The following is a 576,716-nucleotide window of genomic DNA, read 5'->3' as shown; positions in this document are numbered from 1 at the left end:
TTCAGTCCATCGTAGTTGCTCTGATGTGTTTCTTTGAAATGACGAGGGACTGAATATTTATCTTTTGCCAATTTTATATTACTTTTGTGCTCGCTAATACGTGTCCTAAGACACCGTGAGGTGCGGCCTACATACAGTAGGCCACAGGGGCAGATTAAGCCATAAATGACAAAAGAAGTCCCACAGTTAATAAACTGTTTAATGGAAAATCTCCTGCCGTCTGTGCTCAAAAAATCTTTTTTCCGATGCCATATGACTCCACATGTGCCACAATTAGGAACGCTACATCTGTAGCTGCCCTTTTGGTCAAATAGCACTGACCATGGACCTGGGTTAGAAGTCTGCTGGTAGTTCCTTTTACGTACTCTGCTAGGCGCTATTATGCTCCTGAGATCCCTAGGTTTCCTGAAAATTAATGTGGGTTTATCAGGAAGTACCTTCCCTAGAGTAGGGTCGTTTTTTAAAATGTTCCAGTTTTTCGACAGAGTGTGTTTGATATCCCAGGCTTTGTTACTATATCTAGTACAGAAACGTACTACGTTTGTATTGCAAATGTCAGTCGTGGTCTCAGAATGGACACCAGCTTCCACGACAGTACAATCTATGGAATTACTATCATAAAGGGCTAAATATTTATTACATGCTGTTTGAATAAGCTGTGCATCATACCCTTTCTCCTCAAATTTCTTTTGAAGGATCAGACTTTGTTCCAAGTAGTCTTTTTTCATAGTGCACGTACGTTGTAGCCTGCAGAACTGTCCGAAGGGAACATTACGAATCCATTGCGGATGATGATTGCTCTTGGCGTGTAGATATGAATTCCCCGCTGTGGGTTTGAAATATGTTTTTGAGCATATCTGACCGTTTATATCATGTCTTAATTCAAGGTCTAGGAAGACCAGATTATCATCATCAATAACATGAGTGAACGTGATGTCATACGGATTGTTACTGCAATGTTTAAGGAACCCCTCCAGCTGGGAAACTGTACCGTTCCAGATGATGATAATATCATCAATATACCTTCCATATAGGATAAGGTTTGCACTATAGGGGTTATTCGTCCAGATATAGTTCTTTTCCCAGTACCCCATAAATATATTGGCATAGCTAGGAGCAAATTTTGCGCCCATGGCAGTGCCCTGTGTCTGGCGATAGTGATTATCCAGAAAGGAAAAGTTATTATGCTCTAGGGCAAATTCAATGCAATTATATAGAAATTGCATTTGTGTATAGTGAAGTGATGAATTTGTGGCTAGAAAATGCTGAATGGCTCGAAGACCATGCTCGTGTTTAATGGACGTATATAGAGATACCACATCCAAAGAAAGCCATCTATAACCCTCCTCCCACTTGTACCCTGCCAGTATATCCAGTATGTGACTGGAGTCTCTGACATAGGATGAAAGATTTACCACTATATCTTTTAGGAAGTAATCGATATAGCTGCCTAGATTGCTTGTCAGGCTACCTATCCCAGAGACAATGGGTCTCCCAGGGGGATTGTCCTTGTTCTTGTGTACTTTTGGAATGTGATAGAAGAATGGAGTAGTAGGGTGTTTAACAAAAAGAAAGAGAAATTCTTCTTTGGTAAGGATTTCTTCTTTTAGTGCTGTTTCTAAGAATAATTTAATTTTAGATTGGTATTGGACTGTGGGATCATTGGGTAGAATTTCATAGGTTTGGCAGTCATTGAGGAGTCTCAGGGCCTCCGAAATATAGGTGTCACGATCTTGAATGACTAGACCTCCTCCCTTGTCTGCTTGCCTAATCACTATATCCTTATTCTCTTTGAGGATCTTAAGTGAGGTTCTTAGTGGATCTTGTTGTAGATAGTGTCTCTGTGGGGATGCATTTCTATTACAGATTTTCCTAAAATCCGCAAGTACTGTCTCATAGAAAGTAGGTACAAAATGACCTTTGACCCAATGCGGATAGAACAAGGACTTGGGTTTAAACCCCGTATGTATAATTTCTCCCTGAGAGACAGTCGCCAATTCTGTGAGAGAAAGATGTTCTAAATCACTATCCATAAAACCATCTTCCGTGTAGAGGTCTTCAAGAATGTTTAAAATAGGCTTTTCAAGTGAAACGTCTAAGACAGGAGAGTTCAATGGAAGACTTGCACCGTTGGTGCTGTCAGTAGTATTGTCATTTTTGAGGAGAAAAAATCCAGAGATATGGGTATATATAGGAGGGTGCACGTATGGTTCAGTTAGCTCTGAGGAAGAAGGGACTCCCTTCGAAACGCGTCAGCTGTACTGAACACCTATTCCCCTGATGGGACTCATGTTATCTTCAAGTCCCTGAGAGGACTTACATGCCTGATTTTATTCGCTGTTTGTGAGTATGTTTTTTACAAGTAATAAATTTTGGTCGCTGAGGTAATGCGCAAGGCTGGTGCGCTTCTTGTTTTTTATTTCATTTTACAGTGCTGATTGGGCTTCCCCAGCCTTGGTTTGGAGCTGCACAGCCCTTTATGCAGTGGTGTTCGTTCTCCCCAGGCCTGGTTCCATCTTGTGCCACCTGTCTGAGTCTTGGAGCGCAGGAGAATTCTTTTTCGTTTTTCCATGGTGTGTTTGTTGGGGCTCCTGCAGCCTGGACTCAGCCTCTGAATACCTTTGACCTGTTTTTCTCCTGGTTCAGCATTTTCAACTGCTACAGGACACACTAGACTGCAAAGACTGTAAAGACTCTTCTTTGTCATATTTTGCTCTATCATGGTTTTATCGATTGAAGAAAGGGAAGTCAGGAGAACTTCCCTAGCGAAAGGTTTTGCATGTAGCATTAATGCATTTGAACATCAGCCAAAAGGTTGTAATAATGAAGCAATTGGTGTAAATACTAAGTCGGACATAGCTATGAGGGAAGATAAAATGGTATCACTTTTCTATAATTTGAAACATGCCTTAGAGAGAGAAATTGTCCAATGGTGGGACATACTATTGTTGCAAAAATATCTAGAAACCTATAGGACCCCTAGAGGTCTTAGAATCACTAAACTATGTAGCTTCCTAGATGAAGATCTAGATAGTAGTTGGAAGGATGAACTCCGCAAATGCAATAGAATTTGGATGAATCTCATAATCCAACAAAGAGAAAGGAATTTATTAAATATTAAATCAGAAATTGCCGGTTTACAAGAAGAACTGGCTGCGTACATCGACATTCCTACATTTAATGAATGGGATATCAAGGTTAATGATCAGATTATGTATTTTGAAACCAATACCATCAGCAGTAAATCAGATAAATTTGAAAGGGATAGATTGGACTACTCACATGGGCGTGAGTTCAATTGGAAACAGAAGGTTTCCAGTGCACCTGCTTCACAGTCTAATAGCCAGTGGAACAATACACATCCATCTAGACCTGAAACCATAAATAACCCAACAGGCCATAATTCACAAGGGCCCCATAAATCAAAAAATGGGTATAAAAGTTCAAAACCTACCTATAATCAGTCTAAGACTCATCAGTATAATTCCTACACACAGAACAATAATCAGAATGCCAGTAATAAAGGGAATTATTCCACCAGGCAGCCGTATAAGACCACACATTATAAAGCCCATTCATCACATGTCAATCATTCCAATGGCCTAGCAACAACATCTACTAGGAACCATACGGGCACTCAGTATAAAGGGACACTAACCCATGAAAATACAACAAGAGAACCACTATCTCCTTACAATTATAGAACAGCTCAGAACTGTCCTAGTTTTCACCAAGATTCTAACCATGTATCTGGTCATCCTAATTATATGGGCCCTAAGGGACCATTGGATGCGGATGGGCATGGCAACGCACACTCAGATCAAAATCAATTCCATTTTTTAAGGGAAGCGGCTGCGAACCATACATTGTTCGCAGCCCCAGCAGATCAAACATTACCATCAATCCCCCCAAGGAAAAAGAGAGAAAGCGGACGAGACGAGGGAAGAGAGGGGGAAAGAGACACCAAAAGAGGAAGGAGATGAATAGCAAAGTTCCCCTCTCTACTATTAAAATCTATAATCTATCAAAATCGACTTTTTCCGACTCAGAACTTGAACTCCTGAAAAAGGGTCTTAATTTTGCACCTTCAAATCCACCTAACCTGTTTGAACTGTTTGTGGATTTAAACAAGTTCATTCGGAATTTGACAGTAAAGAGATTTTTTCTCCTCAAAAATGACAATACTACTGACAGCACCAACGGTGCAAGTCTTCCATTGAACTCTCCTGTCTTAGACGTTTCACTTGAAAAGCCTATTTTAAACATTCTTGAAGACCTCTACACGGAAGATGGTTTTATGGATAGTGATTTAGAACATCTTTCTCTCACAGAATTGGCGACTGTCTCTCAGGGAGAAATTATACATACGGGGTTTAAACCCAAGTCCTTGTTCTATCCGCATTGGGTCAAAGGTCATTTTGTACCTACTTTCTATGAGACAGTACTTGCGGATTTTAGGAAAATCTGTAATAGAAATGCATCCCCACAGAGACACTATCTACAACAAGATCCACTAAGAACCTCACTTAAGATCCTCAAAGAGAATAAGGATATAGTGATTAGGCAAGCAGACAAGGGAGGAGGTCTAGTCATTCAAGATCGTGACACCTATATTTCGGAGGCCCTGAGACTCCTCAATGACTGCCAAACCTATGAAATTCTACCCAATGATCCCACAGTCCAATACCAATCTAAAATTAAATTATTCTTAGAAACAGCACTAAAAGAAGAAATCCTTACCAAAGAAGAATTTCTCTTTCTTTTTGTTAAACACCCTACTACTCCATTCTTCTATCACATTCCAAAAGTACACAAGAACAAGGACAATCCCCCTGGGAGACCCATTGTCTCTGGGATAGGTAGCCTGACAAGCAATCTAGGCAGCTATATCGATTACTTCCTAAAAGATATAGTGGTAAATCTTTCATCCTATGTCAGAGACTCCAGTCACATACTGGATATACTGGCAGGGTACAAGTGGGAGGAGGGTTATAGATGGCTTTCTTTGGATGTGGTATCTCTATATACGTCCATTAAACACGAGCATGGTCTTCGAGCCATTCAGCATTTTCTAGCCACAAATTCATCACTTCACTATACACAAATGCAATTTCTATATAATTGCATTGAATTTGCCCTAGAGCATAATAACTTTTCCTTTCTGGATAATCACTATCGCCAGACACAGGGCACTGCCATGGGCGCAAAATTTGCTCCTAGCTATGCCAATATATTTATGGGGTACTGGGAAAAGAACTATATCTGGACGAATAACCCCTATAGTGCAAACCTTATCCTATATGGAAGGTATATTGATGATATTATCATCATCTGGAACGGTACAGATTCCCAGCTGGAGGGGTTCCTTAAACATTGCAGTAACAATCCGTATGACATCACGTTCACTCATGTTATTGATGATGATAATCTGGTCTTCCTAGACCTTGAATTAAGACATGATATAAACGGTCAGATATGCTCAAAAACATATTTCAAACCCACAGCGGGGAATTCATATCTACACGCCAAGAGCAATCATCATCCGCAATGGATTCGTAATGTTCCCTTCGGACAGTTCTGCAGGCTACAACGTACGTGCACTATGAAAAAAGACTACTTGGAACAAAGTCTGATCCTTCAAAAGAAATTTGAGGAGAAAGGGTATGATGCACAGCTTATTCAAACAGCATGTAATAAATATTTAGCCCTTTATGATAGTAATTCCATAGATTGTACTGTCGTGGAAGCTGGTGTCCATTCTGAGACCACGACTGACATTTGCAATACAAACGTAGTACGTTTCTGTACTAGATATAGTAACAAAGCCTGGGATATCAAACACACTCTGTCGAAAAACTGGAACATTTTAAAAAACGACCCTACTCTAGGGAAGGTACTTCCTGATAAACCCACATTAATTTTCAGGAAACCTAGGGATCTCAGGAGCATAATAGCGCCTAGCAGAGTACGTAAAAGGAACTACCAGCAGACTTCTAACCCAGGTCCATGGTCAGTGCTATTTGACCAAAAGGGCAGCTACAGATGTAGCGTTCCTAATTGTGGCACATGTGGAGTCATATGGCATCGGAAAAAAGATTTTTTGAGCACAGACGGCAGGAGATTTTCCATTAAACAGTTTATTAACTGTGGGACTTCTTTTGTCATTTATGGCTTAATCTGCCCCTGTGGCCTACTGTATGTAGGCCGCACCTCACGGTGTCTTAGGACACGTATTAGCGAGCACAAAAGTAATATAAAATTGGCAAAAGATAAATATTCAGTCCCTCGTCATTTCAAAGAAACACATCAGAGCAACTACGATGGACTGAAAGTCTTTGGAATAGAAGCAATCACAAAGGACTTAGATAGTGGGAGGAGATACCAAGAACTCTGTAGAAGAGAAAGTTTTTGGATCTTCACATTGGGTACCTTGTCCCCTAGAGGTTTAAATGATGACCTGGAGATTCATACTCTTATTTAGTCACCAGAAAGTACGAATACAATTAGTGACCTCTACTGTTCCACCCCAATTTTAGGTTGCGATTCAAATACATTTGATGTATCTAGTGTATTGAATGTATTTGAAGTATGTATATATATATATATATGTATACATAATTTATATATATATTCTCTATATTCAGCATTACATATACTGTTATCAACAGAAATGTTCTGAGTGTAAGGAATATGGTTATTTAGTATTAGCCCTGATAGTAATAATAATTGTTCCACTCACTGCTTCATACTATAAGGATACATCTGCCCCCCTGGTTTTTTTTTTTTTTTTTTTTTTTTTTCCTTCTGCACATGCGCAGGTTAGGTTCACGCATGCGCAGTTAGGAGCATGGAGCAGTAGCGTGCGTTCCACAGGGTAAACCAGCAAGCAATGAGGGAAGTTCATGTCCTCCCTATGCAGCTGACTATAAATCCCCTTCATCAATGGATCGGGAAACGCATGCAGCTGCCTGGTGATATTTAGTTATATATATAAAATATACACAGCATCAGGATTGAAGGTGGGAGTGTGGATGTATACGTCTGTGAGTGTGTAAATGTATATACATGTGGATCTAAGAGCTCTGATCTAATCCTCTTCATTATCTGATCATGAAACGCATGCAGCTGCCTGGTAGTAGAAAATACAAAAAACACACAGCTCTGGGTTGAAGGTCTGAGTGTGGGTGGATTTGACTATATGGTTGGACATATATATATACATGGGGTTGTGACACTATGGACACTTAACCATCAAAATATCCGGTGATTAACAATCTGTATTAAGAACCTATGATTATTGTCACATTGATCGCTATATTTCCATCCAGCGTTATGACAAGTCCTCTGGATGAAGTATCCATGGGACACATTGTGCACTAATGCAACACGGAACATGACAATGTTTCATAACTGTGGAAGACCATTATCTCCTCTGGTGTCATAGTCAAATTGAGGGATTAGATGCACACCAAGTGGCGTATGCAATATATGGTTTTTTTTTTTTTTTTTTTTTTTTTTTTTTTTATATATATATATTTTTAAGATATATATTTTATATAGGTTTTTTATGTTCTCTATGTATTTTATGTATTTTATTCATTTTATAATTTATATGTTATATCTCTCTCTAATGGCATTGTAAATATTGATGGTTAGTTTATGAGATTTTGGCCCCTCCTACTATCCTGAGACTGCCCAACCCGGGTAGGGAGGGCTTATTTTTAGTCCAGAGATATGGGTATATATAGGAGGGTGCACGTATGGTTCAGTTAGCTCTGAGGAAGAAGGGACTCCCTTCGAAACGCGTCAGCTGTACTGAACACCTATTCCCCTGATGGGACTCATGTTATCTTCAAGTCCCTGAGAGGACTTACATGCCTGATTTTATTCGCTGTTTGTGAGTATGTTTTTTACAAGTAATAAATTTTGGTCGCTGAGGTAATGCGCAAGGCTGGTGCGCTTCTTGTTTTTTATTTCATTTTACAGTGCTGATTGGGCTTCCCCAGCCTTGGTTTGGAGCTGCACAGCCCTTTATGCAGTGGTGTTCGTTCTCCCCAGGCCTGGTTCCATCTTGTGCCACCTGTCTGAGTCTTGGAGCGCAGGAGAATTCTTTTTCGTTTTTCCATATACTGGCGGGTACAATGGATCTACATGTGCATGACTGTGAAAATAGATTGGTTGCTGCTCCCGAGGACAGGGACAGATGTGACAAGTCCATTGTTTTCTGTTTTGGTGAAGTGTCAGTGCTAGAAGTAGAATAAATAAATAAGTCTATACTGATATGCTACCCATGTGTCAACAATAGAACACCCATTACAGTAGATATACTTTTCTGAGAGCTGTGACTGTCATGGAACCATACAACCATAAAGTGAACCTGCGTTCTGCCCATGGCATACCAACAGGATCGATTTAAACCCTCCTTCCCAGCAGCATTAAAGCATCTTTCCTTCACTATCCTACTGTTCTGTTTGCCTGTCATGAGTAGAAGAAACTGCTCTGTGTAAGCTATAAGCCACTAACACTCTAGCTTACACTTATGTCCCGTGTGACAACAATGGTGCTTGGTAATTGGCTCCGCTCTGCCACATGAAGTACCAAGTATTTTCTTAGAAGTACATTTCCAGAAGTTCAGGGTCTACCTCACTCACTAAAAATGTGCTTTTGTCTGTTGGAGATTTTCCATCAGGTAGCGAGGTGAAATCTGCCCAATAGAGAATCAAATAATAGAGTCAATAAAAACCTGACAAAGGCTCTAACCATTGCTTGTGCTATCCAAAATAATACAAGTTTTGTCTGGAGTTGGACTGTTTTCATACCTCCTCCTTTCAGAATTCTAGTGTTATGTACATGTATGCTGTTAGTATTGTTACAAGATTTGACCTAGTAACAACAAAAGCAGACATAGCTATATATGTACAGTGGAATCTTATTCTTCGTAACCTTATTAATCTCATTTTAGCAGTAACTTCTTGAAACAGGCCTCAGAGACTCGTTCCAACCTGATTGTTTTGGCATAGGTTTTGATCCACACTTTATATATAATAAGTCCAAAAGTTCCCCATGCTCTAAAGGGTTTCCTGCAATATGCATCCACCATATTTTTAGAGTGGTATATATCTTTCATCAGGATCCAAGCTAATATAGATTTTTCAGTCTGACAAAGTCACTGTACAGATTGAACATGGAACTTATGAACACCAAGAATCATAGCCCCACATCCTCTCATGATCATGTGACCTCCAGCCCCAGAGCTGCGATGTAGTAAAGACACAAATTGTGGAGACTGTATGACATACATATATATATATATATATATATATATATATATATATACACAGTTGTGTTCAAAATAATAGCAGTCAGATATCACTAACCTGATTAATCACTGTTTTTGGTAGAAATGATATTTCTACATGGCAAATAATTTACTAGCAGGTGTAGTAGAGTAATAGAAATCCAACAGACCCAACAGTCATGACATGCATGTTGCTGATTCTGTGTAATTGAATCACTAATTGAAAGGGGCATGTTCAAAATAATAGCAGTGTGGAGTTCTATTAGTGAGGTCATTCATTCTTTGGAAAACAGGTGGCAATTATTGCCCTTATTTAAAGGAAGGCAGCAAATGTTGTACATGCTGGTTACAGTGCATTTCTCTCTGAAATTCTGAGGAAAATGGGTCGTTCCAGACATTGCTCAGAAGAATAGCGTATCTTGATTAAAAAGTTGATTGGAGAGGGAAAAACATATAAAGAAGTGCAGAAAATGATAGGCTGCTCAGCTAAAATGATCGCAAATGCTTTAAAATGGCAACCAAAACCTGAAAGACGTGGAAGAAAGCAAAAAACTACCATTGGAATGGATAGAAGAATAGCCAAAATGGCAAGGACTCAGCCAACAATCAGCTCCAGGAATATCAAAGGTCTAAAGTTACCTGTGAGTACTCTTACAATTAGAAGACGCCTATGTGAAGCCAAGCTATCTGCAAGAAGTCCCCGCAAAGTCCCACTGTTGAAAAAAAGACGTGCTGAAGAGGTTACAATTTGCCAAAGAGCACATTGACTGGCCTAAAGAGAAATGGCGCAACATTTTGTGGACTGATGAAAGTAAGATTGTTCTTTTTGGGTCTAGTGGCCGGAGACAGTTTGTCAGACGACCCCCAAACACTGAATTCAAGCCACAGTACACTGTGAAGACAGTGAAGCATGGTTGCGCAAGCATCATGATATGGGGATGTTTCTCATACTACGGTGTTGGGCCTATTTATCGCATACCAGGGATCATGGATCAGTTTGAATACATCAAAATACTTGAAGAGGTCATGCTGCCTTATGCTGAAGAGGAAATGCCCTTGAAATGGGTGTTCCAACAAGACAACGACCCCAAACACACCAGTAAACATGCAACATCTTGGTTCCAGACCAACAAGATTGACGTTATGGAGTGACCAGCCCAATCCCGGGATCTTAATCCAATAGAAAACTTGTGGGGTGACATCAAAAATGCAGTTTCTCAGGCAAAACCAAGAAATAGAGAAGAACTGTGGAATGTAGTCCAATCATCCTGGGCTGGAATACCTGTTCACAGGTGCCAGAAGTTGGTTGACTCCATGCAACACAGATGTACAGCAGTTCTCAGAAACAGTGCTTATACAACTAAATATTAATTAAGTGATTCAAAGAAAAGCAAAATCTTCAAACATTTTTCAATTTATATAGTGAATGTTTGAGTTTGTAAAGAATACAAACACTGCTATTTTTTTGAACAGTCTAATATTCACTTTTCTTCAATTTTTTTAGAGGAACAACACAAATTTGATATATATTTCTTCATGTTTTGATTTGGAATAGAATGTGTAGTGTTCCCAATGCATTTGTGTGTATGGAGATAAAAGCTCTTAGAAGGATTTTGAGCTTTATTCACTTTTTTAAACACACTGCTATTATTTTGAACACAACTGTATATATATATATATATAAATAATGAATATCAGTTTAAAAAAGTGTGGAGTGGAAAAAACACAAATACAGAAGGGTAATAAATGTGGTAATAACAAAGGTACTAATCTACCCTGAATAACCCCCCCCCTCTCTTTACCCTCCAAAAAAACCCTCTAAATAAAAATAAAAACATACATCAATTAACCAATGCCCCTAAATAGAAAATTTAACCTAAGCATCTTAATTAATGAGTGAAAATAAGAATTTCCCATTTGGCAAAAGACACACACACACACACGCACGCAGGCACGCACGCACGCACGCACGCACGCACGCACGCACACACACACACACACACACACACACACACACTGCCTTTAGACTGTTAGGCAAGGCAGGAGCATTCACATCACTGTGTAGGCAGGAGCACTCACATCACTGTGGACACATCATATCATGGTTCCAGTTGGGTGCCTAGGCTGGGCTCTGCGACACAGCCAAGGACCAATTACACTAGCATAGCTGCTAGGAGAGATGCATTTCGACCGTATGGACCATCTCTCTCTTAGAGCCCTCTGTCAACTAACTACCACCACTCCTTGCCCGAATCGGCTGCTTGCTATACCTTTATCCCTTTTTATTACTATAGACTGTCCTTTTACCTAATGAGGCCCACTTCCGTACCTCTGTGTGACACAGAAATGAGGTGGTATAATAAAAGGGGTGTCTTTACTTTACTTCCAAATTATGGTACAAACCGTTCCAAATCATGGCAATTATAAAAGTTCAACAGAACATGGTCTTACTCCCAGGTCACCAGAGCCTACTTCTCAAATTCAACAAGACGAAGTGCTGTGGTGCTCATATAGTGCTGAAAATGTACGCAGTGCTTTGCATATTATATATTAACATCAATCCCTACTCTCAAGGAGCTTACAATAAAAGCTCCCCATCTTGCATACATACACGGGCCTGTTTTTCAGCGGGAATGCGGGAGAACACAGTTTTGGCACCTTCAGCACTGAATGTATGTAATGGCAAGGGGTGCTGCAGTGTGCTGGAGGGTTTATTGATGTTGGCTACGGGGACATTTATTGTCACTGGAGGAGAACACTATTTGCATGGTGGTCTATTGTTGCTGAGGAAGTCTATTGTTGCTAGAGAGGGATCTATTGTTGCTGGGAGGTCAATTGTTGCTGGAAGGGAGCCACTGTTAAGGGAGGGGTCTATTGTTGCTTGCTGATTTGAGATCTGTTGTTGCTGCTGGGGGTCTATTGTTGCTGGGGTGGTATTTTATTGTGGGGGTCCATTGTTGCTAAGGGGCTATTGTTTCTGGGTGCAGGGTATTTATTTTACTGCTTTTCATGTTATCATTAGCAAATTCCATACAAAATGATATTGGCTCTGTATTCTGTAAAATGAGTGGTACTGGGAGATGGAGAAGGGGTGGAAACAAAGCAAGACTCAGAAAGGGGGAGTTCCTACACCTATTCTCAGAGAATACAAGCCCTGCACGCACACACATACAATACAAAACATATCCAGTTTAAGAGATGACATTCACACTGGTGATGGATGCAGAAGATTATCAAGAACCCAAATCTGTATGTTCATCCATGTAATCTGTCCTCTAATGCCTTTGCCTATACCAAATAAGGCCAGTGTGTCTTCTTACCCTGTTTAATTACACCCCACATACCCCAGAAAGTCTAAAGCTGGCTGTACACTCAGATTTTTTAACAAACTTTAGTACAAATATTCATAGGAACATTCTTAAGAAATTTCTTTATACATTGAATGACTGGACAAATGTCTTCCAAAAGAACTTCACAATTTCTTTTGCTTTTAACATTCAGTTTGGAATTAATGTAATTTCCTGAACAAAATCCACATACACTGTTTGAAATTCATTAATTTGAGAAAAAAATTACTTTATGTTCCTTTGAATTTCCTTATCACTGTGGCTGAAAATAAACATCAATTTGTCAACACATGTCATATCTATAGTCACAGTATACACTAATTTTATAACATCAGCATTGCAATAACAATACAAACAATAGTTATGTTTGACAATCCATTACAAGCTGACTTGAAAAATCTCCTTTTTTGTTGTGAATTCTGACTGCTGGCCATCTCTTTCCACAACTTCATGGATTCCCTGCATGTTTTACAGCTTCTCCTCTGCTGTTTACTTTACATTTCTAAGGACTACATATCCCATGGTACCCTGCTGCCTGCAAGCAGTGTTTCCTGTATGGACTCCACCTCCTGAAACTCCTCCTCTCAGCACCTCTGTAGTTCAGAAGGCAGGCTCTGTGAATTCTGTGACACAGCAGTGGGGCTAACATGTAGAGATCTTCACAAAGTAAGTTTACAAACTCCAAGATCATTCAGATTAGCAGAAGTAGGCCAGAAATAATTGAAATACAATGTGGAAATGAACATATGATTTTACATTCTGACTATAAGCTTGAAGGCTATGGGACGTTAACAATTACTGTTTACTGGTTAATTTTTACAAAAAAGCTAGGTTCATTCACTGAAGTGATGCAAATCCCTTTAGTTTTCAGGTTCAATTACAGGAGCACCTGCAGTGCAATTCAGCTGCGGTTCAAGTTAAATACCAATGTGTTTTTCCTGTGATTTTCATACAGTAGAGGGGCAAATAATATTCTTTATCTCTTTCTCCCTCTCTCTCCTCTCTCTCCCCTTTCTCCCATCCCTCTCTCTCCGCTGTCTCTCTCCTCTCTCACTCTTCCCTCCCCTCTCTCTACTCTCTCTCTCCTCTCAATTCAATTCAAATGAGCTTTATTAGCAGGACCAAATAACATTTTAGCATTGCCAAAGCAGTTTGTATGGGAAAAGGGGGGGGAGGTAAGGGGTAATATAAAGGGGGATAGGGATGAGTCCATGTAAAATGATTTTTAAGTCCTCAGTTTTGCTGCTATTTTCACCATTGGCTCCTGTTCTCCCAGTAGAATTTGAAGTTTTCTCTTCTCTCGAATTGAATTGAGGCTACACATTCATACGTACACATTAAATAAGACAAAAAAAGAGGACAACACATTATATTGGTATTAAATGACCGTGGCACCTTTATTGGTCTATAAATTGTTTAATAAATAAAACATTTTTATTAAATAAATTAATCATAACATTTTAAAACATTCATAAAACAGCTCAGTCACAGAACTTGGGCAAGGTCACACAAATCATACAGCCAACAAAGTCCCCTCTACCCCACTAGCTGGGGCTTGTTGGAAATAAGAACCAGCCTACCCGAAACCTGTAGCCATTTCTATAGAGCTCTGAAGTCCCAAATTGAAGATGTCTAATCCAACATCAGACAGCTGAATACCTTCCTATTTGCACAAACCAGCGAAACCACCATCGAGGTCCACATGGCAAAAAGAAAAACCTGCAATAAGAGGCATGAACTTTTCAATAGATCAGTTAATATGCCGGCTAATTTTCCAGAGAGGTCGAGACTTAGGAGAGGATAACCATACAAGGCGTGGTACAATCTCTGAAAAGATCTTGCAAGTGGAAGGTAAAGAAAATTAAAGTGATGTAAATCGCGTTTAATCTTAAAATTTCGATTCAGTGTCTTTAATTTGCCAATGTCATTCCCACCTAAGTGGACAATCAAAATAGATGGGGTTGGCCAAACTTGTAATAGCCTGGAAAGACAAAGATAAAATTTAGTCCATTGCTGTCCCTGAACACCTTTCCAGAGGACTTGAAAGCTGCTGAGATGAAAAGATAAATTGGAAGATAGGCACTGATCGGCGGCACTGATGGGTACTGATGAGGAGGCACTGGTAGGTGGCACTGATGGGCATTGCCGGGCATCACTGGTGGGCATTCACAGACATAACTGATGGGCACTGAAAGGCAGTACTCATATATGGCACTGATAGGCAGCACTGACTGGCACTGATAGGTGGCACTGACTGGCACTGTTAGATGGCACTGATAGGTGGTACTGATTGGCACTGATAGGTGGCATTGATTGGCAGCACTCATAGGTCGCACTGATAGTTGGCACTGAAAGGCAGCTCAGATGGGCACTGACAGGTGGCATTGATGGGCAATGACAGTGGCATTGATGGACACTGACAGGTGACACTGATGGGGCTACACTGATCATCAGGGCACTGATCATCAGTGCCCTGATGATCAGTGTAGATGTTCCCTCTGAGGAATGCCGATTACCGTCATTTCTTTATTTACATGCGATCAGCTGTGATTGATGATCTGCTGTGTCCCAGGCACACAGCGCACCACCAATTGCCACGCTGTTTAGGTTAGAGTGGGAGGACATCATATGACGTCCTCCCAGAACAAGAGAACTGCCTTGCACCCGTCATTTCCTTATATGGCAGGGGGGGAGGCAGTTAAAGAGATAAACTAGGGTGGATATAAAGGTTGAATCTTTGAAATTCCCAACTACCCAACCTCATAATAACTGTATCGTCGAGGCCAAATCTAACAGCTTCTGTGGCGGCTCCTATACAGAAAGAATGAGGTGAGAATTTAACCCCTAAAGACCTGAATGGGAAAGACAGCATTTGAAAATAGCAGAAATGATCGTTATGAACAAGAAACTTACCTGCACAGGAAGGCCTAACATAGATATTTGCCAATTATGACATGGGGACAGATCAAGGAATCACCACAAGCATGTAAAGTGAGCCAACGATCTGAGATGGATTAGTTTTGGATTTTCGAATAAAAATCTGTAAAATAAAGGTAAAGAAGGCCACATCATGGGACATTAAACCAGATCCACCACCTTTATTGTGTGAAACCAATACAGAGATACAAAGTGCAGCAAAAAATTATAAAATAAAGCTGCAGAAAAGTAGTGCATCATATTTGGAATTGCAAATAACAGGAATGGATAAGCAAAGCTGGCATACTATATCTAAAGAAATAGCTCTACAAGCATCAGGGGTAAATGTAGATTTCTTATACCCTCTAAGAGCCTGTTTAACCGAAAAGAAAGTGTTATAGGCAGGAAGGTTATAAAGCTTGAGGAAAAAAGAGATCCCAGCTAAAAGAAAATCCTAAATCTTTGTTAAATGAAATCCATCACTGCCATGCGGCCCCTAGTTTTAGGAGTAATAGAATTTTCGATAGCAGATATGACAGGTGTCACATTTAAGTCCCAGAGGTGATCCGGACAAGGGTATCCTACTGATTCCACATTCGGATGTAGCTGACAGAAACTGGCCAGATGGAAACGAGATAATGAGTTGGCAATGGCATTAGTTTTTCCAGGTACAAATTTTGCCTTAACCCAAATATTTAATTTTAGGCATAAGAGAACAAGACAGTGCAAAAGCTTGATAACAAAAATGGATTTGGCAGAAAGGCAATTTACTGTGAAAAGAACCTTTTTGTTATATGATGATCCTTTTAGTGGCAAAATGCTCCCCCCAAATTTCGAAAGCTACCACAACTGGAAAAAGCTCCAACGAAACAATGTTTTTGATAGCTTTCTTTTTAACCCAAGAATGAGGCACCAGTGAATGTGCCAGATAGCCGCAAAGCCCATGGAACCTGCCGTATCGGTAAATAAATCAAGATAAGCAGATAAAATGAAATCCTCCTGGAAAAAAGAGCGACCGGTGAGATCGTTTAAAAACTGAGACCATACGATAAGATCATCTTTTAGATCAGAAGTTAAACGGATGTGTGAAAAAGGGGACTTAAAACCAGACATGGCTATGGATAAACGCCTGGAAAAAATCCTGCCAACAGGCATAATCCGAGATGCGAAAGCCAATAATCCTAGCAAAAATTGGATTTCCTTTATTAAAACTATTTTCCTGCATAGGAAAAAGAATATGGAAGATTGCAATATATCGATTTTAAGAAGGGGAGCCGAAACTGACATAAGGAACTGTCAGTAGGTGGACTTACAAACAGAAAATCATCTAGATAGTGGAAAATGCTATTAAAACCTGATTCATATGAAATAATCCAATGCGAAAAAGGTAACAAAAATCTCAAAATAATAACAGGATAGAGAAAACCACATGTTTAAGCATATATCGAAGAAATAAAAATCGTAAAAATAAATGTCTAGTGAGTTAAAGGATTCAGCGGCAATGGGTAGGAGTCTAAAAGCAGACTGAATATCTGCTTTAGCCAACAATGCTCCCTGGCCAAAACTTTTGACAACCCGAATAGCATCATCCAAAATGCAATAAGTGAGTGACGATAAAGAAGGAATTACCATGAGGGAAAGAAAGATGATAGATAAGATGGAAAGAATTCGTTTTTTTGGGCGGGAACTAAACCTAATGGGGAGAACCAAAAATTAATGAAAGGAGGAGGAGAAAAAGGGCCAGCCACCCAGCCTGCAAAAATCTCCTTACATATATTTTCCCTAACAACATGATTAAAATGATTAACTGATTTTACATTTTTTACAATAGAGCAACCAAAACCAGAAACTATTGGAAGTTTAAAACCAGAGGAGAAAGCTTTAAATAAAAGTTGAGCCTTCTCCTGATCGGGATACAGGAGAATCCAGGGGGTCTTTTTCCCCAGCCTCACAGGTGTGCAAGGTTTTTGAATTGTCTTTAAATACTTGGTTGGAAATTCTGGATCTTTTAAAACACTTAGTGAGTACCAAAAGAAATGGAAAATGTATAGTTATATTTGCATGATGCTGCCCATTGACATTCTCATTAAAGGCTTAACACACACCTTCCTTATATACAGAATAAACATTGGGGTTCAAAGCAGGCTGTTTAAGAATAGCAGGTTTTTTGTGGAAGAAAAAGGTTTAACTATAAACCTACATCCTTCATACCCCATTGGAGATCAGGGTAAGCGGAAATCTTTTGATGAAAAAATGTGTCATAATGGAAACAACTAAGATCCCCAAAGTTCTTGTACATCTCTAAAATGTGTTCCAGATGCTGGAACAGACCATTGCATTTCTCTGGGAGTTTTTCCCCCATATTTGCAGAAAAAATGCAAAACGCCTGTAACCAGTTGTGAAGAGATCTTGTAACTGGACAGCATCTATTATCCATGTTAGTATCATCATACTTATCATATTTTAAGTAAAGTCTTTAGAGGTGGGAAGTAAAGGCAATAAATCAATGCATTCTCCCTTCCAAATGGTTTCCTTAATAGAAATAGGCAAGTGAAATCCTAAGGGAGACATCATACAAGTCATGACTTCTTTCAAACAGATTTCAGGAACAGAATTATGAGGAAATGAAACATTAGGGACTGACTACCCAAATCAATAACTGGATTAATAATAGAACTATTAGCATTGATGAGAGAGGGAGCATTAACATGAGCAGGAACATAAACATGAGAACTAACATTAACATGAGAAGGAGCATTAACATTAAGATTATTGGAACAACCAGAGGCTGACCACACATTAGCAGGAGATGTGACAGGCAAAGACATATTGATAGTAGATTGAAGGTTAGCAAATCTGGGCAAAGAGTCAGTTATAGAGGTGAGAACATTGAGCTGTGATAGCTCACCAGCATCAGAGGAGATGGATACGGATGAAACATCCATGACAGGACCAGTATTTGGAACCGGAGTATGCTGAGTCGGCACATGCGGGGAAGCTGTCGCTACATCCAGCCTTGTCAGCCTAGACAACAGTGTCAAGCTTGTTTCTTGAAGACTACCACTGGAGAAACAGCTGGACTTCTGCCTGGGGAGGAGTATCAAGATTCTCTGTGGGCTGGAGATTGTGAGAAGTCCCACCTCCACCCAGGGCAAGGCACAGTGGTGACATCACCGGACTCCTCTTGTAGGCGATGATCCCCAACTTGACCTGAAGCTGAAGAAGACCCAGGACGTTCCATCGGGAGGCTACACTGAATCCGTCAGGATCGGATGTGCTGCTCCCTGTCGCAGCTTGATTGGAGAAGCGGCCTCAGTGACACTTTCGGCAGTGTTGCAAGCTGTTCAGCGGAGCCATCTTCTTCACTTCCCGGCACTGGCACTTCTTCTTCCCATGCCAGGCATCACCGCAACCAGTCTTCACCAGTCCCTCACCTGCAGTCTTCTCAAAGACATGGTGAACCAAGGTCTTTATGGCCTTTCACAGCCGGCGAGCTCCCGTATTATAGCCCAGGTATTATAGCTCAGACAGAACTCGTCGAGCTGAACCTGGCCAACTGCATCGGAAACCGGTGATAGTGTTGTTTTATAGGTCACATGCCATAGAATCTTCCAGAAGAACGTGTTTCCCGCTGAAGCTCAACATGAGCGAGAGGACAACGTGACAGGTGTCTTCAGCCCTTAAAGCGCCAGTAACATTAAAAAATCGACAGATTAAAAAATACATAAACATTTTTGCTAGCCATGCTTCCATGCCTGTAGGCCCTTTTCTTGGTGTCCACATTTCTCGCTCTCCTCTCAAATTCAAATGAGCTTTTTTGGCAGGACGAAATAACTTTTTAGCAATGCCAAAGCAGTATGTATGGGAAAGAGGTAAGGGGTAATATAAAGGGGGATGGGGATGAGTCCATGTAAAGGATGTTTAGGTCCTCAGTTTTTCATGTCCCTCTCAGTCTGGTACATGCTGTCACGTATTCACCATTGGCTCATCTTTTCCCTCTCTCTCTGTCTCTCTCTCTCTCACTCCTCTCTCCCCCTCTCCCTTCTCTCTCTCTCCTCTATCTCTTCTCCCTCTTCTCTCTCTTGCTTCCTCTTCCTCTCTCTCCTCTCTCTCACTCCTCTCTCTCTCCTCTATCTCTTCTCCCTCTTCTCTCTCTTGCTTCCTCTTCCTCTCTCTCCTCTCTCTCACTCCTCTCTCTCCACTCTCTCTCCTCTATCTCTTCTCCCTCTTGCTTCCTCTTCCTCTCTCTCCTCCTCTCTCTTCCTCGCTCTCTCTCGCTCTCCTCTCTCTGTACTCTCTCTCTCCTCTATCTCTTCTCCCTCTTGCTTCCTCTTCCTCCTCCTCTCTCTCTCTCTCTCTCGCTCTCCTCTCTCTCTCCTCTATCTCTTCTCTCTCTTGCTTCCTCTTCCTCTCTTTCCTCCTCTCTCTTCTCTCTCACTCTATTCTCTCTCTCCTCTCTCTCCTCTATCTCTTCACCCTCTTCTCTCTCTTGCTTCCTCTTCCTCTCTCTCCTCCTCTCTCTCTCTCCACTCTCTCTCCTCTGTCTCTTCTTTCTCTCCTCTATTTCTCTCCTCTCTATCCCCTCTCAGTAACACACAGAAGGCTTAGTAAAAATGTTCTGGAATTGCATGTGATGTGAACAGGTAAGCATTCCACATGTGATGTACATTACACTCCACGGGCCTCAAAATTGGACTGCACCACTCCAAAGACACACACGACCCTTTTTCAAAATGAACTGCGTTTGGAATGCATACAAGTTAACGACCTCCATAGAAATTAATTTTATTTACCATGTCGTGCGAATCACTGCAGTCTAAAACGCATCCAAAATTGCATCAGTGTGAACCAGGGCTAAAGATCATGTGACAAGCAGGGATTATCAGTAATATTACTATTTTCCTGACCCTGAGAGAGTATTTGAAGTGAACATACTGTAGTCATTGTAAAATCGAATTCCCCATAATGTCTTGCCTCATAGCATTTTTTGGTGAACCTGTAGTCATTGACTCCATCTTCCACCATGATAGATATATATTGACTTTTATTAGGTATTGGTTAGAATTATGTGTGAAAATAGAAAATTATCTTGTCGCCTCCAGACCAGTTCCTCAATCCATCATGGATCAGCTAAGTTATTTTCCTGTAGGGTATACGTATTCCTGTACACCTATTGTCTACCTTCTATTGAGAGTAAATATGTAGCAGGTGAAACTGGAGCATGACTTATGTAGGCTTTACGGTTGTACAGGTCTGTGCATGCTTGTGTATGTGTGTACATAATATAGAAATATACCAAAGCAGCAGGGCATTTTTTTGTGGTTTTGGTTCTGGAGCATACTATGGATGAGAAAGACAGCTTTTTTATTTTGTGATTACGAAGCAATTACTCTTGGTAACAGTGACCACACACAATGTACATAACTGAACAAAGGCAAGCAAACTGAAACTTGACTGTTATGTGATGGGAATAATTTGTGTTGGTGCCCTTATATTTATGAGCAGCTTTAGGGCTCCTGTACACTGCAGCTGATAAACTGACCTTCAGGAGCTTTTATGCATTTTTTCTTTCAGCAGCCCCTGAACTCTCCCTAATGTTTTACTTTGTGTCCATGTACACTATGTCATTTACAGTCATTTACAGGCAGTTGAGTTTACAGTCATTTTTTTGAACGCACCAAACTTGCATAGATTTTATCAGCATTTCAAACTCGGTTAAACGCGGTTAATCATGTTTATAAGCGTTTGCGTTTAGAAGTGTTTTTTAACTGCTGCATATCCAAATGCTGTCCAGAGCCTTTTTTCATCATCAGAAATGCATGCAAAGCGTTTTCCATGTATTCAAATGGACCCAGTACACCAGCGCAGTCAGTTCCAGGTTTTGCGTGAAAGAAAAAACGGTAAAACGTGTCGCATTATGCTCATGATGGGATCCATAGTGAATACAACCAGAAAAGATAGGTCATCTCAACACATAATGCTCTCTCTGCTTCTGCTCTCTCTATTTCTCTCAAAATATCTGAAATAGTTAATATTTTACTGTTTTGCAGTGCATTCTGGGCATTTTGGGAGGTTCTCATGAGGTTATCTTAAAAAAACGCTTCTAAGCGCAAACGCTCATAAACGCACATAAACGCAGTATGCAAACGTGACTAAACTGACATTTTTTAACCTACTTTTTCCAGCAGTCAGTTTCCATCATTCAGAGTTTTCCAAAGGCCCCGTGTACATGGAGCCTTACTCTTTAGGCTAGCTTCACACTAGCCTGCCATGGCAATACACAGCATTTTCCTCTGCATGCAGCTGTTAGCGTCATCTCTGTTAGGGAGTCATGCATTGCACGTCTTAGCGCATTGCACTGCTTGCTTTTTCTTTCTTTTATAGTCTTCAATGCAGTGCACTGCTGTGCGGTGATATGTGGTGTCGTCCAGTACACTTTGGAAAAATAAAGACATTTTTCTTCACTGCACCACACATCACACCAGCATCATGGTGTGAACAGGGCATATAGAAAAACAATTGTTTTCTATGTACCCTAGTGGTAAACCTGTGTTATTCAGAGCAGACACACACAGGTCACCACGCACAGGGGGAGATTTACTAAAACTGTTGCACTGAGAATCTGGTGCAGAGGTGCATGGTAGGCAATCAGCTTCTAACTTCAACTTGTATAATCAAGCTTTGACAGAAGAAAATGAAAACTGATTTTCTATGCACCAGATTTTGCACTCTCCAGTTTTCGTAAACAACTCCCACACTGTGAACAAGCCCTTAGTCTAGGTCAGGGGCGGACTGACAACTCATGGGGCCCCCGGGCAATAGGGGACCATGGGGCCCCTGTGTCCTTGCTCACACTCAAACCACACCCAAAAAAGCCTATGAAAAGGTACCAGGGGCATCTCATGGGGCCCCCTACTGACCCTGGGCCCTCGGGCAGTGCCCAAGTTCCCAAATGGTCAGTCCGCCCCTGGTCTAGGTTCACACCTAAATGTTTTCCGCAGAGTTTTGCGTTTTGCAGAAATGAACTACGGTCCATTTAACATGATTTCCTATGGGACACGTTCACATCTCCGTGTTTTCACCCAGTGTGTTTTTTGGAAAGGGTCAGGGAATTTTTTAAACACACAACGTTGCATTTTTGGTTCTCTAGACTTCAATGGGGACGCTGCAGAAAAACATGTAGTGCATTTTTGCTGCGTTTTAATCTGCCTAGCAACGAGAAATTTTTTTTAAAAGACGCAAAACGCAGCAAAAACGCATGTGCAAAAATGCAAAATACAGCAATAAGCACTGCAAAAACTGCTCAAACGCAAACTGCATAGGTGTGAGCCTAGACCTACAGAAGAGCTGTGACCCTCCTTGACTTCCCTTGCCATAACTATTTGTCTCTGTAATAAACAAATTCCATATACCTAACCATACATAAAAAAGAAAATGGCAGAATATGTGTTCTTTCTAAAGAGAATGCACATAGTGGGGGCAGCACAGTGGCTAAATGGTTAGCACTTCCACCTGGCAGCACTAGGGTTGTTGGTTCAATTCCCAGCCACTGCAGGTTTCCTCCAGGTACTCCAGTTTCCCTCCATACTCCAAAGACATGCTGGTAGGTTAATTGGCTCCTGTCCAAATTGGCCCTAGTATGTGTATGTATGAATGTAAGTTAGGGACCTTAGATTGTATGCCCCTTGAGGGTTAGGGACTGATGTGAATGTACAATAAATATGTAAAGTGCTGCGTAAATTGACGGCGCTATATAAGTACCTGAAATAAATAAATAATAATAGTAGATGACCAGATTGTTATAGAACAGAAGAATAATACAAACACCTGTTACATCTTCACTTACATCATCACAGGTGCTGTTAGATCTTACTGGTCTGATGCCAAACGCTGGCAGGGAAACACACATAAGATTTCTCTACCAGACAATACCGTAATCATGAAAGACAATGTTTTGTGTCTGTGAACTGAATTTGTGAATTTTGGCAAAGAATAGAGAAGGTATTTACTAAAGTGTAAGATCACCTTTACCAAAAAAGCACACTATGCTGTCCAATATAAGTATGGCAACAAAATGTTCTAAAGCTACCTACCTGCCACAGCTTTCTTTCCATTAAACAACAAAATCCAGCCCCCCTGGAATTAACATGCATACCTTGCTCATACACATTTTTATAATTGCAAAACAATCTCTGGTATTCCCCCACTTTGTCCTTGAGCGAGACCATATCTAGAATTAACACTGCTCTTCTTCATGAAAGGATCCAAGTACATCTAATGGATAGGGTCAAAAAATACTGCGCAGTCTGGAGACCGTGGACCGCATGCTACCTTCTGCCAGGTTTTGACCGAGAACGCCCATCTTCATAGTTGGGCTAGAGGATCTGTCCACTGCTCTTCCCTTCTACATTATGTTTGCTTTCTTTTTATACCTCTTGTACATTTATAACATTTAACCAGCAAAGCTCATCTGAAGATGTACAAGTTTAATGTAATGCCTACATACTCAAAAACTTAATAAACATATTGAATATCAACAACAAAATCCACAACCACATTAAGAGGAAGCTTCTTCAAATCCACCATAACCATCAGCCCTTTTATGATAGGGACAGATCTGTGGGCTCAATAAAGAATACCATGCAAAGTGTACCGTGATGCTACAGTGATTGGAGGGCAAAGTGAAATGGTTTACTATGACAATCCTTCTCAGCTTCCAACATCAGATTCTGTTGCAGCTCTTAGTAATTTGCCTTATTACATCTCAGTGCCACATGGAAAGTGAGTGCCAAAAGACTTGTCTCTACAAGAAGCTTTGATCGTACGTTTAAACAGGGAGCAGGTAGCTATATAATGCCCAGTATGTGCCACTGATGTCTGAGGTAGATCATGGCCATCAACCCAAGATACATTATGAGGACTGGTTCAGGGGGCAAATGCCTCCCAGCTTAGTCATGTCTGTAACCAGCTTTACTAAACTTCTAAACTTTAGTAACAGCCTTACAGATATTTATTTATTTCAGGTACTTATGCAGTGCCATCAATTTACACAGCACTTTACATATATGTTGTACATTCATTTTAGTCCCTAACTCTCAAGGGAGGGGTATACAATCTAAGGCCCTAACTTACATTCATATACTAGGGTCAATTTAGACAGGAGCCAATTAATCTACCAGCATGTCTTTTGGAGTGTGGAAGGAAACCAGAGTACCCAGAGGAAACCCATGCAGGCACAGGGAGAACATGCAAACTCCAGGCAGGTGGTACCGTGGCTGGGATTCAAACCAACAACCCTAGTACTGTCAGGTGGAAGTGCTAACCATTTAGCCACTGTGCTGTTACCACAGACAGATATATTCCGACTATTATTACATACAGTAGCACTCTTCAAGAGACAGGGATTCTTTAGTTTGCATTAAAAGCTTTAGAGACAGTTTCAACACTTTAAAAAAATAGGATTTATTACTAAGATATCTCTTGATTGAATGACATGGTCTACCTCTCCTTTTCTTTAATGCACTTTTTATCTTCAGTGTATTTACATCAATGATGATCATTATTTATTTATTTATTTTTAATCAGATTTTTATTTTTAAAGTTTTTCTAGCAAATAAACAAATGAAACCATTCAAGCCAATATCAAGCTACCCCACCAAGCAATATCAGCATCAGTACATTTGATGCATTATCATCTAGTATTTCAGAACTATTCAAAGATATTCTAAAATATTCAAAAATATGTTTATATTGATTTTACTTACTTCTATAGCTTGAACCTAACATTTACAGAGAACTATTGGCATTGATAGGCAGCACTGATGAGCTGGCACTGATAATGTTGCACTGACAGGCGGCACTGATGGGCCGCACTGATGGGCAGCACTACTGGGCAGCACAGGTGGGTGGCACTGATGGGCAGCACAGGTGAGTGGCACTGCAGAGCACAGGTGGGTGGCACTGCTGGGCACAGGTGGGTCACACTGCAGGGCACAGGTGGGTGGCACTGATGGGTACAGGTGGGAGGCACTGATGGACACAGGTGGGTGGCACTGCTGGGCACTGATCTTCAGTGACCTGATGATCAGTTACGATCCCTTCGCTGACAATTGCCGGTTCACGTCAGTACTTTCCTCATGCTATGACAGTGTGAGAAAAGTGCAGTTGATAACCAGCAACTGTATTTATCCGGTGATCTGCTGTGTCATTGGACACAGCTGATCACGTGGGAAAAGGCCGCCGTGATTGGCTGTTTACCATATGATGTGATCATTTGTGTTTGTAGCACACAGTGATCACTGGGGGGCGCAGGGGGCGTGTTCTGAAATTACGTCCATGGATGTCATCCCAGAACCATACAGCTCTCCTTCGGCTATAGTGCGGTTGGGAACTGGTTAAAGTGTATGTACAGCCAACATTTGTTTGGGGGGGACATGATGTGGAGATGTTAGAACCTCCAGTTCTCATTCCAGTCTGTGTCCCTACTGAAAAGATTTACCCACCATTGTTAGTCCTAGTGTCAATTGTCTCCAGAACAGAAAGTGACGTACATTTTTTTTGAGTTGTCCTAGAGATAGGAGGTGAAGGGAAATCTGCCAACGGGTAAACTTGTTCTGGTGACAGCCATCTAAGAGGGAATGTCCTCTCACTTCAGAGGGATCTTCATACTTCCTGTTGTGTCTCTGGAAATCTCCCTATTGAGTCAAAGACAGAACAAAAATCCTTACACAGATCTTATGCATTCCGTTCTTATTGAAAAACTATTTTAAAAGTTTAGGCTTTAAACATACTTTCATTCCTTCTGTTGCTGGACATAAAATTCAAATTGTAACTCCTGAAGCCAGTATACCAGGTATTCTCAATTTGCAGTTTAGCATGATCGATATAAATTACGTGTGCATTTGCAGATAGTCCAGGAAATCAGCCATCATATGACTCTAATCTGAGGGACAGATAATTAGTCATTGGAAAGTCCCGAATGAATAACCCTTCCCACAACAGTGTTATAGGAAACTGAGACTTGTATGCGCCTAGTTTTATGCAGCCTCTTTGTTTCTTTGAAATGACATATGAATGCTGATGCACAATTTACTGAGTTCTTCCACCGTATCCCAGAATAATTATTCCAGCCATCATAAGACAACAGTTCAACCTATATTTTTTATTCACCAGTAACAGATAAAAGTATATAGCACTGAAATAAGAGCTTATAAATTATGTTCCACAGTGCATAACTGTGCATTCCACTGACAGACAGGCATTTTGGAAAAATTACCAACATTCTTCAAACTGCTACATGCAATATCCAGCCAAAACCATTCCCTTCAAGTGACACTTAATGAATTTATATCAGTATTATATATACCACATGTTGCTATGGAGTAATTTGGGATCAAATTAGGAAATGGCCATTCATACGTCTACTGCAGAGTCACTTAGAGGCTTACTGCAGAATAGATTTCCCTTATAGGTACCTGATCAGATGTCAAGATACAGGGATGCAGCTGTCAGTGAATGCTGTCCCCCACCCACAATGACCAGCTATTATTAGACAAGACCAAACTGTTCTGGTGGACACATTTATGTTCATGAGAGTATGGTTTTTCACCCTTGCTTTTTTTAGCATAATAGCCACTGCGTGTATTAAAAGCCATTCTATCTATCCAGTTGTATCTGACCCTTGGCGATTGCATGGACTGCCACTTGTAAGTGACCTTTTCCATGAATTCTCTTAGCAATTATTTTACAGGGTAGGTTGCCAGGTCTTTCCCTAACCCCTACCATGCAGGAGATCCCACATGGCCAGGGATGAAACTAGGACAGTTTAGACAGGAGCCAATTAACCTATCAGCATGTCTTTGGAGTGTGGGAGAAAACCAGAGTACCCAGAGAAAACCCACACAGGCACAAGGAGAACATGCAAACTCCATACAGGAGGTGCCATGGTTGGGAATTGAACCCATGACCCATTTACTGCACAGCAGACATGCTAACCACGAAGCCACTGTGCCACCCAGTAAAAGCTATTACTTACATCCAATAAATCAATCAATTCTCTCACAGACTATTCAAAGTGTAAAAAATCCATCAACCGCATCTCTAAATTGCTTGAGAGAGGCCCCTGCTGGTGAAATAATGAGACCCCTGGACACCATAGATGCTGTAATAGCAGTTGAATATGGTGGAATGAAGGGAATAGGGTGTACTGTAGCCCATTGGTGACAGAATCAACGAAATACAGCTGCTTCTTTCCCTAATTGAAGTTGCATCCTTGCATACCAAAACAAAGCAGAACATGCAGAATCTTGATCACAAGAGAGAGAGTGATGACATGGAAGAAGAGGAATTGATTTTTAATGACCCTTTTGCTGGCAAGTTGTCACCATTGTCAGAATAATGTAAGAGAAGTATTCAGTGTCCTCTAGATCTAGAATACACAGCAGTTTGGCTAGGTCTTGTTCACATCATGTTTGACTATTCTGAAATACACACATTGTTGTGTGTTGAAATGGGTTGTGGTACATTGCCTTAGCAGTGAATGCGCAGTAGTATATGAAAATTTAGTGCATGCTGCATTTTTTTGCAGTGCAACTCAACACACATTTATTCAATGTTGTGTGCAGATGTGTTCTGGTGGTGCGTTGGGGTACTATTCATAAGGAATGTCACTGCAGTTCACAAACAATTGCAGTGTATTCTCCCACATTATAACAAGAGTAACAAAACTACAGTTGGATAGTTCTGAAGTGCAAGAAGCACAGGAACTGGGAGAGGAGTTTATCTGTCTACTGCTACTTCTTTCATTGATTAGTCATACAGTTTTGTTGGAGACCTGCAAATATTACTGATCTGTAGCAGAGTAAATCCAGGTCTCCTGCCCTGCCAGACAGGCCTCTATAATGTTGCAGGACTGTATAAATTTCAGAAGTGAATGGACACTAATACAAGAAAAACAATTCTCTGCATTCTCCATTCTCTGCATTAAGGTAAAAAAAACCTTCTGTGTTCAGCTTACCCCCTCAAGCTCCCCAGTACACTTACCTGAGCCTGATCTCGATCCAGCACTGTGCCTGAGAGCAGCGGCTCACTCTTCTCTTTCCTCCTTCACTGGACATGGAGTAATGGAGGAGGGAGTGGAGCTGAACCACAGTGTGTGTGTCAATGGACACTTATAGCCTGACTCAGGATTGAGCACACATGAGTACCCCCCATAGCAAGTGTCTTAGATGGTTCGAATCTCGGCCACTCCCTGCTGAATTGGCTGAGATTCGAACAATCTATGCCTGACTTAAGAGCATATACCTTAAAACAAAGTATTGTTTAAAAAAAATTAAGCTTTTAAATAAATATGATTGCATGTACATAGCTTGTCTTCTGGACTACATTGGGTGTCACTTTGCCACCTTTATTCACTGTAGGCAATATAAGTAGCAGTGGGCATGCCTGCTCAGTCTATCTACAAATAAAGATACAGATGGGGTTTGCTTGACATTATGAAGTTCATTATGATGTTTGTCTATGTAGCCCTCTTTTGGGGGGTTAGGAATATTGGTCCTCTCCAAACAGAATATTGCTGGAAACCTGTAGGTAAACAAGAGAACCATAAACTTCTGTAAGTGGAAGAGTGGGTTTGATAATCAAGTTGAACAAATACAAGGACTAAAAAAAGGTTAACCAAGGGCTTGAACAGCCGATATAGAAGGGGTTAAATTCAAAATCCCCCAGCATTAATATCAGCTACCATATGATCAATGACTCACCCATGAAAAAGATAAATATAAGTTAATGGGTGTGGTCACCGAAACTCATACTCGATACATATGTGCGTAGGGAAAAAGAGTTCCCCGAACAAAGATAGTTTCATGTGGGACCATGCAGCTTTATCAAAGGGCTTTTATTAGAAAAAAACAAAACAAATGTGCATTGCACAAATATACACACAGAAGCTGAGCACACCACCACCATAACTCCACCAAACTAAAAAGATAACGTTGTCTCATCACCTTAGCAGCTGTTCATACAACCTCCTACATACACACTTAGGGGAAGGGGGCGAGAAAGGCTAAAGATGCAACTTGGGAACATATGGCGCAAGAAACCAAGTATAGAATGTAAGAGTTGGATGATTGTCATTCAGTAGTGTCCCATATAGTAGAGATAGCAGTCAGGTAGAATGTCCCATTAGCATATAATGTGCCACCATCCACTTCATTAATACACAGTTACCAAGTAGCTACTAGGTAACTACGTATTAATGGAGCGGATGGTGGCACATTATACGGCCTAAACTGGCCAACTAATGGGACATTCATACCCAGATTATGACCAGCAAGCCTCACTTGCAAATGTAATTGGATTCTCAGGCGTCCTATAATTACTCATTATATATGGTTATGGGACAACCAGTCTTCTACCTCACTCCTCTCTCCACTATATGGGACACTACTGAATGACAATCATCCAACTCTTACATTCCATACATGGATTCTTGCCCCATATGTTTCCAAGTTGCACCTTTAGCCTTTCTCGCCCCCTTCCCCTAAGTGTGTATGTTGGAGGTTGTATGAGACAATGTTGCCTTTTTAGTTTGGTAAAGTTATGGTGGTGGTGTACTCAGCTTCTGTGTGTATATTTGTGCAATGCACATTTGTTTTGTTTTTTCTAATAAAAGCCCTTTGATAAAGCTGCATGGTCCCACATGAAACTATCTTTGTTCAGGGAACGCTTTTCCCTATGCACATATGTATTAATAATCGAGTTGACAGTGCCTCCACTCAGGACAGGGCCTCTGTGAACAGAGGGGAATTAACCATTAATCTAATCAAAGTTGGAAGCAGAACTACTGCAACCCACACATAACCATAAGCATATAAATGCACACCAGGATAGAAATAATACAAACTTTTCTAAGTAAAGATTAATAACAGTACATGCAATCAATGTATAAACAGATATTAATAGCAAAGGGTCCAATAGGAGTCCTGGTGGAATCGTGTACATATACCTGGGTATATATATTTAGTAATAGAGGTATCTCCAGATGAATGTTGCAGCAAAGTCCCATTGCAGGGGCCCCTGAGGATGATGTAGCGTCTGTCTTTGTGTTGAAGACCTTAAGCCAAGATCTGCCGTTATGAGGAGATCCTTCAGCTGTTACCCAACCAGTCTGGAACGCAATCCTTGTTATCTGGCACTGTGCATGTGTGATAGCAATAAGTCAGAGATACTCTGTTTGTAATGAGAATTCAGCAATACACTCAAGAAGCTATGGACAGCTTCATTTAAACTATTAGAACGTAGAAATACATGCATAGTCATCTCTTCTGATCTGGTATTAGCAGCATGGACTGGACATGTGGCTCAGACCTTCTTTCTCTCCACTTCCAGGATTTTTTCCCAACAACCCCAGAGTCAGAAAGTGATGTACATACTTTTAAATTACAGTGTGATAGTAGCTGATAGTATAGAGCAGCGGATCCCTTCATCTATTATTCAGAAACGACTGTTATTCATAATTTCCTCCAATGCTGTTTTGTTCAAATCTTGTGACTCTCACAGTACCCAGGACAGTTGGTGGGGTCTGCTGTATTGTGCAGAAATCATCCATCAGATTCTTAATAAATGTATGATGAGGCCACAGAGTTATTGCTGTCCTCAGTGAACTAGGAAACACCAACCACATGGCAATTCATACTCATGAGATGTGTGAGCAGTAGTCATAAGTTGCTGATTCAAGGTCACTGAATGCATTCTTAGAATTACTTGCTTAACCAAAAGGTAAGTCCAATCATTCTTTATTTTGTTAGTTGGTGATAAACTAAGCCCACATGGAATAACTGTTTTTTTTTTACTTTACCAAAGCGATTTACTAATATTCTCATTATCATTATTGCAAAGGTTCTTAAACTTTTTAATCTGAGGTGCTAAGAAAATTGTTACCATAAAGAGATCCAAGAAGAGAATTATTACCAAAGTAAGTAAAACCATACAAAGACAAAAAAAACAATGAGCGAACAAAAAAAATAAATAAATGTAAATGTATTTGTTCAAGTATAGTTCTTCATTTGTAAAGCAATTAAGAGAAAAGCTAACATATTGTTTAAAAACATTGATAATTCAAAGCAGAGAATTGATTCTTGAGCATTATTCCAATGAATGCTGGAAAAGGCACCACTTGAACAAGCAACACAAGCTGTCAGATATTACTATGGCTGTGAAAGTTCAATCACTGCACAGTAGAGGGTCAGTGCAGATACAGTAGCCACATCCATGGGCTTACACACTGCTCAGCGAAGACAGGACTGTAATTGATTTTCTACAGTCATAGTAATATCTGGCGGCTTGTGTTGTTGTCTTTCCATTTTTGTGATGGACCCTGCCATTCACAACAACACAGGCCGCTAGTGGAGAGTCAGCCCATGGATGAAAACGCTGTGTCTGCACCTATAAAAGAATAAAGGTGCCCTATCTGCCTGGAATCCATGTTCCTCTTCACAGCTAGCCAGCAACATTCAGCATAAAAGTTAGAAAAAACCCAGCCCAGAGCCCATGTATACAGAATCCAGCCCCAATCAACTGTCACCGCCACCTCGCTTCTGTGTGCCTGGTTGTTACTGCTTTCTTTCCTCTATGTGGCTGTCACTCAATCCTAGTTAGGTCTCCTTGCTAGCAGAGTTGTTGGACAGTGGTGGGGGGAAAAGGGCAAGTTATCAAACACGCTAGCTCAGCAATAGCAGAACGAATCAGAATGGGATCAGAATGCTCAATGCATTAGGTCCCATGGGGGATTCAATTTAAATTTCAAATTTGTAGTGTTACTTCTGACTAATCACTTACTGATCTCTATTGCGCCCCACTAAAGCTGGCCATACATGGATCAAAGGTTCATCAGGTACTGGACAAATTTAAATCCATGTATGGGCAGGTCGATTTCTGTACAAATGCCCTGTTGGATTGTTCCCACTCATTCAGCTCTGCAGGCAATAGACTGCAATGTTGATTGGTGTATTCTGATGGCGGGAAAGTTTTCCTGCTATCAGAATACAATAGCTCAGCAGGATTCCCCCATCCACCTCAAATATTTGGATGGTTGAATCAGCACAGTTTTTTTGTTCAACTCGCTGGTTCAACGATAGACCTGATTCATTTAAGGGCTGCCTTACACTTCTCATCTATACTATCATGTCCTTCCAGCAGCTGCCTCTAATACCAGAAGCACATGGCTCTCTATGCGACTGTGCTGCCTCTGATTGAAGGAGAAATCTCTTTATGAAGTTAATTAAAGGACTGCTGGATTTCTTATGCCTGGTACACACTATCAGGTTTTTTTTTTCATTCAACCCAGCGAGCTGAACAAAAAAAGAACTGAAGAGCTCAGGAGGAGCTTGCTGTGATAACTATCCAATGTTAGTGCAGCAATCTCCCTACTAAGCTATTGTGCTGACAGGGGGTCTGCCCCCTGCCAGAACACACCAGTCAGTGCTCGCAGCCATTGGCTGCCAGCATTGATTGGATGCTGATCGGATGTTGGTTTTCCAGCATGCCCCTTCGACAGAAGCCAGCTTTTAGCCAACTTCTTTCGGACAGGCTGGTGCATACATGGACCGAAGGTAGGCTGGTTTGTGTTGAGATGGCCAATACTAGCCAATATTCAACCCGTGTGTACGGAGCCCTATTGTTTGTATTTGGCGTAATGGCTAATTTTTATGTGCAGAACCTTCAGAAACCAGATTTTGTCTAAAAAAGGCAACATTACCAGGAGCAAAAATGTAGAGAGAGTAATTTTCTTTTCCATTAACAAAAACAAGCATTGTTAATCACTATCAGTTTGCATACTGATATCTGTGTTGTACTCCTCCTCTTTGGGAGAAAGACATGCAAATTGATCCCTTAAGTAGCATGGTAGACCAACATTTCTATCTCGGGGCTGGGTTTTTGGCATTAACAATATATATGTGACTTTTCTATGAGCAAATGCATCAAATCAAAATTAAGACCAAAACTTTGATGCATTTGCTCATAGAAAAGTCACATATATATTGTTTAGCTGGCCTTCAAGGGTGAAGGTAGATCACTTTTCTGGGAGATTATAGGTTTAAGTGTTGTGATATATAAGTATATATGGGTTTTTGGCATACTGTGGGGGAAAAAAAAGTTGAGAGCCAGTAAACTTGATCTTTTTACAATTTTTTGCTTATTAAAGAGGAACGTCAGTCCAGTTTTTATTGGCTCTGCCCACCTAATTCCAGTGCCACCATCATAGAGTGTGCATAGATGTGCTGAAGGGCTCTGCCTGGCTTTTGTGCCATACATTTAGGAGATTTCCTGTGCATGTGCAAAAAAAGGCTATGGTTCAGGCCTTCCATAATAGCTGTCTTTGAGCATGTGCAGGCGAAAGCTGCAGATGTGCATATGTGCTGGGGAAGCTCATGTGTGTGCATATGTGCTGCATGGCTCAGTGGGAAACCCTGTGTAGAGATGTGCTGGTTGCTTTAAATTTTAAACAGCAGTTGCAAAGCGTTTTTTTCTTTTCCCTCTTTGTGAGTGACAGACAGGAAAAGCAGGACTGTGCTCTGATTGGTTGTTGCTACAGCTGAGAAGGATCCACCCATAGCAGCACTGTTGCAGCTGGACTTATGATTGGCTGTGGAGGAAAGGAGAGAGGAAGAAGGAAGAAGAAGCACATGTGGGGAGGCAGACATTTTCAGTGGCCCGCATGGAGCAAGGGTTCCTGGTGTAAAATCACAGAGTCTCACTTTCTGTGCTGCTAGAGCCCATGGACTGGGCTGGGAGTGAGTAGCAGAGGAATTGTTGCAGAAGGACAGTGTGCAAATCAAGGATTGTCCTGCCTGGCACTCAGGATTACAGCCACTAAAGTGCATGTGTCTCTCAAAGTCTAGAGCTGCTGAAAGAGAGAGGATTTCTACTGCTGTCTAATGCTATCTAGAGGACAATCAGGAAACAGTGAGTACTCTGTGATGAAAGGGAATTTTGATATTGCTTCATTTGCTGTTTATCTCTGGAGAATGGTCATGAAAAAGCCTGCTCTCTAATTCTCAGAGTGACACAGATCTTGGAAAGCCCAAGCTGCTCAGAATTAGCTATTCCTGCTGCTGATTGATGAGAGAACTCTGTCACTGTATATGACTGGTTTGTCTCCTCAAGACTTGTGCTGTGGCTGAAGAGTTTGTTTAGTTCCAAGTCCCCACAGAAGCTTGATGCTTTGAATGTACTGAGCAAGTGCCAGTATATCAGGATTTCACCTGTATGGTAAAGATTTGTTGAAGTATTGTTTTCTTCTATTGCAATGTTCACTGGAAGATTCTGCTTAAAGGAGACTGTGCTATCCTGCTACCCCTGGATTGCAAATACTCTCCCATGCAGAGAGTGAGCACTCTTCCATTGATTAAAAGGCCCCAACGTTGAGAGACTTTAAGTTTTATTCCACTGGCCAGTGGTTAGGTAGGATATTTCTGCTCTAGATAGTACTACTATAGCAAATGTCAATAAGCTGCTAAATCTCATTAACAGTTATTGTTTCATGTGTCAATGTCCCCCTAGTCAGTGTGATACTAGTCAGTTTTGGAGTCTTTGGCGAGTGAATTGTGACTTCTTACTAACTGTGTTATGCAAAGTGGTATCTGTGTTTTATGTACATTACCTGTGTTAAATCAGCTAGTTCTTTTTCAGGGTTTGTTTCCTTCAATAAAAACCATATAAAATATTTTCAGAGTGCTGGAGTGTTCTGGGTATAATCGGGGGTGTCACCAGATTCAGGTGAGAGCTGAACCTATATATCTAGCCAAGTTCCACCCAAGGGTGTGCTACACCTGCAAACCATCTGCACACGCACAAAATATGGGAGGGGACAGGGAGGCAGAAATGCCCTTTTTCAAACATTTTTTGTCATGTGCTGACAACTGTCTTCCAGTTATGCTCCTGCAGTGTCACCTTTTCACATGCACTCCTGATGGAGACTACAATCCCTGTGCTGACCTGCATTGCACAAGTCAAGTCCACTGTCACCAATATGGGAAAGCCCACCCTGAATAATGATATAGTCCTGGAGCTCATGCATGTAGACTGCAAACAGGCTGCAGAAGATCAGCAGCTACTGAGATGCAAAAAAGAATGAATATTTTTGTTTTATAAAGACAACAGAAACTTGGAAATTGTTTGATATTCAATGCATTAGCCAACTAAATGTCAACTGGTTAGATTTTACATCTATGTGAAACCTTGTGCTGGTGGTGCTGTCTCTTGGCATTGAATGCAAGAGATGTAAGTGGAACTGTGATTGCTGCACGCATGCTTTGGTTTGCGTTTGGTTTGGAATTTCACCTCATCCAGTCTCTTTGTGGTTAGATGTGTTTGTTCATTGTTCAGTTTAAAACGAAGTACACCTTTCTGCAACCTGAATGCATGCTCCCAACTCATTTACATCATTCTGTCTTAAGCCATTCAGGAGAACTGAAAACCCACAGGGGAAACTCATGTGAGTGAAATAGTATCCAGGATCTCAGTTCCAGCATTCTTACTTTACAGCATCATTAATGTGCTGCTAAACTTAGGAAACCACAATTCCAGTAAGCTTTGTGGGTTTTTCCAAATGGCTGGAATGAGATAAGTAGGATTAACAGTGGCTGAGAGGATGGTTATATGGCTCAGCCCTGATCAATAAACCAGTAACTCATATCCAAGATCTTTGAAGAAATTAAAGCTATTGTTCATGCAGCTGTTAATGATCCCATTGGGATACACAATGTTAACTTAAGCTAGCATTGCCCGTCTAATGGAACTGAAACATGAACAAGTTCAGTAGCATTATATCTAGTGTTTGTTTACTACAAAAATAAAGAAATCAGCTTTAACCACTTGCCTTCCTGAGGATTTACCCCCCTTAATGACCAGGCCTCTTTTTGCTACTCGGCGCTGCACTAATTCAACTGATAATTGCGCGGTTATGCAATGCTGCACCCAAACGAAATTTACATCCTTTTTTCACACAAATAGAGCTTTCTTTCGGTGGTATTGGATCACCTGTGCGCTTTTTATTTTTCACGCTATAAACAAAAAAATACCAAAAATTTTGAGGAAAAACAATATTTTTTATTTTCAGCTATAAAATATATATAGTAAACTCAAAGTTAGTTATAAATTTAGGCCAAAATGTATTCTGCTACATGTTTTTGGTAAAAAAAATCCCAATAAGTGTATATCGATTGCTTTGTGCGAAAGTTATAGCGTCTACAAACTATGGTATAGATACTGCAATTTATGCCATTTTTTTGCTATACAGCGCTGCGCTAGTTTAACAGACAATTGCGCAGTCATGCAATATGGTACATAAATGAAATTTATGTCCTTTTTTTCACACAAATAGAGATTTCTTTTGGTGGTATTTGATCACCTGTGCACTATTTATTTTTGGTGCTATAAACAGAAAATGTTTTGAAGAAAAAAACATTTTTTGGAAAAAAAACTGTATTTTCTCATTTCGGTCATAAATATATCCAAAAAAACCTAAAATTTTGTCATAAATGTAGGCCAAAATGTATTCTGCTACATGTTTTTGGTTAAAAAAATCCCAGTAAGTGTATATTTATTGCTTTGTGTGAAATTATAGCTACAAACTATGGTATGGATAATGGAATTTACACAGCTTTTACTTTCTGACTGCCCATCACATTTCTTGAGGTGCTAAAATACCAGGATAGTACAAACACCCCCAAATGACCCCTTTTCGGAAAGTAGACACCCTAAGCTAACAGAGATCAGGCCTGATTCTGCGAACACTGCGGTTTTGTGTGCAATGTATCAAGTGACAATGACCTACTGACATTGCACTTGCTGGGAGAAAAGGGGGGGTAAGCATAGGGGCTAAACGCAGATGCTGGCAGGTGCTGGGGCTGATCCCGCTAACGCTGCATTTTTGGGGACGCTGTACTAATGTGAACGCTGGTATAGTGCTGATCTGATCAAAGATATTGATCTGTTCAGACACTATACTAGCAATGGAGGTTTACTGTGCAAGAGCGTGTTCCTGGCAATCAAGGGGTTAAATGTGATGACTGGTGTACTGCAGCTGTGCTCTGTGTCACTGTTTGCCGGCAATCACTGGGACTCGGCAGGTAATCACCGGCCAGGACCCGGTGATTAACACCTGCGGCCACAATCGGCGGTGTGGGTAGGGCGGTCGAGCGCCTAGCGCACGCCCCCTACCTGTTTTGCTAAATGACGTTTTAAAACGTCGTTTAGCACAGCGGTGCTGCCCTGCCGCAGTATATACACTGCGGCTGGTAGGCAAGTGGTTAATAAGTAACACAGAGTAAATTATTAGCTTCAATTATATTCCGAAATAGCAACCAAACCCTAAAGTGATATTTGAGTGTTTGGTAACTCCTTATGCAATTGCACCTAATGTAGTTGTTAGGGGACTACTTACCTACTACACTTTATATCACACATTATATTGATTTGTTGACCCCCCAGATTTTCAGAACACGAGACATTGTAATAACATCTGTTTTCAATACATGCATTGCTCACTATCATGAGTGTCTCAGAAATGCTGTGTACTCTGCCAAACCATCATAGTTGACCAACTGTCTAACTCCGAACAGGCACACACAATGTATAATTTAAATAACTGGCACTCACAAATTCACAAATAACATGTGAAACTTGTTCACTTCTGTTTGCATATATATATATATATATATATATATATATATATATATATATACTGTATATACACCAGAAATTGAAGTGTTAATAGTTTATGTCAGGGGTCTCCAAACTTTTCAAACAAAAGGTTTACTGTCCTTTATACTTTAAGGGGGCCGGATTGGGGCCAGTAGGGGTAGAAAATGTCCTGGGCCCAGTGAGAATAAATATTTCCTCAGGATTAGTGGTCAGTAAGCGGAGGAGTAGTTCCCCGTTATTGGTATCAGTGGGAGGTATAGTACCCCACTACTTGTATCAATGGAGGAAATAGTGCCCCATTGTTGGTGTCAGTGGGAGAAATCATGCTCCATCATTAGTATCACTGGCAGGAATTATGCCCTACTGCTGGTGTCAGTGGGAGGAATAGTGCCTCATGTTATTGGGAGGAATAATGCCCCAAGGGCTAGATAAAGGCTAGGAAAGGGCCGCATCTGGCTCTCAGGCCACAGTTTGGAAACCACTGGTTCATGTTTAACAATGAATAATATAGAAAGTAAATGAACAGAAGAAAAATCCAAATCAAATGAATACTTGGCATGACCACCTTTTCCTTCAAAACAACATCAACTCTTCAATTCTAGTAGGTACACTTGCTCAGTTTTTGAGGGACCTCGGCAGGTAGGTTGTTCCAACCATCTTAGAGAACTAATTACAGATCTTCTGAGGATGTAGGCTGCCTCAAATCATGCTGTCTCTTCATGTAATCCCAGACAGACTCTATGATGTTGAGATCAGAGGTCTGTGGGGGTATGATGTTTAGATCAGGGCTCTGTGGGGGCCAAACCATCAGTTCCAGGACTCCTTGTTCTTCTTTATGCTGAAGATAGTTCTGAGTGACATTGGCTGTGTGTTTGGGGTCATTGTCCTGCTGCAGAATAAATTTGGGGCCAATCACATGCCTCCCTGATGGTATGGCATAATGGATAAATACCTGCTTGTATTTCTCAGAATGAAGGACACCACTAATCCTGACCAAATCTCCAACTCCATTTGCAGAAATGCAGCCCCAGACATGCAAGGAACCTCCACCATGCTTTACTGTTGCCTGCAGACACTCATTATTTTATCGCTTTCCAGCCCTTTGGTGAACAATCTGCCTCCTGCTACAGCCAAATATTCCAAATTTCACCTCATCAGCACCTGCGGCCATTTTTCTGAACCCCAGTTCCTACTTTTTCGTGCATAGTTGAGTCACTTAGCCTTTTTTCCACATCGTAGTTATGGATTGTTGGCCACAACTCTTCAATGAAGACTATTTCTGGCCAGACTTATCTGGACAGTAGATGGGTGTACCTGGGTCCCTCTGGTTTCTGCCAGTTCTGTGCTAATGGCACTGCTGGACATCTTCCGATGCCAAAGTGAAGTAAGCATGATGTGTTTTTCATCTGCTGCAGTAAGTTTCCTTGGCCGACAACTGCATCTGCGGTCCTCAATGTTGCCTGTTTCTTTGTGGGTCTTCAAAAGAGCTTGAACAGCACATTAACCCCAGTCTGCTTTGAAATCTTTGCTGGGAGAGACCTTGATGATGCAGTATAACTACCTAGTATTTTTTTGCTATGCATAGTCTTGCCATGGTGTATGAGCTGTGACATGAAACTGTCTTCCACAACCTCACCTTATTAGCAGAGTTTGGCAGTTCCTTACCTAGTTTTGAGTCTCCTAAACAGATGTTTTTGTTTTAGTCAATGACTGTGTTTCCACCTACATATGAAATTGATGGTCATTAGCACCTGCTTGGTATAATTGGTTAATCATACACCTGACTCTAATGCTACAAAATCCCTGACTTCGTGCAAGTTTACAAAGTGTGCAAGTCTAAGGTTACTTTCACACTGAGGAGTTTTAGAAGTGTTTTTGTGTTAAAAAAAAAAAGCGCTTGAAAAGTTCAATAAAAACGCTTCCCTATGTATGTGAATGTATATCTACAGTTGTGTTCAAAATAATAGCATTCAGACATCACTAACCTGATCAATCACTGTTTTTGGTAGAAATTATATTTCTACATGGCAAAAAAGTTACTAGCAGGTGTAGTAGAGTAATAGAAATCCAACAGACCCAACAGTCATGACATGCATGCTGCTGATTCTGTGTAATTGAATCACTAATTGAAAGGGGCATGTTCAAAATAATAGCAGTGTGGAGTTCTATTAGTGAGGTCATTCATTCTTTGAAAAACAGGTGGCAATTATTGCCCTTATTTAAGGAAGGAAGGCAGCAAATGTTGTACATGCTGGTTACAGTGCGTTTCTCTCTGAAATTCTGAGGAAAATGGGTCGTTCCAGACATTGTTCAGAAGAACAGCGTACCTTGATTAAAAAGTTGATTGGAGAGGGGAAAACATATAAAGAAGTGCAGAAAATGTTAGGCTGCTCAGCTAAAATGATTGCAAATGCTTTAAAATGGCAACCAAAACCTGAAAGACGTGGAAGAAAGCGAAAAACTACCATTCGAATGGATAGAAAAATAGCCAAAATGGCAAGGACTCAGCCAACAATCAGCTTCAGGAAGATCAAAGAAGGTCTATAGTTGCCTGTGAGTACTGTTACAATTAGAAGATGCCTATGTGAAGCCAAACTATCTGCAAGAAGCCCCCGCAAAGTCCCACTGTTGAAAAAAAGACGTGCTGAAGAGGTTTCAATTTGCCAAAGAGCACATTGACTGGCCTAAAGAGAAATGGCGCAACATTTTGTGGACTGATGAAAGTAAGATTGTTCTTTTTGGGTCTAGTGGCTGGAGACAGTTTGTCAGACGACCCCCAAACACTGAATTCAAACCACAGTACACTGTGAAGACAGTGAAGCATGGTTGCGCAAGCATCATGATATGGGGATGTTTCTCATACTACGGTGTTGGGCCTATTTATCACATACCAGCAATCATGGATCAGTTTGAATACATCAGAATACTTGAAGAGGTCATGCTGCCTTATGCTGAAGAGGAAATGCCCTTGAAATGGGTGTTCCAACAAGACAACGACCCCAAACACACCAGTAAACATGCAACATCTTGGTTCCAGACCAACAAGATTGACGTTATGGAGTGGCCAGCCCAATCCCCAGATCTTAATCTAATAGAAAACTTGTGGGGTGACATCAAAAATGCAGTTTCTGATGCAAAACCAAGAAATAGAGAAGAACTGTGGAATGTAGTCCAATCATCCTGGGCTGGAATACCTGTTCACAGGTGCCAGAAGTTGGTTGACTCCATGCAACACAGATGTACAGCAGTTCTCAGAAACAGTGCTTATACAACTAAATATTAATGAAGTGATTCAAAGGAAAGCAAAATCTTCAAACATTTTTCAGTTTATATAGTGAATGTTTGAGTTTGTAAAGAATACAAACACTGCTATTTTTTTGAACAGTCTAATATTCACTTTTCTTCAATTTTTTTAGAACAATACAAACTTGATATATTTTTCTTCATGTTTTGATTTGGAATAGAATGTGTAGTGTTCCCAATGCATTTGTGTGTATGGAAATAAAAGCTATTATTTTGAACACAACTGTATGTATGTTTTCACACTGAGGTGTTGCGCTTGCGGTGCGCTGTAAAAACTCCTGCTTGCAGCATCTTCGGGACATGTTTGGAGAGTAAAAAAAAAGCCAAAAAAACACTTCTTCCCATTGAAATTAATGGAAAATGCCTGAAAAATACCTTAAAAATGCCTGCAAAGGACCTCAAAAACACCTGAAAGAGCCTCAAAAATGCCTCTGAGAAGCGTTTTTGGTGCAGTTTTTGAGTCACGTGTCCTTTAAAAATGCTCAGAAAGCGCAGCAAAAGTGCGTTAAAAATTCCTATGAGTTTTTGCTGTGTTTTTAGGGCAGATCAGTGTGAAAGTAGATGCTGATTCAAATATTGATTCGATTTTGATTTTTGTTTGCTGACTTTTCATTTTGTAAATTGCTAAAAATAAACAAATAAAATATATATATTTTTAAAGCATTCTTACTTTACAGCATTTTTTCACACTCGCCTACAAATTTTATATATTGTACAAGATGCAAGGGATGGGTCCTGGATGGGTGCTATGTGGTGCTGATATTTGGGTTATGGTCCCTTTAAGGGAAAAAGGTGTGTGTTCTCAGGGGTCTCACCCATCATGTTTGAGGTTTTGCAGGGAAGCCATGTAGAGGAGAGGACTGCCTCGTAGTTCTCTTTGTATTAACAGAGGTGTACTCGGGAACCCAGAATTTTGGAGGTTCGGAGTGACATTTGGGTGAGAAAGAACCTCCAGTCCTGACTACTGGAACTCCAGTCCCTAAGGGCATTAACATCTTCCAGGATGCAGCACAAAAACAGGAAGCTCTGAGTGTCAGGTGGCGAGAGTAGGAGTTTTGAGAGAGAGACCTGTTGGAGTGCTGCACGTGTACTGATAGCTGCCAAACAGCTTCCTTTCTCCCCAGGAGTTCAAGTTTGATGTAGAGCACAGATCCGGGAGACAGCATCAAAATGCCAATGCCTTCTCCTGAGTGCATTGTCTGATGTCAAATGGTGCCTCCAACACCTCCACCTTGAGGCTGGGGGGGATATATACAGGACACCAGGGATGGGTCCTGGATGGGTGCTATGTGGCACTAATATTTGGGTTATGGTTTCTTTAAGGGAAAAAAGGTGTGTGTACTCAGGGGTTTCACCCATCATGGGTGATATATTCCAAGGTAGCCATGTAGAGGAGAAGACTGACTCGCAGTTCTCTCTGTATTAGCAGAGATGTGTTCAGGAACCCAGAATTTTGGAGGTTCAGAGTGACATTCGGGTGGAAAAAGAACCTCCACTCTTGACTACGGGAACTCCAGTCCCTAAGGCAGGGGTGTCAAACTGGCGGCCCTCCAGCTGTTGCAAAACTACAAGTCCCATCATGGGCCACCAGTTTGACACCCATGCCCTAAGGGCATAAGCAGCCTCCAGAATGCAGCACAAAAACATGAAGTTCTGAATGTCAGGTGGAGAGAGTAGGAGTTTTGAGAGAGAGACCTGTTAGAGTGCTGCACGTGTGCTGGGAGCTGCCAATCAGCCAGAGTTGGACTTGGCAAACCTTGGGGTAAATCCCATCTATGAACTTTGTTTCTTTATGTTTACTTTATGCTGAAGATAAGCTGACTTTTCTGCTATATTTTCTGGAGATAAGTGAATTTCATGTTGCTGTTTGGCTTGCATTCAAAGACCAATAAACACTTTTATGTTTAAAATAAACAGCTTTGCACATGATCCTGTGGAGCTATACCCCTGACCAGGGGCGGACTGACAACTCATGGGTCCCCCGGGCAATAGGGGATCATGGGGCCCCTGTGTCCTTGCCCAAACTCCAAAAAGCCTATGAAAGAGATACCAGGGGCATCTCATGGGGCCCCCTACTGACCCCGGGCCCTCGGGCAGTGCCCGAGTTTCCAAATGGTCAGTCCGCCCCTGCCTCTGACTATCACAATACACACACACACACGCTTTCCATAATATGTGTATGTTGTGTTTATAAATATATCAAATATACTATACATGTAAAACTTACATTCTGGGTATCTTCACAAAATGATATAATAAAATGTATGCAGTGTTTTTACTCTTCACAGTCTAGCTGTGGGTCTTCTGTTACATAAATGTACCTAGATCAGGCATGTGATCACCTGATCATGTGGCTATATATGTGGGTTGGATAAAAGCTGCAATATACAGTCAGGTTCATAAATATTGAGACATCGACACAATTCTAACATTTTTGGCTCTATACACCACCACAATGGAATTGAAATGAAACGAACAAGATGTGCTTTAACTGCAGACTGTCAGCTTTAATTTGAGGGTATTTACATCCAAATCAGGTGAAAGGTGTAGGAATTACAACAGTTTGTATATGTGCCTCCCACTTGTTAAGGGACCAAAAGTAATGGGACAGAATAATAATCATAAATCAAACTTTCACTTTTTAATACTTGGTTGCAAATCCTTTGCAGTCAATTACAGCCTGAAGTCTGGAACGCATAGACATCACCAGATACTGGGTTTCATCCCTGGTGATGCTCTGCCAGGCCTCTACTGCAACTGTCTTCAGTTCCTGCTTGTTCTTGGGGCATTTTCCCTTCAGTTTTGTCTTCAGCAAGTGAAATGCATGCTCAATTGGATTCAGGTCAGGTGACTGACTTGGCCATTGCATAACATTTCACTTCTTTCCCTTAAAAAAACTCTTTGGTTGCTTTTGCAGTATGCTTTGGGTCATTGTCCATCTGCACTGTGAAGCGGCGTCCAATGAATTCTGAAGCATTTGGCTGAATATGAGCAGATAATATTGCCCGAAACACTTCAGAATTCATTCTGCTGCTTTTGTCAGCAGTCACATCATCAATAAATACAAGAGAACCAATTCCATTGGCAGCCATACATGCCCACGCCATGACACTACCACCACCATGCTTCACTGATGAGGTGGTATGCTTAGGATCATGAGCAGTTCCTTTCCTTCTCCATACTCTCCTCTTCCCATCACTCTGGTACAACTTGATCTTGGTCTCATCTGTCCATAGGATGTTGTTCCAGAACTGTGAAGGCTTTTTTAGATGTCGTTTGGCAAACTCTAATCTGGCCTTCCTGTTTTTGAGGCTCACCAATGGTTTACATCTTGTGGTGAACCCTCTGTATTCACTCTGGTGAAGTCTTCTCTTGATTGTTGACTTTGACACACCTACACCTACCTCCTGGAGAGTGTTCTTGATCTGGCCAACTGTTGTGAAGGGTGTTTTCTTCAGCAGGGAAAGAATTCTTCGGTCATCCACCACAGTTGTTTTCCGTGGTCTTCCGGGTCTTTTGGTGTTGCTGAGCTCACCGGTGCGTTCCTTCTTTTTAAGAATGTTCCAAACAGTTGTTTTGGCCACGCCTAATGTTTTTGCTATCTCTCTGATGGGTTTGTTTTTAGTGATAGTGACAGCTCTTTGGATCTCATCTTGAAAGTTGACAGCAACAGATTCCAAATGCAAATAGCACACTTGAAATGAACTCTGGACCTTTTATCTGCTCATTGTAATTGGGATAATGAGGGAATAACACACACCTGGCCATGGAACAGCTGAAAAGCCAATTGTCCCATTACATTTGGTCCCTTAACAACTGGGAGGCACATATGCAAACTGTTGTAATTCCTACACCGTTCACCTGATTTGGATGTAAATACCCTCAAATTAAAGCTGACAGTCTGCAGTTAAAGAACATCTTGTTCGTTTCATTTGAAATCCATTGTGGTGGTGTATAGAGCCAAAAATGTTAGAATTGTGTTGATGTCCCAATATTTATGGACCTGACTGTAGCTATACATACAGTTCTGTTCAAAATAATCGCAGTCCAATATCACTAACCAGATCAATCACTGTTTTTGATATAAATTATATTTCTACATGGCAAATTATTTACTAGTAGGTGTAGTAGAGTAATAGAAAACCAAAAGACCCAACAGTCATGACATGCATGCTGCTGATTCTGTGTGACTGAATCCTTAATTGAAAGGGGCACATTCAAAATATTAGCAGTGTGGAGTTCAATTGGTGAGGTCATTCAGTCTGCGAAAAAACAGGTGGCCCTTGTTTAAAGACAAAGGCAGCAAATGTTGTACATGCTGGGTATAGTGCATTTCTCTCTAAAATGGGTCGTTCCAATCACTGTTCAGAAGAGCAGAGTAGTTTGGTTAAAAAGTTGATTGGAGAAGGAAAAACCTATAAAGTGCAGAAATGTATAAAATCTTAAACTGAAAAAAATTGTAATGCTATATTTAAATAGGGCTGATGCTGCTACATGGAGTATAATAGGTCTCCACCTCTAAGAACCCCTGTTCTGATGGTTGAAATGCATAGAAGGCCACATTCTGATTGCAGGAAGGGATTACCAGCATTCCTGGAAATCCCTTTGAAGAAGTTGTCCTTGATAAATACTTCTGTTTGCTTTATTTCACATACTTACATAAAATCTTAAGTGGATGTGATTTGTTATGTATTGGACACTGGCGATTTGGGTCCTCAGTTCTCTTGTTTTGATCAGTCTTTTCAAGAACTTTAGCAGGTGCAGGTAGAACATTAGTCCTTTTCACTAACGCTGGACCTCTACGGTCTCTGTACGACATACATATGTTCGTAGGTCTTGGAGAGAGTGTACTGAGAAGGTTACAGTCCCCATATGAGAAACTTGGGTCCTTCTTAGTGTCTGCAGTTCCTTTGATGAACTCGCAGAAGTAGAACTTGCAGAAGGTCAGCCTTAGCAAGTTGAAGCTCTAATAGAACATCGCTGAGTTCTTGAAACTTTAGATTGTCGCTAGCAGAAATCCTTGGGAAGCTTTGCAACCTTTTGAATAAGGCATCTTCAATGGCCTCTGGGCTGCCAAAGGTATGTTCAAGTCTACCACAAGCAGCATTAAGGCCTGCAGCAGGGTTGTTTATGAACTGCTTTGAGCCTCTTGATGCGTTCAGTAGACTGGGGACCTAGCCATCTGATGAGTAGATCTAATTCCTCTGTGGCATTGATGTCTAGGTCACTCATTGTGGCCTTAAAAGTGGATTTTCAGCCTCTGTATTTTTCAGGCTTGTCATAAAACTTGGTGAGGCCTGTCTTAACAAGCTCTCTGCAGAGCATGTATTTAGGAAACTGTGACATGTCCGTGTTTTCATATTTTGGGTGCTTGACTGCAGGTGGAACAGAGTTGGTTGTGACGGTTGGTGGACTTACGTGGAGTGATTTGGGAACATATGTTGCTGCTAAGGCATTCATTGCCGGAGCTGGCTTAAAGTCCATTGGCTTGTTGGTTTGTAGAGTAGTGGTTTTGCTAGGAGGTACTCTGTTAGTGCCAAAGTACGATGGATGGTCTATTAAATACACACCAGTGTCTGTGGCTAGCTGAGATGCTGCAGTCTGATGTATTGGAGGATATAAGGGAAAATGGTCTTGAGGTACAGTAGGTGCAGAGAAGAGACTTTGATTGAGTAGTTTGGCTGCTGTGACAGGGAGTTGACTTTCTGCAGAGGTGTGTGAAGAATCTGAGACATAAGATACAACTGAGTGTCTGGAACTGTTGTCTTTCGCTTTCACTAGCGGCTTGTTCTAAGACCCTTAACCTTTCCATGGGTGTGGCATGCTCACATTGTTTTTCCAAAACTTAAATTTCTGCCTTTTGATGTGTGGCTTCAGCTTCTTTCTCTGCTTTCTGATGTGTGGCCTGAGCCTCTCTTTCTGCTTTCTGATGTGCGGCCTGAGCCTCCATTTCTGCTTTCTTATATGCGGCCGGAGCCTCTATTTCTGTGGACAGAGCCTCCATTTCTGCTTTGTTTTGGGCAAAAGCTGCCTGAATTTTTGAAGCTTCAGCATCAGCACAAGCTTTTATTAGTTGTTGACTGAGTGTAGAAGACCTTGATTGTAGGGATTTGGAAGATGTTGAGGAGCGTCTAGTAGATTCTGCAGAGCGATACGATCTGGATTCATGGAGCTGTGTTATTCTCACTTCTGCCTTTGTCTTTGTTCGCACCACTAAATTGTCTCTTTCAAGATTGAGCTTCCAAAAGATCCTTAATTCTTCCAATGACCCTTGAGTGTAGTACCACTTTAACAGAGCAATATATTTAACACACAGTCTTTGATAATTCTCATAAGCAACATTCAATTGCTGGATAGCGCCCTCTAGTTGTATTGGCGCATGAGATTGTTGGGAGAGAGCAGACATTCATTTAACAGTATTAGACCATAAGTCAATATTAGACAGCAATTCTGACTTGTTAGCATTAAGATTTTCTTGCACTTTCCAGGTTGGATTTCTTAAGCATTTTTATCTTTTATCCAAGTCCTGCTCTGGACGTAGCTTTGATTGTGGTTGTGTATTAGTTTCCCCAGACTGTATATTACTTACCTGAAACATCATGTTAGCAAGGAGAGGGGTTGATAGAAAGTTTACAGAGAAATGTATCACTAGGTTTCCTAGGCAATGATTGCAGAAAGATTTTCTTTTTCTTTCTTATAAGTTCACAGGCAATCCATGTGGTAATGTATACAGATGCAGTGTATAAACTTGCAGTTGTAAAACATTCACATCAATAATTTGTTCTGACACTAATGAGTGTTATGGTGGGATATACTTGGAGGCATGTACAGACTTGTGTAGAGGTGGCTGCACTCTCTATAGCTGTTATATCCAGTATCCATATCACATCTCACTGTGTATTGTAGCTAGCAAAGATTCTTATGAAGACATTTCACTGATCCTTTGACTTGCAGGATCCTATGAAGCATTCCACTGTTTGTTTGACTGTTCTGTGTCTCCAATCTAAACATTGATAGTGTGATCTCTGTAACTTACAGTTGTGATGAGATAGCGATAACTTCAACCTCAGTTGGATACCACAGTCAGTGACTCAATCAATAAGACATCTTGTAGATCTTGTGAAGTTTATTCCATAAACTCAGAGAATCTTACAACAATGAACATTCGATAGGTCAAAAGATCATAATGTTTCCTGCTCTATGACATGAGGCTAGAGCTACAATGCATCTCTGGGAAAGGGGGAGGGCTATCTATACAGCATTAACTAAACCAAAGGAAAGGGAGGAGCAGAAACAAAATATAGAAACACTTAAAGGCATATGAAAGTCAATATGACAGTCATGTGAAACATGACAGTCAGAATGATCCAGCACTGACAAAGATTCTTCATTGGATTGAGTTCTAAACAATTTTAAGGCACTGATATTTTAAACATGGTTTTAAACCACTGCAGTTATTGTCTGTAAGCGACTCAGGCGGTAGCTCTATAGGTCCACAGTTTGGGGTTCCCCAGGGCGCGGAGTCTAAGCCCCAGACTGCTTGTTCACCAGAGCTCCTGATGGTGGGGATGGACTTGGAGCAGGCTGAGACCAGGTCGCGGCCCCTAGGTACGCCCAGCTATGGTAGAGGGATCCGCTAGAGTCACGTATCTTAGTAGTGAGCCTGATGTGAAGAGGCAGAGCAGACCTGAGCAGGGAACGGATGGGTCCGTGCGGGATGGATGGATGCAGATGCACCGAGAGGCTAGTAGCAGAGTCAGGCAGGCCAGGTTTGGTATCCGAGAAGGCAGAAGGATAGTCGGGTCACAAGCCAGGTTCAGCAACGGGAGGTGCAACAATCAGGAGCAGGCAGAAGAATATCCAGAGACAAGCCAAGGGTCAGGGCAGGAGAAGGTCAACAGTAGTCAGGAGCAGGGCTGGGTTCGGCAACAGGAAGCAACACAGAGTTCAGGAATCTCAGGCAGGGAATTAGACCATACGGCAATTTGGATCCTGCATTGGCCCGTTTAAATAGCTAACCTAGCGCCGATAGGTGCGTCTGGGTACTAGTGCCTGCCCTATGCCATCATTGATGACAGGCGCGCCTGGGTCCTAGTGCCCGCCTGCCTGCCAGAGCCACTGGCTCTGAGGAAGAGGCAAGTCCTCGAAACGTGTCAGCCTATTGGATGTCTACATTCCCCATTACGGACTGTTACTCAGCGCGGTGTTGACCCTGCTGTTCTTTTATGATGTGCCTTGACTTTATTGTCGTTTGTGAGTACAACACCTATTTTATTTCCTATTAAACATTTTTTATGGTAATGCACTAGGCCTGTGTGCCCTCTCTTTGTTCTTTGCTCATTCAGTATATTTGGATTCCCCCGGTCTGTTGAGGGCAGCAAGGTGTGCATGTTCCAGGACATTCTTAATGTGGTTGCAGCCTGCATCGAGTCCATCCCCAAGCGCAGGAGCATTTGTGTTTCCTGGTTCCTTATAAAGGCTGTCTGGTGTCAAACTGAGCCAATGCGTGCGCAACTATGCGCCAGTGCGCATGTGAGTTCCTGCTCGCGTCCGTGTGCCAATGCACATGAATCTTTGCTAACGTGCACTTTTGCAGCCATGCAAGGTACTGGCAGGAGTGCCAGATCTCCTAGAACAGAACCCTGACAACAACATTTTGTACCACCACTATTTTTCCTTCTGGGGATGGTGTTCACTAGATGAGGAGCACTGTGAGCTTTTCTTCACACTGAGTTGCTTGAGTGAAGACCAAGAATTAGAGATGAGCGAATCGAACATGGCAAAGTGGAATTTGCTTCGAAGATCAGGAAAAATTCGATTTGCGCCGACTCCGAAAATGAGCAAACTTCGGATGCACGAATCGAATTTTCCCAAAAATGGCGGCGACATGTGTGGCGACGGAGCGGGGATCTCTGGGAAGGCGCGCAGACAAGGTGCGCTGACCCATAATGCATTCATTCATGACATGTGATCGCATTAGCCAATCAGCAGCCAGCCAGCCAGCACTGTGTAATGGTGGAGCTATAAATTGCGGCCATCTTACAATTCTCCATTAGCCTCCGGTCATTCAAGAGAGACAGACCTGTCTGTATTAGGGACAGAGTTAGGGCCAGAGAGACTTTAGGGCCACAGAATCGTTACTTAGGGACACAGAATCGTTACTCAGGGACACAGAATTGTTACTCAGGGACACAGAATTGTTACTCAGGGACACAGATTCGTTACTCAGGGACAGACACAGAATTGTTACTCAGGGACACAGAATTGTTACTGAGGGACACAGAATCGTTACTCAGGGACACAGAATTGTTACTCAGGGACACAGAATCGTTACTCAGGGACACAGAATTGTTACTCAGGGACAGACACAGAATTGTTACTCAGGGACACAGAATTGTTACTCAGGGACAGACACAGAATTGTTACTCAGGGACACAGAATTGTTACTCAGGGACACAGAATTGTTACTCAGGGACAGACACAGAATTGTTACTCAGGGACACAGAATTGTTACTCAGGGACACAGAATTGTTACTGAGGGACACAGAATTGTTACTCAGGGACACAGAATTGTTACTCAGGGACACAGAATCGTTACTCAGGGACACAGAATCGTTACTGAGGGACACAGAATCGTTACTCAGGGACACAGAATCGTTACTCAGGGACACAGAATCGTTACTCAGGGACACAGAATCGTTACTGAGGGACACAGAATCGTTACTCAGGGACACAGAATTGTTACTCAGGGACACAGAATTGTTACTCAGGGACACAGAATTGTTACTCAGGGACAGACACAGAATTGTTACTCAGGGACACAGAATTGTTACTCAGGGACACAGAATTGTTACTGAGGGACACAGAATCGTTACTCAGGGACACAGAATTGTTACTCAGGGACACAGAATTGTTACTGAGGGACACAGAATCGTTACTCAGGGACACAGAATCGTTACTCAGGGACACAGAATCGTTACTCAGTGACACAGAATCGTTACTGAGGGAAACAGAATCGTTACTGAGGGACACAGAATTGTTACTCAGGGACACAGAATTGTTACTCAGGGACACAGAATCGTTACTGAGGGACACAGAATCGTTACTCAGGGACACAGAATTGTTACTCAGGGACACAGAATTGTTACTCAGGGACACAGAATTGTTACTGAGGGACACAGAATCGTTACTGAGGGACACAGAATTGTTACTCAGGGACACAGAATTGTTACTCAGGGACACAGAATCGTTACTCAGGGACACAGAATCGTTACTCAGGGACACAGAATTGTTACTCAGGGACACAGAATCGTTACTCAGGGACACAGAATCGTTGAGAGTATGTCAGACAACACGCAGAGGAGTGGCAGAGGAGGCAATGTTTCAGGAGCGAGCAGACGTGGCAGCAGAGGAAGGGGTCGAGGCAGCACTAGTTGCAGCCAGAGGCCAGTGCTCCCGGTGTCATCCAGCGGTCGTGTCTCCACCGACAACCCTGCCGTCATCGATTGGTTGGCTCGGTCGTCTTCCTCTTCCCAGGTCACCTCTTACACCTACAGCCAACGGTCGGTGGGTACGTCAGACACAACCGTTAGTTGGCATGGCCCGGGAGCAAGCCCACTGAAATCACGTGTCCTCTACCTGCCCCTGTCCTTTGGTGTTCCCTCACCAAGCGAAGTATCGCATGCTGTGGGCTCAGCCCCACTGTACAGTGAGGAAGAGCTAACAGAGGGCGGTCAGGAACGGGGGGAGACATCCGCCTCTTCAGCAGCCAGGCGAAGAAGTACTGGCGAGGAGAGTGGCTCGGTAGTCGGTCTAGAGACAGGTCTGTCTCCTGACCCACACGCAGCCGAGGGGGCTAGTAGTGAGGCGGAGACCCTAATTGATGATGATGAGGCTGATCGCACTTGGCAGCCTCGTCATCATCTGCCAGGCCCGTAATCTGCCATGGGCCCCCGTACCGACTCCTCATGCTGCTGCCAGGCCCGTAATCTGTCATGGGCCCCTGTACCACCTCCTCATGCTGCTGCCAGGTCCAGAGTGTGTCATGGGTCCCTGTACGGCCTCCCATTGCTGCTGTCTCCATCGCCACACTCTGCCATGTGCCACTTTCAGGTCTCCTCACACTGCTGGTGGGTTCCATTTTGTCATAGGGTGCTGGCAGATTACGGGCCTCCCATTGCTGCTGCCAGGCCCGTAATCTGCCATGGGCCCCCGTACCGACTCCTCATGCTGCTGCCAGGCCCGTAATCTGTCATGGGCCCCTGTACCGCCTCCTCATGCTGCTGCCAGGTCCAGAGTGTGTCATGGGTCCCTGTACGGCCTCCCATTGCTGCTGCCAGGCCCGTATTCTGCCATGGGCCCCCGTACCGACTCCTCATGCTGCTGCCAGGCCCGTAATCTGTCATGGGCCCCTGTACCGCCTCCTCATGCTGCTGCCAGGTCCAGAGTGTGTCATGGGTCCCTGTACGGCCTCCCATTGCTGCTGTCTCCATCGCCACACTCTGCCATGTGCCACTTTCAGGTCTCCTCACACTGCTGGTGGGTTCCATTTTGTCATAGGGTGCTGGCAGATTACGGGCCTCCCATTGCTGCTGCCAGGCCCGTAATCTGCCATGGGCCCCCGTACCGACTCCTCATGCTGCTGCCAGGCCCGTAATCTGTCATGGGCCCCTGTACCGCCTCCTCATGCTGCTGCCAGGTCCAGAGTGTGTCATGGGTCCCTGTACGGCCTCCCATTGCTGCTGTCTCCATCGCCACACTCTGCCATGTGCCACTTTCAGGTCTCCTCACACTGCTGGTGGGTTCCATTTTGTCATAGGGTGCTGTATGGCCTCCCATTGCTGCTGCCAGGCCCGTAATCTGCATGGGCCCCCGTACCGACTCCTCATGCTGCTGCCAGGCCCGTTATCTGTCATGGGCCCCTGTACCGCCTCCTCATGCTGCTGCCAGGTCCAGAGTGTGTCATGGGTCCCTGTACGGCCTCCCATTGCTGCTGTCTCCATCTCCACACTCTGCCATGTGCCACTTTCAGGTCTCCTCACACTGCTGGTGGGTTCCATTTTTTCATAGGGTGCTGTATGGCCTCCCATTGCTGCTGCCTCCACCGCCACACTGTGGCTCCACACTCTGGTTTTGGCCCCGTGACTGCCCAAATGAGTGAAGTGTGCGGTGATTCTAAGATCGACGGCACTCATCTGCATGTCATACTAACTGACAGTATTATTTCTCTTCCCCAGCAGACTCCAAGGGCATATAAATTAAAGGTACAGTGTTCTGCACTAATATAAAGGCTCTCTGAAGCCTAGAAACACCCTTTTTATAAGTTAAATTCACAGCGAATATATTCGACTCGAATCGAATTTATTCCGCGAATTCGCCGAATCAGCCGAATCGAATTTTTGAATAATTTGCTCATCTCTACCAAGAATCTTAAAGTATAACTCTTCCTACAGCAACATGATACATGGTATACCCATGTTTAGGGTGTAACATGTTGCTAAGCCATCACCCATCTATGACAGTGGGGACTTCTCCCCCTGTAGCTGCTGTCACATTGAAAATCATCAAGAAATCTGTGAATTAATGAACTTCAAGTCGCATCTGCCACCGTAGCAGACAGACTTGTACTTCTCAGTGGAGACTCGTATTATATTGACACTTCCTTCGGCTTTTCAGCTGAAAGCCTGTACAGAGGTATGGGCAGAGAGCTTTCAGGAGCTTGACAATGCATTGTAGGCTCCTATGGAAAAAATAATAAATGCATGTTTTTTTCCAGCAAAAATATACATCTTTTTTTTATAAAGTGAACTTAGCTTTTAACTTAAATGAGAAACGTTTTTTTTTTTTTTTTGCTGTGTCTGTCATATCCAGACATCAAATTTGGACACTATTCTTTTTTTTCACCAATGATTTGTTCTCGCCAATCTTCTAAAAAGTCAAGATTTGTAAAGTGTCCCAACGATGGTTGTCCCATGGATGATTACCCCCATCTCAAATGTGGATCTTTGCACCTACTTCATAGTTAACATTGGTGTTTTTGTTGCTTCTCTGACTTATTCTCTTCTTGCCTAGTCACTAAAATTTGGGGGATGGCCCTCTCCAGAAAGAGTCAAAGTTTTACTATATACTTTCCATTTTTAATAAAGAATTTAATAGTGCCAAGAAGGATACTGGCATTTTTTAATAACTCAGTTCTGCATAATACTTATCTCAAGCTTGTTCTGAAAGCTACTTGGCTTTGCTGTTTAATTAGAATTGTCCTCTAACAAACTCTAGGGCTTTCCAGAAACAGGTTTATTTATTTATCTGAAGATCATGTTACACTTTAATTGCACACAGGTGGACTCTATTCTACTAAATATGTGTCTTCTGAAAAAAATGGCTTCAACAAAGGCAGTGAATACTTACACAATCATAATTTGTAAAACTAATGTAAATCAGTAATATGGAATTTCAGTAAAATTCACCTGCAATTCAAAACCATAGCATTATAAAATGTGGGAAAGGCTAAGGGTCCAATCACAAATTTGCATTCTTGCAAAGTATATCGATGCACGTTAGATACGTCAGTCCTTTGCAGTGCAGTTCACATCTCAACAATGCTGGGTTGCAAAAATTGGTGCAAATGTTTTAGATTTTTTGGACATTTTGGTGCATTTGCATCCTATTCATTTGAATGGACTGCCTTTTTTCAAATTGTAGTGCAGGTCAATGCTGGCAAAAATGTGTGTTCATTAACCACTTCAATACCGGGCACTTTTACCCCATTCCTGCCCAGGCCAATCTTCAGGTTTCAGCGCTCTCACACTTTGAAAGACAATTGCACAGTCATGCAACACTGTACCCAAACTAAAATTTTATCATTTTCTTCACACAACTAGAGCTTTATTTTGGTGGTATTTAGTCAACACTGGGGTTTTTATTTCTTGCTAAATTAACAAAAAAGACAGAAAATTTAGAAAAAAACCCACGTTTTTCTTTGTTTCTGTTATAAAAGTTTGCAAATAAATAATTGTTCTTTATAAATTTAGGCCAAGATGTATTCTGCTACATTTTTTTGGTGAAAATAACCCAAATTAGTATTTATTATTTAGTCTGAAGGAAAGTTATAGAGTTCACAAACTATGGGATATATCTGATCAATCAAATCAAATTGATCAATCCTGAAGTACTGACAGCCAATATACTTTCTTGAGGCCCAAAAATGTCAGAAGAGTACAGATATCCCCCAAATTACCCCTTTTTGCAAAGTAGACAGTCCAACATATTTTATAACAGGCATGGCGAGTTTTTTTAAGCTGTAATTTTTTTGGCATAATTTTTTGGAAAATGAAGAAATAAGAAAAATTATTTTCACTATTTTTTTTTACATACTGTCACCAGTGCAGTACAGCATCAGCATATAACTGGTGTGGCGGTGATCAGGGACACTGACTGGTTACAGTACTAAAATAAATAAATAAATAAAATAATTTAAAAAAAAAAATTTTTCTTATTTTTTTTTATTAAATTTTTTTCTCTTTTTTTAAGATTTTTTTTTTCATTTTGCACTATGACTAAAGTAGTATACTATTACTATAGTAACATTGTACTACTTTGGGGAAGTGATCAGTATTTTTTTGTTTCACAATTTGATTGCTAATAGCAAAGAATTCCTTTGCTATAAGCAAGCATTTAACTGAATAAAATCAATTCATTCAGGTTTTTTTTGTTGTGATTAGCTGTGATTGGCCACGGCTAATCACATGACACAGGCTGGGATTCACAGCTAGACACACTTGTATACAATGGATGGCATGAAAGGAAGCCATTCATTATATACAAAAGTCGTGTGACCTGCTGTGATTGGTCACAGCAGGTCACATGGTACTGGTAACGGGGCCGATACACAGATCTGTCATCGGCCGTGTCCTAGGTACACGGCTGGTGACAGATCTCTCACAGCACGTCCCTGCGAGCACGCGCAAAGCACGCCGGGAAGGACGTCATATGATGCCCTCCCGGAATGATGAAGTGTTCGCCTGGTTGTCATTTGACCATAGGCTGGGCGGCAAGTGGTTAATAGAAGGCACCAGGAGGACAAGGTGTAAATCTGTGCCTGCCTGGGTTTCCTCTGGGTACTCCGGTTTCCTCCCACACTGAAAAGACATGCTGGTAGGTTTATTGGCTCCTGTCTAAAATGGCCCTAGTATGTGTATGTATGAATGTAAGTTAGGGACCTTAGATTGTACACCCCTTGAGGGTTAGGGACTGATGTGAATGTACAATATATAGATGTAAGTACCTGAAATAAATAAAGGAGTAAATATTTATGCAAGCATGGTGTTGTGCTCTGGTCACAAATGCAGCCATTGTCACAAGTCATTGCCTAATTACTCAGGCAATGTTTGTGTCTGAGGTAGTGAAATGCAGTTATGATGCATAAAGCTGGCCATACAGTAGCAAATGGAGCAATAGGAAATCAATAATCATCCAAATTATCCTGCACAATTTATTTTGTACACTTAACCAGTTTATTAAAGTAAACTGGTACCACATCTCATTGTGTAGCAATCCAACTTATTGTATGTGTAGGATAAATAAACGTAAAATTCAGCTCACCTATGACTCTTCCCCATTGCACCATTGTACACAATTGCACATTGTATGTTCTAGAGCAGTGGTGGGCAACCTTTTTTTTCAACTGAGCCAAATCTCGCCAAAACCATGATTGAAATTTATTTTGAGAGCCACATTTTTAAAACTGAAAATACAACTCCCATATAGTAATTCATCCCCCATAGTAATTCATCCCCCATATAGTAATTCATCCCCCATAGTGTAATTCATCCCCCATAGTAATTCATCCCCCATATAGTAATTCATCCCCCATATAGTAATTCATCCTCCATATAGTAATTCATCCCCCATATAGTAATTCATCCCCCATATAGTAATTCATCCTCCATATAGTAATTCATCCCCCCATATAGTAATTCATCCCCCATAGTAATTCATCCCCCATATAGTAATTCATCCCCCATAGTAATTCATCCCCCATATAGTAATTCATCCCCCATAGCAATTCATCCCCCGTATAGTATTTCATCCCTCGTATAGTATTTCATCCCCCGTATAGTATTTCATCCCCCATATAGTATTTCATCCCTCATATAGTATTTCATCCCTCATATAGTATTTCATCCCCCCATATAGTATTTCATCCCCCCATATAGTATTTCATCCCTCATATAGTATTTCATCCCTCATATAGTATTTCATCCCCCCATATAGTATTTCATCCCTCATATAGTATTTCATCCCCCCATATAGTATTTCATCCCTCATATAGTATTTCATCCCCCCATATAGTATTTCATCCCTCATATAGTATTTCATCCCCCCATATAGTAATTCATCCCTCATATAGTATTTCATCCCTCATATAGTAATTCATCCCTCATATAGTAATTCATCCCTCATATAGTATTTCATCCCTCATATAGTATTTCATCCCCCCATATAGTATTTCATCCCTCATATAGTATTTCATCCCCCCATATAGTATTTCATCCCCCCATATAGTATTTCATCCCTCATATAGTATTTCATCCCCCCATATAGTAATTCATCCCTCATATAGTATTTCATCCCTCATATAGTAATTCATCCCTCATATAGTAATTCATCCCCCATATAGTATTTCATCCCTCATATAGTATTTCATCCCTCATATAGTATTTCATCCCCCCATATAGTATTTCATCCCCCCATATAGTATTTCATCCCTCATATAGTATTTCATCCCTCATATAGTATTTCATCCCCCCATATAGTATTTCATCCCTCATATAGTATTTCATCCCCCCATATAGTATTTCATCCCTCATATAGTATTTCATCCCCCCATATAGTATTTCATCCCTCATATAGTATTTCATCCCCCCATATAGTAATTCATCCCTCATATAGTATTTCATCCCTCATATAGTAATTCATCCCTCATATAGTAATTCATCCCTCATATAGTATTTCATCCCTCATATACAGTTGCAAGAAAAAGTATGTGAACCCCTTGGGATTACAGTTGTGACCAAAATTATTCAACCCCCAATGCTGTAAAGGGGTTTAGGGACTATAGTGTACATTTGGAATTGTATTCAGAATCAAATCCTACAAGGACGTTGTAACTACCCAAATGCAACTAAAATGACATCAATTGTTTATGTAATACAGTAGTAAATGGTTCTTATGTGGTTTCTTCATTGCCACAATTATTCAACCCCTTAAAGACTACCACTCTGAAGAACAGAGGTTCATACAGGTGCTTTCCATCAGGTATTGAAAACACCTGTGGATGTCACCGAGCAGCAATCAAGCATAATAAGCACCAATTAGGCAGCTTTAAAATGACTGTGATACTCAGCTCCTTCTAGACATTTACTGGTGTGGTTACAAACATGGTGAAGGCAAGAGAATGGTCCAGGAAGACAAGAGAAGAGGTGATTTCTCTTCACAGGAAGGGCAATGGCTATAAGAAGATTGCAAAGATGTTAAACATACCAAGAGACACCTTAGGAAGCATCATTCGCAAATTCAAGGCAAAGGGCACTGTTGAAACGCTACCTGGTCGTGGCAGAAAGAAGATGCTGACTTCGACTGCTGTGCGCTACCTGAAGCGTAGAGTGGAGAGAAGTCCCCGTGTGACTGCTGAGGAACTGAGAAAAGATTTGTCAGATGTGGGTACAGAAGTTTCAGCCCAGACAATAAGACGCACACTGCGTAATGAAGGCCTCCGTGCCAGAACTCCCAGGCGTACCCCCTTGCTGTCTCCAAAGAATAAGAAGAGTCGACTGCAGTATGCCAAAAGCCATGTGGACAAACCACAAAAGTTGTGGGATAGTGTTCTGTGGACTGATGAAACAAAATTAGAACTGTTTGGGCCCATGGATCAACGCTATGTTTGGAGGAGGAAGAACAAGGCCTATGATGAAAAGAACACCTTGCCTACTGTGAAGCATGGTGGAGGGTCAATCATGCTTTGGGGCTGTTTTGCTTCTGCAGGTACAGGGAAGCTTCAGCGTGTGCAAGGTACCATGAATTCTCTTCAGTACCAGGAGATATTGGATGGAAACGTGATGCAGTCCGTCACACACCTGAGGCTTGGGAGACGTTGGACCTTTCAACAGGACAATGATCCCAAGCATACCTCCAAGTCCACTAGAGCATGGTTGCAGAGGAAAGGCTGGAACATTTTGGAGTGGCCATCGCAGTCACCAGACTTAAATCCGATTGAGAACCTCTGGTGGGACTTAAAGAAAGCAGTTGCAGTGCGCAAGCCTAAGAATGTGACTGAACTGGAGGCCTTTGCCCATGAAGAATGGGCGAAGATACCCGTAGATCGCTGCAAGACACTTGTGTCAAGCTATGCTTCACGTTTAAAAGCTGTTATAACTGTAAAAGGATGCTGTACTAAGTACTAAGATTGAATGTCACTTGGGGGTTGAATAAAACTGATAATGCTGTGAGCACAGAAAAGACATTTGTGGTTATTTCATTATAACTGTTATGTTATATTTGTCTGACCTACAAGTGCCTCTTTAATGTAAATGTAAGCAAGATGACTGAATGATCAAAAGCAATGTCAAACTGGCCAAAACACTCAATTTCAGTGGGGGTTGAATAATTTTGGTCACAACTGTACGTGGAGTTTTGCATGAATTGGTCATAAAATGTGCTCTGAACGTCATCTAAGTCACAACAATAGAAGAACACAGTCTGCTGAACATAATACTACACAAACATTAGATGTTGCCATGGTTTAATTGCACATAACATGTAAACATTCACAGTGCAGGGAGGAAAAAGTATGTGAAGCCCTAGCTTAATGACTTCTCCCAGAGCTAATTGGAGCCAGGAGTGAGCCAACCTTGACTCCAATCAGTGTGATGATATTGGATGTGTTGCTGACAGCTGTCCTGCCCTTAAAAAACACACACCTGTTTTGGGTTTACCGGTTTCAAGAAGCACTGTCTGATGTGAACCATGCCTCGCAGAAAAGAGCTCTCAGAAGACCTACGATCAAGAATTGTTGACTTGCAAGAAGCTGGAAAGGGTTACAAAAGTATCTCCAAAAGCCTTGATGTTCATGTGTCCACGGTAAGACAGACTGTCTACAAATGTAGAAAGTTTAGCACTGTTGCTACTCTCCCTAGACGTGGTCGTCCTGTAAAAATGACTGCAAGAGCACAGCGCAGAATGCTGCATGAGGTAAAGAAGAATCCCAGAGTGTCAGCTAAAGACCTACAGAAATCTCTGGCACATGCTAACATTTTTGTTGACACATCTACAATAAGGAAAACATTAAACAAGAATGGAGTACATGGGAGGACACCACGGAGGAAGCCATTGCTGTCCAAAAAGAATATTGCAGCACGTTTGAAGTTTGCAAAAGAGCACCTGGATGTTCCACAGTACTACTGGCAAAATATACTGTGGACAGATGAAACCAAGATTGAGTTGTTTGGGAAGAACACACAACACTATGTGTGGAGAAAAAAAGGCACAGCACACCAACATCAAAACCTCATCCCCACTGTGAAACATGGCGGAGGGAGCAGCATGGTTTGGGGCTGCTTTGCTGCCTCAGGGCCTGGACGGATTGTTGTCATTGATGGGAAAATGAATTCCAGAGTTTATCAAGACATTTTGCAGGAAAACATACGACCATCTGTCTGCCAACTGAAGCTCCGCAGAGGATGGGTGATGCAACAGGACAATGACCCAAAGCATATAAGTAATTCAACAAAACAATGGCTGCAACAGCACAGAATACGCCTTCTAGAGTGGCCCAGTCAGAGTCCTGACCTCAACCCAATTGAAATGCTGTGGCATGACCTTAAGAGAGCGATTCACACCAGACATCCCAAGAATATTGCTACACTGAAACAGTTTTGTGAAGAGGAGTGGTCCAAAATTACTCCACATCGTTGTGCAGGTCTGATCTGCAACTACAGGAAACGTTTGGTTGAGGTTATTGCTGCCAAAGGAGGGTCAACCAGTTATTAAGTCCAAAGGTTCACATACTTTTTCCTCTCTGCACTGTGAATGTTTACATGTTATGTGCAATTAAACCATGGCAACATCTAATGTTTGTGTAGTATTATGTTCAGCAGACTGTGTTCTTTTATTGTTGTGACTTAGATGATGTTCAGAGCACATTTTATGCCCAATTCATGCAAATTCCACATAATCCCAAGGGGTTCACATACTTTTTCTTGCAACTGTAGTATTTCATCCCCCCATATAGTATTTCATCCCTCATATAGTATTTCATCCCCCCATATAGTATTTCATCCCCCCATATAGTATTTCATCCCCCCATATAGTATTTCATCCCTCATATAGTATTTCATCCCCCCATATAGTAATTCATCCCTCATATAGTATTTCATCCCTCATATAGTAATTCATCCCTCATATAGTAATTCATCCCTCATATAGTATTTCATCCCTCATATAGTATTTCATCCCCCCATATAGTATTTCATCCCTCATATAGTATTTCATCCCCCCATATAGTATTTCATCCCCCATATAGTATTTCATCCCCCATATAGTATTTCATCCCTCATATAGTATTTCATCCCCCCATATAGTATTTCATCCCTCATATAGTAATTCATCCCTCATATAGTAATTCATCCCTCATATAGTATTTCATCCCCCCATATAGTATTTCATCCCCCCATATAGTATTTCATCCCTCATATAGTATTTCATCCCCCCATATAGTATTTCATCCCTCATATAGTATTTCATCCCCCACAGTACTATTCCCCCCCCCCCTTCTAGTAAGCCAAGGCCCCCGTGTCAATTCACTTACCTTTTGCGTTCCTCTCGCTGTCTTCCCGCGCCGTTCGGGTCTTCAGGGCGGACTGTGAGAGGAGCCTAGCTCCCCTCCCCTCACGTTCGGCACGCTGCCCCGCCTACACACATCCTGACAGCCACATCCGCGGGCCGGATTAAAAGGTCCGCGCGGACTTTTGGGGCTGCCAACCGAGAGGAGGCAGGGGAGCGGCCGACCGAGAGGAGGGAGGGGAGCAGGCGCCCGGCACACAGAAGAGCCGCATTAGAGTGGGTAAAGAGCCGCATGTGGCTCTCGAGCCGCGGCTTGCCGACCACTGTTCTAGAGTCTTTCCCAGATGAACACATGTCCACGTAGTACTGCTAGTATTTATGTCAGTCTGAAAGCTGTAGTACCAATCTGCCTAGTAGAGTCGTAGAAGCAGCAATGTCAGCACTGATTGGCAAAACAGGTGTCTGCTTTTTATAATGTAAAGAAAAATGATACATTGTAGTCCACTGCAGCATTCGTGAGCAGCTGATTGCTATGTATCTATTGTATCTACTGTATGTATCTATATTTTTACATAGGGGTTGCTTGAATCAAGTTTTTTTTCTTAATAAAAATATTTTCCATTAAATTCATAATATTTTCTTGTTATCTTTATCTATCCCTAAAAAACACCTTTCTTTCCCTACATGGTATTTTTTACCATAATTTTATATTGTTTATATACAATTTTTGTGGTGTGTTATTATTCATTTTGCTGATTTTTTTTTTGTAGTGTAAATATTAAAAAAAATACACATAATTGTAAATATCTATGTGCAGCCAGATATCCAGTCACGCTACAGGCATGCAGCCCCTTCACTCCTCCAACAGTAGGTGCAGGCTTTCAACGATCTATCGACGCTCTGTAAAGTCCACTTCCAAGCAAAAAAGAGAAGATAAGCTGTTCTTCATTAAAAACCTTGTAAGTATTTATTGAAGCATTCCATGCAGAAGCCAACCCACCTGTCCCACAAGCTCTAACCCATTTCACTCAATCCAAAGCTTGTTCTTGAACTACGTTAGGGCTTATGGGACATCTAGATCGGCTTGTGCATGGAATACTTCATTAAATATATACTGGAGAGTGGCTTCCCTTCTTTTTTTGCTTGGAAGTGGAGAACATTTTAAACACAATAAACCAATTTTGCTGTGTTTTGTACCATAAATATATTTTTATGTAATAATAAATAAGACAAAGTCACAGAATAAACTTCGAAGTTTAAATCTGTATAATCACTTGTTTTAAAATGATCAGTAGTAAAAAGTGGAAAATGCAATTTTCCTATCTCTTAATTTTTTTTTTCTCTTAAAATATGCAATACCACCAAAAAAAGCCTTGGTTGTGCCCTAAAAAAATATATTATATGTCTCACATCAACATTATAAGCAATAACATAACTATTGCAGAATTACTAGGCTTATCGCTGAAATGCGTAAATGATTCTGAGGCATAACTGGTTAATTATAATATTTGAATAGTCTAAGCATCCTGCAGAATCTCATCAAAGAGAAGTTGTTCATGGAAATTACAGCACGAAGACTTTACATAACACATGTTGTCTACTTGCTGAGTTTGACAGTTTGACACTTGTGGCAGTAAAACTACAAGAGATAGATATAGTCTCTTTTTTTTTGATAAAACACTTGTTGTGACTGGTGTGTGATTAACTGTCTGCAGAGAAGAGCAAGAGACATCCAAGCTCAATACAAAAACAAATCCCTTATGTTAATAGATTGTTGAGTGGGTGATTGACTGAATTTATAGAGTGTGAGAGTCTCTAGTCAAGCTACTGGAAAAAATATTTCAAGAAGGAAGAGATTTTGAAATCCACACTTGCTTGTATATCCTTCAACCTCAAAGTTGCAGTCAAATGTTTTATCTACTGGTCGTGGGGTATGATTAGTCTATATATTAGTTTAAGGCACTTAAAAGACAAGTTCACTTTTTATCATAAAATCCACACAACTCATGCCCTAGCCCCCTCAATACACTCAACTGTGACCCCCCCCCCCCCCGGTGTGGATACGTATGTCCACTGGACTCTCATAGTCTTTCCAGCCTGTAAAAAAAAACGTGGTGCCAGGCTTCCTGCACTCTAACATCCCATAGACTTGAATGGCATGTCCTATAAATCCCCATTATGTAGGATGTCCCATTCAAGGACTCTATAGCCATTATAGTAGGAGATGACCTGCAGGGAGGTGGGACAGGCACAGATAAATGTGTTGAGATACTAAGGAAGTGGGCTTTGTAAAAAATAAATTGAACTTTGAAAAAAAACTGAAATTGAAAATAATGCACATTTAGCACAGGTACATTTATATTGTACCTTGGTCTATGCTCAGCTATACCTGAAAATCTTATATCCACCTGGCCAGAGAGGTCTCAACAGCAATGCTGCAGAGCTACTTGTCCAAATCTTCTAAGCCTGGCCCATGTATGTCCTGTACAAACTGCATTCAATCCTATGGTGCAACTCAAAGGTGCAGTTACACTTTAAGGTTTAAAGTATATTTATTACAGGTACTTATATAGCACCGTCAATTTACACAGCACTTTGCATACATATTGTGCATTCGCATCAGTCCCTAACCCTCAAGGGGCGTACAAGCAAAAGTCCCTATCCTTCATTCATACATGCACATACTAGGGCCAATTTAGGAAACCCACGCAGGCACAGGGAGAACATGCAAACTCCAGGCAGGTGGTGCTGTGGTTGGGATTCAAACCAACGACCCTAGTACTACCAGGTGGAAGTGCTAACCATTGAGCCACTGTGCTGCCCATCCACTGTGCTACCCATAATATATATACATATATATATATATATATATATATATATATATATATATCTCAACATTATAAGCAATATATATATATATCTTTGGAGTAAGCTTAAAACACAGTCTACATTTTTTAATCAACAACATTAATCTTCAAGCACTTTATTTTCATTTGTGAGCATGACTCTGATTAGGGAGGAACTTCAAACACCATGCACCACATTTTATTACAGTGATTTATGGGACTGTATAGTGCTTCTGTATACAATATTTTTCTTTGTGCTCAGGAGAACAATAAAATAAAAATATTTGTTATTTTGTTGTAAATGTGAAATATTGCATGTGAATATTTTATATTTACCTTTCTAGCTTATGCTTGTGCTTTTTAAACTTTGCATTACACTTCTCCTGCTGAATCCTTTCTTTTTAAAGAGAATCATGGTGAGTTTTGTGGCGCTTTAATAGTATTGGGCACTTTTAATTCTTATCAGAGGGTATAGGGTACTTGAAGAATTTATGGATTTGTAAGAAGGTTAGAAATGTAGCACACTATATTGCCAGAAGTATTGGGATGCCTGCCTTTACAATCAAATGATCTTTAATGGTATCCCAGTCTTAGTCTGTAGGGTTCAATATTGAGTTGGCCCACCCTTTGCAGCTATAACAGCTTCAACTCTTCTGGGAAGGCTGTCCACAAGGTTTAGGAGTGTGTCTATGGGAATGTTTGACCATTCTTCCAGAAGTGCATTTTTGAGGTGAGGCACTGATGTTGGACGAGAAGGCCTGGCTCGCAGTCTTCGCTTTAATTCATCCCAAAGGTGTTCTATAGCATTGAGGTCAGGACTCTGTGCAGGCCAGTCAAGTTCCTCCACCCAAAACTTACTCATTCATGTCTTTATGACCTTGATTTGTGCACTGGTGCGCAGTCATGTTTGAACAGGAAGGGGCCATCCCCAAACTGATCCCACAAAGTTAAGAGTTCCCTTCACTGGAACTAAGGGGCCAAGCCCAACCCCTGAAAAAAAAACCCATAGCATAATCCTTCCTCCACCAAACTTTACACTTGACAGCATGATTTGTCACTCCAGAGAACAAGTCTCGACTGCTCTAGAGTCCAGTGGCGGCGTGCTTTACACCACTGCATCGGACGCTTTGCATTGCACTTGGTGATGTAAGCCTTGGATGCAGCTGCTCAGCCATGGAAACCCATTCCATGAAGCTCTCTATGCACTGTTGTTGTGCTAATCTGAAGGCCACAGGAAGTTTGGAGGTCTTTAGCTGTTGACTCTGCAGACAGTTGGTGGGTTCTGCACACTGTGCGCTTCAGCATATGCTGACCCCGCTCTGTAATTTTACGTGTCCTACCACTTCCTGGATGAGTTGCTGTTGTTCCTAGTTGCTTCCACTTTGTTATAATACCACTAACAGTTGACCGTGGAATATTTAGTAGAAAGGAAATTTCATGGATGGACTTATTGCACATGAGGCACCCTATCATGTTACCACGCTTAAATTTACTGAGCGCCTGAGAGCGACCCATTCTTTCACAAATGTTTGTAGAAGCAGTCTGCATGCCTAGGTGCTTGATTTTATACACCTGTGACCAGGGGCGGACTGACAACGTATAGGGCCCCCGGGCAATAGGGGATCATGGGGCCCCTGTGTCCTTGCCCAAATTCAAAAAAGCCTATGAAAAAGGTACCAGAGGCATCTCACGGGGCCCCCTACTGACCCCAGGCCCTCGGGCAGTGCCCGAGTTTCCAAATGGTCAGTTCGCCCCTGCCTGTGACCATGGAGGAAATTGGAACACCTGAATCCAATGATTTGGAGGGCTGTCCCAATACTTTTGGTAATATAGTGTATATACAAGGCTAGGATTAATAGGTTGTGGAAGCAGTAAATTATTTGAAGATAGATTTTTTTGGCAGACAGTATAGATAGAACACTTCTGCCATTATCCCATTTACTCGCTGTATGATATACATTTATTATGTGTAGGATATGTTTATAAGCTGAGGTTCATTTCAAAAAAATTTTCAATGGAGTAGAATAAAAATGAAATGTTAGGTCCTAGTGGCATCATTTCAGCAAATCAAATTAATACATTTTCAACCTGCTGAAGTCCATATAGTGTTTGTGGGGTGGTGGCCCTCACAGGTATGAAGGAAAAAAGAGGGAGCAGGCTCTAAGGGATCCACTGGAATTATAAGAGGCGAGCCCTTATAATCTTATATTACAGTATGTAAATGGTATTAGTTCATAGTGTATATTGATTTGTAAAGATGAAAATATGCAAAGAAAAAAAAATACACTACATTTGGTGAGATTGGGAATGACCAAGTTGTATGGTAGACTCTACCTTCCAAGGTTCTGTCTGCATGCTGCAAACGGTAAAATGAAAATTTTACATAAATAGTGAAAATAGAAAAAAAAATTAAAAAAATCTACACTTAAATAAAACCACCCCTTAAGAGATTTGTGTTTTGAAAAGATATTGCAAGATAGTTATAACATTTTCACTGATCTTTCTTTGCAAGTGATTTACCAAGAATAACCTATCTTAGAGGATGTAGGGAACAGTAGGCTAACGTGTGACCCATATGGTCCACGTTTACTTTTCTTTTATTTTCTAGTTGTAGTAAGTAATTCTTGGCTTGCTCGTGCGAGTATCCTGTAACTCACCAAACTACTTTTGCCACCATTTGGTGGCAAATCTATCTCTCAACCCCCCACCTCACCCCCTTGGTCTCAGCCCGAATCACACACCTACTGAGCGACATATCAGACTGGATGTCGCTCCACTTCCTTAAATTGAACCTCTCCAAAACCGAGTTTCTTGTCTTCCCCCCAGCCCGGACACCACCCCCCATTGATTTCTCCATCACATCCAACAACGCTACCATCAAACCCGCCCTGCAGGCCAGAGTACTGGGTGTCATTCTGGACTCCAACCTATCCTTCCAGCCCCAAGTCCAATCTTTAACAAACTCATGCAGACTCCACCTCCGCAACATCGCCAAAATCCGCACGTTCCTAACCCCAGAAACCACTAAACAGCTCATCCACTCTCTCATCATATCACGACTCGACTACTGCAACTCCCTCCTCACTGGCCTGCCTCGCCGCTGGCTATCCCCGCTTCAGTCGATCCTGAATACGGCTGCCAGACTCATTCACCTTTCCAACCGCTCTGTCTCCGCCACCCCCCTCTGCCAATCCCTCCACTGGCTTCCGATTGCGCAACGGATCAAATTTAAAATCCTAACGCTGACGTACAAAGCTGTCCACCATACTGCCCCGAACTACATCACTGACCTAATATCCAAGTACCGCCCAGCACGCACACTCCGCTCCTCACAAGACCTCCTTCTCTCTAGTTCCCTGGTCTCCTCCTCCCATGCCCGCCTCCAGGACTTCTCCAGGGTGTCACCCATCCTCTGGAACTCCCTGCCCCAACCCATCAGATTATCAACTACTCTCCTCTCCTTTAGGCGCACCCTGAAAACCCATCTCTTCAGGGAAGCCTACCCCACCCCCTGCTAACTTGCCGACCTCCTCCACTCTTCCTACCACTCCATCCCCCACAGCTATCTCCTCCTGTGCCACCACCCCCTCCCTCCTAGATTGTAAGCTCGAAAGAGCAGGGCCCTCGAACCCCTCGTGTATCACATTGTATTGGTATTGTTCTGTCACATGTTCTGTCCCCCTTTGTAATGTACAGCGCTGAGCGAACTATTGGCGCTTTATAAATACTGTATAATAATAATAATAATAATAATAATATCTCTGAGTCTGCAATCCCAAAATGGGAAACTACCCAAAAGCATTGGACACTGTAGAGATTATTTTTTTCCTGAAGCCTCTAACTCCCTTCATGTAGACAGCACACACTCTGAATCTAAACAGGTGATTTCTGATAGATCCTTTAGGGACTGTATGTTTCATGATCCATAGCACCATTGCTCGTGATCACGTCTTGACACCATTCTTTCTATTCCTCTGCGCTGCCTATGTGTGTAGGGAGCAGGAAGCAGGTGCACGTATTTTATGAGTGTACACATTAGGGTGGTTCCGTCAGGGCTCCAAAGGACCCTGCAAGCCACAAAGCCACCTTAGAGTGCAGACTAAGCTTAAGACAATTTAAGACCTACCCTCAGCATCTAATATAGAATACATTGTCAATTTAATAAAGTACATGCAAATTGAGACAGCAGCAGGAGCCAATGTCAATTGCAGCCAGTAAGCCAATGAGGAGAGAGAGGGGAAGGGGCTAAGCCATGGCTCTGTGTGGTTGCCCCCCTAACAAGCTGCTTGCTGTGGGGACACTTGGCAGGAGGGAGGAGCAAGAAGCGCCGGAGGGGGACCTGAAAAGAGTAGGATTGGGGCTGATCTGTACAAAACTATTGCACAGAGCAGAAAAGTATGACATGTTCGTTGTTTTTAAAAAATATATATATTGCCTTTAATAGCACCAAAATTTAATTTACAATATGGTTAGAATTATTCCTCGCTGTATACAGGACTGTTAGTGAATCCACTGCAAATTTTCTTACTTGTGGGTCCTGCCCAGTTACAGCACTTACTGTTGCAGACTGACACCACCAATCCATTGTCTTACAATTAGCAAGAGTGTTGTCACCCTTCGTATGTGCTCTTCCAGATGGCCATTGGGATGCTTGTCAAGTTTATCAAATAGCCAGTCCCACAAGTACCTGAAGGAAGGCACATAACAGACTGAGAATGCTGCCGCTAATTGTGGAACAGTGGCTTAGTGTTGTCAGTTAGCAACTGGAAGTGCTGTCACTGGCAGGATCTCCAGGTGAAAATCTTTGGAACTGAGCCTCATAAAACAATCTGCTTGAGAAAACTGTACACAGTGGGACATGATGCCAAACATAATGACTAATGGACTCTAGGTTTACATATACTTACAAGAAAAAGTATGTGAACCCCTTGGGATTACGTGGAGTTTTGCATAAATTGGGCATAAAATGTGCTCTGAACGTCAACTAAGTCACAACAATAGAAGAACACAGTCTGCTGAACATAATACTACACAAACATTAGATGTTGCCATGGTTTAATTGCACATAACATGTAAACATTCACAGTGCAAGGAGGAAAAAGTATGTGAACCTTTGGACTTAATAACTGGTTGACCCTCCTTTGGCAGCAATAACCTCAACCAAACGTTTCCTGTAGTTGCAGATCAGACCTGCACAACGATCTGGAGTAATTTTGGACCACTCCTCTTCACAAAACTGTTTCAGTGTAGCAATATTCTTGGGATGTCTGGTGTGAATCACTCTCTTAAGATCATGCCACAGCATTTCAATCGGGTTGAGGTCAGGACTCTGACTGGGCCACTCCAGAAGGCGTATTCTGTGCTGTTGCAGCCATTGTTTTGCTGAATTACTTGTATGATTTGGGTCATTGTCCTGTTACATCACCCATCCTCTGCGGAGCTTCAGTTGGCGGACAGATGGTCGTACGTTTTCCTGCAAAATGTCTTGATAAACTCTGGAATTCATTTTCACATCAATGACAACAATCCATCCAGGCCCTGAGGCACCAAAGCAGCCCCAAACCATGATGCTCCCTCCGCCATGTTTTACAGTGGGGATGAAGTTTTGATGTTGGTGTGCTGTGCCTTTTTTTTTCTCCACACATAGTGTTGTGTGTTCTTCCCAAACAACTCAATCTTGGTTTCATCTGTCCACAGTATATTTTGCCAGTAGTGCTGTGGAACATCCAGGTGCTCTTTTGCAAACTTCAAACGTGCTGCAATATTCTTTTTGGACAGCAATGGCTTCCTCCGTGGTGTCCTCCCATGTACTCCATTCTTGTTCAATGTTTTCCTTATTGTAGATGTGTCAACAAAAATGTTAGCATGTTCCAGAGATTTCTGTAGGTCTTTAGCTGACACTCTGGGATTCTTCTTTACCTCATGCAGCATTCTGCGTTGTGCTCTTGCAGTCGTTTTTACAGGACGACCACGCCTAGGGAGAGTAGCAACAGTGCTAAACTTTCTCCATTTGTAGACAGTCTGTCTTACCGTGGACACATGAACATCAAGGCTTTTGGAGATACTTTTGTAACCCTTTCCAGCTTCATGCAAGTCAACAATTCTTGATCGTAGGTCTTCTGAGAGTTCTTTTCTGCGAGGCATAGTTCACATCAGACAGTGCTTCTTGAAAACAGTAAACTCAAAACAGGTGTGTGTTTTTTAAGGGCAGGACAGCTGTCAGCAACACATCCAATATCATCACACTGATTGGAGTCAAGGTTGGCTCACTCCTGGCTCCAATTAGCTCTGGGAGAAGTCATTAAGCTAGGGCCTCACATACTTTTTCCTCCCTGCACTGTAAATGTTTACATGTTATGTGCAATTAAACCATGGCAACATCTAATGTTTGTGTAGTATTATGTTCAGCAGACTGTGTTCTTCTATTGTTGTGACTTAGATGACGTTCAGAGCACATTTTATGCCCAATTCATGCAAAACTCCACGTGATCCCAAGTGGTTCACATACTTTTTCTTACAACTGTAAATGTTAGTGATGATGGAAAGCTAAGAAGAAATCAAATATGCACTTGAAAGAAAGCCACTTAATATGTGTTTCATTCCATAAGGACAACATTTGGTCTTATCTATGGCTACATCAATTTATTTTTCTTGTAAAGGGTGTATACACCTGTAATTATAGACATTGTATTAAATCATGTCACCATTTAGCAATCAAGGAACCAGTCTTAGAACTCTGGTAAGGTGATAACAATGATTGTTCACTAGCCACAATTAGATTTCAGACTACAAAGAAGCTTTAATTTTTATATGAAGAAAATAAAACCTTGACTCTGGTGTTCTACTGGTCTTTAATGCAGCTACATTAAAATATGTCAGCAAAAATGAAAGGCCATCTGTCAGCACACTCAGGCATCACAGAACAAGCCGGGGCCTGCCATGCTTCAAACCTTTAATTACAAATCATGACAGACTTTTTCAGATTACTTCAGTGTGTAGACCAAGTTACAATTTCATGCTTATCTACATGCTTGTAAACAGAGAACTAGAGCACAGCAAAGAAGAATTGATTGGTCATGTATATCAGAGACACCAAAATATCAAGATTGCTTTTAGCCCGTACAGGCAATGATGTGTGTGCCATATCTACTGTATCTATCTATAAATAATAGTATTATTATTACAAGTACTTATATAGCACTGTCAATTTACACAGCCCTTTACACATATATTTATTATATATTCACATCAGTCCTTATATATACACTCACCACCCACTTTATTATATACATCTTGCTAATGCCAAGAAAATATCCTCCACACCATTACACCACCAACCTGAGCCATTGATACAAGGCAGGATGGATCCATTCTTTTATGTTGTTTACACCAAATTCTGACCCCATCTGAATGTTGCAGCAACCAGTCTACCCATTCTCCTCTGAACTCTGACATCAACAAGGTATCTTTGCCCACACAACTGCCCCATATGGAAGAAAAATATATTTGAAATATATTTTAAAAATATTCTTCCCAAATATGTTGACATTTATTTGAAATGCTGCAATATTGGCCATATTCAAATTCAATATATTCCTATACATATATATATATATATATATATATATATACATACACACACACACACTGTATGTTGACATTTTTTTAAATCTATTTTTACATATATTCTTCAGATTTTTGTTAACATATAAGAAAGTAATTTTAACATATATTTTTACATATATTTGTAAATGCATTCCAGTAATGTAGATTTGTAATTTTAAAGACATACATACAGTATATTTGAAATGTATTTTTAAAAATATTTTTCTTATATTTTGTAATAAAAATTGTAACATACAGGATATATATATATACATACATAGTGTGTGTGTGTGTATATATATATATATATATATAAAATTTTATTTCAATATATTGAATATGGCCGAAATTGTAGCATTTCAAATATATGTCAATATTTTTGGGAAGAATATTTTTTAAATATATTTCAAATATATTTTTCTTCCATGTGGGGCCGCATCAGTGGATATTTTCTCTTTTTAGGACCGCTCTCTGTAAACCCTAGAGATGGTTGTGCATGAAAATCCTAGTAGATCAGCAGTTTTTGAAATACTCAGACCAACCCTTCTGGCACCAACAAGCACGCCACGTTCAAAGTCACCTAAATCCATTTTCTTGCTCATTATATATTATACCCAGTTTGAGCTTCAGCAAGTTGTCTTCCCCACCTCCAGATGCTTAAATGAATTGAGTTGCTGCCATGTGATTGGCTGATTAGCAATTTGTGTTACCAAGCAGTTGAACTGGTGTACCTAATAAAGTGACGGGTGAGTGTATATACGGTATATATTGTATATTATACTGGCTGGAACCTTCAACCACACAACCAATAGGAACTAAAGCACCACCCCTCTGCTAGGATCACCTCTTTCACAAAGAATCACCTCATCTACTAGATTTACTGGTCCTGCTTTAGAATATTGTGACAATATGTAAATCTGTTCATGTGAGATTACTGATGATTTAATCAAATGTATGGCTGACAACTATACTGGAAAATAATTTTCGAACTTTTGCGAACAGTTGGTTGTTATAGATTGTCTGTCTGATTTTCAAGGGTGAAAGGTTGGCTGTTCCAAAATCAATGAGAACTGAAGTGATAAATAAAACAGCAGCTTGTCTAATCTCTGCCTTTGAAAACATCTTGACATTTAGCAAAGTTTAGAAACTGAAAGTGATTTTTTTCAGACATACATTTTCAGAAGAATTTGTTTCAGATGATGGCCTTCAGTTTGCTGTAGAAGAAGTAGTAGAATTTGAAATGTTTACTAAGGCCTATAATTTGTACAACTTCCAGTTCTTACTCTCTTCAGTTTTAGCAGCCACCCTGTGATCTTTAGCTTAGATAAATTCCACATTTTTTGTCTTTTAATTTATCAATCACTTCTACTTCTGCCTTAATGTTAAATTTTATTATGGATCTTTCTGCAGACTAGTTAAAACTTCCATTCAGATTCCATGTTAAATTTTATTATGGAACTTTCTGCAGACTAGTTAAAACTTCCATTCAGATTCCATTTAAATTTAGTGTTCATTTTTGGTCTTCTTTTATTTTACTTTTGTTAGGACCTTTTCACACCAGAAGGCATTTGTTCATGTACATTTCTGTGCAGTGTGGTTATGACAGCCTATTCCTCTGAATGGGATTCAAAACCCACTGCAACATGGAAAAAGTAGTGCAAGAACTACTTTTTCAGAATGGGCCAAACCAATCACATGGTTGCCCATGCCACCTGATGTTTCTTCTTAATACATTCAAGGCATCTCTCCTAACTTTATTTACATGTTGGCAGCTATGCAGGAGATTTGGACCCCAGCAGGAGAACTATGCAAGGCATTGGAATTCCAGCAGGAGATCTTTGCAGGAATTGGGATGCCAGCAGGAGAACTATTTAAACAATTGGGATAACAGCAGGAGAACAGTTCAGGAGATTGGGATCCCAGCAGGAGCTCTGTGCAGGAGACCTATGCAAGAGATTGGGATATCAGCAGAAAACAATGCTCAGGAGATTGCGATCCCAGCAAGAGAACTATGCAGGAGATTGGGATTCCAACAGGAGAATTGTTCAGGAGATTGAGATCCCAAGCAGGAAAACTATGCAGGAGATTGGACTCCCAACAGGAGAACTATGCAGAAGATTGGGATCCCAGCAGGAACACTATGCAGGAGATTGGACTCCCAACAGGAGAACTATGCAGAAGATTGGGATCCCAGTAGGAACACTATGCAGGAGATTGGGATCCCAGCAGGAACACTATGCAGGAGGTTGGGATCTCAGCAGGAACACTATGCAGTAGATTGGGATCCCAGCAGGAACACTATGCAGGAGACTGGGATCCCATCAGGAACACTATGCAGGAGATTGGGATCCCAAGCAGGAAAACTATGCAGGAGATTGGACTCCCAACAGGAGAACTATGCAGAAGATTGGGATCCCAGCAGGAACACTATGCAGGAGATTGGGATACCAGCAGGAACACTATGCAGGAGATTGGGATCCCAGCAGGAACACTATGCAGGAGATTGGGATCCCAGCAGGAAAACTATGCAGGACAAATGACTCCCAACAGGAGAACTATGCAGAAGACTGGGATCCCAGTAGGAACACTATGCAGGAGATTGGGATCCCAGCAGGAACACTATGCAGGAGATTGGGATCCCAGCAGCAACACTATGCAGGAGATTGGGATCCCAGCAGGAACACTATGCAGGAGATTGGGATCCCAGCAGGAACACTATGCAGGAGATTGGGATCCCAAGCAGGAAAACTATGCAGGAGATTGGACTCCCAACAGGAGAACTATGCAGAAGATTGGGATCCCAGCAGGAACACTATGCAGAAGATTGTGATCAAAGCAGGAACACTATGCAGGAGATTGGAATCTCAGCAGAAACACTAGACAGACGATTGGGATCCCAGCAGGAACACTATGCAGGATATTGGGATCCCAGCAAGAACACTATGCAGGAGATTGGGATCCCAGCAAGAACACTATGCAGGAGATTTGGATCCCAGCAGGAGCACTATGGAGGAGATTGGGATCCCAGCAGGAAAACTATGCAGGAGAATTGACTACCAACAGGAGAACTATGCAGAAGATTGGGATCCCAGCAGAAACACTAGGCATTAGATTGGGATCCCAGCAGGAGAACTATGCAGGAGATTGGGATTCCAACAGGAGAACTATGCAGGAGACTGGGATCCCAGCACCTGTTGTGCAAGGATGATGCACAACAGGGGGGGAAGGGGCATAGTTTGGCATCTTTGAACTGAGCACTGAATGACACTGTCCTGATACTACCTGGAGGGAATCACTGACTGCCGGTAACATCTGTGGAATAAGCAAAAGGCCATAAATATGGCTCTGTTTTTTTCCATGAGTATAAGATATAAGTAAAATTTTAGGCATCCCCTCTAATGTTAGTTTCATTTTGGTTACAAACTTCCGAGGCTTGTAGATTTTGCACTTTTCCTCATCAGAACACCGAATTTGGTTCAGGTCGTAAAAATGAATCTCACCTTTAGGAATCAGTTTGGTGAAGGCATGGTTAAACAAAGAGCTTTTTGTTTAGAGCACTGGTCTCCAAACTGTGGCCCTGGGGTGGATGCTGCCCTTTGTTTGCATTTATCCGGCTCTTGAGGCATTATTCCTGCCACTGACACTAACAATAGGGCATAATTCCTGCCACTGACATTAACAGTGGGGCGCCATTCCTTCCACTGACACCAACGATGGGGCAGAATTCCTTTCACGGACAACAAAAATGGGGCACTATTCCTCTCAACGACACCAACTATTTCTCCCCCTAATAACAAAGAGTGGGCATTGTTTACTCCCACTAGGCACAATCTGCCCCTCATCTTAAGCCTGAAGGACAGTAAACTGGCCCTTTCTTTAGAAAGTTTGGAGACCCCTGGTTTAGAGCAACAACAGAGAAATGTGGCAAAAAAGTTTACAAAAACTCTTGCAATATTTTGTATATAAATCACCCTAGAGTGATTATGTTTTTCCAAAGAAAACCGGAGCTACACATTACTGATTTACTCAAACTCATACTTGTTTTATATACAGTTTCATACATTTTTGCAAGCTGTGGAACCAATGATCCTCTGAATCAAAGAAAACAAGAAAATGGCATTACTTTGTAATGTTTCAGAACTACTACACTCTCTCTTGGAGAACAATGGCAAAAGTCATTGAGGCTTCAAAGAGTTCCACTGGGCTTCTACATAAATAAATTACATTTTTTACAAGTGGACTTGTATCAATAGACCAAACTTTTCTTCTTTTAGTTTTGGATAGCGGTGAAGGGTTAGAACCCCCGCCAAGTACAGTATTTCTTGTATGTCTGCTCTGGAGATTCACTCAGCCTTTTACCTAAAAGCCATTGTCACTGGGACTGAAAGTGAGTGAAAATCCAAGGTTAAAAAGTATACTAAAAATGGCTGAACCCATCTAAGCTATTGCTCATCTGCCAAGACCTCAAAGCATTATTAAACCATTAAAAAAACACATTTTTATCTTTATTTTTACCTGGTGATCCAGCCAGTAACACACTTTGGGGTTTATTTACTAAAGCTGGAGAGTGCAAAATCAGACTCACTTCTGCATAGAAACCAATCAGCTTCCAGGTTTCATTGCCAAAGCTTCATTGAACAAGCTGAGGTTAGAAGCTGAATGGTTTCTATGCAGAAGGGAGTCTGATTTTGGACTCTCCAGCTTTAGTAAATAAACCCCTTTGTGTCTTAGGATGTCTTCACTCTGGATGGAGGAACAATGAAGACACCTTTGGACAGTAGCATTGTTAACCTGGGGAGAGGGTAGAGAGACACTAGCAGTTTTAGATAGATTTGACTAATAATATAAAGCCAAACTCCAGCTAACACTTTTTAAGCAGTTACAGCAACAGTTTTTTCCTTCTGGGATAAAGGTTTTACATAAATTAATAAAATCTGATCACTGTAAGCACCCCATCAGTGTTAAATGGTTTGTCTCAAATCTCTAACTGCCACTTCTTATGGACAGCTTGGTTATAGATAGTTGAAAAATAAAAGACTTGGCTGGACCACCACGTAAAAATAAGGAAAGAAAAACTAATGCAGCCACCACATTTCTAGGTCGGTAAGCTGCAATATCTTAAATTTTTGTTTTTAGGTTTAAAGTGTATAACAAGTAAAAAATATATGCAGCACATCTCTGCAATATGGGCACATGTCTAGCATAACAGATAACATTTTTGTGAATTTTTAGTGCTGTCAGCCCAACTCAGTGTCTTTTGCTAAATTACTCAACCACTTCCACTGTCAGATTTCTATAACATTAATGCAGGCCATAGACGGTTCGTTTATCTGCCGAATTTTTGTCCGCACGTGGAATGTACAGAAAATAGTATTAATTGGCTGTTCTATGCATACTGCAAACTGGGACTGCAACATTTGCTTTGTACATAAGTGTACACTTTACGGGATTAGTAAGTGGATTTTATTTGCGGTGTGTGTGTGTATCACTCAAGCGTGCATTAATAGTGTGCCAATTACCTTTCTAGCAATTATGCATTTCCTTTTGCAAATCAGGCCCAATGGTTTATTGAGTCATCTTTCCTTTTAAACCCTTCTGTTTCCAGTCACCTTTCCAAATATTAATGGTATAAGACAAAAAAGAATGACTGAAAGCAAAGTAAAGGCCAAATATAAACTAAAATTATGCCTGCTTTATTTATATCCCATTGACTGTAAGCACTGCAACATATCGTGTTTTTTAAAACAAGAACACAAAATATAACTCTTAACTTTAATCTGGCAGATAAAGAAAGCCTGCCGAATGCTGTCATTTTCTCCTTGGCCTGAGAAAGATAAGAAACATTAAAAATGGATAACTAAAAAAATAGAATAAAAGGTGCCCTTTTGTAACAGATATATTATGATAAAATGAAATACAGGCATCGATTTTGAAGGATTTTTAATGAGACACCACACATAAAAAAAGTTCTAGTGTTTCCTTGGAAACATTATTTGTATAAGGCATAAATGCAGTTTAACTATAGCTATAACACATGGGATGAAGATTGCAGAGGGCCCTATGCAGGAAAAAAGATTTTGATCAAAATTCAGGACTTTATATTCTTAATATGCTACCTATAACTGTTTGTTGATGTTCTAAAGATGCAGATGCCTCAGCTGTATGTTACATATTTATGAGGTCATTTAATGTACTGTATGTGAGGGGTCTCTGGTAAACAAAACAAATTACTTATTTTATTTCCATGTATCTTACCTTTTTTGGGCTTTGGTGATCTTCAGAAAAAGCTAGCATGGAAAACTTGATGGATTTTCATACTAGGTCATTGGGAAAAAAATTAGCTTCAATAAAAGTACATCATCCCAAATGATTCACCATCAGAGGGTATAATCAGGAGTCATAGAGATAAAAATCTAATAGACGGATAACTGGTCCACCATAGACAACCATCTGGGGATGGGAGAAAGGAATTCTATAAAGCAGGTATTTCTACTTAATCGCTTGCCCGCTGCCCTATAGTAGTAGTACTACTATAGGGCGGCAGGACTGCGCAAAATCATGTATATATATGTGATTTGCATTTTTGGGTAGGGGGGTGCGCGCGCTCTGCCCTACTCATGATGACATTGGCAGCTAGGGATGCCAATCATTGGGTCCCAGCTGGAGATTCCGTGCCGGCATCTGCTGTGTAAAGTTGACAGGGGAGAGACCTGTATGTAAAAAACACAGGTCACTCTCCTGTCAGCAAGGACATGCAGCTTTGTATTTCTGTGCACAACAAAGAAATACAAAGTAGCATGTTTCTGCCCACTGCAGTCCCACAGTCTTGCTATAAGTCGCTGATCACCGCCATTACTAGTATAAAAAATTAAAATTCCAGTATATATACCGCCATTTGTGGACGATATAACTTTCATGTAAACCAATTAAGATACACTTATTTCTGGGGGAAAATGAACATAAATTGCATTTATGTACAGCATTGCATGACTGCACAATTGTCAGTTAAAGAAATGCAGTGCTATATCGTAAAAACGGCCTGGTCAGGAAGGGGGGTAAAATCAGGGGCGTATCTGCCGCAAGACAAACAAGACATCTGCCTTGGGCGGCATTTTTCAGGGGGGCGGCATCACCCATAGGCAGAAGGGACCAGTGCCATCGCTGCAAAGGGCTGTGCCCCCCCTCCCTTTTCTACAGTGCTGGGGGAATCTGTCAGCATATGCTGTCCCCAGTGCTGTCAGTCCCCACCTTCACACAGACCGGAGAGGAGAGAGAAAGCTGCCCCTCCTGCTCCTGCCCTCTATTCCTGTGTCTGCCCCGCCCACATTCCCCACCAGCCTTGTGTCTTCTCTCCCCCCTTCTCTCTCTCTCTCTGTCTCCTATTTCATTTATTTTCTTTCTTTCTCTCTCTTTCTCTTTCTGTCTCCTGTTTCTCTCCTTTTTTTTTCTTTCTTTTTCTTTCTTTCTTTCTTTCTTTCTTTCTTTCTTTCTTTCTTTCTCTCTCCCTCTCTTTCTCTCATTCTATACTTCTTTTTTTTTTTCTCTCTCTCTGTCTCCTGTTTCTCTCCTTTTTTTTCCCTCTCTTTATCTCATTCTATACGTCTCTTTTTTTTCTCTCTCTCTCTCTGTCTCCTGTTTCCCTCCTCCCTTCTTTTTTTCCCTCCTTCAATCTTTCCCTCTTTCCTTTTCCTCACTCCTTCTTTCCCTCTTTCCTTCTTTCCCTCCTTCCTTCCTTTTAAAAATAAATACCTACTGACACTAGTGGTGGAACCACCAGGGTCGCAAAGGTCGGTCTTGCGACCGGGCCCTGGTGTTCTGCCACCGGGCTCCAAGGAAAGGATCCCTAGGCTTTGGGCTGCTCAGTCCAAAGTGCCCGTGCCTATATTCTGTCCCAGGCCAGACCTAGCCATGCCAAATAAAGGGCACAACGTCTATGAAGATCTACAGGTTCTACCTGTTTTACTCGGAGGTGCAGTTTGTGAGTCTTCTCTCAGGTGCTGGATGTTTAACTATATTGGTGAAAGTTTGATGTAGACTAGAAAATTTTGGCAAGTGTGAAATGACTTTATTATATTTTATATTGTGAATTAGTGGACACAGTGCCAGCACTGGGATGAGTCCTGTTAACTTTGAGTGGCTTCAAGGTCTAACGGGTTGTGCAGCACCCATCTAATGTGTGTAGGCAAACCAGGCATCTATAGTGCTTGGTATAGACCAGGCCACTCTAGCTGGTTCACAGTCTCTGACCGTCGCCTGTATCGTGTCCACAGTCTCTGACCGTCTCCTGTATCCTGTCCGCAGTCTCTGGCTGTCTCCTGTATCCTGTCCGCAGTCTCTGACCATCTCCTGTACTATGTCTGCAATCTCTGATCTCTCCTGTATCCTGTCCACAGTCTCTGACCATCTCCTGTACTATGTCAGCAGACTCTGATCATCTCCTATATCATGTCTGCAGTCTCTACCCATCTCCTGTATCCTGTGCGCAGTCTCTGACTGTCTCCTGTGTCCTGTCCGCAGTCTGACTATCTCCTGTACTATGTCCGCAGTCTCTGCCTTCTGTAATATGTCCGCAGTCTCTGACTGTCTCCTGTACTATGTCTAAGTCTCTGACTGTCTCCTGTATCCTGTCCGCAGTCTCTGACCTTCTCCTGTATCTGGTTTGCAGTCTCTGACCATCCCCTGTATCCTATCCACAGTCTATTACCATCTCCTGTAGTATGTCAGCAGACCCTGATCATCTCCTGCATCCTGTCTGCAGTCTCTGACCTTCTCCTGTATCCTGTCCTCAGTCTCTGACCTTCTCTTGTTTCCTGTCCTCAGTCTCTGACCATCTTCTGTATCCTGTCCACCATCTCTGACCGTCTCCTGTATCCTTTCCACAGTCTCTGACCATCTCCTATAGTATGTCAGCAGACTCTGATCATCTCCTATATCCTGTCCTCAGTCTCTGACCATCTTCTGTGTCCTGTGCGCAGTCTCTGAATGTCTCCTGTATCCTGTCCACAATCTCTGACCGTCTCCTGTATCCTGTCCGCAGTCTCTGACCGTCTCCTGTACCCTGTCCGCAGTCTCTGACCGTCTCCTGTACCCTGTCCACAGTCTCTGACCGTCTTCTGTATCCTGTCCACAGTCTCTGACAAACTTCTGGAGTTGGAGCTCTAATAGGAAGAGGCTGCACCTAAAGAAGAAGGGGTGGAGTTTACAGATGAAGAGGTAGTTCCTAAACAGGAAGGGGTGGAACAAATTTAGATTGGGGGGGTGTGATTTTAGTCTTGCCTAGGGCAGCACAAAACCAAAATACACCACTGGGTAAAAGTATAATGAAATAGAAACCTTTTACGGCATCATTGAGGAGAGTATTAGATGTGTATATGACATCCTATGTGACCCTCTTTTTGCCCCACTTCTTCTATTATAGTCCCCTCGTCCAAGCTGTGAATTCTTGCAGAGTTTACTTCTTGCCATCCTAGATTTTCTACTTGCTCAGGACACCTAGAAGGGTTGGTATATTTTGTTTCAAAGTATACTGTATTTGCCTCCTAAGTATGATAACTTGCACTCCAATACATATTTACTAAACCTAGGCTGAATTTACCAATAGAATAGTGCTCTTGGGGCAAGAGCAAATGATGTGCTCAACATATGAAATACAGTTTAGACAGAATTGATTTGACCCTACCCCTTACAATCTGTATATAAAAGTTTTCTTATACAGTGCCCCATGCTGAGGATACATTAATAAATGACCCCAACCCCCCTTAAAACTATACAGCTGATACTTTGCGTGGCTGCTTGCTCTCAAACTAATTTATTGATCATAAACCAATAGTTGTTCCCTGTCATGTGATCACTGTGTCAGCTCTAACATATTGATCACATGCAGGCTTAATGCTCCATTGACAAATATGAAAGTTTTCAGCCTGCAAATGAACACTGCCATTTTCTAGCTACAGTCATTATTTGCATCATATAATAAATCCATTTAGTACTGTTACTGCCAGATACAACTGCATTATTTAAAATAAGAGTACATTAATAAAAACAATAGGAAAAAATACATTTGTTTTATTATTTGAATTATTTCTGTGTGATTGTCAGCCCATTATAACAACCAAAACTGTTTATTTTTCATTAAAACAGTGTCCTAAATACAAATCTGAAAAGTCCTTAAAAATAGGTATAACGATTATTTCCATGCATAAATTAATCATGAATTACTAAGTTAACTGAAACATAGGGGTCAATTCACTAAGAGATAAATACTGCAAGAATTTTTGAGTTAAAATAACTCATGCATTATTTATTTCAAAAGTACTCAATTCACTAAAAAACATGCGTTATTTACCAATTGTGTTAAATATTTATGTTTTGCGATATTTAGCACTTAAATTTTGCGTTATTTTTGGTGTTGTTTCACAATTTTTTTTTGCAGGCTAACATTGCACCAGAAGGCACACAGCAATACTGTGAAACTATGAAAACGTTGTAGTGTGCTTTCGTTCACAAAATGATCTCCCGCTGATGAAATGTTAAAATTTATTTTCATTCCTGAGCTCAGAGGAGAACATTTTCACATTGATACATTGTATAGTTTTCACTTACTGGCCAGTGCAGAGTTCCTCTAATTGTTATTTTGTATATTTCTAAAATACCACCAGCAAACACCTAGTGATCAATAATGACTGTGTGTGTTTTTTAACCACTTGCCCTCCAGAGGATTTACCCCCCTTCCTGACCAGGCCATTTTTTCGATACAGAAATATTCAAAGGTATAGTGAGCGCTTAAAGCAAAGTCAAATATAAAAATAAATAGATGATAAAAGTATATAATTATAACCAGCTGCTAGTGCACCTGCTTAGGAACCCTAAACCTAGTGAAAATCATTCAATAAAATAGTGCAGCGCTTGAAATTAAAAATTAATTAATAACTCCAATATATAATGCGTAATACAGAAATAAAATTATGCATAATACAGTAATAAAATTATGACTCCAGGTGAATATGGCCCGTCATCAAGCACAAAGTAGAATGTGATAATAAAATAGTCTTATACTATAGAGAAGTGTTCAGAAATAGTGCAGATGTCGTGGTCAGGTCTGCAAATTCGTGCTTCACTCATAAAGATTCATAAGTGACTTTCATTAAGAAATCCATGTGATTCAATCTGTGCAGCAACGTATAAAGTGCGCACTTACCAGATGCACATAAGTTATGCGCATTAAGCAGATATGACTCTGTAGGGAGCCCCTTTAGGTGGATCTGTCAGCCAGCCTGGAACAAGGATCCCTCCTCTGGACACCAGCCTCCTCTGCAGCCATGCTTCCTCTAGGGGTCTCTATGATCTTAGCTCAGGTCAGAGCCAAATGATAAGAATTGCCTCATAGTGTAGTATTTAAAATGTTCAATTTATTAGTAATAAATGATCATCCAGAATAAGAATCTTTAAAATGTGTCAGAAAGCAAAAAATATCAAAATAATCCAATATCTTCATATGCTAAGCACATGTGGCTGATCAGCCACTCTCCAAAATGGCCACCGGACCTTCGTGCAGCTGGCTCCTCCTTGACGCGTTTCGTGCCAATGCACATTATCAAAAGGGGTGTGCCTGGTGTCCAGAGGAGGGATCCTTGTTCCAGGCTGGCTGACAGATCCACCTAAAGGGGCTCCCTACAGAGTCATATCTGCTTAATGCGCATGACTTATGTGCATCTAGCGAGTGCGCATTTTATACCTTGCTGCACGGACTGAATCACATGGATTTAATAAAAGTCACTTATGAATCTTTGAGTGAAGCACAAATTTGCTGACCTGACCACGACATCTGCACTATTTCTGAACACTTCTCTATAGTATAAGACTTTTTTATTATCACATTCTACTTTGTGCTTGATGACGCGCCATATTCACCTGGAGTCATAATTTTATTTCTGTATTACACATTATATATTGGAGTTATTAATTAATTTTTCATTTAAAGTGCTGCACTATTTTATTGATTGATTTTTTTTTTTCGATATGGCACCGAGTTACTTTAACTTGCAATTGTGTGGTCATACAACACTGCAATATATATTTACTAAACCAAATTAAATGTATGTCCTTTTTCCCCCCACAAATAGAGCTTTATTGTTGCGGTTGTATTTGATGGCCAGTGCTTTTTAATTTTTTTTTACGCTATAAATAAAAATAGACTGACAATTTAAAAAAAAAAAACAATATTTTTGACTTTTTGCTATTAAACATGTCCAGTAAAAAAATTTAAAAAATCAAATTTCGTCGTAAGTTTAGGCCAAAATGTATTCTGCTACATGTCTTTGCTAAAAACAAAATCCCAATACATGTAAATGAATTGGTTTACGTGAAAGTTATAGCATTTAGAAGGTATATATACTGGAATTTTTTTTTCACTAGTAATGCCAGTGATCAGTGACTTATAGCAGGATTGCGGCGGGCATTCTGACTCTGGGGGGTACTGACTTGGTCTCATTGACATCCCCAGTGACACCAATACAGTGATCAGTGCTAATAAAAAGCTCTGACACTGTACTAATGGCACTGGACAGGAAGGGGTTAACGTGGGGCGATCCAAGGGTTAACTGTGTGCTGTTTTACTATGGGGGCCATGTGTGTGGGTTTCACAGTAAGCACACTGCTTTGTATGGCTCTGATATGCAGAACCATACAAAATAGTGTGCAGGAGCTGACGGGGAGAGATCTGTATTGTTTACATACAAGTCTCTCCCCTGTCGGAAATCCTCGGAGATCACCGGATGCCAGTGAGGAATCACCAGCCGAGAATCGGTGATTGACAACCAAAGCCTTCAATGGTGGCGCAGGTAGGGCGTGCATGCCCCCTACCAGGAACTGAAAAATTATGTGATTTTGCGCACCCGTGCCACCCTGTAGCAGGGTGGCACTGAAGCGGTTAATGAATTGACTTTAATGATTTCTCTTTTTTTTTGCAGTATTTATCTCAAAATTTTAAAAAATGTGCGTTATTTACCTCACATTTGATATTTTACTTTGATGGATTGACTCTTTTATTATCTCATACAATATTTCTGAAAAAAATGAGTCGTGACCTTCATATAGCATTCGGTAACCTTTAGTGAATTGACCCCAAAGTGACACTGCCAAAGTTGTCCTGGGCGTCCTGACAGCAATGACCTCTGGTCATGAAAGGATTAAAAACCGCCAATGAAGTTAGCTTTCACTTTGACAGACACGTAACATGACATAAACATGAAAGTTGATACTACAATGTAGTAGAGGTGTGTAACGTAGCGTAGAGATGTAGACTGTAATGTTACCATGTAGCAGAAGTGTGAGAGTGTGAGAGATTTAGTATCACATCTTCTATTCATGATCAAGCAATTATCACCTTAACAGTACTATCTGTTCTAGGTGATTTGTTATACTTGTAAATGTGCGACCTTGTCTATGATCGAGTGCTTCTATCTCTATGAATAGAGTTGCTATAAAGTATGCCCCTTAAAGTCATCATCATTTTAATTTTCCTTTTCCTGCTAAAGTAATAAAAACATCTTCTACACATCTTCTTCACGAAGGATTCTGTGGCATTCTCAGGACCAAGGGCGTTCCTAGGGTTGGTGTCACCCGGTGCGGTAACACTTGGTGACACCCCCTCCTGCAATCCCTGCAGGGTGGATCAGATCTGCAGATTGAGCATAATGGATCGGAGTCCGATCCATTATCCTCCCCAACCTGCAGATCCAATCCATCCTGTGGGGATCGTCGGCTTGCAACCTATACGGGGTTAACTGATCCCCGAACCCGGCAGGATGGATCGGATTTGCAGACTGAGAATAATGAATCGGAGTCTGATCCATTGTGCTCAGCAATCCGCAAATTCGATCCATCCTGCAGGGATCGTCGGCTTGCAACCTATACGGGGTTAACTGATCTCTCCACGAGCTCCACGAAAAGGTAAGATTTAAAGCAAGCTGACGATCCCTGCAGGATGCATCGGATCTGCGGATTGGGGAGCATAATGGATCAGACTCCGATCCATTATGCTCAATCTGCAGATCCGATCTATCCTGCGGGGATTGTTGGCTTGCAACCTATATGGGGTTAACTGATCTCTCCACGAGCTCCACAAAAAGGTAAGTTTTAAAGAAAGCCAACGATCCCCTCAGGATGGATCGGATCTGCAGATTGAGCATAATGGATTGGAGCCTGATCCATTATGATCCCCAATCCGCAGATCCGATCCATCCTGAGGGGATCGTCGACTTTCTTTAAAACTTACCTTTTTGTGGAGTTCGTGGAGAGATCAGTTAACCCCTTATAGGTTGCAAGCCGACAATCCCCGCAGGAAGGATCGGATCTGCGGATTGCTGAGCACAATGGATCAGACTCCAATTCATTATTCTCAGTCTGCAGATCCGATCCATCTTGCAGGGATCGTCGGCTTGCTTTAAACCTTACCTTTTCGTGGAGCTCGTGGAGAGATCAGTTAACCCCGCATAGGTTGCAAGCCAACGATCCCTGCAGGATGGATTGGATCTGCGGATTGCTGAGCACAATGGATCAGACTCCGATCCATTATGCTCAGTCTGCAGATCCGATCCATGCTGCAGGGATCGTCGGCTTGCTTTAAACCTTACCTTTTCGGTGAGCGGGTCCAGAGTCACCCCGTGCAATAGGTGTCACCCAGTGCGGTGTGCACCCCCCGCACCTACCTAGGGACACCACTGCTCAGGACCTCAGGGGGAACAGGAACTGAAAGAAAATCTCCACAATAGGACACAGATGGCAAAAAAATGCCATTTGTTAATACCCACCCTTACTCTATCCAAAATGAAAAGAACATTTTGCCTTTAGTTCTACTTTAAGTGTGAAAGCGAGAGGAATCCTTATGAATTTAAATATCAATGGCAACAAATAGGACTCTGCAATTAGGGTTGCTAAAACATTTTACATATACCTGACCAGAGGAGGATTTTTTTTTAGCAAAAGTAAAGTTACACTTTAAATGATCAATCCACCCAAACATATATCATTTATGACTGATTAAGACCACCTTGCAAAGATCCTAACAGGTAGACAGACACTGGAGCGCAAATTGAGACCATACAAAACAGTAATCCCTTTAAGCTGCACTTGTATGGAATGCTAACATAAATGACACTTGATCCTTGTGGGAATATAAAGAGTACAACATTGTAATCCCCATATCTTTAGCTTTCTTAGCTATTAGTTCATAGTTTACTCTGAATGCTATCATTGATTATGTAATGTTACCAGAAGAATATAACATCCAGCTACTAGAATGTACTGTATATATGTATATTTAGACTAAAACATGATATAAATAGCCTGGACTGAGAGACAAGATCTCTAGTGGTTCTTGGATAAATTTGGAAAATTGTATTTCTATGTGATCCTTCCAGTCTTTATGCAGTCTTGTGGCTTATGGACAAAACAGGCGAGACAGAAACAAATGTAAGCTGTTCTCTAAAGTCATTTGTAAGCAAGTAAGATCTTTAAATAAAGTGCACTTCCTGTCTCTGTATCAAAAACATATACCAATTCATATACACCATATACTGTTTAATATATACGCACATACTGCCAAACTGGCTACAGTGTTGCATGACCGTGCAATTGTCATTCAAAGTGTGAGAGCGCTGAAACCTGAAAATTGGACTGGGCAGGAAGGGGGTAAAAGTACCAGGTAGGCAAGTGGTTAAACAGTAGATTTAGCAGCAATACATATCTATTCCTGAAACAGTTAAAACCTTGCATTTATGTCTCACAGAAATTGGCTGGTGGCTCGCTGAGGCTGTCTCTTTTCTCGCTGATACAAAACTCTTCTGCTGCTGTCCAAATAGTTGTTTTTTTTTTAAATCAAACTGTATTATTAGGAATTACTGCAGATGATACAAGAGTGGTAAAATTGGCCTGTGGCAGGAAACCTTTAATGAGCAAGACTAGGCCAAAATATACCAGGGACACAGGACTTAGGCAGTTGTTTTGCAAACAAAGAAAGGATTTCTCAGCAACACTTACCAGAAAACCTGCAAAACAACCAAATTGGCCCTGTCCAACAGTTTGTGTTAAAAACAGAGGGTTTTGTTTGCACACATTTTCAAATACATGCGTAAGCCACAGTCCCGCGCCAAAGGTCCTCCTATATACAGTGGACCTAACTAAAATTTCCAAAGCCATGCAAAGCAGTTTTTCCGGAGCTGACAGGGGAGAGAACTGTTTTGTTTACAAACAGTTCTCCCCCATGTCGGAGATGCTCAGCAATCACCGGGCGTCAGAGAGTAATCACTGGCCTGGACCCAGTGATTGATTAGCCCCCTACCCAGAAATGCAAAATAATGTATATATACATGATTTTGCGCACCCGTGCCACCCTGTAGCAGTATTTCTGCTATAGGGCGGACAGGAAGTGGTTAAGGAACAGTTGTCACGTCTGTTGGATTTTGGATAGGAGGCAGCAGTTTTATCCCCTAAAATAGCTGAGTATTTGATGCCTGACTGTCCGATGGTTTCAATCTTTCATCAACTACCCAAACTCCACAAAAAAGAAACTCCAATTAGGGGCCGTACCAAAGTGGCAAGGATTGGTTCCCTTTTGCAGAGACTTGGTGTTTGGGTGGACCAACATTTGCAATCATTGGTAGTCAGACTTCCAGGCTATATAAAGGATACATCGTTTGTATTGGCACATGTCCAGGATATACACTGAAAGAGTACATTCATATGGGTCACATTAGATGTTAAATCTCTTTATTCATGTATACCACATGATCTTGCATTAGAGGCCTTAGAATCCCATCTAGTACATTACAGTTCACACACGGGAACTTAAATTTCTAATTATGTCAGTAGATTCTTTTATTGACACATAATTACTTTACTTTTGATTGGCTTGTTTATCTTCAGTGCACAATGGGTGCCAAGTTCTCTCCATCTTTGGCCAATTTTTATATGGGATGGTGGGAAGAACATCTTCCACTTGAACCCATTTACTGACAAGATCATGTGGTATGGAAGTTACATTGATGACCTCACACTAGTGTAGATCCCGATCCACTGGGAAGGAGTACAATATACAACAATTTATTAATTGTGGGACTAAAAATGTTATACATCTTATTGAGTGCACGACATGCATGATACAGTATGCTGGATGCACATCCAGGTCTCTTCGCATTACAGCGGGGAACATTTCAATGGGGCCAGCTATATGGAGGAAAGAAATATATCTCAGGTATCCAGGCATTTCAAACATGCAGATGATATGCAATCTTTTTCTTTCTGTGGGTTAGAAAGAGTTAGAAAATCTCCCCGTGGTGGTGATTTCCGTCGCATGCTGTTAGAGAGAGAGGTTTGGTGGATTTTCACCCTGGGCACTAGAAGCCCGGTCGGTATGAACTTAAGATGGGATGTGGATCTTTTCTTGAAATAAATTTATTACATATATCATGGCTTGTTATTTATCATTTCCCATCCTTTTCATTCTATTTTTATAGGTACTGACCTTTTGTAAGGGCCTGTGTTCTGGATCTCTGTAAAATAACACAATGATTATTAATAATATCTGCAATCTATATACAAATTTTTAATTATTAAACCTATATCACTTATTTGGTCCTTGTTCAAACAGTTTTTAATTACATGATTATGTTAATGGTTTAAAGCCATCCTCTTTTTGAGTGGAGACTGTGTATGCACATACATACAGTATATATGTTTGTTTTATAAAGCATTATGCTGTGATCGAGGCTGATTGCCGTAACGCATCATTGTGCTTTTATGTCACTCCTGTGTCACCAATAAAAGCTTTTATAAGGATTTTGGTGTTACCTGCTCTTCCTCTTTTTCGCATATTGTATCTAGTGTTTGGAGGACACTCTGGAGCCTGAGCACCAGCCTTGGATAACACTATTAAATCAAGGTGTGTTTCCTGTTTGAGCACTGTTTTTCTGTTGCTTTATTCAGTTGTTTTACCACAAGAACTAAGACACTACAGGTGATAAATTGGCCAAAGGCAGGATGGTTTAAATGAGCAAGACTAGGCCAAAATGTTCCAGGTACTCTGGGTACAGGCATGTGTTTTACTATAAGATTTATGAGACTGCAGATGTTAATGCAGTAAAAATTGGTCAGAGGCAGGACAGTTTAATGCAGAAGACCAGGCCCAAATGTACTAGAGATATAGCAAACAGGCAGATGTTGTACTACAAGAATTCAAAGCCTGCGAATGATAACACAGCATAAATCTGCCCAGCAGCAGAACTGTTTTAATGGGCAAGTCTAGGCCTAAATGTACTAGAAACAGTGGGAAGGAGCAGTTTTGTTTACTACATGAATTTAGAGACCATAAATAAAAAAATAAAGTTGCATCAAATTGGCCTGATTTTTTCATTCTTAAAGCAGAGCTTGACCCAAAAAGGGAAGTTGCATTTTAAGGCCTCGCCCCTCTGCTCCCCATTAAGAATTGGCACCTTTAGGGAGCGGGGAGGGGCAGGTAGTATTTTGACACTGCATGCGCAGTGGACACCCTTTTGTAAAGCTGCAAACTGTCACAGCTGGGTGCCAAACTGAAGATGTCCGCACCGGGGACACAGGATGGCCTGGTGAACCCAATTGCGTTGAGGCTGGATCCTAGGACAGGTGAATGGCTGTTTTTTAAAAGTCAGCAGCTACAGCTTTTGTAGCTGCTGACTTTTTTTTTTTTTTCACTAGAAAAAAACTGGTGAGAATAGGAGAAAGCTGTGCATACACAGTCTCCACCCAATGCAAAGTAGTTTAGGCACACACTGTTTTTGTGCTGCCTTATGCCTCTGGATTATTGGAAAACTTTTTATTCTTCAAAAAGCTGCAGTGGCATGCTGCAAATAAAAAGACAGCTTCAAAAACAGATAGCCAGCAACAAGTTAAACACCCCCAACTTAAAAAAGGCTAAAACAAAGAAAACCAATATACACTTAAATAAGATGAAAACTTCCCCCAAAAACACTTTTTTCTTTTTTCTTTTTTTAAGAAATGCCTTGTAGCCCTTAAATCAACTACAAACTGACAAACTATTAAACAGACAAAATAATGAAAAATATGATAAATATATGATAAATATATGATATGATAAATATAATGATATGATAAATATATATGATAAATAGACAAAAAATGTATAAAAAAATAAATAAAATGAACAAAAATTCAAGAAACAGAGTTAGCAATCAAAAGTAGAGCACATACAGATTTCCGTTTCCTCTTCTCACAGCAGCTTTATAATACACTAACACATGGCTGCTCTCACCCCCCTATTTTATAATAAAGGGGCTGGCTTATCCAAAAGCACCCTTATTGGCCCTTATAAGCCTGTTGCCCACGGTTCAAAGACCATACAGTGCAAAAAAATTTGACTTTACAAATTTTCACATTCATTTGCCAAACTGAGAATTTCAAACTAAAAGGTTGCAGAAAACTTGAACGTCATCAATAGTAGGAAATAATATCAGACAGATATATTGCCCATGCCCTGACCCATCCTTGGCTTAGTACATGTGCTGAATTCTCAAGGCTGGAAAAAATGCTTGAATGGAGAAACACTGAGCTGACTGCAGACAGATCAAGCTGTGGACAGAATCTTTCTTCCCAATGAAAGCACTATGCTTAGTATACTTTTTTGATGCAGAACTTTGTGAAAGGTGGGGTTTGTTAAAAGTGCACCTTTCCTTTAACAGAATTAAAAAAGCAAAAGTGATATATGATTGTCCTATTTTTGTGTATACAGATGCTGTAAAGAATTTAATGACTGTAGGGTTGACGTTTTTCAAACAGAATCAATGCAATATATTTTGTACCTATTTGTGATACAGATTCTACTTGATTTATTTAAATCAGTTATATAACAGCAGCATATGCCACAATAGAGAGGACTTTGAATGAATTACATCCGTCCTTATCCTTGAAGGGGCGTACAGTCTGTCCACGGCTAAAGCTTCACATGAACAGTAAGGTAATTTGGATGAAAGCCATTTACACATAGCGTTATGTTTATAGATTGTGTGAGAAAACCAGAACCCCCTGGAGGAAAACCACAAGAAAACATTTAACTTCATACCGATAGCATCCTTGGTGAGAACTGAACCCAGGAACCCAGCTATGTACTGCAAGAAAGCCATTGTGTATAGTTTAGCACAGTTATTTAATCTAATTTATTTTAATGACCCTTTAATTACTCTTTTTTTTATATATAGTACTTTGGTGTATATTCATTATGTGATAAAGTAGTTAAAATAATTGAAATATTGTACACAAAGTATTAAGTGTAATATCTAGTAATATTACAGTACGAATTGAAGATTTCACTATATCGCTGCAGAATGTTCTAATTCCATATAATAATAAATCTCGCTAAAGGAGCAGTCATAAAGTTGTAACAGGTTTTATGAAATTAGCATATTAGCTATCCACATGTTTCTTGAGCAACAAGTTGTTGTAAAGCGTAGGTCAGGCTAGGTTAACATTCCCCCCAATTATGTCTGGGTAAACTGAGACCTGGGGATTTAAATCTCACTGCCTGGGGTCACAAACAAACTGAATAGCAGGAAATCTTGTAACATGGAAATATGAGATGATCTGCTGCAGCCAGCCCAATGGACCAAATCTCCTTTTCAGAGCAACAAATGATACCATTTAATCCAGCCTGACCACACAAGGATTGTAAAGGGTCTTTGTTGCAATTCAACGTACAATAAATGCAGTGAATAAATAAAGAGTTTGATATTCACATGGCCAAGATAAATAGATACACTGGGTAACATCTGGAAGATAGCCTGATAGGTTTTTGGCTATAGGTAACAAAAGTACTAATAAATTCAAACTAATCTAGGAAACTAGACAGGCTCCAGCAACTGTCGTTCACTTGGAGTGGCCAGTGGGTGGTGCTAATGAGGTGCTGTTCAATTTTCCTGGAAAACCCAAAAGAAAAAACAATAAATTCACATAGGATGCTGTGATATAAAAAGTTTGTATGATAGTGTTTATCCATGCAGCATAATTCTGGGGACATAATTATCTATCAGCAGCAAACCCAGACAATAACTGACCCCAGTGCAGATTATGACCTCCTATACAGTTGCAAGAAAAAGTATGTGAACCCCTTGGGATTACGTGGAGTTTTGCATGAATTGGGCATAAAATGTGCTCTGCACGTCATCTAAGTCACAACAATAGAAGAACACAGTCTGCTGAACATAATACTACACAAACATTAGATGTTGCCATGGTTTAATTGCACATACAATGTAAACATTCACAGTGCAGGGAGGAAAAAGTATGTGAACCTTTGGACTTAATAACTGGTTGACTCTCCTTTGGCAGCAATAACCTCAACCAAACATTTCCTGTAGTTGCAGATCAGACCTGCACAACGATCTGGAGTAATTTTGGACCACTCCTCTTCACAAAACTGTTTCAGTGTAGCAATATTCTTGGGATGTCTGGTGTGAATCACTCTCTTAAGGTCATGCCACAGCATTTCAATCGGGTTGAGGTCAGGACTCTGACTGGGCCACTCCAGAAGGCGTATTCTGTGCTGTTGCAGCCATTGTTTTGTTGAATTACTTGTATGCTTTGGGTCATTGTCCTGTTGCATCACCCATCCTCTGCGGAGCTTCAGTTGGCGGACAGATGGTCATACGTTTTCCTGCAAAATGTCTTGATAAACTCTGGAATTCATTTTCCCATCAATGAAAACAATCCATCCAGGCCCTGAAGCAGCGAAGCAGCCCCAAACCATGATGCTCCCTCCGCCATGTTTTACAGTGGGGATGAGGTTTTGATGTTGGTGTGCTGTGCCTTTTTTCTCCACACATAGTGTTGTGTGTTCTTCCCAAACAACTCAATCTTGGTTTCATCTGTCCACAGTATATTTTGCCAGTAGTGCTGTGGAACATCCAGGTGCTCTTTTGCAAACTTCAAACGTGCTGCAATATTCTTTTTGGACAGCAATGGATTCCTCCGTGGTGTCCTCCCATGTACTCCATTCTTGTTTAATGTTTTCCTTATTATAGATGTGTCAACAAAAATGTTAGCATGTGCCAGAGATTTCTGTAGGTCTTTAGCTGACACTCTGAGATTCTTCTTTACCTCATGCAGCATTCTGCGCTGTGCTCTTGCAGTCATTTTTACAGGACGACCACGCCTAGGGAGAGTAGCAACAGTGCTAAACTTTCTCCATTTGTAGACAGTCTGTCTTACCATGGACACATGAACATCAAGGCTTTTGGAGATACTTTTGTAACCCTTTCCAGCTTCATGCAAGTCAACAATTCTTGATCGTAGGTCTTCTGAGAGCTCTTTTCTGCGAGGCATGGTTCACATCAGACAGTGCTTCTTGAAACCAGTAAACCCAAAACAGGTGTGTGTTTTTTAAGGGCAGGACAGCTGTCAGCAACACATCCAATATCATCACACTGATTGGAGTCAAGGTTGGCTCACTCCTGGCTCCAATTAGCTCTGGGAGAAGTCATTAACCTAGGGCCTCACATACTTTTTCCTCCCTGCACTGTGAATGTTTACATGTTATGTGCAATTAAACCATGGCAACATCTAATGTTTGTGTAGTATTATGTTCAGCAGACTGTGTTCTTCTATTGTTGTGACTTAGATGACGTTCAGAGCACATTTTATGCCCAATTCATGCAAAATTCCATGTAATCCCAAGGGGTTCACATACTTTTTCTTGCAACTGTATAGTCCCCATGTGACTGTATATTGTAACATGCACTATAAATATCTTTGCACCTGACATGCTTTTCTGTTCAAGAATAACCATATCCGTCCATTTTTGTATCATACCCCTACAGCAGGAATCTCCAAGCTGTTCAGTATGAGGGCCACATCATATATTTTACAATTGTTTTAAAATATTTTTTACTTGTAGTTTTTTTTTTCAGCTTGATATAATCTACACCAGGGTGCTCCTGTGTGACAGTCACAGTGGCTGGACAGAGAGCTTAGCCGTACTGATCTAGACAAAGAAAGTGTCACACTTGCCCCTAACACACGTGGTCAGACAATATAGCTGGCTTCTGTGTTCTTCATCTATGGCAGCCCCCTTTCCCATAGGGCAAGCAGGCCTACCAGTACTTGGTTGCCCCCAGAACATATACACAATGCAATAGTGCTTGGCTACCATGCCTGGGACAGGTATGAATAGAGCACAGCAAACAGGTACTTGCGGTTGGCAGACAGGCAGAACAGTTCAATGACAGTTCAGGTATAAGGCAGGCAGGTTTCAGAATAGTCAAGGTCAAATCAAAACTACTATTGATGAAGTCAAAAGGCAGGCAGAGTTCAGAGAGTAGTCGATATGTGATCTGAGGTTGCCAATGAGGGAATCCAAACTAGCAGGCACAGCAGACAAACAGGGAGCTTGAATCATATGTTAGAAATGCAATATCACAAGCAAGAGACTGCAGGCTTGGCTGGCTTAAATCAGGTTTGGTCTCCACCCAGAGACTGGCTAAATCAATCACCTTGCAGGTGGCCAGACATACAGGGAGAATGTATCACAACCAAAACCAGGATGCTGGATTGAGACCAGCAGCTGTGATGGAGCAAGAGCGCTACATGCTCCTGACAGTAAGTATGGACACTCCAACCTCATTGCAGTCCTCTATGCGAAAGGTCATATCTGTCACAAGAACCAACAGTTGTTAGGAATTGCAGTGAATGTAGTCATATGTGGCAAAATTTGTCTTTAGCTGCAGACCTGCAAGAACACTGATTACATCACCTGCTCTGTTGATAACATATTGGCCTTGGTCACATCGTATGACCCCACCATGCTTTACTGCAATAAGCTATCAACTGTGTTTTAAAAACATTGTCAAAGTATATCTGTGGTAAATCTGTCTAGTTTTTATTGATGTGGGTCACTGCTGTGGAGATTCACCTCTCTGTATCTCCAAGTGGCCATTGCTATCAGGACATAAAGTGATGGGAAACCCAAATGTTACAGTTGGCAATGGAACAGCAGGTAAACAGAAATATTCCAATGGGGGCACTTAAACCTTGTATACGTGCCAAAAATCGGATATCGGACTTTCAGCCCATGTGTACAGCTGTCTGTTCTACAACCCAAGCTTGGATCAACCTACCTGCCTATGACAAGGGAGTCTGTCAATGCATAATATTATATTAAAATCCTGTCTGAAAATTTGCAAAACAGTTTTTTAGCACTATTATTTTTTTTTTTGTTTAAATAAATATTTTGATCACTGAGCCTGATAATATGTACCAGATTCAACCTCTAATAGTATATACTGTATATCTCTTCTGTTAATCTCAGAGTGAATTAGATATTTTGCTCCCTAACCATATAGCTGGTTATCTATGTTTACTACTGCATGTAGATATTAAATAATAATATGTCTTTTTTTAAACTTTACATATAAACTAAATAATACACCAAACTTTTTTTTAGATTTTTATACGATTAATTGAACAATTGAATAATAATCTGCCAATTAAATAATTGTTAGTTGCAGCCCTAAACTTAAAATAATACTAAACCTAAAAACATTTTTTACATTAATACATTACTTGTAGTAAGGTTAAAAAAGGTTTTTAGTTTCCCTGTGTGAAGGGGAAGAGGGTAGAAGAGATCAGTGTTGTGCATGGCTGCATCTCTTCTCCCCTCGCTTTCTCCTCACACAGGGACTCGAACAGCAGCAGGAGCCCTTGGCTCTTGCTGCTGGCAATCAAATGCCTTGAAACCTTGTGTGTGTCTATGGAGCGTGAATAGACACACAGGTCAGGAGTGGGAGTGTGCACGCACCATGTCTCCCCTAGCAAACGTATTTCTATGGGGACACATAAAGAAGAGGAGGACCCAGGATCACCAGCGGGGGACCCAAGAAGAGGAGGATCAGGGCCACTCTGTGAAAAGCCATTGCACAGAGCAGGTAAGTATAACATGTTTGTTATTTTTTTTTTTTTTTTAAATGGCCTTTAGTAACAATTACAGGTAGATCAATGTGTGTTTTTTTTATTTTTGCATCTTTTTCAAAGGGATCCAACATTGGGAAAGCTGTACATGTATTGCAGAAATGTACTGAACATTTTTCATATGACATACACTTTAACAATTTCTTACTCTATCCAAAAGAAAATTTCAAGAATAAGGGTTATTTACTAAAACTGGAACGTAAAAAGCCTGGTGCAGCTCTGCATAGAAACCAATCAGCTTCCAGGTTCTATTGCCAAAGCTTAATCGAACAAGCTAAAATTAGAAGCTGATTGGCTAACATGCACAGCTGCACCAGATTCTGATTGCACCAGCTTTAGTAAATCTCCTCCAATGAGTACCAATGGGAAATCACAGGGCAAACGTTCAGCTAAATAAAATTAGCCCCATTTCCAGAGAGGTGCACGGTATCAGTCATAACTATGTGCCACCATCCAGTTGAGAAATAGCGGCAAGAAAATCATGGCATTTACACTGCAGACAAAGTGGATTGTCATCTTTGCTATTTATTTTAATTATTAAAGAATTCAACAAGGCACTGCTTGAATCTAAAGTGACAGCATAAGATAACCTATGGCAATTTTATAAAAATTACAACCCTTTTTTGTGAAAACATAAACTGTTTTAAGGAACTTTTTACTTAACAGTTGTATTACACAGGGAAAGCTTTAAACAAGTTAGGAGCTATATATGGCCTTGGCAAGCCTGTTTGTCATTGGTTTGTCAGTGGTAGATGCATCCCAATGAACTGGGGCAGACAACAAATTATTTTTGCTTTCTGGTTTTAAAGACTTGTACATGCTAATTTGAATCCTAACCGCTTGTCACTTTTAAAAGGTAAAAATGTTAGTATATTTAACTGTTATAAATACATAGAAAATATATATTTATTTATAGTTATCTCTCGCCTTGACTATTGTAACTCCCTCCTCATTGGCCTACCTCATCACAGGCTATCCCCTCTTCAGTCTATCATGAATGCTGCTGCTAGACTCATCCACCTTACTAACCATTCTGTATCTGCTACCCCTCTCTGCCAATCCCTCCACTGGCTTCCCATTGCCCAAAACATTACATAAAATTCAAAACATTAACAATAACATATAAAGCCATTTATAACTCTGCCCCAAATTACATCAACGATCTTTTCTCCAAATATCACCCAAACCGTACTCTCCGTTCCTCGCAAGACCTCCTGCTCTCTACCTCCCTTGTCTCCTCCTCCCATGCTTGTCTCCAGGACTTCTCCAGAGCTTACCCCATCCTCTGGAACTCTACCCCAATGTATCAGACTATCGCCTACTCTGCTCACTTTTAGGCGATCTCTGAAAACCTATCTCTTCAGGGAAGCTTATCCTGCCCTCAGCTAATAATGGAATCTTCTACTCCTCCTACCAGTCCATCCCCCACAGTTACTACCTTTTGTGCCACTAGCCCCTCCCTCCTAGATTGTAAGCTCCAAGGAGCAGGCCCTCCTTTCCCTCTTGTATTGAACTGTATTGTTGCTGTATTGTCTCCCATTATATTGTAAAGCGCTGAGCAAATTGTTGGCGCTATATAAATCCTGTATAATAATATTAATATAAATATAAATAAAATTAAGGCCTAGAAGTTTTGTGGATATAGTAAAATTGTGTTGTCTAATTATTAAAAACACATACTAACTTATGTATTTATTTATTTAATATTTGTTTCATGACATTTATGTTTGTGACTCTTACTGTGAAACTTGAGAGTAATCAAGTGAGTGGGGGAAATACACTATATTGCCAAAAGTATTGGGACACCCCTCCAAATCATTGGATTCAGGTGTTCCAATCTCCTCCATGGCCATAGGTGTATAAAATCAAGCACCTAGGCATGCAGACTGGATCTACAAACATTTAGGAAAGAATGGGTCGCTGTCCGGACCTCTGTGAATTTTTATTATATATTATAACAAAGTGGAAGCAACTGGGAATAACAGCAACTCAGCCACAAAGTGGTAGACTGGAGTGGGCGGGACAGGGCAGGGTCAGTGCCTGGTGAAGCACACAGTGCCTACTGTCTGCAGAGTCAATAGCTAAAACCTCCAAACTTCATGTGGCCTTCAGATTTGCACAACAACAGTGTGTAGAGTGCTTCATGGAATGGGTTTCTATGGCTGAGCAGCTGCATCCAAGCCATACATCACCAAGTGCAATGCAAAGCTTCGGATACAGTGGTGTAAAGCACGCCGCCACTAGACTCTAGAGCAGTGGAGACATGTTCTCTGGATTGACCAATCACACTTCTCTGTCTGGCAATCTGATGGAAGTGTCTGGGTTTGGAGGTTGCCAGGAGAACGGTACTTGCCTGACTGCATTGTGCCAAGTGTAAAGTTTGGTGGAGGGGGGATTATGGTGTGGGGTTGTTTTTCAGGGGTTGGGCTTGGCCCTTAGTTCCAGTGAAGGGAACTCTTAAGGCATCAGCATACCAAGACATTTGGACAATTTTATGCTCCCAACTGTGTGGGAACAGTCTGGGGATGGCCCCTTCCTGTTCCAACATAACTGAGCACCAGCACAAAGCAAGGTCCATAAAGACATGGATGAGCGAGTTTGGGGTGGAGGAACTTGACTGGTCCTGATCTCAACACGATAGAACACCTTTGGGATGAATTAGAGGGGAGACTGTGAGCCAGGGCTTCTTGTCCGACATCAGTGCCTGACCTCACAAATGCGCTTGTGGAAGAATGGGCAAACATTCCCATAGGCACACTCCTAAACCTTGTGGACAGCCTTCCCAGAAGAGTTGAAGCTGTTATAGCTGCAAAGGGTGGGCCAACTCAATATTGAACGGACTAAGACTGGGATGCCATTAAAGTTCATATACTTGCTAAGGCAGGTGTTCCAATACTTTTAGCAATATAGTATAATTTGTTAATCCGTTTTCTTAATAATTGTTGCCTAATAATTACGCACATTTATATTTCTCTCAGGAAATGCAAAAACTCCCATTTAGAAAACATTTAGATGTGATATACAATTAAATTTTGAATTGACTTAGAGCATTGCATAGTATTTGATCAACAATAAATTGTATACATAGTGGTACCATCATGGAAAAATCTTTTCATTTTTCGCTACAAAAGTGCTGATTTTTAATACAGCAGTCAGGATAAGTAATGGCTCTAGCAAAAACTCCAATCTGTTACTTTGTTGTCTATTAGAACAAAAAATAGAGAGGCAAATATATACAGTGTATACAAAGTGCAATGGCTATAGAGCAATCAGTAATCATCTTTTTGTGTTTTAATGCATGCAAAATGAAAAAGGTGAAATCTGATTGGTTGGTATTGATTGCTGTAAATCAATGCACTTTTCCTTCCTCTTGTAAATAAGTCATTCTTTGACACAACATGGCACCTAATGTAAACATTTTGCATTCGTTCTCCTCCTACACTCGCTAGGCTTCCCCGGCATAAGCTCAAGTGATTTAAATTACATCTGTCTTACCCTAATGCTGTGCAGAGGCCTAATTATAAGCCAGATTCTGAACACAGGCTCAAATGATCATAAAATGTTTACACAAATGAAAGTATGCCTATGCAGAGAACACTAAAAATGTTACCTTTTAAAGCAAAAGGATCTGCCAATTTGTAACATGGAAATAAAACCCAAAATCTTTAAGGGCCGTTTACATTTTTGTAATGTGTTATGTCTAGGGCTTTTTATATCAGAGAATATGTTCAGGAACTCACCACTCTCAAGCCCCCCTCCCAGATGCGGCGCATTGTGTGCCTACCTCATAAGGTGGGTGTGGGCAGTGGGCATTGTTCACTACACTGTGCTCAACTCATCTCTTCCCCCTGTCCTAAGCTCATCTGTGCACCCCTGTACAAAGCTCACCTTTGCAACCCACAATCCATAACTCACCTCTGCACCCCATCCGCAACTGACCACACCACACCTCACCTCTGTACTGCTGTTCACAACTCACCTCTGCACATTCTGCCATAACTCACCTCTGCAAGCTCTGACTACAATTCACCTCTGCACCCCATCCAAAACTTATCTCTGCAAGCCCTGTCTACAATTCACCTCTGCACCCCCCACCAATCTGCAATTTACCTCTGCACCCCCAGCCAAAACTGTCCACAACTCACCTCTGTACCACCATCCACAATTCACTTCTGCACCCCTGTCCACAACTCACCGTTGCACCCCCATCTACAGCTCACCTCTGCACCCTCATCCAAAACTGTCTGCAGTTCACCTCTGTACACCTATCCAAAACTCACCTCTGCACCTCCTCACCCATTGGCAACTCATCTCTGCACCTCCTGTCTGCAGTGTACCTCTGCACCCCCCACCCATTCGCAACTCACCCCTGCACCCCCTGTCCACTGCTCATCTCAAAATCCCCCTCCCATGTGCAACTCACCTTTGCACCACCTGTCTGCAACTCATCTCTGCATCCCTGTCCGCAGCTCTCCTCTGCACCCCAACAACCCATCTGCAGCTCACCTCTGCTCTACCCCCTTCCATGACCAAGCTCACCTCCACACATTTCCTCTCTTTCACAGCTCACCGCTGCACCTCTGGCCATAGCTAAGTCCTGTCCACAGCTCACCTCTGCACCCCTGGCCATAGCTAAGTCCTGTCCACAGCTCACCTCTGCACCCCTGGCCATAGCTAAGTCCTGTCCACAGCTCACCTCTGCACCCCTGGCCATACCTAAGTCCTGTCCACAGCTCACCTCTGCACCCCTGGCCATAGCTAAGTCCCGTCCACAGCTCACCTCTGCACCCCTGGCCATAGCTAAGTCCTGTCCACAGCTCACTTCTGCAACCCAGGAGTGAGCCAACCTTGACTCCAATCAGTGTGATGATATTGGATGTGTTGCTGACAGCTGTCCTGCCCGTAAAAAACACACACCTGTTTTGGGTTTACTGGTTTCAAGAAGCACTGTCTGATGTGAACCATGCCTCGCAGAAAAGAGCTCTCAGAAGACCTACGATCAAGAATTGTTGACTTGCATGAAGCTGGAAAGGGTTACAAAAGTATCTCCAAAAGCCTTAATGTTTATGTGTCCATGGTAAGACAGACTGTCTACAAATGGAGAAAGTTTAGCACTGTTGCTACTCTCCCTAGGCGTGGTCGTCCTGTAAAAATGACTGAAAGAGCACAGCGCAGAATGCTGCACGAGGTAAAGAAGAATCCCAGAATGTCAGCTAAAGACCTACAGAAATCTCTGGCACATGCTAACATTTTTGTTGGCATATCTAAAATAAGGAAAACAGTAAACAAGAATGGAGTACATGGGAGGACACCACGGAGGAAGCCATTGCTGTCCAAAAAGAATATTGCAGCACGTTTGAAGTTTGCAAAAGAGCACCTGGATGTTCCACAGCACTACTGGCAAAATATACTGTGGACAGATGAAACCAAGATTGAGTTGTTTGGGAAGAACACACAACACTATGTGTGGAGAAAAAAAGGCACAGCACACCAACATCAAAACCTCATCCCCACTGTAAAACATGGCAGGGGGAGCATCATGGTTTGGGGCTGCTTTGGTGCCTCAGGGCCTGGACGGATTGTTGTCATTGATGGGAAAATGAATTCCAGAGTTTATCAAGACATTTTGCAGGAAAACGTACGACCATCTGTCCGCCAACTGAAGCTCTGCAGAGGATGGGTGATGTAACAGGACAATAACCCAAAGCATACAAGTAATTCAACAAAACAATGGCTGCAACAGCACAGAATACGCCTTCTGGAGTGGCCCAGTCAGAGTCCTGACCTCAACCAGATTGAAATGCTGTGGCATGACCTTAAGAGAGCGATTCACACCAGACATCCCAAGAATATTACTACACTGAAACAGTTTTGTGAAGAGGAGTGGTCCAAAATTACTCCAGATCGTTGTGCAGGTCTGATCTGCAACTACAGGAAACGTTTGGTTGAGGTTATTGCTGCCAAAGGGTCAACCAGTTATTAAGTCCAAAGGTTCACATACTTTTTCCTCCCTGCACTGTGAATGTTTACATGTTATGTGCAATTAAACCATGGCAACATCTAATGTTTGTGCAGTATTATGTTCAGCAGACTGTGTTCTTCTATTGTTGTGACTTAGATGACGTTCAGAGCACATTTTATGCCCAATTCATGCAAAACTCCACGTAATCCCAAGGGGTTCACATACTTTTTCTTGCAACTGTATGAACTAGTGTGCTTCAATACCTCAGTACTGCTGTATGATAAAAAAAAAATGGTGAAAAAAGTGGACTCAATTTTCTGGATACTATTTATTCTGTTGCAGAAAACACACACAGATGGCCAGTTTGCAATTTGAAATCATGTGATGAAGCTGTCATTAGACAGCTCAGATTACAGGAAAAATGCACAATCAAATTGGCTCTGTGCCTTGTGATCATTGTAATGGCCAATCACAGTGATCACAAAAGTAAACTGCCTGTGACTACAATTGAGAGTACTTCCCTTCCTTCCTCATCTGCCAACGCATCTCACCTGATCCTTAATGTAACACTGCTTTCATTGACATCAATGAAAGGGGGCACACTGAGCAGCAAGGTGTTATATGGGGCATATTTACAATAAAGGCAGCACACTGACCACTAATGTTATGGAGGAAAAAACCCACTGACCACCAACAGTTATGTTGGCACTCACTACTGATCAACAAGATTTACGGGGGCACACTTCATGGATCATTAACATGTAAAGGGACACTCAATACAGAGCACCACCATAAGGGGGCACTATCTCCTGACCACTGAAATTTGCAATCTGTTCTGTGCTTTGTACTACTGATTCCTGCACTCTTACAGATGCACTGTATATACTACAAAAGGTGCAGCGCTAAAAAACTCAGATAAAAAACTGGAGGATGGATATATGCATAAAATCATTAAATCATTGAAAGAATGATATCAAATGGATAAACCACAATAATAGACATATATAAGTGACTGATGAGTGCCGGAATAAAGTGCCAAAGTCTATATATTGAATGGTGATCCTTTGTGTATCTTCTTGTGATAAAATATTCAAATTATACACTCACCAGGTAACTGAGAGGTGCTATATCGGATGATCCAAAGGGAACCCCAGATGGTCAGAGGTGCCCAGAGGGAAGCCTAAAGATGCTAGACAAGTCCTTAAGCAGATTCCATTTGAGACCTTGAGATGGGATATATCTTCCTAATGCATATTTGAATTATGCATCTGGTGAGTGTATAATTTGAATATTTTATCACCAGAAGATACACGAAGGATCACCATTCAATATATAGACTTTGGCACTTTATTCCGGCACTTATTAGTCACTTATATATGTCTATTATTGTGGTTTATCCATTTGATATCATTCTTTCAATTATTTAATGATTTTATGCATATATCCAACCTCCAGTTTTTATCTGAGTTTTTTAGCGCTGCACCTTTTGTAGTATATTAACTATTGGAGGTTTCTGGTACCTTTCGGTGTACAGCAGCTTTGTTCTAGCGCTCACTTTCTCTACTCAGATGCACTGTATACACTATGTTCTAAGTAATTGTTAGTCATACTATCACAGTACTGAAAAAATGGCCTGGTAATAAAGGAATAAAGGGGTATAAACAGACTAGTGCTCAAGTGGTTAAAGTGAACCTGTGATTTGTCTATGCTGGGCTGGAGCATATGTGAGGGAGTAAAGCCTGTTAGACTACCCTTTCTCAACTGGGGTGCCACGGCACCCTGGTGTGCCACCTGGGAACATCAGGGGTGCCACAGCATCCTAGTTGAGAAAAGCTGTCAGATGAAATTAAGCTCCTGATCATCAGCCAAACGGTACATCGGCTCTGAAGAAGAGCTGAAGGACAGCTAGCAAATGCACTCTGCAAAGTGAAAGTGAGGGAGACGGAGGTGCCTTTCCATATGTGCTGTGTTCTCTGCCCCCCCTACAGTGCAGTACCCGGCTGTGTGCTGTGAGTGAAGGTACTGTTTGGCAATTTTTGTAAAAGGCTATATATATATATACTGTATATATATGTGTGTGTGTATGTGTGTTTGTTTTCATATCTGTTTAAATGTGTATATAAACCAAGCAATGCAAGTATGAATTTTGCTTCATGAAGATCCCAGGTCACAGTCCTTATGGTTGCCATATTGGTCTGGTTATGGCTCATGTTTACATTGAAGATGAAAATTATATAACAAATAAAAAAATAGAAGCACAAAAATGTGGACAGCAGACGTACAGGCAGAATTCTATAAGGCTTGGTTCACATCTGTGCGGGTGGTGCTGCTGTGGGACCCGCACAAATACCTGCAGTTGCACCACCCACACAGAGGAATGAGAGACCCATAGACAGGTGCCATTAATTCTAGTGGCTTGCCGCCCGCACTGCAAATCACAACCGTACTGGGAACCTAGGTTCCCGCGCGGACTGCGATTTCCAAAGAAGTTCAGAGACTTCTTCCTTGCGTGCCCCTGGGCATGGGAGTCCATTCAAATGAATGGACTCTCGTGCCCGAGCAAATCGCGGCCCTCACGGCCGCACATATGTGATCCTGGCCTAACAGAGAATGGCAAGCAACAGACAGACAAATGCCAGCAATCACTCATGGGTCAAGAAAATAGCTGATAGGAGAATCTCAGAGACAGGCAAGAGTCATCATAAAAAGAACCAGAGGGAAAGTTATTGCCCAGTTATGAACCCATTGTCTATTGCAGCAGGCACACTTGGATCACTTTCCTTTGAAGCTATTTGATGGCACCAACATACCCTCTGGGTGGACTTCACAATAAAATGGTAGACTAAGCAGAGGACAACCAGCTGTCCAGGAACATGGTAAATGGGTAACAGAAACAGAGAAAAATGATAGCAGAAAAAAACCAAGTGGTCCATTGGATTTGTTTTCATGTTTATCCTAAGCATGCTGACTGCCTGTCTGTTCCACGCATCCATGGCTCTTTTGGTGAAAACAAATACTTTCTAATGTTACTCTTGAATGTTCCCCCTGTTAGTGTGAGACAATGCCACTATGTTCTTGAGCTCAGCTTCATACTGAAAATATTGCATTCCAGAACTTTATTACTACATTTATTTAAAGGTTTCAGCCATTGATCTTGTTTCCTTGAGGCTGTACATATTAAGTTCCTCCGGTCTCTGTCTATATGTTTTATCCCATAGATCTTTCAACATTTTTGTTGCCCATCTCTGAACCTGCTGTATCTTTTTACTATGTTTTTGTAAATAGGGTCTCCAGAACTGAGCACAATATTCTAAATGAGGTCTAACTAAAGTTTTATATAGTGGACTAAGGACATATTTCCTTTTGATGGTGATCTCTCTAGAGATGCACCACAGAATTGTATTGTTTGCATTCACCAATTTTTTTTTTCTTTTGTCTGATATGATCTGTCTTGGCAAAGCCATGCTGCTTTAAGAGCACAAGTTGTGTGCTATTAACTGATCATTGATCCTTCTTCAGAAGAACCAGCGGTCCCATATAAATATACTTTTGGTAGTCACAGGGGACTGATCTAGAGCATCTTATACATCCAGAGATTCACCACAGAATTCAAATTTACTAGTTAATACGTATTGTTTTGTGCTTCTCACCTGTACTTTTCCAGTTATTTTAAATGTTTTCTTCTCCTGTTGCCTTCAATAACTCTAAATGATAACCTCACATTTTTTTATTTCTTTGCCCTTAGTCTATCTGTTAAAATAATTGTTAATTTAAAAAACTCCATCTTTTAACATACACCATGCAAACACACCACCAAGAGCAGAACTAGAGAGTTGTGAAAGGAACTTTATAGTCAGTACTGTTAAATTAAAAAGCTCTCAGAAGGTCAATGATTATCTCTTTGTTAGCATCCTAATGTACATAACAAAGGATGGCCTGTTTGTGTCATTATGTGTTGAAAACAAGAAGTAGGCTGTAAATGATCATGATGGAGGTATTTGATAAAAAGGAAATGATGGGGATAAACATCAGATTGTGTTTCTTCTTGTCAGATATCCCACACACCCTGATTGAAGGAGGAGGATGACCATAGAGCTTAGGGCTATGACCTTTAAGCTGCTGGGATTTTAGTTCAAATTGTTCTTTAGTTTCCAATGGCACATGTTAATTAGACACTTGTGCTTTGAGTTCAAGTCAAGATAAAATGTCAGAATTTTGTTTTTGGTAGAAACATTGCTATCTTTTTGCGTTGAAGGCTGACCTTTATTAGATATAGAAAGTAGCTACTGTAGATTCTGTAGCCTGAAAGTATTCCTGAGCAAAGGAATGTGACACTTTGTATGTAATGGTATGTCTTCACTAACCATTCTAGTGAGAATTTAAATCAGTAGCAGGTTTTCTGCAGTGATAGCATAGATGAGAAAAAGGTGTAATGCCTAGGACTTTTTCCCAACCAAACTAAAGCTTTCTATACACATATAGAAATTTGGTTGGTTCAGCAGGAACTGGCCTAATCTCGGTACGTGTGTACTCCTGTTTCATTAGACTGGCTTCTGTCCATCAGTTCCGCTGGAAAACCAGCACTTTATGATCCACTGTAGAAATAGCTGCATCACTGATCTGTGTATTCTAATGGAGGAGGGTACCTGCTGTCATAAAACAATATCTGATGGGGGGGGGGCTGCTGTCAGAATACAATATCTGATGGGGGAGGGTCCCTGCTATCAGAATACAATATCTGATGGAATGGGGTCCCTGCTATCAGAATACAATATCTGATGGAGGGGGGGGGGGGGGTCGCTGCTGTCAGAATACAATATATGATGGGGGGGGGGGGGTCCCTGCTGGCAGAATACAATATCTGATGGGGGAGGGTCCCTGCTATCAGAATACAATATCTGATGGTGGCTGGAGGGGGCTGCTGTCAGAATACAATATCTGATGGGGGGGAGGTCCTTGCTATCAGAATACAATGTGATGGGGGGGGGGCTGCTGTCAGAATACAATATATGATGGGGGGTGGAGGTCCCTGCTGGCAGAATACAATATCTGATGGGGGAGGGTCCCTGCTATCAGAATACAATATCTGATGGTGGCTGGAGGGGGCTGGTGTCAGAATACAATATCTGATGGGGGAGGTCCTTGCTATCAGAATACAATATCTGATGGGGGAGGGTCCCTGCTATCAGAATACAATATCTGATGGAAGGGGGTCCCTGCTATCAGAATACAATATCTAATGGAAGGGGGTCCCTGCTGTCAGGATACAATATCTGATGGAAGAGGGTCCCTGCTGTCAGGATACAAAATCTGATGGAAGGGGGTCCCTGCTGTTAGGATACAATATCTGATGGAAGGGGGTGCCTACTGTCAGAATACAATAGCACAGAAGTGGAGATCACTGCATCCACATACTTATGTGGATGTAGGAATCTGTGAGTTTTTGTCCAACTGGCGGTTGAACGAAAAAATCTCTGTGTGTATACTCTGCTTTGTTATTAAGTATAAAAAGTGCAGCGCAAAAGTAACAAATTAATCAAATGAAATACTTCTAAAACATTAGCATATACATAAATAAATAATAAGGTTAATAGAAACAGCAATAGAACGAATGGCAGTAATATTAAAAGGCCGACACAGTGAGGCGCTCTGATCAGCGCTATGAGTCTAAAGTGTGAAAGTTCATGAATTATTAATATAGCAATAATTATTATACTGATAAGTGTGGTGATGGTATCCATAGCACTGAGTGGTCAGCGTTGGGTGATATAAAATGAATAGTAACTGATGGTGAACATATATCAAATGACACAATTGCGATAAACAATAGTTATAAAAAAGTCCAGAAAATCCATGAACAGGTGACATCCAGTGCTGGTGAATCCCGTGAAAAGTATTCTTTTCTATGCACTCACCAGAAGCACATATAAAATGCGCATGAATAGTTGGTTTCTTCCCCAGGTAAGTCAGGCAGCACACCATCAGTCATAGGACCATGAAGGCAAGGCTGATCTCAGATAGGGATGATGACACCAAGCAGCATGCAAATAGTGTAGTACTTTATTAAAGGTACAGAGTATCCATGTGGAGAGTACAAACAAACAGTATAAAACAACTCACTAAGATGGCCGCTGGACCTTCGTGCGGCTTCGGTGGCATGACGTCAATGCGCAGGCTCCTTCGCTGATGCGTTTCGTACGCACGTTTTCAAAGGGATACTCTGCTTTACTGTTTAAAATATAATGGATACCTGGCAACCCTTTGAATATTTCCTTTCTTTTTGTTCAATTGCAGTATATATATATATATATATATATATATATATGATAAAAGTTATTCTTAGAATCACACTTTAAAAATGGTCCTGAATCGGTCAGCCTTCCCCAACTATCCCCTAAAAAAAGTGGAATTTCAGTTTTAGGAGGAATATATAATGCTTAATTGCTCATTTGCATCTTATTTCTCCTGCATACTCCATTGATGAGAACTTCCTCTGATCCTCCATCTACTTTGACATTTTGTGTGTTTCCACCCACCTTGGGTTCTCCCCGCTCACTCAGGACCCCCTCATCATAGCACTGATAGGTGTGCATATATATGAGAACTCAAGAGTAGAGATCTCAATAGTGGAGTTCATGAAAGATAAATTCTTCAGTACCTACCAAACACTGAAACACTGGTTTTGGATAGAGTGATTAATTAATGGAAACAGCCATGTACTCCAGTGGGGAGAACTATCTGCACCTAGCCAGCAAGTAATTCCAACAGTTAGTATTCGCTCATTATTGAGTTTATTCCTTTAGCACGTCTATAATTTTTGATTATGTTGTCACTTAGTACAGCTGAAGTGCAAGTTCTTAAAGGCAGGCTGAATTCTGCAATGTATCATTTTGATCATGATCATTTCTAATTTGTGTTACTTTTATTCTTTAGCTTGCTATGGCACTTAAGCAACATATACCTACTCTACCTATACGGGCAATACGTACCACAAACCCATTTCTGAATTTTCCATTTGCAACAGTTGTTGTCACAACAATGATCTGTGTTTTCCAAGACCACACAAAGGAGGCAAGTACTGAAAAATGTCAGCTTCTCTCACTCTCAATCTTTTCTCTTGGCTAAGCATGAGTGGGCACTGGAAATTGCTTGATTTTCCAATACCTCCCAGGCAGAAGGAGGTGGAGTTATCCGTTCATCTGTCAAGGCATGTAAATATGAAATATCTCCCGCTGAGAATTACATCACTTTCATTGTGGTATCAAGAGATCCTTTCTGGGGAAAAATGTGACACTATTTATAGAAAATATTTCAAGGTGCGGTTACAGTAATTAGCATGTCTTGTTGATGGAAGAAGCCTGCTTTGACAAGGCAGGTTCAAATACTAAGACTTTTAAAGCATGAATAGCTCTTTTGAAGTTTTATTTTCTATGGTGTCATACTTGCATTCTGTATGCACAGTACTCATGAATGAAACATAAAGAGTTAATAGATTAAAGAGTCAGTGTTTTATTGTAATTCTGTTTCATGCTGAAAAAAAATGACAGAGCATTAGATTGATGTAGTTTAGTGGTTTTTATTCACCTGATCATATACATCTGTGTCTTTATGTAATTGTTCCTCAACTTTTTTTTGGTCAAGGCACCCTTTACAATTCTGGACAATCTTGAGGCACCCCATTCTAAAATGTAAAAACTAAACTAATGGGTTTATATAATATGGCAACATCCACACACATAGGACACCCATAGGCCACACATAGGACACCCAAAATTAGGGATGATTTATTCTTCCACAGCAAATATAGCTTTGCACACTGGTTCTGACTAGTATTCCAATGTTTCTCCCTCCCTCACTCAGCTAATGTGCCCCCAGTCCAGACAGATGGGCAGGGGAGGTGCAAATAAGGATACTGTACAGATGGCCTGACATCCTCCTTATCAATAAGTAATGTCAATGGTTGTTATGATGCCGGTGGCTAGAAGGTTGTAATGGCGCACAATGAAAATCAGGCTTGATCCACCACCTAGCTTGTATTCAAATTTTTGGGCATTTTTCCAAGGCACCCCTCAAGAAACCTGAGGGCACCCTGGTTGAAAAAGGCTGTTTTCTAGAATTGTGTAGTTGTCTGAACATTGGCGGTATAAGGATGAATTGGTCAACATATAACCTGAGGTGGGATTTATAACAGCCAAATTCTTTCTTTAAAGGTAAGTGGTCTTTCTTTTAGTTGTTTAATGTAAAATTAAAAAAGGAACAAGCACAATGCACATTTGCCAGAACATGCATATTGGAAAAAGGCAAACAGATGCCATTGATGCTAGTTTAATCCCAGGAGGTAAACCATAACAATTACTCAGAAATCAAACCTGGTTGATTGTTCTTTGGGGTGCCTCCTGCTCCAAAAAAGCATTGCTTGGATCTGCCAGATTGGGCAACGATCTTCTAAATCCTTTTCAGCACATTTTGATTCTCTGGCTGTTTAGAAAATATGCATGTTGATTCATGCGCTTGTCTGCTAGTAATCATGTTGTCTGCTAGTAATCATGGATTCATACATGGACTGGATTCTTAAATTATATAATTCTCCACACATCAGAGAAATCTACATTAAAGTATATGTAAACCCTCACCTTGTAAAACAACCCATTCAGTTTAAATTAAAACGAAAGGCAAAATGTTTGTGTGTATATATAGATAAACATTTTAAATACCTTTTTTCCCTTTTTTTATAAGTGATCACATGCCCTCTGTTCTCAGCTGTATAAGGATGTTAGAGAGCTTGGGGAGGAGAAACAGCAGGACACTGATCTACGCAGTGAATGGCTGTGCAGGAGGGGTGTGTCAGCACAAGTCTGATCATTGGAGTAGAGCAGGCTGAGTTCTCAAGCACAGCTAGCAAACTGACCATACTGTGATCTCATGCCTAGTGTGGTCAGTTTTTATTAGGGAGGACTATAGCAGAGGGACTGACAGGAACATCAGGGATTTCACACAAAGGAAGCAATACAAAGAAAACAAGATACTTTTTCATGCAATGTATGGTACAGCAGGCACATATCAGGAATATGAAATGTTGGGTTTACATATTCTTTAAGGGCTGTTCACACCATAATTTTGCAATCAGAATGTGTTTCTGTATGCACGATGTGATGCATTCCAATGCATTTTTCATGCATTTTAATGTTTTTTTTCCCTCTCTCTTTTTTGCCTATTTTTTTCCTGGATTTTTTTAAGCTTTAATGCATTCTGGTGCCTTTTTTATGCGATTTGGTGTGTTCCAGTGCATTCTTGATGCATTTTGCATTAGTGTTCCAGATGTGTTCCATACAGAAATAATGCAGCTCGTTCTATTTTTGTTGATTGCACTGGAACGCACTACACTGGTGTGAACTAGGGACATTGGAATCCATTTTAGCTACTGTCCATGCATTTTTGAAGCAGATTAAAAATGCACTGGACTACATGTAGTGAGAACTGACCCTTACATATTTAGAAGTAAAGTTCTCTAGAAACAGTTAGATTTTCTTGATTTCTGGTCAGTGCGCTCAACTAAAGTGTACTTTATTAGGCATCTGTATTGTAGGCACTGAATGTCCAGTCATTCCTTGTACAACCTTGCGGAATAAATTGAAGATTTACAAACCAACTAATACTAAAAGATCCACATTATCTTTTATTTACAGGAAAGATTAGGAATTCTACTTATAGAGGTAGTCAGATTTAAACCATCCCCTAATTACTGACACAAAATCCAGGTAAGGCATTGATTGGATAAAATAATCTCCAGGGTTTAGTTATGTCAGTAATTAAAAAGATGTGTTGGCCCTCCAGGATACAGATCCTTACCTGTACATGTTGGGGTTGATTTACTAAAGGCAAATAGGCAGGGCACTTGCAAGGGGAAAAGAACAAACAAGAGCGCACTCTCATCGTGCATTACCATGGTATAACACGTATTTATTAAATGAAAAAAGGATATATACTCACAAAGCAACGTGATAAAAGGCAGTAAAAGTGGTCCACAAGGACAGCCACAATACATCTGTGTCTAATGGTGCAGATAGGCTAACGCGTTTCGGGAGCTAAACCCCCTTCCTCAGAGCTAGCCTTGCAAGGGCACTTGCAAGGGAATGACGTGAAGCTCTGCTGACTTCCATCTTCCAATCACGTATAAGCAAAATGCTGTTTTTGTTATTTTCCTTGTATGTAATTTGGTATTCTTTTCAAAGTGACATTTCACTACATTTACTTCTGATGAAAATTCCATTGCAAAGTGCAACTTCTCTTGCAAAATGAACAGCCTATTTACCTTCAGTAAATTAACCTCCTTGTATCATATTCCAGGTTATGACAATATGGATTGTTTACATGAAATCTGGAATTGAATGAATGGGGTACAGTGGCATAGAAACAGAAGGGGCAGCATTGTCTTGACTATTGTCTCTGCTCGTCGAATGTTCTTAACCTGTTGTGTTAAGCTATATTTTATGGTGGTGAATGTTAACTCTCATAGTCGAATCTTATTAGAGCTATTTTTCTCTTAGGATCAAATGTTAGTGAATGTTTTATTTGCCCAGCAAAAGGCAACAAAAACACATATTACAAACATTATGGTAGCATTTCTTACATTTGCACAATCATTTGCAAAGCATCTTTTTAATAAATAGACCCCTTAATGTGCTTCTATAAAATTCGATGCCAGTCTATTACAGCTTGTTCACACCAGTTCCCATTCATTTAAATATGCTGCAAAATGCACCAGACTACAGAAAAAGTAGTGCTTGCACTACGTTTAAAAATGCAATGCATCAAATCGCATAATACTGCAGTACCATTTGGTGCCCAAAAATGCACTGTGCTTGGGATCTGTGTTTGGGAACTATTAGCAATGCATTGGTACCTGCAAGCAGATCACAAGGCAAGTGCGAATGAAATGTGTCTTTCCTGCCCCGCACCATATTCTGATGTGCACTGGCTGTTAAAGTGGTTGTAAACCTAAGACATGAAATATGAACAAAGCACTTTCTCCCTTTTTGTGTACATGTCTCTATCCAAAGCACAAAGTATGATTCCTCTCTTCTGCCTCTCTTATCTGCATGAGTCACTTCTGACAGCTTTTCCCAACTCCAAGAAATAATTAGTGATGGGGAGGAGAGCTCCAGCACACAGCTTGTGATTGACAGCCACAGCTATGCATGTTCCCCTGTACTGGGTGGAGTGGTTGTGTCCCTTCCCTCCAATCAAAGCTCAGACCTCTCCTCACTGAGCTCTGTAGTGTGAGACTTCAAATTCCCAACCCCTGCTTTTCAGAACTGAGAGATACTGTGTAAAATGTGTGTTTTGGAAAACTGTAGAGGAGAAAAGTCTGCAGATGAACTGATACAACGTATGTAGGAGGATTTGTTTAATCTGTCTGTATCACCTGAGGATAGTCTCTTCACTTAGTATATGTAAGGGATCACAATCACTTTTGATTTTGCATATTTAATGTAGTTGAATTAAAATGTTAGAGGCCCATCCAAGTTGCATTATTTATTTATTTCAGGTACTTATATAGCGCTGTAAGTTTACGCAGCACTTTACATATATATATATATTGTACATTCACATCAGTCCCTAAGCCTCAAGGGGTGTACAATCTAAGGTCCCTAACTCACATTCATACATACACATACTAGGGCCAATTTGGACAGAAATCAATTCACCTACCAGCATGTCTTTGGAGTGTGAGAGGAAACCAGAGTACCTGAAGGAAACCCACGCAAGCACAGGGAGAACATTCAAGCTCCATGCAGGAGGTGCTATGGTCAGGAATCAAACCCATGACCCATTTACATCAAGGCAGACGTGCTAACCACTAAGCCACTGTGCATTAAGGCAGAAAGTTCATTTTGAGGGCCTATTCGTGTCAGGGCAATCTGTTGAAATTTGTTAAACCCATGCATAATATGTTGTACCTTAAGGTACGTTGCATTGAGGCATGAACTGCTTAATGCACTATAACAAACCTAACATTGTACCTGCTGCATTTGTAGCACCCTCCTAGGTTGCTAGAATAGGTACATTTAATTTAGCTCCTCTATAGCCTGAGGGGCAGGGGATAATTGTTTAGGAAGGCTGTGCAGAGCTTCATAGGCTGTGGTCTGGTTACCTATCCCTGTCTTCTGAAACTTTCTGGGTAGTTCCAGAATCTAGTGGGCACAGGGACAGAGGCTGCAGCCTGAATATTTATTGAGTTTCTTCCAATCCCTTGGGAAGCAGGGCCCAGAAGGGGTAGAAATTACCCATGAATACCCAGAAGCCTGAAAGTCTGGGAGCAGAATGTGGGATCCAGTCCTCTAAAGGGACCCCCTGTGCTGGGGGCTCTGCCCTCTGGGACAGAAGGGAAAGAAAGAGAGAGACAGAGGAGAAGAAAGCTCCAGCACATTGCCCATAGTTCCAGCTAGGCTTAGTTGGAACTCCAAGCTAGAATCAGCCTGTACGCAGCAAGGTTCGAGCAGCAGCTCTCTGGATTCAAGGAGCCATTTAAAGGTACTAGGGGAGTACCTCCCAACCAGGGGCGGACTGACAACTCATGGGGCCCCTGGGCAATAGGGGATCATGGGGCCCCTGTGTCCATGCCCATACCCAAAAAAGCCTATGAAAAAGGTACCAGGGGCATCTCATGGGGCCCCCTACTGACCCCGGGCCCTCGAGCAGTGCCCGAGTTTCCAAATGGTCAGTCTGCCCCTGCTCCCAACCAACATACCCAAAGCCATAGAGAAGACAGAGTAGTGCAGTACAACACATATCTGGGACCTAGGAGACAGCTTTAGTGAAGTGCAAGACAGCTAGAAGCACCCCCAACATCTCTAGTTTGGGTCAAGAGTAGCCAGGTGCTGTGCAATACAGCCAGGTGACTTGTTGGAGCTTTTGTTTCTTTTACATGCTGTGTCATCATTCCCATTGGTGTGCAGCTCGGTTTGAAGCAGTATACAGCAGCCAGGGACTTTAGCAGGTCCTCAACCGTTTATAGTTTGCAGTATTTCTTCAGTTTTGGGCATCCCATGTACCCCTAATCCTTATCCAAGCCTGGCTGTGGGTGCTACGTGGGGGAAAAGAAACTCAATTCAGTTGTTTTTTCATGTGGGAGCTTGTCCGGGATTTTCCCCTATATTGCACAGTTGTTGCCCATAGCAACCAGAAGCAAGTAAAGTATTTTTGAGCACTGTTACTCTGCTAAACGGTCCAGAGCAAAAAAGAGTCATTATAACACTGGCTGCCTACTGTAGCAAAGCCTAAGAACTGTATCTGCCCTTTTTACAAGTTTAAACTGCCGTTGCCAGCAGAAGCTGAGTGCAAAATAGGGGGCTGGGCCAAAGATCAATGATTGCCAATGTTCAGAGACTGTTTCTACCAGCTTGAACTGTCATTGCCCATAGCAACCATCCATAGACCGATATATTGTGGAACTACAGTGTGCTTGGAATATCCTGGGCGGGATAGAAACCGTGACTGTACTTTTGCTAAGGAATTTTTTAGACCAACCAGCCTGGAAACAGTGCTGTTTACTCCTGCCATAAAAGCAATAGAATTTGTTGTGACAAACTGAGGCATGGTGCAGTGTGTCTCAAGGCAGGGGCAGAGCTGTGAGCCCCGGAAAGATGGCAGCGCATATGCAGGCGTACAGCTGTACCACTGCAATGGCTGAGCTGCAGGACCGAGAGCCAGAGAGGCAGAAGTGGATGATAGATTCCAGTGTTCGGTTGGAATATCGGGGAAGATTTGCACTGGAAATGATTGATGGAGTGGAGAGACTATGCCTGGTGAGTGCAGGATGTGGTAAGCCCACGTCTGCGTTCTAAGCGTAGGGGAAGTGCGGGCACTGTGAGGAGCCAGTCGTGGAACTGAGAACCAGCAGTCTAGTGCCTGTCACACATACTGTACATACGCATACCATGTATCGGACAGCCGGAGGACCACAGGAAGAATACAGCCAGGATGAAGCTGTAAAACAAGGACTGACTAGCAGTTTAGGGGAGTTCACTTGTGGTCAAGGCAGAAAGCCCACCACTATCTATGGCATCCAGGAAATACTGGGCAAGCTGATTGCAACCAGTGGAACTAACACAGCAGAGTGGGGAGGAACCAGACAAGCCAGCTGGCACCATCTTCCCTGTTGGCCCCACTCGGAGTCGGAGTCAGATGAGTGAGGTGAGCTGGTGTGGATAGATTGTGGTGGGGCAATAGACTTTGGGTCCCCCCGGATAAATGTATGTTTTGGGTCCCTGGAGGCAGATGCAGATGATTGGGGTTAGTCCAGTCACCTGATGCTGAATGGGGCTGGGAGGATGCCTTAGCCAAAGAGGAAATGCTGTCTGCAGGATCTCATGAACTGTCCAGTGTTTCTGATCCAACAGAACGTGAGGCTGTGGTGGAGCAGCTACTACAAAGTGCTAAAGGATTGCAACTAGAGTGCAGTCAGAGCTACCAACTTCTTGGGCACAAGCTCAAGCACAAAACTCTGCCTACAAAGAGAGTGTCTAAGCCACCTGGTCCCAGTGGGAGGAGGACCTAATGTGGGACTTTGAGCATGTGCCAAAATCCTGCAGAGGGACTCATTATCCTAAAGTCAGGATCTGCTTCCAGGGTATCAAGAAAGAGTGGAGCCTGGGGCAGGCCATTTTCAAAGAGTAGTGGTGGTACTGCTCGACTGTTTGGGAACCTGACAGGAGGACATTCCAAGTCCCTGAACCATTATACTACTGCTAAGCAGGGTTGACCCCTTCCTTGTTGACCCCGTCCTTGTTACGTCTGTCACATTGTCCCATTGTGTCCCTTCTTGGCTTATGCTCTTACTGCAAGGGGCTGAAGCAGGAAATACCAGCCCTCAAGAAAACCACTTTGAGATGCAGAGGGGACCTTCTGTCTTAGTCTATCTGCTGACATGGCTGGTTTTAAATCCCCCCCCCGCCAGTTGGAAAGTTCTCATTGCCACAGTTTGGGGGGGATGGGGGATTATTACATGAAGGGGAGGAGAACTGTCCTTTAAACCTTCTTTCCCACCTGTACAGTTGGATTAAGGACTCTGGGCCTACAGAGCCAATCTTTTTCAAAAGGTGTTGTGGAATCTTTGTGTTTTTCTGCTAGCAGGTCAAACCCTGTGTGCAGTTGTGCTCAAAAGTTTCCATAACCTTAAAGAATTATTATTATTATACAGTGTTTATATAGCGCCAAAGGGTTTGCTCAGCGCTGTACATTAGAGCGGGGGGACAGTACATGAGACAATACAGTAACAATACAATACACGAGGGGTTCGAGGACCCTGCTCTTTCGAGCTTACAATCTAGGAGAATTGTATATAGTATGTACTATTTTTAAAGAAAACATGATTGAGCAGGTAAACCAGATTTCTTTTCTTTCTTATGGGATCCATATTCAACTGTAGGTCATAACAGAATGACACAATCATAAAACAAAACATTGGAACAAGTAAGCAAATGAAATATCCCCTGTTCAAAAGTCTGCATACCCTTAGTACTTTATACTGTGTATTGCCCCCTTTAGTATAAATGATAGTAATAGTTGTCTATGAGGCCCAGAATTCTTGCAGGTTGTATAACTGTCCATTCGTCTTGGCAAAATGCCTCCAGATCATGCATAGTCTTTGGTTGTCTTTCATGAACAGCAAGTTCAAGATCTCTTCAGAGTGGCTCGATGATGTTAAGATCAGGAGACTGTGATGGCCACTCTAGAACCTTCACTTTTTTTCTGCTATAACCACTGGAAGGTCAACTTGGCCTTAGTTTCATTGTCGCACTGGAAAGTCCATACGTTTTTGTTCAGAAGAATACAAATTGTGAGCCAGTATTTTCTGATAACATGCTGCATTTATCTTCTAATCAATTTTCACAAGATTCCCTGTACCTTTAGAGCTCACACTACCCCAAAACATCAGTGAGCCACCACCATGCTTCACACTGGAGATAGTATTCTTGTCACTGTTGACCCCTCTCTGTACATAGCACTTATGGTTGTGACCATAAAGCTCTATTTTGGTCTTGTCACTCCAAATTACAGTGTGCCAGAAGCTGTGAGGCGTGTCAAGGTGTTGTCGGGCATAAAATGTCTTGTAACAGATCCGGGCAAATGACCTAAAATTAAAAATAATACATATCTATATTCTGAGTGTCACTCAGTTCTGCTGATATACACAAAACGTGGCAATATATGGGTTTCATAAGATGACCATAGATGAGTCGGTTTTTTCCTTCAATCATCAAGTTGAATGAAGAAAACTGACCTGATTCCCTCATCCACATTCGAGGTGAATAGGGGAATCCTCCCACTGTGTCATGGCATTCTGACAGTGTGGAGCCTCAACCTCTGTAAGAATACACACAGATCAATGCTGTAGTCTATAGCCTGCAGCACTGATTGTACTTTTTTTTCCAGCAGAGTGGTTGAACAGTAGTTTAGGTCAATGGATCAACTTCTCTTCAACTGCAGTGGTCACACATGGATCGAAATTCGTCCCTGGTGAACCGTTTGAATTTTAATTTCATATATGGCCAGCTTTAGGGTTCATGTACACGTATGTTAAAATAACATCAGTTTAGCCGCGTTTGCATAACGCGTTTAGCCGCATTTATGCACGTTTGCGTTTAGAAGCGTTTTTAAAAGATAACCTCAGGAGACCCTCCCAAATGCCCAGAATGTACTGAAAATTAGTAAATTCACTAAAAAAAAGGCTACTAAAATACTGCAGGAGTTATTTATCAAGTCATGCGGTATTTTAGTAGTGAAAAGCATGCATTCATATTTCAGCTGTCAGCAGGATTCCCACTGACAGCTGAATGTAAAAGAAAGATGTGCCTGCAATTAAAAAATAATAAAAAAACAGCGTGGGGTCCCCCCTCCCATCCATACCAAGCCCTTTGGGTGTGGTATGGATTCTGAGGGGAAGTCCCATGCCAAAATGTAATAAAAAAAATGGCGTGGGGTTTCCCCTCAAAATCCATACCAGACCCTTATCTGAGCATGCAGCCTGGCAGGTCAGGAAAGGGGGGGGGGCGAGCGAGAGCAAGCGGCCCTCCCTCCTGAACCATACCAGGCCACATGCCCTCAACATGGGGGCCTCTTCCCCACAACCCTGGGCTGTGGTTGTGGGGGTCTGCGGGCAGGGGGCTTTTCAGAATCTGGAAGCCCCCTTTAGCAAGGAGGCCCCCAGATCCCGCCCCCCATGTGATGAGTATGGGGTACCACTACCCATTCACAAAAAAAAAGCTGTAGAGTGAAAAACGACAGGAGTCATTCTTTGACAAGTCCTTTATATTGTCAGTCACGATGTCCGCTGCCACTGTCGCCACTTTGAAGAAAAAAAAAAGGCTCCGCTACCGACACTGGTCCCCTGGCGTCTGCACAGAAGCTGGTTTGACAGTTATTAAATATGTAAGGGGCGGGGCCATCTGGTGACATCACCCATGTGACCCCGCCACAATGTGACATAATCGACCGGGGCATGCTGGTCACTGATGTCACATGGGGGCAGAGTCACATATGTGATGGCCCCGCCCCTTACATATTTAAGAACTGTATGTAGGTATGTGTTGAGATGACCGGTCTTTTCTGGTTGTATTCACTATGGATCCCATCATGAGCAGAATGCAGCACTTCTACCATTTTTTCCATCACAAGAAACCTGGAACTGACTGCGCTGGTGTACTAGGTGTACTAGGTCCATTTGAATACATGGAAAACACTTTGCCTGTATTTCTGATGATGAAAAAGGCTCTGGACAGCATCTGGATATGGAACAGTTAAAAAACATTTCTAAACGCAAACGCTTATAGCACGGTTAGCCGCGTTTACAAGTATTTGGCGTTTGAAACGCTGATAAAATCTACTGCTGAACGCAAGTTTGGTGCGTTCAAAAAAATGACTGTAAACTCAACTGCCTGTAAACGACATAGTGTACATGGACACATAGGAAAACATTAGGGAGAGTTCAGGGGCTGCTGAAAAAAACACAGAAAAGCTCCTGAACATCAGTTTTTCAGCTGCAGTGTACATGAGCCATAAAGAATATACCATGAGCCCTTAGATCTAAGCAGACACCCTAGACAATTAGATTTAAAGGGAGGGTGTCTATCAGCAGCATTGATCTTTCTTCTTTAAGATAATAAGCTCATGGGCTTATTGCAAAGATATGAATGTTAGATATGAGGATACATATTTAAGCTGTTTAAAGAAAAAACACTTAGAGGTTGTGGATGCCTGCCCATTATCTAATGTCTGTGTCCAGTCTTAGGCTGACCATTTACTAGTAGATAACAAATATCCTCAGTACATTAGATAACTTGACGAACATTGTTCAAAAGTACTTAGAAATTTAGTTTGCCTTTATTTTCAATTGTACAATGAATGGACTCTCCTGAATGGAAACCACAAACACGGTTAAACATTCATTAGTTTGAGAAAAAATTTCCATCCTGCTCCTTTGTATTTTCTCATCACTGCAGTCAAAAAGGAACATCAATTATTAGTCCTCATGCACACTGGACATTTTTACAGCTACTGTTTTTGGCTTTTGATGTTTTTTTCTACAGTCAGTAAACTCCCCAGCATGTTGTCCTATGTGTCCATACACACAAAGGCTGTAATCAACGTTTTTTGGCTGGAAAAAAAAAAAACAGGACTAGTGGGTTTCTAGAGGAGTTTTTACCTGTAAAAATGTTCTACCGCTGAAAAACGCAGCACAACACAGTACAATACGGTAAATTGCAACAAACTGGTGTTTTTGGATTTTTTTTAGCAGATAAACTTCTAAAAATGCAAACGCAAAAAAACACAGAAAACGCTGCTTAACGCCAATGCAAAAACACTGAAAAACTCACGTTTTTAACGTGACTTTACACAGCTAACATTACCAGCGTTATTAAAACGCCCAGTGTGCATGGAGCCTAAATCTGCTGTTATTTTTGCATATTATGATACTAAAAACATGTAATTAAATCATGCCATTTGGAAATATGTACCTGTCTACTGCAGGTTAGTCATGATGTGACCACATCTAGTCCACATTCAGTTACACAGGGATGCCTTATGCTTAGTACACATAAATGAAGTCATGAAATAAAACAGACTGAAGTCTCAGGATTCATCCCCGGCTGAAAGATCTTGTTGGAAAAGTTTATTGATTTGGAAGTTTTCAGCCTGTACACTGTTGTTCTGTGAATCAGAAGTGGCATACAGGGCTGTCTGCTGAGTGCACAGATATGTACACTATTGCAGAAATAAACATTAGATTCATATCTTTTATTGCCATCAAAATTACTTTTAACATTTTAAGTGTCTTGTTTATGAAAATCTGAAAAGTCCTGTTCGAAATCTGTGTGAAATTGAGCTTTCCACTACTGTAATCCTTTCTTCTCAGTGAATTTAAGAAAAGACAGTTGTTAGCACAGCTCCTGTAATTAATGAGGGTGGAGGAGACAGTTTTCCTAACCTTTAGTCCCTTTGTTTGGAACTGCATATTTTCTATGATTCCCAGGTTTTCTGGGATCCAGCAGGTTCAGAGGCTGTAATTGGTAGCTGAGGTCAAGTGTTGATCCCAACAGATCTTATAGTACCACTTTGTAGCCCTATATGACTATAGTGCTTCTTCATTGTGTCACATGGCAAAGTCTAGTGCTAACACTCAGGAGTATTGCTCTCTCCTTTCCCTAACAGTCTTAGATCTCTAGAGCAGCCTTTCTCAACTATTTCAACACGGAGGAACCCTTGAAATACCTTTCCAGTCTCAGGGAACCCCCGCTAAAAATTACTATATCTACAGTGGGGATCGAAAGTTTGGGCACCCCAGCTAAAAATTTGTATTAATGTGCATAAAGAAGCCAAGGAAAGATGGAAAAATCTCCAAAAGGCATCAAATACAGATTAGATATTCTTATAATATGTCAACAAAAGTTAGATTTTATTTTCATCATTTACACTTTCAAAATAACAGAAAACAAAAAAATGGCGTCTGCAAAAGTTTGGGCACCCTACAGAATTTATACAGAACAGTGGAAGTTAAAGCAAGATCTGGAAGACCAAGGAAAATATCAGACAGAACAGCTCGCAGGATTGTGAGAAAAACAATTCAAAACCCACGTTTGACTGCACGATCCCTCCAGAAAGATCTGGCAGACACTGGAGTTGTGGTACACTATTCCACTATAAAGAGATACTTGTACAAATATGGTCTTCATGGAAGAGTCATCAGAAGAAAACCTCTTCTACATCCTCACCACAAAAATCATCGTTTGAACTTTGCAAATGAACATATAGACAAGCCTGATGCATTTTGGAAACAAGTTCTGTGGACCGATGAGGTTAAAATTGAACTTTTTGGCCGGAATGAGCAAAGGTACGTTTGGAGAAGAAGGGGTACAGAATTTAATGAAAAGAACCTCTGTCCAACTGTTAAGCATGGGGTTGGATCAATCATGCTTTGGGGTTGTGTTGCAGCCAGTGGCACAGGGAACATCTCACGAGTAGAAGGAAAAATGGATTCAATAAAATTTCAGCAAATTTTGGATGGTAACTTGATGCCATCTGTGAAAAAGCTGAAGTTAAAGAGAGGATGGCTTCTACAAATGGATAATGATCCTAAACACACCTCAAAATCCACGGGGGATTAAATCAAGAGGCTTAAACTGAAGGTTTTGCCATGGCCTTCACAATCTCCTGACCTCAACATAATTGAAAATCTATGGATAGACCTTAAAAGAGCAGTGCGTGACAGACAGCCCAGAAATCTCAAAGAACTGGAAGACTTTTGTAAGGAAGAATGGGCAAAGATACCTGAAACAATAATTGAAAGACTCTTGGCTGGCTACAAAAAGCGTTTACAAGCTGTGATACTTGCCAAAGGGGGCAGTACAAGATATTAACTGTGCAGGGTACCCAAACTTTTGCAGACACCATTTTTTGTTTTCTGTTATTTTGAAAGTGTAAATGATGGAAATAAAATCTAACTTTTGTGGACATATTATAAGAATGTCTAATCTGTAATTTGATGCCTTTTGGAGATTTTTCCATCTTTCCTTGGCTTCTTTATGCACATTAATACAAATTTTTAGCTGGGGTGCCCAAACTTTCGATCCCCACTGTACAACTCATGATACATTAGTGTGAGGGTCAGAAGGAAGATGCATCCTTACAGTTATGACCATTGGGAAGAACCCCCCCCCCCTTCACAGATATCTAAAAAGATCATTGGTGTCATTGGGAATTTGGGACTTGGGATCTGTGAGGCAGAAATTGCTCATTGCTCAAAGAACCCCTAGCAACCGCTGGAGGAACATTGGTTGAGAAACCCTGCTTTAGAGCAATGTAGTTTTAATGGCGTATACAAGCCACTAAATCATCCTTTCTCAAACAAGGTTCTGTGGAACCTTAGGGTTACACCAGAGGTTGCTAAGGCTTTCTTCAGCAAGGAGCAATTCCAACCACTCAGATAAGTTCCCACTGAAACCAATTATGTTTTAAGTTGTTTGTAGGAGGGATTATTCCCACTGACCATAAATGCAATGAGCATTCTTCTCCTGGACCATCACACTAATGTACAATGAGATGTAGATGAAGTCATTTTTAGCAGAAGGTTCTGGAGACTAGAGCATTATTTCAAGGGTTCCTCTGTATTAAAAAGATTGAGAAAGTTTGCATTAAAGCGGAGCTCCAGACCCTAGAAGAAAATTTTTTTTAAAGCAGACCCAGGATTGCCTTTCCATTAACTTTAACAATTGGATATAGTTATTAGTTATAGCCTTGTAATTACTTTTACATATGTTAAACTTTACCTGGATCTCGGAAGAAGGCAGGTGCCATGATGGCTGTGGGCATCTGAAGCCCACAAGTCTTTGCTTCCTGGAGTTGGTGCTGCTGGTTATCCCAGCATGCACCACTCGATCTCGTGTCTGCGCAGTACTGACACTGCTCGGCACTACTATACTACAGGTTGCCAAAACAATGGCGGGGACGGGAAAGTTCCCCACACAAGACTCCAGTAAAATGGCGCCAAACTCCTCCCATTCATATAATTTCCTGTTTCGAAGTACCGCGATAATCAGTCACTAGAAACCCAAAGGACTCCTGGGATACAGGACCCAACATCTCAGGAGACACGTCATCGCCTAGGCGGCCGGGACCTGAACTGCAGTTCTGAAACTTGATTTAAAGGTATTTATAATACGGAAAAAAAAAAGTTTATCCAAATCATGCTTTACAACACAGATACAATGTAAATAGAGGCACTTTAAAAAATGTGTGGAACTCCACTTTAAGTACTGAAGTGGAGGATAGACCACAATCCCAAAAAACCCTCAGTCCCTTTACCCCCGGTTCTTTTCTTTCTTTCCTCTTCCACAGAGCTGTTTACCTTCCTATCCTTTACCCAGTTACTTTTACCTTCCTTTTAATAGTTACTTCATTTTTCATTCAAGCATTGTAAAAACCGTAGTCTTCCTATAAAAGATATTCCAGGCTAAAAGCAAGTTACCTACTATAACCAGATCAGATTTTATGTAATATTTGGTCAAAGTGTCAAGATGAAACTAATAATTTCGAAAAGGTATACATACTATACCATAGTAGAACACTAGAATCTTGGCTTTGTACAGTGCAAAGCATTGTGTGTTATTTCTGAAAAGACCAAATAATAGAAAAAAAAAATTAAAAAAGTGTAATGAAGGAAGGAAAGTTGCTTGATTCCCCCATTAATAGTCAGTGTTTATGGAGGAATCCCTCCCACAGCACTATTGTGTTCTATCAGCAGTGATCAAGCAAAAAAAAACGTCAGGTTCGTTGCACTGAAGTTGAACAATGGACCAGCCTGCCCATAGATGGACTGAAATTCAGCCGGTTCCTGCTGTCTATGGCCAATCTTATACTTTAGAAACTGTGCCTAAAAAGGGAGAGCAAGCAAAGGACAAAGGACAAGTCCTTAATATTGTCTGGAGGCTCTTTGCAACTGATCTTTTCCCCACTACTGACTTAACATGCCTTGTTCCACACTGTGCCTTTGTGTTGAGGTGGCCATCTTTGCCAAGACTTCCTTTTGTCAGAGCTGCCCCCTTGAGGACTGGTCTGATAACTGGTGGTATAATATTCAAAAAGCAGCAGTAGGGTGCAGAAAGCATAGGCCCAGAGAATGGATAAAACAGAAGCAGGGAGATCCTTGCACAGTGCTGGTCCTCAAGTACAGCTTCCTTTGCAGCAAGGAGAACAGTGAGCAGCACAGTAGTGACATCACTAAATCTCACCCCAAATCTTGTGAGATTAGCAGTTAGAGGAACAATACAATAGATCTCATACTGCAGACATACTGCTCTGAGACTCAAGGCACAGACCTGCACTGATTTTTATTAGGAGGAATGCAAGAAAAAAAATCTTATCTTACTGCTTAAGCACAATTAACATTTCTACGTTTTCTATAGGACAGCAACTCTTTCCTTTTTTTTGTGAGTTTTTATTGAAATATTTTTTCAGGGGAAAACAGGTACAGAATCAAATCAAATTCATAACGAAAAGTACAGACGTGATTGTGTGAATGGTTCATTATACAGTATATTCACCACTTACAATATACTGTACATTGGCGTATTCCTCTGTAAAATAGTTCTGTTAGGTTCTATAACCAATCTTCTATGGGGTCATTTTGCATCTGGGATTGCCGTTCATGCGTCCCATTTGAGCATTTTGCAATAAAGAGTAATGTGGTAAAAAGCATTATTATTATTATACAGGATTTATATAGCGCCAACAGTTTGCTCAGCTCTTTACAATATAAAGGAAGACAATACAGCAACAATACAGTTCAATACAAGAGGGAAAGGAGGGCCCTGCTCCTTGGAGCTTACAATCTAGGAGGGAGGGGCTAGTGGTACAAAAGGTAGTAACTGTGGGGGATGGACTGATTCCATTATTAGCTGAGGACAGGATAGGCTTCTCTGAAGAGATGGGTTTTCAGAGATCGCCTAAAAGTGAGCAGAGTAGGCGATAGTCTGATAAATTGGGGTAGAGAGTTCCAGAGGATGGAGGAAGCTCTGGAAAAGTCCTGCAGACTAGCATGGGAGGAGGAGAGAAGGGAGCTTAGAGAGCAGGAGGTCTTGCGAGGAGCGGAGAGTACGGTTTGGGTGATATTTAGAGACAAGATCGGTGATGTAATTTGGGGCAGAGTTATAAATGGCTTTATATGTTGTTAGTGTTTTATCCGTTGGGCAATGGGAAGCCAGTGGAGGGATTGGCAGAGAGGGGTGGCAGATACAGAACGGTTAGTAAGGTGGATGAGTCTGGCAGCAGCAGACTGAAGAGGGGATAGCCTGCGATTAGGTAGGCCAATGAGGAGGGAGTTACAATAGTCAAGGCGAGATATAACAAGGGAGTGAATAAGTTGCTTAGTGGTTTCCGGGGTTAGGAACGGTCGTATCTTGGAGATGTTGCGGAGGTGAAGTCTACAAGATTTGGACAGTGATTGGATTCGGGGCTGAAAGGACAGATGGGAGTCTAGGATTACACCTAGTACCCTGGCATGAGGGGAGGGACTGATGATTGTGTTATTGATTTTGTCAGGGGAGGGGGCACGGGCTGGGGGGAATACTAAGAGCTCGGTTTTGGAAAGATTGAGTTTGAGGAAGTGGAGTGACATCCATGCTGATATGTCACTTAGTAGGTTAGTAATGCGAGAGGAGACTGAAGGGGTGAGGAGTAGAAAGATAGATTTGTGTGTCATCAGCATAGGGATGGTACTTAAAGCCATGGGAGTTTATCAAGTGACCAAGGGAGGAGGTGTAGATGGAGAAGAGAAGGGGTCCAAGGACAGAACCTTGAGGGACCCCTACAGAAAGAGGGAGTGAAGAGGAGGAGACACAGTTATAGGTAACACTGAAGGAGCGCTGCGATAGGTAGGAGGAGAACCAGAAGAGAGCAGAGTCTCTGAGGACAAGAGTGGAGTTTTTTGAGGAGGAGGGGATGGTCAACCGTATCAAAAGCATGCCTTATTTGTCTGAGAGAATATGATTCAGTGTGTGGGGGACATGAAAAATAGGAGTCTAAGAGTGGGCGTTAGAGAAGGGGGGTATGATAAGGGTTGAAGCAAGTGGAGGCAGAAATGAGAAGGGAGGGACAGAGGGAAGGAAAAACAATACACAAACTTTAAAGTGACATCAAGCGACATTCTTATTCTCCAATAATCATTCATACACATTCACTACTGTCTGGTACTGTATTTTACTGCCTCTTTGGAACATCCTCTGTGATCTGTGAGGGCCCCGAGTCAGTAGGGGGCCCCATCAGATGCCCCTGGTACCTTTTTCATAGGCTTTTTTGAGTTTGGGCAAGAACACAGGGGCCCCATGATCCCCTATTGCCTGGGGGCCCCATGAGTTGTCAGTCCGCCCCTGGAGGAGGCTGAGATCAATAGCAGGTACTTTTCTGAATTAGGGATACATAGTTTGATATAATTTTTTTTTAAACCAGAGTTTAGTGTCACTTGAAGCAAGAATGTTCACAGAGAACTGTAGATATATTTTGCGGTGAACAGTTTTTGCTGTACTATTTACATAAAAGTAGCACTGGGAAAATTACTGGGAAGTTATTTTCTAGTTTTTCCCTTTCTTTCTAATACAAAATGTAGAAAATACATATACTGTACATATATATAAATCCTCTGTACAAGTAAAGCATTCTCTGTCCTGAAATAAAGATGTAAAGGTTGGGACAGACTATAAATGCAAAATCTTAATTAGGGCGTAACCAACCATTCAAACAGTAATAAACCCAAAATCAAACATTTATTACATCGCAGGTTAGCAACTCTTAGATGGGATAACTGCATTAGTTTTCTTTTTTTAGGCTTTCTTTTTCCTATTTTCATCTGGTGATCCAGCCAGTTGGTTCTTTGTTTTTCAACAGAAAATCTTTCTTCACATACAGGGACCAGACCTGTGCAGTGTAGACACAGCTGCTTATGTATAGTCCCTTATGTAAGGCTGTGTAAGAGATAGTGCAGGAGCACAAATGGGAGACAGGGACAGAGTGTTGTCACCTTATAACAGGAAGTACTTGAACAAGGACCTTCATGGCAGGATCATCAGCTAATATTTTAGTAAAAGCTGCAGATTCAAATTAATTGAATGACTTTTTAATTTACATTAACATGGTAAAGCTGATATGATATTTTAGTGATTAGATTTACATATATAATTCAAGGAGTTTAAAGTGATTGTATGAGGTATTTAAAAAAATTATAATTGCCAATTCAACTCCTTAGGCATGTCAATAACGTATTCCTCCACTGTCTGCAAGGGTTCCTGCTGTGGACCCCTAGTTACTGCAGGACACAATGGGGGAGATTTACTAAAACTGGAGCACTCAGAATCTGGTGCAGCTGCACATGGTAGCCAATCAGCTTCTAACGTCAGCTTGTTCAGTTAACCACTTCAATACCGGGCACTTTTACCCCCTTCCTGCCCAGGCCAATTTTCAGCTTTTAGTGCTCTCTCAGTTTGAATGACAATTACGCGGAACTGCAACACTGTACCCAAACCAAATTTTTATCATTTTGTTCACACAACTAGAGCTTTCTTTTGGTGGTATTTAATCACCACTGGGGTTTTTATTTTTTTGTTAAATAAATGAAAGAAGACTGGCAATTTTGAAAAGTTTTTCTTCATTTCTGTTAAAAAAAATAAATAATTGTTCTTCATACATTTAGGCCAAAATGTATACTGCTACATATCTTTGGTGAAAATAATGCAAATTAGTGTACAGTATTTAGTCTGTAGGAAAATTATAGAGTCCACAAACTATTGGATATATATCTGAAAATTGATTAATCCTGATGTACTGACGGCCTATCTCATTTCTTGAGGCCCAAAAATGTCAGGACAGTACAGGTATCCACCAAATGACCCCTTTTTGGAAAGTAGACAGTCCTAGGTATTTAGTAATGGGCATTGCAAGTTTTTTGAAGTTGTAATTTTTTTTGTAATTTGTATGGGAAAATTAAGAAATGAAAACAAAAAACAGCATATAACTGGTGTGGCGGTGATCAGGGACACTGGTGATAGTATGAAAAAAAAATTACTATATTTAAAAACTGTTTTTTTTAATTTTTTTCTTTTTTTTTAAGATTTTTTTTTTATAAAACACTGTGACCAGAGTAATATAGTGTTACCATAGTAACATTGTACTACTTTGGGGAAGTGATGAGTATTATTTTTTTTTTTACACATTATAATTGCCTATAGCAGTGAATTTGGCCACAGCTAATCACATGCCACAGGTGGGCTGTAATTGGTCCAGTCTGTACCATATGATCACTGTGACCAGTCACAGCTAGCAACACAGTTGTGTACAATGGATGGCATGAAAGGAAGCCATCCATTGTTTACAATTGTCATGTGAATTGCTGTGATTGGTCACAGCGGTCACATGGTACCAGCAACTGGATCGGTACACAGAATGGTCATCGGCTGTGTTCCATGCACACAGCCGGTGACAGTTCTTGCTGCAACACAGCCCCGTGGGCACGTGCAAAGCGTTGATCCGGGAGGACATCATATGACGCCCACCCACACCAATGAAAGTCCCACTCGGCTGTCATTTTGCTATTGGCCAGGAGCAGGAACTGGTTAAGCATTGACAATAAAACCTGAAAGCTGATCAGTTTATATGCAGAGCTGCACCAGATGTTGTACTCTTCAGTTTTAGTAAATAACCCCTAATATGACATAGTAGTCATCAGGAGGCACAACAGTGGCCAACATGGGACATGCTCTTCCACACATTCAGAAGTAGGAGACGGGATCAGTTCCTGGGTGCTTTGCTACAAAGCAAAGTTTTAGCAAACAGGGTACCGGACAGGTAGGTATAAGCTGTTTTCATTTCAGGTTATTACCATTGTAACTTCTTTAACCCTGATAGGGTTGCTATAGAGCAGCCTTTCTCAACCAGGATGCCCAGGCACCCAGGCTGCCTTGAGGTTTCTTCAGGGGTGCCTTGGCAAAATGTGTAAAGATTGCCCAAAACTTGTATACAATCCAGTGGCTGGAACAAAACAGGTTTTCATTGTGCACCATTACGTCCTTCTAGCCGCCGGTGTCCTGACAACCAATGACATCATCAGTTGTTAAGGAGGATGTCAGCTGCCTGCACAGCATCCTAGTTTCACCCTCCTCTGCCCCTCTCCATCAGTACTGGGGTCACATTAGCTCAGTGATGGAGAAAAACGGAGGGAGAAGAGAAACATTGGAATACTAGTCAGTACCGGTGTGCAAACGTGTATTTACTTTGGAAGAATACATCACCTCTAATGTTGGGTGTCCTACGTGTGTGAATGTTGCTGTGTTATATAAAACTATTAGAATAGATTTTCACATTTTATAATGGGGTTTCTCAAGGCTGTCCATAATTTTAAAGGGCGCCTTGGGACTGTCCATAATTTTAAAGAGTGCCTTGACTGAAAAAAGGTTGAGAAACACTGCTCTAGAGTATTGGGATTGAAGTGGTTACAAAGGATGTTCCAGCAGTGCTGAAGAACATTTTACCAGAGCATTAGTGCTTTTGAAGGGATGTTCCTTCTTTTACGGACCCCAAAATATCAAAATACACCTTTATAGTGGTATTAAAGTAGTTCTAAAAGTTCATTGTTTTTCTTTAACCACTTGCCTCCAGGGCACTTATACCCCCTTCCTGCCCAGGCCAATTTCCAGCTTTCAGCGCTATCACACTTTGAATGACAATTGCGCAGTCATGCAACACTGTACCCATATGAAATTTTTAGCATTTTTTTGAGACAGATAGAGCTTTCTTTTGGTGGTATTTAATCACCTCTGGGATTTTTATTTTTTCTTAAACAAACCAAAAACCACAGAAAATTTAGAAAAAAGCATTTTTCCTTAGTTTTTGTTATACAATTTTGTAAATAAGTGATTTTTCTCCTTCACTGATGTGCGCTAATGAGGCTGCAGTGATGGGCACTGATAGGCTGCACTTATGGACACTGATAGGTGGCACTGATGGGCACTGAGGAGGAGGCACTGGTAGGTTGCACTGATGGGCATTGACAGGCATCACTGATGGGCACTGAAAGGCAGCACTGATACATGACACTGATACATGACACTGATAGGCAGCACTGACTGGCACTGATAGGCGGCACTGATTGGCACTGTTAGGCAGCACTGACTGGCACTGTTAGGCGGCACTGACTGGCACTGATAGGCGGCACTGACTGGCATTGATAGGTGGCACTGACTGGCACTGAGGGGTGACATTGAAAGGCAGCTCAGATCGGCACTGATATGTGGCATTGATGTGCACTGGTATGCACTGATATGTGGCACTGATGGGCACTGGCACATGGCACTGATGAGCACTGACTGCTGACATTGATGGACACTGACAGGTGGCACTGCTGGGGCTACACTGATCATCAGGGCACACTGATTATCAGTGCCCTGATGACCAGTGTACATGTCCCCTCCAAGGAAAGCCGATTACCGGCTCTCCTCTCCTCTGTCAGCGTGACAGCTCGAGAGGAGAGAAATGCCGATAACTGGCATTTCCGTGTTTACATGTGATCAGCTGTGATTGGACACAGCTGATCACATGACCGAGCCGACATCTTCAGCTCTTTCCGTGATCCGTTATCTGCTGTGTCTGAGGGACACAGCGCACCGCCGATCGCCTCGCTGCACGCTCCCTCAGCCGCACATGCGCAGTGAGAATGGAAGGACATCATATGAGAACGAGAGAAGCACCTTGCGCCCGTCATTGTACTATATGGCGGGCGGAAGGTGGTTAAAATAACAAACATGTCATACTTACCTGCTGTGTGAAAGCTGCTTGCACTGGGGGTACTTGTGAGTGCTTGCTCCCGAGTCATCTCATAGACACACAGAGCATGGCTCAGTCTTGCCCCCCCCCCACCTCTCCCTCCTCACTGGCCGCGATTGACAACAGTGGGAGTCAATGAATCCTGCTGCAGTGTCTGAGCCAATGAGGAGGGAGAGACCCTAAGAGCAAGTTCCCGTGCACAGCGCTGGATGAAGATCGGGCTCAGGTAAGTATTAGAGGAGCTGTGGGGGAGGGGGGGGTGGTGGTGCACACTGAAAGTTTTTTATCTTCATGTACAGAATGCATGAAGGTAAAAAAAACCTCCAGCCTCTACAACCACTTTAAACCCAAAACCAAAAATGTTATTAGATATGGTGGCTCTATTCTACTTTTTTTTGCCTTTCTTCTGACTGTTTTTTCCTGGTGATCTGGCTAGTAACACACCTCCTGTATTAAAGTGCCTCCACTCAGGATGAAGGAGCACAGGGGGCACTATTGGACTGCAGCATTGTCACTCTTGGGGTAGGGGAGTGTTAGATGTACTAGCAGATTTAGATGTACTAACAAAGGGAAGCAGAGCTCCAGGTTACACGTTATAAGCAATGACTACAGGTTTTTTTCCTTTTAGGATAAAGATATTACATAAATAAATAAAACTGATTATTGTAAGCACACCTGTCAGTGATAAATGGTATGTCTCTTCCCTCTAAGGCTAAGTTCACACTAGCTTCTCAAACGCCTATGAAAACTCTACACATGGCAGCACACAGTGCTGTTCACACTGAAGCGTTAACATCGCGTCGTGGCAAAATTGATGCTTCATGTCATGTCCAGTCCAGAGGAGTTGAAGCCTCCCATTCAAGTCTATGGTGACACTCCTCAAACGCCTGGAAGGCGTTTGCGGAGCGTTAATAACATTAAACTTCATTATAGGCATTTGTGGTGCGGTTTTAACGCTTGGAAAACGCCTATCAAACTCCTCAAAAATGCGCATAGGGCATTTGAGGAGCATTAAAAACGCTATCCAAACGCCTGTCTAACACTATAGGGGCGTTTGGCAAGAGTTAGAAATTAGTCGTGTGTGAATGAGCCCTGAGGGCTCGTTCACACTTGACTGTTTTTCCAACTCTTGCCAAACGCCCCTATAGCGCTTGACAAGCGTTGGTCCAGCGTTTGCGGAGCGTTTTTAATGCTCTGCAAATGCCGCATTCGTAGTTTAGCGGAGGTTGCTAGGCATTTGCCAAGCGTTAAAAACGCCCCACAAACACCTATAATGAAGTTTGAATGGTGTTACCGCTCCGCAAACGCCTTGCAACCGCACCGCAAACGCCGGCCGGGCGTTTGCGGATTGACCCCATAGACTTGAATAGGAGGCTTCAACTCCTCCTGACTCAACCAGAGGCGTCCATTTTGCCACGACACAATGCGACGCTAACGCTCCCGTTTGAACAGCACTATGTGCTGCAATGTGCAGAATTTTCCCAGGCGTTTGGGAAACGGTAAAAACGCTTCCCAAACGCCTGTCTGCCGCTTGCTAACAAGGCTAGTGTGAACGTAGCCTAACTGTTACATCTGCTAGAAAGCATGTTCTTTTGACATCAGACATACTGGCCAGATCACCAGGTGAAAAAAAAGAAGAAAAAAAAATAAAAAAGAAAACTAATGCAACCACCATAACGAAGTATTGGTAAGCTACAATATAATCAATATATGCTTTTAGACCTAATACTGCTTTAACATTGAGCACATGGACTGCTATCAGCATGGGGCAGGTACTGCATGCTTACAAGCTTTCAGGCATGAGGGTGCATCTCTTTTATTTTTAAAGTTGAAAGAAAAAAAAAACGAACATCAAATATTATCAACACTGCATTGTTAATTAAAAAGCAGTACTGACAACATCCCAAGTATATATCCTATATAGAAAAAGGTGTAAGGGATCCTATCCCTCTTGTATTGAACTGTATTGTTGCTGTATTGTCTCCCGTTATATTGTAAAGAGCTGAGCAAACTGTTGGCGCTATATAAATCTTGTATTATAGTAATAATAATGTACACGGGGCATTTGGAAAACTCTTCTGAACAATGGAAACTGACTGCTGGAAAACGTAGGTTAAAAAACGTCAGTTTAGCCATATTTGCATACCGCGTATATGCGCATTTATGCGCGTTTGCATTTAGAAGCGTTTTTAAAAGATAACCTCAGGAAACCCTCCCAAATGCCCAGAATGTACTGAAAAACAGTAAAAAATTAACAATTTCAGACATTTTGAGAGAAATAGAGAGAGCAGAAGCAGAGAGATCAGTATGTGTTGAGATGACCTGTCTTTTCTGGTTATATTCACTATGGATCCCATCATGAGCAGAATGCAGCACATTCTACCATTTTTTCCTTCACAAGAAACCTGGAACTGACTGCGCTGGTGTACTAGGTCCATTTGAATACATGGAAAACGCTTTGCATGCATTTCTGATGATGAAGAAAGGCTCTGGACAGCATCTGGATATGGAACAGTTAAAAAACGCTTCTAAACGCAAACGCTTATAACCACGTTTACACGCATTTACAAGCCTTTGGCGTTTGAAACGCTGATAAAATCTGCTCCTGACCGCATGTTTGGTGCATTCAAAAAAACGACTGCCAACTCAACTGCCTGTAAACAATGATGTGTAAATGGACACATAGGAAAACATTAGGGAGAGTTCAGGGGCTGCTGAAAAAAACGCAGAACAGCACCTGAACGTCAGTTTAGGAGCTGGAGTGTACATGAGCCCTAAAGAATATACCAAATCTTTTATAAAAATGGGTGTCATAGCGAAAACGTCACAATGCTGAATAGCAGAGAAACGTCAGATGAAAACCTTTTGGTTTTAATTGGTAACCAAAAAATAGAGATATATAAAAGGCTAATAGTCTAGTTATTTAGGTTTCAAATCTTTATAAATTGACTCCTAAATACCTAATAAAATGTATCAAATAAAACCATGCAATCTTAGATTTCTTGTTGCCTTTATATAAATCCTGTATTATAATAATAATAATAATAATAATAATAAAAACAACAACAATCTTTATTTTTTTAAATAGGGAATTTCTTAGAAGCTGGTGGGTTCTTTTTTTTTTTGTTTAATTGTATTCCAGCAAGTTAAAAGTTAATGAGCGGGCCTTTTTTTTCAGAAGCACAACAGATTGACTGGTTTTAAATGTACCATGCCATTCAGGCTCCTGCACTCCTGTCTGTATTCTGTAAACCTTGATTTTTTTTTTTTTTTTAAATGGAATTTAAACTCCAAAACCAGAAGCAGAATCTATGGCCTGGGGTTTCGTAAAGCGGCGCTGGAAGTTGCCAAGGCAAGCGATTTGCTGCAGACTGTCTCTGCGTAGAAGCTGACTGAGGCTGGGGAAGGCAGTGTCTTGTGTAGAATGTCCTGATTCCTCCCCTTGGCTTGCCAGCACCTCCTCCACCCTCCTATCCCTTTCTGATTTCACCTCCCCATTCAGACATCTCTGTGTATTCCTGCCTCCAGGTTTTCAGTCTGCCTCACTGTAGCATGGTGAAAGCAGAGAGGGAGGCAGAGAAAAGCTATCCAAAAAGCAACTGGATGATCAGAGCGAAGAGAGGACCTAGGGAAGCAGTGCACAACTGCGATACTTCCCAAGTCACAGCTGCACACTGTCACACATGGAGGGGAAAACATGGCTAGGATAAAAAAGGGCTCCCCACAATGAGGACCTGTACAGGATTAAATAGGGATCTCTGTATTTAAAAGGAAAAAAGAACTGGACCTATCCTGGAGTGGCACAGTGGTTGGCGGATCGCTACAACCTTTAATTTCCAAGGATTCTTGACCCCTATCTGTCTTATTTGATGTTGTTTCCTTAGGATTTGGCTAGCCAAGGCATCATCACAGGATAACGTGAAGGGCGATCTGCAATGCCCTTTGCCAAGCGGATTGTTGAGCCCCAGTGGCTGTGTAGGCATGCTGTCGCCCAGGTCGAAGGGAGCTGTTCCAGGGATCAGGGGGATGAGCAGCGGCAGCACCACCGGGTAAATTCGAGGGAAGAATTGTCGGTTAATGTGGCACCTTCAGCGCAGGTGCCCTCGGAGGAGAGAGAATCCTTGCCCGTTGACAAGAAGGATAAAGATGTGGCAACTTTGGATTTGTGCGCGATCAGCAACGTTGCGATGTCGCGGATCTTACGGCAGCTTTCGGATATGGCCAGGCATGCCTGCTCCATATTCCACGAGATCGAAGCAGAGATTCAGGTTACTGCCAGGCGCGTGCGGGCACTGCAAGGGAAAATCGGTACTGTCCAGCAGCTTGTCACCAGCTTGGATCCGAAGCAGGAGACCGTGCGTGAGTACCATGTCTTAGATGTCATTTTCTACCGTTGTCTTTAGCACTGTGCTGGGGGGGGCAGGCAAAATGGTTCAGGCCCTTCAAGCCCAAAAGTTAAAAAAAAAAGTCTTAATTGTTCTAAAAGCACTCATTTCCTAGCCTTCCTCTGACCTCCTCATTTGAGGAACCACATTGCTTATCTTATGCTAATAAGTGTCCAAATGTTTCATTATCAGCTCAGATGCTACCAAGGAAGGGAGGGAAATCTGCATTGCTGCTCCAGCAGCAAGAGGAGACAACAGCTGCTCAATGCCTTGGATTTGCTCCTCATTTGCTTTAGAAAGGCCATTTCTCCTTCAAGAGACCTGTAAAAAATGATGTCTGCCTTATATGAACAATGAACCTGTAATTAAAACCGGCATGGGCCTGAAAGGTCCAGCATCCTTCATAGGACCACTCATGATAGCTAAAGCTTACTGAATTCTTATCACATTTCATTCTGCTGTAATGGTGGGGGACCCAGAGCACATAATCCACCACTGCTATGTAAGCTTTAGGCACAATTTCTTAAATACGCTATGTGTATTAAATGTAAATGTTTACGCGTTTTTATATAAAAGTGCCATAGCTAGTGCTTTAATATTCCTGTACAAAATGTTTAGAACTAATTTGTTTCATTTTAGATGCTTTTGATTATACTTGTGGTTTGGTGTGCTCGTAAGGTAGGATTTCACCATTTATTGGCTTGCTGGATAAAGAGGGGAATGACTGTTAAAGGCTTGCCAGCTTTTCATAAGTGACAGTATAAAAGAGCATTGCTAGTAAATGGTGTAGGCGCCTTGGATATATTGAGATTCAAGCACTTGTCCTTTGAGTGACTCGGTATCATGGATTTCCCTATGAGTTGTATCTGGGAGTGCACTGTTGCTGCCCTTGTATAGCCGCTGCTTCCATCTACAGTATCTTTTCATCTGTCTGCGGAGATAACTACTCACAGCCTGGACCATCCCCTGGCTACAGACAGGCATTGGTTGCTTTGTACAGAAGCTGGATGCATGATTTTATCAGTAGCTTATAGGTATCATGCAGGTTTTAACCCCTTCTTTTACAGCAAGTGTGAAAATCATTAGAGCTAACAAGAAAAAGGACAGTTGGCTCTAGTGAAGGGAATTGAATCTATGATATTGCTGATTAAGCTTCACATTAACCTTCGCTGTCACCAAATGACAAATACCATGCCAGGATATGTCCATTTCCTTCTCAGCGTGATTTTCCTACGCGTGTGATTTATTCCGGAATCCTGATTGTGGGTCGATAGTTGGGTGTGTATGAGTTTGCCTGTTTGGTTCACACTGTAGCAAGAATGATGTCAGTGGTGTGTGCCTTACATAAGAAACCTTCTCCAGGCTCCTGATTTTGCGGAATCACTGGGCAGATGCTGAGGACTGAAATCTCAGCACCACTGAGGTGGCAACGTTGAATGATCATTCATGCTCCTAAGCAACAGGAAGGAAGAGGGTATGGTTTACATGATGATAGGCTCTGGGTAGCCAATCAGAATGCAGAGCAATTATGGTAATTTTGATATTAAAAGCAGTTCTCAGATAATACAACATCCTGGTGTTCTCACGGAGACAGAAAATATGGAGCTGAACCATGGCATTGAATTGCTGCACTGCTATGGCTCATATGTCTGGAAGAAGGAGACCTCCATGACATGATGGTTTTCAGCCCAGTGGGCCCAAACCATGCTAATTTGTCGTCCATGCCATATATTATCACCAGTACTGCATGGTCCATCAGGCTAACCTCTGTAGTATAAGAACAGGAGGCATGGGGCTTTCACCGGCTCCAGACACACCATGGTAACATCACTAGTCTCAAAGGAAGAATGGCTGTCAGTTTTATAGGAGCTGAGATCTAGAAAAAAGGATAAGACATTCAGATATTTATTTGATTCCAGTATTTATATAGCACTGACATATTAACCTACAATTACATGAATCCATGCCCCCTGAAGGAACTCCCAATGTCCTCACCACTTAAATAATTTTCATATGAATGTGACCTTGGATATATTGCACAAGTACTTAAGGATATATAGTAAGGTATGTAGGTATTATATTTTTTTAGTAGTACCTATTTTATATTCTCCATATCAATCTCTATCTATTTTATCAATCTCCATAAGATTGATGACAGTGAGGAACAGAGGAAAAGTGATTATTATGAAAAAGTAGTGTTTCGATGGCTCTACTTTATCACACGATCAGCGTCAAATGACAGTGATCATCAGCTGTCAGTGATTGTATTCAACATTTAGCCGTTTCCCTTTACCATGACCTTGCATGCTTGTAGCAGTCATTTGTCATCCAATAATGTGCAAAATTATGTACACACTAATGCTTGTTCTAATTATGTACTGACTAATGCTTGTTATGGCACAGGTAAAGCACAATGTCGAATGTGGATTTTTTTATTTGATTGGGGAAGGCCCAATTTGACAGGTGTAGATCTCCTAAAAGGAGTTTTATTTTTACACTGCAGTGCTCAATATGGAAAGGGTGTCCAACATGAATTCAGTCTTGAAGGCATCTTGTGCACAAGCACTTCATGGTGATCTTTGACTTCCTTAGGTCGAATGTCATGTTTAAAGTACAACGGATGTGTGACAGACTGCCTGGAAAAGCATGAACAAGTGTGGTAGTGCCACTCTTAGACATTCTTTCATCTTAAAGGCCCCGCCTGCAGTATATGCTGTATATGATATAGAAGAATTCATATACAGCATATACTGCATGATAGTTTGCAATATTTCCTCAAGTTCTATCAATTTAAAACTCATGTCTAGAGGTTAACCACGTTTTCTTTTTTTTTCAGTTGTAGTACATAGTGGGGTTTCCCCAATATGTACACTTGTTGTGCCTGTAATTTCAGTTTAAATGGCTTCCCCTTAAACTGTTCTGTGTGTATGTTGTGTTCACTATGTGTTCACTATATTAGGAAGATTAGATTGTAAGTCCCTTAGAGTGCTGCACATGTGTCAATGTTCAATAAAGAAAACTTTGTAGTGTTTTATACTTATATAAATATATATGATTATAAATAGAAAGCTCATAAGCAAGTTTAGGATCCTCATTTTTTATTTTAGGGAGTGTATCTATCTTTAGTATTATTGGAAATGAAGTCTACAATTAATGTTGCTCTACTGGGTTTTTTTGCCTAATACTGCAGCAATTAAAATATGGATATGGATACTGGCCAGACTGGTATGTAGTAGTTGCTGCATCTGTAATTGCGGTCCTCATGTCCACACAAACCAATCATTGTGAAGGTACACGTGAACCTGCTGATCACTACTCAAAGATGTTACATTGGACATTTTTTTCTATTACTTGATACTCATTCATAGTGGTATAGTTAGTTTTTATAAGGTAAGCCTAAAGCGTTACCATGTGCAAGACAAGTCACAAGCTGGTAAGCAAGAGGTGGGTGAGAGGAGTGTATAAATAGCACTCACTTCATACACCATTGTTTGAAAGTCAAAGCCAAATAGTACTTAAAGGTTCTGCTCCCCTAGATCCCTTTATAGGATCCCAATTCTATGAAACCTTCCAGGAAACTCTTCACCAACCAGTGGAAGTGAAGAACAGGCCATGGAAAGTAAAAGTCAAGCAGATCGACACTTTCATGCTGCAAATTGGAGTAATGGGGTCACTTAAGTGTAAACTACACAATACTTCTCCTTCCATCTGGCTCCTAAGATCCCTGCTGGCAACATTTGCATGGTTTTACCCACTGGACATGTTACTTAGGCCTTTCCTTGCAGTGCTCCTGCTGGGAGAAGCTTTGTCTTTTAAGACTAGTACTGGGTTGTGGCCATTGCAATACAAAGCCAAGCCAAGCAAATTTGGTCATGTGTAATGCACTTTTCCACTCATTACAACCTCTCAAACTTGGCATTTAGGGGTGCTAGGCTGGTGTCAGAAATGCTCCCAGTGTCCATTTTAACATTCATATGTAGTAGCCCTTTACAATAACTACGGTATACCGATTGCCATAATGTGCTAGAGTGCACCCTATACTAGCACATTATGATTATTCTGTGTGTCCAATCTAAGCATTGATAGTGTGATCTCAGTAACTTACAGCTGTGATGAGATAGCGATAACTTCAACCTCTGATGGATACCACAGTCAGTGACTCAATGAGAATGACATCTTGTAGATCTTGTGATGTTTATTCCATAAACTGAGAGAATCTTACAACAATGAAATTCCATAGGTCAAAAGAACATGCTGTTTCCTGCTCCATGCCATGAGGCTAGCTGCAATGCATCTCTGGGAAGGGGGAGGGCTATCTATGCAACATTAACTAAACTTAAGGAAAGGGAGGAGCAGAGACAAAACACTGAAAAATTTAAAGGCATATTTATTTATTTCAGGTACTAATACAGTGCTGTCAATTTATGCAGCGCTTTACAAATATATATATTGAACAGTCACATCAGTCCCTAACCCTCAAGGGGTGTACAATCTAAGGTCTCTAACTCACATTCATACATACACATATTAGGGCCAATTTAGACAGGATCCAATTAACCTACCAGCATGTCTCTGGAGTGTGGGAGGAAACCGGAGCACCCGGAGGAATCCCACACAAGCACAGGGAGAACATGCAAACTCCATGCAGGAGGTGCCATGGTCAGGAATCGAACCCATGACCCATTTACTGCAAGGCAGATGTGCTAACCACTATGCCACTGTGCCACCCTATGACAGTCAACATGACAATCATGTGAAACATGACAATGATAGACTTACCTTTCAAACGAAACCCTCCAGTGCTGAGTTGTCCCTGCTCCCCACGCTTCCATCTTTGTCTGGTCTTTCTTCAAGGGTTGCACTCTCTGACCTTGTAATGATGTGCAGGGGAGTCACTATTGCAGCACAGTGCTCTCTGCATTCATGACACACTCATCAGCTGGAGCCGATGTGAATATCTCCTAAACAGTGCAAGTTTAGAAGATATTCAAGGTACATACAGGTAAGACCTTTTAATCTTACCTGTGAGTACAAGTTTTAAGTTAGAGTTTACTACCGCTTTTAGGATACTTTTCAACACTGATGTAACCTGAAAAATAATGCATGCAGAAGACTGTGTATTGGTCAGGAATGGCAGTGTTGGATCTATCAATATTAATAAATGCAATAAAAATATTCTGCACTTAAAGTAACATTAAATTCAGGTTTGAAAAAATGATGTATACTTAACTCAGTTCCTGTCCCCCAGTGTTTGCAGGATGTCCATGTGGTGCATTTTGTAAATAAAACAAACAAGAAATGCAGCCATCCGGGATTGGTCTATGTTTACTAGTAGCAGTTGCTGGGCTGAGCTTGCACCTTGTGGAGCGGCGGAGCAGCGATCAGTGAAGCGGGTGAGCAGTGGCCTTGAGTGGTGCACAGTTCTGTATTCTCAAACTCTTCCTCCTTTGCTGTTGTGATCTGACTTCCTGTAAGAGGGTTACTACAGTTATTCTCCATGGTCCTTCTGTAAGTAGGAAGGTAGCCACCCTCTCTTATTTACTCCCAAGATGGACTAAGGACTAAGGAATCTGAAGTGTGCATAGAACCAGTAGTGTATTTAGATTTTGTGCTGCCCTAGGCAAAACAAAAATTTTGTGCCCCCCAATGAGAGAGCGAGAGAGTTCAATAAGTGTGTGCATGCATATATGATTCTCTCTCTCTCCCTTTCTTTCTCTATTCCCTCTCTCTTTCTCCCTCTGTCTCTCACCCCTCTCTCTCTCCCTCTCTCTTCCTCCCTCTCTTTCTCCCTCTCTCTCTGCCTCTCTCTTCCCTCTCTTTCTCCCTCTCTTTCTCCCTCTCTCTTTTCTCTCTTTCTGCCTCTCTTCTCTCTCTTTCTCCCTCTCTCTTTTATCTGTCTTTCTCCCTCTCTTTTCTCTCTCTTTCTCCCGATCTTCTCCCTCTCTCTTTTCTCCCTCTCTTTTCTCTGTATTTCTCCATCTCTCTTTCTCCCTCTCTCTTTTCTCTGTATTTCTCCATCTCTCTTTCTCCCTCTCTCTTTTCTCTCTTCTCTCTCTCGCTCTCTCTCCTCTCTCTCTCTTCCCCCTCCCCCCTCTCTCTCTTTCCTCTCTCTCTCTCTTCTCTCTCTCTCTTTTCCCTTTCTCCTCTCCTTCTCTCTCTCTTCCCCCCTCTCTTTCTTCCCTCCCTCTCTCTTCCCTCTCTCTGTTTTTCTCCCCCCTCTCCCACCCCTCTTCCTCAGATCATATGGGACCACCCACCCCCCTCTCCAAGGGCTGCTGATCTCCGTGCAGCAGGAATGGGGGGGGGGGGTAGTGCCGCCCCCGTAAAAATTGCCCCCCTAGGCAAATGCCTTGTTTATACGCCCCTGCATAGAACAGTGTACAACCATAACTAACATGCACTGCTTGTTTCAAACAAACAGAAGTGAGAAGAAACAGAGGAGGTTTGGGAGCTAATCCGTAAGTAGCACTCAATCCATACGCCATTACTTGCAAGCCAATGTCAAATAGTACAAGGATCTGCTCCCCTAGATCCCTTTATAAGGTGCCAATTCAATGAAAAATTGCAAGATCTTCACCAACCAGTGGAAGTGAAGCACAGGCCATGCAACTGGCACATTACAGGAAGGCAGAAAAACACAGCAAGTAACAATTTCATGAAAAATGGATTACAGGGCCAAAAAAGTATGGTCAAAATCTTTTGAACACACTTTTTCTGTGCGTCCTGGTGACCTATATTCAGCCAGCGAGGGGCTAAAGTTCACTGATGGCTGATGTCACAGAGCTGGTCCAGTAATAATGTCTGGATCTATCTAGATGCCTGGCTGGCAGCTGTCTCAGTAAGCAGAGAGCCTGATCCAGCCACTCCTGCCCCCTCCACAGTCCGGCGCTCCAGCACTGGAGGGGGCAGAGCAGAAAGTCAGTGACTGACAGTCTCTGACTCTCTGATTACTAAAGACAGAGAACTGAGCATTTCTGAGAGTCTTTGATAGCTCAGTTCTTGATGTAGAGCCAGCAGGGGACAAATTCAGCATCGGACCAATGCTGTCATCTAAGTGAGTGTGTACAGTATAAGGATATTGGTTAGTGTCGCTTTAACACATAATATGGAGTTACCCAAGGACAGCAAGGAAAAAAATCACTATAGGTTGTGGACAGGCTGCAAATATCAGACACACTGTAGGACATTAATGCAAGTAATGACATCATCTAGTAGGTCAAAGTGCTTTTTTTCTGGGCACACCCTAATCTGTTTCTTTTTCCTCTTAGAATGTGGGACTTTTCACTAAGATAGCCCAAGCCCAGTTTTAAACATCAGTTTCTTTCCAAAAATAAGATATTCCTCTATTGTTCCCAGCTGCATCAACAGACGGAGTGCACAGACAGAACATTCGTAGGCAGCTTTCATTTATTTCAAATACACCGCTTCAAAGAAACAAATACCTTTCCCAAAGAATTGCCCAGGATCATTTTTCATCAGGGTGGAGTCAGGAGCTGGAAATGACTTTGCTTGAATTCTTTTCCCTGCTTAGTAGTTTTTGGTGTTACTTTATTAAGCAGCATCTTTCATTTTGTAGTGCAAATAAGTTACATTTACAATCACAAGTCTCTTCAAGTTTCAACAACATTTAATTTACACTTCAGGTGTTGTATGGATAATAGCTTTGTGCCTAAATGTTAGCACATAATCAGCCTCAAATGTGCTAGAAAACCTCTATAGAATTCCATCCTCCAATCTTAGGAATTGGGTTTCAGCCATTTAAAAGTTTAAACATGTGAGCAGAATATTCTGAGTTTCTGGGAAATGACTGATTGTGTAAAAAATGCCTTCCAGTTCCACATCCATTATATTTAAAAAATAATTAATTTTAACAATATCTGAAGGCAGTATCCTATAATGGAGCAAACCACAGACAGGTGAAGGTGAGGGCATTCCTAAAGAAATTTTCATTTGTGGTAGAGTGAATTTCATTTAAGTCCCTTATCAATAGCAAGAGAACAAAAAACCTCTCCTGCATATATATTATTGGATGTTCGAAGCAAGCACAAGTTCCCTTAACTAAAGTCACTATTTCTTACATAAGAAATCCGGGCAAATTTTTTATTTCCCAATGCAATGTGGGAGTGCCCACTCTGCATGGGTTAAATGCTCGTTTTTGTCTAGGGGTTCAGAAAGTAAAGATATACTTACCTGAGCCGCTGATCCTCTGAGTGCAAGACTGGTCCCTGCTGCTCCTGCCCCCCGCACACTAGCATTCTTGTGAATGGGCTGTTCCTGACATCATCACGTCCATAAACCAGCTTCAGATGTGAGGATGGTAGAAATAGTCCACTGCTGGACGTGGGGAGCACGTTTTTACAGAAGATCGGAGGAATGGGTAAGTTTAGCTTTACCATGAGCCCCTGGACAAAATGAACACTTAGTCCGTAAAGTGCGGGCACAGCCCTACTGCATGGGAAAATAGTATTATTAACTGGAGTTCTGCTTTAAATGTGAGCTCCTGGCAGGTATGAAAGACACAAAGTAATGCAGTTTTGTATTAATTAAAACTTCATGAAATTTTGTTTTTTAAAGACAGGCAGTGTAAGTACTTGAATATGATTTAGTATCAGCTTCTTGCTATCGCTTGTACAGCAGAGCTCAGACTGAGAGAGGGAAGAGCAGCACAAGGAGCCATTCAGGTGTACTGTGTTGCAAGAGACATGCTTACAGAAGGAGATACCAGAGTGATAAAGAGATGAGCTCATCAGCCTTCTGCTTCTCTTTGTTTGTTGTCTAGTCACAGGGTGGGTTTGGAGAAACATGTAAGTGGAAGTGAAACCGCAGCAGAGAGAGAATAGGTCCCCTCCCCTATGCTGTGTGGGAGGACTTTGCAAATCTCTTGCTGGGATGCACAGTAATACAAACCCTTTGGAAAGTAAAACAGCTATACTGTATATATACAGTATTTTGTCTGTGTATTTAGTTGTTTGTCTGAAAATCAGCTTTGATCATTTAACCTCCACCCTATCCCAGTATAGTAAACCTGTTTACCTAAGGCCTCATGCATACAGGATGTTTTAAAAACAGTCCTTCTCTTGGCTGCAGCATTTTGGCAGAAAAAACACCTGACCCTTGTAAAAGAGTCTAACGCTTTTACAAGCGTTTAGGAGCATTTACAGGCATCAAGCACATGGGCGTTAATTCATATCATTGGCCAAAATAGTAATTTATTCTATTTATTTATTATTATTTGAAATGAATTAACGCTGAAGTGCTAAACACCGTTGTTCTTGGACGCACTGGCTCTGGGTTTTTTCCCTGCCTGTAAACGCCCCTGCCACTAAAAGCTTCTAAAAGTTTATGTGTGCATGGACACATAGGATAACATGGAAGGACATTTACAAACAGTACAAAAAAAACCCTGATGCCCCTAAAAGTGGCTGCAAAAATGCCCTGTGTGCATGAGGGCTAAAGATAGACTCCAGTTGAAACTAAAAACTGAATTTTGTGATACATAGAGGGAGATCAGACTAAGTGCCTATTATTCAATTTTTCATCTATTCATTGTTGTAGTGCACCAATCACCCCATTTGGAGTTCCTGTAAACTGACTGCTTGAAATGCTAGGGTGTCCACTGCAGGTCCATGCTACCTTTCACATACAGATTGCCGGAAGTTAATCAGATGTTGGTATTACCAATTTTCTCACCATCACCAATCATATTCAGACCTGTCCTGGATACCTGAATATGATTGGTGATGCATGGAGCAGAGAGAGGTCACAAAGAGTTACACAGCACGGTTTCTAGGATGTATAATCCTACTGCCCTCCTATTTACTGTGAAAATCTGGCTGCGATGGCTGTCATAGAATTCAGAGGGAAGGCAAGTGAACTTTCTGACTATAGCATAGTTACTATGGGGCTGATTTACTAAACTTGGAGAGTGCAAAATCTGGAGCAGCGCTGCATGGTAGCCAATCATCTTCTAACTTCAGCTTGTTCAATTACCCACCTCCCAGTACCGCTCATTTTAGAGAATACAGAGCCAAGTATCATTTTGTGGTGCCAGGTCATTTGTATGGAATTTGTTAATGATAACAAGAAAAACAGTAAAATAAATCCCAAGGACCAGCAGCAATCAACCCCCCAAACAATAATAGATCCCCCGGCAACAATGGGTCTCCACAGCAAAATACCACCCCAGCAACAACAGATATCCCAGCAGTCAGCGTCAGTGGCCTCTTCAGCAGTCAGCAACAATAGATCCCCTCTTCAACAGTAGATCCCTTCAAGCAACAACTGATCGCCCAGCAACAATAGATCCTCCACTGCAACAATAGACCTCCCCTAGCAACAATAGACCCCCACCAACAATAGCAACAATAGACCCCTTCTTCAGCAGTAGATCCCTTCCAGCAACATAAGCCTCCCCCAGCAACAATAGACCACCACGCAAAAATAGATCCCCTCCAGCAACAATAGATCCCCCAGCAGCTAGCATCAATACACCCTCCAGCACACCCAAAAACCCCTTGGCATTATATACATTCAGTGCTGGAGGTTCCCCTATGTTCCCACTGAATAAAAGCTCTACATATATATGTAGGGTAGCTGCTTTATTCTAAAATATTCAAGGTACCCAGAGACACCCGAATACAGTCAGAAATACAGTGATGTCACTCTCTCTCGAAATTCAAGCTGCAGAGGGCACTGTTGGCACCTGACTTGCCAAAATAAACTGAAAAATCGAAGGAGCTGGGTAATATACCTGATGCAGTCACTGTTTGGATATTCAGACAGCTGTGGGTGCTGCAACTATATGAAGACCACAGCCAGGAGGGGAGATTCCTCCATCCTCACTGTGGATAGGGAAATCAAAGGATTTCCATCACTGAGCAAGAAAAACGGTATGTGTCTAGTATTAGAGATTTTTACAGACCCAAATTGTTATACTTTTTTAGCAAAGACACCATAAATATGCTGTTGCTGTTCTGAGGCTTTGCAGCCCAAAATAGCTGTCTTGGTATGGTCACACTCTTGCTGCTGGGGCTTCATCTTGTATTTTATCAGGTGGCCCAAAGTCATAGGACACTTTGATGTTCATGGTGTCATTTTACAAATTCAAAATATAAGGTGAGGTCACAAAAAAACACATGGTATGACGATAATCCCACCTCTTGGTAAGTCTATCCATCTGGCATTCATTCATACTGATGAATTTATGATCCTCATAATGAGATTCTGACCCCTGATTGGCAGAAGTGTAGAAGGTCAAAAAGGTGTAAATGCTGGAATGCTGTGATATTTCCTTATGTATAAATGCGGCTCAGAGGATAGCTACATGAAACACTGACCTGAAGTTCAATGCTGAAATAGTTTGCTCTTTAAAAAAAAGATTTTTGGTGATTATTCTCATCTTTTCATGGTATGTCTGTCAGATAAAAGTTAGGGAAACACATATTTTGTTTTTATAGATAATAAATTTACTAACAAATACTATTTGGACCACGCATAAACTAAATGACAATACAATAAACAATAAATAATAATATTGTTACATGTGATAAATAAATAATAGTGACATTCAGTCCCAATTTCATGAGGATAAAGTGCCCAGGTGTGAAATGCTTAGTGGTGAGCTTCATACAGAAATGACAAGTGCTCCACTGTGCTCAAACGGTGCCCCACATGGATGTGCACTCACCGTCATCTGTGCACCACCTATCTCTAGGATGGTCTTATGTGCTTTGTTTGGGACTTGCCCAATATGTGGCAATATAGATGGCACCAATATCTTTCCTGGGGAAAACCTTGACGCGTTTCGATCAATAGATCGTCATCAGGAAGTGCCCAGGCACTTCCTGATGATGATCTATTGATCGAAACGCGTCGAAGTTTGATGACGCATACTTCAGCTGGTGTAATTTCTGCCCTTTGGAATGCACGCTGGAACATGGTGAACATCTTGGTATGCAAAAATAAAACTCACAAGCAAAGTGCCCATAACCTGGCACTTAGTGTATTCAGCCTTGTTGTCTGTGAATGTGGACCAAGATGGCCGCCGTATTCCAGCGTGCAAAGGGTGGAAATGATGTCAGCGGAAGTTGTATCATCAAACCTAAACTAATGTCAGTGCTCAACAGAGATGAAATCTACAGGTCTATGGGGTTGATTTACTACAACTGGAGAGTGTAAAATCTGGTGCGGCTCAGCAGAGAAACCAATCAGCTTCCAGGTTTTTTTTGTCAAAACCTAATTGAACAAGCTGAAGTTAGAAGCTGATTGGCTGCCAAGCACAGCTGCACCAGATTTTGCACTCTCCAGTTTTAGTAAATCAACCCTTATGTTCCACTTATTGGCACAAAGTCTCTTTCTTCAACATAGAATATATATACATATAGAATATACAATGCATATAGTAGAAAACCATCCACTTACTTACAGCTATCTCCATACCATTAAATCCTCAAAAATACTTTAATAATTTGTTTAAAATAAATATATTGTACTCACAAACGTGATCTATATAGACACACTTTTCACACAGTTTCCATATTTCCAATTTCCACAGCACATCAACCAAGTGTCTCATTCATCCATTAGTGCTTGACTCGAAGAGCAACCTCTAGTATGCTGGCTAACACATTTCAAGGGTGTGCATCTTCATCAGAGCCAACTCAGCAATGCTTGGAGTGCCTGATTCTGCTGTGATGGAAGAGCCTTGGAATGTGTTAGCCATTTTACTAGAGGTTGATTTTCCAATCAAACAATCACTAAAGACAGTGCTCCTCAAAAATAATATATCTCTGAATATGCAAACTCAGCAGATTAATATTGGTGCACAAAATAAAATATGAAATAATACACTACATAATACCATACAGAGCAAGTGAAACAGAAAAAAGTGACTATTAACTCTGTGAATGCACAAATAAATGTCCAACTATAATGTCCATATAAATAATAGTGTTCATAAAAATATTAGTAAATCAATAAATCTTCTTCAGTAATTATTATAATAAACTTCTGTGTAATATGATCAAAAAACACAGTGAGAATCCACCACCAAATGAAATGAATATGCTCACCAGAGCTCCATGCTGGTAAAATTATAAACACTCCTTCAAATGACAATTGACTCTTCATATACTCAGAATGGGATCATAAAGGAAGAGAAAGGAATCCACATAGTGTAATACCATCCAGGCATTTATTCGGTAAAAAAAAGTATCCAACACACTCATTTAACAGTGTCAAAGCCGACACTAGCATAAAATGCATATAAAGATCAAAGGTTTACTCCTGTCTTATTGGACATCGGCAGCTCACCCATATCTGGTGACGTCACCTTCGAGGCCCCGCCCTACGCGTTTCATCATCCGACGTCCTTCAGGAGCAGAAGGTGATTTTTCAATGAAGCCTTAAAAGTCGGACGTGCACACTCATTTGTTGATGAGATGTTCCCTATGGAAATTGTGTGAGAAGCATGTCTTTTTATCACTTTTGTGAGTGCAATATATTTATTTTACTAATTAAAATTTTTTGAGGATATTACACTATGCCAGTGTGCCCTCCATTTAATATACAATTTTTACAAAGGTCAGAGGATATCGATCTCACAAATCTAAAAAAACAATGGTCAAAATCCTTTGTTAAGTAAGGCGAAACCCGTGGACCCCAGATTTTTTTCAATTTGGGCATTGTGTCAGAGAATTATGCTTTCAGTATTTAATTGGAGAATGTCCAATGACATCTACTTTTAACCTTGGATAATGAGTATGATACAGATAGCCAGGCTATTGCTATAGTTTGGCCAGTTGCCATCCAAACATGTGGCAAAATTTAAACTGATGCATCAAGAGGCAATCTGGTTTGGGTTTTAAGGGTTAGTTCCCCTTTACCAAAATAACTGCCTATGCAGATAAGGGGTGTCTGTAGATAAAAACACACTGTGCAGCTCTGACTAAACATAAATAATACCCTTGCTATAGGTGTAGGCCATTTACGTGCATCATGAAGCCTGAATGGAATACTTCCAGGACATTGCAAAGTGAGGCCTAGTCATTACTGCTGACCTCCACCATCACAGGAGTGAGCTCTCAGACGCTGAGCTCTGAGCTACTGCATCAGGGAAGAGAAAGAGCATGAGAGGGGGTGTGAATCAGAGAAAAAGCTCACTGCTGTGATGGTGGAGGTAAGCAGTAATGACTAGGCCTCACTTAGCAACATCCTAAAATCCGAACCCGCAGCCCTGGATTAAAATAAAAATTGCCTTTGACTTTACAAGTAGGATGATAACACAAATTAATTAAAATTATATATGTCAATATATTTTCACTCGCTGGCATGATACATTAAAACTCCATGAAAACATTGTGATTAACAGCATGGTAAGTGTACTAATGTGTGAAACAAGTTGACGTTATTTTTGTTATTTTGACAAAAAGTATGATTCTGCATCATTAGTTGTATCTTTTAACATATGTTGCCTACTTGTCAGGAATAATTTAGTTTGTCAGATCTGTTCTGGAAATCTTGTAAATTGTTTCTCCAGTTTATAAAAGTTTTATAGGGGAAATTTGATAAACAAAAGGGAAATTAGACCGCTGGAAACAATAGAGAAGAAAACAGTGAAATGTGGTGACACAGATAAAAAAATAACATAAATCCTTGAGGAAGGTTCCTTCCCCACCTTCCTTCCACTGAAAACAATGGGTTAAGCTTAGACTAGGGTGGCACACATTCTCTCCTCTCTTGTCTATGCCTCTATATATTAGGAAAATGCATCTAAAAATAGGGTCAGTTTAAAATTACCATGTGCCCTCTTAACCCCCCCCTCCCCTCCCATTTTTTCAGCTGCTGTATTAAGATTGTTATACATTATATTATTCTCTTTAAATGAATATATACATTTCTTTTAACTGAAAAAAAACTATAATTGTTGAACTCATGTGTTTCCTGGTCATTACAATAACACTGCCAAACTTCCCATTTGCTCCTTCTGTGAGCCAAGCAAATGTCCACCTTGGTCTCAGTAATTTGTACTCTCTAAGAAGCCACGTCTTGTCAGAAATAGTGCCTTTAATCCATCTGTGCTCAGCCTTTGTAGCCACCATACAGTGAAACTCAGCAATTAAGGTGCAGCTTCTTACAACTTTGGTGGGACAAAGCATTAAGGAGAACAATAAAGAGTAAGATGAAAAAGAGAGGAAGGAAATCGGGTCAGAGCACAAAGATGTCCTGTTCTCTGCAGACAACCACCATGTTCATCTTGGTTTGGAAGTAAATAATAAGACATTTGCAAACATCAGCAGTTATGCTGTAGCAGTAGAACACTATGGAGTTCATTTAATAAAAGCAAATACACTGCCTAATATGCAAAGAAAGTTGTACTTTGCATAGGAATTTTCCTCAGAGCTTAGTAAATGCGGGGAAATTTCACTTTGCAAAGAATACCCAATCAAAAAAAAATTTTCAATTTAGATTGTACATGATTGGATGAGGGAGGTTAGCTGACCTTCACCGCATTCCCTAAACTCTGAAGAAAATCACTTTGCAAAGTGCAACTTCCCTTGCAAAGTGAACAGTTTATTTACCTTTAGTTAATCATTATCTATCTACAGTATCTATCTATCTATCTATCTATCTATCTATCTATCTATCTCTCTTTCTTTCTCTCTCTCTCTCTCTTTCTTTCGCTCTTTCTTTCTTTCTTTCTTTCTTTCTTTCTTTCTTTCTTTCTTTCTTTCTTTCTTTCTTTCTTTCTCTCTTTCTCTCTTTCTCTCTCTCTTTCTCTCTTTCTCTCTCTCTTTCTTTCTTTCTTACAAGCTTGCAGTAATTTATCTATTTATGTATTTATTGTTCTAGGATGTGTAATAAAGTGTTAGTTGTAGTACATTTTGTAGACCAAAGTCGTATGTGACCACACAAAATAAATGAAAACAAAAGCAATGTAACACATATACTGAAGAGCCAACAGTACAGGCACATGGCAGCTCTTCATTAAGAAGTGTCTTTTTGTTTGTCTTAATCAGCTTGTAGGATAACTGTGAAATTCCCTTAACTCCTTCACTGCTGAGGCTTGTGCCATATCCTGCAGATTGCTGCCTGTCCTGACCAGATCAAAGGCTGGAAAGAATGAATAGACCATTTAGACATTTACTGTCAATCAGACACTGTGTCAGTGGATACCAGAGAAAATTGGGTGTGGGATGATGGACATTTTTTGTGAAACATTTACATCTCCTAAAGATTTCCTTAGATGCCTTAGTAGTGAGGTAGGGGCCATTTTAACACAAGGGAATTTTAACTGTATACAATTTTTCTTTTATGTTGCTCTGATCCCTCCGGCATCTTATTGGGTAAGCACAAAATACCCATCTTTTATACAGAAAATGACTGTGTCAGAAGATTTATGCTTTCCTTTGATGATTCTTCACCCAGAAGCACAAGGCCTAACCGAAATTTCCTAAACAAATACTAACCAGCTTCCATTCCTCCTATTCTTCCTCTTGTACTGCAAAGTATATCTAGACAATCTAGACAGGTAATGTTGAGGTGGACCAAAATAAACCAATAATCCGTATAGTAGACCAGTGTGAAGCATGGTGTTGTATTGTCCAATGATAGTGTGATCAGATAAGTAGTCAGTGCAAGCATGCAGATACAGTATGTTCTGATTGTTGGTCAAAATAATCAAATGGCAGTCAGATCCTTGGACTCCATTACCGTATATGTCAATAACTAGCTTAAAGCTGCACATACCTTTTAGAGGTTGATAGATTAGGTTGGCATAATCAGACTATTCTCCACGCAGAATGTCTTCAAGGCTTGACAGAGCACTTGATGAACATGTAATTAGAGAAGAGAATTATCAAAAATAGGTCACTAAATTATACATTGTTCTGAATACACCATTCGGTGTCATCTTCATGACTTGATTATAATCGATTATAATCAATAATTATCAGTAAAGTGACTCTGTCACCACCTAAATGAATGTTTTAAAAAGTTGCATGAAAAAAAGGATTTTAATACTTACCTGTCTCACACCACTTACCTTTGCTTTCTTGAAGAGATTCCACTGTTAAAGAATCTTCTACATTTTACATACACTATATTGCCAAAAGTATTGGGACGCCTGCCTTTATATGCACATGTTTGTTATTGAATATGATCAATCATTATTGACACGTTTGCAGTAATGGTATTATTTTCAGGTGTCTGGACTTGACTATATTTATGTATTATGGTTGATTATGATATTTTTTATAAAAAAATGTTTGATTGCAAGATGCTAGAAGGTAAAAAATTAGAAAATGTGGGGGGAGGCACCACACAGAAGAGTAAATCCATCCAATCCATGATATATATATATATATATATATATATATATATATATATGTAGCAGGAGATATTAATCCTGTCTCATGGCTGTGATCTGCTGACTGGCCTCTCCTGTGTAACCTGACACTTGCCCTGACACAGACAAAGCAGTGAGGGATTTCAGCCCCCCCTTTCTCCTCTCAGACTGTAAGAGAGAGAGAGCCAATTATGAGAGCCATTAAAGGAGCCAATGACAAGGACTTTTTCAAGCAGGAAGTGCAGCTGCAAAGCATTGTGGACGATGGAGTTTTGAACAGAAATGGCCTTATAGGCTAATATGGAGATAGAATTAAAAAAGAACCACGAAAGCCATCATGCTTAGGGAGAGCAGAGGGAAGGGGCCATCTTGGGTTTTCTCCTGAGGGAGAGGGAGATTGCATGTGGCAGGAGAGAGATTGGACCTGGCAAAGAAGTGCTGATGGGCAGTGCACTGCATGTTTGGTGATCTGCATCAGACAAAGGAACATCCAAACTGAGAGAAGTGGTCTACAGTACAGTGCCTACGCTGACAGTGTGAAGTGCTCATCGTGAGGTGACCAGAGGAACCTGTCATTTCCAAGACGATCGTTTGGGCCTTTGTCACAGGATCTGGTGAGAGGGATTTCTCCCACTGTCAGATGACAGGAACATTGCACACATACAGAGACATCATACCTTGCTCATATTCACCAGGCACTGGGTTGTGTAGATGGCCCTGCTGAACAGACACCGTGTTCACTTTGCTATACAAATACTGCCACAGGATTACAATTACACTTTAAGTGTTTAAGGAGTTTAAGTGCACCAACGAAAGTGGCTAGCTGAAGATCCCAACATTCATCCAGTTACAAAGAGACTAAAGTTACTGGTGCCATACGAGCACGCGCATGCGTAGTCAGGCCTCTATATTGCATGGTGTGTGAGGGAATAGCTATTAAACATCAGTTGGGTACAGTGTTTTCCTATTGGGGTCATGGTGTCGGGGGTTAGAAGGGAGAAGTCTGACACAACAGAGAGTCATTCTTCTGCTCTCCTTCTGCTTGGACATCATGGGGCTAAATTTATGAAGAGGAGTTAAATCCACTTTGGGGTTGCCATTTAAGTGTTTGCCTCTGCTCTTGGGGTTATTCATGGTTGGAATCCCCTGAAAGCAGCCCGAGTGTAAAAGTGAGTTATATTGCTTTCCGTCACAGTATTTGTTGTTCTCTTGATTCTCCTAACATATACCTGTTGTTAATGTTTATTATTTCCCATAGAGGTCTACAGTAAAGCTGATCTCTGTGTTTTATTATAAAGTGTGTGCTTTTCATTGGTCCTTGCACTTACACTATTGCCAGGTGTGCCAGTGTGGGCTGAGACAGTTCTTGGGGTTGAAAGGAAGAGTGGCGGAGTGAACAAACTTAAGCAGCCCCTTCGGGGGTACCGCTACATGTGGGGGCTCGTCCGGGATTACTTGCTGCTCAATCACCCAACAACCACTCAAGCAGTGCCCTATACCAACTCCTAAGATGGACGTCGCAGCTGCGACCAAGTGGTGCAGCAGGGAAAATGCTTGCCCAGAACGGAGTGTAGTGGTCGAGTTCCCCAGAGAAATGGGGACCGAAGAACAGATTACCAAGATAGTGAATGCACTACCCACAGAGGGAAAGAAAACGTGGGTGATAGATGTGATACCCGCCTCAGACACCACCCTGGCATATGCCCTGCTAGAGTGGAAGAAGGGGATCCCTGACAGTTTCCAAGGAGCCAATATCCAAATAGAGGATGGGACAAGGCTCCAGTTACTTCAGTTGAACATCCCCAGGCCTAGTTGTGCAAAACCTGAGAGGGAAGAACCCCTGTCCCAGACACCTCTAGCCACCATAGGCCCGGAATTCCTCACTGCATTGGGGGACTTCATGTTAAAATGCCGCAAAGACCCCTCTCCATACACAGGGATGTATCGGAAGCTCCGATTCTTCTCGGGTAGGCAACCAATACCTACTGGGGAGGATGGCTTTGAAGAGTGGCTAGACCAAGCCATGCAAGCACTAAGTGAATGGGACATTCCTGAGGCCCACAAGAAACAGAGGATTACGGAGAGCCTAAGGGGCCCTGCATTGGAGGCCATTCGCAACCTAAAACTTAGCAAACAGGATTGCACTGCTCAGGGCTATCTAGATATTTTACAAGATGTATTTGGGCGCACTGAGAAGGCTTCAGACCTCATCTATCAGCTAGAGCATACCTACCAAAATGAAGGGGAGAAACTCTCCAGTTACATGGGACGTCTAGACAAGATAATACACCAAATTCTGCTAAAAAGGGGAATAGGCCCTGAAAGAGTAGATGAGGTTCGGGCGCAACAAGTCCTACGGGGAGCCAGGCCCCTAGACCCTATTGCCATTCTATTAAGAACTCGGCGAGATGGTGGCCTCCTGAACTATCCAGACTTGATCCGGACTGTGAGAGAGGAGGAAGCCATGTTGGATGACAAAGAGAGACAGTCAGACTCTGTTGTAGGGGTCCGGGTAGTCAATGTGGGAGGTGACACCCCTGAAGTTGAACTCCTTAAGACTCAGGTGTCCCAATTAATGGAGATGGTGACCTTACTAATGGCGGGACCGTCGGGTTTAGCAAGAGAGACGAGAGCAGTTTCTGAAAACCTGTCAGGAGTTGCCCCAACGCAAGCAACTAGTCCCACCATTCAAATGACCTGCTTTAATTGTGGAGGGACCAGACATGTCAGGAGAGTCTGTCCGAGCCCCAGGAAGCCTGAAGCTAAGCGCCAAAAACCGGCGGAAAACTTCAGAGGGCCCTGGTGAAGGAGCAACCCAGGGACCCCACCACCACAGCTAGCTCCACTCAACCAAGTAAAAGGGGGGCGAGGAGAAAATCTGGTCCTATCCAGAAGGACCCCACCATCCCTTACAAACAGCCTAGGGAAGATGCCACTTCACCTCAGGGAGTCAGTGCACACCTCAAACCTGGGAGTCAACCACAGCTTAGGCCGAGTCAAAACTCCCCCAGGAGGGGAGTAAGGATAAGAACTGCAGAACAGAAGAAGACGGCTACCTGTTCACCACTCCCTGAGAATTTAGTGGGACCCTCCCCTGTCGTCCCGATTCAGGTAGAAGGGATTTATACCAGGGCTCTTCTGGACACCGGAGCCCAAGTAACCCTTCTGTATCGAGATTTCTATGACAAGCATCTGAAGCATTTGCCCTTGCAGAAGCTGGAAGATCTGGAAATATGGGGCATAGGAACCCAGAAGTTTCCCTATGATGGTTACCTATCGGTCAGACTAACTTTTGATCCTTCCATGACAGGGAAGGCTGAGACTTTTGAAGCCTTAGCCATCATCTGTCCCCGGCCGCCTGGGGCCAATAGGAGTTCCCTAATCATAGGGACGAACACCAATCTTGTCAGAAGGCTGTTGGCGCCATTGGTCGAAGAGCCCAATGATCAACCCACTTCTGTACATCCCATGCTGAGGCAAGCATATCAGCGCCTGGTACAAGAAAGGAGAACCCCAGCGGAAAGAATAGGGAAGATATGGCGCCTGGATCAACATGAGAAGGTGCTACAACCCGGAGAGGTGGCGTGTTTACAGGCATCAGTCAAATTGACCTGGAAGCAGCCAGGCCCCTTCATTGTCCTTGAGGCTGGTGGCTGTGAAGAGAACACAGGAGTGGAGATCCTCCCGGAGGTAGTGTCAACAAAAGCGCTACGGAGGAGCCACGGAAAGGTTTCGGTCAGTGTTCATAACCCAACTGCTGCCCCAGTGAAAATCCCAGCTCGGGTGCTGTTAGGACATGTGGATCCTGCAACTCCAATCTTGCCCACTGAGCTAGGGGACGGAAGAGAGAAAGAAATCCCTGTCGATGTGTTTTACCCAAGGAACACCCACCTTTCCCCGGAATGGAGAGAGAGAGCGAAGAATCAACTCCTAGGGTGGCGGGCTGCATTCTCCAGAAGTGAGTTCGATGTGGGGTGTGCAGAGAGTGCCCATCATCGGATCCGGCTTCGAGAAGACGCTCCATTCAGGGAAAGGGTTCGACGAGTTCCATTGGGAGATTTGGAAGACCTGCGTGAGCAATTGGCAGAGTTGAAGAGGACAGGCATCATCAGAGAGTCCCGAAGCCCATACGCCTCTCCGATAGTGGTGGTCCGGAAGAAGAACGGATCTTTAAGATTGTGCATCGACTACCGGACGCTAAACCGAAGAACTGTTCCTGATCAGTATACCACCCCCAGGATAGAGGATGCTTTGCAAAGCCTATCAGGGGCAAAGTGGTTCAGTGTGCTGGACCTGAAGAATGGGTATTACCAGATCCCCATGCACCCAGAAGACCGAGAAAAGACCGCGTTCATAACCCCAATAGGGTTCTTTGAATTTGACCGGATGCCTCAAGGTTTGTGCAACTCTCCAGCCACCTTTCAAAGGCTGATGGAGAAGACGGTGGGTGACATGAATTTAATTGAAGTACTGGTGTACTTGGACGACATCATTGTGTTCGGGAAGACCCTAGAGGAACATGAGGAGAGATTGGAGAAGGTACTCAAGAGACTTCATGATGAGGGACTGAAGTTGTCTTTGGAGAAGTGCCAGTTTTACCAACCCTCGGTCAATTACCTGGGTCATATCGTATCTGCCGATGGAGTGGCCACTGACCCCAAGAAGCTGGAAGCTGTTACTTCGTGGCCGAGGCCCACAAATGTCACAGAGCTCAGATCTTTCCTGGGGTTTTGCTCCTATTATCGCAGATTCGTCCAGGGCTTCGCTCGGATAGCCCGTCCACTCAATGAACTGCTCAGAAACGAAGAAGACAATGATGATGCAGATCTTTCTAGACCTGCGAAGCCAGCAGTGGGACCCAGGAGGCCTAGGGAATCTATTCAAGGACAATGGACAACCCAGTGTGAAGAGGCCTTTGAACGGCTGAAAAAGAGTCTAACCACCGCTCCAATCCTGGCCTATGCAGACCCAGCCAAGCCGTACGAATTGCATGTGGATGCAAGTAGAGATGGGTTAGGGGGAGTCCTCTATCAAGAACAGAATGGATGCTTGCGACCTGTCGCCTATGTGAGTCGGGGTTTGGCGTCCGCTGAGAAGAACTACCCCACCCACAAGCTTGAATTCTTGGCCTTGAAGTGGGCAGTAGTGGACAAACTTCGAGATTACCTATATGGAGCAGAATTTGTGATAAAAACAGATAATAACCCCCTCACATACATTCTCACTACAGCTAAGCTGGATGCTACTGGCCACAGGTGGTTAGCTGCCTTATCGGAGTTCACTTTCAGCCTCAGTTATCGGCCAGGGATTGGGAATAGGGATGCAGATGCCTTATCCCGAAGACCTCACTGTTCCAAGGATTCCCCAGAAGAGTGGACTCAGGTGCCCTCTGAAGGGGTACGAGCCTTATGCCAAGGAGTGGAACACCGAACAAGAGGTGGGTCCAGGGCAGAAGACATTGGGATTTCAGCATCTGGCGTTCCCAGGTGTTATTGCAATGTCACCCAGGTTGGGGGTGAAGGCCTGCCCAAGCTTTCCAGGAAGGATCTGCGAAGAGATCAGTTGGAAGACCCCCTCTGCGGCCTAGTATTGAGGGCTTTAGAAAGCAAAAGCCCTGATTTGCTTCTTACATCGTCAAGGGAGGCCCGGCGGCTACATCATGAGTGGGATCGGCTACAGTTACGCCACGGAGTGGTCTACCGAAGGGGCCCCTCTGATGATCCTGAAGAGAAATGGCAGCTATTTTTGCCCGCAAAACACAGAGAAACGGTGCTGACTGCTCTCCATGATGACCATGGCCATCTGGGACCAGAAAGAACCTTTTGTTTGGTAAGAGACCGCTTCTACTGGCCCTGCATGCGGACAGAAGTTGAAAGTTACTGTCACTCCTGCATCCGATGTATTCAGAGGAAGACTCTGCCTCAACGAGCTGCCCCAATGGGCCACCTTCAAAGTCAGGGACCCATGGAGTTGGTGTGCATTGACTTCCTGTGCCTGGAGTCGGATCAGAGTGGACAGGGAAATATCCTGGTAGTGACTGACCATTTTACCAGGTATGCCCAGGCTTTTCCTGCTAGAGATCAGTTAGCATCAACTGTGGCAAAGATTTTAGTAGAAAGGTTCTTTGTGCATTACGGACTACCACAACGTATCCACTCAGACCAAGGGAGAGATTTCGAGAGCAACCTCATCAAGAGACTCTTGAGTCTACTAGGCATCCAAAAGTCGAGGACTACTCCATACCATCCTCAGGGAGATCCTCAGCCAGAGAGATTCAATCGTACCCTCCTGAATATGCTCGGGACTTTGACTTCAGTGCAAAAGCAACACTGGAGTAAGCATGTAGCAGCCATCGTACATGCCTACAATAGCACTGCCAACGACGCTACAGGATACTCTCCTTACCGGCTGATGTTCGGCCGGGAAGCTCGACTGCCAGTAGACTTGGCTTTTGGAACCTCTGTAGACCATACCTCTGCAGCTTCCCATAGAGGATATGTGGACCGCTTAAGGAAAAGCCTGAAGATTGCTTATGAGAAGGCTCAAGCCACCTCAGATGCCAGGGGACAGAGAAACAAAGAGAACTTTGATCTCAGAGTGCGAGTACAGGACTTACAATCTGGAGACAGAGTCTTACTGAGAAATCTGGGCATCCCTGGAAAACACAAGCTGGCGGATAGGTGGCGATCAGAGCCCTATGTCATCTGCAAACAATTGCCTGGATTGCCAGTTTACCAGATTCGACCGGAAAAGGGTGTTGGCCCACTCAAAACCTGGCACCGCAACCACCTTTTGCCTTTGTCAGATGCAGTCCGTCTACCATCACAATCTGATCCACAGTCTACCCCCTCAACTTCTCAGAGAACTAGACCTGTGACCAGGTCTCAACCCACACCACCTCCTGTAAATGAAGAGGACAGTGAGAGTGAGGAGGTAGGGACAGATTTGCTGTGGCCATCTGACATTTCCGAACCCACCACTCCTTGTTCCACTGGAGTGACTGACGTAGTTCCTCTTAGGCCAGAGGCTCCTGAATTTGTACCTCAGGCTCAACATACAGAAGATTTGCAAGAGCCTGAGCCTTCTCTACCCGAGTTAGAACCTGAAGACTCTGGGTCCATTGTTGCTGAGGGAGAAGACGTGGAGGAAGCTGAACTGGGAGAGACAGAGTGCGTCGAGCAAGAAGGAAGGGTTGATGAGTCAGTAGTGTCAGAACCAACATCGGAAGCAATGCCAGAACCATTGCTAGAGCGCAGAGAACAGAGAGAGCGTAGAGTTATTCAACCCCCAAAAAGACTGACATATGATGTGTTGGGTGAAAACTCTGAGGAAGTAGTACATGCTTCTAGAAGGAATCTCGTGACGCCTGGTTCTCCTACAGCAGTTTCGGTAGAGAACAGCCCCAACTCACCCCCTGGCACATCTGGCTGGGCCATTCCAATTAAGGTGGCTTGTAGGCGGGACAACCTTCCATCCTATGTTAACTGGTGGGAGGTTCCTCTGCCAGATTCTTATGCAAGTGTGAATAATTTAATTTCCTGTGTGTACTAATTTGTTTTCTCCGCGTGTATATATCAAGCATGTACCAGGTCAAGGATTGTTACTGCCTTTGGAGGACCAAAGGTTCTTTGGTGGGGGGAGTGTGTAGCAGGAGATATTAATCCTGTCTCATGGCTGTGATCTGCTGACTGGCCTCTCCTGTGTAACCTGACACTTGCCCTGACACAGACAAAGCAGTGAGGGATTTCAGCCCCCCCTTTCTCCTCTCAGACTGTAAGAGAGAGAGAGCCAATTATGAGAGCCATTAAAGGAGCCAATGACAAGGACTTTTTCAAGCAGGAAGTGCAGCTGCAAAGCATTGTGGACGATGGAGTTTTGAACAGAAATGGCCTTATAGGCTAATATGGAGATAGAATTAAAAAAGAACCACGAAAGCCATCATGCTTAGGGAGAGCAGAGGGAAGGGGCCATCTTGGGTTTTCTCCTGAGGGAGAGGGAGATTGCATGTGGCAGGAGAGAGATTGGACCTGGCAAAGAAGTGCTGATGGGCAGTGCACTGCATGTTTGGTGATCTGCATCAGACAAAGGAACATCCAAACTGAGAGAAGTGGTCTACAGTACAGTGCCTACGCTGACAGTGTGAAGTGCTCATCGTGAGGTGACCAGAGGAACCTGTCATTTCCAAGACGATCGTTTGGGCCTTTGTCACAGGATCTGGTGAGAGGGATTTCTCCCACTGTCAGATGACAGGAACATTGCACACATACAGAGACATCATACCTTGCTCATATTCACCAGGCACTGGGTTGTGTAGATGGCCCTGCTGAACAGACACCGTGTTCACTTTGCTATACAAATACTGCCACAGGATTACAATTACACTTTAAGTGTTTAAGGAGTTTAAGTGCACCAACGAAAGTGGCTAGCTGAAGATCCCAACATTCATCCAGTTACAAAGAGACTAAAGTTACTGGTGCCATACGAGCACGCGCATGCGTAGTCAGGCCTCTATATTGCATGGTGTGTGAGGGAATAGCTATTAAACATCAGTTGGGTACAGTGTTTTCCTATTGGGGTCATGGTGTCGGGGGTTAGAAGGGAGAAGTCTGACACAACAGAGAGTCATTCTTCTGCTCTCCTTCTGCTTGGACATCATGGGGCTAAATTTATGAAGAGGAGTTAAATCCACTTTGGGGTTGCCATTTAAGTGTTTGCCTCTGCTCTTGGGGTTATTCATGGTTGGAATCCCCTGAAAGCAGCCCGAGTGTAAAAGTGAGTTATATTGCTTTCCGTCACAGTATTTGTTGTTCTCTTGATTCTCCTAACATATACCTGTTGTTAATGTTTATTATTTCCCATAGAGGTCTACAGTAAAGCTGATCTCTGTGTTTTATTATAAAGTGTGTGCTTTTCATTGGTCCTTGCACTTACACTATTGCCAGGTGTGCCAGTGTGGGCTGAGACAGTTCTTGGGGTTGAAAGGAAGAGTGGCGGAGTGAACAAACTTAAGCAGCCCCTTCGGGGGTACCGCTACATATATATATACACACTGTTCTCCCTGTGCTTGCGTGGGTTTCCTCCGGGTGCTCCAGTTTCCTCCCACACTCCAAAGACATGCTGGTAGGTTAATTGGCTCCTGTTTAAATTGTCCTAGTTTTATCCATGGCCATGCGGGATCTCCTGCATGGTAGGGGTTGGGGAAAGACCTGGCACCCTACCCTGTAAAAATAATTGCTAAGAGAATTCATGGAAAAAGTCGCTTACAAGTGACGGTCCATGTAATCGCCAAGGGTCGGATATGACTGAATGGATAGATAGATAGATACAATATATATACACACTATATTACCAAAAGTATTGGGACGTCTGCCTTTACATGCACATTATTATTATTATTATTATTATACAGTATATATAAAGCGCCAATAGTTCGCTCAGCGTGGACATTACAAAGGGGGACAGAACATGTGACAGAACAATAACAATACAATGCAAAACATGAGGGGATTGAGGGTCCTGCTCTTTCGAGCTTACAATCTAGGAGGGAGGGAATAGTGGCACAGGAGGAGATAGCTGTGGGGGATGGAGTGGTAGGAAGAGTGGAGGAGGTCGGCAAGTTAGCAGGGGGTGGGGTAGGCTTCCCTGAAGAGATGGGTTTTCATGGTGCGCCTAAAGGAGAGGAGAGTAGGTGATAATCTGATGGGTTGGGGCAGGAGTACATGCACATGAACTTTAATGGCATTCCTGTACGGTTCAATATTGAGTTGGCCCACCCTTTGCAGCTATAACAGCTTCAACTCTACCGGGAAGGCTGTCCACAAGGTTTGGGAGCTTGTCTATGGGAATGTTTGACCATTCTTCCAGAAGCGCATTCATGAGGTCAGGCACTGATGTCGGACGAGAAGGCCTGGCTCACAGTCTCTGCTCTATTTCATCCCAAAGGTGTTCTATCAGGTTGAGGTCAGGACTCTGTGCAGGCCAGTCAAGTTCCTCCACCCCAAACTCATTCATCCTTGTCTTTATGGACCTTGCTTTGTGCACTGGTGTGCAGTCATGTTGGAACAGGAAGGGGGCATCCCCAAATTGTTCCCACAAAGTTGGGAGCAAGAAATTGTCCAAAATGTCTTGGTATGCTTACGCATTAAGAGTTCCCTTCACTGGAATTAAGGGGCCAAGCCCAACCCCTGAAAAACAATCCCACACCATAATCCCCCTCCACCAAACTTTACACTTGGCACAATGCAGTCAGTCAAGTACCGTTTTCCTGGCAACAGCCAAACCCAGACACGTCCATCAAAATGCTAGACAGAGAAACGTGAGTCATCACTCTAGAGAACACGTCTCCACTGCTCTAGAGTCCAGTGACGGCGTGCTACAGATCGTGGCTGCATGTGGGAATCCGAACTCACAGCTATGTGCTGCATGAGGAGGAGCTCTGATACCTGTACCTTCTCTGTGTGCAGAGATAGGAAAAGAAACTCAGCAGTCGGGCACAGTGTTTGAGGTGGGCAGGGGGCTTTGGGGGAGCACAAGTGACATCTGGGGGAGCACAGCCCACCCCAGCACCCCCCTAGATCCAGCCATGTCTCACAATATTACATTTAGTTTCACTGTTCTTTAGTTTTTTCTTGCTAATTCAGTTTAGTTACCAAAATCCTGTCTCTTTCAGATTTTATAAGTCACTATAGCCAAATTTGGCCAAATCCAGGCACCTGACACCTGACACTTGATCCAAGTATCTGATTCTGGAGGTATATAGCCATTTTCAGGCTCCCCTGGATGTTGAATTCCCATCTCCGAAATTATGACCATTCAGCCCTTATCAGGTGAGGTTTAATTTACAAAAGCAGACGGATAAGCTAATATTCTGTTTGCATAAGGACGGTACACAATGGGTTTGATTTACTAAATGCAAATAGACTGTGCACTTTGCAAAGTGCAGTAGCTCCAGAGCTTAGTAAATGAGGTAAAGCTTCACTTTGCAAAGAATACCCAATCACATGCAAGGAAAAAAAAAAAAATTGCACTTAGGGATGTAAGGCTTGGGTGCAGCTGCTCAGCCATGGAAACCCATTCCACGAAGCTCTCTAGGCACTGTTGTGCTAATCTGAAGGCCACATGAAGTTTAGAGATCTTTAGCTATTGACTCTGCAGACAGTTGGTGACTTCTGTGTACTGTGTGCTTCAGCATGCGCTGACCTCGTTCTGTCATTTTACGTGGCCTACCACTTCGTGGATGAGTTACTGTTGTTCCCAGTTGCTTCCACTTTGTTATAATACTACTAACAGTTGACCATGGAATATTTAGTAGCAAGGAAATGTCACGGATGGACCTACTGCACAGGTGGCAACCTATCATGGTACCACGCTTGAATTCACAGAGCTCCTGACAGTGACCCATTCACATTTGTTTTTAGAAGCAGTCTGCATGCCTAGGTGCTTGATTTTATACACCTGTGGCCACGGAGGTGGTTGGAAAACCTGAATCCACTGATTTAGAGGGGTGTCCCAAAACCTTTGGCAATATAGTGTATTTCCAGATATGTTGGATTCTTGGTTCCCCTGGGCGCTGTGGTTCCTTCCACTGTCCTCTACATCACTACTGTGTCCTGAAGTGATATAGGGACCAGTGGATAAAATCACAGGTTGCAAAGTGGGACCATTCAATTACCACACTTAAAGGTTTTGGTTGCAGAAGATTGTTCAGCAGTGGTAGCTCTTTAAGACCATCATTCTTGGTTCAGACAGTGAGACAGGTGAGCATTGGAAGTCTCTTTTCCCATGCACCATTTTATATTTTTTTATTTTGTGGTAACAGAGTTGCTTCAAAGGGGCATTACCCATGAAAATTGACCATAAGGACCCATAATTTATGATATTTATATAAAAAAGACTGTACTGTGTTTGGTTTATTGGTCTGCTGAAGCAGACGTCACTTCATCACTAAGTATTATCATTTAAACATTGGCAGCAGAGTGGGGTGCTTGGCTGTTCTCTGCGTTGAAATGTGGCATTTTGTATCAGGCATGAAAAGATCTGTTTGGTAGGTGGATCAGTCACCAGCTGTTGCACACAGGCTACATGAGCTTATTTCAAGCAATGCAGAATACATTCCCTACATGATAAATTAGAGGGTTCCACGAGTTTAGAGGGGATTACTTACTTTGTGAGTCTGTTTATGCTGTGGAGTCATCAATTCAGATGTCAGCACCTCAACAATGATCTAAGCTGTAAAATACAATTGGCTGTAAAAGTGGTAAAAATATTCTGCAGAGAAACACATATATACATATGTTCCATGTCATTGATTGGCACCTCACTCTTTCTCAGACAGTTGCACTGATATTTGAGACCTATTGGTTGTCTTGAAGCTAGATTCACACTAGCCCACACTGTGCATTCTGGTTGTGGGTGTGGGAATCGCATCGGTTTCCACACCCGCAACCACCCGCAGCCAAAGTGCGCTGTTCTTACAAGGCACGTGGAGCTGCCATTCATTCTGAATGGCCTCTCCACACATCTCAACCTGCAGTGCAATCGCGGGTATGGGAACCGCAGGAAACCACATAGTCAAAAAGACCATGCAGTTTTCCTACAGATGAGTTTTTGAAAAGGTGCATGCACCTTTTTCTTGCATGAAGCACAGGCACAGCATTAGGATTAGGAGGTATAACATCATACCAGTAGTGACAGACACGTCAGGATGGTTATATCCACTATAGGGCCTAACATACAGATGAGTTATAGAATCACCCTATAATTGCAGACATGTCAGGAAGGTTAGATCCACTATAGAGCATAACATACAGATGAGTTATAGAATCACCATATAATTGCAGACATGTCAGGAAGGTTAGATCCACTATAGAGCATAACATATAGACGAGTTATAGAATCACCCTATAAATGCAGACATGTCAGGAAGGTTAGATCCACTATAAGGCATAACATACAGACGAGTTATAGAATCACCCTATAATGACAGACATATCAGGAAGGTTAGATCCACTATAGGGCATAACATACAGACGAGTTATAGAATCACCCTATAATTGCAGACATGTCAGGAAGGTCAGATCCTATATAGAATGATATAAGAGATAAGGACACTGTATGGGTAGCACAGTGGTTTAGGTCTTAGCACGCCTGCCTTGCAGCATTGGGGTCCTTGGTTTGAATCACAACCTGGGCACTATGTGTGTGGTGTTTGCATATTCTCCCTGTGCCTGGTGGCACATGCTGGTAGGTTAGTTGGCTCCTTTCTAAAAATTGGCCTGTGAATGCATTTGATCTCAGCACTTTAGATTCTAAGCTCCTTGGGGCAAGGGCTGATATGAGTATAAAATATATGGTATATGTAAATTGTCAGTGCTAAATAATATAGTACCTGTAATAAATAATATACAGATGAGTTGTAGCATCATTCTATAACATCAGGAAGGTTAGATTACTTTATAGTAGCTGGGGACACTATAGAGATTATTACACACATTGCTAATATGGCAGCACCCTGATGTTATAAGTGCAGACATGTCAGGGAGGTGAGATGACATATACTGTAGGAGGATATAATAATATACTATAAAGAAGAGTTATACCAGCAGGGATGATGCATGTATATCAGAGCTCCATCGCATGCAATATAACTCCAAAACAATAAATACACCATGGGGGTGAGTGAAGAAAACTAGAGAAACAATAATGAGGGATAACTTGTCTGGCTGAACACAAACGGTATTTCTGCCCCCTTATGTGACCTGACAACACATTGAATGTGATGATGTCTGCCCACCCCACCCTAGACATAACCACCCCATGCTCAGCAGGCCATCTCGCCTATCCTCCATTTTCCACTCTCAGCACCCCCTTCCCCTTCCAAACTGCATGCAGCTCATTGCACTGCTCCACCCCTGAGCTGCTTACCTCACACCCCGCCCATTCCTCCAACAATCCCGCCCACTTCACACTTCTCCCACTTTTTATTCTACGATGTACACGCCCCTGCACTGTATTATACAGATCGTGGCTGCATGTGGGAATCCGAACTCAGAGCTATGTGCTGCGTGAGGAGAAGCTCTGATACCTGTACCTTCTCTGTGTGCAGGGATAGAAAAAGAAGCTCAGCAGTCAGGCACAGTGTTTGAGGTGGGCAGGGGGCTTTGGGGGGGCGCAAGTGACATCTGGGGGAGCACAGCCCACCCCAGCACCCCCCCTAGATCCAGCCATGTCTCACATTATTACATTTAGTTCAGCTGTTCTTTAGTTTTTTCTTACTAATTCAGTTTAGTTACCAAAATCCTGTCACTTTCAGATTTTATAATAAGTCACTATAGGCAAATTTGGCCAAATCCAGGCACCTGACACTTGATCCAAGTATCTGATTCTGGAGGTATATAGCCAGTTTCAGACTCCTCTCGATGTTGAATTCGCATCTCCGAAATTATGACCATTCAGCCCTTATCAGGTGAGGTTTAATTTATAAAATCAGACGGAAAAGCTAATATTCTGTTTGCATAAGGATGGTACACAATGGGTTTGATTTACTAAAGCCAAATAGACTGTGTACTTTGCAAAGTGCAGTTGCTCCAGAGCTTAGTAAATGAGGTAAAGCTTCACTTTGCAATACCCAATCATATGCAAGGAAAATAAAAAAAAAACAGCATTTTTGCTTACACATGATTGGATAATGGAAGTCAGCAGAGCTTACGCTCATTTAGCTCTGGAGCAACAGCATTTGCAAAGAGCATAGTCTGTCTGCCTTTAGCAAATCAACCCCAATGTTTCTATTGCAAATGGAAGCTTCATATTATTCATCTTATCCGTGTAGCACTGATCATTTCTAGCAGGAATGAATGACATATTACACTGACAAACTTATGAGGCTGAAGAATTGTAGTGGCCACGTTGTTTTCCCAGAGGCACTGGTGTGTGGTGTCCTGTGCTGCCTGAAGATATGGGATTAATTCAAGTTCTTCTGCTGCTCACAAGATGATTATGTTTCATTATCAATTGGCAGATTGTTCTTGTTAAGAAGAGAAAAAAGAAAATGCTTATGTAAGAGCAAGAAGACTTGGACATGTCCCTAAAATCAGTTTCAGATTACATAATCTTATTGTTTATCCTTTTGTTGATTTAACCACTTGTCCTCCAGAGGATTTCCCCCCCTTCCTGATCAGGCCATTTTTTGTGTAACGGTGGTACATTATTTAACTGACAATTGCACGGTCATGCAGCGCTGCACCCAAATTAAATTTACATCCTTTTTTCCCACGAATTGAGCTTTCTTTTGGTGGTATTTGATCACCTGTGCATTTTTTATTTTTTTGCACTATAAACAAAAAAAAGACCGACAATTTGTTGAAAAAAAAACAATATTTTTAATTTTTTTGCTATTAAACATGTCCAGTAAAAAAAACTTAAAAAACAAATTGCGTCATAAATTTAGGCCAAAATGTATTCTGGGACATGTCTTTGCTACAAAAATCCCAATATGTGTAAATTAATTGGTTTACATGAAAGTTATAGTGTTTACAAATGGCAGTATAGATACTGGAATTTTTATTTTTTTTACTACTAATGACAGCAATCAGCGACTTATAGCGGGACTGTGGCGGACATTCTGACACTGGGGGTAACTGACTTGTTGTCACTGACATCCCCAGTGACACCAATACAGTGATAAAAGAAAAAGCACTGAGACTGTACTAATGGCACTGGGCAGGAAGGGGTTAACATGAGGGGCGATCAAAGGGTTAACTGTGTGCAGGGAGTGTTTTACTAAGGGGCTTCACTGTAAGCACACTGCTTTGGATGGCTGTGCTGTGCACAGCCATCCAAAGCAGTGTGCCCGAGCTGACAGGGAGGAGAACTGTTAGTAAACAAAACAGTCCTCCTCCCCTTCGGAGATGCTTGGTAATCACTGTGCTCCAGTGAGACTCGGTGATTGACAGCCGTGGCCGGTGCAGAAAGGGCGCTCGCGGCTCACGCTTGCCCCCTACCCGGAAATGCAACATATATATTTACGTGATTTTGAGCACCTGTGCCGCCCTGTAGCAGTATTTTGGTTAAAGTCTGGGAAAAAGTATTTGAACTCATGGTGCCCTACTCTTCTATTCACTTCCTCAGTGGTCTGTAGGTCCTATCTCCTCCATCTCCTCCTCCAACAGTGTTTTTGGCATATGACACTTTCAGGAGGTTTGGCTGCCTGTGTCCCTGCTGAATGCCGTTGTTCCAACATTTACCCAGGGTGGAGGAAAGTACTAGCACCAAAACTAGAGTGATTACAGTAATATAGACCTTTAAAACTTTCAAAAGTGATGAATGCTTAAAACACTTCCAAAGGCTGCAGTGGAGGGGAGGTAGAACAAATGGAACACCAGAGAGGTGAGTATAAAAGCTCTTTTTCTGCAAGGCACCATTATTTGGAAGATGATGCTTGGCGGGGGGGTGTTAGTTATAAAGCAGTGGTCTGTCTTACAGTAAGATTTTCTTGCTTCATGACTCTGGAACAAGCACAAGCTCGATCAAAATAAATAAAGTGACTGGAAGAGGAGAGAGGAGTCATGTGACTGGTCTCTCCTCCTATCACGGAGTGTTCTCTGCAGCGTTATTAAGATAACACTCTGACAGACACTGAAGGCTCCACACCATGGACTTCATTGTGTTAATGGCATTTAACCACTTGCCGCCCAGCCACCGCATATAAACGGTGGCAGGGCGGCGCTCGTAGGCAAAAGCACGTTTTAAAACGGCTGCCTTCAAAACAGGTAGGGGGCGCGCACGAGGCGCGCGCCCGCCCTACCTGTCCCGCGGGTGTCAGCAGCGGGTGTCAGCCGACGGGTCACGGCCCGTTTTTACCGGCCGTTTTCCCGTGATTGCCGGTGATCGCTAACACAGAGCAGGGCTGCATTGTTTACACACAGCCCTGTTCTGTGTCAGTTCTCTGACAGCTTGTGAGAAGCTGTAGAGTTTCTCTCCCTCGATCAGCTCCCCCCTCCCTCCCCCCATCCAGTACACACCCCCGCCCCCTAGTAAAACACTCCCCTTACACAGCAAATTCTAAAAATGTTAACCCCTTCCTCCCCAGTGACATTAGTACTGTTTTTTTTTCACTGATCACTGTATTGGTGTCACTGGGGATGTCAGTGACCCCTAGTCAGTTCCCCCCCAGTGTCAAAATGTCCGCCGTTGTCCCGCAGTCCTGCCATAAGTCGCTGGTCGCCGCCATATGTCGCTGATTGCCGCCAAAAGTCGCTGATCGGCGCCATTATTAGTATAAATAAAAATTAAAAATTCCAGTATCTTTCCCGCCATTTGTAAACGCTATAACTTTCACGTAAACCAATTAATTTACACGTATTGGGATTTTTTTTAGCAAAGACATGTCGCAGAATGCATTTTGGCAGAAATTTATGACTAAATTTGATTTTTGCATTTTTTTTTACTGGACATGTTTTATAGAAAAAAGTCCAAAATATTGTTTTTTTTTCCTCAAAATTGTCAGCCTTTTTTTTTATAGCGCAAAAAATAAAAACCGCACAGGCGATCAAATACCACCGAAAGAAAGCTCAATTTGTGGGGAAAAAAAGGATGTAAATTTCATTTATGTACCATATTGCATTACCGCGCAATTGTCCGTTAAACTAGCGCAGCGCTGTATAGCAGAAAAATGGCGTAAATTGCAGTATTTATACCATAGTTTGTAGACGCTATAACTTCCACACAAAGCAATCAATATACACTTATTGGAATTTTTTTTACCAAAAACATGTAGCAGAATACATTTTGACCTAAATTTATAACCAACTTTGAGTTTACTATATATTTTTTATAGCTGAAAGTAAAAAATATTGTTTTTCTTCAAAATTTTTGGCCTTTTTTTGTTTATAGCGTGAAAAATAAAAAGCGCACAGGTGATCAAATTACACCGAAAGAAAGCTCTATTTGTGTGAAAAAAAGGACGTAAATTTCGTTTGGGTGCAGCATTGCATGACCGCGCAATTATCAGTTGAATTAGTGCAGCGCCAAGTAGCAAAAAGAGGCCTGATCATTAAGGGGGGTAAATCCTCAGGTGCTCAAGTGGTTAATGTACAGAATGCAGTTTGGGCTTATCACTGCAGTGTCCATCATAGAGTGGACATTGGTATCCACTCTCCATTTTAATAAAGTCATTAAATTAAAGCAAAATTGTAAAAAAAAAACACCTATACAGCCAATATTTTAAATCTCTAATTCAACAGGTAATGGTTGGTTGTAATTTGTTATTCTGGGGAATAATTTACTGAACTATTGATTTTCACCCTAAGTCTTATTCAATGTAGAACCCCATTCAGGTTCAGCAGAATTAAAAAACATTTCTGTGGCCATGACTGTGCATTTGCAGGGTAGAGTGAAAGTCACATCTTTACAACCCCAATGCAATTAAAAAACATCTGGGTTCAACAAAATGCAGGTTTACAAGTACTGGGATTCAATGACACTATGAGTGTGAATAGCACAGACATTTTAAAGAAAACCTGTCATGTGAGTATGGAGGTTGTCTTGGCCAACCCCTGTATCTGAAAATGCTAGTTGTATGGCAGTCATGCAGATCAAATCGCCTCAGTATTTTATTAGGCAATGATATGTAACAAGTAAACAGATCAGGAGTTCTCTGAACACTTGTTCCAGGTCATAAAAAAATCACAGCCGAGAAAAACGATCAGTAATTGCAGCTATTGCATTTCTTTCAATAGAGCTATTTTTGAGCAAGACAACTGCAACAGGCGCATATATGGAGAAGACAGGCCTTGCACACGTATTATTATTATTATACAGGATTTATATAGCACCAACAGTTTGCTCAGCACTTTACAATATAAAGGGAGACAATACAGCAACAATACAGTTCAATACAAAAGGGTTAGGAGGGCCCTGCCCTTGGATCTTACAATCTAAGAACATGCTTGGGCCCAATCCTTGTTCAATGCAAAAAAAAAAAAAACTCAGTATAAAAATGTTTGATTGTTTTTCTTAAACAGGTTTTCTAGATTGGGAGATTATGCATATTTATCTCCTAATGGGACAAAGGCAGCAATAAAAACCTTTGAGAGGTTCTAACTCCTTCTTCACTCTGTCCGAATCTAAATTGCCTGGCAATCTTTGGGATAAACAGAGGCTCAGATCCTCTTCTATTCAGAGAACATCCTGTATTTTTTTTTTCAGTGAATACAAGGCATTTTCTGACTGGAAGAGGTAAAGTGCCTCTCCTCTTTAAAAACAAAATCCAGCTTTAACTAGAGTGTTTAACATAAAAATAAATATCCCACACAGTTTTCCTTCACCCATATTTACCAATTGAGGTTATAACAAAGGGGTTAAACCATCTTTATTTGTCATGTTCATGATAAAATTCATCGTGCTGACATTTTAAGGCTCATAATACTGGTTTAGTAGCATTTTTGTGGTACGTTTGTTTTCTCATCTCTTTATCTTTTTTGTTTGGTTAAGTTATATAAAGGGAGTGATAGATGAGAAGCAGCAAATTTGAGAAAACAATCTATAGTTGAGAATACAAATTTTTATTTATTTTAGCTGTGCAAATATTAGCTCTATATATCCTTTCCTTGTTGACTAGTACTTGTGCAGAGGATTATTTACAAAATGTAAAAAACGTGAAGACACCGCAGCTAATCTGAGTTCAACTTTTAATGGTGAGATGCCAAACACAATGTCTTTTACAAGTCCTTTGAAATGGTTTGTAGCATGCTTTGTGGTTGCCCAAAGCAGTGAGTTTTGCACTGATAAAAGCTGTGTTTCATATTAGATGTAATCTGCATGTAATTGATGTTCCATGGAACAGTTTTGTGCTATCTTCTGTCGATTTCTTTGGCTCATCCGTTTACCACTGTCATTCTGTGGTCAGCATTCTACATCTTGAATGTCTGAAAAGGAAAGTTTAAAAACAAATGTATCTTCATCTCGATAAAATAAAGAAGGTCCACAGTGCGACAGAGTCTGCGTATTAGATTTAAATCAGGTTTAGTGTTACTAATAATATTAAAGATGAGTTCCACTCACCCTGTCAAAAAATAAAAGTCAGCAGCTACAAAAACTGTAGCTGTCGACTTTTAAAAAACAGCCACTCACCTGTCCTTCGGCCCTGCAGTGCATCCCCCACAGCCCGTTTCACCGGCCGTCCTGTATTCCAGGAGGCCGGCATCTTCAGTGTAGGCACCTGGCTGTGACAGCTTGCGCATTCACAGCCGGGTACCCACTGCGCATGTGCGAAGAACCAGCAAACACAAATGCTCCTGCGCTTGGGGATGGACTCGATGCAGGCTACAACCACATTGAGATTGTCCTGGAACATGCACACCTTGATGCCCTCAAATAGACCGGGGAAATCCAAATATACTGAATGAGGAGAGACAAAACAGAGGGCGCACAGGCCTAGTGCATTACCATAAAAAAATGTTTAATAATAAATAAAGTATGTGTTGTACTCACAAACGACAATATAGTCAAGGCACATCATAAAGAACAGCTGGGTCAACACCGCGCTGAGTAACAGTCCGTAATAGGGAGTGTAGACATCCAAAAGGCTGACGCGTTTCAAGGACTTGCCTCTTCCTCAGAGCCACAAGTAGCGCTGCACTTCACGAATGGTCCTGTAGTCTTCTGGGACCTGTCACGTGTCCCAAAACAATACAGGGAGGACACCTTCCGCTTCTGGTCGCCTAGTCGATCGGACCAGAAGTGGGAGCAGGTACCTGTCAAATTTGGGTACCCGCCGCCCCAGAGGTGCAATCCTTAATGGGGAGCGGGGGAGCAGTCCTTAAAGCGGAACTTCCCCTTTTGGGTGGAGCTCCGCTTTAATATTCATTTCCAAGGCTTCCGTATATAAATGTAAGCATGATGCATAGAACAAATGTATACTCCCTTGAATGCACACACCTGTACATAATCATATAAACAGGATGCAGATAGTTACTGAATACATACATACAATTATCCATACATTTATATGCCTATAAAAACATATACAATTATTTATTACAAGGATATATTCAGTGCTTTGTAAATTCACATCAGTCCCTGCCCTCAAGGAGCTCACAATCTAGGGTGCCTAACTTACATTCATACATACACATACTAGGGCCAATTTAGACAGGAGCCAATTAACCTACCAGCATGTCTTTGGAGAATGAGTGGGAACCTTTGCAAGCACAAAAAGAACATGCATATAAAATGCTGCAGTTGAGATTTGAATCAACAATCCTAACACTGCCAGCTAACCATTGTACTGTCATGTTTATGGGTGTAAATCACCCAAACACTTACTGTATGTATGCCAACAGTGCCAGGACAAGGTCATCCAGTGCCCGGGGCAAAGATGCCAAACTGCGCCCCCTCCATTCATGGTGTGCAAGCTTGGGGGATCCTACGCCCAGCAGTCACCCACTTGTCAAAATCTCTGCCGCTGTCACTACTCTTGTCAGCCATGTAACAGAAGAAAGGCATCACCATCCCTTCAGCAAACCATTGCGCCCAGGGCAGCTGTCCCTTCCACCCACCCCTTGCCCCGTCCCTGTATGCCAACCAAGAATGTAGTCTAGTGATAATTTTACTAAATTTTTGCAGAATTACCTGACCAGTAGCAGTAAAAGCACCCCTTCAGGTACCCTTGTACATGCAGGGAAACATTGTTGCACTTCACCATAGCTTGCATTTATCATAGTGGTATATGCAGACTGCAAATTCTCAGGGTGGAACAAGACACTGAGATGTGGTAATACATTTGCCTACATACAAACTTGCTGCTATACATTTTCAGGAATAGTATTCTCAGTACTGTGAAAAGCTCAGATGGCAGGTAAGCAGAAGATTATATGAAACGTGGACATTTATCTTAAAAGTATATTTAGATTCACTGTCTGTGACATAATATGATGTTTATGGCAATCTGAATGATGATTATCTATCCACCTCATTTATATTGTGACTTGAAACACTAGAGGTATAGTTTTTTTTTTTAATTAGGAATGCCTGTAAATAATGTTCAGTACGCTTAGTATAATTTTAGGCATTTTATATACTTAGCAGAAACCGTACATAATCACCAGCTTAATATTTACAGTGTAATTAAAGGCTTCTGTATGACAATGCAAGCAAGTACCAAATCCAGTTGCTATGTGATACACAAGCCTCATAAAATAAACAAAATCCTTGCCTGTCTGAGCAAAAACCCCCTTCTTTTGTGTCTCACACGTTCCCCTTCCCAGACACTGCAGCTCACAGTGGAAGAAAATCCAGAAAGTAGTGGGCAGGACTAGGTGTGGCCGGGTGCTGATTGAGAAGCTACAGGCTTGTGAATCAGCAGTGACAATGCTCATCCCACTGTAGTCCAAACAGGCACAGCTTGCATGAGAAGGTTAACTATGCGCTGAATTTAGGAGCAGTGCAGCATTGTTGTCACACCATCACAGGAAGCTACATTAGATGGGCTTCACTTACAGGCAGTATTTGCAGTATTTGTGGGACTTTGCAGGGGGGCTAGAGGAAACTAAGTTCAGATGTACTTATAAGAAAGTGCTGCAGTACATATTTTTGGATGGGAGACCACAGTTCTTCTTTAATATAGCAAATAAAATAAAAATCCCAGTGGTGAATAAATACCACCAAAATAAGGTTTTATCTGTCTCAAAAAAATTCTAAAAAATTCATATCAGTACAGTGTTGCATGACCGCGCAATTGTCATTCAAAGTGTGATAGCACTGAAAGCTGAAAATTGGCCTGGACAGGAAGGGGGTAAAAGTGTTTGGACTTGAAGTGGTTAACAAACAAAATTCTATTCAAGTATATCTGGGCCTAGACACCGAGCGGCCTCACATTTGCATGCAATTAAGAAAAACATCTGTGCTCAGAGCGAGCGCTCCCAGCACACATGTCTGGTACTCACAGAAAGGTCCTGATCTACTCTTTCAATTGGGACCTTTCCCGATCATGTGACCGCCGTGACAGCGAATCACGGCGGTCACATGACCCTAAAACCCCGCCCCGCCTCCCAGCTTCTAAAACCCTTAAAGGGCCAGGAGGCGCCGGCGCCAAGGGGTTAAGATGGACCAGGGGCAAACTGACAACTCATGGGGCCCCCGGGCAATAGGGGATCATGAGGCCCCTGTGTCCTTGCCCAAACTCAAAAAAGCCTATGAAAAAGGTACCAGGGGCATCTCATGGGGCCCCCTACTGACCCCGGGCCCTCGGGCAGTGCCTGAGTTTCCAAATGGTCAATCCGCCCCTGAAATGGACTATATACTGTGGGATGAGTAGTGTACATAGAGCAGTGCACATGCAATTAACATTCACTGCTTGTTCCAAACAAATGGAAGTGAGGCTGAAAAGGAGAGGTTCTGTAAGTCAGAGGACATTGCAAGGAGAAAACCCCTAAGAGCTCATTTATTAATACAAAGAGGACTGCCATGCCTCTGAAAAGCAGTCCATGCTTTGATCTCGCATTCAGAAGCCTTTGACAAACAGCGGGGAGGTGATATGTCACCTTCTCACCACCAGTTTTGATCCCATTGATGATGCACCTTCAAGCTACAACCACAGGCAATGCATATGGTTGCATCGCAGTGTCATTCACTGAAATGGGTTAAGTTCGGCCAGCGGTAATGCCCGCCAAATGTGTTAAGGGGTTCAATTCCTGCTTCGCAGCCTTGGCATGTTTTTATGCCCCAACCACAAGTGTAAATGAGCCCTATTAAAGAATTTTATGAAAAACAGATTACAGGGCCATTAAGTAGTGGACATGTATGGATTATTGTTGGAGAATAAGAACATTGGTTAATATCACTTTAATCATTGCTGTGTTATTTAATAGATCAGTTGAAATTCCTGGTATATTTTACACCCTAATGGTCCTTGTGGAAATGTATATACAGTTGTGGCCAAAATTATTCAACCCCCAATGCTGTAAAGGGGTTTAGGGACTATAGTGTACATTTGGAATTGTATTCAGAATCAAATCCTACAAGGACGTTGTAACTACCCAAATGCAACTAAAATGACATCAATTGTTTATGTAATACAGTAGTAAATGGTTCTTATGTGGTTTCTTCATTGCCACAATTATTCAACCCCTTAAAGACTACCACTCTGAAGAACAGAGGTTCATACAGGTGCTTTCCATCAGGTATTGAAAACACCTGTGGATGTCACCGAGCAGCAATCAAGCATAATAAGCACCAATTAGGCAGCTTTAAAATGACTGTGATACTCAGCTCCTTCTAGACATTTACTGGTGTGGTTACAAACATGGTGAAGGCAAGAGAATGGTCCAGGAAGACAAGAGAAGAGGTGATTTCTCTTCACAGGAAGGGCAATGGCTATAAGAAGATTGCAAAGATGTTAAACATACCAAGAGACACCTTAGGAAGCATCATTCGCAAATTCAAGGCAAAGGGCACTGTTGAAACGCTACCTGGTCGTGGCAGAAAGAAGATGCTGACTTCGACTGCTGTGCGCTACCTGAAGCGTAGAGTGGAGAGAAGTCCCCGTGTGACTGCTGAGGAACTGAGAAAAGATTTGTCAGATGTGGGTACAGAAGTTTCAGCCCAGACAATAAGACGCACACTGCGTAATGAAGGCCTCCGTGCCAGAACTCCCAGGCGTACCCCCTTGCTGTCTCCAAAGAATAAGAAGAGTCGACTGCAGTATGCCAAAAGCCATGTGGACAAACCACAAAAGTTGTGGGATAGTGTTCTGTGGACTGATGAAACAAAATTAGAACTGTTTGGGCCCATGGATCAACGCTATGTTTGGAGGAGGAAGAACAAGGCCTATGATGAAAAGAACACCTTGCCTACTGTGAAGCATGGTGGAGGGTCAATCATGCTTTGGGGCTGTTTTGCTTCTGCAGGTACAGGGAAGCTTCAGCGTGTGCAAGGTACCATGAATTCTCTTCAGTACCAGGAGATATTGGATGGAAACGTGATGCAGTCCGTCACACACCTGAGGCTTGGGAGACGTTGGACCTTTCAACAGGACAATGATCCCAAGCATACCTCCAAGTCCACTAGAGCATGGTTGCAGAGGAAAGGCTGGAACATTTTGGAGTGGCCATCGCAGTCACCAGACTTAAATCCGATTGAGAACCTCTGGTGGGACTTAAAGAAAGCAGTTGCAGTGCGCAAGCCTAAGAATGTGACTGAACTGGAGGCCTTTGCCCATGAAGAATGGGCGAAGATACCCGTAGATCGCTGCAAGACACTTGTGTCAAGCTATGCTTCACGTTTAAAAGCTGTTATAACTGTAAAAGGATGCTGTACTAAGTACTAAGATTGAATGTCACTTGGGGGTTGAATAAAACTGATAATGCTGTGAGCACAGAAAAGACATTTGTGGTTATTTCATTATAACTGTTATGTTATATTTGTCTGACCTACAAGTGCCTCTTTAATGTAAATGTAAGCAAGATGACTGAATGATCAAAAGCAATGTCAAACTGGCCAAAACACTCAATTTCAGTGGGGGTTGAATAATTTTGGCCACAACTGTAAGTTTTATTGTTTATTCAAACCCTTTTTCACAAGGCCATTGTGCTGTCATAAACATATAATGAGAAAATAATGTTCAGAAGTTGTTAGAGCTCCGGCATTGTAATGTAAAGCGGAGAGGTGTGGCAGACAGCATCTGAGTGCCTAGTGCGTCTGCAGTGAAAAAGAAAAAGAAGCCTATAGAATGTTGTACATTTGCATTGTGAAAAGTCAGCCGAATAAAATGCATTGTGGTTGCAGCCTGTTTATCGCTGACTTGTAACCTTCAGATGACCCTCTCAATGTAATAAGCCACACTTCGCACTTTACTGCCCAGAATTCCAAAGCACGTTGCATGTGTGCGGTACCTGCAATAAAACTATTGCAATCATTTGTTTTATGACATGGCTTTATTCACTACAAAAGGAAAATATTCACAAAATGCCAGACAACCAAAACTACAATAAGCAAACTGTTTGGAAATCTTCCAGTTCATGCCACACTTCCACAGTAATTCATGTTAAATGCTTTCCATGCCCTGCTTTTGAAATCTATATAGTGCTTTAAAAATACCGACGGTAATGATTTGAGCTTCTCTGTCAACTGCAGTTTAGGTGAGAATACATAAAATGTGTTTGGCATTATATACAGAAGATGTTTTTATGATTTTAGTTGTTTTTGTTATTTTAGTTGTATTAGTGTTAACTGTAAGCCCTCATGCACACTGGACGTTTTTACAGCGGCTGTTTTTGGCTTTTGCCTTTTTTTCTACAGCCAGTAAACCCAGCATGTTATCCCATGTGTCTATGCACACATAGACTGAAATCAACGTTTTTTGCCAGGGGTGTTTTTTGGCTGGAAAAAAACAGAACTAACGCTGAAAAACGCAGAAAAATGCAATAAAACGCGCAAACCGGCATTTTTAACTCTTTTGAGCAAAAAAATTTCTTTTTTATTTTTAAAAAATCTAAAAAATGGCAAACGCTGTAAAACGCGGCTAAACGCTAATGCCAAAACACAAAAAAAGCTGAAAAACTCACATTTTTAACGTGACTTTACACAGCTAATACTACCAGCGTTATTAAAACGCCCTGTGTGCATGGAGCCTAAGGGCTTATTCACATGGGCTCAACTATTTCACAATATTGCAGGAAACTAAAAAAAAAAAGTTTTCATTTTAGATAAGGGAGGGTTATAACCCTGTAATTTTTTTGCCATCTGTGTCCCATTGGGGATATTTATCCTTATATCCTGTCCCATAGCCAAAATGAGAAGTGAAAGGAAATCTCTCTAAAGTTATCACCGGGGTCTCCAGAACTATTCAAATATTTCCTGTTCTGGTGAGAACCCAACATTTGGGCTTTTCCATCATTTTGATCTTTGGTGGTGACAAAAAAACATGACAAACAGAGAGGGGGGAATCACCCTAACCCCCTTAGGGTGATTCCCCCCTCTGTGTTTGTCATGTTTTTTGTCACCACCAAAGTTGAATATGATGGAAAAGCCCACATTTTTGGGACATACAGCAATAAAAACTTTATAGGTGTTTAAATACCTCTCCACTCTATCCAAACCTAAAAAAAAGTTTTGCCTTTAGATATAATTTAAACCCAAGACTTGATGGCAGAAACTGGCAAGATCCTGTATTTTTAGCTGTACTCATCTGTGTCCCATTGGAGAGAGTTCTCTTCATTTCCCGTCCCATAGCCAGAGCAGGAAGTGAGAGAAGATCCTTCCGAAATTAGGGAATCCCCAGTTATCACCATGGTCACCAGAACTATTGAAAGATTTCCTGTTCTGGTGACAACCCAAAAAGATTTTTCTTCATTGTCATCATTTTACTGGCAGAAGCTGGCAAGATCCTACATTTTTAGCTGTACTCATCTGTGTCCCATTGGAGAGAGTTCTCTTCATTTCCCGTCCCATAGCCAGAACAGGAAGTGAGATAAAATCCTTCCAAAATGAGAGAATCCTCAGTTATCACCATGGTCACCAGAACTATTGAAAGATTTCCTGTTCTGGTGACAACCCAAAAAGATTTTTCTTCATTGTCATCATTCTACTGGCAGACACTGGCAAGATCCTTCATTTTTAGCTGTTTGTATGCATGTAATGTTTGTTTCTAGTGGTACAGTTTACTTTGACCTTATTGGCCACCACCAGCTGACAATATCAACAATGCTATTGATTGGCCCCTTTGCCTAGTGACCCCAGGCAGCCAATAGGCTGCATTAACGCTGTATACTTGTAATGTTATACTACCATAATATATTATATTGTGATATGTCAGGATTGTACCCTGTCTGTGTTGCAACACATTATTATTATTATACAGGATTTATATAGCGCCAACACTTTGCTCAGCGCTTTACAATATAATGGGAGACAATCAGGGGTGGACTGACAACTCATGGGGCCCCCAGGCAATAGGGGATCATGGGGCCCCTGTGTCCTTACCCAAACTCAAAAAAGCCTATGAAAAAGGTACCAGGGGCACCTCATGGGGCCCCCTACTGACCCCGGGCCCTCGGGCAGTGCCCGAGTTTCCAAATGGTCAGTCCGCCCCTGGAGACAATACAGCAACAATACAGTTCAATACAAGAGGGTTAGGAGGGCCCTGCTCTTTGGAGCTTACAATCTAAGAAATCATAGTGACTGGCCAATAGAAATGTGTAGGCTTAGCGGTATGGTCTAACATTTCTCAGAAATGTCAGAAATGTGCCCATCAGTATTGACCTGGATTTGGAGTCTTCTGCATCACATCATGGGTTTACTGACACCTCTAGAAGCCTGCTCTTTTACCTGCGGCAATTTTTGTCTTAGTTTAATGACAGAACTTCTTTTATAGCATACAAAGAGCAGTAATGTGATGACATCCAGCTGGGTTTCATCAAGTAAGAGTAGGCATATCCAAAAAAGATAGTATTTAAGATCCTAGGAGATACAATACTTTGCTGTCCGAATACACATGGTCTGCCAGATCTTCACCACAGATGTCTAATAGTGAGAGATCTGTTCATACTCATCATGGTTGAGAGCATGGAAGCCACGCCACAGTTTATCTACCTATCACAGAAGACATTTGACCACAGCAATTATGGGAAAAAGAAAACCCTCTTATTTTATATAGTAAAGGCAGTCATCATGAATAAGTAGCAAAAAAAAAAATCACCAGGTTTGAAAGCCTCTGCAAGCTATATTGAGCCTTTCAACCCAGTGTGCTGATTATTATTGGGTATTATACAAAGAGCTGCCTGATTGTTTTAAGAGTTGCTTTGAATGTTTCAGTTCCAAATACAGAGCTGGGGTTGGGTGGCATTAGGCTGATTTCAAGCGGTTCTTAGGACCAAAAGTCAAATTAGCAATGACACTGAAGATGATTCTGGTTTTCGTTACAGAATAAAGTAGCAGACTGAGAAGTACCACAAAAAGCATATTTTCAATGTAGTTTCCATGACGGTATACACCAACAATGGCCCTAAATACAGCAAAACTCTAAGAGATTAGAAAATCAGTTCCCTATCTAAAGTGTTTGGTTACGTTCAGTAATTCTATATAACATTATGTGCTTCAATGAGCTGCTGGTCTGGACCACCCAGGGTTACTGAGTATTTATCTAACCCCAAATTAAAGGGAGGAAAGTGCAAAGATAAACATATCTCCTCCCTTATTAGGTTTTGTCAGACTTGTTGATCTTTTCTGTTTGATTAAACCAAACAAGTGTAACCATTTCACTGCAAGTAAATGCAAGATAAACACAATACGAGTGACTACCTAAAAAAAGTATATGTAGAAAACTTGTTGCAAAATTGTAGTCAAGGTTTTAAAGCAGGCCTTTAAGTAAGACAATCTAATTTATTCATCCCAATCTCTTAAAGCAGAAGTATACTTACCTTTCTGAAGGCCTATGCCACTGATCTTTGCTCTGTTGTGCTACAGCCAGAACCTTCAGCATTCAGAGTGGTGGATACCCCTGCCTCCATGTGCTGGTTCTTCTGCTGACCCTTGGGTCACTTCTGTGTCCTGTAGTGATGTAGGGGTCAGAGGATGGAACCATAGCACGCAGCGGGGGAAACAAGAATCTGACATTTCCAGACATGTCCAATATTTGAGATTATAAGGGCTCATGTACACTGCAACTGCTAAACTGAGTTTAGGAGCTGATCAGCATTTTTTTCAGCAGCCCCTAAACTCACACTAATGTTTTCCTATGTGTCCATGTACACTATGTCGTTTACAGTCATTTACAGGCAGTTGAGTTTACAGTCATTTTTTTGAACGCACCAAACTTGCGTTCAGGAGTAGATTTTACCAGGTTAACCGCATTTATAAGCGTTTGCGTTTAGAAGCGTTTTTTAACTGTTCCATATCCAGATGCTGTCCAGAGCCTTTTTTCATCATCAGAAATGCATACAAAGCATTTTCCATGTATTCAAATGGACCTTGTACGCCAGTGCAGTCAGTTCCAGGTTTGGCGTGAAGGAAAAAAATGGTAGAATGTGCTGCATTATGCTCATGATGGGATCCATATTGAATACAACCAGAAAAGACAGGTCATCTCAACACATACTGCTCTCTCTGCTTCTGCCCTCTCTATTTCTCTCAAAATGGTTGAAATAGTTAATTTTTTACAATTTTTCAGTGCATTCTGGGCATTTGGGAAGATCTCCTGAGGTTATCTTTTAAAAACGCTTCTAAACGGAAACGCGTATAAATGCGGTATGTAACCGCAGCTAAACTGACGGTTTTTAACCTACGTTTTCCAGCAGTTTCCATCGTTCAGAAGAGTTTTCCAAATGCACCGTGTACATGAGCCCTTACCGAGGCTCAATCGATCAAATACTAGTCGCATGGGACAGCAGAGAGGTGAGTGTAATACTTAAGGCTAGTACACAAGATCAGAAAATCGGATTAAAAATTCTGCTTTCGAAGCGATCCTACAATAATCTGATCATTAGTATACAGCTTTCATCCAAAATTATTCAAAGGAACAAACAATATTTTTTCCGGATGATACCAGATCATACAATTTTTGTTTAATCAGTAGAGTATTTGTCCGAAACAAAATTGGAAGAGCAAGACCACGCATGCTCAGAAAAAGAAAGAATACATTATAATACAATACAACACATCATATTATTATTATTATAAAGGATTTATATAGCACCAACAGTTTGCTCAGCGCTTTACAACTTCCAAAGTTATATTCTGTTGTATGAATTTTTGTAACTTTAGTAACCTCTTCATTTTCGATATCAGACTAGCATGCAAAAAAAAATGGATGATCATTCGTCTGATATTCTCATCGTGTGTACCAGGCTTTACCATTTTGCAGGGAAATATTTCTAAGATTTTTTGAAGTAACAAATTAAAGTGAGAAATGCTAAGAGAAGACATTGAGGCAGAAAGTGTTGCTTCGGGATCCTACGATGGCCAAGGTAGGCTAAGTGATTTTTGTTGATGGGAAGGTCACAATTCAGGTTGAGCAGCTATTTGTGTGATCCTCTATTGCAGCAAAGATCATGTGGCTGCATTTTGAACACATGACCCACTGACATGGAATAATGAAGTAATGTCTGCAAGTTAAGTATTTCATAGCTTCTGGCACCTTTTTAGGAATCTTGAGTGAATTGGATCACAGGAATCCTATTTCACTTTAGTGGCTAAATGTTATTATTATTATTATTATTATACAGAATTTACATCTTGCAAACAGTTTGCACAGTGCTTTACAGAATGATATAAAAGATGCAATCTGTCTCGTGTGTTCAGCTAAAGACAATTTGCAGTCAGGCCTAGAAGAATATTATGTACCTGTTTGAGAAAGAACGGGTTTTTCAACTTACAACATAAATACTTTCACTTTTACAATGCAAAGCTGTCACTCACCATGGATTTAACACACTGTATCTTCAGTATGGCTCAGCAGTAAATCTTTTGGGCATCTTCGTTTATTGAAAGAAGGAGGAAGTATCCAATACATAAGGCAATGCTTTGTATTCAGTCCAGAAGAGAAGCTAGCCATGCAGATCCTTTGCTTGACTAGACAGTCTGCTGGCTGAAGGTTTGCCAGATCACGCAAGCCAAAAAGGAAGCAGATGAATGATATCAACATAATGATAATTTATATTTTTCATTTTCCTGTAGCATAATCTTATATTGCCCCTGAATTTAGTAGCCTGAATTAGAAATGACATTACATGTTCCAATGACATGCTAATTTGGGGAAGGGGGGCATTTTAAACAGAAAGAAATCCCTAAAATTACCTTATATGTGAGACATTGATTAACCATTTGCCAACCAAGCTATAGCTGAATGACGGCTACAGCGTAGTTGTCCAGTTCTGGGAGGGTGTCATATGACGTCCTACCAGAACTTGCCCTACCACGCGCCCCAAGCGGCACACACCCAGCGCTGTCTGTGATTGCTGTGTTGTACGGATACAGCTGATCACATGATGAGGTAAAAGGCCAATCACAGCCATGGCACAGCAGATCACTGAGTAAATACAGTTGTTGGTTATGAGCTGCACTGTCCTCACACTGTCAGTACTGCCGATAACCGGCAAACGTCACAGAAGACATCTGCACTGATCATCATGGCACTGATGATCGATGCCCAGCAGTGCCACCCAGCAGTGCTTTCCCTTAGTGACCATCAGTGCCACCCATCAGTTCCCAGCAGTGCCTCCAGTCAGTGCCACCAGTCAGTTCTGTCAGTCAGTGCCAACCATCAGTGCCCATCAGTGCCACCTATCAGTGCCCATCATTGCTGCATATCAGTGCAGCATCATCAGTGCCTCCTCATCAATGCAGACCATCAGTGCTGCCTATCTGTCCCACCTAATCAGTGCCCATCAGTGCTGCATATCAGTGTAGCCTCAGCAATGCACATCAGTGAAGGAGAAAAATTACCTGTTTGCAAAATTTTATAATAAAAACAAAGAAAACATTTTTATTTAAAAACATTTTTTTCTTGTTTATAGTGGAAACAATACAAACTCAGTGGTAAGTAAATACCACCAAAAGACAGCTCTATTTGTGTGAAAAAAATGATAGAAATTCCACATGGGTACAATGTTGCATAACCGCAACTGTCATTCAAAGTGTGAGAGCTCTGAAAGCTGAAAATTGGCCTGGGCACAAAGGGGGTAAAAGTGCCCGGTAGGCAAGTGGTGAAACTACATCGGAAAATTACTTCTGCTGTAAGTCCAGTTGAGTGCACCTACTGCCTCCTGCATTCTATGTACGTTTTTCATGGATTGCACTCAGATCAATACCTATACAAGTGTGTGCGGTGGCCCATCTCTACACTACTTATGTGTGAGTAACATAAATGATATAAAAGCACAGTTGCTGAAAAAACAAAGGGTACATTAGGACACTTAGAAATACTCTGAAAGATGAATGTGAAGCCACATTACTCTCTGCTTGGCAAGATAATAACCACCCCAATAATCTATCCAGACATACTATATCTCTTCACTATGCAAATCAACAACTCTACCCCGATACTAAGTGTAATGTATTATGAACATGTACTTATAGGAAATGTCAATTGCTATGTTATGTTAATGAAAAATTACATTAAAACAAACTCCTATTCCTTCTCTATTGAACTGTGTTGTTTATATTGTACAGCGCTGCTCAAACTGCTGGCGCTATGTAAATCCTATATAATAATAATACTAATAATGATATACATGCTAAAAAGAAACATTTCGAACATTTTTATTGTTGCCGTTTGCCTGCAGGGGAGATTGAACTTCTCTGTTTTGTGCTGGTGACCATGTCACAGATACAGAAAGCAGTTGGAAATGTCAGATTTTTTTTTTTTCAGTGAAAGGAAATGTCAGATTTCACAATTGGCAGTAAAGAAGGTATAGGAAATTTTTCCAATTTTGGCCCTGCAAGCAGCACTCAACTCGACAAATTCAATTTAAAAATTGACTGATCTGGGCAAAAAATTATTGGTTAAACAATGACTGCATCCTATTAGTTCCAATCACTGTTTGGTAGCGCTACTGTATAAAGGCAGTCAAAGGTGCTGAATACAATGTCCGACAGTAGAATGGAGTTTCCTCCATTCATGCAGTTTAGTGGGGAATCTAAAAGGGGATTTTTTACTAACTTTAGAGGGATTGCGTAGCACTTCCTGTTGTTTTCCAAAAAGTGAAGTAATATCTTCCTATTATTATTATTATTATGCAGGATTTATATAGCGCCAACAATTTGCGCAGCGCTGTACAAAATGAAGGTAAACTCTACAGTTACAATTTGGTACAAGAGGAAACAGAGGGCCCTGCTCGTTAGAGCTTACAATCTAGGAGGAAATCTTCCTAGATCAGAGACAGCAAATGAAGTAAAAATAAACTTAACAATGACTTGCTCTATTGAAAGCTTTAGATACTCTTTAGTGCTTAGTATAGATTCACTATTAAGCCATGTTTATTTGCTGTATTAATTATTGTTACCTAATTACCTAAATAGGCGTTACCAAGTTGACATTTAAATGTCTTACATTCTTCTTAAATATTCCTCACCGTTTATTTTATATATTAGAAACATTTTTATAACTTCTTTGACTATTTTCTCCTGTATAGAAAATGAGATTAATAATTATAATGGCCTTGAACTCTCTTTGTCTTCTGTTTATCTGGTCCGTCTTCCTTATGAATCATGTCCTGGAGGCTGTAGTTCAGCAGTGCTCATTTCTAGGATCTGATCTATGTAATTATTGATGTTATCAGTGTAGTTGCTGTTCGTCTCTGCACACTATATATTTGATATGTGAACGACTCTGACCGTTTATAATCCTCACTGGTGTCATGGTCCTGACATATATCCTTCCATATTTAGTAACACTGTTGCCTGCATGCTTTTCCCCGCCCGCATAAGATAATCACAGCAGTCTGCGCAGGATGAGGTTGACAGATTCCCTCTCCAGTAAACCAACTATCTGAAATAGATTTATACGTCTGAAAATAATACTTGGATTTCCTAATCACTAAATCTAGAAAGAAAGCAGGCATTCCTTATTTCTTTATTTGTTGTGAATACTTCAGGCTGCTTTTTATAGTAACAAATCAGTCAGTCTTTAGCGTTTTTTGGGGGTTATCTATTTTTCCCTATAGCAATAGTGTAGATTAGCATGAAACAGACCCCTTTAAGTAATGGGTAAAACAGACAGACAGCTACTGTACATGCATGGGCAGCACAGTGGCTAAATGGTTAGCACTTCTGCCTGGCAGTACTAGGGTCGTTTGTTCGAATCCCAACCATGGCACCACCTGCCTGGAGTTTGCACGCTCTCCCTGTGCCTGCTTGGGTTTCCTCCGGTTACTCCGTTTTCCTCCTACAATCCAAAAGACATGCTGGTAGGTTAATTGGATCCTGTATAAATTGGCCCTTGTATATGAATGTAAGTTAGGGACCTTAGATTGTACGCCCCTTGAGGGTTGGGGACTGATGTGAATGTACAACATATATGTAAAGCACTGCGTAAATTGATGGCGCTATATAAGTGCCTAAAGTAAATAAATAATTCTGCAAACTGTTCTAAAGTAGTTACTAAAATAAACATGTTTTTAAGAATATTGCCTAAAACTGGCAATATAAATTTGAATGAATGTTCTTAGGAAAGGTATATTCTAAGAAAGTTTGTTCATTTTTCTAATCATTAATGGGTCAAATCGACATTCATTTTCAACCACAGTATGAGTAAATTTGAGCAGAATGGAAAATGTTTCTAGAACAAACACATTTCTAACAGTGTATATGGGTTTTGTTTGGTAAAGTCCATTAACTCCAAAATCAAATGTTAAGTGAAAATTAATTCTTTGAAACGACATTCGAATTGCATACAAATTTTTGTACATATTTTCTTAAGACTTTTCTTAAGAATTTTTGTTCAAAATTCTATCCATCCATGGCCAGCTTAAGGCTCTCCAAAGTATGTGTCAACACTTCCCTCCAGTTTTAAAGACTGGCAAGGCCATCCCGCCACCTAAACTTTCCTATTAGCCAGTAAGATAGTTAAAGGCCAATAGAAAAGTGCAGAAATTGGAAGGAGTCAGGAGATCACAGGACTAACAAAAACAGTTTTGAAGTCATTTAGAGCTGTAGCCATTTGAGATCATATGAAGACCTTGCAGGTATAATTGTACATTAGATTACCATTGCCATTAGATTACCACTCAATTGTCTGAAATCAGTCTTAATGCTGATTGGATACTCATAGCATAAACTGTCCCAAAAGGCTATTACTGCATGGAAATCATATTTTCAGCTCACAACAAATGCAGGTGGATACATGCTGGGGAATCCAGCTGGCCAGTTTGGTTGTTTTCAGCATTGCACCACATGTGTCTATTTACATTGTAATGTAGGAGACAAATTACCTGGTAATTCCTTTGTATATGTGTGTTTTTTTAAACAGCTGATCTACATAAGAAAGTAACACTTCCTTGGGAGCATATGTGTGTATATATATGTTTCTTCATTTTTTTAAATTGTCACTTGTTTTCAACTGGCAATAAGGAAACATGACTGGCAATGAGGTACCATAGTAAAATTGTTATTTCAATCAAAGAATTCATTGGGAATTATGCACCACCATAATATATCTGTCTTTGGATACCAAAAGTTGAATGCCTTGTGGCAGGCGCAGCACCCTTTGGTGCCTTGTGTGCTATGGCATTAGAAAAATTATGCAATTGCTGTTTCTTTGTTTGATTAGACTGACTTTACTCTGTAATTCCTCCAATGCCGCTCTATGGATGCAGTAGGTTTAAAGAGCACACCGAATACTTTAGTGAACTTCTTTAATAAATTCAATCTTCTTCATATAACACTGCTTACAATGGCTTATTTCTTTCATATTACAATGGTTTAATTCGTATTACATTGGGTTGATTCGATAGCTTATCTCGATAGATTCGTTAGCTTATGTTGTTAGATTAATTCATTAAATTCGTTAAATTCGATAGATTCGATAAATTTGGTAGATTGTATCGATTATGATTACTCTACAGTGACTTGATTCAGTGGAACTACAAGTAAACACACACAACAGTTTTTACACACAGATCTACCTGCACTGTTAAACAACAGAGGAACACACAAGTGCATTAAATACCTATTTGGCCTTCTCTGCCTCCATGGAGCTTCTCTGATTGGAACTTTGTCTGTTTCCTCCTCTGTCTGGTGAGCATGTGTCTCTAGAACAATCTAGCAGGGAGTTTTACACAAGCATAAATGTGAAACTGGCTGGGATTGGTTAAGGCTCTGTACAGTGTGAGGCTGTCTGTGATTGGCTCAGCTCTATACTGACTCTTAAAGGCATATTTTCCTTTTCTGCTTCTGCTAACACAATGAATATATAAATGTCATATAACATTCAAAGACATAAATTACAGCAATGATTCTCCTTTTGGCTTCAACATATGCACATATACACTGTACTGAGGTTATTGGCAGGTTTGGTATACACATATATGTGAACCATATTAACAACCTAGGACTGGTCTTAGCTGGCCAGCTACATGCCTATAGGTTCCAGTGAGGCAAGTCTGGTCCTGCCAATGTGCTTTCTAGTTTCAAAGTGGACCTGAATTCAAAAAGTGTCAATTATGTCTAATCAATGCCCTGAAAATCGTATCTTTTGCGTGAAATTCCACTTAAAAAAATATCAGTATATTTCTTGATCTTGATTTGACACTACAGAGTGTTGATTCACTCTCTCCTTCACAAAGAATTCTTATAACTATTTTATGTAAAGAGTTTGAGATGTAGAAAATATGTGCTTGTTACATATCTAAGAGGATGGCCACAATTTCTTTGATGAGCTCTGTGACTTTAAGTCAATATTCAGTATTGCACATTCCCAGGAAGTATGTAAAAGAGTGCCCACACTTGCTTTGCATCTCCAACATGTACTTTAGAGGTGGGGGACATTTTGCACAGAATGGTGGGGACTCTGTACCATTTGGTTAAGATCTTATAGCCAGCCTTCTGTGTCTGTATCTTATGGAAGATTTGTGAGTAAAGTATGTGTTCGCTTTGTTGTGGAGTGAATGTGATCCAAAGATTTTTTTCCCATAAGAAAATAATTTAATATTATAATGAATGCTTCAACATGCAGATCCTTGCAGAAATGAATAGCTGCTGGATATTTAGTAGAGATAATTATGGAGGTTATATTAAAAAATATAAATTCAGCATGTTACGCCTTATGCAATGTTTGCTGGCAATTTTCATCTTGATTCGTTTTCCTCTACCCCTGAAATGATTCTTCCACTGTCAAGTGACTTAACTTTACATACATGACAGATTGTTAGCATAATGAAAGATGAACTGAGCTTCATCGAAAGGTTGACAATAACAACATTGCTGTTCTCGATCTTCCTCCTCTACCTGTGAGTGCCTCTAAACCAGTTTTGGATTGATATGGATTTCTTTATGGGTGAGCACCTGGGCATTTACTTTAAACCTAGAGTGGAACTCTTAAGCAGATATATGTATTTTGTATTCCTAGATTGTAAACTTGAAAGAGTGGGGCCCTCGAACCTCTTGTGTTTTGTTTTGTTACTGTATTGTCTCTCGTACTGTCCCCCACTATAATGTACAGTGCTGAGCAAACCCTTTGGCGCTATATAAACACTGTATAATGTAATGTAATATAATGTATGCTTCTGTTCACATCGACACAACACGCAGTTTAGGCTTACTGGCCCATTGTTCCAGTCACATACTGTTTACAGGGCTTTGATTGATGTAAATAACACTTTTTAAAATACTTTACGTTTTTTGTATAGTATGAATTTATGTTAACCAACTTTAATCTGTATAAAAGCACATATGCTTGTAAGTGTCTTTATATGTCAAAGTAATTACATTTATGATAAAAGGTGAGCTAAATAAAGACCTGACATTTTCTTTATCAGGGAGTGTCTGTTTACTCTGCAGTGCATTTTCTTTAAAGTTCTTACTGCGTATTTAGTGGTTATACCAAAATGCAAACACACTGTTCTACATAATTATGTGATGTTGGAGCATCTGGAACTGTGCTGGAACTGTGTCAGTAATCATGTACTGAACTAGGAGCAGAATTTTGGAAACAATATTTTATTTTCAGCTGTAATCTTAAAATGAGTTTTGCTTTTTACCTTTAGAATGCCCTAAAAAAACTGAGATAAAAACAATTATCTCAGTTAATCTGTATGCACCGTTTTCTGTTTGGCTTTTCTAGAGTCAGATTTAGTACAACCCATGTCCTACAGTTTTTATGGTTCAATAAATGTTTATTGAGTTGATAATATATATTACAGTCAGTTAATATAGAAAAAGTTAAGAGTTGCTACAAAAACATATTCCAGATATGTACCAGATTAGCTATTTGTAGAAATAACAGTATTATTATTATATTATACAGGATTTATATAGCGCCAACAGTTTGCTCAGCGCTGTACATTATAATGGGAGACAGGACACAAGACAGTACAGTAACAATACGATTCAATACACGAGGGGTTAGAGGGCCCTGCTCCTTGGAGCTTACAATCTAGGAGAAAGCAACATTTTAGAACATTTTTATAGATATTCACAATATAGTCAGAGGCATATAGAAGTGTATTGCTGAGCAGGCTTGATCCTATCAATTATATTAATATGTCATTAGAGGGGGACAGGAGGAAGGAGGCAGGAAATAAGGGTCAAGCCTAAGGAGAAGAAATGTAGATAGAACAATTGTGGCCTAGCCAAACCTATAAGCCTATAAGACACAAGGAAATGTGTAAACCAAAGGTACCAAACAACCAAGTATTTTTGCATTGTGTCAGACACCCTGGCCTCTACTTTTTGACATAGCATAGTCTGCGTGATTCTGGGTTTCAGTTATAGAAAGTGTGGAGGTTTTCCATTATTTGATGATTGTAGACTTAGTGGTAGTAAGGGAGTGAACTTTGAGTTTAAGTTGAACTTTAAAAAGACCAAGGGGTTTAACACAAAAAAGGGCATATTCCTCCGTGAGGGGGACCTCCTGGCCTAGGAATGTGGTCAAAAGTGAAAAGATAGTCAAAGTCCTACAGTTTTTACATAACTTGGGATGTACATTTTTATATAACTTAGGGGACTAAAATTCAACCAGTAAATAAAATGGTTCTTTTCTAGAACTATTGCATTTTACTTTACTAAGTAAGATTTCACAACATGTATAATCGTAGCTTTATTTTAACAAAAAAAAAAGGGGAGGAGGAGGGGGAATGACTATTGTTAATACAGCTTTCCTAGAAATCCCTTTTATGATAATGGCATACTAGGAAATCCAACTGCTTAGCCTGCACTTTAAAGGACTTGATCTTCAACAGAATGGGCTAAACTTAAACATTAGTAGCAACAGAACATGGACACATATACAACAGAGATCAAGACCACGAGTTATGCACTGTATACCTGAATTTTCTAGTCTAGGTAAAGAGGTCTTGGTTTAATAATTTAACTTAGATTAATTTAAGCAAAATGTATTAGAAATGTAAATCATTTATGCATCATTATATCTTGAAGATTAATATTGGCCACACCCCAATAGATTTTCTCTATATTTGTAAAATGTTCTTTTAACCAAGCAGTGTACCTATTTTAGCTTCTTCAAGAGAATCCCAGTGGCCTAAAATCTCTGGGTGTTTTAAAAAAAGGTGCAACCGAAACTCAAGCAACATTTGGCTTGCCCCAATTGGTTAGTAAGGCCATCCATCACATTGCTGGACAGTAGGAAGGTGCAGATAGCAGGATGGGGGGAGAATACATGACAACTATGCAAGCTCACAATTTCCTTTATTGATGTAAGCTCGAAAGAGCAGGGCCCTCGAACCCCTCGTGCATTGTATTGTTACCGTTTTGTCTCAAGTTCTGTCCCCCTTGCTACTGTACAGCGCTGAGCAAACCCTTTGGCGCTATATAAATACTGTATAATAATAATAATGGCGTATAGCAGAAACTCAGATAACTTCCCTAGCTACACTCGCCTGCTGCCTGATTTACTGCCCGAGACAACTGAGTGATCAATTGCCAGACCCCTTCACTGTCATTGGGAGGTTACATGTCCCTTGCAAATACCAGCTTTTAGAAAGTTGGTATTTACATAGGATTCATAGGGGCTCAGAGCAGGATCAGATCCTTATGCTGCCTGCTATGCATGCTCACTCATATAATGAAAGTTTCTTTTATGAAATAGCATAAAGAGTAAATTCACATTTGTTATGCAAAAAAAATGCTATCTGGGTGATCAATGTACGTTGCAGGGATTTTAACAAACTTTGTAACAGATTCCTACCCTTTGTTGCTCTTAAGAAATAGCTGTTTGTTTTGCCATATGCAGACTGATTCTGAATTGGATGGTCTGGTTCATTATAATTACCTGGTGCACTCTCATTGTTCTAATGAGAAAAGCTTCACACTCTACATCCCTTTAAAAGTATTTAACCTTTGGGCGGTATATCACCAAAACTGAAATTCCTATTGCAGGGGGTGCCTGAAAAATGACTTGTATTTTAATGCAGACCAGTGGTGTCCCAAGGCAGGTGCAGGGGTGCGCACCGCACTGGGTGACACCTATCGCACTGGGTGACAGCGGACCCTCTCCACAAAAAGGTAAGTTGTAAAGCAAGCTGACGATCGTCGGCTTTCTTTACAAGTTACCTTTTCATGGAGCGGGTCCGGTGTCACCCCATATAGGTTGCATGCTGGCGATCCCCGCAGGATGGATCAGATCTGCGGAATGGGGAGCATAATGGATCGGACTCCGATCCATTATGCTCAATCCGCAGATCCGATCCATTCTGCGGGGATCGTCGGAGGGGTGTCACCAAGTGTTATCGCTCTGGGTGACACCAACATTAGGAACACCCCTGATGCAGACTTCTAGTAAATCAGTGAGCCAGTCACACAAGCAGGAAAACTGTTACACCAGCAGTGTATGGCTGACCAGATTGCTTTAACTTTTACATAATATTACAGCAGCTGCAGATTGAAAAGGAAAAGTAATTTCAATAACACTAATTTACACCATGGCATGTATAGCAATTGTATATGCTATGTTATTATTTTATTTGTTATACTTTTTCCACAGCTGGAGTTATCCTTTAAGTGTCTTCAAGCCTTCCATCTTTAGGTGAAGAAATATTATAATACATTGGTTGCATGAATACATGTAAAGTATAAGGGCTGTTACTCTGCGACTGACAATTATATTTAAAAATACTTTTATAAAATAACTATTTGCATATAAAAAGGAAGTCCTATAATTAAACAATGAGACACAGCAGGCGGTTTAATTATAAGGGATTATTACGTGCCCCGGTATATAAATTGTAGGATGAGAGGTTGGAGGCTGAGCTTCCTAAAGCAGATAACACACACAATAATACTTTGAAAAGTATTTGGTATAACACTGCAACCGTGATAGTCATAAAACATAGGTGGAATAGTCATCAAGTCCAGTTACTTCCAAATAAAATCTGAATTCCGGCAGAGAAAAATCAAGCATTCATGTAGTAATGATATACAGACGCCATAACACCTAACAACCATAATTTGTAGTCTGTAGACTGATTTTTGATTTTTTTTTATCAAGGGTTATGCCCTCATCATCATTTCTTTTAAACACTGCTTTGCTAAACAGTGAATTGTCCTAGGATCATCTTGTGTGCTCAAGGACTGTGTGACAATGAACTGTACCTGTCACATCACTTAGCATTCCTTTAAAGCTAAACTCAAGAGCAAGAAAATCTAGTTGTGTGCTTTGTGTATTTCCTCCAAATCTGTGCAGTAATCAAGGGTGAAACCGCCTGCAATAAAGACCTGTCACTACTGCTCTCTCTCCTTGTGCAGAGTGACAGGTCTTGTATCCACCCTCTTCTGTAGTTTTCAGCTGGTTGCCTGTAGTGGGTGGGCCTGCTGATCTAAATGGGTTTAGAAAGGCATTTGGTGCACACAAAGTGGATTTTTATTATTTTGTGGCTGTGGAAGAAAAAAATTTAAATGTTTGTGCCCGGAGTTCAACTTTCTGAGTTTTAGCTAAATATCATGGGTCCTCATTGAAAAAAACAATCATTATTAGGTACCTAGCTTTTAAATGCATGCTGACTACTGGCACCGACTGCTGGCAGTGCCATTCTAAAACAAGTGTAATAATTACTTTCATAGAAATCAGACAATGGTGTATCCATGCTTTCTATGCTATCTCAGGCCTTATGCAGAAAGATGGGACAGGATATCAAACATATTTAAGCAAGCTATGTGGTGAGATTTACTTGAGCTTTTGTAGGACAAAATGCAACTATCTGTACAGGTCAAATATAACCCATAGGCTATGATGACTTATACAGAAAAATCATCAAATTTTTGGGTCGTATGCAAATCTGGCTGAAAAGGTCACTAAATTCTGTATTTTAGGTAACCATGCATTGTGTATTGTATGATTTTCTGTAGAAGCAAACCAAAACATTCTCAGTGCCTGATTTGGGAGTCAATGCACTCACCAATGCTCATAAGCTAAATGGCATCATTGCTGTGCTTCTCATTTTACTGGGTACCTTATTTGGCCCAAAATGTGCTTTTCAAAATATTTGCGAACACTACAGACATTGGTTGTAGAATAGATCTGACCAGTGGAGCAATGCTATAGGTGGAGATATGGAGTGTTGCTCTTTCCCTGCAGTAAACTACTCCTTGCTGTTCTGGAAATATTAGTTTGTTTTGCTGATGCATACCCGGGACCCAGGGAATCTTTCTTTGTTACTAGCAAATTGTGATTGGAACATATAATCAATTTCTTGGATTCTCAATATTATTAGCAATAACATTTAGGGATTTATTGAGAGAACATGTTTGATGTCTTAAAACTATAGAAAAAGAACAAGCATGTTCCAAAAAAAATGCATATTCAATTTGAAATCATACCACAGAAAAATGTAGCATATCTACTATAACAAGCAGTCAAGTGAGCCATCCGTCAAATGGTAGTTGTGATTGTCTGCGGATGTTACTTTCACATATCGCTTTAGGCTAAAAATATCAGTTATATTCTGCTGAGTTTAGTCATAAGTGTTTAAGACATTTTTATACTTTGCTTCTTATATACCATATTTTAGGATCAGCAAACAGTTGTCAGCTTTTTCTGTATCTGTCGGTTAATTATCTCCGATGTTCCACCATACATGACAGGGAGCACCAATTTAAAGCTTACACTAGGTAGCATCAGCATATAAAACTGTGATTATCAGCAAAGGCTGACTGTGCATGGTTTAAGCCTTAGAGATGTTCAAGTTGCCTATTTAATATGCAAACATTTATTGAGTAACAATCCATTGTGTACTTATAACTCAAGCTTCTTGTAATCCTCTGCACAGCAACACTCACACTAGGAGAACACCCAAATAGAACTCACAACCCTGTCTAGACATAGTTACAGTATGGTAAACTATACTAGTGTGTGCTGCTGCCTCATCCTTACCCAGTCATCAGGCTGAACCCTAGATCAACATTGTTTAATTGCTGTAGAGAAATTTCAGGACTTTCACGTGGCTGGGATGTAGGCAGGTTTGCCTGATTCACAACACTGGCTAAATAAAATTAAAGCCAATGTTGATGAGGTTTTAGGTTTATATTTATAGTATCACTTTGAGAATAATTTTGGACCCTTCTGAGATAATTCAGAATTTATTGAGAGGTGCATTTAACCTGAAGCTGGCTTACTTCTGACCTGCATTTGACCTTCTTCACGTTGGTCTTCTGATAAATTTGTTGGGGAATGTATTCTGGATGACTAATGCAGGGTATGGTCTGCTATGTACAGTGGCACATTGCAACCCAGTTTTATAGAAGCTGCAGGGCTTTGGCCCCTTCCATCTTCCTGGGCTTTGCCTTTTCTCCCTAAACTACACTCTTCCCACTTCCTGTTCTCTCGCCGCCCTAATTCCCCTTTCTGATCCACCAATTTGTTTTCCCTTCCTTTGCCTTTCTATATCCTCTGCTGCTTTTATCTACTGTATTCTTAGCAAAGCTCATAACTCGAATTCTCAAAGATCTTGTAGAGCAGGGGTGCTCAACCCATGGCTCACAGGTCACATGTAGCCTGAGGAGCACTCTGATGTGGCCCATGACTTCATGCTCTAGGATGGCAGGATGGGAAAACTATATCATGGGGTGCCAATGATCATCTCTGTGCATGGAGCCGGCACTGGAAGCTGAGGAAGCAAAGTGCCACATCAGGAGCAGGAGCCACACAAGCCAATGCTTCCTCTTTAGCACTGGCTACTGTCCCAGGAGTGATATCAAGTGCACTTCACCTGGGACCTTTCTAGCAGCCTAGCAATGCGAAAAAGGTCAGTTTATGGGCATATAGCACTTTTAAAAAAGAGTTATTAGGCTACTTTCACACTGAAAGCCGGATTCTTCTCCTCTCCCTCCTGCAGGCATTCAGCAGCTGCAGGAGTAAAATGTTCATTATGCTATTTAAAATAAAAAATTCTAAATTCTGAACCATTTCATTTCATTTTGGCCCAAGATCAGTTACCAAATAACTTATATGGCCATTGCTCTTCTAGAGTTTGAGCACCCCTGGTGCAGAGTATCTTTAATAACAAGCCACGCTTTATAGCTTCTACTTACATTTTAATTTTGGTGAAGGAAACTGAGGGTGCCACATGTCTACTGTCACTGCAATGTGTGCTCACCTTTACCTCCATTTGTCTGGCTTGTGGTCTTGTTTCTTTGGTGTACAGTGAGGAGCATAAATAAAGAAAAATATATAACAAAAAACTTGAATGAAAATGCAAAATCTGTCTGATTGACACAGCACATTGACACAGGCTCTTACAAATCCATTGGCAGTTGAAGGATTTTGCATTTATGTGTTTCAGATATGTAACTGTTTGATGGAGATTAGGTTTAAAAGATATAGCTGTTACGTCTCCTGCAATATTTCTAGATTTTAGAAAGATTCTATTACAGTGATCATTTATAATCATAGTTCATAGTTGGTGTCCTTAGTATTTGTGATCATCTGGCAGACTGAAATGCTGCTTGGATATAAATTAAGATTTTCATATAACCTAGGGCACTCTTTACTGAGTCTCCCAGTTTAATGTGACCCAGATTCCATTGTCATAAGTAATTCTATAGCAAGCATAAGCTATAACATTGGAGCTTATTACAATGCTGTCACTAAACCCTCTTCACAATGAAAGGGTGGAGCTTACATATGAATAGGTCCAACCAAGTCTTTTGTCAAGTCATTCAAGTGTTCATAAATGATGGTAACTGCACAATTAGTGCACTCACTGTACTTGTACAGAAACAGCAATCAGTAATATGTTTGCTTAGCTTGTAAGTGTGAAATACAACAGTTTTCAATACTACTTGTAAATGTGTTTTACAAGATTTTTCTACATGCAGGTATGATATCTGTAACCTGGAAGATTAAGTAGAACATTCCATATGAAAGTTAGTTGTTGCTGTTTTGCAATTATACCATAGACCCAGCCATAATCACCAGGCATCTATTCCTACAGTAATTGTGTTGATCAAGCAATACAAGGGTATATGAATGAAAAAAGGGCTGTCTGGGTTGATTTAGTGCTTCAGCTGATGGGAAAAACCCGTTTCCCATTCTAGCCATTGTTCTCTGTTATTTGAGTTCTAACTGGATGGCCAAATACATTAGCAGTAGTGTGGGATTACAAAACAGCAAAATATTTTATTTGAAAAAAAAAAAACCTATTGACTTAGTCATCTCATATCAGATTAGTAGAAAGAAAATCAAGCTGTTTTCTAATACCAATTGTAAGATCTTAAGTCTCATTTTCCCTAGTGGCTAAAATCAGTGACTGACTAGCATTCATGCCTTGCAGCACTGTGGTCCTGGATTCTATTCCCACTGGTATACTATGTGCATGGAGTTTGCATTTTAATTTCTCCTTCATGTAATTTGGGTGTCTAATGTTTGCCCTGCTCTCATCCCACAATTGAAAAACAAACTGGTGCCAAATGGTCTCTAGTGCTTTTATGACTGTTAAAAGGAAATTAGATTGCAAACTTCTTTAGGGCAGGGAATAACATGTATATTCCTTTTCTGCACTGCAGAACATGTTGACACTGTATGAATGTATTTGTTAGCAATTGGTTGCTTTAAGCCATGACCCTAATCTTTCTTCTCAATCATTCTTATCAATAGACCCCACTGGCATGGGATTCTCTTCTGAGAGGCATGCATCAAAGATATTGTTAACAATACAGGTAGTTTACAATACATATCAATGTTTACAGAAAACACTAAGTTGTTTTTCCTTTGCAAATTAGTTGTAGGTTCATTTGACATCATATAAGTGTGTCAATCAAACCATAGCCTTATCTGGGTAAGAGATAAGTAAAGGAAGCCTAAGGGCTTAGGATGGTATGGTTGTGTGGTCATTCACTAAAGCAGTCTTTCCTTTAGGAAACACAAAAAATACTCATACACATATATGGCCATCATCAGATCCTTGTCATTTTGACAGTGCAGAGAACAACTTGGGTTGTATGTGGAGAACCCCAGATAGACTGGATACTTTTGTCGTAATATGCCATGGTGAAATTTACAGTCAATTCGACTTAAACTGCTTTTTTAGCAGAATTATTACTGTACAAAGTTCTTGACAGACAGTTCCTTGACGGAAATATCAGCTTACGGAAAATGGGTTAAGAATCTAACAATATTTAGCATCTAGATGTGATCAGTTATGACTTTTCCAAAAAAAAGGGAACATAACTGATTGGATATCCAGAATTATGGGCTGCTTCTAAAGAAGAGTAGTTGTGTAGTTTGATACTCTGTAATCATTATCTGAGTGAAATAATCTCTCGTTTGTACACAAAATCTCCTAGAGGTCCAGCATGCTAGGTTTGCTTATGCCTTGCTACTCCACTTCAGATATATTTTACATATTGTTGTCTGAAATGTTTGCCAGCCCTAATATATTACATGTGCAAACCCCATGTCTTTCAGTCCATAGTCTGTTATGGGAGTGTGCAGAAGGCCGAGGAAACAAAGCTTAACCTAGCACACGTATTTAACGCACTGCTAGTTTTTAACAATGGAATTCAAACACAAAGGGCATCAGATTACACAATAACAAACCAACAAGCTTGGAGGCATTTTTTTTTTTAGAAACAAGGCATATGTTATCGTTTACTGCAGGTACAGTGCATACAGTATCTAATGTCCATTTTCTATATCCTTTCCTATGTTCTGCAAATAAAACTTGACTGTAGAAGAAAGGTTTATTCATCAGTTGACTAAAAGCTTTGTAGGATAAAAAGTATATGGATTCAGACTGCAGATAAGAATGTGTGTCTGCTCTACATTTTTCAATTTTGTTGAAAGATTTGGGGGCCATAATAGCATGAGATCCAAAAAGGTCTTGAAGGTTATTTAACCGCTTCCCGGCTGCCCTATAGCAGAAATACTGCTACAAGGTGGCAGGGATGCACAAAATCATGTATATATACGTTTTTTTGTAATTCTGGGTAGGGGGCGCTGCCTTACCCATTGTGCTGTTGGCGGCTACAGCTGTCGATCACCGGATCACAGAGATTCCCTTCTGGCACCCGGCGATCGCCGAGGATCACTGACAGGGGAGAGGTCTGTATGTAAACAATACAGATCTCTCCCCTGTCAGTAGCACCATGCTGCTTTGTGTTGCTCTGCATAGGAAAGCAATACAAAGCAGCATGCTTACACAGTAAATCAGCACACAGCACATAATGTGAAACACACACAACACACAGTTAACACTTTGATCACCCCAGATGTTAACCCCTTCCTCCCCAGTGTCATTAGTACAGTGTCAGTGCTTTTTATTAGCACTGATCACTGTATTAGTATCACTGGGGATGTCATTGGCAGTTAATCAGTTCCCTCCAGTGTCAGAATGCCCGCCGCAGTTTCACTATAAGTCGCTGATTGCCGCCATTACTAGTATAAAAAAAAGTCCAGTATATATACTGCTATTAGTAGATACTATAACTTTCATGCAAACCAATTAATTTACACGTATTGGGATTTTATTTAGCAAAGACATGTAGCAGAATACATGTTTGCCTACATTTATGACGAAATTTGATTTTTTTTTCTTTTTTTACTGGATGTTTTATAGCAAAAAGTCAAAAATATTGATTTATTTTCAAAATTGTTGGTCTTTTTTTGTTTAAAGCTCAAAAAATAAAAAACGCAGAGGTGATCAAATACCACCAAGAAAGCACCATTTGTGGGAAAAAAGGAAATAAATTTAATTTGGGTGCAGCATTGCATGACCACGCAATTGTCAGTTAAGGTAATGCAGCTCCGTAACACAAAAAATGGCCTGGCAGGAACGGGGGTAAATCTCTGGAGGGCAAGTGGTTAAAAAAAAATCATTGTTTTCAGCTACAATGGAACCAAACCTTCTTTCTATATCAACCAAGAAAGCTGACATCTTAACTTCTGTTTGATCTGCATTGCCATGGTGCTGCACATGTGGTCAGTTATGACTCCAGCCATCTGAAGGTTTGACAGTTTTGTTGAGAGCGCAAGCAGGTTGACAGTTAGCAATCCAGAAATATCACTGTTTTTTGGAACCGTTAATATGATGGGTTTAGTTCCACTGTAAGGTAAAGGTTTGGCAAACATAGGGTCAGCATCTAAACCAGAATTGTTCAAGATTTCCTAATTTGAACCTTTGAATCTTAGCTTTTTGTTAGGGAGCTATTATTTGGGCCACCTCGGATTGAAAACAGAAAATCTTAGAGTTCCTATAAGTCAGTATGAGGCTCTATTTCTGCCCCGAATAGTTGCCTATTTTATAAAACTGAATTTGAAGAAAAAAGAGGGGGTAATTTCCTGTTAAACTTGTCAGCTTTGAATCATTTGATATTTTAAAGGAATAGAGAAATTTTGCTTTGGGAAGTGAATGCTCTCTTGATTCCGTAAACAAAGTTAAGGTTCGTTCACTTTAGTTATCCAATCATGTCCACATACAAGCAAAAATTTACCTTGGACATGAATAGGTTTTCAGACTATACATAGTTTAAGCCTAGTCACTAAACTGACCATTCACTACTGTGATGGCACAACTACGGATAATGTCAATAACATTTGCAACACCCTCAAACCTTTTTTTTTTTTTTAACCTTTTCTCTTCTTTTTTTCACATACTCCTTCATCTCCCTTAGCTGTGCAGTCCATCCAGGTCTTCATTTCTAGGAAGAGCTATTTTTTCGCTATTGACTGTTAGAGAAAAGCTGTGGCATGGTATTAAAACAAAATAGCATAGAAACTGAAAATGCTGACAAAAACAAAATACTGTGCACACACTTTTAAAATGGATTGATTTTCATTTGATTTTTTTCTTAGCTGGGTTATTTAGCAGTCATTTAGTTTTTCATATTGCATGTGCGAAGTGAAGCATTTTGTGCCAAGCTAAATGTTTGAAAGTTTCCACATTCGTTTTTTTTAACAGGTCATTAAAATGGATCCCAAAATGTATTTATTTTTTTCCTGACATAGTTTCATAATGACATATTGTCAGCACTGCCCATAAAGAGCTTATACTATATAATCAATAAGGTATTCTGTGACAAAAGATTTAATATTGGCAAGAAAATGCAGAATCAAAATCTACACATTTGTGAGGTTGCATATTAAAACATTCCTTTTCTTGGCTTGTCAGATCCTTGATTTGCTCCATCCTCTCTAGGCATGAAGCCAACAGCAGCCCTTAACATTTTTCCTTTTCTTCCTGCCACACCGTCACTGATGTGGTGAGCTGGTTACAAGTAGATATTTCAGCTAATTACCCATTTAAGTTGAGTTTATAAGAGCAATCCAGACAGAGATCTTCAGAAATCAACACTGCTGGCTGTCAAAATTGTCATCACGCTGGGAAATGTGTGCAAAATTTGTACAGTAGGTAAAGAGTTTAAGTAAGAAGTTCAAATCACAGACGGAATAGTAAGCAATAATAAAAAAAACAAAAACAAAAACAGAGTCTTAACCTTAGAGACCTAACCATATTGTGAAAAGGAGTCATTGATGCCTGAATACCCTGGTCAGGTCTGCATGCTTAAATAATTTTTACATATATTATTTAAGAATATGTAAGTTTTTTTACTTGTTACACTGTTTTAATACACAGACAGCTCAGATTGTTATTACTAACTGATACATGGGCAACTTGAGAAAAAAATCCAATTTACATGTAAAAGTGTATATTCTTTCAATTTTTTTTTGTCTCGTTCACACCATGATGCTGAGTGTCAGGAATCTGCAAGGTGTATAAAACTCATTGAAGCATGCATGAAAACTGATGTCAACTGATATCTCTGCAAGTGAAATCTGCGTGTCAATATATTGCAATACACACACATACATATATGTATGTATATATATATATATATATATATATATATATATATACTGCATGTTGAAATGCTTTTTTTATATATTACAAAATATATGAAAAATATTTTTAAAAATATATATTTTTAAAATATATTCTTCAGATTTTTTTTAACATATAAGAAAGTAATTTTAGCATATATTTTTATATATAGTTGTAAATGCATTCCAAAAATGTAGAATAAATGTATTTTTAAAGACATACAGAATATTTGAGAATGTATTTTTAAAAATATTTTTCATATATTTTGTAATAAAAACGCATTTCAACATACTATATATATATATATATATATATATATATATATATATATATATATTACTTAATATATATATATATATTTTATATATATATATAAAATTTTATATATATATTATATAATACATTTTATATTATATATATGAATATATATATATATATATATATTTATTTATTTATTGAAGTATATATTGAAATATATTGAATACGGCAAAAATTGTAGCATTTCAAATATATGTCAATATATTTGGGAAGAATATTTTTGAAATATATTCAAAATATATTTTTCTTCCATGTGGGTAGAACAGAAAGTGAAGGGAAATTTCCCTAAGTGGACACAGCAGCATAAAAAAAATGACAAGGGTTCTCATCCCTTATTTTTCCCTACACACAAAAAAAAAGTTGTAGCTTTAGTTTTATGGTGATTAAAAAAATAATTTTGCTTTTGCAGGATATGATTCATTGCAGAGCCTACCTTAAAGTGATTGTAAGGGATAATTTTAGTTTTATATTTAAAATAAAAGAAGATGCTATACTTACCTGCCCTGTGCAATAATATTACGCAGAGTGATCACTTACCACCTTTTCTGGAGTCCCTCAGCGAGTGATCTCTGATCTTTCTTTCTATGTGTGCCATAGACACACACAGCACGGTTCGGAGGCAGGTAAGTGTTTAGGGTACTTGGGGTGTGGGGGAACAGGTAGTGGGGCACTTTACTTTAATGCATAGAATGTACTATGGTAAAGAGACTTTAGAACCACTTTAAAATTCAGTTTTCTGGAACAACCATTAAAGTTTTAATATTTTTCTTTGTACTACTTTACCAACATCTTTTTATGACTTATGTTACTAACACAAACAAATTAAACAGGAAACATGGAAATGTTTTCCAGGTCAACAGTTAAAATGTTAAACCCTGACCTGACTCTGCTAAATAATCTGTGTTTGCATCAGTGGTAAAGTGAACTTTTTTTTTTTTTCCATTTTGATTAGTATTTTCACAGGGCTTAGCATAGCAGTGAATCTCAGGGGAGTGCCTTATCAGAACAGTTAACTGGCAATTGATTGGTTTTAAATGACAGAAGTGTTGACTTAATAGTAAAGATGAGGCCATAGAGGGGTGAGCGGGACAGCCTTGTCTCAGGAGGTCATTATACAGCCTTCTATGGTAGAGATAATTTAAAGGTACAGTGAAAGATGCTGTAATAATGTCCATCAGCTGGCAGGCAGCTTCGTCATACCTGAGCATACTCCTCTCCAAAGTATTGTGGATGTTGGCTCCTGTCCAGCCGCTAGTGTGGAATTGGATTTCTCACATTTCTCACGTTTCAGGGTTTCACTGGATACACAGGACTGAGATTAGCAAAACACCCTCATATTTTTTCTAACAACATGATGAAATAAAGGCATACAAATGCCTAGCTGAACAGGGCAAAAACACATTGGAAAATAACAAACTGTTTCCTTTCCTTGATAGCTGACTGTGCAGCCCACTAAAACCTGTTTTTGTTAGTGCATGTGCAGGAAACTGGATTGGTAATGAAGTGCAACATGATATTCTATATGTTTGTTAAAACCTTCTTGTTACGTAATCAGAAATTAGAGAATCATGATTTGGTCATTTTATTTTTCAGTGGGTAACGTATTTTAATTATGAGGTCTATAGTCGAAAACACTTGCTTTTCTTAGTAAATAACTGAATAAGTGAAACAACTGTATGTTTACTTTCAATTCCCAAACATGTGCAAATTAATTTAAAAACAAAATCAGCTGTTTATGTGATTGAATTATTGATTCAAATGCAACTTCACCATATCTACTAGGATGAACACAGAGTGAGTTCTCAACTTACTGTGGGAGTAAACAATGTCCCATCCTGGGATATAGTGGGAGGAATAATGTCCCATCACTGGTGTCTGCAGGAGAAATAGTGTCCCATTATTCTGTCAGTGGGAGGAATCGTGCCCCTTCATTGGTATCAGTGGGAGGAATAGTGCCCCATCATTGACGTCAGTGGGAGGAATAGTGCCCCATAATTGGTATCAGTGGGGGGAATAGTGCCCCATCATTGATGTCAGTGGGAGGAATAGTGCCCCATCATTGGTATCAGTGGGAGGAATAGTGCCCCATCATTGATGTCAGTGGGAGGAATAGTGCCCCATCATTGGTATCAGTGGGGGGAATAGTGCCCCATCATTGGTATCAGTGGGAGGAATAGTGCCCCATCATTGGTATCAGTGGGAGGAATAGTGCCCCATCATTGGTATCAGTGGGAGGAATAGTGACCCATCATTGGTTTCATTGGGAGGAATAGTGCCCCATCATTGGTATCAGTGGGAGGAATAGTGCCCCATTATTGGTTTCAGTGGGAGGAATAGTGCCCCATCGTTGGTATCAGTGGAAGGAATAGTGTCCCATAATTGGTTTCAGTGGGAGGAGTAGTGCCCCATCATTAGTATCAGTGGGATGAATACTACCCCATCATTAGTATCAGTGGGATGAATAGTGTCCCATCATTGGTATCAGTGGGAGGAATAGTGCCCCATCATTAGTATCAGTGGGATGAATACTACCCCATCATTAGTATCAGTGGGATGAATAGTGTCCCATCATTGGTGTCAGTGGGAGGAATAGTGCCCCATCATTAGTATCAGTGGGATGAATAGTGCCCCATCATTGGTATCAGTGGGATGAATAGTGCCCCATCATTGGTATCAGTGGGAGGAATATTGCTTGATCATTGGTATCAGTGGGAGGAATAGTGCCCCATCATTGAGGCCAGTGGATGGAATGGTGCCCCAAGGGTCAGATAAAGGCAAGCAGAGAGCCACATCCGGCCTACGGGCCGCAGTTTGGAGGTCACTGAGTTAATCAACCCCCAAGTCTTGACTATGTACATTCAATATTGTGTGAAGCAGAGGTGATCATTTCGTAGCTTACTATGTTATCAATGAAACCCTGAGCAATGTGTGGAACCCTATAAAATATTGTATCCAATCAAAACAACTGTTTTTAGTAGTTTTTAGTAGTTGTCCTGTTTCAAGAAAATGAAAGATGAATTTCCATTCAGTCTAATATTTTATTAATAAACATAAAAACGTAGCTGTGAAATCACACTCATTCAATGTTACCACAAAGAAGGTGTCCTGTTACTAAAATAGATAAAAAGCAAAAAAATTAATATATAGGGATTCTACAATAACCCTAATGTATAATTTAAAAAAAATGCAAATGCAGCAATATCTTATTAAATGTGTTGAAATATTTCAAAGATTTATGTTTTTTTAAATCTTTATAAAGGGTTAGTCCACCTTTACAGAAATAAATGTATAGGTGAACTAACACAGGATGGATTCTGATTGCTGAGTGCCGTCAATGTGACAGCACTGCTCGATCAGAATCAATTTGGGGGTGCTGACGCCAACTCCGGACATGAGTACAGCAGGGACTAGGGAGCTGGGGAGGGTGTCTGGTGTTATTTCACCTTTAAATTTTTTCTGTAGAGATGAACTAACACCTTAATATATGTATCTGAGCAATAAAGCCTATAAATTTATCTCCTGTCACATTCAGTTTCTTCTTTAACCACTTGCCCTCGGAAGGATTTACCCCCCTTAATGACCAGGCCTCTTTTTTCTACTCGGCGCTGCACTAATTCAACTGATAATTGCGCGGTCGTGCAATGCTGCACCCAAACGAAATTTTCGTCCTTTTTTTCACACAAATAGAGCTTTCTTTTGGTGGTATTTGATCCCCTGTGTGCTTTTTATTTTTCACGCTATAAACAAAAAAAGGCCAACAATTTTGAAGAAAAACAATATTTTTTACTTTCAGCTATAAAAAATATATAGTAAACTCAAAGTTAGTTATAAATTTAGGCCAAAATGTATTCTGCTACATGTTTTTGGTAAAAAAAAATCCCAATAAGTGTATATTGATTGCTTTGTGTGAAAGTTATAGCGTCTACAAACTATGGTATAGATACTGCAATTTACGCCATTTTTTTGCTATACAGCGCTGCGTTAGTTTAACGGACAATTGTACGGTCATGCAATACGATACATAAATGAAATTTATGTCCTTTTTTTAACACACATAGAGCTTTCTTCTGGTGGTATTTGATTGACTGTGTGTTTTTTATTTTTTGTGCTATAAAAAAAAAACGCTGCCAATTTTGAGAAAAAAGCTATATTTTGGACTTTTTGCTATAAAACATGTCCAATAAAAAAAATGTAAAAATCAAATTTCGTCATAAATTTCGGCCAAAATGTATTCTGCGACATGTCTTTGCTAAACAAAACCCCAATACGTGTAAATTAATTGGTTTACATGAAAGTTATAGCGTTTACAAATGGCGGTAAAGATACTGGGATTTTCTATTTTTTTTTATACTAATAATGGCGGCGATCAGCGACTTATGGCGGTGATCAGTGACTTATGGCGGCGATCAGCGACTTATGGCGGGACTGCCATTCTGACACTGGGGGGGGAACTGACTTAGGGTCACTGACATCCCCAGTGACATCAATACAGTGATCAGTGCAAAAAAAAACCACTGACACTGTACTAATGGCACTGGGGAGGAAGGGGTTAACTTTTTTATTTACTGAAAGGGTTAACTATGTGAGGGGAGTGTCTTACTAGGGGGCAGGGGTGTGTACTGCACGGGAACACACTGATCTGGAGAGATAAACTCTTCTCTCCGGCTCAGCATGTCAGGAGCTGACAGGGAACTGACAGAAAGCAGAGCTACTGCAGCCCTGCTCTCTGTCAGTGATTGCCGCTAATCGCGGGACACAGCCGGTAACGACCGGCTGTGACCCGGCGACTGACATCCGCGGCTGTGATCGGCGGGACAGGTAGGGCGGTGGCGCGCCTCGTGCACGCCCCCTACCTGTTTTGCAGACACATGTTTTAAAACGTAGTTTTGCCCAGCCGTGCCGCCCTGCCAACGTATTTCTACAGTGGCTGGGCAGCATGTGGTTAAAGTGTATATAAAACCTAACAATGATCTTCCCTTATTTGACCCATTTTGTTTTATCTGTTTATTAAGTGAAAAAAATACCTGTTGATAGTGTCAGAGATTCAGAGTTTTCCTGTGTCCTCACTACACTTTCTGTGTTATCTCAAGGAGTCCTCCAATTTCTTATAATGGAATACAGAACAATATGTCTCTATGTTGGGAAGATGAGAAAAATGGAACTGATTCAGTAGTTTAAAAATAGACAATTGGGCATGGCTGACACCAATTTATGGAATTTCAGTCTACAAAAAAAGCATGTGGTGTCATTCCACAAGAGAAAATTAGGAGCTGAGTGTATTTCTGGCAGAACAATGGGTATTTTCTGTATTTGCAGGGTCTTTATAGGGATAAAACACAGGGAAATGGGCATATATTGCAGAGATGTACTGCATATGTTGCTGTGTAATTTTGCCTTGAAATACCCTTTAAGCAACTCCTCCTTCCCACTGTACATACTGTATATCCTCATTGTCCATGGTTACAAAATCTCATGGATTTATGATCACTTTAGAAATGAATAGTAGATTAAAGGGGTCCTGCTTGTACCATCCCTTATGCTTATCAACCTGGGCACATTGATAACCATTGTAACCCAGAATTGATGTATCTCTGTATGAATTGTGAATAAAGGCATTTGTATAACATATGAATAAGGGCATTTGTGTTTACATGACAACTGGTAACATCTCTACGATATGATATAAACCACTTCACACTATGTATGGGTCATACCTAGTGACTATTTTCAGGCACTCCCTTTTCTCTCCCATCAGTATAAGCTCGGTGGCTGTGCTTTTAATAGCAGCTGAATCTGCTATTTATTGTTCCATTTTTATTAGAAGATGAATGAAGGGTCATGTACTGAGTGGGCTGCCTATGAGCCAGGCATGAAATATCTTTTTTGCTGTATTATTTTGAGAAATGTGTATGATAAATGCCATATAATTGATGTTTCTTAGAACCCAACAATGCTAGATGTGCAGTTCTATTCATAAATAGCAAAGGAGGTATTGTTTAAAAGACACTCTTCAAAAAAATGCTCAGTGGTTAAGTATTTAATCCAGGTGTTGCTATAGTGGACCTGTCTAGCTAACTCAATTGTATTTTTAATTATATTTTGATCTAAGAACATAAGGCCTCATGCACACGGGCGTATTGAAACATTCCTCTAAATGTTGGCTTTTCCAGGAGCTGGTAATAAATGCTCATTATGATTAGAGATGAGCGAATCGAAGTATCCGAAGTGGAATTCGAGTCGAATATCGGAAAAATTTAGATTCGTGCCGAATCCGAAAAATAGCCTAATTCGGACACGCGAATCGAAATTTTTCAGAAAATGGCGGCTGACATGTGCGGCGACGGAGCGGGGATGTCTGGGAAGGCGCGCAGACAAGGCGCGCTGACCCATAATGCATTCCTCAACTACATGTGATCGCATCAGCCTATCAGCAGCCAGCCAGCCAGCACTGTGTAATGGTCGAGCTATAAATAGCGGCCATTTTGGAATTCTTCATTTGCCTGCAGTTATTGAACAGAGGCAGACCGCTCTGTACTAGGGACAGGGACAGAGTTAGGGCCACAGAAACGATAATTGGGGACAGAGAAAAGTTACTTAGGGACAGAGAACCATTACTCAGGGACACAGACTTGTTAATGAGGGCCACAGAATCGTTATTTAGGGACAAAGAAACGCTAGTTAGGGCCACAGAATTCATAATCAGGGACAGACAGAATTGTTACTCAGTGCCAGAGAATTGTTACTTAGGGCCACAGAAACGTTATTAGGGCCACAGAATTGTTACTCAGGGACAGACAGAATTGTTACTGAGTGCCAGAGAATTGTTACTCAGGGACAGACAGAATTGTTACTGAGTGCCAGAGAATTGTTACTTAGGGCCACAGAAACTTTAATTAGGGCCACAGAATTTTTACTCAGGGACAGACAGAATTGTTACTCAGTGCCAGAGAATTGTTACTCAGGGACAGACAGAATTGTTACTGAGTGCCAGAGAATTGTTACTTAGGGCCACAGAAACTTTACTTAGGGCCACAGAATTTTTACTCAGGGACAGACAGAATTGTTACTGAGTGCCAGAGAATTGTTACTCAGGGACAGACAGAATTGTTACTGAGTGCCAGAGAATTGTTACTTAGGGCCACAGAAACTTTACTTAGGGCCACAGAATTGTTACTCGCACAGACACAGAATTGTTACTCGCACAGACACAGAATTGTTACTGAAGGCCACAGAACTGTTACTTAGGGCCACAGAATTGTTACTCGCACAGACACAGAATTGTTACTCGCACAGACACAGAACTGTTACTGAGGGCCACAGAACTGTTACTTAGGGCCACAGAATTGTTACTCGCACAGACACAGAATTGTTACTCAGGGCCACAGAACTGTTACTTAGGGACAAAGAAACGCTAGTTAGGGCCACAGAATTCATACTCAGGGACAGACAGAATTGTTACGGAGTGCCAGAGAATTGTTACTCTGGGCCACAGAAACTTTACTTAGGGCCACAGAATTTTTACTCAGGGACAGACAGAATTGTTACTGAGTGCCAGAGAATTGTTACTCAGGGACAGACAGAATTGTTACGGAGTGCCAGAGAATTGTTACTCAGGGCCACAGAAACTTTACTTAGGGCCACAGAATTTTTACTCAGGGACAGACAGAATTGTTACTGAGTGCCAGAGAATTGTTACTCAGGGACAGACAGAATTGTTACTGAGTGCCAGAGAATTGTTACTTAGGGCCACAGAAACTTTACTTAGGGCCACAGAATTGTTACTCGCACAGACACAGAATTGTTACTCGCACAGACACAGAATTGTTACTGAAGGCCACAGAACTGTTACTTAGGGCCACAGAATTGTTACTCGCACAGACACAGAATTGTTACTCGCACAGACACAGAACTGTTACTGAGGGCCACAGAACTGTTACTTAGGGCCACAGAATTGTTACTCGCACAGACACAGAATTGTTACTCAGGGCCACAGAACTGTTACTTAGGGACAAAGAAACGCTAGTTAGGGCCACAGAATTCATACTCAGGGACAGACAGAATTGTTACGGAGTGCCAGAGAATTGTTACTCTGGGCCACAGAAACTTTACTTAGGGCCACAGAATTTTTACTCAGGGACAGACAGAATTGTTACTGAGTGCCAGAGAATTGTTACTCAGGGACAGACAGAATTGTTACGGAGTGCCAGAGAATTGTTACTCAGGGCCACAGAAACTTTACTTAGGGCCACAGAATTTTTACTCAGGGACAGACAGAATTGTTACTGAGTGCCAGAGAATTGTTACTCAGGGACAGACAGAATTGTTACGGAGTGCCAGAGAATTGTTACTTAGGGCCACAGAAACTTTACTTAGGGCCACAGAATTGTTACTCGCACAGACACAGAATTGTTACTCGCACAGACACAGAACTGTTACTGAGGGCCACAGAAACTTTACTTAGGGACAAAGAAACGCTAGTTAGGGCCACGGAATTCATACTCAGGGACAGACAGAATTGTTACGGAGTGCCAGAGAATTGTTACTCAGGGCCACAGAAACTTTACTTAGGGCCACAGAATTTTTACTCAGGGACAGACAGAATTGTTACTGAGTGCCAGAGAATTGTTACTCAGGGACAGACAGAATTGTTACGGAGTGCCAGAGAATTGTTACTCAGGGACAGACAGAATTGTTACTGAGTGCCAGAGAATTGTTACTTAGGGCCACAGAAACTTTAATTAGGGCCACAGAATTTTTACTCAGGGACAGACAGAATTGTTACTGAGTGCCAGAGAATTGTTACTCAGGGACAGACAGAATTGTTACGGAGTGCCAGAGAATTGTTACTCAGGGACAGACAGAATTGTTACTGAGTGCCAGAGAATTGTTACTTAGGGCCACAGAAACTTTAATTAGGGCCACAGAATTTTTACTCAGGGACAGACAGAATTGTTACTGAGTGCCAGAGAATTGTTACTCAGGGACAGACAGAATTGTTACGGAGTGCCAGAGAATTGTTACTCAGGGCCACAGAAACTTTACTTAGGGCCACAGAATTTTTACTCAGGGACAGACAGAATTGTTACTGAGTGCCAGAGAATTGTTACTCAGGGACAGACAGAATTGTTACGGAGTGCCAGAGAATTGTTACTCAGGGACAGACAGAATTGTTACTGAGTGCCAGAGAATTGTTACTTAGGGCCACAGAAACTTTAATTAGGGCCACAGAATTTTTACTCAGGGACAGACAGAATTGTTACTGAGTGCCAGAGAATTGTTACTCAGGGACAGACAGAATTGTTACCGAGTGCCAGAGAATTGTTACTCAGGGACAGACAGAATTGTTACTGAGTGCCAGAGAATTGTTACTTAGGGCCACAGAAACTTTAATTAGGGCCACAGAATTTTTACTCAGAGACAGACAGAATTGTTACTGAGTGCCAGAGAATTGTTACTCAGGGACAGACAGAATTGTTACGGAGTGCCAGAGAATTGTTACTCAGGGCCACAGAAACTTTACTTAGGGCCAGAGAATTTTTACTCAGGGACAGACAGAATTGTTACTGAGTGCCAGAGAATTGTTACTCAGGGACAGACAGAATTGTTACTGAGTGCCAGATAATTGTTACTCAGGGCCCCAGAAACTTTACTTAGGGCCAGAGAATTTTTACTCAGGGACAGACAGAATTGTTACTGAGTGCCAGAGAATTGTTACTCAGGGACAGACAGAATTGTTACTGAGTGCCAGATAATTGTTACTCAGGGCCCCAGAAACTTTACTTAGGGCCACAGAATTTTTACTCAGGGACAGACAGAATTGTTACTGAGTGCCAGAGAATTGTTACTCAGGGACAGACAGAATTGTTACTGAGTGCCAGAGAATTGTTACTTAGGGCCACAGAAACTTTACTTAGGGCCACAGAATTGTTACTCGCACAGACACAGAATTGTTACTCGCACAGACACAGAATTGTTACTGAGGGCCACAGAACTGTTACTTGGGGCCACAGAAACGTTAATCAGGGACACAGAATTGTTACTGAGGGCCACAGAACTGTTACTTAGGGCCACAGAATTGTTACTCGCACAGACACAGAATTGTTACTCAGGGACACAGAATTGTTACTCAGGGACACATAATCGTTTAATTAAAGAGTATGTCAGACAACATGCAGAGGAGTGGCAGAGGAGGCAATGTTTTAGGAGCGAGCAGACGTGGCAGCAGAGGAAGGGGTCGAGGCAGCACTATTCGCAGCCAGAGGCCAGTGCTCCCGGTGTCATCCAGCGGTCGTGTCTCCACCGACAACCCTGCCGTCGTCGATTGGTTGGCTCGGTCGTCTTCCTCTTCCCAGGTCACCTCTGACACCTACAGCCAACGGTCGGTGGGTACGTCAGACACAACCGTTAGTTGGCATGGCCCGGGACCAAGCCCACTGAAATCACGTGTCCTCTACCTGCCCCTGTCCTTTGGTGTTCCCTCACCAAGCGAAGTATCGCATGCTGTGGGCTCAGCCCCACTGTACAGTGAGGAAGAGCTAACAGAGGGCGGTCAGGAACGGGGGGAGACATCCGCCTTTTCAGCAGCCAGGCGAAGAAGTAGTGGCGAGGAGAGTGGCTCGGTAGCCGGTCTAGAGACAGGTCTGTCTCCTGACCCAGACGCAGCCGAGGGGGCTAGTAGTGAGGCGGAGACCCTACTTGATGATGAGGAGGTTGATCGCACTTGGCAGCCTCGTCGTCATCAGGCAATTTCTTCCGCATCATCAGGAGAAGAGGGTGGCAGCTTGGCAGCGAGCAAAACAGTCGGTGGGTTGCCCAGGAGACAGCAGCAGGGTCGCAGCAGTGTCAGTGGAGCCAAACGTCCACGGAGTAGAGCACCAGCTCCACTGCAGCCTACCACCACGGCCAGTAGTGGTGCCGGTGTGCACGGAGGAAGCAGCAGTCAGCCAGTGAGGAGTATCGGGGGCAAAGTTTCCTACTCGGCGGTGTGGCAATTTTTCGTCAAGCCGCCCGAGGAAGTAAACGTAGCCGTATGTCGACTATGTGGCCAGAAAGTCAAGCGTGGCCAGGGGGCCCATGTTGGGACTACAGCGTTGCGGCAGCATATGCAGCGTCGCCATTTGGTGGCCTGGGAAAACCGTGATAAAGATACGGCGGTTCTGCCCGCCCCAGCCCCCGCTCCATCACCCGCTCCGTTACTTGCTCCGTCACCCGACGTCAATCGCCCTCCATCAGCCAGTCAAGGCTCCAACACCTCTGCTGAGGGGAGTTGTCGCTCGTTGGCATCTTCCGCTCGTTCAGATGCTCCTTCTCCTGCTACTCCTCTTCACGGATTCCGTCAGCAGTCTTTCTTGGAATCCGTTTCCAAGAGACAACAGTTTGCGAGCACGCACCCGACGGTGCAAAAGCTGAACGTCCTCCTGTCCAAGTTGCTGGTGCTGCAGTCCCTCCCTTTCCAAGTGGTGGACTCAGCACCTTTCAGAGAAATGATGGCTTGTGCCGCGCCGCGGTGGAGAGTGCCAAGCCGTCATTTCTTCGCCAAAAAGGCAGTGCCAGCCCTGCATTCACATGTAGAAGACATGGTGGGCCAGTCTTTGAGCATGTCGGTCTCTGCCAAAGTGCACGGCAGCGCCGACGTGTGGAGCTGTAACTATGGTCAGGGACAGTACATGTCATTTACGGCCCACTGGGTGAACGTGGTGCCGTCACAGCCGCACCAGCAACTTGGACAGGTCACGCCGCTTTTGCCTCCACGTTTGCACGTCCTTGGTCCGGCAAAGATGTCCGCCTCTACCACCTCTTCTTCCGCCGTGTCCTCAGCCGCCACCCCCGTGCCAAGTCCCATTACCCGACCGGCATATCACATGTGCAGGGCGCAACGGTGTCACGCTGTTCTGCACCTGGTATGCCTTGGCGAACGTAGTCACACAGGGGAGGAACTTCTGAGTGTAATGAACAGAGAAATCGACAGATGGCTGTCTCCGCGCAAACTGAAAATCGGAACCATGTTGACCGACAACGGAAAGAACATGGTGTCTGCTCTGCGTCAAGGAAGGTTGTGCCATGCGCCATGCATGGCTCACGTGTTCAATCTGGTTGTCAAGCGGTTCTTAAAATCCACCATCCCACTGCAAGACATCCTTAAAATGTCACGTAAACTTTGCATGCATTTCAGCCATTCCTACACCGCAAAGCACACCCTCCTTGAGCTGCAGCGGCAGAACGGAATTCCACAGCATCGCCTGATCTGCGACGTTGCAACAAGGTGGAATTCAACCCTACACATGTTAGACCGCCTTTACGAACAGCGAAAGGCCATCACCGATTTCCTGATGTTACAAGCGGATAAAGGTACTCCCCTGTGTAACTTCGATGTCAGCCATTGGCAGCTCATGCGTGACACCTGCCGCTTGCTCAGGCCCTTTGAGGAGGCCACGCTATTCGTGAGTCGGCAGGACTATGGGATGAACGACGTCATTCCTCTGTTGCACGTCCTTGAACAAATGCTGTTAACAATGGCTGGTCAGGGTGCGGTAGACGTGGCGCACAGATCTCAACGCCACATGACCCCTGTGGGGGCAGGACAGGAAGAAGAGGAGGAGGTAGAGGAGGACATTTGTGCTCAGGAATTATTGAGTGAAATGGGTGGTTTTTCCACTCAGCGGACAGGAGTGGAGGAGCAGGAGCATCTGGTAGAGGAGGAGGAGGAGGAGACAGAGGACCCAGACGCACCGTGGCAGTATGCTGTGGAGATGGAGGCAGGGAGTCCCTCGCATTCCTTGGCACAAATGGCCCATAGCATGCTCGGTTGCTTGCGTAGCGACAGCCGAATAATAACCATCAGACAGAGGGATGACTTTTGGCTGTCCACCTTGTTGGACCCTCGCTACCGTTCCAAAATGGTGGCCTTTTTCACACCTGCTGAGAGGGAGGCCAAAATAACGTACTATAAAAACCACCTATGTAGTCAGTTGGTCTCTGCCTTTGTGCGCCAACGTCCATCCTCAGACACTGTGGGCCCTGTGCGCTCGCGTTCCGCTGCCATGGCAGCAGGGGAGGGGTGGGGTGGTAGGAGCAGTGGCAGCTCCACCAGCAGCAGCTGCCTCAGTCTGCAGTCGATGATGAGTAGCTTTCTTCACCAGCGCAGTGAGGAAACTACTAACCAGCCGCAGCAGCAGCAGCAGCATCAGGTGGACCTGGAGCAGGACCTCAAACAACAGGCTTGGGCCTACTTGGACAGCACCCTGCCAACCGAGGTAGACAATCCCCTTGACTACTGGGCAACGAAACTTGACCTTTGGCCCCAACTAGCTGAATTTGCCCTTGAAAGGCTGTCATGCCCGGCCAGTAGCGTGGCATCGGAGCGCGTGTTTAGTGCGGCAGGAGGTATTGTAACTCCGCGGAGGACACGACTGTCCACCCAAAGTGTGGAGAGACTCACGTTTGTGAAAATGAATCAGGCGTGGATTAGTCTGGATTTCAAACCACCAGTTCCTGACACAACTGACTAAATCCGCCATGAATCATGCCTCAAACATGTGCCACTTTGAGGTCTCCTCACACACTGCTGGTGTGTAGAATTTTTTGACATAGGGTGCTGGCAGATTACGGGCCTCCCATAGCTGCTGCCAGGCCCCTAATCTGCCATAGGCCCCTATATACCGCCTCCTCATGCTGCTGCCAGGTCCAGAGTCTCTCATGGGTCCCTGTACGGCCTCCCATTGCTGCTGTCTCCATCGCCACACTCTGCCATGTGCCACTTTCAGGTCTCCTCACACACTGCTGGTGTGTAGAATTTTTTGACATAGGGTGCTGGCAGATTATGGGCCTCCCATAGCTGCTGCCAGGCCCCTAATCTGCCATAGGCCCCTATATACCGCTTCCTCATGCTGCTGCCAGGTCCAGAGTCTCTCATGGGTCCCTGTACGGCCTCCCATTGCTGCTGTCTCCATCGCCACACTCTGCCATGTGCCACTTTCAGGTCTCCTCACACACTGCTGGTGTGTAGAATTTTTTGACATAGGGTGCTGGCAGATTATGGGCCTCCTATAGCTGCTGCCAGGCCCCTAATCTGCCATGGGCCCCTATATACCGCCTCCTCATGCTGCTGCCAGGTCCACAGTGTCTCATGCCATGTGCCACTTTCAGGTCTCCTCACACTGCTGGTGTGTTGAATTTTTTGACATAGGGTGCTGGCAGATTATGGGCCTCCTATAGCTGCTGCCAGGCCCCTAATCTGCCATAGGCCCCTATATACCGCTTCCTCATGCTGCTGCCAGGTCCAGAGTCTCTCATGGGTCCCTGTACGGCCTCCCATTGCTGCTGTCTCCATCGCCACACTCTGCCATGTGCCACTTTCAGGTCTCCTCACACACTGCTGGTGTGTAGAATTTTTTGACATAGGGTGCTGGCAGATTACGGGCCTCCCATAGCTGCTGCCAGGCCCCTAATCTGCCATAGGCCCCTATATACCGCCTCCTCATGCTGCTGCCAGGTCCAGAGTCTGTCATGGGTCCCTGTACGGCCTCCCATTGCTGCTGTCTCCATCGCCACACTCTGCCATGTGCCACTTTCAGGTCTCCTCACACACTGCTGGTGTGTAGAATTTTTTGACATAGGGTGCTGGCAGTTTATGGGCCTCCTATAGCTGCTGCCAGGCCCCTAATCTGCCATAGGCCCCTATATACCGCTTCCTCATGCTGCTGCCAGGTCCAGAGTCTGTCATGGGTCCCTGTACGGCCTCCCATTGCTGCTGTCTCCATCGCCACACTCTGCCATGTGCCACTTTCAGGTCTCCTCACACACTGCTGCTGTGTAGAATTTTTTGACATAGGGTGCTGGCAGATTATGGGCCTCCCATAGCTGCTGCCAGGCCCCTAATCTGCCACAGGCCCCTATATACCGCCTCCTCATGCTGCTGCCAGGTCCAGAGTCTGTCATGGGTCCCTGTACGGCCTCCCATTGCTGCTGTCTCCATCGCCACACTCTGCCATGTGCCACTTTCAGGTCTCCTCACACACTGCTGGTGTGTAGAATTTTTTGACATAGGGTGCTGGCAGATTATGGGCCTCCCATAGCTGCTGCCAGGCCCCTAATCTGCCATAGGCCCCTATATACCGCCTCCTCATGCTGCTGCCAGGTCCAGAGTCTGTCATGGGTCCCTGTACGGCCTCCCATTGCTGCTGTCTCCATCGCCACACTCTGCCATGTGCCACTTTCAGGTCTCCTCACACACTGCTGGTGTGTAGAATTTTTTGACATAGGGTGCTGGCAGATTATGGGCCTCCCATTGCTGCTGCCAGGCCCCTAATCTGCCATAGGCCCCTATATACCGCTTCCTCATGCTGCTGCCAGGTCCAGAGTCTCTCATGGGTCCCTGTACGGCCTCCCATTGCTGCTGTCTCCATCGCCACACTCTGCCATGTGCCACTTTCAGGTCTCCTCACACACTGCTGGTGTGTAGAATTTTTTGACATAGGGTGCTGGCAGATTATGGGCCTCCCATTGCTGCTGCCAGGCCCCTAATCTGCCATAGGCCCCTATATACCGCTTCCTCATGCTGCTGCCAGGTCCAGAGTCTGTCATGGGTCCCTGTACGGCCTCCCATTGCTGCTGTCTCCATCACCACACTCTGCCATGTGCCACTTTCAGGTCTCCTCACACACTGCTGGTGTGTAGAATTTTTTGACATAGGGTGCTGGCAGATTATGGGCCTCCCATTGCTGCTGCCAGGCCCCTAATCTGCCATAGGCCCCTATATACCGCTTCCTCATGCTTCTGCCAGGTCCAGTGTCTCTCATGGGTCCCTGTACGGCCTCCCATTGCTGCTGTCTCCATCGCCACACTCTGCCATGTGCCACTTTCAGGTCTCCTCACACACTGCTGGTGTGTAGAATTTTTTGACATAGGGTGCTGGCAGATTATGGGCCTCCCATTGCTGCTGCCAGGCCCCTAATCTGCCATAGGCCCCTATATACCGCTTCCTCATGCTGCTGCCAGGTCCAGAGTCTCTCATGGGTCCCTGTACGGCCTCCCATTGCTGCTGTCTCCATCGCCACACTCTGCCATGTGCCACTTTCAGGTCTCCTCACACACTGCTGGTGTGTAGAATTTTTTGACATAGGGTGCTGGAAGATTATGGGCCTCCTATAGCTGCTGCCAGGCCCCTAATCTGCCATAGGCCCCTATATACCGCTTCCTCATGCTGCTGCCAGGTCCAGAGTCTCTCATGGGTCCCTGTACGGCCTCCCATTGCTGCTGTCTCCATCGCCACACTCTGCCATGTGCCACTTTCAGGTCTCCTCACACACTGCTGCTGTGTAGAATTTTTTGACATAGGGTGCTGGCAGATTATGGGCCTCCCATAGCTGCTGCCAGGCCCCTAATCTGCCATGGGCCCCTATATACCGCCTCCTCATGCTGCTGCCAGGTCCACAGTGTCTCATGCCATGTGCCACTTTCAGGTCTCCTCACACACTGCTGGTGTGTAGAATTTTTTGACATAGGGTGCTGGCAGATTATGGGCCTCCCATAGCTGCTGCCAGGCCCCTAATCTGCCATGGGCCCCTATATACCGCCTCCTCATGTTGCTGCCAGGTCCACAGTGTCTCATGCCATGTGCCACTTTCAGGTCTCCTCACACTGCTGGTGTGTTGAATTTTTTGACATAGGGTGCTGGCAGATTATGGGCCTCCTATAGCTGCTGCCAGGCCCCTAATCTGCCATAGGCCCCTATATACCGCTTCCTCATGCTGCTGCCAGGTCCAGAGTCTCTCATGGGTCCCTGTACGGCCTCCCATTGCTGCTGTCTCCATCGCCACACTCTGCCATGTGCCACTTTCAGGTCTCCTCACACACTGCTGGTGTGTAGAATTTTTTGACATAGGGTGCTGGCAGATTACGGGCCTCCCATAGCTGCTGCCAGGCCCCTAATCTGCCATAGGCCCCTATATACCGCCTCCTCATGCTGCTGCCAGGTCCAGAGTCTGTCATGGGTCCCTGTACGGCCTCCCATTGCTGCTGTCTCCATCGCCACACTCTGCCATGTGCCACTTTCAGGTCTCCTCACACACTGCTGGTGTGTAGAATTTTTTGACATAGGGTGCTGGCAGTTTATGGGCCTCCTATAGCTGCTGCCAGGCCCCTAATCTGCCATAGGCCCCTATATACCGCTTCCTCATGCTGCTGCCAGGTCCAGAGTCTGTCATGGGTCCCTGTACGGCCTCCCATTGCTGCTGTCTCCATCGCCACACTCTGCCATGTGCCACTTTCAGGTCTCCTCACACACTGCTGCTGTGTAGAATTTTTTGACATAGGGTGCTGGCAGATTATGGGCCTCCCATAGCTGCTGCCAGGCCCCTAATCTGCCACAGGCCCCTATATACCGCCTCCTCATGCTGCTGCCAGGTCCAGAGTCTGTCATGGGTCCCTGTACGGCCTCCCATTGCTGCTGTCTCCATCGCCACACTCTGCCATGTGCCACTTTCAGGTCTCCTCACACACTGCTGGTGTGTAGAATTTTTTGACATAGGGTGCTGGCAGATTATGGGCCTCCCATTGCTGCTGCCAGGCCCCTAATCTGCCATAGGCCCCTATATACCGCTTCCTCATGCTGCTGCCAGGTCCAGAGTCTCTCATGGGTCCCTGTACGGCCTCCCATTGCTGCTGTCTCCATCGCCACACTCTGCCATGTGCCACTTTCAGGTCTCCTCACACACTGCTGGTGTGTAGAATTTTTTGACATAGGGTGCTGGCAGATTATGGGCCTCCCATTGCTGCTGCCAGGCCCCTAATCTGCCATAGGCCCCTATATACCGCTTCCTCATGCTGCTGCCAGGTCCAGAGTCTCTCATGGGTCCCTGTACGGCCTCCCATTGCTGCTGTCTCCATCGCCACACTCTGCCATGTGCCACTTTCAGGTCTCCTCACACACTGCTGGTGTGTAGAATTTTTTGACATAGGGTGCTGGCAGATTATGGGCCTCCTATAGCTGCTGCCAGGCCCCTAATCTGCCATAGGCCCCTATATACCGCTTCCTCATGCTGCTGCCAGGTCCAGAGTCTCTCATGGGTCCCTGTACGGCCTCCCATTGCTGCTGTCTCCATCGCCACACTCTGCCATGTGCCACTTTCAGGTCTCCTCACACACTGCTGGTGTGTAGAATTTTTTGACATAGGGTGCTGGCAGATTACGGGCCTCCCATAGCTGCTGCCAGGCCCCTAATCTGCCATAGGCCCCTGTTGTCGCTTGTTGGCATATTCCGCTCGTTCAGATGCTCCTTCTCCTGCTACTCCTCTTCACGGATTCCGTCAGCAGTCTTTCTTGGAATCCGTTTCCAAGAGACAACAGTTTGCGAGCACGCACCAGACAGTGCAGAAACTGAACGTCCTCCTGTCCAAGTTGCTGCTGCCAGGCTCGTAATCTGTCATGCGCCCCTGTACCGCCTCCTCATGCTGCTGCCAGGTCCAGAGTGTGTCATGGGCCCCCGTACCGACTCCAAATGCTGCTGCCAGGCCCGTAATCTGTCATGGGCCCCTGTACCGCCTCCCCATGCTGCTGCCACATCCAGATTGTGTCATGGGTCCCTGTACGGCCTCCCATTGCTGCTGCCAGGCCTGTAATCTGCCATGGGCCCCCGTACCGACTCCTCATGCTGCTGCCAGGCCCGTAATCTGCCATGGGCCCCTGTACCGCCTCCTCATGCTGCTGCCAGGTCCAGAGTGTCTCATGGGTCCCTGTACGGCCTCCCATTGCTGCTGTCTCTATCGCCACACTCTGCCATGTGCCACTTTCAGGTCTCCTCACACTGCTGGTGGTTTCCATTTTTGTCATAGGGTGCTGTATGGCCTCCCATTGCTGCTGCCTCCACCGCCACACTGTGGCTCCACACTCTGGTTTTGGCCCCGTGACTGGCCAAATGAGTGAAGTGTGCGGTGATTCTAAGATCGACGGCACTCATCTGCATGTCATACTGCCTGACAGTATTATTTCTCTTCCCCAGCAGACTCCAAGGGCATTTAAATTAAAGGTACAGTGTTCAGCACTAATATTAAGTCTCTCTGAAGCCTAGAAACACCCTTTTTTAAGTTAAATTCACAGCGAATATATTCGACTCGAATCGAAATTTTTCTACGAATTCGCCGAATCAGTCGAATCGAATTTTTGAATACTTCGCTCATCTCTAATTATGATGTGTGATTACATGGGTTTATATGCGTATAGCATTTAAAGGGATATGTACATAAACTCATTCTATTGGCTAGAATATTCAGTTATTTTAGCCACTCAAATTAGTTAATCCTTATGCTGCTAGCATTAGTGAATAGATAGGAAGGTATATTATATTTTCTTGTTTTACATTTTTTTTAACATTACTTTAGTTACCTTCTGGTTTCCAAGCCTAGGCAAATGATGTCAATCATTCCAGGAGTCCTCTGGAGGGGTTTACATATGTTTGTGCACATTTATATATGTTTACACGCATTTAAGTGCAAAACCATAAATACGATTCTCCAGGATCGTGAGTTTGGGGCATTTTTTTTAACATCCCTGAGTGCAAATATATGATGGAACACCTTCATGTGCATGCCACATGCAAAGAAAATGTTAGGAAATTTAATCCAGCCAACAATCAAATTCAACCTATCTTGAAGGTTTGAACATAATTGGTGATGCAGAAAGTAGAGAAAGAGAGGAAGTCACACAGCACAGGCTTCTGGAAGTATCAAAGTCTGTGAGGTCCTTTCTGGATTGTGATGGCAGATTATTGGGAACTCAAATTAAGGTAAATCAAGAGGGCCTTCTGATGTTAGCATAGTTTCAGTTTTGTGCAGGATAGTGTTAGTAACTCACTGACTGGTTTCAAATGATACCTAAAATCTATAAGGTGGAACTACACTGCATCTAAGCACCACAAACCAAACATGCTATTTAATTAATTTTTAATATTCAAAGTAAATTTACCCATTCATTCATGTCTCCATGCTTTATTTTTCTGAGAAATCCCTTTGAAAAACACTCCCTCTAGCATTTCTGGTTCATAATTTTTTTTTATTTCTTTATTAATGATTTTTTACAATACATGCAGGAGATAAGATTCTCAACATAACCACAGATATTGTTTAGCATACAAAGTGAGAAATCCAGTGCACCCTAACTGACATATCCAGCCACCAAATCTTAAACAGTAACATTGAAGGCAACAAACAATTGAGCCAAGAAAGCAAGTAGCCTTCGATACATCAAGCAGCTCCAAAGAAAAATCCCCCAGGGCACCCTATAGCTATTCAAGCACCAGAACTACATAGAGAACCTTCCTGCATGTGACAGGAAACCGGAAAAACTGGCAAAAAGACTAAACAAAAGAGAGAACGAAAAAGTAAAAACCGGGGGGGGGGGTGAAAAGAGCAGGGTTCTGAGGGGGAAGGATGGTGGGGAGTGTGTCATGTCTGGGTTCCCCAGGGAGGGAAGTACCTGTTAGCATTTTTATATGTCTAGAAAGCCCTGCTACTGGGCATGGTCATCTTAAGTAAGGGCAGATGATTCATGTAGTATTTATTTCTTTTAGTTCACCTGCCCTTAGCTCAGGCATGCAGACAGGAGGGTAGGCTTAGCTGAGAAAACCCCTCCTCCCCTCCAGAAGACTCCTGGAATGATTGACATCATTTGCCTAGGCTTGGAAACCAGAAGGTAACTAAAGTAATGTTAAAAAAAATGTAAAACAAGTAAATATAATATACCTTCCTATCTATTCACTAATGCTAGCAGCATAAGGATTTAAAATAGTCAATGCTGACTGAGAGAGTGAGGTTCAAATTTAAAGTATTATAAAATGAAGCTGATAAATTACACTTACATTAGCATATTCAAGGAAATATAAATGGTCCCTAGGCAACACATCTCCAATTTTAGAATGGATATCTGAATTAATATTTGAAGTGATATTAAAGGCAGTAAAAACAGTAAAAAAAAATAACAAACATGTCATACCTGCTCTATGTAATGGTTTTGCACAAAGCAGCCCCAATCCTTCTCTTTCATGCCAGTGCTCCCTCCCCCTCCCTCCTGCCACGTGCCCCCATAGAAAGCAGCTTGCTCTGGGTCACCCGAGCAAGCACTCTCCTGAGTCGCTGCTCTGTCTGTCCATTCACATACGCAGCGTGACTCAGCCCCGCCCCTGTTCTCTCATCATTGGCTCACAGGCTGTGATTGACAGTAGCAGAAGCCAATGGCTCCCACTGCTGTCTCAGCCAATGAGTAGAGGTCCCCAGAGAGCTGCTACTGTCTTCCAAATGGCTGGATGGAGACAGTTTTTTACCGGCATGCAAAACCTTGAATCTTTCCAACCACAAAATAAATATTGTCTGGACATTGCTACCAGTTCTTCTAATGTGAACCTGGACTTTGCCCATAATGGACATAGCAATGAGTTCACATTAATATTGGCCCCGCCGACCGGGACATTTAGACTTAACCCAGGTGAATTTCAGTGTTCCTTTCTATAGATCTAACTCTGATCCCTGATTGTTTGGTTATTCACATTGGTCTGGAGCCCCTGAATTGCCATTCCTGTCCAATTCCTAGCTGGGAGTTTGTTCTGGAGTTTTGGTGTTTAAGTTTGTCCTGTTATACCTTGAGAATGAGCGTACAGGTTACATAATTGTTAATTTTTATAATTATGTTGTATCTTGTTTAAGTGTGGTACCGGGCCTGGGTATGCCCTATAGGCTCTGTTTTGTATCACTAATTTTCTTTTAAAATTCAATAAATATAATGTAAAAAAAATATTGGCCCCGCCAGCTGCGCATACCTACCCAGCTTTTGCTCCCCTGCTTCTGTGTTCAACTGTCGTCGGTGTTGCACTGTGTATGGTGAACATTGTGACTTGGAGGTTACACAGAGCACCAGTATTTCCCTTCTTCCACGTGACAGCAGTGAATGCAGTCAGGTCAATGAAATATATATGTTGAGTAGTTGCTCTTGGTTGTATGTTATGCATTACTCAATAAGTCAGTTTTAAAAATAAAATTGAAATACAAGTATAATTTTCTGAAGGGTATAATGAATATCATCTAGTAATCTCTATGCAAAGAGGGTATTCTTGGATAGAGATAATTAGAGCAGAGTAGGGGAGCTGTTTTCATTGCCAGAGGCTTGGTCGGGCTTAGCTAAACTAAGACATATGGGAGCCCTAACAAGTAGATTTTAAACCAGTAACAATGAGTCGCCTGATTGGTTCTCATAAAACAAAAAAAGACACTGTCCCATGTCCCACTTTTAAAAGGAAACAAACACAGCAAAGAGAATGAAAGTGGTCACCGAGCAAAGTCCAGCTCTACCATCTGCCGCCACCGCAAATTAACACTGTGCAACCATAGAAACAGGCCAGAAGAAAATGTGCCAAGTTGCGTGCATAGATCACAGCTATCGTATTTTGCAGAACTGGATACAGCTTCTCTAAATATTTCTCACTTTTCTGACAAATAATATATGGCTTTCATTTTTGCAGTGATCCCCTGACAAATTCTCCACATTTCAATAGCATGGCTTACCAGTAACAAAACATTGAACACTTTTGGTGATGATAAACATTGTGCTCATGTATACTGGAGGTCTTAGAGTGATGAAAAAATCCCACAACAATCAGCAATGATCTCTGGGTTTTCTCCATGCGACTTCTTTCTTGCTCATCAGTGGTGACATATCCTATCACTCAATGCTTTGCAATATTGTTTACATTCCATTCCAATGCAGGAGGTCACTTCAGTCTGGTGCATTGTTACAAAGGAGTTTAGGACTCTCAAATGAAACTACGGTACAATAAAACCTTAATATAAACTGGATAAAAGAGTTTTTTTATAATTTTTTTTTTCGTTCTTGACTACTAGTGGCAACAGTTACCTAGAGAAGAATGTATAGTGCTTTAAAAATTGCAAGCGGCGTAGCAGAAATTCTGAGAGATTTGCCAGCTTTGCTGTTACAACTCTCAGTTTTGCTATTAACTGTCAGGTGCATTGAAGTGAGAAAACTGAACTTGCAGCAGCATTAGCACAAAGGATTGTTGTGTAAGTATGAATTAAACAGGCAATGTAAGATGATGTGCACTGACCTCCTGACAAGGAGAGCTATTTCTGCACAAGTATACAGCATGATTCCTGTCTTCAAAGGCATTTCTTTATATCTATATTCAGGTAATAGATGCATTTTAAGGGAAAAAAGGAGAAAACTTGCCTCGTACTAAACTGAGGAGCAGCAGAGCAGTAAAGCTACATAACTGCATTACGTTGCTGCCTCTTGTAAGTGAGTTATTGTTGTTATGGCTGCCTTTAATTTAGGAGACTATAAAATGTGGGTTGAGATGGCTTTGATTGCACCGAAATAGAGTTCAACATGACCATATGCTATACACAGTATGTCTCATTAGAAATGAAATATGCTCCAAATCGGTGGTTCACTTTGAAATACATCCACTCAACTTGGTCATGCATGGCTTGAATTTTGGCTTATACAGCAAAAGATAGACACAGGGAACGTCAATTGAAAAATTGACAATGCCAGGTAGAAAATTGTTGGCTGAATGGTGACTTTATCCTATCAGATGCAGCCACTGTCCAGATATTCAGACACCTGTGGGTGCCAGCAGGTGAGATTCCTCTTTATATTGTTTAGGTAGATGGAGGAATCTAATACATTTTCCATGGGCTGGACTACAAAAATGTATGGGGTAGATTTACTAAAATTGGTGCACTTGGAATCTGGTACAGCTGTGCATGGTAGCCAATCAGCTTCTAACTTCAGCTTGTTCAATTAAACTTTGACAATAAAATCTGGAAGATGATTGGTTTCTATGCAGAGTTGCACCCAATTGTGCTCTCTCCAGTTTTAGTAAATAAACCCCTTATATATGGCTTGTTCCACCCTATCCATTAATCTCCCTGGAGGTATTCCCGAGTGTAGCTTGGGGTAACGTTTCAGCACCACAAGCGGTAACCCCGAGCTACACTCGGGAATACCCTGCAACATTGCTCCGGGATCCCTTCTGCACTTACCTTGTCCTGCGCTCCTGCGATGTCCCTCCTGCAGTGTCCCCTGTAATGTCCTCCAGCAGATGCTGGCATCTGTCTTCTTGGTTCTGTTCCCTGCAACATCATGACGTATGGGATGGAACTGGTGGGAAATTTAAAAATTTTAAAAGTGACATTCACAAAATACACTAAAATCACATAGTAAAACATTACTGTATCAAAGCATTTCACATACATTTTGTCCCTAGTGTTTTGTCCTGTGCCCTGCCTGCATTTTTACTGTTCTTTCTGCCTGGAAACTGAGAAATGTCCATGGTGTCCAAAAAGCGTCCCTTTAGGTCAAAAGCGGTTTTAGACCAGCTAGAGAACAGCGATAGTAAATTAGAACCACTTGCAGAATTGAGTGATAATGATTCGTGGGGAAATTCATCATCAGACACTGAAAACGGTTTTGCGACTTTGCTCAGTGATGTGCGAACTTGGCGCTATATTTCAAATTTCAGTGTTTTTGGTGTGATTATATTATTGAATTAAATTTATTATTATTATATTATTATTTTTTATGATTATTTATTAAATTATAATTTATGATTTCATGTTTCAAATTTTAACATACCTGAGATGTTTACTAGACTCTTTTTCGGACAGATTTCAGTGAGTTATTCCTAAAAATTAAAGGCCTACAATAAAAAAAATACATATTTCCATGTAAAAAATGTACCACTTTGAGCACAGAAATACTGACATAATCAGACCGCAAGGGAGGCTACATGAATTGACCACTCAACATTTAATTTGAACATTCTCAAATTCTATAGTAAATCAGCCCAACTGACTGTACATGAAAATAAACCTTTTTGGTTAACTGTAGAGGTTGGTTAAAATGTAAATGTAAAAGGGCACATTAATTTAAGGGTTAATTTACCCTTAGGGTCCATGCACACTTGTACATAAGCAGTAACCTCTTTGGTATGTGTTACTGCATGATTTTATGTTGGTTTTAGAGCAATTTGTACACTACAATATTCTCTTCATTCATTATGCAAAGTCAGGGAGAAGCAAAGGAAATAAGAATTTCTGTGGTGTACTAAACTGTATCATGACCTATATTTATAAAATGTGTCTATCTGCAGTACATACATGTGATATAGCCACACAGCAATGCGTGAGATTTCTACTGCAGTAAAATGAGCAAGTGTGGAAGTCCCCTTAGAATATAAATTTTTTATCAACCACCCAACCACCCCCCCTCCAAAAAAAAAATTGTCAAAGGCCAGCAGGTAATAATGCTACAAAGATAAATTTTATATAGATTAATAATGTAGTGCCAGCATATTCTTTGGTAATATACAGCTCAGTTGATACATACAATCTAGCAAAATATATATTTCAAACATAATCATTTAGCATTCTCACCACATTTAATAAGTAGCTTCAGGCAAGAAGTAAGACAGTTATTGATCATCCAATGTTATCCAGGAATATCCACTTGGCTAAACCTGTATGTGAACTGTTATTAATTTCCGCTTCACTTGCAGTCCTGAAAACTGAGATTGAGCCAGCAGTACAGGGATAGTGGAACCTTTTCTCTCTTTGATAAGTAACCACTGACCAATTATGTATTTAGATTTGCTTCCAGTAAGCACCAATGTAAGGGGAAACTTTTCCATAAACAAGCAATATAAGGGGTCACTATACTGGCCACCAAAATAAGGGGGCATGTCTCCACTGATCACCAAAGTAAGTGGGCACTATATAAACCACTTGGTGCATACCCCAGGCATACTCCTCACCAATGCACTCTGAAAGCTGTGCTGTACATTAAACACTCCCAAGCACTGCCCTTTGTAAGCTGTGCTGTACATTACATTCTTGTGACCCCTGCACTCTCTATGTTTTTCTTTTCAAACCATTTTTATTTGTTTAATTTCTTGATTATTAATGAAACACATTTTGACATATGGATGATATGTCTTGTATATCAGCGCAGTCCCAGTAGCTGGAAACCCTCTGTCCCCTGGCAGGTGAATTACCGTATACGAATTTATTAAGCCAGTGCTTGAACACTCATGTGTCTCTCAGTTAAAAATACGTTCCAATCACAAAGTCCTTCACTTTTTTGAAATTGTGTTTAGGGGCGGACTGACAACTCATGGGGCCCCCGGGTAATAGGGGATCATGGGGCCCCTGTGTCCATGCCCAAACTCAAAAAAGCCTATGAAAAAGGTACCAGGGGCATCTCATGGGGCCTCCTACCGACCCCGGGCCCTCGAGCAGTGCCCGAGTTTCCAAATGGTCAGTCCGCCCCTGATTGTGTTAGACTCCAAATGGCAGGATAATAATGCTCGGGAAAAAAACTGAAAACTATTATTAGATTTTGAGCACAATTGTGGAGTATCTATATACTACATCATATAGTTTTCTGGGTTTTTTTCAAGGGTTGTTATCCTGCCATTTGGAGTCTAGCAGAATTTCAAGAGACTGGAGGACTTTGTGATTGGAACGTATTTTGAACTGAGAGACACATGACTGTTCAAGTGCTGGTTTAATAAATTTGTATATAGCAGATAAGGATGTTAAAAAAAATGACACACTCAACCTGTTAAATACATTGACACTGACTTTTTCACATGTATGGTTAAAAAGCATTAAAAATACATCTTTCCTTCTTTACAACTTTTTTCAATATAACATTTTATATACTAGCTGTGCTCATGATTTCTTGTGTCCTTTTGGCTTCCTGATATGTGAGCCGAGGAATAGTTTGTAGTGTTTCAATAAAACTTTAGACAAATCCCAGTGTTCATTCCCACATCTCATCTAATGCTTGGCTAAGCAATGCTTTCTGTCTGCTTTCATGTTTAATTCACTTTGATTCTGTATACAGAAACATCAAGTGCTTCAATTCGCAAAACTGTAGGCACGTAAAGAATCCCCATAGAGGCACAACCTCCACAAAGACCTTTACTTAGAAAAATTCTCACAAGGGCTGCATTGCAGTGACTTATTTATTTCACAATATCCCAGGCACAGCTTTTTTTTTCCTCTTAATTATATTGGCTGCACGTTGTATTGAGGAAATACAAGAGACACATTCCAGGACGAAGAGCTCCTTGCAACTTGGATCAACCTCACATAAGAGCCGGTTAGGCAGGACCTATACAATGACAGGGATTACTCCCTTCACACAAAAATGTACTATTATGGTCAAGCCAGGATTAACTTTCTATAGACTGTTTTCTTCATAGATAATTTTTACAGTATTGTCTCCTAAACTGTTATTGTCTGCATGGACCCTACAGGGAATTATTAGATGAAAAGAAATGGCGCCAGTAGACAATATGACAACGCTTGTGTGTCATTGTTCAGATCTGTCTACGTAGAGAGAAAGAGAGAAAAACACGAGGGGACATTACTGCTACCTTTAAAGAGGAACTCCAAGCAGAGCAAAATTCTAACATCTGCTGTGCAAAACAAAAAATCATCACTATTGATGTTTGTCCCAGGTCCGGAAAAGTAAAATTCATACTAACACATATTGTTGTAACCCCAGAAACCACTAAACAGCTCATCCACTCCCTCATCATATCACGACTCGACTACTGCAACTCCCTCCTCACTGGCCTGCCTCGCCGCTGGCTATCCCCGCTTCAGTCAATCCTGAATACGGCTGCCAGACTCATTCACCTTTCCAACCGCTCAGTTTCCGCCACCCCCCTCTGCCAATCCCTCCACTGGCTTCCGATTGCGCAAAGAGTCAAATTCAAAATCCTAACACTGACGTACAAAGCTGTCCACCATACTGCCCCGAACTACATCACTGACCTAATATCCAAGTACCGCCCAGCACGCACACTCCGCTCCTCACAAGACCCCCTTCTCTCTAGTTCCCTGGTCTCCTCCTCCCATGCCCGCCTCCAGGACTTCTCCAGGGCGTCACCCATCCTCTGGAACTCCCTGCCCAAACCTATCAGATTATCACCTACTCTCCTCTGATTTAGGTGCACCCTGAAAACCCATCTCTTCAGGGAAGCCTACACCACCCCCTCCTAACCTGCCGACCTCCTCCACTCTTCCTACCACTCCATCCCCCACAGCTTTCTCCTCCTGTGCCACCATCCCCTCCCTCCTAGATTGTAAGCTCGAAAGAGCAGGGCCCTCGATCCCCTCATGTTTTGCATTGTATTGTATTGTTCTGTCACATGTTCTGTCCCCCTTTGTAATGTACTGCGCTGAGCAAACTATTGGCGCTTTATAAATATTGTATAATAATAATAATACTTCCGGATTGCTGCTGTCATGAAAGCTGTTGCTCTAGTGTTGTTTATTTACCCCTATTCTCCCCTTGTCTATTCCCACTGGTATTCTATGAACCATGGAGTTTGACTTTTATTTTTTTAATGATGAAGCTATAGTAATTCTAATTTATGAGTTTAGTTAAATCAAACATTTGCATAGATTTTTTTGTTTGCTTTTTAATTTGGTTCATTAGCAGACAAAACATACTTTCATTGACATTGATACAAAGTGAACCTATTCAACCTTTTAACTTACCATCCACTGTCATCATATTATTTATGGCAGATAACACTGTGTTTGACTCAATTTACATCTGCACCTTTCCATTTACCCTCCAGCTATTCTTTATTCACAGCTGCAAAGCTTTGTATTTCTGATTTCTGGTTTGTGACCAAAATGTGCTCTCCGTGTGATTGTTTTGAATAGACTTGTTCAAGCATCTGTTTCTTGGGTGGGTGTGTACTACAGATCTGCGTAACACACAGCTGTTCGATAAAGCACATCAATGAATGTTAAAAAAAACAAAACACTTATTTAAAAATAACTTTGTAACTAGTCTGGCCTGTTTTTGGTCACATAAATAAGAGATTGTAGTCAATGTTAATTTTGTCACATTTTGTTGTCTTTTTATCCAACTTTGGAGTATGATTTGCTTTGATCCCTCATGTTTCATATTACATAGCATAAAGTGAACATCACTATCTGCTCTTAGCTGCACACTCTGCAAAGCTACTCCACACCGTGGACTATGTTTTTTGTAGACCATTCATAAAATGCTGGTTGTGCTATGGAGATCTCTCTGATCGACACTACAGAAAGAGCATCACGATTGGAGGAAAGCACAGTCAGATGACTTTACAAGTCACATGACCAGGTTCTTCTATGCCCCCTGGCTTTTCTTTCTTTCTTTTTTGATGTCCCGGACCAATCACAGTACATTTCATATCTGTAAAGCTTACCACTCTGATTTCTAAATGTTAAATGTTTTTTTAAGTGGTTGTAAACCTCAGACAGTAAATATGAATAAAGCGCATCCCTCTATAGTGTGTACTTGTCTTAATCAAGACTACTAAATGTAATTTCTGTCTGCTGCTTTGCTCCTCTGCTATAAACATGAGAAACGTCTAATGCCTTTTCCCTGACACCAAGAGAAAAATGGTGACAGGGGCGGGCACAGCTTGTGATTGAGAGCTTCAGCTATCTTCCTGTGTGCTGTGTGGAGGGGGGGGTCCCTTCCCTCCAACAAGCTCTCAGAGGTCTCCTCACTGATGTAACTTCAGTTCCCCATTCCCTACATTTCAGAGCTGAGAGATCCTGTGTAAATGTTGTACTTTGAATGGATGTAGGGGACAGATTGCTGTAGATAAACAAGTACAATTTATGTAGGAAGATTTTTTTCATCTCTATGTATCCACTAAGGCAGGGGTGCTAAACTGGCAGCACTCCAGCTGTTGCAAAACTACAAGTCCCATCATGCCTCTGCCTTTGGGAGTCATGCTTGTAACTGTCAATCTTGCAATGCCGCATGGGATTTGTAGTTTGACACCCGTGCACTAAGCGGATATCATATGTACTCTCCAGCTCCTCCGGATATACACAGCCAAAAGGGAAGCCAAGGGAACCAGGACAGCAACAACCAAAGGAAATGTGCCAGGGGTGCAGCCCTCCTCAGACGGCGAGATCAGCCACTAGATAGAGAATAAACAGGTGGTGCACACACCTAGTGCATTATCCAAGGTTTATTGAGAGGAGTGAAAAATAAAAACATACTCACAGACGAAGCATGTATCTGAAAAGCATTTGCATAATGACGATGGCCACAACGGCAAGCAACGTGTTCCAACTGTCAGTGCGGTCAAATGGCTGATGCGTTTCGGGGACGAATCCCTTTCCTCAGAGCTACTGACCAGCCTCTGATGCAGGTGTGTAGTGGATGGATGATGGGAGCCTTGCTGGTGATGGTGCACTAAGGCCAACCACTTCACTGAGTGTATACGTAAGGGTTTACAACCACAAGGAGTAGCAATGGGAAGGCCATAACCCTGCTTTATACATGTACATGAACTTTTCAAAGTTGCTAAATAAGTTAAAAAAAATTATAATGGTGAGAAAGAGAAATAAAAGTGAGTACATGTTGTCGGGGGAGCTTTGCTTTGTCCTGCATGGACTTTAATATTGTAATGCACATATTTAATTAATACAGCTTTTCATATAATGAAGGTACTTGTAATATAAAATATCTTTGGTGAGGCTAAAGACTGCAAACACCTCCTTATACTTAATAGCTGTCATATAATTCTCTTTAATGAATAAACTAGAAGGATCATATTCCATGACCACTTTGACTCTAGCCTTCAGTTTCATAGGATACTATTCTATGACATACATGATGGGCAAGCATTTTGTAACACATTCCTGAGCGAAGGATTGTTTAAATTCCATTCTTGAGTTTTGTGCTGGATAATGTGATGGTAACATGCCACTACCATTTAATAACAGGACTTGGCAGCTGAACTTCAGTTAAAATGCCAAGTATGGTTAAGGAACAATTTACCGTCGTCTGAACTCCCACTTATTAAAGGCTGCTGGTTCCTCATAGAGTACAGTTTGGATGAAAACTTAGAAAACAGTTATTACCGGAAGTTACGTGTATAAACTTGTGTATGATGGGCTTGCCATCATTTGTAGATTAATAGGTTGTTGTAGACATTAGCTGTGTTAAGTATACACTTTATAGCACCCCGTAGCCATACTGTAATTTGCTTGTTAATTATACAGGCAGGCTATAAATGTATATCATTCCTGCCCACTGTGCCTTGTTACTGCAGATGGTGGCATTTTGAACCTTTCCTCTTAGAAATCTTTGATGCTTTTATGTATAGCACCCTACCTTCATTGAAAGTGGATCTCCATCAAAACTTTTTTGTTTTGAATAGAGTGTAGAAGGATTAATACCTCCTTCAAAGTGTTTTGCTCGCTGAGTTCCTATTTTAGAGATTTACCCTCAATTCCTGTGTGGTCAACAGCATAGAAGGTAAGCAGAATCTCTTCATTGGGAACATGGGTAGGAATAAAGGCATATTTTACCAGACAAGTAAAGGCTAGAACTGCTTTCATTTTTTTTTATTGTTGTTGTCCCCTCATGGGAGAATTCCTTTGCTTCCTATGTTGTAATCGAACCATGAAAAGGTAAGAAAATGTTCCCAACAAAGAAATCAGGATCAGCAGGTGCTAACATTTCCCAGCTGTAGCCAAGAAAAAATTGTCCTGAGTTCAAGAAAATAGGAGCCAAAATCTCCCCTTAGGTCAAAGTGATAACTAATCGTCATGGTTAAAAATAATGCTGATAAAATTATTTACTTAATAATGATATCATAAACATGTCCACTTCTTTTTAGGGCAACCAACTCCATTTAGAGAAGGAGCATTTAACAGGTGGTCCTTTCATTGCTTACGGACCACATGCTGTGCTAATCTTTGATAGCAATTAAGCAGGATCACCGACTTTATGGCTTCTTTATATTTTGAGACATACAAGCCTGTCTGGAATGTATTTATTAAATCCACACTTGTTTTGAAACCCACACTGTTAGCTCCAATAATAAATAACAGTTATTAATATCTACTAGATAGATAGATCATAATTTCCTGGGTCTTGTCAACTATAATAACTGCAATTATAAATACAATAATTATAAATATTTGTATCCTGGATCATTGTAAAAATATGAAATCAGATTAAATAATAATGTATTGTATATTAAGACCACTGTGCCAAAAGATTGTAATATAACATATAGTCTTTTTTATGGTAAGCATATAGGCCTTTATCTGATACAACTGGTGAAAAGAAAATAAGAATTACGTTTGTGTTGAGGAGTTGTTGACCATAGTGACCAGTGAAGGTATCAGTTTTAATTTTCAAGAATTTTTATTGGTTCCTCTGGGCAGCAACCATAGTTTTGCCCTAAGATATAAGTAAGCATATGTCTCTAGCAAGGCATGTCCATCTTGCATCTCTGGAGTCTCTCTCTTCTCATTGGCTTACACATCAGTGGGAGCTCCTGCTGCTGTCAATCACAGCCAGTGAGCCAATGAGGAGAGAGCAGGGGGCCGGGCTGCACCTAGGCTTTATGAGTGAATGCAGACAAAGAGCGTTTCTAGAGAGTGAGCCTGCTCAAGTACCCCCATAGCAACAGGCTTGCTATTGGGGCCACTTGGCAGGGGGGAGGAGCCAGGACCACCGGTGGGGGACCAAAAAAAAGAAGATCAGGGCTGCTCTGTGCAAAACCATTGCACATAGCAGGTAAGTATAATATGTTTGCTTATTTAAAAAAAATTTCCTTTAGAATCACTTTCAGTATACTCTGGATACATTTTAGTTATAGTTCTATACAATGCAGTCCTTTTTGTTTTAAAGCTAGCCAAAATCAAGTTGAAAGCAGAAGACATGAGAACTAAATATGAACGTGAGGCATTTGTTTGAGCAGTTAAATATTAGTCTTGCTACCTACTTTTACATTTTAACTTAAGAGTAGAAAGTCTGCCTATCTTTCTTACAAGCTTATACATTTTAATAGCATTTCCATTCAATATACTGTAAATGTTTTAGAGACATTGACGCATACTAGTTTCCAAGTTATAATAACAATAATAAAAATATCCAGTTACATAGTTTGAAATAAATTTGACCACACACATGGTTATTCTGAAGTCCAACATAACCAGTTTAGACTAAGTTGGCCTTAAATTGCTATACTTGTGGGGCTGTCCCGACCACCCAATGATGGCTGAGAACAACTGGAATCCATCTTGCTCTTAAATTCTTCTGCCACCCACATGCGGTTATGTTAGATATGGGGCTAGTATCTCATAAAATGCACTGGATAGCTGGATCGTTATGTGCATTAATACGTGTTTTATGATATCACAGGAATGAAGCAACAAAAGAGATAAATTTATCTTGTCAGGTAACAGATTACAAAGAAACTTACTTTAAGTGACTTAGATTAGAACACATATTGACGTAATTTATCTGGACTATATATATAGGATTGTACAGTACATCTAAAAGACATACAGTATATGAAATTCTTGCATTTATATGTGTTTTTTATTTCATAAACAGAAACTAAAATTAACAGTTATATACAGTAACATGAATAAAAGGTCATGGTTTGTGTATAAACTAGATGTTTATAGCAAGTTCAGGTTTGGAGCACCACAGGCCACATTTAAGATTGGGACACCATTAAACTCAAGACTAGCGAGCCAGTGCATGCACATTACTTCCAAGACACCAGCTCCAACAATGCAGAAACCCTGCTTGCCTTTAGTGATCAGGAGGAGTGGGGACTAGTCGGATTTGGGTTCTGAATTTTTTTTTTATACCTACCTTAGCGAGGAAGTGAAGGTGGATCATATGGAACTTTCTACTCTAAACTGCTCTTGGCCTTTAATTTTACTGTTATATACCCGAATGTTTATCTTTTCTAATAAAAGTAGATCTTTATTTATTGTGTTTGTTAATATTTTCCATTTTAATGAAGCATACTGCAGATTCATGGCTTGGTGCAGGCAGACTCAATTTTGCATACCAAGCAGCAAAGCAGAATCCAGACAGAGGCCTGAGATCTGCAGGATGCAATAAAACATGCTTGAACAAGACAGCTCTTTTACCCTACAAGGACACTGCTGTACATCCTCACTTGTCCTGAAATCTGCAGCAGAAAAGTAATTATAATGGAAAATCTAAACAGCTGTGATGTGAACACTTCAAAGGGCTTATGATTCAATTGCTGGCTTCAATGGAATGCCATTTTGTAACATCTATTTTTATTTTGGTAAATATTTTTTTTTAAATAAAGTTTATTAGATATATGAAGAATTGTCTTATTTTTCAGTGCTTGTCTATTACCATTTTTGTATTTTTGTTTTAATTCAAATAATGACAATTAAAAGCAGGAATACATGTTAGGTCAATGATTACTATAATATTGAAATGCATGTAAATGCTTTAATGAATGCTAATAATTAAGAAAAAAACCTTTTTGTGCTTGTGTATACGTAACCTAAAGCTGATCATATATGTGCAAATAAGGCTGTCAGAGACTTGCAACAACAATGTTAAAACTAAGCTCAAGTCAGCATTTAAATCTGCTATTCAGTAGTTGCCCCCTTGCCCAGCAAGGGTGAAATGATCATTTAGTCTACTGGCCAAGGAGTAAGGAAACATACTTACCTTATTCCTCACTCCTGCTGGCTTTCTCACTGTCACAAACGCGGGATTGCTGCCACCATTATGTGACGATCCCACGATCGCTGTCACCAATATGTGACGAACGCTGTGTCAGACCCCAGCCCTTCTCACAAAAATCATGACCGAAGGACTAGCCAATCTAAAACCGTGATGTCACGTGCGTAACAATGCCACACTCAGCTGCACCCTGCCAATGATGTGCCAGTTAATTGGACCACAATCGATGCACCGGCAGCCTGAATGCGATTGTTACTGGGTCAGGTTAATTACGCAATTAACCCTTCACACTGCCACCACCTCCTTTTTTGTACAGAGAAAGAGGAAACTCTGCGATATCAGCTATAACACTATAATGGTTGAGATCATCGTCTGTATAAAACGGTCACCGCAGGCCAGTTATACAGAGGGCTAAACAAACACAGTAGCGTCTCTTTTAGAGGCAGGAATTCGTAAATTGCAATTAAGAGCTGTAGAAACAGTTCAACACTTTCAGAAGGAAAGATTTATTACTAAAAGGTCAAACGGGTGCAATAATATTATTTACAGAAAAAGATGTAACTAAGATATATATATATATATATATATATATATATATACAGAGACCAACAGCACAGCAAAGAAATATCAGAGAGAGGTGAAAGGGTTAAGGTACTTGCCAAAGTCCTAGGTTAGCAGATCCAAGTTTCAGAGCGAAAGGGCACGGGTCTCCCCAGGTGGTACTGATGTTAAAATGGGAGACGTCTTCAACTTCACTCTTAGGACTGACAGCCCAATTTGTAGCTCCCCAGTAGGGGGTGTCTCTGAAGTCAAGGACCAATACCCCGTTTAGGGCGTGGAGGTCTGGGCGTAGCCCTAAACTAGAACCAAAATCTTGTGTAGTTCATATTTTGGCTCATAACTTTTCCTATGCACAAGTGACACTCCACCCGCAGGTAGATTATGATACAGACACGTCTGAGGATTGATTAGATATGAATTATGAAATTATACACTGAATGGTTCCCGAGATCTACTTTTATGCTTTCCTATGTATTCGAGACAAGGAGAGTGACCCATTAAATTGTTGGTCTCCTCTTAGCCAATCTGACAATATGTCTGGTTTTTATGTAAGTCTCTCATATTCCAAGATATGAGACATAGGGGAAAAATGGATTTTGAAAAGTGTTTATCTGATTCGTGCTTCCTTGGAATGCCTTGAACTCCTGGGAAAGCTTGCCTTATCTTATACGAGGTGTTATATGGTACACCTCGCCCAGACAGCCAGGCACCTAGCTCAAAAATGTTTTATAGTTCTGGGGTTCCCTGCTGTGCTGGCCTGCCAGTGACACACAACCAGCACACACATACTGGCCAAATGTCTCTGTGCCTCTCAGAGAGGGAGGGGGAGGGAGTGAGGGGAGAAAATGGAGATTCTTAACAAAATGGAGGCTGTGTCCTGCCTCTGGTGCGAACGTTCGCGACACTCCCTACTGTTTTTCAAGTCCCATGAAGTTGCCCCTCTCCACTGCTTGTTCGATCGCAGCTCCTATGATATCACCAAATACAGTGCAGACAGTACCAGTATTGTGCGCCGGAGGAGAGTGGAGGAGCCGGAGGAGTGGGCCAGCTGCTGGGGGAGTGAAGAATAAGGCACGTATACTTTCTTAGTCTTCTACTCCTAGATTTAACAAACAGGGGGCCACAATTGAAAATGACTAGAGATCAGCTTTAACAAATGTGTACGCAAAAAGGTATTGCCTCTTTACACAGTGCCAGTTTTGACAATTCTGGTGCCCTTGTCAAAACACCTGCTCCCTTCCCCATGCTAATAGAAAGTAAAGTCCTACCATTAATATTTAAGTGCAGTAGTTTTCATTTATTGACCGTCCGCTCTGTTACTTTCCTTTTATAATGTTTTATATTATTATACAGGATTTATACAGCGCCAACAGTTTGCGCAGCGCTTTACAAAATATTTTATATATAGATTTGTGTACTGTGGCTCCAGAGGCTGAACAGGCCTTTCCTTCTCTATATTTCTCTCATATTCCAAGTTCTGCCTCTTGAATCCACCCCACTCAGCATTTTCTGGCAGGTGAATACGCAATGTGTAGGTGTCGAGCATTATTGTGCCAAATCACATGCAAGTCTTATGCTCACTCTGCATTAATATGACTGATGTTAGCTTTACGTTGTACAATATCTGCCTCTCATTCCTCATCTATAAATATTGTATGTGTGTGTAACGGAACCGGACCCAGACCGCACTAGGGTATTTCCGTCAGACTCCAGCTTCCCTGTCCGAACACAAATCCACGGACCCCACCTTTCATCATGCAGGAAAATAGACAGCACCAGACTCTCTTAAAACAGGAAGTCAACTGCTTTATTTTACCACAGACACAAGATATAAACATCTAAGGGAACAACCCACCTCTCTGCATAAGGACACAGGGCGGGCAAACCAAATTTAGCAACCAGAGACACATCCCAACAGACAGTCCCATCAGGAGGGCTGCTGGAAACACCCCCCACCAAGTCAATACACAAACACATAATAGAACAATGGGACCACATGGCAGTAAACAATGAACAACCTCCACACCCCACCTATACATGTTTACACAATATCAGGACAGACCACCCTGTACCCCTAACAGGCACAGGGTGGGCTACACATAAGAAGAACAACAGGGGTCCCCCACCCCCAAAAGTCACTCCCGTTGCAGTGTGTTAGTGTGATCAGCTGCTTTTTCAACATATAAGTCAATTGGAGGAAGTCTGCAGTTCAAATCAATCACACACATTGTAGTTGAAGGCAGATTTGTAGGCAGGGGATAAAGAGCAGACATTTTGCAAAATAAAGTGGTCATTAGACAATGCAAACATTGCACCACCTTCACTGGCCTCCTAGGACTCCTAGTCCTATATTTATCCATCAGATAATGTAATATTTGTTTTTACATGTATTCTATATATAATAGCATTTAGTGTATGCTTATTAACTCTTTCTTCTAATAGTATCTAAAACCAGATGAACATTAACAAGGAAACCACAACTTGAGAAGATCAGTGATTTTTTTTGTATTTTGTATTAAAATAATAAACAGGTTTATAATTACCTGCTCCATGCAATGGTATTGCCTTCTCTTCAGGGGTCCCCTACCGGTGATCATGGCTTCTCCTCTTCTGTGTCTGCTCCCATAGAAAGTTGCTTACTATGAGGGCAGACATGCAGGTTCGCTCCCAAGCTGGGCTGTGTGTGTCCGTAGACACACACACTGCCTGGCCACTCCCCCCTTTGCTCACTGTATTTGACTGACAGCAGCAGGAGCCAATGGGGGTTATTTACTAAAACTGAACAGTGCAAAATCTGGTGCAACTCTGCAGAAAAACCAACCATCTTCCAGGTTTTATTGAACAAGCTGAAGTTAGAAGCTGATTGGCTACCATGCACAGCCTCACCAGATTCTGAGTGTGCCAGTTTTAGTACATCTCTCCCAATGACGCCTGCTGTTCTCAGCAAAACCTGTGAGTGCAGAAAGAGAGGGAGACAAATCCTGAAGCTGGGTACAGCCCTGGATTGATACGGGAGTGAGGTAAGTGTTAGGGAGGAATAGGGGGGAACACAAAGTGGAAGGTTTTTTACTTTAGCACAGGCAATGCTTTAGAACCACTTTAAGTACCCTAAACAGGTCATGTTTCTGGATTTTTTTCATTTTCCACAAGTGCTTTAAATCAATGTCAATGGCTTGTTATTTATGACAGCTACTTTATATAATGGAAATTCCCAAAACATGGCCTATTGGAAGTACTTGAGGAATGAGGTTGGGAAACATTGATCGATTACATTAGGCTCCTTTAAATACACAAATTGAAGAATATATGTTATGCTCAGTCAGAAAAGACTAAAGAAGATCATCAATTTCTCCCCTATTTGTTTGACAAGATGAGACTTCAGGAAAAAAATAAGTGGAGTTCATGTTTGTTTATATGACTTTAATGCAATGCGGTGGCCTTTTTATTAACCTGAAGAGTGACAGTGTAAGATAAATATAAGCATGTGTTATATAGCAGGTGTGTTGCCCTACTAATTGAAAGTGCCTTGGAATGCCATCTTTTACCGCTTTCATACCACACCGAAATGTATTGCCTTTTTGCAAACTGTATTATATGTTTGAGCCCATTAGGGATATAGCAGCTTAAAATTAATTTCTTATCACCATGTGTATAGCAATTCAGAGCCTAATACAGTTTTTGTCCTGGAGTTTCAATATTGGATGCATCGTTAGGGTCATCTCCTAAACCTCTATTGTTTTCCTAAATATTTATTACTCTCTATCTAATGCTCATAATAGGAGCACAGGTATGGCAAAATACACATTTAATCACAGCAACCTATGAAACTTAGGTTTTCTGAAGTTATTTAACTGAAACAAATTCTGATTGGCTGATATCACTTACATTTTGCTCATTGCCTTATGGGATTGAACTGTAATTGACAGTTGATGAGATCCTTCTCTGACCTGCTGTGCACTTGTACATCTTCCAGCTGGATGTACAATGAGGAGTATAATAAACATCATAGGAATGCAGCGTGAACATAGCAGAACGTGTTCATTCATATTGTGAGGGTGGATGACAGCAATGTTGACTGTAGGGACCATTTATATTTCATTTCACATGTTTTCTGGAACAGTTCAGAGTATGATAGCCAATATCTAACTGAATGCAACTGAATGGTTTAGGTAACATGCTTATTTCTGTTTGTAAATGTTACCTTTTTTTTCTTCTTATAAATAAATGAGAGATTAATTCCACTGGTAGGTAACCTGGTCTGTTCTTGAGAAAGCTGTTCACTGTGTCTGGATTAATCCACCTTTGGGTCCAATGTTTCAATTAAAAAAATGTTGCTTTAACCTGAAAGATGCCAGCCCTGTAAACCAGCCATTATTCCAGATGTTAATCCAGCAGTGATGAGGCTGCAAGCACTGAGGCACACATTTCATGGGGATGTTTAACATGCCCAGGGGCGGACTGACCATTTGGAAACTCGGGCACTGCCCGAGGGCCCGGGGTCAGAAGGGGGCCCCATGAGATGCCCCTAGTACCTTTTTCATAGGCATTTTTGAGTTTGGGCAAAGACACAGGGGCCCTATAATCCCCTATTGCCCGGGGGCCCCAGGAGTTGTCAGTCCGCCCCTGAACTTGCCTATTCTATTTAAAACAAACAAACATAAAAGAATGAATGAACCAACCCTGGAGGACTGAGATAGGTTACCCTGGAACCATAGTCACATCAAATGCTTTATTAATGATAGCATAAAATACACAGCTGAATCTTTGCTAGTAGCTTTTTAAGCTCAGATGTTTAATTGGTCATCCACCAAAAATTATTTTACCTATTGGTGGAGCCTGACAGGCTATGTCAGTCCCTGACTGTTTTAGATGCTCTACATGCAAGATATCCCTGCCATAGTTCCTGACTTGTTCCTGTTCCCCTGTGAGTTTGAGGTGTTACTGCTGACTCACCTTTGCATGTTCCCACACCTACTGTTGCATTCTCTATAATACAACAAAAAAAATTAGTGGGAACCACAGCAGATGTGGTTTAATTCTCCATCTTCTACCTAAAACTGGACAAACAGTTTTGGGTAGACTGAAACTTGAATATCTAGAAAGGGTTTTAGTGGATGTCCTAATTTAATAAGCTGAAGTCCTCTAAATGATTCCATTGGACCTTGTTCAAACAATGCATAGATATTACCTGGAGTTAGGTTGATGGGTTATTACACCTACAATAACCCCTTGGCTCTGGCGCCTCCTGGCCCTTTAAGGGATTCAGAAACCAGGAGGTGGGGTGGGGTTTTAAGGTCATGTGACCGCCGTGATTTGCCTCAAAAGAGGAGATCGGGACCTTTCCGTGAGTACCGGACATGTGTGCTGGGAGCGTGCATGACTGTGTGCAGGATGGCGATGATATGGTAGATGACTGTGCAGGATGGCGATGATATGGTAGATGACTGTGTGCAGGATGGAGATGATATGGTAGATGACTGTGTGCAGGATGGAGATGACATGGTAGATGACTGTATGCAGGATGGAGATGATATAGTAGATGACTGTGTGCAGGATGGCGATGATATGGTAGATGACTGTATGCAGGATGGAGATGATATAGTAGATGACTGTGTGCAGGATGGCAATGATATGGTAGATGACTGTGTCAGGTCAGAAAATGAATTACCTGAGTCCTCTGACTCTGGTTGGCTCTGGCCTCCACAGTCTGCTCTGGGTGACCACTTAGATTCAGGCTGGCCCTGACCTCCACCACAGTTACTACTGATCTCTCTCCTCTGGCTGGGCTCTCTGCATTTGGCTCTGTGTCCTAGTGACAGTCTGTCCCTCTCCTCCTTGCTCCAGTTCAGTCCACAGCAACTTCTCTTCACACTGCAGACTGTGTGGTCCCTGTTCAGACAGCAAAGCTGCACCCTCCTCCACCTATCCATGTGCTCCCTCAACTGATCAGACTCCCTTGGGTAGCCACACCCCCTCACTCAGCACTGACCAATCGGCAAACAGGCAGGCAACACCTGACTTCCTGGTGGAGGAGGAGGTAATGGGATGGATCTCTCTGACTATGTGTCTTTGTTTTGATGTACCCGAGCGCCAAGCATTTTCATTTAAACATGTCAGAGTTGTCCTTGATTCATGGCTGTGGCTGTGCCCTAGGCAGCAGTGCGCCCCAGGCAGCTGCCTAGTTCGCCTAGTGGTAACAACATCTACAAATGTAGATTCTCCCTGACATGATACTTCACAAAACAAATGTCAGCCACATAGAGAAATAGAGAGTTCCTTGTTTTCAAGACAGTCTTGATAAATGTCCTCTTGAGAAAAGAACAGGCACAACCATTGTGTAGCACTACAAAGAAGGAAGTGGCTAATGAAGAAATACAAGTTTATGAATGTAGAGATTTAATTACAGTTTATACATGCAAGTTTTATCAAATATAACATAAACAATTATTGATAAGATTACTTGCAGAAGCCTGATCACATGTATAGATAAAAAAATGAAACAGACCATACATTTTCTTTACATTAGGGATCAAGTTGCAATTAGCATCTGTGATCCCTGGTCCTTGTCCATATGACACTGCTGGCCTAGGCTGAATAATTAGATCAACTCATCTTGTGGATTGAAGATAAGAAATCAGCTTTCTTATAAATATCTCAGTTTTCTTTATAAAATAACTATAGTCCTACAGATCCTTTTTTTTTAACCATAAATACTTAAACTCAGGATATTTTTACTTTATCACTTGCACAGATAACACCATACATCTTAGTCATCTTAACTTACCTTTGCAGGATGTAACATGTTTTTAGTCTTTTTATATTTTGGTGTATGACAGAGGGAATTTCCAGGCTCTTGTTAACATAATATAGGCTGAAGAGTCTCAAGCAATATGAATCATTCTTCTCTGTTATTGTGAATTACTGGGAATCCATTCCAGAATAAAAAGGAACAAGAGATGTATTACATATTTGTAAGTATGAACATTTTTACATTGCTTTGCTCAGTTCCATAGTACACAGACGACTTCCTTTTACCTTATCCTTGAAAATGCAGTAATGCAGTCTAAAGGCCTGGTGAATTGCAAAACTCCAATTCAGCTTGCCTCCAACTCCATTACCAATCCAACACATCCGATAATTTAGTATACATTCATTTACCATTAAAATTTAATTTTCAGACATTATTCCACCATCTTCCCTGCCAGCTTTCTGGTCTGCCTTTGATCCCAGAGACATAATGTATTGCAAATAAAACATGAAATTTAGATGTCTATGGTATTGCCCTTCATAATTCAAATCATAACAGTGTGAACATAACAGTTATGATGTTGCCATGTATTCAGATTTTTTAATTAAAGTCTCACCTTAGCCTTTATGTTATGTACTGCTAACACCTGGTCATGTTCAGTGGAAATTTACAGATAGAGAGATAGATAGATAGATAGATAGATAGATAGATAGATAGATAGATAGATCGATAGATAGATAGATAGATAGATAGATTTAGCAAAACCTAATTGTGTATTTTAAAATAAAAGTGTGGGGTTATTATTTTTTCCAAATTATACTTATCTAGGTGGATGCAGCATTGGTCCAATGCTGCATCTGTTCCCTGCTGGCTCTAACAGTGAGAACTCAACTATCACATGACCACTGATCATTGAGTTCTGTCAGCTGAAAACGGGTCGAACGAACTGCACTCCTGTGCTCCACAGGAGAAGTACAGCCAGAATAGTTTTGGCTGTACTTCTCCTTTAAGTATACTGAGGTCAGAGTTGAAATGACTCCTTTTGGAAACCAAAAAACTAGGTGTCTATAGATTACTTCCAGAACATCTTCAGAACCCACAAATCCACGTTGCTGTAATAGGCAGTGGCCGCAAATGGCATGGTCACCCACAAATGCTTCAAATATATAATGTTTTCTCATAATACCTTTCATTGTACATATAATGCATGAAATCATCCAACATACATGAAAATATATACTGCTAACTTCAGATTTGTGGAATATATTGGACATAATATGCTGTATTCTTCAATACTTCATGATTAGAAAACACAAAATGATTCTTGATTAAAAACACCTTTATCGCGGAGTCAGAAATAGTTCAACATGGGATTGAGTTCACATATTTGAGGATTGTTTCTGGTCCCAAGTTGGAAAGGATTACCGTTTAATGAGCACGTGAGTGCCATTATTCCTATCACGTAGCATTTACTGTATGGATATCAGCACAGGTCTGTAATACATTGTGTATGTGAATGACAAGTGATGAGGCACAGGTGTACTACAAGTCTACTATCTTATAATGAAAAGCAATACTGATCTCAGCCACACGTTACTGCATATGGGGAACCATGTATACACACTGAGATTTATTTCTATACTGATTTTTAATGGAAAACAGATACGTGAAGAACATGCACACAATGTGTGTTTATTATAGCACTGGGGACTTATATCAGGGCCTCAGTTGGATTAAAGCAGAATGCTGGCATGATGATTGCTCATACCATGCCTAGTATTTCCTACTGAGTGCCAGTTATTATTACCTTTTATTTAAAAAAAAGCAAAATGTTGTTCCCTGTTGTGGGAGACAGATAAGGAGAATGTTCACCTAACAAAGTGAAGCTGTTATTACTTTATTCATGCAACCAGGTGAATGGCAAAATAATATTTTTAAATTGTCCTGCACAAGATTCTGAATGCGTATTCTAAATGAACACAGACTTGTTTTGCTAAGTAAACATTAGCTACATCCTCAACCTCATCTCAAAATATCACCCAAACCATCCTATTTACTCCCCCAGAACTTCCTGCTTTCTATCCCCCTAGTCAGCTGCTCCCATGCTCACCTCCAGGACTTCTCCAGAGCCTCTTCCTTTCTCTAGAACTCCCTACCCCAACCTGTCCAGCTATCTTCTACTCTCTCCTCCTTGGTCCCGCCAAGACCTCCTGCATTCCAACCCCCATCAAGTCTTCCCATGCTTGTCTCCAGGAGTTCTCCAGAGTCTATTCTGGAAATACCTAACCCAATGTGTCTGGCGAGATAGGACTTTGTCCTTTTTGCTCCCTGTAAGACCTCTTGCTTTCTAGCCCCCTCATTAACTGTTCTTATGCTCACCTCCAGGACTTCTCTAGAGCCTCTTCCATTCTAGGCAACTCCCTACTCCAATATGTCTGGTTATCTCCTACTCTGTCCACCCTTAGGTGATCCTTTATCTCTTTAGGAAGGCCTATACCTCTTCCACCTAATAAACTTTACTTTTACTTTCTCTATCAGCTCATCCCTTACAGGTACTACCTTTTGTATCACTAGACCTTCCTTTTTTGATTGTAAGCTCTCTTAAACAGGGTCCTCCATAACCCTTGTCTTGCATTATATTGTAACTGTACTGTTCCCCTCTATTTTGTAAAGTTTTGGGCAGACTGCTGGCTCTGTATAATTCCTGTATTTTAATAACAACACTATTTTAGTAAAGTTCCTCAAATGCATAAAATAATGCATAAAGTACTGCATACATTATTTTTGTAAAAGTATATAGGGGTTAAGTCACATTCTAGTTTGCCTTCCAAATACCCTTTATAATGGAATCAAGCTTGTATGATTACAAGGAGACGTTCTGGAGCTAAAGTAACATTTTTATATATTACAGTGTAGAAATTTGATGTGATTTTTTTCTCTGTCTGCAATACTGTAAAACTGAAATATCATACATTCAGATCCCACCTCATGTGTTAAATCATGGTTACTCTATAATTAGCCAATTTGAGGCTGTGATCTTTCGAAATGCAACAAAGACATGTAAGTTTATTAGCAAATTACACAGTTTAAAGTGATTCTAAAGGCAGAAGGGTTTTTTATCTTAATGCATTCTATGCATTAAGGTAAAAAGCCTTCTGTGCTCAGCTCTCCCCCCACCCCATGCTTACCTGAGCCCAATCTCAATCCAACGCTGTGCCCAGCAGCAGTGGCTCTCAACTCTTTCTCTCCTTACTGGACATGGAGGGTGCAGAGAGAGCTATTGGCTCCTGCTGTTGTCATACACAGCCTGTGTGGAGGGATACACACAGCCCTGCTCGGGAATGAGCCTGTAGGAGTGCCCCTATACTAAACACTTTGCTATGGGGGCACTCGGAAGGGAGGAGGAACCAGGAGTGCCCGCAGGGGGCCTCGGTAGAGGAGGATCAGGGCTGCTTTGTGCAAGAGCAGGTAAGTATGGCATGTTTGTTATTTACAAAAAATCCTTTACAATAACTTTAAATTGTGGCATGCAGTAAGATAAATCTTTAAAGCAGAAGTCCAGACAAAAATATCAAGGAAAGACAAAATAACAAAACCACAAATATTCAACTTCAGTCCAGAGTTTTTCTATGGCACTTTTTCTGCTGCTAACCGGTTTAAACCTAATACCCACTTCCTCTGAGCCCAGGTTGTCCTGGACCCACCCATACCTGTGATTGGACAGTGAAAGGAGAAACAAAATGATGAGTTCTTCTCTCTGTCATCCTGCTTTATTCTTATATCTGCATGGTTCTTGTCAGTACATGAATTGATTGGGTCTTTGTCCTGCTGCTTCCTCTCATGCTCCAGCCCTGCTGTACAGAGACAGCAAGAGGCTGATACCAGGTCACATTCAGATTTTTACACTGCTTGCATTCAATGATGTAATAATAATAACAGAGCTGCAATATGTCTCATATATGTGCCTAGAGTTAAGCTTTAAGTGAATAGATTTATACAAGTGTCATTTCCAAACAGAGAGCACTGAATCCAGTAAATCGTATGCAATACCAAGGAACAGATGTGCTTTACTGTACACCGAGCTGGATACATTTCTGGGAACTTTCTAGGCACAAAGCCATGTGATTAGTAAAGTGCAGCTCTCCCAAAGCCTGAGCATTAAAGTCAAGCGATTGAGCAACAAGCAACACCAAAAGAAAAGTTAACATTTACATAGTTACATAGCATGTTCAATATAAATAAATAGGAAATTGTGCCCTTGACCCTTGTATCAAAAGATATACAGACTTGTTTAGCAAACTTTTGTCCTGTAACTCAAAGTTAGCCATTGACTGGCTTGATGTGTCAGATTAACTAAATCAAATATGTAACAGTTACAGTTACATATTTATTGTGAAGATCTAAACAATCTTTTCGTATTGTATCTGGTGAGGTTCTCATACCACATAGATGTTGGGAAATTCTGTTAATTTGACAGACAAGGAGAATCTGTGTGTGGGCCATCATCACAGTGCTTTACAAATTCCTTCAAATGTACCCCTTGACTTTAGACATCGCTAGACAATACTTATGATATCAAGAGGCTCAGATGTTAGACGAGTTTTCCTTATGAATGAATGGATAATGTAGATGCTCTATGTGCTCCCGTTATGCAGAAGGCTGTTGTCTGGGTTTGAGAATTCCAGCCAATAAACCTCATTACTACGAACCTGAACTTGGTGCTTCTTTCAAATTGCATTCATTCTTGCACAGTTGCCAAAAACATGTAATATTTTTTAAGACACTTTGTTAAAGCCACTTGTAGTATACCAAGGGACAGAGTTGCTCCCTCATTTGCTGACTATACTGTACTGATTTTTATTTTATGAAAGTTTCTGTTTCCATATAAAACACTGGTTAAATGTGTACATAAGTGTCCTGAAGAAAATAAAAAAACTGGATTGCAGACAGGGGCGGACTGACAGCTCATGGGGCCCCCGGGCAATAGGGGATCATGGGGCCCCTGTGTCCTTGCCCATACTCAAAGCACACCCAAAAAAGCCTATAAAAAGTACCAGGGGAATTTCATGGGGCCCCCTACTGACCCTGGGCCCTTGGGCAGTGCCCTGGTCAGTCCGCAGACTGGTCAGTCCACCCCTGATTGCAGAAAACTTGGAACTGTTCCTGAAATTTAGGAAAAGCTGTCAGTTACACCAGCCTTGAAGTGACCCTTTCCATTGGAAAAGATGTGTAAACTGTTAATATCATTGAGTAGCAGACACCTACAATAAAGCCTTGTACACAATGAGAATATCGGACGAATGATCGTCCGCTTTTTTTTTCTGCAAAGGAATAGGTTACTAAATTTATGAAAATTCTCATAAAATAGAATACAATTTTGGAAGTGATGTAATGTACTGTATTTTATTTTTTCATTCCCGAGCATGCACAGTCTTGGTTTTTTATGGACAAATACTGTACTGATCACTCAAAATTATTGATTCTGTTTTCTTACGAGAAAAATTTTCATGCTTGTTTCTTCGGATAATTTCACATGAACCATTGTGATCAGCTATCAAAAGCTGTGTACTAATAATCAGATTATTGTACGATCGCTCCGGTATTTTTCATCCAATTTTCTCATCATGTGTAGTAGGCAAAAGGCTGGCAGGACAGAGTTAGAGATCATTTGGAAAATAAGACACTTGCATTTGAAACATTACTGTATTTTCTCAGCTAACCCAGTTGCTCTCTTCTTGGCAGTCCATGTCCTTATCCTGGTTTGGTAGGGCCCAAGCGATTAAAATGACTTACCTTCCCAAACTACTTTATCCTTTTCGAGTGCTCCCTGTTCGGATTCCACCTCATATACTCCATATTTGACAACGTCATATTTTACAGTTTGTATGGGCTTTGGGACGTCCACGTTTGTCTAAACAATTGCTTTATTGCCCACATATTCGGGGTGGTCTTGGTCTCCCGAATGTTCATCACTACTATATTGCGGCCCAAGTTACTCCTCTTATTTAGCTTTTTTCTCTCAAGGACTTACCCTTGTGGGTTTTGATAGATACTTTGGACACACATCCCCTTTGGCCTTCTGCCTTGTCCTGGCATCCTCCATCTTCGCGGCCTAAACTGTTGAATCCTGTCCTTGCTTTTTCTTTGAAAATGTGGAACTCAAGTAAGTATTTGGCGGGACTACTTTCCCTGCATTTATCTCTTTTACAATTATTCGACTGTCTGCTTTTTCCCCCAGGAGACTCTGGTAAGATGGCCTTTCGTTTGTGGATTACTCATGGTTTTACGACGGTTCACTCGTTAATTACAGGCCGGGGTATGCGTACGTTTGCGCAACTTCGAGAGAGTTATGCTATTCCTCCCTCAGAGTTATTTCGTTATTTGCAATTATGTCATTTTTTTGCACCTTTGATTCATAGACGGGATTCCCCCTGCACTTTTTCTGGTTTTGAATCACTTTGTAAGGCGTCGGCTTCCACTAAAGGTGCGCTATATTAAATTTAATTATCAATCTGGAATCATATGGCCGAACCTCTACCTGCTTAATGTGTGCAATGGAATGTGGAGCTTCAGAAGGAAATTTCTGCTGAGGAGTGGGGGTCTATGTGGCAAGGGGTTTCCCGTTGCTCTCATAACAGTTAGAGAACTCCAATAAAGTAATTTTGAGATGGTATTTTACCCCATCTCGATTAGCTAAATTTATACCATATTATGACTCTCTGTGTTTTCGGTGCTGCTCTCTAGAGGGTACAATGCACCACATTTGGTGGACCTGTCCAGTGGTCCGCCGTTTGTGGACGAGGGTTTATAATCTTATTTATTCAGTTACGTCCATTAACCTTAAAAAAGACCCTACTGAAGCCTTACTTTTTAAGCCACTCTGTGGTCTACCTCGCAGGCCTCGCTCACTGGTCAATTTTTATTTTATGACTACTAAGCAGACTATTGCCGGTTCTTGGAAGTCCTCCATTTTACAATTTGAGGAGGTCAGGTCCAGAATCCAAGGCTTCTTTATCAATGAAAAATTGACGGCGGTGTTGGAGGATAGGCATAATAAGTTTCTCTCCGTTTGGCAACCGTGGTTGGACAACCATCCTGTTTCTCGTTTTACCACGAAGCTCACTAATCTATGATGTGTTGGGTTTTGCCTCTTCAATCCCCCTTTGTGGGGATAGTGTCTCTCGGCTCTCCACCCTAGGTGATCTTCTTTTCCTTGCTGACCTGTCTCTTCTCTCTTTTTGTTTTTCTGTTTTTTATGGATTGGGGGGTCTGGGGTTTTTTGGCCCTCCCTAGATCTACTCGATTCTTTTTTCCTCTCTTTCATATGGTTTGTTTACTTTAGACCAATTGCCTATCATTTGTTATTGTTATCTAACAAAACTATGATTCTCAGGGATAATATTGTCTCAAGAGGGCGAGGCTCTCTTTGTGTTTTTATTAGTTTTTTTTTTTGCTGCCTTTCTTGAATGTAGCTTTTATATTTTTGGATGTGATTGTGGGCCTCGCGGCCCTCTGTCTTCCACTGTGTTATCTAGATCACAGCATGGGCTTTATATGTGTATTTCTGTGTTTTTTGTATGATGTTTCCCTATCCTCTATTTTCTGCTGTTGCTTTGTATCATGCAATTTGTCATGGTTTGTATGTTTCTTTCAACCTGCTTAATAAAATCTTTGGTAAAAGAAACATTACTGTATATCTGGAATCAGATTGGTAGTCATAGTTGACCCCAGTAATTGTGTTTTTCACTTGTATAAACCTTCTATGTTATTAAAAAAATAAATAAAATAGGGTGTGCAATACAAAGTAATGATTTGGATTTGTAGTGGTTTAGTCTAACCAGGGTTTCCTAACATAGACTGAGCCCGGGTTCACACTGAAGCGGTGCAGCACATCACATGTGATTCACACAAGAACCTCACCACATTCCTGTGCAAATCACATGTAATTTCTGGGAGTGCATTTTGTATAGCTCAAATCGCACTGAATCTTCACCAAAAAGTCAAGACCCTTATTTGTCCGCACCAGAATCGGATTGCATTGGTGTTCACTCCCATGTGATCCAATTCTGCACATCACTCTGTATTTTGCAAACTGATTTCGGGGTGTTGTTAACTTACAATACACACCTGCAGAGGTTCGCATGAATGGGGTGCGATTATGATGCGGTGCGGAAATCGCACATAAACCGGTGCGAGTTGCATCAGTGTGAACCTGGGCTGAGAGATGCACTTATTTTGTTGTCAAGTTTTGTTTTAAATTGTATCAGTCTCATTTATTACTGTTCTAGCACACTTCCTTTCATTCAGCCATAGTATAGTAGATACTTACTATGTATTTCTGAGATAAGGAATTCCTTTATGGGAATGGCAATGTTTCTAAATGCACTTCTAAGACTGAACAGTCAGAGAATGATGTGAATGTAAAAACAAAGTCCAAAAATGGGAGCAGCTGTCTGGTTGCTGTACAAAAGCATGTCAAGTCAAAGCACTGGATATACTATCCTTTCTTGCCTCAGTCCGCATATTGTATGAACCCATCCTTGGAATGTCGTCACAACTAGGTCAGATAATTACCGGGGTCTAAGAAAAGCCACAACATTATTTGTATTGAGACAATTCTTAAAAGGAGAATGAACCAACTTTATTACCTTAGTTAGAAAATGCCTTGAGGAAGTGAAAAATACTAATCTGTAGCCATAGTCAAACTTTGCATAAATGTACCTCTTTGCAAAGCGTTCTTCACTGAATATTTTTACTGTAAACTCTGAAAATCGCAGATCAGACATGTCTGACATGTACTAACAATCAAGAAGATCAGAGTCACTGAGATGAAGAGTCTTCCCCATTGTAATGTTTGGAATCTGATCCTCTTGACTATGTCTGCTTGCTTTGTATATTGTATCATGAATTATAACTATCATGCAGAGAACATAATATTTGCCTCTTGGCATGCTTAGATTTAAAGCGGAACTTCATTTTCTCAATCAACATGGACTATTTTTAATCCTTATGCTGCTAGCATTAGTAAATAGATAGGAAAGTGTATCATATTTACTTGTTTTAAACTTTTTTTTTACATTTCTTCAGGTACTTCCTGGTTTCCATGCCTTGGCAAATGATGTCATACAAGGAGTCTTCAGGAGGGGGAGAGAGGGTTCTAAGCTCAGCCAATGCTTGAGCTAAGGGCAAAGGGCAGATGGATTCCAGGAAGTAAATTACATGAATCATCTGACCTTACGCACAATGGCCACAGCCAGAAATACCAGGGGGTGTTTTCAAAATGAATTATTGACAAAATAAAGCATGGATGGGTAGGGGAGTTTGCTTTGAATATTATCAATGAATTAAATAGCATTTCTGGTTCGTGGTGCTCACATGCAGTGCATTTTCACTTTAAGAAGGTCGGACCCACTTCATCTTGTTCACTAAATGGGTGCAAACACCCACTGAAAGGCTGATCCTCTTTTCTTCATAGCAACAGGCCAAAAAATCTTTGCAGGGAATAAATACTTCCAACACTTATGTTCATTTGGTATTGCTCTAACCTAATCATAGCAGGTGAGTTCTGTTGCATTCACTTGCAGTTATAGGGCTGTAAAGGACAACCACAGAGTGTGATTCTGTTGTATTTCAGAATTAATTTGTTGATAATCTACTTTTCTAAAAAAAGTCCTTTTCACATGGGTTGGAATCTGTCCGTTGATCCCCTGCTGATCAAAGCAGAGCAGGCAGATGACAGGTCCATGTTCACTCAGTTTCTGCAGATTGGAGACGGACAGAGCCCGCTCTGCTCTATGGGCAGTCTGGTGTAATCGGGCTCCGCTGTCCATTTATACCTGACTGCCCTCTGATCCAATCCTCCTACACAGAGGAGGACAGTTCCCCTTCCATTTTTTTTTAGAAAACTAGGTAGGTGGGTGTAAGTGGACACAACTGAATGGAGGGTCCGATCAGGTTTGCTTGAAAAAGTGACAGGTGGACCCAGGGGCGGACTGACAACTCATGGGGCCCCCAGGCAATAGGGGATCATGGGGCCCCTGTGTCCTTGCCAAAACTCAAAAAAGCCTATGAAAAAGGTACCAGGGGCATCTCATGGGGCCCCCTACTGACCCCGAGCCCTCGTACAGTGCCCGAGTTTCCAAATGGTCAGTTCACCCCTGGGTGGACCTGATTGGACCCTTCGTATGAGAAGGGACCTAAAAGGCAGGATGCAAACTGTCTGAGTGATAGTGTTTTGGCTATTTAGTGAGCTGGATGGAAGATCTGATTATGCAATGGGCATAAATGCTAGCATAAAACTGCTTTTTATGTCTTTCCACTCCTTTGCCAAAAGTTAGCTCAAAGATTGGACCACTGATGTCAGATCAAGATGTCAATTTTACAGTTTTGTGCAACTTTAAAATGAGAAATGTTCTGACAATCTGCATTTTAAAGCTGAAGTTTAGTAAAAAGAAACTCTCTACAGCTTTTGTTACTTTACTTTAGCAATAATGAAGTCTGTCCCACAATATTCAGGCTGCTGGATTCTGTAGAAATCTTTACTGCAGGGCTGCCCTGTCATCTTCTTGCTGCTAAACCTCTGGCACTGTCGTGGTTAAAAACGTTGGGTCTTCATGGGCATGCCATCTCCTGCCCTCTCCTTCACTGAGAAAAGTTCTTGCACTGATTACTCTGCTTGTTACATGATCTATGAATGGAGGAGAGTCTGATCAGTCACAAGATTCTCTCCCACAATCACTGATCGTGTTAAGGGCAGTGTAATTAGTGAAAGAGCTTTTTTCATTGGAGGAGAGGGCAGGAGTGGTGTGTCCTTGTTGGATCATCTTTAGTGCATCTAACCCTGGAGACTCAAAGCTGTTAACCCCTACATCTCAGGAAGTTTAGCAGAAAGCAGAGGACAGAGCAGCCCTGCAGTGAGGGTTCCTACAGACTCCAAAAGCCTGGCATATCATGGGACATACTTAATTTCAGGTAAGTAACTAAAGCGAAAGAGAAAAATGTTTTAAGCTATATTTCAGCTTTTAAGTTACCTATATGACAGTTTCTTATTATTCTCTATTGATGAGGTATCTATGCTTGAATTTATTAGTTTGCATGCTTGCTTCGACCGTTATGAGAGTTTTCCAAACTCCCTGTTATATTTTTTAACCGCTTGCCCACCGCCCTGTAGTAGAAGTACTGCTACAGGGCGGCAGGGCTGCACAATATTTCCGGGTAGGGGGCGTGCGTGCGCTGCCGTACCAACATCTGCTATTGGTGGCTACAGATGTCAAACACCAAGTCCTGGGCAGAAATTCCTCGCCAGCACCCAGCGATCGCCGTGTAAAACTGATAGGGGAGAGACCTGTATGTAAACAACACAGCTCTCTCTCGCCAGCAAGGACATGCTGCTTTGTATTTCTCTGCACAAAGAAGTACAATGCAGCATATCTCTGTAATAAAACAGCACACACAACACACAGTTAACCCTTTGATCGCCCAAAAGTTAAATACACAGTAGCATGTTTACATAGTAAAACACACACAGCACATACAGTAAAACACAGTACAACACACAGTTAACCCTTTGATCGTCCCAGATGTTAATTTCTTCCTGCCCAGTGTCATTAGTACAGTGTCAGTGCTTTTTATTAGCACTAATCACTGTATTAGCGTCACTAGGGATGTCAGTGACAGTTAGTCAGTTCTCACCCAGTGTCAGAATGCCCGCCACAGTTCTGCTATCAGTCACTGATCGCTGCCATTACTATTTAAAAAAAAAATCCAGTATATATACTGCTCATGTAAACTAATTAATTTACACGTATTGGGATTTTTTTTAGCAAAGTCATGTAGCAGAATACATTTTGGACTAAATTTATGACGAAATTTGATTTTTTACTTTTTTTTTTGGGATATGTTTCAAGTCAAAAATATTGTTTGTTTTTTCAAAATTGATGGCCTTTTTTTGTTTATAGCGCTAAAAATAAAAAATGCAGAGGTGATCAAATACCACCAAAACAAAACTCTATTTGTGGGAAAAAAAGGACATAAATTTAATTAATGTACAGCATTGCATGACCACGCAATTGTCAGTTAAAGTAACGCAGCACCGTATCGCAAAAAATGGCCTGGTCAGGAACAGGGGTAAATCCTCTGGAGGGCAAGTGGTTAAATACTTTTATATTATATTAAGATTATCAGGAACACCCAAAACACCTACATGGACCAGAATAGAATGTGAAATAGAGATATTTCTGTTGAAGTATTTTAAACATAAAGGAAGGTAGGAGCCAGGGGCGGACTGACCATTTGGAAACTCGGGTACTGCCTGAGGGCCCGGGGTCAGTAGGGGGCCCCATGAGATGCCCCTGGTACCTTTTTCATAGTCTTTTTTGAGTTTGGGCAAGGACACAGGGGCCCCATGATCCCCTATTGCTCGGGGGCCCTATGAGTTGTCAGTCCGCCCCTGGTAAGAGCTGATGTTACCCACCAGGCTCTACATAAAATTAACATAACACTTTTGAGTGGACAGCAGGGGCGGACTGACAACTCATGGGGCCCCCAGGCAATAGGGGATCATGGGGCTCCTGTGTCCTTGCCCAAACTCAAAAAAGCCTATGGAAAAGGTACCAGGGGCATCTCATGGGGCCCCCTACTGACCCTGGGCCCTCGGGCAGTGCCCGAGTTTCCAAATGGTCAGTCCGCCCCCTGGTGGACAGCCACTTTCATCTTTGCCAGTTTGAAATAGCATTTATTTTTTATGTTTATTGCTTTTGCTTTTAATAGAAAATCAAATCGTGGGTTAGATATTTAGCTGGCAAAGCATGCCCTAGCTCTGATCCCATTAACTCAAAGCTGTGCCTGAACAGGTAGATCTACCATTTATCCACTGTTGTCATCACTGAGACGTTCACAGAGGCATATACAAATGCTGGAAGTGAGGTCAGTGTTTTTGTAGTGATAATAGTTTTCCCCTATTTATTGTTCTGTATGGTGAGGGCAGTGAAGTTATATTCATATGAGTGAAAGTGATGGTGACTTCCTGTTTCCTTATTTCCTAAACACAATAGCGCTTTTTTCTCTGTCTGCTACATTATTACAATAAGTAAAGATCCATTTTTGTTCTCCTTCCTCTTCTGAGGCTTAAGGGATTTCACAAAAGCAGTCTATGATGTTTTCAGAACAGAAAACAGCCTTTGGCTGTTGATCGGCACCAAAAAGGATGCAAGGCTTCAGTAGGAGGTTACAACACAGAGTTCAGTGAAAGTCTGTTCTTTTTGCTTTCCCTAAACTTAGCTTTTGAAGTTCCGCAGCTATGTACCCTTTAAACATAACAATCTCTTTCATGCAGAAAGAAAACAACATTTTTCACACATACAAAAGTTAACTTTTTTCGTAGTATGTACCAAACAGGAGAATTTGTTTCATTTGGCATGCGCGTTTGAGCTGCATGTGCGGCTCAGTTTCCATGCCACAGAAGACTGTGCGTAGGCAAGTAGGTTAATTTTATTGCAGAAGAGACTTTGTATTTTGCTTCAGCCATAAATAACCTGCTTGTTTGTAAGTTTTTTAATGTTGCCTTTAGTACTGCTTTAAACAGTTTGCCTCAACATTCTAACTGCTACTTTTTATGGACAGCTCAGTCTTCTAAAGGAAGGTAAAAAAATAACAGACTTACTGACCAAATCAATAAGTAAATATAAAGGACAAAAAGCCTCAAAGGAGAAGTTTAGCCACTAAAGCCCACTGTCAGCTGATATCACAGAGCTGGTCCAGGCTCTGGAAAAATCCCAACCATATGGCACCTGGCTCAGCCTCTCAGCAATCTGCCCAGAGCCTGAGCCAGCCCCTTCTGACCCTTCCACAGCCTAGCTCTCCAGTGCGCTCTAGTGGGGCAGAGAAGAGTGCCGGAGACTGACAGCCCCAGCTCTTTTCTCAGAGCAGAGGGGGAGCCCTGAGCGATTGCAGTGTTTGATTGCTCAGTTCTCTGCACAGAGTCAACGAGGGACAGATGCAGCATCGGATCAATGCTGCATCCACCTTATTGAGTATAAGGGTTGTTTTTTTAAAAACCCTATGCCTCTCTTTTAAACCATACTGCTTTAATGCTTGAACTGTGCAGGCAAAGTAATACATTTGCTTTAATACCCTCTTCTCCATAAACACATATTAATTTTTCTGTCTATCCCTTGCTGTCAGAAGTGGAAGAAATTCTTGGTGCCTCTAGGTTTTGTGAAGCTTCTGACTTACTCCATGTGACTTGTGTGCTGGGCCAATCACCAAGCAGCAGTATTGTCAGGGCTGCTGTTAGAAACTGTGGGGCCCCATACAGCCAACCTGACAGGGCCCCCCCCCCTCCAAATAAAAAAAAACACATTTTATTATGCTTCAGTTATGTATGAACACAGGAGTGATCAGTACTGATCACCCATTGTTTTCATTCAAGAATGAAAGGGGCTAGTGAATATGACATATTTACCAGACCTGCGGGGGGGAAACAATTACTGGAACTGATCCCTTGTTGGCACTCTCTGCGGCAGCTGAAAGCCAGCAGGCGGTAGAGGAGAAGAAGCCAGTTTTCAGCTGCCGTAGAGAGCCATGCAGGAGATCGGTTCCAGTCATTGTTTCCTCGCTGTGCTGATCACCCTCCCTGCCCACAACCGATTCACCCAGCTGCCTGGGCCCCCCTTCTGGCCTGGGCCCCGTACAGGAGGACTGGTGGTACACCCTTATCCACCGCATTGAGTATTTTCACACTAGTACATGCTGGTGGGGTGTCATTAAAGAGCAGGTTTACTTTAAGTTTAAAAATGTTCATTAGGAAAGAGCATCCTAGCTATTATAGCAAGTTCTGCACTTGTGCCTACTGCATCTTTTGTCAGTGTCTTTAGTAAATAACAATTTGAAAAGAAAAATTTGTTTCCTAAGTGTTGATCTCCATATTCACTTACACATAAAGTGAAACTGACACCCATTTTCTGCAGCTTTACTTTTTGGCACGCAATTCACGCAAGAAATTCTAGACACTGCCGACCACTTGAAAAATTCAAATGGCAAATAATTGCTAAATGGGCTTTACTCTAGCAAAGAGGATTAATGTAATGTTTAAAACCAAACAATGCTCTTTCATTAATATATATGGTAGTCTTAAACTAACTGAGGTAGTTTACTGTGGTCATAGGCCACTGGAACCAGTAGTCTGATCTTATTATTAATAATGTTGTTTCGATCCTCTAGTGGTTTCATGATGGGCCTCAATAGGGCCTTTATTCGTCATGTCCTGAGCTTCTGTGTGAGTGTGTTATAATTGTTTCTTTTGTATGTTTTTGCTGAATCCCACCAGCTGTCAGCTTGCAATAAAGTTAAGTCCGAGTCAATGGCTCCCAATGGGATGACAAGTAGGTTGTGTACAGTTGAATGGGATGTTGTGAGCCCTCCATTGATCCTTCTAGCGTGGGTCTGGATTTAGGCCATAACTGCACAATAAATAAGGGATAACGCTGTTCCTGTTAAAGAGCTGCACTGGAGGCAATCATGTGCATAGACCAGACAGCCTGTCACAAAACTAGACTGGTTTGCCAGGAAGACCTCATCTGAATTGAGAAGTGCGGAAACATAAATAAAATAAGCCTAACTTAATTTTGTAGAAAGGAAAAGCATATGTATTTACATCATTCATACTGATGATTCACCTATGAGCTCTTAAAGTAGTAGCCAGCTATTTCTATGCATATAAAGACTTAAAGAGTATGTAAACCCAATATTTCATACTCCTGATATGTGCCTGCTGTACCATATACTTCTCTGAAAAAGTATCCTGTTCTCTTTGTATTACTCCCTTTGTGTGAAATCCCAGTCTCTCTGTTTTCCTATTAAACACTGACCACACTAGGCATGAGAGCACAGCATGGTCAGTTCTCTAGCTGTGCTGGGACCTCAATCTGCTCTCCTTCAGTGATCAGACTTCTGCTAGTAACAGCCCCCCCTTTCCCCTTTGCACAGCCATATCGCATCTTGCTCGAGATGCGCTCTAATGCCCTCTACTGTAAGCATGCTGGTGAGAAGTTGGGGTATGAAGGAACATGTGACTCTTTACCTGCCCTCCAACTGCCAGACCATTACTCAGACTTGCATTGTGATGGTAAATAGTGCATTTGGGGTGTAGGGAACATGTACCTTCTCTCCCACTGCTTCAGTGTTATCCAGTGCTGCACTAAGCCTCAATGGGGAAAGCACAGGTTCACTTCCAGAATTTAGTCTCCTTTTGCAGCAATCACATGACCAAATGACTAGTGCTTTTGTCATGTGACTAGCACCAGGGCTAATGAGGAGCAGTATTTTCTCCAAAGAGAGGTAATTAAGCCCATTGCTCTTTAGCTAACAATCCCAGCTGTATCATAAACATGAAAACACTTACATTTAATGTATTTGTTCTCTGTTTACTAAGTCATGCTTTGGGGATCAAATATGTATTTTACTCACTGAACTGCAACTCAATTTATAACATTTGTATCATGTGTGTTTTTCTGGATTTTTGGTTGATATTCTGTCTCTTTCATTTAAAATGCACCTATGATTAAAATTATAGACCCTTCATTTCTTTGTAAGTGGGCAAACTTACAAACATCTGCAGGGGATCAAATAATTATTTACCCCACTGTACATAAAAGCTGATCATTTTAATCACCTCTGCCATTCTTAGGCTACTTTCACACTTAGAAGTTTTTGAAGCGTTTTTGCATTAAAAAAAGCGCCTGAAAAGTTCAAGAAAAACACTTCCCTAAGTGTGTGAATGTATATCTATGTATGTTTTCACACTGAGGGGTTGCACTTGCAGTGCGGTGTAAAAACTCCTGTTTGCAGCATGTTTGGGGCATGTTTGGTGAGTTAAAAAAAAAAAAAAATGCCTCTTCCCATTCAAAATCAGTGGAAAACACCTGAAATACACATGAAAAGCACCTCAAAAACTCCTGAAAAGTGCCTCAAAAACGCTTCTAAGAAGCGTTTTTGGTGCAGTTTTTAAGTCACGTATCCTTTAAAAATACTCAGTAAGGGTGACAAAAGTGTGGTAAAACGTCTATGCATTTTTGCTGTGTTTTTGCAACGGATGAGTGTGAAAGTAGCCTTAAATGGATGGTCTCATCCATGTAAACTGATACATTCTGCTGCAGAGCTTATGTCTCTGAAAAACAACAGCCTTACTGGATGGATCACCAAATGAAAATAGAAGAAAGAAATCCTAAAAAAGGAAACTATTACAGCCATCACATCTAAGAACTGGTAAGCTGCAATATAATAAATGTTAACTTTTGGGTTTAATACCGCTTTAAAGACTATGCAAAAATATAAAATCTTATTGAAGTGTTCCTGAATTGTCCTTGAAAAATAAAAAATGGTCAATACAAGCCTTGTTTGAATAGTAAGTCTGTATATAAGTTTGTGAATAATTTTTCAAAACTGTTGCTGTGGAGACATTTCGAAGAGATAACTTAATGGTCTAATGCAGATGGCAAAGGAAAACTAAAAAAACTAAAATCTTTTTTTCTCTTTTATTATGTGGAATCATTCAGACATAGACAGTTTTTCTGGTTCGAAACCTCTAAAAGCCTTTCTGTTCATGTATGTTTTGTAATATTGACAAAGACGAGCAGCTAGAAAAGAACGTGTTCCAGGAACTAGATTGTAGCTCCCGTGACACTATGCAAGAAGTCACAATAGACTGTGGTTTTACTGGCATCTGTGCAGTAGTATTTCAGACAAAATGTGTACTTTTTCATAAAATATGGACTAAAGGCCAATGCCTTCCAACACTACGCATTTTAAAACATACCTTTCCTATGAGAAATATGGGAGCCACCATTACTGTCTTCTGCCTACTTACCAATTGCCTGACTATTATATCAGTATCATATCAGAAAAGTCAGAAGTCCATATCTTCATATATGTTCTGGGTTAGTGATTCAAATGAATGAAGTCAGAGAGTCATCAAAATCAGCCAGGCAGCCAGGATTTTTAAAAGTAGATGTCAAATGACAGCCTCCATTTGTTGCTTAGTAAGGAGTTTTTCTTAAAGCCTTGTCATTTCAAGATAAATAACCATAAAATGAATGAAACAAAATGTTATTTTTACTCCCAATTTACTTCAAATTATTAGGTCCCCTAACTACTTGTAATAAGACAGCACCAGAAGATTCTTTTTACTGTTATCTTAACATAATGTAATTTTTAGCTACATGCTTTGCTACTTTGCTAATAATAATAACAATAATTATTATTATAATACAGGGGGCAGCACAGTGGCTTAGTGGTTAGCACATCTGCCTTGCAGTAAATGGGTTAGATTCCCGACCATGGCGCCTCCTGCATGGAGTTTGCATGTTCTCCCTGTGCTTGCGTGGGTTTCCTCCGGGTGCCCCGGTTTCCTCCCAAACTCCAAAGACATGCTGGTAGGTTAATTGGCTCCTATCTAAATTGTCCTAGTTTCATCCCTGGCCATGCGGGATCTCCTGCATGGTAGGGGTTGGGGAAAGACCTGGCAACCTACCCTGTAAAAATAATTGCTAAGAGAATTCATGGAAAATGTCGCTTACGAGTGACAGTCCATGCAATCGCCAAGGGTCGGATACGACTGAATAGATAGATAGATAGATAGATAGATAATACAGGATTTATATAGCACCAACAGTTTGAGGAAACAGAGAGCCCTGCTCATTACTATAATTTAAAAAGTCCTTTTTGAGGAATCGCTTGGATTATACTGTAGAAACATAATCTTTATACTTTTGAAAAAAAAATTTATTTTTTTTAATACAAAATAAGTAAGTTATAGTTGTCCATTTTGCACATTAAGAGGTTCAGGAAAGATTAAAAAAAGGTTCGGAAACCCTGAGAAGCAATTTAAAACCCAGCTTCCCCCTAAAAACCACCAAAACCACCTTAACATTCCCCATTGACTCCTAATCATTTCGCCAAAATGGGTGAATCTCACAATTTCTGACCATATTTCAGGGACAATAAAACCCCCCAACTTTGCTCATCTTTACCCAATAGTAACAGCTGGAATTCGATTTGTTGCTGTTAGCAACAGCCCCAGTTTTCTTTCCTTCAGACTTTATATATCACTTTCTTATACTGTATATCACTTTCAAAATGTTTCGAACAAAATGCTTTTCTTACAACTATTGTCTCCAATCTAGAACTCTGCTTCCATATAGTCAACAAAATGCTTTAAACCAGTCTTTGTTTTCAGTGAGATGAAAAAGTAATGAAAAACAGAATGCATTGGCACTAAAGTTAGGCAAATGTCCGAAGCAGTTGATGAAAGTGGCCACTTATGGGTAAAGTCAATAAATTCAAGTTGTCGTAGAGCTTTCTAAGAGAAAAGTGTCCTACAAGTGTTTGCTTTTAGGTTTAATGTTCTGATCTGTTTGGCATCAAAATCACCTCATTTACCACCAGATAATAATATAAGACTAATAAATGTCATATGTCTGAAATTGGGAAACAGATGGGGGGCCTGGTGGGGGTGCAGTGCAGTCTAGTAAAGGCTCTCGATCTCTCAGGTGTTCTGGAACTCCAAAGGTGAGAATGCAAAAGGCAATCTACATTTTCTAGACTAATCTAAGTTTAAATTTAAACCAGATGCAAAATAAAATCAGGGTAAAGCTTTTGATAGGTAATTGGCATGTGTAAAGTTTCTGAAAGAAGAACTCAATGTAGCCAGTTAGAATCTTAATTGATTTCTCACCTGTACTATAAATACAGTACAATTATATGAAAGACAGCATTTTCATTGGGCGTAAATGTGATGTGTTTTTACACGATATATACCAGATAACACAACAAAGCTGAATTCTGATATATGAAAACATTCTCCTCTAGTGGATGTTAGCATGATCTATAGACTTTTCTATTAAAAGTCTATTGAAAACAACATTTCTGCTGCATCCAGATGGACATTTTCAGCTTCAAGTATTTCCTATGTAAATTACGTGGTATATCCACCTAACAAGACAATTAGTATCCATACAAAGCCACCACTTATCACAAAAATGCACAGCCACTATTAAAGAGTACAAAAAATAATTACCCCCACAGTCTACTCATTCTCTATATAATTATGGTAGCACATATTCACTGGTGGTATCAGAAGACACAGGTATGCATGGAGATCTTCTATTAACCCCACTGCTATTTATGTGTTGTCAGGGTAGCATGATGTCAGTGGCTCCTTAAAAAGGAACTTCACTCTCCTCTTTAGTTTCGTTTCCCCCCTTCTTACCTTGATGGCTGGGTTGTCCTCCAAAAATATACTTGAACACACCCAGCAAATGCAACCTTGTCTGGTGTAAGCTGTTGCTCTGCCACAGCATGTTGGGTCCCTTACGGCCATCTTCTCTTCTGACATCATCAAGAAGTCGGATTTTTCTTTTGACTTCTTTGAGCCAGCCCCTTGATAACACATGATGACACATGCGCAGTGTGGCAGAGATTGCTTGGCACCTACACAGTGTTTCAGAGATTGACCCAAAGCGTCCTGAGATGCGTGATATCTGTACCCCAGGAGGCTTTGGGTAGGAAAGGGGATGTCATTGTCATCTAAGCCTTGGCATTGCGGGGCTAATACAAGTTGTGTAAAGAGGAGGGGAAAATGAAAAGTCATTAAGAAGAGTGAAGGCCTTTTTTAAGAGGGTGCTAGTCAATCTTGTAAGACCATAGAGGGGACACATCAGTTGTCCAACACCTGGGAAAGACAAGATAATATGATCAGGGGGTGCCAAAATGGAGAAGCATAAAAGCTTTTTAAGACTTCTATCAGGATTACCTGAGGTTGTCAATTTGCCAAAAATGAAAATGGCAACACATCCTCAGAGCAGGAAGTAACAATTCTAATACAAGTAAAGTGTGAGATTTTGCAAAAGATGAAGAATGGCACTTAACCTTTGAGACCTAACTGATTATTTAATAACTTCTTTCTGGAGTTATAGTTCCTCGTTGAGAAAACAATATAAAATATACACCTTCAAGGATTTCAAGCATCCTTTTTATAATAAGTGTTTTACTGTGACAGAAAACTTTGGGAACTATAACAGTCAGAATACCTTCTACAAAGTTGGCATCATAACCCTTCTCCACAGTCCTTGGACCACCCCTTATTCTTTCTTTTACCAGTTAAATTAGATATTCAGCCTGCAGACTATTTGTGGAACAGCTGTTACTTGTTACAGGATGGAGGTAATGACTACGGAGAATTAAGTGATTCTCCAATTAGTTGTTTGCATACCACCATGAGATAACTGGGGACTAATTGCCCTTGACAGTTTATTTGTGGGTTTAGGCCACAAATCACACTCAACAACCCCTGCTTGCAGACACAAATGCCTGATACTAACCTGTCTGAGTAAATGAACAAAACGCAAAACAATCTACATTTCTTGCTGCTGTCGGTTGCTAGTGTTGAAAAGTCTGTCAGACTTGAATCAAAATGTTTTATTCTGTCTGTATTTTAAAAAATAGAATAGAGTGGAAAACAAAATGAAAGTTGCCTTTCATTTGGACTTGAAATCAGAATGTGTGCTGTTATTGGAATACTATTAATCTGTAACTCTGTGTATTGTTCCCATGTCTACTAATAATGGCTAAACTTCAAACACTGGCAGGAGGGATGGCCAGCTAGACAAACACGTTATTGTTTCTGCCAATATCACAATAGGTGAACACAAGAACAAGAAACACATTCAGTACAAGCAGAAGACTAAGCTGTAGATTCTCTTGCAACAGGAGTCAATATGGCCCACTCAATAGGTATTCCTCCTGACTTCCAAGTGCTTCTTATACCCATGCCAGAAGAGTATATTCACCCCATTGGCTTCATACACAAAAAGTCAGCATAGCATCTCATACCTCCCAACTCCCATTCCTACTTGACAGTGTTTGGGCCAGGTGACTGGCAGCTCAGGTCCGGGCATTGTCATAGTGGTGCCCATTCCTGGAAGTCCCACTCTGCTACAGCAAATGCTCCAACAAAACAGGGAGGTGGTGGAGAAGCACCATGCTGGGGGAGGGGGGTGGTCTATTAGCACACACTTTCACTTTGGCAATGAATGGGTGGACAGTGTCCCTTTAAACTTTTGGCCCCACATGTTCCTTTGTATTCATCCTCTTTAGGAGCAAGGTCTAATAAGTATGTGATGCTATATATTCTGATAAAGTCCCTGATACATTTCAATTTTGCAATTTCTGACTATACCTGGAAATGATCATGACTTAAACAAAAAAGAATAATGCCTTTCAAGCAGTAGATCCAAACATTCTCTAGTTCGTTAATCATGTGTGTAGACATCTATAAGTGCATAGCATGACACTTGCTGCAGCTAATGTATTTGTTCTAAAGGTATAAAAACTGCTGCTTTTCAGTAAGACCTTTTAAATGATAAATGACAGAATACACCAAAGCATATTGCTTAAATAGAGCAAAAGGAAATATTTCCCAATCCTACTTATTCCTAACAAATAGTATTGTTGTTATATTTGTTCCCAAGACAAATTTCGGAAAAAAAAATATTGTGTTCTGCCAAACCTCTCTTCTATAACAGGGTTAACCAATTCATCACATCAACATCCCTGCTTCCCCTGGGACAGATGCACTGCAGTTTCTCAAAGGCTCTTCTTGAGAAATATGTCAGCTATGTGAATGATTAACATCTAATGAGTATATCACAGTTTGAGTTTGGGTGGAGCAATGCATTCTCTTTTAATAATAGATGTATGTAAACATTCTTTCATGGCTTATAGTACTGTGATTTCAGCTGATTTTCTGATTGAAAAAAAAAGTACTACTATCAAATCATAACATTAAGTACAAGTTGCTGAGTGAAGCTGTGACATTTTATTTTTATTATTTCAGGTGCTTATATAGCACTGTCAATTTACGCAGTGCTTTACATATATATTGTACATTCATATCAGTCCCGAGCCCTCAAGGGGCGTACAATCTAAGATCCATAACGTACATTCATACATACACATACTATATGTTATGTATAGGGGAACTGGTGAGTAATGAGATTCCCAGTGTGAGTAAGAAGTTATTAATGATACATTAGGCTTGCAGATGTTTGGGAATGAGGGATCCAAACAGATTAGAATTTGGGGCTGTTATGTGATACACCCTTCACATAGAACTGTATCTGCATGTCATCGGGTTTTTAGATCAAATAAATTGTTTTGTTGATTTCAATCAAAATGAACTGCTTTTTTTCAAATAGATAGTCTGTCATTACTTTAAAGGTACATTTTGGTCAAACATTAATATGAAGCCTTGAGATGCACACAGCAGCCTTTTTCATCATGTTTACCCCAAAGGAACCCTTGTAGTAATTTTCAGGTCTCAAGGAACCCCTGGTAAGATTAGTCCATTGGTGGCCATTGGGAGAAGGGCCCTTATATTGGTGGTGGTCAGTGGGAAGAATACTTTCTCTACAGTCGTGGCTGGAATGGCAACTTTAAAGTTATGCCTCTAGCTCTGCCAACTGGTGTTGGACCTGGAACTATGCAGGCACCATATCATGGAAGGTCAGTTAGCCACAGCCCAAGGAACCGCTGGTCACCCCTAGACCTAGGATTCCACAGAACCCTGGCTGAGAATGGCTGGCATACAGGGTTCATGATCTATCTGCTTAGTCCTTCAGATTTCAATACAGACTTTATTACATTGCACTATCAGATCTTACTCCTTTTTCTGTTATCACATGATTTGAAAACCCCTGCTTTAATGCAGTATATCTGCTCTTGATACATCCACTGAAGCTTCTTTATATCACATAGGACTTGTTCACATGGACAGCCAAGAGGGCAGTAAAAGTAGGTTGAGCCACAGTTTTACCTCCCCTGACCTCCCACCTAAACAAGGACATGCAACTGCCTAGGGCTGTATACATACCATGCTCCGAAGCCACAGCAAAAATTGACCACCCTCAACCTATTCAAGTTAATAGGGCCATAGCGCAACTGCCCTGCAACTTCATGCAATGAATGTAATAACAGCAATGTGGTTTGGCCTTTGGCCTTTTAACCACTTGCCTACCAAGCACTTTTACCCCTTTCCTGTCCAGGCCAATTTTCAGCTTTCAGTGCTGTTGCACTTTGAATGACAATTACTCAGTACCGAAACTAAATTTTTATACTTTTTTTGAGACCGATATAGCTTTCTTTTGGTGGTATTTTATCACCACTGGGTTTTGTATTTTTTGCTAAACAATATAAAAAAGACTGAAAATTTTGAAAAATAAAAGATTTTTCTTAGTCTCTGTTATAAAATTTTGTAAATAAGTAATTTTTCACTGATGTGTGCTAATGAAGCTGCAGTGATGGGCACTGATAGCCTGCACTGATGGGCACTGATAGGCAGCACTGATGAGGAGGCACCGATGGGCATTGACAGGTATCACTGGTGGACATTGACTGGCATCACTGATGGTGACTGAAAGGCAGCACTCATATATGGCACTGATACTGACTGGCACTGATAGGTGGCACTGACTGGCACTGATAGGCGGAACTGATTGGAACTGTTAGGCGGCACTGATAGACAGCACTGACTGGCACTGATAGGCAGCACTGACTAGCCCTGATAGGCGGCACTGATGGGTGCTGATGGGCGGCACTGAAAGGCAGCTCTAATGGGCACTGATATGTGGCATTGATGGGCACTGATATGTGGCATTGATGTGCACTGACAGGTGGCAATTATGGGCACTGAAAGGCAGCACTGATGATCAGGGCACTGATGATCAGTGTAGATGTCCCCTCTGAGGAATGCCGCATACTGGGTCTCCTCTCCTCACACGCTGTAAGCATGAGGAGAGGACTGCCCATAGCCGGCATTTCCTATTTACATGCGATCAGCTGTAATTGGACACAGCTGATCACATGACAGAGCCGATGTCATTGGCTCTATACTGTGATTGGTGATCCGCTGTGCAAGTGTACAATCCAAACGCACACGTTCCTGCATTAAAAATGGCTGTGTGTATAAGTGGGTGCTGCAGCGACCGTCAACTGGAAACGAAAAGAATCAGCAAAGGAGAATGTCACCAGCACACTGAGGATCACCAATATGGGTCCAAAGGTTTTCATGAACGATCACATAGTTACAGCAAGGCAACATGTCTGATGAAGGGGTCCTGCGAGACTCCCAAATGATGCCTTGCTGTAACTATGTGATCGTTCATTAAAACCTTTGGACCCATATTGGTGATCTTTGGTGTGCTGGTGACATTTTTCCTTGGTGATCCGCTGTGTCCCAGGGACACAGCACACCACTGATCTCGTTTTGGGAGGACTTCATATGATGTCCTCCCAGAACGAGAGAGCCACCGCCCACCCATCATTTCCCTATATGGCAGGTGGCAGGCGGTTACAGGTTAAAACAGGTAGTGAGGAGGCAACATGTCACCTCCCAGCCACTCATCAACTGCCCTTTGAAAAGCGATCCACACGCTATTCAGAGGGACAAAAAGGGCTGCACATCTGAACAAGCCCTAGCACACAGGAATCCAGTGTGAAAAAAATGCCAGTCGTAAGAAGGTTGCCACAACCATCAATCAATTTCAAACCTTGAAATTCCACTTCTTTGGTATTTCAGTGCATTACATTAAACTGCGACCTGTCTGCATGAACACATGTGAAGGCAATGCAATGAAATTGAAAGTAAAGATATAAAAATAAATAGTTGGTAGTATTTTAACCCTTCCTGTCTATTCTTAGCCTCCTCCAGATCTCCATATTCCATTTTTTGTTGCTGCTATCATCTGACTTCCTGTTAAAAGGCGGCTACATTCGTTCTCCATGGTCCCTCTGTATGTAGGAACATAGCCACCCTCCTTTGCTTCCCCCTGAGATGGACAATAGCCCAGGGGCAGACTGACCATTTGGAAACTCGGGCACTGCCCGAGGACCCAGGGTCAGTAGGGGGCCCCATGAGATGTCCCTGGTACCTTTTTCATAGGCTTCTTTGAGTTTGGGCAAGGACACAGGGGCCCCATGATCCCCTATTGCCCGGGGGACCCATGAGCTGTCAGTCCACCCCTGCAATGGCCTATGGACTATGAGATTTATAGTGTGCAGATAGTAGTGCACATGACCACAACTAAAGTGTACTGCTCGCTCGAAAGCAAAAAAAATGAGGTGGGGGGGAGGAGAAGTTCAGGAGCCCAGGGAGGACATTACAAAGAGGCAGAAAAGCCCAGTAAAAAACAATTTCATGAAAACTAGTATCAATGGCCCTTAATTAGAGAATGTGTATGGATTATTTTTGGAAAATGATGATATTGCTTAGTGTTACTTTAATTTATGTTTTCGGGATGCGTAAGTGACTGGTATGTTACTGATACTTTTATGGTAAAAGTGTACTGCTTTAATCAGACCAGACACACTGCCAGTTCGTTATCCTTTTCCAAGTTCCACTTCTGGTAAGATTTAATTTCTCTTTCAGAAAGTGTAAACACAGCATGCATGATTGCACAACTCTTTGGACGCAAGTTCCAGTGAAAAGTACAATGCTGAAAAAAAGTGATGCTGCAAAATAAAACATCTGAGCGTTTGCTTAGCAGAACACAGTTACAAAAATGCTTTATGTCTTTGTTTTGGTTGGACTTTGTGCTTTATTAGCAGGCATATTTCACCAAGCGCTGACAGCCACAGTACAAATAAAATCGACTGGTTTACAGTGTTTGGTTTTATCAGTCCTAACCCTATTCCCTAATAACAAATGGCAGAGTATAATTAACTTAGGAATCCCAATAAATTCTAATGTCTGCTTGCTGATTTACCTTCTGTTGTAAGAAGATGTGTTATGGCATTGCTTCCCACGGTACACTGAACATCACGCAGTTTTGGATGACCTCTCTTCTATTCTGCCTGAGATTTATAGGAGCAAATAGATAGTTTGGAAGAACTGGCCAACTCAGGCTAGCAGTTTAAGACCAGATCCTTGGCTGGGGATTTTTTGGCTCAAATTTCGGTTTACAGGCAAAGTGTTTTGGAGTAACAGGTGTGACAAGAGAAGGCTCATAAAAAGTATATTTACAAGGATCTAAAAAGTACCTCTTGAGGATACATGCAAGGCTGTAGTTCTATTTATGTGGTCACCAGAACAACTAAAATACTTTGAATCAAAACTCTGAAAATCGGTTTGTTGGGTGAAGTAACATTAAAGAGCAAATTTAGATTGATACTTTTGCTTGGCAACTTTTGAGTCATAGTTGGTCAGGAATAGCTGGTAATATTGAAATAAATGTATTAACCTCTTCCTGCCGGCCGTACGCAAATATGCGGCCTCTCTGCGGGTTGGCTTTAATGTCAAGAATCCACATATATGAGTCCCAAATGTAAACAATGCTGTGCTGAGAGCACATGCCCTGCGCACTCTAAGCACAGTTACTGGTAGGTAACGGAAAGCTCCCGATGTCTACTTGCAGTCGAGAGCTTTCTGATCATCTGACCACTGTGTCAGCCAAACACGGCGGTCACATAATCAAAAAGCCTGCCTCCACCTCCTGGCATTTAGAGCATCTTAAAGGGCCAGGAGGTGTCAATGGGAAGGGGTTAAATCAAAGAAAAAGTAAAAAGTCAAAAAGTAGTAATTAATTGGTCCTATTGATTACACCTGTCTAAAAAGCAATTGTAGAGGCATTTTATTCATCTATACAACACATCAGTGACATATTCTTCTATGCTTTACATAAAATAATGAACCATTTACATCAGTCTCTAACCCAAAGGAGCCAAACCATACACTTACGTAGGCAAGAGCCCACTATACTCTCCGGCCACTTTATTAGGTACACCTGTTCAATTACTTGGTAACACAAATTGCTAATCAGCAAATCACATGGCAGCAACTTAATGCATTTAGGCATCTAAACACGCTGAAGACGTCTTGATGAAGTTCAAACCAAGCATCAGAAGGGGGAAGAAAGGGGATATAAGTGACTTTGAACGTGGCATGGTTGTTAGTGCCAGATAGGCTGGTCTGAGTATTTAAAAAAACTGGTGATCTACTGGGATTTTCATGCACAACCATCTCTAGGGTTTACAGAGAATGGCCCGAAAAAGAGAAAATATCCAGTGAGTGGCAGTTGTGTGGGCGAAAATGCCTTGTTGATGTCAGAGGTCAAAAGAAAATGGGCCAACTGGTTCGAGATGATAGAAAGAAAACTGTAACTCATGTCACTATGGACCAAAATCTCTGAGGAATGTTTCCAACAGCTTGTTGAATCTAAGCTGCGAATAATTAAGGCAGTTCTGAAGGCAAAAGGGAGTCCAACCCAGTACTAGCATATGTACCTAATACAGTGGTAGGTGAGTGTAACATTCCAGTATGTAATTGGATTGAGGAGTGAAATGCATATATAGTGGAATGCAGGAGCTCTGATGCAGGACCACAGTGCTAACCAGTAGGCTACCAGGGCAATTTCATTTTATTACAACCCAGGGCACAATGGTGTACCCATATGTCATGGTGTCAAAGACTTGATTTTTGATTATCTGTCTCCCTGTATTTGGCCCCAAATTATCCTAAAACACAGGAATGAATGACTGCACCTTGATAATCCATTATTAATGAGTCACCTGTATACTGTCTTAATTTAGACAGGGAACAGAATTGCCGACTATTAAAGAATGTATGAACTCATAAGTTGTGTAAAGTGCATTTCAAAAAGGAACCATTAAATGCTCTGTTTGTCCTGTCACTGACATCTTAAACTGCCAAAGATTTGATAACAGTCAGAGGGATCTTAACATTTTGTTTTCTCACAGCTACAGTTTCCTTTGATCAAGTGATTTCATATGGGAAAATTCCTCAGCTACAGATAATTACTTGGCATGTGTGCATAAAAAACAAAGCGAGCAATGTTTCCATATTTTTCTCTCTTGGTAAAGTTAATTATTATTTCTGTTATCCTTATTGCAGCGTAAACCTTTCATGTATGGTATATAATAATAGTAATAATTATTGTTATTGTTCCTCTCTAGCCTCATTAGAAAATGAAGCCAAACATATGAGCTGTACAAAGGTGCAATGCGGCTGTTTCTAGATGTTATAAGGCTGGCCTGTTCAAATGGTGACATCTGGCCCTCTGAGTCTTTTATGGGGTGTCCCATCATCCTTTACCCTATCTACCTTCCACTGTTTAACACCTGTCCACAAGGATATATTTCTAGTATCCACACAGTTCTCTTTCTGTAGCCTTCATATATCTTAAAACTCCACTCCAAAATATAAATAGCCCAGCAGTGGTTAAAACAAAAATAATCAGCTTTAACTACAATACTTACCTCCTTTAAAAACAGTGTCCCGAAAACTTAACACTTCCTCTTGCTGTGACCACTGGTCTTCTGGGTTGAATAATGCCCAGTGTCTTTCAACCCACATCCAGCGAGTCCAAGGCATCAAAGACCTAGTGCTGCATTGTTACACCTTACTGGGCTCAAAGTGCTGCTATACTGTTTGATGCTTACAAGTCATTATTTGAGTGACATTCACCATAGCAAGGACTGCCCACTACCAGAGAGAAGAGGAGGCAGAGCTCCCCATGTGTCATGTGATGGCAGAGAGAATGCCTAGGAAAAGAAAAAGGTAAATACACTAAAAAATAATTCTGATGAAAGAGTCCAAAGACATGCTGGTAGGTGAATTGGATCCTGTCTAAATTGTCCCTAGTATGTGTATGTATGAATGTGAGTTAGGGACCTTAGATTGTACGCCCCTTGAGGGTCAGGGACTGATGTGAATGTACAATATATACTGTATGTAAAGCGCTGCGCAAATTGATGGCGCTATATAAGTACCTGAAATAAATAAATAAGAGGGATAGAGGGGAACTAAATTTTGCATCTAACCTGAAGCTGCGCCACTAGCATGGCATGGAAATGGCAGCAATTTAGTTAAGTCTTTGCCACTACATGAAGAACATTGATGGCATCAATTTTTTTCCTCTGACATCGGTTTCAGGTCAAGGTGATATATGATAAATAAATTGACTGAAAAATTGAATTATAGGTTGATTAATTTTGACATATTCTATGGCACAATAGAATAATCATTATGATCACATGGATGTTAGATTAGCACATATAGCTAGAGTATAAGTGTCAGGGAACGAGAAGATCGCCACAACGCATGAATCTGCACATGCGTAGGATTCCGACAGGACATAGACATAGACAAGACATAGAGGCAGGCTAGGACCCAGGCGCACCTGTCACCAATGACAGTGCTGGCGGGCACTAGGACCCAGGCGTGCCTGTCAGTGCCGGGCGGGCTATTTAAACCAGCTCTTGCAATGCTCACATTGCCGTATCGTCTTATTCCTGTGTTCCTGTTCCTAGTACCTGAGATTGCCTTTGTTGCCGAACCTGCCTGACCCGGATTATCGTGACTCTCTCCTGCCCTGATCCCTGGCTTGTCTGACCATTCTTCTGCTTTCTCCTGTTTACCTGACCTCCTGTTGCTGAACCTGGCCTGTGACCCGTTTATCCTTTTGCCTGCTGATCTGTACTGTCTGCCTCTGCTGTTACCGACCTGGCCTGTCTGACTACGTTACACACTACCTCTTCACATCTGGCTCTCACTTGTTACCTACCACTGGCAAATCCACCTGTACCACAGCTGGTTGAACTTGGGGTCGCGACCTGGTCTCAGGCTGCTTCAAGTCCATCCCCACCACCAGGGGCTCTGGTGAAACAGCAGACTGAGGCTTAGATTCCGCGCCCTGAGGGATTCCAGCCTGTGGGTCGCTAGAGGCTACTGCCAGTCGGACCTTAACAATAAGGCCTCAGGCTTATGAGCAGATATACAGACTGAGTTATCTGTAAAGCTCATAGTTTGCTACATAGTTGGGGAGAATTGTGAGAAACCTTCTTACAAAGACATGGTTGTGGCCATCGTGAACCTTACAAATATGAAAGAGCTTATTGTATATTGTATGTCATACCCTTCCAAGGCATTTACAGTATACTGTATTATATTTTAGACAAGTCAATTGAATAAAAAAATATTCTCTACAAATATAAAATGTTTTGATAGTTGCTTGTGTACAATCTGAATGTATTCTGAACATCAGTAAATGTAATCATTTTATGTCTTAGATCTAGCCACATACACTTTTACTGTAAAAAAAAGCTAAATCTACACTGTTAATATTATTTTATGTAGAAAGCAATGCTATAAATAAGTACATACAAATTATAATTAATCTTGCCTGTACCAAATGCATTTGCAAGTGTAGTTATTACCTTGTAAAAGTAATGGTGACATCAACATTGTGCTGTACATATCCAGTGCAGGGAGCAGAACTGTGGGAGGGATCCAAAGACACCACCATCTAAAGGCTGCCAGTGGGAGCCTACAGGGGAGGGCAGATATGAGACCAGTAGTCTTGCACAAGAAGAGGATGCAGCACTGACTGGTCTTTATTACAGAAAGCTTGTGAACAGATGCCAAATTTTATGCTGGATTACTGCACAGATCTGAAAAGAATACACAAAGCACACCTAGGTTCAAATAAGAATTCACATGCCTCTGCTATTTAGGCAACATGTGCTTATCCTGGATTTCAGCTTTAATTATTACCTCTGTGTTTGTTTGGGTTTTTTTGTGCTATAGTCCTGAGAATAACAAGGACCCTAAAAGAGGCAAATCTCTCTGTAATGAGATTTTCATTAATGAAAAAGGTTAATATTGTTGTGATTACACCAGAAGAGTTCTAAACCCTCTTTTCAAAGTAGGACAATATACTGAGGAAAATTGTTCATTTTTCATACAGGTTATTTTAGAAAATAGTTATTTAGCGCACTTTACTAATAAAGCCTCATTATATGCTACAGATATATATATATATATATATATATATATATATATATATACACACTCACCGGCTGCTTTATTAGATACACTTTGTTAGTATCGGGTTGGGACCCCTTTTGCCTTCAGAACTGCCTTAATTCTACGTGACATAGATTCAACAAGGTGTTGGAAATATTCTTCAGAAATTTTGGTACATATTGACGTGGGTTACTGTCACCTTTCTATCATCTTGAACCAGACTGCCTATTCTCCTCTGACCTCTGACATCAACAAGGCATTTTCATCCACACAACTGCCACTCACTGGATATTTTCTCTTTTTCGGACCATTCACTGTAAACCCTAGGGATGGTTGTGTGTAAAAATCCCATTAGTTTTTTAAATACTTAGACCAGCCCATCTGGCAACAATAACCATGCCACGTTCAAAGTCACTTAAATCCCTTTTCTGCCAGATTCTGCCCATTCCAATGCCCGGTTTCAACTTCAGCAAGTCATCTTCACCACGCCTGGATGCCTAAATGCATTGAGTTGCTACCATGTGATTGGCTTAGTAGCAATTTGTGTTAACAAGTAATTGAGCAGGTGTAGCTAATAAAGTGGCCGGTGAGTGTGTGTATATATATATATATATATATATATATATATAGTTTGTTTTTATTGTTTTCTGTTATGTTTATTAGAGTATTTGCCTCTTGTGTTGCCTTTTGCCATCTACGCTTCTGTCACATACTGTATATACCTCAAATATAGTCAAACACACATTATCAAATATAAAATAATAGGATGTGGTCACCTGAGTGTGGCCTGTAGTGATCAGGGAGCATAATAAAGATATTCTGGGTTACTCCTCCTTAGACCACCATTAAGAAAATTATAACAATAACTCTATCTTTTTTAAGTCCCGTTGGACATTAGATGGGTGGCTGTTTGCATGTTTCATTAATTGCTTCTATCCAAGGAATGAGGACTGATGCTGAGTTTGCTATTTCCCAAATGAAGATATAAACTTAGTGGTAGTTAGCAGTAGATTTCAAATCTATGTATGCAATGTCATTTATTAAGCAAACAATGTACTCTATATTAAGTGGACATCTCTGAGTTGCTATAATATACAGTATTTTAAATATAATTTTAATGCAGATGGTATAACATTGTTAATGGTGAAATAAATGGAAAAGTAGGCAAGCAAGCCATGTAACAGAAGAAGTATGTCAATGGCATGGGTTCTGTCATGTGACAAGCAGAACTAATCCAAACTGTTAACAAAATAACCTAAACCTGACTTCTAACCTTGCCATGCTCCCAGGGGAATATAACAAAATCTTTGGTACCACAATCTCATCTGGAAGGTTATATTCCAAATTCAGCAAATTACAAATCCTGGTCTATCTGTGGTCATACTACTGCTATTAATGTATTCTAACAATAGAAATGGATATCTCTTTTATTGCTTAAGCAGACATAATAGCCCACATAATAACAATAAAAACTTTAAAAAAGACCAAGTATGTTAAATAAGAGAATGAACTTCCCTCCATGTAGGTATTGTATACAATTCAGTGAAAGGTCTGTTTAAGGTCAACCTAAATGGCCATCTGCTCAATGGATTACTGCTTGAAGTCTGACAGCAGATCCATAATGAAAGTTTCTGATCAGGCAAGTTTTAAAAAGTTTATTTATAGTGAATTGTGTAACCCTGCTGACATAGTTCTGGATTGTTATATAATTTGAATTTCATTTCAGCTCCAACCAATTTTGCTGCATTTAAATGAGTGCACCCTTTGGTCTAAACCATGTAAATAACGTTTACTGCTGAGCATCAAGCAAAAGAAAAAATACATTGATCACCCTTCTGATTTTCCACTTTTGTTAGGATTTTAACCACTGGCTTGGCTTGCCCTGGCCTGGCAGGGTCTCTATGTGACGAATAAGTTGATTTCTCCAGTACATCAAACAAGACACTGCAACTTAGTTCTGGAAAACCTGAATTGTGAATAGTAAAGGAAGTAGACTCTCTGCTTTGACTAATTTTCACAATATTATTATTATTATACAGGATTTATATAGCGCCAACAGTTTGCTCAGCACTTTACAATATAATGGGAGACAATACAGCAACAATACAGTTCAATACAAGAGGGTTAGGAGGGCCTGATCCTGGGAGCTTACAATCTAGGCATATAACATCACATGTTAGATGATGACGAATTGTTGACAAAAAATCTAATCAACACCATAATGATTTTTATTACAGGTACATAGCACTGTCAAGTGCGCAGTACTTTACATATATATTGTACATTCACATGAGTCCCTGCCCTTGAGGAGCTTACAATCTAAGGTCCCTAACTTACATTGATACATACACATACTAGGGCCAATTAATCTACCAGCATGTCTTTGCAGTGTGGGAGGAAACCCACACAAGCCGAGGAAGAACATGCATACTGTGCAGGTAGTGCCGTGGTTGGGATTCAAACCAACAACTCTAGTGCTGCTTAGCAGAAGTGGTAACCACTTAGCAACTGTGCTCCCTTTATAAAGAAACAGGGTATTTATGCAATTCATTGTTAGTTTGATTGTAATAGAAAAAAGTAAAATCTTCCAGAAGAGTCGTTTCCTATAATGCCCCATGCACATCGAGTATCTAGCCCCTGTGCCTCCGACCCTGGTGTTTTAGTGTGCCCAAGTGGCACAGGTACAGTGTTCAGCCCTGCAGCCTACATCCAGTCAAAATCTACGACAGACTGAAAAATGCTGCAACTGGATGCTCTACCAAATGGTTCTTGTGTTTAGGGCTGTGTGCATTCAGGGAGATATGCAGGCAGCGGGTATCACAAAGTGATCTCCATAGAAAGTATTTGCTCAACAACTAAAATCACTTAAGCAGGACATAAACGAGTCGAAAACTGAACGAACATTCTTGGTCGTTTGTATTTCGCATAATTAGTGTGCAAGCTGCAAAGCGCAATTTTCGTGTCGCAATCTAAAGTGCCTTATCCAACATGATGGATTTTGCTTAGAAAAACGAAACAAATGATAGCACAATCATATGCACCATTTTTGTTTTTCAATCAACAGAACGTTTGATTTTCGACTTGTTTATGGCCAGTCTTAGGGATCTATTTATAGCTGTTGTCATCCAAGATTCACGCAACTTTTACCTAAGATTCGATAAGAAAAATGTGTGCATCTTGGCTGATAGTTTTTTTAACTTTGGGTGAAATCATTGATTAATTGACCCCTTAAAACTGACTGAAAGGAATATTCATACCATCTAACTAAACTACACTGAAGCCTACGAAATACTCTCTCTGAATCTATGTTCAGAGTAAGCTGACAAATCCCTTTATTACCTCTGTGTTTTGCCAATAACACACTTTATGGGGCTTTTAAATGGACTGCGGCAATAGCCTGCTGGTATAATTAATATGCGGCCATTTTAAAGTTCCTACATAGATTGCGTATGCACTCGGGTCAATAGAACCATTAAGGTGGACAAATTAATTTTCAGTTTATTGCTAGGCATCAGACAATTGACAACACTGTAGAAACTACAAGCTGTATATACTGATGATCTACCACTGATGCCTGTTCATTCTGAAAGAAATACATTAAAAGGCTTTGAAAACACAGGTCTAATTTTTCACTCGAGAAAATGATAGTTCCACAGGGACTTATATGATTTCTTGCTTCACTGTCTATGAGAGTCACATACACGTTTTCTCCAAGTTTTCACTTTGTAGAACTCTCTGGGTCCAGGAAATTTTGAAGTAGGGAGTCAAGGGAGTTTGGTCACATTAAGTTGCCTAGTCTTCACATTGTTTGTTTTTTCAAGTGCTGTCAGGAAATGTTAATTTACCAGAGCTTAGCGTGGAGGGAAAGTGGAAGTGGCAGTCAATGGACCACCTATCCATGCAAAGGAGAAATCAATGCTTGGATCACAGGGGTCAGTCTGCCCAGACATGTTTTGAGAAATCGTATCCAACTGCCTGATTAGTGTTCTATACCTGCTTCCTACTAGCAGCGCTCTATTTTTTTTTATTTTTTTGATTGGCTATGTTGAAAAGTTCTAACATAGCCAATTAACTTTTTATTTAAAAGTTGGATTATCTGTTCTGGTCAATTACACTATAATCAATGCAATGATATAATTTGCTGATGTCACAAGTGCCAGATTTATAAGGGGGCAATTTACACAGACCCAGGATAGAGGGGATCCCCTGTATATAATATCATAATAACATTTTCTAAGTGTTATTATATTTCTTAAGCCCCATACACAGTGGCAGAATATCGGCCGGTATCAGCCAGTCCAATAGAAACTGGCCGACATTCAGCCCATGTGTACACATATCTCTCCGCAAAAGCCGGCCAAATGGCCAGCATCTGTTGAACAGGCATGCTGGAAAACAAGCCAATGGCTTTGAGTGCTGACTGGTGTGTTCTGGAAGGAGGGCAGTCCCTAGCTCAGTGGGAAGATCGCTGTTCTAAAATTGGATAGTTAGTACAGAGAGCTCCTCCCTACCTCTTCTTTTTTTTTTTCGTTCAGCTGATGGGTTGAATGTAAAAAAATGTGATCAAATTTCAGGTGCTAATATGTAGTGTGTCTTCTTGAGATTTTGAGGCTATCCTCCTAAGCCTTTGCATTTTTAACACAATTTTATGGCTGTGTGTTTTACTTCTACTACTTCTACTACTGTTGAAGGACCAAGGATTTGCCTGGGAGCAGAGTTCAGGTTTAACCCCTTGCCCTCCAAAGGATTTACCCCCCTTCCTGACCAGGCCATTTTTTGCGCTACAGCGCTACGTTACTTTAACTGACAATTGCGAGATCATGCAATACTGCACCCAAACGAAATTGGAATTTATTCCACAAATAGAGCTTTTTTTTCAGTGGTATTTTATCGCCTCTGCATTTTTTACTTTTTGAGCTATAAACAAAAAAAGGCCAACAATTTTGAAAAAGATATATCTATTTGACTTTTTGCTATAAAACATATCCAGTAAAAAAATTAAAAAAATCAAATTTCATTATAAATTTAGGCCAAAATGTATTCTGCTACATGTCTTTGCTAAAAGAAAATCCCAATATGTGTAATCTAATTGGTTTACGTGAAAGTTATAGTGTCTACAAATGGCGGTATATATACTGGAATTATTTTTTCTTTATACTAGTAATGGCAGCAATCAGCGACTTATAGCCACACTGCGGGACTGCGGCGGGCATTCTGACACTGGGGGGGAACTGACTAGTTGTCACTGACGTCCCCATGACACTAATACAGTGATCAGTGCGAATGAAAAGCACTGACACTGTACTAATTACACTGGGCAGGAAGGGGTTAATATGTGGGGCAATCAAAGGATTTGTGTGTTGTGTTTTACTGTATGTGCTGTGTGTGTTTAAGGGCTCATGTACACTGCAGCTGCTAAACTGACGTTCAGAAGCTGTTGAGCATTTTTTTCAGCAGCACCTGAACTCTCCCTAATGTTTTCCTTTGTGTCCATGTACACCATGTCGTTTACAGGCAGTTGAGTTTACAGTTGTTTTTTTTTAACGCACCAAACTTGCGTTCAGGAGTAGATTTTACCGGCGTTTCAAACGCCAAATGCTTGTAAACGCTTGTAATTGCAGTTAATCGCATTTATAAGTGTTTGCGTTTAGAAGCGTTTTTTAACTGTTCCATATCCAGATGCTGTCCAGAGCCTTTTTTCATCTTTAGAAATGCATGCAAAGCGTTTTCCATGTATTCAAATGGACCTAGTACACCTGCGTAGTCAGTTCCTGGTTTTGTGTGAAGGAAAAAATGGTAAAACGTGTCGCATTATGGTCATGATGGAATCCATAGTGAATACAACCAGAAAAGACAGGTCATCTCAACACAGACTGCTCTCTCTGCTTCTGCTGTCTCTATTTCTCTCAAAATGTCTGAAATAGTTAATTAGTTTCTATTTTTCAGTGCATTCTGGGCATTTGGGAAGGTCTCCTGAGGTTATCTTTTAAAAATGCTTCTAAACGCAAACGCGCATAAATGCAGTATGCAAACGTGGCTAAACTGACGTATTTTAACCTGCGTTTTCCAGCAGTCAGTTTCCATCATTCAGAAGAGTTTTCCAAATGCCCCGTGTACATGAACCCTTACTATGTAAACATGCTACTGTGTATTTCTCTGCTGTGCAGAGAAGTACACAGCAGCATGTTACTGCTGGCAGGAGAGAGACCTGTGTTGTTTGCACACAGGTCTCTCCCCTGTCACTGTTCCTCGGCAATCACCAGGTGCCAGCGGGGAACCTCCACGTGGGACCCAGTGATTGATATCTGTAGCCATTAATGGCTACCCGGAAATGCAAGATCACGTATATATGCATGATTTTGCATAGCCCTGCCACCCTGTAGTAGTAGTTCTTCTATACGTCGGCGGGGAAGCAGTTAAAAAAAAACCAAGAAATTGTTTTTCAAATCACATCAGAATTTCATGTACATGCAATTTCTATGCATTTTCAGTGAAGTCTCTGGGGCCCGAATTGTGCTGGTATAGCACCAAAGTAGCGCACCAAATTGCTCTGTGCTGATTCGCAATGATGTGAACGGGCTTCATTGAAAACAATGTGATTTCCATTGTCTTGTGATTATGTACAACTCAAGTTTGAACCAGTGAACCAGACCTTAAACTTGAATAATGTTGAAGAACATTTACAAAGTTGTAACTCTGTATATGTATACTCAAATGAAACCTGTTGGTACATATTATCGAACCCCTCGTGTATCACATTGTATTGTTATTGTACTGTCGCATGTACTGTCTCCCATTGTAATGTACAGCGCTGAGCGAACTGTTGGCACTTTACAAATACTGTATAATAATAATAATAATGTAGAAATTAGTTGTGCTTGCTAAATGAATTTTAAAAAAGTGACAAGTCAATATAAGTATATGCTAAAATAATGTCTCCACTGGGTCTTTGTTATTTTTTCTTTCCAATTCCAAGAAAGGCCTGAGCAGCAAATTAATTTCAGACAACTGACGATAAACAGGATGTCATAAACACAGCCTAAATAAACATGAATAGAAACCAGACAGTTTAAGCAGGACTTGAACTCTTGAAGGTCAAATTATTTTCATAAATGACACGCGCTCTTTCTTTCTAAGTACATGTGAGAAACTTAGGGAGCTGTTTAGTCTTCCATGTGAGGAACACCTGTTGCATATAGGACCACCTTCTATACAGCGACTTTTAATGTTATATAATCCATTGCCTGTGTTGAAATTACTTTTTTTATCTTCCTCTTAATTGTATATACCATTAAAACTAAAAAAATTAGGGCAGTTGTACTATTAATATTAGTCTTTGGTGCCGAAAACCCTGCCGAAAATTAATAATGGTGGACTCCTGGCACAGAGAAGAAATGTACCAATATATATTGGTGCCTCTAAACCAGCATTTTTCAACCAGGGTGCCTTGAGGTTTCTTCAGGAGTGCCTTGGAAAAATGTCTAAAAATTGCCCAAAACTTGTATTCAAGCCAACAGGTGGAACAAGGCTGCCTTTAGTTACACAAAGCCACAGGATTTCATTGTGCACCATTACATCCTTCCAGCTGCCGGCATCCTAACAACCAATGACATCATCAGTTGATAAGGAGGATGTCGGTTGCCTGCACAGCATCCTAGTTTGACCCTCCACTACCCCTCTTCATCAGTGCTGATGTCATATTAGCTCAGTGATGGAGAAAGACTGAGAGAGAAGAGAAACATCGGAATACTAGTCAGTACCAGTGTGCAAAAGTGTACTTGGTTTGGAAGAATAAGTCACCTCTATCCTTGGGTGTCCTATGTAAGTGGATGTTGCTGCATTACATAAAACCATTAGAATAGTTTTTTAAATTTTAGAATGGGAAGTCTCAAGACTGTCCATAATTTTAGAGGGTGCCTTGGGACTGTTTTTAATTTTAGAGGGTGCCTTGGGGCTGTTCTTAATTTTAGAGGGTGCCTTGGGGCTGTTCTTAATTTTAGAGGGTGCCTTGGGGCTGTTCTTAATTTTAGAGGGTGCCTTGGGACTGTTCTTAATTTTAGAGGGTGGCTTGACATTGTCCATAATTTTAAAGGGTGCTTTGAGTGAAAAAATGTTGAGAAATACTGATCTAATCTATATATTTAATGCATACAGGTGTAAGAAATTGGATAAATAGCCATTTTGTTTGAAAAGTCCTCCTATCTAAAGAGGGTGCATTTGCTTTGTTGAGCTTTGGTGGAGAAAACATGTCATCTCAGAAAAAACTTTTCAAACTTTCATTCTGATTGCCTGCAACAAGATAATGCAATTTGCGGTTTGCTTGAGACAGATCTTCCCTCGGGCAATTTTATAAAAAGGCTTTTGAGTGGAGATGGTAAAGTCATTTATTGGAAGAAAATATATACGTTATGTATGGAAAATCTCACTATGCAAGCATATACACTTTTAATTCACTCATGTATTTTAATAATTCAGCCAGCACTTTTAATACTTCTAAAGATTTTTTCCTTCTTTCTTTTTATCCATTTTTTACTTTGAATGTTACTTACCAAGATTCCACTGAAATGTCAATTTTCTTCTTTTATATTTTTGCACTGTCTGTGAACTTAGTTTCACCTTTTACTTTTTCTATTAGAAGATGTTTTCTGCCGGTGGAAAATAATCTTTAGACCGTATGAAAATAGAATTACTTATAATTCCTTTCAAACTGTGCACCAGTGCATCACAGGGTGATGACACATATGCATTGTTACAGAGTATTTGTTTATAAAGATAGAAATGCTATGTTCTGATCGGCGACATGCCTAATCTTTTTGTTGGTTAAGGTCGCAATTTGAAATGAGTTCTCTTTCGACACTATCATAACAGCATAGTGGCATAAAATTGTTCATATTATTAGTGACGTCACCTAAAGTTTACAATAAACATTAAACATCTAATTCACCTGTCAGTCATCTTCATAAAGAATCCTGGAACTTTAATGAGCAGATCTTCCTACAGAGATCATAGCTCCACCATTGCCCACCTTAGACAGGTGGAGGAATCAAACCTTCTTCCAGACACATGGGGGTTTATTTACTAAAGCTGGAGAGTCCAAAATCAGACTCCCTTCTGCATAGAAACCAATCAGCTTCTAACCTCAGCTTGTTCAATGAAGCTTTGGCAATGAAACCTGGAAGCTGATTGGTTTCTATGCAGAAGGGAGTCTGATTTTGGACTCTCCAGCTTTAGTAAATAAAACCCATGGTGCCCATTGCACTGCATTTGTCATGATCAGCTCTCAGCAAAAACTATACCTTTCAATGAAGGATGCTAAAAACTTTGATTTATAAGAGTCCTGTACTTTATAAGAGGGCTTCAGTCAAAAGTATCCTCTAGGCCGCAGGTTTCAAAGAACGACTGCTTCTCTTTGTGTGAGATCAGTGATCTCTTTCTTGCGATATGACATGCTCCTGACTAAAAGGCATCTAGAGCTCTGCAATAAGCAAAGTTCATGTTCACCACTGACTGAAAAGCCCTAACTGTGTGGCTGGCTAACTGGCAAATGGCGGAAATCTTTACACCATCAGGCAAGGCCTGACAACCACTACCAGATTTGAAATGACCACATTATCCAACTCCAGGATCTCATTGTTCAGATTGACCATTAGAAGAATCACACCCTAGGGAATAATATCAGGGTCCTTAAGTGGGTGGAATGCAAAACTCTTATTCCCATGCTGAAAGAATATGTTATCCCAACATTTCATATACCTGATACGTGCCTGTTCTACCCTTATGTAAAATATCTAGTGTTCCTGCCAGACCTCTCACTTTCCTATTTCAAACTGAGCATGCTAGGTACAAGAGCACATCTATCTCAGCATGGTCAGTTTTCTGGCTGTGCTGGGGGTACAGCCTTCCTTTCCTCCAATGATCAGACCTGTGCTGACACGCCCCTCCTACACTACTGGGAGATTAATGTACTACTGTTTCTCAACACCCTAGCTCTAGACCAGGGGTGTCAAACTGGCAGCCCTCCAGCTGTTGTGAAACTACAAGTCCTATCATGCCTCTGCCTTTTGGAGTCATGCTGGTAACTGTCAATCTTGCAATGCCTCATGGGACTGGGCCGTCAGTTTGACACCTTGCTCTTGACGCTTGTGCAGCTAAGAACAGAGATTATGTGATCACTTATTAAAAAATAAAAAAGGTATTTATAATGGCATTTATATATAATGTATATGCACAAATGTTTTGCCTTTCATTTCTATTGTAAACTGAATGGGTTGTTTAACAAAGGTGGATTCATATATACTTTAAGTCAATTTTCAACTCCTCAACAAAGACAAGGAAGAAGAGCTAGAAATTGATGAGGCCCACCAGGCTCTGAGATCCCAAACCTCTGACACAGTAAGGCCAAGGAACATAATAAATTGAAAACATTTTTGTAATACAAAGGATTTGATCATGACCCAGCTGCTCGGGCGTCAGGCGAAATTGTTTTCAAAGACACACCAATAACCCTTTTAGGAGACCACTCAATATGCACGCTACAAATTTGTTGCATCACTAGTAGAAGCCCTAAAGACACACAACATCCAATATAAACAGGGTAATTGCAACCAAAGATGGCCAAACCGCTCTGCAGCCAACAACTCTTGATCTCTCTCCCGACAGGAGCGTCAACATCCTTTAAATCTTTTTTGAGTTAATATGCATCCACCACCAATGGAGGCATTATGCATGCACTTGTTAATCCATGTTTTCCTGATTATTATTTATATTTTACAGGATCACCATTGCTTAGCCTGAACTCTCTAGTCCTTATGCTGGCTTTTTACCTTATTAGCTATTTCCCCATTAAGGGTTTGAACATTTGCTCTTGTTCGGATTCTTATTTTTTTCATACATGCATTATGTGATTTATATATACTCTCTACAGAACAGAACACACTCATACTCTTCACCAACTATGTATACTGGCTACCATACCCTAACACAGATCTTGTCCTCCCTCTGAGACTCTCCTTCCACTCAATCTATCTATTGTGGCTGGTGGATTCTGTTCAGACATTATGCAGTTTACCCTACCTAAACTTCCATGAATTCTTTATCCATATTTCTTTGATAGCCAAAGGCTAAAATCACTTAAATTAAAGAAATAATACCACCTACATAAAGAGAAGATATTGTAGATCTCCTAGATTGTAAGCTCCAAAGAGCAGGGCCCTCCTTTCCCTCTAACCCAGAGGAAACCCACGCAAGTACAGGGAGAACATGCAAACTCAAGACAGGTGGTGCCCTGGTTGAGATTCAAACCAACGACCCTAGTACTGCCAGGTGGAAGTGCTAACCATTTAACCACTGTGCTGCCAACTAAGTCTGAGACTTAAGGACTTCCAAGTGAACTTAGAGAAGTGTCCTGATCTGATATCCACTTAATGTGGATGGGATCTTTATATTTAGCTCAGAAATGGATCTTGTCAACTCCAACAACGCACAAACAGTGGATAGATGCGATTACTTTCAACCTAAGGAGGGAGGAACTGACATATAAACATAGGGGCTGCCCTAAAAATTTTCAAAAAATATGGGCCAATGGCTACATTCTAATTTATCAACCCTTTCCACTTTGTCTTGGGAGCTGATGCAGGGAGTTAGGTGAACGCTCTGCCAATGGTTTGGGAGGATGACCGTCTGTTGGTTTATCCAGGATGTATTGTATAAGTGGTTAATTCTTTAATGTGACTCTTGGACAACTTCTGATATGGTACTAATTGCTGCAAGAAGACTGCTTTAACTCAAGGTTCCTTAAATCTTCTATGGCACGATCTAATGATAGTATGTTTTATCTGTACTCCGTATCTTCTTTTACTTTGGATGTCACAGTAATATTTCTACTTATACTGTGGACATGTTTTTCTGTATAATTTTTCATTGTTAAATTAAAGATTGTTTAATAAAAATTACCCGATTAAAAAAAAAAGAAGTGCTCTGAGTGGGTCACTGCACTGCTATTTTGGAAATGCACTCTTTTTGCAATAGTTATTAGTAGGTATAAAGTTACTTTTCATATAAAATACATATGTTTAGCCAAAATTAGCCCATATTAGGTGGGGGAGCACATACTTTTGCCTATATGTAGCCTTTCAGTTTCAGGGTTATCATGAATGGCAATGCAAAAACAAGGATGATATTTATATTTAGAAAACCAATGAAAGCCAGTCAGAAATTATCCAAAATTGCTTTGGATAACTGTACTTTGCTCTTCTATGGTAAATAAACTATATATGTTTGCAGTGAAAACTGATAATACAGTAGAAATACAAAATATGCTGCCTGGAAATATCTGAACTTTATGCTATTGTGTAAATGTCTTTTTTCTTCCTGCAGTCAGTAGCGCTCTTTGAGTGCACATGTATAGTCCTTTTGTTGCCTGCAGGGTGTATTTTTTTATGTGACTTGCTATTTATTTGTACTAGATGTAGTGTGTCAAATTCCCATGGTAAAATCACTGCCCCTTAATTCATGTCCATTTAACACCAAATTCCACATGACCAACCCTTTTGATCTTGCCAAATTGTATCACCCTGCAGTATCATGAGAAACTAGGGACCTTTTCCAAGTATGGTTCAAATTGAAATGATTCACAAAGTTCAACAAATTAAAAGAATCATCTAACTTCAGTCACAAAATATGTGCTTATTGATAGGCTGGATTTTATAGCAGACAACTAATAACTGTAGTAATATTTTATCTGGAACTCCATTCAAACCAATTTTAGCTATCACTTGGATAGAAAGTGAAAGGAAATCTCAGCGTTCATACAGTAGATCTCACCACAAGAAAATGAGGGAGAAAATCTCACAATGATGGACATGATCAATGACACAGGTGGGTTTTTAGGTGATTTCTACTCAGCACTGGTCCTGGAGAGCGCACAGGAAACAAGGAAAAATTCACCCAGTAGGCATATTGGGTAGACACATCACTTACCTTGAAGGCATCCTCAAGTAGTATTTAATCAAAGAGACCAAGAATGAGAATTATTTCATTCTAAAAAGGCATTTTTTTGTAAGTGCTATTTTTAACTTATAACTACCTCTGCAGTTCCAGTCTGAAGATTCAACATTCATAAATCCCCCCAGTTACTGTATGTCCTATTTTCTCAGCTTGTATCTGGTCATATGTTCACAATGAAGGTAGTAGAGCTGACATAATAAGCTTGCCCAAGAAATGTCTAAGTGACAAACTTTGAGACTGAACATACACAAGAAAGTGAGTGTAATTTTGTAAAAATTATCTAATTAAATACTACCAACAAAAAGAAAGAAATGGAATTCAGGGTTCCCCTTTAACCCTTTCACTGAAGAGCCATTTTTGCAAATATTTTGTACACATGCTTAAAAAATCATTTGAGGATTACACAAAACTCCCAAACAGTATATATGTTCTGAAAGCAAATACCCTAGAGAATAAAATAGTGGTAGTTGTAATTACCGCAAAGGTCTAAGAAATGTAAAATGTTTGTAAAAAACACACTAAAGTGAATTTTGAGCAAACAAATGCAATAAATTAACCACATTTCTGGTAAAATATAAAAGACTAGGTTGCATCAAGTAAAGAGATACCCAACATGTCAAACCTTAAATTTGCGTGTGCCCGTGAAATGGTGACAAACTTTAGCACCCTATATTTGCTATAAGCAATGCTTCAAAAGCCTCTACAGGTCATCAGTTTAGCATTACAGAGGTCTTGTGCTAGAATTGGTGCTCTCACTCTGGCATGTGCTGCTATATGTAACATGTATATCACAATCAACATTTTCATACCTATATATGGGGGCGGGAGGCCTCCAAATTTTTATGGGGATGGTATGTGCTTGGGTGTAACTTTATTTTTTGCAATAAAAAAATTTTTTTTGCTTAACTTTTTTTTTTTTCATTACATCCCCTATGTGATGATTTTAGTTGACAGGTTTAATAGACCATGCATGTCTCCTCTGGGCTGCACTGAATGTATTGCAATGCAGATCGCATTGCAATACATTCCTCCCCAGCTATCCTACCTGGGGAATGTGACAGAGGTGACCTAAAAGTGACATCATACACGTCAATTTCTGGGTCACAGCAAGAAGGAGAGGAGAGCAGATGTGTGTCTATTCTCTTCCCTCCCCTCCACCTGCTGGCACCCCCCGCAAGTCTGCACACATGGGCAGGGGGAGTGCTACCGGGGTGTGTGGAAGGAATTGGGTGGCAGCAAAGTGACTCCTGCTTGTCAGTTTTATACACAATCCCCGTGGTTGCAGCCACCAGATTGTGTGTAGAACCCCCCTGCTGTCAGGTCCATTTGATGTACGGACCTGGCAGCGAAAGGGTTAATGCACTGATGTTGGACCCCAGAAGTTCTGCTTTTTTGGGCTAATATTTGGTATAAAAATTCATATTTTTTTTATATATTCATATATTCATTTAGTAAGACATTTCCAGCTGGAGAAGCAATGGACTGAGTCATAAACTACGTTGTGAGCAACATAAGGTATAAACGTACAAAGGTACATCCTAACAACAAACATTTCTTAATTGCTACCTTTTGATCTGTTAAATATACCATTGAGAGTATTTTGATATACTGTATCTGTTTGATAAGTGCACAAAAAAAAATACCTTTGGATCCTGCCAGAAACCCAGTAGGCATTTCACGTCTTGTAATGAACTTATAAAGCTAAAAAAGGAAAACGAATACAACCACCGCTTCTAAGCCGAATCAGAGACTCACTGGTAGGATGTTTCCCTTGTTTTATGCTTCTTATCTGCAGCTTTGAATCGATATTGTATTTTTGTCCAGAATCTTTTTCTCAGTTTTCTGGCTATGGCCCATTTTAGTAGTGTAGCCTGTTAACAGTCATTTGCTATTTCTACTGCAAGATGAAGTACTAAAAATATGATACATGGACATCCTGCCAAAAGAAAGGTCTCACGCCATAAAAATAATGCAGTTTACGAAAGAGAATTGCTGGTTGCCATGCATACACATGAGCCTGTGTCAATATATGCTGTACAGAAAATGGATGACCTCAGTTATGTCCAGCCTGTGAGTTACTAAGGGAAAATATAGGAAGTTATTATCCTTGAGAACCCCCGGTCCCTGCCACACACTTGAATACAATGGACTTTATCAATATCCAAGATCAAAAGTACGCTTGCTTCATTACACGCCGCTTATGTCATTGAAAATAATGATGATAAGACATGAAATTAAAGCATGTATACGGTCAATAAATTGCAGTAAATGAACAAATGACAAAGAGCTCTTTTATGCTTTATCTTAATTTCTAGCTCACATAAATATTTGTGCTTTTTATTAACTTTGGCACTTGAATAATGAAATACTTTTTTGCAATTGAATATGATCAATCATTATTGACAAGGCTGCAGTAATGGTATTATTTGCAGGTGTGTCGACTTGACTATATTTATGTATTATGGTCGGTTATGATTTTTTTTATAAAAAGATTTTTGATTGCAAGATGCAAGAAGGTAAAAAATTAGAAAATGTGAAGCGAGGCACCACACAGAAGAGTAAATCCATTAGAGAAAAAAAAATATATATACAATGGGGCAAAAAAGTATTTAGTCAGCCACCAATTGTGCAAGTTCTCCCACTTAAAAAGATGAGAGAGTCCTGTAATTGGTATCATAGGTAGACCTCAACTATGAAGACAAAATGAGAAAAAAAAATCCAGACAATCACATTGGCTGATTTGGAAAGAATTTATTTGCAAATTATGGTGGAAAATAAGTTTTTGGTCACCTACAAACAAGAAAGAGTTCTGGCTCTCACAGACCTGTACCTTCTTCTTTAAGAGGCTCCTCTGTCCTGCACTCATTACCTGTATCAATGGCACCTGTTTGAACTTGTTATCAGTATAAAAGACACCTGTCCACAACCTCAAACAGTCACACTCCAAGCTCCACTATGGTGAAGACCAAAGAGCTGTCGAAGGACACCAGAAACAAAATTGTAGACCTGCACCAGGCTGGGAAGACTGAATCTGCAATAGGCAAGCAGCTTGGTGTGAACAAATCAACTGTGGGAGCAATAATTAGAAAATGGAAGACATACAAGACTACTGATAATCTCCCTCGATCTGGGGCTCCACGCAAGATCTCACCCCGTGGGGTCAAATTGATCACAAGAACGGTGAGCAAAAATCCCAGGACCAGACGGGGGAACCTAGTGAATGACCTGCAGAGAGCTGGGACCAACGTAACAAAGGCTACCATCTGTAACACACTACACCGCCAGGGACTCAGATCCTGCAGTGCCAGACATGTCCCCTTGCTTAAGCCAGTACATGTCCGGGCCCATCTGAAGTTTGCTAGAGAGCATTTGGATGATCCAGAAGAGGATTGGGAGAATATCATATGGTCAGATGAAACCAAAATAGAACTGTTTGGTAGAGACACAACTCGTCGTGTTTGGAGGAGAGAGAATGCTGAGTTGCATCCAAAGAACACCATACCTACTGTGCAGCATGAGGGTGGCAACATCATGCTTTGGGGCTGTTTCTCCGCAAAGGGACCAGGACGACTGATCCATGTACAGGACAGAATGAATGGGGCCATGTATTGTGAGATTTTGAGTGCAAACCTCCTTCCATCAGCAAGGGCATTGAAGATGAAACGTGGCTGGGTCTTCCAACATGACAATGATCCCAAACATACCACCTGGGAAACAAAGGAGTGGCTTCGTAAAAAGGATTTCAAGGTCCTGGAGTGGCCTAGCCAGTCTCCAGATCTCAACCCCATAGAAAATCTTTGGAGGGAGTTGAAAGTCCGTGTTGCCCAGCGACAGCCCCAAAACATCACTGCTCTAGAGGAGATCTGCATAGAGGAATGGGCCAACATACCAGCAACTGTGTGTGCCAACCTTGTGAAGACTTACAGGAAACGTTTAACCTCTGTCATTGCCAACAAAGGATATATAACAAAGTATTGAGATGAACTCTTTATATTGACCAAATACTTATTTTCCACCATAATTTGCAAATAAATTCTTTCCAAATCAGCCAATGTGATTGTCTGGATTTTTTTTCTCATTTTGTCTCTCATAGTTGAGGTCTACCTATGATGCCAATTACAGGCCTCTCTCATCTTTTTAAGTGGGAGAACTTGCACAATTGGTGGCTGACTAAATACTTTTTCCCCACTGTATACTGTATGTGTGTGTGTGTGTGTGTGTGTGTGTGTATATACACACTATATTGCCAGAATTATTGGGACACCTGCCTTTACATGCACATGAATTTTAATGGCATCCCAGTCTTAGTTCGTAGGACTCAATATTGAGTTGGCCCACTCTTTGCAGCTACAACAGCTTCAACTCTTCTGGGAAGGCTGTCCACAAGATTTAGGAGTGTGTCTATGAGAATGTTTGACCATTCCTCCAAAAGTGCATTTGTGAGGTCAGGAACTGATGTCAGACGAGAAGGCCTGGCTCGCAATCTCCGCTCTAATTCATCTCAAAGAGGTTCTATCGGGTTTATGGCAGGCCAGTCAAGTTCCTCCACCCCAAACTCACTCATCCATGTCTTTGTGGACCTTGCTTTGTGCACTGGTGCACAATCATGTTGAAAATGGAAGGGGCCTTCCCCAAACTGTTCCCACAAATTTGGGAGCATTAAATTGTTCAAAATGTCTATGTATGCTGACACCTTAAGACTTCCTTTCACTGGAACTAATGGACCAATCCCAACCCCTGAAAAACAACACCACACCACACCATAATCCCCCCTCCTCCAAACTTTACACTTGGCACAATGCAGTCAGGCAAGTACCGTTCTCCTGGCAACCGCCAAACCCAGACACATCCATCGGATTGACAACACAGAAAAGCGTGATTCCTCACTCCAGAGAACACATTTCCACTGCTCTAGAGTCCAGTGGCGGCATGCTTTACACCACTGCATCTAACGCTTTGTATTACACTTGGTGATGTAAGACTTGTAAGCCATGAAAACCCATTCCACGAAGCTCTTTATGCACTGTTGTTATGCAAGACAGTTGGTGACTTTTGCGCACTGTCCGCTTCAGCATGCGCTGACCCCACTCTGTCATTTTACGTGACCTACCACTTTGTGGCTGAGTTGCTGTTGTTCCCAGTTGTTTCTAATTTGTTATAATACCACTAACAGTTGATCGTGGAATATTTAGTAGCAAGGAAATTTCATGAATGGATTTATTGCACAGGTGGCAACCTATCACAGTACCACGATTGAATTCACTGAGCTCCTGAGAGCGACCCATTCTTTCACAAATGTTTGTAGAAGTGGTCTGCATGCCTAGGTGCTTAATTTTATACACCTGTGGCCATGGAGATGATTGGAACACCTGAATCCAATTATTTGGAGGGGTGTCCAAATCATTGGAGGGGATTTGGAGGGGTGTCCCAATATAGCGTATATACAGATACACTGGAGAGACCTCCCTTTCACCTGTAAGGAGTGAAGAAGTTTCCCTATCCACAATAAGTTTCTCCATTGCTAATCCAAAAATACATTACAAGAAGGCTTGTAAATTAATTTCAAGCTTAAGAAATGTCCCAACAATGAAACGGTATCTTCCTAATAGTGGATAATATACAACTTTATAATTGTACCTGTTGAACGTAGGTATGGAAGGGTATTTTGGAATAAAAGAAGAAGGAAAGAAGGCTAATGAATTTAAATTTAATTACATTTTAATAGATAATTTCTGATAGATCTTATTTTCAGTCAATATTGTATGAATTGCTTTGCTCAATATTTTAATCAGTAATTAATTACTTGTGTAGCTCTACCCCTTTAGGAGTTGCTGAAGTTTTGGGACCCCCTATAGTCCTGCATAGCCAGGCAACATGCATTTCCACCACAACTTAGATCCAGGAGTCAGAAAATAGTCCTTGAGCTTGTTTTTGATATTCTATTGGGGGATATCAACATGGATGGGGAAAGGGGTATGTGGGATGCCCAATGAAACTGATGAACTGAGGACAACTTCCTGGAACTATTTACAAGTCCACTGCAACACAGTCTCTGTTGGAGAGCTAGCCAGCACCTCCCAGTGTACCTCTCCAGACCCCAAATATTAATTGATCTGGCTGCCTGAAGGAAATCCATGGACAGGGGAACCAGTTCTGCCACTTTAAAAGTAAAACAGTCCAAGCATGTTTGCTAATCTGGTTGCTACTTCCCCTATCTGGCCCAGGGGGTGTAGGTTTGCTTACTTGTCCCTCTCCTGAGCTGCTATTGATTCGGTGGCTGCTATTGATTCGGTGGCTGCTATAAGGCCTTCTAGCTGGACCGCTTCTCCTCTGCTGCTCAGGTGGTCCTCTCTCAGGGAGCTGGTGAGGGTGCAAGTTTTCTTCCTGTCCAGCCCTTCCACCTGTAGATGAGCCCCTCTCCCATATAGCCCGCTCCCAGGCTCCTGCACTTCAGCCTACTTCTCCATCTTCCACCCAAACTCTCCTGCTGCTGAGCGGGCTCTCTCAATTTTAAGGGTTGTCCTGGCCCCTTGCCAAGCCTCCTGTTGGGGATTGGCCAGATCCCTTAAGAGTACAAGCCAGCCATTCCTCAGATCCACCCACTGCTTCTAGACCTTTTTCCAAAGTTCTTGAGCAGGGGGATATTCAAGAGGGGCTGGCCTGCAGAGCCTCTCAGCTCTGACACAAATTTAACCTCTCACTCTGCTGCTCAGCCTGTCTAACAATTGAAGCTAGAGCTCCCCCTAGCTAACTAGGAGTGTGTTACACTTTGTTGTGATTGTTTGTACACTGATTACAGATCTATAATTGTTTGGCCACCTTAATGTATCATTTTATGGGACCCTCAGCTGTAAATTTGCCAATTATTTTGTAACCCCAAAATATGCATTCTTCAATGATCTGTTATTAATTAAATCTTATTTTTTAGCATCTCGGTCCGCCAAAATCTTTTATGAAACACCATGCAGGCTCTCAAAATGCAGCTTGCTCACACAGGTCAAAGGTGAAAGGCAAACATCAATAGGAGGATTTAGTAAAGTAGACTGTTCCCTTATTGTCTTTGTTGCCAGGTCTGGGAAGTGATTAAAAGTCTGTTGAAGATTTTCAGTAGCACTTCATCTTTTATGATTGGATGTCCATGTGACATAACCAAGAGTAATAACAATAACTTTTTTGTCGAGTGTAGGGATTGCTAAGCCACAGATAGGAGATCAAAAATTGCAGCAATTTATTGTAGGGGCCAGCACAAGGAAACAAAACATGCTGCAGTTTGCCTGAAAGGATATTCACTGTAGGGCTTGAAGACAGCAGAGACCTGTGGTGCAGACAGTGGTAGGGGTAATATTAACCCTTTTCTTTGCACAGATGTATTTTTAAAACTTCTTTTACATCAGTTTGAAATCAAAAAACAAAAATGTAATAAATTGCAGCTTTCCAATCCTTAAATTTGGTGGCTGCATCTGTTTTTTTTAGGCTTTTTTCCCTTTTCTTTTCACTTGGTGATCTGGCAAGTAACACACTACCTGTATTAGGTTGTCATTACTCTGTATTGAAGAGCAATGGAGACACCTTTGGACAGCAGCATTGTCAATCTGGGGAGAGGATAAAGTAAGATGTACTAGCAGATTTAGATGGATGTGTCTAACAAATTAAGGACAAATTCTAGATAATATTTTTTTAAGTAAATTAAGTTTTTAAATAAATTAATACAAACCAGGGGCGGACTGACAACTCATGGGGCCCCCGGGCAATAGGGGATCATGGGACCCCTGTGTCCCTGCCCAAACTCAAAAAGCCTATGAAAAAGGTACCAGGGGCATCTCATGGGGCCCCCTACTGACCCCTGGCCCTCGGGCGGTGCCCGGGTTTCCAAATGGTCAGTCCGCCCCTGATACAAACTGACCATTATAACCATCCCTGTCAGTGGTACATCATTTGTCTCAACCCTCTACCTTCCACTTTTGCTACACTGCTTGGTCGGCTAAAGGAAGTTGAAAAAACTGACTTACTAGCAGGATCACTAGGTGATAATAAAAGAAAACAAACAATGATGGAGCAAAGTATGATAGGAATTTCCTAAAATACTTAGCTCCAGCTAGTGCCCAAATGCAGTATTTTTTAGTTAAAACTCGATTATTTACACAGAAGAGGGTGAATAAGGTTCAGGGGGGCAGTATTTTCAATATGAAGCCATAAACAGGAACCTGGGAACGAGAACTCATACTAGAAGGGGGAAAGTTCAAAACTAATCTTAAAAAAGTATTATTTTACTGAGAGAATAGTTGTTGCTCAGAATAGACTTCCAGCAGAGGTCGTGAATCAGTCAATACTAAGTAGATTAAAACATGTGTAGAACAAAAATAGATCTATAGTCAGACAAAAAAAGTAAAAAAAAAAATATTAAACAAGCATAAATATTTTGTAAAAATGTGACAGATGTGGACCACTTTGTCTTTTTATGCCATTACTCCTTTATGTTTCTATGTTTCTACATTAAACCAACATAGCATATAGTAGCCTACATACATTCTTTTTTTTCAGCTATTTAGCTCCATTTGGACAGAACAAATGTACATGCACTGTCACTGGGCAAATGGCTATGCCAATTGTTTATAAATTACCCTTAATCAAGTGAAAATATAACAAAAGTATTAAAATGTTAAATAAAAACTGTGGGTTTATAGTATATATATAGTATATATAGTATATATATATCCTTATACTGTTAAACTGTACAAACTAGGGATAGCAAAGTTCAATTCTCTGGTCAAATTATTTTACATATAGGCCACAAAAACTCAATAAAAGTATTAATCATAAAATTAAAAATTGAAACTTCTGCCTGTTTACCTGTCTAAATGATGTCATCAGGATTATGGGGGGATCTGCTGGGCTTTGTTAGGTGGGATTGGCAGGCTGCTGCAGCACAATAATAGGCTGGGGGTCGGAGTGAGACCGGAATATGACTGCTGATTTTGTTAAGTGGCTGAGCTTTCCCCTGGCTGATGGGATCAACTGGGGAAACAAAAGTAAAGCTGCTCCCAGCACATTGATGAAAGGAGTAGAGAGTGATGATCTAAGGCCTGTAAAGAGCATCAGAAACACATCACTGCAGGGAAAGGATATAGAAAAACGCTGCTAAGTAAAAATCTATCACCAGTCCCAGACAATTAAATTACTGAGGGTTTATGAGGACACCATGTGAAAATGGAAGCAGCCCAATAAGTTCTGTAATTCTTTTATGCATCCATAAATACAGAGAATCTCATCTTTGTATACACTCTAGAAATAATTGCTTGTGTGTGATTGTATTTACCATTTCATTTAATGTCACCATTTTGCCCATTCATCCTTATTCAAGCACACAGCATCAAGTGAAGAACATATTGACTGCAGTTTTGAGGCTGAATGGAAACATTTGCTTGGCATATGCAAAAAATGATTGGTGAAACCCAAACGCGCTCTTTCACCATGATTTTTCCTTTATATTTTCAAAATAACAAATGTAACCATTTTGAGGATGGATGAAAGGTTTAGTGTAGTACAACACTTTTTATAGTTAAATAGTATACTTTTTAACAGGTGTCCATATGGCAGACAAAGAGAGAGACAACTGTTCAGGAAAGAGGGGCATTTGGTTTAAAAACATGGACAGTCCCTTCAAATGAGGGACAGTTGTGAATTATGATAGTACCTTTTTTTTTTATTTCTTTAGTTTTTATTTTTTCAATATGAAAAGTTTGCAAAGAACAAATTGCAATACAACATGGAGGGGATTTACTAAAACTGTTGCACTCAGAATCTGATGCAGCTGTGCATGGTAGCCAATCAGCTTCTAAGTTCAGCTTGTTCAATTAAACTTTGACAAGAAAACCTGGAAGATGATTGGTTTCTATGCGGAGCTGCACCAGATTTTGCACTCTCTTGACTTAGTAAATAACCCCCTTATGTCTTCATGAGGAAGTATACAAGACCCCAGAAAAATTACAGTCAGGTTTTACATGGGTCAAGTTGACAACCAAAGAGAACTATACAGTTCTGAACACAATATAGCTTGTACATGTCCAGCTTGGAGTGGATAGGAGTGACCTGTAGGAAAGAGTGGAACCAGATTAAAGAAAAGTTATCCTAGAGAAGAGAAAGGGAGGTTGTAAAAGAAAAAAATTATTAAAAAAAACAAGAAGGGGGGGATAGGGAGATGAAAAGAGGACCTTAGGTGGTAGGTCAGAGGGGGTGACAGCATTAAGCGTCACCACCTTTGATTTTTAACACTGTGATGACAAGAGAATGTTTGTTGTAATTAATCTTGTAGGTCTCATTTTTTTGTAAATGAAGCATGCTTTACAGAATATCTAACATAATGGAGTGTAGAACACATTCACATACACAACAAACAGAATGAATGGAACTCAAAAGTCACCCATACTTAAATTGATGATTCTTTCTCATGTGGCAGAGTGTGACCTTGTATAATATGTTAGTAATACGTTCTGAAGGTGGAGAATGTCCATCTGAAGGGATCGCAGAGATGCTTTCAGTGATGTAACACCGAAAATGTCTTTGTGTAAGAGCCAGGATATATGATCTGGGAGATCGTTGATGTTTTCACCTCAGTTTTTGTCCAGATACATTATTAGAAAAGTTCACTTTTAATAAAATTATATGTAACCTCTATAAGTACTGCAAGTCATCTTGTATTTTATAGGGCTGAATTTATACTTCTTGCTTTACAAGGTCAAGAAGGTTGATGCCCGTTAAGGATGCATTAAAAACGAATGGGCACAGTCAATACACTGCACTTTGGTTCATCAAAAATGCACATCAATGCACACACAAGTGTGAAGGAGCCCTTAATAAAGATAATAATACACAGAAGTACAGCTACTTGCACTAGAGGCTGGTAGATTGCCCAACGGATAAAATTCAAAATGCTCACATTGACTTATAAAGCTGTTCATAATACTGCCCCAAACTACATCACCGATCTGGTATCCAAATACCACCCAAAACGTACTCTCTGCTCCTCACAAGACCTCCTACTCTCCAGTTCCCTGGTCTCCTCCTCCCATGCCCATCTCCAGGACTTCTCCAGGGCTTCCCCCATTCTCTGGAACTCCCTACCCCAATCCATCAGACTGTCACCTACTCTCCTCACCTTTAAGTGCACTCTGAAAACCTATCTCTTCAGGGAAGCCGACCCCGCCCTCAGCTAATTACTGAACTCCTCAACTCTTCCTACCACTCCATCCCCCACAGCTATTTCCTCCTGTACCACTATCCCCTCCCTCCTAGATTGTAAGCTCCAAGGAGCAGAGCCCTCGAACCCTCGTGTATTGAAAGGTATTGTTACTATACTGTCTCGTGTACTGTCTCCTTTTATAATGTACAGCACTGAGCAAACTGTTGGCGCTATATAAATACTGTATGATAATAATAATATTAAAAAATTAAGTTCTTTTATCAAGACTAATCATATGACAGTAAATGATGGGTCCTACTGATAAGCTCTGCTTCGAGAACTTCAGCTTCCTTAGTCCTTGGTCTTGATCTTGTTCCTGTAATATAAGGTATATTTAAAGAAGAATGTAAAATACTGTAGACAACCTCACAAGCTAATGTTCTTTGTCACAGAAGACATAACAATAACATAAACAGTTAGTATTTTAGGTGTGTTATGATGTTTGACCTGCCACATAGTGCTGATCTTGTAGGCATCTATTATTTGGCATTGAGAAGTAGACTGAAAAACCTTACTTCCTCAGAATTACACCTTTCAGATGAAATACTTGGAAAAGTTCTCAGCATTCCAAGTGATTAACCAGGAATGTCTGGTGAAAGACTATACCATCACTATAGCTAATTAAGAGAAAACTTGCTGCAAGCTCCTGAATAACAACAGACTATATGAACCACCCATCAGACTATTAGTGGCATATAATTCATTTAGCAGACCTCATTAGTAAAGGATAACTAAATGCAAAACAAACATGTAATATATTGCAGCTTAGATGTTGTGATTACAGTAAGTTTCATTTTCAGGCTAAGAACATTTCCAGCAAGAACAGAAAATACCAGTTGATCTAGCAAGAAATGCAGTGCCTGTAACATCCTGTGACATGCACTTACGTATCTCTCTTCTGTAAACTACCAAGCCCATCAGCCTATATGGAATTGAGATGAACAAAGCCAGACATATTTGAAGCTGAACCTGTGTGACAACCATGGCTTCCTCCATAGATACAGTGCAGGAGTGAATGTAGCCACCCAGGGACAGGAAGTGTGTTATTCTCAGAATTACCAGGTGAACATAAAGGGGAAAAACTGAAAAAAAAGAAAACTAGTGTAGCCACAGCATGCTCAATTTTAGATCCATTTGTAAGCATTTTCTAGCACATTGAAGGCTATAGAAGTGCATGAAGATGCATGTATAGCTTTAGTTTTTTAACTTGATGTGGGTGAGCACTTGGCAGCTTGTCATCTCAAGGCTACAAGCATCATCCCTGGATATCTGCCATGTGTTCAGGCACAATTCACCTACCATAATACCTGCCATGAGCTCAGCCATGTGCTAGGATAGTTTCTGTGGCAGATAGTAACAACAGCGTATATCAGCCATGCTTCCTCAACTATAGACACTGAAAACCATACAGCACTTTCCCTCATGATGTCACTAAAATCATCCTCATTGGCTTAAACCAACAATACAATATGCACAAAAACACACAAAAATTAACAATACAAAAAACGCAATGCATGACAGTGGAAATGGATAGATGTGAAGAGGGTCTGTTGAATAATATATAATGCTTGTCTATACAGTGTTGCACCTTAGGTGATACTCTCATTTTTGTGAATGTATTTTTTCTGTTAAACTTAAATAAAAATGGATTATATTAAAAAATATGTGCTTCGAATATCAAATTGCCATAAAGTAGTGACATACTAAAATAATTTGTTTCATTCACTTCTGTTTTGGTAATATGATGTATTAAAGAGGACCTGTCACGAGCGAAACCTCTGGTGAAAAAATGCTGCTTATTGGCTTAGTTTACCTTAAGTATGCAGCCATTATATAAAACCTAATATTTGTGTCTGAAGATTGCACCACACCAAAGTTGGGTGCTAAATCCAACACATTTCAGGGACCGCACATAGTCCCCTTCATCAGAGCTTAAGATAAACAGTGTCTGCTGGTAATGATTTTGACTTTTGTTTGCAAGTATCTGGCAGTGTTCAGACACCGGATACTTGCAGCCAAGAGATAACATCATTTTAAGTCCTTAACAGTGGACACTGTTTATCTTAAGCCAACCCTGCTGAAGTGGGTGATGTGTGGTCCCCAAATCATATTGGCTGTGGTGCCTATTTAACATTTGGAATAAAATCTCCTTTTGGACTCTAACACTTAGATTTTCAGACTCAAATACTAATTCTACAGTCCGATGTTACCGGTCCAGTTCCTTGCTTTGCAAGAACAGCACATTTATCACCTAGACACCCCATTGGGAAACTACCAGTCATTTTTTGTTAGATATATTCCAAGCACCCAAGTATGTTTACCATCTACCTAAAGCTCCAGCAACATCAAATTACCATTAAAAGAAACCTGCCAGGAGTGAAACAAGAGGCAGCCATTGCTGAGCTCTCCCTCTAAGAATGCTAGTTGTCTGGTGTAATGTAATCTTATTATTTTGAACCACTGACCCTAAACAACTATGACAATTCTGATCTGATTTTCCCAATTTGCAGATTTGTTCTGGGGTAATGACGAAGAAGGTGTTGAAGCCAGAGGGTCAAAATAAGAATAAATCAATTAGCATTTTCAAAAGGAGGTCAGCGATGACAGCCCCTATATATTTTTAATGTCAGGTTTACATTGCCAATATACATGCTTGTTTTAAGTCAGTGACCTATTAAAGATGTCAATAGGCATTGAACAATATTTGCTCAATTCAGAATTTGATATTGTGGATTGAGAAAAGTTTGGTGTTCGTAAACCCAACTGCAACAGAGACATCCCCTGCTAAAGTTCAAAAATTTCTGCTTGCTGAACCATTGGTATGGTTTCCCCAAAATTAATTTTCCATAGGGATGAATAGGAACATATGCATGGCAGCCAGGCAAATAGCATTTTTAGGGAAAGCAATGTCATTCAACATATGTATCTTACAACAGGTTTCCTCTAAGGAAGTATAGGAAAGTACTGTGCGAAAGCAAGAAACACTTGCTATTTTAAATACATTTCCTTTGTTTTGTCTAGGTGGATTTCCATTACTTTCTTCTGCAAAAGAACCTAAACATTTGGAGGGGATGAGTAACAGGACCCTTTCAAGTGTTATTCTTGTTTTATAGGCACTGCTGTAGGATAACACTGCAGATCAATTTATTAGTTTTTTTTTTGTTTTCTAAGGAATCACTCAAGCCCTTGTGCGATGGGGGTTAGGGTGGAAGAGGTCAGGGTTTAAAATAAAAACTCTATGTGATCAATTGTTAATATCATGTAGATCTTCCATATGGTCCGACAAGTTACAATTCCCATAGAAAGCATTAATAAATCATAGGAGTGCTAAAGTGCCCTACATTTACTAAATCTATTATGCGAAGGACTAAGCTGCATTGGACTAGTTCAGCAGAATACTGATGTCACATACTGCCATCACTGCCGCATCTCGTATCCTGGTTATACATAATAGGATTGATTTACTGAAGGCAAATAGACTGTTTATTTTGCAAGGGAAGTTGCACTTTGCAAAGAAATTTTCTCTAGAACTCTTAGGGAATGAGGTGAAGCTCTAGTGACTTCCATTGTTCAATCATGTGCAAGCAAAAATGCTGTTTTGTTTATTTTCCTTGCATATGATTGGATTTTCTTTGCAAAGTGAAATTGCTCTACATTCACTAAGTTTTTGGGAAAATTGCGATGCAAAGTGCACCTTTCCTTGCAAAGTGAATAGCCTTTTTACTTTTAGTAAATCTACCCCTTTGCAAGCTGATTGTAGTACAACTATATAGTGCAAGGACTCACCTAAACAATTCCTTCAATATGCTGTATATCAGTTCACACATATCTCCCAACTTTCTGAGATGAGAAATTGAGACACATCATAGCATAAAGAATATGCACGTAGGAAACATACCTGCCCCCTTTATGCTGACCATGAGGAATTAATGTAAATGTGATCCCTTACCTTGTATAATAACAAGGTAAGGGATCACATTTACATTCAAAAGCAAAACATTTATATATATATATATATATATATACACACACACACACACTATATTGCCAAATGTATTGGGATGCCTGCCTTTATACGCACATGAACTTTAATGGCATTCCAGTCGTTAGTTCGTAGGGCTCAATATTGAGTTGGCCCACCTTTTGCAGCTATAACAGCTTCAACTCTTCTGGGAAGGCTGTCCACAAGGTTCAGGAGTGTGTCTATGGGAATGTTTGACCATTCTTCCAGAAGCGCATTTGTGAAGTCAGGCACTGATGTTGGATGAGAAGGCCTGACTCACAGTCTCTGCTGTAATTCATCCCAAATGTGATGAGGTCAGGACTCTCCACCCCAAACTCGCTCATCCATGTCTTTATGGACCTTGCTTTGTGCATTGGTGCACAGATATCTTGGAAAAGGAAGGGGCCATCCCCAAACTTTTCCCACAAAGTTGGGATCATGAAATTGTCCAAAATGTCTTGGTATGCCGACACCTTAAGAGTTCCCTTCACTGGAACTAAGGGGCCAAGCCTAACCCTTGAAAAACAACCCCACAACATAATCCCCCCTCCACCAAACTTTACACTTGGCACAATGCAGTCAGCAAAGTACCGTTCTCCTGGTAACTGCCAAACCCAGACACATCCATTGGATTGCCAGACAGGGAAGCATGATTGGTCACCTCAGAGAACACGTCTCCACTGCTCTAGAGTTCAGTGGCGGCGTGCTTTACACCACGGCATCTGACGCTTTGCATTGCACTTGGTGATGTAAGGCTTGGGTGCAGCTGCTCGGCCATGGAAACCCATTCCATGAAGCTCTCTACGCACTGTTGTTGTGCTAACCTGAAGGCCACACAAAGTTTGGAGATCTTTAGCTATTGACTCTGAAGATAGTTGGTGACTTCTGCGCACTGCGCTTCAGTATGCACTGACACAGCTCTGTTATTTTATGTGGCCTACCACTTCCTGGCTGAGTTGCTGTTGTTCCCTGTTGCTTCCACTTTGTTATAATACCGCTAATAGTTGAGTGTGGAATATTTAGTAGCAAGGAAATTTCACAGATGGACTTACTGCACAGGTGGCAACCTATCATGGTACCGCACTTGAATTCACTGAGCTCCTGAGAGCGACCCATTCTTTCACAAATGTTTGTAGAAGCAGTCTGCATGCCTAGGTGCTTGATTTTATACACCATTTTATATACAGTATATAGTATGAAAAATTTAAATACCTTATTTTTTTATTTTTTATAAGTGAATACATCCCTTCTCTTCTCAGCTGCATAAAATGGGCTTAGAGAGCTAGGGGTGAGGAAACAGCAGTATTCTTATCTTCCCTGTGAATAACTGTACAGGGGGTTGTAGCAGTAAAAGTCTTGGACACTGGAGGATAGGCAGGCTGTTCTCTCAGCACAGCTAGGACACTGACCATGCTGAGATGGATGTGTTCTCCTGCTTAGTGTGGTCAGTTTGAAATAAGAGAGCAGAGGGGCTGGCAGGATCACTGGGTATTTCACAAGAAGGAAGCAATAAGTTGTATCTGTCTATCTGCAGTCTTCTCTTCTCTACAGCCATTCAAAGTGCTAAATTTTAAAGCTTGTCTGATAGTTCACAGAAAAGGGGGGAGAGAGCTGATGTTACACTCTGCAGAGCTTAGTGAGGAGAGTTCTGAAAGCTGATTGGAGGGAAGAGACACACACCCCTCCACACAGCTCACAGAAACAGAGCTGATGCTATCAATCTGCCAGAGGTACCTCCCCTGTCACCATTTTTTCTCTTGGTGTCAGGAAAACGTGTCAGACGTGATTCAAGCTGATAGCAGGGGAAGGAAGCAGCGGACAGAAATGACACTTAGTACTCCTAACTGAGACACTATACACACCATAGAGGGATATGCTTTGTTAATTTTTCATGTCTGAGGTTTACAACCACATGCTTTAACATGCACTATGTCATTAAAGTTAAGACATATTGGGGTTTATTTACTAAAAGTGGAGAATCCAAAATCAGACTCCCTTCTGCATAGAAACCAATCAGCTTCTAACCTCAGCTTGTTCAATGAAGCTTTGGCAATGAAACCTGGAAGCTGATTGGTTTCTATGCAAAAGTGAGTCTGATTTTGGACTCTCCAGCTTTAGTAAATAAACCCCATTGTGTTAAGGCAGTCTTTTTATTTCAAATGAATTGCCAACACTCCCCAGTGCACAGGAAACTGCACATAACCCCTCTGTTGAGAATGCAATGCACAACTGTACCTTGACTCACACTGCAATGCAAGTGAATTGCCTTAGTGTATTTGATGTCATTCAAAAAGTGTGAGCCTGGCATTTTACTGATATTTCATAATATCAAATACAATACGTTAGATATCTGATGGAAGGTTCAGTGCAGTAAAGCACTTTTGAAGTTAAGTAATACATTTTTATAGAGGTCTATGCATCAGACAAAAAGAGGGACTGGGGAGGAAAGGGGGATAGAGGGATATGGTTCTAAGAGAGGGACAGTCCCTCCAAACTAAGACAGTTGTAAGCTATGCAGACTATACGGTTGTTAATAGATCTAAAGGAGATTGTACATTCAAATTGTAATACGGGAATACAGTTTTACCACCACGCTGATCTGCTTCTGCAAGACAAAACAAGAACCTACTTTTAACTTGATTTTTATGACATTTAGAAAACTTATTCTTAAAAGAATAAATTTGTTGCAACTGATGGTCAAACTGCAAGCAGAGAGCTGAGTATTATGGAAAATGTCCTGTAGTTTGTGTGCCAAAGGTCACCAAACTCTCATGGTGTTCTGGGGATATCTTCAGTTTTTACTGCAGTCTTGACTGCTGCGTGTGGAACAAATCCATATGGTCACAGAACTCCTTATTATATAAGCGTAATACCCTGGATTATCCTGAGTAGAACTCACATAAGGGATGTGGTCAGCTAAGATATCTTGGCTTTCACAGAAACCACTCTGTTCCCAACATCACTTTCTCAGCCAAACCATATCGTGTCATTGAATAACTTTTCAATACATTCCATGACATGTTAGCATAGGCCAAGATTGTCAACCCCTGGCTTGCAAATCCCATACTATATTGCAGCCAGATTTCAAAAGGAGTCTCATTAAACTTTAATGTAACCTTATATTGGCTTAGTTGGTGAACCCGCCCAATAAAGTATGTCATAGTTTGATTATAGGCGTTTACAGATGTGTACCATTTGGTCAACCTCTTCAATAGTGATACATGATAGATCTACTTAAATGAAAAGTTCACCTTTTAAAAAAATAATGAATGCATATATTTTTACAAGTAAAAAATTGTGCATTTATAAATTTTTTTGCTTATTTGCATGTAATGCATTGCATCAGCGATCAGCAGGTGGTGGGTGCAATGCAGGGCTCCTGCAGACTGTCAGTGTAAGCTGTCTGCCCATACCGCATACGGACAGGCAGTTATAGAATGACAGGAGGAATCAATGGACTATGTGGATGCTCACCAACGTTCTCACCATCCATTGAGACCCACAAGCCGTCAGCCACAACGGCTGATGGAACTTGTAGGCTTTTATTCACAGAACTCTTTTCAAATTATCAAAATAAAAGTGCAGCGCTACAAACGATATCCTTATAGCAATTATGTTGAAATGACTAGCGAAAAAATAATTGTCCAATGCAATAGTAACAGATGTGGTAAGCAGTTCAATTATGAAAAAACTTCCAACAACGCTGGTGTAATCCAATCCAATATCGAGGAGTAGGTAGATTGCCCACTTACCAGAAGCGCAATCTCAATGCGCATGTACAGGTCACATGTAGCCGAGGTCTCATGTAGGCGCTGCTTGGTAGTACCCTGGTGGTCCCTCAATGGTAAGGAGATACTGGTCTGGTCGGATCACACTGCTCCTTGGATCCACACGGAAGCCTAAAGTGCTGGGGCTGAGGTATGGGGGCTCAGTGCCAGATATAAGAAGTAAAGGTGCTCATAGTGTAGTCATTTTAAATAAAAATTTATTAAATCCAATGTATGGAAATCAGATTAAAATTACAAAGCACATGCCTGCAGCCTGTAGCCAGTAAAAGAGGCTGTAAAAAATCTAAAAACAATGACCAGTGAAACTCAAGGGTTGGCCGCCGGACCTCCTGATCCGGCGGCATGACGTCAAGGCGTGCAAAGGCTCCTCCTAGACGCATTTCGTGTCAATACACGTCTACAGTAGGGGTGATGCCATGCATAAAGCTATCTTCGATTGTAAGCTCATACAGCAAGAGTTCTTTTTTTCTCCTACCTCACCTCTTGTTGCAGGTTTGTAAAGAATGGATAATGAGAGGTAGTAGATCATACGCATCCTACTGCTCTTCTATTAGGAGGCACAGCTGGCAATGGTAACACACTATGGCTGCTCCCATGTACAGTACATGTATGATTACAAACTATAAATAAAGCTTTTAAAATATTAACATGCATTGATAACATTTAAAATATGCTGGTCACATTCCCGTACTTTATAAGCTCCCCTTAATGCCATTACTTAAATAAGGATTTCCAGTGTTTCTAAAATGGGCTTAGTGTGCTGTTCTCATATAAGGACATCAATTTAGTACATTGTGAGAATGGGGTCATATGTAGGTAACATTTTTACCAGAATACTTTTAAATAAAGAATGCTTGATGCAATGCTTCATGCATTAGAAAGCACTTAAATAGTCTGCATGTATCCATACATCTATGAATGGCTTGTCTTGCTGTAAAACTATAGATCGTGTCAAAGTTATGTACACAGCCTCTACCAGACTCCCTCACTTCACATGGGGTGAACATTGATTGACAATAATTATTTCAGCTGTATAAATAATTCAGTAAGAAAATCCTCTGTATGTTTCTGAAAAAAGTGAACCTTTTTCATATTAGCTATAATAATAGTAATCTCTAGAAATGTAAGCACAACTCGTCTCCTGTTCATTTTAAGCATGCTTAAAATGGAGGTCCAGTGGGAAATAAGAAAAATAAAAGTCAGCAGCTACAAAAACTGTAGCTGCTGACTTTTAAAAAATGGACACTCACCTGTCCCTTGATCTCGTGGTGTCCTCACACTGGCCGGGTTGACCGACCGTCCTGTCTCCTCAGCACCTTCAGTGTGGGCACCTGGCTGTGACAGCTTGGCTTCACAGTTGGGTGCCCACTGCGCATGTGTGAGTAGAGCTGTGCTCTGTGAATGTTCCCATAGTTTTCTGGGACCTGTCACATGTCCCAAAAGACTACGGGAGGGAGGGGAGGATAACTTCTGCTTCCGATCGCCTAGGCGATTGCAGTGGGAGTGGGTACCTGTCATATTTGGGTACCCCCTCCCCCCACTCCCCAAAGGTGCCAATCCTTAACGGGGAGTGGGGGACAAAGCCTTAAAGCGGAACTTCACTTTTGGGTGGAGCTCCGCTTTAAGGAATCATTCATGCACAGTAGAAGCAGGCTTTGTTAAGCTTCTTTCGATAAATGTTCTCTTGGACATATTAAAGTAGAACTATAAGCAAAACTTTTTTTTTTCATTTTGGATAGACCAACCCCTATCAGATTTTTTTTCATCATCTGTGTCCCATTGCAGAGATTTCCCTTTACTTCCTGTCCAATAGCCAAACAGGAATTGAGGGGAAATCTCTGCAAATTACAGGAATTCCAGTCTACCAGAACTAGAGTCCCCATTGGAAGATTTCCCCTCTATTACGTTTCTGGGGACAAGCCAAAATGTGGGATTTTCTTTAACTTTCACCTTCAATGATAAAGGTAAACGGGACAAATAGAGAGGATGATTCTCCTTAATGGGGGGTACATGCAGCAATAAAAACTGACAGGGGTTCTAATCCATCACCACTCTATCCAAAACTAAAAAAATGTTTTGCCTTTAGTTATACTTTAAGTGCAGTCAATAAGTGTTTCATAGGTACCCTCTTACTTATTTATATCTGTAATTTAAAAATAGCCTTCATTTATATTTTGGGATTTTGTAAAGATCCTTGAAGAAAAGTTAGGTTCAAGTATTTTAAAATATCTCCTTATAGGAAACATATCATATGAGAAATATGGGGGATACAATTGTTGACCTTTTAAAAATGCTATTAGTCCAAGAGGACCAGCATGATTGTTTAATATCAGGTTTCCTTCATCCATACCTATGAAGCCCTGGTGTGGTGACAGCTTGGAGTCACTCACTGCCAGAAAGTACCAATATCTGATTCGGGACTCTGGACTAGGTTATATTCCCCTGCCATATACTATATAACTTTACCTGTAGTGCTCTTTTCCAAAAGCAGTGATTGGTAATCAAGTGAATGAATTAAAGTAGAACAAAATGCAAAACCAATTTTTTTTCATTGTGGATAGAGTAAGGTAGGGTTAGAACCAGAGCAAGGACAAGGGGTGGGCAGGAGGGACGGTTGCCCTGTGCGCTGTGGTATCATGTGAGATGGGGGGCACCACAAGGAGATTGGGGGAAGGGTTTTGTGTTGGTAGGGTGAATTTGGGGTGCTGCAGGGGGTAATTAATTGTTCTAGGAGGGAACATTTGGGGAGTGGTGATTTGGGGGCATTTGTGTTGGGAGGGGGGATTGTGCTAGCAAAGGTAATATTTTAGAGGGGGGAAGTGGATTTGTGCTAGGAAGGAAATTTTTTGGGAGGGGGGATTTGTGGTAGGATGGGGGATTGGGAGAGAGGAATGTGTACTGGGGAGGAGTTGATTTGGAATGAGGGAAGAGTATTTGTGCTCAGAGGGGAAATTTGAGGCGCAAAGGAATTGTACTAGGAGGGGGAACATTTTTAGGAGGGATTTGTGATGGGGGCATATGGGGGAGAGAGGATTTGATATGGGGGGATGGAGGGCGCAAATATTTGTGCTGGGAGGGGGCATTTCAACAGGGGGGCAGATCTGTACTGGGGGGAGGGAAATTTATACTTAGGCGGTAAGCTTGCAGATTAATGCTAATACAACTTGGTTGGGGGAGGAGGGGATTTTGCATGTTCACCCTGGGCACTAGATGACCTTGTCCCAGCAGTGGTTAGAACCCCTGTCAGTTTTTCTTTCCCATCTGTGCTTAATTGTGAAGATTTCCCTTTACCTTCCTTGGCTGTCACCAAGGTTACCAAAACTAAAAAAGAAAAGCTTTGTCTTTAGTTACACTTTACATGTACCAGGAATTTATACATACATGGTCTAGAATTATTATCAAGATCATAGGCATGTGCCCTGAAATATGGACCTGTGTTGCCATGGGTATTTTAGTGTTTTTATAGCATAAATATATGAAATAATACATTTTAGCTACCATGTAGAATCCAGAAACTGGGCTTCCTATATTCAAATGCTAATTAACTTGTTTAATTGGTTCATATAGGGTAATTAGACAGAAAGTGATGTTGGCAGAAAATTGGGGGACAGCAAAAAATAAAATAACGCAGCCATGTGCTTAACGCAAGGGTTGAGTCTGGAAGAAGACCTGGGTAACAGGAAGGTCTGTGCCAGAAGGGATTTCACAAGACCAAAGAAGGAACTTCATATGGGGATGACACTAATTCTACACTATGAGAGCACCCCTTTTCCTGCAGTCATTTGAGTTCTAGTTGCCTACAGAAATCATGAAGCCACTATTACCCAAGCTAAGTGACTTTTTAGTGTATTCCTATCACATACAGACCATTGTCAATGCTTATTTGCTAGGAAGGATAGGTAGCGTGTGCATGTGTTTTGCATGCATGTTTGTAGTACTCTATGTTTTGTATTGTTTTCCTAGAATTGTAAGTAGTTTGCATGTACAGCATTTTTGTTTGGTAAAAGCACAACAGTATACTACAAGGGTTTCTGCTTCCTTGCTTTACCGCATAGAAACCTAAAACATTGAAGCAAATCAAATAGACCAAACTATAAACTAAAAATATGCATTATGTTGTGATATCCATTTTTTTGGTTTTTGATTTGGCCACTCTATCTTGCTGAATACAACATAGTCATCAGCCTTCATTTGTATCATTTGTTCCAACTTGCTTAGTGTAGTTGTCCACTGTCTTGTCCTGCATGTGGCACACGAACATTGTCACAGAGCAGCTTGTTACAGAATGAAATTGGCAGAGGACCCGGCTTGGTTCTGTTTGGGACCTCCCTTTTCTTTTCAGCTGTCAGGATGCTTCTGCTCAGATCTGGCCTTTGGGAAGACGTCCCTAGCTGCGAATCTGTGACTGCTTGTTCCTCTGGAGATTTATATGCTCTGGCAGAAGGCTTACACTTTCCCCTGCTTGAAGAGCACACGTTTTGATTAACAAAATCGGAAGGAAGCCAGTGACATTCTGTATTCTCTCTATAATATGCTACGATTGGTTTTATAGCTCTCAAAAGATTAACAACAAAAGTATCTTGCAGCTATTCTTCAGGACTTGTCTCTCTTTCACTAGAACAGAGAGAGACAGAGATGTAGCAAACATACTCATAAAAACTATTCAAAAGTTCACAAACTTCTGAAGAGAACTTCATTGTCTGCATTCACATAATGCATGCATTTTGTCTCTAAGAAAATTGCAGCACCATTTTCTTAGAGATCGTTGGTAGTCATGTGTAGGGAAAAATTTGTTTCATTTCAGATAAATTCAACATTTAGTTTAGTTTAGTTTCATTTTGTTTATTCATTTTCTAACGAATTCCAAATTTTCAGAATGATTCTAATTCGAATTGGCCGAAAATGTATCGACCGATCTGAATTTTGTGTGAAGAATAGCTGGTTGTTAAGGAGAGGGCCAAGAAGCTGGCCGCCATGGCCTTACCAACCAATGACTCATGAGCTGTTTCCCCACTAACAGCTGAATGTAAAAAAAAGAATCACCGGCAATGAAAAAATACGAAAAAAATGGTGTGGGGTCCCCCCAAAATCCATACCAGACCCTTAACCAAGCATGCAAACCCGGCAGGTCAGGAAAGGGGCGGACAAGCAAGTGCCCCCCTCATGAACCATACCAGGCCACATGCCCTCAACATAGGGGGTGCTTTGGGATGGTGGGGTCCCCCCCAAACCACGGGGACAAAGGTCTCTTCCCCACAGCCCTGGGGCAGTGGTTGTGGGGGTCTGCGAGCAGGGGGCTTATCGGAATCTGGAATCCCCCTTTAACAATGGGGCCCCCGGATCCCGGCCCTCTATGTGAAAGAGTATGGATTACATACTCACCAATCACATATTCACCAAAAAAGTGTAAAAAGTGAGAAAAAACACACCAGTTTTTGAAAAGTTCTTTATTAAAAAATAAATAAATGTCCTCTGAAGTAGATCCAATGTCAATCACAATGAACACCGGGCACCGACCAGAAAAAAAGAGCTCCGCACCCGACAAAGGCTCCCGCTGTCTGACAGTTCTTAATCAATAGCCGCCCAGCCAATAGCCGTTTGGCGGCCGGGAAAAAGGCTGTAGATTTCCAGGTGGATGCCATATGGCGTCCTCCCGCACATGCGCAGTTTTCGCACTTGCAGAGCCGCGCAGCGGCGCGATTTGTCACCGGCTGTGTACCTCGGACATGGTCGATGACAGATCTGAGTACCGGCCCCTGGTGCCGGTACCATGTGACCTGCTGTGACCAATCACAGCAGGTCACATGACAGTTGTATACAATGGATGGCTTCATTCATGCCATCCATTGTATACTAGTGTCTAGCTGTGAATGGTCACAGCGATCACATGCAGATGTCATGTGATTAGCTGTGGCCAAATCACAGCTAAGCACAAAAAAAAACCCTGAATGAATCGATGTCATTCAGGTAAATGCTTGCTTAGAGCAAAGTAATTCTTTGCTATAAGCAAATTGTGTAAGAAAAAAAAAAATACTGATCACTTCCCCAAAGTAGTACAATGTTACTATGGTAACATTGTACTACTTTGGACATAGTGAAATATGAAAAAAAAATCTTAAAAAAATTTCATAAAAAATTAAAAATAATAAAAAAATTAAAAAAAAATGTTTTTTAAAATATATATATTTTTTTCATACTGTCACCAGTCAGTGTCCCTGATCACCGCCATGACAGTTATATGATGACACTGTACTGCACTGGTGACAGTATGTAAAAAAAATAGTAAAAATAATTTATTTAATTTTCTCATTTTCCGAAAAATATGACAAAAAAAATACAACTTCAAAAAACTTGCCATGCCTGTTATGAAATACGTCGGACTGTCTACTTTGCAAAAAGGGGTCATTTGGGGATATCTGTACTATTCTGACATTCTTGGACCTCAAGAAATTAGATTGGCTGTCAGTACTTCAGGATTGATCAATTTTCAGACCATAGTTTGTGAACTCTATAACTTTCCTACAAACTAAAAAATACATCCTAATTTGGGTTATTTTCACCAAAGACATGTAGCAGAATACATCTTGGCCTAAATTTATGAAGAACAATTATTTATTTGCAAACTTTTATAACAGAAACAAAGAAAAACGTGTTTTTTTTTCAACATTTTCGGTCTTTTTTTGTTAATTTAGCAAAAAATAAAAACCCGGAGGGTGATTAAATGCCACCAAAAGAAAGCTCTAGTTGTGTGAAGAAAATGCTAAAATTTTAGTTTGGGTACAATGTTGTATGACCGCGCAATTGTAATTCAAATTGTGAGAGCGCTGAAACCTGAAAAATGGCCTGGGCAGGAAGGGGTAAAAGTGCCCGATATGGAAATGGTTAAATAACAAAGGAGCAGTAAAACCTGATGACATCACCGGGTGACCCTGCCACTTTGTTATTTAAGAACTGTCAGATGACAGAGCTGTCAGACAGCAGGAGCCTTCGTCAGGAGAAGAGCTCTTTTTTTTCCTGGTTGGTGGCTAGCGTTCATCGTGATTGACGTTGGATCTATTTGGGGGGACATTTATTTTTAATAAAGGACTTTCAAAAACTGGTGTCGCATTTTTTCTTAATTTTTTGGTGAATGAACTGGGGTACTATGTACCACTACTCATTCACAGGGGGGGTGGAATCTGTGGGCCCCCTTGTTAATTCCCCCGCCTGCAGACCCCCACAACCACAGCCCAGGGTTGTGGGGATGGGGCTTTGTGGGGAGAGCTCCCCTGCCCCAAAGCACCACCCCAACGTTGAGGGCATATGGCCTGGTATAGTTCAAGAGAGGGGGGGGCGCTCCCTCTCCTCCCTTTCCTGACCTGCTGGGCAGCATGTTCTGATAAGGGTCTGCTATGGATTTTGGGGGTGTCCACGTGTTTTTTTTCTCTAATTTTGGCATGGAGTTCCCCTTAACATCCATACCTGACCCGAAGGGGATGCAGAAAAGTGGACAGTATTTTCTTGGGTGCGCTGGCATTTTGTAAAATATTATGCATGCAAGGCTTGCATTAAAATGGACCTTTTAACCAGATAAACTATAAGAGCTCATGGAAATGCAGGCCGCACGTTATCCCTCATCCCCAAAATAACCACACTTATTTAAATTTAAATAATGACACACACACAATATTTCTTCTTTTGGCATAAAATTTTGGCTGCGGCACTTTTATTGGTAATTACACATAACATAAATTAAATTTGCAATATAATTTATTCAAAACTCTTACACTTTAATTATCAACCATGAATAAACTTGCTCAGTCTTTTAGGACTGGAGCTATCTGAAATAACTCTATCAATAAGTCCCCCTTTTCTACAGAAAAGGTGACACAAACCACATAAACAGTGCCTTGTGACAAGAGAGGGGGGGTGGGGAGCCCGTTGGCCAACTCTGACCAACTGTGAGAATTCTGTCATGGAGTGCCCTTTATATAATGAGCCCCCCAAAATTCCAGAATGTTCCATATCAACTGATTTTTCCTGCTTTTTCCAAGGTCATGTGGTTATTCTCTTCCTGCATTTTTCCCTGTCAGATTTCTTAAAGGGGCCCTAACCTAATTCCTACCTATTTCTGAGGACAATTTTTTTTTTTTAATTAAGGGATGGCGTCCGCATGCCCATGCTTTAGGGCTCATATGTTAGAGCCCTCGTTTTTCATTCACACCACATCAATTGAGTTGATCTTCACAGTCTCAACAATTGTTAATTGTTTTCCATGTACCCCATCCTTGCCATTATTATATTATAATAAGGGCGAGGACAACAGTTTATGCTGCACATTACAAAATGCTTCATAGATGCATAGCATGCTTCAGTGCATAGAAATGAATTAGAAGTAATTTTATGACATTTTAATAAAGTAAAAAGAAAAAATTGTAAACATTGCCTTGTATTGTAGCAAATCACCACCCCTACAGAACAGTGCAAATGAGCATTAAGGATTCATGTACACTGCAGCTGATAAACTCACGTTTAGGAGCCGTTCAGCATTTTTTTCAGCAGCCCCTGAACTCTCCCTAATGTTTTCCTATGTGTCCGTGTGCACATCATCGTTTACAGTCATATACAGACATTTGAGTTTACAGTCGTTTTTTTGAACGCAGAAAACTTGCATTCAGCAGTTGATTTTATCAGCGTTTTACACGCAAAATGTGGCTAAACACGGCAAATAGCGTTTGCGTTTGAAAATTATTTTTAACTCTTCCAGTTCCCAATGCTGTCCAGAGCCTTTTTTCATCATGAAAAATGCATGCAAAGCATTTTCAAGGTACTCAAATGTGAATAAAACACTAAACACAGGATGTTCCTACCAAGCTTGTCACACATTGTAATGACTCACTCCACCAGACACCTTCCCACCCTTGGAAACAAAAGAAATGTTATATATTTTTTTTTAATTCTGATTTTACCATTTTCAAGTTTACATTCACTAAAAAAAGAGAAAACATATTTACATATCCAATAAATAATGTTTTAACATATACATACATTAGTCTAAATTTTCCATACCCCTTCCCCAATTCCACTCCCCCACCTCCCCATTCTCTTTCCCCCCATTCCGCACTCTATTATCCTCTTTCTTGGGAATCTTACGCGCTATTATTCTACTTTTGACTTATTTTCTGGTTTGTTTGTTTCTCCTCATCTTTCTATTTCAAGGTACTATATTTTACTTTGATCTTCTATACACCTCCCATTTTTCCCATCTCTTCCGGAAGATTTCCATTCTATCCTCGTCTATATAGTACAGTTCTTCCATTCTGTATATCTGATCCACTTTTCCCAACCAATCTTTTATTTTTGGCGCTTCTTGTATCCTCCAAAATGTAGGTATTAAACTTTTTGCTGCGTTTAAATACTATAAGCCAGAGTTTTTATATTTTTCTACTGAAAACATAGTACCATGGAAGAGACAAATCACTGGATCTTTTGGAATTTTAATCTCAGTTATATTCTGAATCTCGGGAATTATTTCCTCCCAATACTCTTTTTTTTTAAAACATTCCCACCATATGTGTAACATTGTGCCCCTTTCCCCACATCCACGCCAACACAAAGGTGAATTATCTACACTTTGTCTATGTGCTATATTAGGAATGATATACCACCTTGCCAAAAATTTGTAATTCATTTCCACATCCTTCATGTTTACATTCCCGTGTGTTATTCTATATATTTTCTTTTGCTTTTCCTCTTCTATTTTCACTCCCAATTCTTTTCCCCATTTCTCTATATATGGAGGCGTTGTATCCGTTAATAATCTAGTGAAAATTTTATATACTTTTATATACATGTTTCCAATCTCCCCGTGTATTCATTAAGTGTTCAAATGGATTCCATTTAAACTTTGTTCTTAGAGGTTTGGGGAGCTTCCCAACAAAATGTTTTAACTGAAAATAATGCCACTCATCAAATCTAGTGAATAACTCTTTCTTATTTTTCAATTCCGTGAATGTATATATTTCCTCCCCTTTCATTATATCCCTTAATTGTGCGTCTTCCTTTTTTAACCACCTCCCCGCTATGCTTTCATTCCCTGGTTGAAAAAACTTTGTGGACACTATTGGCATTAACATGGAATTAAATTCCCAAACCATTTGTGTATGTACTGCATCCCATATTTTTAATACATTTTTTGTATACAAACTTGTACTATTTACCAGACATCGATATTGGGGTGGTATCCAAACTATCCTACTCAATTGTGTCTCACTTAATGTGTTTTCTATTTTTACCTACCGTTTCCCAAGTGCATTATGTGTCCAATCAAAAATTCGTGCCACCATAACAGAATTATAATATCTCTTCATATCTGGTACCCCCAATCCTCCATTCTCTTTATCTTTACTTAATACTTCATAACTTATCTTTGGTTTTTTTATTCCCCCAGATGTATTATTTAAAATATATTCCTAGGAGCTTTATTGGTATCATATGAAATTTATACAAGATTTTTGGAACATTACCATTTTTATCCAGTTTAGTCTTCCTATCCAAGATAGAATTCCTATACAAGCTTTTCTCACTTCCCCCTTAATCTCATTCAATAATGGGATATAATTTGCTTTATATAAAGTTTTTTGTGATACAGTTAGATTTATTCCCAAATATTTTAGTTCTCTTTCCTTCCATATAAACGGGAACTCTTCTTGTAAAATTCCTTTCTCTTTGGTTCAGCAGGTTTACATTTAAGATTTCTGTTTTCGTTGGATTTATTTTTAAACTTGATACCTCACCATATTCTTTTAATGTTTTCATTAAGTTCGGCAATGCTATCCTAGGATTGGCCACATAGAACAACAAGTCATCTGCATAAGCTGCCACCTTATGCGCCGTCTCTCCTATCCTTACTCCCATTATATCTATATTTTTCCTTCTAGTAGTCAAAAGTGATTCCAAGGACAGGACAAACAGTAATGGTGAAAGTGGACATCCTTGTCTCGTCCCATTATGCATCACAAAATACTCTGACAATTCCCCATTAACCATTATTGCTGCCGAGGGCTTACTGTACAGTTTTCTTATCCATTCTCTCATTCCGGGTCCCATTCCCAAAGCCTCCAATGTATCCAACATATATCCCCAATCTACTCTATCGAAAGCTTTTTCCGCATCAACAGGGAGTAACAACATAGGAGTTTTTTCTTTCTTACTTTTTTGAATAAGAAGTAGCGATCTTAATCCATTGTCTCTACCTTCCCTCCCCGGGACAAAACCCACTTGATCTATATGAATCCATTCAGACATTAAATCCCTCATGATGTTAGCCAGAACTTTTGCATATAATTTAGTATCTATATTTAATAGGGATATCGGTCTATAGTTGGAACACTGAGTATCATCTTTTCCTTCTTTATGCATAATTACAACATGGGCTTTTAAAGATTCCTCCCTCATTTCCATCTCACCTCCCAAAGCATTCATATATAGCTCTAATTTGGGTATTATTGATCTTTATATTTTTTATAATATCTTACAGTATACAGTAAGTCCTGGGCTTTTCCCTACTGTAGTACCCTTCAATGCTGTATCTATTTCTTCCTGCATTATTTCTCTTTCAAGGGTTTTTAATTGTTCTTCTTTTAATTTAGGCAAACCTGCCTTTTCTAAGTATGCCTGCCTTTTTTTTCCTTTCTTCTTCCTTTATTGACCTCTGGGGATTAATATTATATAGCTCATTATAATATTCTTCAAATATTTTGGCTATATTCCTTTTTGAATATACTAGTTCTCCTTTATTATCTCTTATTTTCTCTATATAATTCTTAGATGTCTTTTTCCTCTGTGCTCTTATTAAATATTTTCCTGGTCTATCACACCATTGATACGTCTCACTTGTCATCTTATTAAACACTCTCCCCTTCTCATCCTCAAGAAAATTATTTAATTCTTCTCTTTTATTCATTATTTTTTTCTTAATCTCCCTTGTTATTCTATTTTTATGTATTTGTTCTAATTCACATAATTCTCTAAGGAGTATATTTGTTTTTTCTCTTCTTTCTGTTTTCTTCTTCACCCTGATGGCTATTAGGATTCCTCTAATATAAGCCTTGTGAGCTTCCCATACCGTTGCTATTGACATCTCTTCAGTCTCATTTCTTTCAAAATATTGTTCTATTTATTTTTAATTATCTGATCTGTCTCCTGATCCTGAAGAAGTGTCTCCTTTAATCTCCAACTATTACCTTTATTTTGCTCTTTTCCCCATATTAGCTTTATTATGACAGGTGCATGGTCCAATATTGTTATAGCTTCTATGTTTACTTTAACCAGAGACTCAATGAGTCCATGGTCCAAAAATATATAGTCCAATCTGGAATAAATCTCATGTGCATGAGAGTAGAACGTATAACCTCTTTCCTTCATATGTTTAATTTTCCATATATCCACCAGTTGACACTGATGTAACATCTCCTTCAATGATTTCAGATTCTTACCCCCATCTCTCTGCACAGGTGATGTTGTATCTATCTGAGGATCCATGCATAAATTGAAATTTCCTGCCACAATCAGTTTACCCTTTTTGAAATCCTTTAATTTCCTCAAAGTTTTTTTTTGGAAATACCTCGGGTTTTTTATTAGGGCAGTAATTGTTTGCCAATGTACATTCTTTTTCTTGTAATTTTCCCTTTAGGAACAAATACCTCCCCTCCGGGTCCTCCAACTTTTCTTCAAACTTAAATCCTATATTCTTCGCAAACCCTATTGCTACTCGCTTAGCACGCTTAATTGGGGAATCTGCATAGAACCAAGTTGGATAATATCTAGATTGTAATTTTACATTTATTCCTTGTGTTAAATGTGTCTCCTGCATAAATACTACTGAGGCGAATCGATGTTGTATTTCTTTGAGGATCTTAAATCTTTTCCCTAAACTATTTAAACCCTTAACATTATAAGTCATAAAGTTTTTCCTTTTTGCCTTTTTTTCTGTTTCTCTTCTTCTCCTTCCCTCCTTCCTTCCCCTCTTTCTCTTTTCTTGTGGAACCTCGATCTACCTCCAACTACCCCTTTTCCCCTCCCTCCATCCCCCCTTTCCCCAGTTAGGCCTTTTCGTTTGCCTATGAATCATTTTTGGATCCATTTCCACCCTAGATTCAACCTGAGGCGTAGCTCTGAACATGCACGTTTCCCTTCCCCCTCCCCCCGTCCCACCAAGGACAGAAAGCACAAAACTTAACATTTAATCCCTAGTTCTCGAGGGGGCAGGAAAGACGGTGGTGCAAACAACAAAAACAATCCAATTTTCCTTTCCCTTTTCCCTTAATAAAAGCACCTTTTGCTCCCCTTTCTTCTCTTTCTCCCTCAAACTTCTCTATTCTCGCTCCCCTCTTTTTGAAGCCTGCCACCTATCTTTTTCCAACAGCCGCATTTCCTCCTCATTTTCCTCCCATTTTGGAATATTTATTCTCTGCATTTCAAGTCTTTCTCAAAAGTCTTTCAGGTCCTCAGGAAACTTCAATGTTGCTGATCATCCATTTTTCCATCCGACCAGGCAAGCAGGAAAACCCCATCTATATTGAACATTCTGCCTTCTCATTTGTTCCAGTAATTGTTTTAAAGATATCCTTCTTATCAGTGTTTCCGCTGTAATATCAGCAAAAATCTGTATATTTACTTCCCCATATTTTATTATTGCTCTTCCTTTTAACTTTTTCCAGATCTCCTCTTTATCCCGATAATATTGGAATTGTACAATTATACCTCTTTTCTGCCTTCTTGTGGTTGGGGTCTGCCTATTCTATATACTCCATCGAGTTTAAATGGCTTGGTTAAAGTCCTGTTCAATATTATGTCTATAATTTTCCTTATTGTTTCCTGTAGATCTTCTCCTTGGGGGGTCTCTGGGAGACCTCGAATCCTTAAATTGCATCTTCTATCCCTATTTTCCTTATCTTCGATTTTATACAGCAGATTTTTTTGTTTTTTCCTCATGTCTGTTATTCTTTTTTCCAAGACATGTATTACTTGGGCAGGTTTGTCCAATTTTTCCTCCGTCTCTTCAACTCTTGACAATATCTGCCCTAGGTCTTTATGTAGTTTCACCATTTCTTGTTTTATCGATTTTTCCAGGTCTTTAAACATTTCTGCTATTTCTATTTTGGTAGGCAAATGTGAGTTCTTCTCTTGTTCTTCTGTATTCTCCAGCGCTCTTGTTTTATCTATATCTGTGTCTTCTATACTTTGGCTAATGTTTGCCATTCCTAGGGATAGTCTAGAACTTTCTTCAATATTATCTTCCATCTCACAACTACCATTTATTCTTGTTTGTCTTTCGGGCGTACATTTTTCCTGCGACAGTATATATTTTTTAATTGAACTATTTTGAGACCTTTGGACCTCCTCCCTTTGACGTTTTATTTTTTATTTTGCTGTTAACTTCAATTCCCACTCAGCTGGAATGATAGGGCACGGAGGAGGAAAAAAAAAATCTCTTCCCCCTTTTTTTTTTTTCACGACTCTGAAGGAATATCTCTCTTCCTCTCTTTTCCTCCTTCTTCCTCCTCCTTCTTCTTTTCTGTCCCCCTCTTTCCCTGATATTGCACCGTCAGGTTCTGCACCTCTTTCAGATCTTCTATTTCTTACTTTTATCCTTTGACCACTTCTTCTCTTAATTAAACTTTTTAGTAAGTCCTCCTGGATACATACCCCCCCCTTCCACATTACTATCAAGTTCAATTACATTTCCAATATATGTTCTCACAGTACATTTTTATTTCTCCTGCCACTCTCACTCACCCTCTTAGCTGCCACTTCTTTTGTCTTCATAGAGACGTCATCCAAATTCTTCTTTGGGGGGGGGGGTTGCTAACTTCAGTGCACCTTCCTGATAGCAGGCTTATTCGGGTGGAGGGGGGGCATTCCAGAGTATCCCAGCAGGGACTCGTTATCTGTCCCAGTGAACTGTTGTTTGGGAGACACAAGCCAAAGCTTTCTCCCCTCCTGCACGCCGGCTGGCTTCTCCTCTCCTCCCACTGTTCCTCCCTCTGAGTCACATGACTGCTCAGCGTCCTCCCGGCTCTCTCCTGTCACAGGGATCCTCCAGTCTCTCTCTCCGCAACTTCACCTCCACTCAGCAAGCTCTGGGGACATGCTCTCCACCTAGGGGACCGCTTTCCTGACGAAAATCATCTGCGGTTCCCCTAGCCTCCTTCTCCATATGGCGGGACTTCGGCAAGGGTTCAGGTGGTGGGAGTTCTCATTGTGAACTCCCGCTTAGCTCCATATTCAGACTCCTCCCTCCTTCCCACACAGCAAATTGTTGACCGTCACAAAAGAAATGTTAATGAGCAACTCACACCTAAGCTACTCTCAACACATACTGCTGTCTCTGCTTCTACTCTCTGTATTTCTCTGAAACAGTCTGAAATAGTTAATAATTTACCACTTTTCAGTGCATTCTGGGCATTTGGGAGGTTCTCCTGTGCTTATATTTAAAAAACGCTTCTAAACATGCATATGCAAACGCGGCTAAACAGATGTTTTTTAACCTACGTTTTCCAGCAGTCAGTTTCCATCGTTCAGAAGTGTCCCCTGTACATGGGGCCTATGGGCTGGAACACAGTTCTGCATTGCAGTTCTGCATTGCAGTAATGTTGTAACTGACCTAACACACATCAATGCAACATGTTGCAAAAATGGCGAATGGGCCCTTACAACAAACCACATCTTCATCTTTAAAAGAAAAAAAAACAGTTAAAAAAAGATCCTTACAGTATATGTAAAATACCGACTCACAACTTCATCTGTTAATTAATAGTCGCTTCCATCCCCCACTAGCTCCAGCCTGTTGTATGGTTTAATTATATTTCTGCCTGCAGTAAGTAACATGCATTCCGTTAATAACTGGGGCAGGAGCACCGCATGTGATTTCAGGGAATCCCAGCATTTGAGGCCAAGACATAACGGTGCTGTAATTAACTGGGAGCATTAGCACCTGTGCAAGCATTTGGGAACTTGGAGGTTTATCTTCTACCAGTACATAGCTGGTCAGAGCGTCAGTCTGTGATCATGTGACCTGTTCTTCCATGGAGGGTAGCTATACTCAATGGAGATAATCATCATGTTTCAGTCTCCATGGAAACACGAACAGCAACAAGGCTTAAAGGTATAGATGCTTGTTCATGTGAAAATATCTTTTCCAGTGTTAACGTTTGTAGGCCATATAAGGTGAGTCTTCACATGGTTGTGATCTAAGGAGGCAAAAACAGTTTCTGCAATAATGATCATTAGCAAGCAAAACTAACTAGCCTGACCTAAAACTAAAAATATGATGACACAATTCGCTTTTAGCCAATGGGAATAGCAGAAAATATGTGCCAAGCGCAGTAACCCGTATTATTTAATTATAAATTCATAGCAGGAACAACATTAAAAATTATTTCTGCTTGGTTGCTTTTAATAATAGTAAGGGCAAGGGCTTGTTTACACCTGTGTCTCTCTGAGAAGAGCAATCAGCGGTGGATCACTTTTCACAGAGCAGTTCAGAAGCATCTTACAAGTGTTCAATACTTCTGGTGCCTCCAGAATGCCTGTTTTCTTACTGTATAGCCAAATGGGATTTTTTTTAATGGGAATATCACACCGAAACCATGAGCCAAGCATTTGGCTTGCATTTATGGCGCACTCCCGCTCACTTGAATATGTTGCTTTCTGCAGTGGTACTTCCGCTTTACACAAAGGAAGATCATTTTTGCTACTCCATGTGCACAACCATATCTGCCTGTCTTTGCAGCTTAGGAAAGGGAGTAAAAATGCAGCTAAACCATCTCTTTTAACTGCCCCCCCTACCCCAAGTGTAAGCCTAACGGAATCAGTTTTAACACAATAATGTAAACTGCATGATAATTACAATTCTAAAACTCCTATTGACTAGTAAACATTAGCCAAGACATTGTTAGTTATAACACAGTAATGTGTACAGTATGTGTACTATAATATCTATATATTGGGCAGCACAGTGGCTAAGTGGCTAGCACTTCCGCCTGGCAGTACTAACCCAACTAGTCCCAACCACAGCACCACCTCCAGCAGGAGCAAATTGGATCATGCTGGGGTTTTTTTTTTGCTTTCCTCTGGATCAACTGTGGGTATAGTATTAAGACTTTTTTTTTTCTATGGTTGAACTGGATGGACTTTTGTCTTTTTTCAGCCAGCCTAACTATGTAACCACCTGCCTGGTGTTTGCATGTTCTCCCTGTGCTTGCATGGGTTTCCTCCAGGTACTCCAGTTTCCTCCCACACTCCAAAGACATGCTGGTAGGTTAATTGGATCCTGTCTAAATTGGCCCTAGTATGTGTATGTATGAATGTGAGTTAGGGACCTTAGATTGTAAGCCCCTTGAGGGTTAGGGACTGCTGTGAATGTACAATGTATATGTAAAAGCGCTGCATAAATTGATGGTGCTATAAGAACCTGAAATAAATAAATATATATATGATATATGTCAGGGCTTAAAATTTCAAGTCCTAAGCTACTAGCCAGGCCTTAAGAGTTACTCGCCACCAACAAACACACACAAACAGAGACACCTGTACACACACACATACACACACAGAAACATGTACACACATGCACAGAGACACATGTACACACACACACACATACAGGCACATGTATACACACACAGGCAAGTACAGACATGCATACACACAGATACATGTACATACACAGAAATACACACGCACAGACACATGTACATACACACAGACACATGTACATGCATACACAGACACATGTACATACATACGCAGACACATGTACACATAGACACATGTACGTACATAGACACACATGTACATGCACACACACATGTACACGTACATGTACATACACGCAGACACATGTACAGATACACACATGTGCATACACACAGCCACATGTACATGCATACACAGACACACACAAACACAGACACATGTACACACACGCATGCTGTTAAGTGCTCTCTCCTCTCCCCTGAAGCCACCACTGGCTGACATAGAGGATCATGTGACCAGAGTGAGCTGAAATTAGGTACACACACACACACACATCTCTATAAAAAGTTGCAGTACTTTGTTGTTCACTCACAGATCCGGGGTACTGCACACTAGGGGGAGGCAGTGAGCACAGCACACACTCCTTCCTTTGCTTTCACTGGGCTCAGCTATTGAGCAGTCTGACGGCTCTCAGTGCCAATGACAGATCCAGCCTGAGCTCTGAGCCTGCTCAGCAAGACAGTCCTGGGGGACACACTCTCCCCCACCATAATTTCCACTCGCCGTTGGCGAGCAGGCGAGTGGAAATTTCAAGGCCTGATATATGTAATATATAGTATGTAGTTCCAGGTAATCATCAACAGACATGTCTGAAGCAAGAATAAAGGAAAGCAGGATGTAAAATAATTGTACCTTGTGTACTCCACTGGATTTAGGAAGCAATCTGGGTAGCACAGTGGCTTAGTGGTTAGCACTGTGATTCAAATCCCTGTCAGGACACTTATTTACATGTTCTCCCTGTGATTGCATGGATTTCCACCCACATTTCAAAGATATGCTGGTAGGTTTCAAATTGGCCCTAGTATGCATATAAGCTAAGGACCTTAGATTGTACCGTATGCTCCTTCAGAGTAGACACTGATGTGAATGTACACTATGTAAAGTTCTGTGTAAATTGTCTGCTCTGTACAAATACCTGTAATGCTAATAAAATAAATAATCTTGCACAATTCAAGCACAGTGGTAAGGTTACATGATGGCATTTCTCAAAAGTTATAGTAATTCTCAGTGATAAACAATCAGTAACTTGTACAGATGAAAATTTGATTAAAAGTAATGGTGGTTTGAATAACTTGTGCTTGAATCTGCTGAGAACTTGGCAACTTGTCCACGACTTAGCAACAATACCACGCTGCTGGACACAATGGATGCAAAGACTTTATTTAATAAGGCAAAGAATTCGTCTCTTACCAGACTGTCCACTGTGACCTGCTGGAAGATATTTTCAGATTAGTTGCCAAGGGTTGCAATTCAATTATGTGCCACTCCGGACCATTTCTGTTGTGCCACCTCCTGTGATTCTAGATGTGGCTGCTCACTTTCACATATCTTATGACATATAATCAAGGTTATTCATGTTAGGAAAAGTTTTTGTGGTGAATGCCCAAAGTGTATTCATAGTTTCAATTTAAGCTACCATGAAGTGTCCTCAGACTGATGAAAGTCTCTCTACTGGTAAAGAAATTGTAAATGAGTTTCCATCAGTCACTAACACTACACAAGGATTTTAATATGCTCCAATAACCCACCAAATGGAGGAGGTGCAAAGAAAATAAAAACTCTGGACCAAGTTTGAATGTATTTTGGTAAGGACTGTCAAGCCTAACATGCATCATTATAATAGAAGAGTAAAACAATAGCTTGGTTGGATAATTGGCATGTTAGCTGTCCTACTTTTACATCTGAGGACTTCATTAATGAATTCTTAACTAATTGACTTGATATGTAATGGTTGGGAGCCAGAGGCTAAAGTAGGATTAGAAACTCCTAAGTATGTAAAGCTTTGATGTGGCTGAAATCCTATTAAAGTTTGGATAGTAGAGAATGGCTGCGGAAATGTAACATCTCATCCACAAATACTTTACATGGTAAGACTCTTAATAGGGAAAGCACGCAACCTGAGCGGCCTAGAATGGAGATCCTTTGTCAGGTTAAATGGGTTACACTGATCGACTGCTTTACCGGCTATTAGAAATGGACCTTTAAGGCTACGTGACCAATATCTGTTGGTGTCACCTTGACTACTTATTTGTTTTAGATATGGGTGCATGTTAATATTGTTATAGGTATTATTTGTACTACAAAAAGTTAAGAAGTTATAAAGGACCAAGAAGGTGTGAATGGTTTTCTGTTCACTAGAAACTTGCTGTATACTCAGTTGAGACTGTGACAATAATGTAAACAAACAAGTGCAGACATACAGTCATGGCCGAAATTGTTGGCACCCTTGATATTTCTCCAGGAAATCATGTATTTCTCACGAAACGTATTGCATTAACACATGTTTTGCTATACACATGTTTATTCCCTTTGTGTGTATTGGGACAAAACAAAAAAAGGGAGGAAAGAAAGCAAATTCGACATAATGTCACACAAACCTCCAAAAATGGGCTGGACAAAAGTATTGGCACCCTTTCACAACTGCGGATAAATAAGAATGTTACAAGCATGTGATGCTCCTGTAAACTCACCTGGGGCAAGTAACAGGTGTGGGCAATATAGAAATCACACCTGAAAGCAGATAAAAAGGAGAGACGTTCACTTAACCTTTGCATTGTGTGTCTGTCTGTGCCACACTAAGCATGGACAACAGAAAGAGGAGACGAGAACTGTCTGAGGACCTGAGAACCAAAATTGTGGCAAAATATCAACAATCTCAAGGTTACAAGTCCATCTCCAGAGAACTAGATTTGCCTTTGTCCACAGTGCGCAACATTATCAAGAAGTTTGCAACCCATGGCACTGTAGCTAATCTCCCTGGTCGTGGACGGATGAGGAAAATTGATGAAAGATTGCAACGCAGAATAGTCCGGATGGTGGATAAGCAGCCCCAAACATGTTCCAAAGACATTCAAGCTGTCCTGCAGGCTCAGGGAGCATCAGTGTCAGCGCGAACTATCCGTCGACATTTAAATGAAATGAAACGCTATGGCAGGAGACCCAGGAGGACCCCACTGCTGACACAGAGACATAAAAAAGCAAGACTACAGTTTGCCAAAATGTACTTGAGTAAGCCAAAAGCCTTCTGGGAAAACGTCTTGTGGACAGATGAGACCAAAATAGAGCTTTTCGGTAAAGCACATCATTCTACTGTTTACCGAAAACGGAATGAGGCCTACAAAGAACAAAACACAGTACCTACGGTAAAATATGGTGGAGGTTCAATGATGTTTTGGGGTTGTTTTGCTGCCTCTGGCACTGGGTGCCTTGACTGTGTGCAAGGCATCATGAAATCTGAGGATTACCAAAGGATTTTGGGTCGCACTGTAGGGCCCAGTGTCAGAAAGCTGGGTTTGCGTCCAAGATCCTGGGTCTTCCAGCAGGACAATGACCCCAAACATACGTCAAAAAGCACTCAGAAATGGATGGCAAAGAAGCGCTGGAGAGTTCTGAAGTGGCCAGCAATGAGCCCAGATCTAAATCCCATTGAACACCTGTGGAGAGATCTTAAAATTGCTGTTGGGAAAAGGTGTCCTTCCAATAAGAGAGACCTGGAGCTGTTTGCAAAGGAAGAGTGGTCCAAAATTCCGGGTGAGAGGTGTCAGAAGCTTATTGATGGTTATAGGAAGCGACTGATTTCAGTTATGTTTTCCAAAGGGTGTGCAACCAAATATTAAGTTAAGGGTGCCAATACTTTTGTCCAGCCCATTTTTGGGGTTTTGTGTGACATTATGTCATATTTGCTTTTCTGCCTCTGTTTTATATTTGTTCCAATACATACAAAGGGAATAAACATGTGTATAGCAAAACATGTGTTAATGCAATACCTTTTTTGTGTGAAATACTTGATTTTCAGGAAAAATATCAAGGGTGCCAACAATTTCGGCCATGACTGTATGTGTTTATGAGTATTAGCTTAGTGAGGGGTGTCTCCAGCAGCCCTCCCTCCTGATGGGACTGTCTGTTGGTGTGTCTCTTGTTACTAAATGTAGATTGCCCCGTCCTGTGTCATTATGCAGGGAGGGGGGATTGTCCCCTTGAGTGTATATATCTTGTATCTGTGTTCCAATAAACTAGTCTTATATGGTCTGCTGTGGTGTCTGTTGTCTGTGTTCGGACAGGTAAGCGGTAGTCTAATAGAAATACCCAAGCGCAGTCTGGGGTCGGTTCCGTTACAGTGATAATAACTTATCTGAAATCTGACAAATCTAAACCTTTACCAAAATGTATTTATTGCTTTCAATATTATTCACTAATTAGTATGTCGGGGAATAATTTACTGAAGAGTTCCTTCACAGACATCAGTGTGGATTGGGTTTTGAGCTTGCACGTATTGGGGTTGATTTACTAAAACTGGTGCACTCAGAATCTGGTGAAGCTGTGCATGGGAGCCAATCAGCATTTAACCTCAGCTTGTTCAATTAAGCTTTGGCAATAAAACCTGGAAGCTGATTAGTTTCTATGCAGAAATGAACCTGATTTTGCAGTCTCCAGCTTTAGTAAATAAACCCCAGTGTGGTCAGCATTCTAAAGAGGCGAACTATAATTCCTTAGCTGTCAGAAGAGGGTGTTTGGCTATTTTAACACATTTCACGAGATAGCTTCAGAGAGCTAGATTTTAAAACGCTCCCTCACAGTCATTTTTATTCCCGTTAGTCAGCTGATGAGTTGTTGCTTTTCTTCCATTTCATCTGATACAGTGACCTAGATGGGACAGGCAGCTCTCTCCTTATTCACAAACAGAGGCTGAAGGGCTTAGAAGCCGTGCTGTGCAGTAAAGATATGCAGTTTGTGCCAAGGGCATCTCATAAGTGATCTGTCTGCAGAGCTATAGGAAAGCTGGCATAGGTCAGGAAGACGTTAACACAACAATACTGGTATACAACAACACTTTAATGTGAATGGAGAACGTCTATATCATTTCTTGTGAATGTTCCCGAGTGATTGCACTAATATTTAACTGCTTTTTATATTGCAGGTTAACGTCTCCCTTTTTTGTAGTGAAAGGGCAGACAAGATAATATTGTAATTACACGTAATGCATTTAAATGCGGGCTAATACAATTATACAAATTAGTTCCAGACAAGGACTAAAAATGGCTCATGTTATACAAAGTGTAAAAGTCCACGTCTATGTATATCACCACTACTGCTTATAACCAATAGGAAGCAATGCTTATACAATGGCACCCCTGCCAACCCACATCATGGTTGGGACCAAGAACATACTGTGCAAATTGTGTGGTTCATTTTTATCCTTTAAAAAGCAGAGCTCATTGAAGCTGCGCAGTCTCCTGGCCGTTAACAAAACAATCAGTTTTGTGCCCCCCCCCCCCCCCCCATCCCCTTCTACAGACAATTTAGCTTGAATATACAAAGCAAATATTTTAGTTCTGGAAAGCCATCTATACATTGAAACAGCTGTTGGTTTGATCACATCTTAACGTGTTACTAAACCCAGGACCCTGTATTCACTACATCTGGTCTCCCACAGTACATGGAAATGCAATTTTTTAATAAATATAAACTGCTAAATATCTTTTCTCATCAGCAGTTACAGCAGCCTTGTGACTTCTATCAGTGTTCAGCACAGCACTGGTTAAAGCTTGAAGGAGGAGTTTGTATTCTCCCCTGATTGTCCTATGAGGCTCCAGGACCCCTGACCCTCTCTCTGGACAGTGCTGATTGTCCTTGTGCCGATCCCATGCACCCTCCCAAAAAAGAAAATAAAGCTCTCTAGCAATACACACCAAACTGAGCATGTACACATTGTCTCCTAGAGCTCTGTACTATCAGCAGATGGATTGGGGACAGTAGAAGAAGGGGATGATCAGAGAAGACAGGATCAAACAGCTGGTTTACATAATGTGGAGGATTAACCCACTTGATTTCACAGTGAGTATAACAAACATGCTTTACTGCATATACGGACTGATTTTATTATTATTATACAGGATTTATATAGCGCCAAAAGTTTGCTCAGCCCTTTACAATATAAAGGGAGACAATACAGCAACAATACAGTTCAATTCAAGAGGGATAGGAGGGCGCTGCTCCTTGGAGCTTACAATCTAGGACCATTGTGGGTTTAGTAACACATTAAATAACAAAGGGAACATTTTTCAGCATCATCAATATTGACACCTATGTGCATGGCAGAGCACATGTGCCCACTAGGCACCTCGACCATGCAGGTCATTTTTGTTCAAGTGTCATCATACTGTGCTCCTTCAAAACAACCACATTGTCTTTTTACAGAGCAGCCTGTATTTTTCATGTGGTTACCTATGGGTTGCCCTTTGTATCCCGAACAATTCTTCTAGCAGTTGTGGCTGTAATCTTTCTTGGTCTACCTATACTTGGCTTGGTATCAAGGTCCCTGAATTTTCTACTTCTTAGTGGAAGTGATGACTGGCATATTCAAGGCTTTGGACATCTTTGTATGTCCTTTTCCATCTTTATAAAGTTCCATTACCTTGTTACGCAGGACTTTTAACAGTTCTTTTCTGATCCCCATAGCTCAGTATCTATCCTAGTCAGTGCTTCCACGTAAGAGCTAACAAACTCATTGACTATTTATACACTGACACTAATTGCAATTTAAAAAGCCACAGATGTGAGACATTAACCTCTAATTGCCAGTTTAACCCGTGTGTGTCACCTTGTGTGTCTGTACCAAGGCCAAACATTCCAGGGTATGTAAACTTTTGATCATGGCCATTTGGGTGATTTCTGTTATCATTAGGATTTAAAAAGGATCCAAACAACTAGATAATAAATGGCTTCATATGATCATCATACTTCAATAAAAGAGCATTTTTTGGCATGCTCAGTCATATTTTCAATACCAATGCCAAAATTTCACAATTTCTGGCAGGGTATGCAAACTTTTGAGCACGACTGTATATGAGCATTGGATGGACAAATTGGGCCATTGGCATACACCAAAAACTGAAATATAAGTTGCGGACAACTCTTGTAAGTAAACTATTACTAACATTCCTAAGGCCTCTTTTATACTTGTGGCTGGGGGGGCAGAAAAAACCCAAATTTGCAAAGGCAGCGGATGGAGATGTATACACACTGCAGCCACCATGCTTTGTATTGCTACTGGCCGTAACACAATTATCCCATACCCATGTGCACGCCAGTTCAATAAGGTGGCCATACACAGGGATTAACATAGGCGGTAAGGAGGTGATATAATGCCTCCTTGTCTCCGGTCAAATGCCCTCTGAGGAGCTATCCAGTGCAGATTGCCCTGCAGAGGATACCACTAGTGTAAACAATCCATAACTGAGGAAGACAGATACTGACAGAGAAGCAAGCCTGCTACTTTGCTTTGGACATCCATTGACTGATTTTATCACATATGCTGACTGTAACTATGTCTAATTTTACTATGTTAGACTCAAGGGTGAACTGCAGGTGCAAAACGTTAAATATATTCCTCAATGGTCATAAGGGATACAAGTATACACATGGCTCTTGTGTTTAGACAGTATCTCAAAGTTCAACGTTAACCATTGCAAACATTCTTTTCTAGTTTATATATACATATATATATATATATATATATATATATATATATATATATATACACACATGCTGATGTACCAGGCCCTCACATGTGTAAGGACACAATCATCCAAGTAAGGCACAATTAGAAGTACATCTTATATCCAGGTTATTTGAGCTGCTTGTTGAACGCCATCATGTCTGCGCATGTTGTGGCTTTGTTTCGGAGTTGGAAGAGGTGCGACCATTTAAACATAAACACGTTAACATCGCTAGAACTGGCAAGATCCAAACCACAATACGGTTAGTATTTTTACCACATGATAGAAGACCTGGGTTACATTACAAAGTGCAGTTGCAGTTCATCCATACATAGAATGATACAGTTGTGTAGACTCCTTTGGAATTTGGTTCATATCTCTTAATAATACAGTGATAATCAGAGGATTGTACAACTGAGAAACCGATTTTAATGAATTAGATTTCATTTATCTGGAAAACCTAATGCACTCTCTCCACACATGTGCTTCGGTCATGAGAAAAATATATATGCAGATACTGAATCCTCTCTAAGTAACTCCAGAACATATATGACAAGGAATTTAAACTTTTCTCTACCTTTCACCTGTTGCATGGTTATTTCAGGTTATTTCCTTGACTAAGAAGTGGTAATGTTAGATGTATCCAGATAACTAGCATTTCCATAGGGGGTCTGCAATGGCAATCTTCTGTTTCAGTACATTTTTATTAAAGTTATTTTAAAAATTGCAAGTACAAGCATAAAGGAATCATTTTGTCTCACAGAAATAAACATCGTACTGTATAATTGTGACATGAGGATGATGAATCAGAAAGCGTAATACAGCATGAAAAGAATATTTATAACCCATCACCTAGATATTGGCCACCAAGAGCTTACCAAGTCTACGTGGCACCCCTACAAAATAGGCTTGTGGATACCCCAGGTAGAAGAGTCATAATATATGATGAAATGCCTTCCCTAGAAATGCGTATAACATTTTGAAACCACACACGGTTCAACGGGAGGCATAAGTTTGTACCCAGAGTGATGCTAACAGAATTCCAAACAAGCAGTGGAGACAAGAATACTTTAAAGTGAACCTGAGCTTTGTTCATGTAGAACAGCGGTCACTAAATGGCGGACCGCGGTCTGCGAATGGACCGCCAGCCCGCAATGACAGATCCGTGGCTGAGCAGGACGGTTGTCACGCCAACATTTTATCGTGTGTGTGCCCCGCCCCTTTCAGCTTATTGTCTCTCCGGCTCCCACTCCCTGCCTGTACACAAGCGTCCAGCAAGGATCCCAGTATAGCTCCTGTCTGCCCTCAAGGTAGGGTGTAGTCTTACAGGGGCACTCTGATGGGCACATTGAATGTTAAGGGCAGTGTGATGGGCACAACATTGAATGTGCCCATCAAAGTGCCCCTTAACATAACATGTGCCCATCAGAGTGCCCCTTAATAAAAATGTACCCATCAGAATGCTCCTTAACATAAAATGTGCCCATCAGCATGCCCCTTATTTTATGATAAGGGGCACTCTGATGGGCACATTTTATGTTAAGGGACACTCTGATAGGCACACCATAGAATGTACCCATCAGAGTGCCCCTTAACATAAAATGTATCTGTCAGAGAACCCCTTAGTATAAATGTGCCCATCAGTGTGCCCCTTAACATAAAATGTGCCCATCAGCATGCCCCTTGTTTTATGTTAAGAGGCACTCTGATGGGCACATTTTATGTTAAGGGGGCACAAATAGGCACATACTGTGGAAAGGGGCACTCTGATGGGCACAAGTGATGGAAAGGGGCACTGCAATGGGAAATATGGTAGAAAGGGGTACTTACCTGATGTAAGGTGGCAATGTGATGGGGATACCTGATCTAAAGGGGCACTCTGATGGGGACAACTGATGTAAAGAAGCACTCTGATGGGCACACCTGATGTGATGGGAATACATGAAGTAAAGTTGGACTCTAGTGGCGACACCTAATGTAAGGGGGCACATTGATGGGCACACCCTATTTGGACCTCGGCCATAAGAACATTTTAGTGACTGGACCTCCTTGAATTTTAATTCAATACCCCTGATGTACAAGAATGCTACAGGTTCACTTAAGCACACACCTATCCCCCTGAATATACACACCTTTTCTTCTCTCCCCCACCACCACTCTACTTGCCCACCCGAACAAAGTAAAATACCTGGTACTTTCAGGTACGGGAAGCACATGACTCGCTTCCTCCATGGTAGAGTTCTGATTGCTTGAGCAGCCAATTACCAGACACCAGCACTGTCACATGGGGGTGTGGAGAGAGTTCTTGCCTTTGTATTAGCTTTGATCAGAAAGACTTGAGGCTTTTACAGGGTATCTTCTCCTCTCTCTGGTGGACAAATGGAGCAGCAGAGGGGCAGACATTTGAAGAAGAATTCCAGGTATGGTATTTTTTACATATTTACATTTGCCCAGCTTGGACCAATATAACTATGCATATATCATAGCTGTAAGATCCCCCTGGAAGCTTGAAATAACTGTAATTGGTGCCAGCACTCCAGTGATCTCCACTAACGTCTGGGTCCTGTGTTGAGCAGCTGCTCTGCTGCATAGTGAACACAGGAGGTTGCCCTCTTGCTATGGGCACCCATCATGGGATTGCTTTACATTTTCTCTGATTTGATGAGGTGGTGAGGTGGGGTTGCAATGTCATGAGCTCCGCCTTGTCCAATTATAGAACACTTTGTATTTATTGAGAAAATGCAAAGCGTTCTCTGAATGGTGCCCTGGAAGCTAGTGAAGACCTAGAAGCTAGTGGTGACCTGGAAGCTAATGGAGATCACTGTAGTAGCGGAACCACAGTAATTTCCATCCTCCAGAGGGATCCAACAGGTATGAAATTTGCAAGATTACAGTTCCAAGCCGGAAAAGTATCCATACTTGAAATTCATCTTTAAGAAATCATTTTGAGTTGCCCTGCACAGGCTAACAAAGAAATACAAAATGAACATAAGCAGATATAATATAGATTAACTGATGTCCTTCTCTTGACTTAACTTCTGCATTAAAGGTCTTCCAAAATCCTACTGTGCATGTTTTTACATTCTTTAACTGTTATAGTAGTATGCAAGCTCAAAGACCTTTTGCTTTATGAGCCATTTTAAAGACACGTTTTTGTAGTCTTTTTACTATACAGGCTCCTCTTCAATATAATTCCCCAAGTTAGTGTCTCATGAAAGTTACTCTTGCTTTTCTAAAAGTAAAAATCTGCTCAAAATAAAATACCATGTGCATGCGGGCGAATTTGTATTTTTCCAAACTGCTATTGTGAAGATCATTTTTTTTTTTAATTTCATTTCATTCACTTTACAGTGCTGATACATTATGCAGAGATTTACAGAGTACATAGGCCATTCACATCACCTTCTGAATATGCCTACAATCTAATATCGCTGTCTCATTTGTATAGACAACCAGTAAGACAAAATTGGATAGAAGCTGACTGACCTACCAGTATGCTTCTGAATGGCAGAGGAAACTCAGAACCCTAGGATGAAATTCATACATACACAGTATAGGGAAAATATATTGTGCATACTTCAGGCAGTAAGAATTCCTGGTGAGTACTGAACCCTAATATGTTATGTAAAAAGTGCTAATTAAAGGCCCCCTGAGGTGGCTTAGAGCCCAGGAAATCTCAGTTTGCTGACATCATCCATTCCTGTAGGCAAAGCCCATGTTTTTACTGACGACTGTTTGGCAAATATTAACAGTCACAGAAAAAAATTTACTCATACAGTAAGTAGCTACAGTAGGTAACAAGATAATAAAAGTGAATCTTAGATTGTAAGCTCCAAGGAGCAGGGCGCTCCTAACGCTCTTCTATTGAACTGTATTGTTGCTGTATTGTCTCCCATTATATTGTAAAGCACTGAGCAAAATGTTGGCGCTATATAAATCCTGTATAATAATAATAATAACTGTACAGAGCCATGTTCTCATTCATGGTAATAACAAACACACAAGAAATGATGTACCCAGGATGTAGCATTCAAAGACCTAGGTTGATAAATATTAACATAGGTTTCTTTGTCCCAGTTAAAAGGGAAAGGTCATTCTCGCTCTAGTTATGAGAAGCCCATATTTTATTAGTTTGATGAATATGGTTGGGTATGAGAAAAGAACACAAACTCAATAAAATTGCCATACACAGGGCATATGACTGTTTCGCAGGAAACTTGTCTTCACTTTAAATAGCTGGTACCTTCTGCTACCTGCCTGCTCTGTGGAGTGCCCTGGGTATCATAGAAACAGGGAGATTTTATATGCAAATGACAGTCAACTCCTGTGGTTACTGGCCTGCTCTTGTTGTCTCCTGCACCTTATTGTTGGCCCAACACTATGATGGTAAACTCCACAACCAACAGTAAGGTCATGCTACTACTTGTGCAGTTTGCTTGGTTCATTGACATATACTCTTGAGCAATAAAAAGGCATATATTTATATACACATTATTATAGGTAATGTATGAATGGAGGTTAGGTTGTGCATATACCACCCAATGACCATCTAATGTATCTAGTATTGTTACATGGTGTGATCTTCTTTTTATTCTACCTACATGTTTTTTTTTGCCCGTTGCCTAAGATGCCAAATCTGTCCGTGTAATTTGAATGTACTTTCCCTGAACTTGTGGCCTCTGATTTTCTTTGTCAATTAGAGTCGAACTTGTTCATTACACAGCAGCTACTGTAGTCTGAAGAGAGAGAATGCAATAAAATGCGTGACTGATTTTATGTAACTAGCTATCTTTTTCACAGGCACAGATAAAGTTCACTGCTTCCTTCGCAATATTGGTACAGTGCTGAATGTTTTATATGCTGAATGTCATGCCACAGTTTCGAGCCTGTACACCATTGTTTTTTAAGGGAAGACAGTCTCCTTCCCCGTTTCCCATGTTCAGGCTCTTTTCCTCTTTATTCTCTCTTTCTTTTTCCTCTTTTCTGCTTTAACATTTGTTTTTCTTGTTCCATTCTTATCAGCATTCATTTTTAATATTGGTTGTCCTTCACTAACATGGCAAAACATTGTTTTTGGTTGGAACTTCCGATTCCTACCTTATTAAATTGTATTGTAATTGTACTGTCTGCCCTTATGTTGTATAGCGCTGCATAAACTGTTGGTGCTATATAAATCCTGTATAATAATAATAATCATCAAATTATCCATGTTAATAACCCTTTAGAATATAATGATTTGTCATAAGACACCCATTTCTCTTGACAGTTCCTGTAAATGTGGTCATTTGTTTTCTCTGAAAGGTAAAGCTTGAACCCCACCTCCAGCTGACAAAAAATATACTGCATGTTGTTATAGGAGATGACCTAAGAAAGACAATGCGTACCTTAATCTTTGGTCCTGCAGTCCTTTTCTTCACTGGTTCCAGTTGTAGCAACTGGTCTCTGACCAGTCTTGTCACTGCAGCTCCTGCCAAGGTCATTGCGTGCAATGGAGAACCATTGGTCACATCCAACCCTAATTAAATGGCTTATGGTTGTGCATTATACATAACATAAAAGTGCTCCGTCACGTTCCATCACTGGAGAGTGGAAGAACAGACTGCCAGCTGTCCTAGGACCATGGAGTGAGGTTAAAGTGACACTAAACGATAATCTTATTCTCCAAAAATAATCCATACGCATCCACAATTTAATTGTCCTGTAATCTAGTTTTCATGAAATCATATCTTACTGTGCTTTTCTGCCTTCTTGTAACCTCCTCCATGAGCCCCTAAAATTCCCTTTTCCTCCTCACTTTCATTTGTTTGGAGGAAGCAGTGCACATTATTTGAAGTCACGTGCGTTTTATATGAACACTACAAATTTCATAGTACCTAGTCCTTCTCTGGAGCAAGCAAAAGAAGGTGGCTATACTCCTAAATATAATGGGATTATGGAGGAGCTGTCCTCTAAAAGGATGCTGGATCACTGCAGCAAAAAAAAAAAATATATAATATAATATTTGGAGATATGGGGGAGACAGAGAAATTGAAAGTACATTTTTGAGTTAAGAATACACACTTAGATTGAGTGGGATCTAGGAAGGCACCAACATTATTAAAAATATTGTTAGGCGTTCTTTTCTTACTCTATCATAAATGTGTTTTTGTTTTGGAGATTTATCCCAATAGGGACACAGATGACAATAAAAAGTGACAATGGCTTTAACCATTTCCTGCTCTAGCCGCAATAAATTAAATGTTTTGGCTATAGTTTTTAATTGTGTTACGCAATATATTTCAAAGACTTCGAGTTAGGTGTTTTGGTACATAACCCAATGGCATTCCATAGATGTCTTGCAAAATGATACAAATTGTTACAGTTTGATTAGTGTGGGTGTGACTTAAAGTGGGAAAAAAGCCTGCAGGATGTGTTTCCATACGATTGTGCGTCAGCCAGCATGTTCCCTACTACTTGCTTTCTTACTTTTTCAACCTCTCTTTGGGATTCAGCTTTGAGTGACTATTTGCTATATGGAAAAAGAGAAAACATAAAAAGGAATAATGTACTCTGTATTCAGAAGTCAGTGAAAGCCTAACTTTTCTACTGTGCGAATGCTTTCCCACCGGCCTTCATTATTTCTCTGATACAAGAAATGACTGAATTACTAACCAGTTTTCATGCATTGCTGGAGAAACAACCATGCTTTTTCAGAAGGGTTACATTGTTGTACTACATATAATCAGATCTGCATTTTATTAGTAGTTATAAAGGCCTAAAATAAGATTAAATAACTGTTAGCTTGTGTGCTAAGAAATATTATAGTAATATTCATTGATATATGAAACAAGATTAGTGTCAGTACAGGGGCTAAAGGTATTCCCTTTATCCAAAGCATAGCAGCACATATGTATGTATAAGCCTAAGTTTGAAAAGCTGAAAACAGATCAAAAAGACATCTGGGAGACATTGCGAAGCAAAGTCAGGAAGTCCACTCTTCCTTAATGTGAATAATAAGCAATCATGCAGAAGCATGAGCATGACCCTGCCTTCATGGTCATCAGGTTAACATTGCTGCTTTTGGGCAAGTAGGGCTGGATCATTTGGTCATTAAATCATGTGCTGTGCAACCTCCCTCTCTGGGAACTAATGCAAACAGTACTCAGATCAAAGGAAGACAATGGTCAGCTATTTTATAGGCTTACATTTAGAGAGGACCTTAACTCTGGAAGCTGTGCCCCAAAAAGCAATCAGCTGGCAAAGGGCTAGTCAACAGTATTGCCTTGGGCTCTCTGCAGTTGATCTTTTCTCCATTACTTACTTAAGCTGCCCATACACTGTTAAGCTGGTCATAGATAGATCAATATTTGGCAGGTTCAGCAGAGATCGACCAAGTTATTATTATTATTATACAGGATTTATATAGCGCCAACAGTTTGCTCAGCGCTTTAGAATAAAGTTAGAAGTTGATTGGCTACCATGCGCAGCTGCACCATATTTTGCACTCTTCAGTTTTAGTAAATCAACCCCAATGTGCATGTAGGAATCCACTAGTTTTTTTTTGTTCAGCTGAATGAAAAAAAGAAATGATTCATCTATGGCCAGACTTAACTTCTTTCCATTCAGCCAACTGATTCCTCCAGTCACACAAACAAGGGAATGGATGGAGGATCCCCCCAACTGGGGAATTGGATTCTGACAGCTGCACCCACCACTTTTAGAATAAACTGACTTCTGTTGAGTGGGCACTTCCATACACTGACTAACATTTGGGTAGTGCCTGCCGGACAGATCTAATTCAACCGGTTTGTGGCCAGATTTACAATACTTATGTTCCACACTGTGTATCTTTATACAGACAGCCATCCTGGTACAGGAAAAGGCTTTGCTGTCTGATTTTAGAGCTGCATTCCCAATGAGTGGCGAGGAAATATTTAAGGGGAAGCAGAAATGTGGCAAAAGCATGGAAATACATGCAGTGCAGATTTCTCTCCAGCAAGCTGCACACTAGTGACATTAGCAAATCGTAATCCAATCTTGTGAGGTTAGCAATCACAGGGAACAGTGCTTCTCACACAGCAGATATTTAGCTTATGAGGCTGCAGACTCAAGAGTGCCCAGGCACCTTCACATACCAGGAAGTACACTTTCTGAGTTCAGGTCCACTTTATGACTTTATACAATCTTGGTTTATTTTGCTGTTTCTTAGTAAGTCCTCATTAGCAGCACATTCTTGTTTCCGTTTAAATAAATGTATGTTCTTTTTATCAACTGAACAGGAAATGTTGGCCCTAGAAACCATTTTAACTATAATATGCAAATGTCTACAATCAGTTGGGAGAGAAAACTTCTATTCCAGCTTCCAAAATGCTTACCATGAAGGAAAACTTGGAAAGAGAGACCTACTAATTACTAGCACCATGAAAATAAATCTTTTCCCAACTGTGCTGTTGTCTCAATGACCCATGAAATTGTATCTTAAGTTTTACACGTGTTAAAACATTCTGCTGTTAGGCTATAAAAAAAAAAATCTCTGGCTTTTCCAATGACCTCGTGAGATTAACAGTGACACCCTGTACACCAGTGCCCTAAAACCAAAAGGTGATGGCCTTTATGTTAAGGATTTTCTCTGCCTGCCATGCTCTTGTGTTGATGGACATACCAGATAGAGTCATGGTTAGTGTGAGTATGACTCATTGTAGGACTAGAATGTTGCTTTCAAGTTCAAACATATGACTGAATTCTTTGGTAACGTTAAACTCTGGTTATAAAAAAAATCTATTCAAATATGTATTCCTAACTGAAAAAGTGCCTTCTGTTGCTCTCAGAAAAATCCCCAGATTTCCAAATTCCTTTTTTTTTGCTGCTGTGATTTTACTTCCTGTTTGAGAGTGGCTACGTTTGTTCTCCATTGTCTAACTGTAAGTAGTAATGCAGTCACTCCTGAAATGGACTAGGGACAGTGGGACTTGTAGTGTACATAGAGCAGTGTACATAACCAAAACTAATGTGCACTGCTTGTTCCAAACAAATGGAAGTATGGGGGAAAGGTGAGTTCATGGAGGATATTACAGGGGGGGCAGAAAAACATATTATGAAACAGTTTCATGAAAATAGATTACGGGGCCATTAAGTAGTGGATGTGGAAGTTCAAAATCAGTTACCTGCTAAGGATTACTCAACATCAATATTATAAAATAGCAGCTAGGGGGAGATAGACCTCGATTGTTAGCTAGGAGGGCTGTGATAGCTAGCAGGGGTCAAACTGTGGTCAAATCTGAAAGACTCTGCAGACCATCCCTCTGGAATTTCCCCCTGCTCTAAAACTTTGGAGAAAGGTCTAGAAGCAGTGGGTGGATCTGAGGAGTGGCTTATCTGCACTTTTGAGGGAGCCTGGCCAATTCCTAACAGGAGGCATGGCAAAGGGGCCAGGACAATCCTTAAAAGTGATTGAGCCTGCTCAGCTGGAGGAGAGTTTTGGGTGGAGGACAGAGAGAGAATGTGAGGTCAGGACCCTGGGAGGGGGCCCAGATGGGCAGAGTGGCTCACCTACAGGCAGTGGAGCTGGGAAGGACAAAAACTCTGACCCTCACTGGACCCCAGAGCAAGGACCACCTGTGCAACAGAGAAGGAGCGGCTCAGCTAGAAGGCCTAGTAGCAGTCACCAACCCACCAGCCACACAGGAGAAGGACAGAGTGAGTAGACGTACATCCACTGGGCTAGATAGGGGAAGGAGCACTCTGGTGGGAAACCAAATTCGCTACCTACTGAGCTGTCTAATTCCTTAAAGTGACAGGCACCAGCTCCCCTGCTCAGGGATACCTCCAGACAGCTGGGTAAAGAAGAGGAGTTTATCTGGGGTCTGGGGTGGTACTACAGGAGATGCTGGCTAGCTCTCCAAAGGAGACTGTTGAAGGAGAGACTTGTAAATAGTTCCAGGAAGTTATCTTCAGTTCATCGGTTCCATTGGGCATCCCATTTACCCCTACCCTATCCAAGTTAAAATCTCACTAATAAAACATCAGAAAACAAGCTCAAGGATTGATTACTGACTCCTGGATGCAAGTCTGTGGAAAATGTGTGTTGCCTGGCTGTGCAGGACTATAGGGGACCCAAATACTCAGCAACTCCTAAGAGGGTAGTGCTACATATGCATTGTGTTATTAAAGCTGAAAACACCCATAAAGGCAGTTCTAGTTAACAAAAGAGCATTAATCTGTATGCTTACCCACTAAGTATAAATTACCCCTCCGCCCAGCACAGATCTGCCTCCTCCAAAATCCCCCCACCCAGCACAAGTATTTGCCCCCTCATCCCTCCAGCTCAAATCCTCTCTCTGCCCACAATGCCCCATCACAAATCCCCTCCCAAAATAAAATTTCTCCTTTATAGTACAAATCCTCTTCCCCTCAAATTTCCCTTCTGAGCACAAATCATCCTCTCCCACTCCAAATCCCCCCTCTCTCCGCACACATTCCTCTCCTCCAATCCCCATCCTAAATCCACAAATCCCCCCTCCCCCCCAAAAACTCTCCTCCTAGCACAAATCCCCCCCAACATATTACCGTTTTCTAGCACAAACCCCCCATCCTAGAACAAATTCTCTTTGCTCCTCCCAACACAATTCCCCCCAAATCAATAATCCCCAGATTCATCCTCTAAGAAAAACTCTTACCCCCTACTGCCCCCCAAATTCCTCCTTCACAAAACCCCTCCCCCAATCTCCTTGTGGTGCTCCCACAACTCACATGATACCACACCACCCAGTGTAGCTGCCCCTCCTGCCCACCCCTTGTCCTGGCCCTGGCTGTGGGCATTGTCCCATAGACAACAATGTACCTGTGTTCAGCTCCATTAACCACTTACCTGATGCCCTATAGCAGAAATACTGCTACAGGGTGGCAGGGCTATGCGAAATCACGTATATATACGTGATTTTGCATTTCCGGGTAGGGGTGCCATTGGCAGCTTCAGCTGTCGATCACCAGGTTCCGTCCGGTGATTCCCCGCCGGCTCCCGGTGATCGCTGGTTATCATTGATGGGGGAGAGGTCTGTATATAAACAATGCAGATCTCTCCCCTGTCAGCTCCTGCACACTGTTTTGTATTGCTCTGCATTGCAGAGCAATACAAAACAAAATGCTTACACTGTAAAACACACATACAGCACACAGTAGAATAGCATACAGCACACAGTTAACCCTTTGATTGCCCCACATTTCAACCCCTTCCTGCCCAGTGTCGTTAGTACAGTGTCAGTGCATTTTATTACCATTAGCATATAGTGTCATTGGGGATGTCAGTGACACCAAGTCAGTTCCCCCCAGTCAGTGTCAGAATGCCCACTGCAGTTCTGCAGTCCCGCTATAAGTTGCTGAATGCTGCCATTACCAGTATTACAAAAAAAAATTCAGTATATATACCGCCATTTGTAAACGCTATAACTTTCACGTAAACCAATTCATTTACACGTATTGGGATTTTTTTTTAGCAAAGACATTTAGCAGAATACATTTTGGTCTAAATTTATGATGAAATTAGTTTTTTTAATTTTTTTTACTGGACATGTTTAATAGCAAAAAGTCAAAAATATAGTTTTTTTCCTCAAACTTGTTGGCCTTTTTTTGTTTATAGTGCAAAAAATAAAAACGCACAGGTGATCAAATACCAACGAAAGAAAGCTCAATTCGTGGGAAAAAAGGAAATAAATGTGGGTGCAGCGTTGCATGACCGCACAATTGTCAGTTAAAGTAATGCAAAAAATGGTCTGGTCAGAAAGGGGTGTAATTCCTCTGGAGGACAAGTGGTTAAAAAAGGCCTACAGGTGTCTGCAGTGTGTTTTAGCTGTACCTGTAATAGAGATCAACACTTCCTACTGAAATATAAAAGTACCTAATGACTGTTAGACAGTAAATATAAACTAGGGAAAGGTCCTGGTGTGACAGGATTTAAGAGTCCCGCTTTTCAGTCGTTTATTTTGGTTTCTAATGCACGATTGGTTCACCTATTTGATAAAAAGTGACAGAGAGGCAGCAGGTTTTTTGTTGCTCGAGTAACTCTAGTTTGGAAACCTGCTGCTAATTCTTTTTAATTAGGAGGGGACCTCCCTCAGTGATGTGTAACTAAGGAAACGAAGGAGGAAAAGCTATTTTTTTATACGTTTTCTCCTGTGTTTTTGTCAAACTTAATGATAAAAAACAAAGAAACAGGGCGGCTTGCCACAGAAAGCCAGTTAATGAGGTTAAGGTTAATGGCAGCTAGATCTGATCCTTTCATTCTTTGTGCTCCAGTCAAAGAAAAGAAGCCATTTTGAAACACGATGCTGAGGTCATAGTTCAGAGGTCAGCACCTTGGTGGTGAAGCTAATAAACCAGGTGTAACTAGAGGTGCTAGTTAAAAACAGTTGTCGCCAGGAAACAAGGGAAACAGCCTGCTAGGATCAAAGATTTGCAGCACTCTGTCTCATAACTGATTCATAGAGCATATGCTGATATTCCAGAGCACATCAAACACACATACAAATATAATACCATTGATTCCATGACATACCATTGGGCTATGACAGCAGTCTCGGTTTCAGCGGCACTTGCTGTTTTTAATTTCTTGAAGCTTAAAGTGGAACTAAAGCCTCAAATTAAAAATAAAAAAAAAACCTGTGAGCCAGCAGTGTCTTTATTGCACAAGAGACATGCAATGTCTTTTCTGAAATAAAATGCACCTACCTGCCTGTCTTCTTTAGAATATACACTGAGCTGTGTATACACAGCTCAGTACACACTGCAGCACAAGGCCTGTGTGCAGGGATGACTGAACCTCTGTGCATGTGCGGTGGTGACGTCATCTTGCAACCACCAATCAAGGTGGCCAAAGACCGACACCCTGAAGGAGAAGTTTCTGGCTGCAGCAAGAGACCTCTCGGTGTGTTGGAGCGTTTAAGCAGAGGTAAGCATTGTGGAATTTAGCTTTGCTTTAACCATAGTTTAAGCATATGATCACAGCTGATTACAGATCAAAGTAAAGGGGCAATCACAGCAGTCCTTTACTATGTGATCACCTGTGTCCAATCGCAGCTGATCACATTGTAAACAGGATTTGCCCGTTATCGGCAGTCTTCTCCTCACACTGGCAGCATGTGCCAAGCGGAGAGCGGGTAAGCCATAATCCACACAGGGGACATCTACACTGTAAATCAGGGCACTTATCATCAGTGCCCTGATTATCAGTGCAGCCCCATCAGTGCCCATCAGTGCTGCCTTTCAGTGCCCATCCCTGATGCCTCTCAATGACCATCAATGCTGCCTATCAGTGCTGCCTATCAGTGCTCATCAGGCCTACCTTTCAATGCCCATCAGTGATGCCTGTCAGTGCCTCCTCATCAGTGCACCTATCTGTGCCCATCATTGCTACCTATCAGTGCCCATCATTGCCGCCTATCAGTGGTCATCAGTGCCACATATCAGTGCCTGTTCATCAGTGCTGCCTCATGACTGCCCATTAGTGATGCCTCAGCAGTACCCATCAGTGCAGTCTATCAGTGTCCATTAGTGTGCCTATCTGTGCCCAGGAGTACGCCTATCTGTGCCTATCATTGCTGCCTATCAGTGCCCATCATTGCTGCCTATCAGCAGCCATCAGTGCCACATATCAGTTCAGCCTCATCAGTGCCGCCTCATAACTGCCCATCAGTGCAGCCTATCAGTGCCCATCAGCAAAGAAGAAAAAACTACTTATTTACAAAAAGTTTATAATAGAAACTAAGAAAACATTTTTTTTTAGTATTTTACTAAAGCCAAATAAGCTGTGCACTGCAAATACAGTTGCTTTAGATCTGGAGCTCTGATGATTTCTTTCATCCAATCATGTGCAAGTAAAAATGCTGTTATTTTATTTTCCTTGCATGTTCCCCTCAGATCTAGAGCAACTGCACTTTCAGTGCACTTGGAGTACACTTCCGAGTGCACTTGGATTACAATTGTGGCACACAGCCTGTTTGCCTTTAGTAAATCAACCCCAATAAGAGACAAAATGGAAAAAATAATATTTCTGATCATTAATATTGTAGTGCTGTACTTTTTGCAGTACATCCTTTGAGGCTTTGTATCTTTTACCTGACCGTGCTGAGCGGGGTCTGTGTCACTCCGCCATACTGCACAGGACGCCACCAACTTCCTGGACAGCGGACCACTCTGCACTCCAGGTCAACAGTGAATCATTAAGAAGTGAAAGAGTGCCTTTATATCATAAATAAAATGCACAGTCTAATAAACAACACTTAAACCCCCAGGACCCAGGTCCCATCCAACTTGGAGGATGGAATAATTCCCCTATGACCAGACCATTTCTTACTGTCCATGAGAGGGACCTCTGATTGACCTCACCTAAACGCTCATACCATCAGAGGGAAAGGTTTCCTGACCAGACCAGGTTCCAGTGAAGGGAGATCTCCAAGCTGGCAAATACTGATTAATGCGCATTAAGATTGTGCTTCTGGTGAGTTTTCAATCCTACTAATCTATCGCACACCACCGGATGATTATTATTATTATTATTACTTCGAGTTTATATAGCGCCAAAGGGTTTGCTCAGCACTGTACAATAGAGGGGGGGGCAATACATGGCACAGTACAACAATAACAAACAACGTACGAGGGGTAAGAGGGCCCTACTCTTTCCAGCTTACAATCTAGGATGATAAGCACTTCCCACTTTATGGTTGATTCCTGATTTCCAGAATTTATGCGCACAACCTGCTAGATTTTGAGTAGCACCTTCATGTTACAGAGCTAACATATTGGGACTCTCATATATGTTTACTTTTTTGTTTATCTATACTACCTTTTAACTGATGATTATGATTTTAATTTGATATGAGGATCATGATATTTTAGATGGATTTTTATTCTGATTGGTGATTATGATGCTTTAGATGAATATTGATTGGTTTATTATACGTGCTGCACTTTTCTTTGACACATTTGATTTTATTGAGAGGACTTGTAGTTCCTCTTTTTGGTGCATTTAGCTGCTATTTCTGTTAGCGCTCGCTGATTTTCTTTGTATCATCTTTTACCTGTGCTAGCTGCTTTCAACATATGATTATTTCAACTGAGCGCAGACATTTATTTGGATTTAAAAATTGTATTGTGGACCCAATGTCTGTGGTTTATGTACTTTAGGTTGTTTTGGGTATATTACATTAATGCAGTATTTTCTCAGTAATATAGTATTTTTTTCTTTGAGTTGGTTCATTTTCTTCTATTTTTTGTAAACAATTTAGGAAAGCTTCACTGTAACTTTCTTTCAAGATCAAATCAATATTATTTTGATCCATTGTTGTGTGGCCCTTATGCGTGTGGGGCCCATAGGCCAGTGGCTACTCTGCGTATTTGGTATTCTGGCACTGGACACTTCTCTTTCGATATAAGTACTGCCCCTTGTGCTGATTTAATGATAAAAAAAAAGAACTAACTGTAAGCTTTAAGATATAATTGATTACCAGTTCTGATCACTAAGAGCTCATTTACACAGGTGGCTAAAACTCTGCAATTAGAAGCATGCAGTGTATAGTTTTGTATGCATCTAAACACAGCACTATCTGAATCAATGAGGCCATACACACAGATATGTCTACAAATTATTATTGATTTTAATTTTCCTCCTAGATTGTAAGCTCTAACGAGCAGGGCTCTCTGTTTCCTCTTTTACCAAATTATATTGTAACTGTAATGCCTACCTTCATTATTATTATTATTATTATATTATTATACAGGATTTATATAGCGCCAACAGTTTGCTCAGCGCTTTACAATATAACGGGAGAAAATACAGCAACAATACAGTTCAATACAAGGGGGTTAGGAGGGCCCTGCTCCTTGGAGCTTACAATCTAAGAGATTTTGTAAAGCGCTGCGCAAACTGTTGGCACTATATAAATCCAGTATAATAATAATATATTTTTTTAACAGTTGCATAACAAATGTTTAGCGGCATACAAAAAAAGTACGACACAGCTGCATCCAGGACCATATATTTGCTGATTTCATCCATGCACTCGTGTAAATGTGTAAACGCATACAAGCATAAAACTATTCAAAGAATTGTACACCTCTAAACACTAGGCACGTATTTTAGGCAGGATCTTCTGCTAGCTCTGTCGCGAGAACCTGCATTCCATGAAGAAAACACACATATTATTATTATTATTACACAGAATTTATATAGCACCAACAGTTTGCTCAGCACTTTACAATATAACGGGAGACAATACAGCAACAATACATATGTTCGTTTGAATGAAGCCTTAAGTTCTTTGTTATTCTGTATGACCTGTAATTCATAATATAATTTCTTTAGCCAAAAGCAAGTAAAGAAACACTCACTAAATTTAAACTATGGAATGAGTGAAGTATTCAACAAGAGTAAATATTCCACTCCTCAATGGTACCTATAGAAATGAGGCAATTGTTTTCTCCCACACCCTGACATACCTATGTGCACTCATTTCAAGAGATCATAAAGAATATGTCAATTACTACCATGCATTATCCCTGAACTTACAGAAATAATAGCCGGCTGCTGGACAAAATTTTACAATGCAACCCACAGCCTTCTCCTTTGAGGGACATGCCCCAAGGTCAGGTCATTGATACCCAGAAGCAGTCCAGTTCTTGACTAAACCTAACAAAACTGCCACATCTGACAATAGGTGACTCATTTATGTGGATCCAACAGACATTGGAATGTTTGTTGCTGTATTTACAAATGTTTATAGCATAGCACATACTATTGATCTGTGACATTGTCCAGCTGCAGTGCAGTGTATGATAGCAGTTTCCACAGAGACTATATAATTAAACATGGTGCTGTCAGATACTAATATTGATATGTTTTCCTTTTTTTATTGTATTGTCACCAGCATCAGCATAAAATCCAAAAAGACATATTTAGTCCTCATGCACACTGGACATTTTTACAGCTGCTGTTTTTGGCTTTTGACGTTTTTTTCTACAGCTAGTAAACTCCCCAGCATGTTATCCTATGTGTTCATACACACAGACTGTAATCAATTGTTTTTGGCTGGGTAAAAAACTCAGGACTAGTGGGTTTCTAGAGGAGTTTTTTAGCTGTAAAAACGTTCTAATGCTGAAAAACACGGTAAAGCGCAGTAAATCGCGGTAGGAGGATCTGAGATTTCATTATTTATTCAGCATAAAATCTAAAAAGACATATTTAGAAGGTTCTGAGATTTCATTATTTATTCAACATAAAATCCAAAAAGACATTTTTAGGAAGCTCTGAGATTTCATTATTTATTCAGCATAAAATCTAAAAAGACACAATTAGGAGGTCCTGAGATTTCATTATTTATTCAGCATAAAATCTAAAAAGACACATTTAGGAGGTTCTGAGATTTCATTATTTATTCAGCATAAAATCCAAAAATACATATTTAGGAAGTTCTGAGATTTCATTATTTATTCAGCATAAAATCCAAAAAGACACATTTAGGAGGTTCTGAGATTCCATTATTTATTCAGCATAAAATCTAAAAAGACATATTTAGGAGGTCCTGGGATTTCATTATTTATTCCGCATAAAATCTAAAAAGACACAATTAGGAGGTCCTGAGATTTCATTATTTATTCAGCATAAAATCTAAAAAGACACATTTAGGAGGTTCTGAGATTTCATTATTTATTCAGCATAAAATCCAAAAATACATATTTAGGAAGTTCTGAGATTTCATTATTTATTCAGCATAAAATCTAAAAAGACATATTTAGGAGGTCCTGGGATTTCATTATTTATTCCGCATAAAATCCAAACAGGCATATTTAGGAGGTCCTCAGACTTCATTATTTATTCCTCATAAAATCCAAAAAGGCATATTTAGGAGGTCCTGAGATTTCATTATTTATTCCGCATAAAATCTAAAAATACATATTTAGGAGGTCCTGAGATTTCATTATTTATTCTGCATAAAATCCAAAAAGGCATATTTAGGAGGTTCTGAGATTTCATTATTTATTCCGCCTAAAATCCAAAAAGACAAAGTTAGGAGGTTCTGAGATATCATTATTTATTTAGCATTAAATCTAAAAAGATATATTTAGGAGGGTAGACAAAATACGAATCCTCCTGCACTCCAGGACCCAGTCCGGTGGCGAGGTGAAATCAAACCCAAACGAAACGACCACCAGAGCATGAAAGGTCGTGCAGCTCCAAAACAGGGCTGGGGAAGCCCGAACAATACTGCAAAGTGAAAAAAACAAGAAGCGCACCAACCTTGCGCATTACCTCAGTAACCAAAATTTATTAGTAAAGGAATGGTACTCACAAACAGCGAATAAAAACAGGCATGTAAGTCCTCCAAGGGACTTCAGAGACAAGAGGCCAACGCGAATCCCATCATGGGGGTAGACACAGTATAACTGATGCGTTTCGAAGGTCGTACCTTCTTCCTCAGAGCTCTGAGTGACCATTATTTCAATAAATATATATATATATATATATTATATATATATACACTGCAGGTTGAAATGCATTTTTATTACAAAATATATGAAAAACATTTTTTAAAATACATTTCAAATATACTGTATGTTTTTAAAAATACAAATCTACATTTTTGGAATGCATTTACAAATATATGTAAAAATATATGTTAAAATTACTTTTTTATACGTTAACAAAAATCTGAAGAATATATTTAAAAATAATATTTTTAAAAATTTATATTTTTTAAATATATTCTTCAGATTTCTTTAACATAAAAAAGTCATTTTAACATATATTTTTACATATATTTGTAAATGCATTCCAAAAATGTAGATTTATATTTTTAAAGACATACAGTATATTTGAAATGTATTTTAAAAAATGTTTTTCATATATTTTGTAATAAAAACGCATTTCAACCTGCAGTATATATATATATATAATATATATATATATATTTATTGAAATATATTTTGGAATATATTGAATATGGCCAAAATTGTAGCATTTCAAATATGTGGCAATATATTTGGGAAAAACATTTTTAAAATATATTTCAAATATATTTTTCTTCCATATGGGTTAGTTCTGGTCACCCTGCAGACTACCAGGGATTTCTCTCACTTTTTGTGGCTTTGGGATAGAATATAAAGGAAGGTCAACCAATAAGATTTTAAACCCCCCTTCTCTATCCAAAATAGCAGAAAAAAATTGGGGGGGGGGGAGGGGGCTTTAGTTCTACTTCAGTAAAAAATAAGCACATTCATAGCCAGTCCCTGTTCATACTAGAGATATGACTGACTGAATAGGCGTAAAATTTGCAAACACTGTGAGATGCATCTATTTTTTGCATGTGCTATGCAAAGTATATATCTTAAAGTACATATAGTCACAAGACATAACATTTGTATAAGAAAAAGAAATGTGCTGATTGGTGATCATTGCACAGCACTGAAAAGAGATAGACCTGGGGCAACAGCACCATCTATAGGTAAAGTATGGTCTTGCTTCATGAACAAGTGGGAGATGGTTAGCCACAAAACTGAACACAAACTCCTGTAAACCTCAAGATGTAATGATGTCAGCAACATCTGAAACATTTATATATTTAGTTGCTTTTATGCCTCATTGAATATAATGTATCGGTTTAATGATATCTATATTTACAAGTAAAAACTAAATCACACAGCCACATTCATTGATCACAACATTGTTTCAGAGGCACAATCTGATTCCTGTCTAGAAAATTACACAAGCACACAGAAGTTGCCCTATTTGCATGGCTCCATCGGATACCCACTGCCTATAAGTGCACCCTCCTTTGTAGAAAAACAGGTAGGTGCTGACTGTGTTATCTAAACCCAAGAACTAAAATATAATATATTTGCAGCTTATTTGTCCTTAGAGGTGGTGACTGCATTAGTTTTCTTATTTTAGATCCTTCCTTTTATTTTCACCCAGAGATTCTGCAAATACCAGTTCCTGTCCCTTCATGTCTACACTAATTTCTCCATTGTATCTATGAAGGGAGCCATGGTTGTTAACCGCTTCCCCGCCACTCTATAGCAGATACAGGGCGGCAGAGGTGCGCAAAATCACGTATGTATACGTCATTTTGTATTTCTGGGTGAGGGGCGTGCACGAGCCGCACGCACACCCTACCTGTGCCGCTGCTCACAGCTGCGGCTGTCAATCACCGGGTCCTGGCTGGTAATTACCCACCAGTACACGGTGATTAATGAGCATCTCCGATGGGGAAGATGACTGTTTTGTTTAGTAACAGTCTTCCTCCCTGTCGGCTCAGGCACACTGCTCTGGATGACTGAGCACAGCACATCCATCCAAAGCAGTGTGCTTACAGTGAAGCACACTGACACGGCCCCCTATGCAAAACACTCCCAGCACACAGTTAACCCTTCATGTTAACCCCTTCCTGCCCAGTGCCATTAGTACAGAATGCCCGCTTTAAGTCACTGATCGCCGCCATTACTAGTAAAAATGAAAAAAAATTCCAGCATCTATACCATCATTTGTAAACACAATAACTTTCATTTAAAACAATTAATTTACAGTGAAGCACACACACCCCTGCCCCCTAGTAAAACACTCCCTACACATAGAGAGAAAACAGGTGGCGCACACACCTAGTGCATTATCCAAGGTTTATTGTAGGAATGAAATAATAAAAACATACTCACAGACGAAGCATGTATCTAAAAAGCATAGAAAAATGACAATGGCCACAACGGCGGGCAAGGTGTTCTCACTGTCAGTGCGGTCAAATGGCTGACGCGTTTCGGGGACGAATCCCTTTCCTCAGAGCTGATGACCAACCTCTGATGCTGATGTATGATGTATGGACAGAAAGAGCCTCGCTATTGATGCCTGATCCCTACACATAGTTAACCCTTTGATCGCCCCTCATATTAACTCCTTCCTGCCCAGTGCCATTAGTACAGTGTCAGTGCTTTTTTTTAGTACTGATCACTGTATTGGTGTCACTGGGGATGGCAGTGACACCAAGTCAGTCCCCCCCCCCCCCCCCAGTGTCTGAATGTCCACCGCAGTCCCACAGTCCCGCTAAAAGTCACTGATCACTGCCATTACTAGTAGAAAAAAAAATCCCAGTATCTATACCGCCATTTGTAAACACTATAACTTTCACGTAAACCAATTAATTTACACGTATTGGGATTTTTTTTAGACATGGAGCAGAATAAATTTTGGCATAAATTTATGACGAAATTAGATTTTTACAATTTTTTTACTGGACATGTTTAATAGCAAAAAGTCCAAAATATAATTTTTTCTCAAAATTGTCAGTCTTTTTTTTTTTTTTGATAGTGCAAAAAATTAAAAATACCACTGAAAGAAAGTTCAATTTGTGGGAAAAAGGACTTAAAGCAGAGTTCCACCCAAAAGGGGAAGTTCCACTTTAAGATTGGTCCCCGTTCCCCATTATGGATTGGCACCTTTGGGGACCCGGGGGGGGGTACCCGAATTTGACAGGTAGCCGCTCCCACTTCTGCTGTCGTCACCTAGTAACGCTTATGATAGGAGACTGGCATTCTTAAAAAAAAAATGGGCGATCATTTGTCCGATATTCTCATGGTGTGTACAGGGTGTTAGGAGTGGATCAAAGTGTTAGCAGTTTGCCTATATTCTGTGCAGAGAAAGAGTTTCAGTTTGAAAAAGTAATTCTACTGAAGAAAATGTATGCCTTAAAGACTCATTCATGCTACTGTAATTAACAAGTATTTTGTGAATACAAGGAATGCGGCATATGTGCAGTGGTGTATTTAGTTTTTATGCTGCCCTAGGCAACATAAATCGTCCCCCCCAAGAGAGAACCTGACACCAATCAACATCCCCCCCCCACCCGAGAGAGCTTTCTTTCCACTCGCAGGGAACGGAACCCAGAAGACAGATGCTGGCATCCGCCGGGTTACATTGCCGGGGACACTGCAGGAGGGACATCGCGGGAGCGCAGGACAAGGTAAGTGATCAAGGGATCGCAGAGCAGCGCCGCATGGTAAGCCTGAGTGTAGCTCGGGGTTACCACTTGTGGTACTGAAACTTTACCCCGAGCTACACTCGGGAATACCGCCAGGGAGCCTATGGCAGCACATAGATGGTACAGTTTTATTTTGCTCAACCAGTAGGTTGAGAAAAAAAAACTTACCCAATTCTTCCATCTACCCATTTGAGGTGGATAGGGGGAATCCTCCTACTGAGCTGTTGTATTGCCATAAGGGAAGCATCCCTGCTCTCAGAATACATTATAATTATTAATAAACACAGCTCATTACAAAACAAAGTCCTTATATCTAGTGCGTCGTGGTCATGTGCTCCAATACAGTGTCACACGCTCTAAAGAAAAATCCAAAAATGAATATCCCATGGCTTAAAACAAATGTGAACCGCAAAGATCTCAGTGGCCCCTCCCCTGTGTACTCCACACTCACCAGATGTGGTGGACTCCTAACTGTATGGGCTTAAGAGTCAAAAGATGCTTATTTCTGGTGGGATGTACTCACAGATATTTCCAGAATTCAATGGAACCGGAGATTATTGTCTATGAGGACGACCTGTAGGAGGGCCGAAATGCGTTGATGCAATGTCCGGTTTCCAGCTGTTTCGTGTGAGTGAGTGGAGCGCACGTGAACCATCGGCGCTCCAGAGCCATCTTTATACTGCTGCATTACCTTTGTTGAGACTATTCAGGGATATTACCTTACAAGGTTTTTACTATTTATGGAATGTGCATGTAATATATATTGTTATTTATAGCTAATAAATGGCATGACAATATTACACTCTCAGTGTTCCTTTTGCTTCCATTTGTTATCTACATGATGGTAAATGGATTATATTGACAGATCAAACCTTTTACTTTACAACCATGGGTTCGGTACTCCATTGAATTCTGGTTTATCAGAATACATTGATCAGAGCTGCCGGCTATAGCTGGCGGCACTGATCGATCAGGGAAAACCCAACAGAGTGGTTATACATATTGAAATTCATCCCTGCTGAACCAGCCAGATTTTAATCATCGTATGGCCAGCATAAGTAATGTGAGATACAGTACCTGTGCTTGCTATAGCTTCTGGCAACTTGTCTCACTGTTTCAATCGAAGGCCAGCAATCACCCTCCAGGAACTGCGGACTTTATAGAATTTAAGCACATAAAAGTGTCTACACACAGCCTATTTCCATGAAAGGGTATTCCTGCAAACTGTACCAGCTGATGAATGCACAAACATTTTGCATCACATAGGTGTGCATGAAAGCTTTTTTAAAATAGGCGTGACTACATGAGTAAAATCTAGCAATTTGTTTATTTCATGCAAACATTTGTACTATTTATTTAATCACTTGCCCAACTGAGGATTTCCCCCCCTTCCTGACCAAACCATTTTTTGCGTTATGGCGCTGCATTACTTTAACTGACAATTGCGCCGCCATGCAATGCTGCACCCAAATGAAATTTATGTCCTTTTTTTCCCACGAATTGAGCTTTCTTTTTGTGGTATTTGATTGCTGTTGAGTTTATATTTTTTCGCTATAAGAAAAAAAACGACCGGCAATTTTGAGAAAAAAACTATATTTTTTACTCTTTGCTATTAAAAATGTCCAGTAAAAAAATTAAAAAATCAAACTACGTCATAAATTTAGGCCAAAATTATTCTGCTACATGTCTTTGCTAAAAAAATCCCAATACATGTAAATTAATTGTTTTACGTGAAAGTTATTGTTTTTACAAATGACAGTATAGATGCTGGAATTTTGTTTTTTAATTTTTACTAGTAATGGCAGCGATCAGTGACTTGCAGCGGGCATTCTGACACTGGGGGGAACTGACTTGGTATCACTGACATCCCCAGTGACACCAATACAGTGATCAGTCCTAAAAAAAAGCACTGACACTGTACTAATTGCACTGGGCAGGAAGGGGTCAACATGAAGGGCAATCAAAGGGTTAACTGTGTGCTGGGAGTGTTTTGCATAAGGGGCTGTGTCAGTGTGCTTCACTGTAAGCACACTGCTTTGGATGGCTGTGCTGTGCACAGCCATCCAAAGCAGTGTGCCCCAGCTGACAGGGAGGAGAACTGTTAGTAAACAAAACAGTTCTCCTCCCCGTCGGAGATTGTCGGAAATCTGCGGACGCCAGCGAGTAATCATCGGCTGGGACCTGGTGAATGACAGCTGCGGTCACGAATGGCGGCGCAGGTAGAATGCGCTCGTGGCTCGCATGCGCCCCCTACCGGGAAATGCGAAATCACATATATATATATATATATATATATATATATATATATGTGTGTGTGATTTTGCACACCTGTGCTGCCTTGTAGCAGTATTTCTGCTATAGAGCAGACAGGAAGTTGTTAATGAAGTGGGTTACTGGGGCTTTAGGTACCAGGAGAAACTCTTCAACTGTACTGGTATCTGTATAAATGTGTGAGTTAGCGAGCGCACCTTATAAAGCTGCTGGTGCACAAAAAGGAACCACAGAGCCTTTCTAAGAATATAACATAAAAATGGGGTGTGCAGCGCTATACAAATAAAACACACTGTCATAAATATGACAAAAAGTGAAAAAAAGTCCTATAAACTGAATGACAAACAGTCCGAGGTGATATGGTATCAGTCCAAATAGGTATATTCCAGTGATGGAGTATATATGACTTCAATCCAAATGGGTATATTCCAACATCCCAACATGAAGGTGTAGAAAAATTGCCCACTCACCGGAAGTGCAATTTAATGTGCACATAGAAATTCCATGAAGCCGAAGGTCCCGTGAAGGTGCGGCCTGATGGTAAAGGTGTCCTCTGGTGGTTAATGGGGTGACTGCTGCCAGAGATGATGGTCCGGACCTATATCCCAAATCCTCCAACCTGGGTGGACTCCTAAAATGCTGGGCTCCTCCGCTTCCACTTTGCATCTACTTCAATCACTCTCCGCTGGGGGGCTTTGTATCCATATACCAGATGTTCTACACGACTAAATTTATTAAATTTTTGACCATTTAGTCGTGTAGAACATCTGGTATATGGATACAAAGCCCCCCAGCGGAGAGTGATTGAAGTAGATGCAAAGTGGAAGCGGAGGAGCCCAGCATTTTAGGAGTCCACCCAGGTTGGAGGATTTGGGATATAGGTCCGGACCATCATCTCTGGCAGCAGTCACCCCATTAACCACCAGAGGACACCTTTACCATCAGGCCGCACCTTCACGGGACCTTCGGCTTCATGGAATTTCTATGTGCACATTAAATTGCACTTCCGGTGAGTGGGCAATTTTTCTACACCTTCATGTTGGGATGTTGGAATATACCCATTTGGATTGAAGTCATATATACTCCATCACTGGAATATACCTATTTGGACTGATACCATATCACCTCGGACTGTTTGTCATTCAGTTTATAGGACTTTTTTTCACTTTTTGTCATATTTATGACAGTGTGTTTTATTTGTATAGCGCTGCACACCCCATTTTTATGTACTGGTATCTGATACATGTACTGTGACAGAATAAACACAACTTTGGCATTTTAATCTCCTATTATAGAAACTGTAAACAAGTAAAATCATTTAATTGGATCAGTAGACAGAATCCTTGTATTCTGAGCATACCATCTTTTCCCTGCAAACTTTATCAAAGGCATACAACTTTGCATCTTATTGGTGAGCTGAAAAACTTTCTTGAATCAAGTACAACTACACGTAACACACACCTTCTTGTTTCATGTTGCCCTTGATAGTTCAGATACAATGATAAATGATTTGGGAGGATGATTAGTGACCACACATACACAAAATTTTGGTAGCAATGGGCTACAGTAACACATCAGTGTGTCCTTATCGCTAGCAAAATCAAGATCAGCGGCTTTCATCCTAACATTAGAAGTGTAGTGATTTTAACAATTCACTTTATAAAGATAAGTGTGAAAGGCAGATTATTTTACTAGAATGCAATGTTTTCATGCAAGGTCCTCTTTAAATATTAAAAGTAACTAAGGTGTCCAGCAGGGGTCATGAGTGTGCATGTAACGCAGACCCCTTCAAATTGCAGTGCCTGATTGGGCTTCAGCAACAATCCTCTTAAAAATGGGAATTGTTAGCTCATGATTTCTGGATTTTGGAAGGTCAGTTAATAGCTCGGTTGGCCATATACAAATACTAATACAAAGCTTCAAAAAACGCACATTCTACTTTACTGTTGTTGCAAGTACTGTGCCTTGCCTTGTTAGGCACTAATTAATCTTGTTATGCAACATTACATCATAATGCTTATTTATATCTTAATATATTATGTATTTATAGAATTGCAATTACATAAACAATATAATCTCCAGTGACATCTAATGCAATTGATTTACTAAAATTAGAGAGTGCTAAATCTGGTGCAGCTCTGCAAAGAAACCAATCAGCTTCCAGGTTTTACTGTCAGTTGACACTGAATCTGACGTAGAACGTGCACGATTTCAAAGCCGCAAGTCAGTGCGACTTGGCTGACATATGTGCGACTTTATACACAGATGTCTATGAAAGTTGACCTGAAAATGCAAAAGAAAAGCACAGGAACCTTTTTTTCAAATCCGTAAAGTCAGAGTCGCACCGATTTCAACGGTTTGATTGCCAACATTAGGGCACAACTTGTCATGCGATTTGAAACTGTCAAATCGTATGAGGTCACACCGGTGTGCAAGGGTGTATTTACCGCAAGGCAAACAAGGCACTTGCCTAGGGCGGCATTTTTCAAGGGGACAGCAACTCCCCCCAGAAGAAGAGATGAAAGAAGGGACACACGCACCATTTGAACCAGGTGGGATCCAAGAGAGGCTACTAGATGGTGTATATAGAGCCTGAAGTCCGGAGCTGTGAAGAGGAGTGCCTCTCTATTTCCGGGGAGGGGGTAGTGGAAGGCTCACCCGGGTGGGGGGCAGGGGTATTGGTCAATGTCAGGCTCTCTCTGCGGGAGGGGAAGGGGGGTTGTGTTGGTCAGTGTTCATGGGAGCAGGACGATTTGTGTTTTGCCTAGGGCGGTACAAAACTTAAATACGCCACTGCTGGTGTGAACCAGGGCATATTGTCAAAGATTAATTGAACAACCTGCCATTAGAAGCTGATTGACTGCAATGCAAAGCTGCACCAGATTTTGCACTCTCCAATTTTAGTAAATCAACCTAGGTTTCTCAGGTAAGTAAAATATAATGCCTGTTTTCCATAACTCTTCTCTGATTGGCTCAGAATCTTCTTCAAATCTACGCTCTCTTGACATCCAACCTCCTCTGGTTTAGATATTTTTTTTAATTTACTCTTTATTTATTACAGGTATTTATATAACGACAATTTACTCAGCTCTTTACATAATGTACATTCACATCAGTCCCTAAGGAGCTACCGATCTAAGGTCCCATGGAAATATACCTATGCTAAGGTCAGTTTAGACAAGAGCCAATAATCCTACCATCATGTTATTGGAGTTTGTTCTTGATCCAGCAAAATTCTGCAGATGGAGTAAAGGCATGCACACACGCACGCCATACAGCAGTCATCTGTATGCATTACCAGAGCTGACAAAGGGTTATATTTTCTGTATAGGGCATGTATGTGCATTAACATCTGGGCTGAAAGAGGCTGGGCATTACTCAAACCAAAAATTTCTGTGGAGGACAGTAAGGTCTACAAAGATTAAAAATTATTCATAATGGGAGTTAAGTTTTAAAACTGAAGTTTGGGACAAAACTTGATTGGGGCATCAGCTAGGTACCAATATAGTACTTCTAATGGCATGTGCCCAGCTGGTGGCTATTGCTTCTTTCCTGAAATATGTCACAAACAGCCTTGGAAGGTGATGTCACCACTGAAGTTCTGGATTACTGGATTACAGAGGGTTGCTTGCAGGTAAAAAAAATGAAGCACACATTTTGGAGTCTCAGGCACACTCAGTATCTAAAGCAGAGGTCTCCAAACTTTCAAAACAAAGGGCCAGGCTACTGTCCTTCAGAAGTTAGGTGAACCAAACCGTAACCATCAGGAATAGAAAATATCCTGTCATCAGGAGAAAACAATGCCCCATCTTTGGTGTCAATGAGAGGAATTTTGCCCCATCCTTGATCTCATTGAGAGGAATTGTTCCCCATTGTTGGTATCATTGGAAGGAATTGTGCTCCATCATTGGTCTCATTGAGAGGAGTTGTGCTCCATTGTTGGTCTCACTGGGAGATATTGTGCACCATCTTTGATGTCAGTGGATGAAACAGGGCCCTGAGGGCTGGATAAAAGCAAGCAAAGGGCCACATCCGGCCATAGTTTAGAGACCACTGATCTAAAGCATCTTCCATTTCTTTTTTAGCACTTTTGGCCATTTGGCCGTAGCGTATCTATTTAGCTGTTTCATTCTATAGCTTGCCGCTAAATGACCTGTCTTTGTGCACACAAACCATTCACATGCTTAACACATTGCTATTGTAATAATTGGTAGGTCTTATTGCAAATTCTGCCATAGGAGCATTTCCACTGTTTTCACTTCAGGTATAGCTTTCAATTAACTACAGTCTTTTGTCAACACTTGACTTTTACCAGTCAGGATATTGCTGGACACATAGCTGAGCCCATAATATGTTATTGAAAAAAAACAACAAGAAATTACATCTACTTTATGTAGTTCTACTTGGAAGCTCTAAGTATTAGAGCTGCTTACATAGGTGTGTACCCATTCACTTCTATCTTGCAATTTCAGCAGTATTTGAAATACTGCTTCAAAAAAGAAGAAATCTGTATGTAGCTATTCATCATAGGATGTGGTTTGTATTTGTCAGTGGACTATGTCCACATTTTGGTCCTCTTTCTTAAAAGAAGACACTTGCACTAAGGCCTCTGATGATGTCTTGCTTTACTGAAGGCCATTATTACACTGAAAAATATAACATGGTATAGCTTGACAATAGACTCAGATGAATGTAATGGTATGAGCAGTATGTAATGGGTTGTAAAAAATCAGGGTAATTTTATGATAATTATTTTGAAAGCTCTCATAAAAAATATATAGAGTAAAAGGAAAATAAGATAGATTTTGATATGCTTGATTATTCCACACTACTTTGAGCACAGTGGGTTATTTCTGGCATGTAATACAAGCATACATTAATAAACAAATCCAGCAAAAATATCCAGCTGTAAAGCCTACTAGTCCGCTTTTAGGCTCTCTCAAGGGCTTATGGATAAGAGAATTTCCAGTTAGTAGTTCTCTAATGCACACTAGTCTTCACTAAGACATTTCTTAGTTTTTAATTTTTGGGGAATTATTGTACTAAGACTTACAGTGTGTTCTGTTACCATCTGTCATTTGACTGGTGCTGTGTCCCCGAATGAAATGATCAAAATTGTCAGAGCAAGATCATCATTTGCAAGCACTTCTGTGTACAGGCAGCAATATGTAAATGACCACAGTGCATGTAATATTGTTTAAAATAATTTTGATAATAAAATAAATGCTACTGTATGCAACATTTTGTGGTTTAGGATGCCAGTTTTCTGAATGGAACATGAATAAAAGTTATAGAATAGTAATAAAAACAAGGCTTCCTCTGATGAGGAGAGGTGAGGAGAGGCTGAGGAGGAGAGGTGGGCAGATGGCATCATAGTCTCCACCTCAGCCAGTCACAGTTTGTATTCATAAAATACAAAACCTCCTGTGAATGGTTGGGCAGTGGTCAGCCCTATTTTTCAATAGAGAAGATGGGACTTTCAGGGTGCATGAACATGAATACCAAACATATTAAAACATTATATAACTTTTATTTCATAATTTTTAAAAAGCACAACAAAAAAAGGAAAAAATACAGAAACATAAAAACAATTTCAGTACTAAGAATAAAACTGAGATTCAAACCTGGTTATATAATTGTAGTTACTCCCTACATGTTTCGCCCTCACGGGCTTCTTCAGGGAAGATTTTTGAAGAGATTTCAACCGCCGAGGCAGTCTAAAGGTATATCAAAGGAAAATTATTCAATCACCAAACAACTTAATATATCTAATACAAAGTGGTCTGTGGTCAGCCCAACTCGATTTTGTTTCAGGAGTGGGACAGAAAGTTTCTGTCCTTCTACCAGAACACAGCACTTTATATTGTATGTAGCTAATGTTACATACAGTTGTTACAGCGCACACAGCTTCATGTGTTAGTGAAGGAAATAGTTTGTTTGGAGCCAGAAGTTCACCAAAACCTGGAGTTAGATTTAGAAAAAACAGAACAGCTTCTTCACTTACGTAAATATTTAAACCCTCATTGTATTACACATAGATGTAGAACTTTTTACGTAACCAGCATTTCCTCTAAACATTTTATAAATAGCAAAGGATTGCAATGGCACTAGAGGTTAGCTAAAAAGTAAGTACAGTAGAGCTTCTTGTTTTGAGTCATACATAACCTGTCTGTCACTGATAATGAGTTACTGAGCTATGTAAAACAGCAGGATTCTGCCATCAAAGAAACAAACTGAGAGCTTTTAAGAATATGAAAAGGTGCCTTAAGCATTGCCTTTAGCACATAAATAGAGAGCACCATATTACATGCCGTCTGTGTTCACGGCAGCTGCAGAGTTGCCAGATTGGAAAGAATGGTCCATGCAGCTGCTGCATCCCCATTGACATGAATGGGCTACCTGAACAAAGCACTAAGCAGCTGAAGGTGTTCACAGACTATGGATGTCAGTACCCATCTGAATGAGGCCTTATATTTACGAGACTTACAGTAAAACGTTTTATTAATGTAGTTTTCTTTTTTTGACCATAGAGAAAGAAAGATTATACAACCATTATACATTTCCTTTGAACTACTGGTGCATCATAATTGATGTTAATAGTTAAAGTGTTACTAAACCCAGGACCCTGCATTCACTATATCTGGTCTCCTACAGTACACACAACACGGAAATGCAATTATTTTAGTAAATATAAACTACTAAGTATCTTTTCTCATCAACAGTTAGAGCAATCTTGTGACTTCTATCAGTGTTCAATAGAGCACTGGTTAAAGCTTGTAGGATGAGTTTTCTCTAGGAGGATGCAGAACCCCTGACCTCTGTCTGGGCAGTGCTGATTGGCCTTCTGCTGATCACAGGCACTCTCCCAAGAAAAGAAAAAACCTCTCTAGCATTGCACACCAAACAGAGCATGTGCAGTGTCTCCACACGATATGATGTCTTATCAGGAGATAAGAGGGGACACTGGAAAGAGGGGAGGATCAGAGAAGTCAGGATCAAACAGCATTTTTACACAATGCAGAGGATTAACCCCTTAGGTTCCACAGTGAGTATAACAAGCATGCTTTACTGCATATACAGACCTATTTTTACTGTTGTGGGTCTAGTAACACTTTAAATATAGGGTGCATTTGCATTTATTATGTGCAATAGGTTGCTGTAGTTAGTATAATCAAAGATGCTTTTAGCTGTTTCATCTAAACCATTTTCTGTATATGTATATGGTGTGATTAATTTGGGTTCAGTAAAGTCCCCCAGGATAAACAATAAAAGGTCCTTTGGAGTCATAAGCAACCTCTGCTATCGAACTCCCTATTCCTGGGTCATATACAGATGTCAGTCAAGAACCTTCTTTAGATTGGTATGCATACCCAGAGACCATCCAGATCCAATTACCCCCTCTCATTTTCACTTTTTCATTTAACACGTACCCTGCCTTCTAATAATGCATGTTTCAGGCTCAGGCTCAGGCCTCCACAGGCCTAGTGTGTATGTGAAATACATTTTTTATTATAATTTATTTATCAATAAATAACTTTCTTGTACTGATTAAACCTGTTTACAGTTCATTAGGTGTATACTGTCTTGTGAAATTCTTGCAGGGGTAGCTGATGAGAGGAGGGATCAGCAGGGAGCATTATATAAGATCCTACTGTAGTATATATCAGCCTTGCTCAACCAAGGTGTCCAGGCACCCTGGGGTACCTTGAGGTTTCTTCAGGGGTGCCTTGGCAAAATGTCTAAAAATTGTTCAAAACTTGTATACAAGCCAGCGGGTGGAACAAGCCCACCTTTTAGTTACACAAAGCCACAGGTTTTCATTGTGCACCATTACAACCTTCTAGCTGCCGGAGTCCTGACAACCAATGACATCATCAGTTGATAAGGAGGATGTCAGCTGCCTGCACAGCATCCTAGTTTGACCCTCCCCTGCTCCTCGCCATCAGTGCTGGGGTCATATTAGCTCAGTGATGGAGAACAACTGAGGGAGAAGAGAAACATTGGAATACTAGTCAGTACTGTGGCAATTGTGCATATAGATATAGACGCTGACAACCATATTTGTATCATTCTCTACAAATATCATTCTCACTCCGTCCAGTCCCCCCTCCCTCTTTAAATGGAATGTGGTCTCTGTGTGTGCACTGGGGTCACAAGAGCATTAGGCACAGCTGGATAAGCTTCATGGTTGTAACCCCAATTAAGCCTGGTGCCAGAGGGTCTGACAGACACTTTCAGAGTAGCCATAAAACGTACATTCCACAAGTCACTTTTCCTACAAATTCATAAACTTCAACAGGAACAGGGCACATTAAAATAAAGCATGTATTCAGATAGGTCATTTTAATACGAGTCACCTGACACCTTACACCCCTAGGTAGCGTCTACAAGAGAGTAGAAAGCAATATATTTTTATCCGGTATGGTAGGATATGCCATATTTGGTGTCTGGACGTTCAGAATATGATTCTGCATATTAACCTGCCAGTGGCTAGGATGCTACAAGCACCTATTGAAGGTTATTGACCATGGTATAAACTTTGGAGGGATTTGGTCAGAGCCTGGGTCCCCGCCTAACACCCCTCCCCAAATGAGGCGGTTAGCCCTTGGCTTCAGGAGACACCCCCTGTTGGGAGACTAGAAAAAAGGCTGACCTGCCTGCAGAAAAATTAGAGATTCTCCTTTTTAACACCAGGAACCATCTTTGGGAGAAAAGGCACCCTTTTGTTCAGACACTTGGACTCTGCTTAAACCACGGACTTCTGCAAGTACCCTACCTTCTGAAACTTCTTTCTTTTATTTCTCTGTTGTTTTATTGCTCTCTCTCTCTATTTATATATATACATTTGTTACATCTTTTTCTGTAAATATTTAAATTGAACCATTTTGACCTTTTTAGTAATAAACCCTATTTTCTGAAAAGTGTTGAAGCTGTCTCTAAAGCTTTTAATGCAAACTAAAAGAATCCCTGTCTCTGAAGAGTGCTACTGTATGTTTTAACCCTCTGCATACATCTGTCTGCGGTGGCAGTGTGTATACAGAAGCTTATTCAAACATCATAGTGTTACTGCTAAGATTTGTGAGTTTCCTTCTTCTCTGTAAAAAGGTGGTGGTGGCAGTGTGAAGGGTTAATTGCGTAATTAACCTAAACCCAGTAACAATCACTCTCAGGCTGCTGGCACATAGATTGTGGTCCAGCGAGCTGGAAAATCTTTGTGTAGGGTGCAGCTGAGAGTGGCATTGTTACGCAAGTGGCAGTGAGGTCTTGGATCAGGTGGTCCTTCGGTCACAAGTTGGTGAGAAGTGCTGGGGTCTGAAGCCACACCCGTCACAAGTACCAGTGTGCAAAAGTGTATTTGCTTTGGAAGAATAAATCACCTCTAACATTGGGTGTCCTACATGTGTGGATGTTGCTGTATTATATAAAACTATTAGAATAGTTTTTCACATTTTAGAAGGGGGTGCCTCAAGACTTCATAATTTTAAAGGGTACCTCAGGACTATCCATAATTTAAAAGGGTGCCTCGGGACTGTCCATAATTTAAAAGGGTGCCGTGATTGAAAAAAGGTTCAGAGTCTGGTATATATAGTAGCAATGCAATGCCAAACAGATCTACATCTCCCAAGAGCCCTTGCACTACACAAAATGTATGGCTTGGCTTTTGGGAGTCAAGGCAGCAGCAGAAATGAATGAATGCATGTGGAAAAGGACAGAAAGGGGCAGGGATAGGTCAGTTCTGTAGTACAGCTGATGATAACCCAAGCAGGGCTGACAACACTGTTTAGGATCTCTGTGCAGCAGAAACAGCATTGTCAGCCAGTAGCAATTTAGAGCTCACTGCAATATTCCTGGGTATTTTTCGGTACCTGTGCAGATTCAACATACAGAATACTGTACGTTCTCTTCATGCAACTGCCAATCTGAAAAACATTATCTGGTACGCTTTGTGGAAAGTTGCTGACAAGCTTAGTACACCCGTTGCTAAGGATCAAAGAGTAGAGCATATTACCAGTGACGACCAGCAGTGAAAATAACTGGTGCTATTCCCAAGATAATGGTAAGGCAGGCTAGACACCTAATAACAGTACTGTTTGGAGTCAAGTTTCTTATGAATTTTTGAAGAGGCTTCAGATTAGTCCAGCAATGGGCAAACTACGGCCCGGCGGACCTTTTAATCCGGCCCGCGGAGCTAGGCTCCCGCTAGGCTCCTCTCACAGTCCGCCCTGAAGACCGGTGTACCCTGAAAATCTGTCTCCTATGAGGATCTGTCCCCCTCGACGTATCTGCGCATGTGCCGGAGATCGCCGATCGGCTGCTAATGCCTGAAACTGGCACATGCGCAGATACGTCGAGGGGGACAGATCCTCATAGGAGACAGATTTTCGTGCTACACCGGAGCGGCGCGGGAACACGGCGAGAGGAACGCGCGGAGCAAAGGTAAGTGAATTGACACAGGGGGGACTTGGGGACTTAATATGGGGGATGAATTAATATGGGGAATGAATTACTATAGGGGGGATGAATTACTGTATGGGGGATAAATTACTATGGGGGATGAATTACTATATGGGGGATGAATTACTATGGGGGATGAATTACTATGGGGGATGAATTACTATAGGGAGGATGAATTACTATAGGGGGGATGAATTACTATGGGGGATGAATTACTATGGGGGATGAATTACTATATGGGGGATGAATTACTATATGGGGGATGAATTACTATGGGGGATGAATTACTATATGGGGGATGAATTACTATGGGGGATGAATTACTATATGGGGGATTAATTACTATGGGGGATGAATTACTATATGGGGGGGTGAATTACTATATGGGGGATGAATTACTATATGGGGGATGAATTACTATATGGGGGATGAATTACTATATGGGGGGATGAATTACTATGGGGGATGAATTACTATATGGGGGATGAATTACTATGGGGGATGAATTACTATGGGGGATGAATTACTATAGGGGGGATGAATTACTATAGGGGGGATGAATTACTATATGGGGGATGAATTACTATATGGGGGATGAATTACTATGGGGGATGAATTACTATATGGGGGATTATTTACTATGGGGGATGAATTACTATGGGGAATGAATTACTATATGGGGGATGAATTACTATAGGGGGGATGAATTACTATATGGGGAATGAATTACTATATGGGGGATGAATTACTATGGGGGATGAATTACTATATGGGGGATGAATTACTATAGGGGGGATGAATTACTATATGGGGGATGAATTACTATGGGGGATGAATTACTATATGGGGGATGAATTACTATGGGGGATGAATTACTATATGGGGGATGAATTACTATGGGGGATGAATTACTATATGGGGGATGAATTACTATATGGGGGATTAATTACTATGCTTACTATGGGGGAATATTACTATACTTACTATGGATGACACATACACATCATTCATCTACTCTTGGTCCGGCCCCCAGGTCCAATATATGAACCCATTGCGGCCCTCAAGTCAAAAAGTTTGCCCACCCCTGGATTAGTCTAAAGCAAAATAGTTTTGTAAACTTTATGTCATCCTTTATCAAAAAACTACTCTTAAAGCGGTTGGAAAGGTCACAATTTATTTTTATTATAAAAATAAAAAAGAGGTTTATACTTACCTGCTCTGTGCAATGGTATTGCACAGAGCAGCCCTTAACTTGCTCTTTTGGAGTCCCCTGCTCTTGCTGTTCGCTCTTCCTTCCCTGCAGCTGCCCCCATAGAAAGCCATGTGCTGAGGGGGTACTGTTTGGAGCTTTCCCTAAGCGAGCTGGGGAGCATAATGGATAGGACTCCAATCCATTATGCTGAATCCATAGATTCGAACCATCCTGCAGGGATCGTCGGCATGCAACCTATACAGGATGACACCGGACCTGCTCCACGAAAAGGTAAGTTGTAAAGAAAGCCAACGATCCCCGCAGGATGGATCGGATGTGCGGATTGGGGAGCATAATGGATCGGAGTCTGATCCATTATGCTCAATCTGCAGATCCAATCCATTCTGCGGGGATTTCGGAGGAGGTGTCACCAAGTGTTACCGCACCGGGTGACACCAACCCTAGGGACACCCCTGGGTGCATGTGTTATAAGGATGTTTAATTTAAATTGGGTAATTCTAGGTTGAACTTTTTACAGATGTATTCATGAATACAGAGCTACATTAATTTGTGTCTTCAGCTTTAAAAACATTCATTTGTATTTGGTCATAGTATACATGTGTTTTAACATATTTATAATATTTAACCACTTGCCCTCCAGAGGATTTACCCCCCTTCCTACCAGGCCATTTTTTGTGATACGACACTGCGTTACTTTAACTGACAATTGGGATGTCATGCAACGCTGCACCCAAATTAAATTTATGTCCTTTTTTGCCCACAAATTGAGCTTTCTTTCAGTGGCATTTGATTGCCTCTGCGGTTTTTATTTTTTTGCGCTGTAAACAAAAAAAAACGACAATTTTGAAAAAAAAACTATATTTCTGACTTTTTGCTATAAAACATATCCAGTAAAAAAATTTTAAAAAATCTAATTTCGTCATTCATTTAGGCCAAAATGTATTCTGCTACATGTCTTTGCTAAAAAAAAATCCCAATATGTGTAAATTAATTGGTTTATGTGATAATTATAGCGTCTACAAATGATAGTATATATGATAGTATATATATACTGGAATTTGTTTTTTTTTCATACTAGTAATGGCATCAATCAGCAAATTTAGCGGTACTGCAGCATGACACTGGGGGGGGGGGGGACTGACTAACTGCCACTGACATCCCCAGTGACACTAATACGGTGATCAGTGCTGATAAAAAGCACTGACACTGTACTAATGACACGGGGCAGGAAGGGGTTAACCTCCCTGGCGGTATGATTATTTCAGATTTTTGGTGCTCAAAGCGGTACCATTTTTTTGCATGGAAATATGTATTTTTTTTATTGTAGGCTGTAATTTTTAGGAAAAACTCACTGAAATCTGTCCGAACAAGAGTCTAGTAAACATCCCGGGTATGATAAAATTTGAAACACAAAATCATAAATTATAATTGAATAAATAATCATAAAAATAATATAAAAATAATAAAAAATTTAATTCAATAATATAATCAAACCAAAAACACTGAAATGTGAAATAGAGCGCCAAGTTCGCACATTGCTGAGCTCAGTCGCAAAATCGTTTTCAGTGTCTGATGACGAATTTCCCCCACGAATCATTATCACTCAATTCTGCAAGTGGTTCTGATTTACTATCGCTGTTCTCTAGCTGATCTAAACCGCTTTTGACCTAAAGGGACACTTTTTGGATGCCATGGACATTTCTCAGTTTCCAGGCAGAAAGAACAGACAAAATGCAGGCAGGGCGCAGGACAAAGCACTAGGGACAATATGTATGTGAAATAGGTTGAAACAGCAATGTTTTACTGTGTAAAATGAAAAAAAAAAAAAATGACATTTTTTAAAATTTTTAAATTTTCCCGGCGGCGCCCGTACGTCCCGACGTCACAGGGACAGGACACAGAAGCCGGATGCCGGCATCGGCCGGAGGAGATGGCCGGGGACGCTGCAGGGGACACATCGTGGGAGCGCAGGGTAAGGTAAGTGAAGAACACATACCGGAGCAGTGCCGCATGGTATTCCCGAGTGTAGCTCGGGGTTACCGCTTTTGGTACTGAAATGTTACCCCGAGCTACACTCGGGAATACCGCCAAGGAGGTTAACATCTGGTGCAATCAAAGGGTTAACGGTGTGCTGTTTTCCTATGTGTGCTTTGTGTGTTTTCCTATGTGTGCTGTGTGTGTTTTCCTATGTATGCTGTGTGTTTTACTGTGTGCTGCGTGTGTTTTACTATGTGTGCTGTGTGTGTTTTCCTATGTGTGATGCGTGTGTTTTACTATGTGTGCTGAGTGTGTTTTCCTATGTGTGCTGCGTGTGTTTTACTATGTGTGCTGCTTGTGTTTTCCTATGTGTGCTGCTTGTGTTTTCCTATGTGTGCTGCTTGTGTTTTACTATGTGTGCTGCGTGTGTTTTACTATGTGTGCTGCTTGTGTTTTCCTATGTGTGCTGCATGTGTTTTACTATGTGTGCTGCTTGTGTTTTCCTATGTGTGCTGCGTGTGTTTTACTATGTGTGCTGCTTGTGTTTTACTATGTATGCTGCTTGTGTTTTCCTATGTGTGCTGTGTGTGTTTTCCTATGTGTGCTGCGTGTGTTTTCCTATGTGTGCTGCTTGTGTTTTCCTATCTGTGCTGCGTGTGTTTTACTATGTGTGCTGCTTGTGTTTTACTATGTATGCTGCTTGTGTTTTCCTATGTGTGCTGCGTGTGTTTTACTATGTGTGCTGCTTGTGTTTTACTATGTATGCTGCTTGTGTTTTCCTATGTGTGCTGTGTGTGTTTTCCTATGTGTGCTGCGTGTGTTTTACTATGTGTGCTGCTTGTGTTTTACTATGTATGCTGCTTGTGTTTTCCTATGTGTGCTGTGTGTGTTTTCCTATGTGTGCTGCGTGTGTTTTACTATGTATGCTGCTTGTGTTTTCCTATGTGTGCTGCGTGTGTTTTCCTATGTGTGCTGCGTGTGTTTTCCTATGTGTGCTGCATGTGTTTTCCTATGTGTGCTGCGTGTGTTTTCCTATGTGTGCTGCGTGTGTTTTACTATTTGTGCTGCTTGTCTTTTACTATGTGTGCTGCGTGTGATTTCCTATCTGTGCTGCGTGTGTTTTACTATGTGTGCTGCTTGTGTTTTACTATGTGTGCTGTGTGTGTTTTACTATGTGTGCTGCGTGTGTTTTACTATGTGTGCTGCGTGTGTTTTCCTATGTGTGCTGCGTGTGTTTTACTATGTGTGCTGCTTGTGTTTTCCTATGTGTGCTGCATGTGTTTTACTATGTGTGCTGCTTGTGTTTTCCTATGTGTGCTGCATGTGTTTTACTATGTGTGCTGCTTGTGTTTTACTATGTGTGCTGTGTGTGTTTTACTATGTGTGCTATGTACTATGCAGAGCAATACAAAGCAGCATGCTGATGCTGACAGGGGGGGGGGGATCTGTGTAGTTTACATACAGACCTCTCCCCTGTTTGTGTTCCGTGATCGCTGGGTGCCGGCGGGGAATCTCCGGGCCAAGGAATCGACAGCTGTAACAGCCAATGGCAGTGTAGGTAGGGCAACGCAAGCCCCCTACCCGGAAATGCAAAATCATTTATATATATATGTGATTTTGAGCAGTCCTGCTGCCCTGTAGCTGTATTTCTGGGAAGCAGTTAAAATAAAAATGGTCATGAGTTGTATTCTGTAGTGTAATATCTTTCTTTGTGGATATATACAGGCATGTTTAAAATATTGTCAGTAATTTGCCACATACAGTATGTGTATTGTTTTACCTATATTGTATCTCTAGCTTTATACCATTACAAATGACTCTTCTAGACATAATCCAAACAACATGATTCTTGGCTATTTTGTGCTGATGAAACAAGAAAGTGTCAGAGACTTAGCATTAATCTTTAATGTGTACACTGCAGACTGTGCTTCAGGGGACAGCATTAGGCAAGCCACACATTTCCAGCAAACTTGCAGAAGCCTTTCACCTAACTTTTTTACTCAGCTCTCTATGGAATAAAACAGGTCAGTTGTGAATATTAAATGAACATCTTGGCCACTCTCCAAAGTGATTTGGCCTAGTTAGGATTCATCCATGAAAGCTTTGCTGTTTTATGTCCTGATAATGTAGCAAGGCACAGAGGACTGGACAAAACAGATGCTTTTAATGCTGCCCATATCTCTGATGTATGTGTTTTGCTCATCCCTTATAAAACAACAAAAATATTTATCCTGTATTCAAGGCCACATTTATAATTTAGTAGTCTGAATTCTTAAACTGACCGTTTGGGACAAGTAAAAAAGCTTGTCTTAACATTTTTAATTGGGGCACCAAAAGGCTTCTGCAGGTGCCATTAATCTCTGTATTGCTCTGTTAACCCCCATACCTAATGTTCCTGCTATGTAAATTCAGATCTCTCCCCCTCCCTACAAATCTCTTAACATGATGTGCTATCACCGTCCAACAGACCACCATTAGTATGCCTTCTTGCATATTTATTCACTTCATTTTCATCATTCTGGTTAGGTAACTGATATGGGCTGACAAACTATGGGAGTATGCACATGAAACTAAAGCACCACCCCAGAATTCCATCCCATCTGTCCATCTACTTTGCTGTAATCCAGCTCTTTGAACAAGGTTGTTGAATTGTTGATATATTATACATTTCAGTTATGAAAAAGAAGGCCGGAAATATGTGCTTTATTATTATTTCAGGTTCTTATATAGTGCTGTCAATTTGCGCAGCGCTTTGCATATATATTGTACATTCACATCAGTCCCTAACCCTCAAGGGGCGTACAATCTAAAGTATTTACTGCGAGGACATATTTTTTTTTCTAGCCAGGTACCACAGATTGTCACACACAAAGAAAAATACAGTCTAGACCAGGAATGTCAAACTGGCGGCCCTCCAGCAGTTTGCCAAACTACAAGTCCCATCATGCCTCTGCCTTTGGGAGTCATGTTTGTAACTGTCAATCTTGCAATGCCTCATAGGACTTGTAGTTTGGCAACAGCTGGAGGGCCGCCAGCTTGACACCTGTGGTCTAGACAGACATTAATTTTTTTTAGGATTAAAGGGATTTGGCAGATTAAAAAAAGAACAAACAAACATATTATACTTACCTGTAGTGTGCAGTGGTTTTGCACAGAGCATCCCCAATCCTCCTCTTCTTGGGTCCCCCGCCAGTGCTCCAGGCACCTCCCACCTGCCTAGTGCACCCATAGCAAGCAGCTTGTTATGGGGTACCCTAGCAGGCTTGCTCCTGAGCCACTGCTCTGTGTGTCCATTCACAAAAGGGGCACGCTCGGCCCCGCCCCTGCTCTTTCCTTATTGGCTTATTAGCTGTGATTGACAGTAGTGGTAGCCAATGGCTCTCAGACAATGAGGAGGAAGAGTCCCCAGAGAGCCACTGGATCAAGATGGGGCTCAGGTAAGTATTGGGGTGCTGAGGGGGCTGCTGCACATAGAGGGTTTTTTCCCTTCATGCATAGAATGCATGAAGGTATAAAACCCTGAGCCTTTATAATCACTTTAATTTGTGTTCTTCCCCACTTAGAAGAGTCATCTGAACTTCATTATTATAGATGAGAGATTTGGACACTTACATGCTGACTGTTGCATTTGTTATCATTTTGCATTAAAGGAGAAGTATAGCCACAGCTGTTTTGTGTATACTTCTCCTATGGATCACAGGAGTGCAGTTTGTTCTACACTCCTGTGACCTGTTTTCAGCTGATAGAGGGCTAAAGCTGTTGGCTGACATCACAGAGCTGGTCCAGGCTCTGAAAAGATCCTGACCATATGGTCCACCCAGAAGCCTGGACCAGCAGCTGGCTCATCCTTTCAGCTGCGCCACTGGGAGACTTAGCCAGCTGCTCCCTGCCCTCCCCAGCCCTGCGCTCCACTAAGCGCTGGCGGGGCAGAGCAGAGAGCTGGTGACTGGCAGTCATAGCTCTCTGCTCAAAGTGGAGGGGGGAAATGAGAGATCAGTGGTGTCTGATCACTCAGTTCTTGGGGTAGAGCTGGCAGAGGACAGATGCAGCATCAGATCGATGCTGCATCCACCTAGGTGAGTATGAATATTTATTTTATAAAGTCCATACTTCTCTTTTAAATACTTATTTAAAATACTCCTCATAAATCATTTTTTACTTGCATGCTATTTCCAAGTTAAATGGCTCCATTTTCTCCTTTCCTTAAAGGGAAATAATGGTCACAGCATACATTTTCGTTTTATACCATCAGTATTATAATAACAATACAAACAATAGTTTTGACAATCCAATATAAGCTTGCGTCAAAACTTTCCATTCTGCTGGCCATCTCTTTCCACAAATCCCTGAATTCTCTGCATGCTTTTGCAGGTTCTCCTCTGATATTTGCATTCAGTTTCAAAGGACTACATATCCCATGGTACCCTGCTGCCTGCAAGCAGTGATTTCTGTACTGACTCCGCCACCTAAAACCCCTACTCTCAGCACCTCTGTAGTTCAGAAGGCAAGCTCTGTGAAATGTGTGACACAGCAGTGCCTACTCACAGGATATAGTGAATATGTGTCACAGAATTCATGGCAGTAAATGTGGGGAATCTTCACAAAGTAAGTTAGGCTACAAATAATTGAAATACAATGTGGAAATGAATATATGATATTACATTTTGACTATAGATATGCTTTATCAGACACCACATATAACCTCAATTTTATTATGATTGCTAGATTCCTAGCAGTCTGTACAATATCCCCTTCCACACACTCTTAAATTGCACTTGTCTTCCAATACTCCAGCTTGTAGACCATTTCACTGAATGGCAATAATAGCCTGACTCCAAAGACTGTTTCCTGTAGACCCCTAGTTCATAATAATGCAGGTTGTGTGGCCGTGTTTGCTCAGGCGCGGCAGCCCATTCATTTGAATGGGCTGCTGTGCCCACATTTTATGCAAGGAAAAGGTGCATGCACCTTTTCCAAAAGGCATCCACAGGGAAACCGCATGGTCTTTTTGACCATGTGGGTTCCAAGCGATTCCCACACCAAAGATCGTGCTGCAGGATGCGATGTGTGGAGGTGGCATACAGAATGAATGGCACCCCTGCACAACTCACACGTGAAACACGATGCAGTTGCGGGTGGCTGTGGGCACAGGAATCGCATCGATTCCCACACCCGTAACCAGCCCACAGTGTGCGGGCTAGGGTGAACATAGCCTGAATGTTGATTACATTATAAAACAGGACGGGTTCTAGATTCTCTCCTTGTGACTCCAATCTGCACTGAATCCTGGAGCAATCTAATCCCGGCCCTGCTCTTAAAGGAGCAATTAAAGGGAACATATCCCTTGCCCTATCTGTAACACAAATGGTGACCACTACGTCTTCTACTGAATTCAGGGGTCTCTCACTGGCATTTCTATAAGGCTTCTCTAAGTGCTACCAGGTTCCTGAAGTTCTGATCCTAAACCACAGGGTGTCTGTCCTGTTTGAGCAAATTTTTGAACAAATGGGCCACAAGGTTCTACCCTCTTTTCAACAACATCGCCTGCTGATGTGCTCTTTTGCTCATTTCTCTAACATGGCTGCCAAGTTTCATAATTTGCCAATACTTTAAATTCTTGGCTCTGGCTCCTGTTTTTTTTTAGTTCTGGATAGAATGGAGATGGATTAGAACCCCTGTCAGGTTTTATTGCTGTCTGTTCCCCCGTTAGGAAGATTCACCATCTCTATCCTGTTTACCGTTATGATTGAAAGGGAAAGAAAATCCCAAATTTTGCCTTGACAGCAAAACAGTAATAGAGGGGAAATATTCCAATGGAGACACAAATTCTAGTGACAGACTGGGATTCCCTCACTTTGAAAGGGATTTCCTCTCACTTCCTTTTGAGACTATGGAACAGGAAGTGGAAGAAAATCTCTCCTATAGGACATGGAAGGCAAAAAAAAAATTAAATAAAAATAAATTGTAAACCCTCCCTTACTCTATCCAAAATGAACAACAAAAACGTTTTGCCACATTTTAAAGTAAAACAGCTACCCTGAATATTTCTTTAAAAGTGCTGATATTACATTGCTCTTAAAATAAAATACCTTGGTAATAAAAGAACACACAGGCGACAGGCTTTCTGTAGGGTTTTGTTGGGGTAAGAATAACATATTTTTTAAACAATTCAGTTAAGTCAAATGTAACAGTTGAGAATACCAACCCACACAGAAACAGCAAGGAACATACTCTCGTATGATACAGTCTCCACCTGCATGTTTCTGTGGGTTAAAGTTTAGCAAAATGTCTGAAGAAATTTCCCTCTGCTTTTAAAAAGCTGCATACTCAGAGATCCTATTAAATCTGGAAATTAAACACATGCAAACTGACAGGAAAGCATTTTTAAAGGGCAATGGGTCCTAATTGAGCGTTTATAACATGTTTGATATAAGAAATATCTCCAAACATCTTGTTTACTGATTAAATTTCATATACAATTTTATCATAATATGAAATTGTTGAGTTTTCGTGGCCCAAAACATTTTGTTTGGCACATTTTGTATTATTTTCAAGGATATAAATAATCTAATAGATACCAGCTACTTAAAGTTCTCTCAGTATTCAGTAATGTGACTTCTCTGTTAGATTTTGGTTTGTATCACCTTACCATGCCTATTACTTTCTTGTTTGGTGTACAGGTCGAACAAAGTAGTGATCTTTCGCCAATAACTTTCTCTAATGGAAAAAAAAGTGACTGTGGCAACTGATGGTCAATTTTTTTTACTGGCCCTATTTGCAGAGGTGTATTTAACACAAGGCAAACAAGGCATTTGCCTAGGGCAACATTTTTCAGGGGGGGGCAGCACTGCCCCTTGGAAGAAGGGATGGAAGAAGGGACACACATGGCATGGAGACCTGGTGGGTTCCGAAAGAGGCTGGGGGTTTCATGATGGTGTATGCAAAACCCGTTCCCGGGGTTGTCCAAAGCTGTGAAGGTTAGTGTCTTTCTCTCTCTCGCCATGTAGGATGGTGGCTGGTGTATGGGGGGCAGTGGTAGTGGAAGGCTCTCTTGGGTGGGGAGCTGGGCTGTTGTTGGTCAATGTCAGTCTCTCTCTGTGGGAGTGGGGAAGGGGGGCAAATGTTTGTGCTGCCTAGGGCAGCACAAAACTTAAATACACCACTGCCTATTTGGAGTATACATTATTAGCTGAGGGATAGTATTTTTGGAAATGTATTCAACTAAAATTGGCCATAGACCCTGTTCACCCGAACTGTCCATATAAGTGTTTTTGGTCTTTTTTAATTTCTTTTTAATGTTTTCCTGGCTTTTGTTGAAACATGAAAATTTTCAATAAAAACAGATCATACATAAAATTGGCCATAGATGGGTCTTTTTTGTTGTTGTTCAGCCAGTGGGTTGAGCGAAAAAAAACAAACAGATTCAGCCATTCACCCAGTCAAGATGAGTAGAGGAATCACTGAGAGATTGTATTCTAACAGTGAGAACTCTCCGCTGTCATAATACACTCATCAGAGACTGCAGCCACCAATCAAGAAACATTTTCCAGGAAGCCCATTTGATAGAAGAGGACCAGGATTGGTTGGCCACACATGGTTCAATATTCACTCTGTCCTTGTTGACCCAAATTTCTATCTATCTTTGTATGGTCTCTCCAAAAGAGCTTCTTGGTAATTACATTTTTATATTGGTAGCTCTTTAATCAAAATCTCAACCCATGTGTTTTTTTTAGAACACCATACATACAGCCTCTGCTGAGCTAGAACGCTGACCTATTTCTGTGTTTTCCATACGTGTTCTGTGTTGTCCATACATGCACATTTGGATTTAGCAGAAGCCATGTAATGCCTTCTCTATTTGTGGAGGCTTACAACTGAACCCACAAGGACATTCAGGAAAATGTATAGTTGGAATGACACCCTTTCTGTTCAAGAGATCATAGCAGCTGTGTACAGCAATGTAATCTGTTTTACTGATTCACTAAGATGTTTTGGTATCAAATTTAAAATCTCAGTTACATATCAGTACATGTTTTAATCAATTGTGATGTAGCTAGCTATGTAAAGTAATTTGGATATCCAGCTTATGTTAATTTGAAAATCTGCAGTGAGCAATGCACAAAAGCTAAACCTTGAAATGTTGCTCATCGTTATTACATTAAATCAGATTAACTAGCTGTGGGCTTCATAAATTAAAGTATCCGAAATGAGAACTGTTTGTGTTGGCTTAGACTAGAGCATCATGCAATTTTTGTTCAATTTCGACTTTGGAAAACGACAGTTGGAGAAATTTTGAATTTGACGGAGGGCTGGAAAGTATAAAAAAGAGGGGTCATTAAAAATAGTTATGAATTTAAATCTAAACATAATTTGAATAATTTAAGCAAGTTCCATCAGAATGCCAGGACAAAGAGGCAGGGTTGCTTTGTTGGTGATTAGCTGCTGTTTTGTAATTGCTAGCAAGATACAACATACAATTCCTGCAGTTGTTAATTAATGGCACAAAGTATATAGTGTAACAACGATGTACATGTCATTTCTCATAATGATAGTGTCCTTCCACAAACTGCAACATAAAACCAGCTCTTAATCCCTTTTGACAGCAGAAGAATCACCCAAGTACAGTAGTGAGTTAACAGCCCTGAGTGATTGAGTGTAAAAGCTCTGGGATTACTGCTCACTGTTCTGATTTGCCATTCTACTGGACTGTGAAGAGATTAGAAGGACCAAATTCTTGGGTTGAACCATCTGGATGTCTGGCAGGGGAGTCACTAGGGTTAGCAGATGTTTGGACTTGAACATACCATGACTATCCCAGCAGGTAATGCCAACTGACCCCTTTCCATACTTAAAACAGGTCAGCCTGTATAGACACACACAATGAATCCCTATGCACAGTGCATATTATGGATAAGAGAAGACAAGCCTCTTGGGCATTGGAATGCTTCCTAAAAAAGCAGAGCTGAAATCACCATGGTTCTAGGATGCTGTTTTCTTCGTAACGGAGGTATTTGGATTTAAATTCTTTTATTTTTGTAAGATGTTTACTTTGTGAAGCTGTTTAAAACCCTCCAAACGGTTACATAGAAATCTAGATGCTGATGAATGCTTTGCACAACAAGAATACACATCACATAATGTAAAAGAGGTTTTGTTGGCACATCTACACACATACACACATGTAATTATGCAGAGGTGGGGAATCTGAGATGCTGACTATCTGATGTATAAAAAATGGAAATAAAAAGACAAGTAGGGCAAACTCTCCAGGATAAATTCATGGTGCGCACAGGGTGTTGATTGTGGGTCAGATAAGAAGCAGTATGTTATTTATGGCTGGTCTGGTAGTTGTAAAGAGCTGAGTAAATACTTAAACAGGGAATAGCTGAATTTTAATTCTCCCACAAATCTGATTTTTCTTTTTTTTGTATGCTGTATTGAGTGGATCTCTGTGGGACATAAAAAGGTTCATGGCTTACTTTTTTATGCAAATTAGTAATTACTGCATGACTTTTACTGTAAACTGTTGCAACTGAGATACACTGCTACTAAAATAGCCATGACTATTTTTTAACAGAATAGGTCAGGGAAGGAGTAACAGTAACTTGCAGTTTTTCTTTTGGGTTTATCTATTTATTATTATTCCACATACAGTTTATAAAATCTGACAGAATGAGTTCCATCTCCCTTTAGTTCCACTTTACGGTTACTGTCTAATGCAGATTCTTTACAATCATTGCTCATATGAAAATACATAAACATTAAAATATATGAATTGCTTATATGTAAAAAATAATAAATGACATAACATTGTGTAAATGGGTGAAAGATGTTGTGTTTATAGTGGTAGAATATATTGTTAAGGGTAAGGGTATAGTGGTGAGGGTGATCTAGGTATATGGTGCTTCCATTGTTAAAGGTAAGAATGGTGAGGTTGATCTAGATATATAGTGGTTTCATTGGTAAGGGTACAAATAGTGAGGATGATGTAGGTACATGGAAATCCCATGGTTAAGGGTAAAAATAGTGAGGATCATCTAGGTCAGGGGTCTCCAAACATTCCAAACAAAGGGCCAGTTTACTGTCCTTCAGACTTTAGGGGGGCCAGACTGTGACCATTTGAAGTAGAAAATGTCCTGGCATCAGTGGGAGTAATCAATGCCCCATCTTTGGTGTCAGTGAGAGGAATTGTGCACCATTTTGGTGTCATTGGGTGAGATGAATTATGCTCCATCGTTGGTGTCACTGGAAGGAATTGGTGCCAGTCTGGGGAATTATGCCCCATTGTTGGTGTCAGAGGATGAAATATTGCCCCAAAGGCCAGATAAAAGCAAGCAAAGACTACTGATCTTGGTATATGGTGGTTATATTGTTAAGGGTAAGAATGGTGAGGATGAAATGGGTTAAGTGTTTGGTCTATTGTTAAGGGTTGAATGATGAGGGTGAAATGAGATGTATAGAGGCTCACTAAGTTAAAGGTGGGAAAGAATGGAGTGTATGTTGTGGGCCGGTAAGACTTGGGGGAAAGATGGATACAGAAAGAAGGAATATGTGAAGGGGGAGGGGGCTGCATAAAGAAGAGGGAAGTGGAGTGGGAGGGAAAGGAGGAGGAGGAGGAAGGAGACTAAGAGGAAGGTGGGCAGAAAAGGGAGGAGGAGTTGTGGGTGGTAGGATGGGAAGAAAGGGAACAGTACCCGGAGAAGATTCTGTGTGTTGTACTTGTTTAATTAACAGGTGCAAAGTTAGAAGCAATACTGCAAAACAGGTTCAGAATGGCAAAGAATATGCATATGCTCAGGAATATTTCAACACAAACTATGAAAACTATTTCACAGTAATGTCTCTGTGGCTGCAAAGTATAGTGCAAAGACTCTATAGCAACAGAGAGTCTAGCTGAGAATCCCTACGGCAGTAAAACAGTTCAGAACACAAACAGCTACTTGTGATGATCTTTATGAACAGCATCCCTCTCAGAGAAGTCCAGAGTAGCTATAGTAACACAGGCGAACAGCTGTAGGTATTCAAGGACAAAAGAGCCATCCCACTGGAACTGTAATACTGTGGTAGCAGTTGAAAAAGGGATCCCAATAGTAGCTGTGTTTTCCCTATTGTGCACTTTAGCTACTTCAACAACTGTGTACTATTAGGCTACTGTTTGTGTGTCCATATGCCAATTCTGACAGTTGAGGACCACTTACCTGGCCATAGATCACTAACCAAGCTTCCTCTGCCTCATCATGTGTGGCCTCTCTGAGCTGCTGAGAGGGATAAGCAGAGAAATATATCTTCCCTGGACATGTCACTCTGTTATACACCACCACACTTGAACTTACTGTCCCTGGCAAGTTTGCAAACCATTCAAATTCATTGTACACAAAGTATACTGGGATCTTCTGAAGTTAGGTCTCTGGTAGCGCTTCAGGGCATGAAGGTCGGCTCCATCTTTCAGAACAATAGTCCACATATTGCTGTGTTCAAGCACATTAGTAGATGGTGGTTCAGAGAGCTCCACAGCAGAGAATGAACCTAAGTTGGGTGACAATTGGGCTGTGTAATATTGTCAGAATTTATGGCTTCTCCTGGCAGTTTTGAAGTTAATGGTGTAAGAGCAGGAGGCAGCCACCAATAAACCTCTGGTGGCAGAGACTTTTGTGGCTTGAACAGATTCTTTGAAAAACCCTTTATGGGCCCTTCTGTGGGTCTTGATGGGTTTGAAGAGTTTACAGTGCAGGTGTCTCAATTTTTCTTGGGTTCCTTCTCACTGGATATTGCAGACTGGCATTCCTGAAATAGGCTGTTGTAAGACAGCTCCAGTGACTTTATCCCACAGTGCTTGCATCCTTCCTTACTGATGTGCACCATTATATCTGACTAGCACTTTGTCCTCAGGTTGAAGGTCAAAGTCGGATGCTTTCAACTTTCCTTTCTCAACCCATGACCACTACAATACTTACTAACACCGTCAATTTACGCAGCACTATGCATATATTGTACATTTATATCCAGGGGCGGACTGACAACTCATGGGGCCCCCGGGCAATAGGGGATCATGGGGCCCCTGTGTCCTTGCCCAAACTCAAAATATCCTATGAAAAAGGTACCAGGGGCATCTCATGGGGCCTCCTACTGACCCCAGGCCCTCGGGCAGTGCCCGAGTTTCCAAATGGTCAGTCCGCCCCTGTTCATATCCTAAACTCAGATATAATAGCTAAGTGCCTATGTTTTTTTTTTATGTTATGTGAACATAATGAATTAGGATGACTTGGGCAGAAGCTTGATAGATTGGATTATTCTGATTTATGTTCCTAAAATGTAACATGATGTCTGTATATACATGGCATATGAGACTGTGTGAGGTCATTCCCTGAACAGAATTCATGGAGAAATCACTGACCTGATAGTCCTCAATGTTTTGATAATCACATGACATTATGCTAGCCAAAATCATGTGCTGAGCTTTTTGATGTATATGGTCTGCAATATGATCAATTTAGGCTTCCATGCAGGTCCTTAACCAAATGCTATGCAATCTACAGTGCACAGCAATACGTTCAAAAGCCCCTTTTAAAATGTACCACCCATTTAGAACAGATGTTCAGTTACAAGTTTGAAAAACCTTAGAAGCAGAAATGAAATATGAGCCAAACATAAAATATGCAATTAATATATAGATGTATATGCATTATTTTAACACCCACTTAGGGATCTCACACTGAGTTATAACATTAGGTGTGTTCTAAATGTAAGGGTGTTTTGCTTTATTCCTTAATGGAACCAAAGTGGAAATGTTTTTGACTGGTTAACATAAACTGATGGTTCAGCATCCTGCACACTGAAGGCTCCATGTAAATCATACAAACCAGGCCAAGAAAAATGCAATACTTATGTAAACCACAGTCTTGGGATCAGCTACAAAGACAAATCCATTAGTTACATTATTCATGTTTAGCCACAAACGTTAATATTTCTTTTGTCTGATTGCTGTTCTCTGTTTTTCTATGATGATATTGGTTGACCAAGCTGTAAATCATTTTGATAGTTCATAGAACATTTATGTATCGTTTTTGCCATTACATAAAATGTTCTTGATTTCCTGAATCCGCACCCTAATAATTGCCATATTTTTCTTAGAAATACACCCACATGAATAACAAAATTCTAACCCACCAACACTTTAAATTCGTTATTCGTTAATCAAAAGCATACCCATACTAGTTAAACATGTTTGCATTACCTGGTCATGTATTGGCAATCAAAAATGAATATGGGCACAGAATGGTAAATTAAAACAGAAGACTCTTACTCAAAAGAATATTGTACTGAAAGAAATATCCAGACTGCTATTGCTTACCTTTCCACTTTCAAATGCTAGCTACCTAGCTGCAATGCTTATTCAATGGCTTCAATACTAAGTCACTGAATCATGAGTCACTGATTTGGAAGAACTATGCTGAATTAATTTTCAGTTTTCTTTTCATTTGCAGTGTGCTTGTTCCAGGTCAATGGCTTAAAATGTAATAGTCACCTTACCAGCACTTCTTCACTGCTTCTTGCTTCTCAGCAACTGGCACTAAAATGTCTGGTGTTGGTGACTTAAGGGAGTGGTGGCATCACTCCACTGGTCATGATAAACCCAAGCACTGACACAGTACTGACTACAGAGGAGCAAGGAGTGGTTAGGTAATGTATAAAGGGTCCCGGGTCCTTTGACAAGATGCTGTTACTTTGACCTGCATGGGCAAGCCCACATTTTCTCAGCAAACAAGGAATTGGCTTGCTTTGCACCGAAGACCCATCTTCATATTATCCTACATTTAATAATACTTACATGGCAATTTTTACTATGTCAAACGGATATTAAAATATCACTAATATTCTAGTTTGCAATGACATCTGAAATCTGACTGCTTTGGGGAACAGCTACAGGTTTTTAATTTTTTTTTTTTACAAATGAAGCTCAGTTATGTAAACATAATTTCAAGAAAGGCTAGCACTGCTTTAGAATAAAATTAGTCAAAATGATTACATATTTGTCTTCCAAGACATCAGAATAAACTCATGTAGGACACATGTTTTTAAGTTGGTTCAAGATGAAAAGCCCAGAAAACCATAGCAACCAAACTAGAAGTATTTCTTTATTACCTTGTGTGCAATTGAATGAAGTCTGGTCTGATTGGTAAGTATGAGTTAAACTTTGTCAGTCATTGATCTTAGTACTTTCTAAAGGAATACGTCCACTCATGACCTTATTGTTTTAATGGCTTAAAGCGGAGTTCCACTTAAAAGGGGAAGTTCTGCTTTAAAGATTGGTCTCCTGCTCCCCATTAAGGATTGGTACCTTTGGGGAGCGGGTACCCAAAATTGACAGGTTTCTGCTGCAATTGCCTAGGCGATTGGAAGCGGAAGTTGTCCTCTACCCTCCCTCCCCGTAGTCTTGTTGGACATGTGACAGGTCCCAGAAGACAACGGGGCCATTCTGGAAGCCACAAGCTATCACAGCCGGGTGCCCACACTGGAAGATGCCAGCGCCTGGAATACAGGGCGGCCAGTGAAATGGGCTGCGGCAGGGGCACCGCTGGACCGAGGGACAGGTAAGTGGCTGTTTTTTAAAAGTCAGCAGCTACAGTTTTTTTGTAGCTGCCGACTTTTATTATTTTACAGAGTGAGTGGAACACCCCTTTAAGAGTCAATTATATTTTAAAGGACCTTTTATAACTTTTTTGTTAATAAATTCAATATGGAAGTGAACCTATTCATGTAAACAAAACATGGATGCTGCCATTGTTGACTCCCTTCTGTAAATGCTATTTGGCTGGCTATAATGCAAACCCACCAAGGCCAATACTTTTTGTATCCCTGACTTGATACAAGAATGCAGATTGTGAAGTCAGGATAAAGTCTGAACCCCTTAACTAGATGCAAAGGCTGGCCATACATTATACAATTTTCTGCCCAATTTTCTTTCGATTTACATTCAACTATGTCGTGCAAGGGCCTGCCTAATTGGATACAATTGGAAGTGTTGTTTAGGTTTGACCTCCTATTATATGGTTTTTAGTAAATCTAAAACAAAATTCTCAAGAAATTTGTATAATGTATGGCGAGCCTTAGTCTGTGATTCAAAGAGCGAGATTTACTCAGAATCTGGTGCAACTGTGCATGATAGCCAATCACCTTCTACCTTCAGCTTGGAAAAGATGGAAGCTGTTTTTTATGCAGAGCTGCATCAGATTTTGCACACACCAGTTTTAATAAATCTCCCCCATATTGTTGAAGCCAAAGGGTCAACCAGACAACCAAGCAACTAGCATTTGCAGAAGGCTACAATGGCAGTTTACCTTTTTTGCTTAGGAAATGTATCTCTTAATAAACAGGCAGAAAGGGGGATTAAGCAGAAAATTTTCAGCATGACCACAAGCTTCTTTCAAGAAGTTATATTACATCACCCTGATTACTTTTTATATGGGGTGTACTTTTGTGTATATACAAAGGTAAGTGTATTGCAACATATTTGTTTATTTATTTACTGCTGTTGTAAAAGAATATTATGCGAAATGTAGTTATATTTGTTGTACAACCACAAAAAATATCTATCTATTTAGAATGCTGATAAGGCGAGACAAGTAAACATGTAAAACGAAGACTAGAGCTCCACCTGCTGGCTGGCTATAAGAATAGAATACATTAGATTAGATTAAAAATCTTCTTGTACTATAATAAATAAATACATTTACAACTCCACTATACATTCCTTTTACATTTGTATGCATGTCAGTAATTTTGAAAGGTTTTAGAACTGTTTTTTATGTTGCACAATTTATAAAACATTTTTAATGAAGAGAGAAATGAGTTTTCCTGTTATAGACTGCAATGACAGCCTAAAAGTAAAAGTTACATTTAAAACCAAGGAAAATAAAACACTTCAAATTCCTTTCTGTCACAAGCTGCTACTTCTGGCTGTCTTTCAGTGTTCTAATGTCTGGCATACACTAAAAGGGTAAGAAACAAAGTGGAGGCATTCTACAACAACCTCTGATGGATGTAACAGGTCACTTCTAAGTCAATTGTCTGGAGCTAGAACAGAGAAATGGTCAGTCAATGATGCTGCCTCTTTAGATTCCTCAAATCCAGACAGATGCCTGAAAATTAGATCATCTACGATTTGACAGATAGGCCTATTGTTTTATATGCTGTGAGCAATGGCTTTTACATCATTTCAATGGTGTAACATAACCTAGCAGCAATATAAACCTGCTAAAAGCTACCCTTCTACAATTAAGTCAACAATAAATGTCTGTATCACAATACACAATATAGTTTTTTTTTACATCACATATTTTATAAATGCATGAGAATTTACTCCGAGACTACTTTGTGCAAAAGCCTCAAAGAGTTAACCTGGCCATACACATAAAGATTTCCCATAGATTTCCCAATCCACTAAACAGCGTTGCAGCTGTCAGAATGCCCGAACGGTGTCTTCAGTTTATTTCATTTTTCTGGCTCATGTGATATTCCTACATTATAACATAAAGTACATTAAGATTTGTAAAGAGGGGGTAAGAAAGATGTTTGCCTGTTTTTTTTGCTATACTTAAACTAGCACATCAGCTTTTAGAATGTAACATCTAGTTTGCTATAAAATGCAAGATCTACTGGTTCATGGTTCCTATATGAGGGCTTTTAAATGGCATAGCAAAAACAAAACTATTTCTGTTCATGCAACACTTATCAAACAGTTGTCAGGGATTTTGGTGTTGTCATCCTATCATTGTGCAAGGTATAGCTTGAGCAATTCTGACAGCAACTCTGAGCTAAACTGACATTCATTGTTAGAACATTCATATCATTTTCATGTCAAAGGAACCTAGCATCAGTTATTTTTTGCGTGATATGTGGATGCTTGCTCAGTAATGTGTATGTGTACTTGCAAGTATTTATTATCTTTTAAAGAGATCACAAGAGTCCACCTGACAGTTCCTTCATTTACTTTTCTCTAGGACCAGTGACATCTTTTTTTATGCATTTACCAGCATTTATTTCCGTTATTAAAATACTTTCCCCGGGGGTTCGTAAACTTTTTAATCAGAGGTTCCAAATAAAAATGTCACTGTACAGTGGTCCAAGAAAATGTGTGCCCAAATAATAAAAAACAAAAATACTAATGGAAATCATATTTTTTTTTATGCAAATACAATTTTTTTTGTGAAAGACCTGGGGCACTCCTGGGCACTACACGGAAAACAATGATGCTGTGAAAATTGTTCAGTATGGCCACACTGCACTGACAGCAGGGGGGCTTAAAAGGGCAAATCGCTGCATATGCTCCACACATTTGCTACAGTTCTTCATAAGAAAAGCAACATTAACAACATAAGTGACTCCAGCGCTCACCACTGCACCTCTTGTTTACTACTTACCTCTGCACTCATCTTCCCCAACTGCTTACCCCTGCAGCCCCCTTTCACCATTGCACACCTTTACTTCCCTTATATCTCTATTTCATCACTGCACCTCCTGTAGCCCTCTTCCTCCACCGTTATTCTACATAATAACTGCTAACCTTTGCAACCTCTGTGCCCCTCTTATACTAATGTTAATCTCTGCAACCCTATTCCACTACTACTAACCTCTGCAGCCCCCATACCTATCTTTCACCAGTGATCACCTCTGTACCCTGCACTCCTTCTCCACCACTGTACACCTCTGCAGCCCCCCTCCACCACTGGTCATCTCTGTACTCGCCTCCGCCCCTCCTCCACCACTAATCACCTCTGAACCCCCCCTCCACCACTGATCCTCTCTGCTCCCACCTGTGCCCCTCCTCCACCACTGATCATCACTGCACCCACCCCTCTGCACCCCTTCTCCCTCACTGATCACCTCTGAACCCCCCTTCCACCACTGATCCTCTATGCTCCCACCTGTGCCCCTCCTCCACCGCTGATCATCACTGCACCCTCTCCCCTGCACTCCTTCTCCACCACTGATCATCTCTGCACCCACCTCTCTGCACCCCTTCTCCTCCACTGATCACCTCTGACCCCCCTCCCTCCACCACTAATCATCTCTGCTCCCACCTGCACCCCTCCTCCACTGCTGATCATCTCTGCACCCACTCCCCTGTGCCCCTCTTCCACCACTGATCATCTCTACACCCCTTCTCCACTGATCACCTCTGCACCCCCCTCCCCTCCACCACTGATCTTCTCTGCACCCACCTGCGCTCTTCTTCCAACACTGATCATCTCTGCACCCACCTGCACCCTTCCTCAACCACTGATCATCTCTGCACCCACCCCCCTGTGCCCTTCCTCTTCCACTGATGACCTCTGCACCCTCCCTCTACCACTGATCATCTCTGCACCCACCCCCCTGTGCCCTTCCTCTTCTACTGATGACCTCTGCACCCTCCCTCCACTACTGATCATATCTGCACACACCTGCACCCCTCCTCCACCGCTGATCATCTCTGCACCCACTCCCCTGTGCCCCTCCTCCACCTCTGATCATCTCTACACCCCTTCTCCACTGATCACCTCTGCACTTCTCCTCCACCACTGATCACCACTTTACCCCCCCCCCCCCGCAACCCACTTACACTGCTGGCCTCTGTTGTCACATCCTTCCTTCTTTACAGCAGCTGGCTTTAATATCAGGCGCATGCAGCAGTCTATACCATGGCATTGTATTATCACTCCACCTATTATTCATGACATTTCTGTCATTTACATCATAAAAATGTAAGAAATACAATTTAAAAGATATTATTGGTATTAGCAGTACTAATGAAGGAAGCAGGGTTATTTTTCTGTGGCACTCCCCTTGAAAGTCCTATGCATTGCTGTTTACAAATGAACATAGTAATGATTAAAATCTAGCAATTCAAAGAAAATTCTGAGAATGGTTGCTGAGATACAAGTGACTGTAGATTAGGGTAATATGTCCACAGGTTGAATGCTAATTGATCACTGTGGTTTATCTAGGTTTTCCCTGTAGTTCCTGATAACATGCACAATCAAACGCCTCCTTTACTGGCACTATTCTAGCAAATGATTACAAACAAAACCTGCGTATTTGTGAATGAAGCTATTCCACAATAAATAAAGATATATGTTGTGTGCTGTATTGCAGAGGTAATGATTGCTTTGCAAGACAGGCTTTTATCAGGATATTGCACAACAGTCCAGGCTCATTCCTTAGCCCTCCCATTTCTATTAATTACAGAGATCCATTCGATAACATTGATGATTTTTTCATGTAGAAAAATACGTGAATTTTTAACAGGTATAAAAATTTGCTGCAAAGTCTTTAAAATACAGTTGATAGACAAGCAAATTAGTTTGTGCAAAGCAAGATTTGCCATGGATCTGGCAGGTTTGTAGAGATATAAGTCTTTTCCCATCAATTGGTTGTGCCAGGTATGTGAACTGGTGAAACAGTTCAAAGGACCCCTTAATAGTTCATTAAGGTTCTATAGAAATCATTTTTTTAAACATAGTACCATATGTATTTAGTTTAATTCGTTTATTAAAGAGTAAATAATCTAAAAGGATTAGGATCCAATAGTTGTAAAGCCGCAAAGTTATTTTACCTTCATGCATTCTATGCATGAAGGTAAAAAAGCTGCTGTGTGCAGCAGCTCCCCCGGTCCCCCCTAATACTTATCTGAGCCCCATCCCAATCCATCCTCGGCTCTCCCGGGGCTCTTCCTCCTCATTGGCTGAGACAGCAGTGGTAGCCATTGGCTCCTGCTACTGTCAATCACAGCCAGTAAGCCAATGAGGAGAGAGTGGGGCCGGGGCCAAGCCACGCTCCATGTGTGAATGGATACACAGAACAGTGGCTCAGAAGCAAGCCTAGGCACTAGGCAGAAGGGAGGGACCTGGAGCATTGTCGGGGGACCCAAAAAGAGGAGGATCAGGACTGATGTATGCAAAACCACTGCACAGAGCAGTTAAGTATGACATTTTTTTGTATTTAAAAAAAGCCTTTAATATCACTATAATAGATATAATACTTTTTTATTGGGTAACTGACCTAAGAATTCAGGAATATTTCAGGATTCCCTATGCTTCCACGTAATAAATGAAAGAAGGAAATCTCATTGGTTGTTTCAATCTCTGACAAGACTTCTAACTAGGAAGAGAATGTCTTTATGATATTACAGTAGGGGATCATTATTGGAGGGTACTAGCCAGGGGCGGACTGACAACTCATGGGGCCCCCGGGCAATAGGGATCATGGGGCCCCTGTGTCCTTGCCCAAACTCAAAAAAGACTATGAAAAAGGTACCAGGGGCATCTCATGGGGCCCCCTACTGACCCCGGGGCCCTCGGGCAGTGCCCGAGTTTCCAAATGGTCAGTCCGCCCCTGGTACTAGCTCATCTCTTCACCTTACAAATTAACACAATATATTCCAGTGGACATTCTCTGGGAAGATTTCCTTTACCAGATCAAGCAACTTTTAGCAACATCATCAAAACTGTTCTTCAATGGGGAATGGAGTTCACTATACATTTCTCTTTTTTACTTGTATAAATAATTGGATAAGTGATCAAACACCCATTGACCAGTTTATCTTGGAGGAAAGTGGCAATTTTTCTGCCCTACATGAGGGCACAGTCAGGCTGCACATAACCCCAACCTTCCCTATTTTAGTACCAGGACACGCTGAAGAACTCTGAGACGTTTAGCATTGTTACCTTTTTTGGGGGGAGTTTTTTCAAGGCAGTGAGCATTCCAAATAGCTATAGTTGTTAGATCATAGGATGTGCATTAGGAATCCACCTACATTTTAATAAAGAATCTTAACGGTGTTACAATTATCTTTTAAGCCCCCTGCCCTCTCTGCCAATCTGATACTCACCTGTCCTCAGTCTAATGGGATCCAGGCCATGCGGTCTCCTTGACACCACACAGCTGCTTGAATTTTCTCTTGTATGCCTTCTTATGCACAGCAGATCAGGGACAGATAAGTATAAGACTGGCAGAGGGGCTTGAAAAAAGGCAGTGTAACTACACTAGAAGTGCAGTTACACTTAAAAGAAGAAATGTATTTAACTATATTTAAATGTGTATCTTTAGAATTACCTAATGTCCAGTGATTTACATTTATTTCATTATAGCTGACAGAACTCAGCATAAAGTACACTCTGGTGAAGCATAAAATGACAGATGAGTTAATGTAAATCTAATGCTGTTTTACTTGATAATTTGAGTTTGCAATATGATATACATTTATGGTTTTCTTATGCAAAGTTGCCAGCTCAAGTCATTCTCCAGCCCTGTTGTGCAGGCAGAAGCGGTACAGTGGAAGATGCAGTATGGCAGTGCATACATTATTAAATGCCTCAGAGTTCCTTCTAATACATAGGCATGTTGCTTTCTCCTGTCCCTTCTGTCAGAACACATTATAAGAGATAATCATGTGCTAGGAAAATGGCTGTTTAGCTGACAGTGAAAAAAAAAAAATTGAAAGGAGCCCACACTAGTTCTAAGAGTTTATTTTATTTATTTATTTATTTATTTGTTTGTTTCACTAAGAATAACCCTAAGGGACTATTATGTCTGTATAATACATTTTGTGAAACTAATAATAACACATTGTAACCATAAATAATATTTTGAAATGCCAAAATATATATGCAGCGCTCCGTAAATCATAAAAAAGAAAAAAAAATTATAACTCCCTATGAACAAGTCCGGAAGTGACAAAATGCATCAGAGATTGGCTGAGCGAAAACCAAAAGTGACGGTCTTTGGAACCGGAAGTGATGCGAGTTGTCTAAGTGCGAGGATCGGCAGCGGTGAGAGCGTTGTGCGGTCTTCCCTCTCTGATATTACCTTCACTAAGTAGAAAAAAATATATCTTTGGGCTTATCTTGAATTTTGTTCTTGTGAGTTTCTTTGAGCAGAGATTAAAAGGTTTTAAAGGATACTACACTATGTCAGCTCTCTATTTCCTTTCTTTCACATGATATGGAATGGAGAGTCATTTTCAGAGATTGTAGGTCTGGAGTATTGGAGCCATTCTGGGGAAGTTGCTGCGGAAAGTCATCCACTGAGGCTATAGGTTTGGAGTGTTGGAACCATTCTGAGAAAAGTCGATGTATATGAGCGATTATCCTGGCCTGGAGAAATATGTTTAAACCAAAGCGAATTTTGCCAACCATGAGAGTGGGAGGCAAATAAAGCTGGTGAGTGCATACCTAAAGGGAGAGCACAGCACAATTTGGATATTTATTTATTTACAGTCACGTGGTGATTTATTTTGAAAAATTCAACCCAGACGGTGATTTTAAAGAAGACTTTTATTGATGGACTTTTTGTTTATGAATTTTGTTTCTTTTTTATGATTTAGAGAGCGCTGCATATATATTTTGGCATTTCAAAATATTATTTATTGGTTACAATTTTTTGTTTACAGGAGGAAGTAGCAGCTATATATGGTATTTATTCAGGTATTAATTTAATATTTTTTTCACTTATGAGATTTTAACGATCCTCAAACGTCTATGAAAATTCTACACATGGCAGCACACAGTGCTGTTCACACTGAAGCGTTATCGTCGCAGCATATCCACAGATACCCCAAGCTAACCAACAGATTGTGCCAATTTGGACATGTTCTGTAATAACTGGGGGTTACACTGTTAACATGTGTATGGTTCTGGAAATTAGTTTTATAATAGAGATGTAAAGAATGGTATTTTTTCTGTGAAGAATATGGATATGTGAAGTAATGTATGGCAAAACTTTTTTCAAGTTCATTGATTTTTTGCCATTATATGGGTCGAAATAATTTAATAAAAAATGTTTAAAAAAATATATACAGTTTACTTTATGGTTGCTTTTAAAATCCCGAAGGAAACCACACCCAGTCACAAAAACCTTTCATTTTCAGCTGTTGACACTGTAAGGCTGGCCACACACTATACAATTTTCTTGAAATTTTTGCTTTGGACTTACCAAAAAAACCATATAATATGAGGTCAAACTTAAACAACACTTTCAATTGTATCCAGTTAGGCAGGCCCTTGCACTACATAGTTGAAGGTAAATCTAAAGGAAATTGGGCAGAAATTGGACAGAAAATTGTATAGTGTATGGCCAGCCTTAGACTCGCATTCCTTTCAATATGACACTTCTCTGAATACTATACATATTGAGGCACCTGGCTCTATACTTATTTCTTTACTGGGCATGAGATAGCAAATAGTGCTGTTTGTACCTTTTTATTATTATTATTATACAGGATTTATATAGCGCCAACAGTTTGCTCAGCGCTTTACAATATAACAGGAGACAATACAGCAACAATACAGTTCAATACAAGAGGGTAAGGAGCAGGGTCGGACTGACCATTTGGAAACTCGGGCACTGCCCGAGGGCCCGGGGTCAGTAGGGGGCCCCATGAGATGCCCCTGGTACCTTTTTCATAGGCTTTTTTGAGTTTGGGCAAGGACACAGGGGCCCCATGATCCCCTATTGCCCGGGGACCCCATGAGTTGTCAGTCCGCCCCTGGTAAGGAGGGCCCTGCTCCTTGGAGCTTACAATCTAGGAGGGATATCAGTGAGTATGAGACTCAAGACAAAAATAAAATGTATTTTCCAGACATAATGGTGCAGTGTTCATAGACATGTTCAAGACATAGAAACAAATGCAGTGAGTTAACTATTTCAACAGTGCTGATCAACGTTCTACAATAGATGTAATGGATCACAGCTTGGCTACAGAAGTGTTTTTTCTGATACTCACATACCAAGTTTCTGGCCAAAAGAGGTGACCACTTTTATTTATTCTGTATACTGAAGCCACAACCCATGCAACTGGACATGTTATTGGTTCTTGATATTTGTGTGACTTTCTCATATCTGGTATTATAAATCATATGGTATTGCAGTTATTTTTGCAGTCAGGGAAGCAAGGAGTCAACCCTTCAGAGTTCCCTGCACCCTTAAACCTCGCTGCCCAGTCAAGATCACTTGCCACGTAGAGGCAACAAGGAAGTGCTGTGGCACAATATTACTGATGCCTAAGTGATGGCCACGTTAGATAATTATTTGCATATCAGTACATTCAGCACATTTATGAATTTTATTCAGTCCCATAGCATATCACTTATCCAAGACGGTTGTGTGACTCAGTGTTGTCCCTCCCCGTGTTTCTGAAATCTCACCAAAATAGTTTTCAAGCTAGTTTATTGACACAACTGTTAGCCAAAAATAGATATGCTGCAAGAATTTATAGGTGGCAGACTATTATGTAAAATATATGTATAGTTGTCCATATCATAATTAATTTTGTGTTTAAATTTACCAATGTGTAATTATAAACATGGGCTTGTTTTATTTTTACACCACTGAGTCACATAAATATGGCTTACTCTATTTGTCATGCTATAAAAAAAGGTAGAAACTACTGCTGTATAAGGAACACTAATATATTAACAACCTGATAATAAGCAAGGAAAAAGAAAATCTCCACCTTTGTGTTCAGTAGAAGTGTTACCGGGGAAAACATTTAGGGGGCTGATCTTCAAAAAGAAGAAAGATTTTTTGTTTTAATGCTAGTGGCCCATCCGTATATTCTGGCCAGTATTTTACCCACTGCTGATGGTGTTTACTGCTGGGTTTTTGTCAATTAAATAAATACCCATACAGCCTTGTACACCGTCACCCTTTACCTTACATTAAATGTAAATCCAAACTAGATGACATTTAGTTTACTAAACTGCTGTGTATCATAAACAATCACCATTTTTTCATAAAATACTGTTTTCACCCTTTACATTGGTTTTAAAAGTTTTAATAAAAAAAAAAAACATGTTACACTTACCTGCTCTGTGCAATGGTTTTACACAGAGCAGCTCCAATCCTCTTCTTTTTGGGTACCCTGCTGGTGGTACTGACTCCTCCTCCCTGCTGACTGCCCCCAATAGCAAGCCTCTTGCTATGGGGCAGCTCGAGTAACATTGCTCCTGAGCCAGGCTTCTGTGAGTAGACATTGCCCATTCACACAGAGTGCAACTTGGCCCTGCCCCCATTTCTTCTCATTGGCTCACAGGAGTCAGTGGCTCCCGGTGCTGTGTGAGCCAATGAAGAGAGGGAGAACTAAGAGGGCTGCTGCTCTCATGCACATGGCTGGATCAGAGGGGGCACAGGTAATTATAAGGGTGGGTTGGGGGGAAATGCACCCAGAAGGTTTTTTACCTTAATGCATAGAATGATTTAGGATACAAAACCTTCTGCCTTTAGAATGCATTAAGGTAAAAAAAAACTTCTACCTTTAGAATGCATTAAGGTAAAATAACTTCTGCCTTTAGAATGCATTAAGGTTAAAAAACTTCTGCCTTTAGAACCACTTTAATCCTTTTAGCATAGCAGTACTGCTAATCTTTTTTGCCATCCTCTTTCAGCCACTTCCTGTCTACATGCATTGGCTCCAGCATCAGCTGCATGTCATTGCTGTAGACCTGCTCCCTGATGGTGGCAATAATGGACCATGCCTGCACAATGTGTGTTGGCACAGCCACTTGTAGTCTCCATTAGGAAAATGTGTAACAAGGTGACAACACAATAGCACAATCAGAAGACAGTTGTCACCCTATAACAGAATGCGCCTGAACAAGGATCTTTATGGCAGGACCACCGCGTATTCTTTTATTGAATACTGCATGTTAAAAATGATTGAAAAAACTTTTGAAATAACATTACACCTGATTCTAATCATAACACCACAAATTCTTTTTGAACACTAAACCTCAACCTAACACCTAACCCTGAAAAAGTGTCCATAACCATATCCCTAATGCAAACCGTAACCCCTAAAATGCACGTCTCACCTTATGCCAAACAGTACCAGTTCCTAGCACTGAATCAACCACTTTCATCCTGGGTGTTAGACATGCAAGGAAATACCACTTTGGTGTGACCTAATGTAGGCATTAAGATATTCTAAGGCAAGGACCAACTCATGGACCATACTACTCTGGATAATGTATGAGATTATTTTATGACTAAACCCATTAAACACTACTTGTAACTGTAGTGCCCTTCATGCGAAAATTGTGTCTTTGCCATTGTAGCATGAAAATCACAATCATTAATGCATCAGGCAGATTTTCATGTAAAAATGCTAATGTTATGTACAGTATATTTGGTTACTTTCAGTCTTACGTTCATTTCTGTTCTGGGAAGTCCAACACTCTAGCAAATTCATCAACAGCCATTTTGTATTATTTTAGTTTATTTAAAAAGATGAAGCATGAAACCTGATTGGTTACGCCCGATTCTGCCATTAACTCTTATTTCCGCTTTATTAAAAATGCCTGATACAACAAAAAATGCAAACATGTTATTAAATTAGAAACTTAGTTTATGCCAATACCAAGTGCTGTTTTTATTTTTTAATGGCCTTATCCCAAAAAATACAATAAATATATTGTGGAAGCCAAAAAAGGGGATGGCGAAATGTTAATGAGTATAGTAAATACAAAGAAAACATGTCTACCAGACAGTGCTGTGAGGGAAACCCATGCAATGTAGGAAAATAAATAGAGCAGAAATACTTCTTGCTTGCCCTTTGTATAGTTATTATTAGAACAAACACGCTTGAATGATCCAAGAAGCCAAACTACCTTCCAGCATTTCAATGTAGTGCAAGCACAGCACGAGACTGTGCTAGTTCAGTGTACCTCACACACACCAACATCTTCTCCGTGATCAGAGCCTCCACCTTGCCAGATGACCTGCAGCTAACCATCGACACACTAGATCATATTTTATTAATATAACTTTATTTTAATGCAAGGAAGGATGGATGACAGGGATGCATCACTGTACTGGAAGCTTACTATACAGAGTTTAAAGAGAAACATCCAATAAATTACTAAATGTAATTTTTAAATACTGACACCCATTCTTTAACCATTCAGCCATGACTATGCTATTATTTGACTGTGGTAGAGTAAATTACTTATTTATAAGGCCAATTGTAAATAGACATTGAGTTGACGCAGCCTGCAACATCCTTCTGTGCATTTTGGAAATCAAGAGAAGCCTTTAGTCTGCATTTAGGATACATTTGTATGATTTACCTCTTGTCATATAATATTTCCTTTTTTTATGGTAATTGCACTGGAAAAGACATAGTGAAAGCATTGCAAATGTATTTGGATTTCCTACACTGTTCTTGCTCATTCTCAGTACTTCAAATCAAAGAAGTTGTAGAGGAGGAGTTGTACTTGGAAAAAAACAAGCTGTAGTTACAAAAACCTCAATGCAGCCTGAAGGCAAATAATAAGTGTGCTGTGTCCCTGCCAGTTTTCTCTAGATATTTATGGCAGGTATTTTATTGTGTGACATGGGCGTGTAAATCTGAAATATATCATATCTCCCAGTGGAATATATTGATGCAAAACATAACATTACTCTAGATTTCATCGAATGTCATGCCTATGAAGATGAAAAGCTGTGTAAGGAAAATGTGTTAATGAAAAACTTTACCAGGAGGCTAAAAGTACCCATAGACATCATAGCTATGGGATAGAACAGGGATCCTGGGTGATCAATACTGCAGGAACTAGGGATTGACTGGGTTGGATTTTGTGGGCAACTGCAGTTGTTTGCCCTGAAATACAGCCTGTACAGGGGGGCCTTTGGAGATACTGGACTCACACACCTGTACTGACAATTGCAAGGGGACACCACTCCCCATGTTGGTTTTCTTTAATATATTATATAAAATGAATAATGAAAAGTACAAACACCTCTACTGTTGCAGAAGGAGGAACAAAGAGGAACTCATGGACCATACTACTCTTGATAATGTATGAAATTATTTTATGATTAAAGCCATTAAACAATACTTGTAACTGAAATTACACACTTGGGTGCGCTCAAACATGAAAATATTTCTCGTACGATACCAGAACCAACGATTTTTATTTAATCAGTACAGTATTAGTCTAAAAAAAAAATCGAGTGACCGCACATGCTCAGAAATGAAAGAATACATTACAATACAACACAGTACATTACATCACTTCCGAAGTTGTATTCTGTCATATGAGAATTTTCGTAACTTTAGATGCTGTCCAAGCAACACCAGTTTTGTATGCCTGATCTAAATTTACCAAACAGGATTACAGAAGAGATTTGAGTGAATTTCCAGTGGAATAGACTTTTTATATTCAGTAATGTTTATTCGCTATTTTCTTGCAAAAACAATAAGCAGACACCTACAAAAGTAACAGTCATTTCCTTATTCTGAATTGTTTTTCTAGCCTCGATTTTTTCTTCCATTTTTAATTGCAAGGAAATTCCATAGCTGATATAGACTCAAGAGATGCCAGACCTAGCTATTTATTTTGGATAACTAGAGAGTCTGTATTTGTATTGTGCTCATGTGGAGTACTGTAGTTTATCAAGCCTATAATGAACCCTTTGATGTCAGACAGTTTGGTTCCTCTTTGAAAGTTAAGTCTGGAGTTAAATATTCACAAGAGATATCAGTAGAACAGCCATAAATCACAAATGACATGTGATACTTCCTTTTGTTCCTTGTTTCCATGCTCTGTATTCATCTGCCTAAATTAATATGTGTTTTTTTTTAATACTGTATATTATGTGTTTTATGATTATGATTGTTCAAATATGTCAGCCACAAATCAGTAGACTCTAACACCCTGATCACATCAAATATGTCAGCCACAAATACATCAGCCACAAATACATCAAATATGTCAGCCACAAATCAGTAGACTCTAACACCCTGATCACATCAAATATGTCAGCCACAAATACATCAGCCACAAATACATCAAATATGTCAGCCACAAATCAGTAGACTCTAGCACCCTGATCACATCAAATATGTCAGCCACAAATACATCAGCCACAAATACATCAAATATGTCAGCCACAAATCAGTAGACTCTAACACCCTGGTCACATCAAATATGTCAGTTACAAATACATCAGCCACAAATACATTAAATATGTCAGCCACAAACCAGTAGACTCTAACACCCTGGTCATTATTTTGAAATTGTGCAACTTACAGTGAAGTTGCATGATTTCAAAGTCAGATGACATGCCGATTTCAGGTGCGATTTGGAAAACATCTGATACAGATGGCAATGCAAATCGCACCAAAAGTAGTGCATGTACTACTTAAAAAATTGGTTTGGCTCTGACCAAGTCGGAAACCGTATCGATATGACCGCTCTGATTGCGGACAATAGACTGCGATTTGGCATGCGATTTGCAAGTCGCATGGCATGCAAATCGCATGCCAATTCGCATCCAGTGTGACCAAGGTCTTAATCTGATAGTGCCCCACAGATGAATAGGTGTTAATTTATTAAAACTGGAGAGTGTAAAATCTTGTGTAGCTGTGCAAATTTGACCTACCATTCCAGGTGGTCAATTATCTGTGGTGAGTGGGGCTCTGGAGGGGGAGCACTAATTGGAGCACTACGCACAGAGAATTGCTATGGATAAGAAGATTTAATACTGTATCACTTAACCGCCTCCCGCCCGCCATATAAGGCGGGCTCAAGGCGGTTCTCTCATTCTGGGAGGATGTCATATGACATCCTCCCACTCTGACCGTGCATGCGCGCCACCGGGGGTGCGCAGCATGGCGATCGGTGGTGCACTGTGTCTCTAGGACACAGTGGATCACCGATCAACGGAAAGAGCCGAAGACGTTGGCTCTGTCATGTGATCAGCTGTGTCCAATCACAGCAAATAAGGAAATGCCTGTTATTGGCATTTCTCTCCTCATGAGCTGTCACGCTGACAGCTCGTGAAGACAGGAGAGCCGATAATCGGCATTACTCAGAGCGGACATGTACACTGATCATCAGTTTCTTTGGGATTTTTTTGGGAATTTTCAATTGTTTTGGAACTTTTATATGTTTGCACATTATTGTGACATATATATATATATATATATATATATATATATATATATATATATATATTGTTTTATACAATTTGACTGTATACACAGTTTATGGCAAAAGGAACATATATCAGCAAATGTTCCAGGAGCCTTTAGCAATGTATTACACGTTTTGGTTTTGAGCCAATCAAATCTTCCATGAAGCATGGAAGGTGTTATACACTTGTATTGGGTCAGAAATATATAATGGCATTGTGATTAATATATTAGGCATAATAGATGATATACAGCACAGTGCTTTGTATTTGTTTTATACTGTTTGTGAAAGTGTCTTTCTTGCCCTATCATGTTTAATCTACCAATTTATTAATCTATGAACAATTATGTCTTTATAAACAGCTGTTTCAAACTTGGATGCAGAGAGCAAGCTGAGCGTGTATTACAAGACAACTTTGCACCAGCAGAGGAACATCTTCCTGCCAACCACCAGACCACCTTGTGTAGAGGAGCTCCATCGCCATGCCAAGCAAAATCTACGTTCCATGCGTAGAGGTGAGTTATCACTGTTTATAAATAATTAAATACCATGTTACCTCATGTATCCTGTTCCTACTCATAAATCAACTTTATTTGAAAGAAAACCTGCCATGTAGAAAGCAGGAGGGGGGGAAGCGGGTACCCAAATTTGACAGGTACCCGCTCCCTCTTCCGCTGCGATTGCCTAGGCTGCAATTTGCAATTCAATTTGCCAGTCGCATGGCATGTCCTACCTCCCCATAGTCTTCTGGGACTTGTGACAGGTCCCAGAAGACTACGGGGCCATTCACAAAGCGCAGCACTTCTCGACCATTTGTGCAGTGTGCACCCGGCTGTGAAACCGCAAGCTGTCATAGCCAGGTGCCCACACTAAAGATGCTGGCACCAGAGAGACAAGACGGCTGGTGAAACCAGCGGTGATGAGGACACCGCTGGACCAAGGAACAGGTAGGACCAAGAAGCAGGTTCTGCTGCACAGAAGAGCTGAGTGGTCGGCCTGGTATTCCAACACAGCGCCGGTGATGGGGGGAATGCCGGGCCAGACACTCCATATTTGCTCCATAAAATACACAGACATTTCCCCCATTTTTTTTGGGGGGGGGGGGGGAGTGCATCTTATGGAGCGAAAAATATGGTACTTTTCTGATCCACATGTTATTTCCTGACTTTTCTGATCTACATGCTATTTCCTGGGCCAGTAGCCTAGAAAGTAGAAAGTCAATAGGTCAGAGTTTTAGCAGAAAAGCCGCTCCCACATAAAAAATAAAAAAATACAAAATTCCAGTATATATACCATAGTTTGTAGGCTCTATGCCTTTCACGCAAACCAATCAATATACATTTATTGGGATTTTTTTTAATCAAAGACATGTAGCAGAATACATTTTGGACAAAATTTATGAAGAAATCTGACTTTTTAAAATTTTTATTGTTTTATGGCAGAAAGTAGAAGTCTTTTTATTTGGTATATATATATATATATATATATATATATATATAAAAATAAAGCTCTATCTGTGCAAAAAAACATTTACATAAATTTTGTTTGGCTACTGCGTTGCACGATTGCGCAATTACCAGGAAAAGTAGCGCAGTGCCAAATAGCAAAAAATTACCTGGTCATGAAGAGAATAAAATCTTCTGATTCAAGTGGCTAAACGTGTAACATTCACTGGATCACCATGGGCTTTCTAGGCTGAAAGTTCAGCTTTGATATTTTAAATTGTCACTGGTACTGCAATAGATGAATTTTCTTCTAAATAGCTGTAAACATAAATATGATTTGCACAGCTTCCCAAAGGCAAAGGTTTATATATTGACTTTTATTGGAAATTAAAAAAATTTCCGAAAAGGCTAGAATATTTTAGAATAGAAAAAAAATTTGCTGCATGTAAATCACTGGGAAGGATAATTCAAGAGATGATATCTTCCTGTCAGCTAATGTAGGATTCACAGTGCTGCCTTTTCTGCCCTGCAGGAGTAATTATATCATGAAAGTGTGGCTTCCCAGCCTGTGCATTATTGCTGCAGTAAAAGCTTCATGTAACAAAGGAATTTTCAACTTTCAAAGTAAAGCCGCTGAGGAGAAGGTGTGCTAAACTGAAACATTGTAAAATCTCTATCATACTTTTGCATTCTACAGTCCATCATGTGGCCTTTGATGGAGTCTGGTAAAAGAGATTTTCGAGACCTTCATTATCCATGCATTTTAGTTAATATTTTTTGCTTGGAGATGGAGTCAAGTTTAGGTCACAGCTGTTTTTGGCAACTCCCTTGGTTTCCTAGGAAAACCGTTGCATTCTTATAAAATATAAATTGTGATCTCTACCTGCAAAAGTTTAATCTCTCTTTGGAACAGTGAAGTGTATCTTTACCTTTCTGAATGAGATGGTATGAGTTGAGCCTATCTACCTGTTAACGTTTGGAAAATGGCTTATACAAGAGTACAGGGTTCATAAGAATGTTTCTGGAGGTGCCTATCATTTTTTACTGAATAGAAGGCTTTGAGCATAAATGTCAACTCTATCCTGTCTTTGGATAGATGTTCATTTTAAGTAGTGTTTTGCAGTACAAAATGGCTTTGTTTGGTTATTTTCTATAAACAGACCTATATACCAAAAAACGTCCTTATTTTTATGTTTAACCTAAACATATTTATGAAATGTAAAGATAGGGCATGTTGGATTTTTAGACACATATAATACTGCTTCTAGTGTCTTGAGGCGATTATGAATGAAAGAGCCATTGAAATAAAAAAATGAAGTGTGATTTTATTCTATCACACAATGGTGTCAAATAAACAATGTAAAACGTATTATGAACAGTTCCATGTAGATAAAACTACTGTAAAACTGACAAGCGAAAGTTCAAAGAAAAAGTCACCATTATCTGTCATGGCTGTCCTGTCCTTGCCATGCTGTCCTTCTCAATGACTTTGTAAAGAAGGAGAAGCCGGATGTGACTAAATTGTAGCTGGAAGTGATCTCAGTATGCACCTGTTGCAGCTTCTCAGACGTGTGTATGCAAGAGTCATGTTGCTTGTGTGTGTGAGCGAGATTGTGTGCCCCCCGAGTGTCTGTGTCTCATGCACTTTTAAGAGGCAAATGTACGTCATAGTTAGTGATCTTAATACCTTCTATGGAAAGTATTACTGCTTAGCAAAGCCATTTCATATAAGGTAAAGATGCTAAACATATGATGTTCGATGGACAGGAACATATGTATGCTGATGTACCAATATTATAAGCTAATGACGTAAATGTATCAATGTTAATGACGTATACTAAATATACACAGAAAATACGTAATGTAATAGTAAGTCACTTCTAATAACCTTGACATAACTATCAAATACTTTTAACCAACTATCTCTAAATATAGTCTACTCAACTTTCAACTGGTATATACTATTTCAGCTTAACTTGTATATCTTTTGGTCTCAGCTATAATTGAAGAATAGTAAATACTACCATTTGTCAAAGACCACTTACACATATTAATATTAATTATGACTAATCATAAAAACCAAATATTTTGCAAGCTTGCCATCAATATAAATGCCGAATCATAATTTAGATTCAACAGGGCACATCAATTGGTAATACAGATAATTGTATATCCCTCCACTGCATGGTTATGTGGCCAGGGCTGAGACATTGATTACATAGGCTTTGCAGACCACTGTTTTAACATTGCCACTGCTTTAACATTGGTTAGAAAAAGGGAAAAAACATAGATGCAAACCAAAAGTTGCAGATAGCAGAAAGTTCTAGATGACAAAAAAAAGGCTGTCTGCTTCAGAACATTTTGTGGTGCTTATTTGCCCTTGTTTGGATTAGGACATGGCTGCTCTTGATGGAGATGTGCATTCTCTATCTCTTTTCTGTTTGAGAATTAGTCACCATGATACTTTGGCAGGACTATGTAACCAATGCTTCAGCAATGGTAAGTGGCCAGACACCAGAGGGTTACAGAATTTGCTCTTTTTTCCCCTTTACCCTTAAGATTAGGTACTACATGTACAGGTTGCAGTGCTTTGTTCTGTTTTAAAGTCACACACATGCACAGATGTAAAGCACCAAATGCACATTTCGTGCATTTGTTGCATTATGCCCATGAGTGCGCGCTACTTTATGCAAATAGCTTCATACAGCAGCCTTTACCAATTCATGTCTATGGCCGGCTGTATGCAGCTCAGATACCAGAAACAAACGTGCATGTAGCCGTATCATACAGAGATATTGTGGGCTGATTCTGATACATTTGTGGGGGGTTTTTGCCTTAGTAATGGTCATTTAACTTATTTGTCCTAAATGTAACAGTGGCCCCACCACTCTGATCCACATGGTGTGGAGATGTCCTAAACTGCATAGATATTGGAAAGGGGTTCTGACTACTATAAGATCAGTTTTTCAGGTTGCTTTAGCAGAAGATCCAGGGATATTTTTATTGAACATGGTGGACGAGGCTACATTACCAGAAAATACATGTCTCTATTACTCGTGTGTTATTTCAAGCCCCACAAATGAATTGCTCAAAAATGGTTATCACCCTATTCCCACAGCTTGGAGGAACTGAAAACACAAATAATACTTTGTCTAAAGAAAAGCTAATTTACCAGCACAAAAACAGGCCAAATAAATTTGGTATAGGTGGCTTGCTACCCCGGGTTTAGCCCGAACTTCATTAATTCTAAATAGATTATTGTCTTAAAGAGGGGGAAACTGGCTTGTATGTCCTATATTGAAGGGCACCTGGGGGTATTCATGGTGATCAGCCAGTTATTATATTGTTTCTGGCTGCATGAAATGTATGTAAGATTTGGAAGGCAAGGCACTGAATGTGTGTTTTTTTTTTTTTTGGTCTTGTTTTAGTGTTTGATTTATGTATAAGTTATATTACGTGGGTATAATCGTTTTTTCAGTAGCAATATATTTTTTCTTGTATAAAAATTATTTAAAATGTTATTTGGATAATTATATTGGCATTTAACTGTAATTGTAAAGATACATTGGATTGCATGATTGTTGATTTTGTAAAAGAAATGTCTGAAAATTAATACAAATTGGAGAGACCTTATTTGATATATTTTTATGGTTTCAACAAAATACTTTTCTTTACAGGGTACATAGAATCATACCCACAAGTGCAAAATGAGCACATACAGTAAATGAATGCACTAGGGACAGTTTATGCTGGAAGTAGGTTAATTGCCAGTCCTTTGATGGACTGTGAGTAGAAACTTGCATGGACACAAGCAGAACATTATATGAGTGAAGACATTTCCCTGGGACCTAGTCCTTTTGCAGTTCAGCCTGTGATATCTTTTCCTCAGATCTACCATTGACATTTTCAAGCACTAGCCACCATGATCTATACCATCCATTATTCAAAAAGAAAAAAGTAAAAAGCGTTAGTAGCTTAGTGTTGACGAGTGTAGATGAAGTACAACATATTTTTTCCAATGTATCACGTAGAAATGCATGTCTGCCATCTTGTGGAAATGTAAAATATAAGTATGATTATATGGAGAATTGTGTTTATAACATTTACTATACCATTGGGCATGTTCTCTTATCCTAACAGCAGTAGCTGCTGACCTAGAAATGAAGGATGATGAAGATGATGGTGATATAAATCCAATTACTAAATTCTAAAATAAACTTTAACATGTTAATGTCATTTCAAACTTCATTTTTAATCATTTTAAATCTACAGCATTTATTAAAATAAAACTTGGTAATCCTGCCATTAAGGTCATTTTAAAATGCATTCTGACATGGTTTAATCTACAGAGTGCAGCCAAGCAGCAGTTCCCATTTATTCAGGAGATGATCCTACCGCCTCCCGAATGCCTGTTTTTTTTTTTTCCAATTTTCAATGGAACTAATGTACTGCAACCATGAGGAAAGTGTTTGTCTTGTGGTTGAGATGGTCTGTGATGGTAAAAACACAGCCCACCTCCGCTTGCTGCCTATGTAAAAAAAGACCTTAATGTCATTAGGTTAGGGTTTAGAATTATTTTATGAGCAGCACAGGGAATTTACATATCTGTTATCCCGGGTTATATTTCCACTAGGAACACTATCTGTATGGAATACTTACTGTATATGGGCTTCCTCCAGTTACACAGATTCAATAGCATAATGGTTGGCGAAATTGTTTTTAGATGGATTATTCAGACCAATTCTTTTTGCCACTGAGAGATTTTGTTCTAGAAAATTCTTGGAATCTGACCTACCTTAATCCAAAACTAATTTTTTCAGCCATTGCATCTATAACATCAGACAAGGTACAACTATATACAGCACTAGATCCTCAACCATAAATAAAATATATAAATACTAATGCATACATTTCATACCATATATGCTCTCCACATCATATCAATTATTAAAAAAAAGTAAATAATTAAAATGTGCTCAGATCTAGAATGTATCAGTGTTGAAAGTGACAATGCCTTTTCATATCTAACAAAGTCCTTTAATGCAATGTAGTCCACTTGACTCCAGTGTAGTATTAGGGGAAAGGGCCAATACAAATGTCTGCTTCTCCCCCCTGTGTCTTTCCAACACCCAATCCCCAAAAAGCAGGCCATACATGCTTGTATTACATAAGCAACGTTGACTCCTTCCTCCATGATCCTCCAAAGATTGGAGAAAGCAGAAAGACAGGATGATTCCAAATTGCATAAACAATTTATTTAAAATAACATTTAAAAACATCAGATTCATGTACAAATATGTACATAAAGCTCAGCCCAGCACTCAGGAATAAAAAGCTGGTAATTCACAGGAGCTGCATACCATCAGTTCTTCCTGCTTTAGTGCGAGTGTGCTACACTTGTGCTGGATGCCTACATCCCTGTATATTGTTCTAACTTGCTGAGAGGTCAAATGCTTCAAATGCTTGATTAGATAAAAATCCAATGGATTGTTTAGGAAGGCATACCCAGTACCCAGTAGATTTGTAAATCTAAAGAGGATTGTGCAGTCAGACTGTCAATATGGAAAAAGTGTAGCGCAACTAAAATGTGCATAATCCAATATAAATGTGCAAAAAAATTATATAAATTAAAAAAAAAGGGAAATGCATGTAAATGCATCAAACACGATAAGTGATATAACTGATGATATGCATAGATAAAGTGAAATGAATAACCCACTATCAAATGTGCAAAAAAATGTTTTTAAATAAAAATGCCAAACGCATGTAAACGCATAAAACACAATAAGCGATATGACTGATGATATGAATAGATAAAGTGCAATGAAGTCCAATCTCCCATGTGTATATATATATATATGTATAATATATATATATATATATATGTATAATATATATATATATATATATATATATATATATACTGTATATATCTTAATAATTGATATTCCCCCTATAAACTTAATAAATACTAAAAACCACAAAACGCATACACATGAAAATAATATCAACAAAAGCAAAATACATAAAAAGTGTAAGAATATCCAATGAGAAATTTCTTTCTTCAAAATATCCTGTTTCGTGACATGGATATGTCATGCATGCTCAATATAAAATTGCTGATGTGCTCGACCACAATGAACCATCACATTCCAATGCTGCCGCTTCCCTCAAGGTTTGACCCATACAAAGGTAAGGTCAAACACGCTTTTCCAACACACTGGGTGTAATAACTGTCAATATTCCTCCAACTCTCTTGTAAAAGGTAAGTATCAAGACTCCAACCAAAATCAGTGTGAAAAATAAAACAAAAAAAAATCTCATGGTGCAGTATCAGAGTAACTTGATATTGTTTACTAAAAGAAGATTCAAAACACTCAAAAGTACAGCACACTCTAAAGTAAAGCGATCAATCTAGTAGCATCCAGTGCACTAGATTGATCGCTTGTTTACATTTCCATTACAATAGTATATTGCCCCCTTAAGGGTGCATATTTCTCGAGTAATGTCTAAAATGGCCGAACTCACACTTCCTGGCTGGTGGCCCCCTCGTCTGGCATGCTTGGTCATGTGGTCAGTGACTTATCTATAGGACACATCAGGAGAGGTGGCCACCAGACATCATGGAGTTCATTGCACTTTATCTATTCATATCATCAGTCATCTCACTTATTGTGCTTTACGCGTTTGCCATTTTTATTTAAGCACTTTACAACCGCTCTATAGCCAAATGACAGCTACAGCACTGTTGTCCAGTTCTGGGAGGGCATCATATGACCTCCTCCCAGAACACGCCTCCCACACGCCCCTAGCAGCTTGCATCTGGCCCTGCCTGTGATCGCTGTGTCCTACGGACAAAGCTGATGACATGCCAAGGTAAAAGGCCAATCACAGCGGCCTTTTACCATGTGATCAGCTGTGTCCGATGGCACAGCTGATCACAAAGTAAACACAGCTGACGGTTATCGGCACCACTTTCCTCACACTGTCACAGCGTGAGGAAAGTACTGCTGATAACTGCCAAGCGTCACAGAGGAGATCTGCACTGATAATTAGGGCACTGATTATCAGTGCAGCCCCAAAAGTGTCCAGCAGTGCCACCCATCAGTACCCATCAGTGCCACCAGTCAGAGCCACCAATCTTCTGCCAGTAAGTGCCCATCAGTTCCGCCTATCAGTGCCCATCATTGCTGCCTATCAATGCCCATTAGTGCTGCATATTAGTGCAGCATCATCCGTGCCTCCACATCAATTCCCACCAGTGCCAGTGTCTTCACCCATGGCACGTTCCTGTGCTTTATTTTTGTTGTATTTTGTTATATTTCTTGTTCTACCATTGAGTTGTGTAGACTGTAACTGCTCGTATTAGTTGTCTTATTGCCTTTCTACATTGGCTTGCTATACCTTGTCTGTACACAACTGTCCTTATATATTTCATATTGCTATCATCAAACATCAATTATCACTCATATATTATGTATCATTCTTTGTCTTCACCATTATTTCTGTAACAAAAAATAACTAAATAAACGACTTAATAAATATGACACATGATGTAATATTACACAAATCCCGTGACTTTAAAAAAAAAATATATATATATATATACTGTATACCGTAAGTTAAAAAAAAGTCCTGTGATAAAAAAGTAATAAATAAGAAATTAAAGTCCAGTGCTGAAATAATTTCATGTAATGCAGAAAACGTTAAAGTGTTGAAACCTTGTGCTGTGCCCACCGTGCACCCCCACTCAGGTGTGCACTCACCAGATATTGCCTTTGTTAAAGCATAATCAAGAATATATCCTTTAATTAGACCAGGAGGTTACTCCAAGAATAGCCCCTCAATTATTGGTTGCCAGGATAATTCAAAAACTCCACTCCACCATATCATGAAAAGAGAAGAAAACTATCCGCTCCAATAGTATATTACCCAAGATAAATGGCTTTATTTGCTCCAAGTAATGCACTTACAAAATTAAAAACATCAACATGCCCAAATGATATGTCTTCGTGACAAGCGGATACCGCATGGTGCTCTCACCACCTCCGGAACTGTTGGACAGAATGTGTAATAATTGTGTAATATCACATCATGTGTCATATTTATTAAGTTGTTTATTTATTTTTTATTTATGTATTTTTTGCTACAGAAATAATGGTGAAGACAAAGAATGATACATAATATATGAGTAATAATTGATATTTGATGATAGCAATATGAAGTGTATGCGCAGCTTGTATTCACTAAAATAGGGGTGATACTTATATTTTTGGATTTTTGAAATAGGGTATAGTGGCAGAAATATATATAATTTTATTTAGAGGCTAAAAATCTTTTTTGTATCAGGAGCGATATAGTGACATTTGGATAAATATTTCAAGGTGGTCACATATACAACGTATATAATGTCCTTATATCTTGTTACCAAAAAATAATAAAGACAAATTTGCCTCTAAATTATTTTGGCATGTTTTTATAGCTGAAGACCCTCCTTTGGAATTACTGCACCAAGAGCTCTCAGTTCCTGAAAACAAATATGCCATATATTAGTTCTATATGGCCGTGTTAGAATGTTTGTGCCTTCAAGCAAAGGCTGATGTACGTTGTAAATTGTTCTGTGCACTGTATAAAGTATATGAACTATAAAAATAAATTATTATTTACTGAGTCCTGTTCTCTGCTTTCTCAATTACAGAACAACGTGCACGAGCAGACAACAGAGAAAGGCGGTTTATGGGCTCCGTTTTTGTTGCTCCTCCTCTTCCCTCCTACCCTTCAGCTCATACTCTAAAGAGAAGAGAGGTAAAGGAACGTCACCATCCACCAGTAAGCCTTCATTTTCTTATATTCATATATGATAAAGTTCCCATATGTTCTTTGGTTTACTCTTTGCACATACCTACAGTATAAATACAATTAGACTTAATCCAACATGTGGTTTAGGTCTCCAAATGATTGGTCTCTGGACTTAAAGCCCAATCCAGGATATATTTCAAGTGCAGAGATCTCACCTCTAGAATCTCTTAGGTGGCTTAAAGTATGTATAAAGTCAAAACATACTTTGGATAAACAATTGAAGGGTCGAGAAGATTCACTATTTCTATTTGTCCCGGTAACTGCTGGAACAGAAAACACATGAAATTCAAAATTTTACTGTTGTTTCTAGAAAAGGTGAGGACAAATCTTCTAATAGCGACAACTGTCTATCACTTTGAAGATATTTTATCAATTCCTGTGCTTTTGGGCCAGGAAGTGAAGAAAAATCTCTTCAATGAAACGCTAACAACTCTGACAAGAGTTTTTGACCATTTTTTTTACTCCATCCAAAGCTGAGAAAAAAGTTCTACCTTCCAGGAACACTTTAAAGCGGTAGTAAACTCTCCAAAAAAAGTTTTCCCTTGCAAGGCAATGTAATAATGTGCTAGTATGCATCACATACTAGCACATTATGTGAAACTTACCTTACAACAAAGCCCTCCAGCAGTGCGCCATGACTGCTGACAGGGCTTCCATCTTCTCTCGGTCCCTCTTCTGGGTTCATGGGCTCCGGCAGCTTGAATGGCCATGCATGCGAGGGTCACTTTTTGCAACACTCAGCTCTGAAGGAACGGAATGGGCATGCCGTTCCTTCAGAGCGCATGCGCCAGTGCTATATACAGGTTATTATCTCATAAATGATGCACGTTTAGGAGATATTTACAGTACCTACAGGTAAGCATTATTTTAGGAATACCTGTAGGTACAAGTGTAAAAACAGACTTTACTACCACTTTGACATTCTGTTATTTATCAAAAAATTAAACAACAGTTTTGGGTTGACTAAACCCTTTAACTGTGTGACATTTATTGTTCTCACAACATGTCTGCTTTCACTAAATTACATGTTTGAATTTAAACTTTATTTTGGTACATTGACCTGGAATCTGCATTGTTTTTGTATTATTTCTGTATGCATTATTTATCCACATTATAATTCACATTTATTTATACTTTTTTTTATGTAAAAATCATTTTTAGAGGTGAGTGAATTGATCTATGGCAAATATAGCAAACCAACAAAAATTTGATATTTCTAGAAAGTTGTTCAATCTGATGAGAATGATGTGATTCATAATTCTTAGTAACTTGGAATAAAAGGCATGATTCCTAGTTGATAGGATGAACTGGAGGGGGAAAAATAATCCAGGAAGAGAACCTGTTCACAAGAATTGTCAAATTCACATGACCATACTCTCCTCCAATTATAGAGTTTTCCCTGCTGTATTAAGCTGAGAGAACTCTATGGGATTCTGCAAGTCCACACTGTACCCTGCATTTTAGGCTTCAATGTGGAGTAATATAGGGTGTCCACTGGAAAGTGGATAGCAATATTCGCTCTCCATCATAAAAAGGCTTCTTGATGATGAGAATCAGCAAACTGAAAAAGACCAAATTCACCCAATTTCCCCATAATGGTCCAGGGTTCAGATCCATTCACTATCTCTACTCATGTTACATAGTCTGCCAAAGTGTATGCCACATTTTATTTTACCATCCATGCATGCTTTTAATGTGTTTTCCCACATTTTATATTCTTAGTTTAACAGAACCCGTCCGTCCTCCCCTACTGAATGTTGCCATTTGACCCCATGGAGTAGAAAGGTATTTGAGAACAGCAAGTTTAAGTGTATCTCTGTCCAGATAAAAATGACAATGCTCTACTCTTAATATTAACTTCTGAAACTTCTTTTCTAACTCCCTATATTTTCCTACTAATTCCTCTTTTACTGGTATAGTGTATATGGTTTGAAATCAGGTCCACAAACTTTTAAGGAATTATAATAAACATAACTGAAAGTGTAGACCTTAGTTTTTAACGCTCCTCAAACGCCTATGAAAATTATACACATGGCAGCATACAGTGTTGTTCACACTGAAGCGTTTGCGTCACGGCAAAACTGACGCCTCATGTGGAGCCAGGAGGAGTAGAAGCCTTTCAATGCCTGCCATTCAAGCCTATGGTGATGTTCCTCAAATGTCTGGCAGGCATTTGTGGAGCATTTGCGAGGCATTTGCAAGGTATTTCCAAGATGTTTGGGGGGCGTTAATACCATTTAACTTCATTATAGGCATTTGTGGTGCAGTTTTTACGCTTGGAGAACGTCTATCAAATGTCTCAAAAAAGTACATGCAGTAGGGCATTTGGGGAGCGTTTGGGGAGCATTTGAGGAGCATTAAAAACGCTTCCCAACTGCCTGTCTAACGCCTGTCAAACGCTATAGGGGTGTTTGGGAAGAGTTAGAAATAAAGTCAAGTGTGAATGAGCCCTAAAACAGTCAATGCTCTACGCTAAAAATAAAATAAAAACTCTATCTAGCAGGTGATTAAAACACTGGCATGATATCTTAACACAGAATGAATGAGTGCGTGCCATGATCCCCTATACACAGTAATCACTCATAAACCTATCTCCTCCAAACTGCAAAATAGTAAAACAATCACAATATACAGCATAAATATAATATACAAAATACATATCAATTCATTTTCAAGTCCAAGTCACATCAGGGTGTTTATTAACAATATAATGCTGGTTGATTTAAATCTGTGAAAAAATGTTCAAGAAAAGTATTCAATCCACAGTACAACAGTGCACTTCTTCCAGGGTGCTCTTTTATGTGACCAACAACCATAGAGACCCTCTTGTGAAAATAAAATCAGCCAATTCTGGTTGACCCCTTAAAAAATTAAGAAGGTCAAACAGCACCATTTTTAACCGCTTTCCCGCCGCCCTATAGCAGATATACTGCTACATGGCGATAGGGGTGCACAGAATCACATATATATATACGTGATTTTGCATTTCTGGGTAGGGGCGGTGGTTGTCAATCTCCGGGTCCCGGCCGGTGATTACCTGCCGGTGCCGGGTGATTACCAAGCATCTCTAACTAGGAGAAGGACTGTTTTGTTTATTAACAGTCCTCCTCCCTGTCAGTTCGGCACACTGCTCTGGATGGCTGTGCACAGCAAAACTGAGCAGAAGCTCTGCTGACTTCCATGATTCAATCATGTGTAAGCAAAAATGTGCGTGTGATTGGTTATTCTTTGTAAAGTGAAGCTTTACCTCATTTACTAAGCTCTGGAGCAACTGCACTTTCCAAAGTGCACAGTCTATTTGCCTTTAGTAAATCAAATCCTTAGTCCTCTCCAAGTCATAAACCACCAGTCGTTCACATGCGGTACCTGTGATGATGTCCACCCAATGCATTTTGTCTCACACTGGAGCAGTAAAACAAATGGAAAGAAAAAGAAGAGAGACTGGGATGCAGTTGCCATCTCTTACTGGCCACTTGCAAATAAATATTGCAGACCTTTGACAGTATGGTCTTGCTACACCCCTGGTGCAGAATAGGCACCACTCTGACCCTACTAACAAGCATAACCATCCAGATCAATAAGTACAAGAAACATTTCCAGCAACTGTGATCAGTTAATAAAACAACACATCTCTACTACCTAGATAACTTCTCAGTAAGAGTTCTCTATGGGGGTCTCCGTGGTTGATGGACACATAAACAATCACCTTGCAGGAAGTGCACTGTTGTACTGAGGATTGGATGGATAGTTTTCCTGCACATTTTTTTTACAGATAATTATTTATGGTGATCAACACACTTATATTGATAATGAAATGTATATGTTCTTTATGATATTTTCACTTGAAATTGAATTGATCCACATTTTTGCCTATTATACCTATATATTGTGATTGTTGCAATGTTTTGCACTTTAAAGTTGATATGTTTTTTGAGGTATTGTATAGGGCAGCACAGAATGTAAATATTAATATGTGGTCACATACAGCACCTGATTTGAGTCATCTCAAATTTTAATAGGAGACACATGCAAATATTTTGGACCATTACTTAATGCTAAGTAAGGTTATTTGTGTTGATGAAAAATAGTTAACAAACAAAATAAAAATAAATAAAACCTTTAACAATGTGAGTATTGTGTATGCAGGGAACACTTGACCACTAATATACTACACCATTGCTCCTCATAGAATAATCATAATAGTTTATTAGCCAACAGTAGGATCACTACACAGTCATTGTCCAGGGGTCTATTGTAATTCAGGGAAGGAGTCAGCAACAAAACCTAGCCTTTTCCCCTTAAGCAGGCAGCAAACTTTCTCCCACCGAGTTACCTAGGAAACAAAGTCTTTTGTGCTTGTAGTTTGTATGAGCTATTCATGTCTGCTGGGATTGAACACAAAAGCTGCAGATGAGGGAAGAAAGTAGTAAAAGTTGTATGATTTTCTGCAGAGACATATTAAAAATCCCATTTCATGTGGCATTTAATTTATATGGACAGGAAACACTGACAAGGTAAGTGTCACTTCATGCTATTTTAATATTCTTGAGAATCTGAAGTCTGTAAACTAAGAACAGATGGGAGCTAGCAATAGTGAGCAACAACATTCAATGGAAAGAATATCTAATACAGAATAGTTCACATAACAGAGGACAGACTCCATAATGGTAATCCATAGCATATATTTGTGGTAATTACCTTTAAAGACTAATAAAATTTTGTAAAAAAATTGAGATTTTAGAATATAGGGGTGTACTCTTAGCCCAAATTCAACAAATCTAGTTTTTGTACAGTGTGAGTGAAATACGTTATTTCATACATTTCATTACCATGTTCTATCCCTGTTGCTAATCTTTTTCTTGTACAAGAGTTCAGAGAAGATTGACCCTTTACTTTTACTTTTCTTTGACTTTTTCTTTTCTGTTCTTGGTGGTTTGTTATTAACCATTTTTTTTTTCATTTTGAAGTGTTAACATTAAGTATCTCTGTTACTACCCCTATGTATGTGGAATATACTGTAAATATTAGTCTTCCCTAATTTTGCCTTGGTTCCTCGCTGACAAAGCAAGCATGGATTAAATACATTCCTGGTGGGCTTGCAAGCTCTTTTTACCAATACTAACGTGTACAAATTTTACAGGCTCATCCACCTCAGGATGAAGATGAAATGACTTTAGGACAAAGGCCAAAAAATCCAATTCCTAATGTTCCATCAACACTGGATAAACAAACCAACTGGAATAAAGCATTGCCTCTGCCCACCCCTGAGGAGAAGATGAAACAGGATTCCCAAGTGATTACATCATGCATTATTCCCATCAATGTCTCTGGTAGAGTACCTAAATTATATTTTATAACAGATTTTAAAAATGCAATTATCATATAATGTAACAATATGAAAAGACCTGAAGAGTGAACATATTTATTGTTGTAGGGTCCATATATGTATATATGGAAAAATAGGTCTTAGTTTTCTGAAAAAAACTGTGGTTCCTACATACTCTTTGCCCCTAGACTGTCCATTTGACATTACATAGTCCTTGTTCCTGGGGTAGGCTAGGTATTTCATACCAGTGAATGATTCTGCTCTCCAGAATCCAACAATACCTGAAATATTAGGTTTCACTGGATTGGCTCCAGTTTCCTCTGCAGAGTTTAACAATGTCAATGTCTTTACTCAGTAATTTTTATAGGGGAGTTATCAAGTAGGGCTCTGCTTCATAAATGTTACTTAGTAGATTTTTTGTTAGTTACTCTGTGGGAATATTTAGTAAAATATTATTTAAAATGTTAAAAACTATCTCCAGCCAAGCAGCTGGTTACAGACCTAAATACATATAAATGAACTGCTGTATCTATACAAAAAATTGTAATTCTGTTGATCTAGACTTGTGGACCAGCACCACTGCCAGATAGGATAGCTAGGTCCTAAATCTCCATTTCAGTAAAATATAGCTTGGTCAAGGACCCATCCCCAGCTTGCTGAGTGCAGAATACAGATAAGTCATTACTGCATGCACTCTGCTCTCTTCTCATGTCAGCAAGGTATTTGTGTTAGACTGACTACACTGTGCACTGCAGCAAAGCTCCTAGCACCTGTATTCCCATTTTTGCTTTTGAAGGACTTGCAAGTTTAGCATAAAGACACATTTAGGTAGATATTCTAGTTGTTGTAATATATACATTACTGTATTTTTTTTACTACTATTGGATTGACATTACACTGGCCACACATGATATAGTCTATTGTACAAAGTCTTTCATCTTTATCAGCAGTTTTGTAATGCAAGGGCCTACCAGACTAAATATCAATGAAATAAATGTAAAGACTGCAAGCCCTTTATCTTCACAGCAGTTGGTAGTTGGGCAGCACAGTGGCTTAGTGGTTCTCACTTCTTCACTGAAGCAATGTGGTCCTCAGTTCAAATGTTCATATTATGCAAGTTGATTTACATGGCAGTGTGATCACTAGTTTGTAAACTGATTGGCTGCATTCCTATCACACTTGGATAAATAATGGGCACACTTTACATAAGACTAGTTTTCTTTTAACTGTACAAAGAATACATTTGCATCCAACCATGCATCACATTTTATATGCAATTTTTATTGATATATAAAGCATTTCAGTGAGTAAAAGAATACAAACCAACCAATAACTTACTGTATGTTTCAGTTTGTTTAAAAATGTTATATTAAGTAAGGGTTGTGGTGTTTACCAGCATTTTATCTGGATCTGTCTATGGGACAAAAGCAGTGTTTGAAATGACACATAATAGAGGTTAGTTTTGAAAATCATCTGATCATCGCCTGGAAAGTCACTGCAGAATGGTGTACTTTTGTATGTCAGATTTACTGACTGAAAATGTTGTCTGGTTCTGTAGGAAAACTATTTTGTCTTCCAATGGCCCTTTAAAGGTAGGGAAAATCTTGTTCATGTATCACTGTTTAGTTTCCTAATATTAATACAAAATTAATTTAATGAGCTGGTGAAGTGCTAATATTCATTAAAATAACAAATCACATTGTTAACAGGATCAGTGTTTGTTAAGCTTTACATAACGTCACTTTAATTCAAACATTACAATATTGTGCCATGTCTCAAAATATCTATTTGTATCATAATAGGCATTATAATGGGAGCAAGAATTTTGATGGCTTTGATTACTGAGAAATACCAACAATTCTGTAACATTTTACTTGCAAGACAGCAGCTGTAATTTGTGTGTTGTTTTTTATTTACCACATCCATAAATAAGTAACATTGGTTTCATGGTAATAAATAGTACTTTTAATATGCTAATTTATATTTACAAAACAATGATCTTAAATTAAAGAATGAATGAAGGAATAAATTAATGAAATAAACTAAATGCGTGCAGAAATCACTAAAAGGGTTTTTTACTAAAACTGGAGAGTGCAAAATCTGATACAGGTCTGAAGAGAAACCAATCAGCTGCTTGTTTTTTTTTCAACACTCATTGAACAAGCTGGAGTTAGAAGCTGATTGGCTACCATCCACAACTGCGGCAGATTCTGAGTGCACCAATTTTAGTAAATCTACCTCATACATTTTTATCCCTTGGTTATACATTATGTTGTGATTGTAGACACAGCTAGCTGTGTCTGTGAAATGTTGATTCACCCTTAGAGCATTACATAGACACAAATGGCTCTAATGTTCTCACATGGCCTCATGCAAGGTGTAAACATTTTACAATCAGAACTAGAGATATTTGTACCAATTTGTAGGCAAAAGGGAAAAAGCTAAGTAACTATACCATTTAGAAACTATATAACTAAATAGGTTAGAAATGTCAAAATCTATAAAATATTATAGGATTGTTTTGAAAAAAAAAAACAACCTTTCTAAAACATATAAAAAAATGAGTACACGTGAATTTCTTAAAAGATAACTGCACATTTTTTTCACAAAAGTAATAATGTGCCCTGGGTTAACATCTCTGAACACTGCCAGACTTATTTAATGATGAGTTCTTATTTTAAAGTGCCAATTCTTAATAAAAGAGCTAAAGTAATGCATTTCTTTATTTTAGATATACAAATGAAAAAGATCAAAATTAATTATGTGAAGTGTGATTTTTATGATAGGTCTTTTTAAATTCAGTAATCCATAGCATTCAATCAGAATTCACTGTAGTAATACCAGTTAAAGTAAAATTTAACCCTGTCTTAAAAAAATATTACAATGGCTCCTGGTGACTTTATACCATAATGTACTAGTATGAAACATACATTAGCACATCATGATAAACTTACCAGTCAAACAATCTCCTCCAGCAATGCAGTGTCAGAGCTCTCGGCTGTCATGGGCACTTCTATCTTTTCCTGGTGTTCCTTCCAGGTCTGACTCTTCAGCCACTTGACTGGGGGACCGTGATGATGTCACATCATCAGGGCACAGAGTTGTGCCCTAAATGTATGCCAAGATGAGATGAGATGAGCTGAACATATTTGGCTCAGTGTACATTAACAATGACAGGCAAGGGGAAGTACTTATGACAGAAGAAACAAATTGGATCTCTTCTGTCATAAAAATTCTACCATTAATTAATTTTGCTTTAAAGTTGGCTTGTGATTGATTGGAACTCAAACATAAACGTTTACAACTGTCATCAGTTATGGCTTCCTTGACCAGAGCAAGGGATTCATTGTTGGAGGAGCTGGGAAAACGGACTAGACGTCAGTTCATTTAAAGTCAAAAGTTGTTCTACGAACATGCTAATAAGAGTGCCAAGCTCTTAGCCAAAATGACTCAGGCTCATAAAGCAAGTATGACTGTGCACAAAATTAGAGACCAGACTGGTATCCACCATCATAGTATGCAGGCAATTGCTTCCCAATTCAAGACTTATTATGAGGCACTTTATAACCTCCGACTTTCCTCGACTGCTAATGACCATCCCAGAGCCAAAGTCTTTCAGGACCATCTGTCTAAGTATTGCCCTCGTGCAATCCCCCAAGAAGAGATGGTTGACTTGGTGAGACCCCTCACTGAAGCGGAGATTAAGCAGGCCCTCCAGCAAATGAGAGTTGGGAAAAGCCCTGGCCCAGATGGACTATCCGTGCATTATTATAAAATGCTTTGATGAGGTGTTGCTTCCCCATTTCTTATCCGCTTTTAACACATGGTCTCAAGATGCAGCAGCTTCTAGTCAGTTGTTGGAAGTTCATGTAGCAGTTATTCATAAACAAGAAAAAGACCCAACAGATGTCCGTAATTACAGACCCATATCCTTACTTAATGTGGATGTTAAACTTTACGAGAAAGCCTTAGCGAATAGATTGTTACTCTTTTTTGCCTCCTGGATCTCCTTAGATCAGGTAGGCTGAGAGGCCCGATATAATACAATTAAGGCTGTGGGTATCACTCACTTCACTGGCTTAGGTATCATGGGGTCCCAGGTTTACTTCTGTCTATGGATGCTGAAAAGGCGTTCGACAGGCTGGCCTGGGACTACATGTTGGCGGTCTTATCCCACTTGGGTTTGGGGACCTAGATGTGCAAATGCATTGCTGCGCTGTACTCCACCCCTACAGCCAGAGTCAAGGTAAACGGCCACCTGTCAGACGCCTTTCAAATCCACAATGGCACTCGACAGGGTTGTTCCCTGTCACCTATTATTTTCATTCGGACCTTGAAACCATTCCTAAACTGCCTGAGGCACTCGGAGTCTATCAAGGGTATTCACATTAAGAACAAGATGTACAAGATTGCGGCTTTCGCCAATGATATGCTTCTTTTTCTGTCCGACCCCCTTTCCTCCCTTCCTTCGCTGTTAGAGGAGCTGAACCATTTTGGTGATCTATCTAACTTGGCGATCAATTTCTCCAAATCTTACGCTCTAAACATTACTCTAGATCCCGTGTTGATGCAGAGATGTGTTCACAATTTCCATTTAGCTGGCAAACGGACGCAATTACCTACTTAGGCATACCATACAACTGACAGCAAATCCCCAATCATTGTACACACAAAACTTTCTCCCTCTGCTTACATCTATTCAGCAGGATTTGAAAAATTGGGACAAAGCATGTTTTTCATGGTTCGGCAGGGCAGTAATTGTGAAAATGACTGTTTTGCCACGTTGACTTTGTTTTTCAAATGGTCCCCATAAGAATCCCAGTAGCGTTTTGTAAATCGTTGAGAACCACTGTAAAATCTTTTAAATGGAATTCTAAACCTTCCTGATTAAATCTAAATACTCTTATTCTACCCTGCCTTAAGGGCAGTATGGTTTTACCGGATTTTAAATTGTATTACAGAATGTTCCATCTAGTGTGCATTGTAGATTGGCACCTTCATAAGGCCCAGAAAGATTGGATCGCCATTGAACAAGCGTGTGCCCCCAGCCCTCTGGCCTCTCTTCCCAGGCTGGTAGCTGGAAATATGTGAGCTGCGACTACAGATCATCCTTTAATAACGGCCTCTCTGAGTAGCTTCCGTGAGGCATGCGCCTCGGATCATGAGTTTTCCTCCACTATGGGTCCATTAACCCCCCTGAATTTTAACCCCGAATTTCTACATGGGATCGAGGGTGGAATCAGGCTCCCAGGTTGTCCAGAAGATTGCTTAGTGGCCACTCGATTTTTTGAGAAAGGAGTATTTAAGACTAAACCCCAGCTGACAGGTCCTTCTCCGTCCTTTTCTTTACCATGGTGGCTTTACTTTCAACTGCATCACTATTTAAATTCCTTCCAAAGGCGACAAGCGTTTGGTAGACCGCTTTCTTGTTACGAACAGTTATGTTGTTCGAAATCCCCCCCAACGTCATTGAATTTCTACAATTTACATACTTTTCTTTAAGAACCAATCTCCTAAGACTCTCAAATCAGTAGCATCATGGGAAAAGGACCTCAACCTTTCCCTCTCGAAGGAAGTGTGGCAAACAGTGCTTGCAGTGATACATAAAGGGTCTAGTAATGTAACAGCCTAAGAACACAATTTTAAAGTGTTTTCCAGATGATATAGAACCCCTATGATTCTTAGGAAGATCTTCCCAAACACTTCTGATCAGTGTTGGCGCTGTGGATTAGATGTGGGAGATATGCTGCATGTCTGGTGGACGTGCCCAATGATTCAGCCCTTTTGGAACGAGGTGCATAACCTAATTGTCCGCATTATATCTTTTGACCTAGATTTCAGTCCCCCTCAATACCTTTTCCATCACCTTTTCCACCACCACCTTTTCAGTTATGGGATCTTCTTATCGCAGATCATTGCCCATGTTTTTTATCACAGCAGCGCGAATGTGTATCCCAACTGGTGTACGACAACGATGCCCACCTTGCAAGAGTGGATCTTGCATGTGAATAGATTGGCTGAATTGGAGGAACTGATCCATATTGCCCTGGACTCTATCCACACGTACTCCCAACGTTGGGCGTGCTGGCTTCACTTTCAGACCACTGGGGAATACCGTGATTTCTGGAAGGGATCAACACCGACAGGACCTGTACCGATGGCACTATATAGAACCCCATAGAGAATCTGTGTTCTTGTGGGGAATGCTGTGCACTCTCTCCGATTGAGCAGCATTCTGGTCTTAAAGCTTGTTTCTCTTACACTTCTGTGAATCTGACCTGACTATGGAAACCTAGAGCTCTACTGGCTGAGAAATTGGGTATTTTCCTGATTGTGATCTTTTTTGTCCCTTCTTGGCTTTCTTTTTATGTTCTTCATTGTCAGTTTTGTTTCCTCCCCCCACCCCCCATTTTTTTTTCTTCTTTCTCTCTCTCTCTTTTTCCCCTTTATCTCTTTTTTTACTACTGATGTATTATGATCACTTTTAAGACGATCAAGATTATTCAATGGTATTTAGTCATGGCGACTTTTGTTTCTTTTATATGTATTTAGATGCAATGATGTTAAGTTTTGGAGATATGCTTCATTTTCTAATTTTGATCTTACTGTTGTCACTGTGGAATTCCACTGGATACTAGCTGCGTCTTGTCTTACATGTGTGCTTACTTCTGTACTCCTTGTATCTTCTGTAAGGTTTATCATTATGCCTTTTTTTGTATGTTGATATTTGCATTAATAAATATAATTCATGGGGAAAAAAAACTGTAAGCAAAAGAAATTAACAAGGTAAGCCTGAAAACCTACCTCAACCTATGATGTGGAAAACCTTCACACTTAGAGGGATGAAAGTAGTGGGTTTTGACCTTTGGCTTTCTTGTACTAAAACAAACCAAGCTGAACCAAATGTAGTAGCAGCCTACTACTCAGAGGCCAACTGTAAACAGCTGATCAGTGCACATGCCAGGCACCCCGAATGTTTGTAACCATTTTTCACCTCATCATACAGAGATAGAAATATTCTTTGAAGTTGTGTAGAGTGAATTATTTGAAATGGTAACAGACACAGAGTTTAAAAACCACTTAAATTATGAAATATACATATATTACAGACTTAAAAATAATAAATGCTATCCAAAATTTCAAGACAAGCCAAACTGAACTGTATTTGTATTGTATTAAGGAGTGAACAGAAGTCTATCAATATATGCTTGGAAATATGTTCAGCTGTTTTCATACCCCAGTGAAAGCATTCAAAGTGGAGTAACCTTTAGCAGGTCATCTGATCTCAGTTTTATGTAGCCAATATGCTTAAAGATAATTTATGATCTAATGTTATGTGTTACCTTAATGGGCACTTTCTCTCTGCCTTATTAGATACTCCCACTACAGCTTTCCATTTAAAAATGCAGTGAATTAATGGATTTCTTATCTTGTAAACGTGACACGTATGGCTAATCCAAACAGAAAAAATAAACCTGATTAAATGTAAAATACAGTTAATGGTGTATCAGTGTGAACAGTTTCATGTTTATTAAAATAAGGAAATAAAACTAAAGTGAGAATTAACAAGGCTGATGTATCTATTTCCAGGTGTTGGTTTTGATAGAGAAGCAAGCATACGTTGCTCCCTAGTTCATTCACAATCTGTTCTGCAGAGGAGACGAAAACTGAGAAGGAGAAAAACCATATCAGGAATTCCCAGAAGAGTGCAACAAGAAATAGGTTTGGCTCTTCATTTAGCATAAGTCTGTTTAATGTTATAGCTACTACATGGCTGCCAAGCTTGGAGCTATTTATAGTTGTCATCATCTAATGGACAAGTGGTTAAGTCATGTTATTATGGGTACCTCCTCAATAGATTTCAAATCCATTGCGATGGAGGCCTGTAGCTCCACCTTCTGGCTGAAAATAGTTAATATGAAATATCTATATGGGGTATTTTATATTTAATTGACCAAAAATGGAAAAAAAATGCGCTGAACCTCATAAATAAAGAAAAAAACATATATAAAATACTGTACAATCCTTTGATAGAAAAACCTGCTTGATCTTACATTTTTACTTTCTAAACAAGAAAAAATGTGAGCCATATCATTTTCTTTTTTACATTTTCTTTTGTACTATAATATCTCCAGCTTAACCAGCTGAAATGCTGTCTAAGAAAACTAGATAATTTAAGACTGTAATTTAATAATAAGACTATAATAATATTAAGTTTATATTTGTTTATTTATTTATTGTAGATTCAGATGAGTCTCCTGTAGCAAGGGAACGGAATGTTATAGTTCATAACAACCCTGAGCTTGCAAACTCTTCAAATAGGAGATCTGGAACCAGAGATACAGAGTGCCAAACAGAGGATATTCTTATTGCTGCTCCATCAAGGAGAAGAATTAGAGCTCAGAGGGGCCAAGGAGTGGCAGCATCACTCTCACATTCTGCAGGAAACATTGCAGCTTTGACTGAGAGTGGTGACCAAATGTTTACGTCAACAGTGTCCAATCGAATTCGTTCACGTAGTCTTCCCAGAGAAAGTGCAAGAACAAGTAATGATCATGATAGAAGTGCACAATCTTCTGGTTATAAAGATGATTGCTATATAAGCAGCTCAGAGAGGACATTAAAGAAGAAAGATGACCATTTGACCAGTGAAGATTCCCCAGAACACCAACCTCTGGGGTTATCATATTCTCACCATAGTCCTCAACTGAATGAAAGAGGGAGATCAAGGCTATCAAGAATGGCTGATTCAGGCAGCTGTGACATTTCATCAAATTCTGACACATTTGGAAGCCCTGTTCACTCGATTTCCACTACAGGAGTTTTACTGAGCACACACATAGATCAGAAAGATGATCATCAGTCATCCAGTGGAAACTGGAGTGGAAGTAGTTCCACATGTCCATCCCAGACTTCAGAAACAATACCTCCAGCAGCATCCCCTCCACTAACTGGCTCTTCACATTGTGATTCTGAATTATCTTTAAATACTGCGGCCAATGCCGGTGAAGACTCAAACGTATTTAGCATTGAACAATATAATGATGATCACTTAGACTGCCTTAGAGGACACAGGGCAAGCTCCTTTACATCAACTGTTGCAGATCTGCTTGATGACCCAAACAGTAACACTAGTGACAGTGAATGGAATTATCTTCACCATCACCATGATGCTTCATGTCGTCCAGATTTCAGCCCTCAGCACTTAAAGGGAGATGGTTTAGGTTGTCCAAGTTTTGCCAGTCTTGGAACATATGACAGCTTTCTTGAAAAGCCTGCCTCAGAGAAAGCAGACACAGCATCTCATTTCTCTGTAGACACTGAAGGATATTACACCTCCATGCATTTTGACTGTGGTCTTAATGGTAATAGGAGTTACATATGTAACTATGCACCGCCAGGGACTGAAAATGAACAGGACACTGGAATTTCATCCATGAGTACAGACAGTGTTTGGCAACATTATGTGGATCACAGAAAACAAGGAATACAGAACATGTCATTTAAAAAACCAAAGGCAAAGCCTCCACCACCAAAACGATGCTCATCTTTGAAAAATTCTGACAACTACACAGATGTTCTTGAGACGAAAGAACCAAAGATTACCAGCGCACAACAAGTGCTTCACACCTCCAGGGAAATGAAATTGCCACTTGAGACTTCAAATGCACCCTCTAGAGTGGAAAACCTGTCTCCACCAAATCAACAGGATGTTGCTTGGGTCAATCAGGATGACCATGATGAGAAAAATACACAATTTAATAACCCAGACACTGCAACATTGAAAGATGAGGGAAGTGAACAGCCTCACTATGCAGATCTATGGCTACTCAATGACTTGAAATCAAGTGATCCTTATAGGTCTTTATCAAATTCGAGCACTGCTACGGGTACAACCGTCATAGAATGCATTAAGTCACCAGAAAGTTCAGAGTCACAGAACTCACAACCTGAATCTCGAGCCACCACTCCTTCTCTTCCCTCAGTTGAGAATGAATTTAAATTAGCCTCACCAGAAAAGTTGGCAGGGTTAGCATCCCCATCAAGTGGCTATTCCAGCCAGTCAGAAACACCTACTTCATCCTTCCCTACACCTTTTTTCTCTGGACCATTGTCACCTGGAGGTAGTAAGAGAAAACCAAAAGTTCCAGAAAGGAAGTCCTCATTACAACATCCTTCAAAGTCTGGCAATCTTTTCTTAAGTAAAGAACTAGAACTTCCAACTATACCTCCTAGTCATCTTGACCTAAGTGCTCTTCATGTGTTACATAAACCATTGCCATACAGACCACAGGTAACTGCTTTTAGTCATAGCAATCAAAATGTGTCAGAGGATGAACTCAATCCAAATTCTTCTCCAGCCCTTGCCATAACACCTTCAGTGCTGAAATCTGTACATCTGAGATCTGTCAATAAGCATCACAGGGACTCTAGGCATAAAGAAAGCACTAACATCCTATGTACCCAAGATCCTACAATAATTGTGGATACATATCCCCATGAGAAAACACCTGTATTAGCACCTAAGAAATCAATAATACATCAGTTCTCCACTGAAGAAGCAATGCTTCCATATATTGATGCATCACCAGTTGATACAAGCCCTGAAGCATTTTTTCAAGCAACTGCCCTTTTTACTGGTCATGGTTTATACAAACCTGAAATGCCACCACCTTTGATCACTAGAACTAAAGAAGATGAAACCGAGAAACACCATAAATATCGACCTGAAGAAATAATAGAGGAAACTATTTTCACAGCAAACCCAGAAACAATAACAAAGTATGTGCAAGATTACTCTGTAGATAGCATTGATTTTGCAAATGATCAAAAGAGTCAGACTAAAGGGGAAGGGCAAATTAAAGCAGAGTATGAGTTACAAATAAAGTGTGACCCATTTACAATGAAAGAACCTGTTAAAGGACTCTACACTGGATTTGATGTGCAAGACAATATTTCTGATGTATCTCAGTTGCCCAGTGAACCTGTCTTAAGCAAGAGTGACAAAGTGCCTGGAAAAACTCTCAGCTTTGAATCAGAAATATTCACTTTAAATCCACTCAGTGACGACAGTCCAGAGCAGGAATATGAAACTGTATCAGGTATTCCAACCAAAAGTGCCTCAGAAGATAGCAGGTCAGAAGATACATCAGAAAGTATGGACGATTTCTCCTGGAGAGGTTAATTTTTTATATTTTCCTTTTAAAACATATGAGCTTCTTGTCATTTTATTATAATTGGAGACATTATTATCTCTTTTATTTATAAATATATTTATATAAATATAGTATATTTATTATTATATTTTTAAAAATATTAGATTATATTTTTTTTACTCTTGGTGCAGGTGCCTGCAGCAGTTTTGTTTTTTGTTTAGCCATGAAATAGTTTCTTCATTAACACATATCAGACCAAATTTAAAGTCTGATTTAGTTATAAAATTTAAGTAGTGGTATTATTTTCTACAATTATAGCAGTCATCACTATATACTGTATTCTATAGCAAATAGTATACTATATTTGATCCTTAGAACACGTATTTAAGAGCCTACAACAATGTGGCTTTCTTTAGTAAATTCAAGTCATCATTAAAATAATGTATGTTGTGTGTATATATAATGTATGCAATGCATTCTAATTTTCTATAGATTCCTCAGTAAGTGAGGACTCTCTGATGTCTCCAATGAGTGAGGATTCCCAGGCAGACACCGATGATGTCTTTGTGTCACCTAACAGGCCCCGTACTACTGAAGATCTTTTTGCAGCTATTCACAGGTAAAATGGTTCATTAGTAAATTGCCACTGATCTCTAATTTCTTATGCATGGTTCAGTAAATTTGCAATGTTTTTTCAAAAGTGTTAGCTAGTTAGCATGACCGCTAAATTAAAAACTGCTAAGGGAAAATTTCAGTGCAAAACCCTATATTAGGAAATAAAATTAAAAAAAAATATAATGAATGAATAAAATGAAGATTGTGGTTGTGGTAATTATTTATCAATTTTATGCTGATCAATCATGTGGCAGAATGCTTCTAAGTTTGCCTGTTTTCAGTGCTGACATCTTGAAACAATAAACCCTTAAAGTCAAAGAAGCCACTTTCACAACTGCCTAAGCTGAAATCTACTGTTAAAGGATAAGTTCACCTTTTAACAAAAAATAATAAATGCACATTTTTTTGCCGATAGATGTGCATTTATTATTTTTTGTTTCATGAGCCTGTAAAGCATTGCACCAGCGATCAGCAGATCGCCTTTTACCATGCAGGTCTCCTGCAAGACCTGTCAGTGTATCTGTGCACCAATACACCTCATATGGGCAAGCAGATACTTACGGACAGGAAGATTCAATGAACCACCATGGCGCTCCACAGTGCCGTGGTAGTTAATTGAGAACTACAAGCCATCAGCTGCAAAGGCTGTTGGAACTTGTAGTGTTCTCATTCAGAATATTTTTTAAATTGTCACAGCTAGTGGGAGGGAGAAAATCCCCCACTAGCTGTCACAACGGGGATCAGGGGTGTGGAGGCCAGTATATTCGTAACATGTTACACTCTGAATATGGGTGTAACATGTAATGAAAGGTGAACTTATCCTTTAATCATCTATAAAGAAATATTTCACAATTCTTTGGCTTCTAAAATAGATGTAGAGGTAGCCCCCCCCCCCAAATTTCAATGTGTGGCCATCCCTGCTAAAACGATTGACTTTTGTTAAAGGAGAATGTTGGAAAAAACCTTTCTCGATCAGTGGCTGCAGCCAATCATCAGCAGCCAATGATCAGTGTATTCTGATATCATTGGGAGCTGCTGTCAGTCCCGGCGTGGGGTGGGGGGGATTCCTCCATCCACCCCATTTGTTTGGATGGAGGAATACGTTAGTTTTATTTTTGTTCAGCCCACTAGCTGACTGAAAAAACTACCCATCTATGGCCAGTTTAAGGCTGAGGGGAGTTGTTTGGTTTTATTGCATGTTTTAGGATGTTTTAATTGTGTTGGGAGGGTTACTTCTATTTTATTATATATGTTATACATATTCATATTCCCCAGCATGGTAGTATATTCATATTAGTGCAGTGGTGTAAGCTCTTTGTCTTTAATGTTGGTTTCCCCTTGCCCACCACAATGCTTGTGATGATTTTTGAGGTCTTGCAGAACCAATGGTAACCACTATTTTTCAATATTTTTAACACAGATCTAAACGAAAAGTTCTGGGAAGAAAAGATTCTGGAGAGACGGCTGTAAAAAACAAAACAAAAGTTGTAGCTGGACAGCCCCAGCAAACAACACCAGGAAGTTCTCAAAGATCTGCTGGTCTCATCTACAGAAATGCCAAAAAGTCAAACACATCAAATGAAGAGTTTAAGTTACTGCTCCTTAAGAAGGGCAGCAGAACAGATACCAGTTACCGTATGTCAGCTACTGAAATACTGAAGAGCCCAGTAACTCCGAAGTCACTTGGTGATTTGCCCCTAGAGTCTACTTCTAGTTTTGAAGAATCTTTACTATCATCACCTGGCAGTGATGTATTTTCCCCAGTATCACCTTGCACTCCTCGAGCCATGTCAGAAGGATTTACATTAAAGACTGCTGCTTCAAGAGTAGGAAGGTCTCGCGTGCCTCCTGTCGCAAGCAGTAGTCGCTACAGTGTCAGGTGTCGACTATACAATGCCCCAATGCAGGCCATCTCCGAAGGTGAGACAGAAAATTCAGATGGCAGTCCTCACGATGACAGATCATCACAAAACTCTACGTAGGACTAAAAATTGTGCAACTTCTGAATTGCCACAAAAAACATTATAAACATATTGCTGGTCATTATTTAAAATAATTTATATATAAGCCAACAAGAGGAAAGAAATCCCTGCAAATTCACAAATTTGTTGTAAAGTTGGACAGAAAAAATAATTGGTTTATACCGGTTTTCAATTACCTGGAAAAAAATCCTGCCTGGCAAAAACACTTTTAATTTATAGGAAACAATTGCAGGGTGCTCTAAACATTAAGGGCATAGAACAGCACTGATGAAAAACAAAAAGAATGGACTAAAGAAAATATTAGTGCAATTATTCATCATTTACTACTCTATTAAAATTATGTTTTATTGTGTTTACCTAAGCTAAGCTTTTGTTTAAAAATAGTAACTGTTGATCTAATAAATCCACATTGATGGGGAAGTAATAGGGAAAAGATATTGCTATGGAATAACTACTCATATTGTAAAAAACAAAAAAATGCTGAAATATTTCTTTGCTGAAGTGCTTCCCTGGGAACTAAGCAGATGAGAAAAAAGGAAATAATTCTTGAAATAGGTATTTTTGTACATTAGGGAATAAAAATAGAGCAAGCTTTCAAAATAATTAAAAGAGATTGTAAATAACTTATTTTTGATACATTTGTAAATAGGATTATTAACTAAAAGTGGATATGCAGCCAATCAAATAAAAAGGCATTAGAAATTCTGAAAAATATGTGTAATGCTCATAAATTACGTGTTGCAGCACAAAAGGAATCCAAGATGAAGTCACGAAAGTTTAAATCCTAATTGTATTCTGTGAATACCATCTGCCCTGTTCTGCATCACGGTAATACTGGACATGACCGTTATTAACGAAGATAATAATTAACAGCCTCAAACATTTTTTTACATTTTTAAATAATCATTTTTAAAAGGTGTTTTTATGTATAAATTAATTTCAAAGTACTGTAGCATTTATTCAACCTTTCAAGTTTACCATAGTTTTAAACAGCAAATCCAATGAAATCTGGAAGGGTGCTTTCTTCTTAAGAATCGGAACTAAGATTAGAATGTTTTATAATGGGTACCAAATGACAGGTGCAATGACACAAAAGGAACCAGTCCAGGGGTCATCACAAGTGTTAAGATGGTATCAAGCTACAGGTATATTATTGAGGGAATACAAATTGCACAATATTTTAGGGCAAAACCTTGGTGCAGGGTCTCCTGAATATCGTCTGATGCCTTTTGCCTATGTAGGTGGACAAAGCTATTAAAGCAGCACAAATAGCAACATTGACATGTAGCAACTAGTTAGAAATGATCTCCTAATTGCTATGACTACAGTAAATGTACAACTCATTGGTTGTTATAATATTTGCTGTTGGTACTGCTTTACAGAAAAAGCCTGTAAGAGTTGTCTCTGGTATTTTTTTAAGTTCTGAACTGTTTTAATAGTTTGGAGGGACTATACATTTACAAAAGCTCCTCAATATTTAATTTAATCAAGCATGTAGGAAGATTGCCAGTTATGTAATTTAGGCAGCAGCATTGAAAGCACTTGAAGCTTCCAGTTCTCTATTCTGAAAAATAATATTTGTTATAGGATTGAGATTGTCTGCAGTGAAAATTTCCCGGAATACTGAAGGGAGACATTTGTTTTAAAAATAGCAAACATCATAAAGTTGTAGCATGTCTTTTTTTTCTTGTACAGTCATGGCCGAAATTGTTGGCACCCTTGATATTTTTCCTGAAAATCAAGTATTTCACACAAAAAAGGTATTGCATTAACACATGTTTTGCTATACACATGTTTATTCCCTTTGTATGTATTGGAACAAATATAAAACAGAGGCAGAAAAGCAAATATGACATAATGTCACACAAAACCCCAAAAATGGGCTGGACAAAAGTATTGGCACCCTTAACTTAATATTTGGTTGCACACCCTTTGGAAAACATAACTGAAATCAGTCGCTTCCTATAACCATCAATAAGCTTCTGACACCTCTCACCCGGAATTTTGGACCACTCTTCCTTTGCAAACAGCTCCAGGTCTCTCTTATTGGAAGGACACCTTTTCCCAACAGCAATTTTAAGATCTCTCCACAGGTGTTCAATGGGATTTAGATCTGGGCTCATTGCTGGCCACTTCAGAACTCTCCAGCGCTTCTTTGCCATCCATTTCTGAGTGCTTTTTGACGTATGTTTGGGGTCATTGTCCTGCTGGAAGACCCAGGATCTTGGACGCAAACCCAGCTTTCTGACACTGGGCCCTACAGTGCGACCCAAAATCCTTTGGTAATCCTCAGATTTCATGATGCCTTGCACACAGTCAAGGCACCCAGTGCCAGAGGCAGCAAAACAACCCCAAAACATCATTGAACCTCCACCATATTTTACCGTAGGTACTGTGTTTTGTTCTTTGTAGGCCTCATTCCGTTTTCGGTAAACAGTAGAATGATGTGCTTTACCGAAAAGCTCTATCTTGGTCTCATCTGTCCACAAGACGTTTTCCCAGAAGGCTTTTGGCTTACTCAAGTACATTTTGGCAAACTGTAGTCTTGCTTTTTTATGTCTCTGTGTCAGCAGTGGGGTCCTCCTGGGTCTCCTGCCATAGCGTTTCATTTCATTTAAATGTCGACGGATAGTTCGCGCTGACACTGATGCTCCCTGAGCCTGCAGGACAGCTTGAATGTCTTTGGAACATGTTTGGGGCTGCTTATCCACCATCCGGACTATTCTGCGTTGCAATCTTTCATCAATTTTCCTCATCCGTCCACGACCAGGGAGATTAGCTACAGTGCCATGGGTTGCAAACTTCTTGATAATGTTGCGCACTGTGGACAAAGGCAAATCTAGTTCTCTGGAGATGGACTTGTAACCTTGAGATTGTTGATATTTTGCCACAATTTTGGTTCTCAGGTCCTCAGACAGTTCTCGTCTCCTCTTTCTGTTGTCCATGCTTAGTGTGGCACAGACAGACACACAATGCAAAGGTTAAGTGAACGTCTCTCCTTTTTATCTGCTTTCAGGTGTGATTTCTATATTGCCCACACCTGTTACTTGCCCCAGGTGAGTTTACAGGAGCATCACATGCTTGTAACATTCTTATTTATCCGCAGTTGTGAAAGGGTGCCAATACTTTTGTCCAGCCCATTTTTGGAGGTTTGTGTGACATTATGTCGAATTTGCTTTCTTTCCTCCCTTTTTTTGTTTTGTCCCAATACACACAAAGGGAATAAACATGTGTATAGCAAAACATGTGTTAATGCAATACGTTTCGTGAGAAATACATGATTTCCTGGAGAAATATCAAGGGTGCCAACAATTTCGGCCATGACTGTATATGTGTACCCAATTATACCTACTAGTGAATAAAAGGTGCTTTTCTGTATGACTGAATTAAAACCTGGTTGCATATGCTCCAGTACCCTTAGTGGAAGTGCCATTAAAAGATTAAAAAACTGTGACAAACTGCAAAAGAGCACAACAAACAAAAAAAAGAAACGCACATGTAAAAACAAAAAAAAAAGGAAAATTAATTTAGCAAACACATTCATAATGTGCATGGAATAAATGAAAGACAAGAAAATTACATGATTTCACCATTAAAAGCTACCGTGTATATGAAAATGACCACTTGTCAGACATTTAAATTAACTGTAAATGAAGATTTTGATTTTCTTATTAGCTTTTGCTGATGGCATTGATAAATACTTTTTTGTTATGCTGTATGATTTTACTGTATGGGCCAACAGTATACAATATGCATGATGGCTGTTTGATTAACTGAAGCCTAAAAGGATATGGATAGCCAAGTTAATATATCACAGTATTTGTCCTTAACAAGTCAGTATCTGATGCTATGGATTTATTGATGTAAACAATGCTCGCATTTTGCATCAGCCAGAATTATATTTCTATTGCAGACATGGGTATTTCCCACAACTAGAAAATGAACAAGAGAGTGTTTAGGAATCCCAATGGGAATCCTTGTCACACACGCATGTTAAAAGACTCCCTACTAAAACAAAATTTGACATGAAATTATATGTAAATGTCACAAGAATTACAGAAACAATAGCAACAAGATTAAAAGAGCAGTTTGGGAATATAAAAAAGCAGACATTCATACTAACCTAGGTGGATGTAGTATAGGTCCGCCGATGCTGCATCTGTTCCCCACCGCCTCTAAGATCAAGAACCAAGCGATTAAAGACACTGATTCCCTGCTCTGCCCCTTCAATGCTCAATGGAGTGCTAGGCTGTGGAGGGGGCAGGAGTGCCTGGCTCAGGTTCTTAGTAGCATGCTGAGAGGCTGAGCCAGCTGCCAGTTCAACCACCTAGGTGGATCCCAATATTAAAGTCGGGATCTTTCCAGAACCTGGACCAGCTCAGTGTTGCCATCTGACAGCGGATATGAAATTGGCATCCAGGAATTTCTATTATCTTGCGATGCCCATGCATTTTTGCAATTGTTAAAGCACAATTATTGTGTTGCCACTGTTGTACAGTTAAATAAGATAAGGAAAATGAAATAACCACCTAATCTATTTTATGTCATATTAATGCAAATGCACTGTACTATCCCTGGTATCAAATCAAAGCAATTAAAATACATAGATGAGAATACTTACAGTAGGCAAAAACAGCTATAATTTATTATTTCCAATTCCCCTTTTCTCACCTAAAATCACTGCCCCAGAATAGGTCACATAGCTGTCCCAGTGACCTAGGCCTGGATCAATGCTGCCTTTCTTCAAATCCAGATGTAAGTATTCCACAGTAGTTATTATTCTAACTTTTGTATCCATGTAATACCCATTAGGGGGACATATCTTTGCTGCACTGAAGTAGTGAAGAGTACAGGAGAGGGGAAACATTTTAGCTGGTGTTTCCTTTAAACTGAAAGGACAAAAAATAAGTTAACAAAACCTTTAGAGAGTTTCAGCCAACCTCACATTTCATGTGTCTACATGCACATTTCTTTAACTTGGCAAAGTTTGGGGTAATTCTCATGCTAGTCACATTTTGCTGTGTTGGGAAATGTAAGGAGCTTAAAGAGGTGTTTGTGGCATAACTAGCAGAAGAGGTTGTCTGAAAATGTCATTCACTACCTTTGTATAATCCAAATCATACCTAAGCTTTCTTAAGAAGTATACCCAATTAACATTACAAGTTGAAATTATTAGCACTGGTCACTGTATTAGTGTCACTGGTTCCCACAACAAAAAACCCACTAGTGGCAGTTAGATTGACCACTGTACTATTACAGTCCCGCTGTAAGTCGATGATCGCCGCCATACTTGTATAGAAAAATAAATAAATAAAAATTACGAAATAAATATAAATTCCAGTATATATCCCACAGTTTTTAGACGATATACCTTTCGCGCAAATCAATCAATTTACAATTATTGGGATTTTTTTACCAAACATTTATAGCATACTACATTTTGGCCTAAATTTAGGAAGAAATTAAATTTTTTAACATTTTTTATTGGATACGCTTTATTCCAGAAAGTAAAAAAATATTGGGTTTTGTTTTCCAAAATTGTCGTTTTTTCATTTATAGCGCAAAAAAATAAAAACCCCAGTGGCAATCAAATACCACCAAAAGAAAGCTCTATTTGTGTGAAAATAAAATTATATAAATTTCATGAAGGGACAATGTTGCATGATCGCGCAACTGTCAGTAACATTAACAGTATGGTATAGCAAAAAACAGTCTGGTAAGGAAGGGGGTAAACCGGAGCGCAAGTAATTAAATAAAACGCTGTTAAATGTTCTTTGGTTTTTGGGAGAAAATGGATTTTTAAGAAAGTGATTTGCACTTTTGATTATAAGGTAAGTCATAGCTGTCAGTGAGTTTTCAGTTCTTACAGTTAAAACAGATTAAAGTCAACAATACAGTTGTATATGGAAGAACAAAGAAGGACACCAAGTAAGTTAAGAAGATGGCATTTGGCAGGGTTAGATGTGGCTGATCTGGAATTGTTGTACAAGAAAAGATACAAAGCGGAACTAAACCCACTGATTTAACTGATTCCCTAAAGAAAGCTGACGTTAGAAATGTTCAATGTAATTAGACCCTTAATCAAACATACTAATGTTGTTTTCTACAATGTTTTCAATTACTGCCTACTAGCACATGTTCAGTATATGTTACATTTAAGACTAACCTCTGGTGACATCAATCACAGTTGCCAGTGTGCTGCTGTCAGCTCTCAATTGGACATTCAGGCCCTTAAATAGAGTGTCATAGCTGGTTATGTGCAGTACCATGGAAACTGTAGACCTAAATAGAGGCTAAGATGGTGCCGTCCTTCGTGGCAAAGGGATAGGAGGGTTTAGTTCCACTTTACGTAACCCTTTCCAGAGGGAAACATGAAGGCTACCATGACTGATGTTCTTCTGCAAAATGGCAGCCTACAAAAGTCGCTCTGGAAAGGTCACTTTTAACAGATGAAACATCAGTAAGTTGCATTGGTGCTCTTTTTCATTAGAGGGAATGTTTATATGAGTCTGCAATTGCTAATTCTGTCTTCATAAATAACTTGTAGAAAAAAAAAGCCTGTAAGAATAAATGTATGTGCCACATACATTATAACCAGCAAAATGTAATTTTAAACAAAAATACATCGGCATGTTAGATTTGTATTCACAAATCTAGTCATCTTACATGTTTAAAAGCTCTTAAAATGTTCGTACCCCTTATATTTAAATATTTCCGAATCAAAGTGTAGCCTTATTAGGTATACAGATGACCCGCTTGGGAATGAGTTCATGAGAATAAAGGTGTGTGAAATAAAAGCCAGTATATGCCGAGAGATAGAGAGGGTGGAACTATAGAATGGCAAAATAACTGCTGCTCCTTTGTTTCTGAACTGGCCTCTCATTTATTAAGCTCTAAATGGCAAAAAGTGATATCAAAGAGAAATTAAGAAAATAAAACCAAATGTGAAATGAAAGAGGGTTAAAAAATAGCTCTACTGAAAAGAAAAGCCATTACCCAACCTGGGGATGATTCTTTCTCCATGTCCCATCCATGAAAATGATTAAAAAAATTAATAAATTACAAGGAGACGAAATTATCAACAATGACAAAAAAGTTTAGAAAGTATTCATATACTGCTAAAGTTATTGGCTGAGTAGATTTGACTGCCTTTAATGCATTTAATCATTCATGTGCATTTCTAACTGAAGGTAAAGAGTATAAGATATCTACCCTATAAACTATAATTAAATGTATGAATGTGTTTGTGAATGAAGTGTTGTAAAAATCTTTAATAAGGGAGATGTTCAGATTTTCAAATTCTATTGGCCTGCATTGAAATCATTATTATGTAAACACAACTCATTAACATCAACACTACAATATAACAAAAGTAGAATATTGCCTTATTTCAATGTTGGTCTGTTCATTACTATGCATATTTTCATTTTCACTCAGTTCCTAATTTAATTGTAATTCAAATCAGGTATTAAATACTTATTCTCATACTGCAGTTGAAATAGGCAGGTATGGCTATAAAATAATGTTAATTTCTGTAAAATATAGTACTATTAGCCTGTAAGTTAAATTTTTTAAATAGTGACTGTTTTTAATTTCTCATAAATCACTGGAGTCTAATCACATTGAACAAAAAATGCTCAATAGCTTGTCATTTACAGTAAGTGAAACACATATGGGGGGGAGGCAGTGATTTACTAAATTCAAATAGGCAGAAATTTTACTTTGCAAAGAATACTTAATCATGTGCATAAAAAAAAACAATGGTGAAATTTACTAAAACTAACTGGAGCAGACAAAATCTGGAGGAGCTGTGCACAGTATCCAATCAGTTTCTAGCTAGACTTTGTTCAGTTAATCTTTGAAAATGAAAGGTAGAAGCTGATTGGTTGCCATGCACAGCTGCTACAGATTCTGTCAGCTCCAGTCTTTGACTCACTAATTTTGCTTGTGCGTGATTAGATGTCAGTAAATGTCATTTACTAAGCCAAGGGAAAAATTCCCTTTTCTAATTGAACAGCCTATTTGTCTTTGGCAAATCAAACCTATGGACTTGGAACAGGAAATAAATTGTATATTTCCCAAAATAATGCAATCGATGGCATTCATTTATTTTCTAATATTGGTTTTAGGACAAAAGTGCTCACAACTATTTTTACTATGCGTGTTCAAGTATCAGCAGTACCATTATTTGAAAACTAGAAATGTAAAGATGCCATTAGAAAATGGTCTGGTTGCTAAAAAATGTAATATTTTTTTTTTATTTAAAATTGTGACCCACAGTTGGCAGACACTTATTTAAAGATATGTTTTAAATAAAATGCCACTAACAGTTTTCCCTGTTTACTTAGTTCTTAGTACTGCTTGGTAAATTTTTGGGATGTTAAATTAAGTGGCCATGCTCAATGGACATTATAATAGCTCTTTTTTAGAAACCTTTTTAAAACGCTCATACAACTGCCTTTATACATGCACTGTGCTACGCTGCAATCTAATATTTTTATCTTGTATAAGATGGCATAGAGTACTGCCACAATCACTTGAAGCTGTACTTTGCACTTAATTGAAGATTAAATTCAACATCACTTAAACAATCAATCAATCTGTTCTTAAGTATTACTCGGGTTTCCCCTACAACCAAATTCTGTATCCCTGAACTATGCCAAACTAAACAGCACCTTTTTACGTGTCCTTAAATGTGAAATGTTTACGTTTTGGCTGCTCCACAATGTATTTATACTAAAATAAAACCTCAAACCAACATTTCAGAAAAGACAATTTCATATTATTTACAAATCCTTCACATAATGGCTAAATTAAATATTTCATGGAATTGACACCTTCTTTATCACCACATTGAATGTTTACAAAAGACCTGACTAGCACATTTGATATATTAAAATGTAAATAATTGCTAGGGCATTATAACAAAGGAAGACATTAATTAGAACATAGTTTTATCAAAGAAATAGAATTATTTATTCTGCATTTAATATCAAAATATCATTTGATAATACTTTGAACTTGAATAGTCAGCTAATTTAGAATTAAGCTCTTCATTTGTGATTATGTCAATGTCAAAGATCTGTATTAGTTTGTAATCTAGGTTGAAGGAAGAAAAAATAATAAAAAATATACCATTAATGAACAATGCAGAAATGTAATATCAGAATATCAACAATATTTTTTTAAATGAACACTTATTTAAGCCAAGTTATTAAAAGCGTCATATTTATACCAGCATTGGTCAATTACCAGCCTTTCAGAATATTGTATTGGTCCTCCATCACACACACAGATGTCTGTGGGGGTGTATTTATGATACATTGATTACATAATACTGGGTATTACTGCCTAACATAATTGGTAGAAAAAGTGCAGTCAAAACTAGTGCAGTTGAAGACCTAGGGCTTGTAGTGCGAATTAATATGATCAAGTCTCATTGCAATTCAAATAAGGCTGCCAATCAACTGCTGGTTAATCATTAATAAAACCAGACCAAATCTATTTCTAGTAATGATAAGTGAAATTAGAATAATATCTTGTCTCATCAAAGAAGCCAGGAAACTCATTTTAGAGTTGTTCTATAGCTTTGTCCCAGAATTTTTCAATATAGTTCAAAAATATTCACTGTATATGTCATGTAAAATAATGTGAAGTTGTGTTTGTTAAATAACCATTTAAGCTATTTAATATAAAAGATACGCAATCCCGTCACAATAAAAACAGTCAACTTTACCTATACACTCACAGGACTGTTAAATCTAAAGGCAATACATCAGCTTTTTACATTTATCTCACAAGATATTTTTACATATGTCCACATGTCCTACAGGCACATATTAGTGCATCGTCATTATTTTTTTTTAACTTGACAACTGTAATGTACACTGACATGTCGAAGTTAACTTTTCAAAACAAGTACTGTATCAAGTTAAACTACGTAAGTAAACTATGTATTATCCGTATTATTTCATAATACATTAACAATGTGCAAATTGCCGTAACTCATAACAGCCAATCAGAAATCATCTTTTAAATGGCTTCATCACAGCGCTTTAGAAGTTGATTCATTGGTATAGGTTGCTGCGTATTGTACAAAATATATTATCATGATTTTTTTTATTTTTGTCAGTCAACAGTACTGTCCTTGCATGTTTTGCTGCCTATACCAAGGACCTATGTCAGTGGCATTACTGTAGCATCTATAGCACTTTACATTTAATTTTTTGATATACATATCCAAGTTGCATACAGTAGTATGTAAAGCTCATGGCTTGACAGCTGTTATTATCACACCAGGGGCGGACTGACAACCCATGGGGCCCCTGGGCAATAGGGGATCATGGGGCCCCTGTGTCCTTGCGCACACTCAAAAAAGCCTATAAATAAGGTACCAGGGGCATGTCATGGGGCCCCCTACTGACCCCAGGCCCTCAGGCAGAGCCCGAGTTTCCAAATGGTCAGTCCGCCCCTGTATCACACAAAACGACTGTTAACAATTTATTTCTGACAGAATGCCAAAATTCCATGATTCCATGTAAGAACAGCTTGGGATTACAAATGAAAAAAAAATGTTTTTCTTTTAATATTTCAAATTATCCACATTTTAAAACTAGATCATAAGGCAAGATTTATATTTATAAGGTTGTCTTGTTTTAGGCAGCATTTGAAGAGGCAACTCCAGATGCTATTAAGAAAAAGTGTAAAAATAGATGATCAATTTCAAACAATTGCTGCCCATAGCAGCCAATCTGATTCAAACTTCCACAGGAAAATAGCAACTGGAATTTTTTTTTTTGTGGCAACAAAACATAGAAGGTTAGAAAGATATATAAAAACTAGAAGAAATGAAATGTGGGTGATGACCTAGCAACTCAAGGAATAGAACGTATCTTTAAGGTTGCTGTGGGTGTCAGAAATGGTTCTTCTTCATAGTGATTTTTGAATGAGTTTGGCGTTGGAGGCACAGAAAATGCATGTACAGTCATAGTTGATAATATAAAAACAGCTATGATGGGTTTGGAATGGGTGAAATGAGTGTTTGGAGTTTGCCTTATTGAAATAAGCCAGGAAAAGTACTAACTTCATGTCTTTCAATGCATGTACTGTTGATAATTATTACCTATTCAACCAAAAGAGCGAAGGAATATTTGTAGAGTTGTGCCAAGCTTCATTTAATTATGTATTTTATGAACAGTTTCATGAATTCATTACTAGCACACCACTGATGAAAGGGGATTCGGGTGTATTTCTCTTACAAATGTGCCAACAGATCACACATTTACTAGAATGATTATTCACATGGAATTTATTCAAAAGAATATAATGATTCTTTACCCATAGTTGTCAATGTCTAAAAAAATCAACACTGCATGGTATAGAAGCTGAATTTCTGTTTAGCATCCTTCCGAATCTAAGTTCTGTTTGCACTGACATAACCAAGTTTTGTTTTATTATGCAATTTTTTGTTTCTAATACTTATGATAGCATTGATTTAAGTAAGGAGTTGAAATGGAAAAGAAAGTAGTAACATTACTTGCCAAATCATGTTAAAAGAGTGCATTGCTGCAATAGACATTGGATCTCTGGCTATTGGTGTTGGATGAAGGTTTATTTTTCCTTTAATTTACTCCATTGCCAAAATAATAAGCAATGCTGTATACTGCAATCTGTTCCTGAGCCTTAAGCCAGGTAAACAATATCTAGATCAATCAACAGCTAGATGTAGGAAGCGATACACAATAAGGAATATCAAGTGAGGTTACAGTGTTACTATTTTGGTACTAGTACCAGTTCTTGCTGGCGGAAAAGACAATGGTTAATGGACTTGCATCCATTTTGTATTTTTTTGTAATATCTGTAAATATGAACTTTTTAAAATTGTTGCAAAAATGTTTTTTTTCTTTTGTAAAATGTTTTCAGAGTTTACATTAAATCTAAGCCTTTGTATATTTTAGAGCTGTGCAACACTTTAAGTCTTGTATTTATTTTTTAGTAAAAATGGTGACAATTTCATTTTGTGAACCCAAATAAAATGTGTCAGAAAAAAAGTTTGACTACATAGAAAGTGTGTATAGAAGCTGCAAATAAACGTTACTGCAAATAAAACACAATGTAGCAGTGTGTTTATTTGGGTTTTTCCCAAATCACATAATACACAATGGATGATGTAAAATACTGGGGGAGATTTACTAGGCATGCAAAATCAGGTGCAGCTCTCCATAGAAACCAACTTCCAGGTTCTATCATCAAAGCTTAAAGTGTTACTGAACACAGGTCCCTGCATTCACTATATCTGGTCTCCCACAGTACACAGAACATGGAAATGCAATTATTTTAGTAAATATAAACTGCTAAATACCTTTTCTTATCAGCAGTTAGAGCAGTCTTGTGACTTCAGCTGAACACTGGTTAAAACTTGTAGGAGGAGCTTTCCCTAGGAGGATGAAAATCCCCTGACCTCTGTCTGGATAGTGCTACTTGGTCCTGTGCTGATCACATGCACTCTCCCAAGAAAAAAAAAAACCTCTCTAGCAATACACACTAAACTGAGCATGTGCAGAAGGGCACAGGTTCAGTCTGTCTTATCAGCGTGGACATTTAAACAAGAGGAGGGGCAGAGAAGTCAGGATCAAACAGCCTTTTTATACAGTGCAGATGATTAACCCCTTAGGTTCCGCATTGAGAATAACAAACATGATTTACTGCATATACAGACTGATTTTACTGTTGAGGGTTTAGTAACACCTTAACTGAACAAGCAGAAGTTAGAAGCTGATTGGCTACCATGCGCAGCTGCACCAGATTCTGAGTGCTCCAGTTTTAGTAAATCTCTCCCACTGTGTCTTACGCTAAAGATGTATTGCTGAGAGACTACATATAATTATGTGACAGCGGAGAATATTTGAATGAAAACTTGAATTTGGCTCAGAAGTGTGTTCCCTGCAGTGTCAAAGTCCTCTGGCACCCAAGGCAATTACACCAAAAACTAATGAAGAGAATGGTAGGGCAATGCAGAGTTATGTGATGCTACTTCCCCAGCTGCAACTCCCACCACCACACCTACTACTACCTTTGATTCAGCCAAGCCTTGACCCCTTAACCCAGCAGTTGCCTCAAGAAGCTCACTGTCCTGCACTACGTTAACTGGATTGTAGTGTTTTTCAGTTGATAACCTACACTTTTATACATAATATTGCAGCTAAATACAGATGCAATGGGGTTGATTTACTAAAGTTATCCACTTGCCCTCCTGAGGATTTACCTCCCTTAACCGTTTCAATACCGTGCAATTTTACACCTTCCTGCCCAGGCCATTTTTCAGGTTTCAGCGCTCTCACACTTTGAATGACAATTGCGCGGTCATACAACACTGTACCCAAACTAAAATTTTATGATTTTCTTCACACGACTAGAGCTTTCTTTTGGTGGTATTTAATCACCGCTGGGGTTTTTATTATTTGCTAAATTAACAAAAAAGACCAAAAATTTTGAAAAAAAAAACACGTTTTTCTTTGTTTCTGTTATAAAAGTTTACAAATAAATAATTGTTCTTCATAAATTTAGGCCGAGATGTATTCTGCTACATGTCTTTAGTGAAAATAACCCAAATTAGGATGTATTATTTAGTTTGTAGGAAAGTTATAGAGTTCACAAACTATGGGATAGATCTGAATATTGATCAATCCTGAAGTACTGACAGCCAATCTAATTTCTTCAGGTCCAAGAATGTCAGAATAGTACAGATATCCCCAAATGACCCCTTTTTGCAGAGTAGACAGTCCGACGTACTTCATAAGAGGCATGGCGAGTTTTTTGAAGTTGTATTTTTTTTGTCATAATTTTTCGGAAAATGAAAAAATGAAAAAAATTATTTTCACTATTTTTTTTTTTACATACTGTCACCAGTGCAGTGCAGTGTCATCATATAACTGGCATGGCGGTGAACAGAGACACTGACTGGTGACAGTATGAAAAAAAAAAAAATATATATATATATATTTTTTTTTATTATTTTTAATTTTTTATTACATTTTTTTATTTTTTTTAAGATTTTTTTTTCATATTTTACTATGACCAAAATAGTACAATGTTACCATAGTAACATTGTACTACTTTGGGGAAGTGATCAGTATTTTTTTTTTTTTTTTACACAATTTGCTTATAGCAAAGAATTACTTTGCTATAAGCAAGCATTTACCTGAATGAAATCGATTCATTCAGGGTTTTTTTTTTTTTTTGTGCTTAGCTGTGATTTGGTCACAGCTAATCATATGACATGTGCATGTGATTAGCTGTGACCATTCACAGCTAGGCACTAGTATACAATGGACGGCATGAATGAAGCCATCCATTGTATACAACGGTCATGTGACTTGCTGTGATTGGTCACAGCAGGTCACATGGTACCAGCAACGGGGACGGTACTCAGATCTGTCATCGGCCGTGTCCGAGGTACACTGCCGGTGACAGATCGCGCCGCTGCGTGGCTCTGCATTAGCGCAAACTGCGCATGTGCGGGAGCACACCAAATGCCGGAATGCCGAAGCACTTTTGAAGCCGCCAAACGGCCATTGGCCGGGCGGCTAATGGTTAATGACCTGGCCTTTTTTTGCTATTTGGCGCTGCAGTATTTCAACTGGTAATTGCAATGCTGTACCCAAACCAAATTTACTGTACGTCTTTTTTTTCACACAAATAGAGCTTTCTTTTGGTGGTATTTGATCACCTATGCGCTTTTTATTTTTTGCTCTATAAACAAAAAAAGACCGAAAATTAAAAAAAAGCAATATTGTTTTACTTTCAGCTATACAAAATATATAGTAAATTCAAAGTTAGTCATAAAGTTAGGCCAAAATGTATTCTGCTACATGTTTTTGGTAAAAAAAATCCCAATAAGTGTATATTGATTGGTTTGTGTGAAAGTTATAGCGTCTACAAACTATGGTATAGATACTGCATTTTTTGCTATATAGCACTGCACTAGTTTAATTGACAATTATACGGTCATGCAATGCAGTACATAAATGAAACTTATGTCCTTTTTTCACACAAATAGAGCTTTCTTTTCGGTGGTATTTGATCAACTGTGCGCTTTTTATTTTTTGATTCAGCGAACACTGCGGTTTTGTGTGCAATGTATCAAGTGACAGTGACCTACTGACACTGCACTTGCTGGGGGAGAAGGGGGGGGTAAGCGTAGGGGCTAAACGCAGGTGCTGGCAGGTGCCGGGGCTGATCCCGCTAACGCTGCATTTTTGGGGACACTATACTAATGTGAACGCTGGTATAGTGCTGATCTGCTCAAAGATATTGATCTGTTCAGACACTATACTGTCAATGGAGGTTTACTGTGCATGAGCGTGTTCCTGGCAATCAAGGGGTTAAATGTGATCACTTGTGCATTAAGAGGCAATCTGATGCTATCTGGGAGGGGTGCTAACTGACGCTAGCGCTATCTGAAGTCGCCAGAGACACTAATACAGCAATCAGCAAAAAATCTGTACACTGTACTAATGACACTGGTGACAGGGCAGTGAAGGGGTTAACTGGGGGGGCGATCAAGGGGTTAAATGTGTCCTAGAGTGGTCTAACTGTAATTGTGTAGTGCTTGTACTCACTTTTGTGTTGATTCTTCTCTCTCTGGGACAGAATGTGCCCAGAGAGAGAAGATTTCATCACTTCCTGTCAACACAGGACAGGATAGGACAGGCATTGATCATCTGACTTGGGCCAGACATCACTGGCCTAAATTGGATGACTGATCCCTCGGGGATCAAATCGGGGCACCCGCGTGTCGTGGGGGCGTGCGAGCCCCCAGCCCGCGAAAACCGCGGGAGCATGAACCACGTATATATACACGATCCTGCACACAGGGGCCGCCCTGCAACAGTAAATGAACTGTGGGCAGTCCTTATGTGGTTAAACCTACTGTGCACAGCAAGTGCAGTTTTGTTTTAGGGAAAGCTGTGAAATGAGGCTGATTTCTTTCATCGGATCATGTGCAAGCAAAAATGCTATTTTTATATTTTCATTGCATGTTCCCCCCATATCTAGAGCAACTGCACTTTTAGTGCACATGCAGTGCACTTGGAGTACATTTGCAGTGCACAGACTATTTGACTTTAGTAAATCAGCCCCAATGCATTCTATTCTATGGCCTCTTTCTTTGGGATTAATTATTGTAAGTTGCAAGCTTTACAGCTCTATTGTTAAATTCAAAAGTGGCATTATCTTTTCCCAGAATGAGGTAGATGTGGCCCTCAGTAGACATATTGCAGCTCACAGTAGACATAATGCAGCCCCCTAAGGATATAAGTTTCTAAATTAGACCCACTGTTTTATCTGAGATCTGCATGCCTACTGTAAAGTGTGATTATATTGCATGCAATCACACTACTATACTTGCAAAATATGTATTTTTTTTATTTTGCTAAAATCACACTAGAAAATTTTGTTTTTCATCCTACATCAATGCAAATGTCATCTGTGTCAAAATATAGCCAGTGATAATGTCCACATATTAAAACTACTGTCCCCTGTGCACTGCCCTACAAACTACTGACTCCTGGACATTGCCCTACATATTACTGACTCCTGGACATTGTCGTACATATTACTGACTCCTGGACATTGCCCTACATTCTACCAACCCCTGTACACTGCCCTACATACTATTTACACTGCCCAGAACTCAACCCAGCCAGATGGGCTAGAATTAGGGCCAGGCAGGCCTGAAACAAGTCAAGTTACATAATTAGTCTGGCTGAAAAAAGACAAAAGTCAATCCAGTTCAACCATAGAAAAAAAAAAGTTATAATCCTATATCCACAGTTGATCCAGAGGAAGGTAAAAAACCCAGCAAAGCATGATCCAATTTGTTCCTGGTATTCCTTCCTGATCCCCTGAGAGGCAATCGGATATTCCCTGGATCAATTTTACCTATAAATGTTAATATCCAGTTATATTCTGTGTATCCAAGAAACAATCCAGGCCTTTTTTGAATCAATCCACTGAGCTGGCCAGAACTAACTCTTGAGGGAGTCTATTCCACATTTTCACAGCTCTCACTGTGAAGAAACCTTTCCGTGTTTGGAGATTACATTTTTTTTCCTCCAGACATAAAGAGTGCCCCCTTGTCCTCTGTGATGACCTCAGGGTGAATAACTATACCGAGTTCACTATATGAACCACTGATGTATTTATACATGTTGATCATATCCCCCCTTAATCTCCTCTTCTCAAGAGAGAATACATTCAGTTCCTCTAATCTTTCCTCATAGCTGATCTCCTCCATGCCTCTTATCAGTTTAGTTGCCCTTCTCTGTACTTTCTCCAGTTCCCCAATGTTCTTTGTGTGAATTGGTGCCCAAAACTGAACTGCATATTCCAGATGAGATATTACTAATGATTTGTACAGGGGTAATATGATATCTCTCCCTCTGGAGTCTTTACCTTTTTTAATACAGGAGAGGATTTTGCTCGCTTTAGAAACTGCAGTCAAGTAGTTAGTTAGCAGTACTAGTTGTTCTGCCTTCATAGTGAATGCCTGCATCAGACTTGGGTTGACCAATTTCTCTCCAGACGTGAAAAAAAAGAATACCAAGTTTTTCCCTGATGCTAACTTTTAAGAGCATCTATGGTCAAATTTAAGAGCATATATTAATTTTCACATGTCACATTTTAATTATCTTAACATACAATTTATCAAGCGCAAACTTTCTGTAAAAGATACACATCTTTCATTTTAATGTACACAAATGCATTATAGTACCCAACGTTTTGGTAAAGTATAAAAGATGAAATTCCTTTGGGCAAATAGATGCCTAACATGTCAAGCCTTAAAACTGCACATCCATATGCAATGCTTTAAAAGCTCTTACAAGTCAACAGTTTAGCGCTAGCCAAGAATAATGGTCCTAGAATTATTGCTCTCACTGAGGTGTGCAATACGTGTAATGCAATTGACTTTTCTGTACATAGGTTATTTCGATGTGTGTATTTGCGTATGTATGTGTGTGCACGTGGGAGTTGGAAGTGATCTGGGGGGGGGGGTAATTATGTGGTTGGGTGTACCTTACACTTTTTTCCACTTAACTTTATTGCTACTAATGGTCCCCAATATAATAGCACATTTATAGTGATAGATTCTTTTTAATGAGACATCATTAAAAAAGCTAAACCCCCCTCCCCCGGGTGCAGATGTATGGCATATGTTGATAGCAGCAAACAGGTTAAATATGGATTAAAGCTGGGGTATGATTTTGCAGGTGTGGCCACAAATAGAGGTGTGAATTTTTGGATTTAGTTAAATGTGGGCATGATCAGCAGAATGCATTTTAAAGATCTGATCACCTTATTGTACATAGAGGTTATTGTTTTTGCAGGATCTGGTTTTTATGTATGTATCATCAAATGCTGGATTTGACTAATGAGTACAAAGGAGAAATGTGACTTGAAGAGTACACATACACAGCAATAAGAGAAACTGAATTTTAACTGGAGAAAAATAGAGGCAGTAGCACCTATTATTCATTCAATAAAATACCTGAAGAATAAGCTTCATCTCTTGCAGTATTCCAACTATAATGCCCATTGGGATTTGATATACAGTTGTGTCCAAAATTATTCAACCCCCAATGCTGTAAAGGGGTTTAGGGACTATAGTGTACATTTGGAATTGTATTCAGAATCAAATCCTACAAGGACGTTGTAACTACCCAAATGCAACTAAAATGACATCAATTGTTTATGTAATACAGTAGTAAATGGTTCTTATGTGGTTTCTTCATTGCCACAATTATTCAACCCCTTAAAGACTACCACTCTGAAGAACAGAGGTTCATACAGGTGCTTTCCATCAGGTATTGAAAACACCTGTGGATGTCACCGAGCAGCAATCAAGCATAATAAGCACCAATTAGGCAGCTTTAAAATGACTGTGATACTCAGCTCCTTCTAGACATTTACTGGTGTGGTTACAAACATGGTGAAGGCAAGAGAATGGTCCAGGAAGACAAGAGAAGAGGTGATTTCTCTTCACAGGAAGGGCAATGGCTATAAGAAGATTGCAAAGATGTTAAACATACCAAGAGACACCTTAGGAAGCATCATTCGCAAATTCAAGGCAAAGGGCACTGTTGAAACGCTACCTGGTCGTGGCAGAAAGAAGATGCTGACTTCGACTGCTGTGCGCTACCTGAAGCGTAGAGTGGAGAGAAGTCCCCGTGTGACTGCTGAGGAACTGAGAAAAGATTTGTCAGATGTGGGTACAGAAGTTTCAGCCCAGACAATAAGACGCACACTGCGTAATGAAGGCCTCCGTGCCAGAACTCCCAGGCGTACCCCCTTGCTGTCTCCAAAGAATAAGAAGAGTCGACTGCAGTATGCCAAAAGCCATGTGGACAAACCACAAAAGTTGTGGGATAGTGTTCTGTGGACTGATGAAACAAAATTAGAACTGTTTGGGCCCATGGATCAACGCTATGTTTGGAGGAGGAAGAACAAGGCCTATGATGAAAAGAACACCTTGCCTACTGTGAAGCATGGTGGAGGGTCAATCATGCTTTGGGGCTGTTTTGCTTCTGCAGGTACAGGGAAGCTTCAGCGTGTGCAAGGTACCATGAATTCTCTTCAGTACCAGGAGATATTGGATGGAAACGTGATGCAGTCCGTCACACACCTGAGGCTTGGGAGACGTTGGACCTTTCAACAGGACAATGATCCCAAGCATACCTCCAAGTCCACTAGAGCATGGTTGCAGAGGAAAGGCTGGAACATTTTGGAGTGGCCATCGCAGTCACCAGACTTAAATCCGATTGAGAACCTCTGGTGGGACTTAAAGAAAGCAGTTGCAGTGCGCAAGCCTAAGAATGTGACTGAACTGGAGGCCTTTGCCCATGAAGAATGGGCGAAGATACCCGTAGATCGCTGCAAGACACTTGTGTCAAGCTATGCTTCACGTTTAAAAGCTGTTATAACTGTAAAAGGATGCTGTACTAAGTACTAAGATTGAATGTCACTTGGGGGTTGAATAAAACTGATAATGCTGTGAGCACAGAAAAGACATTTGTGGTTATTTCATTATAACTGTTATGTTATATTTGTCTGACCTACAAGTGCCTCTTTAATGTAAATGTAAGCAAGATGACTGAATGATCAAAAGCAATGTCAAACTGGCCAAAACACTCAATTTCAGTGGGGGTTGAATAATTTTGGACACAACTGTACCAATAGTGCCTATAGTAATGCAACTGTCTAGTTTTATTTGTTTAGACAGTAATACTTAACATAGATCAGGTCGCTAGAGCAATATGACTATGCACAAAGAATGCCGGTAGCAATGCACCATAATAAACATTACCATAATACCCAAGATATGTCAGAAAAATATTCAACAGACAGTAGTTAACAAGTGAATAAATCCACTATATGCCATTGTTAATGTTTGCTGTCACTTAGGCCCCTTGCACATGGATGCCTTTACGTGCTATTCATTCCTTCTTGCATTTTAGTGTACCCAGGTTGCACAGATGCAGCGTCCAGACCTGGGGCTAACAGCATGCCAAATTCTATAGTAGGCTGTGGCTAAAAAGGCTGAATGCTGTACAGAGTGGTACTCGTGTTTATGGCCCCATGCAATGAATATTCAGAACACAGAAGACCTGCATTCCATGCAATCATTCATGAATGCATAAGGCCCTAAATGTATGCACCACTTGCTACAGTGTTCAGCCCCAGCTAGCCATTTTTTTACACCGGTTCTTCTAGAGCCTCAGGGTACTGTCCAACAGAACTTTGCTCTATGTAGAACACTGCTTTTACATAGAAGAGAAACATACCGGTACAAAATTACCTTTCAATCCCAGTGTCATTGAGCCTGGAAGATAGAGGACAATACTGGGAATGCATCATGGGATTGCCCCCTGAGGCTTATCACCACAATAATGAAAGAATATATTATGAATGTAGCAGGAGATATTAATCCTGTCTCATGGCTGTGATCTGCTGACTGGCCTCTCCTGTGTAACCTGACACTTGCCCTGACACAGACAAAGCAGTGAGGGATTTCAGCCCCCCCCTTTCTCCTCTCAGACTGTAAGAAAGAGAGAGCCAATTATAAGAGCCATTAAAGGAGCCAATGACAAGGACTCTTTCAAGCAGGAAGTGCAGCTGCAAAGCATTGTGGACGATGGAGTTTTGAACAGAAACGGTCGTATAGGCTGATATGGAGATAGAATAAAAATAAAGAACTACGAAAGCCATCATGCTTAGGGAGAGGAGAATGAAGGGGGCCATCTTGGGTTTCTCCTGAAGGAGAGGGGGACTGCATGTGGCAGGAGAGAGATTGGACCTGGAAAAGAAGTGCTTTTGGGCAGTGCACTGGATGCTTGGTGATCTGCATCAGACAAAGGAACATCCAAACTGAGAGAAGTGGTCTACAGTACAGTGCCTACACTGACAGTGTGAAGTGCTCATCGTGAGGTGACCAGAGGAACCTGTCATTTTCAGGACGATCGTTTGGGCCTTTGTCACAGGATCTGGTGAGAGGGATTTCTCCCACTGTCAGATGACAGGAACATTGCACACATACAGAGACATCATACCTTGCTCATATTCACCAGGCACTGGGTTGTGTAGATGGCCCTGCTGAACAGACACCGTGTTCACTTTACTATACAAATACTGCCACAGGATTACAATTACAGTTTAAGTGTTTAAGGAGTTTAAGTGCACCAACGAAAGTGGCTAGCTGAAGATCCCAACATTCATCCAGTTACAAAGAGACTAAAGTTACTGGTGCCATACGGGCACGCGCATGCGTAGTCAGGCCTCTATATTGCATGGTGTGTGAGGGATTAGCTTTACCTTGAAAGTAGCTATTAAGCATCATTTGGGTACAGTGTTTTCCTATTGGGATCATGGTGTCGGGGATTAGAAGGAAGAAGTCTGACACAACAGAGAGTCATTCTTCTGCTCTCCTTCTGCTTGGACATCATGGGGCCCATTTTATGAAGAGGAGTTCTGTCAGGGCTCCCAGGTATGACCAGAGGTGTGTGACTGAAGCAGGGAAACGCAGACCTCAGATATGTTATAAACAATATAATTTATTAACACTAACAGTACAAACATAAACGCAGTGCAATACTAAAACACAATACAGTGCAACCAAACCAAACCAACCACCCACAGATAACAGTACATACAAGCAAGCGTCGTCAGGCAGGCCGGGTCAATATCAATTGGGCAGGTAGGTACAGGGGGAGCAAGCAGAGAATGGTCGGGGTCACAGGCCAGGTTCAGCAGGTAGCAAGCAGCGTAGTACAGAGGGTAAGGCGGAGGAATGGTCAGGGTCACAAGCCAGAGATCAAAACAGGTAACAAGCAGCGTAGTACAGAGGGTCAGGCAGAGGGACAGAAACAGGATGCAGGACAGATACAGGGCCCAGGACAAACACAACACCAAGGCAGAGTCTGCAAGTCTGGCCATCCCTTAAATACCCCAGTATCATCAGTTCCAGGTGTTAGCTGGCTGAAAGGTTGAGTCTCTGATTGCTGGGAGCACCCGCTGGCCAGCCCTGGTACTGCAGATCAAAAGGCAGGTGAGTCCCACCATTGCTGGCCAGTCCATTCCTAACAAGTTCAATCCACTTTGAGGGCGCCATGTAAGTGTTTCCTCTGCTCTTGGGGTTATTCATGGTTGGAATCCCCTGAAAGCAGCCTGAGTGTAAAAGTGAGTTATATTGCTTTCCGTCACAGTATTTGCTGTTCTCTTGATTCTCCTAACATATACCTGTTGTTAATGTTTATTACTTCCCATAGAGGTCTACAGTAAAGCTGATCTCTGTGTTTTATTATAAAGTGTGTGCTTTTCATTGGTCCTTGCACTTACACTATTGCCAGGTGTGCCAGTGTGGGCTGAGACAGTTCTTGGGGTTGAGAGGCAGAGTGGCGGAGTGAACAAACTTAAGCAGCCCCTTCGGGGGTATCGCTACATGTGGGGGCTCGTCCGGGATAATTTCCAATACTCTGCAATCAACTCTTAAAGATAGCGCCATGCTGGACCCAGAAGTCAGCACCTCAAAGCCAGTGACATCTTCAGAAGAATCCCTTTCTCTGCTAGTGGCTGAGTTTGGCAAACTAGTTACAGGGCTTCTCGAGAACTCAGTAGGGTCCATCAATTACAGGTATCGCAAACTACAGTTCTTCTCGGGGAAAGTTCCCACACCTTCAGGAGAAGATGACTTTGATACTTGGATGGATCAAGCCATCCAAGCTGTGGAAGAGTGGGATGTGATTGACACGGTAAAGAGACAGAGGGTGGTAGAGAGCCTGCGGGCACCAGCTTCTGATGTAGTTCGAAACCTGAAACGGGATAAACCCACCTGCTCAGTTTCTGAGTGTCTAGAAGCACTCTGTGAAGTTTATGGGAGAGTTGAAGATTGCACAGAATTAATCTATCTCTTTCATCACACTTATCAAATGGAGGGTGAGAAGTTAATAAACTATGTCACACGGCTGGATAAAACCCTTCAACAAGTTTTAATGAAAGGTGGGATGAAAGCTGAAGAGGCCAATAAAGCCTTAATGCTACAGGTGCAAAGGGGAGCCCAGCCACTGGATCCCATTGTGCTACAACTTCGATCCAGGAGTCCAACTGACCTCCTCACTTACTCCAAATTCATAAAGGCTATTAGAGAGGAAGAAGCTCTCATTGCAGCAAAGGCACAGATACCTGAGTCTGCCAAGGGTCTTAAACATGGCGCTACAGCTTACATCATACAGTCTGGGTCTGCATCGGAGACCAGCTCAGATGGAGGGCCCGTCAGCTCTATTGACACTTTGACACAAGCTATAGTTCAGTTGGCACAGGCGCAAACTACTCTACAGCAAACATTCTGTGGAATTCAGAAAACAGTAGGACAAGTGATGGAAGCCCATGCCGATATGCAACAATCACTTGAGGAAGTGAAGCAGACGGTGTCCACTCTGATCAAGGGAGGAAGGGGTGTTGTCTCCTCTAACGATAAGAAGTGTTATCACTGTGGAGAGGTAGGCCATTTAATCGCTAATTGCTCAAATGAAGAGAACCTGACAGACCTTACAGCAGAGTTGGTGAGAGCATTAAAGAAGCTGTCTCTTGGAAAGTCGCAGAAAAACCTTCAGAAGGCCCCGGAGAAGGAGCAAACTGGGTGCCCATCTGAAGTAGTGAGCTTCATAAAAAAAGACAAGAGGAGACAGCAGCAGAAGTCCAACCCTTTGCAGAAGGCTCCTGTTGTTGCCTCTGAGCGACCCAGTGCCCCATTTACTTTGGCACATACGGCCCAGCAGCGGAAAATCAATGCACACCAGATGTCCAGCACTCAAAGGAGACTCAAACCAGATCAGAATTTTCACAAGAAAGTAGTGCGGATTCAGGCCACCAAACAGACTCAGATCCCCACCACCCCCAAGCTTCCAGACAGGCTAGTGGGACCTGCTCCTGTTTCCATCCAAGTAGAGGGAATCTACACTAAGGCCCTTTTGGATACTGGAGCACAAGTGACCCTTCTCTACCGAGACTTCTATGACAAGCACCTCAAGCACCTGCCTTTGCAGAAGTTGGAAGAGCTAGAGATATGGGGCATTGGCACTCAAAACTTCCCCTATGACAGTTATTTACCAGTCAGGCTGACTTTTGATCCCTCGGTGGCTGGGAAAACTGAGACTTTTGACACGTTAGCAGTGGTCTGTCCTCGCCCAGTAGGGGTCAGTAAGGGTTCCCTCATCATAGGAACCAATACTGATCTGGTCAGAAGACTGTTGACGCCTGTTGTTCTGGAGTCAGACACTTCAACTACAAGTGTGCACCCCATGTTGAGACAGGCCTATCAGCGCCTGGTGCAAGAACAGAAGGCTCCAGCTGAAGGAGTGGGGAAGATCTGGCGTTTGGACCGAAGGGAGAAGGTGTTACAGCCTGGTGAAGTGGCTTGTTTACAAGCGTCCGTCAAGTTGAACTGGAAGCAACCAGGCCCTTTCATTGTCGTCGAGGCAGATGGCCAGAGGAAAGGTTCGGGAGTAGAGATAATTCCTGAAGTTGTTTCAACTAAAGCGTTACAAAGAAGTCATGGAAAAATCTCAGTTAGTGTCTGCAACATAACAGCCTTACCTGTGAAGATGCCAGCACGGATGTTGTTGGGACAAGTTAACCCAGCCACCCCAGTCTCACTATCTGATTTGGTGGGGGAAGAGAAAGATGGGATCCCTGCCAAGGAATTTTATCTGGAAAATTCTCCCCTTCCACCTGAATGGAAGGAAAGGGCCAAGGCTCAGCTTCAGGGATGGAAGGTTGCATTCTCCAAGAGTGAATTCGATGTGGGATGTGCAAAAAGTGCCAAACACCGAATACGTCTTAAAGAGGATAAGCCATTCAGGGAGAGAGTTCGACGGATTCCTTTAGGGGACTTGGAAGACCTGCGTGAGCAACTGGCAGAGTTGAAAGGGGCAGGTATAATCCGAGAGTCCCGGAGTCCATATGCTTCTCCAATAGTGGTGGTACGGAAGAAGAATGGTGCATTGAGGCTGTGTATTGATTATCGGACGCTGAACAGGAGGACCATTCCTGACCAATACACCACCCCAAGAATAGAAGACGCTTTGCAGAGTCTATCAGGGGCCAAGTGGTTTAGCGTGTTGGATTTGAAGAGCGGATACTATCAAATTCCCATGCACCCTGAAGACCGAGAGAAGACCGCTTTTATTACCCCGGTGGGGTTCTTTGAATTCGACCGCATGCCACAAGGCCTGTCCGGTGCCCCAGCCACTTTCCAGAGGTTAATGGAGAAGACGGTTGGAGACATGAACCTGATAGAGGTATTGGTGTACCTAGATGATATCATTGTCTTTGGCAAGACTCTGGAGGAGCACGAAGAGCGTCTAGAGAAGGTACTGAAGAGACTCCATGATGAGGGGTTGAAGTTATCCCTGGAGAAGTGCCAGTTCTATCAACCCTCGGTTAACTACCTTGGCCATATTGTGTCTGCTGATGGAGTGGCCACCGACCCCCAGAAGCTAGAGGCCGTCACTTCCTGGCCAAGGCCTACTAATGTGACCGAACTTAGGTCATTTCTAGGATTCTGTTCCTACTACAGAAGATTTGTTGAGGGATTCGCTAAAACAGCTCGCCCACTCAACGAACTACTGAAGAGTGGAGAGGAAAACGATGACCCTGATCTGCCAAAACCTGTTCGATCAGCTGGAGGTCCTAGGAAACCCAGAGAGTCCATTCAAGAACAGTGGACTGCTCAGTGTGAAGAGGCTTTCAGACAGCTGAAGTGGAATCTAACCACTGCTCCAGTTCTAGCCTATGCAGACCCAACCAAGCCATACGAGCTGCATGTTGATGCTAGCAGAGATGGGTTGGGCGGGGTGCTGTATCAAGAGCATGACGGGCACCTTCGGCCTGTTGCCTATGTGAGTCGGAGCTTGGCACCCACTGAAAAGAACTATCCCACACACAAGCTCGAATTTCTGGCTCTAAAGTGGGCAGTAGTGGATAAGCTGAGAGATTACTTGTACGGTGCTGAATTTGTGATCAAGACCGACAATAACCCTCTCACCTATATCCTCACTACGGCGCAGTTAGATGCCACAGGTCACAGATGGCTGGCTGCCTTATCTGAATTCACTTTCAGTCTGAAATATCGACCAGGAGTTGGAAACAAAGATGCGGATGCATTGTCAAGAAGGCCTCATTGTTCCAGGGACTATACTGAAGAATGGACTCAGCTGACTCCCGAAGGGGTACAAGCCTTATGTCAAGGAGCAGAACACCAAGCTGGAGGAGGATCCAGGGCCAAAGACCTTGGAGTGTCAGCCGCTGGTGTTCCCAGATGTTACTGCAACGTCACCCAAGTCGGGGATGAAGGCCTGCCAAAACTCTCCAAGAAAGACTTGCGAAGGGATCAGTTGGAAGACCCTCTCTGTAGCTTGGCATTGAAAGCCTTGGAGAGCCAATGCCCTGACTTGCTCCTCACTGACTCCCTTAAGGAAGCCCGTCTACTACACCGAGAGTGGGATCGGTTGCAGTTGCACCAAGGGGTGGTCTACCGAAGGGGCCCCTCTGGAGATCCTGGAGAAAGATGGCAGTTGTTCCTGCCAGAAAAACACAGAGAGACAGTATTAACTGCTTTGCACGATAGTCATGGTCACTTAGGACCCGACAGGACCTTCCACCTGGTGAGGGACAGATTCTACTGGCCCTGCATGCGAGCTGAAGTTGAGGGTTACTGTCACTCCTGCATTAGGTGCATCCAAAGGAAGACTTTGCCTCACCGAGCTGCCCCAATGGGCCACCTTCAGAGTCAGGGACCCATGGAGCTGGTATGCATTGATTTTCTAAGCTTGGAGCCTGATTTGAGTGGACAGGGAAATATCCTAGTAGTAACTGATCACTTCACTAGGTATGCCCAGGCTTTTCCCACGAGAGACCAACAAGCACCCACGGTGGCCAAGATCTTGGTGGAAAAATTCTTTGTGCACTATGGTCTACCTCAACGCATCCATTCTGATCAAGGGCGAGACTTTGAAAGCAGTCTCATCAAGAAACTGTTAGATCTTTTGGGCATCAGGAAGTCTAGAACCACCCCATACCATCCTCAGGGAGATCCCCAACCAGAGAGATTCAACAGAACCCTCTTGGATATGCTTGGGACTCTGACTTCTGAGAAAAAGCAGCACTGGAGCAAGCACATAGCAGCTATCGTGCATGCTTATAATAGCACCACAAACGATGCCACAGGATACTCTCCCTATCGTCTGATGTTCGGGCGCGAGGCCCGGCTGCCAGTAGATTTGGCTTTTGGCACGTCCATAGACCGTACCTCTGCATCCTCACACAGAGGATATGTGGACCGCCTGCGGAAAAGTCTGAAGGCTGCCTATGACAAGGCCCAAGCTGCCTCAGATGCCCGAGGACAGAGAAATAAAAGAAACTTTGACCTTCGGGTGCGAGTGCAGGACTTACAGCCGGGTGACAAGGTGCTGCTGAGAAACCTGGGTGTCCCTGGAAGACACAAATTGGCTGACCGGTGGAAATCGCAGCCCTATGTCATCTGCAAACAGCTGCCAGGACTCCCAGTGTACCAGATCCGGCCAGAGGGAAGCACAGGCCCGCTGAAAACTTGGCATCGTAATCATTTGTTGCCTCTATCTGAAGCAGTTCGTGTTCCACTACAGCCAGATCCACAGTCATCATCCAGGGCCCCCCAGAGATCTCGGCCAGTGACTCGGTTTCAGTCTTTGCTTCAGCCTGCAGAAGATGGAGACAGCGAAGATGAAGAGATGGGAATGGATTGGCTGTGGTTGTCTCAGATGCCTGAATCTGCTATCCCTCCTTCTCCTTCCACAGTGATTGACACCGGGATACTCAGGCCCGATGCTCCTGTGTTTGTGCCTCGGAGTCCACTAATTGAAGAGCTGACAGACTCTCAATCCTCTTTGATGACAGCAGAACCTGCAGACTTTCCATCCTTTATTGAAGAGGAAGTTAGAGATGAAGCTAAAATGCAGGAAGAGGAGAAGGTTGATGATGAAGAAGAGACCCATGTGCTTGCAACCCCAGAGCCTAAAGAACAGCGAGAGCGTAGGGTTATTCACCCACCAAAGAGACTAACATATGATACTTTGGGTGAGAGCTCTGAAGAGGTCATTCTCACTGCAAAAAGGACTCTTGAAGCACCTGATCCTTCCACCGCAGATTTGGTGGTTGACAATACTGACTCACCCCCTGACACATCTGGCTGGGCCATTCCAATTAAGGTGGCTTGTAGGCGGGACAACCTTCCATCCTATGTTAACTGGTGGGAGGTTCCTCTGCCAAGATTTTATGAGAATGTAAATTGTTTGATTTCCTGTGTGTACTAATTTGTTTTCTCCGCGTGTATATATCAAGCATGTACCAGGTCAAGGATTGTTACTGCCTTTGGAGGACCAAAGGTTCTTTGGTGGGGGGAGTGTGTAGCAGGAGATATTAATCCTGTCTCATGGCTGTGATCTGCTGACTGGCCTCTCCTGTGTAACCTGACACTTGCCCTGACACAGACAAAGCAGTGAGGGATTTCAGCCCCCCCCTTTCTCCTCTCAGACTGTAAGAGAGAGAGAGCCAATTATAAGAGCCATTAAAGGAGCCAATGACAAGGACTCTTTCAAGCAGGAAGTGCAGCTGCAAAGCATTGTGGACGATGGAATTTTGAACAGAAACGGTCGTATAGGCTGATATGGAGATAGAATAAAAATAAAGAACTACGAAAGCCATCATGCTTAGGGAGAGGAGAATGAAGGGGGCCATCTTGGGTTTCTCCTGAAGGAGAGGGGGACTGCATGTGGCAGGAGAGAGATTGGACCTGGAAAAGAAGTGCTTTTGGGCAGTGCACTGGATGCTTGGTGATCTGCATCAGACAAAGGAACATCCAAACTGAGAGAAGTGGTCTACAGTACAGTGCCTACACTGACAGTGTGAAGTGCTCATCGTGAGGTGACCAGAGGAACCTGTCATTTTCAGGACGATCGTTTGGGCCTTTGTCACAGGATCTGGTGAGAGGGATTTCTCCCACTGTCAGATGACAGGAACATTGCACACATACAGAGACATCATACCTTGCTCATATTCACCAGGCACTGGGTTGTGTAGATGGCCCTGCTGAACAGACACCGTGTTCACTTTACTATACAAATACTGCCACAGGATTACAATTACAGTTTAAGTGTTTAAGGAGTTTAAGTGCACCAACGAAAGTGGCTAGCTGAAGATCCCAACATTCATTAAGTTACAAAGAGACTAAAGTTACTGGTGCCATACGGGCACGCACATGCGTAGTCAGGCCTCTATATTGCATGGTGTGTGAGGGATTAGCTTTACCTTGAAAGTAGCTATTAAGCATCATTTGGGTACAGTGTTTTCCTATTGGGATCATGGTGTCGGGGATTAGAAGGGAGAAGTCTGACACAACAGAGAGTCATTCTTCTGCTCTCCTTCTGCTTGGACATCATGGGGCCCATTTTATGAAGAGGAGTTCAATCCACTTTGAGGGTGCCATGTAAGTGTTTCCTCTGCTCTTGGGGTTATTCATGGTTGGAATCCCCTGAAAGCAGCCTGAGTGTAAAAGTGAGTTATATTGCTTTCCGTCACAGTATTTGCTGTTCTCTTGATTCTCCTAACATATACCTGTTGTTAATGTTTATTACTTCCCATAGAGGTCTACAGTAAAGCTGATCTCTGTGTTTTATTATAAAGTGTGTGCTTTTCATTGGTCCTTGCACTTACACTATTGCCAGGTGTGCCAGTGTGGGCTGAGACAGTTCTTGGGGTTGAGAGGCAGAGTGGCGGAGTGAACAAACTTAAGCAGCCCCTTCGGGGGTATCGTTACATGAAGGAATGCACACAAAGTGGAGAAGGTTGAAGAGAAGGTGGCTCAGCACATCACATTAGCAGCACAAAGACTTCACAAAAATGTAAGTATATAAACAAAATCATCAAAACACACAGCAGGGAAGAAACCATGAGGGAGGAGGTTGGCACCCTAGCTAGGCTGCTAGGTAAATTTTGTTGTTGGTTCCACTGTAGTGAGTGGAGCAGTGATTTATTGTTTTGGTCTGATGAGGTGTCCTGAACTGTGAATTTGATTGCTTCCTCCTACCCCTGAAAGAAGCTTCCAGAGCATAAGGAAGGAGATTCAAATGTTCAGCTGAATACTTATCAGGACCCAACCAATCCCTAGGAATGTGGCTGATGAGGTGATAAATGTGCAGATGGCCTAAGAAGATTGCTCTTTCCTCCTCAGGGAGGGTTCCAGAGTCTCTGGGGCTGCTGCCCACTGAGGCAACCTGTGGACTGTGTAGCTGATTTTGGGACCTGAGCTGTAGCTGAGACCATGAAGCAGCCTTTTTGAGTAGCTGGCTGTGGGACTTCACCATAAAGTATCTGGTCTGGAAAATAATTGTCTCACTCACTGGACTGTGTCTGGAGAAGGTGTGCAGCTGTCCTGGGGACTAGTACTGACCCTGAATTGGTGACTGCATGCCTTGGGATGTAGGTGCCAGAAGCAGCTATGGACTGAGACAGCTCTCATAGGGTCTCAGAGTACTGGCCATTCCCCTCTGTTCCCATAATAATCCATAGGTGTGACCCTAGAGAAGGGTGCCCTCCTATTACCATACAAGTGTTTGGAGTATCCCATGCCCTAATCCCTCTCCTGTTTAATTACTTTAAACAATAAATATCAAAAAGACATACCAGAGACTGAATTATTGAAGCTGGTGTGTATGGACTGGTGCTGTGGGGAAGGTCACCCTCTGTACTATTTAGGAAGAACCAGTTATTACCAGCGGCCCCTATGGGATTAGCTCTACAAACATGTTATACTCACCTGCTCTGTGCAATGATGTTGCACAGAGCAGCCCCAAACCTCCTTTTCCGGGGTGGCGCCAGCGATTTTGGCTCCTCCTATTCTATGTCTGCTCCCATAAAAAGCGCTTGCTATGGGGGCAGACGTGTGAGCTTGATTCTAATCTGGACTGTGTGCATCCATTGACATACACAGCGTGTCTTGGCCCCGCCCTGGCCTCTACTGATACAAGGTACTATTCCTCCCACTGACACAAACAATGCGGCAATAATTCCTGCACTGACACCAACAGCGGAGCACTGTTCCTCCCATCCTTCACTGTATTTGAATGACATCAGCAGGAGCCAGTAGTTCCTTCTACTCTCAGCCAAGCTTGTGAAAGCTGGGAAAGAGGAGTGAAGACCAAGAGACATGCAAAGCAATTGATTGATGGCGGACTCAGGTAAGTATTTGGGGGGGGGGGGCACAGGAAATGGCAAAACATTTTTTACCTTAATGCCGAGAATACATTCAATTGCAACTAAAGCAAAACTTTTTTTGTCATTTTGGATAGGGTAAGGGAGGGTTATAAACCCTGTAAGTTTTTTTTTGCTATTTAAATCCCATATGGGACATTTCCCTTCATTTCCTGTCCCATAGCCAAAACAGAAAGTGAGAGCAAATCCCTCCAAAGTGAGAGAATCCCGAGGTTTTACCAAGGTCACCAGAACTAGTGTGCACATTGAAAAATTTCCGCTGTATTACTTTTCTTTTACTGTCACTTTTGATAATAACAGTACATGAATTTTCCTAATGAGGTCAAAGACAGCAATAAAAATGGACAGGTGTTCTAATCCCTCCCCACTTTATCCAAGACTAAAAGAAAAAAAGTATTGCCTTTAGTTTACGGCAAACTACTTTAACCACTTTAGCTCCGCCCCATAGCAGAAATACTGCTACAGGGTGGCAGCTGTACGCAAAAACACGTATATATATGAGATTTTGCATTTTCGGGTAGGGGGTATTTTTATAATTAGTTAGGGTTATCCCAAAATCCTTATTTAACTACTTGCCCTACAGAGGATTTACCCCCCTTCTTGACCAGGCCTTTTTTTGCTATTGGGCGCTGCACTATTTCAACTGGTAATTGCGCGGTCATGCATTGCTGTATCCAAATTAAATTTATGTCCTTTTTTCACACAAATAGAGCTTTCTTTCAGTGGTATTTTATCACCTGTGCACTTTTTATTTTTTGTGCTATAAACAAAAACAGACCGAAAATTTTGAAAAAAACGATTTTTTTTTACTTTCGGCTATAACAAAAATATAGTAAACTCAAAGGTAGTCAAAATGTATTCTGCTACATGTTTTTGGTAAAAAAAAAATCCCAATAAGTGTATATTGATTGCTTTGTGTGAAAGTTATAGCGTCTACAAACTATGGTATAGATCGGGTGTCGGCAACCCGCGGCTCCGGAGCCGCATGCGGCTCTTTTTCACCTTTCCTGCGGCTCCGGAGCACACTGCCCACCAGGTGACAGGCAATAGGGTCGGCAAGCCGCGGCTCTTTTAATGCAGATCTTCTGTGTGCCGGGCGCCCGCTGGCAAACATTGGCTGTCAGGATGTAGGCGGGGCAGCCCGGATGTAGGCGGGGCAGCGTGACGAACTCCTCTCCTCTCACAGTCCGCCCTGAAGACCAGAACGGCGCGGGAACCCAGCGAGAGGAACGCGCGGAGCAAAGGTAAGTGAATTCACACAATATGGGGAATGAATTACTATGGGGGATGAATTACTATAGGGGGGATGAATTACTATAGGGGGGATGAATTACTATGGGGGGGATGAATTACTACGGGGGATGAATTACTATAGGGGGGATGAATTACTATAGGGGGGATGAATTACTATGGGGGATGAATTACTATATGGGGGATGAATTACTATAGGGGGGATGAATTACTATGGGGGATGAATTACTATATGAGGGATGAATTACTATATGGGGGATGAATTACTATATGGGGGATGAATTACTATGGGGGATGAATTACTATGGGGGATGAATTACTATAGGGGGGATGAATTACTATAGGGGGGATGAATTACTATATGGGGGATGAATTACTATAGGGGGGATGAATTACTACGGGGGATGAATTACTATATGGGGGATGAATTACTATAGGGGGGATGAATTACTATAGGGGGGATGAATTACTATGGGGGATGAATTACTATATGGGGGATGAATTACTATAGGGGGGATGAATTACTATGTTGCAATGGTTTTGCGGCTCCCAGTCTTTTTTTCCCTCTCGGAAACGGGTCCAAGTGGCTCTTTATGTCTTAAAGGTTGCAGACCCCTGGTATAGATACTGCAATTTACACCATTTTTTGCTATATAGCACTGCACTAGTTTAACTGACAATTGCGCAGTCATGCAATGCTGTGCATAAATGAAATTTATGTCCTTCTTTCACACAAATAGAACTTTGTTTTGGTGGTATTTGATTACCTCTGTTTTCTTTTTTGCTCTATAAACAAAAAAAGACCAAACATTTTGAAAAAAAATTATATTTTCTCATTTCTGTCATAAAAATATCCAAAAAACTTCATTTCATTCGTCATTTATGACTTCATTCGTCATAAATTTAGGCCAAAATGTACTTTGTTACATGTCTTTGGTAAACAAAAACCCCAATAACTGCATACTAATTGTTTTTTTGTGAAAGTTATAGCATCTACAAACTATGCTATAGATCATGGAATTTACACAGCTTTTACTTTTTGACAGCCTATCACATTTTTTGAGGTGCTAAAATATGAGCACAGTGCAAACACCCCCAAATGACCCCTTTTCGGAAAGTAGACACCCTAAGATATGTGCTGAGAGACATGTTGCATCCATGGAAGATGTATTATTTTTCCACAAGTTTTTGGAAAATGACAAAAAAAAATTATTTTATTTTACACAAAATTGTCACTTAAATGATTTATTGCTCACGCATGCTATGGGTATATGTGGAATTACTCCACAAAATACATTCTGCTATGTCTCCTGAGTATGGGGATACCACATGTGAAAAAAGGGGTCACTCGGGGGGGGTGGGAGCATTTTATGACCAGCATTAGAATTTTATGCCACACATCACTCACTCTTCTAACCACCTGAAGACCAAGCCTTTTCTTACACTTTTTGTTCACATGAAAAAAATCTGTATTTTTTGCTAGGAAATTACTTTAAACCCCCAAACATTATATATTTTTTTAAAGCTGACACCCTAATGAATAAAATGGTGGGTACTGCAATTTTTTATGTCACATAGTACTCACGCAGGGATTTTTCAACACCAATTTTTTGAAACAAATACACTTTTTTTACTTTTAATGCACATAAACACAATATATTGGCCAATTATTTGGTAAGATATAAAGGATGATGGTATGCTGAGTAAATAGATACCAAACATGACATGCTTTAAAACCACGCATGCCCCATACAATGGGGACAAACTGCATACATTTTTAATATCCATAGGCAACGCTTTAAAAGCCTTTACAAGCTACCATTTTAGATGTACAGAGGATGTCTAGTGCTAGAATTACTGCCCTTGATCTGACATTTGCAGCGATACCTCACATGTATGGTGCAACCTCTGTTTACACACTGGCACGGGGTCAACGCTCGTGCACGCAGGTACACGCGCAGGGGGGGAGACAGTGCTTTTTTTCTTTTTAAGTTATTTCGATTTTTTTAATTATTTTTACACTGTCTCTTTCATTTTCATTTTTTTGATCACTTTTAATGCTATCACAGGGAATGCAAATATCCTCTATAACTCCAACGGGCATTGTCATATATTCTTTTTTGAGTAATCTGGGGTCTATCAGACTCTAGATATCTCCTCTGCCCTTACATTATCTAATCAAACCATGATCGGTGTGATCAGATGCTTTCCCAATTTAAAAATGGCGCTGTTTATATCCTGCGAAACTGAAGTGATGAAATGCTTGGCATCATTCCTGTCTTCAATCAGCTCTATGACCAGCTGGCAGAAACATCAGCTGCATTCTCAGGTTTCCCCGATGGCACGGGACTGCCTGAGAAGTCTGTGGAAGGCAGCGGGCGAGGGGGGGCATCTTCTCCAGCTGCTTGTAAAAGCAATCCTGCAGCTAATTAGTCACTAGGATTGCTTTTACATGAAAGCCGATTGAAGGCTTAAAAAAAACGATACCAGGATGATGCCTGCAGCTGCAGGCATCATCCTGGTATAACCACTCAAAGTCCAGTGATGTACCAGTACGTCGCTGTCTTTGGGTGTATATGCTATGTCCTTTTATTTTTATGCACCCTGTGGGCTGAATGAGAAAAAGAGAAGAAATCTCTGAAAGAAAAAATGTGTGGTATGCCCACCATTAGAATATACCGCCCTGCATCCATCCACTTCTAATGGTGGGCACACATAAAATTAACCTAAAGAACCTAATAGATTCCTCTATTCACATCAGTCGATGTGGATGAAGAAATCTCTGCCCAAACTTTTCTTTTTAAATATATACCGAAGCATAGGGGCCATCCACCCACTGGCCACCCCACGCCCCCATGCTTCTGCATATATGCTCTTTTTTTAACTGCGGATGAAAAATCTCATCCAACAGCACTGCACACACCTACTTATGTATATTCTGAGAGCAAGACCCTGTTGCTGTTAGAATAAGCAAGTCGGTACTGCAGCTGAATGACATTCCTGCAAAGAAAACAGCAATGGTTAACAATAAAACAGTAAAATCGTAACAGTAGAACAGTAACAACAACAAAAAACTACAATTTTGTGGGGTTTTTCAAATTTGTAATTTTTTTTGTACTTGTACTTTTATTTTTTATGTTTTATTTACTTATTTTTTTTTTTTACTTAAACTTAAACCAGATTGTAGGGTCTCTCAAAATGCAATGGCCAGTTTCCTGACTACCTAACATCTTTCGAGGCCCTGTGCAAATATGTGCTCTGAACTGTGCCCTGCTGTACCCTATACTAATACTCCATTAGTGAGTGGTAGCGATGGAAGCAGTCCTTGAGGCAGAGACCAGGTTGACCAGGACCGGAGAGATGAAAAAAGCAGGTGTCATGCCTAATTCCATGTCTGCTACAGACACAACATCTTTTTTGGGGTGTCCTTTGGGTTGTTGCTCTCATGCAGCCAGCTAACTGCATCTGTGTTGGGGGTTTGGGCCACAGCACCTTCTGGATACAAAAGGGCCATGATGATCTCTTCCTGAAATTTTGGGAAGGATCCGCTTTGTCCAGTTGCTTTGTAAAGCACAAGAGCATTATATAGAGCCAATTGAAATAAATGAACAGACACTTTTTTGTACCAGCGTCTGGCTTTTCTGGAAACTAAGTACGGCTTCATCATCTAGTCATTGAAGTCTACCCCTCCCATGTTAAAGTTATAGTGGTGGACACAGAGGGGCTTCTCAACAACACCAGCTGCCGTGGCAATTTGGAAGGTCGTGTCTGCGTGAATGGAAGATAGGATGAAAACATTGTGTTTGTCCTTCCACTTCACTGCGAGCAAGTCCTCATTTTCAAGCAGGCTTTCCTCAAGACGGTATTTATAAGCCCCTGGGGGAAGCCCCAGCAATTAGGTCGCAGGGTGTCACATGTGCCAAATCCAAGATTGTACAAATCTCTAAATAGTGGCACGCTTGAATAAAAATTGTCCACGTATAAGTGGTACCCCATATGGAAAAAGGATGACACGACACCAAGTCCCTAACTATCTTGCCATTACTCCCCATGTAGTCTGGGCATCCGCGGGGCTCCACGTGACTATCTTTTCCCTCGTATATCCGAAACTTATATTTATAGCATGTTGCCCTCTCACAGGTCTTATACATCTTGACCCCATGTTGCTGAGGAGAAATTGTTTGAATGCAAGGCAGCCAGAAAAATTAATGAGGGACTCATCATGCAGATATTTTTCTTGGGAGGATAGACATTTGCAAATTTTTGGTTAAGGTGATTTACGAGGGGCCGAATCTTGTGGAGCCGGTCAAATTCAGGGTCACCCGAGGACAACAGTGTGTATTGTCGTTGAAATGTATAAAACACATTATACTCTCATATCTATGCCTGGTCATGGCAGCAGAGAACACGGGCATATGATGAATTGGGTCTGCGGACCAATACAACAGCAATTCTTAGTAATGCCCATGTTGAGGGTTAAAACTTTAAACTTTCAATTTGGAAACTGTAATGGGTTTCCATGCGAATGGTCTGGAAATGTTTGAATTTGGGTTGGTGGTGATAAACTGTTGTGCCTATAAATTGCTTTGATCCACAATCAATGCATACAGATCTTCTGTGAAAAATAGCTAAAAAAAGGGGAGTACTTAAATTTGCTCTTTCCACCTGAATTCCGGGTTGGGCAGTGAATGGAGGAAGTAGGAGTGCTGCAGTATTTGTGGGCTGCCAATCGGGATTTTCAAGCACATCCGGAAGGATACTAGGGGCTCTATGAGCCTGTGTGCGAATTCTTGGTGGCTGTGGGACACTACTTGTGCTCGCCACCGCACCAGCTTGTACTGCACTTATGGGACTCGCCACGTCACCAAGTGATACTGCAGTGCTGGTATGTGAAAGACTAGGATGTGCTAGGCTGCTGGTGCTCGCCAGTTCACCAAAAGGTAGAGCAGCACTAGTACTGGCAGTCTGCTGCATATGAGAGTCATCATGCGATTGTAACATCTCAGCAACCAGGGAAAAGGGTCGGGTACACCTGATCTTAGCAGGAACCTCTTCCCCATCATCTGAGCTATCTGTCATGGTGCCGCTGCTGCCTACAGGTTCATATTCTGAGGCTGATTGTGTCAGTGAGTCTTCCCCTTCACTCTCACCTGAAATGCTCAGAATCCTGTAGGCCTCTTTACTAGAGTACCTTTCCATTGACATTTTGGCCACTATATTTATGTACCTAGTGCGACTCACGGGAAAAAGAGTACCTGGCGGTCAGGGACTGCTTGAACCACTACAAAAAAATTTACCGGCAAATGCTAACAGAGATCAGGCCTGATTCTGTGAACTCTATGGTTTTGTGTGCAATGTATCAAGTGACAGTGGCCTACTGACACTGCACTTGCTGGGGGAGGGGGGGGGGGTAAGCGTAGGGGATAAAAGCAGATGCTGGCAGGTTCCGGGGCTGATCCCGCTAATGCTGCATTTTTGGGGACACTATACTAATGTGAACGCTGGTGTATTGCTGATCTAATCAAAGATATTGATTCATTCATACACTATACTAGTAATGGAGGTTTATTGTGTATCTGAGCATATTCCTGGCAATCAAGGGGTTAAATGTCATTACTGGTGCACTAGCAATCTGACACTATCTGGGAGGGATGCTAACTGACGGTAACGCTATCTGAAGTCGCCAGCAACACTAATACAGTGATCAGCGAAAAATCTGTACACTGTACTAATGACACTGGTGACAGGGCAGTGAAGGGGTTAACTGGGGGGGGGCGATCAAGGGGTTAAATGTGTCCTAAAGTGTTCTAACTGTGTGCAAGTGTGCTGCTTGTACTCACTGTGTCTTGATTCTTCTCTCTGGGACGGAATGTTCCCAGGGAGAGAAGATTTCATCACTTCCTGTACCTGTGTAAGTGTAAACACAGGTACAGGAAGATCCCTGATAGGGCAGGAATCGATCATCTTATTTAGGCCGAACATCACTGGCCTAAATTGGATAATTGATCTTGGGGATCAAATCACAGCATCCCGGGTCGGCGGCCTGTGAAAACCTAAAAAAATAAACATGATTTTGCATACCCATGCCACCCTGTAGCAGTATTTCTGTGATAGGGTTGTCGGGAAGTGGTTAATGAACGTGATGAAAATGCACTTTCCAAAAAAACATCCAATCACATACAAGGAAAATACACAAAACAGCATTTTTGCTTGCACGTGATTAGAAAAAGGAAGTCAGCATAGCTTTACTTTCTTTACTAAGCTAAGGGAAAATTCTGCTGTGTTGCTTAGGCCCATAGATTGCTGCTGCTTTGTGCACAGGGACTGCCAGAGCCTGCTGCTATGCTTGGGTTTTGATATCAACAGATTAAGATAAACTTTGAGCTAAGGGTTATTACTTACTGACCAGTGATCGGGTGCTTCTGAGGAATTTGGGCATTACCAGGAAATATAAGTTAGCTGACCGTCAGAGTTCCCAACCTACAGTTTATCACCTGCAAGCATCTGTCTGGTCTGTCAGTGTATCAAAGGCACTGGAACATAAGACCGTTGGTGTCTGACACCAAATTCATTTTCTGCTACTGATTGAAGCTGTTAAATGTCCCAAGAGACTGAACCATCCTCTTTTAGGGCCTCATCTTCAAAACGAAGACTGATAACCTGTTCCCAGACTTCCTGCTGAGGAAAATTAGGAAGACAGCAAGAAAAAAGATGTCTGGACAGGTTTGTTGTAGTCACTGGATGCCTTTCTAGCCACCTCTGCCGCTAAGACTTATTCAGGGACTCTCAGGCCTGATACTCCTGAATTTGTACCTCAGACCCAAAAAGAGGAGAGACAGGAAGAGACTTCTGTTCAACTGGTTGAAGAAGAAGTAAAGATCTCTCAGCAAGTTCTTGAATCTGAAGAACCCCCAGAAGATGGTTCATCAGAGCCAAAAAGAGCAGAGAGAGTCAAAGGCTGACATATATGACTCACCAGCCCAAAGTGCGGATGAGACTACAGTATGTCCACAGTTTGAAGATCAGCAGAGCTGCTGGTGCTGTCTATCATGACTTTGGTGGACAAAGACCCTAGACTCTCCTTGATCCTGACACACTTTGGTGAGAGTTCCTTATGTCTACTCTTTTTACATGGAAATGTCACAAATGTTAGCCAGACCTTATGGTTCATAGGTGTCAAATTGTAAATGTACACATTTTTTGAACGTATGTCTAGTTTAATGGTACATATTATTTACCTGCACAAATATTGCTCTTTGGTGGACCAAAGATTTTTTGGTAGGATGAACATGTTGTCCCAACAGTGCAGCCACGTGGCTCTTGGACTTTAACAGGACCACCCACAGTGCTGTCATCTCTCTCTCCCCATCCATGAATGTAATGAGCCGATGGGTCTGGGGAGAGAGGAGATAGGGAGAAACTGTTGTTGGCTGCAGAAGGTACCTGAAAGTAAATAAAGCCAACCAAGTAACCTCAGGTGTTATGCGGTCCAAATGAAGGGGGAGACAAAGCAGAAATGCAAGTCCAGGAGGCCTGTCTCACATGGAGATGGGAGAAGAGATGATCTCTGTGCAGGAGTGAGTTGCTAAGGACACATACAGAGAGAGGAAAAGGGCCCTGTGTGCTGTGCTGTGTGTATAGCAGGCTCAGCTGCCATAGAACTGCCACAGACAGCTTTTGACACCATGATCTGGCAAAATCATTAAAGATAAAACAACTCGCTGTTAAGAACAGTCTCCACCCCCCCCCCCCCCCTACACATTGCATCACCGTCACGTGACTTTAGCTGGGGAAGTCACGTGATGGTGACGTAACACTTCGGGTGTAAGTGGCGGCAGATGCCTCAGAAATAAGGAAGTACATGTCGCAATGCTCTTTTCTTAACAGTGAGTTGTTTTGTCTTGAATGTAAGTGCAGTATTTTAATAAATACCAGAAATTTAATTTACTTACTACACTATATGAGGCGTATTTTCTTTTGGGCGAGATTACTGTTACCATCCTAAATGGTGGAATCCTTAAGGCTATCCTAACATTTACTAGAGGAGAGGGGGAGTGGACAGCCCCTAGTGGCTGGAGGAGATAGAGACCAACAATGGAGATATTTCTATAAATACGCAGTATAATATGCATTGGAGGTGAGAGTTCTGAGAGTACTGAGGTGGCACTTTAATGTATGAAATTCAATTCACGTGAAGCACGGATCTATATTTGGTGGTGTCAGATCAGGCAATTTCTGGAATTGAATGAACTTTATATATTTATTTATATTTTATAAATTTATTCATTATCAAGCTCTGTTGTCATTAGTTTATTCACCATGGTTGTTTAGCTTTCGATTGATTGATGTTTATGTTTTCATTATTCATAATTCTCTACCAACAGCACTACATCGCACATTACTAATATTCATATCCCATGATACCTTGCTGCCTGCAAGTAGTGATTCCTGCCTGACTCTGCCTCCTGAAACTTTTCCTCTCAGCACCTCTATTTTAGAGGGCAGGCTCTGTGAATTTTGTGACACAGCCTGGCCTACTCACAAGACAGTGAACATGTGACACAGAATTCAAGAAAGTAAATGTGTGGGGATCTTCACAAAGTAAATGTACAAACTTTAAGATTGTTCAGATTATTAGGAGTAGACTGGAAATAATTGAAATGAATATATCATTTTATATTTTTACTATGGATACACTTTAATCTCTTCTTGCTCAGTTAAAACCTGCACAGTAGAACTGTATGGTGGGTGTAATTCTCAGTCTCTGTTATTCTGTATGTGCCACTATCCCCGTAGGGGCCGCTGGATAATGCCTTGCCGAAGTGGTTGCCCTGACCTTGCGAGCCTCCCGACACCTAATGTTATGAGCTAAACAAATGTTCTATAAAACTGAGTTTTTGTCAAAATTTTGGAAATTGTTCATGTGTTCATTGAGATATTGATTAAAATCTTACTTTTCAAAATGGGTGTACTCATTTATGCTAAGCATTGTTCACATATGTTGTATATACTCTGGTATAGACACCCTAATTTGAATAACAATGGATTAGATGTGAAGAGGTCCCTTTAACTAGAAATAGCAACTTGAGTCCTGAGATATTTAAAGTTCCTGATATGATAGTAGCCATTGTCTTCTGCTAGCAATGGTGGGGCCCAAATACAGTAGTGAGTAATAGTAATTCAATGAAGATAACAGATAGGCTGTGGTAAATGCTCAAAGCAAAGATCTCTTGGTACTGAGGTGTAAAGGTGTTTTTAGAGTGTTGCCAAAAAAAAGTTGGACATCAGCCTGCTCACCAAACCTATGGATAGCATGGCCTCCTAGGAATAGGGTTCTTGCACAGGATCTTGGCTGTTTGCCGAGAAGTGCAGAGTTATCGCCTGACAGCCTGTCAGCACGGCAAGCAGAGATGACTGGCCGCAGTGTTGTATTTAGGTTTTGTGCTGCCCTAGGCAACACAAAAAACCATCTGCCCCCATGGACACTGACCAACACAACCCCCCCCTTCCTCCTCCCGTGGAGAGAGCCTGACATTGACCAACACCCCTGCCCCCCACCCGGGAGAGCCTTCCACTACCACCCCCCCTGCAATAGAGAGGCACTCCTCTTCACAGCTCCGGACATCAGGCTCTATATACACCAACAAGCAGCCGCTCTCGGATACCACCTGGTTCAAATGGTGTGCGTGTCCCTTCTTTCATCCCTTCTTCTGGGGGGAGGTGCTGCCCCCTTTGAAAAATGCCGCCCTTGGCAAGTGCCTTGTGGTAAATACACCCCTGCCGGTTTGGGGTTTGTGGCTGTTTCCGGTCTCATGGCTGGCTATGGCATCCACATACACTGTGCAGAGGGCCTCTCGTGGTGATCATCTTTGTTAAGGCATGTGAAAGGTGGGTTTGCACTGGAAACATCTTCTGTTTTCCCTTGCTTATGCTGCAGATGAATGAGGGGAGGAAGATGATTCAGATACATGTCTATGATCTGTTTTCTTCTTTCTCTGAGTCTTTCATTTTATCTTCTGCGCAGTGCTGACATCCTTGCTCCAACATGAGCCTTCTGCCACATAATCAAGACCTCCATGTCCTCAGGTAGGGACCATCAGTGTGGTAAGTAAGAAAAGGAAAAAGAGTGCCTTTCCAGGAGCGTGGCCTTCATCTTCTGGTACAACCTAGCCCGCTCTTGCTCAAGGTCAAGCTAAAATAGCTTTGCCATGGCATAAGGAGTCCAGTGGCTCTTCCAGCCCCGCAGGTTTCACCCAAGTTGCACATAAAGTTCCCAGTGAGTGTTGGCATCTTTGCTTTCCTGAGCTCGAGGAGTTACAAAGGGTAAAAAGTTCTGAGCCTGCAGCATAGACCTAATACCAGACTAGCATGTCTGAGGATATTGCTGCTGAAACCTCTTTAAGGACAAATGAGTCTGGGAGCCAGCAAGTCATGGTCCTTCATGGACAAATACAGTCAGGTCCATAAATATTGGGACATCTACACAATTCTAACATTTTTGGCTCTATAAACCACCACAATGGATTTGAAATGAAACAAATAAGATGTGCTTTAACTGCAGACTGTCAGCTTTAATTTGAGGGTATTTACATCCAAATCAGGTGAACGGTGTAGGAATTACAACAGTTTTCATATGTGCCTCCCACTTGTTAAGGGACCAAAAGTAATGGGACAGAATAATAATCATAAATCAAACTTTCCCTTTTTAATACTTGGTTGCAAATCCTTTGCAGTCAATTACAGCCTGAAGTCTGGAACGCATAGACATCACCAGACGTTGGGTTTCATCCCTGGTGATGCTCTGCCAGGCCTCTACTGCAACTGTCTTCAGTTCCTGCTTGTTCTTGGGGCATTTTCCCCTCGGTTTTGTCTTCAGCAAGTGAAATGCATGCTCAATCGGATTCAGGTCAGGTGATTGACTTGGCCATTGCAGAACATTCCACTTCTTTCCCTTAAAAAACTCTTTGGTTGCTTTTGCAGTCTGCTTTGGGTCATTGTCCATCTGCACTGTGAAGCGGCGTCCATCGAGTTCTGAAGCATTTGGCTGAATATGAGCAGATAATATTCCCGAAACACTTCACAATTCATCCGGCTGCTTCTGTCAGCAGTCACATCATCAATAAATACAAGAGAACCAGTTCCATTGGCAGCCATACATGCCCACGCCATGACACTACCACCACCATGCTTCACTGATGAGGTGGTATGCTTAGGATCATGAGCAGTTCCTTCTCCATACTCTTCTCTTCCCATCACTCTGGTACAAGTTGATCTCGGTCTCATCTGTCCATAGGATGTTGTTCCAGAACTGTGAAGGCTTTTTTAGATGTCGTTTGGCAAACTCTAATCTGGCCTTCCTGTTTTTGAGGCTCACCAATGGTTTCCATCTTTTGGTGAACCCTCTGTATTCACTCTGGTGAAGTCTTCTCTTGATTGGTGACTTTGACACACATACACCTACCTCCTGGAGAGTGTTCTTGATCTGGCCAACTGTTGTGAAGGGTGTTTTCTTCACCAGGGAAAGAATTCTTCAGTCATCCACCACAGTTGTTTTCCGTGGTCTTCTGGGTCTTTTGGTGTTGCTGAGCTCACCGGTGCGTTCCTTCTTTTTAAGAATGTTCAAAACAGTTGTTTTGGCCATGCCTAATGTTTTTGCTATCTATCTGATGGGTTTGTTTTGTTTTTTCAGCCTAATGATGGCTTGCTTCACTGATAGTGTCAGCTCTTTGGATCTCATCTTGAGAGTTGACAGCAACAGATTCCAAATGCAAATAGCACACTTGAAATGAACTCTGGACCTTTTATCTGCTCATTGTAATTGGGATAATGAGGGAATAACACACACCTGGCCATGGAACAGCTGAGAAGCCAATTGTCCCATTACTTTTGGTCCCTTAACAAGTGGGAGGCACATATGCAAACTGTTGTCATTCCTACACCGTTCACCTGATTTGGATGTAAATACCCTCAAATTAAAGCTGACAGTCTGCAGTTAAAGCACATCTTGTTCGTTTCATTTCAAATCCATTGTGGTGGTGTATAGAGCCAAAAATATTAGAATTGTGTCGATGTCCCAATATTTATGGACCTGACTGTAGTTAAAGTGATACGAAACCCAGGACCCTGCATTCACTATATATGGTCTCCCATAGTACACAGAACATGGAAATGCAATTATTTTAGTAAATCTAAACTGCTAAATACCTTTTCTCATCAGTATTTAGAGCAGTCTTGTGACTTCTATCAGTGTCCAGCCAAGCACTGGTTAAAGCTTGTAGGAGGAGTTTTCTGCTCTAGAAGGATGTGAAACCTCTGACCCTCTGTCTGGACAGTGCTGATTGGCTCTGTGCTGATCACATGCACCCTCCCAAGAAAAAAAACCTCTCTAGCAATACAAACCAAACTGAGCATGTGCATGTGACCACGGGTTCAGTCTGTGTCAGGTGGACATTTCAACAAGAGGAGGGGCAGAGAAGAAAGGATCAAACAGCCTTTTTACACAATGCAGAGGATTAACCCCTTAGGTTCCACAGTGAGTATAACAAGCATGCTTTACTGCATACACAGAATGATTTCACTGTTGTGGGTTTAGTAATACTTTAATGATCCTATGAGTTCTCCAACCACTTATGCCAGCAGACTCCAGGCACAACGTCAAGGACGCAGCCCTGCACAGGAGTACAGGGCACCACAGTTAATCCTCCTTACCAAGGAGGCCCCAACCCCATCATAGACATTTTTATTCCTGGCTGGAGGCAACTTTATCCAAGCCATTCACTTATGACTTGCACCTGGCTTTACCAGAGGTAGAAGGTCAGTCATCCTCCTTGAAAAGGCTTAGCAAGGTTCAAGTGTCTCTTGGTTCCAGTCATTCATTAGGGTAGCAGGCCCAGAACTGGACGACCCATATGACTGCCTCTCGATGTCAGAACATACTTCACCTGTTCAAGGCACAGCCTTCCATTCTCTCCAATGAATGGAAGGATGAAGAGGTTATTTCAAAAGAAGTGGCAATAGTGGTATGAAATGTTTCATTAGTAAGCAGCTGCAAAATGATACCTTACCCAGGAGGAAAACGCCACTTCTCTGTTGAAGATAATGGCACTGCCACATGCTAACGCACTTAACATGCATTGCAGTAGCACACATTACAGCACTGCACTCCACTGCAAAGATATGGACAATACTAAACTAACGGTTAAATGCCCTATGAAAAGCGACTATGTGGGGTCACTTTTCAGAGGCTATGTTATTTGCACATGCAAACAAGTCCTAATGCTCATGTTTGACAGGCAGCTCTGTATACCAATCAGCATCCCTACGGTAAGCACTATTTCAAGAGCTGTCAATGGTTAGTCTGGCCTTCCTCTTCATAGGAGGTCAAGGCTTAGGTGAGTTCTCTCGGCTAGGTTGGACCACTATACATTTCAAGACTATCTCGCCAGAATGAGAAACTTCAAGAGCTGGTGTAAGAGTGTGTAAAAGCACCTTTCTGAAGAAAGAACAGTTATGGTCCATTTCGTTCCTTTCAACCCCTACAGGAGTTTTGTTGAGAGGACTCCTCCCTGGCTAGTGTGGCTGATTCGGCGCACAGATGGTAAAGCCCATTTTTGGGATCCATGGGTGCCTTCTATGGTAAAACTGGGTTACTTTTGGTGGTTCACACATTGCCCTCTAGAATTATTCTTCACCTAGGCCAGAGTAGCCTTTTCTGCTCTAGAGGTGGATTTCCTCTTTCAGTACATCAATAATATGACTGCAAAGGGCATTGATTCTAAGTCATCCCTCACAGACTTTTTATTCTCTTCGGTGTCTGTACGAAGAAGACTGAAGATTCAACTGGTGTTGAGTTTAAAGAAACTGAGTCTCAATGGGGGATTGACAATTCCAATTTGCATACCTTCCTTCTTGGCTCTCCACCTCACAGGTGTCCTTTACGAAGCTCCTAATCTCTGTGTAGCCCCTCTGAGGAAACTGGGTGCTGTGCATCCATCATTACTTGGATGGTATTCTACTGTTGGCCTAGGGCCCAGATCACCTACTAGGTCAAAAGGGTAATCATCTGGCCAGCCTGAGAAGTTTTGGCTGGATTGGAGGTGTCAAAACAGTGGGAGCAGAACCATCTAGTCATGAACACAGAAGCCCAGTTCAATGCTCGAGTGAGTACTTTTCTGCTCCTTCTCAGAATAGGCCAAGGAGCAGGGAGCATCTTCGGAATGTGGTATCTCTGTCAGTTTTGTGAAGCTTTCCAATTCAGGGGTCTCTTGGAAACTATGTCTTGCATCCCTATGCTACCCTCGGCACACTGCATTCTCTGCACATTCCAAAGAATTTCCTTTTTGCAACACAGAAGTCGGCACTTGAGCTGATTCAAAGTGCTTCTCCTCAGATGTGCAGGAGTCTCTGGTTATGGGTGTGATAGGGGATCACTCGATCCCGTATGGCAGGTTCATTATCTTGGACTATTGTCACCTTTGAAGCCTGTGCTACAGGGCAGATTGCCAGTTGCAGCTACTATGTGCGTTGTCACCTCGCATTCAGGCTTGACTGGTTATTCTGCATGATGTTAACACAGCAGCAGTGTCATGCATTTATAAATAAAGGAAACTCAATGGCAGGTTCCAATGGAAGTGGAACTATTATGTCTGTGACCGAATGTAATCTTCAGAGGCTGCGGGCGCCCAGGATGCCAAAAGGGGCGGTGGCACCACCAGGTGTTTTTGGTTCCAAATTAATGGGTCTTTAATTGAAAAGATCTTGCCTATATCACTCAAGTATGGGGCCTCCCTCAGTTGATCCTGTTTGCATCACCATCCTTTCACAAGGTACCTCTCATGCTACCTTCACCGGTTGGAGGAGGAAGTGGACACTCACACCAAGGAATAGTTGCCGAGCAAAAGGCTTTCCTCTACTGCCTTTGGTCATGAAGTTCCAGGGGGGACTGTTGTCTAAGAGTCTCACTGTGATAACATGTATGCCCGATTAGCCTGCAGGTCTGGGTTTTACCCCAGCCAGGGAACTGGAGTCTGGACCAAGCACTTCAGCTACCAGTGTTTCCACAATACCTGGCCCAGGATGGATTGGAAATTGAGGGAAGGATTGAAGGACTAGAGCCATCCTCTTTCAGTGGTAAATCCTGCAGGATTTCAGGAAGGATGCCAACAAATGCCATTTACTCTGAAGTCTGGAACAGATTCACAGTCTTTGTAGCTGAGCAGGAGTTTCATCCTAGCAACCCAGTTGCTATAATTTCCTTACACAGATCTGGATTTAAGGCTAAGCCTAGTTCTGTAAGGGTTCAAATTTCAGCCATTTCAGCTTCATCAGGGAATATGAGCGTGTGAGCTGTCAGGGGAGCATTTCAGGAGGTTGGTCATGAGACTTTGCCCTGAGGAGGAAAAATGTTTCCCCTGTGGGATTTTATTCTGGCACTGAATTTACTTGCAATGACTCTGTTTGCACCAATAGAAAGGAGTCTTCATTAGGACATCACTCGAGAAGCAGTGTCCCTCAATAACTTCAGGGGGCAGAGTTTTGGACCTTCAAGTGCTTCAAGCTACAGAGTTCTACATCTTCTTTCTTCTGAACAAGTTGGGGCCTATACCCCTCAAGCACCTTTGTCCCCAGGTGGCTTCAGTTTTTATCTTACAAATTGGTGATTCCATCCTTTCTGGCACAGATGGTACCTAACCTACACAAGCTGGATGTACCAGGTATCTAAGATGCCTATCTTCAAGTTGCTTCCTAGTTTAAATCCTCTGAGAGGCTGTTCATGTTTCCCTCAGGCAAATTCAGAAGATGAAGCTGCAGCAAACCTTGTCATCTTGAAGTGTCAAGGTAATCCTGAAAACATAGTGCAGCCAGGCAAGAGCTTTCAGAAGCAGTAGAGGCTCATTCAGCCAGGTCCATCTCTACATTCGGGGCAGCGCATGCAAAGTGTCTATGAAGACTTTTGCAAAGCAGCAGGCTAGTTACCACAGTGCACATGCCTCAGGCACTACATGGAAGATCCAGGGGCTTATACATCAATGAACTTCAACAGAATGTTAGTCTAGGCCAGTGCTTTTCAACCTTTTTTCAGTCAAGGCACCCTTTAAAATTATGGAAAATTTCAAGGCACCCTCTAATTATGGACAGTCCTGAGGCACCCTTTAAAATTATGGACAGTCTTTAGGCACCAAATTCTAAAATGCAAAAAACTGTTCTAACAGTTTTATATAGCACAGCAACATCCACATATGGACACCCAATGTTAGAGGTGATTTATTCTTCCAAATTAAGTACACTTTTGGATACTGTTTCTGCCTAGTATTAAAGTGTTTCTCTCATTTTTTCTCCCTCACTGAGCTAATGGGACCCCAGGGAGAGGGGCAGGGGAGGGTCAAACAAGGATGCTGTGAACGCAACTAACTTCCTCCTTATCAAATGATGATGTCATTGGTTGTCAGGACACCGTTGGCTAGAAGGTCGTAATGGTGCACAATGAAAACCTGTGGCTTTGTGTAACTAAAAGTTGGGCTTCTTCCACCCTCTGACTTGTATACAAGTATTGTGCAACTTTTAGACATTTTGCCAAGGCACCCCTGAAGAAACCTCAAGGCACCCCAGGGTGCCTGGGCACCCTGGTTGAGAAAGGCTGGTCTAGGCTTCCATGTCCATTGTAATGCAGTTTGATTATACAGTTTATCCCTCCCTATTTAGCTAGTTATTTATCACATGTATGCTGCCATGTTGGCATCAGGAAAATGGAAAATTGTATTGTACTTACCGTAATTTTCCTTTCCTGACATCAATCCATGGCAGCATATGAACTCTCCCTTGTTTGATCTTGATTGTACGGAGAATGGGGGAGGTTGCTCTCAGTCAGACTTTTATAGATATACACAGGTCCAGTGGGTAGATATAGGGGCAGAGCTATATCACATATATGCTGCCATGGATTGGTGTCATGAAAGGAAAATTACGGTAAGTACAATTTTCCGTTATTTCTTTAAATTTCAGATAAGGGAGAAAGGGAAGGTTATAAAACTTGTCAGTTTTTTTGCCATCTGTGTCCCATTAGGGAGATTTCACTTAATTTCTTGCCCCATAACCAAAACAAGAAGTGAGAGGAAATCCCTGGTTGTCAGCAGAACTAATGTTACCATCTGTAGATTTCTCCTCTATTTTTGCTCTGGTGACAAACCAAAATTTGAGATTTTCCTTCACTATCACTTTTGATGATAATGGTAAGCAAGACAAACATGCAGGGTGAATCTCCCCAAAGGGCAATACAATGTGTGACAGGTGTCTCTCCACACTTTCCAAAACAAAAAAAAAAAAGTTTTGCCTTTTAGTTATACTTTAAACCACGTTCTTCAGACATAGACACTTTTAATAAATGTACAAAATACTTTTTTACTCTCTAAAAATAATTTTTCAGGTTAACATTTCTGAACTGAATAAAATAAGTTAACAAACAGCCCTGCGACTTGTTCTGTCTGGAGCAAAGAGAAACATATGATATTTTAATTTAACACGTTTACCCCCTTCCTGCCTAAGCCAACTTTAAGGTGTCAGCACTCTCACAATTGAAATGGCAATTGCGTGGTCATAAACACTGTACACAAACCAAATTTTTATAATTTTTTTCACACAAATAGAACTTTCTTTTGGTGGTATTTAATCACCACTGTGTTTTCCTTGGTGTATGTTATAAAGTTTTGCAAATAAATAATTGTTCTTCATAAATTTAGGCCAAAATGTATTCTGCTACATTTCTTTGGTGAAAATAACCCAAATTAATGCTTATTATTTAGTCTGTAGGAAAGTTATAGAGTCCACAAACTAGTACCCTCATTTCTTGAGGCCCGAAAATGTCAGGACAGTACAGAAATCAATTAATTCAGTTTGAAACTCAATGGTGGTGCTCCGTGAGAAATGGCAGAAATATGCACTCACCAGATGCGTATTAGTTATATGCATTAATTATCACATCCAGGGGTGTCCACATCAGATATAGACTAGACGATATAGACTATAGAGCGTGGCCTTTTTTTAAACGGAAGAGTATTTATTTTCAGAACCCACTTTCTGTGATCCAGTTGCTTCACCCACAGAAGGAAGTTACCCTGTAAGCAGGCAGCCTCTTCTGCTCATCCCTTAAAGGGACCTCTGGTTACCTGGATCCGATTAATTTGCTACCTGGGCATCTGCTGTTTACCATCTCTGAGGGAGAATTACCTTAAACCCTGACCAGACCTATATCTGATGTGGACACCCCTGGATGTGATACTTAATGTATATAACTAATACGCAGCTGGTAACCAATGTTAGAGGTGATTTATTCTTCCAAATTAAGTACACTTTTGGATACTGTTTCTGCTTAGTATTAAAGTGTTTCTCTCATTTTTTCTCCCTCACTGAGCTAATGGGACCCCAGGGAGAGGGGCGGGGGAGGGTCAAACAAGGATGCTGTGAACGCAACTAACTTCCTTTTTATCAAATGATGATGTCATTGGTTGTCAGGACACCATTGGCTAGAAGGTCGTAATGGTGCACAATGAAAACCCATGGCTTTGTGTAACTAAAAGTTGGGCTTCTTCCACCCTCTGACTTGTATACAAGTATTGTGCAACTTTTAGACATTTTGCCATGATGCGAATTAGTTATATGCATTAAGTATCACATCCAGGGGTGTCCACATCAGATATAGGTCTGGTCAGGGTTTAAGGTAATTCTCCCTCAGAGATGGTAAACAGCAGATGCCCAGGTACCAAATTAATCGGATCCAGGTAACTAGAGGTCCTTTTAAGGGATGGGCAGAAGAGGCTGCCTGCTTACAGGGTAACTTCCTTCTGTGGGTGAAGCAACTGGATCACAGAAAGTGGGTTCTGAAAATAAATACTCTTCCGTTTAAAAAACAGCCACGCCCTATAGTCTATATCGTCTAGTCTATATCTGACGTGGACACCCCTGGATGCGATACTTAATGCGTATAACTAATACGCATCTGGTGAGTGCGTATTTCTGCCATTTCTCACGGAGCACCACCATCAAGTTTTTAACCAGTCAACTGACACTTTATAGTATCACGGACTGTTATCTTTACTGACCTTTATCAGTAGTTTTACGGTTACTTGTTACCATTTAGCGCTGCAATGTTTTATTTATTCCATTTGTAAGGTTTTATTTGGTTACCTTGAGTGCTTAGCTGCTGACTGGATAGCGCTCACTTTTACATTTTATAATTAATTCAGTTTGTTTTGTTGCAATTAGCTGTGATTGGCCACAGCTAATCACATACAGTGGATATCAAAAGTCTACACAAAGATGGGCTGTGATTGGCCCTGTCTGTACCATGTGACCACAGTGACCAATCACAGCTAACAACACAACTCTAACAATGAATAGCATGAATCGAAGCCATTCATTGTTTACAATGGTCATTTGAGCATCTCCCTATAAATTTAGTTCAGCTCATGGGGGAGATCTCTGATGGGGGGCACAGTCTCTGATGGGGGTGCTGCTTATGATGGAGTGCGGCTTTGAATGAGTGCAGAGCAGTTAAACACAGCAGTTGAACTAAAGCAGGAGAACTTAAGCAGCAGGAAGACACAACAGCAAGAAACTCTACTGCATGCTGGACAGACTGCAAGAAAACACACTGGGAAATATCTTTTACATACCTGAGTCCCACTCCGTGTACCTTTTATATAATACACCCCTCTTCTCCTCTTCATATTACTATCCTCTGTTCCCAAATCTCATTTCTTTACCCCTCTGCTCCACCCCAAAACTTGTACATCTACCCCTCATTGCTATCATCTCCCTACTATTGCTTTCATCACCTCCCCAAAATGCCTCTTCCACTCCTCCTTCTCATTTTCCTCTCCTCTGTTCCCAAAATCCATTCACTATATCCCTCTGCTCCTCCCAAACATTTGTATATTGTGCCCTCACTGCTTCCCTCACCCCTCTATGGCACCTACCACCTCCTCCTATTACTCCACTCTCCCACTGACCCGAACACCTCCACCAGTAGTTTCTCACGCTCCTGCACATCCCGCTCCCATGCCACCTTTCTCACCCTTCTCCTCCTCATAACCGCGAGGGACATCTCCCCAAATCCTGGCCCTCCACTACCTCCCTCACCCGCCCAAAACCCTCCCGCCTCCACGTCCTGCCGCAACCCCCGCAACTTAGTATCTGTCCCCCTGCTCCCTAAAATCTCCCCCCCGTTTTCATGTGCACTCCTGAACGCCCGATCGGTGTGCAACAAGCTTACCGCCATCCACGACCTCTTTGTTTCCCGCTCCCTCAACCTCCTGGCGATTACGGAAACCTGGATCCAGCCCACTGACTCTACCTCCCCTGCTGCACTCTCCTACGGCGGTCTCACCTGGACCCACTCACCCAGGCCCAACGGTCGTAAAGGTGGTGGGGTTGGCCTGCTCCTGTCTCCACTGAGCACCTTCCGAGTCCTCCCAAACCCCCCCTCCCTATCCTTCTCCTCCTTCGAGGCCCACTGCGTCCGACTATTCTCCCCAACCCCCCTGAAGATTGCTGTGATATACCGGCCTCCTGGATCCATACCCCGCTTCCTGGAAGACTTCTCCTCCTGGCTACCCTTCTTCCTCTCCTCTGAGCTACCCACTATCATCCTTGGGGATTTCAACATCCCTGTCAACCTCGACAACCCGGACACAGCCCGTCTCCTCCACTTAACCTCCTCCTTTGCACTTGCACAGTGCATACAATCCACCACCCACTCCGACGGTAATATCCTTGATCTTGTCTTCTCCAACCGCTGCGCTCCCCACAACCTCACTAACACCCCCTTCCCTCTCTCTGACCACAACCTGATTACCTTCTCTATCTCCTCATCCTCCAACGCCTACCCCTCCAAATGTCACACTACTACCAGCCGTAACCTCCGCAACCTTAACCCTGCCTCCCTCCACTCCGCAGTTGATCAACTCTATGACCGCATCCTCCCCCTGTCCTGCCCCGACTTGGCTATGACCGCCTACAACAATGCGCTGTCAACAGCCCTTGACTCACTAGCGCCTTTAACCACACTCAACATCAGACCCCGACCGCTCCAGCCCTGGCAGACTGATCACACCAAAACCCTCAAACGACACAGTCGTGCCCTGGAGCGACTATGGCGCAAAACCAAATCCCAACAAGCCTTCACCCGATACAAATCGGCCTTCCACACCTACACCTCCTCCCTCCATACTGCCAAACAAGCCTACTTCCTGACCCTCATCAAGGCCCTCTCCTCCAATCCTCGCCGACTCTTCTCCACCTTCAACTCTCTACTCTCGCCACCCCCACCTCCACCCAGCACCTCACTCACTGCCCTTGAGATTGCCAATCACTTCAAAAACAAGATTGACACAATTCGCAAGGACATTGCCGCAACTCACACGCCTTCTCAACCCGTCCCCTCTCACACAGCTACCCCCTCATCCCCCCTCCCCCTCGACATAACCCACAGGGACTTCGTCGCTGCTCAAACTCCCTCTAACCCCCTTCCCCCTCACTCAGCTACCCCCTCTACACCCCTCTCCCACGGCCCCACCACTGCTCTGACCTCCTCTCCCACCCCACCCTACATTCCTCATACTGAAGCTCCCCCAACACTCCGCACCTTTGACCTTACTACCATCGAAGAAGTCTCCAAGATCCTCTCTGATGCCCGCCTCACCACCTGCCCCCTTGACCCTATCCCCTCACAACTCCTACAACCTCCCTCCCCCTCCATCCTACGCTCCCTCACCCACATCTTCAATCTCTCCCTCTCCTCCGGCACTTTCCCTTCCCCTCTGAAACATGCACACATCACCCCCATACTTAAAAAGCCCTCCCTGGACCCCAATGACCCGAACAACCTCAGACCCATCTCCCTGCTCCCATTTACATCTAAACTCCTCGAGCGCCTAGTCTACGCCCGCCTATGCTCTCACCTCAACGACAACAACCTCCTCGATCCCCTACAGTCCGGCTTCCGTCCCCTACACTCCACCGAAACTGCCTTACTCAAACTCTCCAACGACCTGCTAACTGCCAAAGCTAATGGCCACTATTCAGTGCTCCTACTCCTTGACCTCTCTGCGGCCTTTGACACAGTCGACCACCCCCTCCTCCTCAAAAAACTACACTCCCTCGGCCTCAGAGATTCTGCTCTCTCCTGGCTCTCATCCTACCTGTCACAACGCTCTTTCAGCGTTACCTATAATGCCACCACCTCCCTCTCACTCCCCCTCTCTGTTGGGGTCCCTCAAGGCTCTGTCCTCGGGCCCCTTCTCTTCTCCATCTACACCTCCTCCCTTGGCCAACTCATACACTCTCACGGCTTCAACTACCACCTCTATGCCGACGACACACAAATCTATCTCTCAACCCCCCACCTCACCCCCTCGGTCTCCGCCCAAATCACACACCTGTTGAGCGACATATCAGACTGGATGTCGCTCCACTTCCTTAAACTGAACCTCTCCAAAACCGAGTTTCTTGTCTTTCCTCCAGCCCGGACACCACCCCCCATTGACTTCTCCATCATGTCCAACAACACCACCATCAAACCCGCCCCGCAGGCCAGAGTACTTGGTGTCATTTTGGACTCCAACCTATCCTTCCAGCCCCAAGTCCACTCTTTAACAAACTCGTGCAGACTCCACCTCCGCAACATCGCCAAAATCCGCACGTTCCCAACTCCAGAAACCACTAAACAGCTCATCCACTCCCTCATCATATCACGACTCGACTACTGCAACTCCCTCCTCACTGGCCTGCCTCGCCGCTGGCTATCCCCGCTTCAGTCCATCCTGAATACGGCTGCCAGACTCATTCACCTTTCCAACCGCTCCGTTTCCGCCACCCCCCTCTGCCAATCCCTCCACTGGCTTCCGATTGTGCAACGGATCAAATTCAAAATCCTAACGCTGATGTACAAAGCTGTCCACCATACTGCCCCGAACTACATCACTGACCTAATATCCAAGTACCGCCCAGCACGCACACTCCGCTCCTCACAAGACCTCCTTCTCTCTAGTTCCCTGGTCTCCTCCTCCCATGCCCGCCTCCAGGACTTTTCCAGGGTGTCACCCATCCTCTGGAACTCCCTGCCCCAACCCATCAGATTATCACCTACTCTCCTCTCATTTAGGCGCACCCTGAAAACCCATCTCTTCAGGGAAGCCTACCCCGCCCCCTGCTAACTTGCCGACCTCCTCCACTCTTCCTGCCACTCCATCCCCCACAGCTATCTCCTCCTGTGCCACCATCCCCTCCCTCCTAGATTGTAAGCTTGAAAGAGCAGGGCCCTCGATCCCCTCATGTTTTGCATTGTATTGGTATTGTTCTGTCACATGTTCTGTCCCCCTTTATAATGTACAGCGCTGAGCGAACTATTGGCGCTTTATAAATACTGTATAATAATAATAATAATAATAATGTGATCTGTTGTTATTGGTAACAGCGATCACCTGGTACCGCAGCGGGCCAGTACACTGATTAGTCATCAGCTGTGTCCGGTGAACGCAGCCGGAAACAGATCACACCTGTAGTGAGGCCCCACGTTCCTGTTCCAGGAGGATGCCATATGACATCCACCCGGAAGGTGGATGTCATATGGCAATATGGCATTATTAAAATAATTTCTAAAGTCATGTTTTTTTTAAATTAAAATAATAAACCGGTTTATACTTGCCTGCTCTGTGCAATTAAAAAGCATCCCTGAACTTTCTCTTCTGGGGTCTCCCGCTAGCAATCTTGGCTCCTACCTTACTTTGTCTGCCTCCATAGCAAGCCGATTACTTTAGGGGTAGATGTGCAGATTAACTCCTGATCCAGGATGTGTGTCTCGATAGACACACAGAGCCTGGCTTGGCCCTGCCCCCTGCTCCCTCCTCACTGGGTTTGACTGACAACAGCAGGAGCCAATGGCTCCCTCTGCTGCCTGTCAGTCCTGTGTCACATGGGAAAGTGGAGAAGACAGCAGCTGGGCAGGCTTGGCTTGATCCAGGAGTCACGTTGGGAAGGAGGATGGGGAACAGGCAGTGCAAGGTTTTTACCTTAATGCAGAGAATTAAAGAGGAACTAAACCCATCAATTTAATGGTTTCAAAAAACAGTTACATTCCCAGCATGTGCTGGGAATGCTGTCACATTTGCTTTTTCTCTCAACCAAACTGTCAAACCATCAAATGGTTGGTGTCATAACTGATCATATCTGCAGCACCATGGAAGTTGACGATCTTACGGAGGCTAAGCTGGCAGCTTCCATGGCTCTAAAGTATAGGAGGGTTTAGTTCCACTTTAAGGTAAAAAAAACTTTAAAGTGGAATTTAAAGCAGAACTTTACCAATAACAACTTGATAAAAAATCTTGTTCTTTAGCAAGGAGCATATGATCCACATTGATACTTATGCTTTCAAAAGTAGTGTGTGCCATAGATTGCCTCCAGCATTCATCCTGTTTCTTCTTGCTGGAAGATGCCATTATGCTGAAGTTCATAGCCCCTGAACAGCAGTAAATCATAAGACGGAACTAAACCCATCAATTTAACAGTTTCAAAAAACAGCTCCATTACTGGAATGTCAGGATTGCTAACTGTCACATTTGCGTGTGTCTTCAACCAAACTGTCAAACCATCAAATGGTTGGTGTCATAACTGATCATATGTGTAGCACCATGGCAGTTGCAGATCAAACTGAAGCAGCTTCCTTGGCTGTAAAGAATAGGAAGGTTTAATTCTGCAGATTGGCCTCTACAGATTCAGCAGTGCCTAAAAATTGCTAAAAATAGAGAGCAACTCAGCATGTGCAGAGCTGGGTGAGACAGAGTATTTCTGGATTTTAAACAGTAAAGGCACTTATTGATAATATTTTCCATAGCTGTACCTGCAAAAGGGGCCAGCCAGAAGTGATCTAGCAGGACTTAATACTCTGACTAAAGTTCCACTTTAATTCAGAAAATTAAGTTCTGCTAGATCACTTCAGCCTGGCCCCTTTTACATAATTACATAGTCTGGCTGAGAAAAGACAAAAGTGCATCCAGTTCAACCATTTAAAAAAAAAAAAAGTTATAATCCTATGCCCACAGTTGATCCAGAGGAATGCAAAAAAAACCCAGCAAAGAATGATCCAATTTGCTCCAGCAGGGAAAAAAAATCCTTCCTGATCCCCCGAGAGGCAGTCGGATATTCCCTGGATCAACTTTACTTATAAATGTTAGTATCCAGTTATATTCTGTGTATCTAAGAAACAATCCAGCCCTTTGTAGATACAGATATAGAAAACATTATCAATAAGTGCATTTAATGTTTAAAATCCAGTAATACTCTGTCTCTCCATGCTCTGCACATGCACTATTTTTTGACACTTCCCAAAATATAGAGGCCAAAGATTTACTTGACAGCCTAAAGATTTACTGCTGTTTAGGGGCTCTGGGTTTCAGCACCATGGCAACCTCCAGCAACAAGAAGCAGGAGCAATGCTGGAGGCAATTTACAGCACACACTAATTTTGGTAACATAATTATTCATGTGGAATTTCTTGTATTAAAATAGGTATAGACTCCAGAGAGAGAGATATCATATTACCCCTGTACAAATCATTAGTAACACCTCATCTGGAATATGCAGTTCAGTTTTGGGCACCAATTCACAAATAGAACATTGGGGAACTGGAGAAAGTACAGAGAAGGGCAACCAAACTGATGCGAGGCATGGAGGAGCTCAGCTATGAGGAAAGATTAGAGGAACTGAATTTATTCTCTCTTGAGAAGAGGATATTAAGGGGGGATATGATCAACGTGTATAAATACATCAGTGGTTCATATAGTGAACTCGGTGTAGAGCTATTCACCCTGAGGTCATCACAGAGGACAAGGGGGCACTCTTTACGTCTGGAGGAAAAGAAATGTAATCTCCAAATATGGAAAGGTTTCTTCACAGTGAGAGCTGTGAAAATGTGGAATAGACTCCCTCAAGAGTTGGTTCTGGCCAGCTCAGTGGAATGCTTCAAAAAAGGCTTGGATTATTTCTTAGATACACAGAATATAACTGAATATTAACATTTATAGGTAAAGTTGATCCAGGGAATATGCGATTGCCTCTCGGCGGATCAGGAAGGAATTTTTTCCCCCGCAGGAGCAAATTGGATCATGCTTTGCTGGGTTTTTTGCCATCTTCTGTATCAACTGTGGGTATAGGATTATAACTTTTTTTTTTCCTATGGTTGAACTGGATGGACTTTTGTCTTTTTTCAGCCAGACCAACTATGTAACTATGTAATCTGTTTCTTGATAAAGAACACAATTTTTTGTTCAACAAGTTGTTAAGCGTAAAGTTCCGTTTTAAATGTGAATATTTCCCTAACCAAAAAAATGAAAAGAAGTGATACAAGCGATGGAGACATTTTTAACAGGTTCCCACCCGGCCTATAGCCAGATGGTGGCCTGCAAAACCCCTTGTCCCCCCGGATGGAAGCCATATGGCATCCTTTCAGGCATGTACAGTTTGCATGCCCGCAGAGCCGCGCAGCAGTGCGATCTATCACCGGCCGTGTACCTCGGATACGGCCGATGACAGATCTGAGTACCGGCCCTGTTGCCAGTACTATGTGACCTGCTGTGTCCAATCACAGCAGGTCACATGACAGTTGTATACAATGGATGGCTTCCTTTCATGCCATCCATTGTATACTAGTGTGTCTAACTGGGAATGGTCACAGCGATCACATGCACAAGCTGGGCCAATCATAGCTCAGCTGTGTCATGTGATTAGCCGTGGCCAAATCACAGCTAAGCACAAAAAAAAACCCTGAATGAATCGATGTCATTCAGGTAAATACTTCTTTGCTATAAGCAAATTGTGTAAAAAAAATAAAATACTGATCACTTCCCCAAAGTAGTACAATGTTACTATGGTAACATTGTACTACTTTGGTCATAGTGAAATATGAAAAAAAATCTTAAAAAAAGAACAAAATGTAATAAAAAATTAAAACTAATAAAAAAATTTTTAAAAATTATAATTTTTTTCATACTGTCACCAGTCAGTGTCCCTGATCACCACCATGCCAGTTATATGATGATGCTGTACTGTACTGCACTGGCGACAGTATGTAAAAAAAAATAGTGAAAATAGTTTTTTAATTTTTTAATTTTCCAAAAAATTATGACAAAAAAATTGCAACTTCAAAAAACTCACCATGCCTCTTATGAAATACATCAGACTGTCTACTTTGCAAAAAGGGGTCATTTGGGGGATATCTGTACTGTTCTGACATTCTTGCACCTCAAGAAAGAAGATTGGCCGTCAGTACTTGAGGATTGATCAATATTCAGATCTATACCATAGTTTGTGAACCCTATAACTTTCCTACAAACTAAATAATACATCCTAATTTGGGTTATTTTCACCAAAGAAATGTAGCAGAATACATTTTGGCCTAAATTTATGAAGAACAATTATTTATTTAAAACTTTTATAACAGAAACAAAGAAAAATGTGTTTTTTTTTTCAAAATTTACGGTCTTTTTTTGTTAATTTAGCAAAAAATAAAAACCCCAGTGTTGATTAAATATCACCAAAAGAAAGCTCTAGTTGTGTGAAGAAAATGATAAAATTTTAGTTTGGGTACAGTGTTGTATGACCGCGCAATTGTCATTCACAGTGTGAGAGCGCTGAGACCTGAAAAATGGCCTGGGCAGGAAGGGGGTAAAAGTGCCCGGTATGGAAGCGGTTAAATAATACTTTGAAAATTATTTTGATGCAAACAATTATAATAAATGATAATAATAATAAATACCATGGGTGAAAGTTATTTTGATCTCAGTATTAATGATGAAGAGGATACGAAACCTTTATAATGCAGCAATGTGTTGTGCTGCTAAATGATCGGTAGGTGGCGACGTCTTACCTGTATTTCTGTGGCGGAAGACGCTGAGGGCGTTGTAGATGTTCCTCTGTCAGATTTTTGCACGTCCTGTGTGCGACCACGGCTGTACGTGATGACGTCTGTTATGGCAGGCTCTCCAATGAGAAAATGGAATCCCTTCCCCCAGTGTTCGTTGGCGAACTGATCGTCCAATGAGCGGGCGGCAGGAGAGCGTCGGCGAGCTTCCCTGCTGATCATCTGATAGCCCAGGTACGTGAACCGACCGCCGCTGATTTGCTGCCCCCTCACCGGTTGGATAGGATTTATTGATAGGTGGTTGTTGGTGGGCGGGGCGAGGCAAGGCGCAGCCTGCTGTTCCTTGTAGTGTGTGACTGTGAGTGAGCGGGCAGTACAACTAAGAAGGCTCCCTTTTATTTACTGTGTAATTAGGTGGGACATAGGCAGCCATGCTGGGCGCTCTGTACACCTAGTTGGCCATATAGTCCAGCACTTCTCAGAGACATTGGTGCTGTGTGTCTGCTCCTGCCCTAAGGCCCCATGCACACAGGATACTTTTTCCCTCTCTTGGACACCTGTGCTCAAGGGGAGGAAAATAAAATGCGCCTAAAACTGCTTTTGCAAATGCGTTTAGAAGTGACAATTTATTTATTTTATTGGTCAGAATATTAAAGCGAAGCTCCACCCAAAAGGGGAAGTTCCGCTTTAAAGATTGGTCCCCCGCTCCCCATTAAGGATTGGCACCTTCGGGGAGCGGGTACCGAATTGACAGGTACCGCTGCAATTTGGCAATTGGCATTTCCGCTGCTATTGCCTAGGTGATCAGAAGCGGAAGTTGTTCCCCCCTTCCTCCCCGTCGTCTTCTGGGACTCGTGACAGGTCCCAGAAGACTACGGGGCCATTCACAAAGTGCAGTGGGCACCTGGCTGGCAAGCTGTCACAGCCGGGTGCCCACACACCTGGAACACCAGAAGGCTGGTGAAACGGGCTGCGAGGGACGCACCGAGGGACAGGTAAGTGGCTGTTTTTGTAGCTGCTGACTTTTGTTTACAGTGTGAGGGGAACTTCAAACACTTGACCTCCGGGCTATAGCTGAATGACCGCTATAGCATGGTAGTCCAGTTGACAGCTACTGCGCGGTTGCCCAGTTGACAGCTACAGTGCAGTTGACCGCTGCAGCGCGGTTGCCCAGTTGACAGCTACAGAGCGGTTGCCCAGTTGACAGCTACAGCGCGTTTGTCCAGTTGACCGCTACAGCGCGTTTGCCCAGTTGACCGCTACAGCGCGTTTGCCCAGTTGACCGCTACAGCGCGTTTGCCCAGTTGACCGCTACAGCGCGTTTGTCCAGTTGACCGCTACAGCGCGTTTGTCCAGTTGACCGCTACAGCGCGTTTGCCCAGTTGACCGCTACAGCGCGGTTGCCCAGTTGACAGCTACAGCGCGGTTGTCCCGTTGACAGCTACAGCGCTATTGTCCCGTTGACAGCTACAGCGCTGTTGTCCCGTTGACGGCTACAGCGCTGTTGTCCCGTTGACAGCTACAGCGCTGTTGTCCCGTTGACAGCTACAGCGCTGTTGTCCCGTTGACAGCTACAGCGCGGTTGCCCAGTTGACCGCTACAGCGCGGTTGCCCAGTTGACCGCTACAGAGCGTTTGCCCCGTTGACCGCTACAGCGCGGTTGCCCCGTTGACAGCTACAGCGCGGTTGTCCAGTTCTGGGAGGGCGTCATATGATGTCCTCCCAGAACACACCCCCAGCGGTGCACACCCAGCTCAGCATGTGATCGCTGTGTTCTACGGATACAGCTGATCACATGACAAGGTAAAAGGCCAATAACAGCGGCCTTTTACCACATGATCAGCTGTGTCCAATACCACAGCTGATCACAAAGTAAATACAGTTGCCGGTTATTGGCAGCACTTTCCTCACACTGTCACAGCGTGAGGAAAGTACTGCTGATAATCGGCAAGTGTCACAGAGGACATCTGCACTGATATTCAGGGCACAGATTATCAATGCAGGAGTGCAAAGCGCTTGGCAATACATTCATTCCATTGGCCAGAATATTAACCACTGAACAACAATTAACCGCTGTCTGTGATCACTGTCTCCTATGGACACAGCTGATCACATGACATGGTAAAAGACCAATCACAGTGGGCTTTTACCACGTGATCAGCTGTGTTCAATGACATAGCATATCACAAATGCAGTTGCCTGTTATCAGCAGCGCTTTCCTAGTGCTGTCACAGCTTGAAGAAAGTATTGCCGATAACCAGCAAGTTTATTATTGTAACCTATAAACTGTACAACTCAAACTGAAATCTTTTGGGAGGAGGGAAGTAAAAATAAAAAAAAACTAAAATAATATGGTTGCATAAGTGTGCACACCCTTAAACTAATACTTTGTTGAAGCACCCTTTGATTTTATTACAGCACTCAGTCTTTTTGGGTAGGATTTGGATGTATGCTTTGGGTCATTGTCATGCTGAAAGATGAAGTTCCTCTTCATTTTCAGCTTTCTAGCAGAAGCCTGAAGGATTTGTTCCAATATTGACTGGTATTTGAACTGTTCATAGTTCCCTCTACCTTGACTAAGGCTCCAGTTCCAGCTGACGAAAAACAGCCCCAAAGCATGATGCTGCCACCACCATGCTTCACTGTTGGTATGGTGTTCTTTTGGTGATGTGCAGGGTTGTTTTTGCACCAAACATATCTTTTGGAATTATGACCAGAAAGTTCAACCTTGGTTTCATCAGACCATAACATGTTTTCCCACATGCTTTTGGGAGACTTCAGATGTGTTTTTCCAAAATTTAGTCGGACTTGGATGGTTTTCTTTGTAATAAAAGACTTCCGTCTTGCCACTCTACCCCATAGCCCAGACATATGAAGAATATGGGAGATTGTTGTCACAAGTACCACACAACCAGTACTTGCCAGATATTCCTGCAGCTCCTTTAATGTTGCTGTAGGCCTCTTGGCAGCCTCCCAGACCATTTTTTTTTCTCGTCTTTTCATCAATTTTGGAGGGATGTCCAGTTCTTGGTAATGTCACTGTTGCGCCATATTTTCTCCTATTGGTGATGACTGTCTTCACTGTGTTCCATGGTATATCTAATGCCTTGGAAATTCTTTTGTACCCTTCTCCTGACTGATACCTTTTAACAGTGAGATCCCTCTGATGCTTTGGAAGCGGAAGCTCTCTGTGGACCATGGCTTTTGCTGTAGGATGCGATTAAGAAAATAATCAGGAAAGACCTACTAGAACAGCTGAACTTTATTGAGGGTTAATCAGAGGCACTGTAAATGATGGCAGGTGTGTACTGACTCCTATTTAACATGATTTTGAATGTGATTGTTTAATTCTGAACACAGCTACATCCCCAGTTATAAGAGGGTGCACACTTATACAAGCACATATTTTAGTTTTTTATGTTTACTTCCCCCCCTAAAAGATTTCAGTTTGTTTTTCAATTGAGTTGTACAGTTTATAGGTCACATTAAAGGTGGAAAAAGTTCTGAAATGATGTATCTTGGTCTCATTTTTTTTTTCTTCATCCCAGTAACCTGACATTTTAACAGTGGTGTGTAGACTTTTTATATCCACTGTATAAACCCCACAGCTATTGCCTAGTTCTGGGAATGGTATATACCTACCAGTGCCTGACCCTGATCTATTCATCGCATCTTGATGCCTGCACCGTGGGGTGTCTGGTCCTTCCCCTTCATCTTCTGTCCCCCCCCCCCTTCTGCCTCCTTATTCCTCCCCCCCCCCCTCTAGCAGGGGGATTCGTGGTTTTCTACTGGGAAATTTTTTTTCCCCAGCCTCATGGTCTTTTGGGGCCCCTCCCCTAGCCAGGGCATTGGAGCCACTTAGATATCACACTAACCCACTGCACGTGGGAGCCTCCAAAATATATCTGTATAATTGTTTATAGGCATAGTTTTGATATATCCTTGGATGTCTTGAACATTAGAATGGCTTATCAAATAGGTGAAGAAATAGAAAGAGAGATGAGGGCGGTCTTCTCAAAAGAAGAAAAGCAGATGTCACATAGAAATAAAGATTTTAGACAATTATTCAGGACACACAGTAATTTAACATTTAGACATTTGAGGCGGAAGTGGAACATTTGTGTCCCTGGAGTCCTATGTGGAGTCTAAGATGATCCTGCGGGGACTCAGGGAGAGAATCATTCCAGCAGAACATTTACACAATGAACAGTTTTTAAAGAAATGGCAGGAGGAAGCAATTTAACATGGTTTACATCTGATGCATATGATAATTGAAGAAGAGAAGCTGCAATTAAAGGAAATAGAAGACTTACTACATGAGACTATAAAAGGTTTAGTAGAATATAGAGATTTGGATGAGTTTACAAAATTAAATGATTGTCTAAAAAAGAAGGTGGCTGATTTTCAAAAGGAACAAAATATGGGGAAACATAAGAAGTTTCAAAGAAATTTTGGCAGATTTTGAATCCGGACAGATCTTGGATCTGGAGGGAAGAAGGGGTAGGAGTAGATCAAGAAGTAAGCATATACAGTGGAATAAGGATAATAAGGGAGATTCAAATGCAGAATTAAAAAAGACGGTATCTTTTTTAGGGACTCCAGAGGGAATAGAAGGAGAAGAATAGAAAGAGAAACAGATACAGATAACCGAGGGGGATACACAGAACAAAGGACATAAGTAGCCAACAAAATGGACAAGGGCAGAAAGTCAGAAAACAGACAGGCCAAATAATTAAAAATGAAAATAGAGGAGAGTCTTTAAATGTAATTAATCTCACGGAAAAGGAACCCTTGAAAGATCATGTATCTTTGTTACTAACGGGTTTGGACTTTCTCCCAGTTGTCCTGGAGATCAGTTTGAAATTTATAAAGAAGAGTTTTAAACTCTGCAGGAGGATGGGAAGGGCATGTATCAGGTGGAATCGCAGTATATTGATCTCAGGGACATAGATGAACTTGAGTACCTACAGGGTAACATCTGGCTGGATTCAAATATGTTGGATCCACCATCAGGTTTGTCACAAGTTATTCCACAGTATAACTAATAGATACCTCCAAACATTTTTGGAGGTGGTAACCAAAGATATAAGAACAATGGACTGGGACTATTTTTTTACCAGATGAAGATAACCTGTCAAAGGGAGACCGTAGAGCCCTTAAGGAGCTTAAAGACCTTAGAGAGGTAGTTATTAAGCCCAGTGACAAGGCTGTGAATGTGGTGATTTGGAAAGAGATTATATGGAAGAAGTTTATAGACAACTTAATAATGATTTGTGCTACAAAAGATGTGTGAATAACTCTTTTCCTGCCCTTGTCACTGAAATTAATTTCAAGCTTTGAGAGAGCCTTTGAAGTGGGATTGATTAAGAAAAAAGAATGGGATTACTTATGCATAGAGGAATATAATATTCCCACGTTCTATGTTACCCCAAAGGTCCCTAAAGATGTAACCGACCATCGGGGAGGCCCATCATCTCAGGGGTAGGTGGCCCCACCAAACGCCTGGGACAATATGTGGATAGGAGAATCAGACATCTAGTGGAAGAGTTACCCTCCTTCATGCTTGATACAGGGGACCTTCTAAGAAAATTGACAGACCTAAGAGTACCTACAGACCAGCCTTTCCTAACCATTTCAACGCAGAGGAACCCTTGATATAACTTTCCAGTCTCAGGGAACCCCTTCTAAAAATGACTAAATCTACAATTCATGATACATTAGTGTGATAGTCAGAGGTAAGAATGCACCTTACACTTGTGGTCATTGGGAAGAATTACCCCCTTACAGACTGCTAAAAAGATCAGTGGTGTCAGTGGGAACTTACCTGAGAGGCAAAAATTGCTGATTGCTCAATGAACCCCTAGTAACATCTAGAGGAACCCTAGGGTTCAGAAACCCTGCTATAGACTGTATATTGGTGAGGGATGGATGTGGAGTCTTTATACACGTCCTTTCCCACCAGATGAGCATCCAGGCCATAGAAAACTGTCTGGAATTGATGAGTTCCTGAAGGAAATGCTGGATCTCATACTTCATAACAACTTCTTTATGTTTGATGATAAGTTTTACTGCCAGATCAGAGGAGTTGCAATGGGCACTACATGTGCCCCATCATATGCGTGCCTGCATTTAGCTTGGTGGGAGAAAACTGTAGTAAATGAACATCCTAGATATCAGATACATGTAGCTATGTAGGTTCACTACATGGACGATGTGCTGTTGGCGTGGAGAAGATTAGTGGATGAGTTCCATCTATTCATAGATGAATGAAACTGTAATGATAAAAATATCTTTCTCATGTAAAAAGTGGATCAATGTGAGATGGAATTTTTGGATTTGAAAATTTAAAAAGTAGGTGATAAAATTGAGACTACTACATTCTGCAAATCCACGATGGGGAATGCACTTCTCCACGCCACCAGCCACCACCCTTGGCCATTGATTAGGGGGATCCCATATGGATATGGATGGATCCCATATGGAAGTAGGAGGAATTGTTCGAATATAGATGACTATCACATAAGTAAGTAATTGGAGTAAGGGGATACTCCAATTCAGTGCTAGAAAGGGGTAGAGTGAGAGCATTAAAACAAAATAGAACAAAGTAGAAAACAAAAAAAGTTACAGTAAGATAAGGTACAGTTGGTCACTAGGTATGGAACACACTGGCGCCAGTTAGAGTCAGTGTTGAACAAACACTAGCATATCCTAATGTTAGATGGAATACTAGAAAAGATACTGGAAAAAAGACCATGGATTATAGCAAGGAAAGCCCCTATGATAGGTGACACCCTAGTGCGGAGTGAATATACAAGAAGTAGAAGAGAACTTGTGTATATACAACCACCTTTAAAGGGCATGTTTTCGTGTGGACATTGTTCCATATGTAGATACGTCGATAAAATCAAAGAATTCAAGGACTCAGCAGGGCACAAGAACATATTCCATTAACTCCTTCCTAAATTGTTCCTCATCATGGGTTATATATAGCAGGGCTTAAAATTTCCACTCGCCTGCTCGCGCTTTGCAAGTGGAAATAACGTGGGGGCGAATGTTATTGTTGGTTACTCCTTGCCCATTACTGACCGCTCCTGCATCTTCTATCACTCCCTTTACTTTTACCTATCAACTGTACTCTGTATGAAGTTCTCCTGCCTCCCCCTTTTTTAATCCCCTGCTTGCTACATACAAATATGTGCATAAACACCTATGTGTATGGACATATTGGCTAACATACCAGAAAAGAGGAGGGAATATTGTTGGACTGGTTCATTTTCATGGTTATAGACAGCACCTACTAGTATGGCATGGCACTGTTGTTTATACAGTTTATACACAGTCTGGATAAGTGCAGGTTTGGTGTGAACTTACCTTTGGACTGAACCCAGAAGCAAGCTGTCCCTGTCACCAACTCAACATAGGCATTCCCTGCCTGGCAGCTATATGGACCAAGGGAGCGGGGACGTTCATGACCAGTGATGAGCTCGGATGTGTTCGGACACCCACCTGAGCTATCCACGAGGAAGTTGTCAAAGCCGACAGCTGGTCATAAGTGGTGGAGGCACACCCTCACCAGCTGCACATATACACACTTCTATCATCAGTTGTGAAGCAGGGAATGCTTCCACTGCCTATGATTGGTTGTTGACTTTGACAGCTTCCAGGCGGAATGTATAAACATGCATTTGTACGCATGCACATGTTTATGCAAGTATCGGCATACAGCCATTGATTTCTGTGGGTCGTTGTACACACAGGCCTCATTCACACTGACAATGTCAAAGCTGGCTTTATATGCATTTGGAGGACCTTTCTAAACACATACTGTATAAATGCATGTAATGATTTTTCAGTAGTGCCATTCAGACTGTGCTTCTAGCTGTGTTTAGGTGCAGTCACTTTAGCTGTGCCTGGAGAAAATAGAATTGTGTGCATCCAGAATCCAATTAGACACTCTAAACACATTTTAAAGCAGGAACATCAAAACACAGGAAAAAAGTGATTTGCAAAGCATAAAAGTTGTTTATACATCCCAGGTCAATGCAGCCTTTTCTCCAAGGCCCAGTGACATCACTCGGGCTTCCCGTGGGACCCCGGTAAAGGAGGTCACAAAGAGGCCCAGTCATGTCACCAAAAGCAGCTGAAAGCAATGGCCTAAAGTTCTATTTTTTGCACTGCGTTAAGGCAGTCCATTCATCTGAATGGGCTGCCTATTTCACCAAAAAAGGTGTTGGCACTATTTTTTCCTAACAGCGCACAGCAATGTACAGTAATGTGTTACCATATGTTGCAGTGCCATTAAGAATGAATGGCACCAATGTGTTTTTGAACTCTTGCAGTGAAACAGCGGGAGCCTAGACTTATGCAGGCCATAGACGGGTAGAAAACCGGATGTTTTTTTAACAAAAAAAACGAAAAATCGGTCGTTCAATAGGCTGACGTTACCACCAACAGTAAAAAAAAAATCGGCCGATTTTCTTCCCGTCTACGGCCGGCATTTAATTACTTCTGTCCCTGCAGAGAGCTCCTCCTCCCTCCTCTTCCTTCCTCTTCTTCTTCTTCCTCCTCTCTCCCCCCCCTCCTCCTCCTCCTCCTCCTCCTCTGCCTCTCCCCCCCCTCCTCCTGCTCCCCCCCCCCCCCCCCCAGCTAGGCCGATTTTTTTCCAACCTTACCGATCAAAAAAATCTGACAAAATCCATAAAAACGGCCGACCAATTAACCCATTAACGGTGCAAAAATCGGCCGATTTTCAACCCATCTATGGCCTGAATTAGAGTAACTCCACTTTTGTTGAGAAAAAAACATTCCCCTCTGGGTAATATATGTGCATTGCAAGGATTTGAACAAACTTTGTTGCAGATTCCTTCCTTTTGTTATTCTGAAGAAATAGCCATTTGTCTGTGTCCATGTGCAGAGTGAATCTGTATGGGAATGGTTTTATAATTATCGATCAGCTGCTGCACCTGCAGGGCTCTATTGAGGAAATTGGCAGGGTTTGCATCCCTTTAGACGTGATTTCCCTTTGGGAGTGTTCCACAAAAAAATTACATTTTTGTTGCAAGGGATGCCAAAAATGTGACTTGTATCTTGGTGCAGACTTCTGGGAAAATCTGTAAGCCAATCACACAAGCAGGAAATTACATTTTCAGGGGGCATTCTGTACACCATCTGTGTACAGATCCCCTCCAGGTAGCCATATTGTATTGCATTTTACAGAAAATTACAGTGCAGCAGAATGGAAAGGAAAGGTCATTTTTAAGAACATTCAATTACAATATGGCAATTGTATATGCTATATTATTTTTTAATTTTCCTTTTTTTTTCCCCAACGAAAGTGGATTTAACCTTTTAAAGTACAATTTAAGGATAGACAATACTTCACTGTAACGCTGCGTGCTCCAGTTGCCTTGCATACATCTTGGCAGAAATTGCATTGTAAACACTTGTTTGTTTTCATGGTGGTCACACTTCCGCAAAACTCTAGCTCCTCTGTGTAATGTGCAGGGATGACAACGGGGCTGAATTCTATACAGCACTGGTGTCACATGCTGACACTAGGCATTGTCAGTGGGAGAGAGAATTCCATGGCACCAGCTACACATTTACACAGGGGACACAGATGTTTGAGGTCATGTGACTGCATAGAAAGATGGTTTTACATTGTGATTTATGCTCAAATGTATGTAGGGCAATAGGGAGGCAGCATTTAAAAGGATCAATATAGTATAGCCTAAATTATTACTTTACGCCCCTTGCACACGGATGGCAGTCTTTGCCTCCCTCTGAAAAGTGATCCATGGTGCATGATTTTAACGCAGTGCATATTAATGCAAAACTTTGTTTAAGGTAAACTGAACTGTGCCAATTGCTTAGACAGACCATTAAACACCATTTGGAGCTACGATGATCGTACTCAAATGCATTTTGTAGGTCTTTCCTCTTTAGTTTGTTTTGTATCCATTTAGACTACATTCCTTTTTTAGCTCTAAATATAATGCAGGCTATAGACGGGCCGTTTATCGGCCGAATTGTTGGCCGATAAACGAAAAATCGGTCAGTGCCATTGCCGATGCTGCCACCAATGCTCACAAAAGAATGGGACAAGAAACCAGTTTGACAGAGACAGGGGAGCACACCATACAATGTGACAGCAATACAAATACATTATGTTTTTATTTGGATACAAATGGATACATTTGTTGCAACCGCAAGACTTTTTCATATAAAATATAATAGCGGAAGAAGAACAGAGCCACCGTTCAGTGACACCTATACATTCTTCTTCTTTCTTCTTTTTTCTCTTTTTTTTCCTCTTTTTTCTTCTTTTTCTTCCAGGTCATGGCTCATGCGCAGATTTTTTATCGGTAAAACGATCGGGCGATTTACCCATCATTGCCGGGAAAATCGGCCGCAAATTTTCCAACATGACTGATAAAAACTGCAAAAAACCTGAAAAACGCAGACCAATTAACTCACTAACAGTGCAAAAATCGGACGATTTTTTTTTTTTTCTCAGCTGAAAAATCAGCCAATTTTCAACCCGTCTATAGCCGGCATAAGAAGTTTTGTTATAAAGCTAAATCTTTTGAAGATCCTATGCATTTCCATTGATGGAATTCTCATGTAAGCAGACAGTAAATGACTATCGTTTATTTGATGTTGGTAGCTTGTAAGGATTTACAGGCTTGTTTAGGTTACGTCCACACCAAGCATTATCTCCTTTTTTAGCTAATTAATGTCATATATAATGCAAGAGTTTACTCACTGAAGGACTGTGTTTACTTCAGTTACTAATTCAAGAGCTGCAGCTAAAACAGTGGAATGCACAACAGAAATCTAACTGCTTTTCTTTAATTTTAGAGAATGAGAATGCCTCATCACTGACTGGCTTTGGATTGAAATATACTCTCAACCACTTCACCATGCAAAGTGATGTCAATGCTACTGAGAAGCTTCAGTATGGCTTTCCACACAAACGCAGAAGAGTTGCCTCCATGGTGTCTGACAACACAGTATGTATCTTGGCCATATTTTTTGGTGGTTTTCAGCACTACTGAAAACATTTGTGTGATCACAGAATTCATAATTTCTTTATCCCAGTTCTCTTATTGCCATAATTATTACATCATCATCCTATACCAGATAACGCTATGCATAAAGCAGAGGAAAGATTGTGGCAGTGCCTGTTTTACAGTGAGGGGTTAGCAGCCCAATTAGTAAACTCACCGGACCCTTGGTTGGTGACCTTTGGGGTCTAGGTTCTATTATCATTGTTCTTTCTGAACCTGATCTTCTAGTTATAGTCTGAGTTCTCTGTAACAATGGAAATTAAGCATTTGATGGTACTTGGCAAATTTCAAATGATATTAATTTTACTCTTATATTTGCATTCCCCCAGTTGCTGGAATAAATAGCTCTGCACTTTATCTGATCATTGACACCATTAATGTGCATATACTGTGCATTTGTTTTTCTCAAACGTAGTGTTACTAAACTTAGGACCCTGCATTCACTATATCTGGACTTCCACAGTACACAAACACAGAGAAATGCAATTATTTTAGTAAATATAAACTGCTAAATACCTTTTCTCATCAGCAGTATATAGCAGTCTTGTGACTTCTATCAGTATCCAGCAGAGCACTTGGTAAAGCTTGTAGGAAGAGTTTTCGTTCTCCCCCGATTGTCCAGTGAGGCTGCAGGAACCCTGACCCTCTGTTGGTACAGCACTGATTGGCCATGTGTTGGTCACATGCACCCTCCCAAGAAAAAAAAACACACTGGCATTCCGTATTCTGTATAGAGGCAAATGGGCGGTTGCACGTGAATGAATGAATGAAATCACATGTGGTAAATCTTTAGTGAACCAGCACAAACACATAGGCCCTGATTCACTATTGGGCGTGGGCGCATATTTATGGGCTTAAGCCCAATTTTCATGGGCGTCCGTCCATTTTTTACCCTGCAACCTAATTCACTATTGAGCAGAGCCCATAAGCAGATGCCCAATCTAATTCACAAAAAGACACACGCCCGAAATCAGACTCACAAAACGGACTTGCTAAGAAGCAAGTCTAAAACCATGAAAAATCACTGCAGAGACATGTTCACTTAGAAATTTGCTTTGCCAAATATCAGGACTTCACTTTAAACAATATCTGCTATTTCCAAAAAAATTAAAAATGTGTTAAAAATCGTTTTTTTCAAGGAAATCGACACAGTAAAAATCTAGAAGCCCGTGCAGTGTCTTTGGCAGATACAACTGAGCATGTGCAGAACACATTTTAGACTTCTGCCATGGGCGTTTGCTTTTTAGCCACTGACTAATAGTGAATCTGATTGTGGATTCCTCTGAGAGCCGGCACTCGCTCGCGACTATTGTGTTTAATAAACAGCACTCGGCATATCTTCATGTAATCTAACTAGATTTCCTTAGTTCTAGTGATTCTATTTTTGTTTCTTATCCTTTATAATTATTTCTGTAATGATTTTACTTATTTCAAAGGTCTAGATAATATTTATTTTGAAAGCTGAATGTAAAAATAAAGGTCCGCAATAAAAAAAAAAAAAAAAAACAGCGTGGGTCCCCCCTCTCATCCATACCAAGCCCTTCAGGTCTGGTATGGATATTAAGGGGGAACTCCACGCTGAAATTTAAAAAAAAAAACAGCGTGGGTCCCCCTCAATATCCATACCAGACCCTTATCCGAGCATGCAGCCCGGCAGGTCAGGAAAGGGGGGGACGAGCGAGCGCCCCCCCCCCCTCCTGAACCATACCAGGCCACATGCCCTCAACATGGGGGGGTGCTTTGAGGCAGGGGGGCTCCCCCCCCAAAGCACCTTGTCCCCATGTTGATGAGGACAAGGGCCTCTTCCCCACAACCCTGGCCGGTGGTTGTGGGGGTCTGCGGGCGGGGGGCTTATCAGAATCTGGAAGCCCCCTTTAACAAGGGGGCCCCCAGATCCCGCCCCCCCCCTACGTGAACGAGTCTGCGGTAGATGCTCCCGCAGACTCCTTCACAAAAAAAAAAAGTGTGGTGTAAAAAAAACACAGTACAGGGTCTCTGACAAGTCCTTTATTAAAACAATGTCCCCCGAAGTAGATCCAACGTCAATCACGGCGGCGGCGGCAGGGACCCGAAAAAAGAAAAAAAAAAAAAGGTTCCGTTCCCGTCGGAGGCTTCCAGCCATGTGAAGAAGAGGCTAGCTGACAGTTCTTATATAGGTATGGGGCGGGGCCAGCCGGGCACATCATCCCCGCCCCTTACCTATTTGAGAAATGTCACCCTGTCTCTCCGCTGAGGCTAACTAGCTGAATGCAGGAGACAGTCTGACATTTCTTATATAGCTATGGGGCGGGGCCAGCCGGGGACATCATCCGAGTGACCCGCCCCATGTCACATGCTTGCTGTTCCCGGCTGGCCCCGCCCCATACCTATATAAGAAATGTCAGACTGTCTCCTGCATTCAGCTAGTTAGCCTCAGCGGAGAGACAGGGTGACATTTCTCAAATAGGTAAGGGGCGGGGATGATGTGCCCGGCTGGCCCCGCCCCATACCTATATAAGAACTGTCAGCTAGCCTCTTCTTCACAAGGCTGGGAGCCTCCGACGGGAGCGGAACCTTTTTTTTTTTTCTTTTTTCGGGTCCCTGCCGCCGCCGCCGTGATTGACGTTGGATCTACTTCGGGGGACATTGTTTTAATAAAGGACTTGTCAAAGACCCTGTACTGTGTTTTTTTTACACCACACTTTTTTTTTTTGTGAAGGAGTCTGCGGGACCATGTACCGCAGACTCGTTCACGTAGGGGGGGGGGCGGGATCTGGGGGCCCCCTTGTTAAAGGGGGCTTCCAGATTCTGATAAGCCCCCCGCCCGCAGACCCCCACAACCACCGGCCAGGGTTGTGGGGAAGAGGCCCTTGTCCTCATCAACATGGGGACAAGGTGCTTTGGGGGGGGGAGCCCCCCTGCCTCAAAGCACCCCCCCATGTTGAGGGCATGTGGCCTGGTATGGTTCAGGAGGGGGGGGGGGGGCGCTCGCTCGTCCCCCCCCTTTCCTGACCTGCCGGGCTGCATGCTCGGATAAGGGTCTGGTATGGATATTGAGGGGGACCCACGCTGTTTTTTTTTTAAATTTCAGCGTGGAGTTCCCCCTTAATACCCATACCAGACCTGAAGGGCTTGGTATGGATGAGAGGGGGGACCCACGCTGTTTTTTTTATTATTTATTTAATTCACGGAAATAATTTAAAATTCAGCTGTCAGTGGGAAACCCCGATGACAGCTGAAACATTCCTTCTGTCCCTGCAGAGAGCTCCGCTATTATATTTGACATTAAAAAGTATAGAGACTGCAACATTGTATCCATTTGTATCCATTCCGGATATAGATGTTTTTATTCGGATACAAATAGATACAATGTTGCAACCTTTATACTTTTTAATGTCAAATATAATAGCGCAGCTCTCTGCAGGGACAGAAGTAATTACTTCGCTATTATATTTGCAGGCCGTAGATGGGGCGAAAATCGAACAATTTTTTTGCCATTGGTGGTAACGTCGGCCCATTGAACAACCGATTTTTTTTTTTTAAAACGGTCAGTTTTCGCCCCATCTAAGGCCTGCATTTTTCTTTTTCTTATTCTTTTTTTTTATTCTTTTTCTTGCAGGTCATGGCTCATGTGCAGATTATTTATCTGTTAAAAGATCAGCCAATTTGCCGATCATTGCAGCTAAAATCGGCCGATCTGCAAAATCGGCCAATTTTTATCCAAATTTACCAATTAAAAAAAGTTGCAAAATCCCCAAAAATGGCTGACCAATTAACCCACTAACGGGCTGAAAATCAGCCGATTTTTTTTGCGGACGATTTTAGACCCATGTAAAGCAGGCCATAGATGGGTCTAAAATCGGCCGATTTTTCTGCCGAAAAGAAAATCGAACGATTTTCGGGCCGTTAGTGGGTTAATTGGTCAGCTGTTTTTCGGGATTTTGGCACATTTTTTTTATCAGTAAATTTGGAACAAAAAATTTTCAACTTTACTGGTAAACAAAATATGCTAAAATCCCAAAAAATGGCTGACCAATTATCCCAATAACGGAAGAGGCCCTTGTCCCCATTAACATGGGGACAAGGTGCTTTGGGGGGGAGCCCCCCTTCCCCAAAGCACCCCCCCATGTTGAGGGCAGGTGGCCTGGTATAGTTCAGGAGGGGGGGCGCTCGCTCGTCCCCCCCCTTTCCTGACCTGCCGGGCTGCATGCTCGGATAAGGGTCTGGTATGGATTTTGGGGGGATCCCCAAGCTGTTTTTTTTTATTTCAGCGTGGAGTTCCCCCTTAATATCCATACCAGATCCGAAGGGCTTGGTATGGATGGGAGGGGGGACCCCACGCTTTTTTTTTTTTTTTTTTTTACATTCAGCTGTCAGTGGGGAACCCCGCTGACAGTTGAAACATTAACACATGGCTGTCGCTCCTACAATCCCGCATGAGTTATGTTATCAACTCATGCAGCATTTTAGTAGCGAAAACCAATGCAGCGCTCATGTTTCAGCTGTCGGCGGAGTTCCCCACTGACAGTTGATGTAAAAGTATTGCAGGGAATTATAAACAATTTGTAAAAAACCCGGCGTGGGGTCCCCCCTCCCATCCATACTAAGCCCTTCGGGTCTCGTATGGATGTTAAGGGGTAACTCCACGCTGAAATTAAATAAAAAACAGCATGGGGTACCCCCCAAAATCCATAACAGATACTTATCTGAGCATGCAGCCCAGCAGGTCAGGAAAGGGGGGGGGGACAAGCGAGCGCCTCCCCCCTCCTGAACCATACCAGGCCACATGCCCATACCAAATTATTCAAACATTTGTAAACAGACCAATTAACTGAAATGGTTTGGCATTTGTACCCCAAATATGACGTTCCCTGAGGCATTGGTAAACCGAGGTACGCCTGTATTAGTATTGCAATCCTTTGTATTGGGATACATAGAACCATCATACATGTGAATTGGCAACATAGCACAACATTTGTGTCACATTGGAGATATCTGGTAGTTACACTGAACTTGCCCAGGGACCTAAGATTGATTCACAGCACAGAAATACAGGCTGGATTAGCAATGTAGCTCCGTGGATTAGTGGTTAGCACTACTGCCTCACAACTCTAGGGTTGTCGGTTTGAATCCCAACCACGGCAAGGAAGTAGTATGATCTCCGTGTGTGGCTGTCTTCAAATAGATGTTCTGGCAACATCTTTGCTTTCTGTCTAAGTGATCCCTAAAATGTGAATTAGAATGAGGCCTTGTCTGTTGAAACACCTTCAAAGCTGTACCTTATGTGAATGTCATACAATGGGGTAAGATAAGAGCCTGGAGCACTAATAGATTTGATAATGATGGTTTACACTCAACCCACTTTTGTGAAGGATTTGGCAAGCAAAGAGCTGACAGAGAGAGAGAAGAGCGAGCCAGTGAGATGAAGAAGAGTGAGCGAGAAAAACATACTGAAGAGTGATAAAGAGAGACATACAGAAGAGTGAGCGAGAGAGAAGAGCGAGCCAGTGAGACAAAGAAGAGTGAGCGAGAGAGAAAAGACTTGGTTGGTGAATCCACACATCAAACTTGTCACAAATACTGGTATGGATTTTTCCACCAAATGCAAAGCAGACCGCACGCCTTCAAAGATTTATTTCCTTTGTTAATTCTCCTGCTTCGTTCACACTATATGCAAATGAAAATTACTGTTTAAGTTGCCAATTTTACTGTGTTTTCTAGAGAATTACTAACTAGTTGTGTTTTCAATTGTGTGTAGCATTGCGATTTCTATTTGAGTCTAGATGTTAAATTGCTAATAAATGGCCAAAATCTTCAAATACCTTTGAACTCTCACTGCAACAAATGGCGTACGTTAATACACTCACATTCACATTCATTATATCCAATATCAGGTACCATGTCAATTCACAAATCGCACCTGAAATTGCACACCCTGGATGCGACTTGTCATGCGATTGGCATGGCCAGCAACTTGCCCTTTGCATGGCAAATTGCACACAATGTTACTGGGGGCTAACACCACTGTCACATCTAATCCGATGCGGCAATTGCCCAACTTACAGTGAAGTTGCACGAGTTCACAATCCAATTGGATGTGAACAGAGCCTACAGTGGCCAATAGGGTGCGACTTGGTCTACGATTTGCAAGTCGCCTGTAATGCCAATTGCATGGCAATCGCAAACAATGTTACTGGGGGCTACCCGGTCACATTAAAGCAGATTTCTAAGTGGTGTTATTGACACCACAGTCACATCATGTGACTTGCATAGAAGTTGCATGATTTCAAAGTTAGGGTACATGGTGATTTCAAGTGCAATTTGCAAGACAATCGACACCGATCTCTCAGCAAATTGCATGAAAAGTAGTGTATTCATTACTCTATTATTACTTGCGGCTCCTACCAAGTTTGAACCACAACAATATGAACGCTCCAATAGCGTGCACATTGAGTGGGACTTGGCATGTGATTTGCACAACATGCAAGTTGTAAATCGTCTGCAAAGTCGCACCCTATTGTCTGCTATTAGAGTGACCACATGGGTGCGTTTCAAACACTGATTTCTATAGTAGTACATGTACTACTTTAGTGGCAATTTGCATAGAGATCTGTGTCAGATGTCTTGAAAATTGCATTAAAATGGTCAACTTTACTGTAAGTCGCAGGATTTGTAAATCAGCTTTGCCCAGAGTGTAATGTTTGGTGATGTTTGATTTCTGGAGTGTTTTGCCAATTGATGGGAAATTCACCATACTAGTCAAATCGATTTGTCATTTTCAGTATTGCATACAAGATGTGGTCATGTGACTGTCTTAACTCATGCGAGAATCTGGAGGGAATTGTGACCATAGTAGCAATAACGGTTCCAATTGGGGTTCCCTTTCACATCCCTGCTCAATGTTCTGTTGTATGCTGCACACGTACATTTCACTGTATATTTCTTTCTGATTTGTGGGGCCTGTATACCAAGGGTTAATGCAGGTAGGAAGCGGATTCATCAGGTGAAAACACTTTCACTGACCAAACTAAGGTCAGTGGTGGGTGTGGCTTCATTGGGTGTGGGGCCTTGTTTGGCGTGCTCCAAATACAACCTAGCTTATATAAAGATGTGCAGTAGGGAGTGATTTGGCCTGTTACTAGGCCGGGTGGTTTGTGACTAAGTCCTTGCTTGTAGTGGTTTGGGGGAGGAAGAGATTTTGTGCTGAATTGCCCCAGACACCACTCAGGCTGTGTTTGGAAGTGGGCTGGAAATGTTTGCATATTTTTGGCCTTGTAAAGTGTTTGTGTGTTATTGCACAATGATTGTGTTTTTTCTCTTTGCATTGAAAGCCTCACACATGTCAATCGTTTTGTTTAAAATCTGCTCTTGTTTTAATTTTGCTTGCTTATTTAGACTCCAATGCATTTTTCTGACAAACCTGCTGACAAATGTATGTGTAGGGGATTTGTAGAGGTGGGAGGGGATTTGTAGAGGTGGGAGGGTTTTTTTTCACATGCTTTGTTTTCTTGATATTTTGATCTGAAGACTTTTTTTTGTGAATGGATCTTCATACTAAGTGATTGTGTAAGTAAATCCTATGTGCATGAAAATGTTACTTGATTCATCTTCCCCTTTGTTTCCTGCTATAACCTGAGCACACACAGTTCACTAGAAGTATCTTTAGATTGTAAGCTCTTATGAGCAGGAGTGTTTTATTTTTGCCACATCAATCCTATTTTTGTGACTCACCAAGATATTGACTGTACCTACTTGTTCCTGCTGACCAAATAAATGACGATATATTTGATCAATAAATATTTGACCGATGTTTTTGTGTTTATTTTATGTTCAATATATGAACAACCTTAATAGTTACTTTGTATACTTATATAATCTGCTCAAATGTAGCTTGTAAGAGCGTGAATATGCAAGTGTGTGCAAACTGGCTTTTTCAAAACCAAAAAAAAAAAACCCACTTGCACCACAATATTATGTACTAATGAATGTCACATTCACTGTGCAGCCAGCTACAGGTTTTCTACAATTCGATTTACAGTAATAAAATAGTCCACACTTTGTTGATTTTTGGCCTTTGGCAACAAATATTAGCCAAGGTTAAAAAAAACAAATCAATAAGAAACACACATTTGCGAAAGCTATCATAGCCGCACATAAAAATGCGCGATTGCAAACAAATAGGCACCAAACAGGTGTCCGCATGGCGCATGAACGGCTATCCTGGAAGTCCGTCATCACGTGCGCGCGCACCCGGAAGTGGTTGTGGGGAGTGTAAGTGGATGACAAGTGGTTGGAGGTTTTGTGTTGGTTGAAAATTTTGATAACCTTATTGGCATTTGGACATGGCGAGAGCACAGTTATCAACTGAGGAGATGATCCTTATATGTACAGTAAGTGTGGCCATTGCAAACATGTTTATAACATGTGAGGGACAGGTAATTGCAATTTTGTGGGTGGGGCCTAGCAGAATCTCCCTTGGTGCACATGCTACTTATCTGTACATTAGCTCCTGGGTATTGATGGGTCAATGATATTAACCACTTGCCTACTGGGTACTCCTACCCCCTTCCTGTCCTGGCCAATTTTCATCTTTCTGCACTGTTACCCTTTGAATGACAATTGTGCGGTCATGCCACATTGTACCCATCTTAAATTTGTATCAGTTTTTTCAGACAAATAGAGCTTTCTTTGGGTGGTATTGACTTGCTGCTGTGTGTTTTACTTTTTGCTCGATAAACCACAAAATAGCTCATAGTGAATAAAAGTCTGTTTATATTATAACATTTGGTAAACTGGTAATTTAGCAACACTGATGTGCGTTGATGAGGCGGCACTGCTGGCCACAGGTGGGCGGAACTGTTGGGTGGCACTGGTGGGCACTGATCATCGGGGCCGACCCCTGCTTTGATAACTGCTGGTTCTCGGCAGTACTTTCCACACATTCTGATAGCGTGATGAAAGTGCAGCCAAGACCCGGCAAATGCATTTCCCAGTGATCAGCGTGTCATTGGACATGGCTGATCACATGGTAAAAAGCCGCTGTGATTGGCCTTTACCACATCACGTGATCAGCTGTGTCCTTAGGACACAGCAATCACGGAGAGCGCGTTCTGCCAGGATGTCATATGACACCCTCCCAGAGCTGCCTGGATGCAGTGTAGCGTTATTCGGCTATCTGCGGTCGCCCAATAGGTAACCAGCTAGGCCTTCATGGCTAATCTTTGAATATCTGGACATGTATACTGCGTATAATGCATTACATTCTACAATGTGTTGGTGTACATGGTATTACAGTGTGCAATGCGTTGCTGGATTCTGCATGACAGTGGACAGCGTATCACAGTGTGCAATGCGTAGCTCCATCCTGCATGACAGTGTACAGTGCATTACAGTCTACAATGTGTGGGTGTACACGGTATTACAGTGTATTACAGTGTGCAATGCGTTGTACACTGCAGTGTGCACTAAAGCATTTTACACTCATGCACTGTACACACTAACGCATTTTACACTCATGCACTGTACACACTAACGTATTTGACATTTTTAGTGTGCAATGCGTTAGTGTGCAATGCCTTGGACAGTACAATACATGTGCATACCCTGAAAAAGGGTCCTGCACATTTTTGGCCCGGATGCGGTGCAATTTGAGGTGTGCAAAATGTTTGTCTCTAATTGCAACGCACACAAATTGCATGTGATTTGCCCAGGAGTGCGGTGTTAGACCACAATGCATGTATGTGAAGCCAGAATAAAAGGATGTGGATTTTGTCTACTTTTACTTGCGCATGTTAACATTATGTAAGTGCGTTATTCTTCTGTTTAACATGCTATAGAAATGCAGCATGCATTTGGATGGAGTGTTTTTGTATGTGCATTTTGGAAGTATTCTAAACACACATTGACCCTAGGGCCACACCATATCTTATGCAGGCCATAGATGGGTCGAAAATTGGCCGATTTTTCGTCCGAAAATAAAATCGGCCGATTTTCGGATCGTTAGTGGGCTATTTGTTCGGCCGTTTTTCGGTATTTTGGCAGATTTTTTTTTTCGGTAAAGTTGGAAAAAAAAACGGCCGAATTTGCCGATCGGCCGATTTTCGCGGCAATGATGGGCAAATTGGCCGATTTTTTACTGATAAAAAATCTGCACATGAGCAGTGACCTGCAAGAGGAAGACAAAAAGAAGAAAAAGAAGAAGAGGATGAAGAAGAGGATGATGATGAAGAAGAGGATGATGATGATGAAGAAGAAGAAGAGGATGAAGAAGAAAAAGAAGAGGATGATGATGAAGAAGAAGAAGAAGAGGATGATGATGATGAAGAAGAAGAAGAGGATGATGATGATGATGAAGAAGAAGAAGATGAAGAGGATGATGATGAAGAGGATGATGATGATGAAGAAGATGATGAAGAGGATGATGATGATGATGATGAAGAAGAAGAGGATGATGATGATGAAGAAGAAGAGGATGATGATGATGAAGAAGAAGAAGAAGAAGAAGAGGATGATGAAGAAGAAGAAGAAGAGGATGATGATGATGATGAAGAGGATGATGATGAAGAAGAAGAAGATGATGATGAAGAGGAGGATGATGATGAAGAAGAATAAGAGGATGATGATGAAGAAGAAGAAGAAGAAGAGGATGATGATGATCAAGATGATGAAGAAGAAGAGGATGAAGAAGAAGAGGATGAAGATGATGAAGAAGAAGAGGATGAAGAAGAAGAGGATGATGATGAAAAAGAAGAAGAGGATGATGATGAAAAAGAAGAAGAGGATGATGATGAAGAAGAAGAAGAAGAAGGATGAAAAATGAGAGGAATTCCAGTATGGCAAAAAGTGTCCCTGCAGAGAGCTCCGCTATTTCTTTGACAGTTCCTTGACATTTACAGCGGTTGCAACATTGTATCTATTTGTTTCCGAATAAAAACATCTGTATCCTAAATGGATACAAATAGATACATTGTTGCAACCGCTGTAAATGTCAAGGAACTGTCAAAGAAATAGCGGAGCTCTCTGCAGAGACACTTTTTGCCGGCTGTAGACGGGATGAAAATCGGCCGATTTTTTTTTTTACCATTGCTGGCAACGTCGGCCGCTTGAACAACCAATTTTTCATTTTTTAAAAGAAAAATCGGCCGTTTTTCTCCCCGTCTATGGTCTGCATAAGCATTAGTGTGCCTGGGGGAGGGGGGGGACCTTTGGCCTTTCCAAACACAGTAGATGCTCCAAGAATGTTTCCTTGAACTCTTGAAATGGTTAAAAAGGAAAGACACTCTAGATAGCCTGCACTGAGAATTGACTGTCATGATGACGTGTCAATGATTATTTGCTCTCATTTTTCAGGAGTGGTACTGCTTGCGGTTGAAGCTGGTAGAAATCCACCTTCACGTCCTCCACTCACCTTCACTCGTGGCCAGTGGATATTTTGTGGCTGCAGGCAAGAACTGGCATCGAGGACCTGCATAATGACCCTGGCATGCCAGAGGTGGTTTGGAAGCAGCACAGCAATTTGACCATCCCTTTCCTCTATGTTGGTTTTAGGGTGCAGAATTGCTTCTCGTTCGTGAACGGACTGTCGCCGGATATCAGAGTCCCCATATTTTCAAGATATGTTTTAGCCATGTTGGCTTATTTTTATGTTATTTTCCAAGTGTGTCGCACCTAACCGCACAGTAGTGTGGTGCCATGCGTATTTGTGGCTGTGAATGGGGCTGTTTTTAATAGACGTGTGTAGGTGCAACAACGTTTTCATCATGGTACCTGCGCACATCTACATAGGGCATTGCATTTCTTTGCTGTGCTGGAAAATGTGTGTTCTTGCATGCGTTTCTGCACCACCAATGGTGTGAACAAGTCCTAAGGGCTGGTTCACACTATAGAAACAGTCTAGATGTGTTCCTGATGGGTTTTTTTCATGCCCTTTTGGCATGCATGTTTAGTGTGTTCCAGTACATTTTGAATGCGTTTTGGACATGTTTACATTGCATTTTTATATCCCTTCCACTTATTTTTTTCTATTTTCTTTGTATTCAATGTAGTTAGGGACATGTGCGTTTTAGTACATTCAAGGACGTTTCAATGTGTTCCAGTACAGTTCTGTGCAGAAACAATGCAGCGTGGTCAACTTTGTTTACAGCACCTGCAATGCACTGAAAATGCAAGCGCTGATGTGAACTATGACATTGACAACCATATAACCTTCTTTCTGTGCGTTTGTGATGCCGAAAAAGCAACTGAAACACATGTAGTGTGAACTGGCCCTAAAGTTTATTAGAGGTCAGGGAACGGGACTGACCAGGAATTGTGAATTCAATCAGACTAGTGGTGAGATACAATCAGCAATTGTATAATAATGTGAGATCTGAGCTGTAGCTGATAGAAAATGAGACACATTCACTTGATCAGTAAATAGATAGTTAAAGAGTGGGGCGGTGATCCATAGATTTGCATATGGGACAGGTGATGATGGGGTGGGGGAGGGGGTCAAGTTGTATAAGGAGACAGATTTAAAAGAGAAAAATGTTACAATGAAATATACACGGCATGAAAATGGCACATTTCCTAATTGGCAGAAGAGTACATTCATCCACTTTCTAGTCATTAGGCAAAATCATAATTGTTTGATCAATATTCCTGGCACTGACACAACCCAGAAAATTGATCTCCATTTTTTAGGATGTAGCCATGACCGGGATTAGAACCCATGACCCAAGTGCTGTAAGTTCTGAGCTCTAACCACTAAACCACTGTGGGAGACACAGTTTGAGCTATAATGTAGAATAGTTCCATTGTTTAAAAATGATAGAGCGAGCTGGTCGCTGATATAGACTAGTAAAATGGTATTACACAAGATAAATATAACCACGAACAGTAGTGCATGAACTCGTGAAAGGTCATCCACCCCTGTGACAGTGTACTACACTATTGAGCACCTTTCTGGCTCCTGTGGCTGAGCTAATTCCTCCCCAGGACCATTTGGGCACCCACCCTGATGGATGGATGGATGGAGCTGGATGACTAACCCATAACTGCCAGCATACCGCTGCACCCCAGATGTGTGGAGTGTATAACCCATACACATTAATACTTTTGTTCTGGTGAGTGTAGACCAGTCCCAAGGGTGGTTTACCTTTCACGAGTTCATGCACTACTGTCCGTCACGGAGAGACCACACGTGCCATTCATAGGCACTCTCTGAGTTGGTACTCTCACACGAAGGACATTCCATTATTCAGGAATGATTCTATGAACTTATTTTAGCACCATTTACAATATTACATCATTGTTGCAATTCTTTGCACTTTTTGGTTTTTACATGCGTTCATTATTGATCACATGCATTTATAGCGCTGCACTTGTCTTTACCATAGAATAGTTACGTGATTAAAGAGAATGAAGATATATAATTATATTGGGAAATTAGAAGTATATAAATTATTTGAGATATAAGTGTGTAAATGTTTAACATTTGAGTACAGAATGTATGACATTCATTAGTAAATGCATTAGTTTCCTGATCATTTTGGAGACACAGCAAGAAAATAAATAGAAGAAAATAGAAAATTCTAATACAGGTGTACAGGTGTATTTATAACATTCTAAGAATTCTTTTGCCATCATGAAAACGCCAATGTAAATAAAGCCCGCGCTTGTGCGCCATCTAGCGAACATATCCGGTATTGCACCTAAAAATGTGCCAGTGATAGCAAAGTAGTCAATAGACGCTCGTCAATGAGCTTGCTAGACGCTGGTCAGACGACTGATTGATTGACCGGAGTCTGCCTGAATGGTCAGTCTCTGCTATTACACTCACATCTTAGTGAATCAGGGCCATAGAGTCCCCACCTACAGACTAATCCTTCCTAATATGTTTCACCTTTATGGCCTTAGCTATACAGATGTCATCTCTATAACTAAGCCATAAATGCATTAGAGAAGAGCAGCCTGTAGGTGAGGACTTTCAGTGTGTTTGTGCTGGCTTCATAAAGGTTTACCAGGAGTGACGTCATTGATGAATAGAACACTGCTTAGCTTTAATTTGTTCAGCTTAGAAGCAAGGTAAATGTGCATGGTGACAGAGATGTTCTATGTGTGGTATTCTTCGGTTCAGCATGGATGGATTGTCATATTCTATAAACATTACAGCCATATACCTAGCCAGTTTTGTTATTTGTGTATTGCTGGTTTCTAGTAAAATGAGAGATTAAAAATACTTCCTCTTACATTTACCAACTATTCAGTTGATGATGGCGAAAAACCTTCTTTAGATCTCTAGTTATACACAGTTTACTCCTATCTGGTCAAATTAATCTCTCCTCAAGCTTGCAAAATTTAAAAGGCTTTCAGTTATGGATTAAAGCCAGTATACTTTTGATCCCCCATCTATATGTAAATCGGACCCTTAGGTTCTTCCAGTAACTGCAAACAGAATTCAGTTTAGATAAGAAAGTACTTTATAAATACTTTCAACTCTGACATACTTCAGTGACACAAAATGGTACCCTTTCCCTCCTCATCTCCAGTACTCCACTGTTTGATCTCATTGTTAAGGCTGAAGACTCTAAGGGACTCATTTCAGAGATTTACGCACAACTTCCCCATAAACTGCTTCTTAATATTTCACTCCCACGTAGGGGCAATTGGGAACAAGATATTGGCCCAATACCTGATAACATATGGGAGGAGATGCCAAAAACAGTTCCCCTTATCTCACTGTCTCCCTCCCACATGTTAACACAGTTATTTATTATACACAGGGCATATCAAACTCCAGGCTTTCTTTATATTATTGGCCTATGCCCTGATTCCTGCTACTGTAAAAGTAATAGACCATGGAAAATCGAATCCATCTCCTGTGGCGATACCCTAAACTTAAAAGATGCTGGTCCGACATTATCAATATTATGTGATGGGTATCTGCCTGAATGTCAACCCTACTACCTGATTTTGGGTAGCTTTGATTCCTCCTCTTTGGATTAATTTAAATCCCTAGAGATCTTTCAATTTTTGTTTGTTGCGCATAGACTCTAGCTATCAAATGGGTCTCTGTGTTACCCCTACCATGACGATTTGAATGTTTACAAGAAATCAATGGATAATGTTTAGGCAACACACAGTATCTTCTGGGGAATGCTACATAAAAATGTGACCATATCCGGTCATGCTGGCTGGCTAGCTAAATCATTTCTATCCATTGCTTAGAATATAAAATGTGGTTTTGGTCCTGTAGATCTCTGCCTTGATTTTGCATCCCTTTTAGGCTGTGATGTTATCTAACCTCTCACTGTTTGACTTGGAGTTGTATTGGACTGTAATTGTCTGTTAGTCATGTTTTGACTTGTTTTATTTTTTTACAAATAAAGTCTGATACTTTTTTAATGAAATTGTTGTGCAGGTTCAAGAACAAGAATTTGAAGGAGATAACAACATGGAGTTTGGGTATGATGCAGAATATGAGTGTGTAAGTATTATGTACTACAACCGAACAGCAACTTCACCAGTTATAAGGACCAATTTTAGTTTTCTCAAAAAAAAATTATATTTTTTTTATTTACTACAGAAACCATTTTATATTTTCATGTTGCTAAAAATGTACCCTATTGTTTTCAGTTATAATATCTGAAAGTCAGAGTTAAATAAACAAAAAAAATCAACATAACCCTGGGGGTGATCTATTTGTGTTCACAGCGCCTCTGGAAATCTTTTTTTTATACTTGTTTGTAATTCAGGCAGTCAGATCCCAAACACAGTGTATAGAGCCGGTCCAAGCGGTTCTGTACATGATGATCAATTGCATCAATTGCAGTGACTACAAATGTAAACAATGCTACTGTTTATGTACATTGAAGAGCCCACCCCTTTTGCTCAGAACAGAGGAAGGAGAAACTAATGAATGAATGAATCATTCATTAGTTCTATTGCCTGGTTCACACTACCGCTGGTCTGCAGGCTGCACTTGTGTGGTCACAGCAGCCTATTCATTTGAATGGGCTGCTGTACCAGCACTTCTGCAGGAAAGACGGTTCCTACACCATTTTGAAAATGCAGCGGCCGGGAAATCACATGTTGCTTTTGCACCATGTGATTTCCCGGTGGTTCCCACACCTGCAAACACACTGCCTTTTTAAATGTCTTGGGGTGGCATTAAGAATTAATGGTAGCCCGTGCATTTTTAAACAGCACAGAGGTGCGGGAACAGGTGTGATTCCCGCAACCACCCACAATAGGGTTCACTAGGCCCATATCTCAGGCAGCAGGGGATTTGTGGTGAGGGGCTGCGATTGTGAAATTTTTTTTCTCTCCCCCTCATCCCTACCTTTCTCCTCTACTTCAAATCTTGTCTCAGCATGGGATCTGTAACCCTTATCATGCATATTAATCCCCTAAGCTACAAACTCCCACTGTATGTGACCTGTACATTGATCCCTTCACCTCCTCTTCCCTCTGTATAGGATCTGTACATTTAAGGTTGCACTATACCTAGTGAACCATTATCAAACTATTTTAACAACCTCAGCACCAAGGGGCAAAAATTAGGTCACCTTGGGGTTTCTACTTTCCAAAAAAGGTTTTTTTTGGGGATGTTTGTACTATCCCGGTATTTTCATTTGATATACTTATTAACAGAAAGGAAGGGAACCTTTTTTTTTTTTTGGGGGGGGGTTGTTTTTGTTTTTTTTTCAAAAATATTCTTTGTCTTTTTTCCTTTATATTGTAAAAAATAAAAAAGTGTTTTAAAATGCCACCAAAAGAAAGCTCTATCTGTCTCAAAAAATGATATAAAATTCAGTTGGGTACAGTGTTGTGGAATTCATTTTCAGTCAAACTATTATAGCACTGAAAAGTGAAAATGGCCCACACAGGAAGGGGGTATATACAGGCTAGTATTTCACTGAATAAAGGACAGGTCCAAGAATGGAAAATTTCTAGACTGTGGATCATAGTGTGGGAAAACCTCACCAATGGGGCCATGCACCTGACAGAGGATATTACCTTACCATCTGAATGGAAGATCTTGTTTTGATATAATGTGAAAAGGTGACATTATTAAAGTAACTTTTCTTCTGAAAAGAAAAATAATAAGTTTCTCCATTTGATAATGATATGCATGACAGAAAAATTTGTTTAGTTTCAAATTCATTCGATAAGTTAATCATTTCGTTTTGTCATATTCATTGTGTTAGAATGATTTGTTTTCAGAATTCGTTTTGTATATTCGGATTTGTTCCGTATATTTGTTATTTTCTTGAAATTTGAATTGTATTTTAAATCGATTTGAAATTCAAATTTCAAAAGATGGCTTTATTTGTTCAATTGTATTCTATTCTATCCTTTTCTATTCTTTTCTTATCTATTATTTTCTATGCTATTCTTATGTACTCTATTCTTTTCTATTTTGTTACTTTATTTTCCATTCTATTCAGCAGCCTAAGTAGGAATCATCATCTTATTTCACTTTTATACCTTACTGTATTTATTGCTATATGTTACCATTTAGAATTCAATTTTACACTGCTCCAAAAAATTAAAGGAACACTTTTTAATCAGAGTATAGCATCAATTAAGTCAATTAAACTCCTGGGATATTGATCCGGTCAGTTAAGTAGCAGAGGGGGTTGTTAATCAGTTTCAGATGCTTTGGTGTTAATGGTGCTTTGATACAGCACTTTGGGAACATCCAACTTCTTTTGCAATTACCTTTTGAGGCTTTCCCTCCTTATGGAGGGTGTCAATGATGGTTTTCTGCACAACTGTCAGGTCAGCAGTCTTTCCCATGATTGTGATTCCTACTGAACCAGACTGAGAGACCATTTAAAGGCTCAGGAACCCTTTGCAGGTGTTATGGCTTAATTAGCTGATTAGAGTGGGACACTTTGAGCCTAGAATATTGCACCTTTTCACAATATTCTCATTTTCTGAGATTGTTGATTTGGGGTTTTCATGAGCTGTAAGCCATAATCATCACAATTATGACAAATCACGGCTTGAACTATCTTGCTTTGCATGTAATGAGTCTATCTCATATATTAGTTTCACCTTTTAACCACTTACCGCCCTGCCACTGTACATATATACGGCGGCAGGGCAGCACTCGCAGGCAAAACCTATTTGTAAACAAATAGGGGGCGCGCACGAGGCGCGCCGCTGCCCTATCTGTCCCGCGGATCACCGCCGCTGATGTCAGTTGCCGGGTCACAGCCGCTCCTTAGCGGCTATGTCCCGGCGATCGGCGGCAAACAGTGACAGAGAGCACAGCTGCAGTAGCTGTGCTGTCTGTCACTTCCCTGTCAGCTCGAGGATGAGCTGATCGAGAAAGAACAGTTTCTCTTTCTCGATCAGCCTTGTCCCGTCCAGCACACACCCCCGCCCCCTAGTAAAACACTCCCCTCACTCCTATAACCCTTCCCTGCAAAATAAAGTTAACCCCTTCCTCCCCATTGCCATTAGTACAGTGTCAGTTTTTTTTTTTTTTGCACTGATCACTGTATTAGTGTTTTTGGGGACCCCAAGTCAGTACCCCCCAATGTCAGAATGTCCGCCGCAGTCCCGCCATAAGTCGCTGGTCGCTGCCATAAGTCCCTGATCGCCGCCATAATTCGCTGATCGCCGCCATTATTAGTATAAAAAAAACCCCTAAAAATCCCAGTATCTTTCCCGCCATTTGTAAACGCTATAACTTTCACGTAAACCAATTAATTTACACGTATTGGTTTTTTTTTTAGCAAAGACATGTCGCAGAATGCATTTTGGCAGAAATTTATAACTAAATTTGATTTTTGCATTTTTTTTTTTACTGGACATGTTTTATAGCAAAAAGTCCAAAACATTGTTTTTTTTTCCTCAAAATTGTCAGCCTTTTGTTTTTATAGCGCAAAAAATAAAAACCACACAGGCGATCAAATACCACCGAAAGAAAGCTCAATTTGTGGGAATAAAAAAGATGTAAATTTCATTTATGTACCATATTGCATGACCGCGCAATTGTCCGTTAAACTAGCGCAGTGCTGTATAGCAGAAAAATGGCGTAAATTGCAGTACTTATACCATAGTTTGTAGACGCTATAACTTCCACACAAAGCAATCAATATACACTTATTGGGATTTTTTTTACCAAAAACATGTAGCAGAATACATTTTGGCTTAAATTTATGACTGACTTTGAGTTTACGATATATTTTTTATAGCTGAAAGTAGAAAATATTGTTTTTTTTCAAAATTTTCGTGGTTTTTTTGTTTATAGCGCAAAAAATAAAAAGCGCACAGGTGATCAAATACCAACAAAAGAAAGCTCTATTTGTGTGAAAAAAAGGACGTAAATTTCGTTTGGGTACAGCATTGCATGACCGCGCAATTATCAGTTGAATTAGTGCAGCGCCGAGTAACAAAAAGAGGCCTGGTCATTAAGGGGGGTAAATCCTCTGGAGCTCAAGTGGTTAAGTTGCATTACTGAAATAAATTAATTTTTGCACGATATTCTAATTTTTCGAGTTTCACCTGTACTCTAATTTTGTTCAAGTCATGAGTGCTTTATTACTGGAACCAAGAACCACGTCTCTCATGCTGTGTTCACATTTCTCTGTTGGCAGCAGATTAAAGGGTATATTATTTTCCAGAGATTAGGTGAGCCTGAGGGGTCAGGTCACACCTATGAGAGATGTGTTTTTGTTTCTTGTAGTATAACTTTACTTATTTTCATTGTACTATGGCATTCATTCAGTGAAAGAAAAATGTATTTGGAGATGGTTGCATTAAAGCACTACTGGCAGGTACCAATTAGAAGGCCAGAGGTTCACTTTAAGCTACAAAAATATCACTTTACTGATAATTGTATTTATATTTTTTGGTAACAGGCAAGCATCAAGTCAGATATATCTTATTCTGGAGATCAACAGCCTTCACTCACAGATGTACTCTACTACTGCCAGGTATAGAAACCATTCAGTTGAACATTTCAGATTAATCTAAAATGTACAGTAAAAGCAGTTCTTTATGAAGAAGTTGTCCCAGGGCAGTCAGTGCATACTTCTTTGGCCTCTCAGAGACCTCTACGCCCAAATGATTATGCCTGTGTTTATGGCTGTATTACTTACCAGTAATCAAAACTGTTTTAGTCAGTGTTATGTTTAAACCCTAAGAACAGAATTGTAATATATATAACAAACTTGGATTCCTGTATCCTTATGGGTGTACTCTGGCTAAATATTCTTTTAACTTGACACTGTTCTGTGATTTATAAATAATTTTTAAAAAATGTTAAATTTAATTTGGAAATTATAGTGTTTTTTCATTGAGCACATTTTTTCAATTATCTTTGATTTTTACCCTAAAGTGTATGTCATACAAAAAATAATAATACATGCACATTTACACGTTTTATCTCTTTAAATACCCTCCAAGTACATAAAAGTACCCATTGATCAGGCAGAAATGCACTCAGCTTTTTAAGCCATGTTGTAGGTAGACAATCATTTGTGTGGACAATAGTATTGTCCTCCTAGTTGTCCTTTGCTAAACTACTTAGCCATTCATGCTAAATGCTAATCATTCTATACTCCAAAATAAGAATAGGAGGACTGCTTGAGATAACACAGCGAATATGTAGGGGACATAGGACAGCTCTGAATGAATGGCAAAAGCCACTTTTTAAATGTATTTAAAATGGTATTTTTAGCAGACCCAACAGGAGACCAAAAAAGAGAAGTTCATTGATAAGGCTTTACATATACTTTAAAGCGTGAGTGCACTTTTAGTAGGGTAAGATTTACTAAAACTGTGCACTCAGAATCTGGTTCATGGTAGCCAGTCAGCTTCTAACTTTTGAATTTTTTCAGTTAAGCTTTGACAATAAGCCCTCATGCACACTGCACATTTTGATAACGCTGGTAACGTTAGCTGTGTAAAGCCACGTTAAAAACATGAGTTTTCAGCTTTTTTTAGCTTTTTGCATTAACGTTTAGCAGCGTTTTCCTGCACTTTTCCACGTTTGCGTTCTTAGCGTTTTATTACTTTTTTTGCTCAAAAAAAGTCCAAAAACACTGGTTTGTGGCGTTTTACTGCGATTTTTTGCGATAGAGCGTTTTTACGAGCTAAAAAAACTCCTCTAGAAACCCACTAGTCATGGGGGGTTTTTTTTCAGCCAAAAAACGTTGATTACAGTTTCAGCCAAAAAACGTTGAGGAGGACCAGTAAAATTATGCACTTACCAGAAGCACATAAAATATGCGCATGTAAATTATGTATCCTTTAAGGGGTCATCTGGACAGGGGCTGCGGGGTCATCAAGCGCAACGTGGACACTAAGGATGATACTGCTCACACACAGGTCACACTCTGCTCACATTACCTCCAAATGGATGCCAATAGTGTAGTATTTTCGTGCACCAGCACGTTATCAAAGGGATCTGGTGCATGAAACGCATCGGAGGAGCCTACCAGAGTGACGTCACGCCGCACACAGCCACAAGGAAGGCCGGCGGCCATCTTTGTTTACCCTTATTACCACATGTGAGTTTTACTGCCTATTTTACTGGATTTTCGCCTATTCTAATAAAAATACTACATTATTGACATCCATTTGTTTTTGGCTTGTTGATTACGAGCCCCCAAAGGTGGAGATCTCCCTAAATCTGGAGCTTCTTATTGGCTGATGTCTTGGAGCTGTTTCTGGAGGTTAGGTTATCAGAGTGTGACCTGTGTGTGAGCAGTATCATCCTGTGTGTCCACGTTGCGCTTGATGACCCCTCAGCCCATGTCCAGACCCAGATGACCCCTTAAAGGATACATCATTTACATGCACATATTTTATGCGCTTCTGGTAAGTGGATAATTTTACTAGTCCTCAACATTGAAGTTCACCAGCAAGGAGCACTGATCACCATTTCACCTGGACCTGCATTACATTTTTGAATGAACAATTCACTTCTGTCACATTATTTATTCGTTATGTCCTTTGTGTATTGATATGTCATTATAAGACGTTCTTATCACATCATCACCGTATACACGCCTCAGTAGCGCTCACTTTGTTCTTATGACTATTCATCATAATTTATTGTGAATTACATTATAGCGCTGCATATATTATATATTATCTTTTAGAGGTGTAGAGGTTTAACTTTTTATGCTGGCTGCTTATGTTTTTTATGCGCTCGCAATTACCCACATTTTATATTGCGTCCTGTGAAACTGCATGTACATTTGCTTTATGCGAATATAGCCAAAAAAGAATATTATAATGCGGTTTTCTCTCCAGGCCATATTTGTGGTATTTTCCTGATTTCTTTGATCCTATATAAAGAATACCATTTGACCTGGAGGGAAAATAACCTAATAACATTTGATCTAGGCTCCATTCACACAGAACAAATGTACATGCAATTTCTCAGATAAATACAGTATCTTTTTTTTCTTTCTTTAGTGTCATTTAGATATATGTGCCTAGAATTGTATACTTAGTTCTGATGCCATTGTGTCCTATTAGGCAATGTATGACATAGTTCAGAAACTAGACAAGAAGATGGATCTTCTCCAGAGGAAAGTCTCAGAGCTACATCATGCTCAGATGAAATCACACTTAAAACCGGTGAGTGACAAATACATGCTTTTTAGTTGATCTTTCACATAGCTTGTTGATTACCATAATTTTATCTTAGATTTAGGGTCTTTTTTTTTTTACAATTTTTTTCAATTGAAAGCTTTACAATAAAGTGGAACTTCAATCAAATAGTGAAGTACTGCTCATTCGCTCACCCCGTAACTGAGTTGCAAGGTTTTTTTTGGGGGGGAGGGAAGCGGGTGACGAAAATGCTTTTTTTATTGGTACCTGTTCCCTCTTCCTCAATCCTTACCTTCCTCAATCCATGTCCCGCTCTCCTCCCCACCCACAGCCTTCTGGGAAATGTCACACATCTCCAAGAGTTCAGGAGGCTGCAGAACCAGTCTCTAGGCGCCCTGCAATCTTTTGCTTGCACAGTGGTGAGCCTACTGTGATTCTACAGGAAGTCACAGCTGGCTTCCAAATCCAAGATGGTGGTACTGGAGAACTGGCTGTAGGAAGACAGTGCCAGACTTCATGGATTGGTAAGTACCTGATTTTTAAAAATCAGCAGCTGCAGTATTTGTAGCTGCTGACTTTTAATAATAAAAAAAAACTTGGTGTACTTCATCTTTAAAGTGTATATCCACTTCTGAAGCCAAATTGGGATAGCACCTAATTTATATTTGCTCCATTCACATAGCATAACTTAAAATTGTAGCTTACTTTTCTAGATGATCTATTCTGGACCATGTAGCAAGATAAAAAACCTTTAAAAAAAAATAGCCACTGCCCCAGTCTATAACTGGCTTTTACAGCAAGGAACACATGGACAGGCAACGCATGTAAAAAAAAAGAAGAACATTCCCAGCTCAACTTGCCAGCCAGCTTGCTAACAACCAAATTAACTTTTCTAACAGTATGTGTTAAAAACGGGTTTACTTAGCACACATTTGCAAATACATACATAAGACACAGAGCCACGTCACGGCATCCCGATATTCTGTGGTCCTAACTCTACAAATTTTGAGAGCCCCCATAGTAGTGGCACATGTATTTAATGGATAGACCAAGGACAGGTGAACTTGAGGGAGCCCACCCCTCTTTAAAGGTACAGGAGCACATTGGACACCCAGCATATAGCACAAGATAAAAAGCTTACCTACTTCACTTTATGGGAGAGCTGGGCAGCTGTGTTTTCCATAACTAACCCCATCTGTACTGTGCAGGCAATCTTCATTATTAATTATTACTAGATTTGAATAGTGTCTGTCCTAACAAAGGGTTAAACCTGTAGAGGCTGGGCTTCTTGCATTGTATAATAATGATGACAGGCTTGGGACAGGCTCACTCTAACATTGTTCTAAATACCTTGCAGTTCACCATGACACCTCCTCTTGAGAAACTTCTAAAACAGGGGTGGTCAATTCATTTTCCCAAGGGGCCAAAGGGGCCACATGAAAAACTGGGACTGTTGTTTAGGGCAAAACCAATAGGAAGAACTTTATTTGTGCTCAATTAAATATCCTAGGTATATGGGGTATATGTATGTGTATATATATAACAGCAGAGCTGATTGTCTGTGGGACCCACAAGAGGGTATTTATATATTCCCCCTGCTGTTATTCATGAGCCCGGCTTGTGATGTCACTTCTGCAGCAAGGTGGAAATTAAGGCCTACTGGTGGGGGCGTAGGCTTCACCCCTAACCTGTGCGTCAGAGAGCAACACCTCCTCACATGCCTGGCAACACCTCCTCACATGCCCGCACCTGCATCATATCCTTGTGTCCTACCTCCCATGGTTCTCCCCAGTCCTTTGAGAGGTGTCACTTCCTCCTACACAGCTGATACGGTTCAGAAAGGACAGACCAATGAGGGTATCTGCCATCTTGAGTGGCCAGGTTGGATCCTGGGAACCAACACTCCTCCCCCAGAGTCACAGAACAGTTTACACGCACTGGGGAAAGGTGCAGAAGTTCAGCTGCTACCATCTCTGCGTAGGCACACATTCACATATGTAAATTGGAAAAAAACATAGCAGTTTCCCTAATAATAAAAGTAATGCAGTTTTATTGCTGCATGACGTAAACGTATTTACATATGATAGCTAATTTCATTGACGCCTCCTGGGACAGACAGGGACAGTCAAAGGGCTATACTGGGGTTTTATTAAATTTGCCTGTAAAAGTAGAAATACACAATAAACATTTCTCTGTAAACTATAAAATAACAGAAGAGGATCCTTGAAATTTGTTTTGTATTTTGCTGCCTATATTTGGATTGGGGATCAGAACTGGAGTCAGAAAAGAATATGTTTTTCAGCTATGTTTTGGGGTTGTTGGCTGCCCAAGTAACGATGAGGTAACAGCCCTTTAGTCAGTTGATATTTTTATTTGAGTATATGTTTCAAAAAGGGTAATAAACGTATCTTTAATTATTCATATAAGGAATGCTTGTATAAAGGGAGTGTAATTGAGTGTAAATGTAGTGTAAGAGTTTAAGGCTCCATGCACACTAATGTTTTTTTAAGCTTCTAGACCAGGGGTGGGCAAACTTTTTGACTTGAGGGCCGCAATGGGTTCATATATTGGACCCGGGGCCGGACCAAGAGTAGATGAATGATGTGTATGTGTCATCCATAGTAAGTATAGTAATATTCCCCCATAGTAAGCATAGTAATTAATCCCCCATATAGTAATTCATCCCCTATAGTAATTCATCCCCCATAGTAATTCATCCCCCATATAGTAATTCATCCCCCATATAGTAATTCATCCCCCCTATAGCAATTCATCCCCCCTATAGTAATTCATCCCCCCTATAGTAATTCATCCCCCATAGTAATTCATCCCCCCTAGTAATTCATCCCCCCTAGTAATTCATCCCCCCTATAGTAATTCATCCCCCATATAGTAATTCATCCCCCATAGTAATTCATCCCCCCTATAGTAATTCATCCCCCCTGTAGTAATTCATCCCCCATATAGTAATTCATCCCCCAAAGTAATTCATCCCCCATAGTAATTCATCCCCCATATAGTAATTCATCCCCCATAGTAATTCATCCCCCATATAGTAATTCATCCCCCATATAGTAATTCATCCCCCATAGTAATTCATCCCCCATATAGTAATTCATCCCCCCTATAGTAATTTATCCCCCCTTTAGTAATTCATCCCCCCTTTAGTAATTCATCCCCCCTATAGTAATTCATCCCCCCTATAGTAATTCATCCCCCATATTAAGTCCTCCCAGTGTCAATTCACTTACCTTTGCTCCGCGCGTTCCTCTCGCCGTGTTCCTGCGCCGTTCCGGTGTAGCATGAAAATCTGTCTCCTATGAGAATCTGTCCCCCTCGACGTATCTGCGCATGTGCCAGTTTCAGGCATTAGCAGCCGATCGGCGATCTCCGGCACATGCGCAGATACGTCGAGGGGGACAGATCCTCATAGGAGACAGATTTTCATGCTACACCGGTCTTCAGGGCGGACTGTGAGAGGAGCTTAGCGGGAGCCTAGCTCCGCGGGCCGGATTAAAAGGTCCGCCGGGCCGTAGTTTGCCCATTGCTGTTCTAGACTTTTTTATTAGCATTTGTTTCTGCTTCTAGAAGCTAAATAATGTTATCATATGTGTCCATGCACAATACTTTGGGCTATTCGCATTTTTTGAGCTTCAGCATCTAGAGCTTCACATTGTTCACATTGTTTTGCCAGAGTTTTTTTGGAGTGGTTTTGCAGCAAAAAAAAATGCTAAGCGCTTCTAAACGGCTGAGAAGTCATAATGTGTGTTTATCCCCGCAGGAAATTGTTGACTATTTGAAATGTTTAGTTTTATGTGGTGAGCTTACATGTTATTAGTGTTGGTTTTTACCTCCAGCGGCCGATTAACCTTTCCCCAAGAGGTCCTCATGCCATACCTCAAACAAAATTGAGACTACAGAAGCTAAACCAAAGCTTTCTCACCTCAAAAATTGCACGGCCTCCACCAAGCATTCCAAACAAGATGGAAGAGGAAAACATGCAGCTCCAGGGCAGTCTAGCCTTTAAATCTGTCCATACAGGAGCAATTCCAAGGGAACCTCAACAGACTCAAAGGTTAAGTCCACCTCTACCAACTATTGTGTCAACCCGCTCTTTGCATCCAGTCATCAGTGTAACAAACAATGACCACAGAGACATAAAGATTGAAAGCTTACCTGAAAGCACTTGTGCTTCACCACCCATCATTACTACTCCTCTGGCTGCATCATCTGTGTGTTCTAAACCAGCAAAAGAAAACTTTAAGGAAATTGAGCCTGTTTTGGTGCCCCATGTAACTGTGCAGAGAAACGTTATCACAAGTGAGGAATTACCTTCATCATCAGTTCAACCAGTCCCAATTTATGGTGAGTTGCAAAGTTTTAAAGGTTCTCTGTAGTAAAATCTGAAAGTTCAGCCTTGAAATGCATACTGTAGGACATGAATGCATCCCACATAATAAAATCATCCATAATGTGCAGAAGGGTGTTTTGACTGGTATAAGCAACCTTACCTACTGTAAACATCTTGCCATCATACCTTCTTTTCAGGTTTTTTACTAAATATGACCCTTATGTTTGTATACTTGGGTTTTTGGAAAAGGAGGATGTCGCTAATGATAGTCACACCCATTCTTTAGGGCCCTTGCAAGGACAATTTCAGAAGCAATGGGAGTGCTGGCTGAGCAGCCCCTAGTTTAGCTGGGTAGCTTCATTACTCAAAGACTTCTCTTGTGAGACCCAAATACTGTTGGATGCAAGTATGCTATTGGTTGTGTATCCAACACTTATACTACCCAGGGATTCCTAGTAACAGAAACATCAGATGGTGTACCCCTGTGATAGTAAATAAAGACATTTGCACCTTTTTCCCCTGATATTCTACAACTGAGTGACCTACAGTAACTACTGGAACTTTCTACACTATTTTGATATAATTGGAGTTATTAATAGAGGGGGTCATTGTTTACCTCCTTTTGAAAATGCTAATTGCCTGACTGTCTTTGATTTTAGTACTTTAAGGCCCACTAACTTGGTGCAACAAGTGTGAAAATATGGAGAGTCATTAGATCAAGAGGACAGCAAGGAAACTGGTATTTTCAGAAGAGTAGGCCAGCAGTGTCAGTGACTACACTTTCTCTACAGATTTACTTTACAATTAAACTTCAGATTTGATATGCATTGTGAGCCTTTAACATGCAGAGTGCACTCTTCTTCATCAGCAGAGCACCTGGCAGTCAGTCTTGGTCTTCCAGCTGATCCTACTTCCATTTAACAGCTGCAGTGCGGTGACTGCTGCAGGGAGGCAGTAGTTTGCCAGTTGCCAAACGCAGTGGCTGAATCTGCCCCAAATGCAGCAGGACCTAGGTCTGGTTCACACCTTTGCGTGTTGCTTTTGGTTAGTTTCTGGCGCTTTTTGGGTTTTTGAACACATGTTTTTGATGCATTTTGCGTTTTTGTTTTTTTGGCAATAGGAAAGTACTGACTATGATGCCACTTTGATGAGCCTTTGGATGAGTGCGGCTTTAATGCAACTTAGATGCAACTTTGGCTGAGTGAAACTTGGAAGCAACTTTGATGTAGCTTTGGATGGGTGCAAATTTGATGCAACCTGGATGCGACTTTGGATGGGTGCACTTAAATGTGACTTAATGTGTGCTTGAATTTGGGCAACTTGTATGTGACTTTAATGCTGCTTGAGTGCCAGAGTGTAAAGTGGCATTAAAGGCACACTACATAAACAGAACTGTCATACTTGCCTATTAGCAAAAAAAAAAAAAGTCGCTTCCATCTAAAGTTGCATCAAAGACGCACCAAACCAAAGTCGCATCAAAGTGTCATCAGGCTCCATTAACACTTGTGCAACTTCAAAATCATTCAATTTGCACTGCAAATTTACAGTGCTACTTTAATGCGACTTTGCATGGGTTGGGACAGGGGTCAGAGAGCACACCATATGATTGTTTGTGCTCTACTAAGTTGCACACAAGTTTATCATTTAGGTGCGACTTTCATGTGACTTTGGAGGGTTTACTTTGAAGTCTGTGGCCCTCAAGTCGCATGAAAGTTGGACCAAAGTAGTGCAGGTACTACTTTCAAGTCAAAACGACTTGAAGGCGCACAGATATTAATGGTACTCCTTGGAAAACATGGGGTGCGACCTGTCATGTGACTTTGGACCCTGAAGTCGCATGACAAGTCGTACAAGTGTAAATGGGCTCTTAAAATCAATACTTTCCTATTGGTAAAAAAAATCCACAATGCATCAAAAACATACTACACAGGTTTCTGCCACATGTCCATTAAAGTCTGTTGAACCAAAAATGCACCGTGTTGCATTTAAAAAAGTCTCTGACCCTTTTCATAAGCCCAGTGGCTGAAAAATGCATGGATGTGAACGTGTCCCATAGGAAACCATGTTAAATGGACTGTACTTCGTTTCTGTAAAATGCACTATAAAACGTATACGTGTGAACCAGGACTTAAGCCTAGTACACACTATGATAAAATTGGACGTTTGATCGTCTAATTTCCCAAATAAGTGGCTTATCATGATGTAACCGACAATGGTATCAACTTGTACAAAATGTCATTGTCCTACGTAGGCAGACCTTCTTTCTTATAAATACAATGTGAAAATGATATCCAAAAACACCCTTAAACCTACACTGATTTCAAATTGGAAAAAACTTTCAACCCCTGAAAGCTTAAAATCAAATAAACAGGTCCAAAAGAGAATCTACCCTCTTTTACCAAATAATCTACCTATATGTATAACAACAAAACTTTCCCCATATAATTGTATATGTAAACTAACACAAAAACATAAAGTCCAGTGTCCCAGTGATCAAAACCAAATCATAAAAGTCCAGTGTCTCGATAATCAAAAATTGGTAGAACGCGTTTCGTCACATCCGGGACTTAATCATAAGAGAGACTTTATGATTAAGTCCCGGATGTGACGAAACGCGTCAAGAGGAAGTGATGTCATACGCAAGGAGCAGGAACCGGAAGTGTTACAGCGGCCATCTTTGTTGGGGAATCGCTGGATACTCGTGTGTGAACTGCTTGGGAAACTGTGGGAACTGCCTGGTAATCCCCACATAGTGGGGTTTGTCCATATCGCAAATTCTAATTTTAAATGCAAGCAGATTCATTAAAATGTTACTACTCTGAATATACATGGAGGTACGTCATGCTTTATAGACCTGTGAAAGTGGATGGCATTATAACATCATCCTAACAATAAGTGAAGGAGGAGAGGAGGAGAAAGTTCCTTTGGAGGATTTCTACAAATTATACTATTAAGGCGTGGGTTCTATCTACTGTTGGTAAGGGTATATTGGCCTTACTCACTAGAAGTGTCACGTGTGGGTAGGAATCTCACTGAGTGGATCACTTCAGGATGTTATATATTTTTTGAGCACGAGTGTTTTATTACCTATTTTGAAGGTTTTCACAAGTGTTTCACTAATTTTATATCACTTAGTGTTGCACAATTTATGATACACATTTGTGTTTGCATGTATGTGTATATATAGGTGTATATATATATATATATATACTTTTTTTTTTTTTTATGTTATGGTAATGCACTATTGTGAGTTTCTTTATTTTTGAGGTTTTTTCCACAAAAATCATTGAACACAATCAACACTGCAAGGAATACATCTCTTTTAGTTCTACCAATTTTTGATTATCGAGACACTGGACTTTTATGATTTGGTTTTGATCACTGGGACACTGGACTTTATGTTTTTGTGTTAGTTTACATATACAATTATATGGGGAAAGTTTTGTTGTTATACATATAGGTAGATTATTTGGTAAAAGAGGGTAGATTCTCTTTTGGACCTGTTTATTAGACCTTCTTTCTTGTGTACAATTTTTGTGTTCTTTGCCACTTTCTTCCAGGTCGTTCTTTGATTCTGATCATGCATGTTTTCTTCTATTTGATTTTTTCCAAATGATTACTGTACACATTGAGCGAAAATCAAACATTGTGATCACATACGACAACAATTTTCTACCTTGCACCTTTTGTTTTTGTTTTTTTTCTTTGTCTAAACAGTTGGAATCAGCTTGTGGAAAGCACTACAGTAACGAACAGATAAGCAACCAATTTTTCCTTGTCTGGAAATTTTCATAATATTTTCTTATCGTGTGTATGTAGGCAAAACATTTTTTTTTGTTTGTTTTAGATGGTGGTGGGAAAGGGTTAGACCCTCTGTCAATTTTTTTTTTTTGTATTATGTAAAAAATGCTGATATAATATTATTATTATACAGGATTTATATAGCGCCAACAATTTGCGCAGCGCTTTATAATATAAAGGGAGACAGTACAATTAGTATAATATAGTAATATAATACTCTCTTTAATCAATTATAGAATTTCTTGGGGCCCCCAGTAGAAATATCAAAATCCCTGGAAGTTTTTTGGTGAAAGCCAGACAGAAAACACAACCTAAGTATGCAGCCCGTTACTTGGTTCGTGCCCTGTTCCCTAAGGATGTATTACTGAACAGTGCTACAGGAGGCAAGATGCAAGGGCTTATGACGCTTGATGCGAACAAGGTTTCAGCAATAAGAGGTATGTGTGACTTGGAATATGCATATTATGTGAGGACAAAATAATGCTCACCATCATTGCTTTCACTACTCAAACTTTGGATAAATAACTCTAATTGGCATTTATAATCCTGGTACCAGCAGCTATGTTTCTCATATGGAGCTCACTGGATATTCTGTGATCACATGGCCTGGGATGTGGCAGAAACAAACTGCCACATTCTCCCTAGGTACTTTGTAACTCAAGAAACGTATGTTGTTAAATGTGGAAAAGCCTAGTGAACATTTTTCATTTTTTTTCAGCCACAGAGTATAAGGAAGAGAAATTTTATTGAAATGCTGATTTTATCATACGAAGTATTGAAGTGGATCAAATGGCCACAAGACGTTACTAATAGAAACATGCATTAATGCAGCTATGAGGTGTCAAATATGTAAGATTTTCAATCCGTAACCCTTTAACGAGTGCCAGACAATAAGCTCCCAGCAAAGGCTTTATTGTGACTGACACAGAATGCAGCCTGTACATTGGTTATCATAAGATCAGCCAGCTCACTTCAGTTTGGTATACAGGGTCTGCAACAGAAGGGAGGAAGCAAGCTTTAGCAGCTTCATAAACAGTGAATACAGAGTGTTTTGGGTCACTGATGTTTCTGAATTAATATAGCAGTACAAACTCAATTGGAAAGGTAAAGTAGATGAATGGGCTGCTCTACATAGTTGACAGTGACTGACACTAATTTTGTTAAACCTAGAGAGGCTACAAACATTTTAAATTGTGGTTCTTGTAATTTTAAAGTGGAATTCTAGGCTCTAACTAAGCGTAAAAGGACTGAACTCCTATACTAACCTGTAGAAGAAAGATGCCTATACTTATCTATTTCAGGGCGCTCCAGTCCGGTCATGTGATCGGTTCCCAGCGGCTGGCTTCAGGGGAGAGGGGGGACAGCTGACAACAGATGCTCCATAGTAAGCTTATGGATGACGTCACCGCCCAGGCATTCCATCTGTTGTTGGCTCTCTGTCCTCTCCTGTGGAGCCTGCTTTTGGGGAAATCATGTGTCCAGCCCAGAGTGCCCTCAAGTATAAGCATCTTCCTTCTACAGGATAGTTAGTATAAGAGTTAGAAGGGGAGACGGGAACAGTTTTAGGCTTAGTTAGAGTTTAACCCCTTCAGGACCAAGGGTAGAACAAAGTTTAACGCCCAGACCCAATTTTCCAACCATGACATGTGTTAGTAAAACTGTACATATGATTACAACTGCTTTTTTAAATAAATTTTGCTATATATTTCTTGCTATTATCATACCTTATCAATCCAAAATATATTATCTGGCTCTTGGCAAAACCGCATGGTATGTGTATATTATTTGTTGTATGTACCCATTGTAGGGCCCAGAAATAATAGTGCATTTTGCTTTTTTTTAACCGATTTCCCACTGCCCTATAGCAGATATAATGCTACAGGGCAGCAGGGGTGCACAAAATCACATGTATATATACGTGATTTTGCATTTCTGGGTAGGGGGCGCACGCCTTACCCGCGCCGCTATTCGTGGTCCTGGCTGTTAATCACCGAGACCTGGCCGGTGAATACTTGCCAGCACCCGGTGATTGTGCAGTGTTACCGATGGAGGGAGAGAACTGTATGTAAACAATAGAGTTCTCTCCCCTGTCAGCTCCTGTAGTGTGCTTACAGTTGAAAGCACAGACACAGCCCACAGTAAAACAGCACACAGTTAACCCTTTGATCGCCCCATATGTTAACCCCTTCCTGCCCAGTGCCATTAGTACAGTGTCAGTGAAAACAAGTTAGTTCCCCCCAGTGTCAGAATGCCCGCCACAGTCCACTATAAGTCGCTGATCACCACCATTACTAGTAAAAATTTAAAAAAAATCCCAGTGTATATACTGCCATTTGTAAACGCTGTAACTTTCATGTAAACCAATTAATTTACATGTATTGGGAGTTTTTTTTAGCAGAATACATTTTGGTCTAAATTTATGATGAAATTAGGTTTTTTTAACCACTTGCCCTCAAGAAGATTTACCCCCTTCATGACCAGGCCATTTTTTGCTGTTCGGCACTGTGCTATTTCAACTGGTAATTGTGTGATCGTGCAATGCTGTACCCAAATGAAATTTATGCCCTTTTTTCACACAAATAGAGCTTTCCTTTGGTGGTAATTGATCACCTCTGCAGTTTTTACTTTTTGCACTACAAACAAAAAAAGACAGAATATTTAAAAAAAAAAGATATTTTTCTCTTTTTGGTTATAAAAAAATATTCAATAAACTCAAAGTTGGTTAGAAATTTAGGCCAAAATGTATGGAAGGCAGCAGGTGAGAGGAGGTTGTCCCTTCCCGCTGCTCGTAAAAACAATTCAGCAGCTAATTGGCCACTAGGATTCCTTTTAAATGAAAGCCGACCGCCAGCTGAAAAAAAAACTACCAGGATGATGCCTGTAGCTGCAGGCATCATCCCAGTATAACCACTCAAAGTCCAGTGACATATCAGTACATTGCTAGTCCATGTTGGACATATGTAGCAGCAGAGAGCATGGGCATTTGATGAATCAGATCGGTGGACCAATATGACCGCAGTTCATTCTTTCTTGTAATGCCCATGTTGAATGTAAGTCCCAAAAAAGTTTTAAATTCAGAAACTGTGATAGGTTTCCATGCGAATTGCCTGTCAAGAGCTGAGTTTGTGTGGGCGGCGATGTATTATTGAGTGTATAAATTGCTTTGGCCCTCAATCAATTGATACCAATCTTTTGTGAAAAACAGAGAAGGGGCTAAATGCTAATGTTGGCAGCGAACGGGGCCAATTCTGCTAACACTGCGTTTTTGGGGACTCTATACAAAGGAGACACTAGTATAGTTCTGTTCATGATCATTATATTGATCTGTACCAACACTATACTAGTAATGGCAGTGATCTGCAACCTATAGCATGAGGGCGATAGTGTGCAGGCAATCTAACGCTAGCTGACCCTGGCTGGGAGGGGCGATAACTGACCCTGACGCTATCTGATGTCGCTAGTGGCAGGAATGCAGTGATCAGTGAAAAATGGTATACACTGTAATAATGGCACTGGCTGGGTGACGGGGCAATCGGGGTTAATAGGGGCGATCAAAGAATTATATGTGCTAATCTAGCGTGTGCGTGTAAAATGTAGTGCTTTTACTCTGTGCTGTGTTCTATCTTCTCTCCCTAAACTGATTGGGGGGGCAGCTGGGGGCGCAGGCACGTTCACACCCCAAAACAGGAAGCGACGCAAGATTACGTCACTTTGCCAAGAGCTGTTGCTGGCCTGCAAAAATGCGGGTAAGTGGTTGGCAATTCGTTAAAAAACAAAAATAAAAACCCTTAAAAAAATTTTATTTTACATTTCTCAATATGATATTTTTGTTATTTTTTTTAAAAAAAAAAACTTTTTACATTTTTTTTAATACTTTTATCAGAATAGTACAATGTTACCATTGTAACATTGTACTACTGTGGTGGGGATCAGTGATTTTTTTTTTTCTTAACAACTTGCCAACCGCTTACCCACATTTTGCAGGTGAGTGGCAGCTTCTTTTTTCTTTTTTTTTTTTGTTTTAATTTCTTTGCAGGAGAAATAAAGATCTTTTTTCCTGCAATGCAAAGCTTGCTGTCGTGAACCTACAGGTGAAACTCGAAAAATTAGAATATCGTGCAAAAGTTCATTTATTTGACTAATGCAATTTAAAAGGTGAAACTAATATATGAGATAGACTCATTACATGCAAAGCAAGATAGTTCAAGCCGTGATTTGTCATAATTGTGATGATTATGGCTTACAGCTCATGAAAACCCCAAATCCACAATCTCAGAAAATTAGAATATTGTGAAAAGGTGCAATAGTCTAGGGTCAAAGTGTCCCACTCTAATCAGCTAATTAAGCCATAACACCTGCAAAGGGTTCCTGAGCCTTTAAATGGTCTCTCAGTCTGGTTCAGTAAGAATCACAATCATGGGAAAGACTGCTGACCTGACAGTTGTGCAGAAAACCATCATTGACACCCTCCATAAGGAGGGAAAGCCTCAAAAGGTAATTGCAAAAGAAGTTGGATGTTCCCAAAGTGCTGTATCAAAGCACATTAATAGAAAGTTATGTGGAAGGGAAAATTGTGGAAGAAAAAGGTGTACAAGCAGCAGGGATGACTGCAGCCTGGAGAAGATTGTGAGGAAAAGGCCATTCAGAAGTGTTGGGGACTTTCACAAGGAGTGGACTGAGGCGGGAGGCAGTGCATCAAGAGCCACCACAAACAGACGGATCCTGGACATGAGCTTCAAATGTCGTATTCCTCTTGTCAAGCCGCTCCTGAACAACAAACAACTTTAGAAGCGTCTTACCTGGGCTAAAGAAAAACAGACCTGGTCTGTTGCTCAGTGGTCCAAAGTCCTCTTTTCTGATGAGAGCAACTTTTGCATCTCATTTGGAAACCAAGGACCCAGAGTATGGTGGAAGAATGGAGAGGCACACACTGCAAGATGCCTGAAGTCCAGTGTGAAGTTTCCAGTCTGTGTTGATTTGGGGAGCCATGTCATCTGCTGGTGTTGGTCCACTGTGCTTCATTAAGTCCAGGGTCAACGCAGCCGTCTACCAGGAGATTTTGGAGCACTTCATGCTCCCTTCCGCAGACGAGCTTTATGGGAATGCTGACTTCATTTTCCAGCAGGACTTGGCACCTGCCCACACTGCCAAAAGCACCAAAACCTGGTTCAATGACTGTGGGATTACTGTGCTAGATTGGCCAGCAAACTCGCCTGACCTGAACCCCATAGAGAATCTATGGGGTATTGGCAAGAGAAAGATGAGAGACATGAGCCGAACAATGCAGAAGAGCTGAAGGCCGCTATTGAAGCATCCTGGTCTTCCATAACACCTCAGCAGTGCCACAGGCTGATAGCTTCCATGCCACGCCGCATTGAGGCAGTAATTGCTGAAAAAGGGGCCCAAACCAAGTACTGAGTACATATGCATGCTTCTACTTTTCAGAGGTCCGATATTGTTCTATGTACAATCCTTGTTTTATTGATTGCATGTAATATTCTAATTTTCTGAGATTGTGGATTTGGGGTTTTCATGAGCTGTAAGCCATAATCATCACAATTATGACACATCACGGCTTGAACTATCTTGCTTTGCATGTAATGAGTCTATCTCATATATTAGTTTCACCTTTTAAGTTGCATTAGTGAAATAAATGAACTTTTGCGCGATATTCTAATTTTTCGAGTTTCACCTGTAACTCATTCATGATCTGTCATCAATGAGTTAGGTTTTTGACAGCTCAAGATAGTGATCTGTGATTGGCTGGAGCTGATCACATGATACAGGGTACTGTGATTGGCCCCTTGTGTCATGTGACAGCTGTGGGCTAATCACAGCTCACTAGGAAGAAACGCAGAGCTGTTATGAATGAGATTGATTCATAACATCTTTGCTTACATTGTGATCATGTGATCGCTATGCGATCACATGATCACCGGGTCCTGATCAAGGGGATCTTCATTGCGCTGTGTCCGCCGGACACAGCAGTCATGGGGGGGGGATGCCCCCTTGTGTTAGTACAGCCAGAGCAAAGGCCGGATACGTCGCTTTGCCAGTAGCTACCACACGGCTGCAGTACATTGCGGGCCGAAAGCAGTTAAATTATTTTACTGAACATGTTTAATAGCAAAATGTCAAATATTGTTTTTTTTTTTCTCTCAAAATTATCAGGTTTTTTTTTTTGTTTTTATAGCGCAAAAAATAAAAACCACACAGGCGATCAAATACCACCAAAAAAAGGAAGTAAATTATTTGTTGTATGTACATTTCATATGGGTGCACCGTTACATGACCACGCAATTGTCAGTTAAAATAACGCAGCGCTATAATGCAAAAAAATGGCCTGGTCAGGAAGGGGGGTAAATCCTCTGGAGGGCAAGTGGTTAATCCTACCCAAAACATACTGACACTGATATACTAATTTAAAAAATGCCATTTTAAAAAAAAGTCCTCTCTAAAATACACTGACCCTTGCCTTGACCCTGACGCTGACCATGGTCTAGCTATTATTTATTTTTATTTTTTTTTAATATATATATATTTTTTTTTACACATACTTGTTTATTTACATTTTTCTCCCCTGGCAAGGAGAGAAAAATACAATGTATTTTTCTCTCCATTCAGAGGAGAGAAAAAAACGGGTGGACTGCACAGTGACTGATCACTGTGATAGCCAATCAGAGGCTATCAGAGCAATCAGGTGATCAGAAACCTGGACTCCCGGTTCCCGATTGCTAGTTGGAGACCCAAGGCTCTTGGAGAGAGCCTGGTCTCTGTGCTGGGAGTGCGTGATTGAGCATGCTCCAAGCACAAACACAAGAACACATTTATGCGGTGCCCAGGTTAAAAGCCCACCTCCTGAATGCTGCATATATGTGTTACCATGTCATTAAGGGTTAAGAGTCTCACTTGTTTATTGAGTTTTGGTTAATGTTCTTTTTGTTTTGCAGAGTTCTTGGCATCTATATTCCCTGAATGTGATCTTAGTGAATATGGAAAGGATTGGAAAACCTGTACCACAAATGTTAACGCCATGATTCGATGTTTACATTTAGAAAACAAAAAAATTGCTGTAAGTTTTAAATGTATCTTTTATTTCTGTGTGTTTGGAAAACCATTTTATATTTCTTTTTTTGCTCTATATATACATTGTATATTTGTACTTATTGTATTGTACTCCTGTCTTTAAAATATCTCTGTGATAAAGCTACCCAATACAGCCTAGTGCACATGGTGGAACAAGCCCTGATATAGGTAATTTTTCTTCTTTGAAGGTAAACATGTTTCCTAATCAAGCTGTTTCCCAAGCACCTGAGGATTCCATTTGCCTGGATTCTGATGATGCAGTTGAGGAGGATCATGAGGCAGGCATCACTGAAAATAATCAGAAAACTGCAGAAAAGACCAACTTTTTACAAGCAAATCAGTTGAACAGACAGAAGGATAACCGGTTTCCAGGACCTCCAGGTATTGGAACACCGATGAAACATCATTCTTCTGATCCTATAGGTAATATTTCTTGTTTAGACAATGCTCAGCAGATAACGTTAGTTTGAAGAATTTGTCTATGCACTGAGTTTGCCTGTGTTGTAAATAATGAGGGGGGGGGTGTCTTGTTTTTAAAGATGGTTGGTAAGGGTTGTCATCATTATTCTGGCTTATTATATATTGCTTCATAGGCCTGGGAGAGATATGCAGCCAGAGAGCTCTTGTCTGAAATGCTTTTTCTGGGTTGATGACTCACCACATAAATCTATGGTAAAATGATAACCTCAAAGCAGCTCTTACAGTCAGGTCCATAAATATTGGGACATCGACACAATTCTAACGTTTTTGGCTCTATACACCACCACAATGGATTTGAAATGAAACAAACAAGATTTGCTTTAACTGCAGACTGTCAGCTTTAATTTGAGGGTATTTACATCCAAATCAGGTGAACGGTGTAGGAATTACAACAGTTTGCATATGTGCCTCCCACTTGTCAAGGGACCAAAAGTAATGGGACAGAATAATAATCATAAATCAAACTTTCACATTTTAATACTTGGCCACACCTAATGTTTTTGCTATCTCTCTAATGGGTTTATTTTGATTTTTCAGCCTAATGATGGCTTGCTTCACTGATAGTGACAGCTCTTTGGATCTCATCTTGGCAGGTGAGAGCAACAGATTCCAAATGCAAATAGCACACTTGAAATGAACTCTGGACCTTTTATCTGCTCATTGTAATTGGGATAATGAGGGAATAACACACACCTGGCCATGGAACAGCTGAGAAGCCAATTGTCCCATTACTTGTGGTCCCTTAACAAGTCGGAAGCACATATGCAAACTGTTGTAATTCCTACACCGTTCACCTGATTTGTATGTAAATACCCTCAAATTAAAGCTGACAGTCTGCAGTTAAAGCACATCTTGTTCGTTTCATTTCAAATCCATTGTGGTGGTGTATAGAGCCAAAAATGTTAGAATTGTGTCGATGTCCCAATATTTATGGAGCTGACTGTATATTTCTATCCTCATGGGTTCCATTTAGGAGGAGAGTGGATATTACTATGGGCACTCTGCTGGACACCGCAGTACTTGCTACATGCTCTGCCTGTATTTTACGACTCATTCACTTTGCAGAGAACACTGTGATAGGAGGAGAGTCCAATCATATAACTTTTACACGTCATATAACTGGGTTCTCCTTCTCCTAGGACTCCTTTTTTTTTTTTTACCATGTATTGCTTTATAAATATGCCTTTTGTTTACAGTAGCAGTATGACTGCGGTAAGACCATGCTACAGCTTTATAACCGGGTCCCTAAATCCCTGGGTGAAAGCATGCTGAGATTATTTACAGATTTATGAGATTATTTACAGATGAAATAAAGTTTTTTAAATTGTTCTACAGAAAACTATAGAAAAATATAAATAGGGTTTGCATACAAATGGTAGAAGACAAATGAAAATAACATTTGGCAAGAAATGTTAAAATGAGAGGGTGATAAAGGATATAATTAGACGTTACAAAAAATGTTTATTTAAAAAGAAAAAAAAAACTTTTTTTTTCGATTTAAACTTTTTAGTGTTTAAGTATTTCTTTTAGATAAACCAAAATACAATATTTAACTTGCTTATCATGCTATGTTTTTTACAGTTTTTGTTCCTATTGCCTTTTAGAGTGTTTTGGTGAACCTTGGAGGAATGTGCAGTTACCATTCTCAGTGATATATATAGGCAAAGGAAAGCCTCGCCCAGAGCTGTCTGCTAGATATTTAATTAGACATCTTTTCCCAGAAGATGTACTTGTAAAAAGCAATGTCTACGGGAACCTGGAACGTGGCGTTTTGCCTTTAGACTCCAACAGGATCGGTGCTTTAAGAGGTATGCTTTTTATGCCCTCAGTTGGACCATCAGCAGGTGTCACTCTTTATAGAAGCACTAAGAATTGCTTTTTCAACTTACTTGTGAAAGTGTAACCTAAGGCAAAACTTTTTTTTAGTTTTAGATAAGAGTGGAGGGAGATTAGAACACCTATTAGGTTTTTATTGTTGTCTGTGTTCCCATTAGGGAGATTTGCCCTTTATATTTGTCCTGTTTACCATTATCACTAAAAGTGAAACTAAAAGAAAATCCCAAGTTTTGAGTTGTCCCCAGAAAAGTAATAGCGGGGAAATCTTCCAATGGGATCACTAGTTCCGGTGACCTGGGGGTTCCCAAGGGATTTCCTTAAAGTGATATTAAAGGATGTTCTTTTTAAAATAACAAACATATCATACTTACCTGCTCTGTGCAGTAGTTTTGTACAGAGCAACCCCAATCCTCCTCTTCTCAGGTCACCTGCTGGCATCCCTGGCCCCTCCCTCGTGCTGAGTGTCCCCAGAGCAAGCAGCTTGCTATGGGGGCACCCAAACAGGCTCACTCCTGTGCTGCAGCTCTGCATGTCCATTCAGGCATAGAATGCGTCTCAGCCCTGCTCCCTCGCTCTCTTCTGATTGGCTCATTGGCTGTGTTTAACAGTAGCGGGAGCCAATGGCTCCCACTGCTGTCTTAGCCAATTAGGGGGGGAGAATGCTGCTCTCGTGCACATTGCTGGATCGAAAGGGGGGCTCAGGTAAGCATTAGGAGGGCTGGGGGGGGGAAGCTGATGCACACAGAAGGTTTTTTACCTTCATACATAGAATGCATGAAGGTAAAAAAAAGCTTGAGCCTTTAAAACCACTTTAATTTGCATTGAGTTCCTCTCACTTCCTGATTTAGCTATGGGACAGGAAGTGAAGATAAATCTCCCCAATGGGACACAGATGGCAAAACAAAAAAAAACCTCACAAGGGTTATAACCCTTCCTTACCTTATCTAATATGAAATATAAAAGGTTTGCCTATAGTTCTTCTTTAAATATCCTGCTGTAAATGTAGGAGGCCCTTATTATTTAGTATTTTTTTGAATGCCATTTGCTAATGTGCATTATTGAATATATTTATTATTTACATCATTGCATCTGTAGTTAATGAGACTGTGTCTTTTAAAAAGAAATGAAAGCTGCTAGAACCTAGAGGTACCTTCAAAATCCTGCAGCAGCTTCCATTGCCCTCTTGTCTGAATCCTGAGCTGGATAGTGTTGGAGTTTGCCCACTGGTAACCTGAAATACATTACATTTTTATTTTATTTATTTATAGAATTTTCAAATGTACCACACTTCATATGTACCAGAGCATATCTGATCCTTGCACTCTATATATCCAAAGGTCATATATGCATTATAGTGCAGACAACACTTAGAACAGGTATAAATGGTAAAAATTTAAAGACTCTTGCTGCGCTGCTGGCAAAAGGAGAGATATAAGCAGAAATAGATACTCTGTAGTGGAAACTGCAGGTACGACAGAGAATTGAACTAAAAGAACGTCACAACAGCTGGTACAGAGAAAAGATCACATTTTTATCCTGGGTAGTTAAAGCTGTAATAAACCCAAAACAAAAAATATGTTATAAATTAGTAATTGCAGTGCTTGTGAGCTACTATGGTGTATTCAAATTAATTTATGCTATAAACCGATAAATATTATTCATGTGGTTCACTTATACTATACACATACCATATAAATGTGTAGCTCTAATCAAAAAATTAAGTAAAATTATGTCGCGCTCCACTGATACTCGCAAATATGAGTATATTATTGACCTTATGTGATCATATATCAATTAGTGATTTTCAAATACAAAATATTGATATGGAAAAAATTCCCATAAATCATAAATTAAAGTGCTCTGATATATAAAATTCTCTAATATATAAAAATGAAAAAGAAGATGGTGATCAAATTTCAATTAAATTAAATTAAATTAGATATATAAGTTCAATACATTTAATCAAAAATAAATAAAATCAAAAAGTCCACTCCGTGATAATTTTTCAAATTGTGCTTCTTCTCCTCTATGCGCTCACCTTATTTTTTGACCAAACCATTAAGTAAGGCCAAAACAGCTTGTGTCCCTTATATGGACTAGTGGGTAATTTTCAGACTGTATCTTTGTTCCAGATGGATGGATAGATGAATGTAGTAATATACTTTTTCCACAGGGGGTCTTGTTGTCTTCCATAGCCCTGTTTGCTGGGTTAAGATGGATGGATTTCTCCTTCTCTCCTCTAGAGGTCTTTCCACTTCCTACTACTCCTCTCCTTATTACGCCACCGGGAATCCCACTGATGAAGCCACGTGACCGGTGTAACGCAAAGGGGAGGGGCTTTGACGTCACAACGCTTAAAGGAGTATTACCCGACGAGTACAGGCAGTGTGGAGATCACACAGAGGATACCATAACATTATACAAAGTGATTTTAAATGTTCTAAAATGTGAGTGAATTTATGTTTGAAGCCTAAATAAATATTTTAAAGAGGGTAAGGCACTATATCTGATTTTTTGGTTGCGTGGTACCAATACATGGAGAAATAAGGAGAGGAGTAGTAGGAAGTGGAAAGACCCCTGGTGGAGAGAGGGAGAAATTCATCCATCCTAATCCAGCAAAACAGGGCTTTGGAAGACAACAAGACCCCTGTGGAAAAAGATTTTTACTACATTCATCTATCCATCCATCCATCTGGAGCAAAGATACAGTCTGAAAATCACCCACTAGTCCATATAAGGGACACAAGCTGTTTTGGCCTTACTTAACGGTTTGGTCAAAAAATAAGGTGAGCACATAGAGGAGAAGGAGCACTATTTGAAAAATTATCCCGGAGTGGACTTTTTGATTATATTTATTTTTGATTAAATGTATTGAACTTATATATTTAATTTAATTTAATTGAACTTTGATCACCATCCTATTTTTTATTTTTATATATTAAAGAATTTTACATATTAGAGCACTTTATTATTGCACTTTAATTTATGATTTATGGGAATATTTTCCATATCAATATTTGGTATTTGAAAATCACTAATTGATATATGATCACATAAGGTCAATAATATACTCATATTTGTGAGTATCAGTGGAGCGCGACATAATTTTATGTTATAAATTAGCTTACTAATCGTTAATGTGGTGGCTGCATTAATTTTCTTTTTTCAGGTTTTCTGGTCAGATCACCAGGTTTGTTTTCACCTGGTGATCTGGCCAGTAACACACTCCCTGTATTAGGATGCCTACACTCTGGATGAAGGAGCAATAGAGACACCTTTAGACAGCAGCATTGTCAGTCTGGGTAGTTTTAGACTAGCAGATTTAGATGGACTTGACTAACCAATTGAAGCCAAACTCCAGGTCACACTTTTTAAGCAGCTACTAAAAGTTTTGTACCTTTTTTAGGATAAAGGTTTTACATGAATAAATAAAAGATTACCATTGTAAGCACTCCTCAAAGTGGTAAATGGTTTGTCTCAACCCAATAACTGCTTCATCCGTTGGATAAGTTATTCTGTTGAACAACAACAGACTTACTGGCATTATCACCAAGTGAAAAAATGAAAACGAATGAATCTATTACATCAAAGAATTTTGTATGCTGCAATATAATAAATGTTTGCTTTTTGGTTTAATACCATTTGTAAAATAACTCCACTGGAATTACTTGTTTCAGGGTTATGCCCCTTCATCGGGGACACAGTACAAAACATGGCATGGGAAGTTGTTTTATCATGGTTACATGAGAGTTTGTTTTTGGGGGGTTTTTTCTAGATGTGCAAAGAGAGACCTCAAAAAAACTTGTAGGTAAAATCAAACTGTATGTAACATTTAATAAATTAATAACAGAGATAACAAATGTAATCATATTGGAAAAATGTAACAAGAAACTTAGCTATACATCTCTTTCGATAAGGAGTCCACCTGTTTCTATGGCTTGACTGATATTTAAACCAGGCACGCATGTTGCAGCCCTGGAGAGAAACTACTCATTCTAAGTGTTTGGCTGTAGTAAATACAGGAGTAATTGGTAGTATTGACCAATTGTAACTCTTAGTATTAAGGAAGACAGCACACATTCATAACATCAGCTACAAAGAGACCACAGGCAATAATTCTGACTAATCCTTTGCCCACTGCCTTCCATTTGTTTTGTTTTTTGGGGGGGGGCAGAGCATTCAGTTCCTCTTTAAAGCATGTGCAGTTTACAAAGTCTCCAGTTCTCTGCATACCTGTTATCTTACAGTTCAGTACAGAGGCAGAGTACACACTCACTGGGTTCCACCCCTATAACCCCACCCCACTCCTTGAGTCCTTTGTTTTGTGGTAGTGTCTGAAGGTGATGGACCTTTTCTCCTTCATGCAGAAAACCACCCTTAGCTTAACTAGTTTTATTCTTTTTTTATTTCTCTAATGTCTTCTAATGGCAGCATATCAGGATCGGTAAAACCTTGGAAGGTGGACCCAGACCCCATGCTGTAGAGATGGCATTTTAACATGGTTTCAGCTACTGGATCCTGCATGGGCACTCATCTTGGCACGTGGTGCAACATGTAATGTTAAACACCAGGATGTTATACAGGTCTAGGGCAGTGGTCCATTGCTATGGAACTCAGTCCCTGAAGACCACTTCAGAATTCTCATACTCCCGATTTTCAACCTGAGTTGGATCCTGTTTTGCTGATCCTAGGCGATGCAGACACAGAAGGGAATTAAGAGAATATTGAGGCAGTATTGGAGGAATTTATGAAAATGATTTCTCTCCCAGATTGTCTATATTGAAGAAGGAGCTTCGAACAACAAACTCTGAGATGTTCATTGCCTCTGTCTACAAAAGCCTTGACATTTTTCAACCTCTCTCTCCTCCATCTCACGATGCCTTTTTTGGGTTCAAGGAGATTTGCAAAACATTCACTTCGGGAACAGATAGAATGTGCAGTCTATGAAAACTAGGTCACTCCTGAAAGAATTTTTACTCTCCCCCCAAATCTTTACTGAACTAAGAAGTGGGCCATTCCTGTAGTTGATCATGCAATCTTGGTCTTAAAAAACATATCACTTTTCCTATAGGTGTTCCTTCTTTCAGAGATTCTGCAGATAGAAAGTTTGTGACACTCCTAAAGGCTCTTTTATCTTGCAGGTCCCGCCCTGCAACCAGCTCTTGCTGTAATTTCACTATGTCAATCTGCACCTTACTAGACTATGAAAATGAACAGCCAACATGACCCTATATTTCAGTATCATGCTGTTACCTAGCAATTGCAGCAATAGCCTTTGGCTCTGCTTTTCTGTGTAGATGCCCTAGAACAGGGGTCTCCAAACTTTTGGAGACAGGCTTCAATTTCAAAATCTTTCGTTCACCGTAAGGCTTGGCCCACCAAGGCTACCAAGGCTTCTCCAAAACATTCTTCACAAATAAGGGACACCTCATCCCTAAGAATCTGTTACTGTTTTCCTCTTTCTAGATCACATACAGTTGCAAGAAAAAGTATGTGAAGCCCTTGGGATTACGTGGAGTTTTGCATGAATTGGGCATAAAATGTGCTCTAAGCGTCATCTAAGTTACAACAATATCAGAACACAGTCTGCTGAACATAATACTACACAAACATTAGATGTTGCCATGGTTTAATTGCACATAACATGTAAACATTCACAGTGCAGGGAGGAAAAAGTATGTGAGGCCCTAGCTTAATGACTTCTCCCAGAGCTAATTGGAGCCAGGAGTGAGCCAACCTTGACTCCAATCAGTGTGATGATATTGGATGTGTTGCTGACAGCTGTCCTGCCCTTAAAAAACACACACCTGTTTTGGGTTTTCTGGTTTCAAGAAGCACTGTCTGATGTGAACTATGTCTCGCAGAAAAGGGCTCTCAGAAGACCTACGATCAAGAATTGTTGACTTGCATGAAGCTGGAAAGGGTTACAAAAGTATCTCCAAAAGCCTTGATGTTCATGTGTCCATGGTAAGACAGACTGTCTACAAATGGAGAAAGTTTAGCACTGTTGCTACTCTCCCAGGCATGGTCGTCCTGTAAAAATGACTGCAAGAACACAGCGCAGAATGCTGCATAAGGTAAAGAAGAATCCCAGAGTGTCAGCTAAAGACCTACAGAAATCTCTGGAACATGCTAACATTTTTGTTGACACATCTACAATAAGGAAAACATTAAACAAGAATGGAGTACATGGGAGGACACCACGGAGGAAGCCATTGCTGTCCAAAAAGAATATTGCAGCATGTTTGAAGTTTGCAAAAGAGCACCTGGATGTTCCACAGCACTACTGGCAAAATATACTGTGGACAGATGAAACCAAGATTGAGTTGTTTGGGAAGAACACACAACACTATGTGTGGAGAAAAAAAGGCACAGCACACCAACATCAAAACCTCATCCCCACTGTAAAACATGGCGGAGAGAGCATCATGGTTTGGGGCTGCTTTGCTGCCTCAGGGCCTGGACGGATTGTTGTCAATGATGGGAAAATGAATTCCAGAGTTTATCAAGACATTTCGCAGGAAAACGTACGACCATTTGTCCGCCAACTGAAGCTCCGCAGAGGATGGGTGATGCAACAAGGCAATGACCCAAAGCATACAAGTAATTCAACAAAACAATGGCTGCAACAGCACAGAATACGCCTTCTGGAGTGGCCCAGTCAGAGTCCTGACCTCAACCCGATTGAAATGCTGTGGCTGTGGCATGACCAGACATCCCAAGAATATTGCTACACTGAAACAGTTTTGTGAAGAGGAGTGGTCCAAAATTACTCCAGATCGTTGTGCAGGTCTGATCTGCGACTACAGGAAACGTTTGGTTCAGGTTATTGCTGCCAAAGGAGGGTCAACCAGTTATTAAGTCCAAAGGTTCACATACTTTTTCCTCTCTGCACTGTGAATGTTTACATGTTATGTGCAATTAAACCATGGCAACATCTAATTTTTTTGTAGTATTATGTTCAGCAGACTGTGTTCTTCTATTGTTGTGACTTAGATGATGTTCAGAGCACATTTTATGCCTAATTCATGCAAAACTCCACGTAATCCCAAGGGGTTCACATACTTTTTCTTGCAATTGTATGTCCCAGACCTATGGGTTTAATTGGTGGTTTCAAAAGTGTTTTAATTGGTGGTCTCAAAGGGGTACAAAATAGAGTGCAAAGCTCTACCACCCCACTGTTTTCTTCTTTCAAATCAACTAAAACTGCTCAAGGACAGCTGTATTGTCGCAGCTAGCACACGATCAGGGACAGGGTAAAATATCCATTATGTTAACAGTGCTCAAGCATCACCACAAGTAGAAAGGATTTTACTCAAACCCTTTTCAAGGTACCAAAACCCAACTATTCATCCTATTCTGGATTTAAGAACCCTCAACAAATTCCTTCAAATTCCTTCAAATTGCCTGTCTCAGCCAAAAGGAATACATGGCATTTATGGACATCCTAGATGCCTATCTCCATGTTCCCATTCTACTCACCACCTCAGCACTTTCTGCATTTTGTATAGGCAACAATCACTTCCAGTTTTTGTTTCATTGCCCTTTGATCTATTCTCTGCTCCCAGAGTGTTCACAAAGGTCTTAGAACCTCTGCCTACCCTTCTCAGAACTCAGGGCATCCAAGTAAAATGCTATCTAGACAACCTTCTCCTAAAGGACTCTGTCAGGAATGGACTGGCCAGCAATGGTGGGACTCGCCTGCCTTTTGATCTGCAGTACCAGGGCTGGCCAGCGGATGCTCCCAGCAATCAGAGACTCAACTTTGCAGCCAGCTAACACCTGGAACTGATTATGCTGGGGTATTTAAGGGATGGCCAGACCCACAGACTCTGCCTTGGTGTTGTGTTTGTCCTGGGCCCTGTATCCTGTTTCTGTCCTGCATCCTGTTTCTGAACCGCTGCTGACTTCTCCTGCTCTGATCCCGGCTCGCTCCTGACCATCCCTCTGCCTGACCCTCTGTACCACGCTGCTTGCTACCTGTTCTGATCCCTGGCTTGTGACCCTGACCATCCCTCTGTCTGACCCTCTGTACTACGCTGCTTGCTACCTGCTGAACCTGGCCTGTGACCCCGACCAATCTCCGCTTGCTCCCCCTGTACCTACCTGCCCTATTGATATTGACCCGGCCTGCCTGACGACGCTTGCATTGTATGTACTGTTATCTGTGGGTGGTTGGTTTGGTTTGTTTGCACTGTGTTATGTTTTAGTATTGCACTGCGTTTATGTTTGTATTGTTAGTGTTAATAAATTATATTGTTTATAACATATCTGAGGTCTGCGTTTCCCTGCGGCAGCCACACACCTCTGGTCACACCTGGGAGCCCTGACATTACACCAAGGCCAATCCTGACCAGAAGTGGCTGCACAGGGAAGCCATCTTGGCTTGTTGCTGGGAAGGATGGATCTGGATGAGGTTGTATATTTATATCTGCTAGTGTTTGATGACAGGGAGTATGCTTATCAAACTCTGAAGGAGTATCCCAGGGATCAACTACTAGAATGTATACGGCTCGCTCATGTTCTAGTAGATCAGGGCACAGAGTTCTCTGAGGTGCAGCCTTTGATTGAGGTTTGTGCTGAGTTGGTTTCATCTGGTTCCCCCGAATGCAGGGATGAATTTTTGCCACCATTTAGTGCAGACCAGGTAGAGTCCCTGGTGTGGTTATTAGAGGATGATGTGGGTTACTTTCTGGAGCGTTATTCCACATGTTCACCACAGACACTAAGAGATTGTATAAACGCAGTGCAGTCATTGACCAGACAGGCTTTGTGTAAGCTCAGCTTTGTTCAACCCGTACTGCAGACATGGACAGACTTGTTGCACCCAGCCTCAGTCAGCTTACAAAAACCCAGTCCTGCTTCTAACTCTACTCCTGTATTCCCACCAGCTCCTCCAGTTACAGCCCAGTATACTTGGCTATCTACCGCATGTCAGTACCCTGTTCCCACTCGCTGCACCTATCCTGCCTTTAACCCTGTAAAAAAGCCCTCTGTAGCAACTGCTCCCTCTCCTGTTCCATCCTCCAGTTTTTCTCTGTCTCCAGCTGCTCCATTCGTTTGCAGACCTGCGTTTACTTGCAGTGCTCCAGTAGTTAAAACCAGAAAAAAGCGAAAATTCTTTCCAACCAGTACCATCCTGCCAGTATCCAAACCGTTGAACCTGCCTTCCGTGACTCAGCCTGAAGCCTCTACTCAGCCTGAAGCCTCTACTCAGCCTGAAGCCTCTACTCAGCCTGATGCCTCTACTCAGCCTGATGCCTCTCTTCAGCCGGATGCCTCTCTTCAGCCGGATGCCTCTCTTCAGCCGGATGCCTCTCTTCAGCCGGATGCCTCTCTTCAGCCTGAAGCCTCTACTCAGCCTGAAGCCTCTACTCAGCCTGAAGCCTCTACTCAGCCTGAAGCCTCTACTCAGCCTGATGCCTGCATTCAGCCTGATGCCGCTACTCAGCATGATGAACTGATCCAGCCCGACGATCCTATTAGGCCAGTTGACTCGATGCCCGCTGTTGATCCAGATGATCCGGTACCTGACCCAGTGCCCGCTGTTGTGCCAATTGACTCAGAGCCCGCTGTCATACCTGGTGACCCGGTGCCCACTGCCTTGCCAGATGACGCGGTGCCCGCTGGCAAGCCAAATGACCTGATGCCTGGTGACCCAGTGCCCGCTGTCATACCTGGTGACCCGATGCCCGCTGTCGAGCCAGACAATCCGATACCTGATGACCCGGTGCCCACTGTCGTGCCTGTTGACTCGGAGTCCACTGTCTTGCCAGACGACTCGGTGCCCGCTGTTCCGCCAGTCGACTCGGTGCCCGCAGTCTTGCCAGACGACTCGGTGCCCGCAGTCTTGCCAGACGACTCGGTGCCCGCAGTCTTGCCAGACGACTCGGTGCCCGCAGTCTTGCCAGATGACTCGGTGCCCGCAGTCTTGCCAGACGACTCGGTGCCCGCAGTCCCGCCAGTTGACTCGATGCCCGCTGTTCCACCAGACGACTCGGTGCCCGCAGTCTTGCCAGACGACTCGGTGCCCGCAGTCTTGCCAGACGACTCGGTGCCCGCAGTCTTGCCAGACGACTCGGTGCCCGCAGTCTTGCCAGTTGACTCGATGCCCGCTGTTCCGCCAGTTGACTCGATGTCCGCTGTTCCGCCAGTTGACTCGGTGCCCGCAGTCTTGCCAGACGACTCGGTGCCCGCAGTCTTGCCAGACGACTCGGTGCCCGCAGTCTTGCCAGTTGACTCGATGCCCGCTGTTCCGCCAGTTGACTCGATGCCCGCTGTTCCGCCAGTTGACTCGGTGCCCGCAGTCTTGCCAGACGACTCGGTGCCCGCAGTCTTGCCAGATGACTCGGTGCCCGCAGTCTTGCCAGACGACTCGGTGCCCGCAGTCCCGCCAGTTGACTCGATGCCCGCTGTTCCACCAGACGACTCGGTGCCCGCAGTCTTGCCAGACGACTCGGTGCCCGCAGTCTTGCCAGACGACTCGGTGCCCGCAGTCTTGCCAGACGACTCGGTGCCCGCAGTCTTGCCAGTTGACTCGATGCCCGCTGTTCCGCCAGTTGACTCGATGTCCGCTGTTCCGCCAGTTGACTCGGTGCCCGCAGTCTTGCCAGACGACTCGGTGCCCGCAGTCTTGCCAGACGACTCGGTGCCCGCAGTCTTGCCAGTTGACTCGATGCCCGCTGTTCCGCCAGTTGACTCGATGCCCGCTGTTCCGCCAGTTGACTCGGTGCCCGCAGTCTTGCCAGACGACTCGGTGCCCGCAGTCTTGCCAGACGACTCGGTGCCCGCAGTCTTGCCAGATGACTCGGTGCCCGCAGTCTTGCCAGACGACTCGGTGCCCGCAGTCTTGCCAGACGACTCGGTGCCCGCAGTCTTGCCAGACGACTCGGTGTCCGCAGTCTTGCCAGTTGACTCGATGCCCGCTGTTCCGCCAGTTGACTCGATGCCCGCTGTTCCGCCAGTTGACTCGATGCCCGCTGTTCCGCCAGTTGACTCGGTGCCCGCAGTCTTGCCAGACGACTCGGTGCCCGCAATCTTGCCAGACGACTCGGTGCCCGCAGTCTTGCCAGACGACTCGGTGCCCGCTGTTCCGCCAGTTGACTCGGTGCCCGCAGTCTTGCCAGACGACTCGGTGCCCGCAGTCTTGCCAGACGACTCGGTGCCCGCAGTCTTGCCAGACGACTCGGTGCCCGCAGTCTTGCCAGACGACTCGGTGCCCGCAGTCTTGCCAGACGACTCGGTGCCCGCAGTCTTGCCAGACGACTCGGTGCCCGCAGTCTTGCCAGACGACTCGGTGCCCGCAGTCTTCCCAGACGACTCGGTGCCCACAGTCCCGCCAGACGACTCGGTGCCCGCAGTCCCGCCAGTTGACTCGGTGCCCGCAGTCTTGCTCTTAAGCATCCAAAAGAAAATCTCTCTACACTGTCTCGACATAGTCAGAGCCAACAGAGTATACAAAGAGAAATCTCCCTCTATGCTTTTACATCCATTCAATGAGAGAGGCGGGCGTTTCCTGGACATTTCAGCATCAAGCCTTTGTAGCTAAGTTATGTAAGGCCGCCACCTGTTCATACTTTTTTAAAGTTTTACTAAGTGGATGCCCAATCTTCTGCTGATGCAGCTTTCAGCTGCAAGGTTGTCAAAGCAGCTCTCTGTTGGGTCTTCTGGTCCTTGTTGTTGGGCTTGTTGACAAAGTTCTGTTTGCCTCATTGGTGCCCACCCTTTTTTTTTATTCATTACTTAAGGAAATCCCATGGTGAATAAATACTCTACCTGTGTCCTGTACTCTACAATTATTAAGATAAGAGGAATTAACCTGTAAATTTCATATCTTGGAGTACAGTACAGGACACAGGCCATCGGCCACCCTCCCTTCCATTCCTTGGTTAACTCTGCATTGCTTGCTACAAAACTGAGGACTCAGGGAGTGGGGTAAGGCCATAGGGGAGGTGACGGGGGGGGGGGGCAACTTTGTTAGTGTTCAATCACCTGAAGGAACACGCCTACAACCCATGATGTATGAATACTCAACCTATGTCTTGTACTGTACTCCCAAATATGGAATTTTTATGTAAGCCAAAATTCCTTTTTTTTTTTTTTTTTTTTTTTTTTGGTAACTAACTTTTTTCTTTTGAAAGCTTTAGGTCACTGTAGGCATGCATCATTTTATGCATTTTAGTTTTTAGACATGCTTTATTACTAATAGAAGACCTTCCAATGATACATGACTGGTCTGTCAAAATAATTGTGAGTGTTAACACTTGTCTCTTTCATGTTGTAGTTAATGTCCTCAAACACTGTATAACAAATACCTTTCAAATACTATTTATATGCTTTCTTTCAGATTTCCTGCAGATGAATTACCCATCGTTTGATCTGAAAGACTGTGGCCATGATTGGAAAGCTTGTGTGGCAGCAATTAACAGTACTATTCGCAGCCTACGCCACGATCAGAAAAAAGCAACATTTCATACTCGGAAAATTACCTCCCTTGGCAGCTGAAAACCCTAGGCACAGTTACTGTGAAAGCCATTTTTGCCACCACTTTATCATTTTGTTGACTTTCTATGGAATATTACTTGTCTGTGCCAGGATGTGCCTTTGTCTACTGAAAAAACTTTTCTACTGAAGCAATTTCTTTGACTACTCTGAAGTACAGTCCAGTACAGAACTGCTAAACCATACTTTGACATGTATCATTGTCTCAAAAAGCCTTGCAATGGTTATCATCTCAGCCATTAAATGTATATTCATACCTTGTTTTATTTTGTAATAGTTGCTTGTTGTCATTTGTCATTGCTTCCAGAAGTTGTTCTTATATTTTGCTGTAAGTTCATATTCACATTTGTTTCAGATTTCTAGAGAAAATGTACCTAACGTAACATAGATAACTGTGTGGGAAGGTTTGTTTTTATTTCTGCTATTTTTTTGTTGAAGCCTCTACATCTTGCATAGATGTCCTTTTTTGTTTTTACATTTGCAAACAAGCACAAGCGTATGTATAATTATTTGTATAATACATGAGCACCAATATCATGATTACCTACTGTACCATGTATAGTATTTTGGTGAATAGCAATGTTAAATTTTAGTAAAAGAATGATGTTGTGTGTTACTAGATTTGTAAGTAGTGACACAGTCAATTCACAGGTCAGTAGAGGAATTGTTAGAACTCATGTTACTATTGTAAGGTATGACATGCAGTTGGGAGAAAAATGTGTGACAGCTTAGGAATTTTCTGACTTTTAAACTGTAATATGATCTTCATCAAAGTCATAATCATGGACAAAAGCAGTTTTATATCACAAACACATACAGAACTTCCATGGCCATATTTTTAATAAACAGATGGTTTAATCAGTTAAGGTCATTAAAAAGAAAAAAGAGGAACTTAAATAATAAAGTCTTGAAAATAGAGTAATTAGTCATATGTTTCAGCTAATGAGTCGGGTATCAAAAGTCTAATAGTGTGTTTCATCTGCCTTTCTGTTTGTGGGGGAAAAAAAATAATTTTTTTCTACCTGCTCTTTACAGTAGAATTATGTTGATGTGCATTGTGGCTAGATTAAAAGATATTTAGTTGATCTCAAGAAATGTTAGCAAAGCTCTTAAAAGTGTAATTGTTTACAAAAATATTTCTAATAACTTTATCAACTCAGAACCCAGTCAGGTGTATAGCACTTGGGCCTGTTAGTCCTGAACCAGTGAAATAGCCCTTTCGCTGAGAAAAAGTCTCATACAGTGAGCAGTGTAGGGGTACCCTGTACAATACCTATATAAGTAAGAAAGAACCCTTTGTTGACAACATAAGATTTACAGTCATCTTTTCAATTCAGTGACATCTCTGTTCATAAGCCTGTGATAGGAAAATAGAGCAGCATTACTAGGAATTTACTACACTCAAAAAAAAGAAACACTGACAGTTTTAGGTGCAGTTTAGAGTACCCTGGTGGTCTTCCGACCTACAGGAACAACAGTCTGCAAACATACTACAATCGTTTAAATGAACACCAAAGTCTTTTCCAATTTTGTAGGGAGAAAAATGGTGCTGCTTTCCTGCCTTAGGAGCAGAGAAGCATATGTGGTCATTGAGGAAGTAATCAATTCCAAGCTGCATTGGGAAATGCAGAGCAAGTTGAGTCATGTAATTTGGCAATGATTCAAAACCACAATTCTAAACAGAAGAAATTATGTATTTAGTTTAATTGTGGCTAATGCCAGACATCCCAAAAATTATACAGCTTTGTATATAGAAATGTGCCAAAATATCTAATAGTTGCAAAGGTGTAATAGGCACCTAGAGTAAACATGTTGCTGGGTTAATTTCTGATAAGGATCGGATCCTTTAGTTACTAAATACAAGGATTTACTGTTTCTAATAATGGCCTTGATTTTTGAAACCATTTATAGTAAATTCTGGTCATGTGAAATATTGATTGGTGTTTGTTTAGTAGAAGCTCTGGTCATATTTTAGAAGTCATTCAAACAGAAATACATTCAATTTTTAAGTATTTTGTTTTTCTCACAACTGTAGTTTTTTTTCTAAATAGCTCTGCAACAACTTTTTAATGTTCTTTTTTTTTTTGTAATAGAGGTTTGGCAGTGTTTTAAAGGCTAAGTCTACCTTTTGCAAAAAAAACAAAAATAGCTACACCCAAATTTGAAGCAAAAAAAATGTGCATTTATAATTGTTTGCAAATGAGCCTGCAAAGCATTGCAACCATGATCAAAAGATCAAGGGTGCTGTACACAGGCTCCTTCTCCAGCTCCTTTCAGTTACTAAGTTGAAGGAAGTGTTAATGGACTAGTGAGGTGTGGTGATCACAACACTTGTGTTCCATTAGGAACTACAAGTCTGTCTGCCATGGAGGCAGATCTCTGTGAATGAATGGTGCAGTTGTGTGGGCAGAGCCCAGCATAGACACATAAAATTCAAAGGTCACAGCTGCCCCAGAAGAAGAAAAGCCCCCCTGGGGAGGAGTTGGGATGTAGAGGAGGTCCGCTTGCAAGTATGTTACACACTAAATATGGGTGTAACGTGGTCCAAAGGGAAGAACTAGCCTTCAAAGAAGATAGAGTGCTGCAAAGGGGGAAGCTAATAGAGAAGGGCAAACACCGTGCTTATTCTAATTGATTAATTTTAATGCTAAAGCTTTTGGTGCCAAAAGTGTACTTTGTGAAAGAGGTTACAGGCATTGTTCTGGGAATTCTTGGGAAAGAAGAGGTAGAGATTTTTCACTAAATGTGTCTGACTGCAAAACTTAAAGATTGCTGAATAAATCCAGTTTTCCACTCTTTGTTTGCTAGGGGAAAAAAGGAACAAGTGAAGGAGACGCTGATTTGGTTTGCTGGAAGGGGGTGGGGGCACCCTGTTCCTCATTTATAAGGCCACAAGTTTCTACCCATATAGCCCATACCCGTAGTCTTTCCCTGCATGCAACTTTTCCCTTTCCTTATTGTTTCACCAGTGTATGCCACACCTAGATATCATAACCTAAACTCCTTGAACTTTCACATTTGCAAAAATGGTGTGTAGGACATAATGTAGATAATGTTTTTAGCAGGACAGACAGGGCTTATAGCTTAGTTCAGGTCACAGAAATAGATATGTAGTAAGGATAAACATTGTACCAACAGTCTTCATTTTTATAGCTTTACCTGTTACAACAGTTGTGCAGGGTGTCTGTGTAGTCCAATAGGCAACACAGTTTGACCTATTGTACTCAGTACTCACTGATCAAACTGGACACCCTCACTCCCTCTGCAATACAAGTCTGTTTGAGGATACTAGAGGGGTTATTTCCTAAAATTGCATGGTGCAAAATGTGATGCAGCTCTGCACAAAATCAGCGTCTAGGTTTTATTATCAAGGCTTTATTGAACAAGTGGAAGTCAGAAGCTGATTGGCTGCAATGCACTGCTGCACCAGATTCAGAGTGCACCAGTTTTAGTCAATTTCTCCCTAAGAATGAAGGGTGTTGCTGTTACTCAGCTATGCTAGTTTAGACCACTGATCCCAATTCGATTGGGATTTATTTTCCTGTCATTACTTCTTTCTTTGCAGCATTGTGTTCACTTCAAACTTACATGTCCATTAATATGTTTGGAAACTGAAGTCCACAAGCTCATATGTAATCTACCAGATGTGCAGACAAATAATAGTTAGCGAACACATTATTCAAATGTTAGCTCTCATGGCATTTGAGCTAAAATTTCTTTGGTAATGGGTGAAAATCTGAAAGCTGAAACATAAACATCGATCCGTCTTATTTGTATACAGGTTATTTGAGAAAATGATAGTGCTGTATTTAATAATTCATGAATTCTGCAGGGATTTTTTCATATATTTTTGTTATGACTCTACAATGCACCAATATAAAGATTATATAACAAATGTGAAATTTTGTAATGTATTTTAAAATAAAATGTATGGTGTAACTATTGGATTTATTTTGATAATTGATCATCGTCCCATACATAGGTTTGCAAGACCAGATTTCTACTTTGTCTCCCCACAGGTCAGCTATTTTGCTGTGATCACACATACATATTTGGCTAAACTAATTGTGCGTTATATATGTGACAGATGCTCTGTACAACTATTGTTACTGAGATTGGGTCCTAGAGCTGCCATCTCTGGTTATAGGTAACACTAGTATAACATTAACAGGTCAGAATCATATATACAGAACCAAATCAATACCATTTCAATAGAACCATACTCAGATCACTGTTTACATTTATCATACTGCAGCAACCAGACTCAGAAACATGGTCAAGAGACAGAAATGGAATTTTACACACAATTCTTGTGTTACTGCACAGCATGATACACATGTTGGTGCTATTCATTCTGAATGACACCCCGATGTACCTTCCCGATGGAAGTACATTGCAGTCACAGGCTAATGTATGTTGCAGTAAGCTGCTACAAATACTGTGTTCGTGATTTTTGGTCTGTTGTGCATTGGGCAGCAGTCTAATCAAATAAATGGGCTTGCTTAACGCTTAAGACTCTGCTGCTTTTTATATGTGGACTCCACTGGATGAAACAGTATGCAGGTAAGTATCAGTAAGCCTGCACACCAGCAGATGTGTACATTTAAACTGCCGCCAGAGCTTGAGATGGTTTGGTTACTTGTTATCTAGCGCACTCGGGACACACAGGGGCCCAGGCAGGCCATATGTTGGACAACCAGGGATCTTTGTGTATGAACAGAGAGTTAGTAAACTTTCAAATATATCTAAACCCAACAAAAATGTATTATATCGCAGCATACAAGACCTTAGATATGGTAGTTAGATTAATATGTATGAATTGCATTCATTTTCTTGTAGAACATTTTCAGCAAGTACAAAAATTACTGCTGAACCTGCCAGAAATCAAGTATCTTTGTATTCTGAGCATTGAACTCAAATGATATTCTCAGTCTAACCTGTTCCCTTTTGAGAAATACAGAACACCTCCCCCTTTTGTTTTGTATATGAGGAGAGGTACAGTATAGTCCAAATCAGGAGGGTGATGATGCTGCTACTCCCAAAATGCAATACAGCAATCTAGTGTTGTTACCCTTGGGACAGGAAGTATGTTACTGGCACCAGGTCAAAATGTAGAAAAGTTTGAAAAAAAGAAATAAATGTAACCACTGCGTAAAGGAAATGGTAAATTGAATTTTTTAAAATTTTTAGTCTTGGGTTTAAATATGCCTTTCATTCATGTATAATGTACCACCACTAAAACTAGAAAGGCAATGCAGGCGTGGCATCAATGAAGACATAGACTAAAGGAACTGCTGAGCAGACTACTAAAGCAGGAACCTTTGAACAGCAACAATAATGTGCAACTGGTTGGGTGCTTCCCCTGGAGGAACTGCTTCTCTAGACTACAGCCTGTCCTAGCTCTGCAGAAAGCATCCCTGAATACACTGCAGAATGTTGTTATTGTTGCGTACACATACTGTATTAGCCTTCCATACTTAAAAGAAAACACAGGCTTTGTCAATTTTAATTAAAAAAATGGAATTCCAATTGTATTTTAATTAAAAAAGGAGAATATACATAATTTCAGAGGGAACTTGACTATATACAGTATGTTTCATTTCATGAAATTTCAGAGGGAAATGTCAATTTTTCATGAAATTTTATAATTTTAGAGGGAACTTGTCTATATACTGTAGGTTTCATTTAATAATTTCGCTTTGGGATTAATAAAGTATTCTGAATCTGAATGTAGTACTATATGCCAGCATACTAGGTTGAATATACTGTAGCTGGATGGGCACAATACCTAATTCCTGCAGCTATATGTCCCAGATAAAAATGCAGTGGTGTTATAGTGAGACTAGAGGATTGATCTGTGTGCACCACGAGCAATAGGATTGCTGCACAGATGTCAGAATTGCATTGACTGAATCTTCCCTGGGTCATAAACTCGGTCCAGCAAGTACATTCTGATCCTGATTGATGCCTGAACATAGTTAATGCTGGGTTTTTGGGGAGAAAGCAAACTGAAGGCCAATGCCTTCAGGGAGCAACTGATCTTTGTGAGAGTATGAAATACATACAAGTGTTGTACATTATTCAGCATACATGCCCATAACATGAACTGAGGTTGTTTCAGCTTAAAGCAAAGTTCTGGCCATTTTTTAACCTGTAAGACAATGCCCACCCTGTGAACAGTCCTTTTTGGCAATATTTTTTTTCCCTAAATACCTTTTTTTAGGTCTCCACTTCTGTTCCCGGCCGCCTAGGCGATTACATCATTAGGAATTTCCCTAGGGCTTCTGGGATATCTGCAGCATCTATCCTAGGGTCACCTAATAGTGAAATCTTGCATTATGTGACAGGAAGTGACACAATTGCCTCATTCCGGGTTGCTTCATTGACTGACAGATTGCCAAAACAATGGGGCTGGAACTTCTGCTTGGGAAGATTGGGAGGTGCATGCTGGGTAGCCAGCTGCACCATATCCTGTAAGAAAGTGCCACTAGACTTCAGATGCCCACAGTGAAGATGGATGAATGCATGATCATGAAGGAAGAGTAAATAAATATAAATAAAGAAGCAAAAGAACGGATAACATATGCAGCTTATGCCAATTTGCATGGCATAAGCTGTGACTGTCACAGGGGTGATTAAAAAAAAAGACTGGAGATCCACTTTAAAACACTTTCCTAAAAGCTACCAGTACTATGTGTACATGTGAAAAGCATTAGATAAAACATCTAGGTTTCAGAACACCAGAGGGAACTGATCTGGTATTGGTAAGGGGAAACTATCATCTTTTTGATTTGAGACAACCATATTTGCTCATTATATACTGTATGTAGTCATCATGCTTTGTAGTCCCACAGACTGTTTGTGCTTTTGTCAGGAACCAGCAGCAGGTATGGTCATATCTGTGTAGCTACATTCACAAAACTGGGACCAGAATGTGTGCTTTAAAGTGTCATTAAACCCATATCATAAAAAACTATAAATAAATGCTGTATTGCATGCTACTTATACTCACTCATTCACCATGGGACTCTTTTTCTGTATGCTGAAAAAAAAACCTTTGTTGATCCTGCTGTTCTCTATCTTCCTCTTCTATCCATGTCCCCAATGCAGTCGGGGATTCTGCAGAACAATGTTGGCAGCTACTGCACATGCTCAGTTTTCAGTGAGTTTTTATGCTAAGTATTTCCTCCCTATTACATCTGAGCAGCTCATGTAGAGTCACACATGTGGGCATATACACAGTGGTATCCTCCATGCCCACTAATAGGCACAGACTGGGACAAAAAAGTGAATATCAGGGAGTGAGCAGGGGTTATTCCTCCAGCCAGCTCTTGTTAGGACCAGCGGTCCCAGCCCACTGGGCAAATGCTTGTTGGGAACTATGGCCAGTCCAGGCCTGCCCACTAACTAGCCAAAACAAAATGAGGCTAGGGTATTAAATCTTGATTTATGGAGGCTTCCTCTCCATATTATTCTACGACACAGGCTGAAGGGATGTGACACAGCCTGTGCATGTGAAAAATCTGCTCACACCATGTTATTGCCAAAAAATAAAGATTTGATTTCAAATATTTATTTTTATGATGATTTAAAACAATTTATTAACGTGACCAATAGCAGAGGACTAAAAGCTATGCATGTCACTGTTTCCCTGCAGACTGGGAAAGATGGGTCATGTGACAGCTGTTTATCCATTAGGAAAAAGGTACTTAGATGTTTTTTTCAATTTAAATAATTCCTGTGCCATCATCCACATAGAGAAAGAAAAGGGACAATATAAATTAAACACTGCATTTAGTATCACTTTAAGTGAAATTTATTGACCATGAACAAGATCCATCCAAACACCAGTACACAGCAAACATAAAAATATAAGTGACCCAAAAAACCCATAGCATACCTAGCTAACCAACCTAACAAACAGCCTAACTAACTACTAATTATATACAAAATGGGGAATACAGAAAGGCAGGGAAAACTAGAGGTTCAGGGAGCCAATGGAAAGGGGGAACAAAACTGGGATCAGATATAAGGGGAGCAGGAAAGAAGCGGCAAGGTACAGGATGCAGAGCAGCAGCAAGACACTGGAGCGAGGGGGACTAATACTATCCCAGTACCCAGCATTGGGTGAAAACTGATTACTGGGATTTGATGGCTGCTGGGAGACTCCCGTTAGTGGACACTGGAATTACAACCTTCTGTCCAGGGAATCTCAGTACCACCAGTAATCCAGGTCCTGCCAGCATTATTGTTCCTTTCAGTCCAATCTATGACTTTGATCAGATCAACTAATAATGCATTCCTTCTGAAGGTGTTACATTATCTCGATAAATTGTTAAAGCAAACCTTTCTTAAAAATGTTGTAAACTAGCAACTGTAATCTGAGGGCACTCATGGCTTTTTACATAAATGTTTGATTATCTCCCTGACAGTGCCAATATGAGTGGCACTGCGATTAACAATTTTAATTTGCTGCAGCCTTCTGCAAATCCCTTTTCCTTAAAAGTGTTACTAAACCCAGGACCCTGCATTCACTATTTTTGGTCTCCCACAGTGCACAGAACATGGAAATGCAATTATTTTAGTAAATATAAACTGCTCAATACCTTTTCTCATCCGCAGTTAGAGCAGTCTTGTGACTTCAGCAGTGCACTGGTTAAAGCTTGTAGGGAGCATTTTCTTTCTGCTCTAGGAGGATGCAAAACCCCAGACCCTTTGTCTGGACAGAGTGCTGATTGGCCCTGTGCTGATCCCATGCACTCTCCCAAGAGGAAAAAAAACCTCTCTAGCAATACACACAAAACTGAGCATGTGCATGTGGCTACAGGTTCAGTCTGTTTTATCAAGAGATAAGATGTGGACCTTTGAACAAGAGGAGGGGCAGAGAAAAGAGGATCAAACAGCCTTTTTACACAATGCAGAGGATTTACCCCTTAGATTCCATAGTGAGTATAACAAGCATGCTTTACTGCAAATACAGACTGATTTTACTGCTGTGGGTTTAGTAACACTTTAAATGTGATGGGCAGTCTCAATGTCCAATAGGGAGCGGGCTAGACCTCAGCTTATTGAGACTATTGAGCCAAAACCATCAAATTATGTATTAGAGTGTGTCAGATGTTAGGAACTTTGGGGCTTTTTTTGAAGGTATTGAAACCTTCACTTCATTCTGGTTACTGTAGAGTTTATTGAAAGTAAAAGTTTACTAGAAGTGGTGATATATATGTGTACATCTAGGACCAATTATAAAATCTGTACACTTAATACCATAACAAAAAAATTCCATGGAAATCATAAATATATTCATAAAACAAAAATATCAGGCATTACAACAACAACTCAGAATACAGTATGTGCTCATAAAAATACACAAGAATCAGAGAGCATTACATTTCTTGGGCCAGCAGGGGTCGCTGAAGACAAGTGCTTTTTTTGTGATCTTTATTTGTGCTTGACCCTGAATTACATCTCTATAATGACGACTTTGAATGTCAGAGAAAGAGCACTGTGATAAAAAGCATGCCATGTTACAATAACAAGCCATTATTCTTGTTTTGTTCTCATTTGTAGGTGTCAAATAATTAAACTATACTTAGAATGTCCTTGGCAAAACCTTGCAATATTGATATATACGTGCAGTATTTAATGTAAATTTTCAGTTGAGTACATTGTAATTCTAAACATAGATCATTAAAGAGTTGGGCCACCAAAAACTTACAATTTTGCTTATGAGTCTTTACTGGTGCTCTTAAACACACTGGGTTCTTAGACCTGTCTGGGGATCTTAGCTATGAGTAGTAACCTTGGTGGGCTGACCTTTTAAAAGAATCAAGAAAGACACTCTTCTGGTATGGTTACTTTATACAGAAAGTATACATTCTGTAGATGAAAAGTTGTAGGCCTGTATCGGATTGCCCATTTACTCATAATGCTCAGATGCAGGTCCCTTTAACTACCCACAACTCATTATAAATCCCACAACGCACTGGGTTCCTGAATAAGTCCAGGAAAGAAAACTGTATTTGCTTCTCTACTTCAGTAGCTCAGAAAGGCAACACATGATGAGGCAAAGATATCTGGACAAGTGGTCTGCAGCCAGATGAGAAGCCCTCCATTGTCAGAACTGTCATGCTGGCAGCCTGACAGGAACCTAATAGCACGCAGCTTCTCTGGAAAACCCAGCTACCATGATGAGCCCCTCCTCAATAGTTACAAAAGTACTCCTGTTCCAGTGGATTGGCCCTTTTTCTGTGGGCCTTGGATCCCCACAGAAGTTTGCCTGTGTTACCTGAGCTACCCTGGACTTCACAGTGAGGGGCACTGTTTATGAGCATAATCACAAGTAACTGTGTTCTGGACTGTTTCACTGAAGTAATGATTCTCAGCTTGATTGTCTCGTTATAGAGTCTTAAAAAAGACTGTGCTATCCAGCCACATGCTATCCTGAGTCACAGAGTGAATTTGGGGTTGCTGTGCTGTTTCAGGCACTGGATGTCTTGACCGTGTGCATGGCATTATAAAATCTGAAGACTACCAAAGAATTCTGGGGTGCAATGTAGGGCCCAGTGTCAGAAAGTTGGGTCTCTGTCAGAGGTCATGGGTCTTACAGCAGGACAATGGCCCAAAGCACACATCAAAAAGCACCCAGAAATGGTCTCAGACAAAGCACTGGAGAGTATTGAACTGGCCAGCAATGAGTCCAGATCTCAATGCCATAGAGCACCTGTGGAGAGATCTCAAAACAGCAGTTGGGAAAAGGAACCCTTCCAATCTGAAAGACCTGGAACACTTGGCAAAAGAAGAGTGGTCCAAAATTCCAGTAGAGAGGTGTAAGAAACTCATTGATGGTTACAGGAAGCAATTGATTTCAGTTATTTTTTCCAAGGGGTGTGCTACCAAATATTAAATTGAGGGTGCCAATAATTTTGTCCAGTTCCTTTTTGGAGTTTTAGGTGGAATGTGTCAGATTTGGCTTTTTGGTTCTCCACTTTTTTGTGTCATACCAATACGAACAAAAGAACATTTGTAATTGCAACAATATTCTGGGCGAAGTGGTGCTTTATCTGACAGAAATTCAAGGGTGCCAATATTTTTGGTCATGACTGTGTGTGTGTATATATATATATATATATATATATACACAGAACAGGCTAACACAACAGAAATTTTCATTGTATATTGGTAAATTAAGAGTATGTTAACTGTATTAAGCCCGATTCACACTAGTGTGTTCATTTGAATGTGCCTTTTTCACCATGCCATTTCTATTTGGTTCCCGAACCCGCAATCGAGCTGCAGGATGAGATAAATATAAATCCCCCCAACGTCCCCACGCATTTCGCAAGAGAAGCGCAATGCGACTGCGGGTGCTTGCAGGAGCGGGAACAGATGCGATTTCTGCACCTGCAACCAGCCCACAGCCATGGGGCTAATATGAACCAGGGGTAACAGACGATTCTTGGTCCTATCTATGTCTTCAGAAGACACAAACAACCAGAAAGATTCTCCCTAACGTACCCACTTCCCGCTCACAATGTATTGTGGAGGGGCAGGTGTTGTAGGCAAAGCAACATACTCGGAAGTTGCTGCATACCTCCGGGTTTCTGGCGCATCCATGGGCCCCCCTGACCAGCACCCGCTGTGATTGTACACAGAGGGAGCCTGTCAGCAAATTCTAACCTGCTGATTGGCTGTTGACACTCAACACTGAGCTCTGTACAGAGAGAACGATCTCTGTTTCTCATCGCTGCAGAGATGAGATCTATTAGTAAAAGCAGCACGATTTACACACATTACACATAGTTAGGCACACATTTAACCCTTGATCATCCTAGATGTTAACCCCTTCTCAGCCAGTATCATTAGTATTGTGATAGTGTATAATATCACTGATCACTGTATTAATGTCACTGGTGATGTCAGTGGCAGTTAGTCAGTTTTCCCCAGTGTCATTGGGGCCCTGATTTACTAAGAATAGTGTCCAACAGCAGATGCTAAACATTCAGCCAGACCCAAACTAATCAATTAAGACCTTTCAGTGGTCAAAAAAACGGTCATCCAGGGACATCACCCAAGTGACTCTGCCCCATGTGTCAAGCCAGCGGAGAGGCAGAGGGCTGGGAGCCAGCGTCGGGAGCGGAGCCCTTTTTTAAAATTCTTTTATTGGGGTGGTGGCAGACATCATGATTGACGTTGGATCTACTGCGAGGGACTTTTAGTTTTTTCTTTTAATAAAGGACTTGTTAAAGACCGTGTCCTGTCTTTTTTTCACATTACACTTTTTGGGGGTTTTTTTATGAGTAGCGGTACCATGTATCCCATACTCATTCACATGGGGGGGGCGGGATCTTGCTAAAGGGGGCTTCTAGATTCCAATAAGCCCCCCGCCCGCAGACCCCCACAACCACAGCCCAGGGTTGTGGGCAAGAGGCCCTTGTTCCCATCAACATGGGGACAAGGTGCTTTGGGGTGCGGAGCCACCCTGCCCCAAAGCACCCCCCCATGTTGAGGGCATATGGCCTGGTATGGGTCAGGAGGGGGGGTGGCGCTCGCTCGTCCATCCCTTTCCTGACCTACCGGGCTGCATTCTCGGATAAGGGTCTGGTATGGATTTTGGGGGGGACCCTCACGCCATTTTATTAGTTTTGGCGTGGGGCTTCCCCTCAAAATCCGAACTGGGGCTTGGTATGGATGGGAGGAGGAACCCTACAGGTTCAGCTGTCAATAATATATGTGATCTAGATCTTCAAAATATAATATATCAAATTCACAACATTTCAAGCAAAATATACAGAAATATGAATAAATGTCATGTAAAACCATTACAGAAAATCATTATAAAGGATAAGAAACAAAAATAGAATCAATAGAACTAAGGAAAACAAATTAGAATACATAAAGATATGTCTAGCTAAAAATAGTGTTGTTTCTGAAACTCAGTTGATGGTCGCGATTGCCGTCTTCCAGAGGACTCCACACAGAGATTTACTATAAGACATAGTCTAAAAGAAAGGTTAGAAGGTTGCATTTTGCTCTGCACATGCGCATTTTTATCAGTGCATAGACGTTGGAAAGGCGTCTATTTCTTGACAATCATGAATTCCCTAAGAAATCTATTTTTTATCCACTGAAAAAAATGTTTTAAAAGGAATATATTTTTTAAAGTTAAGTCCAGATATTTGGGAAAACAAATTTCAATGTGAACATGTTTCTACGGTGAATTTTTATTCCTTTAGACATGCTTCTAGGATATCTGCTTTTTTAAAGGCAAATTTGGCTTTATTATTTTGCATAAATTTAACAGACATAGCATGAGAAGTGCATGTCCGACAATCAGCGGCGGTCTTGGATTGTATTTGTGCTACCACTATCCGCACACCTAATATGTGAGTGCCATATTTTGAGCAAATAAAAGTCACACTTATATAAAAGATAAAGCACCATGTCGAGATCTTTTTTGTATGTGGTGAATCGTATGGAGATGAAAAAATAGACGAATTGCACCCGCTGGAGAGGAGATTCATCCTATAGCATATGTTGCACACCATGGATATCCTAAAGCAGGAGTTCTAAACAAGCAGGTTCCAAAGGAGGTGAACCACAAGTTTATATAGCCTAATTGCAGGCTTCTTATGAGGTGAGCGCACATCTTCACTTGAGGGAGGATTCACAAGCAGTCACCAATCATTGTAAACTGAAGATTTTCCAGCAAAAAGTCACTTTTTTGGGACATTATTTTTATTTTTATTTTTATTTTTTATTATTTTTATATTTTATTTTTTGTTATTTATTTGCAGTTTATTTTTTCATGCACATTAATTATTTGTATTAATTCAAAGTATAAGAATATTAGTATATAAGTTTATTCGTACACATCATTCTTAATTACTGAAATCTTTAAAATAGAGATCAAATTCAAATAATAATATATTGATTTGAGGTTTGGGAGCGCAACACTATATATTTTATTTTTGCGGTCTATCACATTGGTAGTTATGTGCTATAGGTTTGCGATCCATTAATAGAGTGTATTTATAAGGAGTTTTTGTCTACTTTCTGGCTCGCAAGACATTTCCATTATAGCATGAGAAGTATAAAGAACATGTACAAGTAGATAAACAAAAAAACATCACAGATGTGGTTATGATCCATGTGGATGTATGAAAATGATGCAGTAAAACTGGAAGAGGGAAGGATCAATAACTTATAATACGGAGGTATAACATAATAAAGTATCAGGGGGGTATGCCCAGGCGAGATGTCTGAAACAATATGAGAGAACTCCATACAACCAAAAATGTAAACTTAAGAAAGAGAAAAAAAAAAGAAAAAAAAAAGGGAAAGAAAAAAAGCCAGCGAAAAGGAAAGCAAAAGAGGAGAAGAGAGAGAAGAGAGGGGATTGGGAGACGGGGATAGTAGAAAGCAACAGTAGGGTGGCTCCTCAACTGAATCTCACCTAAGTGACCCCACCGCCACACCTGCTTTTTTATATGGATTCCTTTATTGTGGCCATTAATAAATTCGCTTTTGCGTCTATTTGTTAGACTCTTTCTTTAGTAAATGTCTGTCATCTAAAAGTAGACGGATTCCAATGAAAAGTAGCCTACGGAAGTGCGTCTAGACACCATTTATGCACTTTAGTAAATCAGGGCCTTAGTGTCAGATTGCCCGCTGCACTATCATAGTCCTTTTATAGGTCGCTGATCACTGCCATTAGTAGTAGAAAAAAAAAAATTCCAGTATACGTATATACCATATTTTGCAGGCACTATAACTTTCATGCAAACCAATTAAAATACACTTACTGGGATTTTTTTTTAAAGACGTAGCAGAATACATTTTGGCCAAAATTTATGAATTAGTTTGATTTTTTAAAATTTTTATATTGGATAGGTTTTATAGCAGAAAGTAAAAAATTGTTATAACAGAAAGTAAAAAAAACCCAGTGGTGATCAAATACTACCAAAAGAAAGCTGAATTTGTGTAAAAAATTATATAAATTTTGTTTGGGTACATAGTTGCATGACTACACAATTACCAGTTAAAGTAGCACAGTGCTAAATATAAAAAAATGGCCTGGTCATGAAGGGGTCAAATCTTCCGGAGCACAAGTGGATACCAGGTAGTGTTTTGAAAGTATACATTATATTATGTATTTCTTCCTTTGTAAATGAAAACACAAGTATTTCCAACATTTGAAAAATGTAGTTGTTTTTTTCTATTTGTTGAATTCTGCTACTAGTTTTTCTAGGTTTAGCAATTTTTAGTTCCCAGAGGATTATAGACACTTTGATTGACATTTGTGAAAAACAGTTTTTCATGATACATCTCCTAGCTGTTAATTGGCAAATGTAAATCCAGTGTGCAATGTGATTAAGCAGTTGACAACACTAGTTAAGTCATAAAAAAACAAATAGTAGCACCAAAGGCTCAAAGGATATGGAGACGTGTTGTTATGTACAACATGTATAGGCAATCATATCCTTCCAGAAGGTGTAAAGAAACAAGCAGATCCAGAGGCAGTGAGCCATAGTTACCTGTGGATCCTTACATTTAACCTATCACTGTCAGGTCCATACGACATACGGACCTACAGCACTGCTTCCAGCTGGACAGGTCCTTATGCCATATGGACCTGCATTCCTCCTCTGCTTTAAGTTCATGGTCACTTCAATGACCATGACTTTATAGCAGAATTTTTCCACAGACGCTGCTGAGCAAACTGATGACTCTGATCAGAGTTATTTACCTAAAATGTGATCCCCCTGCTCCTGCTGCCGCTTCTCTGCCACTATGTGTCCTGCCCCTCTACCCACCTGTGCTAGTCATCTAAAATGCCCCCCACCACCATTCTAACGCTCCCTTTCTCTGCAGCTTCACCCCCGCTACTCTGATCCCTCCACGGAAACCCCAATCATCTTGTCGGCTTCCCTCCTCTGCCCTCATTCCGACTTTGAGTGCTGCAGGGCTCGACAGGGATCAACTGGTCAAGATAGATCCCCCCCACATTGCTCTCACCCCCATTCAGTGCCCCTCACCTTCCTGATGGCAGGGTGCCCCCTCCCTAGAGCTGCTAGCCCACCCTCCCTCCGCTGACTGCAGCCGTTGACAGATCGCTGCGAGCATAGAGAGTAGGGGGGCTGGTAAACGTGTCTACCAGCCCCCTTCCTATCTTGAAGGAATACAAAAAGTATAGATCCAGACTCCTACAGACTATATAGACTCCTATTTCATTCATATACAATTCAGCTCAGGCTGAAGAGAAAGGGACCGCCTTCAATCCCTTTCTCTGTTTCAAAAAAGAGACAATAGAGGTCTGTTTAGACCCCTAAAGTGTCTCTCCAACCACATCCCCAAAAAATGTAAAAAATATTTAAAAATAAAAATGTACCTGTACAAAAAACTTTTTAATACGTTAAAGCAAAATAAACATAAAAAACACAGTAATGGTAGATTTAGACATGTGTCTAAAACTCCCTTGCCTCTGAAGCCCAATCCACATTCAGATCTCTCTCCAGTTGCTATTGACAGGCAGTGAGGAAGCAATGTGATGCCTCTTCATTGGTTGTTTTAACCCCATTTTGCCAACAATTGTGCCGCAACTGCATGCATTGCATGAGGTTGCGGGGTACTTGTGGGGGCCTCCCCGTTGATGTAACTGTGTAGTGTTTTGCAGAGGGTATCACTACAAGTTGGGTCAACTTTGCTGTGGGTGTGAAGCATAACGGCATCAGCACCCTGTCCACTGTCTACTGCAGCTTAAGGGGGGGAGGGCGTTTGGCAGGTGGCAAACATGCAGCTCGATTTCACATTTTTGCTGCCCCCAACCGCAAGTCTAAGCAAAACCTAAGACCTCGTTCATGCAGGGCATACTACAGCAAGGCCATGTTTAGCTGCAGAGGGATGCACAGGTGTTCTTGCATTCCATGCAGGCAGTCCCATTGATGTCAACTGGGACACAGCAGGTGCACAGGTGTTCCATGCATTCCTGTGCAGGCAGTC

General features: G+C 41.0%; 2 protein-coding genes across 4 annotated transcripts; both read left to right on the top strand.

Annotated features, from left to right (window-relative positions):
- The first annotated feature begins 137,250 nt into the window (after window positions 1-137,250).
- NHS (NHS actin remodeling regulator) lies at window positions 137,251-435,749 on the top strand. Of its 3 annotated transcripts, XM_089676563.1 has the most exons (9): window positions 137,251-138,048; window positions 406,017-406,169; window positions 415,798-415,928; window positions 417,681-417,743; window positions 421,099-421,288; window positions 428,875-429,006; window positions 429,528-432,464; window positions 432,933-433,059; window positions 434,476-435,749. In XM_089676563.1, exons 1-9 carry the CDS (start codon window positions 137,625-137,627, stop codon window positions 435,035-435,037), a joined length of 4,719 nt encoding a protein of 1,572 aa, XP_089532689.1. In that variant the 5' UTR covers window positions 137,251-137,624; the 3' UTR covers window positions 435,038-435,749. The 3 variants fall into 3 exon arrangements, with proteins under 3 accessions (XP_089532689.1, XP_089532687.1, XP_089532688.1); XM_089676561.1 differs by lacking the exon at window positions 417,681-417,743; XM_089676562.1 differs by lacking the exons at window positions 137,251-138,048; window positions 406,017-406,169; window positions 415,798-415,928; window positions 417,681-417,743 and adding an exon at window positions 420,338-420,472.
- Window positions 435,750-496,157: 60,408 nt separating this feature from the next.
- BEND2 (BEN domain containing 2) lies at window positions 496,158-563,654 on the top strand. Its single transcript, XM_089676560.1, has 11 exons — window positions 496,158-496,286; window positions 506,913-507,064; window positions 522,501-522,566; window positions 526,957-527,031; window positions 529,586-529,687; window positions 533,518-534,025; window positions 538,049-538,249; window positions 544,763-544,884; window positions 545,087-545,321; window positions 546,983-547,186; window positions 559,561-563,654. The coding sequence occupies exons 2-11, from the start codon at window positions 506,975-506,977 to the stop codon at window positions 559,716-559,718; spliced, it is 1,761 nt and encodes a 586-aa protein (XP_089532686.1). The 5' UTR covers window positions 496,158-496,286; window positions 506,913-506,974; the 3' UTR covers window positions 559,719-563,654.
- The last annotated feature ends 13,062 nt before the right edge of the window (window positions 563,655-576,716 follow it).

This window comes from Staurois parvus, unplaced genomic scaffold, assembly GCF_062004578.1.
Source record: "Staurois parvus isolate SC_StPar_1 unplaced genomic scaffold, SC_StPar_1.0 ptg000172l, whole genome shotgun sequence".
Lineage (NCBI taxonomy): Eukaryota > Metazoa > Chordata > Amphibia > Anura > Ranidae > Staurois > Staurois parvus.
Note: the sequence above shows the minus strand (reverse complement) of the source record. Positions and strands in the feature narration are given on the sequence as shown.

Excerpts from the sequence above, each read along its gene's own strand:
- NHS (XM_089676563.1), top strand. The coding sequence starts at position 137,625 with ATGCCCTTTGCCAAGCGGATTGTTGAGCCCCAGTGGCTGTGTAGGCAT. Across the intron at positions 406,170-415,797 it reads TCTACGTTCCATGCGTAGAG|AACAACGTGCACGAGCAGAC; the intron begins GTGAGTTATCAC and ends TCTCAATTACAG. Across the intron at positions 432,465-432,932 it reads GGACGATTTCTCCTGGAGAG|ATTCCTCAGTAAGTGAGGAC; the intron begins GTTAATTTTTTA and ends AATTTTCTATAG.
- BEND2 (XM_089676560.1), top strand. The coding sequence starts at position 506,975 with ATGCAAAGTGATGTCAATGCTACTGAGAAGCTTCAGTATGGCTTTCCA. Across the intron at positions 522,567-526,956 it reads ATGATGCAGAATATGAGTGT|GCAAGCATCAAGTCAGATAT; the intron begins GTAAGTATTATG and ends TTTTGGTAACAG. Across the intron at positions 534,026-538,048 it reads TCAACCAGTCCCAATTTATG|AATTTCTTGGGGCCCCCAGT; the intron begins GTGAGTTGCAAA and ends AATCAATTATAG.